Consider the following 576,716-nt stretch of genomic DNA (forward strand, 5'->3'; position numbering starts at 1 on the left):
TGTCAGACCAATTTAATTGCTTTTTATGATGAGGTAAGTAAGAAGCTGGACAGTGGGGATACAGTAGATATAATCAATTTGGATTTTGCCAAAGCATTTGATACCGTTCCCCACAAACGACTGCTTTCTAAACTAAGGTCTATTGGTCTTAGTGAAGTCGTTTGCACATGGATAGAAAACTGGCTACAGGATTGGGTACAGAGGGTGGTTGTTAATGGTACATTCTCTACTTGGAGTAAGGTTCTCAGTGGGAAACCTCAGGGTTCTGCACTGGGTCCACTTTTGTTTAATTTTTTCATAAATTACTTAGGGGAGGGTATTATAAGTAATGTATCAGTGTTTGCAGATGACACAAAACTCTGCAGACCAGTCAATTCTATCCAGGATGTGGCATCCTTGCAGCAGGATCTTGACCAACTGGCAATCTGGGCGGCTAAGTGGCAGATGAGATTTAATGTGGATAAATGTAAGGTCATGCACCTGGGATGTAAAAATATGCAAGCCACTTATACCCTTAATGGGACTGCACTAGGCAAATCCATAATGGAGAAGGTAAATAAATAATAAATAATAAACTTGGCTGTAGCAAGCAATGCCAGGCAGCAGCTGCAAGGGCAAACAAGGTTTTGATCTGTATTAAAAGGGGTATAGATTCACGGGAGGAGGGGGTTATTCTTCCCCTTTACAGAGCACTGGTAAGGCCCCTTCTAGAATATGCTGTTCAGTTCTGGTCTCCAGGGCTCAAACAGGACATGATTGAGTTAGAGAGGGTCCAGAGAAGGGCAACTAAGTTGGTAAAGGGTATGGAAAGTCTGTTATGAAGAAAGACTGGCCAAGTTGGGTCTGTTTACACTGGAGAAGAGGCGCTTAAGAGGTGACATGATAACTATGTATAAATATATAAGGGGATCATATAATAACCTCTCTAATGTTTTATTTACCAGTAGGTCCTTCCAACGAACACGAGGGCACCCACTCCGTTTAGAAGAAGGGAGGTTCCATTTAAATATTCGGAAAGGATTTTTTACAGTGAGAGCTGTGAAGTTGTGGAATTCCCTCCCCGAATCAGTTGTACTGGCTGATACATTATATAGCTTTAAGAAGGGGCTGGATGGATTCTTAGCAAGTGAGGGAATACAGGGTTATGGGAGATAGCTCTCAGTACAAGAGAGGAAATACAGGGGTATGGGGGATAGCTCTTAGTACAAGTTGATCCAGGGACTGGTCCGATTGCCATCTTGGAGTCAGGAAGGAATTTTTTCCCCTCTGCGGCAAATTAGAGGCTTCAGATGGGGTTTGGTGGAGGATTAAACTTCCCTATGTGTTATGGGATGCATTCTTAATTACTAGCACTTTCAGCGATATTTTGTTAATGCATTAAACTATACACTTCATAACAGCTGTTATATATTTGTGTTGAGCCCAATTAGAGAAGAGGAAGAAAAGCGACTTAGGCAATCTTTCTCACCTGCAAGAAGACCACACACAGCGCTGGTCAAACTTTTTTTTACACTTGGCGAATGGTATATTTAGAATAGTCTGCATTTATTTATTTTCCTGATATTTATTTAGCACGAACATTTCTGCAGGGGTTTACAGAAGTTTTCCATCATTCAAACCAGCCCCTGCTACAGTGAAGCATACTATTTAGGGTCCTTACATGTACGTATGTTTTTGGTGTGTGGGAGGAAACTGGAATACCAGAGAAAACCCAAGCTGACACAGGCAGAACATACAAACTTCTTGCATAGCCAAAAGTCATCAGAAGTCCAACGCGTCAATGAAATGTCCAAATATAAAACTTGTAGTGTCAAGCTACATGCTGTAAAACATGGCCAGATGAAAACACTCATTCAGTTTTATGACAATGGAATGGTAATGAACACATTTATTACACTTGCCATTGCATCTATATACATTATATGGCACATAACTTAGTATCCATGTAAGAAGTGTGTTGCAATGATTTCTGGACCAAACAAAATACAGTTATTCCAACACAGTGACATTGCACTTGAAATAAAAAGATATATAAAAAAAAAAGACTGGATTATCACTCTAATCACCTGAGGTTAATAAACATCTCTGAACCAGGTTTGTCATAAAAGATGAAAAATGTTAGTGCTACTGTTTACTATTCCATGGAACATGGCAATTCTGTAATGAAACGCTTATACCAAATGTTAAAGTTCAAATTATAGATGGACCCATTCCAAGCAACTTTTCATTTAATCTTCAGTATTTCATTTGTTTTTTAACCTCTGGCTCTTACAAGCCTAGAGCTGAAAAATCTGTATGGTAGTTGCGGGTCACTGACCCTGGCAACCAAAAAGCATATTTCAATTTTAGATAGCAGTTTACATTCCAGGCCTTCATAAATCACATAAAATAGCAAATAAAGACCAACTGCAGTTTGTCTTTGAACTTTGTAGTTGGCTGTTGGTCCCTGCCCAAGTTTCAAAGGAGATGTGGGTGTGGTCTAAAGTCCTTGCCAAAAGCAGAGTAGGAGGGGGATAGCCAATCACAGCCCTGCAGTCACAAAAGCAAAACAAAGGCTTCAGTTTTGAATCAAGTCAGTGTGCTGAGTGCTGCTGGCATCCCTGCACAGCCTGGGAAAAAAGCAGCTGAAAGTGATACAGATGTGCAGGACTAGTAGGGTTTTTCCAAAAATTTCCAATAAATGAGCATGAAACATGAATCGCTAAATACATTTTTATATATTTAAACAGTGAATAAAATACTCCTTTCTGTAAAACATAAGGATATTATAAGTCACCAAGGAGTTGCATGACCATATTTATACAGGTGAAGGAACTCTGAAGTGATTTATAATATTCTCATTTTTCAACAGGGGGTACATTATAATAACATAAAACGGTCATCTGACAGAAATGACATCACTAAACACAGATTATAACTGATGACATCACTAAGCATGGTTTTTACAGGATATTCATAGCTCTTGTGTATTATAAAAGTATAATGTGTTGACCCATTCATATATTACACAGTTTCCTTTTGGTACATTTTACAGAATTTATAACATGTAGTGGGTCGATTGTTTCTCAATACATCTTGTTCAAAGGCCAGATTAGTGCTGGGCGGTATGACCAAAAATTTATATCACGGTATTTTTTTTATTATATCGGTATCACGGTATTTGACGGTATTTTTTTTTCCCCATGCATGATTAGGTGACCACCCCAAACACCCCCCCATCCAACCCCAAACACCCCCCCATCCCCTTCACATAAATAAACCTTACGGGCCAGGCAGCCGCAGGCACCCCCGACAGCTCACAGAGCCTCCTGGCAATTTTTCTTACTATTTCCGGGTTGCGCGCGTGACGTCAGCGCGCACGTAACGTCAGCGTGCACAACCCGGAAATAGTAAGAAAAATTGCCAGGAGGCGCCCACACCGGTATGCCGGTAAGTTAAAAATTTTTATCATTTTTTTTTAAAAAAACGGTGTTCGGTATATACCGGTATACCGCCCAGCACTAGGCCAGATTATATTAAAACGATGATGTCATACAATAAAGTCTATTGAGCCCTTGAGCAGACTGAGGGCCCATAAAAACCCTTGAGGGTCAAGGTCCTTTTAAAGGTAGTTTAAATTTTAACCATATGTAGTTATTACATTTTATTAAAAATGTAAAGCCTTTCCCCCACTCCCTCAGATGATACATTTTAGGATCTGTCAGTTGCAGCTTTGGGAGTGGAAAAGGGCCTTCTTTTGCTCCAACATATTTTGAGGTGTTCAGAAATTGTACAAATGCTACTACATTTAACAAGGCTTTTCAGTTTGGAGAAAATAGACATATTTACCCATTTTGTAATGAGCCAGAATGTTTACTTTGCATAACTATACCGTTTTCTAGGGTAAACATACTTTTTATAGCTTTTACTCTCAATTCACGGAAAAGATAAAGAGCTTTAAGAAAAGGTTGGGATTGTTTTTAAGAAAGTCAAAAATACAAGGTTACAGAAACTAGCTTGGTACAAAGTTGATGCAGCAATCGTCTGATTGTCATCATGAAGATTCCCCCTCCCCCCACTGAAGCAAATTACAGTGGTTCCGTGTGGGTTTCATTACTACATTAAACACACAAAATACAGGCATGGTGTTGGTTTTGCAGTGACTGAAATGACAGCCATGACATTTTGTATGATTTGCTTTCATTTCTGGGGGTCTGAACATGCCACATTATTCGGTATTCCTATGCATATTGGGCATCAAACAGTTCAGAATACTCCTAGCTTTAATATTAAAGAGAATATGAGAATATAAAATAAACTTTCTAGGCGATTTTTAGAAATCTCATAAAAACCATTAATTTAGCCAGACATTGCAGTTATGGTCACACTGACATGTTCACTCATTACTAAATTATCACAATATAAATTATGTGCACTTTCCAAAAATATATTGTTTCTTTGGGTATAGTTATAATAATTGGCATTTTCAGTCTTCTAAAGTAGGTTGATTTCTAGAGGTTAGTGCTTTTTTTTTTATAATATTTGTGTTTCTGATTTATGCAAACCATAAATTAAAAAAAAAAAATATATATATATATATATATATATACATATTTTGTATTGGTGCACATGGGAGACATGATGACGCTTTGCAAATCAACTAGATTTTATTTTATGTCTAAAAATACAAGTCTGCTTAAAAAAAAAAAAAGATTGCCTGTTTATTATTGTTATTAATGTTTATTATTTCTATCATGGTTTCCTCTCAATCTGAGGAATCATGTAATCTGTAAAAGAGAAAAAAACATTTAGAAATTTAGGTTTAATATTTTTTTTCTTTTTTTTGTACTTATAGTCTTAATTGAATGCTTTAATTTAAAAAACATTCTGAAAGCCTTATTAGAAATTCATTTAGAGGGAATAAATAGGAACCTGAGCATTCTGCAGCATGGCTTAATCTGAATTAACTGCAAACTTTCCATGCAGGTGTATTCAAGAGACAACCATAGTTTTAACACAAATACACTTGCAGATAGGCAATGATTTTGGATCAATAACAGCAATCCTAAGCTTGCCACAGCATGAGTGTGGCGATCTAATTCACAGAATTTAACAAAAGTAACCAAAAAACCTCACTCTAACCAACGTATCTCTCCATCATATAGCAACATTCATTCACCATTATAGCCATTGTCTGTGCTGAAATGCACTGCAATTCAAGGCAAAACACCAATGCATATTCGTTTAAACACAAGGTTTGCTAATCAGGTGATATAGAAAACAAATATATAGATAAATATATATACATACATATACACACATACCGCCCAACAGTCCCAATTTTATTAACACAGCCCGCAGTCCCTGACCGCTCCTTAAACCTCCTACAACGCCGTTAAGGTCCGGCTCCTTCGTTCATTACGGGCAGAACGCCTCATCTCGCGAGATCGTGGCGTCATAACTGTTTGTCGGGATCGAGCACGAAGCCGCGGGTTGGTGAGCGTAATGAGCGAGGTTGAAGTCAGAAATTAAGTGCTGAACAATTGTAAATTCAGTTGTATCTTGTAGGAACAGCAGGTTGCGAGCTCTCAATCATAATTTTTTTTGTGATGGGTGCGAGCCGTACTCACTGCCAGCTCCTAACTCATTGACTAGGTTCCTAATATTTGGGCATAATTAAGTAAGTAGTCGTCGTACTTGAGCCAGGGAGCAAAGAGAACCGTTTTGTTTTTTCTTCCTTGGTGCCAGCAAAAGTTCTATGGATACCAATGGAATCTTTTCTTCAAATCGTTAATTTTTTATTGCATACAGTTTCAACTTTTACCAAGGAAGAAAGATTAAAAATGTTGTATTGTCATTGTAATTAGGGGCACTACTTCCACCTCCAGAGCCTCTGCACTCAATGTTCAAGCAAACTTTGTTTCTGTAGGTTTGGGTTCCTTCATAGCAACAACTAGGGTCAATTCTTCCCCTCATGAGAATTGACAGGTTTAACAAGTGACTAATTAATGAAGACTTATATGTATATATTATTATTTATTTATATAGCACCACAATTGTACACAGTGCTTTAAAAGGCACATAGTTATTAAAAGTTATACATTAAAAATAGATACATCCCTGGCCCAAAGAGCTTACAATTAGTTAAAGCAAACAGAATTAAAAAGGGGTGTGATAAAAATTATTTTTTAGGCACTTTTTAAGTGTTATTGTAGGAGCTTTCCTGGTGCAAGACAGTAGAGCATTTTAGGAGGTGGATGCAATCAGTGAAAAAGGTATCTGGGACAGTTTAGGTGAACTGTATGGTTAGTAGATTGTCCAGGAGGGAGTGTATGGGAGGATGAGAGCTGATATATAAAGAGAAGCAACAGAACGCAGAGCAAAGATAGAATAAGAATTCTATATTTCATGTGCGAGATGTGTGAGATCAATGCAGGCAGCAGCAGTGAAGTGGAAATGTGATTCCGGGAGACCATCTAGTATTATGTTACAGTAGTCTATCCTGGAGGTACTAGGGCCTTGACCAGTGTTTTAGTAGTAAAGCGGCAGAAGATGGGATGTAGTTTTGTAATGTTTTTTGAAAGAAACAGCATGATCTGGTATGGTATGCAGTGTGGGCTGAGAAAACGAGGGGTGGTACTAAGGTGACACCCAGACACTTGCCTTGGGGGACTAGATGTACAGTGTCATTGTCAACTGTTATGTTAAATAGAGGGAGGGGGGTTAGTATAAACCTGAAAATACCTTTGCCAAAAATGAGCACTATAAATAGAACTTGTGTTGAATTTACATTTTGCCTACAGGCCTACAGTCTTTAAAAAAAAAAAATCCTATTATTTTGCCATTACAGGTGTTACATACAGGTGCTGAAAGTTTTTGTATTAAATTAGCCTGTTTTTTACCATAATAAGGAAATTGTAGATGTTCTCAGTCGCCCCTTACCAATAATCAGAGGTAAGTTCAGGGATATAAGAGGACCACCAAACCCCCACTGACCTAAATGGTTTTGAACCTGTCAGCATCAGGTTTTGATAGATAGTAGATGTTATTGTAACAGAGCTAGGGGAGTGGAGGATATCCTCTAGAGTGAGGGAGGTTAGCTTAGGGAAAAAGAGTGGTAAATTGGGGCTGGAATGCTTGTCTCAGCTGTTAGTACTTATAGAATCCCCTTCTATAAGGTGTCAGACTCATTGAATCAGACGGCTTGATAGAAGTCCTTGCTGAGAAATAGCTTCCCCTACGCCTCTCACTGGAACTCAAACCTGGCAATGGAAACAGGAGGAGCCCAGATGCAAAGTGGCAGATGTGGCAGCTGGAAATGGTATTTGGCACTTGAAGTCACCGGTAGCGTCAAAGCTGTAAATTGTAGGGGCGTGGCCAGGAAATGAAACTGAGCACACGCACTTACTGAGAGCTCCGTTCTCCCGTGCTTAAAAAGCCTGATAATAAGCCTTATCACTAGCGGTCCTCGGACCACATAAGCTCAGGCATACAGCTGGAAAAGAGAGGAGCACGAAATGGGCCGGAAAAAACGCCAAGAGCAGCACGTAACAATATCCCCCTACCTCCAGAGAACCGCACCGCAAGAATCACAGGCCACATCACAAGATGGCGCCGGATGCGAACATGACACGCAGGTTCCTCCAACGCTGGACTTCTCTCCCTCCTCATCCGCTGGCAGCAGCCCCCCAGGGACACAGATACAATCAGGTCAGTCGACCATGTATACAGATATGGGAAACGCAGAGACCCAACCAGTCACAGCACAAATATTACGCGGACAGCTACAGCAACTCCGCACAGACCTCACCACTACCATCACACAGACGGTCTCCGCAGCAGTCTCACACGCTATGAGAGAGATACAAAGAGACCTAACTGACCTTGGGGAACGTACTGATAAACTAGAGACCTATACAGATGACATAGCACAACGCATAGCAAACCTAGAGGAGGAAAACACCATCCTCAGGGATGAACTGATACAAGTTAAAGACTCCTGTGAGGATCTAGAAAATAGATCCAGGAGACAAAACCTACACATACGGGGAGTACCAGAGGAAATTGGGGCAACTGAACTAAGAGAATATATACAAGCACTATGCTCCACACTCTGCCCCGGCATGGCGGCCGAGCTCTGGAGACTAGACAGAGCACACAGGTCACTAGGCCCAAGGCCTCCAATCTCAAAACCCCCACGAGACATAGGGGTCAGATTCCACTACTATGAAAGTAAAGAAGCGGTACTAACTGCCACACGGGCAGCCAAGCTAATTGAATTCCAAGGTCATAAAGTACAAATCTACAGTGACATTTCACCAGTCACACTGGCAAAACGCAGGGAACTGCGGCCGGTCACACGACTATTACAGGAACGCAAAATCCCATACAGATGGGGTTACCCATTTAAATTGATTGTGGCTAGACAAGGCCAAACATACATTCTGCAAAATCCCAACAACTCCCGCAAATTCTTAGCGGCACTGGGCATCCAAATGAAAAATAATTCCACACCAGAACGAAACGCACCAACTAAACCTCAACTACAGCCCATATGGAATAAAGTACCTACCACAAACCGGGGACCCAACCTCACACTAAGCCCTTCCCCACCTAGGGCTAGCTGAACTTTAGAACGATCGGTTCACATACTGCCTCACCACAGGCTACATACCGCAACCAAAATTGGAAGCCCTAATGTGGAAACGCATCCAGAATCTTCCAAAAATTCTCTCCTCCAACCTCCCATAAAAACGGGAGAATCCGGAACAGACTCACATCGTGTCCCATACGGCAACCCGACACTCATTGCTTTTCCACTAACCCCCAACAAAAATTTGGGAGCTTATTTTGCCCCACACCAAACCCAAAACTACACCCCAACTAACTGGGTGTAGACGATTTGGTTCTTCTCTCCAATCACTCACTAAATGGACCATCATATTTGCCACAGGCAATTACTTAAAGAGTGTATACTTTTATTTCTCTTATATATATTAATGTTCTTGAAGTTACATGTTCAATTGTTTTTTACAATTATGCTTATGCAAAACAGTTATGATTACATGGCAAAAATATTGAGCTACTTATATAACTTACTTCTGCTTTACTCAACCCAGGAGATGGCATTAACTAATTACAATGACCAAATAGAGGTGACATACTTTAAAGGCCATAAACATAGAAAATGGCCATGCCTGTACGTTGGCAACCCTTTAGCACAACATCTGGTCGGGATACTTGGTTCTGCCAGGACAGGGCTAGTAGTAGGCAACTCAAAGCAAGCCACAATAAGCTTCTTTTTTAAGAGAGATCATGGCTAAGTTCGTATCTATCAATGTCAAAGGCCTGAACAGCATCCATAAACGATATTTAGCACTCAGAGAAATCAAATCCCTCAAAGCCGACATAGCTTTCCTCCAAGAAACCCATTTTAATGCAAACAAACCCCAAAAACTCGGCTCAAGGGACTACCCCACTGGATATTACGCCTCAGCCCAACAAAAAAAAGCAGGGGTAGCAATATTAATACATAAGAACTGTCCCTTGACAGTAGACCAAGTATCCCGAGACCAGAATGGTCATTATATATTGATACATGGCAAATATGCAGATGTGCCTGTTGTCTTGCTTAATGTGTATGCACCTAACAAAAGACAAATCAGATTCCTTAGGAAAGTTTTAGATCACTCATTAACCAACAACAGAGTATACACAATAATAGGAGGTGACTTTAACATGGTATACTCACAACTTAACGACAGATCTCAACCCTCACGAGATCAGGTAATTCACAACCAATCAAAAGAATTTAGGAAAATCACACGCCAGACAAACATATTCGACTCCTGGCGCCTCACCCACCCTAAAGAACAACAATTCACATTCTACTCTGCAGTACATAAAATACATACTAGACTTGATTATTTTTTTATCTCATACTCATGTCTCAGATTGACACATCCGGCCACAATACACCCAATTACGTGGTCAGACCACGCCCCAATATCATTACAACTTGACATTACCCCCCCCACACTGAGAGAACCTCACTGGAGACTTAATGAAACTATACTCCACAACCAAGACTACCTGTTATCTACAGAAACAGCACTCAAAGAATACTTTCAGCTCAATAAAGGAACGGTTCAATCGCCAACGACTCTATGGGAAGCCCATAAGGCTACCATTAGGGGCCACTTAATATCCCTCACCTCCAAAAAGAAAAAAGAATACATCCGATCACAACTCTCCATACAAAAACAACTACAAATCCTAGAATCTAAATACTTCTCCCATAAATCCGATCAGGTTCTGACCCAGATACTGAAACTTAGATCAGACCTAAATTCCCTTAAGCAAAAAGACGCAGAAAAAGCTATACTATGGACGAGACAGAACTATTACGAAAAAGGGGACAAACAACACACACTTCTAGCCAGAAAGCTAAGACACCAACAAAACCAAACCAGAATCACATCCATTAGAACACATACAGGCGAACTCACTTATAATCCCGATCAAATAGGGGAACAGTTTCATGCATATTATACTAAACTCTACAACTTAGAACACAACCCCAACAACACAGACCGAGCTTTAACAGATTTCCTAGCTAAAGCCACTCTACCTAAACTGTCAGAAGACGACATAGAAAAGCTGAACACAAAGATTACACCCGAAGAAATAGCAGACGCACTAAAAAATATGCCAGGGGGGAAAGCCCCGGGCCCTGATGGGCTACCATATAAATACTATAAAACTTTCCTACATGTCCTATCCCCCCATCTAACTGAACTTTTCAATGCCTACCTTCAAGGAACCCCAATCCCCAACTCAAATTTAACTTCTTATCTTACGTTATTACATAAAGAAGGGAAAGATCCCACATTATGCACCAACTATAGACCCATAGCACTACTGAACTCAGATTTGAAGCTTTTCACAAAAATCTTAGCAAACTCACACCAATCCTCCCCAATTTAATCCACAAAGACCAAGTCGGCTTCATTCAGGGTAGACAAGCAGGCGACAATACACGAAGAGTGATAGATCTCATAGAAATTGCCAATAGAGCAAATACACCAGCAGTAATTCTAAGCTTAGATGCCGAAAAGGCATTTGATCGCCTCAGCTGGCCATTCATGTTTAAACTTCTGCAACACCTCAACTTCACAGGACCATATCTAAAGGCCCTTCAAAACTTATATAGCACCCCCTCGACATACTTGAAACTACCAGGCCAATCCCATAGACCCATATCAATTCATAATGGCACGAGACAAGGATGCCCCATGTCCCCACTCCTTTACGCCTTAAGCATTGAGCCAATGGCAGCATTAATCCGAAACAGTCAAGACATAACAGGAATAGACATAAAATCCACACAATACAAAGTCTCCCTATATGCAGATGATATCATGCTTACCCTAACAAATCCACAAATTTCTCTGCCCAACCTGCATAAAATCCTTAAGGAATATAGCCTTCTATCCAACTACAAAATCAATCTGACTAAAACAGAAGCACTACCCCTTGTAAGGGAAAGTGCCTTACCGGCACGGCGGGGACGCCTGCCGTGCTGCCATCGGCGGGGGCGCCCGCCGCGCCGTCTGCTCCCTGTGCCGGCTCTCTCCTAGGTGCGCGCGCGCGCGCACTTCCGCGTTTTAAAGGCGCGAAATTCAACATATTTAAAGGGCCATTTGCAGTGGATTCTTTGCCCGTGATAGGATTTGATCCTGGTGCTTTTCTGAGCCTTGTGTATTTCGTTTCTGTATCCTGCTTGTTGCCTTCCTGTGTTTTGACCCGGCTTGCTCCTGACTATTCTGATTATCCATATCTGACCCCGGCTTGTACTTTGACTACGATTTCGTCTCATCCTGCTGTATTGATTACCCGGTTTGACCCTTGCCTGTCTGACTATCCTTGATTGCTGCCCGCCCCGACCTAGCCTGCCTGACGACGACCTTGTTTAACCCTATTCGTACCGTGATCTTTGGCCTAACTGACTTTCTACAGTCGTGCCCCATTGCTAGCCAGAACTCCTGCTTTGCACCTCTCGTATAAGTCCAGGTGGCATCCGAGTAGCTGAGGGCTCCTCCCGAAGCCAAAGGCGGTCACGCTACTGGTGAAGCACGAGCTGAGACCAGGGTGCTTGGCACTAGCTCTGGTATTGGGTGCCGACCGTGACATTATCACGGGCCATGGAGGACCAAGATCACAGTGAGTCCGCTGCTGCTCCTCCCACTCCATCTGCTACTACTGAAGCGCTTCTTACTGCCCTGCTACAGCGCTTGGAGGATCAGGAGCAAAAGCAGAATTATCTCCTGCAGGGTTTTCACAACCTAACCCGCCAGCTGGAGACTACGCAATCTCCGCAGCAGCAGCCTGTTCCTAGTTTTTCCCCTTCTGTGGGGGCATCTGCTATGGGAGGTAACACCTATAGGCCCCAGGAGCCCAAAATTGCATTTCCTGAGAAATTCTCTGGGGACAGGTCCAAATTTTTCGTCTTCAAAGAGGCATGTAAACTATATCTTAGCTTTTTCCCTCATTCTTTCCCTTCTGGTGTGGAAAAAGTAAAATTTGTTATGACCCTTCTAGTGGGGGATCCCCAAGTTTGGGCCCTTAGACTGCCTCCTTCTGATCCTGCTCGTTCTTCCCTTGAGGTATTCTTTGATACTATGGCACTTCTTTACGATGACCCGGATCGTGCATCATCAGCCGATTCGGCGATTCGTAAACTGCGCCAAGGGAGACGGGATGCAGAGGTGTATTGCACAGAATTCCGCCGGTGGGCAGCAGAGACCGAGTGGAACGATGCGGCCCTGCGCAGTCAGTTCCGTATCGGGCTATCCGACTCTATTAAAGATAGCCTGGTTAATTACCCCTTGTCGTCCAGTCTGGATGATCTCATGTCCCTAGCCATCCAGATCGATAGGAGACAAAGGGAGAGAAGGAGTGAAAGGGGTCATTCTGCTTTCTCTGGGGTTACTTATGGGAAACCTGACTTAGTGACCAATGTCAAGTCTTCTTGACCGGCTTCCCCGGTGTCTCCACCTCAGGAGGAGCCTATGCAACTAGGCCTATTCCATCTCTCTCCTGAGGAAAAGACACGCAGGCGGACCCTTGGGTTATGTATATATTGTGGGGACAAGGGTCATTTTCTCAAACAATGCACCAATTTGCCTCCAAGGTCCAGCTACCGGTCAAACTGTCCTGGCCTACGGGCTCCGTTCACTTGTCTGCTTTCGTGGACTCTGGGGCAGAGGGTAACTTTATTGAGGCCACGTTTGCTGCTAAACATGGCATTCCTGTGGTTCCTCTAAGTGTTCCCATGAGATTATTTACGGTGGACAAAAGACCTTTAGGGTCTGGTGTAGTAAATAAGAGAACTGTATCTTTATCCTTATGTGTGAACAATTTCCATGTTGAAGAGATAGTCCTTTTTCTTATTGAAGGTGCCTCCTCTCCACTCATTTTGGGTTTACCCTGGCTCCAGGTTCATAACCCCCAGATTAATTGGGTTACTGGGGAGGTGTCTCAATGGGGTTCTTGTTGTAGGGGTATCTGTATTCCCTCAACTATAGCAGCCACCTCACTTGAAGGGTTACCTGCAGCCTATTCGGCTTATGCCGATGTCTTTTCCAAAAAAGTGGCCGAGACCTTACCCCCTCACAGACAGTATGACTGTCCCATTGATCTGGTTCCAGGTTCCTCTCCCCCTCGTGGTCGTACATACCCTCTTTCCCTTCCTGAGTCCCAGTCCATGAAGGAATATATCCAGGAAAACCTTGAAAGAGGTTTTATCCGGCCTTCTAATTCTCCTGCAGGTGCTGGGTTTTTCTTTGTGGGTAAGAAGGATGGGGGTCTCCGTCCTTGTATAGATTACAGGGGTTTAAACAAAGTCACTATTAAAAACCGCTACCCTCTTCCTCTAATTTCTGAGTTATTTGACCAGGTTAAAGCCGCCAAGATCTATACCAAGCTTGATCTTAGAGGTGCATACAATCTCATCCGTATTAGAGAGGGGGATGAGTGGAAGACTGCTTTTAACACCAGGGACGGCCACTACGAGTATTTAGTAATGCCCTTTGGGCTCTGTAACGCCCCCGCAGTTTTTCAAGAATTTGTCAACGACATCTTTCGTGACCTGCTGGGGGTATTCGTAGTGGTCTACCTTGACGATATTCTTATTTTCTCTTCTAATCTAAACGAACATCGTAAACATGTGTGTGAGGTCTTAAAAAGGCTAAGGGAGAACAACCTGTATGCAAAACTAGAGAAATGTACCTTTGAAGTCTCTACTGTTCAGTTTTTGGGTTGTATTATTTCCTGCAAAGGTCTAGAGATGGATCCAGGCAAAGTGAGAGCTGTCCTAGATTGGGCCCAACCCTTTTCGTTACGCGCAATACAAAGGTTTCTTGGTTTTGCCAATTATTATCGTCAATTTATTAAGAATTTTTCTCTAATTGTAGCTCCCATCACGAATCTAACTAAGAAGGGCGCTGATCCCAGTATGTGGCCTCCTGAGGCTGTACAAGCGTTTGAAACCCTCAAAAAAGAGTTTAGCTCTGCCCCTATCCTTAGACCTCCCAATTCCGCTCTCCCTTTCATTGTAGAGGTAGATGCCTCTGAGGTAGGAGCTGGGGCAGTCCTTTCCCAAAGACACCCGATAACCAATAAGATGCATCCCTGTGCCTTTTTCTCTAGAAAGTTTTCACCTACAGAGGTCAATTACGACATAGGGAACAGGGAATTGTTGGCCGTGAAATTGGCCTTCGAGGAATGGCGCCATCTCCTAGAGGGGGCTAAACATCTAGTTACGGTCTATACCGACCATAAAAATTTACTTTATATTGAATCCGCTAAGCGCCTGAACCCAAGGCAAGCCAGGTGGGCTTTATTCTTTTCAAGGTTCAATTTTTCTTTAACTTTTAAGCCCGGGTCAAAGAATACCAAGGCAGATGCACTCTCTAGGAGTTTCAATTCTGTTTCCTCCGACTCTAGTGAGTGTACTCCCATCATTCCCAGGGAGTTAATTGTTGCAACTTTGGAATCTGACCTCTCTTCCTTATTGTTCCCGTTACAATCTTCTGCTCCTATTGAAACCCCATCTGGTAAATGGTTTGTTCCTGAGGAGCTTAGGGAACAAGTATTAAGAGAGGTTCATGATTCTAAAATGGCAGGTCATCCAGGTGTTGCAAAAACCATTTCTTTGTTGTCCCGCCATATTTGGTGGCCATCCTTCAAGCAGGATGCCAAAACTTTTGTCGATTCCTGTCCAATTTGTCAAAGGTCTAAATCATCTCATCAGCAGCCTCAGGGTCTGTTAAATCCCTTACCCATTCCAATGAAGCCTTGGTCCCACATCTCTATGGATTTTATTGTGGAGTTACCCCCTTCTCAGGGTAAAACAGTGATTTGGGTGGTGGTCGATAGATTTAGTAAAATGGCTCATTTTATTCCTCTCCCACACCTCCCTTCTGCTAAAACCCTGGCTGATTTATTCATTACTCATATTTTTAAGTTTCATGGGTTTCCTGTGAATATCGTTTCTGACAGGGGGGTTCAGTTTGTGTCAAGATTTTGGCGTGCTTTCTGTTCTTTGGTTGGGACAGAATTATCCTTTTCTTCTGCCTACCACCCCCAAACTAACGGTCAAACCGAAAGGGTGAACCAGTCCCTTGAGCAGTATCTCAGGTGCTATGTGTCCGATAACCAGTCCACATGGTCTGAACTGCTCCCCTGGGCAGAATTTGCATACAATAATGCTACCCATTCCTCCTCAGGGAGGTCTCCTTTCTTTGTCGTTTATGGGTTACACCCCAAAGCATTTTCTTTTTCTGGCTCTAATTCCCCTGTACCTTCTGCCAATTCCTCTGTCTTAAGCTTTTCTGAAATCTGGTCGCTAGTTCATGATTCACTATCTGCAGCTTCCCTAGCCCAGAAAAAAGCTGCTGACAAATCCCGTAGGGAGGCTCCCCAGTACAAGGTGGGGGATTTAGTGTGGTTATCAACCAAGAATATTAAGTTAAAGGTTCCCTCTCCCAAACTGGGGCCCAGGTTTATTGGTCCATATCCCATCATTGCAATAGTTAACCCATCTTCTGTCCGTCTGCAGTTACCTCCCAATTTCAGAATTGCTAATACTTTTCATGTTTCTCTCCTTAAACCTGCTGCTAACACTCGTCATTTGTCCGTTCCTCCCCCGGTGCTGATTGAAGGTCAGCCTGAATATGAGATCCAGGAGTTCCTTGACTCCCGCCTGGTGAGAGGTAAGTTACAATATCTTACCAGGTGGAAAGGCTTCGGCCCTGAGGAGAACTCTTGGGTCTCAGTTGATGACATCAAGGCTGACCGCCTTAGGAAGCAATTCCATTTAAGGTTTCCGGAGAAGCCTGGGGGTCCAGTGGCCCCCCCTAGAGAGGGGGGTAATGTAAGGGAAAGTGCCTTACCGGCACGGCGGGGACACCCGCCGCGCTGCCATCGGCGGGGACGCCCGCCGCGCCGTCTGCTCCCTGTGCCGGCTCTCTCCTAGGTGCGCGCGCGCGCGCACTTCCGCGTTTTAAAGGCGCATGCGCGCTGACGTCATGACGTCAGCGCGCAAAGGCGCGAAATTCAAAATATTTAAAGGGCCATTTGCAGTGGATTCTTTGCCCGTGATAGGATTTGATCCTGGTGCTTTTCTGAGCCTTGTGTATTTTGTTTCTGTATCCTGCTTGTTGCCTTCCTGTGTTTTGACCCGGCTTGCTCCTGACTATTCTGATTATCCATATCTGACCCCGGCTTGTACTTTGACTACGATTTCGTCTCATCCTGCTGTATTGATTACCTGGTTTGACCCTTGCCTGTCTGACTATCCTTGATTGCTGCCCGCCCCGACCTAGCCTGCCTGACGACGACCTTGTTTAACCCTATTTGTACCGTGATCTTTGGCCTAACTGACTTTCTACAGTCGTGCCCCATTGCTAGCCAGAACTCCTGCTTTGCACCTCTCGTATAAGTCCAGGTGGCATCCGAGTAGCTGAGGGCTCCTCCCGAAGCCAAAGGCGGTCACGCTACTGGTGAAGCACGAGCTGAGACCAGGGTGCTTGGCACTAGCTCTGGTATTGGGTGCCGACCGTGACACCCATAAATCTCACACCAAACACGACAGAAGCACTTAGGGCAAGCTTCCCATACAATTGGAAAACAGATTCCATCTCATACCTAGGCATACAAATCACTACTAAATACAACTCCCTGTACTCCCACAACTATCCACCATTGATCCGACAAATTGAACAGTTACTGAAAAAATGGTCTGACTACCCCATATCATGGTTTGGGAAAATAGCATCCATTAAGATGTGTATATTACCCAAGCTTCTTTATTTATTTGAAACGCTACCAGTGGCAGTCCCAACCAAAACCTTAAAAACAATTTAATCTCTAACACATGCATACATTTGGGGAAACCGCAGACATAGAATACCAAGATCTGTATTACTGACCCCAACCCAAAGAGGAGGATTGGGAGTCCCATCTTTCTTGAAATATTATGAAGCTGCACACCTTAGACAACTACTGGCTTGGTCTCATTGGAACTCACCCACGACATGGGGCATCATAGAAAATATGGTCATAGAAAAATACCATCTAAATTCATTTATATGGTCCAACAACCCACAAACCCGACTTCCAACGACTATGCTAAGCTCTAACCGTCTCACCCTGACCATCTGGAATCAAGCTAAGCGAAAAAACACCTTGACATCCAAACACCCATTAACTACAATATACCTTAAAAACCCAACCTTCATACCAGGAACCTCCCCTCACTTCTATCACCGATGGTCACAAACAAAAGCCTATGGAGTAAAAGACCTGACAGATCCGATCACAGGGACAATCTTACCGTTTCCCAAAATACAAGACAAAGCACCTCAAGCTAATCTCAAATTTTTTGAATACCTCCAACTGAGAAACTTTCTACAACCATTTATCTCGCACCAAAGAAACAAAGCAAACACAAGATTTGAGCTTATAGCCAAACAAGGACTACCCCAAAAAGGACTGATCTCCAGGATATACCAGCTCTTACTCACACCAACCCCGGAGCAAACACCTCAACACAAATATATGCTCCGATGGAATGAAAACAGGACATCACCCATCGCGGAAGAAAATTGGACCGACATCTGGAAAAACGCCAAAAAAATGGTAACCTGCACCAGACAAAAAGAAAACATATACAAACTAATGATGCACTGGTATAATACCCCAGAAAGACTCAACACCTTCTTTCCTAATCATTCCCCGCTCTGCTGGAGGGGCTGCCAAAACATAGGATCACTGGAACATATCATTTGGTCATGCCCCATAATACAGCCATACTGGGACAACATCAGAGACCTACTGTCCCAACTAACTTGCCGTACTATACAGAAAGACTCTCTCACATTCATTTTGGGCAAACCATTCCCGGGCCTACACAAAACCTCTCAAGCCTTGATGAACCAAGTCTTAACAGCTGCTAAGCTAACCCTCACGAGCAAATGGAAATCGGCAACCCCACCTTCTTTAGCAGAAGTAATAAAGAGAGTAAACAGCAACAAAGACTTTGAATCTAGAATTGCATACATACAGAATAAAAATGCTCAATTTCTGGAGACATGGGCTATGTGGGAATTAATAAAACCAAAATGATACATTCTACCACAAACCAACTCGAAGACACATTCAACCCAACGAAACATCAATTAGTGCAGCCCAATTTATACAGTCAAAACCTCACTACGACAAACATCAACAATGACCACACAGAAAGCCTCCAGGACAAAGGACCCCAAAACATTCTACCTTCCACCCCTAGGCCTGGGGAGATTCCAATGAGACCAGCCTACCTATGGATGCCATCCTCTTCTATTGTAATCATTAATATGCCATGTTTATGTATACAACATTTCTTTTTATTTTTGTATTTCTTTAATAAAAATTTAAGTTACAAAAAAAAAAAAAAAAGCTGTAAATTGTAGGCAAAAATTGGAATCGAGGAATAGGCAGAGGTCATGACGGGCAGCAACCTGGAAAATCAGGAAACCGTCCAAGGTCACAACAGGAATCAGATCAACAACAACACTTAGTGTCTAACCAGAAAGGATGATCACTTTGCAGTGAGTTAAGGCCTCTGCGTCTATTTACGGGCTGTGTGTATGCATTAGAATGCGTGTGGATCTGTGTGGAAGTGCACGCATCAGAACATGCACGTGTTAAATTGCGCAAGCTGCCGCACATGCGCAGAGATTGCCGCAAACGCAGAGAGGGCAGGTAAGTTAGGCGGCAAGCTACCCTGGGAGGTAAATTATTCCATATAAAGGGGATTACAATTTGGTTAAGCTGTTTAAAAAAAGAGTTAGGAATAATGCAAGGAGCATTATATATGTAGTACATATATAAATTTGAGGAGCCCCAAAGTGAAAGTAGCAGTTTTGCCAATTTTTTTTAGAGTTAATGATCGGGTCTAGGTTTAGGTTGATGAATTTATCAGGGGTTATTGTGTACAATTATCTTTAAGTAATGGAACTGTTGGGTCCATTGTAACAGAAGTCCAGGTGGTACAGTCTGCGGTTGGTCAGAGTCAATAGGAAATAACACAGATTTATCTCAATTAACCCTATGGCCAGAGAAGTTGGCAAATTTGTTTACCAATTGGACGAGGGCAAGGAATGAGTCCTTTGGGTCTGCAAGGTAGATCAATAGGTCGTCGGCATAGAGAGCTTCTTGTGTATGGTACTGTGAGGCCTCTGATCTGGGGGGAATGTCTGATGCATATTGCAAGTGACTCAATGGCTAGAGCAAACAGAATAGGGGGCAACTATGTCTCGTACCTCTTGTGAGGGGAAACAGGGAAGACATTAATCAGTTACTTCTAACTGGGGCTGTGGGATGTTTATAAAGTAGTTGGAACCAAGTCAGTATTGTTGGGCTAAAGATGAATCGGGGAAGGACACAGGTAGCCCCATTTTGGGTCAACGCCTCCAGTGAAACTACAACGCGATTACCAGCTTCAGTGTGATATAGTTGGATGTTGGTAAACGTCAGCTTGAACGCAGACAATCATATGTGCTGTTAAACAATAAACATAACATACCAACCTAAACCCACAGCCCTCCTACCAATCCCCCAAACATGGATCCTGGAACATATCTCGCTTATAAAAGCTCTTAGGGAGTGTGTCTATAATATGTGAACAAACAGTAAATGCAGATGAAGAAATAAGTAGTAGAACAGTAATAGCGGGATCAGACTGTGGGCATCAACAGTCAGGTTGCGGTTCTGTAGCAGACCCACTTGAGAGTGTATCCTCTTAAGCCCACAGCTGCTCTTCTAATATGGGACCATAGTTAACTCCCTGTAGCAGCTGAAATTATAGCATGTGAATTTGCAGAGCTCTGCAGTAAAAATTTGAGAGTCCTTTCAAATAGGACTGCAGTTGCTGGGTACACCGCCGGGGTGGCCAGAGTAATTACGAGTCCTGGGTGCGTAAGTCTAGTCTAGGACCATGGTTCTGAAGTAGTTATGGTCTGGGTGCATGACTATGCCCAGCTTCCCTCACGGCACTAGGAACTAGACCCAGATCCATGAATCCGATTGTGTGGTTTTGGTTGGCTGGTTTTGGCCGGGTCTGCAGCAGATGGTCTCCTAGACTGCCAAAGAGGAGCGGAGTAGCTGGGTACTATTCATGGGGTCGATGATGTGGGGAGATTTTTAAGAAACCCTGGGAGAGCCTTAAAAATGTCCTTGCTGTTGTCCGGATGACCACACTCCCTGCCTGCTGCCATCTTAAACAAACAGAGGTGCGCTTCTAGGGCTGTTTACTTAGGCATGGTGAAGCATTTTGCAGGAGAAATATAGCGTTCTAGCTTGCACTATTGTGACTAATATATTGCCAAAAAAATGCTTTCATTTTCTTTTCAAACAAGGGCCTGATTTTCACAATTTTAGGGACAAGACTGTATAATTTAGGATAAAACAATAGGTAAAATTGACCAAAAGTAATTATGTGCAAGCAAGGAGCACATTTTTCACAATTTGTGGACAAAACAAGGGCTAATTTAGAAGAACTTGGCCCACAGTAATCCTTTACTTTTTATTTACTCAAGTCTTAGCTCCAGTTTGCATATTCCCTGTCAGTCCCACAGCATAAGGTTCCAGAGGTATTTGGAAATTGTTCCTAATCACATTAAATTGTTTACAGTCACCTTCAGTGGTAATATCTGCTAGAGTTTTAACCCCTGCTGCTACCCAGAGACCTATGTCCAGTACTTTTTGTAGGTGGGTCATGAATTTATTTCCCCATAGGGGGGTCCATTTTGACCATACTTATTTGTTCCTCTGAGCTATTTTTAGGATTTACAAAAGGAGTTAACTACTGTCCTCATGGGGTTGTGGTCCTGTAATGATTGGATATATCTCTATATGGGAGGCTTGCCAAGAGATTCAATTACAGTAGCCTCCAATACCAACACTTAATTGTCTAATTTAGGTGACATTCACCAATGGGCATAAACTAATTGACTAGCAAGGTATTACAGGAAAAAAATTTGGTTGAACTAGTCTTGGTCATCAAGAAGTCCACGTATTGCTCTGTTTAAGGTTTTAAAGAGAGCTGCTGGAGTGATCACCGGTGTATTGTGAAAAACGTAAAATTTTTGGCTGAGACACTGTCTTGAGAATATTTATTCTACCGGAGAGGGACAGGGGAAGACCCTGCCACACCAAGATCCTCTCCTTCAGACAGGCTGAAACTGGAGATATGTTTAGTGGCACATATAGCTTAAGGCTTTATGGATTACAATAGCCAAGTACTTAAAAGAGAAGTAAAGGTAAAAGTAAGCTTTATCAGAAAGTCTATGTAAATACAGCCATAAGCACTTTCAGAAATGCAGCACTAAGTCCTCTATCAAAAGAAACATAGGATTTTTTGTCTTTTATGTAAACATATTCTTCGATATCACACTTAATCCCCTTTCGGACTCCTTCAGGTTTGGGGCCTTCTCCTACAATTATATCTGCAACTATGTGCTGTGTGCTATCTACAGCAATTTGCCATTTTTGTTTCTCTTTTCAAGGGCTACCCTGTAAAGCTCCTGCTGCATGATTTTATACATATATATATATATATATATATATATATATATATATATATATATATATATATATATAGTCTTGCAAAGAATCGGCACTCACCAGTATCGGGCACAGGCTGGGTGCTGACAAAAATAATACATCAAACTCAACAGTAGAAAGCACTCACAGCTACAGCATCAATCAGGTCAGTGATTTATTTCAGCATACCATCTACGCGTTTCGATCACCACAGGATCGTCATCAGGATGATAGACAGGAAGTGAAGTGTCAGGTTAAAAACCCGCAGTATCCAATCAGTGTTTATACAACATTAACCCATTCAATAACATGTGCAAAGTGTAATCAAATACCAGGCACTTAAAAAATCCCCATATGATCAAAAATAAAATTATCATCAAACATCTAGACATATTAATACATAAACTAGGACATATCCCATATATATCAATGTGGTAAGCCACATGGCAAAGCTCATAGTGAAATATAATTTTAAAACACACATAAGTCAATCTATCAAGACACATGACAAAGTCACATGTCATGACTAAAAATTGAATTTATAAATATCACCATTAACTTCAATACTCATCTAAACTCATAATAGTGCATAAAATAGGACATATCCCATATATATCAATGCGATAAGCCACATGGCACAACTCATAGTGAAATATAATTTTAAAACACATATGAGTCAATCTATCAAGACACATGACAAAGTCACATGTCATGTCTAGAAATTAAGATGATAAATACCACCATTAACTTTAATGCTCATACACATTAGCTGTTACATATTAATAGGGAAAAATAAGTTACCCACCCAAAGTTATAACGTGATAAAAACTAGCGTGTTGTAAAAAGTTATTTCATATTCATAGTGAAATTTAGGAAATGTGAACAGATAAACGGACAAAAATTGTCCAATACTAATAAAAAGCATTTCTTACAATCTTTATAAAGTTAAAAGCAGTCACACTTAAAAACATTTAAGGAAGTCACTACATAAAGACAGTGGATGATCAAAATAGCATCAAATATCTTAAATTAGGATCACGTTAATTAACTGACTTCAAATTACATAAACCAATGCTATCTAAAAAATTGGTCATAAGGCCATCATATAGGAAATACCCAGGGACACAACAGTCAGTTTATATAAAACAAGATAGTGATAACATCTCATTTAATCCCCTAGGGGCAATTGTGTCAAGGTATTTATCATCTTAATTTCTAGACATGACATGTGACTTTGTCATGTGTCTTGATAGATTGACTCATATGTGTTTTAAAATTATATTTCACTATGAGTTGTGCCATGTGGCTTATCGCAATGATATATATGGGATATGTCCTATTTTATGCACTATTATGAGTTTAGATGAGTATTGAAGTTAATGGTGATATTTATAAATTCAATTTTTAGTCATGACATGTGACTTTGTCATGTGTCTAGATAGATTGACTTATGTGTGTTTTAAAATTATATTTCACTATGAGCTTTGCCATGTGGCTTACCACATTGATATATATGGGATATGTCCTAGTTTATGTATTAATATGTCTAGATGTTTGATGATAATTTTATTTTTGATCATATGGGGATTTTTTAAGTGCCTGGTATTTGATTACACTTTGCACATGTTATTGAATGGGTTAATGTTGTATAAACACTGATTGGATACTGCGGGTTTTTAACCTGACACTTCACTTCCTGTCTATCATCCTGATGACGATCCTGTGGTGATCGAAACGCGTAGATGGTATGCTGAAATAAATCACTGACCTGATTGATGCTGTAGCTGTGAGTGCTTTCTACTGTTGAGTTTGATATATATATATATATATATATATATATATATATATATATATATATATATATATATATGAGATCAACATTTCTCTCCACTTCTGTTACCCTGGCTTGCCTCCCCACTGTGGGGTTATCAGCAAGCTCTTGTTCTGCTTTTACCCTGTCGAGCTCTTCATCTTGCTTTTTTCTAGACTCCTTTATGAAAGCAATGTACAGTATATCCCTCTCAAGTGAGCTTTGTCTACCAATAGTAAGCCAGTTGGGAGGGGGGCTTCAGTAATATGATTATTATGCAACCATTTAGGCAATAAGCACCACTGACTATGTTGGGGCTTATCAAACCAGGCAAACTCAGTTGGGGGGCATGGCCAAACATACATGGGGGAGGAATTTGGTGTCTTATAAACCCTGAAGCAGCCCTGGGTTCAATAATATGAAACCTATAGGGGAGAGTGCTGCAGAAGCTGCAGTATAGTAGGAATATTGCTTGGCATGGGTGTTTAAACATCTCCAAGAGTCATGTTAAGGTCCCCATACACGGGCCGATTAAAGCTGCTGATATCGGTCCCTTGGACCGATTCGGCAGCTAATCGGCCCGTGTATGGGCAGAACCGAGCAGCCTGGCCGACCGATATCTGGCCTGAAATTGGCCAGATCTCGATCGGCCAGGTTAGAAAATCCAGTCAGATCGGGGACCGCATCGGCTCGTTGATGCGGTCCCCGAACCGACTGCCCCATGGCCGCAAATGTAATTCAATTGTTTGGCCCCAGGGCCAAACGATCGGATTATTTTTTTTTAAAGCAACTTCCTACCCGATATCGCCCACCCGTAGGTGGGGATATCGGGTGAAGATCCACTCGCTTGGCGACATTGCCAAGCGAGCGGATCTGCCCGTGTATGGCCAGCTTTAGGCTAGCTTGATTTTCCTGTCAGATCAGGTGGGTGATAGGCTAATACAAACCTTTGGCCCTAGGGCCAAACAATCGAATTACAATGACAGGAATAGGAGCCATGAAGTGAGTACTGCATCAATAAGCGAATGCAGTCCTTGCTCCAACGGCTCTTATTCCTGTCATTGCAATTTGATTGTTTGGCCCTAGGGCCAAATGATCGTATTAGCCTGAAATCACACATCTTAGGTGGGCATATTGGGAGAAAGATCTGCTCAAATCTTTTGGTGTATGGCCAGCTTTACTTGCCCAAAGCTGCTGGCAAAGTATTTTGAGAATGCTGTCACTCCTTGAATGCCAGTTCAGGCAGTAGTGATGACAGCATTAGTACATGAATAGCTTGAAACATTTTAGAAGAAGCAATTGCTGTGGAAATCAAGGGTGATGGTAAATCCAGGGTTCCTAGTCCCAATAGGCATAGTTGTGCACTATTCCTCAAAGTAGGCTGAGCAAGATTTGCCTGGTGGAGGAGAAAATGCTAATAAAGACTTAATCTCAAGCTGCAGGCATACCTTCAGTATACCTTCTCAATAGTGACCTTAAGTCTCCCCAAATTTCTTCTGTTCAGATGATCAGAAGCCTCATAGGAAAAAAAAACAAAACACTGAGCTCTGTAAACAAAATTTGCATAATGCCACGCTCCTGCACCAAGTCATGATGTCAAGGGGGAGGGCTTGGGCCATCAATCACTGAATCAGGATTTGGTGAGTGAGTGTACTAAGAAGGGGTGGATTGAAGGCAGGCCAGGGAAGATTAAATAGTTACAAATTTACTGGCAATACACTGCAACTATGTTACAATGTTATGAGAATGAAACCTTATATTTAAAGCATTGATTGCCATGAGCCCCTGTCCTAAAACACCGGATCAAAAAAATTATTTAGCATAATAGTTTACCAGCTGTAATCTTTTGATCTTCTACAGTATATACAGCCAGAACTTGTGGCCGCCATATTTCCCCTGTCACGCCAATTACCCTCTCTTTATCATGATTCCTCAGCACTGCAAGAAAAACTCAAATGGAGAAATGGGACTGTGCAATCACTATGGTAACAAAATGCAATCTTTACTATAAGTGGTGCAGATAAAGGAAGACCGGTAAGAGCCAGCGCATTGTTATTGTTACTTTTTATTACTTATCTTTCTATTCAGACCCACTCCTATTCATATTGTAGTTTTCATTTAAGCTTGGTTGTTGGTAATTTAGACCCTAGCAACCATATAACTGCTAAAATTCCAAAGTGTAGAGGTGCTGAATAAAATGCTAAATAATTAAAAAAACACAAATAATAAAAAAAGACCCTTTGCAAGTTGTTGCAGAACAGCACTCTCTACAACATGCTAAAAGTTAATTTAACAGTGAACAAACCCTTTCAGGATATTGCAAATTTACTGGTAACTACATTGCTGCTAAACTTGCAATATCAGTCCTGGCTTTGGCAGGTGTTATACTCACTTGTCTGGTAAAATACCAGTTGTGTGGCAGCACTGAGCAAGGGCCACTGATGGGGAGGTAGGAGTCTGCTATTTGTATCAGTGCATACAGCCAGAGTGGGATTATGACTTCGGGCTCACTTTGATCTGCTGCGCATAGCATGGTGAATATTTTGGCCACGTTGCTTAATACCATGCCCATTTTACAAAACATGCTATTTTCCATGTTGGAATGGTAGCATCAGAAGCACAAAGTACACCAGTAGACATATACAGTGTCCACCACAAATTCATGACATATTCTGGCCCAAAATATTCCACAACACATTTTGGCACTTGAATTTCATGCCAGTAAGATCACTGCAGAAATGACCAATGAGCACTCCATTAACCCCATACCTGCGAGTAAGATCACTTCAGAAATTGCTAATGGGCACCCCAATAATCCCACACTTGCCAGTTAGATCTCTGCAGAAATGGCCATAACCCTCATTAACCCCAGACTTGCTAGTAAGATTACTGCAGAAATGGTCATTAAGCACTCCATAAACCCCAGACTTGCCAGTAAGATCATTGCAGATGGATAGATTGAGACATTTCCTTGCCTAAGCAGAATACTACAAACATTTTTCCCCCAACGGTACCACAAATGTAGTTTGTCCATGTGGCTCTTTTAGGTAGCTATAGCATGACTAAAAAAGTATCATAGGTGGCTGTGCATTCCACCGTGGAACACATGGCCATCTTTGATTTATTCTAGCTGAATGGGAGAGCTGTGAGCACTGTTGGCTTGCTGGTGGGGCAGCCAATTCAGACCCTAGCAGCAGTGGGGGCCCTCCAGGACAGCCATCCTTCTCTGTGGTTTATGCCCCTGTAACAAGGTCCCAAACACTAGGCGGTCCTACACTAGTGCCTATGTTGCCTATTGGGTTTTCTGGCCAGGCCAAAGGTCTGGTCTCTGTAACTCATGTCCAAATGCACATGATGGGGGGCCACTGATCCTTGGTCTGGTCACTTTGCATTGCACACAGAATTGGTTTGGGATTTTTTTGTCAAATGCCCTTGTCGAAAGCAGGGGCCACAAGTCTGGGTCTGCTACTTATATCCAAATGCAAATGGCAAACAGTAAGCACCACTGCTCTGGGTTTTATTGTTTTTTTTTTTTTCAAATGCCCTTGCACATAGCAGGGGCCACTGGTCTGGGTTTTTGGTCAAATGTCCTTGTAAATAGTAAGGGTCACGGATCTGGGTTTATTTGGTCAAATGCCCTTGTACGTAGCTGGAGCCACAGGTCTGGGATCTGCATCTAATAAAGGTGTGTTGTATGTTATTGTTAACTGGGCATGGTAATTTTAGGGTGTAGCTACAAAGCAGGTGTGGCTACAATTTTTACTGCAACACTACACACAACAGTTAATTATGTCCCCTTTTCCATTTTTTAAATGTTGGGATTTATACATGTATACATACACACATATATACATACATAGCACTCTCCCCTGTTTTGTCAACTGCAAAAGACAATGTATTTTCTGCCTTACATTTTAGGATTGGTATAATTAAAAAACTGTTACCATGGCTTATTTTAAAAAAATGCAATCTTATGAAAGAGACTGCCTTAACGCTCGAATAGCAGTGAAGAAAAAAAATCAGATTTTGTGACCATCCATTTTGCAATCCATCTATTCTTTTATATACACACAAACAAAGGAGGGGGAGGGGAAGATAACAGTGACTACACATCTAGCTCTATAGTAACACACATCAGCAAGAACATTAAGGTGCCAAGCATCAATCATATTCTAGAAAATACATTTCTTCCCTTCCTGCTATATAAAACCCCATTAATAATTATCACAATTTACACTTTTATTTTTGCAAAACAAAATTGTATAGCTTAAGACAAATTACCTTTTCAGTCTGTTTTCCCAAATGGCTCGCTTTGCATCTTAGCAACCAGCGACAGTATACTGTGTGAGCTTTGTCATAGAAATTCAGGGCGGGTACAAAAATTGAGGGAGCCAAATCACAAATATAAATATTTAGATAATGTGATTTATCCTTCTTTTGTTACTAGAAAACTGTTTACTGTTTGTGGTTCCCGAATTGTTTCCAAAATCAAATGATCCCAGCATAAATCCCGAAATCAAATGATCCCAGCATAAATCCCAGTTAGGAAGATTCCCTTCTGCATTTTTTGCTTCATTGGCAGCTAATCCTTTGGCAGAACACATATGGCCTATACATGCTCATATTTTTGTTTCCGTTTACATCTTCTCTAAAAAAAATATTATGATTAAAGCATTATGCATTTAGATTCCTGAAAGTTATCATCCAGTCTGATCAAGGCTCTGACGATATAAATTCCAAAGGTATTGCTGGCTTTGATATGTCCCTGCTTCTGTTCTCTTTTTCCAAGGAGTGTTCAATAATGATGAACCTTAGAAGCCTTGTTACAGGAATAGACAGTTGATCATGAATGAATTACAAATCCAGTTTTCAAACGACACAGAGATCCTGAGAAAATATAAACAGCCAGACTCTGGAAACGGTTATTAAACAAAATAGATTTTAAAGCTCAATGCTTTCCATGATAATGACTCAAAAATATTCACAGCCGATCCAGTTACTACCTGCAGCTCAGCTGACACTGCCTGGGAAACCGATGAGAACAAAAGGCTTTTTTACATAAATCTGCTGTCATAAGCTCTACAGCTCCACCTAGCACTCTGTAATGTGCAGTGCAGTCTCAGCAACTGAAATTTGTTGATTGAAGATGGCTACCTACTAAATATTTTATCCAAGTTTACAAGAATAGGATATACAAAATCCAGCTTTATCTTACTAGGGCTAGAAAGTACCACTTTTTTAACTATGTATAACCTTTTAGAATATAAACTTTTTAGAAATGGCTATTAAGTTAACATGATAAATTATCTAGGATTTTTGGGTTTGATATTTGTTGTAGAGATGTAAGGAAAAGTGCCTTACCGGCACGGCGGGGACGCCCGCCGAGCTGCAATCGGCGGGGACGCCCGCCGCGCCGTCTGCTCCCTGTGCCGGCTCTCTCCTAGGTGCGCGCGCGCGCGCACTTCCGCATCTTAAAGGCGCATGCGCGCTGACGTCATGACGTCAGCGCGCAAAGGCGCGAAATTCAAAATATTTAAAGGGCCATTTGTATTAGATTCATTGCCCGTGATAGGATTTGATCCTGGTGCTTTTCTGAGCCTTGTGTATTTCGTTTCTGTATCCTGCTTGTTGCCTTCCTGTGTTTTGACCCGGCTTGCTCCTGACTATTCTGATTATCCATATCTGACCCCGGCTTGTACTTTGACTACGATTTTGTCTCATCCTGCTGTATTGATTATCCGGTTTGACCCTTGCCTGTCTGACTATCCTTGATTGCTGCCCGCCCCGACCTAGCCTGCCTGACAACGACCTTGTTTAACCCTATTTGTACCGTGATCTTTGGCCTAACTGACTTTCTACAGTCGTGCCCCATTGCTAGCCAGAACTCCTGCCTTGCACCTCTCGTATAAGTCCAGGTGGCATCCGAGTAGCTGAGGGCTCCTCCCGAAGCCAAAGGCGGTCACGCTACTGGTGAAGCACGAGCTGAGACCAGGGTGCTTGGCACTAGCTCTGGTATTGGGTGCCGACCGTGACATTATCACGGGCCATGGAGGACCAAGATCACGTTGAGTCCGCTGCTGCTCCCCCCACTCCATCTGCTACTACTGAAGCGCTTCTTACTGCCCTGCTACAGCGTTTGGAGGATCAGGAGCAAAAGCAGAATTATCTCCTGCAGGGTTTTCACAACCTAACCCGCCAGCTGGAGACTACGCAATCTCCGCAGCAGCAGCCTGTTCCTAGTTTTTCCCCTTCTGTGGGGGCATCTGCTATGGGAGGTAACACCTATAGGCCCCAGGAGCCTAAAATTGCATTTCCTGAGAAATTCTCTGGGGACAGGTCCAAATTTTTCGTCTTCAAAGAGGCATGTAAACTATATCTTAGCTTTTTCCCTCATTCTTTCCCTTCTGGTGTGGAAAAAGTAAAATTTGTTATGACCCTTCTAGTGGGGGATCCCCAGGTTTGGGCTCTTAGACTGCCTCCTTCCGATCCTGCTCGTTCTTCCCTTGAGGTATTCTTTGATACTATGGCACTTCTTTACGATGACCCGGATCGTGCATCATCAGCCGATTCGGCGATTCGTAAACTGCGCCAAGGGAGACGGGATGCAGAGGTGTATTGCACAGAGTTCCGCCGGTGGGCAGGAGAGACCGAGTGGAACGATGCGGCCCTGCGCAGTCAGTTCCATATCGGGCTATCCGACTCTATTAAAGATAGCCTGGTTAATTACCCCTTGTCGTCCAGTCTGGATGATCTCATGTCCCTAGCCATCAAGATCGATAGTGTCAGGCCGAGCTGGTCAGACGAGAATGTCACCCGCAAGCACCTCGCACTAGGCTGGAGGCTTAACCTGGAGATGAGACAGGAAGCACAGCAGTGGAGAGAGGCTGGAAGGCCGAAAGACGAAGTACCGTGGAGTAGGCAAAAGAGTAGTCAGACGGGTCCGGGTCGAGGCAGGCAGCAAGGTTCACAGGTCGAAGAAACAGGCAAGGGTCAATAAACAGGTTTCCAAATGGTACTAACACTAGGTAGCTGGTAAAGATAACCGAGCACTGATGGTTAGCTATTTTGGCCTTTTAAAGGCCTTCTGTGTAAGGACGCCGGCGCAGCGTGCGTCAATACGCATGCGCCAATACACATACGGCAATACACACGTCAATACGCATGCACCAATACACATATGGCAAGGCGCGCGCCCGCGTCAGTTGCGGCGCCGATGCGCACTGGAACGCACGCGGCGCGTGTGTTCCCCCGGAGATCGCCGGAGACCCCGTGGACGGTGAGTGGCCTTACATTGCCCCCCCCTTAGGAGCGGCCTCTGGACGCGAACCTTAACTTTAGAGCCGTGCCTCCGGTGGAAATCTCATAATAGCTGAGGTGCATGAACATTAGAAGCAGGTTCCCAGGAATTTTCCTCTGGACCGTAGCCTTTCCATTTAACCAAATATTGGTGTTGTCTACCTCTTAGTCTATAGTCAAGGATATCCTCCACTTCAAACTCCTCTTGACCATTGACTTGGACAGGTGGGAGTGGAGGAGGAATTCGCCCAGCAAAAGTGTTAATGACCACAGGTTTTAAAGGAACAGTAACACCAAAAAATGAAAGTGTTTTAAAGTAATTGAAATATAATGTACTGTGGCCCTGCACTGGTAAAACTGGGGTGTTTGCTTCAGGAACACTACTATAATTTATATAAATAAGCTGCTGTGTAGCCATGGGGGCAGCCATTCAAGCTGGAAAAAGGAGAAAAGGCACAGGTTACATAGCAGATAACAGATAAGACAATATTGTATTCTACGGGGTTTATCTGTTAGCTGCTATATAACTTGTGCCTTTTCTTCTTTTGAATGGCTGCCCCCATGGCTACACACCAGAGTTTATATAAATTCTAGTAATGTTTCTGAAGCAAACACAAAACTTTTACCAGTGCAGGGCAGCAGTACATTATAGTTTAATTTCTTTGAAATGTATACATTTTTTTGTGTTACTGTTCCTTTAATAAGGCAGAATGAAAAACTGGATGAATACGCCAAGAGTTGGGAAGGTCTAACTGGAAGGCAACAGGGTTAATTTGCTTGATAACCCTGAAAGGACCAAGGAAGCGATGACCCAACTTCCGTGTAGGACAAGATAATTTTAGGTTCGTGGAAGAAAGCCATACCTTGTCGCCGACTTTGAATTCGGGATCCCCACGCCTCTTCTTATCTGCAAATGTCTTAAAGATTTGCTGGGCTTTCTTGACGGACTCTTGAAGAATCTTGAAGTTCTCCTTCAAAAACAGTAATCGGTCTTTCACAGCAGGAACCGAAATCTCATTGAAGGAGGAAGGAAAGATGGCAGGATGTATTCCATAATTAGCAAAAAAAGGAGATTGCTGAATCGAATAATGAAAATTGTTATTATAAGCAAATTCCGCAAGGGGTAACAAGGAAGCCCAATCATCTTGGCGATAGGTAGAAAAACATCTCAAATACTGTTCTAGGGTTTGGTTGGTCCTCTCTGTCTGCCCATTGGATTGAGGATGAAAAGCAGAGGAAAGAGACACCCTAATTTGTAATGAGCGGCATAAAGATCTCCAGAATTGAGATGTAAATTGAGTACCTCTATCTGAAACAATTTCATCGGGTACTCCATGTAGCCTGACGATTTCTTTTATAAAATGTTCAGACGTACAGGCGGCAGAAGGAAGTTTGGGTAGGGATATGAAATGGGCCATCTTGGTTAAACGATCCACAATAACAAAAATAACAGTTTGTCCCGAAGATAGAGGTAGGTCTGTAATAAAATCCATGGAGATGGAGCCCCATGGTCTAGAAGGAACTGGAAGGGGAAGGAGCGAGCCTAAAGGCTTGGTACGGGAATCCTTGGACCTGGCATAGACATCACAGGACCTGGTGTAGTTAACACAGTCAGTCGTTAATTTTGGCCACCAAAAAAGTCTTTTGGCCAAAATGATAGTCTTTTTAATACCAGGGTGACCCGCCAACTTAGAGTCATGGATGGTCCAAAGGACCTCTAGGCGCAAGCTTTCAGGCACAAAAATTTTATCTTTGAAAAGGAATAGTCCATCTCTAGGTGATAGGTTCAAACCGGGAGGAGGGGAAACAGAAGCTTGTTTTATCCGGTCAATCAAGGAGCACTGGATAGACAAAAAATTTTGTGGCAAAAGAACAGTCTTGGGTAAGGTTGGAGCGGTTTCTTGGGAAGAATGAATTCTAGACAGAGCGTCAGCCTTAAAGTTCTTAGAGCCCGGGCGATATGTTAAGTGAAAATTGAAACGCATAAAAAAGAGCGCCCAACGAGCCTGTCGTGGCCTAAGTCTTTTAGCGATGCGAAGGTACTCCAAATTTTTATGGTCGGTATAAACCAAGATAGGATGGAGACTTCCTTCCAAAAGGTACCACCACTCCTCCAAGGCAAGTTTGATAGCCAAGAGTTCTCTGTCAGCCACATCATAATTCTGTTCAGATTTGTTCATTTTCCGGGAAAAATAGGCAACTGGATGGAGGGTTCCAGACGGAGACATCCTCTGAGACAAAACGGCCCCTACTGCAGATTCTGAGGCGTCAACTTCCAGGATAAAAGGTTTTACGGGGTCGGGATGTTGAAGAATGGGTGCAGAAGTAAAGAGGGTTTTCAACGTCTCAAAGGCTGCTTGGGCTTGATGGGTCCAAAGGAATTTGGTATTAGCCCCGGTCAGTCGAGTAATGGGAAGAATGATTTGTGAGAATGCTTTAATAAACTTCCTGTAGAAGTTGGAAAAACCAATAAAACGTTGGACATCCTTTCTAGAGGCAGGGACTGGCCAGTCTAGGATGGCTGAGACCTAACTTTGGTCCATCTGGATTCCATCAGCGGAAATAATAAATCCGAGAAATTCAACAGAGGTTTTATGAAACTCACATTTTTCAAGTTTAACAAATAGTCCGTGTGAGCGAAGTCGAGAGAATAACTTTTTCATATGGATCCGGTGATCAACTAAGGATTTAGAAAAAATAAGGATGTCATCTAGGTAAATAATAACAAAAATGTCCAAGTAATCTCTGAAGACGTCATTGACGAAGTGTTGGAACGTTGCAGGCGCGTTACAGAGCCCGAAGGGCATGACGAGATATTCAAAATGCCCATATCTAGTACGGAACGCGGTTTTCCACTCATCTCCCTCTCTTATTCTGACCAGATTGTAGGCACCCCTAAGGTCAAGCTTGGAAAAAACCTTTGGAAGAGCTCTGGGATTAAAGGCAAAGGATACCGATTTTTGATGGTTATAGTGTTGAGATTCCGATAATCAATGCAGGGTCTTAAGGTATGATCTTTCTTTTCCACGAAGAAGATCCCTGCCCCAGCTGGAGAGGTAGAGGGACGAATGAAGCCCTTGGCTAGGTTCTCGTCCAAATAATTGCGTAACACCTTTAACTCAGGCTCTGCCAATGGATAAATACGCCCGAAGGGTATTTGGGACCCTGGAAGGAGATCAATAGGACAGTCATATTTCCGATGAGGGGGTAAAGAATCGGCCCCCTTCTTGTCAAAGACGTCCAAAAAGTCACAATATTCAGAGGGTAAGTTAGGAGGTCTCCCGGAAGGACTCTTTGAGGAAACACAGCACCACTTCTGGCAATCCACAAAGGAGACATGAAAGCAATTAGCGCTGCAGAAAGGGGAAGAAAATGTAATTTTGCCTTTATCCCAATCTACTATAGGGTTGTGTTTACGTAACCACGGTAAGCCAATAATAATAGGCGAGAGAGGAGAAGTCACCACATCGAAACTTAACACTTCAAAGTGGATTTTATTCACACAAACACGTAGGGGAATTGATTCCTTTATACTAGGCCCGGAACTGATTGGGGAACCGTCGGCCACTCTGATGAGGAGAGGGGATTGCTTGGCCAATAAGGGAATCTTGTGAAGATCTGCAACTTTAGAGTCCAAAAAACAGCCACTAGCCCTGGAGTCCAGGATGGCCGGAAGCACCAGGACCTTGTCTTCCCACTGTAGAGAGAGAGAAAACGTGAGCAGTGGAGAGAAATGCAACCGGGGTACAAAGGTACTTAGGGAAGGATCCTTACGAGGAGGAGACGGACGGGTTGGGCAGCTGTTGAGTACATGACCAGACAGTCCGCAATAAAGACAAAGGTTCAGTCTTCTACGCCGAATACGCTCTTCCGGGGATAAGGATGGTCGAAGAGCCCCAATTTGCATAGGTTCGGGTTCTGGAGGAGTTGGAACCCCGGAGTCTACCCGAATCGGGGGTGACGCTTTAGGTAGCACCCAGGAAGACTGAAACTGAGTAGTCTTTTCCAACCTTCTTTCTCTCAGACGTTGATCAATCTGGATAGATAGCTGGATAAGAGCCTCCAATGAGTCTGGCACTCCAACCCTAGCCAGCTCATCTTTTAGGGAAGAGGAAAGACCAAGGCGGAATTGATGTTTAAGGGCCGCTTGGTTCCAATCAGTGTCAGCGGAAAGTTTACGAAAGTCCATAGTAAAGTCTTCCACAGGACGGGTTCCCTGTCGGAGGTTCCTTAGGGCAGCTTCAGCTGTAGTTTTACGATGGGGGTTGTCGTACAGCACGGCCATAGCCTGGAAGAAGGCGTCCACTGTTAGGAGGTATGGACTATGTTCCTCCATCAACCGAAAAGCCCATGATTGAGGTTGTCCCCATAGAAGAGACATGACCACTCCCACTTTAACTTGTTCTGTAGAGTAGGTATGTGGTTGGAGCACAAATAAGAGTTTGCAGGCGTTCACAAAAGTCCTGAAAGCGCTGCGATCCCCAGAAAATTTATCTGGGAGCGGTATCTTGGGCTCAGGGGCTGGTGGACTGGCAGCAGCACCTACAGGAGGTGGTGGAGACGAAACCACAGGAGGCGGGACAGGATACTGTATAGTCTGTAGCTGTTCTTGCACTTCGTTGTAGTCTGCTCGAAGTTCTCTAACAGCGTGAGCGAGGGCCGCGATTTGTTGCGTCAGAGCAGTAAGAGGAGATGCATCTTCCTCTTGTTCCATGGCTCAGTTATACTGTCAGGCCGAGCTGGTCAGACGAGAATGTCACCCGCAAGCACCTCGCACTAGGCTGGAGGCTTAACCTGGAGATGAGACAGGAAGCACAGCAGTGGAGAGAGGCTGGAAGGCCGAGAGACGAAGTACCGTGGAGTAGGCAAAAGAGTAGTCAGACGGGTCCGGGTCGAGGCAGGCAGCAAGGTTCACAGGTCGAAGAAACAGGCAAGGGTCAATAAACAGGTTTCCAAATGGTACTAACACTAGGTAGCTGGTAAAGATAACCGAGCACTGATGGTTAGCTATTTTGGCCTTTTAAAGGCCTTCCGTGTAAGGACGCCGGCGCAGCGTGCGTCAATACGCATGCGTCAATACACATACGGCAATACACATACGGCAATACGCATGTGCCAATACACATACGGCAAGGCGCGCGCCCGCGTCAGTTGCAGCGCCGATGCGCACTGGAACGCACGCGGCGGAGATCGCCGGAGACCCCGTGGACGGTGAGTGGCCTTACAGATAGGAGACAAAGGGAGAGAAGGAGTGAAAGGGGTCATACTGCTTTCTCTGGGGCTACTTATGGGAGACCTGACTTAGTGACCAATGTTAAGTCTTCGGCTTCCCCGGTGTCTCCACCTCAGGAGGAGCCTATGCAACTAGGCCTATTCCATCTCTCTCCTGAGGAAAAGACACGCAGGCGGACCCTTGGGTTATGTATATATTGTGGGGACAAGGGTCATTTTCTCAAACAATGCCCCAAGAGGCCGGGAAACGCCCAAGCCTAAATAAAGAAGGGGAGCTTCATTTGGGTGCAGGCGTTTCCTCTCCCCAATTTGCCTCTAAGGTGCAGCTACCGGTCAAACTGTCCTGGCCTACGGACTCTGTTAACTTGTCTGCTTTCGTGGACTCTGGGGCAGAGGGTAACTTTATTGAGGCCACATTTGCTGCTAAACATGGCATTCCTGTGGTCCCTCTAAGTGTTCCCATGAGGTTATTTACGGTGGACAAAAGACCTTTAGGGTCTGGTGTAGTAGATAAGAAAACTGTATCTTTATCCTTATGTGTGAACAATTTCCATGTTGAAGAGATAGTCCTTTTTCTTATTGAAGGTGCCTCTTCCCCACTCATTGTGGGTTTACCCTGGCTCCAGGTTCATAACCCCCAGATTAATTGGGTTACTGGGGAGGTGTCTCAACGGGGTTCTTGTTGTAGGGGTATTTGTATTCCCTCAACTATAGCAGCCACCTCACTCGAGGGGTTACCTACAGCCTATTCGGCTTATGCCGATGTCTTTTCCAAAAAGGCGGCCGAAACCTTACCCCCACACAGACAGTATGACTGTCCCATTGATCTGGTTCCAGGTTCCTCTCCCCCTCGTGGTCGTACATACCCTCTTTCCCTACCTGAGTCCCAGTCCATGAAGGAATATATCCAGGAAAACCTCGAAAGAGGTTTTATCCGGCCTTCTAATTCTCCTGCAGGGGCTGGGTTTTTCTTTGTGGGTAAGAAGGATGGAGGTCTCCGTCCTTGTATAGATTACAGGGGTTTAAACAAAGTCACTACTGTCCAGTTTTTGGGTTTTATTATTTCCGGCAAGGGTCTAGAGATGGATCCAGGCAAAGTGAGAGCTGTCCTAGATTGGGCCCAACCCTTTTCGTTACGCGCAATACAAAGGTTTCTTGGTTTTGCCAATTATTATCGTCAATTCATTAAGAATTTTTCTCTAATTGTAGCTCCCATCACGAATCTAACCAAGAAGGGCGCTGATCCCAGTATATGGCCTCCTGAGGCTGTACAAGCATTTGAAACCCTCAAAAAAGAGTTTAGTTCTGCCCCTATCCTTAGATCTCCCGATTCCGCTCTCCCTTTCTTTGTAGAGGTAGATGCCTCTGAGGTAGGAGCTGGGGCAGTCCTTTCCCAAAGACACCCGATAACAAATAAGATGCATCCCTGTGCCTTTTTCTCTAGAAAGTTTTCACCTGCAGAGGTCAATTACGACATAGGGAACAGGGAACTGTTGGCTGTGAAATTGGCCTTCGAGGAATGGCGTCATCTCCTAGAGGGGGCTAAACATCTAGTTACGGTCTATACCGACCATAAAAATTTACTTTAAATTGAATCCGCTAAGCGCCTGAACCCAAGGCAAGCCAGGTGGGCTTTATTCTTTTCAAGGTTCAATTTTTCTTTAACTTTTAAGCCCGGGTCAAAGAATACTAAGGCAGATGCACTCTCTAGGAGTTTCAATTCTGTTTCCTCCGACTCTAGTGAGTGTACTCCCATCATTCCCAGGGAGCTAATTATTGCAACTTTGGAATCTGACCTCTCTTTCTTATTGTCCCCGTTACAATCTTCTGCTCCTATTGAAACCCCATCTGGTAAATGGTTTGTCCCTGAGGAGTTTAGGGAACAAGTATTAAGAGAGGTTCATGATTCTAAAATGGCAGGCCATCCAGGAGTTGCAAAAACCATTTCTTTATTGTCCCGCCATATTTGGTGGCCATCCTTCAAGCAGGATGCTAAAACTTTCGTCAATTCCTGTCCAATTTGTCAGAGGTCTAAATCATCTCATCAGCAGCCCCAGGGTCTGTTAAATCCCTTACCCATTCCAATGAAGCCTTGGTCCCACATCTCTATGGATTTTATTGTGGAGTTACCCCCTTCTCAGTGTAAAACAGTAATTTGGGTGGTGGTCGATAGATTTAGTAAAATGGCTCATTTTATTCCTCTCCCACACCTCCCTTCTGCTAAAACCCTGGCTGATTTATTCATTACTCATATTTTTAAGTTTCATGGGTTTCCAGTGAATATTGTTTCTGACAGGGGAGTTCAGTTTGTGTCAAGATTTTGGCGTGCTTTCTGTTCTTTAGTTGGGACGGAATTATCCTTTTCCTCTGCCTACCACCCCCAAACTAACGGTCAAACCGAAAGGGTGAACCAGTCCCTTGAGCAGTATCTCAGGTGCTATGTGTCCGATAACCAGTCCACATGGTCTGAACTACTTCCCTGGGCAGAATTTGCATACAATAATGCTACCCATTCCTCCTCAGGGAGGTCTCCTTTCTTTGTCGTTTATGGGTTACACCCCAAAGCATTTTCTTTTTCTGGCTCTAATTCCCCCGTACCTTCTGCCAATTCCTCTGTCTTAAGGTTTTCCGAAATCTGGTCGCTAGTTCATGAGTCACTATCTGCAGCTTCCCTAGCCCAGAAAAAAGCTGCTGACAAATCCCGTAGGGATGCTCCCCAGTACAAGGTGGGGGATTTAGTGTGGTTATCAACCAAGAATATTAAGTTAAAGGTTCCCTCTCCCAAACTGGGGCCCAGGTTTATTGGTCCATATCCCATCATTGCAATAGTTAACCCATCTTCTGTCCGTCTGCAGTTACCTCCTAATTTCAAGATTGCTAATACTTTTCATGTTTCTCTCCTTAAACCTGCTGCTAACACTCGTCATTTGTCCGTTCCTCCCCCGGTGCTGATTGAAGGTCAGCCTGAATATGAGATCCAGGAGTTCCTTGACTCCCGCCTGGTGAGAGGTAAGTTACAATATCTTACCAGGTGGAAAGGCTTCGGCCCTGAGGAGAACTCCTGGGTCTCAGTTGATGACATCAAGGCTGACCGCTTTAGGAAGCAATTCCATTTTAGGTTTCCTGAGAAGCCTGGGGGTCCAGTGGCCCCCCCTAGAGAGGGGGGTAATGTAAGGAAAAGTGCCTTACCGGCACGGCGGGGACACCCGCCGCGCTGCCATCGGCGGGGACGCCCGCTGCGCCGTCTGCTCCCTGTGCCGGCTCTCTCCTAGGTGCGCGCGCGCACTTCCGCATCTTAAAGGCGCATGCGCGCTGACGTCATGACGTCAGCGCGCAAAGGCGCGAAATTCAAAATATTTAAAGGGCCATTTGTATTAGATTCATTGCCCGTGATAGGATTTGATCCTGGTGCTTTTCTGAGCCTTGTGTATTTCGTTTCTGTATCCTGCTTGTTGCCTTCCTGTGTTTTGACCCGGCTTGCTCCTGACTATTCTGATTATCCATATCTGACCCCGGCTTGTACTTTGACTACGATTTCGTCTCATCCTGCTGTATTGATTACCCGGTTTGACCCTTGCCTGTCTGACTATCCTTGATTGCTGCCCGCCTCGACCTAGCCTGCCTGACGACGACCTTGTTTAACCCTATTTGTACCGTGATCTTTGGCCTAACTGACTTTCTACAGTCGTGCCCCATTGCTAGCCAGAACTCCTGCCTTGCACCTCTCGTATAAGTCCAGGTGGCATCCGAGTAGCTGAGGGCTCCTCCCGAAGCCAAAGGCGGTCACGCTACTGGTGAAGCACGAGCTGAGACCAGGGTGCTTGGCACTAGCTCTGGTATTGGGTGCCGACCGTGACAAGGCCGTGACAAGAGATATGTAAGCTAACTATTTCATTATTTTTTTTATATGTTCAGTAAATGTATTTAAAATAGTTTTTTTTTTTTGCAGGACATATCTAACATTTACTATCTGGTACATGTTGTGATTTCCAGTGTCAAGTCTGGTTTCCAGTGCTTCCATTGCTTTCCATTGTAAAGTCTACGACCCAGTTTGGACAATTTTGGTAGGGCTCCTTTGCTGGGTGTTGCTGCCTCGTACACCACCTGTTCCAAATTCCAAATTAATAGGAGTTTCTGCTGAGTGTCAATTATAATACTGGTCATTTTCTCCTAAGTTATATTCCAATTTATTCTATTTTGACTGGGTCTAGCAGGATCTGCTTCAATTTATGTACCCTGACTAAGTAGCTGTCATACTAGCTGTAAACAATAGAAACAGAGTATAGTTTACCTTTATAGGTTTTTGCCATTATAAGTTCCAATTTCCTCTACAACCTAGGAAACCCTTAGAGTCTGAAGAGCTAGAACTATGTACTATCTAAAGTGATAATGACAAGCACTTAAAAAAAATTTTTTACACCTGCTGTTGTGTTTTAATTTGTATCAGCTTTAAATTCCTTATAAACTAAATCTGCAAAGTTTTTTCACTTCTTAATTATGGTAGCACAAATTACAGACCCACAGAGCAGCCATGTTTGTTCCCCTCTTCTGGGTTTTAATTAAAATGCCTCCCACATGAATAAATATGCCCAATCACAAACCTGCAATGCCCCTTCTGCTTTCAGCCGGTGTGTGATATAAGCTCACCTCCATTGTCTATGTGTAATGGGGAGGGGGGACGGAGAGCCCATAGAAGCAAGCAGGCAGGCACAGGATAGCTTAATCTGGCCTGCTATTTAAATTCTTCGTGGGAAGAGCAGAGGGGGGGCACAGCCCTTTGAAGCAAACAGGCAACGGAAAGATCAAGCCTGCCTGCTATCTAGTTCACATGCGATGCGAGGAGCGAGGGAGGGGGAGCTCTTTGAAGCAAGCGGCAAGCTGAATCCTCCCAGTTTATAATGTTGGGTTGCCAGACAGGTTTAGGATCTTCAGCAGGATTTATGTAGAGAAACAGGAGGTAGGTTTGGAAGTAGGTTCATATATTTATAAGAAATTTTTTGATGTCAGTATCACTTAAGTACTTTCTTTTTAGTTTCTAACAGTGAGGATCTCTTACTCTGCTTGGTACAGGATAGGACTTCTATGTTTTTCCCTTTTATTTTACTAAACTGTTTGTACTCATTTTACTGTTTGTACCTGTAACATCTTGTTTTATATATGCACTGTTATACCTTTTATAATATTAAATATAAAATTTAATAAGTTTGTCCTTGATGCTCTAAAACGTACCTACCCTCCGAGTGTGTAACTGTGTTGTATGTATGTATGTATGTATATCTTTATTTATAAAGCGCTACTTATGTACGCAGCGCTGTACAGTAGAATTCATTAATACAGACAGGGGGGTTAAAGATAATGGATAAATACAAAGTACAACAATAAATACAAATAAATACAAGGTACAGTTGCAATAAGAGTCAGAAACACAAGATGAAGGAGGTCCCTGCCCCGTAGAGCTTACAATCTATATGGGAGGGTAACTAACAGACACAAATAGGCAAATATAAGTGCTATAGGTCACAGTGGGTGACATTACAGTATAAGTGCCAGTTTCCAGATCAGGTGCTGGGCGAGTGCTCCATAAGGTAGTCTGCCTTAGCCTTAGCCCTCTGCATGCTGTATGCTGATTAAGGTGCTGGTAAGGAGAGTGTGTGTGTCAGTTCCTTACATTAACCCTTTCTCTACCAGTGAGCTTGGCATCTCTCATCGCCAGTGTAAGAAGTATGAGAGTGGTGGCAGCAAGTTGTGTATGAGTTTGTGAGTGTTGGTTGGTCTTTGGGGTGCTGTGACACTAGTCTGACCTGTGTGCCAGGTGTGTGAGACTGAGCAGGGGACCCTCTAGACAGCCACGCCTACAGTCACGTGCATCTGAAGTGGCGTAATCGTGACAATGGCATAATTACAGGAAGATATTTGAAGGACAATATAATATAAAATAAATAAAGGAAGAAAAAAGAGGTGAGGAGATGGTTACTAGATAGAATTTTTTGCACTTACACACTTACAAACATTTATTCACACTTACATACATTTACACACACAGCAGACAATTTAGAAGTTTTTTTGTTTTTTTTTTCAATTTGCACACTTATATACACTTATATACACACTTACAAACTGTCACACAACTTGTACACATGTACACACATGTATACACAAACACTTTTTTTTTTTTTCATTTTACCACTTTGTTTTTAGTTTCTTTTCCCTAAAAACTGTATATTTTGATAGGGTGACTATTGGATCAGATATTCTGACCACTAATTACACTGTCGTGTGACTTATTTTGTTGTTTCACTGATTTGCACAATTTTTGTGGTTTTACTGCAGTTTTATCCCTGTATAAGTGTTCCTAATCTGTTTTTAGCTTTGCTGTGCCATGTGTAACTTTGGTGTACAAAAATAACTTTACCTATTTTGAATTCATCAGAATGTGTATTTTCCAAAAATATATGGTTTTCTGGGGGTCTCTGTATAGTTATAGGGGGTGTTACGACACATAATACACTGTCAGGGGGCTCTGTGTGCAAAGCTGAGCTCGCAGGTGAGAAATCCATATCCGCTATTTTCATTTTGGGGTCAGTACATACCGCAGACTTTGGTATATCTATGCATATTGGGAATCAAACTGCTCCGTAGCCCTTAGGTGTTCCTATTTGGGGCTATTTGCCTTTGTGCGCAAGAAATTGTGTGAGATAAATGCGGCAAATTGAAACATTTTTAGGCTATTTTCTGAAATGTCATAAAAACCAATTACTTTAGGAAAGCTTTGCAGATTGGTACTTTGGTGCAGAAAGGACTCCTTACCCATGTTGGATTTGTCAGAATGTGTACTTTCCAAAACAATATGGTTTTCTGGGTTTTTCTGTATAGTTAGGGGGTGTTACGGCACGTAATACCCTGACAGGGGGCTCTGTATGCAAAAGATGAGTTGGCAGGCGATAAATCCATATCCACTATTTTCATTTTGGGGTCAGTACATACCACAGACTTTGGTATATCTATGCATATTGGGCATAAAACTGTTCAGTAGATCTTAGGTGTTCCTATTTGGGGTGATTTGCCTTTATCTGATCTTTATCAAGAAATTGTGAGAGATAAATGCGGCAAATTGCAACATTTTTATGTGATTTTATGAAATGTCATACAAATCTGCAAACTTAGGAAAGCTTTACGACTTGGTACTTTGGAGTAAAAAGAAATGTGTACCCATTATAGTTTTGGGGGTTCAAGGGTTCAGTGGACCCCTGGCATTCAAATTTAGGGTGTTTTCTCTTGGTACCTAACGCTATATGGGAGATAAGATGCTGCAAAGTGGAAGCTTTGAGGGGATTTTTGGAAATGTCATCAAAATTGCTAAATTTAGAAAAGCTCTGAGGCTTGGTACTTTGGAGTAGAAAGACACGGGTACTCATTTTAGATTTGGGGGAATGTGTACTTTCCAAAAATATATGACTTTCTGGGGTGAGCATTCTTTTTACTAGCTTTATCCCACATATAATGATGTAAATGTGTTGATTTTGCAGAAGCTGAAATGACAGAAATGATAGATCATATGGGGGTATGTTCACATTGGGGCCCCTACACGCCACATACTTAGGTAAGCCTATACATATTGGGCATCAAACTTGTTGGTAATTTTAACAGACCAGAACCTTACTATACAACAAGACCCTGAGACAAGGTTCTCGGTTATGAAATTATTTCTTTATTAATCAAACAAACACAGAGGGGCTGATTTACTAATCCACAAATCCGAATCACGAATGGGAAAAATTCGGATTGGAAACGAAAATTTCTGAAGATCGCAAATATCACGAAAATGCTTACAAAAAAATCGTATTGGTCACGATAATATCGTATAGACGAACCGAAAATCACGAAATATTCAGATGATCGTACACGGTGGAAACAGCCTCCGAAAGTCACGCTAATTTCGTATTGATGGTCCGAAAGTCACGAAATATTCGTATCGGACGATCGTACACGGCGGAAACAGCCTTCCGAAAGTCACGCTAATTTCGTATTGACGGTCCGAAAGTCACTAAATATTCGTATCGGACGATCGTACACGGCGGAAGCAGCCTTCCAAAAGTCACACTAATTTCGTTTTGGCGGACCGAAAGTCACAATATTTTACTAATTGCTGCATGTACTGCTGCACGAAAAATTCACGTTCTGGCAAATTTAAATGGCTAGCCATTTCTATGAATGGCGGTTTTGTTTAAAATGAAACAGGAAATTCTCCAGCTACTGGGCATGCTGGGTAATGTAGTTTTGTATCTTTCAGCCTGAACTTGTCTGTTCTACACCCTGCTCTATAGGGTATGTAATTGTACTGTTACTTTCTACTGGGATGTGGGGGTAGTTCTTTAGTTGATCTTTAGGCTATAACTCAGGATATCTTGGGGCTGCTGAGAGTTGTAGTTCAACGTACCCATATGTTACATAGTTACATAGTTACATAGGGTTGAAAAAAGACCAGTGTCCATCAAGTTCAACCCATCCAAGTAAACCCAGCACACCCAACCCACACCTACCAATCTATACACTCACATACATAAACTATAAATACAACCACTAGTACTAACTGTAGATATTAGTATCACAATAGCCTTGGATATTCTGATTGATCAAGAACTCATCCAGGCCCCTCTTAAAGGCATTAACAGACTCTGCCATTACCACATCACTAGGAAGGGCATTCCACAACCTCACTGCCCTCACCGTGAAAAACCACCTACGCTGCTTCAAATGGAAGCTCCTTTCCTCTAATCTAAAGGGGTGACCTCTGGTGCGTTGATATGTATATCATGTCTGGGGTTAATGCAACATTGTGAATCTATTTGTGTAGTGACTTCCTAGCTGGAATGGGCACAGAGGGCAGGGAATTATCAGCCATCCCAGTTACTTGGAGAGGGGCGGCGCAGGACATTGCTACTGATTATACGCTTTAAAAAGACATGCTTTCCCATATATCGATAGATCTATCTATAGATAGATCTATCCATAGATCTATCTATAGATATATATAGATATCTATCTATAGATCTATCTATATATATATATATATATTGTGAGAGATGCAATGGGAAAGAGCGTTATTTGGTGTATTTCCACCAGTATTTAAGGTGGGATACAAATGGCCCAAGGTAAAATACCTGGTTTTACAGCAGGTAATGCTGTTTTGGAGTAAATCTCCTTTAAGGTTTGATTTGGCCAGCTGTAGGGAGCTGCCTGATTAGGTGCCTGATTAGGCTGCAGGTGAAGTAGCCAATAAAAGGGGTTGTGTGATTTACAGGGTTGGAGTTGGAATTAAACTTAGACTGACTGAGACAGTCACTCTCAGAGCAGGGCACAGAGCAGGAGGGCTGCCTGTGTTAGGAACTCCCAGAGGAGCTGGGGGTGCCACCTGCCACTGCCAGGAAGCAGAGGGAGTGCTGACCAAACGGGTGAGTGCTGGGAGGGCTCGGCAAGGCTTAGTGTGAAGCCTGAGTGTTCCAGAGCGTGGAAATAACCCTGGAAGGTGAGAACCCTGAAGAAGAGACATCTCAAAACCCTGAACTGTTTACTGAACTGTCTTTATGTTTCTGTTGGGAAGAATTGGCCCTAAATAAACCCGAGTTTTGCCTGAAGACTTGGTGTCCCTGTCTCTATGCTCCAGATCCTCTGCATGCCTGCCTGCCTACCATTGCTAATTCCCCCAAAATTGCGTGTACAGGCATTCAGCATGTCACAAAATATATATATATATATATACAATAGTGTATATATATATACGATACGTAGATTCAGCACTCCTAAGCGTAGTCCATAGACCCAGGTGCTACCAATTAAGCATTAAAAATAGAAATCTAGTGATATTGGTGCACACCGGGAATCATTTAAAACATAACTTTTATTATAATAAATACATTACGCGACAGGCCAACGTTTCGGTCTGTATCTGAGACCTTTATCAAGACCATAGTCACCTTAAAACCAATTGAAATAAAAAATAGTAAAAACAAGACAGACACCCCCCCCAGAGACAGGGTTCCACCCAATCCTGTGACTGAAACAGGCACCAAAGAGACAGAAACCCTGTACCGAGGAGAAACCATATTAAAACACATAAGGAGGAAAATTAGGAGAGTTAACCCTCAGGTGTGGAGTGCAAGTTAAAGTGAACTGACAATATAGCATAGAACATTACGAAGAAATACAATGTAGATTTGCCACAACATGCAAACAAACTTGCATATGTATTGCTAAACACTGTAAAATAACATTATCAGAAACACATTAAACAAAAAATGTATACCACAAGCCACTTGGAGCATACTTTAACGTTGCTTCAAAAAACACGTGTAGGAACAATACTCGTTCAGTCCACAGGGGGATAAAGTATTGAGCGTTTTGATCCAAAAAACTTCCCTCTGCATAAGCAATTGAGACCTATCGCCCCCCCTCCTAATGGGGGGAACATGGTCTATCGCAATAAACCTGAACGTGGGTAACCTGTGCCCTCTCTCAAGAAAGTGCTTGGCAACTGGTTTATTTGTAGTGCCATCCCTGAATGCTGTACTGATGGCTGAACGATGGCCATCCATCCGTAACCTAAGGGTCTGATTGGTTTTGCCAACATATGACAGACCACAAGGACAAGTTATAAGATAAATAACGTGCGTAGTAGTGCAGGTGATGTGATGTCTAATAAGCAGGCGTTTGCCAGTCTGTGGGTGTAGAAAGGATTCACCCGGAGTCATATATCTGCAAGATGTACAACTAGGGCACTTGAAACATCCCTTTTTGTCTCCCCGTAACCAGGACCCCGTTTTTTTCTGATAGCATGCAATAGGATTACTGTGTACCAGCAAGTTACGCAAATTCGTGCCTCTCCTGTAGCTCACCAAGGGGGACCGGGGCAATACTCACTTAAATTCATCATCAGCCTGGAGAATATTCCAATTCTTATTTATGACTTTCCTAACATGGTCTAATCTGTCATTGAAAGCTGTACTAAACACAATACTGGGATGGGGCTTAGAAGCCCTATCAGTTACAATACTCCGGGTACGAGCACTAGAAAAAGCAGCCGACAATACTGCGGCCGGGTAACCCCTAGCCTCAAAGCGCGCCCACATCTCCCTAATTTGTAGTTCAGCAATCTGTTCATCAGAATTATTCCGCAATACCCTACAGAACTGAGAAATAGGTAAAGATCTCTTTAAAGATGGAGGGTGCCCACTACTGAAGTGGAGGAGCACATTTTTATCTGTAGGCTTGCGGAACAGAGAATAGCCAATCCGATTATCAGACACCCACAATTCGATATCTAAAAAATGTAAACGCTCCCTATGTATTTCGGCCGTGAATTTAACAGGAGTATCTAATTCGTTTAAATCCTGAATCATACTGTGAAACTCTATTTCCGTACCACACCACAACATTATCATGTCGTTAATGTAGCGACGAAAAAATATACAGTTGGAACCATATTTGGGAACAATATGTTCTTGCTCAAAACAATGCATGTACAAATTTGCGTAAGATGGTGCCATCGCAGCACCCATCGCCGTGCCGGACACCTGCAAAAAGAAATCATACTCAAAACGGAAATAATTCATAGTTAATGCCAACTCCAACAGTTCAATCACAAATGGAACTGGGGGCCCATCATAACTCTCCAGTGCTTCAAGTGTGCGACGTGTTGCATCCAAACCTCCTCCGTGGGGGATGCAAGTATATAAGCTAACTACATCCAGGCTAGCCAAAAAACAAGGTTTCCCAATGGGCAAAGTTAAATCCTTGAGACAAATTGAATTTTTAAAACTTGAGCACCCTGTATGCCCTGTACTCTATACGCTGCCAAAAATACATAAAAATTTGACACATCCACCTGGGCGGCCTATTTTTTCAGGACGCAACTCTCTATTACATCCTATTTGTGTGTACCTTGACACTATTTTACAGCCGGCTGTACAAAAGATTCCCACATATTTGAGGGACACCCCACACCTTTTGGATTGTCTCAAGGATTTAACTTTGCCCATTGGGAAACCTTGTTTTTTGGCTAGCCTGGATGTAGTTAGCTTATATACTTGCATCCCCCACGGAGGAGGTTTGGATGCAACACGTCGCACACTTGAAGCACTGGAGAGTTATGATGGGCCCCCAGTTCCATTTGTGATTGAACTGTTGGAGTTGGCATTAACTATGAATTATTTCCGTTTTGAGTATGATTTCTTTTTGCAGGTGTCCGGCACGGCGATGGGTGCTGCGATGGCACCATCTTACGCAAATTTGTACATGCATTGTTTTGAGCAAGAACATATTGTTCCCAAATATGGTTCCAACTGTATATTTTTTCGTCGCTACATTAACGACATGATAATGTTGTGGTGTGGTACGGAAATAGAGTTTCACAGTATGATTCAGGATTTAAACGAATTAGATACTCCTGTTAAATTCACGGCCGAAATACATAGGGAGCGTTTACATTTTTTAGATATCGAATTGTGGGTGTCCGATAATCGGATTGGCTATTCTCTGTTCCGCAAGCCTACAGATAAAAATGTGCTCCTCCACTTCAGTAGTGGTCACCCTCCATCTTTAAAGAGATCTTTACCTATTTCTCAGTTCTGTAGGGTATTGCGGAATAATTCTGATGAACAGATTGCTGAACTACAAATTAGGGAGATGTGGGCGCGCTTTGAGGCTAGGGGTTACCCGGCCGCAGTATTGTCGGCTGCGTTATCTAGTGCTCGTACCCTGAGTATTGTAACTGATAGGGCTTCTAAGCCCCATCCCAGTATTGTGTTTAGTACAGCTTTCAATGACAGATCAGACCATGTTAGGAAAGTCATAAATAAGAATTGGAATATTCACCAGGCTGATGATGAATTTAAGCGAGTATTGCCCCGGTCCCCCTTGGTGAGCTACAGGAGAGGCACGAGTTTGCGTAACTTGCTGGTACACAGTGATCCTATTGCATGCTATCAGAAAAAAACGGGGTCCTGGTTACGGGGAGACAAAAAGGGATGTTTCAAGTGCCCTAGTTGTACATCTTGCAGATATATGACTCCGGGTGAATCCTTTCTACACCCACAGACTGGCAAACGCCTGCTTATTAGACATCACATCACCTGCACTACTACGCACGTTATTTATCTTATAACTTGTCCTTGTGGTCTGTCATATGTTGGCAAAACCGATCAGACCCTTAGGTTACGGATGGATGGCCATCGTTCAGCCATCAGTACAGCATTCAGGGATGGCACTACAAATAAACCAGTTGCCAAGCACTTTCTTGAGAGAGGGCACAGGTTACCCACGTTCAGGTTTATTGCGATAGACCATGTTCCCCCCATTAGGAGGGGGGGCGATAGGTCTCAATTGCTTATGCAGAGGGAAGTTTTTTGGATCAAAACGCTCAATACTTTATCCCCCTGTGGACTGAACGAGTATTGTTCCTACACGTGTTTTTTGAAGCAACGTTAAAGTATGCTCCAAGTGGCTTGTGGTATACATTTTTTGTTTAATGTGTTTCTGATAATGTTATTTTACAGTGTTTAGCAATACATATGCAAGTTTGTTTGCATGTTGTGGCAAATCTACATTGTATTTCTTCGTAATGTTCTATGCTATATTGTCAGTTCACTTTAACTTGCACTCCACACCTGAGGGTTAACTCTCCTAATTTTCCTCCTTATGTGTTTTAATATGGTTTCTCCTCGGTACAGGGTTTCTGTCTCTTTGGTGCCTGTTTCAGTCACAGGATTGGGTGGAACCCTGTCTCTGGGGGGTGTGTCTGTCTTGTTTTTACTATTTATATTTCAATTGGTTTTAAGGTGACTATGGTCTTGATAAAGGTCTCAGATACAGACCGAAACGTTGGCCTGTCGCGTAATGTATTTATTATAATAAAAGTTATGTTTTAAATGATTCTGGTGTGCACCAATATCACTAGATTTATATATATATATATAATGTGTGTGTTTTTTTTTTTTTTCGTTTTTTCATTGTGCATATTGGGCTATTTTTGTGCTACTTTCAAAGTGGCTTTAGCCTAGTTTTTGGCTGGTTTTAGAACTGACTGGTTTTGGCAAAAAAAAACTGCCAAACCGGACCCCAGTATACCTGAGTGAGGATTTTTTTCAAGAAACCCTTTATTTCATGTTTACCAAATATTTGTTCATTTGCAGCTTGGGTTCCACATGAAAGTCTTAATAGTACCCCAGTTCCTCCACATGCCCCTCAAATAGATTCCATGAACTGCAGCTGTTAGGCCTCATTTTAATGATGACAAGTGATTTATCTGTAGTTTTTGAATGGTTTTTGTCTTGTTTTTGAATCTCTGCTAAATCCAGAATGTTTGTGTGGCTTTGTAGTTTGGGTTCAAAACTTGTTGAGCATTTTTTTTTTTTTGCTTTCTGTGAACTTGTAGGTCAAGCGCAGCGCCAAAGGCCCACAGGGCAGGAGAGGCAAGAGACCCGGCAGCAGAGGCAGAGGAGCAGCCCCAGGATGTCAGTGGAGCAGATGAACGGGACCCTGGGATGCCGGGTAAATATTATTTGCCTAGTTGTTTTACAAAACTGGCAATTTAGCATTTTCTGCAATGTATTCTTATGTCTATGCACTTCTTATATTTTTCAGAACACCAAGCTGGACCTTCCCGCCAGTCCTTGTCCCCGCCACCTTTGTCACCCCCCAGGCGAAAGTAACCTCTCTTGCACTTGCACCCTCTGGTGTTGGCAAAATATTACAAAAAGCTTAGTGCCAGGGCTAGCAGTGGCAGCTGTGAGGGCTTCATAGACATAGCTGATTAAGTGAAGAGTTGCATTAGCAGAGGTGGTAATGGGGTGTTATGGTTCTGACAAGGCCAGGGCCTTGGCTTGTGTTGCCCCCAGTTTGTGATTCTTCTATATTAAAGGCGTTTATCACCCCTATATTGTTTCCCCCACTGAAGGTGTGGGTCAATAGTGCTAATAGAGCCCACACTGTGGTTGTGTCCCCAAAAAAATTTGAACCCAAAAATCCTGGTGCGGGTGGCCTTGCTGCTGGCCGCACATGTGCATAGTAAGCTAACTCCTCACTCACTTACTATGCAGCTGACGTAAGTGCGGTGAATGTAAATCAGCCTCCAAAATCACGCACACATGTTCATAATGAGCAGGCAATTGTGGCACACATACACTCGCATAATGAGCAGCCAGTTGTGACGCAAAACTCACTCATTACACATGCTTGTGATGGCAGATTGTGCAGCTGGCCTAGTGCTTTCTTTTCCTCTACCTGGAGTGTGGCTCTATTAACCTGCACCGGGGGGGGGGGTTCCAGGTGCCAGGTGCCCTTTAAAAGGGAACTGTCATAAATAATAACTTCTTATGTTTCTGTTTATAGTATGCATAGAAAATCAGCACTGTGAAAATGATTACCTTTTAAATGTCATTATTAATAAAAGGTAATTTTTACTGGTGGGGTCAGTGACCCCCATTTAAAAACTGCAAAGAGTTTGTAAAAGCAGGAAAATAATTTAAAGTCTAACAAATAAATATGACCAATTGAAATATTGGTTATAATTGTCCATTCTGTAACATGCTAATATTTCACTTAAAGGTGAGCCACCCCTTTTACAGACATGCCAGTCTGACTTCTCTAACTCGGCATGGGGGGGGGCAGCTGTGGGTCTTCAGATGACATATTAGATAGTAAGGCATGCCCACTCTTCTCAATCTTGAATGCAGTTTGAAAAGAATATTTGATAACCATGCTTTTTTGCAGTACATGTAGGATAATGGTTTCTAATTATTGCGGTTATTGCAGTAGCCGTTGGTTTGGATCCACATAAATTTCACCAATAAAGGTGACTTTTTAATCAGAAATTGACATAATTGGACCCCTTTAAGGGGCAGATGTTTAAAGGAGACATATACAATCATTTTTAACTTTATCTTAAAATGCAGCTAACACTGTAAAATTGAATAAAACAAAGTTAATTTTCTACCTACTGTTCAAGAAGGCTGTTTAATCCCTGCAGAAACGCTGAAGCCCCTCCCATTCACAGGGCTTCCGGGCAGAAGAAAGTGCCTGTCTTTAGCTAGGGCCGCCGGCCCTAGCTTCTTTCCCATAGAGACGCTGCAGCCACTGAGAGAGGACTGGGCGTGAGACGTGGGCGGCGACTTTGGTGATATTACTAACAGGCTGGTGGCTGACTGAATCAACTGCTTTTTCAATTCAACAAAAAAAAGGGATAAGTATTTTTTATTAACTTTATTCAGAATCATTGTGTTTTCTAACTGTTGGGTTTAATTTTTTCAAAAGTATTTGCTCTTTTTGGTGCCAATTTACAAAGTTTGGTTAACTATAAGGCTTACAGCAGGTTTGCCAGAGTTACATTCCTTTGTAATTACCCTCAGTTTGAGGTGGGTGGGGTTTGATTAGTTCACCTTAACAGACTGTATAAATAGAACCACTGGCACTCCAGTGGAGCTTGCTCTGGTGTTAGGTGCTCTATAAGTGATTGCTCTTTAAGTGGGTGCTCTGAATGTGGAGTTATAATCACAGGAGTTAGTGGGTGCTCTGTAAGTGGAGTTATAATCACAGGAGTTAGTGGGTGCTCTGTAAGTGGAGTTATAATCACAGGAGTTACAAACTAAAGGAGTTAAAACAAGGTAAAAAAAAAAATTTTTGTATTTATTTTAAAGCCTTTTCACCAATTTTTGTTTAACTGTTTCTGTAACTGGGAGAATGAGTGGCAGCAACATTGAAGGTATGACACAGTGCACAGCCTGCCGCATGTATGCAGTTGTGGAACAACAGTTCCAAAGTGCATACCTCTGTTGTGGATGTGAGCGAGTTGCCACTTTAGAGGCTCGCGTTAGAGCTCTAGAGGAACAAGTTGCAACACTGCGTTCTATTGACAATCTTGAAAGAAGTCTCTTGCTAACTGAACAAGAACTAGCGGGGTCAGATAGTATGGGGGGAGGGGAGCAAGGAAAGGATGATAGGGCAGTAAGCTGGGTGACGGTTAGAAAATCGAGTGTGGGGAAAAGGAAAAGGGAGGCTGCTCCAGGGTTTGCGCATCCCAACAGATTTGCCAGATTGTGTGAAGAAGATGGGAGTGTGAACTCTGGACTGGCGGTTCTAGATGAGGCTGATCTCTCTAACAGCCGGGAGACCAGTTTCTCTAGTAGTGGTGGGGAGGAGAGCAGAGCTAGGCCTAAACAGATGGTGGTTATAGGGGATTCGATCATTAGGAAAGTGGACAGGGTAATCTGTCGAGCGGATCACTTCAACCGGACAGTTTGCTGTCTTCCTGGTGCCAGGGTTCGGCATGTGGTTGATCGGGTCGACACATTATTGGGAGGGGCTGGGCATGACCCGGCTGTCTTGGTACATATCGGTACTAACGACGAAATGAACAGTAGGTGGGGGACCTTAAAGAGTGAGTTCAGGGATGTCTATGAAGATTCTCATTCATCCAGGTCATGATATACAGTATCTAGTAGAATTAAGTCTAAAACAACTGGACTTTTCTGAGTTTTTCTTGAAAACGTTTCACCATTCATCCGAGTGGCTTCTTCAGTTCAAATGACTGGTAGGGAATTCCCCGGCATTTAAACTCTTGATGGTAGTAGAGTCACAGACATCCAATCACAATGGTTCCATTGAACTTGTTCAGTTAGGTGTTAGCTGAAACTGACAGGTGTAAGAAGGTATGATCCAATCACAATGGTACCAAGATTCTCATTGATGAAGGTGTTAATCCTTCAAAGTACATGACTGGAAGTGTGAACTGTTGTGAAACTGCCGGGGTAAGGATGTCAACGCGCCATTGTATGTTGGTGACAAGCGGTGTCTCAGGCCCCCTCCTCTGTTCAGGGATGGTTTTTCCAGGTTGGCATAAATGGCCTCTTTCACACCTCTTTCAAACCATCTGTCCTCTCGGTCCAAAATATGCACGTTACTGTCCTCAAAAGAGTGACCTTTTTCTTTGAGGTGTAGATAGACCGCTGAGTCTTGTCCTGAGGAGTTTGCCCGCCTATGTTGGGCCATTCTCTTACAGAAGTAACTAAACTGGTAAAAGGGATGGAAGATTTAAGCTATGAGGTTAGACTGTCGAGGTTGGGGATGTTTTCTCTGGAAAAGAGGCGCTTGCGAGGGGACATGATTACTCTGTACAAGTACATTAGAGGGGATTATAGGCAGTTGGGGGATGTTCTTTTTTCCCATAAAAACAATCAGCGCACCAGAGGTCACCCCTATAGATTAGAGGAACAGAGCTTCCATTTGAAGCAGCGTAGGTGGTTTTTCACGGTGAGGGCAGTGAGGCTGTGGAATGCCCTTCCTAGTGATGTGGTAATGGCAGACTCTGTTAATGCCTTTAAGAGGGGCCTGGATGAGTTTTTGAACAAGCAGAATAGAAGGCTATTGTGATACTAATATCTACAGTTAGTATTACTGGTTGTATATATAGTTTATGTATGTCAGTGTATAGATTGGTTAGTATAGGTTGTGTGCTGGGTTTACTCAGATGGGTTGAACTTGATGGACAATGGTCTTTTTTCAACCCTATGTAACTATGTAACTATGTCACCGCCCACGTCAGTCACGCTGGAGTCCTTCTCAGTTGTGCAGCTCCTGGCCCGCCCAGCCCTCCTCACTAGCAGCTCAGTTCACTGCGTCTGTGAAGCAGTTCAGTTCGCTGCGATCCTGCAAAGTAAGGTAGTCTTGTAATCTTTAATCTCTTTATTAAAAAAAACTTTATTTATATTAAAGGAGTCAAATCTGTTTATTCTATAAACTGTACCTAATGATAAAAAATGTTTTTTGCTTGCAACTTGTACTTTGACACCTAAACTGGGTTTTTTGGCATTTTCTACTGAAACAACTCCCTGCACCCAATCCTACAGTGTCCCTGCCCATCAATATTACGTTCTGCAATCGCTGAGTTTTTTAAATGCAACTCCCTGCAACTTGTACTTTGACACCTAAACTGGGTTTTTTGGCATTTTCTCCTGCAACAACTCCCTGCACCCAACCCTACGGTGTCCCTGCCCATCAGTGTTATGTTCTGCAATCGCTATGAGGGTTTTTTTACATGCAACTCCCTGCAACTTGTACTTTGACAGCTAAACTGGGTTTTTTGGGACACTGTAGGATTGGATGCAGGGAGTTGTTGCAGGAGAAAATACCAAAAAACCTCGATATGAGAGGTTTTTTACACGCAACTGCCTGTAACTTGTACTTTGACACCTAAACTGGGTTTTTTGGTATTTTCTCCTGCAACAACTCCAAAAGTAAAGCTCAGGCAGCAGCACAGGACAGCTATGTGCAGACTGGTAACAGATACAGGCAGGGAGGTGGGAGGGGTTTCCCTGCTACAGCAGAGTTCAGCCTGTCAGTCAGTGCTGTGACCATTTCCTGTGGGAGAATGAAGAGACACTCCCACCTCTCATTTCAGCTTAGCTTCAGAAGAGTGAAGATCTCTCTGCAGCTCTGATATAAAAACGATTTTAGGAGATAAAATGCATTCAAATCGTTTTTATTTCTGCAAGATTTCATTGATTGAAGACAGATGAATCATATAACTGAATATGAAGGTGATATGAAATGTCTCCTTTAAAAATGTGAGGCTACAACTTCATACATAAAAACTCAGTCATGTTCTATTCATTCCTATGGTCATTTTCTAAGCATAAGGGTGAGTTATTGCTAACTAAACTTTTTTTTAAAAATGTGTTTAGAATAAATAGAATGTGGGTGTTTTTTTCTGTATTAAGTTCTAAACTCACATTTTTATCAATCTGCACCATGTTATTGAAAATGCTCTTCTCTGAATAAACAGTTTTTTAAATTCAAATACATGATTTACTGATTTGTTTATACTCTCTTATCCTAGATGCTGCTGCGAGTGTTGCTGCTGCTGGGGGGAGTGGCCAGGAACGAGGACAAGGACTGCAACATCGATCTGTGGAAGGTTCAGTGAGGAATCGACAGTCGTCCTGGCTCGTGGTAGCCGCCCTCGGGCCTGCTCTTGGCAACCGACGCAGCCACTTTCTTTCCCAAAGGCGGCTGTTGGCTTGCATGCTCGGCGAGCATGCCGCCTTGAGGCGAGAAGTGGCTGTGGTGATGGTTGAGCTGCAGGCAGCTATAGCTAGAGACCGAACAGCTCTAGCTATACAACATCACGAGGAGCGGCTAAGAAGTGAAGAGCTGTCCCGGAATGCTCTGCTGGCAGTTCTGGGGCATGTACTGCATACGCCTGCCTCTGCCGGGTCTGCTGAAGGGTCGCTGCCTGGGCCCTCTTTTGCACCTCAACCACCACCTCCAAGTCCTGAGCCTAGGGCAAAGGGGCGTGGGAGAGGCCGCAGAAGAGGGTCTGACCCTGCCTGTGGGCCTAGCAAAAAGCGCAAGTAGGTCTCCGATCTGATTTCCTACTTTCGCCTAGCAGCCTTTTGGAGCCAGACCTCTACACCAAATTGCTCTCTGGCCATGAACTTTTTTATGCATCTCTTCAGGACTCACACTATCCGCTACATGAGCTGAAAGGACTAAGCACTAAACAAGTAGTCCCATTGTTCTCAATCTTCCTCAACCAAAGCTGAATTTTCCTCACTGATGGGCACCATATTAATATCTCGTGGTGCCCTCCCCAATACCATCTGGGAAGCACTTTCTCTAACATCTATATTGATAGAGATATAACATCTCTAGCATTTTCTCTAACATCTATATTGTGTGTTTGCCCATTGAGATTTTGTGCCACGATAACATCTTGTGGCACCCTCCTTAATACCATCTGGGAAGCACTTGGAACATCAAAGTGCATTTGCTCTAACATGAATATTGGCCATATCCCCAAATACAAATGTGGTCATGCCTGTGAATTGGGCTACTTAAACCCACATGATGCAATTCTAACATCCTTAAAAAAAAAAAACAAAGACATTTGTGTTGTACCGACATACCAAAGAAATGTGCCTCCTTCTCCCATGTTGTATGACTGACTAAAAAGGGGTATCTCTTTAAGCTCCTTATTCTCTGCTGTGCAGTCTAATGTGCAGTGGAAACAACTATATGGTTTTCAGGTTCTGTATGTCATTATTATGCAGTTTATTGAAAGTATGGTTTATATGCTGTCTCCTGCTGGTATAGTGTTCCCGGTGGCCAGCTTTACAAGTCCTCCTTTCCCTTTGCTTTCCAAAATGCAAGTCACTAATGCCTACAAGGGTAATTGAATGTAGTACTACTATGCACTAATGCTGCGTGGCTGTCAAAAGCCAAAGTTAAGAGACCAGCCCTAGGCATTCAGCCAGCTGGGTAAATTTTCTCCTCCTCCTTGTGATATATTGTTTATGGAGGGCAGCTTTACAAGTCCTCCTTTTCTTTTGCTTTCCAAAATGCAAGTCACTAATGCCTACAAGGGTAATTGAATGTTGTACTACTATGCAAGGGCCTAAGACAAGAGGCCAGCACTTACCTCATGTATCTGTGACTGCTTTTCCAAAGAAACAGATATGTTTACAAGTGATAAATGTTAAATATTGTTTATCATGTCTTGTATTTTTGTTAATGTTTCTATTGCCTGGCTGTAGGGGCGCAACAAGTGTAATGCAATAAGTGCTTTGCACTTTACCTTTTCTCTAACAGGTGTCTGTGGGACACAGGGACCATGGGGTATAGTAGGTACCAGCAGGAGGCAGGACACTAGAATAGGAAGAAGAGAACTAACCCCTCCTCCCTGCTGCTATACCCCCCAGTACTTCCTGTCTGCACCAGTTTTTTTCTAGTGTCCCACAAGGAGACAGGATCATCACCTTACTCTTCAACTTTTTCTTCGGCCAGATTCAATCTGGCAACAGGGGTTGTCCTAGAGGTCTCCAACAGGAGCCACTCTTTTCAGGCTTCCCCCTACGTGGGAAAAAAGTGAAGGACGCTGGGGCACGTAAGTTTTTAGAAAAAAACAAGCTCTGCAAATTCCCTGCCTCTGAACACAGAGCGCAGAAGCTGCCCAGCGCTCCCCAGTACCATGGCCCCCCCATACAGCTTAAAACTGCCTCTAACTCAGTAGCCCAGCTCCCTGCAGGCTACCCAGCCCTACCAATCCCCCCCTTTTTTCTCTTCTACTCTGCCTTCTCCATTTTAGTCTCCCAGCGCTGCCCCTTGCTTACCTCCGTTTTTCCCAGATCCCCCTTGCAAATGTATATGCTCTGCCTCCAACCCTGCCTATCTGCCTCTTACCTTCAGTGACATCCATGCGGCTCTCCTTTGCCTTCGATCCCCTTGCGTTCCGCCATATGTTCCACCATGCGTTCCACTTGCTGCTCGGTGCGTGACGTCAGAATCTTCGCGCCAATCTTCGCGCGCTTCTCCTTCACTGCGCTCTCTCTCTTCTCTTCCGGATCGCATGGCAATTCTCCGCTCTCCATCCTGAATAGAGCAAGAACAGTCAATCCTTCGGCAGAGGCTCTGGCAGAAGGGGATCACAGGGACCACGGTCTAGTTCCTTCCTTCCTCTATTTCACTGGGGTTAAGCGCTGGCTAGAGGGAGAACAGGCATAAAGGGGGTTGGGCAGACATTGGGGGCTGTGTGTGTGTGTGCATTTCTTATGCTTCTGTTTTGCTGGCTATGCATCTCTAAGCATCTGAGCACTCCTCTACCATAATACTTGTACCTGACTTTCACTATCAGGGGTATTACTCCAGCTGTACTGTCACTGTGTACTAGCTTGTTTTGGCACTGTGTACTAGCCCTCTGTACTAGCTCTCTGCATTTGCAATACTCAGACACGGGTGGTTATTACTGACTTGTACTGACACCGTTCTGGCACAGCATTCATTCTGCAATTGTACTAATTTCACCGCACAGTACCACGTTACTTGTACTGTTCTGCATTAACGTTTCCTTCCTGCACTAACTCCGGTTCTATGGCAGAGGGCAATTCAGGGGATCCCTTTTCCAGAGGGGCTTCCACCTCGTCCAAGGTAAAATTCCTTGCCTGAGCCAGGTGCTCTAAACGCCTACCCTCCGGCAGAAAGGAACCACTTTGCTCCTCCTGCACCAAAACCACAGCTGAAACTGCTTCCCAGGCCCAGGACCCTACTCCACCGGTCCAAGCTGCAGAACCCGGGGATGAGCCTATTCCCGCAGAGACACAAACAGTACAGCCTCCAACCATGGCTCCTAACCAGGATCCTCCGTCCTGGGCAGTCTCTCCACGGGCATCCCCAAACTTTCTGCATGTCTGGACAAGCTGGATCGGGAAGACTCAGACTCTCGTCCAAGGTCCCTTAAACGCCATGTTCCCATGCATGCATCCCATACAGTGACTCCGAATCACCTCAACCATCAGCCGACTAGGACGGACAATCTCTAAGTGAGGGCGAAATATCCGATGACGATGACCTTGCTGACGCAGAAGAACCCTCCAGATCTCCATCTGAAGCCGTAGACTCTCTCATTGCTGCAGTCATCTCCTGCCTAGATCTCAAGACTCCAGAGTCCAGGAGCTCAGCACAATCACTTTTCAAACGCCAGAAAAAGCTACTATCCATGTTTCCTACTCACGAACAGCTAGACAGCATCATTCAATTGGAGTAGGATCACCCAGAGAAGCGCTTTCAAGCCAATAGGAGGTTCCAGCACTCCTACCCATTCCCACAAGAATCCCTTCACAAGTGGTCTACGCCGCCTTCAGTCGATGCACCCGTCTCGCGCCTTTCCAAGAACACGGCCCTTCCGGTCCCTGGCGCTTCTTCTTTCAAGGACTCCATGGACAAAAAGACGGAAGCTTTCCTCAGAGCCGCGTTCACAGCGGCCAGAGAAAGTTTGAGACCGGTTCTGGCATCAGCATGGGTATCTCGGGCCATCCAAACCTGGTCCGACTCCCTTATTGAAGGAATCAATTCTGGCGCCCCCAGACAGGAGTTGGCGACCCTGGCATCCCAAATCAAGGACGCCAATGAATACCTCTGTGAAGCATCTCTTGACGCGCCTCAAGCCATTAGCCGTACCTCAGCTCTTTCGGTAGCGGCACGTCGTTCCCTATGGCTTAAACTGTGGTCAGCTGACCTCTCATCCAAAAAATCCCTAACATCCATACCCTTCAAGGGTAAGCTCCTGTTTGGTCCTGAACTGGACAAAATCATTAGCCAGGCTACCGGAGGATAGAGCACCCTACTCCTCCTTTCGTCGAGGATGCTTTTTTCGGGGAAGGCCATCCCGGCCATCATCATCATCATTCAGGGACTTCCATTCTCAGTCCTCCAACAAGCCTAGATTCCAAGGCCGTCCCAAGTTTTCCTGGCAAAACAAGAGGCCCCAAGGCAAGACTTCCGACAAGTCTGCCACAGCATGACTACCTTCCACAGGAAAACTCCACCCCGGTGGGAGGCAGACTTCGCCTATTCCAAGACGAATGGCTTTGCCTCACTACCGACCCATGGGTACACGACATAATCTCCTCAGGTTATCGGCTCGAGTTTGTGTCCAGACCACTAAACCGCTTCTTCATGTCAAGACTCCCTCCGGATTCAAGCAAACAAAACGCCTTCCTCTCCATCATCCAGGACTTGCTGGACGAAAGAGTGATTGTTCCCGTCCCTTCAGGAGAAAAATATAGAGGTTTCTAGACATCAAAGATGCCTATCTACACGTGCCGATTTTCCTTCCCCATTGGAAGTTTTTGCGGTTTGCTCTCAAAAACCAACACTTCCAGTTCACCGCACTCCCCTTCGGCCTCACCTCGGCCCCCCGGATATTCACCAAAATCATGTCGGCGGCTGCAGCCTCTCTGAGATCACGGGGGGTCTCCTTTACACCCTACTTCGACGACCTTCTCCTAAAAGCTCCCTCCCTACCAGCAGCCACATCTCAACTCTCTCTGGTCATGGAATCTCTGACCCTCCTGGGATGGAAGATCAATACGGCAAAGTCCAGATAACACCATCCCAACGCATGCCCTTCCTAGGCATGGTATTTGACACAGCGGAGCAGAGGGTTTTTCTCCCTCCGGAGAAGATTGCCAGAATCCAGAGCCTTGTCCGTCAACTTCTACATAACTCCATCCGCCAGGCCATGCAGGTACTGGGGTCACTGGTATCCTCCATAGAAGCAGTTCCCTTTGCCCAATTCCACCTAAGGGCACTGCAGTGGAACATTTTGGATCAATGGAACCGCAGCTCTCTCTCCCAGCCGATCAAACTCCTGCCCAAGACAAGAGTGGACGCTCCCTACAGGAACCCCAGTGGCTCATCCTAACCACCGATGCCAGCCTCCAGGGCTGGGGCGCAGTCATGGGTCTCCTTACAGCTCAGGGAACCTGGACGGCTGCAGAAACCTGCCTTCCGATCAATATTCTGGAAATCCAAGCGGTACGTCTAGCACTCTGGCAGAATTGACTCACAGGGCACGACATCAAGGTCCAATCGGACAATGCCACCACGGTCGCATACCTCAATCACCAAGGGGGCACAAGGAGTCGACAAGCCCTCAAAGAGGTCAGCCGCATCCTAACGTGGGCAGAAGCGAGGGGAGTCCGTCTCTCGGCCATCTACATTCCCGGCCTCGAAAACTGGCAGGCCGACTACCTCAGCCGACAACGGCTTGATCCTGGGGAATGGGCTCTGAACCCCAGAATCTTCCAGGACATCGTAGCCCGCTGGGGACTTCCAGAGGTGGACCTCATGGCCTCCCGCCAAAACCGCAAGGTGACTCAATTCATGTCCAGATGCAGAGACCCTCTAGCGTTGGCAGCGGACGCCCTAACGACCACATGGGACTTCGATCTCGCATATGCCTTCCCGCCTCTTCCTCTGCTACCAAGAGTCATCAGGAAGATCAGATCAGAAAGATGCACAGTCATTCTGATAGCTCCACATTACATAGTAGTTAGTTAGTTACATAGTTACATAGGGTTGAAAAAAGACCAGTGTCCATCAAGTTCAACCCATCCAAGTAAACCCAGCACACCTAACCCACACCTACCAATCTATACACTCACATACATAAACTATAAATACAACCACTAGTACTAACTGTAGATATTAGTATCACAATAGCCTTGGATATTCTGATTGATCAAGAACTCATCTAGGCCCCTCTTAAAGGCATTAACAGAATCTGCTATTACCACATCTCTAGGAAGGGCATTCCACAACCTCACTGCCCTCACCGTGAAAAACCACCTACGCTGCTTCAAATGGAAGCTCCGTTCCTCTAATCTAAAGGGGTGACCTCTGGTGCATTGATTGTTTTTATGGGGAAAAAGAACATCCCCCATCTGCCTATAATCCCCTCTAATGTACTTGTACAGAGTAATCATGTCCCCTCGCAAGTGCCTCTTTTCCAGAGAAAACAACCTCAACCTCGACAGTCTAACATTGGCCCAGAAGAGCATGGTTCACCGAACTGGTGGCTCTCAGCAGATCAGAACCGTGGCCCCTTCCTCAGATCCCCGATCTTCTCGCTCAGTGACCAATCCTTCATCCCAATCCAACCTTCCTGAATTTGACGGCGTGGAAATTGAGTCGATAGTCCTCAGACGAAAAGGATTCTCCCAGGAAGTCATACGTACCATGATGGCAGCCAGAAAACCCGTCTCCTCTAAGACCTACCACCGAGTATGGAAAACTTACAGAGACTGGTGCAATCAGGCGGGTCACCCCTTTCAGGACCTATCGGTCCCGCGCCTTCTGTCCTTCCTACAAGCAGGTCTGGACAAAGGCCTGTCGCTAAGCTCCCTCAAATCTCAGATCTCCGCATTGTCTGTACTCTTCCAGCAGCGGCTAGCCATTCTGCCCGACGTGACCACATTCGTTCAAGGAGTATCACACATTTGTCCCCCATTCCGGGAACTTCTGCCTCCGTGGGATCTGAACCTGGTCCTATCCACACTACAAACACCTCCATTTGAGCCACTAGCCACCATCACACTGGCCTGGCTAACCTGGAAGACAATATTCCTTCTGGCCATCGCCTCAGCCCGCAGGGTGTCAGAAATCAGCGCACTGTCCAGTCAACCTCCATACCTGATATTCCACGAGGACCGAGCAGTACTACGGACCCTACCATTCTTTGTTCCTAAGGTAGTCTCAGCCTTCCACATTAACCAAGACATCACCATTCCATCATTCTGTCCTAATCCGACATCCCCCAAAGAGGTGGCTCTACACTCCCTTGACCCAGTGAGGGCCCTCAAATTCTACCTACATCGCACCCGAGACATACGAGCCACAACCGCTCTATTCATCCTCCATTCCGGCCAATGGAAAGGACACCAGGCATCCAAGACCACCATATCTTGCTGGATCCGGGAGGCCATACGCAGAGCATACATCGCCCGTGGAAAATCTCCTCCCCTTCACATCCCAGCACATTCTACTCGGGGCATAGGATCCTCCTGGGCCTTCAGAAACAGAGCTTCAGCCGATCAGGTCTGCAGGGCAGCCACGTGGTCCTCTATTCACTCTTTCACCAAATTCTACCAATTCGAAGTCTTCGCAGCATCTGACGCGCACTTTGGTAGAAAAGTGCTACAGGCGGCAATTAATTAGTCCTCCTATTGACCTTCCAATCCGCTTCTCCCACCCTGACTTTGGTATGTCCCCATGGTCCCTGTGTCCCACAGACACCTGTTAGAGAAAAGGAGATTTTGTGATACTCACTGTTAAATCCTTTTCTCTCAGGGCGTCTGTGGGACACAGGGCTTCCCCCCCTGGAAGCGGATAAACCTTCTACACTTCTCTCTGCCTACATGTATATAGTTACTATGTTTATCGTTACCTTATGGTTCTTTGTGACAAAACTGGTGCAGACAGGAAGTACTGGGGGGTATAGCAGCAGGGAGGAGGGGTTAGTTCTCTTCTTCCTATTCTAGTGACCTGCCTCCTGCTGGTACCTACTATACCCCATGGTCCCTGTGTCCCACAGACGCCCTGAGAGAAAAGGATTTAACGGTGAGTATCACAATCTCCTTTTTCTTAGCCTTTGTCCTTTACGGGTCAAGCATTGCTGGGTTTCTAATGCCCCCTATGCCTACAGTAACTATTTATATTTCTTGTGGAAATGTTCACATGTTTTGTTTTGTTTAAAAAAAAACAAAAAAACACATCTATACACTTTGCTGGATGTTTAAAGTATTGATTTCATATTTATTATGACTTTGTCATTAAAAAGACATTCAAAATGGCTTTTCTTTACTTTATTTTGCATCATCATTTTCTAGATCAATTTAGTTGGAAAAGGCAGGAAGGTGTAAAGGTAAAGTTATTGCTCCAGTCAGTAAGGGGCCATTGATTGGAGGGAACACAGGCAATGGGATTTCACACAGCTAGCCAAGAGTTGCATCCTTCTGAGTCTCAGCAGCAAACAGCAGTCTCAGCAGCATGCAGTCTTCTCCCACTGTAAGCCAAGTGAGGTAAATTTCCTAAAATAACAATGATTCAATTAACCCCCAAAAAGTTGCTTTTTTTTTTACCTTGAACAGCATTTAATTTCTGTTTAAACAGTCCCTTACCCAGTATTTGTGGGTCCCTTTACAACAGCGCTTAGTCCAAGCATAAGAGGTGGTCAACTTGATAGGGATTAGGGCAGCATCTGGGGCGGTCCCATGGATCCTGGCAGGATGTCTAGTTGGTCTTATCATTCAGAATGCATTTTGGGTTTTTTTCACCTGAAAGTGAACATATTTTTCTGTAACAAGCAGTAATATTATTGTTTCTTAAAGCAGAGTAAGTGGTAGTGTTGAGACACTCACTTAGGACGGGTAAGTTCTGTATAAAGGGACACATAAAATCCCCCAGTGTCCCCTATAAAGACAACCCAAGGCAGGTGAGGTAGGAGATAAAGGTATATAAATATAATATATATGCAAGGTATAAAGTAGAATATAAAAAGTCAAATGTGCCATCTTATAAAATCACAAGGGCCTGACGTGATAATGCTGACTAGCTAAGACCCTACATGCACTTTGCTATTTGCACAGCTATGACCACAGAGCACACAGACAGTTGTAAAAGGGGCATCATATACTTTTAAGATAAGGTATGTCATCCTCTAATAAAGGCTAAGACTTTCAGGGTCTCATTGGAAGCTGTTAGTGACACATTTCAGTTGCTGTTCTGTGTTGCTGAAAGCTTCCCCAAGACTCTGTGTTTGATTAATGAATAAAGCATCAGTTATGCTAAGAACCTTGTCTCAGAGTCTTGTTGTATAATAAGGTTCTGGTTGGTTAAAATTACCAACATTATTTGGTGACTGTCCCGACGTGATGGTAAGCCGATTGCTGGTCAATCGAAGAAACGGAAGTAAGTGAACCTGCAGAAGACTCTTGGTGAGTATATATGTTATATGTTGTTTTTGTCAACTCTGTTAACTAACCCTAATATTCTGTTTTTCTGTGTCTGTCTGATTCTGATAGTAATATCCTTTAAATTTTGTATTGGTTAAATTTAAATACAATCCAATACTAAGACAAAGCTAGAATTTAACACAATGAATGTATGTTGAAAAGAGTCCCTGACTGTTTCTGTTGTGCATACAGTGTGACTGGTGCTGACCAAAGCTGGGATTTAAGCCAGGAGCCATAACCTGGTGGAACCTCGTGCTTCAGTACTGTGTGTGTAATCCCAGTATAAAAAAACCCTTGTATGAACTGTCCATAAGGGACTCGTAACTCCTTCACGGAGTGTTCAGGAGTACTCTGCGGTTTCTGTTTATCGGGCGACCGAGCAGGCCAGAGTTTGGAGGATCAGGTCCTCTGAAGGGAATCACTTTAGTGTGTGGTGTATGGCTGCTTTCCTATCCATGAGTCTGTTTAAATTCATAGATGTTCAATAAATATTATTAGTATTGACATCTGTGAATTTAACAGAACTTCCTTACAAAGTTTAGAAAGCCTAACACTGTACACTTCACATAGATAAAGGATATTATCATATGTCAGTCTCTATTTTTCTCATATCCAAACATACTCTTTTTGGCATTTATCTAACAGGACTAATTCTCATTTTTCTTGTGTATATTTGGGATTACTGTCTAAGTAGACAACATGTTCCATAGGTTTAGACCCAAACCTTTACCAGCTATGCTGGAAGAAATATGTAATCAAAAACCCTTTAAATGATAAAGGTCTCATTAAATATCATAAGAAATGGGTCAAATGGGTTAAAGAGAAAGATGCCACCTTTTCCTGGCCAGAAAATGGTAGCATGGACTCTAGAGACCTTAGTAGTTTATTAAAACAGATTAAAGATAAGTGTAAAGGGAAAGATCTTGACTTGAATGTTGTGTATTATGTTTGGCAAAATTATGCCAATTCTAAAGTGATTACTTTACGTCTTACTTATAGTCATGGTTTATCCCTATCAGCTGACTCAGATTCAGCTCCTGCTTTAAGTAAGCTATATTCTGTCCTTAATATGGATGCTCAAGGGAAATTAAATCAGGCCCTGAGCACCCCAGTACAAGACCACATGGAGTCTCCTGGTTCTAAAATTCCAGAACTTTTTGTTCCACAGGAGATACAAGGTTCCTCCACCCTATGGGGTGTAGAAGCACTGAGTCCCTCCACTTTACAGGGAGGGAAGATTTTTAAACTTAATTTCACACTCAGAAATCCCAATTCACATTGCCTTTCTAATGAAGGCTGTTGGGCAGATTTATCAGGCAGTTTAAGATTACCAAATCTGTTCCCAATTTCTTTGTTATAAATGCTCAGACCAGGTATAATAACCCTATTAGAAGGAACCCTGGTAATACTCAAAACAGTTACAGGAGAAATGGGGTTTGCTGGAATTACAATAAGCCTGATCACTTTCTGCGTGAGTGTCGCAAACCCAGATATTCACTATTCTGCTTCTATTTCAGTTTATCTACTCTCCACCCTGGGCTGTGTCTGCATGAACAGTCTATCTGCACTGTTGGTTTGTGGCTTTGATAGGGAAACCACAAACTACTTGCTGTATCTTTCTGCTAAAACTTCTGTCACTCTCTCTGACTCTAAAAACTGAAGTTTTACTCTCCTATATGTCTGACATATTGCACACCCCACATCTTTATCTCCCTAACAAATGTGAATCTATTGAATTATACAGTATGTCTTTTCCAATGAGTAGTGCTAGACTGCAGTTGCAACCCAACAAGAGGGGTGTATAGTGGGACATTTCTCTAGCACCTTTTTACCTATTGAACAAGCCTTCACTTCATGTGAACGCAACATAAATGCCTGTGCTACAGCAATAGAGAAATTGTATGCTCAAGTTACTGTCCCTAGTGTCATCATATACACCTCACATAACATGCCAGCATTATTGAACAGCAACACATTACATTTTGTGTCTGCATGTGTAGGGCAATGCACGGCTGTGCTAATATGAAGTCACATTTTTTCAAAGGTATGATACCTACTAATCCCTTTGACATTCTAAAAGATTTACTATTGTTCTTAACTGAGAACCATAGCTATTTACTAAATGAGCCGCTAGAAGAACAGCCCTCAAGGGAATAGTTCCTGTTACTGATTTACCATATATAATAATCTTTATGGTTCCTAAACAGAAATGCATTCTGGCTTTGCTGTTTGCCAAGTAAACACTAACAGCCCCACTAGTACATTGAAAAGATTTAGGTAGCCCACCAACTAATAAAGATTAATCTCTTTAGGGCACCTGTTGTTATCACTTCTTTCCTTTGTATTACAGGTTGATAGTCTGATACATAAATGAAACTTTACCCACAGTTGGAATCTTCCAATGAATGCTGGTCCTTTAAACACTAAACAAACTTTTGCCTGCTACTACTCTATTGAATGGACATTCACATAGATGCAATTGGAGGACTGTTTAAAATCTCTACACGTGGCTTCTTTTTGCCCAATCCCAACAACAGCATTGTGGGCTAACTACGAACTCTTACACCTACATAAACCCACAGCAATAGCTGAGAATCAAAGTGACTGTTGGGGATGTTTCTGTATCAAATTCATAGTCTTTGTACTCTGTATAATCTATTCAGATGGTTGGGAAATGTGGGAAGTGGGGAGTAATTTTCTTGGAAATCCAGACTATTGTTTGTTGCTTTTGTTATCGGCATATACCTACTCATAAGAATATTACTATGTACCATAAGATGCTGTACCTCCTATTTTCAGCAATAATTTGAGTTAGTATCGCATAGTTAAAGGAGGATTGTAGAACTGTCTAGCCTTACAATATTGATGAAACTATATCTGCATACATGTTAAATGTCTCTTTATCACTAATAGGTGCTAATGATAAATTGCTTCTATAATTCAGCCTGATAAGATGCAAGTTATGTAATAACTTCTGTGGGTCTCTGTGGATAAGCTGATAAAAAGGTATCGGGGCAGAACTAAAGACCCTAGTGTTGCTGCCCCTATCTTGATAAAGCTAGTTACCATTGTCAGAATGTCCTTACCCTAACATCTAACTTTGGATTGCTTATGTTTATTGCTAACCACAAATAATTTCTATATGCTCCTTTGTCTCCGGGGGTTCCCAATCCATATGATAATGTAAGCTGTTTCACAGCTTAAGAGGGGATGTTGAGACACTCACTTATGACGGGTAAGTTCTGTATAAAGGGACACATAAAATCCCCCAGTGTCCCCTATAAAGACAACCCAAGGCAGGTGAGGTAGGAGATAAAGGTATATAAATATAATATATATGCAAGGTATAAAGTAGAATATAAAAAGTCAAATGTGCCATCTTATAAAATCACAAGGGCCTGACGTGATAATGCTGACTAGCTAAGACCCTACATGCACTTTGCTATTTGCACAGCTATGACCACAGAGCACACAGACAGTTGTAAAAGGGGCATCATATACTTTTAAGATAAGGTATGTCATCCTCTATAAAAGGCTAAGACTTTCAGGGTCTCATTGGAAGCTGTTAGTGACACATTTCAGTTGCTGTTCTGTGTTGCTGAAAGCTTCCCCAAGACTCTGTGTTTGATTAATGAATAAAGCATCAGTTATGCTAAGAACCTTGTCTCAGAGTCTTGTTGTATAATAAGGTTCTGGTTGGTTAAAATTACCAACAGTAGTCACCTGAAAGTGGCACTTAGCAGCAAAGGGCAGAATGCCTGGCACTTCTCCATAGCAGATCTGTCTCCCAGAAGGTTGGTAACAGCAGTGACAGGTCCAAGCAACAGAAATGAGGTTTTAGCTTTTCACCAGCAACATTCAAAAGCACCAAAGGATTCCAGTGGGGGTAGCCACACATAACACAGTAGATCCCACAAACCTGAAAGTAGAATTACTTAGTAATGCTAATAATTTAAGGACAAGTGAACCCCAAACTTCATTTAGCCCTAATGGAAAACACACTTAAATTGACCGGGGTTGACTTGTCCTTTAAATGGTTGACTATTTTAACATAACAACCAAAGAAAAATTAACCCTGCACAATAGTCTCAGGGTGCACAGTGTGTAATAAGAAGTCCAAGCAAGTTCGTAGAGATAAAGACACACAAGGAAACCTTTTTGGCACACCTGTATCCTAAGAGTTAAAATACACTTTATTAAGTCATTTAAAATCCCTATTTACATTAAGAACGAAAGGAAGAAAAAGTAGGAAAAATTAAAAATTCACAAATCTCTTTTTTACTGGGCTAGTACTATAGATTATATCTGCTGTTGCAACTCTCTAACATTGTTGCAAAGATACGAACCACTACATTTACCCGTCCGTGAGGGGAACTTGAGGATCGCGTTACACTGTTGCTAAATTGTTTCGATACCTTTCTTGAGAGCTGTTCAGCTTAAGGGAACGGTGTCTATTTAGCTAAATCAACTAGCGTAGTTATCCAAGGTGAGTATATTACACTATTACTCGTTAATACGTATAGTGCTCCTCGCATGTGAAAGGGGAAATTGGGCTAAAATAGCTATTCGGAGAGTGTGCATGTGGCACAGCTAGATATGCTGTTGTAGTTTATGAGTTTATAATGTGCCTTGGGCTCGCTTGGTCCCTGTCCTTCCCCCCTTCTCTTAACCTTATTATGTAAGGGAGTTTATATATGGAATAGACCGTGAATTAAGATACTCAGCACTGCTTTTGTTGAACTAATCTGCTACTACTCAGGCAAAGGGGAGACACATAAGCAGACTAAAAATGAGCCTGAATTCCCCTTGGGCTAACTAATTTGAAATCTATAATGGTTATAACTAGTGATTGTACTAACAATCATAACAAGAAGGAAGGGGCTAGATTTATTGTACTAAATGAGTGATCGAAAGCAGTCACCTTAGAGGAATTTTATTCAATCATTAGTGTAATATACTCACCTTGGATAACTACGCTAGTTGATTTAGCTAAATAGACACCGTTCCCTTAAGCTGAACAGCTCTCAAGAAAGGTATCGAAACAATTTAGCAACAGTGTAACGCGATCCTCAAGTTCCCCTCACGGACGGGTAAATGTAGCGGTTCGTATCTTTGCAACAATGTTAAAGAGTTGCAACAGCAGATATAATCTATAGTACTAGCCCAGTAAAAAAGAGATTTGTGAATTTTTAATTTTTCCTACTTTTTCTTCCTTTCGTTCTTAATGTAAATAGGGATTTTAAATGACTTAATAAAGTGTATTTTAACTCTTAGGATACAGGTGTGCCAAAAAGGTTTTCTTGTGTGTCTTTATCTCTACGAACTTGCTTGGACTATTTTAACATGACTGATTTTTGTTTGTAAGCGTGTTTACTTACACCAGAAGGTGTCCCGGGAAGGCCTGTACTGCTAGGGGCACACCAGCACATCACAATCAGCAGGCTCTTTATAATTAAGAAAGGAAAAGATTGATTACATTTAAAAAGACATTGCACTGATAATGTGAACAAACTCATCATAAGCATGATAATGGCCATTCAGTTTGTGTGTGCCATAAACTTGTGCTCTACCCCAACACTGTAATGAGATCCCTCTATATCAGTGATCCCCAACCAGTGGTTTGTGAACAACATGTTGCTCCCCAACCCCTTGGATGTTGCTCCCAGGGGCCTCAACGTAGGTGCCCATTTTTGAATTTCTGCCTTGGAGGCAAGTTTTGGTTGAATAAAACCCACTGTAAAGCCAAACAGAGCCTTCTGTAGGCTGCCAGTCCACATAGAGGCTACCAAATAGCCAATTATAGCTCTTATTTGCACCCCAAGGAACTTTTTCCATGCTTGTGTTGCTCCCCAATACTTTTTCCATTTGAATGTGGCTCACAGGTATAAAAGGTTGGGGACCCCTGCTCTATATCAAGGCCTAACACCAATCAATCACAGTTGTTTCTGCACTGGCCAAAGTCACTTATGTTCATACAGTGCCAGCATTTACTACAAAAACAAACCAGTAACTAAACATACACATTTTTCTTGGCATCATTCATTTTCTTCTGGTTAACACAGTTGCAAGGGCAAGTTAAACACATTTAATGAGGTATATTATCAAGTGAATGATATGCTCAACTTACAACTAAAGTGTGAGGCAATCAGCTGATCACGCACTCTTCTCCCCTGTGGTTGGTTATCCATGCGCCGGCCAACATACCCCTCAATCTCAGGTTCCAGAGCATCATTGATGTCTGCACCTAGCCCATGATCCATGATCCATTGCAACATTGTACAACATGGCGCAGACAACAATGATCTCTGAAACCTTAATGGGGGAATAAAGAAGAGCTCCCCCAGTGACTGAGAGGCATCAGAAGCACGACTTGAGCACCCCAAACAGGCGCTCAATCACATTGCGCGTCTTCCGATGGGCACGGTTGTACCTACGTTGGGCAGGTGTGCGGGGAAAACGAACAGGGGTCATCAGCCAAGGCAGAACACCATATCCTGCGTCTCCTAGAACAAAGGAAAAAATATGAATGGAAGCACATCCACCCCTTGATTGAAAAGTTACATACACATGCATGTGACAGATTCCAAGGCTGCCTCCCATTCAGCAAATCCCACCTATTACACATGCTCAGGTGTGAGGAGTTAATTAGTCCATCAGAAACACACAAGTTCAAAGAAATGCTTTCTAAAACTACTATTCCCAAGATGCTTAGTAAAACAAGGGCAAGTAAAGTGGTGTTAATTTGGAGATACATTTTGGTACTATCAAGAACTGACATGATTAGATAGTGAAATTCTACTGCACATAATATTAGGCCAGTTGTATGCACAGAGGACTAATGGTTGTGTGTCGCCATGACCAATTAATTAATAAGAGTTGTGGAAGTTGAGGTAAAAAAAAATTGTTACAAAGTACTTACCCACCAGCCAGCCATGCGGCATTTCTCCTTGAGTGAAGCGCTCATAGAGGGCTAACTGACACAGGATATGGGCATCGTGGACACTTCCAGGAAAACCAGGTCTCACACTCATGATCCACAGGTGGGAATCACACACCACCTGGACATCGATGGAATGGGATCGCTTTCTGTTAAGGTAGCGCTCCTGGTGAGCCCGAGGTGGTGTGAGCGGAACATGAGTGCAATCAATGGCTCCCAGGCAATTTGGAAAATAGCCAATGAGGTAAAAGTCTTGCTTTACCCTTGTCCACTCTGCCTCAGTTGAGGGAAAGGAAATGAGCCTTTGCGAGTGCGGTACAAGTGCCCTCAGCACTTGCCTCAGTATCCTGCTGAAGGTGGGCTGGCTCATACCGACAAGGCGTGCGGAGACCTGCTGGAAACTGCCACTGCCCAGGAAATGCAAAACTGCAAGCAGTTTGCTTATCCCGGGGAGGGCCTGAGACCGTGCCGTCACAGGATCCAGGTCCTGCCTAACCAAATCAAATACCTGCAAAATGGCGGCACGGCTCAGGTGGACAATCTGCACCACCTCATGATCAGACAGCTCGTTAAGGGAAGGGACACCTCTCCAAAATCGACAAGGCTGTCTGATTCTAGCAAGCGGCAAACAAACAGGGGGCTCCTGCTGATCAGCCTCTGCCCCTCTAAAGCTGCCAGCAGTGCTGGCGCAATCACATCATGTTCCATGTTTAGGCAAACTGAAGTGAGTTATAGGGGTTTTATACCTTTGGCAGCCTTTAACGAGCAAGCTGTGCAGTCTTTAACTCTTTCCTGTTAGTTTATCTGAAAAGGTAAAGGCAGCCTGTAAATGACTATATTTTTCTCTAAACCCAAATCACACACAAACTACTCAACTTCCATTTGAAAGCCATGTATGATTGAAAATCCCTATTTGGTTTAATTTCCCCTTGAAAGCCATGTATGATTGAAAATCCCTATTTGGCTTAATTTCCCCTTGAAAGCCATGTATGATTGAAAATCCCTATTTGGTTTAATTTCCCCTTGAAAGCCATGTATGATTGAAAATCCCTATTTGGTTTAATTTCCCCTTGAAAGCCATGTATGATTGAAAATCCCTATTTGGTTTAATTTCCCCTTGAAAGTAAAAGGACAGGCTGACAATGATTATTCACTTTTTGGATTATTTTCGCCTTCAACACGAAAATTTTGGCTATTGAAGGCTTTAAATCCGACTGTAGCCCGAAAAAAATCGTAAACCAAAGCGTTTAGGAATTCCGTACTGTTCGCATGTTTTGCGAATTTATCGTGAAATGGTTCCGAAAAAGTCGTGGTAATTACGAAAAAGTCGTACAAAATACGAAAAAGTCGTGGTAATGACGAAAAAGTTGTACAAAATACGAAAAAGTCGTGGTAATGACGAAAAAGTCATAGAAAAACCGAAAAAGTCGTGAAAATTACGAAAAAGTCGCAAAATTAAGATAAAGTCGCAAAATTACCGATCATTACGAAAAATACGGATTCGGACGCGTTTGGTCCGTTCGTGGATTAGTAAATGTGCCCAAGAGACTTGTGGAAGCTTTCAGCAACACAGAATAGCAACTGAAATGTGTCACTAACAGCTTCAAGTGAGACCTTATCTAAAAAGTATATGATACCCCTTTTACAACTTTCTGTGCGCTCTGTGGTTCCAGCTGTGCAAATAGCAAAGTGCATGTAGGGTCTTAGCTAGTCAGCACTATCATGTCTGACCCTTGATTTTATAAGATGGTATACTAGGCTTTTATATTCTTTTTTATACCTTGCATACAGTGGCTTGCAAAAGTATTCGGCCCCCTTGAACTTTTCCACATTTTGTCACATTACAGCCACAAACATGAATCAATTTTATTGGAATTCCACGTGAAAGACCAATACAAAGTGGTGTACACGTGAGAAGTGGAACGAAAATCATACATGATTCCAAACATTTTTTACAAATAAATAACTGCAAAGTGGGGTGTGCATAATTATTCAGCCCCGTGAGTCAATACTTTGTAGAACCACCTTTTGCTGCAATTACAGCTGCCAGTCTTTTAGGGTATGTCTCTACCAGCTTTGCACATCTAGAGACTGAAATCCTTGCCCATTCTTCTTTGCAAAACAGCTCCAGCTCTGTCAGATTAGATGGACAGCATTTGTGAACAGCAGTTTTCAGATCTTGCCACAGATTCTCGATTGGATTTAGATTTGGACTTTGACTGGGCCATTCTAACACATGGATATGTTTTGTTTTAAACCATTCCATTGTTGCCCTGGCTTTATGTTTAGGGTCGTTGCCCTGCTGGAAGGTGAACCTCCGCCCCAGTCTCAAGTCTTTTGCAGACTCCAAGAGGTTTTCTTCCAAGATTGCCCTGTATTTGGCTCCATCCATCTTCCCATCAACTCTGACCAGCTTCCCTGTCCCTGCTGAAGAGAAGCACCCCCAGAGCATGATGCTGCCACCACCATATTTGACAGTGGGGATGATGTGTTCAGAGTGATGTGCAGTGTTAGTTTTCCGCCACACATAGCGTTTTGCATTTTGGCCAAAAAGTTCCATTTTGGTCTCATCTGACCAGAGCACCTTCTTCCACATGTTTGCTGTGTCCCCCACATGGCTTGTGGCAAACTGCAAACAGGACTTCTTATGGTTTTCTGTTAACAATGGCTTTCTTCTTGCCACTCTTCCATAAAGGCCAACTTTGTGCAGTGCACGACTAATAGTTGTCCTATGGACAGATTCCCCCACCTGAGCTGTAGATCTCTGCAGCTCGTCCAGAGTCACCATGGGCCTCTTGGCTGCATTTCTGATCAGCGCTCTCCTTGTTCGGCCTGTGAGTTTAGGTGGACGGCCTTGTCTTGGTAGGTTTACAGTTGTGCCATACTCCTTCCATTTCTGAATGATCGCTTGAACAGTGCTCCGTGGGATGTTCAAGGCTTTGGAAATCTTTTTGTAGCCTAAGCCTGCTTTAAATTTCTCAATAACTTTATCCCTGACCTGTGTGTTCTTTGGACTTCATGGTGTTGTTGCTCCCAATATTCTCTTAGACAACCTCTGAGGCCATCACAGAGCAGCTGTATTTGTACTGACATTAGATTACACACAGGTGCACTATATTTTAGACTGCACTCAGACCAAAAGGGGCTGAATAATTACGCACACCCCACTTTGCAGTTATTTATTTGTAAAAAAAGGTTTGGAATCATGTATGATTTTCATTCCACTTCTCACGTGTACACCACTTTGTATTGGTCTTTCACGTGGAATTCCAATAAAATTGATTCATGTTTGTGGCTGTAATGTGACAAAATGTGGAAAAGTTCAAGGGGGCCGAATACTTTTGCAAGCCACTGTATATAGTATTTTTATACCTTTATCTCCAACCTCACCTGCCTTGGGTTGTCTTTATAGGGGACACTTGGGGATTTTATGTGTCCCTTTATGCAGAACTTACCCCTCATAAGTGAGCATCTCAACATCCCCTCTTAAAGGACATGTCAACCCCACAGACAAAATTTTAATATAGTGCAAGGCAGCTTCCTACTTACCCATAGCTGTGGCTCTGGGCGCTGAATTATGGAGCATTCTCCTGCAGCATTGCCATAAATTGTCCATAACCGCTGCCCACAGACAGTCCCCTGACCCCCTCCCGTTGGAAAGTGCTTTGGCGTTTGGCGTATATGCATGCGCTTTTTAGCCTGGACATTTGGACGCATGTGCAATGAGCAGAAGCCGAACACGTCCTCTTCAATGATGCGCTTGACTACGTGATGTCAGCCACGTCATCAGTGACCCTTGCAGCCACGCCCGCTCCCCCTTGCAGCCAGTAACATTTGTGCGTTTCTGGTTGCCATACCGATGCGCAAATTTTAAACTAATCTCCCCGGCACAAGGCAGGGGTGCCCACTATCTCCCCTGCTCTTCACCATAGCCATAGAACCCTTTGCCCAGGCAGTGCGGGCACACCCCCAGAGAGTGGGATTTGAGTACCCTGGCTTCACTGAAGAAGTGCAGCTCTATGCTGACGACACTTTAGTGTACCTAGGGGACAGAGGCCCTTCCTTGTCTGCATTGATCAATCTCACGCAGGGATTTGGTAGAATTTCAGGGCTACAAACCAGTACTGCTAAATAGGTACTCTTTCTGGTGGACAAGCAACAACCCAATGAACCCCTGGATACATGTCCACTGCAGATCTCTAGCAAATTCACTTATCTGGGTATACAGATAGCCCTTCCAATATCACAATACTATAGTCTCAACATAGAAAGCCTCTTCCAGTGGGCACAAAATAAATTTAAAACCTGGGAAACCTTGCCAGTGGGACCAGCTGGGAGAATTGAACTGATCAAAATGTTTCTGTTACCAAAAGTCCTGTACGCGCTATGGCATTCCCCAATATACATCCCCAAAAAGGTATTCACCCAGCTGAACTCCTTACTCAGTAAATTCATCTGGGGCTCCTCTAGACCCCGACTACGCTTAACTACTCTCATGAGGCCCAGAGACGGGGGGGGACTGGCACTTCCTGATGTATATATTTACTATGTGGCAGCCCAACTAACACATGTTTCCCCGATGGTTCACCCGGACATCTCCCCCCCACTACACCAGCTGTGGGCTTTGGTATCTGGCAACCAGGGATCCCCCTGGCCCTCTCTGTTGTCTAAAAAACTACCAAGGAATGCCCTATCTATACTGGTACTCCAGAATAAAATGCTCCAGGCTGGGCATAAATTAATCAAACTAAAACAATACCCACCCCAGACTCCCCTCTGGCACAATTTAGACTTCCCACAGCTGGTATCGCACAACCCTCCTAGAATCTGGTACACGCTTAATATTACCACAATTGGATATGTCTGGGCTGACAACCAAGTCATACCCCTACAACAACTAAGGGACAGCAGGCAGCTCCCCTCCACGCAGTGGCTAACGCACTACAAATTGGCAAGGGCCCTTACCTCTCAATCTGCCCGCTCCAACAGCTCGGTAGCCAATTCTCCATTAATAGACTCTCTTTTAATACCAGCCCACAAGGGCAAGATCTCGAGCTTGTACAAGCAACTGTACAAACCACAGCATATAGACCCTGAACTGCGTGCGCGTGATGCCTGGGAGAGTGAACTGGGTACTCTCTTTGATGTTCAGTGGGAATGGATACTTACCACCCCAAAGCTGGTCTCATTCGCATATAGGCATAGCTTGTTACAATTGTATTTAATTCATAGAGCTTACTATTCCGTACAAAGATTGTATGCCATGAAAGTATTGACCTCACCTCTGTGCCGAAGATGTGGTTCAGAGACCGCTACATTAGTACATACCTTATGGAGCTGCCCGAGCCTAAAACAATATTGGGAGGAAATAACTGGGTGGCTTACCGTTGCAATCCCGTGTTGGCCTGCGGGTACAGCTAGAAACTGCCTATTAACTGTGGACTTAAACGACACTCTTGATAGCCATACAAAAATGTTTATTTTGAAAGCCATGTTCCATGCCAGGAGAATACTCACCTTGCATTTGAAAGACTATACTGGACAAAAGAGGGAAATTGCTTACCTACATGCAAATCTGGCGTCACTGGATGGACTGCCTCGGTACCCCAGTCCCCTTTCCCACAGGAGATCCCCCATAGATATCAATCCTCTCACCGCAAATTCTCCACTGCCCCCATTCTTCACAGGACTTGGATCCTTACTACTACCAATGCACAATGTATGGCAACGTTGTATCTGATTATCGTGCTGTTCAATAAAGATATTTGTTTAAAAAAAAAAAACTAATCTCCCCGCTCCTGTGTCCAGTGCTCTCCGTCAGTCCAGCAAGGGGAGCAAAAACATTTCAGGATAGGACTGCAGAGCGCATATGCTAAGACCTTACAAAACATGTAAGTATCAATTACTACTCTACTTTCTACTGGTCTACTATATTTTGTGTTATTTTTACTAGAGTCTTACTACCTTCTTCTACTCTGCTCTTTGTATATACTCAATTAAGACTTCATTAATCATTTTTCCTTGCCTGCCAAATATTTTTTTTCCCAATGCATGAATTATTCACTTTATAATAATTAACTGATTTGAACTGATTTGGTATTATATAGTAACATAGTAACATAGTAACATAGTAAGTTGGGTTGAAAAAAGACATACGTCCATCAAGTTCAACCATAATGCTTATATATAACCTGCCTAACTACTAGTTGATCCAGAGGAAGGCAAAAAACCCCATCTGAAGCCTCTCTAATTTGCCGCAGAGGGGAAAAAATTCCTTCCTGACTCCAAGATGGCAATCGGACCAGTCCCTGGATCAACTAGTACTAAGAGCTATCTCCCATAACCCTGTATTCCCTCACTTGCTAAGAATCCATCCAGCCCCTTCTTAAAGTTATATAATGTATCAGCCAGCACGACTGATTTGGGGAGGGAATTCCACAACTTCACAGCTCTCACTGTAAAAAATCCTTTCCGAATATTTAAATGGAACCTCCCTTCTTCTAAACGGAGTGGGTGCCCTCGTGTTCGTTGGAAGGACCTACTGGTAAATAAAACATTAGAGAGGTTATTATATGATCCCCTTATATATTTATACATAGTTATCATGTCACCTCTTAAGCGCCTCTTCTCCAGTGTAAACAGACCCAACTTGGCCAGTCTTTCTTCATAACTGAGACTTTCCAAACCCTTTACCAGCTTAGTTGCCCTTCTCTGGACCCTCTCTAACTCAATAATGTCCCGTTTGAGCACTGGAGACCAAAACTGAACAGCATATTCTAGATGGGGCCTTACCAGCGCTCTGTAAAGGGGAAGAATAACCCCCTCCTCCCGTGAATCTATACCCCTTTTAATACAGCTCAGAACCTTGTTTGCCATTGCAGCTGCTGCCTGGCATTGCTTGCTACAGCCAAGTTTATTATCTACAAGGACTCCAAGGTCCTTCTCCATTATGGATTTGCCTAGTGCAGTCCCATTAAGGGTATATGGGTTTGCATATTTTTACATCCCAGGTGCATGACCTTACATTTATCCACATTAAATCTCATCTGCCACTTAGCTGCCCAGATTGCCAGTTGGTCAAGATCCTGCTGCAGGGATGTCACATCCTGGATAGAATTGACTGGTCTGCAGAGTTTTGTGTCATCTGCAAACACATTACTCATAATACCCTCCCCTAAGTCATTTATGAACAAATTAAACAAAAGTGGACCCAGTACAGAACCCTGAGGGACCCCACTGAGAACCTTATTCCAAGTAGAGAATGTGCCATTAACAACCACCCTCTGTACCCGATCCTGTAGCCAGTTTTCTATCCATGTGCAAACGACTTCACTAAGACCAATAGACCTTAGCTTAGAAAGCAGTCGTTTGTGGGGAACGGTATCAAATGCTTTGGCAAAATCCAAATAGATTATATCTACTGCATCCCCACTGTCCAGCTTCTTACTTACCTCATCATAAAAAGCAATTAAATTGGTCTGACATGACCTGTCCTTCCTAAAGCCATGCTGATTACTGCTCATAATGCCATTCTCCACTACATAATTTTGTATGTGATCCCTTAACAAGCCTTCAAATAACTTGCCCACCACGGATGTCAAATTTACAGGCCTATAATTGCCAGGCTGAGATCTTACTTCCTTTTTAAATATGGGAATGACATTCGCCTTCTTCCAATGCCTAGGTACCATACCTGATGAAAGCGAGTCTGAGAATATCAGAAACAAGGGCCACTGCAATTCTGCCCCTAGCTCTCTCAGTACCCAAGGGTGTATTCCATCTGGCCCCGGTGCCTTGTTTACATTTATTGTGTGTAACCCTTTAAGCACCATATCCTGTGCCAACCACTGTGTAGTTGGAGCTGAGGCAACAGTGAAGCTATTGGGTGGGACTTGGCCCTCTGGCTCCTCTACTGTATACACAGAAGAAAAGAAAAGATATGTGTGACTGGTTGCATATGTGACTGGGATTATGTGTATGACTGGGTTTACATGTACTGTATGAGTGGGATTATGTGTGTGTGACTGGGTGCATATGTGACTGGGATTACATGTATGAGTGGGATTATATGCGTGACTGGGTGTGCATGTGACTGGGATTACATGTATGAGTGGGATTATATGCGTGACTAGATGTGCATGTGACTCGGGGTGTCCATTTGCTCGTTCAACGATGCCATTTGAAGTAGGGCAAAACATACCTCCTTTTTATATCAGTACAGTTGGCAAATGATTCACACAGTTGATTTTTAAAGTGACTTCCATTATCTGAAATATTGGAGTGGGGAATACCATGCCTAGGGAAGATTTCTTTATACAGGCTATCAAACACGACCTGTGCAGTTTCTCTTTTACAGGGAAACACTTCAATCCATTGAGAGTAAGGGTCAACCATCACAAGGAGATATCGATAGCCTTTACATGAGGTGACCATGTCAGTGAAATCAATGTGCCATTCCCGGAATGGATCAACTGGCCTGGGAATCGCACCAGGAGGTATTTTAGGTGTTTGGTGACTAGTATTGGTAAAGCATATATTGCAAGTATTAACAACAGCTCTACAAATATATTTTACATCAGGGCACCAGTAGGAACTCTTTATAATGCCAATCATGTCAGCAGCTGGCATGTGAGACCCATAATGGAACTGCTGAGCCATAAGATGACATTCACTAGCAGGTAGGGCAAGTACACCTGAGTGCATCCAAATGGATGGTGATTTATTGTTATGCCAGTACTGATAATAACAATTATTTAGAGTCCATCTGGTCAGCTCCGTACTAGTGGCCCTTTCTTGTAGCTGTTTGATAGGTTCAAATAAGCTTTTTGTGGAGTCGTAATTTCTGGCCTGTGTTTGAACATAGATGGTATTGGCGCTAGTGGTTTGTTTTGCTAGTTTATCAACAATATTATTGCCAAATGTGATTATATCATTGACTGTATGTTGATGAGCCTTTACCCATTCACAGGAAGTTTTTAACCCTCTGTCATGTCTCTCTTGGAGTATTTCCATGATTGCTAAAGTAGTATCATGGTGTTGTAGAGGAATACCTTTAGTGGTAATGAAACCCCTCTTGTGCCACTTTGCACAATTGGTGTGAATGGTTGAAGTGACTTAAGCAGAGTCTGTATATAGTACTCCATCATGATTACCCATAAGTCTAAAGCCTTCAAGGGCAGCAGCCATTTCAGCTAACTGAGCAGTAGAATTCAGGGGTAACACATATTGACTTTTCTGGACAATGTTTCTAGTGTTTGGGTTTATTTGGCAAACAGCAAAGCCAGAATGCGTATCTGTTTGGGAACCGTCAGAGAAAACTGTTATATGTGACGGTGGTAAATCAGTTACAGGAACGATACCGATAAAGGGTTGTTCTTCCAGACTGTCATTTAGTGAACAGTCATGGTTCTCAGCTGAGAACAATAGTAAATCTTTTATGTTGCTGAACGGATTAGTAGGTGGCATTCCTTTAAAGGAAATGTGACTGCGTAGTAGCACAGCCTACGCATGCAGGCACAAAATGTAATGTAGTACTTTTTAATAGTGCTGGCACTTCATGTGAAGTGTATATGACGACACTAGGGACAGTAACATGAGCATACAATTTTTCAATGGCTGTGGCACAGGCACAAATATTGCGTTCACATGAAGTGAAGGCTTGTTCAATAGGTGAAAAGGTTGCAGCCCAATAGTATTCATTTGAAAAGACATATAATGCATTAACTTTACAACTGTTAAGAAGATGAAGTTGTGGTGCATGCAAGATGTCAGACACAAGAGAGTGCAAAGCTTCAGTATCAGAGGTAGAAAGAGTGATAGCAGTGTAGCTGTAAGGATTACCTTTTAGGTACTTGCGGAAAGGAAGGGTGCGAGAACTGTAAGCAGGTATCCAAAGGCGACAGTAGTTAAAAAGACCCAAAATACTACGCAATTATTTAACAGTAGTAGGTACATGAAGGCGTTGAATATCCACAAGAACTTGGGGTTCTATAAGTTTAGCACCTTTACTGAGGGTCATGCTGAGGAAAGTGACAGTAGATTGACAAAATTGTAGTTTTGAACGGTTGACTTTGTAGCCACAAGTGCAGAAGGAGAGCACGAGTATAGAAGGTGCAAAGATCAACAGAGTCAGCAGAGAGCAAAAGATCATCCATATATTGGAGAAGAAAGACAGAAGAAGGAAGGGAGTCAATAAATGGCTGTAAATCATTGGCTAAATTTTTTGAGAAAATTGAAGGGCTCTCTGAAGCACCTTGTGGTAAATGAGTCCATTGATACCTGTTGTTGTTATAGGTAAAGGCAAAAAAGTGGACAAGACTTTGGGGAGAGAGGTACACGGAAAAATGCATGTAATAAATCTAAAACTGTATTGTATTCTTTTAAAGGATGATCTTGTAGGAGTGTGGTAGGGTTGGCTACAATTGGAAATTCTGCTTCAACAACTTCATTTAATTTACGTAAGTAATGAACAATGCTGTACGAACCATTAGGTTTCTGTACCAGGTATAATGGAGTGTTGTAAGGAGAGTCCCTAACAGGACAGTTGGGTGCATACACAAAAGAATGAGAAAAAGTGGAGTCTCCAATAGCTACTGAGGTTTCAGAGGTTAGTCTGGGGTTTGCCATCAAACCCTGTAGTGCTAACAGAATGGTTAGAAAGATGTAAACCAGAGGGAAGAGTTGAGAGGACAGAAATGGTAGCTCCAGAGTCAAGCAAAAAAGGTAAAGAAGTGTGTGCAACAGAGATATTTAACACTGGTTAAATATCACTACTAAGGAGTAGACATAGGGAGATGTAACAGCATGGCTAGTCACTGAGTTTGTTCTTGGAGGAGACCATTTAGGAAAAGAAACAGGAGACTGGGAATTAGTGTTGAATGACTGTTTGTTTGGGTTTGCGGCATTCATGGCGTACGTGACCAGGCTTATTGCAATTCCAGCAAACCACATTTCACCTGTAACTATCCTGGGAATTACCTGTATTCCCTCTATAAGGGTTATTAAACTTAGTCAGTGTATTAGTGAAGAAAGTGGGGAAATCCTTTATAAATCCTTTAAAGGTATAATCTTCACTCTCAGTCTCAGGTTTTTCTGTAGTGTGTTTCTTATCTGGCTCTTGGAGCTCTTTAATTTGAAGGGACATCACCTATTGCTGAGTATTTTTAAGCTCCTTGTCAGATTTCTTACATTCCTCCTCCTAAATTTTATAGTAGTGCAATATATGTGCATAGATTTCCTTCCATGGTTTAGCATCTAAGCCAACCACTGCGTCTAGTTTCTTTTGTAATACTGATGGAAAGCCCTTACATAATGCCTGATAAATAAGAGGGACAACAGAAATATAATATGGATCCATGCCTGTTTCTTGTTCCCATTGTACTGTGAAATCAGACATATATTTTGTGATTTCAGCTCCTTCAGGAAAAGTAGCATTCATTAATTTGCTAAAATCCTTTTGCGTGGGGTAGCAGACCCTTAGACGGGGTCTATAGGGATTGAATTCAACACCATCATGGGTATCAGAGGACAAAGTAACTTGGGGTAAACCTGCTTCATCCCATACTGATTGGGCAGCTCTACCAAGAATTTGTGCGAGTAAGGCTTTTAAATCACCTAGACAGAGGGAAATGCCTGCAGTAAGTACCTCTCTTTCTACAAATTCATCTTCCCCCTCATTGTTAATTTCAGCACCTTGGGAAATAAACCTGGGGGAAAGGTCATCAGCAGTCCATCTGCGTTCTAATTTTGGACATGCTTGACTGGGGGAGGCTTTAGGAGTTTTCAAATCAAATCCCTTACTTTTTTCAAGACTCCTTATTACAATTACCTCTCCCTCTTGTTGCAATTTCTCTTGAAGGTATTCAGGCAGATTTTCAGTTTTAGTAATTTTAAGACAACCTGACATATCAGGCCAGAAAGGTTCTTTGTTAGGGTCATCAGTAGGAAATTGGATCTTGGGCTTGAGTGACACTGCTTGTGGAACACAAGGCTCTGAACGGTATAACCAGGTGCCACTTTGGGGTTTGTGACAGGGGGTATTTAGAGCATAGGTTAACTGTTCCTGAGCATCCATATGAAGGACAGGATACAGATTAGTTGTTACTGGGACAGAGTCAGAAGTTAATGTCTCTGGGGAAGTATAAGCATGGGGTGAAACACACTTTTTACAGTTGACATGATTTTGCCAAATATCATGATAGGCTGTGTGTATCTTAAGCTCTTTACCTTTACAATTTTCTTTAATCTGTTCTAATAAATTACTAAGGTCTCTAGAGTCCATAGTACCATTTTCTGGCCAGGAAAAGGTGGCATTTTTCTCTTTACCCCATTTGACCCATTTCTTATGATATTTAATAAGACCTTTATCATTTAAGGGGTTTTGATTACATATTTCTTCCAGCATAGCTGGTAAAGGTTTGGGTCTAAACCTATGGAACATGTTGTCTACGTAGACAGTTAACCCAAATATACAGAAGAAAAATGAGAATTAGTCCTGTTAGACAAATAGAGAGACTGAATATGATAATATCCTTTATCTATGTGAAGTGTACAGTGTGGGGCAGTGTTTTTACTGGGGATAGGACTGGCAGTGTGAGGCTTTCTGTTCTGTTAAATTCACAGATGTCAATACTAATAATATTTATTGAACATATATGAATTTAAACAGACTCATGGATAGGAAAAGCAGTCATACACCACACACTAAAGTGATTCCCTTCAGAGGACCTGGTCCTCCAAACTCTGGCCTGCTCGGTCGCCCGATAAACAGAAACCGCAAAGGACTCCAGAACACATACAAACTCCATGAAGGAGTTACGAGTTCCCTTATGTACAGTTCATACAAGGGTTTTTTTTATACTGGGATTACATGCACAGTTCTGGAGCCCGAGGTTCCACCAGGTTATGGCTCCTGGCTTAAGTCCCAGCTTTGGTCAGCACCAGTCACACAGTATACACAACAGTCAGGGACTCTTTTCAACATACACTCTAGCTTTGTCTTAGTATTGGATTGTATTTAAATTTAACTAATACAAAATTTAAAGGATATTACTATCTGAATCAGACAGACACAGAAAGACAGAATGTTAGGGTTAGTTAACAGAGTTGACTAAACTAGATATAACATATATACTCACCAAGAGTCTGCAGGTTCACTTACTTCGGTTCCTTTGATTGTCCAGCAATCGGCTTACCATCACGTCGGGGTCACCAAATAAATGTTGGTAATTTTAACCAACCAGAACCTTACTATACAACAAGACCCTGAGACAAGGTTCTCCGTTATGAAATTATTTCTTTATTAATCAAATACAGAGTCTTGTGGAAGCCTTCAGAGACACAGAACAGCAACTGAAATGTGTCACTAACAGCTTCAAGTGAGACCCTGAAAGTCTTCGCCTTTTATAGAGGATGACATACCTTATCTAAAAAGTATATGATAGTATATGATGTGTTCTGTGGTTCCATCTGTGCAAATAGCAATGTGCATGTAGGGTCTTAGCTAGTCAGCACTATCATGTCTGACCCTTGTTATTTTATAAGATGGTATACTTGGCTTTTATATTCTTTTTTATACCTTGCATATATAGTATTTTTATACCTTCTCGTACCTCACCTGCCTTGGGTTGTCTTTATACGTGTCCCTTTATGCAGAACTTACCCGTCATAAGTGAGTGTCTCAACAAACTGTTCAGCGGGCCCCTGTCATTCATATTTAGGGTGTTTTATTTGGATACTTTATGACCTGTAGGAGATAAGATACTATAGACTGGAAGCTTTGAATCGTTTTTTAAAAAATTTCACAAATTTTGATAAAAACCAATAAGTTTAGGTTAGCATTGCGACTTGATAGTTTGGAGTAGACAGACAGTTGTGCCTATTCTGGATTCCCAAGAATCTGTTCTTTCCAAAAATGTACAATTTTCTGGGATTAAACTTCTGTTAGTGGAATTTTTGGCCTTGAAATCTAAAGTATGCAGCTTTCTGAAGCAGTGAGTAATCTCCATAAAACTATACATTTTTACAAATATATACAATTTGGTATTGGCATGTTCAGGAGACATGGGACTTTCCAAATCAGTTGTATTTTCGTGCATAAAATAATTTTTGTTTCTAGTATGTGTGTTTATTTATTGAATTTTTTTTTTCACTTTTAGACATTTAGAAGCCTTTATCTTGTTACAGAATTGGAATTACACAAAAATTCTACCATATTTTGAAAGCTTAGGTTGTTCTGAAAAAAACGATATATTGTTTTCCTGGGTAAACTAAAAGTCCCCCTTGAGGAAAGGCCCCTAAATTGAAATAGTGCAAAATGTTAAAAAACTGTCTGGCAATAAAAGTTCCGCTTTGACCAAAATGGCTGGCAGTAAAAGGGTTAAAGCTGACTTTATATAAAGACAAACCCCTCTGTCTTTAGACATTTAGAAGCCTATATCTTGTTACAGAATTGGAATTACACAAAAATTCCTGAAAAAAATGATATATTGTTTTCCTGGGTAAACTAAAAGTAGTTCAAAAACTGTTTGGCAATACAAATTCTGCTTTGACCAAAACAGCTGGCAGTGAAAGTGTTAAACTCATTAGGATTGTTTTGCATCCAATAAGGATTATTTAAATCTTTGCATCAATTACAAGGTACTGTTTTATTACTATAGAGAAAAAAGAAATCAGTTTTACATTTCTGAATTATTTGATTAAAATGGAGTCTATGGGAGATGGGCATTCCTTAATTCGGAGCTTTTCCAGATCAAGGATCCCATACCTGTATAAGGGTAAATAGGATTAACTCTTAGGGGCAGTTTCAGAGCTTAATACAGAAGAAATCACCCACGTTCTATTCATTCCTATGGGTTTTTAGAAGCGTATTTATCAAAAAGTGAGTTCTAACTTTCACCCATTGATAAATACACTTCTTGAAATTCCATAGGAAGTGGATGCAAATGATTATGTATCTGCCAAAAGTATTCATAATGCATTATGGTTGAAAAATATTCCAAATGGTCAGTTAAAGAGAATTAAGAAAGACTGTACATGTACAGAATCAAGTGATTTCAAAGAACAGGCTGGAATCCTTAAAGACAGATTTTCAAATATTGAAGAAATTGTAACACTATTTTGGCTATATTGGGACCAAAACCAGGCTAGTATTTAGGTCAGAGCATGGGTTACATTGCAACCACCTTTCCCTGGAGTGGGCCTTTGCTATATGGAAGGAATTCAGCTGGATGGTGTTGTTGGATTACAACTGCCACTGTGTAGTATAGTAGCTCAGATTAAAGTAAGATGATGGACGTCAGGAGCTCTTGCAAAACAAAGTAACTGTTTATTTGTCCAAGACAAAGCAACACAGGGCAAATCAATACTCACTCAGATGAGGTAAACAGGCATGCAGCAATACAATTGATGTTAAAGCAGATTAAGCAGTTGAAGTATGGTGCCTTCCAGTTTATCCCTTCTCATAAAGAGGTTGGGCAGGGTGCTATGATGTTATTTAACCTGTTCTTACTTTACCTCATTCACGGGGCCCTCTCCCTGACTTCACTAAGGGTACTTGTGTGGGCAGTGTGGATCCCACACTTCAAGGATCATCCACATAGATCAAATGCTGTAACCCAAGAAGGAAGATCCACCCCTTTCCTATCACTATATTAAAGTGTGGTATGCATTAATAACTAATGCATAATTTTGTGCATTAAAAAATTATGTTTAATTAAGTAACAATTGTAGTACTGCATTTTGGATATTCAGTAGTGAGCCCACATGTACACAAAGGGTCAACAGATATCTTTCCTTTCCATCACATGACATCTGCTGAGGTGTAATTCTGGACAATAGAGATCCTGCCATAAAACTACACAACAACCCTTACAGCTATAGTACAGTTCATATCAAAGAGATGCAAATGACTGTACACACTGGTATGGGTGCAGGGCCAGAGTTCCTAAGGAAAGGAGACCCTACTGAATCAACAGGAATGCCTTCAGCATTGGCCGCAATGGGATCTGCAGTGCAACCTTGATCTACCTCTCTTAACTGACTGAGATGAATCATCGTAAAAACAACTCACATCGACCTGAATGGCTGGGACTTTCATTTGGGTGTGTCTTGTGAAAAGGGTAGTATGGGTTATGCTTGGTTGAGTGGTCTTCATCATGTATATATAGCATATATATATATTTACAGCATTTGTAAATACTTTGTTAGTTAGGCACTTTCCTCTCCCCGCCATTGCACCTTTCCTCTCCCTTTCTTCCTCCCTCCATTTTAGTTATTTTCCCTCCTTATTTTATACCTTTTATTTCTTTTGTAAATAAATATATCACTTGTTTAATAAACCAGGCTTTCTCAGTTCAATAGCTAAATACCCCAGAGTAGAGCAGGTCCAACAACAATTCATCATTTCGCATGCGTTAATAGTCAAATCGCATATGCAAAAATCTCAATTATTGCAAAGCACTATGTCCATGGCATTGTGATGACTATCAAATAGAAATAGTCCTAACACATAATTCACAGACATATTTTAGGCGTTAAAAGCATGAAATATTGCGATACCTATTGTGAATTTTAACACCTCCTAGGAGTGGGTGTTACTAAACAACATTGCAGTTTGTGATCGTTTGTGGTGACAAGATGGAGTTTGCAGTCGGACTTTTTCTTGAATGTAAAGATAATCAAGTATGTGATGCATCCTTGAGTTTTCAGGGAAAGATCAACTCCAGATGGATTATTAGAGGAGCAAATAGTGAGGCGCTATAGATTAAGTAGAGCAGCAATCTATGGTCTGTATGAGGTACTGGAACCTTATCTGCAGCCACTAACACACAGAAGCCATGCTGTTCCTGGGATAGGCAGAGGGTCACTTTTTTTTTTGGGAGGCTAAAGATGGGCCATACATAGACTGACCTAAAGCTAATGTGAGAATTAGTGGATTTGCTGCTGGTGTAAAAAATGAACCTCCCAACTACCTCTTGTGGTTCCCAATGACTTCCAGGGATACTGTGCAAAAGTGCGGGTAGAAGGGCTTTTTTCCCTACCCTAAAATGCTTAGGATATAAAAGTATTCATACATGCACTTCTGTGAGGGGTTTTCCATCCATTTGTGTTTGAGACAATTTGCAATTGGTCCTCTTTTATTTTTAATGGTTTTTCAATTATTAACTTTTTGTTCAGCAGCTCTCCATTTGGGATTTCAGCAGCTATCTGGTTGCTGGGGTCTTATTTACCCTAGCAACCAGTTAGTGGTTTAAACATGAGATGGGAATATGAATAGTTACGGGGTCTGCGTGGAAAAATAAGAAATAAATATTACAATAATAATAAAATTGTAGCCTCACAGAGCAATACTTTTTTGCTGCTGAAAGCTGGAAAGAGGCAGAAGAGCATTTAAAAGCTGGAAAGAGGCAGAAGAGAAAGGCAAATTATTCAAGACCAATTGCAAAGTTGCTAGGAATAGGCCATTCTATAACATATTAAAAGTGAACCACCCCTTTAGATGTATTTAAGTTAGTTTTATAGAGCAAGAGAGGCAGTGGGTACTGACATCCCAGGCACATTATATACAGTGAGACGCAGTCTGTATTTACAAAACCAGCACATTACATACAGTGAGACGCAGTCTGTATTTACAAAACCAGCACATTATAGGCAGTGATACACAGTGGGTACTGATGGTAGATATTCAGGCCCTGGCACTATAACACTGGCACTGATACACAACATTGGCCCCACTGTAACTAACTAGAAATGAACAAAACAATGACAAAAGTAAAAAAAAATAGTAAGTGCAAAAAACAACAACAAATATATAAAAGTACAATGAGCTTTTTCAGGGGGAAAGTTAACTTACCATCCATCTGGTAGGATAAGGGATAGGGATATTATAAATGTTAGGTCAGGCAAAAAACTATTTAATTTCAGCTAGTGATTCAGCCTTTAGAACTTTACAGTACCTGCGTTTAGTACCTGTGGGAGTAGGATGAAATCTGCAGCAAAAGTTCAGAGTTGGCTCTTAGGTAAGGTTTACAGCCTGCAGATTCTTCTTTTCAGTCTTCATTTCTGCACTGCCTTCAGTTTGTAATATTTCCAAGCCCTGTCTGCATCTGTGCCTTGATTGGTCAATTTTACTGTTTGTCAAGAAAGCTGTGCTCTAATTGGAGAATCCACAAGATGAAAGATCCAATCAGAGCACAGCAGAACCAGCTTGCAGGAACAGGAAAAGATTTCTAGGACAGTGCAGAATGGAGTGAGTTTTTTTTGGTTAAGGTGCCAAGCAGGTAAGCCTCCCCTAGCCTTATTGAAAATCCGCCTATGGTACTTGGCATAATGAAACTTCTGTGCTCCCTTCATTCACATGATTCTTACATCTTGAAGCAGTCCAGATTATATGCTGATTTTGAAAGTGGAAAAATGCCTCATGGATGGCTTTTAGGGCTCTGGCACACGGGGAGATTAGTCGCCCGCGAACAGGCAGATTTGTCGCGGGCGACTAATCTCCCCGTGTGCCAGAGCCCTAAAAGCCATCCATGAGGCATTTTTCCACTTTCAAAATCAGCATATAATCTGGACTGCTTCAAGATGTAAGAATCACCTGCCATCCCACCGGCGAAAATGTAAGTCGCCGGTGGGATGGCACACGCGGCGGCGCGATTTCGGGAAATCGCAGAAAAAGCCTCGCGAGGCAACTTCGCCGATTTGCCAAAATCGCGCCGCCGTGTGTGCCATCCCACCGGCGACTTACATTTTCGCCGGTAGGATGGCAGGTGATGGCGACTCGGGGAGATTAGTCGCCCGCGAACAGGGAGTTTTGTCTCGGGCGACTAATCTCCCCGTGTGCCAGAGCCCTTATTATTTTTTTTATTAAGTATTTGCGTCATGTGTATCAGAAGTTTCCTAGATTTGCTTTCTGTCTCCCACTGTGAAACCAGAGCCTGCCATAAGCATGGTTTGCCATTGCAAGCAGGCCCTGTTTTCACAGTGGGAGACTGAAAGCAGCTACATGTAGTGTCAGCTATCAGTCTCACACTGTGATATCCATTGCAAGCAGGCTCTGTTTTTACAGTGGGAGATTGAAAGCAGCTTATTTTATTTCATGAGCTTATTTTATTTTATTTTATTTCAGGAGATGCTGGCTACCCACGTTATCAGTGGCTAATGACTCCAATAATCAGGCAGCATACAAGGGCTGAATCTGCTTTAAATGAAGCACATGTGAAAGCCCGGACTGTAATCGAGAGAACTTTTGGGGTTCTGAAAAGCCGCTTCAGATGTCTGAATAAGTCAGGAGGAAGCCAAATGTACAGCCCAAGTAAATTGGCCCAAATTGTTATAGCATGTGCTTACTGCATAAAATTGCCAACCATCATAGATTGCCTGGGTTTGTGGCCGATGACCTAGATCATTGGTGTCAAACTCATTAGGGGGTCGAAATCTAAAACACAGGCTCAACACAGGCACAAGTCGTGGGCCAAATTTTTTTATCAATATACTTAGTAAGATACTAAGGGGTATATTTATCACAACATGTAAAAAGTGGAGTAAGATGTTGCTCATAGCAGCCAATAGATGCTTTGCTACTGTTGAAATCTGATTACTGACACTTAGTCTTAGGGGTCAGTTACATTTTCAGGACATTGTCTTGCATTATCATCAACAATAAACCTTCTGTCTTCCGTTTCAGGAGATTGTTGGGGTTCTCTGAGGAGCTGTCTTGCTGACTCACCTCTTAGACCTCTTAATATAAAAAATGATATAATGTTTTCAAGACCATGTTCATCATGACATGAAACATACAAGTTGATGGAGAACTGAAGAAAGTGAACAGAAGAAGCTGCTCGGATGAGTAGTGAAACGTCTTCAATGATTACCAAACAAGTCCAGTTGCTTTAGATTTATTTATACTAGATAGATGGAGAATAATGTTATTCTGTTATTTTTTTAGATTAAAAATTCATGTTAAATTCATGTTAAAAACATTTTTGTGGACATTAATTAAAAATGACAACAAAAAGGTGCAATCTTTAGCCATAAACACTGCAAGGCAAAAAAAAAAAAAAAAGTTGAAGGATTGACTGCACATAACTACAAGATTATCTGACTGTACATAACCCAACAAGACACATGTACAATAACAAACCTATTTTATTACCAATACACTGCACTTCTCTCTTTTAAACACCTGCATTATACACGGACACAATTCACTCTCATGCCATTACAGAAGCTTCGTACAAACCACGTCTCCTCAAAAATTAGTAAACGATATTAACTGGAATGCTAGAAAGTGATGATTGTCTGCCTTTGTTTCGGATAGCTGTTAATGATGAATTTGTTTGAAAAAAAATGATTCCATTAATAATGAGCTTCTCTGCAAGTGAAAAGACACTTATATTATTGTAATTGGATCTACCTTTGGTTACATTTCTGTCAGTATCAAAACACCAGCAACACCAGTCACGCAGTCTCCATGAATAAGAGCCATCAGCATTTATTCATAAACAGTGGAAAAAACCTTTTTAGAAGGTCCACCTCCAGTTCCATCCCTAAACAAAATATATAAATGCTTTTATTGCATTTTTTTAATGACCCCCCTATTTACTTATTGATTTTTTGTTGTACTCAACAGCCTTGGGTACATAAGTAGCGCAGATAAAGATATGCGTACGTACGTACGTATGTACGTATGTACAGTGGCTTGCAAAAGTATTCGGCCCCCTTGAACTTTTCCACATTTTGTCACATTACAGCCACAAACATGAATCAATTTTATTGGAATTCCACGTGAAAGACCAATACAAAGTGGTGTACATGTGAGAAGAGGAATGAAAATCATACATGATTCCAAACATTTTTTACAAATAAATAACTGCAAAGTAGGGTGTGCGTAATTATTCAGCCCCCTGAGTCAATACTTTGTAGAACCACCTTTTGCTGCAATTACAGCTGCCAGTCTTTTAGGGTATGTCTCTACCAGCTTTGCACATCTAGAGACTGAAATCCTTGCCCATTCTTCTTTGCAAAACAGCTCCAGCTCAGTCAAATTAGATGGACAGCGTTTGTGAACAGCAGTTTTCAGATCTTGCCACAGATTCTCGATTGGATTTAGATCTGGACTTTGACTGGGCCATTCTAACACATGGATATGTTTTGTTTTAAACCATTCCACTGTTGCCCTGGCTTTATGTTTAGGGTCGTTGTCCTGCTGGAAGGTGAACCTCCGCCCCAGTCTCAAGTCTTTTGCAGACTCCAAGAGGTTTTCTTCCAAGATTGCCTTGTATTTGGCTCCATCCATCTTCCCATCAACTCTGACCAGCTTCCCTGTTCCTGCTGAAGAGAAGCACCCCCAGATTTGACAGTGGGGATGATGTGTTCAGAGTGATGTGCACTGTTAGTTTTCCGCCACACATAGCGTTTTGCATTTTGGTCAAAAAGTTCCATTTTGGTCTCATCTGACCAGAGCACCTTCTTCCACATGTTTGCTGTGTCCCCCACATGGCTTGTGGCAAACTGCAAACAGGACTTCTTATGGTTTTCTGTTAACAATGGCTTTCTTCTTGCCACTCTTCCATAAAGGCCAACTTTGTGCAGTGCACGACTAATTGTTGTCCTATGGACAGATTCCCCCACCTGAGCTGCAGATCTCTGCAGCTCGTCCAGAGTCACCATGGGCCTCTTGGCTGCATTTCTGATCAGCGCTCTTCTTGTTCGGCCTGTGAATTTAGGTGGACGGCCTTGTCTTGGTACTCCATCTGCCATACTCCTTCCATTTCTGAATGATCGCTTGAACAGTGCTCCATGGGATGTTCAAGGCTTTGGAAATCTTTTTGTAGCCTAAGCCGGCTTTAAATTTCTCAATAACTTTATCCCTGACCTGTCTGGTGTGTTCTTTGGACTTCATGGTGTTGTTGCTCCCAATATTCTCTTAGACAACCTCTGAGGCCATCACAGAGCAGCTGTATTTGTACTGACATTAGATTACACACAGGTGCACTCTATTTAGTCATTAGCACTCATCAGGCAATGTCTATGGGCAACTGACTGCACTCAGACCAAAGGGGGCTGAATAATTACGCACACCCCACTTTGCAGTTATTTATTTGTAAAAAATGTTTGGAATCATGTATGATTTTCGTTCCACTTCTCACGTGTACACCACTTTGTATTGGTCTTTCACGTGGAATTCCAATAAAATTGATTCATGTTTGTGGCTGTAATGTGACAAAATTTGGAAAAGTTCAAGGGGGCCGAATACTTTTGCAAGCCACTGTACATAGATACGTACGTACGCATATCTTTATCTGCGCTACTTATGTACCCAAGGCTGTTGAGTATAACAAAAAATCAAGGGGGCCGAATACTTTTGCAAGGCACTGTACGTACATACGTACGTACGTACGTACATAACAGTAAAGAAAGCAGTAAAGAAGAAAAAAATATGAAGGAAAGGCAGTAAGCAAAAAGTAAAAGCAGATTCATCAGAAAAGCAGATCAGCAAGTGTTAAATAGAAATATCTCTGTATGATGTGTACCTATATTTGGATTCATCATAAAGTTTTTTTCTTGAGGACACTTTTTATATCTTTATATCTTTTCTTGCAATGCTGCACAGTTCATGGACACACACCAATACTGTTCACATTGTCAGCTATGTCCTTCCGGTATTTAGTTTTCAGTGCAGTAGCAGTTTTAGCAAAATATTTGCCAATTATTATGTCAATGGGACTCATTTTCAATAAGAGCTTCATTTTCAAACTCTGTAAATTTGCGATTTCTCAGTCTGTTCTGATGATCTTTTTTTCTTTATTTGTTTGGGTGAGGAGGGTGTGTCAATTTCCTCACTATCTATTTCACTTTGTTCCTCAGGAAGACAATCTTTGTCTTTAAGTTCAATATCAGATACATTTTCTGGGCTGTTATAAGAAATGTAGTGAGGCCAATGTCAATGTTGACAAATCTGAATTTGCACAAGTTATAGTTTTTACACGTGATTCCTTTTTTTTCTGTTCCCTTGTATCTACTAACACCTGAGCTCTTACTGCTCTCATTAAGGTTAACAGGTTTTTCAATTTTTTTCACATTCAGTAATGCTTCCATATTTGATGGTTTGGGCCAAATCTCTCATATAAAAGTTTCCTTCGTCCCTTCTGCTTCCAATTCTGACTTTTTTGTATTCTGGCCTCTGCTCTTTTCTACTCTCTTCTTTCCTTTTTTGCATTGTGTTTGCTTTAGTGTTCAGAAAACACTCATGCCTCCATCAACTGTCACCTCTATCATGCCCAATCATGCCATGCCTACCTTGGTCTTATTTCATTTTTTAAAAATATTTTTATTAGCGCCACTGTGACCCAAATCACTGTTGCCTCTCCTCTCCGGTCTTTGGCTAGCAAAGGGGTTCCGTGTTAGCGCTTGAGGTGGTGATTGTGCACCTGGGTCATCTGCGTCCTCCATCTTATGAATCAGAGTGGAAATGGCGAAAATGGCAGAAGTTGTGATATGTGACGTGTAACAGTAATCTGGGTAATAGCGTGTAATAATATCGCGTGCTATAAAATAATGCATAAACATATTGCATGCTTTAAAATATCGATTAAAATATGGCATGTGAATAAATATTGCACATGGCTTACCAAAAAATAAATAATAAATAAAATAAACAATAAATAAATAAACAATAAAATCGCTTCTTAAGTCAGACAAGTGGGCTGTTGGTGAATTGATTGTTAATTCTAAAAATATAAGAAGTGATACCATTTTTAAAATGTTAAAAATAACACTCGCTATTTTGGCCTTTTGTGTAAGATTAGAGTTCAACACACCCACTTTATTCCTATGGGATTTTTTTAATGTATTTATCAATATGGGAAGGTTAGAGTTCACCTTTTGATAAATACTCTGAAGAATTCTATAGGAATAAATTGAAAGCGGGTGAGTTTTTATGTGGTGTGCTCTAATCTCTAAATTTAATCATTTTAATAAATCTGCCCCTAAAACTCCTTTTATACGATAATATAATACTTTGACTAAGGCTGATGCCACACGTGGCGTTTTTACGCTGCGTATTTTCTAATTCTCTCGGCGGCTGAAAAACGCACGATATCATCATCCATAGAAATAACTTGAAAAGACTCGAAGCAAACCACACAAAGCGTAAATACGCTAGAAAACGCCTTAGCACGGATTTTTCAAGCGTTTGCCAAAATACGCCAGTATTTGCACAGCAAGCTATTCCTATGTATACACAAAGGCAGCTGCCAGACCTAGCGGAAATACACGGCGTTTTTTACTATTTCGCACTATTAGCACCATGGAAACGGGATTTGCTACGTCACCAGTACTAGGCTGAAAAACGCCATATTCAGGGGCTGTGTGGCTTGTGCGGCGTTTTTAGGCTGAGAAAAAACGCAGCGTAAAAACGCCACGTGTGGCATCAGCCTAAAGAAATTAGTATGAAAACACACTGGGATATGGCAAAAGATGCAATGGCACTTAGGGGCTGCAAACGGGACAAGCCCTTTAAATTAAACTGTCGAAGAGGGAAGCCCATAGGATACTAGAACACAAAACAATAGATTTTTGTATCTAACTAATAATGTTTTAACGGTATCTTATTATGTAACTTTTTAATGTGACAAGTATTGTTTTGTGTTCTAGTATCCTATGGGCTTCCCTCTTCGACACATTATTACTTCATGGACTTTTTATATACCTTTTGTACTATATTGACAATATGCACTTGTTTTATGCTTATTTATATATTTATATCTATTTATTTATAGCACTCTTTGTGTATGATAAATTATGCACCATGTTTGCTGAAAATCCATTAGGTTCTATCACCTTTAGATAATGCACTTCTGTTGTATGAAGTATTTAATCAATTTACTAATTAATTATGGTGATTTTGCTAATGAGCTTGTATATAAATTCTTTGTCACTTTCACCGATCTGTATGCTTGATAAAGGGGTCACCTTGCCCCGAAACGTTGCACTACCGCAATAAAGTTTAATTTAAAGGGCTTGTCCCGTTTGCAGCCCCTGAGTGCCATTGCATCTTTTGCCAATTTGGACTTTGGGAGGGTGCCGATCCCTCTAGCAGTGTGCACTGGGCGTTCAACTTACTTTGGAGAGCCATGGGTGTGCGAGGAAGGTCTCTGGATCGCCCACCTAAAAACCCTAACATTATATGGAAGAGAACAGGTAATTTAAAGAATATATTAACAGAGAGTTACTTGAAAACTTCAGCAATTAAAAATAATAATATAAATAGACTGTTAGGCCCTGTATTAACCCTTTCACTGCCAGCCGTTTTGGTCAAAGCGGAACTTGTATTGCCAGACAGTTTTTGAACATTTTGCACTGTTTCACTTTAGGGGCCTTTCCTCTGGGGTACTTTTAGTTTACCCAGGAAAACAATATATTGTTTTTTTCAGGACAAACTAAGCTTTCAAAATATGGTAGAATTTTGGTGTAATTCCAATTCTGTAGCAAGATATAGGCTTCTAAATGTCTAAATTTAAAAAAAAAAATCATATTTTCCATAATATAAACACATATACCAGAAACAAAAATTATTTTATGCACAAAAATACAACTGATTTGGAATGTCCCATGTCTCCTGAACGTGCCAATACCAAATATATATAGTTTTATGGAGATTTCTCACTTGTATAGGTCAAAAACTCCCAGCAGTACACTACCAAATTTCCAAAGCACTGCTTCACATAGCTGCATACTTTAGATTTCAAGGCCAAAACTTCCACTCACAGAAGGTTTATCCCAGAAAATTACACATTTCTGGAAAGAACAGATTCTGGGGAATCCAGAATAGGCACAATTGTATGTCTACTCCAAACTATCAAGTCACAATGCTTTCCTAAAGTTATAGGTTTTTATCAAAATTTTTGAAGTTTTTAAAAAATCGCTTCAAAGCTTCGAGTCTATAGTATCTTATCTCTTACAGGTCATAAAGTAACCAAATAAAACACCCTAAATATGAACGCCAGGGGTCCACTGAACAGTTTGATGCCCAATATGTATAGGTTTACATAAGTATGTGGCATGTAGGGGCCCCAATGGGAACATACCCCCATATGATCTATCATTTCTGTCATTTCAGCTCCTGCAAAATCAACACATTTACATCATTATATGTGGGATAAAGCTAGTAAAAAGTATGCTCACCCCAGAAAGTCATATATTTTTGGAAAGTACACATTCCCCCGAATCTAAAATGGGTACCCGTGTCTTTCTACTCCAAAGTACCAAGCCGCACAGCTTTTCTAAAATTAGCAATTTTGATGACATTTCCAAAAATCCCTTCAAAGCTTCCAGTTTCCAGCACCTTATCGCCCACATAGCATTAGGTACCAAGATAAAACACCCTAAATTTGAATACCAGGGGTCCACTGAACAGTTTGATGCCAAATATGTATAGGTTTACCTAAGTATGTGGCATGTAGGGGCCCCAATGGGAACATACCCAGATATGATCTATCATTTCTGTCATTTCAGCTCCTGCAAAATCAACACATTTACATCATTATATGTGGGATGAAGCTAGTAAAAAGTACGCTCACCCCAGAAAGTCATATATTTTTGGAAAGTACACATTCCCCCAAATCTAAAATGAGTACCCGTGTCTTTCTACTCCAAAGTACCAAGCCGCACAGCTTTTCTAAAGTTAGCAATTTTGATGACATTTCCAAAAATCCCTTCAAAGCTTCCAGTTTCCAGCACCTTATCTCCCACATAGCATTAGGTACCAAGATAAAACACCCTAAATTTGAACTCCAGGGGTCCACTGAACAGTTTGATGCCCAATATGTATAGGTTTACCTAAGTATGTGGAATGTAGGGGCCCCAATGTGAACATACCCCATAATGATCTATCATTTCTGTCATTTCAGCTCCTGCAAAATCAACACATTTACATACTTTATGTGGGATAATGCTACAAAAAAGTATGCTCACCCCAGAAAGCCATATATTTTTGGAAAGTACACATTCCCCCGAATCTAAAATGGGTACCCATGTCTTTCTACTCCAAAGTACCAAGCCGCAAAGGTTTCCTAAGTTTGCTGATTTTTGTGATATTTCAGAAAATCGCCTAAAAATGTTGCAGTTTGCCGCATTTATCTCACACAATATCTTGCGTACAATGGCAAATCACCCCCAATAGGAACACCAGAGGTCTACTGAACAGTTTGATGCCCAATATGCATAGATATACCAAAGTCTGTGGTATGTACTGACCCCAAAATGAAAATAGAGTATATGGATTTCTCGCTTGCCAGCTCAGCTTTTGCACACAGAGCCCCCTGTCAGTGTATTATGTGCAGTAACACCCCCAAACTATACAGAAAAACCCAGAAAACCATATATTTTTGGAAATTACACATTCTGACAAATCCAACATGGGTAAAGAGTCCTTTCTACACCAAAGTACCAAGCCGCAAAGCTTTTCTAAAGTTAGTGGTTTTTATGATATTTCAGAAATCGCCTAAAAATGTTGCAGTTTGCCACATTTATCTCACACAATATTTTGAGTACAATGGCAAATCACCCCCAATAGGAACACCAGAGGTCTACTGAACAGTTTGATGCCCAATATGCATAGATATACCAAAGTCTGTGGTGTGTACTGACCCCAAAATGAAAATAGCACATATGGATTTCTTGCCTGCCAACTCAGCTTTTGCATAAGAGCCCCCTCTCAGCACATTATCTGCTGTAACACCCCCAAACTATACAGAGACCCCCAGGAAACCATATAGTTTTGGAAAGTACACATTCTGATATATCCAACAAGGGTAAAGAGTCCTTTCTACACCAAAGTACCAATCTGCAAAGCTTTCCTACAGTTATTGGTTTTTATGACATTTCAGAAAATCGCCTAAAAATGTTGCAGTTTGCCGCATTTATCTCACACAATTTTTTGCGTACAAAGGCAAGTCACCCCAAATAGGAACACCTATGGTCTACTGAACAGTTTGATGCCCAATATGCATAGATATACCAAAGTCTGTGGTATTCACTGACCCCAAAATGAAAATAGCGCACATGCATTTCTCGCCTGCCAACTCAGCTTTTGCATACAGAGCCCCCTGTCAACGCATTATGTGTCGTAAAACCCCCAAACTATACAGAGACCCCCAGAAAGCGATATATTTTTAGAACGTACACATTCTGAGGAATTCAAAATAGGTAAAGTTATTTTTCTACACCAAAGTTACACCTGGCAAAGCTACGCTAAAAACAGATCAGGAATACTAATACAGGGATAAAAATGCAATAAAACCACAAAAATTGTGCAAATTAGTGAAACAACAAAATAAGTCACACAACAGTGTAATTAGTGGTCAGAATATCTGATCCAATAGTCACGCTGTCATAATAAACAGTTTTTAAGAAAAAGAAACTAAAAACAAAGTGGTAAAAAAAAAATTAAAAAAATAAATAAAAAATATTTGTTTATACATGTGTGTACATGTGTAAAAGTTGTGTGACAGTGTGTAAGTGTGTATATTAGTGTGTATAGGTGTATAAAAGTCTATATAGGTGTATATGTGTGCAAAACAAAAATAAATAAATAAATAAATGCAAAATTGTGTGCTGTATGTGTGTGTAAATGTATGTAAGTGTGTATAAGTGTGTATAAATGTGTATAAATGCAAAGAAAAATCACCCTTACCTGTCCTGAAGCTTGCCTGGTCCTGGTGCTGCAGTCCTGTCCTCCATCTCGCGTGAACACGCGTGGGCGTGAGAGGAAGCAGGAAGCAGAAGGGAGCCGGCAGGTAAGAGCAGCAGACGTGATGCGTCTGCTGCTTGGGGGGGGGGCCCTGCGACGATCGCGTTGCAGGGCCGGCCTGACAGCCCCCCTGGCTCGTTGCCCAGGGGGCTGTCATGCTTAAAAGCTCTCTGCCGAAGCGGCACATGCCGCTTCTGCAGAGAGAATGCTTATCTGCCAAACAACGTACGGCGCACGTTGTTGGCAGATAAGCTCTTTCGCTTTACGCCGTACGTTGTTGGCAGGGAAAGGGTTAAAAAGTTTTCAGGTTTTTGTAGTTGTAAGGCATGTCAATTTGCCAGAAATGTCAAGCAGTTTAAATGTAATGTTAGCAGAGAAGTTTTCCCCATAAAAAGTTTTGTGACATGTACAACATTTATAATCTGAAATGCCCATGTGGCCTCCAGTATGTGGGGAATTTAGGGGATTAGGGAAATATATTTTAGTTAATTTAAATGAATTTATAGAAATAGGATTTAGAAATCTTTTCTCCGCCTTTTTCATCTAGGGAATCAAAAAGAACATTTTTCATACTTACCGTAATTTTCCTTTCCTGGTCATCCCCTAACAAATTCCCTCTTGTAACAAAGTCTCTCCATTTGCGTTCTCCCTTTGGCGTCTCTCTCCACCCCTGAAGCCAAAAGGGAGACACCAAAGGGAGAACACGAACGGAGAGACTTGCAAGCCGGGACCGAAGTGAACACTGCCGATCGCATAAGGAGACTGATAAGCAAGCAAGGATCCAACGCTGTTTATAAAAGGACTCCCGATGGGCGCAATTTTTATGGCGTTTGTGAGTTTAACTTTTAATATGTTTTAGAATAATGTTTTAGGATTTTACTCATGTCCGTTGTATATTTGTCCAGCAACAGGAGAAAGTGGAGAAAGAGAAGTGGGAGTTATAGTTCTACCAAGAGGGAATTTGTTACAAGCTCCAAGACCATATTGTTGGTCTGTAAGTATATGCACAATTGGTTAAGGATAAAAGGAAGTAATGGAAGAGTGTGAAATACGAAAATTCACTTATTTAAATAGGCACGAATTTTAAACACTTTGCAGTGGATTGTATTTATGTGTTTTCACGGAAAAGTGAAGTAAATTTGGTAGTGGTGTTCACAAGATTTGTTTCAGATACAAACACGTTTGGAGGGGTGATTATCAATATTATATTACTGTATTACGCTATATATATATTTTATCCCATCTGACCTCATCTTGACAGAGGAGGGCGCTCCAGAGTTAAGTATTGTTTAAACCGAAGCAGAAGGTATCTGGAGTTGGCTATACATTTTATTCACACTAAAAAATAATTTTGATCCTCAGGACAGTCTTACAGAATTGATCTATCAAAGGATCTTCGGCCCACTTCTTAACGAGAACTGCTGACAAAGCCGAGATTTGAACCTTCAGGGAGGTTAAACTTAACCATGATTTAAACCCGACTGTAACAATTCCAGAATCATAGGGGTCGATGGTTTTATCCCCTAGCCCAGGAGGAGAAATGAGCCCAAATTCTATGCAGTTTCTGCTTTTCTAGCCTTAACGAAAGTATCGATCACTTGATCGGAGCATCCCTGCATCCTCAATCTGACTTCTCAACCTCCAAGCTGCCAAATTGAGATTGCCTAGGTTTGGGTGAGGATACGGTCCCTGACTTATCTGATCTTCTTTCAGAGGTAACCTCAATGGTTGCAGGATTGACAGCCATCAGAGCAAGGGGTCAATTCGGGATTATGGCAATCACCTCCATGTGAGAGATTAGAATCTTATTCAATATTATAGGGAACGGAGGGAAAACATATGCCCAAAGGTTCTGCCAACTCTGAGAGAAGGCATCATGCTGTTCGAGCTGATGGGACTAGAGAAAAAGGACTTGATCTTGAAATTTGTCTCTGAGGCCATCAGATCTATGTTGGAAAGACCCCACAGAGAGCTTATCCAGTTGAAGACACTCCTCTTGAATTCCCTTTCTCCCCTGTCTATTACAGCCCTGCTCAGTGCATCTGCTTGATAGTTCTCCGTTCCCGCAATATGAACTACTGTCATATCTAGAAGATTGCTCTGGGCCCATTCCATAATCGGTTTGACTTCCTCCAACAGCCGGAAACTGTTCGTGCCCCTCTGCTTCCTCTCATACGAGACTGCAGACATGTTGTCTGACCTCATTTTCACTGCTGTGTCCAGAAGAATATGCAACCTTCAACACTTCCCGGATAGCTCTGAGCTCCAGAACATTGGACGAGACATGAGAAAGATCTGATTTCCAGAGACCCTGGACAACCTGGCTCTTCACATGAGCTCCCCAACCACGACCTGATCCGTGAATACTTCTACACATTCTGGCTCTAGTAAAGGATATCTTCTGCGAAAGTTGGTAGTTTTCTTCAACCAGAACAGATGTCTCTTTGTCAGTCCTGACAAAATCGGTTCCACCTCTGAATGGGTCTCATTCTCCATCACTTCACTCCACCACTTCAGTTGACCCATAGTCGATGTTAAAAGACCTAGAAACGCCATATAATCCCTGGCCGTAAAAGCTGGTATGGACATTAACCTTTCAGCTTTTGCGGTTATCAATAAAATCCTTTGCTGCGGTAGGGGTACAATTCTTATCTTGGTGTTGAATAAAGCACGTAGATGCCTAATAATTTGGGAGGGCTCTGGATGACTCTTGTTCTCATTTATCACCCAACCAAAATGAATCAGACTACTTCTGACCTGACATACATGTTGAAGCAGACCTTTCTCTTGGAACTATCAACAGGTCGTCTAGGTCAGGGCCGTAAATTCTCTAGCATACAAAGTGGAGTGCCGCAAATGGAAGCCCGTTTTGACCACTCCCCTTTTATTAAACCACACCCACTTCAAACCACACTCATGTTACCACAAGCACTTTTAAGCCCATGCCAACATTAATGGTGGTAGCGCAGCAAACACCCAAATGGTTGGTGCTCACTGCAGGGATATCAACTATCATTTATATGTGAAAGAATTATATTATGTCATATTAAGACAAACCCCTAAATCCATATGCCTCCTCCTGTGGATAGCACAGCAACCCCCAGCACATAATTAGGGACCAGTTAATAGCTATTTCGAACTGCTAACAAACTCCCAGAACAAACCTCTGCCAGGCTCACCTCCCACAGGCAGCATAGGCAGGCAGAGTATGGCACATACAGGCAGTACTCTGCCTGCCCTATGCTGCTTGTGTGTGCCATAATCTACCTGCCTACCCAGCCTGTGTGTGCAATACTCTGCCTGCCCTGTGCTGCTGTATGGGCCATACTATGCCTGCCCTATGCTGCCTGTGTGTGCCATACTCTACCTGCCCTATGCTGCTGTGTGTGCCATACTCTGCCTGCCCTATGCTGCCTGTGTGTGTCATACTCTGTTGCCTTATGCTGCCTCTGTGTGCCATACTCTGCCTGCCCTATGCTTCCTGTGTGTGCCGACTTTATCACACCCAAAAATTCCATCTTCAATTTCTGGGGTAGAATACATTTGTTCAGTCTTAGGTCCCCTGATGATTTTGTCACCAAAAAAAGCGGGGAATAAAAACCTTGCCCCCTTTGAGAGGGACTGGCTTGATGGCCCCCTTGGCAAGAAGTTGCGAGATATAATCTTGTAGAAAAATTTGTAGGATTTGACATTGTAGTTACAAAATGATTCCCTGTGGGTCTTTTTATAAATTCCAAACAGTACCCTTCTGAAACAACTGGGAGCACCCATTTGTCTTCTGTTTCTTTGGCCCACACCTGCTGAAATTCTCAAAGCCTCGACCCGACTCAAGCTGGTTGGGCCTACCTCATCTCATTGGGCCTTAGTCTGACCCTTAGGGGGTCTGGCACCCTTGGTCCTGGAGGCTCGAAAAAAATTGGTTTGGCCAGAATGCCAGGGTGCTCTGTATTCTCTACCAGGCCTATAATACCTGGACTCTTCTCTTTACAGAATACATCTCACTGCTTGCTTCTTCGGTTCAAAAAATGCTTGGTTTGCAGCAAAAAGGTACTTTTCCCACCTAAAGACTTGGAATTATTTCATCAAGCTCCTTCCCAAACAGATGTTTACCCTCATAGGGTAATTTACAGAGGGTATTCTTGGAAGCAGTATCCACGAACGTAGCCATAAAGCCCGATGGGCAGCAACAGTAAACATCATATTGTGAGCCAAAAGCTTGGACAAATCAATACAAGCTTTAAGACAGAACTCTGCAGCCTTCTTAAGATCCAATAGGGCCTTAGCAATCTCCCTTGGCAAATCTTCAAGAACTGCCTGTTCTATATTATCTGCTCAAACTGAAATAGCTTTAGCTACAGAAACAATAGAAACTGCTGGCTTACAAGCTTCTCCAGCTGTCAAAAATGCTTTCTTAAGCTCATTCTCCACCCTCCTAACCATAGGAAGTCTTAGGGCTTGAGATGTCATCAATGGTGAGCGCTGTCTTTTTTGACAAATGCGCTACTGGTGCATCCACAGTAGGAAGATTCACCCACATCTCAGAGTCTTCTGAAGAGAATGGATAAAGCTGGGCAACCTTTGCTTCCACCGGAGACTTTTTATGACCCTTAACCCATTCTAGTTTCATGATCTCTTTAATTTCTGGGTGGATAGGGAACACAGCCTTTTTCTTCTTAGAAAAAAAGAGAAGACACAGAAGACTCCGTCTGAGGGGTTTCTAGACTCAAGGTCTTCCTAACTGCTTTAATCAAATAACATAGGTCTGGTCTCAAAACATTGAGTATCATCTTTGTCATCATTCCTAGAAGTAGAACACTCCTCTTCATCCTCTAAGGACACAATAACTTGAGAGTGAGAAGAAGAAATGGGATCTTTTGGCATAGATGGAACTTTGAGACTCTCTGAAACTGTCTCTCTCACCCACATTCTAATGGTAGCCTGATCCATAGGCATAAAAGATGAAGGTCTATCCGAAAAACTTTAATGCAGAATAATAGGAGTTGCACAAAGATCTTTCCTTAAAGGAGAAAGAAAGGTAAAACTAAGTAAGCTTTATCAGAAAGGTCTATGTAAATACAGCCATAAGCACTCTAAGAAAACACTGCACTGACTTCTCTGTGAAAAGATTTCTTGTGTCTGTAATTCCTGTACCAGAGACACACAGCTCTCTGCTGTCTTCTCTCTCCTGCTCCCCCCTCCCTCAAGAATGCTAAGAACTCACTCCTCCCTCTAAGGAATGTGGATCTGAGCCAATCAGCAGGAAGCTGACTCATAGTCTAACTAACTGAGCATGTTCACATGGTCTGGGTGTCTGTGCAGGAGCGAGGCATTATGGGAACTTTCTTTATACAACTCAGCGTTTTTTCTTCCTGTTTGGCTTCTGATCATCTGAAGAGGTGAAATTTGGGGCGGTATGAATGCAGCTTGAGATTAACTCTTTATTAGCCTTTCCTTCTCCTTTAGATTACTCACCACATAATCTTTAAGACAAACTTTACATAAGCGCTAATTCTTAACAGCAGGATTATCACAGGCTTTACAGGATCTAAATTATTGATTCATCTCCTTCCTGTGGCGTTTATCCTTTTTAGAGGCAGGCTCATCTCTTGGGACATAGTAACTATGCAAAAGAAACATATAAAGTAGGCAGCTCTTTTTGTAGTTAAATGGGAGGTAATAGACTTCATCCAGCGAGTTGCACTTACCCTGAAGCTCTAGATGCAGCACGTTTAGGGACAGCCGGATCCATACCCATGTAGAGTAATTGCTACTAAGGGTAAGGGAACCGGCACAGCGCAAATTTTTAAACTTAAGTGACACGAGTGCCCTCATGACGTCCCTTCCGGTCCACACTTCCTGAGACAAACAAACCCCTGCTGCACAGGGTCCCTGCTCACACAGCCGCAGCTGATAACGGCCAGGGCTTTGGGTGGAGAGAGGCTGCCCAGAGAACTGCACCCAGTCATTGGATCCTCAGAGGGACCGGGGAATTGCAACTCACCTGTTCACTGCTACAGAAGAAAAAAAGACGAGGAGGTCGGCTGATGGAGAGGTATTTAAGCTAATCAGGTGATGTGGATGTTTGTCTTCTGTGTGCAGCTGACAGGGAGAGCGTACCCATTTGTTTTAAGGATGCTGCCTGGGGATGACCAGGAAAACTAGTTACCAGTCCACTGAAAACCCCCCCGATGATCTGGTCAAAGGCTGCTGCTTAGATGAGGGAGAGTTATTTGCATAAAGGTAGAAAGGGAGCTCTGAACAAATTGTCAAGTTTATAGAGGAAGGAGGGTACAGCCTCATAAAGTGAGCAAAAAAGCAGACCAAGAAAAGGATAATTATTGGAGAAAATAAAAAGAAAACTTTGAATGGTGATGTTAGCACCTTAGAAGAAACCAGAATTGGTAAAACACGTGTGGGCTGAGAGGAGTTAACACCGAACCGCAACTGATCACCACATGGTAAGCGTTTTGAATCCTGCTAGGGTTGTCCCCCATTGGGTTTTGACCCAGACAATTTGGTTTTCAGAAGGTATGTCCAGGTCAAAACTGCCTACCCGGCTTTCCTAATTTGAAAACCTGGCAGGACTTTCCTAGATTGATATGGTGGTTAGCCAATCACCGATCACCACATTATAGTCCAGCCCCATGGCATCACTGCCACGTACCAGTCCAGCTTTCGGCAGGGGGAATGGTGGCAACACGGAATCCACCGGGGATTGCTACATGGGATTTGGACAAGAGAATTTTGTGCTTGTCAACATAGACGCATAAGCAAGTCACCTGCCATGCCTGCAGGCACTGACACCCAAGCCAACTGCAGCACATGCATACCATTAGAGCAGAAGGCAGCACAGGATAGGTTTTCTCTTAGAGATGCCATTCCTACCTCACAGAGATGCATAACCGAAATAGGAAAACTGCTTTTTAAGTGCAGAGTCATCATAGGAAAGTAAGGGGTACAATATTGCTACAGCATTGCAAAACCCGAGCTAGTCCTGAAAACACCTGGTGTAAAAACAACAGGACATACTACTACATATTACAAATAGTGATGAGTGAATCTGTCCCGTTTCACTTTGCCATAAAATTTGTGAAACGCATTTGTCGCGCATTTTGCGCGGCAAAAAAAAAAAAAAGTCTGCGTGATGAATTTTTCCGCAGCAAATTCTCACGGAAGTTTCGCAAAACAATTCAACGATGGCAAAATGCGAAAATTCGCTGTGAATCCACGCCTGATGAAAACATTTGCTCATCACTGCTTACAAATATAAAACTTCAGATATCAAACAATAACTAAAAAAAATCAGGAGGAACACATGTACCTGATAACATGAATTCGTCAACATGTTGAAAACTCAGAAGGTTACTTTTTAGTTGCAGACATTGTGAGAAAGAAAGGATACAGCACTGCTTTAGCACTGGCAGTAGAATAAAGAGCACAAATACTCACTGGGGGTCATTTATCAACAGTGGGCAAATTTGCCCATGGGCAGTTACCCATGGCAACCAATGAAATTGTTACACTCATTGTTCTACCTGCAGCTGGCTGAAAAAAGGTAATCACTGATTGGTTGCTATGGGTTACTGCCCATGGGCAAATTTGCCCACTGTTGATAAATGAGCCCCACTGTGTCTGCACAGACGGCTCACAAATTAAAACTTAAAACAGCAAAAACAGCAGCATGTCTGCCTTACCAGGTAGCATTGCCTAGCCAGCAAGATGAAAACTCTAGCAAGAACCCTGACAACTGTCATCTGAGGGACATAATTTAAGGTGACCAGATTTTGAAAGTGAAATCCGGGGACACTATATATAGGCAAAAAAATGGCCACACCCCCACTCCCCATTTCCCTGTGCACACCCCTAAATTCTTACACGCTTCAACTTAAAAAATGCCATACCTGTCACCTGTGAATGTTCTGTAACTTAGTATGGTAAGAAAAGCACTGAATAATGAAAAAATAAAGTTAGGTAGCTGGGATACATCAATATATATGAAAGAGTCCATTCAATTCAAAAATGGAAATACAGGATCTCCGATACAATTTGACATTTTAAATGAACCTGAAGATACAGAATCAGAAATCGCATTTCAAATACTTAAGACTGAACTTGAAGATGCTTAGAATTAGAAAACAGTTTAAATACACAAGTTTGTTGCTTCCCGGCCCTGGAGCCTGGGTAAATATTGACATTTCAAATACTTAGGGGCAGATTTATCAAATCACGAGTTTGAATCCCGAATGGGATAAATTCGGATTGGATACGAAAATTTCTGAATATCGCAAATATCACAAAAATGCTTACAGAAAAATCGTATTAGTCACGATAATATTGTATTGGCGATCCAAAAGTCCAAATTTTCCCACCGAACGATTGGAAACAGTGGGGAAACCTTTCCGATATTTTCGCGCAAGCGTACGGAAAACTCGCACGGGCATACAAAAAATGAACACTCCGAGCGTTCGTGCATTTGTAAATGTGCCCCTTACACTGAACTTGAAGATGCTTAGAATTACACTAGTTTGCTGCTTCGCGCAGCTGGAGCCTGGGTAAATATTCACATTTTAAATATTTAGTCTGAACTTGAAGATCCTCTGAATCAGAAAACAGTTTAAATACACAAGTTTTGCAGCTACCTTAACACACAATTCTCAGAACAGTGTATGTTTTCAAGAATGTCTTTTCTACTTGCTAATTCAGCCGCAAATTCATGGCATATCATTGGAAAGTTAACGTGATCAATAAGAGGTCCACATCATATTCATAGCAGAAAAAACTCTCTCCACTGATGCATTACTTCCAGGCAAACAAAGTGTAATTTCCAGTAATTTTTTAAAGCTCGAGACAAGGAACCATTTTTTGTGTAAAATGAGAAAAAACCAGACTCCACATCTGACAAATTGACAGTTTATCCGAGTTCCATTCCTGCAATTTTGTATCTGTTGTAAAACATTTTAAACAGCTAATTTCATTAAACAAGTCATCCTCCTTTATATCTAATAGATCTGACTTACTCTTAAAGTGATACTGACACAAAAAAACAACTTTTTAAAATATGAATCTACATAAAAAGTTGCCTATAGGTCGTGTTGATAATTTTTTGCTTATATGACTGCTTTTGTAAGTAATTGTTACTTGAAATCCCAAAACCTGACTGTTTTGCCAACATGACTGTCCCTTCTCAGCCTGTCAGTTATAGCTTCTAATGCTAACGGCCTCCTGCTGGACAAATATGGCAGCCCCCTCATAGAGGAACATGGGGGATCAGATAGGGAATGTAAAAGCTTGGACAAATACTTTTATGGCAAAATTATAAATAGCATGCAAAGACAATGTTATGACAGATGTAAAAAAAGTTTCATTTCTGTTGTCAGTATCTCTTTAAGAAAGTGCAAAGCCTGCTCAAAGAATTGCCTATCAGGTACATTTTTTAGTAAAACACACTCAGTTTTATCAATGTGATCAAAATGACCACACCAAGCATATGCCAGTACTCTATGCCAGTATTGTAAAAGTCAGTAGAAATACTAAGGTAGTCAGCTATGGTGTACAACTTTGGAAGTAGTAGTCAGCACAACACCTTGTATTTAGTTTGTACCAGTGCAGGTTCCCCAACGGCCACTTTCCATCGGCATATCCAGATACAAACGATCCGGAACAGCACCTCTTATCTTTTAAATCAAAATGCCTTTATTGCAAATTTCAGGGGCGAACAACAGCAACATTTTAGGCCATGTGTGGCCTTTTATCAAGCCTTGTACCTAGCTATGGTATACAAGCCATCTTCTTCAAGACCAGTCAGTGTGGCTTTAACCACAGATGGTATGAAATTCTCATCCCTTCAAGCAGTCATCCTTTGAATTAATTCATTTACAATCAATGAAGACTCAACAGTAGTTCCTTCTTGTGTTTCAACCTGCAAGTCAAAATTTAAAAAGCATACTGCCCAATAGTCCTCCTACTGTTTAGTAAAAATGCCACACTTTCAGCTCACCTAATCAAATATTTACTCAGTCACACTTACTTCACATTTTCTAGAACAGGCAGCCATCTCTAAAAAGGTATTCTCCCTTCCTTTCACTCCTTGCTTCATACTGCACATGTGTTTCATTCCCTCCCCCCCTCCCCTCTGGCAGATCCACTTCTGATTGGTTGGTGGGCATGTGTAGCTCAGAACAGGAGACAGGATCAAGTTACACACATGCTCAGAGAATAGGAAGGGAAGAGAGATTTCAGTGATGTCACTGTAGTCTTCACACTGTTGTAGGTACTTAAAAAGAATGCCTTTAGACTTACATTTAATTTATATTAACCTTTCATTGTCCTTTAATAACATCATGGAAAATAGGAAGGGTTGCATTAGAAAACTGTAGCCAAAGCTGGGCGCAAAGATTAGAGAACCATCTCTTTAAGACCACTGGGCATTTGTCTTCAGATAAAAAAAAAAGATTTTAATGCTGGGTAAAGGTCAAGAATTCTTCCCAAGGCTGGCAACAAAGATAACCACCTGACATTGCTAGACCTAAGAACCTCCTTCCACTCTTTGCCAACAAAATCACAAAATTCTTTGAAGATATGAAAATAACCAAAAATCTTTGTAACTACACTATGAATATCTCGAGGGATCATACCAACACAGGCATGCGCAGAGTTATGCACAATGTGGGCCACACAGCCTAGTGCCACAACATTTCTTTTAAGAGCTTCTCTTAATTTAGAATACAGTCCATTGACCTAAAACTATGATGATGCTTTATTGTATGAAATGCATATGAAGTGCTACTCACTTTTATCAGGTAACAATTTTTTTAAAAAGGTGATTGTACTTTTGAAGTACCAGCTTGAGACAGCTGTGCTTTTTTATGCCTTTTACAAGCTATATGGTCTGTCACAGATGCTCACCCACCACTTGCAATAGTAAAAGATGTATTGCACATTGAACAGAAAGCAGAGGTTTCATTCACTCCTGGTCTGAGAAATGGAAATTCGTTTCAAATAGAATCAGTCAGTACAAGCTTGCGCTTCCTCAGTTGTTTCAGCATCCTGTTGGTTGTCAAGAACTTTGCTGTGAAAAATCCTACAAAAAAGTAAAAGCATGTTAGAATTAAACACATCGCAGCATTTGCAATCACTCTCCTATTGGTAACTTACCTCTTTCTAGGCTTTTTAAGCATTCAAGATGATACTTGTAAGAGTGCATGACTCGACTTGAGAAGAAATCCAACTTGATTTGAAGAAGAAATCCAACTGCAAAGAAATCCAGCAAAGTTATCCTGGAAAGTAAGACTGATGTCAGATGAGGCGTAGGGCGGATATTTTCAGCAAGCGGAAAAGCGCTTGCTGAAAATTCCGCCCTACGCCTCCTACATGTGCCTGCACCTGCACATGTAGCAGATATACGCATAAAAACACGAGCATTATCTATATACTCGAGTATAAGCCAATCCGAATATAAGCCGAGGTACCTAATTTTACCTAAGAAAACTGGAAAAACTTATTGACTCGAGTATAAGCCCACCGCTGGAGATCCCGGGGTAGAGCTTTTGGGGTTCGCCTGTCAAGTAAGGGGCTACCACCTCTGCCCATTCCTCTGGCGGTAACTTTTCCCGTGCTGCAACTCTCTCAAACACAGCCAGGTAGGCCTCCACATCATCTGCTGGTGTCATCTTTTGCAGAGACCTTTGCGGATATTTATTGGTGCTTGCACCAGGGCGGTACTACCCTGTAACCTCTCAGCCAGAGCTTGGATGCACTGCTGTAAATGCAAGTTCACTTGCTGCTGTTGTTCTAAAGTAACTTTACTGGCTTCCGCTTGTGCATTAATTTGTGCAATCAACAGCTGATTAGTTTGTTGCTGATTAGCATTACTCTGCTGCTGGATGGCATTGTTCTGCTGCTGGGTTTGCAGCATCACCTTTAATACCTCCTCCATTTTCGTTTTGGAGTTAGAAAAAAAAACTTCACCTTTAAGAGTGTCTGTCTCTTTAAATTTTTGCCGTCACTATTTTCAAGAAAAAATAGCCTTTGCCCGCATTCTCCACCATATGTAAGCGAGATCAGACATACAGACAGTCCTTTAGGTGAATACAGTCCATTTTATTATGTACAGTGACTGACTCTGGTATCCAGCAGAAACATAAGCAAAACAAAAGTAAACAAAACCCTTGCCACACTTGGGCTCTAACTAATACACAGGGTGCTTCCCTCTCTATTACCGGTCCCCTACTGGTATTGCCGGCTAAAACAAAACACAACTCCCCAGAGTCACAGTACCTTGAGAGTCCTTCTCTTTGGGAGACAATGCTCCAAGCTGCTTCAGGCAGGCACAGACCCTCACACAGCAAGTTCAGTTCACAGTCTCAGCTCCAGCCCCTCACTCTCTCTGACTGCAGGCATATCTAGCCTGCTAATTATTCCCCAGGTGTGACTCCCTTGGGGAATTAACCCACTCAGCACCGCTATACATGAGGGAGTAGGAGATGAACCTAGGGGAAATTTATCTCCCTTCCACCTGTTTACCTGTTACCGGTTCACAATATATATATATATATATATATATATATATATATATATATATATATATATATATCAGTAAAAAGTATGCCACACTCACAGGTCTTAAAGGTGCAAAAAAAGAAAGTTTTATTGAAAAATTGACTGACGTTTCGACTGTCTGGCTCTGGCACATGGGGAGATTAGTCGCCTGCGACAAAACTCCCGCTTCGCGGGCGACTAATCTCCCCGGATTGCCATCCCACTGGCGAAAATGTAAATCGCCGGTGAGATGGCATACGCGGCGGAGCGATTTCAGCTAAATCGCGCAAGTTGCCTCGAGAGGCAACTTAGAGCCCTAAGCAGCCTTTCTCAAAGTGCAAATGTGACAAACAAAACCCCCCTAATAAACCCAACAGTGGTGCCAAATACAGTGTGACATCATGCAGTGGGAGTGTGAATACAAATGAGAACTTAAAAAGTAATAAACACAAGATAAATAAGACAAAACAAAAGGAAATATAAAGAAAACGTGCTAAGTGACCAAAGAGAAACACCACGTGTGTGTAAAGTTAAGTGGAATAAAATAAAGACTGAAAAATAAAAAGGCGCAGATACCCTAGTAGAGCTGAACCGCAACACGCTTGGAGCACATATAAATCATTTAGTGAATGCAATGGCACCAACCAACACCATACACCACCCTTAAGGAGAGACACGCTCACACAAGTGGCTGATTGAACAGCCAGCGGGAGCTGTTATCAGTGTCCCAATACGAAATGACAGGCGCTATTACTTACATAGCGCCTTGCAGCACTGGCTCTGGCGGCCGGTCTCTTACAGCATTTGCTCTGGCAGCTAGTTACGTGGACGACTTTTGTCAGTACCACGTATCAGATAGTACCGCCAAGCTTGCAGACTTGCAGTAGTGAATCTGTAGCAAGGGTAACGGGTTATCATCATGATAAAAACTGCACAGAAAAGGCTTGTGATTATTGATTTACAGGTAAGAACCCGTGCGGTGCTGGTGTCTCACAAATGGACAGGACACAAGATATAATAAGCAGAAATTCAAGGCAATAGTACATCATCGTGCTTGTGCTGAGTGTATATGCTTACGAGTCTCATCTATAATTAATCTGGTAAACGCTTCAATAGATTTAGGGGTGTTCGGTGGTTCGAATTGGCTCGAGGCTTTAAAGCGAGGGGTGTGATCAGAGGGGGTGCGGAAATGATCTTTTAGTTTAATATTCCGCTGAAATCTATGGATGTCAATCATCATGTCAAGCGTATGTGTCCTGGATGTAGGGACAAAAGATAAACCCTTGGATAAGAGTGCCAATTCAGAATCAGTCAATATATGGCCTTAGGTTTTTTGCGGAACGGGTGTTGACGCCCCCATCGCCTCTTATGGGGGTTCCCACTGATGGGGGGCGGGTGCTTGATGGAAAATATATTTTTAAAATGTTCTGTTTCATAGATGACCTGTTACTATTGTGGATTGGGACACAGGAACAATTTATGTCTATGGTCCATGAACTGAATGACCTCCCCACCACAATACGCTTCACAGCACACATTGATCCTTTATATGTTGCATTTTTGGATTTGACACTGACAATTACAGATTCAACTTTGATCACTACCACCTACAGAAGAAATACCGATCGAAATACTTTGCTACACCACTCCTCTTGCCACCCACCACATCTACTCAAGAGTATTCCCTACTCCCAGATGGTGAGGATGGTACGTAACAACTCAGACCAACAACTCTTATACTCTCAGCTCGAGGACCTTGTACAGTGCTTTCTGAAGTGAGGATATAACCTCCAGAGCCTACTTCACTGTAAGGAAAGAGCACTTAAATTGACACGTGAACAGACCCTGTGGACCCACTCCGCATCAGAAAGACCAGGGTGAAAGACTTACATTTTTGACAATCTTTACTCCAGACAAGAAACTTTTAACAGATTTGATCCTGTACCATTGGTCTGTGTTAGAGAAAGATTGGACGCTCCCTCCCATTTTCAGGATTCCTCCACGCATAGCTTACAGAAGGGGCAGGAGCCTACGAGATTTGTTGGTCAAAACTGACCCAACCATTGCTACCAGTTTGAAACACCAAATACCTGGCTTCCCTCTGCTAGACCAGGCTGCTGCAGATGTCCCAACTGTTCACTCATTACTGGTGCTATGTTCAACCATCCACACACCGGCCGTAGAATACAGATCCAACATAGGCTCACCTGCACTTCAAAATATATTGTATATTTTATTAAGTGCCCATGTGGACTCATAGTTACATAGGGTTGAAAAAAGACCAGAGTCCATCAAGTTCAACCCATCAAGTAAACCCAGCACACACAACCCACACCTACCAATCTATACACTCACATACATAAACTATATATACAACCACTAATACTAACTGTAGATATTAGTATCACAATAGCCTTGGATATTCCGATTGTTAAAGAACTCATCCAGGCCCCTCTTATAGGCATTAACAGAATCTGCCATTACCATATCTCTAGGAAGGGTATTCCACAACCTCACTGCCCTCACCGTGAAAAACCACCTACGCTGCTTCAAATGGAAGCTCTGTTCCTCTAATCTAAAGGGGTGACCTCTGGTGCGTTGATTGTTTTTATGGGAAAAAAGAACATCCCCCATCTGCCTATAAGCGCCTCTTTTCCAGAGATAACAACCCCAACCTTGACAGTCTAACCTCATAGTTTAAATCTCCCATCCCCTTAACCAGTTTAGTTGCACGTCTCTGCACTCTCTCCAGCTCATTAATATCCTCCTTAAGGACTGGAGCCCAAAACTGCACTGCATACTCAAGGTGAGGCCTTACCAGGGACCTTTAAAGAGGCAAAATTATGTTTTCATCCCTTGAGTCAATGCCCTTTTTTATACAAGACAGCACTTTATTTGCTTTAGTAGCCACAGAATGACACTGCCTGGAATTAGACCATAGGCGGATTTTCAATAACCTCCTTGGCACATTAAAAAAAAACAAAACAAATCTCACTCCGTTTCTGCACTGTCCTTGAAATCTTCTGTTCCTGCAAGCCGATTCTGCTGTGCTCTGTTTGGATCTTTCGTCTTGTAGATTCTAAAATCAGAGCACACTTTTCTTGACAGACAGTAAAATTGACCAATCAAGGCACAGATGCAGACAGGTCTTGGGAGATATTACAAACTGAAGGCAGCGCAGAAATGAAGACTGAAAAGAAGAATCTGCAGACTGTAAACTTTACCTGAGAACCAAATCTCAACTTTTGCTGCAGATTTCATCCCACTCCAACAAGTACTATACACAGGTACAATACAAAGTTCTAAAGGCTGAATCACTAGCTAAAATTAAATAGTTTTTTGCCTGACCTGACATCTATAATATGCCTATCACCTATCCTAACATAGGTGGTGGGATGGTAACTGCCTTTTTTGCTATAAAACTAACGTAAACACATCTAAAGGGGCGTTTCACTTTTAAGTTAAATTTTACTTGAGTGCTTGAATAATTTGCCTTTCTCTTCAAATGGGGGCCAAAAATGATTGCTCTGCGAGGCTATAATTTTATTATTAGTGTCATTTTTTATTATTATTTTCCCATGTAGGCCCCTTAACTATTCATATTCCCATTTCCTGTTTAAACCACTAAGTGGTTGCTAGGGTAAATAAGACCCTAGCAACCAGATGGCTCGTAAAATACCAAATGGGGAGCTGCTGAACAAAAAGCTAAATAACTGAAAAACCATTAAAAATAAAATAGGACCAATTGCAAATTGTCTCAGACTAGCAATCTACATTATATTAAAAGTGAATTTAAAGGTGAACTACCCCTTTAAGCTAACTTATCACAAACACAAATGTGTGCAGATCCCCTCACAGAAGTGCACTTATGAATACTTTTACATCCGAAGCATTTAACTATAAAAAAAAGCACTCACACCCGCACTTTTGAACAGAATTTGTGGAAGTCAGTGGGAACCGCAAGTGGTAGTTGGGAGGTTCATTTTTTACACCAGCAGCGAATCTACTAAGTCTTACATTAGCTTTAGGTCATTCTATGTATGGCCCATCTTTAGCCTCCCCAAACAAAAAAGTCACCTTCCGCCTATGAATTAGACAACTTGTTATCTACAAAAACCCCTAGAGCCTTCTCCATTAAGGAAACCCCCAGCACACTACCATTCAGTAGATAGTTCGCGTTTATATTATTTCTACCAAAATGCATAACTTTGCACTTATCAACATTGAACCTCATATTCCAGTTAGCTGCCCAGTTTTCCAATTTTGTCAAATCGTTCTGCAAAGTGGCAGCATCCTGCATGGAACTTATAGTTTTGCACAATTTTGTGTCATCAGCAAAAATAGAAACAGTACTGTATAAGCCCACCTCCAGGTCATTAATAAACAAGTTAAAAAGCAAAGGACCAAGGACTGACCCCTGCGGTACTCCACTAACTACACTGGTCCAATTAGAAAATGTTCCATTTACCACCACTCTTTGTAATCTATCCTTCAGCCAGTTCTCTATCCAATTACAAATATTATGTTCTAGGCCAATATTCCTTAATTTGATTATTAACCTTCTGTGAGGTACTGTATCAAACGCTTTAGCAAAGTCCAAAAATTAAGTGAAGAGGTTTGGCAATCACAGCGCTCAGCTCAGTTAATACCCTGGGATGAATCCCATCCGGTCCTGGACCTTTGTTTACCTTTTCATGTTCAAGTCTCTTTTGAATTTCCTCCCGAGTGACCCATGTGTAGCTAAATTACTAGAACTGGGCATATTAAAAGGGAAGCCTTCATTAGCTGGCTCCTCAGATGTATAGACAGATAAAAAATAAGAGTTCAAAATTTCTGCTTTTTCCCAGTTCTCATCAACCAACTTTCCCCCCCCCCCCCCGTGATAATAAGGTTCCCACGCCTTCTTGCTTAATTTTTTTACTATTCACATAATTAAAAAATAATTTTAGATTCTTTTTACTCCTAGCTGCAATATCCCTTTCAATCTCTATTTTAGCTTGCCTGATAGCATGCTTTTTTGCATGCTTTATTTGCTTCCTTGTACCTGATGAAAGTTTCTGCTGTCCCAGCTAACTTGAATGCTTTAAAAGCACATTTTTTCTTACCAACCACGACACTAACACTTTTATTCAGCCATAAAGGTTTTGCTTTGCGATGCCTCTCCTTGCTTACAAGGGGAATATACTGTTGTGTATACCTGCAAAGCAATGTTTTAAAGATGTTCCATTTTCCTTCTGTGTCTAACCCCATGAAAAGCCTTTCCCAGTTGACACATTGCAGAGATGCCCTTATACTGGCAAAGTCTGCACATCTAAAATTGAGCGTTTTAGTTACTCCCTTATAGAGCAGTCTCTGCAGCATTATCTCAAAGGAGACCATGTTGTGATCACTGTTCCCCAAATGCTCACCCACACAAATGTTATGATGAGATGAGTTCATTATTATTAGATATCACCAGGTCCAAAATATAGTAATTCCTAGTAGGTTCTTGAACCGCCTGAAATAAAAAGTGGTCATTTAGCATATTTACAAACCTACTAGCTTTTTCTGACTTAGCCACCCCATTACTCCAGTCAATGTCCGGATAATTAAAGTCCCCCATAATAACAACTTGACCCAGTTTTGAAGCCTCCTCCATTTGCAACAATAGCTGGGTCTCATCCCCCTCATCTATACGGGGTGGTTTATAGCATACACCAATGAACATTTTCTTTGTGACCGTCAGCCCTACTGAAATTTCTACCCAAAGAGATTCAACGTTTTCATTGGTAATGTCTTTATTACATCGCTTTAAATCTGACTTTACATAAAGACAAACCCCTCCACCCTTTTTAATCTCTCTGTCCCTCCTAAAAAGTGTATAACCATTTAAATTCACAGCCCAGTCGCATTTATCATCCCACCAGGTCTCAGTGATACCAATTAAATCATAATTTTCAATACATGCAATAGTCTGCAGCTGCCCTAATTTACCCGACAAGCTTTGCGCATTAGCCAGCATGCAGCGGAGATTACTACTTTTCCCTCTGATGTTTACATTAGCTAACGGAGAGTTAGAGCTAAGGCAAATATTAGACTGTTTTCCTTGTAACGGAAGCTCCTTATCTGATGAACTATATGCCCCCCTCACTCCTCCCCCACAACCCTTTGCTAGTCCCCCTGCCCCGTCTACACTAACTTTCCTATAGAACTCTAGCTCACCCACCCCCCCCCTTGTCTAGTTTAGACACTCCTCCAACTTCGTAACCATTAGCACAGCAGACCCCCTTCCATTGAGGTGCAATTCGTCACGGCTGTATAGATTGTACCCCAAGGAAAAGTCAGCCCAGTGCTCTAGGAACCCAAACCCTTCCTTCCTACACCAAGACTTTAGCCACGCATTTAACTCCCTAAACTTCCGCTGTCTCCCTAAACTTGCACGCGGCACTGGCAACATTTCCGAAAAAATGACATTAGAGGACCTTTGCTTAATCTTAGAGCCTAGATCCCTGAACTCACTCTTTAAGGTCACCCACCTACCGTTCATTTTGTCGTTAGTACCGATATGTACCAAGACAGCCGGGTCATGCCCAGCCCCTCCCAATAATGTGTCAACCCGATCAACGAAATGGCAAACCCTGGCACCAGGAAGACAGCAAACTGTCCGGTTGAAGAGATCCGCTTGACAGATTACCCTGTCCACTTTCCTAATGATTGAATCCCCTATAACCACCATCTGTTTGGGCCTAGCTCTGCTCTCCTCCCCACCACTACTAGAGAAACTGGTCTCCCGGCTGTTAGAGAGATCAGCCTCATCTAGAACCGCCAGTCCAGAGTTCACACTCCCATCTTCTTCACACAATCTGGCAAATCTGTTGGGATGCACAAACCCTGGAGCAGCCTCCCTTTTCCTTTTCCCCACACTAGATTTTCTAACTATCACCCAGCTTACTGCCCTATCATCCTTTCGCTGCTCCCCTCCCCCCATACTATCTGACCCCGCTAGCTCTTGTTCAGTAAGCAAGAGACTTCTCTTAAGATTGTCGATTGAACGCAGTGTTGCAACTTGTTCCTCTAGTGCTCTAACGCGAGCCTCTAAAGTGGCAATTCGCTCACATCCACAACAGAGGTATGCACTTAGGAACTGATGTTCCACAACTGCATACATGTGGCAGGCTGTGCACTGTGTCAGACCTTCAATGTTGCTACCACTCATTCTCCCAGTTACAGGAACAGTTAAACAAAAATAGGTGAAAGTACTTGAAGTAAATACAAACTCAGTACCCTGTTTTAAACTCCCTTAGTTTGCAACTCCTGAGTTTATAACTCCACTTACAGAGCCCCCACTAACTCCTGAGTTTATAACTCCACTTACAGAGCCCCCACTAACTCCTGAGTTTATAACTCCACTTACAGAGCCCCCACTTAATGAGCAAGCACTTACAGAGCACCTACCACCAGAGCAAGCTCCACTGGAGTGCCAGTGGTTCTATTTATATAGTCTGTAAAGGTCAACTAATCAAACCCCACCCACCTCAAACTGAGGGTAATTACAAAGGAATGTAACTTCTGGCAAACCTGCTGTAAGCCTTATAGTTCACCCAAACTTTGTAAATTAGCACCAAAAACAACAATTACTTTTGAAAAAAATTAAACCCAACAGTTAAAAAACACAAGGATTTTGATAAAAGTTAATAAAGCATACTTATCCCTTTTTTGTTGAATTGAAAAGCAAGTTGATTCAACCAGCCACCAGCCTGATAGTAAGACTCTTATACATTGGCAAAACTATTACTTCATTCTGAGACTGGATGGCAAACCATAGGCCCGCAATACGGTCGGCTATTTATAGCGTGCGTTAAAAAATTTTATTGCGTCTTAATTTTCGCGACTTTTCGCACGATTCACTATTTAGCACGCTTGAGCTATTTTACGCACGATATTGCATGCAATATTTTTGTCGCGATAAATAACATGCGAAGTATTTTTCGCGTGCACGCTATTTATCACAAACGCTAATTGTCGCGACATTACGCAATCGGCAGCATAAAACTGGCAACATTTTGCCCTGGGAGAGCACAGAAGTGCTAAAGAGGTGCTGTATAAATGTTTATTTGCAAAAAAAAACCCCAAAAACAATAAAAATATAAGTAAGAAAAAAAAGGAGTGCTACAGATAATAAAATAGGGGGGGGGCATTTAAGAATATTTAGCCAAATACTTAGGGGTCCGTTTGCTAAAGTGGCTTAAATTAAGTGGGAGATTTTAGACACAGAATAAATGGCAAATATGTTATGGGCACTTTATTAAACGGCAACAAATATAATATAATATTCTAGCAACAAAACATTTGATTGGCAGTTATCACACTCGACAGAAAATACGCTATGTACTTATTAACGCAAGTTTTACTATTCAGCAAAATGGGCTAAAGACAAAATTGTTGGCAGAATATTTGCAAAAATTTAACCCATATAGCATATAGATGCTGTTACTGATAAATGTAAGAGTGTAGGAGAAACTACATGAAAGTATAGAATACCATATCAAGGAAGGAAAAATAATTAGACATTAACCAGTTCAAAAGTAGAAGTCCTACAGGCAGCACCAAATGAAGGGTTAATTGTCTGATCCACTCTGGTAGGACAGGAGAAATAGAATAACCAATTAAATACATTATAAATACCTCTTAACTCCCCCTTATTCCCCAGTGTTTTTTTGTCCTCTCAAGGTAGCCAGAGAATCTTTGGGGCCTTGATAGGCTGAAGATCCAGACTCTGAGGAGTTTGAGGGCCGTGGACTAACCGCTTGAGAGCGGGTTGGTCAGGGGGATGAATATACCCTAGGCTGGGAAAGGTACCTGACACTTCTGTGGGCGACGCTCTGCAGATAGTAGTGCATGGTGAATGGAGCCGCATATCCTGTACCTTCCCTTCAGACGCTTCCCCTGTGCCTGCACGGAGGGAGAGCGATGCGTTCCAGATGACATCATCAATCATGCGACAGTACACGCGCGTGTCAGGGAAGGAGCAACGCTGATCTTTATCTCCGGAGGAGTTAATCTATGGCGGCTAAAAGGTATTTAAATCCTTCTGAAGGGAAAATTTATTGCCTTTGTAGCTACATGCTGGTGCGCTGCTGGGCTGTATTCCAGGGACTTGGCTGCTAAGGTAATGTGCCTGTAGCTAGCCTCCTTCCCAGACAAAATTGTGTATGGGGGATTATTCTTATACTAGTTTTTTCTTTTGCAGATGGATAAGTCTGGCAAGAGAAAAAGGAAATCGAGGCATTTAAAGTGTTCTGGCTGTGAAGAGTTACTACCAGATAACTGGGATAGCAACAAATGTTCTGCATGTTCACAATCTGTTCCTGGGTCTCATGACAGTGATACAAGCCATTTTCTTAACTGGTTTAAATCATTTATGTTAAAAGCTGTGGATGAGTATAAAGGTTCTCCAGTTCCCACTTTACATCGTGCCTCCTTAAATAAAGATTCTGTCTCTGATGAGGAATCATCTGGAGAGATTGTCTCCAGTTCCGCTTCAACATCTGAACCCCATACATCTCAAAAAGAGAATTTTTTTCTCTTTCCTGTTGAAAAAATGCCCCGGCTGTTAAAAGAAGTTTGTAAAGTTATATCACCAAGGGATACTGTTCAGGCGGATCCCAACACTCAGGAGTTCCCCTTTTTTGTTCAAAAAAAGGCATTGATTTTTCCGGTACATCCTTCTGCCAAAAATCTTATTCAACAGGAATGGAAGGATCCGGGGAAGAAACCAGAAGCTTCAACAGTTTAAACTTATGTTTCCCTTTGAGACAAAAGATGTTGAAGAATGGGAAAATCCTCCCAAGGTGGATGTTCCCGTGGCAAGATTGTCTAAAAGAACAACAATTCCTGTAGAGGAAGCGGCAATAAAGGACCAGATGGATCGTAGGGCAGAGTGTGCCTTGCGCAGGTCTTATATTTCAGGGGCTTCAATCTGTAAACCCTCTTTAGCTGCTGTCTCAGTATCCAGATCTCTAAAACATTGGCTTAATGCGCTAGAAGAGGATATAGATTCTGGGACCTCAAGAGATGTCCTTCTGGATATGCTTTATCCAATAAAGCTGGCAACAGATTTCTTGTGTGATGTTGCAGTGGATACTTTAAAACTGGGGGCCAGGACTATAGCCTTGTCTATAGCAGGCAGGAGAGCCTTATGGCTTAAAGCTTGGGCAGCAGATTCAGCTAGTAAAAATACTCTGATTTCCATGCCTTTTGAACCTGGGAAACTTTTTGGCTCAGCTTTGGATAAACTAATAGAAAATCTGTCTACTGGAAAGGATAAAGTGTTGCCGCAAAATAAACAAAAGTCGCAGTATAGGTCGTCCTTTCGTCCATCCTTTAAAAGATCTTCGCCTAAGTCCAATGTTTCCAGAAGAAATAACTTCAGAGATGGAAACAGATACACTTACAGAAATTTCAGATCAAGACCCTTTAGATCTCAGACATCCAAAAATCCAACTCAAAGAAAGGATTCTTCCTCAAAGAAGTCAGAATTCTGACGCCAGAAGTCAGGGAGAAGTGGGAGCAAGGTTAACCCAATTTCTCCCAGTGTGGGAAAAAACAACTTCAGACTCTTGGGTTTTAAGCATCATAAGATCAGGCTACTTCATCAATTTTCAAAGGAAGCCAATTCCCAAATTTTGTGTGAACTTAGAAAAGGCAGACAATCTAAAGCAGCAGGCTTTAGAGAAAGCAGTCATGGATTTCCTAAAAATGGGAGTTCTGGAACCCGTTCCCCGGTTGGAAGAAGGGTTAGGTATTTATTCCCGAATATTTCTGGTTCCCAAACCAGACGGAAGGTTCAGGCTTATTATAGACCTAAAGTACCTAAACCAGTTCATTCTAAAGGAAAAGTTCAGAATGGAGACCATCAGGTCAGCACTGAGTATTCTTCAGAAGGGAGATCTGATGATTACCTTGGATTTGAAGGATGCTTATCTTCATGTTCCTATTCATCTGACCAGCAGGAAGTTTCTTCGCATAGCGATTTTTCTGAAGGGGAAAGTTCTTCATCTCCAATTCAGGGCTCTTCCATTTGGGATTACTTCCGCTCCAAGGGTTTTCACAAAACTAATTGTTGTGCTAGCAGCTCATTTGAGAAAGCAGGGAGTTTTTGTGATTCCTTATCTGGACGACTGGCTGATCAAAGCTTCATCAGTAGCTCAGTTGATCAATCATATGAATCTGACCATGGAAGTATTGACAAATCACGGCTGGATAATAAACAAAGAAAAGTCAAATCTTCGTCCGTCAACTTCAACCATTTTTTCTAGGTCTCCAGCTAGACACATGCCAAATGAAAGTTTTTCTTCCAGGCGAGAAAGTTCTATCTCTCAGAACGGCAATAAAATCATTAATTCAATCACGATCTGTGACTATTCGTCAAGCCATGAGAGTGCTGGGGCTGATGACATCATCTCTGGAAGCTGTCCCCTGGGCCAGAGCTCATATGAGATCTCTTCAGGAAGTAATCCTAAAGAATTGGGACAAGAATATTCTATCACTAGACAGGTTCTTTCATGTGAATCTTCAGTTAAAGAAAGATCTGAGATGGTGGTTGAGCGGTCACAATCTAACTCAAGGGAAATCTTTTCAGACTCCAGAGTTTCTTCGGTTGACGACAGATGCATCCGCATCAGGTTGGGGTGCTCACCTTGGAGGTCAGGTGGTCCAAGGAAAGTGGTCATATTGGGAAAAAAGTCAATCTTCCAATTTCAGAGAATTGAGGACAGTCCGTCTAACTCTTCAGAAATTCAGAGACAAGATCAAGGGTTGTCATTCAGTCGGACAATTCTACAACAGTATCCTACATAAACCGTCAAGGAGGAACAAGAGCCCCTCTGTTGATGAAGGAATGCAGGAAACTGATGTTTTGGGCCGAAAACCATCTGAAGATGATCAGAGCTGTTCATATAAAAGGAGAAGAGAATGTGCTGGCAGACAGACTCAGCAGGAAAACTCTAAATCAGAGCGAGTGGGAACTCAATTCTCAGGTTTTTCTCAAGATAGCTCAGATGTGGGGCTATCCATCAATAGATCTGATGGCCTCCAGATCCAACAGGAAGGTTCCTCAGTTTTGCTCCTTGGTGAAATCAGACAATCCCAATTACCTGGATGCAATGAACATTCCTTGGAAATTCCATCTTTGTTACATTTTTCCTCCTCTTCCGATGATCCCAAGGGTGATTCAGAAAATCAGACAGGACAAAGCAGCAGCAATCCTAATTGCCCCATTCTGGCCGAGAAGAGCTTGGTTTACGGATCTAATTCGCCTGAGCAAGGGGTGTTTTTGGAAGTTACCAATGAGACCAGATCTTCTCCTTCAAGGTCAGATGTTCCACCCAAATCCAGACAGATTATGTCTGACAGCTTGGAGATTGATAGGGACATTCTAACTGTCCAAGGTCTTTCAGAGGAAGTAGTCGATACACTTCTGAACTCCAGAAAATCTTCAACTTCTAGAATTTATAGAAGAATTTGGAAAGTTTTTCAAAACTGGGCTCTGGAGAAGGAAATTGTTCCTAAAGAATGTTCAATTCCCAATGTTCTTCAGTTTCTACAGGATGGCTTTTCTAAAGGACTTAAGCCAAATACACTAAAGGTTCATGTGTCAGCCCTATCAGTTATGCTTTCAGTCAATCTTGCCAATAATCAGTTGGTTATCCTAAAAACCTTGCCCTTTTTCAGGCCAAAAATCACTTCATCTAACAACCTTAACTCACAGATTGTGCTACCTTCCTTTTCATTGGATTCTCAAAAAAAGTTGCAATCCTTAGATGTGCGCAGGTGTTTGTTGCTGTATATCGAGAGATCAAAAGAATTTAGAAAGTCAGAACATCTATTTGTCCTTTTTGCGGGAAAAAGAAAAGGTTGTAAAGCTTCTAAACCGACTATAGCATCCTGGGTAAGGAATGCTATTTCCTGCTGTTATGATTCTGTTGGGAAAGATCCTCCTTCTCAATTAAAGGCTCATTCAACAAGATCAATCTCTACTTCCTGGGCGGAAAGATCAGCCATGGATGTGCAAGAAATTTGTAAAGCAGCCACCTGGTCCAACGTCCACACGTTTGCCAGACACTACATACTTGACTTAGCAGCCAAGCAGGATGCAGCCTTTGGCAGTTCGGTGTTGGAGTCGGCTTCTATGAGGCAAAATTCCCCCCCCCCCCCATTGTTAGCTTGCTATATCCTTCATTTGGTGCTGCCTGTAGGACGTAAAGAAAAGAGAAAATTTGTTCCTACCTGAAATTTTCATTTTCTTGAGTCCGAAAGGCAGCACCAAATGAAGGGTTAATTGTCTGATCCACTCTGGTAGGACAGGAGAAATAGAATAACCAATTAAATACATTATAAATACCTCTTAACTCCCCCTTATTCCCCAGTGTTTTTAAAAAGCTCAAGAAAAGACCACGCCATCTCATGCAAATGAATTTATTAGGGTAGGGATTATGTGCTGCCTTTCGGACTCAAGAAAATGAAAATTTCAGGTAGGAACAAATTTTCTCTATTTTAACAATTAAAGGGAAAAAACTGGGAAAGATAAAACTTAGGGCTTGCTGCCCTTGAGTTCTCGTATGTCCCTCCTCATCTCGTCCATTTCCCCCCGGAGCTGGGCCAACTGGGCCTTGATGTTATCCAGGTCCTCCTGCATTGACCAGCGTGATGGTCCCTCATCTGCAGGAGAACCTGGTGCCCAGTGCTTGGCCTGGGGGGAGTCCGGGGCCTGGGGGGAAACTGGGGGAGGAAAGAAGGGGGGGAGTGTCCGGGGCCTCGGGGCACCCTGGGGCCTCTGGTGCTTGGGCCTCGGGGGCCGCTGGAGCCTGGTGGGCCTCGGGGGCCACAGGAGCCTGGTGTGCCTGGGGATGAGGCGCCAGCTGAAGTTCTGTGAGATAGAATTGCAAGATGTTATTTTGTGTAATATATTATATATATATATATATATACATTCATACACCATCATAAATAACGGGGCCCCTCACAACAACATTTTTTGGGGCCCCCTCCTCCCACGCCCCCAATGACCCCTCACATCAATACAAAGGACACACAGACATTGTTAGCCAGGGCCCCCTAAAACATTCGTGGCCCTTCCCCAAATGACTCATACTATGGGCGGCTCCCTGCTGCTTCCCCCCTGCTTTAAACTTATTTATGCATATGCATTTGAAAATAGATGTGTATATATATATATATATATATACAATACGAAGTGCTGGGAATCTGCACACCATAAGGAACAATAATACCTGGGTGCCTGTGGCAAAACAAAATCTAGACAGGCATGGGGTGACGGCACACACAGGATTTTCACAAGGAGTCACAAAGATGTGAAATAATATTCAGAGGTTTATTGTGACCAACGTTTCAGTTCCTCATTGGCATTATGGTTGAACGTGATGGACGTAGGTCTTTTTTCAACCCAACTTACTATGTTACTATGTTACTTTCGTCATCCCTGACATTTCTTACATTTGTACTTTTAGTTCAAATTACTTGCTAAATCTTTTACTGAACATTTTCTGTAAAAGTATAATAAAGTACAATAATTACCTTCCGCAATTTCAGCCACCAGATCTGAATTCCTACGCTTCAGGTCAGACCATATGCGCTGGAGCAGGCGGAGGTCCACACCAAAGCCCCTGCGCAACCTGGCTTGGAGGTCGCGCAGAATAGCTCTCTTCCTCCTGTGGACCCCTAAGGGCCCCAGCGGCAGGTTGTCATATCCTGAGCATAGGAAACAGGTGACAATATAGCGCCTCTCCCCTGGTAGCAGATCAGAAACCCCAGGCATGATGCTCCTCTCAGTGTGACTGCAGGCTCAATGACACAAAATGGCCCCAAGTCACGAGATTACAAAGTCGCGGCAAAGAAATCGCCAAAATATACCTAGTAATGTATTTTGTGCAACTAAATATTTACCGCTACAGTACTGTACATTATGGCGACTAAATATTTACCGCTATAGTACTGTATATTATGGCGACTAAATATTTACCGCTATAGTACTGTATATTATGGCGACTAAATATTTACCGCTATAAAAGCGAAATTCCATACATGCCAAGACTTTAGTAAAATTTGGTAAAAAGACACATACTTGAATAAATAACACTACTAAATCAATATTTTATTGGCAAAAACTCATTTACTGTACTTTTCTACAATTTATCGCCTGCCTGTAGTAGGTGTTAATTTTCACATAGACCAATGCGATATTTAGCGCGCCTAAGTGTTTGTGAATCATGCGATCGTATTCTTTTCAGCGCAAAAATGAACGCATGCGATATGGTGACTTAACGCACGCGATAATACTATGGTGAATCGCGCGCTAATTATCGCATCTATTTTAACGCAAAAAAGCGTGCAATAAATTTTATCGCATTTTAGTGAATCAGGCCCCCTGTATCTGAAGGCATACACTCCCTTGCTTGGTTTGCTTTAATTTTCTAGTATTCACTATGGGCACACCCTTAAACGTATTTGATTATGTACTATTGCCTTGAATTTCTGCTTATTATTTCTAGTGTCCTGGCCATTTGTGAGACACCAGCACCGTACCGGTTCTTACCCATAAATCAATAATCACAAGCCTTTTCTGTGCAGTTTTTATCATGATGATAACCCATTACCCTTGCTACAGATTCACTACTGCAAGTCTGCGAGCTTGGCGGTACTATCTGATACGTGGTACTGACATTTGGGTCTCCCCGCCGCGGATCTAGACTCCTTAGTCGTACACGTAACTAGCCACCCGAGGAAACACTGTAGGAGACCGGCCGCCAGAGCCAGTGCTGCAAGGCACGCTGTAAGTACTAGGGCCTGTCATTCCGTATTGGGACACTGATAACGGGTCCCGCTGGCTGTTCAATCAGCCGCTCGTGTGAGCGTGTCTCTCCTTAAGGGTGACTCATTCATTAAAATTATTTATATGAGCTCCAAGCGTGTTGCAGTTTCTGTGAGTTGCAGTTCAGTTCTACTAGGGTATCTGCGCCTTTCTATTTTTCAGTCTTTATTTTATTCCACGTAACTTTACACAAACATGGGGGCACATTTACTATGGGTCGAATCCGAGTCCGAATGGAAAAAATTCGGATTGGAAACTAACGTTTTGCGACTTTTTCGTAATGATCGGTAATTTTGCGTAATTATCGTATTGACGTTCTGAAAGTCACTAAATATTCGGACGATCGTACACGGCGGAAACAGCCTTCCGAAAGTCACGATAATTTCGTATTGACGTTCCGAAAGTCACGAAATATTCGTATCGGACGATCGTACACGGCGGAAACAGCCTTCCGAATGTCACGCTAATTTCATATTGTATGTTGTTTAAAATGAAACAGGAAGTTCTCCAGCGACCATTTTATAAGCATTTGGCGCCAATTTCTCTTGTGGGTTAACAGGAAGTGCTCCAGTGGCCATTTTAGAGGCATTGGCGCCCTTTTCTTTCTTCACTGCATTATTGGAAAGCAAAGGGAGAGGAGGCACACTGCAGAGCTGCTGAACAAAAATTTTTTTTTTACTGACATGGCCCACAGCAGGGGTAGGGAGGAGGAGGAGGCGTGGGGGGAAGTGTTTGGGCTGAGTGAGGAGATAGTTGGGGAGGTAGGTGAGGGGGAGAGTTGGGAGGAGGAGGAGGGTTTGGGTGGGGGGGCCCAGGACTTGCCTGAGTCAGGCCAAGAGGAGGTGGCTGAAACTCAGGCAAGTCCTGAGCCCCATGGGGAGGGAAGTAGATGGGGGGTAAGGGTAAGGGCACAAGACCCTTGGGTGGGGGAGGGAGAGGAGGCCCAAGAGGCCTGGGCTAGTGCAGGGGGGCAGTCAGAGGAAGGGGGGGTGCAGGGGGGGGCAGGTAGAGGGGTGCAGGGGGGGCAGGTAGAGGGGTGGGGGGCAGGTAGAGAGAGGGGGGGGCAGGTCGAGGGAGGGGGGGCAGGTAGTGTGGGGGGGGCAGGTAGAGGGAGAGGGGGGGCAGTTAGTGTGGGGGGGGGCAGGTAGAGGGAGGGGGGGGCAGGTAGTGTGGGGGGGGCAGGTAGAGGGAGAGGGGGGGCAGTTAGTGTGGGGGGGGCAGGTAGAGGGAGGTAGGTAGGGAGGGGGGGCAGGTAGAGGGAGAGGGGGGGCAGTTAGAGGGAGGGGGGAGGTAGGGAGGGGGGGCAGCTAGAGGGCAGGGGGGGAGTTAAGTTAGGGCTGGCCAGGGCAGGGGGGTGGGTATGGAGGAGGGCCAGCAACCCCCTGTGGGAAGGAGGATCCGGCAGCCGGTCGTGGTGGTGGAGGAGGAGGAAGAGGAGGAGGAGGAGGAAGAGGAGGAGGCAGGGCCCAGCTCCAAAGGCCCCCGTTTTTCCAGTGAGGAAAATTCGGTCATGGTGGAGGAAGTCGTGAGACAATGGGACTATATTTTTGGTGCGCAATCCTGTCAGCTCACTGCTGCCAAAAGAAGGGACCTGTGGCAGCAGGTAGCGGATCGCGTGAGCGCTGTAAGCAGAGTGCACCGTGACCACAACACGGTGTACAAACGCTTCAGACCTGAAGAGATGCATAAAGAAGAGGTTCGTGGCCCAGAGAGCACGGGCCCAGAAGGCGGGTGTAGGGCCTGTTCTTTCCAGCCAATTCAAGCCCTACGAACGCCGCCTTCTGGATCGAGCTGGTGTAGAGGTCTTCGGAGGGCTGCCTGGCGAATACGTGGACACATATAGGAGACGTAAGTGTTTTTTTTTTAATTTTAAAGCACTTATTTCACGCTGAAGGCACCTATTTAAAGGGGTGGTTCACCTTGAAGCTAACTTTTATTATGTTATAGAATGGCTAATTCTAAGCAACTTTTCAATTGGTCGTCATTATTTTTTTTTTTTTTAATTATTTGCAGTATTCTTCTAACTCCTTGTAGCTTTCAGGGGGGTCACTGAACCCAGCAAGCAGAAAACTATTGCTTTGTGAAGCTACAAGTCCTCTCCTGTTCATATTGCTGTCTCTCATTCAAACCACTCCCTGGTTGCTAAGGTAATTTGAACCCTAGCAACCATTTGGCTGCTGAAACTCCAAACTGGAGGAGCTGTAGAGCAAAAACTGACATTATGTTATACAATGGCTAATTCTAAGCAACTTTGCAATTGGTCGTCATTATTCAAAAACTACATTAAATAAATAATGAAGACCAATTGAAAAGTTGCTTAGAATTAGCCATTGTATAACATAAAAAAAATTAACTTCAAGGTAAACCACAGCTGCACAGTTAGAAGAAACCAAATAATTCACAAACTACAAAATATAATTTGCTGCCCTCTAACTATGCAGCTTTTAAATGGGGGTCACTGACCCTTTAACATTGCTAGAGTCTGAGCGCAACAGTAATACAGAGCTGTAATATAATTATGTTCAGGGTTGGCAGTTTGTCCTCCAAACTGGGCTACTAATTTAAAGCTCTTGGGGTTTTCCAAAGTACAAAGCCGCTAAGGTACAGTTTTGGTGTATTTTTTGGAGCTTTGCCGGGTTTGTAGTTTGGAAAATAGTCACATTTTTTTCCCCTAGTGTGCCTGGCACGCTGCATGCTGGGTAATGTAGTTTGTAGCTTTCAGCCTGAACCTGTCTGTTCTACCCCCTGCTCTATAGGGTATGTGATTGTACTGTTACTTTCTACTGGGATGTGGGGGCAGTTCTGCAGTTGATCCTTAGGCTATAACTCTGGATATATTGGGGCTGCTGAGAGTTGTAGTTCAACACACCCATATGTATATCATGTCTGGGGTTAATGCAACATTGTGAATCTATTTCTGTAGTGAGTTCCCAGCTGGACTGGGCACAGAGGGCAGGGAATTATCAGCCTTCCCAGTAACTGGAAAAGGGGGGGGGGGCGCAGGACATTGCTAGTGATTGTACGCTTTAAAAAGACATGTTTCCCGTATATCGACAGATATCTCTATAGATCTATAGATAGATATATATATGTGTGTGTATATAATGTTTTTTTTTTGTTTTTTCATTGTTTATATTGGCCTATTTTTGTGCTACTTTCAAAGTGGCTTTAGCCTAGTCTTTGGATGGTTTTAGAACTGACTGGTTTTGCCAAAAAAAAAACTGCCAAACCGGACCCCAGTATAACCTGAGTGAGGCTTTTTTTCAAGAAACCCTTTATTTCATGTTTACCAAATATTTGTTTTTGAATGGTTTTTGTCTTGTTTTTGAATCTCTGCTAAATCCAGAATGTTTGTGTGGCTTTGTAGTTTGGGTTCAAAACTTGTTGAGCATTTTTTTTTTGGCTTTCTGTGAACTTGTAGGTCAAGCGCAGCGCCAAAGGCCCACAGTCCAGGAGAGGCAGCAGACGCCGCCAGAGGCAGAGGACCAGCCCCAGGATATCAGTGGAGCAGATGAACGGGACTCTGGGACGCCAGGTAAATATTATTTGGCTAGTTGTTTTACCAAACTGGCAATTTAGCATTTTCTGCAATGTATTCTTATGTCTATGCACTATTTATATTTTTCAGAACACCAAGCTGGACCTTCCCGCCAGTCCTTGTCCCCGCCACCTGTGTCACCCCCCAGGCGTAAGTAACCTCTCTTGCACTTGCACCCTCTGGTGTTGGCAAAATATTACAAAAAGCTGAGTGCTTAGTGCCAGGGCTAGCAGTGGCAGCTTTGAGGGCTTCATAGACATAGCTGATTAAGTGAAGAGTTGCATTAGCAGAGGTGGTAATGGGGTGTTATGGTTCTGACAAGGCCAGGGCCTTGGCTTGTGTTGCCCCCAGTTTGTGATTCTTAAAGGCGTCTATAACCCCTATATTGTTTCCCCCACTGAAGGTGTGGGTCAATAGAGCTAACAGAGCCCACACTGTGGTTGTGTCCCAAAAAAAATTTAAACCCAAAAATCCCCACGCCAACACTGGCCTACCCTCCTGGTGCGGGTGGCCTTGCAGCTGGAGAAATAACTTCTTATGTTTCTGTTTATAGTATGTCTAGAAAATCAGCACTGTTTAAATGATTCCCTTTTAAATGTAATTATTAATAAAAGGTAATCATTTCATTATTAATAAAAGGTAATTTTTACTGGTGGGGTCAGTGACCCCCATTTAAAAACTGCAAAAGTATGTTAAAGGTGAGTCGCCCCTTTTACAGACATGCCAGTCTGACTTCTCTAACTCAGCATGGGGGGGCAGCTTTGGGTATTCACATGACATAGTAGATAGTAAGGCACGCCCACTCTTCTCAATCCTGAATGCAGTTTGAAAAGAATATTTGATAACCATGCTTTTTTGGAGTACATGTAGGATAATGCTTTCTAATTATTGCGGCTATTGCAGTAGCCGTTGGTTTGGATTCACATATATTTCAACAATATAGGTGACTTTTTAATCATGAATTGACATAATTGGACCCCTTTAAGGGGCAGATGTTTAAAAATGTGAGGCTACAACTTCATACATAAAAACTCAGTGATGTTCTATTCATTCCTATGGTCATTTTCTAAGCATAAGGGTGAGTTATTGCTAACTAAACTTTTTTTTTTTTTTTTTTTAAATCTGTTTAGAATGAACAGAATGTGGGTGTTTTTTTCTGTAAAAAAAAGTCACATTTTTATCAATCTGCACCATGTTATTGAAAATGCTCTTCTCTGAATAAACCGTTTTTTAAATTCAAATACATGATTTACTTATTTGTTTATACTCTTATCCTAGATGCTGCTGCGAATGTTGCTGCTGCCGGGGGGAGTGGCCAGGACCGAGGACAAGGACTGGAACATCCATCTGCGGAAGGTTCAGTGAGGAATCCACGGGCGTCCCAGGTCGTGGTAGCCGCTCTCAGGCCTGCACTTGGCAACCAACGCAGCCACTTTCTCCCTCAAAGGCGGCTGTTGGCTCGCATGCTTGGCTCGCAGGCCGCCTTGAGGGTAGAAGTGGCTGGGGTGAGGGCCGAGCTACAGGCCCTCCGCCAAGAGCAGGCAGCTCAGCGCCAAGAGCTGGCAGCTCAGCACCGGGAGCGGCTATCCAGCGAAGAACGGTTCCGGAATGCTCTGCTGGCAGTTCTGGGGCAGGTACTGCATGCGCCTGCCTCTGCCTCTGCCGGGTCTGCTGAAGGGTCACTGCCTGGGCCCTCTTTTGCACCTCAACCACCGCCTCCAAGTCCTCAGCCTAGGGCAAGGGGGCGTGGGAGAGGCCGCAGAAGAGGGTCTGACCCTGACTGTGGGCCTAGCAAAAGGCGCAAGTAGGTCTCCTATCTGAGTCCCTACTTTCGCCTTGCAGCCTTTTTGAGCCAGACCTCTACACCAACTTGCTCTCTGGCCATGAACTTTTTTATGCATCTCTTCAGGACTCACACGATCCGCTACATGAGCTGACAGGATTAAGCACCAAACAAGTAGTCCCATTGTTCTCAGTCTTCCTCAACCAAAGCCGAATTTTCCTCACTGAGGGGCACCATAAAAATATCTTGTGGTGCCCTCCCCAATACCATCTGGGAAGCACTTGGAACATCAAAGTGCATTTGCTCTAACATGAATATTGGGCATTTCCCCAAATACAATGTGGCCATGCCTGTGAATTGGCCTACTTAAACACACACTAATGCAATTCTAACATCCTTAAAAAAAAAAAAAGGACATTTGTGTTGTACCGACATACTAAATAAACGTGCCTCCTTCTCCTATGTTGTATGACTGACTAAAAAGGGGTCTCTTTAAGCTCTTCATTCTCTGCTGTGCAGTCTAATGTGCAAAAGAAACAACTATATGCTTTTCAGGTTGTGTATGTCGTTACTATGCAGTTTATTGAAAGTATGGTTTATATGCGGTCTCCTGCCGGTATATTGTTTACGGAAGGCAGCTTTACAAGTCCTCCTTTCCCTTTGCTTTCCAAAATGCAAGTCACTAATGCCTACAAGGGTAATTGAATGTTGTACTACTATGCACTAATGCTGCGTGGCTGTCAAAAGCCAAAGTCAAGAGACCAGCCTGGTAAATTTTCTCCTCCTCCTCCTCCTCCTTTTTTGTAATATATTGTTTATAGGGGGCAGCTTTACAAGTCCTCCTTTCCCTTTGCTTTCCAAAATGCAAGTCACTAATGCCTACAAGGGTAATTGAATGTTGTACTACTATGCACTAATGCTGCGTGGCTGTCAAAAGCCAAAGTCAAGAGACCAGCCTGGTAAATTTTCTCCTCCTCCTCCTCCTTTTTTGTAATATATTGTTTATAGAGGGCAGCTTTACAAGTCCTCCTTTCCCTTTGCTTTCCAAAATGCAAGTCACTAATGCCTACAAGGGTAATTGAATGTTGTACTACTATGCACTAATGCTGCGTGTCTGTCAAAAGCCTAAGTCAAGAGACCAGCCTGGTAAATTTTCTCCTCCTCCTCCTTTTTTGTAATATATTGTTTATAGAGGGCAGCTTTACAAGTCCTCCTCTCCCTTTGCTTTCCAAAATGCAAGTCACTAATGCCTACAAGGGTAATTGAATGTTGTACTACTATGCAAGGGCCTAAGACAAGAGGCCAGCACTTACCTCATGTATCTGACTGCTTTTCCAAAGAAACAGATATGTTTACAAGTGATAAATGTTAAGTATTGTTTATCATGTCTTGTATTTTTGTTAATGTTTCTTATTGCCTGGCTGTAGGGGCGCAACAAGTGTAATGCAATAAGTGCTTTGCACTTTTTCTTAGCCTTTGTCCTTTACGGGTCAAGCATTGCTGGGTTTCTAATGCCCCCTAGGCCTACAGTAACTATTTATATTTCTTGTGGAAATGTTCACATGTTTTGTTTTTTTTAAACAAAAAAAAACCATCTATACACTTTGTTGGATGTTTAAAGTATTGATTTCATATTTATTATGACTGTCATTAAAGAGACATTCAAAATGGCTTTTGTTTACTTTATTTTGCATCATCATTTTCTAGATCAATTTAGTTGTAAAAGGCAGGAAGGTGTAAAGGTGAAGTTATTGCTCCAGTCAGTAAGGGGTCATTGATTGGAGGGAACACAGGCAATGGGATTTCACACAGCTAGCCAAGAGTCGCATCCTTCTGAGTCTAAGCAGCAAACAGCAGTCTCAGCAGCGTGCAGTCTTCTCCCACTGTGAGCAAGTGAGGGAAATTTCCTAAAATAACAATGATTCAATTAAGCCAAAAAAAATTGCTTTTTTTAACCTTGAACAGCATTTAATTTCTGTTTAAACAGTCCCTTACTCAGTATTTGTGGGTCCCTTTACAACAGCGCTTAGTCCAAGCATAAGAGGTGGTCAACTTGATAGGGATTAGGGCAGCATCTGGGGTGGTCCCATGGATCCTGGCAGGATGTCTAGTTGGTCTTATCATTCAGAATGCATTTTGTGTTTTGTTTTTTTTGCCTGAAAGTGAACATATTATTCTGTAACAACCAGTAATATTATTGTTCCTTAAAGCAGAGTAAGTGGTAGTCACCTGAAAGTGGCACTTAGCAGCAAAGGGCACAATGCCTGGCACTTCTCCATAGCAGGTCCGTCTCCCAGATGGTTGGTAACAGCAGTGACAGGTCCAAGCAACAGAAATGAGGTTTTAGCATTTCACCAGCAACATTCAAAAGCACCAAAGGATTCCAGTGGGGGTAGCTACACAACACAGTAGATCCCACAAACCTGAAAGTAGAATTACTTAGTAATGCTAATAATTTAAGGACAAGTGAACCCCAAACTTCATTTAGCCCTAATGGAAAACACACTTAAATTGACTGGGGTTGACTTGTCCTTTAAATGGTTGACTATTTTAACATGACTGATTTTTGTTTGTAAGCGTGTTTACTTACACCAGAAGGTGTCCCGGGAAGGCCTGTACTGCTAGGGGCACACCAGCACATCACAATCAGCGGGCTCTTTATAATTAAGAAAGGAAAAGATTTGATTACATTTAAAGAGACATTGCACTGATAATGTGAACAAACTCATCATAAGCATGATAATGGCCATTCAGTTTGTGTGCTCTACCTCAACACTGTAATCACTGTAATCCCTCTATATCAGTGATCCCCAACCAGTGGTTCGTGAACAACATGTTGCTCCCCAACCCCTTGAATGTTGCTCCCAGGGGCCTCAAAGTAGGTGCCCATTTTTGAATTTCTGGCTTGGAGGCAAGTTTTGGTTGAATAAAACCCAGTGTAAAGCCAAACAGAGCCTTCTGTAGGCTGCCAGTCCACATAGAGGCTACCAAATAGCCAATTATAGCTCTTATTTGCACCCCAAGGAACTTTTTCCATGCTTGTGTTGCTCCCCAATACTTTTTCCATTTGAATGTGGCTCACAGGTATAAAAGGTTGGGGACCCCTGCTCTATATCAAGGCCTAACACCAATCAATCACAGTTGTTTCTGCACTGGCCAAAGTCACTTATGTTCATACAGTGCCAGCATTTACTACAAAAACAAACCAGTAACTAAACATACACATTTTTGTTGTCATCATTCATTTTCTTCTGGTTAACACAGTTGCAAGGGCAAGTTAAACACATTTAATGAGGTATATTATCAAGTGAATGATATGCTCAGCTTACAACTAAAGTGTGAGGCAATCATCTGATCACACACTCTTCTCCCCTGTGGTTGGTTATCCATGCGCCTGCCAACATACCCCTCAATCTCAGGTTCCAGAGCATAATTGATGTGTACGCGTAGGCCATGATACATTGCAACATGGCGCAGACAACAATGATCCCTGAGACCTTAATGGGGGAATAAAGAGCTCCACCAGTGACTGAGAGGCATCGGAAGCGCGACATGAGCACCACAAACAGGCGCTCAATCACATTGCGCGTCTTCCGATGGGCACAGTTGTACCTACGTTGGGCAGGTGTGCGGGGAAAACGAACAGGGGTCATCATCCAAGGCAGAACACCATATCGTGCGTCTCCTAGAACAAAGGAAAAAATATGAGTTGAAGCACATCCACCCCTTGATTGAAAAGTTACATACACATGCATGTGACAGATTCCAAAGCTGCCTCCCATTTAGCAAATCCCAGCTATTACACATGCTCAGGTGTGAGGAGTTAATTAGTCCATCAGAAACACACAAGTTCAAAGAAATGCTTTCTAAAACTACCATTCCCAAGATGCTTAGTAAAACAAGGGCAAGTAAAGTGGTGTTAATTTGGAGATACATTTTTGGTACTATCAAGAACTGACATGATTACATAGTGAAATTCTACTGCACATTATATTAGGCGAATTGTATGCACAGAGGACTAATGGTTGTGTGTCGCCATGACCAATTAATTAATAGTTGTGAAAGTTGAGGTAAAAAAATGGTAAAAAAGTACTTACCCACCAGCCAGCCATGCGGCATTTCTCCTTGAGTGAAGCGCTCATAGAGGGCTGACTGACGCAGGATATGGGCATCGTGGACACTTCCAGGAAAACCAGATCTCATACTCATGATCCGCAGGTGGGAATCACACACCACCTGGACATTGATGGAATGGGAGCGCTTTCTGTTAAGGTAGTGCTCCTGGTGAGCCCGAGGTGGTGTGAGCGGAACATGGGTGCAATCAATGGCTCCCAGGCAATTTGGAAAATGGCCAATGAGGTAAAAGTCTTGCTTTACCCATGTCCACTCTGCCTCAGTTGAGGGAAAGGAAATGAGCCTTTGCGAGTGCGGTAGAAGTGCCCTCAGCACTTTCCTCAGTATCCTGCTGAAGGTGGGCTGGCTCATACCGACAAGGCGTGCGGAGACCTGCTGGAAACTGCCACTGCCCAGGAAATGCAAAACTGCAAGCAGTTTGCTTATCCCAGGCAGGGCCTGAGACCGTGCCGTCACAGGATCCAGGTCCTGCCTAACCAAATGAAATACCTGCAAAATGGCGGCACGTCTCAGGCAGTACATCCGCCTGAAGGGAAGGGACACCTCTCCAAAATCGACGAGGCTGTCTGATCCTAGCAAGTGGCAAATGAACTGGGGGCTCCTGCTGATCAGCCTCTGCCCCCTCTAAAACCTCTAAAGCTGCCAGCAGTGCTGGCGCAATAACATCATGTTCCATGTTTAGGCAAACTGAAGTGAGTTATAGGGGTTTTATACCTTTGGCAGCCTTTAACGAGCAAGCTGTGCAGTCTTTAACTCTTTCCGGTTTGTTTATCTGAAAAGGTTAGGGCAGCCTGTAAATGACTATATTTTTCTCTAAACACAAATCACACACAAACTACTCAACTTCCATTTGAAAGCCATGTATGATTGAAAATCCCTATTTGGTTTAATTTCCCCTTGAAAGTAGTAGAAGGACAGGCTGACAATGGTTATTCACTTTTTGGATTATTTTCGCCTTCAACACGAAAATTTCGGCTATAAGAAGGCTTTGGTTACGTTTTTTTCGGGCTACAGTCGGATGTAAAATCTGACTGGAGGCCGAAAAAATCGTAACCCAAAAGCGTTTATGAATTCGGTATTTTCACATGTTTGCGAATTTATCGTTAAATTTTTCCGAAAAAGTCGTGATAAATACGAAAAAATCGTAAAAAATACGATAAAGTCGCAAAATACGATAAAGTCGTAACGGCTCCGCAAGACAATACGAAAGGGCCGAAAAAGTCGCAAAATTAACGATGATTACGAAAAAAACGGATTCGGACGCAATCCGACCATTCGAGCCATAGTAAATGTGCCCCATGGTGTTTCTCTTTGCTCACTTTACATTTCCTTTTGTTTTGTCTTATTTATCTTGTGTTTATTACATTTTACGTTCTCATTTGTATTCACAGTCCCACTACATGACGTCACACTGTATTTGGCGCCACTGTTGGGTTTATTAGAGGGGTTTTGTTTGTCAAATTTGCACTTTGAGAAAGGCTGCTTAGACAGCCGAAACATCAGTCATTAGTTATTTTCAATAAAACTTTATTTTTTTGCACCTTAAGACCTGTGAGTGCAACATACTTTTTACTGATATGCATGTTCTTTATACTACACCCAGGCTTGCTCCTTTAGATTCCTTATATATATATATATATATAGAATAACAGAAAAATAGATGCCGCACTCACAGGTCTTAGTGAAAATAAAGGGTATTTATTGTGTCAGACTAACGTTTCGGCTGTGTCCACAGCCTTTCTCAAAGTGCACAAACATTACAACAAACCCACTCATAAACCTAAAATGGCGCCAAAATCTTGTAATGACGTCATGTGTTAGTGTAATTAGTGATTCCCCACCCACTTTGTGAAAATTCAATCAAAAAGCATCTAGAATAATACAAAAAATACAAAAATATTTACAGCACAGAAGTAATATAGTTTAAGTGCAAAGAATAAGAACAAGAGCAGAAAGAACGGAAATAACCACCTGTCAATGCTGAACTGCAACTCCCACTCGCACATCCTACAGGAGCGATGTTAGTTCATTTAGCTGGTCTCAATCAATGTCACCGTAGAGACTTCATAGTAGCTTCACGAGGGGCCAACATATGTTTATGCCTTAAAGTTATTCGTCACTACCGAACGCACAGTATGTGGTCGCGTTTGTTAGGACGTCAGAGGCTCCCGGGGATTACTGTAAACGAGTAACCATGGTAACCGCAGCGCTGTAGCGCTCAGTGCAAACACGGATAGTTGGTAAGGGTAGAAGGGGGGAACAATAAGTGTCCTGCTCTGGGGAGAAAATTGTGGCAGGAATTGGTCCCTGGTCAACTCCGAAAGTATAGGCGGGTTACCATGGTAACCAGTACGTTACCGACGCTGATCGTAATGGGACGGGGAACTACTCCCTGCTCAGGGGTTAGTGTGACGGGTGCTAGTCACAGCTGGGGCTCCGTGTTTCACGATCTTACCACCCTAAGGTGGCTTGGCTTGGAAGTGATCGTAGAACCCTATGCAGGGTATTTTTAGTGCCAGGATGATCGAAGTGAACCCGCATATTGCATAAACTGCCATTACTCGTAGCAGCATACACAGTGCAGGACATGCCTCCCAGTCTTGCGTGTAGCCTGCCATTTATCATAGCAGCATACACGGAGCTGGCAGTCACCTCAGTCAATCCAAGAGATTAACAAGCACGGCCCCTCTGATTAATTGCACCCCTGATTGTCACCATATATATATATATAAATAAAATTTTATATATATATAAAATTTGAAAGGAAGAAAGTCCGCACTCACGATAAGTTGGTAGACGTGCCTGGGTGCAGTCCTTGAATATCCATCAGATAGCAACCATCATGAAGAGGAATCCGCACTCACAGGTCTTATGTGTAATCAAAGAAACTTTATTTTGGAACAAACACTGACGTTTCGGCCGTTGCTACGGCATTTCTCAAAGTGAGTAATGCCACATCAAATGAACCCAATAAATATAGTGTATGGCGGGAAAATCAAATACAAGTGAACATAACATCCCCCCACCATATATATATACCCCACCCCGATTGTGGCGGTGTCTGTTAGGAACGAGTAAGGGCACATAGGCGCCAGCCGTCTGCAGTACCGGTATGTGAGAAAGTGTCTTTGGCTAAGCACCTGCTCGCACAATCGGCCCATATGAGTAGTGGCAGGGTATCGACTTTGTGCCGTTCCGGGCACAGTTGGCAACCCCGCTGTCTCTTAAGGATGCCTAAGTATGCCTAAGGGAAGTCCCCACAAGAAAGCCGTCTGCTTGCCTTGACACACGGGCGCAAGCGCCCGCTCACCACTGCCGGTTGCCTAGCAATGGCGAGAAGGTCGCGCTGCTCACTGACACTAGCCGGAGGGTGCCCCTATACATGGCAACGCTACTACTCACTACAGGTATGATTTTACAAGTACAGCACAGCTGCCTCCACCACCCGGGGCGCCTTCGGTCGGGATGCCTGGTATGGCACTCCAGGGGTCCGTGCACAAATATGCCCATTTTTAAGCACATCTATTTAGTGTTATAAGGTATACACTATTAGTCACATTTTTGTTCTGGGTGATCTATGACCTTGGTTTACCTTATTTTTCTTGATTTTGGTGAATTTTCGTGTTAGTGTTTGGGTTGCCTAGCAACAACATTGGCGCTCTTTTGGCCTATAATTGTTTGTTCCTCACATGGTGTTGTATCCCTGACGAAAGCTCCTGTGTGGAGCTGAAACGTTGGAATCAATAAACCTCTGGTGCAAATACTTTTTGTTTGATCCAGTGACTTCTTTTTGCAAATCCTGTGTGTGCCGTCATTCGAGCCTATATATATATATATATATATATATATATATATATTATATATATATATATATATATATATATCTATCTATATATCTATACCAGTGCCTACAACTCCAGTTCAGCAGCTATATATACAAACAGGTTAATAGATTCTAAAAAAGACTACAGTTCCCAGAGTACCTCTTCTCCTGCAGTAATTATAAAAGAAGTGATGCTGGATTCTGGAATGATCTGGGGCTGGGCAGGTTCAGCCAGACAACTGGATATACCATATAATCAGGAGTCACCTCCAGGATGTAGATTCAACCGGTGCTTATAATAGGAAGGATGTCTTCCACTGCCCCTAGTAAGCATACTGTTGGAGTGCAGACCCCCAGGACGCCAGGTGTTCTCTCATCTGTCCAGTATTTGGAGATTAGTGGACATTCCCACACCATGTGGTAAAATGTGGCTTCTGGATAATAATATTTAGGGTAGTTGGCATCCGTAGATCTGCCAAATTTCCACAGTTTGATTGGTGTGAGATATTGTAAATAGATAAATTTAAACCGGCCGAATAAGGAGATCTCTAAGAGAGATGAGAAATGCATGAAGACCCTCTGTGGCCTCCTCCCAGTCTTAAAATTCTAACGTGGGAATAGCATCTTGCCACATTAGCTGGAATTTATTAAAAGAGGCAGGGAGACATGCAATTAAGAATTTATATAGCCTAGAGATTAGCTTGTCATTTTTGGGTTTCCTCAGGCATAGCGTTTGTAAATTCTAGGGAAGAGAACTGTATTCGAAACACATCCCTCAGCTGGAAGTATTGGAACCACTGAACAGAGTGTTGGGTTGTCAGCTGCTTGAGACCATCTATCCTTGGGAATTTGAAGTCAACTAGAAGATTGTTAGTCTAATCTAATTTCCATGAGGCCCAATAAGGAAAGTTTTGGAAATCTCCAAAATGGGATAGGTTGGAGATTCTTCAGAGAAGCAGATGTGGGGACCTAAGAGGGGGGCTCTTATGTGAAATTCTGCAGGCTGATTACCATGCAAAGTAGGGTGTGGCGATAGTACATGGCACTACCTCATAATCTCTTAGTTTCCTATATGGAACATTTCTAACTGCCTTAAGAAAGTTCAATAGAGAAAAACCATGTGGAAGACCTAGTCCTCTTCTGTGAGTGGTGGCTATTAATGCAGTTCAAACTATTCTAGGAGCATTATTCCCCACAAGAAGGAGAGGAGAAGTTTGGTGACTTTCTTAAATAAGTAGAAAGGAATCCTGGGCGGTAAGTTCAATAAAACATACAAAATTATACCATTTTAGTTTAAAAGAATATGGTCATGGGAAAACATGTTTTTTACAAAATCAGTTAGTAGCACTTCTCCAACAGAATCCTGCATTGAAATCCATTTTGCAAAAGAGCAGATTTGTTTATATTTAATTTTGAAATCTGACTTGGGGTTAGCCATTCTTAGTTTCCCAGGTGCTCTCAGTCATGTGATGGTGTAGGAGAAACAATAGGTTATCTGTGTAGTGCTGGCTCCTTTTAAAAGCTTAGAATCAGGCACTAAGAAGTACCACTTCCAGAACGTTTTGTTAGAGATTGGCGTAAATTCAGTTCTAAGCTTGTCTTCCTTGTCTTTAAATCCATGTACTTAAGCAAAGTTGGGATTTGCCATTTCTATCCTGTAGGGGGAGCCACAGACTTTCTTCTTAATGACTTTCAAGCTTTTCAGACTGGCAAGGCCACCATGTATGATAACCCAAAGAGTACTGAGACTTCTAAATCAGCCCTCAGAAACCTACAGCAATGAAAATAATCTGACTTCAGGAGATTGGTTTCTGATATGGAGTGGAATTAGACTGCTTTCAAACATTGGTTTTGCAGTGGGCTCTCCAGACCCCTCAAAGATGAGGCTGATACGCTGGATGCCCTTGTGATCCAGATTGACAAACATAAGAGAGAGAGGTGCCAGGAGAAGAAGATGCCCTTGTGATCAAGATTGACAAACATAAGAGAGAGAGATGCCTGAAGAAGGAGACGCGTGTTGCGCGAGCCTGCAGCACCCCATAGCGCTACTTTGGGGCCTGGCGGCCGACCTTGGAGAGAAGCCCCAGGTACCCTACACCTATAGGCTGAATGATAATAAGGCTGCACAAACTCTTCTTGCATTTAAGACTCTTGAAAGCATAGCATAACTAAATGGCTACAAGTTGTGCAAACATACCATGGAAACTTAGTTACTCAGGCTTACCAAACACAGGTGAATCCAATAAGTTTTCAAAGCCTGGAAGGTAATTAGGCTGCATAACATGCATTCAGGGCTACCCCTAACCAGATAACCCCAGTTTGTGCATACATAATGCAGGAATTTTGGTAACACAGGCCCTGCAAGCCGCAGCTGAATCCAATAAGCTGTCACAGCTTGGAAGGTAATTAGCCTCTCTTTGTAGCTGGGATAGTGTCATGCCAGCAGTATTGCCCTGGCATTGTAAAGGGTTAAACACTACCAACATCTGGTCGCAGGCTCACATAGATAGCCTTAATTAAATATGCAAAAAGGGACTGTGGAAGGCGAAAAACTTATCTGGGTTAAGCAGACAATTCAAAGCAAGACCATTTGGGGCAGGAAAGCTGAAACCATTGGTTTCTTTGATCTGTTGATCAAAGAAAGGCAGTTGTGGACATAAGAACAGCAGGAGGGAACAGCTATGAGAAAATATTGATTATAAAAAGGGATCCGTATCTTGGTTGCTTTAGGGTTCACATCCTCATAAATCACATATTGCTTATGAGGAGGTCACACGCTTCCCAATTATACCAATAGGGACTGCCTATACCCACCAGTTTGGAGGGATAGTTCTGGGGGACTGAAACGAGACACCCCTCATGTTTGGTATCATTCTCATCACCTACATGTGGGTTAAAGCAAGCCCATATTTTCATAATAATATTGGGTACTGGCAAGTGCCAATATTATATGACAGCAACTGGGTTTGAGAATTGCAAGCTCTCTACAGGGGGTCCCAAGGGACAAGTTCCTGGGCACTCCCCCCTCATGCATGCAGTAATGAGGAAGGGTCCCAGCAGGGGATAAAAAGGGCAACAGACCCAGGTACTGACAGCTGATACGTGAGGTTCCAATTCTGTTGGGGTGTGTGCTCAGGTTTTCAAACTCTTTGCCTCTGGAGGACACAGGAAATTCCTAACTTGGTAACGTACATAGGGTTTCTCTGTGTTTTATTTCCTTTTATTTTATTTACTGTTTGTATGTGTATGTCTCTTTTTGTTATATATTTTTAAATGCACTGTTTACTCTTGTAATATCATATATAAAATTTAATACGTTATGTCCTTTGGCCCTATAAAGATCCCCACGTACCTTGTATAAATGCTTGGGCTTAAAATATATTAACTGCTTGGCTGTGTGTGTATTGAGCAGGGGGGAAGTGGTCTCTGTAAATGCTAATCAACTAGTTGACTGCTAGGAGGAGAGTGTGTTTGACTGTAATTTAACCCTTTGGTTGCTAGAGGGCTTGTTGAATTAGTGGAAACTAACCCCAACTACAGTGAGCGAGATTGTGTGATACATTTGTGTTTCTATTGCCTGTTAAAGGAGAAGGAAAGGCAAAGTCACTTGGGGGTGCCAAAATGTTAGGCACCCCCAAGTGACTTTAATTGCCTACCTTGTACCCGGGCTGGTGCCCCTGTTAGGAGAAAACAGCACCAGCCCGGGGTACCTGTAGCAAGTGCTTCCTGCTTCATTTTCCAGCAAATGCCAGTGGTCGGCACATGCGCAGTAGAGTGAGAAGCCGACTTTTCTGTTAAAGTTTGTCTTTTCACTCTACTGTGCATGTGCGTGCGTGCGGACGAGCGAATCAGGAAGGAGGAACTGCTGCCGCTACCCGGGCTGGTGCTGTTCTCTGCAAACAGGGGCACCAGCCCAGGGTACAAGGTATGCGATTTAAGTCACTTGAGGGTGCCTAACATCTTGACACCCCCAAGTGACTTTGCCTTTCCTTCTCCTTTAATGATAGATGGTGGCAGGGAATAGTTATTTGGGGCAGTGGTGTGTTACGGGGTGTCTGATGTTAGTCTAACCTGTGTGATTGGTGGCTGAGTGTAACCCCTTGTTTCCCCGTCCCTGTTTCACGTGCGTCTGAGAGTGGAGTGATCCTGACAGATAGCAAATCCAAATAGCTTCTCAGCTACATTAAGTACAAGGTCCCAATGAAGCCACAACAGATTGGAAAGTGAATACCCACACAGGCTTCTCCATTCTCCACTTGAATGGTTGGGGAAAACTTACCTGATTTCTTTGAAGACTTGTGCTTTATAACCACATCCCTTTATTGCATGGCTAAAGCACAAACAGGCACTCTGAAAACCCCTGTCACTCACCCACTTCGCCTCCCATTTACAATCAGGGGAAACAAATAAGCACTCTGGGCATTAAAGAAAAATTGCCAACAGGAATCTGATGGCTGCCGCCATTACCAGTAACATGTTCCCAAATCTTAACCAGGTGCTATCAAGTAGAGTAGGCAGTGAGGAGCGCTCCATGCTCCATGCATTTACAGGCATTCCATGGATGTAACACCAACTTACTGCGCATGTGCCCAAAAGCTTAACAACTTACCACGATGTGAGGCAATGGAAGGCCATGGTCCCAATTGTTTCCCCGTCCCCGTTTCACGTGCGTCTGAGAGTGGAGTGATCCTGACAGATAGCAAATCCAAATAGCTTCTCAGCTACATTAAGTACAAGGTCCCAATGAAGCCTCGACAGATTGGAAAGTGAATACCCACACAGGCTTCTCCATTCTCCACTTGAATGGTTGGGGAAAACTTACCTGATTTCTTTGAAGACTTGTGCTTTATAACCACATCCCTTTATTGCATGGCTAAAGCACAAACAGGCACTCTGAAAACCCCTGTCACTCACCCACTTCGCCTCCCATTTACAATCAGGGGAAACAAATAAGCACTCTGGGCATTAAAGAAAAATTGCCAACAGGAATCTGATGGCTGCCGCCATTACCAGTAACATGTTCCCAAATCTTCTTAACCAGGTGCTATCAAGTAGAGTAGGCAGTGAGGAGCGCTCCATGCTCCATGCATTTACAGGCATTCCATGGATGTAACACCAACTTACTGCGCATGTGCCCAAAAGCTTAACAACTTACCACTATGTGAGGCAATGGAAGGCCATGGTCCCAATTGGACCCTCACAAGGACACACATAGGTAATAAAAAAAAACCTGCTCCTGGAGGTTCAGCAGGTAGAGGCCAGAGATCCCGCTGGATGGTGAGCTCACACGACAGGAAAAATGATGATGCAGTAGTGGGGCAGGGAGCCGAATTCATTAAATGCTTTGTAATTACCTATCAAGTCACGTGACTGGGATTAACCCATTGGTGCCCACTGCCATGCGAAGGAACAGGAAAATGAGGTTCCATGTATAATTAGGGATGCCACCTTTCATTAGTGTTCTTATCGGCTAGAGGAGGGGGGGGGGGGTCTGTGATATCATGGCAGTGTTGTGACATGAGGGGGTGGGGACATTGACATTAGCGGCCTGCATTCAAGAAGAAATAGCGAGCCAAGGAGGGGAGAGACTCGTTATTACAAACTTACCAACAACTACAGTGCTGGCAAATTTGGAATTCCAACCCAAGCCTTGAATGTATTTTTATTGGCTAGGGCGCTGAAATACTGGTCGGATAGCAACCCTTATAATATGCTATTAGCTTTTTTAAAACCGTACTAATTGAAAACATACTAATTTAATGTCGACAATGTTTATTGTAGTGTGGATGGTCATACAAAACGATTTAACAACCACGATATTAATTAGACCTGCTAAAATATTGTTTTAATATAAAAATAAAAACGCTAAAAAATGCTGCAGACACGATATTCGTCAAAGTAAAGACTTTTGTGGCTATTAATCATTTCATTCCCATACAATTATTTTACAGATATGCAGTCTAAGAAAGATAATGAAAGTTTGCTTCACCCTACGTGGTTGTTTGGCATGCACTATATTCTGTTACAATAATTCCTTCTCTTCCTCTTTGGCCGCGCCTATTTTAACTCCACGCCACGCACGTAAAGACCAAGCAGCGTCGCAGTCTTATCTGCTCGCCTCTGCTGCGACTGTCGTCCTGATGCTCCTCCTTGATTCGTCGTCTGCGTAGCTGCGGGCGTCTGACGAAGTTGAAGCATTTCGTCGACGCACGCAGCTACGCAGATTGTTCTGGTGGAGAGGACGCTGCAGACATCAGGACTCCTAGTAACGCAATTACATGGCAAGTCATATAGGCAGTGCAATTTACTTATTAGGTGCTTGAGCCCGAATGCTGCGGGCTCTTAAAGAGTGGATTGATCTGAATGGATTGATCTGCTGGGTTGGGGCCCTAACTGTAGGCAGGTCGTGGGCTAGTGCTTGGGTCATTTACCGGGTAATCCGACCCTGCCGGCAAGAGCAGAGATTAAAATCAATGTCAGATTATGTTGGATTGGGATATGTTATTATGTAAATTTGATAATGTCGTACCTGTCACTTTAGTTATCCATGTTTAACAAGAATAGACTCTAAAACCTTTTTATATCTGTGTGGTATTGCTATGGAGTCTGCATCTGAATCCTTCCACACTGGATTGCAATTTAACAAATAATTCTGTGCCATGGGAGGTACTGTTGCCAGTACTTGTTCAATAATACTTGAAGGGTATCTGTGTGCATTGAGACAAACAACTCTCTTACTTGGGTAAATAGGCTGTATGAAATGTTATCACAATCCAGAAATGTAATATAAAAGGCTGGATGTCAAATGTAATTGCCCTCAGGTAAGATTGAAAACAATTTTTATTTTGCGCTGCATTTCACCCAGTTTTATTTTTACTCTGAACTCTTCCTTTAAATAAGTTACTCACCTTTAAATTAACTTTTAGTGTCATGTAGACAATTTACAATTGATTTTCATTTAGCATTTTTTTTATGGTTTTTCAATTATTTAGCTTTTTGTTCTGCAGCTCACCTTTTTAGTATTTAGCAGCTATCTTGTTGCGATAGTCTTACTTACTCAAGCAACCTGGCAGTGGTTTGAACCAGAGACAGGAATATGAATTGGAGAGGGCCTGAATAGAAAGATAAGAAAAAAAATCAAAAACAATATAATTGTGCCATTTTTATCTTGTTTTCTGTTTTTGTCTGGTGGGTTTAGTGACCCCCATCTGTAGGGGTTGTAAGCCCTCTTCACCAACCAGTTATTGGTTGCTTTATATGTTACTCTGTATGTCCAGTGTAGGAAACCCACTTATTGTACAGCCCTGTGGAATATGTTGGTGCTTTAAAAATAAATAATAATAAACATAATGTCTGTTACTACATTTTGCATAGTACAGGGAAATAGCAATGCTGACAAAACATTTTCTCTTTTTATAGACTTCATCTACTGCTACTTTGTGCTTTGTACATGGGGAATATCAGGGCCACAAGGATCTCTGAAGCAGAAAGTGAGGACTGAGGCGGAAGCAGGTACTGGGGGATTCGCAGTACAAATCCTAATTCTAATAAAATTGTATGATGGTTCTTTGAATGGCCTTTAATTTACTTACATACATCAGACAAACGGTAGGTAGACAATAAACTCTTATTAGGAAAGCAAATGAAAGGAGGTTTGGGCATTACAACTGACATATCCGTGCATCCTGTGTTTGTAGCCTACTGTGACCTGTGGCAATTAATGTTATTAAATCTTGGTCGAATAAAGATATTAAGACTATCAACTGACATTTTTTTTTTCGTTTTCTGAAAGGCTGCACTATATCTAAGCTCTATATCTATGCTCTTCATGCATTAGAAATGTGAATGTGTGCTTTATATCGAGCTGAATTATGGTACATTTAACTGCTACAGGCTGTTGGTGCACATCTTTGTGGTCATTTGTTAGGTAACCTGCCAAGAACAATGATTTGTACAGTAAGTGCGATTTACAGATTTCTCATGTTACTGATTTTATCGAGATTAAATTATTTTAATATGGGACAATTCTTGTTTTCTTATTTTAAATAACGCCTTTAGCAGTTTGAGTGGTACGATTAATACTGCCTTAAAGGTGATGTTCACTTTCAGAAACATTCTGAACATGAACAGCCTTTAACATTTACAGCCTCTATTAATTTTACATGTTGTATTCTATTTTGAATTCCATAAGTCACCCATGCATCAGTAGTTTTATTAGCATTGGGTCTATTACAAGAAAAACGTCATCAGGTTGTTCCTCAGTTGTATAGGCAGACATAATATAGTTTAGAATCACTGCTTTTTTTTCCTGCTCTCATCAACCAATTGACCTTCCGCTGATAAGGGTCCCAGCCCATATTGCTTAATTTTTTGTTTTTTTGTTTTTACCCTTTACATATTTAAGGGAGACATTTTATATAACATTTATCTTCAGTTATATTGTTCATCCTCCCTCAAAATGTGTAATGATGCAGAAAAAAGACATTTGGAAAGCATTTTACCTCCTAAAACTATCATATCAGAGCTGCAGAGACAACCTTCCAGTTAAGTGTCTAAGCTGAAATGAGAGGTGGGAGTGTCTCTTCATTCTCCCACAGGAAGTGGTCACAACACTGACAGGCTGAACTCTGCTGCTGCTGCCAGATCAGTAAGCTATAACAATATACATTAAATGCTGTACCCCCCCCCCCCCCCAATCTGTAAAAATAAGAGTGCCTTGTACTGTTTACACAATTCACTCTTAAGATTTAAAATTTTATTCTTGATCCAACAAAAGTAATTTTATTTAGTAATATTGGTGTGTAGGAAACCATCTCAGTGGAAGGAGGCCAGTGCTACACATTAGAACTACTTTCAGGTAACCTATTGTTTCTCCTACTCCCATGTAACTGGAGAAGTCCTAAACCAGGGCTGTGGAGTCAGTAGATAAATACTCCGACTCCTCAGTTTCTAAAACTTCCGACTCCACGACTCCGACTCCTCTGTTTTTAATATGCTAATGTATTTTATACATCCAGGAAGGGGAAGGGGCACTTAAAACACAACTGAACTGATAATAAACTGATAGACAATTTTATCTATACTCCTAATGATTTCCCTAGAAACCCATAGTCATGTTTAAAGTTTAAGCTAACATTACAGCAGTTTTTCAAATGTTTTAAAGCTTCAGTCTTAAAGGAACAGTAACACCAAAAAATAAAAGAGCTTTAAAGTAATAAAAATATAATGCACTGTTGCCCTGCACTGGTAAAACTGGTGTGTTTGCTACAGTAAAACTACTATATATATATATAATTTATATAATAAGCTGCTGTGTAGCCACGGGGGCAGCCATTCAAGCTGGAAAAAAGGAGAAAAGGCACAGGTTACATAGCAGATAACAGACAAGTTCTGTAGAATACAATAGTGTTTTATCTGTTATCTGCTATGTAACCTGTGCCTTTTCTCCTTTGAATGGCTGCCCCCATGGCTACACAGCAGCTTATTTATATAAATTATAGTAGGGTTTCTGTAGCAAACACCCCAGCTGTACCAGTGCAGGAACAGCTGCCCCCGGGGCTACACAGCGGGGTATTTATATAAACTATAGTAGGGTTTCTGTAGCAAACACCCCAATTGTACCAGTGCAGGAATGGCTGCCCCCATACTACACAGCAGCTTATTTATATAAATTATAGCAGATTTTGTGAAGTAAACACACAGTGCAGGGCAGCAGCACATTATATTTAGTTATAGTTTAGTTATATATAGTTACTTTTATACACTTTCATTTTTTGGTGTTACTGTTCCTTTAAACTATTGACTATCCATTCCCTTCACGTATACAAGTATTTCTAGTCCTGCAAATTTTTTTTACTTAATTAGTTATCAGTGAGAGTTAGGCTGGGTTCCCAGTGGGCATTGGGTTCCATGTAACAGAGGAACACGACGCAGTGGAGCTGCCGCACCGTAACTGTGCGTTACATCCCATTTAGTGAAGCATACAGTCAATGAAAAGCATGCTTCATGGTCGCTCAACGTGTTCGTTTATGCACTGCGTGCATTGGGCTTTATTTTTATAGCAGAGAAGTAATTATGACTGTTTGTGAATTGGGACATTTAAACTTGCTTTATTTTTTTTTTTTTTATTCCCATTTAAATTTAGTAGGAGTCGGTTCATTTTTTGCCGACTCCGACTCCAGGTACCCAAAATTGCCTCCGACTCCACAGCCCTGTCCTAAACTGGACTTGGATTCATTACTATTGCGTGCTATTCTGATATCTACTGGAAGCTGCTATCTTGCTACCTTCCTATTGTTCTGCAGATCAGCTGCTGGGAGGGGGGTGATATCACTCCAGCTTGCAGCTCAGCGGTAAAGTGTGACTGAAGTTAATCAGAGCAACAGGTCACATGGCTGCGGCACCCTGGGAATGGCTAGCTCCATGTGAAATATCAAAATTATATATAAATCTGTCTGTTTTTAGAAAAATGTATTTCAATCAGGATTCTACTGGAGAAGCTCTATTAACTGATGTGTTTTGAAAAAAAAAATGTTTTCCCCTGACAGTATTTCTTTTAATGTTAAAATGCTTTTAATGGTATTGGGAAAACGTCAGGTCCCAAGCATTTTGAATAATTCATACAGTACCTGTATAATTATTGAGCAGCATTGTAAATAAATTCAATTTTCCTTCTGTGTTTTATCCTGTGAAAAGCCTTTCCCAGTTAATATATTGCAAAGATGCCCTTACACTGCCAAAGTCTGCATGCCTAAAATGTAATGCTTGGGTTGAGCAATATAATGGTTAAGCTGAGCTCAAGAGAGCAGGTTGGCAGAAAAAAAAACTTGTTTTTACAGCAGAGTGCACAGCTAAAGCAGAGTTTTTATGGAAATCAGCATTGCTACCTCTTCATTGGCGGCAAGACTGGAGGTGAGAAGAGCGAAGAGTAAAGTGAATCATTGAGGGAGGTAGGAGAAGGATTCCTAAGTGATTAAGGGAATGCTGCAGCCTTACCAATAACTTTATAATGAATGGATGAGAGTATTTTTTTTTTTATTATTATTTTAACTGAGAGTATTTTACTATATCACATAATGCATGGTAAGGTGTGCATTATTTTAATCTCTTCAAAATTTGAATTCAATTCATTTTGGCTGTTTAGCTAACATTTCCAAGCATGTTAATTGATGTGGTAGTAGATGTAGATGTCCTTGTTAAGGAGCATCACATTGCAGTAAGAGAAAAAGAGTACTTTAGGTGTTGGTACCCAAAAACATTTGTGCACTTTATTGCTTGAACAGAATCAAGGAGGAACTCAAAGGAAAGAAAGCGGAATCCACGCCCATTCTGCTGTGGGGAGAGATAAACAAGGGAGGAGTGTGTGGCTGGGACATAAGCAGTTCTCTGCGGAGTGGAGTATGTTGAGTTGATAGGCTCTTGTTTTTGTGGGGGTTATCACAGTGGGAGCGGGCTGGCACAAAAGTCAGTGGCTCTGATATAGCCTATGCTAGCAGTGTGTGTAGACTTGTTTAACTATAAGTCTATTGGCTGCTATCCCCTAATAATACACACTGCCATCCCCTGAGGGGTTATATGAAATATGCAATAGATTTTACAATTACTGCCACTGTCTGCATATTACACTGTACTATTACTTTATAGTCTGAAAATTGTCATTTTAATGCTGTTTAAGAAGACCTGGCACTGTTTTTCAACTTTACTTTTGCTTGTTTTATTGAGTTAGCCAGTCAGTAGAGTCTGCGTATGAATATGGAGTTCTTCTGTTGAAAGCTTTTTCTGTTAAAACAGTGCCTATGATTTTTTTTAAAGCAGTGCCGTCTGACTGGCGGGCCGCATCTGCCCCGTGCCCCCCACCTGTCAGTCTGCTCTGACTGGTTCTCTTTGCGTAACCGTTAAATGGTATCATTTATGTGATTAACTGGGTCCCTGCATTGTTCACACATAAGATTCAGGCTTAAAACCCCTGTATTGTTTATTTTCACACCTTTTAGTCACACCTTGCATTGTTCACAGCTGAGACTCTGACTAAAAGCGCCCACATTGTTCACCTGTTCACACCTCTGATTGTAGGAGCAGTGCCAGCATTGTGTTAATAAGAAATAGCAAAACGGGGGAGCACTCACCAGATGGGTTGAACTGCAACTAGGTACTCCGTGCTGCAACGTCTCAAACGCCCCCGATCCAGACAAAACTCAGTGAAATATAAATAAATTGTGGACAGAGCACAGGAACACCCTTCCATAAAATATCACTTTTATTCAAACGATTAAAACCATCACAGAGTTAGGCACCCACAGCTTTACGCGTTTCATGGCTTCTCGCCACTTAATCAGAAGCTATGTTCCTGTGCTCTGTCCACAATTTATCTATATTTCCCAGCATTGTGTCAATGTTGTGTCTATGCTGCCTGTGAGTGCCATGCTCTGCCTGCCTTATGCTGCCTGTGGAGGAGAAGCTGGCAGGGGGTTTGTTCTGGTCCTTGGGGTGTTTTATTATGTGTTGGGGGTTGCTGTGCTATCCACAGGGTAGGAATATGGATTTAAGGGTATGACTTAATATGAACTTTTTTCACATATGAATGAAGAATGAGCACCGACCATTTGGGTTTTTGCTGCGCTACCACCATTAAAGTGGTCTTTAAAGCTCTTGTCATAATATGGGTATGGTTTGAAGTGGGTGCAGTTTAAAAAGCGGGGGTCAAAACTGGCTTCCTTTATCAGCCTTCCACCATGTAGGCCAGAAAAATTCCGGCCCTCGGTACCACAGAATTTGGATAACGCCATTTTAGAGTGTATGAATTGTTATTTATATTTTTAACCTCTGAGTTTGTAATGAATTGTGTATAGTTGTCTAGCCAGCTACAATATTGCTTTTCAAGATTGTGTTTTATAATAAGGGTACTGTCTATATAGTGCTTATCTCCTGTGGCACTCAAAGAGCTTTACCGCAAGCAAGGCAGCTATTATAGGCACACTAAGTATGCTGGGGAATGTTGTCATGCATCAGTTAATTGAACTTTTCTAGCAGAATCCTGAATTGAAATTCATTTTTTTTTTTAAAGAAACCCGAGATTTTTTAATATTTCATTTTGAAATTTCACATGGTGTTCTTCATTTCCCAGGGTGCCACAGCCATGTGACTTGTGCTCTGTTAAACTCCTGTCACACTTTACTGCTGCGCTGCAGGTTGAAGTGATATCACCCCCCCCTCCCTTCGCCCCAGCTGCCTTATCAGAAGAACGATGGAAAGGTAGCAACAAAGTAGCTACCTGATAGCTGCATTGCTAAAAGTGGTAGATATCAGAATAGCACTCAATAGAATAAAATCCAAGTTAGGCTCATGACTCCTTTTACATGTAGTAGGACAGTGCTGTCCAACTGGCAACCACATGCGGCCGCGACCCCCCTCTGTGTGGCCCCCCCCCCTCTGTGTGGCTTTGATGGCTTACCTTTGTGTAAGCTTTAAATGGTATCAGTACTGAGATTAACTGGCCCCCTGCATGGTTCACACCTCAGGTTCAAGCTGTAATACCCCTTTTTGTTTAAAGGAGAAGGAAAGGCTAATAAAGAGTTAATCTCAAGATGCAGGCATACCTTCATTTCTCTCAATAGTGCCCTTAAGTGTCCCCATATTTCTCCCGTTCAGATGATCAGAAGCCAAACAGGAAGAAAAAATGCTGAGCTGTGTAAAGAAAGTTCCCATAATGCCTCACTCCTGCACAGACACCCAGACCAAGTGAACATGCTCAGTTAGTAAGACTGAGTCAGCTTCCTGCTGATTGGCTCAGATCCACATTCCTAAGGGGGGGAGTGAGTTCTTAGCAGGGGATACAGCAGAAAGCTGTGTGTCTCTGGCACATGAATTACAGACACATAAATCTTTTCACAGAGAAGTCAGTGCAGAATTTCTGTGAGTGCTTCAGGCTGTATTTACATAGACCTTTCTGATAAAGCTTACTTAATATTTACTTTTCTTTCAACTTTAAACGTGTAATCCCCTGTACTGTTCACACCTTTTTAATCTCTGCATTGTTCACACCTCAGGCTCAGACTGTAATCACCCACATTGTTCACCTTTCCACACCTCAGACTGTAGGAACTTTGCCAGCATTGTGTCAACATAGGGCAGGCAGAATATGGCACATACAGGCAGCTAAGGGCAGGCAGAGTATGGAACACACAGGCAGCTAAGGGCAGGCGGAGTATGGCACACACAGGCAGCATAGGACAGGCAGAGTACTGCTTGTGTGTGCCATACTTTTCTTGCCCTATGCTGCCTGTGTGTGCCAGGGTGAACCTGGCAGGGGTTTGTTCTGGGAGTTTGTTGGCAGTTGGAAATAGCCAGTGGTCCCTAAGATGTGTAATTATGTGCTGGGGTTTTCTGTGCTATACACATGGGAGGAGGGGACATATGGATTTAAGGGTGAGTCTTAATATGACATAATATAATTCTTTAACATATGAATGATGGTTGATATCCTCGCAGTGAGCCCCAAGCATTTGGGTTTTTGCTGCGCTACCACCATTAATGTGGGCACGGTCTTAAAAGCTCTTGTGATAACATGGGTGTGGTTTGAAAAAGAGGAGTGGTCAAAATGGCTTCCATTAGCGGCCCTCCACTATGTATGCTAGAGAGATTCCGGCCCTCGGCACCTCAGAAGTTGGACATCACTGTAGTAGGAGATTCAATAGGTTATCTGAAAGCAGTTTTTTTGTGCAGCACTGGTTTCTACTGAAAACTCAGAATCAAGCACAATGCACCGATATGGCTATCTACATACCAATTTTAGCAAGAGGTCATTGGGAAGGAGTGAGAGGGGCAAACAGTTTACCAGCTAAGTAGATTCCTACATTACACAGGAAACAGCCTAATAGTAACTTAAGATCTAACTCTCCTTTACTACTTTTCCCTCTGTTATTTACATTAATTAATATCCACTGCATGCTGGCTAATGCATGGAGCTTGTTGGGCAAATAAGGGTTGCTGGAAAATATTGCATGTACTGAAAACGATTATATAATTGCTATCACTGAGACCTGATGGGATGAAACATGCGAGTGGGCTGTAAATGTAAATTGTTGCAAGGTTTTTAAGAGGGGCAGAGGGTGGATGGGCTTGTCTTTATGTAAAGCCAGAGTTAGGGCCATGTACTAAAGAAATGACCAAAAACTGCAATAGGGAGGGTGTGGAGAGATTTCAGCAGGGCTAAAAGTTAAAAAGAAAATGATTATTGGTGTATGCTATAAACCACCCGATATAAGTGAGGATGATGAGGCCCAGCTACTATTAGAAATAGAGGAGGCTTCACGACTATGTCAAGTTATTATAATGGGGGACTTTAATTATCCAGACATTGACTCAAGTAATGGGGTGGCCAAGTCAGAAAAAGCTAGTAGGTTAGTAAATATGCTAAATGACAACTTTTTATTTCAGGCAGTTCAAGAACCTACTAGGCATGATTCTCTTTTGGACCTTATGATAACTAATAATACTGAACTCATCTCTAACATTTGTGTTGGAATAGTGATCATAACATGGTCTCCTTTGATTTAATGTTGCAGAGACAGCTTTATAAGGGAGTAACTAACATACTAAATTTTAGACATGCAGACTTTGCCAGTATAAGGGCATATCTGCAATGTATCAATAGGGAAAGGCTTTTCACAGGGTTTAAAACAGAAGGAAAATAACATATCTTTAAAATGTTGCTTAATAAGTATACATGTCAGTACATTCCCCTTGTAAGCAAGGAAAGACATTGCAAGGCAAAAACTTTATGGTTTGGTAAAAGTGTTAGTGTTGAGGTTGGTAAGAAAAAACAAGCTTTACATGTTTACTAGGAAGCACGTATGTGATACCTGCTTGCAGAAAAAGGCTTTAACTGGCAAGCACATCACATCACATCACATATGGGCTTCACAGTTAAGCCTTCTGTCTGCACTGGCGATGCACCAAACCCCCTAGGCAACAAGGAAAGGGGGGTGCTAGGTCGGACCTGTGACGCAATTGCCGCATGACCCGATTTGTGTGAATTTATTGTAGTTTTATGTTTGTGCTGTTGTTCGCTTCACTTTTTTTTTAGTGTAGCTTTGGGAGTTTGGAGTAAAAATAAATCTTTACCTGTTTTAGATTTGTCAGAATTTGGGGGATTGTTTGCAGATGAGAATATTCATATTCACTATTTTTATTTGGAGTTTGTACACAACCATGTACTTTGGTATATCTATGCATATTGGGAATCAAACTGTTCAGTAGATATCTGGCTTTCATATTCAGGGTGATTTAAATTTGTATGTAAGAAATTGTGCAAGATAAATATGGCATATTGCATATTTCTGAGAAATTTAATAAAAATTTCTAACTTTAGAAAAGCTTTGCAGATTGGTATTTTGGTGTAGAGATTCGTCAGAATGTGTACTTTCTGTATATATATGGTTTTTAGGGGCCACTCTACTTTTTTTTGCAGCTTTTGCCACACATAAAACTGGTTGTGTGTTTATGATTTTGGTAAATGTAAGCCATGAAATTTTTATGCACATGATGTTTTTTTGGGTCTCTATGAACATTGGCTATCAAACTGTTCAGTGGACCCCTGGGGTACATATTTAGGATGTTTTATCTTGATAACTAATGGTATGTGGGAGATGCTGCAAAGTGAAAGCTTTGAGGTGATTTTTGGAAATTTAAAAATTGCCAATTTTAGAAAAGCTTTGCAACTTGGTGCTTTAGAGTAGAAGACGTGTACCCATTTTAGATTAGGGAGAATTTGTATTTTCCAAAAAGATATGGCTTTCTAGGGTGGGGATATTTTTTTGTAGCTTTGCTCCACATAAAATGATGTAAATGTGTTGATTTTGCAGGAGCTGAAATGACAGAAATAATTGTGGCAATTGGGCATTAGGCATAAAACTGTTCATAGGACCCCTGGCACTCATATTTAGCGTAGTTTATTTTGTTACCTAATGATACGTGGGAGATAAAATGCAGCAAAGTGGAAATTTTGAATTGATTTTTGGAAATGTCATAAATCGCCAACTTTAGGTAAGCTTTGCAGCTTGATAGTTTGGAGTACATGTGTACCCATTTTGAATTCAGAGGAATGTATACTTTCCAAAAAATATATGGCTTTCTGGGGTGAGCATACTTTTTTTTGTAGGTTTATCCCGCATAAAATTATGTAAATGTATTGATTTTGCAGGAGCTGAAATGCCAGAAATGATAGATCATATGGGTGTATTTTCATTTTAGGACCCCTATGCATATTGGACATCAAACTGTTCAGTGGATCACTGGCATTCATATTTAGGATGTTTTATCTGCTTTCCTGACCTGTAGGAGATATGGTGCTATAGACTGGAAGCTTTGAAGCGATTTTTCCAAAATTTCACATATTTGAATAAATAACGATAGGTTTGATAGTTTCGAGTAGATAACAGATTCCTCAGAATCCTTTTTTTCCTGAAAATGTATATTTTTCTGGGATAAACCTTCTGTTAGCGGAATTTTTGGCCTTGAAATCTAAAGTATGCAGCTTTCTGGAGCAGTGCTTTGGAAATTTGGTAGCGTGCTGCTGGGAGTTTTTGACCTATACAAGTGAGAAATCTCCATAACACTATATATATTTGGTATTGGTGCATTCAGGAGACATGGGACTTTCCAAATCAGTTGTATTTTTGTGCATACAAAATTTTTTATTTCTGGTATATGTGTTTTAGATTATGGAAACTTTTTCTTCATTTAGAAGCCTATATCTTGTTACAGAAGGGGAATTACACAAAATTCCAGCACATTTTGAAAGCTTAGGTTGTTTAAAAATGTTCTGCCGTTTCCAAATTGGCTGACTGTGAAAGGTTTAAAGCATTCAAGTTAGCTGGGACAGCTGAAACTTTCATCAGGTGCAAGGAAGCCAATAAAGTATGTAAAAAAGTGATCAGGCAAACTTAAATAGAGATGAAAGGGGTATTGCAGCAAGGAGTAAAATGAATCCAAAATTACTTTTTTTTTTTTTCAAAGGTGTATTTTATTGAGTTTATATATGTATCAAACAAAAATAAAAGACCAAAATAATGCTATACAATTGGTTACAGTGAACAGGGCCGGAACTAGGGGTAGGCAGAAGAGGCAGCTGCCTAGGGCGCAACGATTGAGGGGTGCCAGGCATGAGCCTCTCCTGCCTACCCCTAGTGCTACTTTGTCATTGCCTCCGCCGCTTGTCATTAGCGGCGGAGGCAATGACCGATCTAATCGAACCCCCCCCCCCCCCGCGCTTTGCATGCGCCGTTCGGGGAGGTGGGCGGAGTTGGCCGACCGGGTTGCCTAGGGCGCCCGGTCGGCTTGGCCCGCCCCTGGCAGTGAATCAATAACAATGTTGCAATATGGTGACATTACCGGTACAATATGTACTTGGGTGATCTATTATTGGTGGCAGGTACGTATGTCGAAGAGGAACGGTAGTGTAGCTAGTATTAGCCTGCATTGGAGGTTACAAGCCCGAGAGTCAGGGTTACACCAGTCTCCCCATACTCTCTCAAATTTTTCTACAGCTCCACATGTTTCATATGTAAGTTTGATGAGCGGGAGGGCACTATCTACTAACTGTCTCAAGAAATTCAAAGAGGGCAGGTTGTTCCCCATCCAGTGCATAATCACTGTCAGTTTGCATAAAACATAAGTGTGCAGAGTGTAATTCTGGCCGCATTAGTAGATATTACATCATCAATGACCCCTAGTAGGCAGACCACCGGGTCTGCTATTTGGGGGGTGCCCAGTTGCTGGGCCAGGGTACCCATTATATCCTTGCAGAATCTCTTTATAGGGGAACATGACCAGATCATATGTATAAAGTTAGCACTTGGGGTATTGCATCGGGGGCAGAGATCATCTTGCCTTTTACCGATTCTTAACAGCTTTAGGGGGGTAATGTACACTTAGTGGAGCAGTGTCTACAGCTTCCTCCCATTGGGATGACTTGCATCCAGAGATGATTTACACCGATAAAAGGTGCTGGGAGGGTCTCCATTATGTCCTTAGGGTAAATAGGAGTTTGGGGAGTGAGAGTAGAGAGTATCCTAGAGAGCGAGACAGTAACCTTTGTAAGAGAGAGTTAGACTGGGCCTGGAAGGCATGGTGCAACTGGAGGTACCTGTACAGTTGGACCTGATGATCTGGTGATGTCTCTCTTGTAGGGTTTGAAATGTTGGGAATTGATCCTCTGGGAGGAGGTCAGCCAGTCTTTTGAGGCCTAAGTGTGACCAGTATATGATATCAGTTAGATCGTAAAGATGTGGAAGGAGTGAGTTTCTTCACAGTGGGAGATGAGGTGAAGGGAATGGCAGGGGGTGACCCAGCAGCTTTAGGCAGTTACCCATGCTCAATATGGAGTTTTAAGGGTGTCTTGGAGAGTGGCCATATCAGCGGAGTGCCTATAGTGGTAGGTTCCCAGACCCGAGTGGAGGATAGAAGCTTGGAAGGGCATATTAGGATTGTAGGGATTAAGTGAGTGACACCAGTCTAGATAGTACAGTGAGGAACATAAGTATTTGAACACCCTGCGATTTTGCAAGTTCTCCCACTTAGAAATCATGGAGGGGTCTGAAATTCACATTGTAGGTGCATTTCCACTGTGAGAGACAGCATTTAAAAAAAAAAAAAAATTCAGGAAATCACATTGGATGATTTTTAAAGAATGTTTTTGTATTGCATTGCTGCACATAAGTATTTGAACCTGAGAAAATCAGTGTTAATATTTGGTACAGAAGTCAAACGTTTCCTGTAGTTCTTGACCAGGTTTGCACACACTGCAACAGGGATTTTGGCCCACTCCTCCAAACAGATCTCCTCTAGATCTGTCAGGTTTTGGGGCTGATGCTGAGCAATGTGGAGTTGCAGCTCCCTCCAAAGATTTTCTATTGGATTTAGGTCTGGAGACTGGCTAGGCCACTCCAGAACCTTGATATGCCTCTTACTGAGCCACTCCTTGGTTATACTGGCTGTGTGCTTCGGGTCATTATCATGTTGGAAGACCCAGCCACGACCCATCTTCAATGCTCTGACTGAGGGAAGGAGGTTGTTGCTCAAAATCTCACAATACATGGCCCCATTCATCTTCTCCTTAAAGGACAATGAAAGCTTAATATAAATTAAAAGTAAGTCTAAAGGCATTCTTTTTAAGTACTTACTGCATATCTAAATTCCCAGATCCCTGCTTGCTTCTCTGAGATATGGTGCTGGCAGCCTACAGCAGTGTGAAGACTACAGTGACATCACTGAAATCTCTCTGTCCTTCCTGTAGGCTGCCAGCGGCAGCCTTCCTATTCTCTGAGCATGTGTGTAACTTGATCCTGTCTGCTGTTCGGAGCTACACATGCCCACCAGCCAATCAGAAGCTGATCTGGGAGGGGGGGAGGGAATGAAACACGTGCAGTATGATGCAAGGAGGGAAAGGAAGGGAGAATACCTTTTTAGAGATGACTGCCTGTTCTAGAAAATGTGAAGTAAGTGTGACTGAGTAAATATTTTATTAGGTGAGCCAAAAGTGTGGCGTTTTTACTAAACAATAGGAGGACTATTGGGCAGTATGCTTTTTAAATTTTGACTTGCATTCTCCTTTAATACAGTGCAGTCATCCTGTCCCCTTTGCAGAAAAGTACTCCCAAAGCATGATGTTACCACCCCCATGCTTCACAGTAGGGATGGTGTTCTGCAACTCATCCTTATTTTGCCTCCAAACACGGCGAAGTTTAGACCAAAAAGTTCTACTTTGGCCTCGTCTGACCACATGACTTTCTCCTATGCCTCCTCTGGACCATCCAGATGGTCATTGGCAAACTTCAGACGGGCCTGGACATGTGATGACTTGAGCAGGGGAACTTTCTGTGCAACGCATGATTTGAAACCATGACTGCGTAGTGTTCTACCGACAGTGACCTTTGAAACTGTGGTCCCAGCTCTCTTCATGGCATTGACCAGCTCCTCCCTTGTAGTTCTGGGCTGATTCCTCACCTTTCTTATTATCAGTGATACCCCATGAGGTGAGATCTTGCATGGAGCCCCAGTCCTAGGGAGACTGACCGTAGTCTTTAGCCTCTTCCATTTTCTAACAATTGCTCCAACAGTTGATCTATTTTCACCAAGCTGCTTGGCAATTGCCCCGTAGCCCTTTCCAGCCTTGTGGAGGTCCACAATTTTGTCTCTGGTGTCTTTTGACAGCTCTTTGGTCTTGCTCATGGTAGTAGTTGGAGTCTGACTGACTGTGGGGTGGACAGGTGTCTTTAAAGAGCTCGAATAGGTGCTACTAATTTAGATTGAGTGGAGAAGAGGTGGACTTTTTAAAGGCAGAGTAACAGGTCTTTCAGAGCCAGAATCCTTGCTGATTGCCAGGTGTTGAAATACTTATGTGCAGAAGTGCAATACAAATACATTCTTTAAAAATCATACAATGTGATTCCTGAATTTTTGTTTTAAATGCTTTCTCTCACAGTGGGAATGCGCCTACAATGTGAATTGACCCCTAGATGATTTCTAAGCGGGAGAACTTGCATGAAAATTGCAGGGTGTTCAAATACTTATGTTCCTCACTGTATATCTGAGAGGCCAAATAATAAAAATAGAAATGAGGAAGCCCTAGCTCCCCTTTGGCTATGGGGGAGGTCAGTCTCACCCAGGAGATGCAATGTGTCTTGTTTGCTCATATAAATGGGTTGATCAGTTTAAAGAGAGAGAGGGTGATGATAAACAGGGTGTTGTGAAATATGTAGAGAAATTTTGGTAGATATATCATTTTGATGATGTTCACTTGCCCCCACAGAGAAAGTGGTAGCTTTACCCAGTTCTTGAGTGTTAAAGAAAGAGTGTTCATTAAAGGGTTCATATTTAGCTGTATGAATAGGTGAGGCTCTGTGTGTATCTGCACCCACAATTATTTAAACATTGTGACCTTCATTAGAGGTGTATTTTGTAGGGCCTGTATCTCTGGGTTGGGAAAAATATGGTGGAGTTGGAACTCGTCCCCAGTTAATTTTCAGTCCAGAGAACTTGCCAAAATTCTGCATAACCTCTAGGAGAGTAGACGGAGAGTAGATTGTGAGTTTGCTGGGTCTGCTAAGTATATCAGTATGTCATCTTCAAAGAGTTACATCCTCTCCATAATAATGGTGTATTGAAGTCCTTTTATATCTGTGTTGTTTCGTAATCTGATGGCCAGGGGCTGAATTGCTAATGCAAAGAGGACTGGGGAGAGGGGACACACCTGCCTAGTTCCTCTGTATAAGCGGAACGGTGGCGAGATGATATTTACCCTGACCTTGGCTACTGGGGATTTCTTAATCGGCTACAAGCTCTTTGCCAGGGATGGGCTGCACCTCAATGATGATGGGGCAGCTGCTTTGGGGGAAAAGATGGCTAGCGGGTTGGAGGAGTTTTAAACTAGGAGTGGGGAGGGAGGGTGCAGCGGGAAATTCTGTGGTAGACAGGATAGATGAGGTAGGAAGCATAGAAAGGGAAAATTGGGGAGGAGACTTGCTTCGGGATACTGATAATGGCAGGGAGGCCCATAAGTTGTTTACACGTCATTCTCACGCCGGAACCAGTATTAAATGTATGTTTACCAATGCAAGGAGTCTGACTGGTAAAATGGGAGAGCTGGAGGTACTGGCGTTGGAGCGGAAATATGATGTGATTGGAGTTGCTGAAACTTGGTTGAATGAGTCTCATGACTGGGCAGTTAATATTGGGGGGTATACATGGTTTCGGAGGGACAGGGGCAATAGAAAAGGAGGAGGAGTGTGTCTGTTCATTAAGCAGGAATTAAAAGCAAATATTAAGGAGGAAGTGATGGGGGTAACAGAGGGAACTGAATCCTTATGGGTTGAGCTTCTCACAGATAGTAAAGAATCTACCAAACTAATTGTAGGGGTATGCTATAGACCCCCTAATGTAAGCGAAGAAGAGGAGGCCCAGCTCCTGTTGCAAATAGAAAAGGCTGCTAGTTTGGAGCAAGTGATAATAATGGGGGATTTTAATTACCCTGATATTGACTGGGGCAATAGTACTGCCAGGACAGTAAATGGGAACAAGTTTATGAACTTGCTGCATGACAACTTTATGGCACAGGTTGTTGAGGAGCCAACCAGGAACCATGCTATACTAGATCTAGTGATCTCTAATGACCCAGAACGTATAGCAAATATGCAAGTGGTTGAACCCCTGTGTAATAGTGACCATAATTTTATTTCATTTGATGTTTGGTGCAGGAAACAAATTTACACGGGGGCAACAAAGACACTGAATTTTAGGAAGGCAAATTTTAGCTCCTTAAGGGCAGTGCTTCAGGGCATAGATTGGGGCATTATGTTTTCTGATAAAAACACAGAGCAGAAATGGTTGTCATTTAAAATGATATTAAATCATTACTGTTCTCAATTCATTCCATTAATAAGAAAAAGTAGAAGTGTTAAGAATCACCCTATGTGGCTTAATAGGGAAAAAAAGGAAAGCTTTTAAGAAATATAAGTCAGAGGGGACAGTAGATGCGTTTAATGATTATAAACACTATAACAAGTGTTGTAAAACAGCAATCCGGAAGGCAAAGATAGAAAATGAGGAGCGCATCGCGGCCGAGACCAAGACTAACCCCAAAAAGCTTTTTAAGTATATTAATAGTAAAAAGATGCAGGTTGAGGGTGTGGCCCCATTGAGTTATAGTAACAATATGGTTACAGCTGATACAGAAAAGGCAGATGTGCTTAACCAGTTATTTTCTTCTGTGTATACAGTAGAGGAGCCAGTGGGCCAAGTCCCACCCAATAGCTTCACTGTTGCCTCAGCTCCAACTACACAGTGGTTGGCACAGGATATGGTGCTTAAAGGGTTACACACGATAACTGTAAACAAGGCACCTGGGCCAGATGGAATACACCCTCGGGTACTGAGAGAGCTAGGGGCAGAATTGCAGTGGCCCTTGTTTCTGATATTCTCAGACTCTCTTTCATCAGGTATGGTACCTAGGGATTGGAAGAAGGCGAATGTCATTCCCATATTTAAAAAGGGAGTAAGATCTCAGCCTGGCAATTATAGGCCTGTAAGTTTGACATCCGTGGTGGGCAAGTTATTTGAAGGCTTGTTAAGGGATCACATTCAAAAATATGTACTGGAGAATGGCATTATGAGCAGTAATCAGCATGGCTTTATGAAGGACAGGTCATGCCAGACCAATTTAATTGCTTTTTATGATGAGGTAAGTAAGAAGCTGGACAGTGGGGATGCAGTAGATATAATCTATTTGGATTTTGCCAAAGCATTTGATACCGTTCCCCACAAACGACTGCTTTCTAAGCTAAGGCATATTGGTCTTAGTGAAGTCGTTTGCACATGGATAGAAAACTGGCTACAGGATCGGGTACAGAGGGTGGTTGTTAATGGTACATTCTCTACTTGGAATAAGGTCCTCAGTGGGGTCCCTCAGGGTTCTGTACTGGGTCCACTTTTGTTTAATTTGTTCATAAATGACTTAGGGGAGGGTATTATGAGTAATGTATCAGTGTTTGCAGATGACACAAAACTCTGCAGACCAGTCAATTCTATCCAGGATGTGACATCCTTGCAGCAGGATCTTGACCAACTGGCAATCTGGGCAGCTAAGTGGCAGATGAGATTTAATGTGGATAAATGTAAGGTCATGCACCTGGGATGTAAAAATATGCAAGCCCCGTATACCCTTAATGGGACTGCACTAGGCAAATCCATAATGGAGAAGGACCTTGGAGTCCTTGTAGATAATAAACTTGGCTGTAGCAAGCAATGCCAGGCAGCAGCTGCAAGGGCAAACAAGGTTTTGAGCTGTATTAAAAGGGGTATAGATTCACGGGAGGAGGGGGTTATTCTTCCCCTTTACAGAGCGCTGGTAAGGCCCCATCTAGAATATGCTGTTCAGTTCTGGTCTCCAGTGCTCAAACGGGACATTATTGAGTCAGAGAGGGTCCAGAAAAGGGCAACTAAGCTGGTAAAGGGTATGGAAAGTCTCAGTTATGAAGAAAGACTGGCCAAGTTGGGTCTGTTTACACTGGAGAAGAGGCGCTTAAGAGGTGACATGATAACTATGTATAAATATATAAAGGGATCATATAATAACCTTTCTAATGTTTTATTTACCAGTAGGTCCTTCCAACGGACACGAGGGCACCCACTTCGTTTAGAAGAAGGGAGGTTCCATTTAAACATTCGGAAAGGATTTTTTACAGTGAGAGCTGTGAAGTTCTGGAATTCCCTCCCCGAATCAGTCGTGCTGGCTGATACATTATATAACTTTAAGAAGGGGCTGGATGGATTCTTAGCAAGTGAGGGAATACAGGGTTATGGGAGATAGCTCTTAGTACTAGTTGATCCAGGGACTGGTCCGATTGCCATCTTGGAGTCAGGAAGGAATTTTTTCCCCTTGATGGACATATGTCTTTTTTCAACCCAACTTACTATGTTACTATGTTACATAGTAGCATAGTAAGTTGGGTTGAAAAAAGACATGCGTCCATCACGTTCAACCATAATGCCTATATATAACCTGTCTAACTACTAGTTGATCCAGAGGAAGGCAAAAAACCCCATCTGAAGCCTCTCTAATTTGCCGGAGATGCCTCTTCTCCAGTGTAAACAGACCCAACTTGGCCAGTCTTTCTTCATAACTGAGACTTTCCATACCCTTTACCAACTTAGTTGCCCTTCTCTGGACCCTCTCTAACTCAATAATGTCCCGTTTGAGCACTGGAGACCAGAACTGAACAGCATATTCTAGATGGGGCCTTACCAGCGCTCTGTAAAGGGGAAGAATAACTCCCTCCTCCCGTGAATCTATACCCCTTTTAATACAGCTCAAAACCTTGTTTGCCTTTGCAGCTGCCATTGCTTGCTACAGCAAAGTTTATTATCTACAAGGACTCCAAGGTCCTTCTCCATTATGGATTTGCCTAGTGCAGTCTCATTAAGGGTATACGGGGCTTGCATATTTTTTACATCCCAGATGCATGACCTTACATTTATCCACATTAAATCTCAGCTGCCCAGATTGCCAGTTGGTTAAGATCCTTCTGCAAGGATGTCACATCCTGGATAGAATTGACTGGTCTGCAGAGTTTTGTGTCATCTGCAAACGCTGATACATTACTCATAATACCCTCCCCTAGGTCATTTTTGAACAAATTAAACAAAAGTGGACCCAGTACAGAACCCTGAGGGACCCCACTGAGAACCTTACTCCAAGTAGAGAATGTGCCATTAACAACCACCCTCTGTACCCGATCCTGTAGCCAGTTTTCTATACATGTGCAAATGACTTCACTAAGACCAATAGACCTTAGCTTAGAAAGCAGTCGTTTGTGGGGAACGGTATCAAATGCTTTGGCAAAATCCAAATAGATTATATCTCAACTGCATCCCCACTGTCCAACTTCTTACTTACACATCATAAAAAGCAATTAGATTGGTCTGACATGACCTGTCCTTCATAAAGCCATGCTGATTACTGCTCATAATGGCATTCTCCAGTACATAATTTTGTATGTGATCCCTTAACAAGCTTTCAAATAACTTGCCCACCACGGATGTCAAACTTACAGGCCTATAATTGCCAGGCTGAGATCTTACTCCCTTTTTAAATATAGGAATGACATTCGCCTTCTTCCAATCCCTAGGTACCATACCTGATGAAAGCGAGTCTGAGAATATCAGAAACAGAGGCCACTGTAATTCTGCCCCTAGCTCTCTCAGTACCCGAGGGTGTATTCCATCTGGCCCCGGTGCCTTGTTTACATTTATCGTGTGTAACCTGTGTCAACCACTGTGTAGTTGGAGCTGAGGCAACAGTGCAGCTATTGGGTGGGACTTGGCACTCTGGCTCCTCTACTGTATACACAGAAGAAAATAACTGGTTAAGCACATCTGCCTTTTCTGTATCCGCTGTAACCATATTGTTACTATAACTCAATGGGGCCACACCCTCAACCTGCATCTTTTTACTATTAATATACTTAAAAAACTTTTTGGGGTTAGTCTTGGCCTCGGCCGCGAAGCGCTCCTCATTTTCTATCTTTGCCTTTCAGATTGCTGCTTTACAACACTTGTTATAGTTTTTATATCCATTAAACGCAGCTACTGTCCCCTCTGACTTATATTTCTTAAAAGCTTTCCTTTTTTTCCCTATTAACTTCTTTACCTCAGAGTTAAGCCACATAGGGTGATTCTTAACACTTCTACTTTTTCTTATTAATGGAATAAATTGAGAACAGTAATGATTTAATATCATTTTAAATGACAACCATTTCTGCTCTGTGTTTTTATCAGAAAACATAATGCCCCAATCTATGCCCTGAAGCGCTGCCCTTAAGGAGCTAAAATTTGCCTTCCTAAAATTCAGTGTCTTTGTTGCACCAGTGTAAATTTGTTTCCTGCACCAAACATCAAATGAAATAACATTATGATCACTATTACTCAGGGGTTCAACCACTTGCACATTTGCTATACGTTCTGGGTCATTAGAGAACACTAGATCCAGTATAGCATGGTTCCTGGTTGGCTCCTCAACAACCTGTGCCATAAAGTTGTCATGCAGCAAGTTTATAAACTTGTTCCCATTTACTGTCCTGGCAGTACTATGGCTCCAGTCAATATCAGGGTAATTAAAATCCCCCATTATTATCACCTGCCCCAAACTAGCAGCCTTTTCTATTTGCAACAGGAGCTGGGCCTCCTCCTCTTCGCTTACATTAGGGGGTCTATAGCATACCCCTACAATTAGTTTGGTAGATTCTTTACTATCTGTGAGAAGCTCAACCCATAAGGATTCAGCTCCCTCTGTTACCCCCATCACTTCCATATTTGCTTTTAATTCCTGCTTAATAAACAGACACACTCCTCCTCCTTTTCTATTGCCCCTCTCCCTCCGAAACAATGTATAACCCCCAATATTAACTGCCCAGTCATGCAACTCGTTCAACCAAGTTTCAGCAACTCCAATCACGTCATATTTCCGCTCCAACGCCAGTACCTCCAGCTCTCCCATTTTACCAATCAGACTCCTTGCATTGGTAAACATACATTTAATACTGGTACCAGCATGAGAATGACGTGTAAACAACTTTTGTAGAGTAATTTTACCCACTGGAGGAACCGGCGCCCTAGGCCAATTATCCACAAGACCTACCACAAGTAGTCCCAGTCGAGAGAGGCCACTACTCTGGTACCCCTGTTGGCGTGGGGGATTTAGAGGTTAGGGAACAGGCGATAGAGGTTTAAATCCGTGGCCCTGCCAGACATGAAGCCCGCTTGGTCTGGTGCATTAACCCTTTAAAGGAGACATTTTAGTTCATATTCAGTTATAATATTCATCTTCCCTCAAAATGTGAAATGATGCAGAAAGAAAGCTGTTTTGAAAGCATTTTACCTCCTAAAACTGCCATTATATGAGAGCTGCAGAGACAACCACTCAAGTCTGAAGCCAGAGCAAAATGAGACATCGGAGTGTCCTTCAGTCTCCCACAGGAACTGGTCACAGCACTGACTGACAGGCTTTACTCAGCAGCAGCAGGGAAAGCCCCTCCCTCCTTCTGTGTCTCTGTGCTTGTGCTGCTGCCAGGGGTGGGTGGGGGGGGGAGAAAGGAATGGACTGTCTGTGACATCGCTAAGTCCCACCCACTCTAGAATATTCACTTCACTTTAAGTAGGTGAGGTGGTGTCATTGAAGTCTATCTGGGCCAGCGGCTCTGAGCCATATACTGAAGAGTCTAAACCGGAAGCTGGCATAAGATCTGGGTAGAGCACAGTTTTCAAGCTGTTTTGGACATATTTGAACCCAAAATAAAAGCACTTCTATTTTACAGTTTTTTACATGGTTTAGTGCATTTTAAAAATGTATGCTATATATCCCCTTTAAGTGCCAGCAGAATTTCACATTTCGCTTCCCCTCTGTGCTAGACGTTTTGTTAACATTCTGTGCTCTCTCATTTTAGGGGCATTTACTGGGGGGGTTAAGTTTAGGTAGGCAAACTATATATTGGTTTTTTGTTTTTTTTTGTATATTTTTCATGATATAGGGATTTATTCCAGAAACATATTTTATTTTATTTTATGGACAAAAATTCAACTGACTTGGAAAGCTTCATGTCTCCCGAATGTGCCAATACCTGATATGTATAGTTTTATGGAGATTTCTGACTTCTATAGATCAAAATCTCCAGCAGTAAATTACCAAATTTTCAAAGCATTACAGCAAAATACGGCTTGCTTTAGATTCCAAAGCCAAAAATCCCGGAACATTTGGTTTACCTCAGGAAACCATATATTTTTGAAAATTACACATTCTGCCGAATCTGAAATGCGTAACCATGTCTTCCAACTCCTAAGTACCAAACAGCAATGGTTTCTTAAATTTAGCAGTTTCTATAAAAAAATTATGAAAATTCAAAAAAAATCACCTCCAAGCTTCCACTTTCAAGCATCATATCTCCCACATAGCGTTAGGTACCAAGAAAACACATCCTAAATATGAAAGCCAAGGGTCCACCGAACAGTTTGATGCCCATTGTGCATAGGATTACTAAAGTATCTGGAATTTAGAGACCCCAAAAGGAAGTTAGTGCATACAAATTGCCCCAGAGATCTCTTTAGCTACTGAAAATTCAACACATTTACTGCATTTTTGTGGGGTAAAAACACCAAAAAAATACATTGACCCCCCCAAAACCATATATTTTTGGAAAGTACACTTTCGGGCGAATTCAAAATGAGTACCCATGGTTTTCTACTTCAAATTACAGAATCGCAATGCTTGCCCAAAAATGGCGGTTGTGATGAAATACCTGAAAATGGTAACAAACCTTCCACTCTCTAGCACCTTATCTCTCATGTAACATTAAGTACCAAGAAAACACATCCTAAGTATGAAAGCCAAGGGTCCACTGAACAGTTTGATGCCCACTGTGCATAGAATCAACGATGTATCTGGCATTTAGAGACCCCAAAAGTAAGTTAGTGCATACAAAGTGAATACGCTGCAATATAACCTATTGGCATGTGTATTATGTGCCATAAGACCCCCTAACAGTACGAAGACCCTAGAAAACCATATATTTTCCGAAAATACACATTCTGACAAAAATGGGGAAATACTTCTTTCTACCGCAAACTACTGAACAGTTTTATGCCCAATATACATAGATTTACCAAACTGTGGTGTGTACAGAGGAAGCAAAATTGAAATACAGCAGAAAAATGTCCATGTGCAAAGACAAGTAACAAAGAACAATGTGAAATGCAATAAAATAGCTAAAATCCCCCCCAAAAAATCACTAAAATCAATGTTTTTTTTTTCTTAGTGATTTCTGCAGTCAGAATCACAGTGTGAGTATTTTGGCTTGGGCAAATTAGCTTTACAGACAAAGTCAAGCAAACAACTATGCATAACTGTAAATGCAATAAAATGACTAAAAATGCACCAATATCACACAAAAAACACCAAAATAATACACAAAACGTATTGTGCAGTGCAGTTAGCGAATACGCTATCTGCAATGGCAATAAAACATTTTTTTCAGGCAAGAAAAAAAATGATGTGAATAAGTGTACGTGTACACTTGGCAAAATGCATGTCTGCTGTAATTGCTGTGAATATGTGAAACCCCCACCCCCCCCCCGAAAATGTATGTGTGTGTGTAAGTTATAAGTGTGTATTAGTGTAATTTGTGTGTGTTTGTGTGATTTTTAACACTTACCTGGGACAAGCAGTCACACAGATCTTTCTGGAGGAGGGTCACAGGAACCAGAGCTGCAGTTTCTTTCTGTGATCGATGAGTGTGCTGAGGGAGGGGAGGAAGGGGGGGAGCAGGAAATGTCAGACACGTAGAAACAACGTGCCTGGCTTTTCCTATGGGGCCCCTGGGTGATATCACCCCAGGGGCCACTTGTTCCCCGCCTCTGCTTGTTGTCTAGGGCAGGGAGCGACCCGGAAGTGCAGCAGGACGTAGATTCTACGTCCTGTGACTCTTAAAGGGTTAAGTCTTCCACTGCCATTGTAAGTCTGGCCAATACTTAAGCATCTGTGTTGATAAGTGATATCGGGCGGTATGAGCGGCCTAGCCTCCTACCTTCTGATCTCGACCAGCTATAGGGATAACTATAAGCGCTTCAGCAAAGGAGGGGCCAAAATTACAGTTGGTTGATTAGAACAATGTAAAAGCAGCCATTCGGAACTGTAATTGCTGATAAACCGGCTAAGGAAGGCTTCCCTTTAAAGGAGACATTTTATATAAAGTTCATATTCAGTTATAATATTCATCCTCCCTCAAAATGTGAAATGATGCAGAAAAAAGATGTTTTGAGAGCATTTTACCTCCTAAAACTGTCATCATATGAGAGCTGCATAGACAACCTCTCAAGTCTGAAGCCAGAGAGAAATGAAAGGTGGGAGTGTCGCTTCAGTCTCCCACAGGAAGTGGTCACAGCACTGACTGACAGGCCTAACTCAACAGTAGCAGGGAAAACCCCTTCCAGTTTCCTCCTTCTGTGTCTCTCTGCTCCCTGGCTGCATAGTTTTGCTTGTGCTCCTGCCAGATCAATAAGCTAGTTATTGATCAATAAGCTTAGTTGTAAAATAATATAATAGTAACATTTTCCTTTGTTTATAATGCAATGGTATTTTTTAATGCAAATGTGCATGATTCACAAATGAACGTGCCCAAGTGGACATAACAATCTATAGTCTATAAAACATTGTTACACACTATGCAACTCCCTGCATCTATTATTAAAATTTAAAAGATATGCAAACAGTTCACATTAGTATGTACTGTTGATTTTTAGTAGTTGTTTGTTTTACCTTATAAAGTTAATAGCAGGGCACAGAGCTAGAGGAACAATCGGAGCAGATGGGAGGAGGGGAAGAACGATCTGAGAGACTATCAGGTAGGTGGGACCGATCTGAGCACAGAGGGAGACAGAGGGAACCACTCAGTTGGAGGGGGGTGAACAAACAGCACAGAGAGGAACGATCATAGCAATCGGGAAGGGAGGGGCATGAGCAGAGCAGACTGCCGGTGACATCACACACAGCACTGCCCACCCTGTGCATATTCACTGCACTTTAAGTAGATGCTGCTCTGTTAGTAAAGTAGATCAGGGCAGGCTGCTCTCAAGCACATACTGAAGAGTCTAAACCGGAAGCTTGCAAAAGGGGTGGGTAGAGCACAGTTTCAAGCAGTTATACACATATTTGAACCCAAATTTATTAAAATAAAAGCACTTCTATTTTACATTATTTGACATGGTTTAGTGCATTGTAAAAATTTGTGGTATATTTCCCCTTTACATACAATTAAAGGAGAAGGAAAGGTAAACACTAAGCTTTATCACAAAAGTCTATGTAAATACAGCCAAAAGCACTCACAGAAACGCTGCACTGAGTCTTCTATCAAAAGAAACACAGGATTTCTTGTCTCATTTTTTGTAAACATGTTGTTTGTGTATCTGACTTCCTCTCAGAAAAATCCTTAATTCTCATGGCCAGAGTCTGTGCAGTTCTCACCTCTCTCCCCTCTCCTGCTCCCCCCTCCCACAAAAATGCTAATAACTCCCTTCCCCCTCCCTTAGGAATGTGTGATCTGAGCTATAATGTTTAGACTGCAAACATGAAGCTATTTAAAATGGCAGCTGCTGTCTTAAGCAAACCGAGAAAGCTTCTAGGGCTCTTTACTCAGGTATGTTAATGCTTTCTGCAGAATAAATATGTATTGTTCTAGGTGGCATTAATGTGGCGAATCTATTGGCAGTAATATGCCAAAGTGACTTTCCTTCTCCTTTAATTCTAGTAATATAACTACTCATACATGGACATCTAATGGTATTCATCCCAGGGTATTAAATGACTTTAGCTCTGTGACTATGCGACATCTTCACTTCATTTTTCAAGATTCATTGAGGTCTGGCATGGTATCGAGAGACTGGCAAATTTTTTAATGTGGTGTCATTATTTAAAACGCGATCCATTCTCAGCCTAAAAACTATAGGCTCGTTAGGCTGACATCAGTGGTAGGAAACAGGAAATCTATTGGAAGGGGTACTAAGGGATAGGATAATTGAATACATTGAAAGTCAGAGCCAGCATGGTTGCCAGCATGGTTTTATGCGTAACAGATCGTGGCAGACTAATTTCATGTCCTTTTATGAGAAGGTGAGCTGGAACCTCAATGCTGGGATGGAAGTGGATGTCATTTATTTGGACTTTACTAAAGCATTTGATACAGTACTGCACAGAAAGTTATAGGAAATGTAACACTAAATTTTTTCAAGTAAAAAAGCTATTCTACCCTGCACCAATAACTGCCCTATCCTGAAAACCACTTTGTATTTTAAATGCTTTAATAGAAAATACCTGCTAAAACTTGGCTTCCTGTCAATTGAACTACGGCGATAAGGCGAAAGAAGGAGCTGCATCCACTGTGACGATCGATTGATCCAGCCTAGCCTGACTCCTTTCTATATAGAAAGAAGGCTAGGCTCGATCAATCAATCGTCGTATAGTGGATGCAGCTCCTTCCTTTGCCTTATCGCCGTAGTTCAATTGACAGGAAGCCAAGTTTTAGCAGGTATTTTCTATTAAAGCATTTTAAAATACTAAGTGGTTTGCAGGATAGAGCAGTTATGGTGCAGGGTAGAATAGCTTTTTTACTTAAAAAATGTTAGTCTTATTTTTCCTTTAATGATAAAATCGAGGAATATTGGCCTGCAACATATTTGTAATTGGATAGAGAACTGACTGAAGGATAGATTACAAAGAATGGTGGTAAATGGAACATTTTCTAATTGGGTCATTGTTGCTAGTGAAGTACCGCAGGGGTCAGTCCTTGGTCCTTAGCTCTTTAACTTGTTTTATTAATGGCCTGGAGGTGGGCATAAAAAGTACTGTTTCTAATTTTGCTGACGATAAAGGTATTGGTCCTATTATCCAGAATGCTCAGGACCTGGGGATGTTCGGATAAGATATTTTCCATGATTTAAATATCGATACCTTAAGGCTACTAAAAAATTGTTTAAACATTAAATATGCCCAATAGGATTGTTTTGCCTCCAGTAAGGATTAAATATATAGTTAGGATCAACACAAGCTACTGGGTTTTGTTTTGTTTTTTTATTAAAGACAAAAAGGAAATTCATTTTAAAAATTAGAATTTTTTGCTTATAATGGATTCTATGGGAGATGGATTTTCTGTAATTCGGAACTTTCTGGATAATAGGTTTCCGGATAATGGATCCCATACTTTTACTAAATATTGAAAAACTATAAGTTAAATGCAGGATGCTGCCACTTTGCACAAAATTGGAAAACTGGTCACAAAATGGAAAATGAGGTTCAATGTTAAAATTTGCTAAGTTATGCACTTTGGTAGAAATAATATAAACCCGAGTTATACACTAAATGGTAGTGTTTTGAGGTATCCTTAACTGAGAAGGATTTGGGGATTTTTGTAGATAACAAGTTGTCTAATTCCAGGGCAGTGTCATTCACTACTACTGGCTGCTAAACTTGATGGACTCTGGACTTTTTTTGCAACCCTATGTAACTATGTAATTATGTTTTTAAAATTATTCTTGCCAGATAGTTTCTTTTGATCTTTCTATTGTGTGTTTCTGCCACATATACGCAAAAAACAGAGATGCACACAATGTAAGAAACAGCTGCAAGAAAATAAAATGTAAGCAAGAAAAGAGTTTGGCAAATAAAGATATTTATGTAATCCTATGCAAAGTCTAATGTTTTGGTCACTACCGTGTGACCTCTCTCAAGAACATATGTACCCACAAATAAACAGTGAGAAAACCACCTCTCCCATTCTAAAAAAATGTGCAATTATCAAGGGTGAGACATACTAAACCAGGGGTCCCCAACCTTTTTAGCACCAAGGTAAAATAATTTTTCCACGGAACGGGGGGAAAGGCGCGAACTTCAGGCGCATTATACATGCGAAGCGCTGGGGTGGGGGGGTGTTGTGCGGTATGATTGCTCCTTTATGAGCGCGTTCATTAGCTCATTTAGGTGTGCGTCGCATGGTTTTTGTGTGCTGCGGGAACTGATGCGGCCCACTTTCATGCCGTCCACGGCCCAGAACTGGTCCCTGGCCCGGCGCTTGGGGACCCCTGTACTAAAAAACAAAAGCAGCAAGAAAATTAACAAATAGACAATTCTTCTTTAGTAGCACACTGTTGCCATGGCAACTTATATGTGCAAAGTCAGTAACATATTTCTTAGAAGTCTCCATAAGCCTAAATTTGTCCCCATGTTTGCATTTACTGTATGTGCTGCCCAAAACTTTGCTAGAAACATATATGTGCATAGAGACAAATGATTATGGCATACAGTGGATATAAAAAGTCTACACACCCCTGGTAAAATTTCAGGTTCCTGTGCTATACAAAAATGAGACAAAAAATAATTTCAGAACTTTTTCCACTTTTAATGGGACCTATAAACTGTACCACTCAATTGACAAACTGAACTCTTTTAGGTGGAGGGAAGAAAACCAAAAAAACTAAAATAATGTGGTTGCACACCCTCTTCTAACTGGGGATGTAGCTGTGTTCAGAATTAAGCAATCACATTCAAAATAATGTTAAATAGGAGTCAGCATACACCTGCCATCATTTAAAGTGCCTCTGATTAACCTCAAATAAAGTTCAGCTGCTTTAGTTGGTCTTTCCTGACATTTTTTTAGTCGCATCCCACAGCAAAAGCCATGGTCCACAGAGCGCTTCCAACGCATCAGAGGGATCTCATTGTTAAAAGATATCAGTCAGGAGAAGGGTACAAAAGAATTTTCAAGGCATTAGATATACCATGGAACACAGTGAAGACAATCATCATCAAGTGAAGAAAATATGGCACAACAGTGACATTACCAAGAACTAGACGTCCCTCCAAAATTGATGAAAAGACGAAAAGAAAACTGGTCAGGGAGGCTACTAAGAGGCCTACAGCAACATTAAAGGAGCTGCAGGAATATCTGGCAAGTACTGGCTGTGTGGTATATGTGACAACAATCTCCCGTATTCTTCATATGTCTTGGGCTAGGGGTAGAGTGGCAAGACGAAAGCCCTTTCTTACGAAGAAAAACATCCAAGCCAGGCTACATTTTGCAAAAACACATCTGAAGTCTCCCAAAAGCATGTGGGAAAAGGTGTTATGGTCTGATGAAACCAAGGCTGAACTTTCTGGCCATAATTCCAAAAAATACTGCACATCACCAAAAGAACACCATACCTACAGTGAAGCATGGTGGTGGCAGCATCTTTGTTTTGGGCTGTTTTTCTTCAGCTGGAACTGGGGCCTTAGTTAAGATAGAGGGAATTATGAACAGTTCCAAATACCAGTCAATATTGGCACAAAACCTTCAGGCTTCTGCTAGAAAGCTGAACATGAGGAGGAACGTCATCTTTCAGCGTGACGACCCAAAGCATACATTCAAATCAACAAAGGAATGGCTTAGCTGGAAGAAGATTAAAGTTTTGGAATGACCCAACCAGAGCCCAGACCTGAATCCGATTGAAAATCTGTGGGGTGATCTGAAGAGGGCTTTGCACAGGAGATGCCCTCACAATCTGACAGATTTGGAGTGTTTCTGCAAAGAAGAGTGGGAAAATCTTGCAAAGTCAAAATGTGCCATGCTGATAGACTCATACCCAAAAAGACTGAGTGCTGTAATAAAATCAAAAGGTGCTTCAACAAAGTATTAGTGTAAGGGTGTGCACACTTATGCAACCTCATTATTTTAGTTTTTCTGGTTTTCTTCCCTCCACCTAAAAGATTTCAGTTTGTTTTTCAATTGAGTGGTACAGTTTATAGGTCACATTAAAGGTAGAAAAAGTTCTAAAATTATTTATCTTATTTATCTCATTTTTGTTCAGCAAAGGAACCTGACATTTTATCAGGGGTGTGTAGACATTTTATATCCACTGTGTGTGTATATATAATATGATTTTTTTTTGTAGTTGTATGGAGATTTTCATCTTTATATATGATGTAGAAAATGGTATTCTGAGACAATTTGAATTTAATCTGGTTTGTTTTTTTTAGTTTTTTTGTCTGCAGCTCCTTAACCTTGGAATTTTTAAGCTATACTGACACATTCCTATGAAAATGAATTATTAGAGTGGCTGGGGTGCAAACATATTTAAAAGGCCCCCAGACCCCAACCAATTACAGTTTTAGTTGCCTTAGCTGACACCCCAACATGACTTTAGCATCCTGGTAGCATTATGGGGGCTATTTTGGGAAGTGATACTGATCTTTCTGTGGATTATGTCATCATCACTATAAACTGTTTTCTGATTGCTATTGTCTAATTAGCTTACCAATCAAGCAGCATTTGAACAAAAAGATATGCAGTAATATATAAGCACTGCTGTTGTTGTGGGAGTCACTCCCTGACAATTTTACCCTTACTTAGATGCAGGCTGAATGAAGTATTTTATATCTAAGAATAAGACCAATTAAGAACTTTCTTAGAATAAGTCAATCTTAAACATTCAAAAATGTAGTTTAAAGGTGTAGTGCACCTTTTAACTTGTAGTACCGCATGTTGTTTTCATGTACTTTTCTTTTTAGTAGTATTCTAAATCACTAAAGTGGTTTTTTTTTTTTCTGCTCCAGACCCTCATTATTTTCTACCATGGCATCAGAGGGCACACAACAAAATCCCAGCTGTAAGATCATGACTTTTAGACCTACCTTAGAGGAGTTCCAAGACTTTGGAAAGTATATGGCCTACATTGAATCTCAGGGTGCACACCGAGCTGGTTTAGCTAAGGTAAGTGTCAGTTTATTTTTTTTAACAGAAAATAAAATTCACCTGAAAAATAGCAACTTGAATAACTTGTCAACATTTATTGGATTCACTCGGATAAATTCTATGCATCCTATCCGGGGACAAATACCACCAAATACCAAATTTTTCTAGCTGTCTCAACATGATTTAAACATCTGGTATATTTTTGTGGGGCTTGGTTAGTTTCCAACTATCAAGTGTATATATTTGCTGTAAAACACTCTTCCATTTTCTCATTCATATTTAGGATCTTGATCCTTCCCATGTATATATCATACCAATGTGTGTGTGTGTATATATGTATGTATATATATATATATATATATATATCAGTCCTGATGGTGTCTGCACTCCAAGGCTTTTAGTATTCTGTGGGGTGCACAGCCAAAATCTGAGTATTTAGCATGAAATAATCCATGGCCGGCACACCCTTAAAATTCAAAAAAATTTTTTATTGAAAACTCATTGTTTAAAAACCAACGTTTCGGTCCTCATTAGGACCTTTATCAAGGATAAAACAACGGTGTATCATCTCACATATAAATACCCTTGCAATCTAAACAGAGTGAAAAAGGTGCCCAATCCCCATTTCCAAACCATTATGTAATTAGCCAATGCTGTTACGTGTGCAGAAATTCAAACGGGCCAATGCTTGGCCTATATCAGTGCATATAGAATATGACAAACTCATTAAATAAACATAAACAAAGTGATCATGTCATAAAACAACCTTATATCACATAAAACCTAATATATAGCGTAATAACCATATGACATAAATAATTAAAAGTGTTTTGCCATAAAATACAATGTTAAAGTGCAATAATCATAAAACACACTTATAAAGGTGCAATATATATTCTCACCATACGGTGTCACCAGTGCATCAAGTGAGCTCATTTAGTGTCCATAAAAAACTTTTTTTCTTTTCAAAAAATGTCCTGTGGGAAAAAAATAAATACTATATTGTAATTCTATCCCAATAGTAAGTGTCCATTAAAAAAATTATTATCTGACACCTTTTGGAAATACTACAATGGTATATACAGAGAGTCTCCTGAAAATATCTATCTAAGTCAAAAAACAGCTCAAATTTAAACATCCATTTAAACCTTGAGGGTGCACACAATTTAACTCACTAATCCAAAAGGCTTCTCTCCTGAGCAGTCTATTGCCGCTATCTCCACCCCTAGGGTGTATTTCAATCTGCTCTATGGGCATACACCGGAATGAAGAAGCATCATGCTTTGCCTCGGCCCAGTGCTTAGCAACCGGTTGTTGTGCAATATCTTGCTTGTGCTCCTCCATTTTCTTAATCTTGGTCGTCCGTTCTGGATCTAGGGCTGCTCTAATGCTCGCTCGGTGCATGCCTATCCTCTCTTTGAGCTGTCTCACAGTCTTACCACAATACAGCAACCCGCATGGACATTTGATGATGTATACTACATTAGTTGACTCACATGTCATGCGCTGCCTGATCCTGTATTTCTTTCCTGTATGTGGGTGAGTAAAATGAGCCCCCAATATTAGACAATTGCACATCACACATCCTGTGCATTTGTATACACCAGGGCGCGGGCTCAGGAAATGTGCGCAGCTTTGTGTAACATATTTGTCCCTCGGGTCTGTGGGGCTTAATATTTCTTTCAAATTTCTACCCCTACTATAACTAAACTTTGGCCTTCTACCTATTTTGGACTTCAGTTGTTCATCAGTATATATGATGTCCCAATATTTCATAATAGTATTCTTGACCTCTTTACTGTTGGGACTGAACTGACATACATAATACACTTCATTGTTGTCCACTTTCGGACCTAGGGGACATTTTTTGAAAAGAAAAAAAGTTTTTTATGGACACTAAATGAGCTCACTTAATGCACTGGTGACACCGTATGGTGAGAATATATATTGCACCTTTATAAGTGTGTTTTATGATTATTGCACTTTAACATTGTATTTTATGGCAAAACACTTTTAATTATTTATGTCATATGGTTATTACGCTATATATTAGGTTTTATGTGATATAAGGTTGTTTTATGACATGATCACTTTGTTTATGTTTATTTAATGAGTTTGTCATATTCTATATGCACTGATATAGGCCAAGCATTGGCCCGTTTGAATTTCTGCACACGTAACAGCATTGGCTAATTACATAATGGTTTGGAAATGGGGATTGGGCACCTTTTTCACTCTGTTTAGATTGCAAGGGTATTTATATGTGAGATGATACACCGTTGTTTTATCCTTGATAAAGGTCCTAATGAGGACCGAAACGTTGGTTTTTAAACAATGAGTTTTCAATAAAACATTTTTTTGAATTTTAAGGGTGTGCCGGCCATGGATTATTTCATGCTATATATATATATATATATATATATTTATATCATATATATAAAAAAAGACCAGCAACACCGAGTTATATTCCAAAAACAATCAATTGTGTATTAAAAACGCATGAACAGCTAACTTTACGTTATGTATATATCTATATATCTATCATATATATATATATATATATATATATATCTGTCACGATTACGCCACTTCAGACGCACGTGACTTTAGGCATGGCTGTCTAGAGGGTCCCCTGCTCAATCTCACACACCTGACATACAGGTCAGACTAGCATCACAGCACCCCAAAGACCAACCAACGCTCACAAACTCATACACAACTTGCTGCCACCACTCTCATACTTCTTACACTGGCGATGAGAGATGCCAAGCACACTGGTAGAGAAAGGGTTAATGTAAAGAGCCGACACACACACACTCCTTACCAGCAGTCAAAGGGTTAATCAGCACACAGCATACAGAGGGCTAAGGCACACAACACAGTTACACACTCGGAGGTTAGGTACGTTTTAGAGCATCAAGGACAAACTTATTAAATTTTATATTTAATATTATAAAAGGTATAACAGTGCAAGTTTAAAACAAGATGTTACAAAAAAGGACATACGGTAAAACAAGTACAAACAGTTTTAAAATAAAAGGGAAAAATATAGAAGTCCTATACTATACCAAGCAAAGTCCTTCTAGTCCTGGAGGCAAGGGGAAACCACAGGATAAACTTCCAATAGAAATTGGTCCTCCACAGAATATCAGAGTATAGGCAGAAGAGCTGACTATTTATCCCAGTTTGCAGGGGATCAGGTAACTGGACACTCCCCCCTCCCTCAGGAATGCAAGGGGTGTCACCATTATCAGGTGTGAGTTTTATGGCCTCCTGTGTATGGACTGAGTGTATGGACTGGTTCAATGATACCAATGTCCATAACTCCTTGTGGGAACATAATAAAAAAGGTGAAATTAGATTCATCAATTCTAAATGATCCCACCGGTCCCATACAGACTAAACATCACTACTGTGTGACCTGCCCCTGCCCAGATACTCCTATCTGACAAACCGAGAACCCAAATCCAGCCATGTTTGGACCCGTATGAAAGGCCATCTTAAATGAAACATATACTCAGGTTTTGGTACCTCTAGTATAAATAGTATGGGTTATGGGACAAGAAATGTTTGTGAGTTTGGGTTATGGTGTGACCTCCACATCACCTATGATGGGTCCCAAGGTGAACTCTAATTCACCCCCATGTGGGCTTTCACTCCCCCACATGGCATGGCTCTTATCAGCCAGGGATTAGAGTTGGGCATTCCAGGATGTGAGGCCTTTACACTTGGCTGGTTCCAGACCCTAGTGACCAGAGGCCTGTTATACATCTGTTTCTGTCATATGGGGGAAGATTTTTGTGATACCTTGGCCTGCTTGATTAACCCTTACAGGCCTATATCATGACAATATCTATCATATATCTATATAGATATCTATATATATATCATATCTATATATCATATATATATATATATATATATATCTATCATATATATATATATCATATATATATATATATATATATATATATATATATATATATATATATATCATATATATATATAGCAATCTTTGAAAAAGGCTGAGGTGTTTAGCCGAAACTCTGTGACTGAGTAAATATTTGATTAGGTGAGCCAAAAGTGTGGCGTTTTTACTAAACAATAGGAGGACTATTGGGCAGTGTGCTTTTTAAATTTTGACTTGCATTCTCCTTTAGTATTAGAACCCTGCAATAGCTGAATAAAGAACGTTTCTTCAGCCTGTTGCCAATCCTTTAAAGGAGAATGCAAGTCAAAATTTAAAAAGCATACTGCCCAATAGTCCTCCTATTGTTTAGTAAAATCGCCACACTTTTGGCTCACCTAATCAAATATTTACTCAGTCACACTTACTTCACATTTTCTAGAACACGCAGCCATCTCTAATAAGGTATTCTCCCTTCCTTTCCCTCCTTGCTTCATGCTGCACATGTGTTTCATTCCCTCCCCCCCTCCTCTCTGCCAGATCCGCTTCTGATTGGCTGGTGGGCATGAGTAGCTCAGAACAGGAGACAGGATCAAGTTACACACATGCTCAGAGAATAGGAAGGCTGCCGCTGGCAGCCTAAAGGAAGGGAAGAAAGATTTCAGTGATGTCACTGTAGTCTTCACACTGCTGTAGGCTGCCAGCACCATATCTCAGAGAAGCAAGCAGGGATCTGGGAATTTAGATATGCAGTAAGTACTTAAAAAGAATGCCTTTAGACTTACTTTTAATGTATATTAACCTTTCATTGTTAAGTAGGGGATGGCTGCTATAATAGAAACTATTGGTGCTGCAAACGATGGAAAAGGTGCCATTTTATCTTGCTTTCTACATTTAACCCTTTTACTGCCAGCTGTTTTGGTCAAAGCGGAACTTGTATTGCCAGACAGTTTTTGAACATTTTGCACTGTTTCACTTTAGGGGCCTTTCCTCAGGGGGACTTTTAGTTTACCCAGGAAAACAATATATCGTTTTTTTCAGAACAACCTAAGCTTTCAAAATATGGTAGAATTTTTGTGTAATTCCAATTCTGTAACTAGATATAGGCTTCTAAATGTCTAAAAATGCAAAAAAAAATCTAATTTTCCATAATATAAACACACATACAAGAAACAAAAATTATTTTATGCACGAATATAAAACTGATTTGGAAAGTCCCATGTCTGAACGTGCCAATACCAAATATATATAGTTTTATGGAGATTTGTCACTTGTATAGGTCAAAAACTCCCAGCAGTACACTACCAAATTTCCAAAGCACTGCTCCAGAAAGCTGCATACTTTAGATTTCAAGGACAAAATTTCCACTAACAGAAGGTTTATCCCAGAAAATTGTACATTTTTGGAAAGAATAGATTCTGGGGAATACAGAATAGGCACAACTGTCTGTCTATTTCAAACTATCAAGTCGCAATGCTTTCCTAAAGTTATTGGTTTTTATCAAAATTTGTGATTTTTTTTAAAAATTGCTTCAAAGCTTCCAGTCTATAGTATCTTATCTCCTACAGGTCATAAAGTAACCAAATAAAACACCCTAAATATGAACGCCAGGGGTCCACTGAGCAGTTTGATGCCCAATATGTATAGGTTTACCTAAGTATGTGGCATGTAGGGGCCCCAATGTGAACATACCCCCATATGATCAATCATTTCTGTTATTTCAGCTCCAGCAAAATCAACACATTTACATCATTATATGTGGGATAAAATTAGTAAAAAGTACACTCACCCCAGAAAGTCATATATTTTTGGAAAGTACACATTCCCCCGAATCTAAAATGGGTACCCATGTCTTTCTACTCCAAAGTACCAAGGCACACAGCTTTTCTAAAGTTAGCAATTTTGATGACATTTCCAAAAATCCCCTCAAAGCTTCCACTTGGCAGCATCTTATCTCCCACATAGTGTCAGGTACCAAGATAAAACATCCTAAATTTGAACGCCAGGGGTCCACTGAACAGTTTGATGCCCAATATGTATAGGTTTACCTAAGTATGTGGCATGTAGCGGCCCCAATGTGAACATACCACTTTATTCCACATATACTTGTTTTTATTTCTTTGTATGTGTGGATTACTTGGGTTGTTACTGACATCTGGTGTAAATTTCATGTCAATAGTTACATACAAAGTACGTACATAGTAAGTTAGGTTGAAAAAAGGCATACGTCGATCAAGTTCAACCATAATGCCTATATATAATCTGCCTATAAACTCCTAGATGATCCAGAGGAAGGCAAAAAGCAAAAACCCCACCTGAAGCCTAGATAGCAATCGGACCAATCCCTGGATCAACTTGTACTAAGAGCTATCTCCCATAACCCTGTATTCCCTCGCTTGTATTCTCTCACTAGCCTCATTAGAAACATATTTACTGAGAAAAACGTTGACATGTTCAATTCTTATTTTTCCTCCTGTATTTTTATTATAAACTTTAAAATTACTAAATTGGTGTAAATTCCTATACTGGGACAGAGATTTATATAGGCATTATGGTTGAACGTGATGGACGTATGTCTTTTTTCAACCCAACTTACTATGTTACTAGATGTTAGTGTTACTTCTTCGTATGTCGGTGCGCATCCAGACACGTGCCTACGCAATAGGAGTTTGACGCCACATGTCTCCATGTCGTGATATTCAAAGTTAAAAAGTGGAACTTTGTTTGTTTTTAACCAGCCCAAGCTGGTTTTAAGTATTTAGATTGTAGCTAAAGCCTTGTTCCCTTTGTCTATCTGAAAATGAGAGATCCCTAAATAAAACTTTAATATGCTTTTCTGTTAATACATGCTCAGAGACCTAAATCACCTTTAATGTTTGCTCCTTTTCTTGTAAGTTCTGGTCAGGGCATAATTGGTTTTGGTTTTGTCTTTCAATCTTGTTTCTTAGTCTCCCTGGGTGCTATCACTGAACTGTCCTGATCTATCCTCTAGCCTTCCTCATTTTGAATATTTTGTGTGTCCTCTGAGGCAGCTGCTATCCTGGGGCTGCTGCCACCCCCTCTCTCCCGCTCTGCACTTAAAATTTTAGTGGCTGAGTGTGTCCAGAGGGGGCCAATTCACTACCAGCAGAGCCAAATTTTCGTTTTTTAAAAAAAGGCTCTCAAGGTTCTCACCTTGCCTCATGACTGGAGCGGCCCTGCTTTGAAGGGTTTATATTAAACCTCACTCGATAATTTCTCTCTTATCTGGATTAGTGGTATCATGCCCTCAACTCCCCCTGAATCTGATTTTTTTTTCAACTATGTGACCAACTATAGACTTGATCCATATAGTACTCCTTATAATCCCTAGATATTGGGCAGATCTCGATCGGGAAGGTTTGATTTTTCCTTTCCCCAAACTGATGTCACCTATACGTGTTTTTTTAAATCCCCCCAGGGCCAAATGACAGAATTAGCCCGATATTGCTCACTCATAGGTGGGGATATCAGTAGAAGATCCAAGCCAACAAGCCCCATTATCCAAGCCAGGCGAGCTGATCTTACCGTGTATGGCCACCTTAACATAATAGCCATAACACTACTTCATGCTTCACAGCTCTCTAAGCTATTAGCAGTCAGCAACCAATCAATGACGTAAGAGGAGGTGTAACTGTTCAGTTAGTTTCTGACCTGCATGCTCACAAACTAACTGAACAGTTTTGTCCCATGCCCCCCCCTTAAGTCACTGACTAACCAAGAGATTTGAAAGCAGGAAATAATGTTTTGGTTTTATGTTAGTAAGCTGCTCACTTCAGCCATCATAGATAACATTTTTGCCTAATTATATTATGAATATTTTTTATTTTGCACAGTCTATCTATTTTACCCAGTTTCATTTTTACACTGTTACTTTAATTAAAAGGAACATTAATTTACCACTTATTCATATTTCTGCTTAAATCTTTCATTAGAGGTGGGAAAGATCGAAATATTTAATCCCCTTGGAATGAAATTTGTGGTTCCACCAAGACCTGCATTGCTTAGTTAATAAATATTATGTCTTATCATCTTTACAATTTGGGTTGTTAAAACCTTCACTAGATGTTTGTAATTCAAAGATGGTGTCCAAATCCTTTCTTGGTTCCTGCTGTTCTACCTTTCTGTGGTTGAAGTTATATTTTCATTTTCAACCCTGTTGTCTAATCAAGATGTGTTTTAGAAGAGGCAATTCCCAGCATTGTATTAGGCAGGGCACTTTCTGGAGTTTAGTAGCCATGACTAAGTAGCTACTAGCAGCTCAGTGTGTCTTCACCCTTAAAGGAGACATATTGCTTCATTCATTTTTGGTAATATATTCCTCTTTCTCTAAAATATATAATGCTTCTATAAAAGTGAAAAGTGAAAACATTTTACTGTTAAAAATGTAATTATACTAAAGCTGCAGAGAAATCCTTTCTCCTCTGCGTCTGAGCTGAAATGAGGACTGGGCGTGTCCTCTCATTCTGCCTCAGGAAGTGATCATAACTCTGAGTGACAGTCAGAACTCAGCAGAAGCAATATCCTTCCCCTGCATTAGTTTTGCGTCACTGACAATTAGGACAGGCCTATTTTCAATGAGAATAACACAAAAGCATGTAAGTTGGATGGCACTCCAGCTGGAAAATAATAACTTTCTTTAGAGAAAAGAGGTTTATTCATGGGGGCCTGCTGGAAGGCCCTTTATATCACAGCTGATGGCACTAATTTGTACAGTTGTGATAAAACTCCCTGCAAACTATAATCCTTTTTTTATTTTTTACATAAATAAAAGAAGTTTGTCCCCCTGCCTGCACCCCCCTTAGCTAATTGTGTCCTCCTTCCCCTGAGAGCTGTTTTGTCCTTCTCCCCTCCCAGAGTCTTTCTGTTCTGCTTCCCCTGAGAGCCGTTCGTAACTTCTGACAGCTGCCCATGCGCTGCTTACAAGGAATGTTCTTCTTTATCCGATAGGAGCACAGAGCCGAATGTTTCTTATAAGCAGCAAATGTTTCTTATAAGCAGCGCAGGGGCAGCTGTCAGAAGTTACGAAGGGCTCTCAGGGGAAGCAGGACAGAGCGGCTCTCAAGGGGGAGAAGGAGACTTTCAGGGTGGGGGGGGGGAGGATGGAATGTCTCTCAGGGCGGAGCAGTGTACAGCACAGCGGTGGGCAGGTAGCTGGCAGGTGGCTGATTGACGGTGCGGATCTATGTGCAAGTACATGCTGATTGCACACAGCCAAACTGACGTCACTAGAAGCACCTCCCTCCCCAAGCCCTCAGTAACTGGACGCGCTGTAGCTAATGAATGTGTGAGAGCCGGCGGCTCTTTAGCAAACAGTACAGAGTCTTTAACTGGAACTCCAGGAAAGGAGCGTAACAAGAGCAGTTTTTGGCCAGTTTCATGAGAGTTTGACTCAAAATGTACCAAAAAGAGCCAATTACTGCCAGGGGCATCAGGTAAGCGATTACAATCACTGGAGGGTGTCTAATTTAGCCCTTTCTCCTCCATTAAATAGTGATTTGAATAAGTACCTACCTGTGATTTCAATAATAGGAATGGAGAACATCTTATTGAATTATTCCCTTTTTACCAAGCTATATTGTAAAGGGGAATTATAACCATTGAAGACGGGCAATTGTGTTATAGGGAAACCGCCTTATAACATTTGGGTTTTAGTAGTCCGTGTTGAGTGTGGGATCTTAAATTAATAGTAGTACAAGTGTTAATTTAGGAATATAACTACAAGAAAATGGTTATTCTGTTCTACTAATTTTTTGATAGTCTGTGTAGTCCATCAGATGTCCATCAGATATCACCAGACTGGAAATAATGGCAGGTTCTAACTGAAACAGGAAGGGACGTGTGGGAGTAAAAGACACATTTCTTTCCACTGATTGACTGATTTAATCTAGTATGAATATGTGTAAGCTCAGTGCCTCATGTGAGCTAGGTGAACCTAAAATGTCCCTTTTTCTCTTTGGGATTGTCTAGTGGCCCATAATAATAAAAATGTATGTTTTCCATATGGGCTGTTTTTGTGATATATTTTTATAGAGATCTGCAATGTGCAGGAATATAGTTTTCTTTTAACACAGGCAATGTATTGTTACATGATAAAAGTGAAGTAAAAAATTTGAGTATCTTTAGCATATGTGTATATAAATTTTGGGACTCAACTGTACATGTTACAGGCACAGAAAGCAAGTAAGGGTAGTAAATATGTGACAGCATTTACTGGTTGGGAAACAGGAGAGTAAAATGAAATAATGGGTTGAGAGGGACATAAAAAAAAGTTCTTTCAATATTAAAGGGGACCTTTTATGTCTGTCACCCAGACATAAAAAGCTGTATAATTAAAGTCGTTTTCAAATTACGCCTGCCTTTAATAACAGTGTCCACAAAATGGCACCTGCCTGCTTTCTGCAACTCAAGGCTCAAGGAAACAAAATTAAAATACTTTATATAAGTGAAGTCTATTTAGTTAAGAAACACAATGGAAAACAATTTGGAATTATTTCTAAGGGTGACAGGGCCCCATTAAACGTAACAAATCCCAGCAGTGGGAGTTGAGTGAAAAGAAAAGAGGAAGAATAAAAGAAAATATTAACATAAATTGAGAATAGTTTTCTTTATGTATGTAGCAGTGCTTAGTTTTATTTTGCAGGTGATACCACCAAAAGAGTGGCGTCCTCGACGTACATACGATGATTTGGATGAGATGGTAATACCAGCCCCCATTCAGCAAGTAGTAACTGGCCAGTCTGGCCTTTTCACTCAGTACAACATCCAGAAGAAACCTATGACGGTGGGAGAGTACCGGAGACTAGCTAACAGCAACAAGTAAGGCCTGTAGAAAACAAATTTATTTTTACATTCTAAAGGGATAAAACCTGAAAAATGTCTTTAACATGAAAAAATAGAACGTTAGCTGCAAATGTTTGTTATATTTGATGTGCTTTAACAACTGGTACATAATCTAGTACATATATGTCAAACACAAGGCCGGGGGCCAAATCCGGCCCAGCTGGCTGTTTTATGTGGCCCTTGGTGAGTGTGTCTGACCATCCAGCCTGATCAATTTCCATTTTCCTCACATAGTAACTAAGACCAAGGGGTATATTTATCATGCTGTGTAAATAGTGGAGTGAAGCATTACCAGTAATGTTGCCCAAGGCATCCAATCAGTAATCAGATTTCAACAGTAGCAAAGCATCTATTGGCTGCTATGAGCAACATCTTACTCCACTTTTTACACATTGTGATAAATATACCCCTTAGCCTGTGTTTTAGATTTCGGCCCCCTTATGTGATTGAGTTTGACACCCCTGATCTAGTAAATAGTACTCTAAATAAAAAAAAAAAAAAAAAAAAAAGAAAAATTTATATTTTTCATGATATAGGAATCTATACCAGAAACATATTTTATTTTATGGACACAAATTCAACGGGAAGCCTCATGTCTCCTGAACATGCCAATACCTGATATGTATAGTTTTATGGAGATTTCTAAGGTTCAAAAGCTCCCAACCATATATTTTTTAAAAACTACACATTCTGCCGAAATAGGTAACCTTGCCTTTCAACTCCTAGGTTCCAAGCAGCAATTCTTTTCTGAATATAGCAGTTTCTATAAAAAAAAGATGAAAAATCGAAAAAATGTCCTTAAGGTTCCACATTCAAGCATCATATCTCCCACATAATATTAAGTACCAAGAAAAAATATCCTTAATATGAAAGCCAAGGGTCCAGAAAATACATATTCTGCCGAATGTAAAAACCACACCCACTTGATTTCATTTTCATAAACCAAGAATGGCTTTATTTGATCAACAAAGCAAAGATAGGAGTATCTCTCCTCTCAGACCACGCACCAGTGATCACAGAATTTACTATACCAAACTCAACAAAAGCTGAATACAACTGGAAATGAAAGAACTTCCCAATCCACACTAAGGAAAACAGATCTTTTGTAGAATCACTACTCCAACAAATAATAACAGAAAACAACACACCAGGAAAGAAACTCTAGCTACCTTAACCCTGACTGAACTGAACAAAAAAAAAAAAAAAAAAGCAAGTACAACTGAAAACACTACTAGGCTGTAAGACACATAAAGCCTATCTTATATGCAAACAACAGGCATACGAATTAGGGGACAAATGCAACAGGTTCTTTGCAAGACAACTCAAAAAAACACAAAGCAACACTCATATTGATGCAATAAAAGACAACCTGCAAAAAATAAACCCACTCATCTCTCAACATAGCCAAATGTTTCCAGGAGTTTTACCAGGAATTATATCATCTGCAACCACAGGCAAGCTCCCAAACAATGCTGGCTAAAATTAAAGACTTCATCACTAAAGCCAACCTTACAAAAATAACAACTGAGGAAGCAGAATGGTTAGAAATCCCCTTTTATCAAACAGGAACTATTGACCACAATGAACTCATTTTCAAACAACAAAAGCCCAGGCCCAGACAGATATGGAGCATGCTTTTATAAGACTTTCAAAAACGTATTACTCTGCTACTAGAATACCTCAACTCAGTAGGGCAAACTTGCAAAATACCACACCAGGCACAAGAAGCCCATATAACCATCATCCCTAAACCTAACAAAGATCCACAACATTGCAGCAGCTACAGGCCTGTTTCGCTGATAAATGTCGATCTCAAGATATATGCCAAACTAATAGCCAACAAAATGAGAAGACTGATACCCAAACTAATGCATCTAGAACAATGCAGTTTTGTACCCAATAGAGAAGGAAAAGATAACACGACAAGAGTAATAGCCCTAATACACCATGCTAAATCTAGAGCAATACTATTGCTTATCCTAACCACCAATGCAGAAAAAGCCTTCAACCAGGTCTCATGGGACTACCTTAAATCGGCCTTAAGAGGATTTGAATTCCAAGAGACATTCATTGGTCAAATAATGGCGCTGTATGACAGACCAACAGCTAGAGTAAGAACAAATGGAATTCTATCCCCACCAAGAAAAATCCACAGTGGCACCAGACACGGCTCTCTAGAATACCATAAAACTGAACCAAACGTCTCTGGCCTAATAATAGGGAAAACAGAAAACAAAGTAGCTGTCTAAGCTATACAAAGACAATATAGAACCTCTACTAACTAGCATCCCGGCCATACTTAACAAGTGGAAGAAACTTTGCTTGTCCTGGCTAGGAAGAATCCAAGCAATCAAGATGACCGCAATCCCAAAAATACTATATGTCCTCCAAACCCTCCCAATTAACATACCAATAACCTTCTTTAAAGAACTGAAAACCATTCTCTCAAACTTTATTTGGTCAAATAAAAACCCAAGAATAACGTACTCACATCTTACCTTACCCAAACTCAAAGGGTGCTTCTCTACCAGATACCCACCTTTACTACAAAGCGATACATCTCTCACATATCCTGCAATGGAATCTGAAAGAAGACACAAAATTATGGTTGAAGCAGAACAAGCAGAAACTAAAATCCCACTAACAAACTTACTCTGGACATGAACATCAAAGTTACCAAAAGAAATCATGACCCACCCAAACATCGCAGCAACTCTAAGGGGCTGATTTACTAATCCACGAACGGTCCGAAGGCGTCCGAATGTGTTTTTTTTTTCGTAATAATCGGTATTTTTTCGTAAATTGTCGCAACTTTTTCGTAGCCTTTACGACTGTTTTGCAAATTGTCGCGACTTTTTCGTAGCGTTACGACTTGCACGATTTGTCGCGACTTTTTCGTAGCCTTTGTGCCGAGTACGAAAGTTTCGCATTCAAGCTTCAGTATCGTGACTTTTCTTCCTAGCTGACCCCTTACTATTAATAAGTGTAAGTTTTACTTTCACTTACATAGTATCATAGTAAGTTGGGTTGAAAAAAGACAAACGTCCATCACGTTCAACCATAATGCCTATATATAACCTGCCTAACTACTAGTTAGGATGATCCAATCCTTGACCATCCTTCCACCACTCAAGGCCTTTAATGGGTTACCAAATTTCTGAACATTCAGATTTTGCCCTACCACCAAATATTGAAGAGAACATTGAGTGATTATTGGCCAGTTTAAAGTGGTAACAGCCTTTAGGGTCAAACTTTTCCTCACAATGTGAAATCAGATTATATTTTTACCTAAGTTATTGTACACTGCTTCCCAGTCTGGGTCCCCAAGAAGTTTTTCCAGAGATTAAACTTTATGTATTAATTACTTTCCTGAGGGCCAGCAAAACCCCAGGAATGGCCTGGCAGGTACACAGTTAACCCCTTTTCTGACGTAAAGGAAAACGATACCCCCATAATGAATACTTAACCAGCAGATAGTTTATATTATGTTAAATGACCTATTAAAGAATCTTGCCAAACTGAAATATATATATCAGTATATAATTCCATTTTACATCCTTTCCCTTGATCCACCATTTAGTTATGGGCTGTGTGCTCGCTTAGATACCAGAAAATGACCAGAAATAATGCAACTCTAATTACAGGAAGTAGTGTGGAAACAAAAGGCAGAGCTCTGTCCATTAATTGGCTGATGTGGCATAGCATGTGTGTGTACCTTGGCTTGTTTGTGTGCACTGTTAATCATATGATCCTAGGAGTTGGCCCTTAATTCTTAAAATGGCAATTTTCTATTTAGGAGTACCCAATAGCACATACTAGTAAAAAATATATTTTTATGAAAATAGTTTATTTAGATATAGCAGGGTTTTACATATGAGCCTGTTTATGCAATATATTTTTTATAGAGACCTACATTGTTTGGGGGTATAGTTTTCCTTTATCTCACACCAACTGCTGCCCTGAAATGTTGTTTATAAATGTGTAGCACCAAAATCAACTAATAAAAACACTTTGTGAAGAAGTGGTTGAAGTTGCTATTACCTTTTATAAAAGTCTTCTCAGCAAAAGGTCCGGACAGTCTTCCATGCATATTTTATATATATTTTGTAAATCATTAGCACCCTGTCTTCTTGGTATTTGCAATCAGGTTGCATCCTGCCTTTCTTCTTACCTTTCTAAATGATCCTTCACTGTCTCTTATGTAAATGTAGGGGTCCCGCAAGGCTCTATACTCCATTGTTGTTTTACCTCTACACTTTGTTGCTACACTCATGCATGATCTCGTCCTATCCCCACTAGACTATTGTAACCTGCTACTAACTGGCCTCCCCAACTCCTATCTCTCCCTCCTACAGTCTGTATTGAACACTGCTGCCAGAATTCTCCTCAGAATTCTACAGGCCCTGCTGAAGTCTTTATCATGGCTTTCTATTAAACAAAGAATAACTTAAACTCCTTCTCACAGTTTAAAATAATTCACTTTATATTAATCCATATTACTATTGTATTACAGCATGTATTTTTTACTTCCAGGTACTGCACACCACGGCATCAAGATTTTGATGATTTGGAGCGCAAATATTGGAAGAATTTGACTTTTGTTTCCCCCATATATGGAGCAGATATAAGTGGCTCTCTCTATGACAGTGTAAGTCTTTCTTTGCCCCTCCCCCTTTCAATTTTAAAATTTTGATGAGGTTAACATAATGTATTTAGCAGCAGTTCTAAGTTCCAGCTTTAAAAGCTACATTAAAACTCAGAACAAAAGTGGGGGGATGTTATCACTGACCTCAGATGTAGGGTTCAAATTTGCAAATTACAAGTGCTTGTTGCATGTTAGTTTAAATCAACAGTTACATTTACTAATAGGACCAAGTTGTCCATGAGACCAGACCATGTACAGGTGCTCGACCCATTATTCATAATGCTCGGGACCAAGGCTATTCCGGATAAGGGGTCTTTCCGTAATTTGGATCTCTATACCTTAAGTCTGCTAAAAAATCAATTAAACATTAATTAAACTTAATAGGATGGCTTTGCTTTCAAAAAGGATTAATTATATCTTAGTTGGGGTCAATTACAAGGTCTTGTTTTATTACTACAGAGAAAAAGCAAATCAGTTTTATAATTCTGAGCCATTTGATTAAATTGGAGTCTATGGAAGAGAGGCTTTTTACATAATTCGGCGCTTTCTGAATAATTGGTTTCCGGATAACGGATCCCATACCTGTATTTTGTTATACAAGCCCGTTTAAAAAAAAAAAAAAAAAAAGTTGGGAAACTGTAACCCATAAATAAAAATAGAATACAGTGGTTTGCACATCATTTAAACCCTATATTTCCTATCAAATAGTACAGACAACATGTCAACTGAGAAATTTTATTTTTCCTGAAAAATATATTATCAGTTTGAATTTGATGCCAGAAACATATTTTAAATAAGTTGGAAAGTTCAACAAAAGACCGGAAAATTTATGTCATAATGTATGTAAAAAAAATAAAATAAAAAAAGTTTGTAGTTTTATTGGGTCTGGTCTCACTTTGCATGGGTAAATATGCCCATAAGCAGCACAGCATTAAAACAGACACAATTACATAGTTGAAATCACTGGACTATTCCGAAAACCATTTTATGTGAACACAGTTTGTCATTCCAGCCACAAATACAAATTCAAACTGTACCATGCAAATGTAAACCATATATAAACATGATCCAGAAACACAGCCGCCTTCTCTGGGCCCAAGCTCATTTAAAGAGAAACTGGCTTATTATCATTTTACAGTTCAAATGCCAGCATCCGTGATGGTATGAGGTGGATTAGAGCACATGGCATGAGTACATTGCACATCTGTGAAGGGATCATTAATGCTGGACAATACATATAGGGTTTTGCAGCAACATAAGCTGCCATCCAGACAACTTAAGGGATGGCCTTGCATAAATTGGCAAAACAATGCCAAACCACATTCTGCGCATATTACAACAGCATGACTCTGCAATAAGAGTGTTCAGGTGCTAAACTTGCCTGCCTGCAGTCCAGACCTGTCACCCCTTGAAAACATTTGGTGCATTATGAAATGAAAAAATATTACAAAGATGCCCTGAACTGTTGATCAAGTAAAATACAATATTAGGCAAGAATGGGACAGCCGTTCACTTTCAGAATTTCCGAAACTGGTCTCCTCACTTCCCAAATATTTACAACATTTACAGAGTGTTAGTTAAAGAAAAGGGAATGCAATGTAGTGGGAAATATGCCACTGCCCAAACTTTTTGAAAGTTGTTGCTGGCATCAAATTCAAAACAAGAAGCATTTATTTTTCAGTAAACTATAACTTTTCTTAGTTTTAGCATTTGATGTTCTCATTGTACAGGTATGGGACTCATTATCCAGAATGCTCCGGGACCTTGGGTTTTCCAGATAAGGGGTCTTCCTGTAATTCAGATCTTCTACCTAAAGTCTGCTAAAAACATTTTTTAAACAGTAATTAAACCCAATAGGATTGTTTTGCCTCCAATAAGGATTTAATATATATTTAGTACAAGGTACTGTTTTATTATTACAGAGAAAATAATTTTTAAAAATGTGAAGTATTTGATTAAAATGTCTATGGGTGATTGCCTTTCTGTAATTCGGAACTTTCTGGATAATGGATTTCTGGATAAGGGGTCCGATACCTGTACTGTAAAATAAAGGGGACATCTCTCCTTAAAAAATAATTTATAATATATAACTAATTTTTCCTTTAGTCTTGGAATTCACAATCACATCAAGCACACAGATGCCATTGTATGAACATTTTTGAAAAAAAAAAAAAAATTTAGGTTTTGTGTTTAATTTGCAAATCACTTTTATTATACAGCTTTTTATGTCTGGGTGGCATTTCTCCTTTAAATAGTTTGCAAATCATGCAATTTTTTTGGAAATAGGCTATATAGTACTCTCTAGTTTATAAAAGAGAAGGCAGCCATACAGATGTGTTTCTTTAACACAACACTCAAGTGTGAGAAAGGACACACGAGGCCTCGAAACATGTCATGTAAAGTAGTCTACAATAAAGCTTAATCGTGGCATACATTCTGTTAAATAAGTGCTCTTCTTAATTCTAAGTCTTATAGTAAATGCTGGCAATGTTTGTTTTTGTACTATGAAGGTAATATATATATATATATATATATATATATATATATATATATACATATATGTATTCTTGAAAAAATAAACACATTTTGCTTTCAACAATATGCTAGTGCCTTGAATAGGCTGAATTGCTATGTTCTTTGTGCAAGCTGCAAGTAATTTCAATTTAGCTTTGGCTTTTTTCCAATTTTAATTAGATTTTATGGACTGTTCAAATGGGCTTGCCAGCAACTAAATGGACTGTTATATAACCATCCACAGTGCACCAAGATGAACTTCTTACACTATACAGGTATCGGACCCCTTATCCGGAAACCCGTTATCCAGAAAGCTCCGAATTACGGAAAGCCCGTCTCCCATAGACTCCATTATAAGCAAATAATTCAGAATTTTAAAACTGATTTCCTTTTTTTATGTAGAAATAAAACAGAACCTTGTAATTGGTCCCAACTAAGATATAATTACCCCTTATTGGATGCAAAACAATTCTATTGGGTTTAATTAATGTTTTATTAATTTTTTAGTAGACTTAAGGTATGGAGATCCAAATTACGGAAAGACCCCTTATCCGGAATACCCTTGGTCCCGAGCATTCTGGATAATGGGTCCTATACCTGTATTAGTAAAAATGACTTCTTTATTATACTGATAACATCTCATAAATTGGTTGAGCCTGTTAACTATTATTGTTACTCAGATTTTATGTTACTGTCACCTCTGTTACCTATAATGCACAGTGTTGCAGTTTAGAGGTCATTTGTGGACTTAAATGTTTATCCACTATGGTGGATAAAGGTCCACCATCTATAAAATAAAGATTCTACTTTTTTTTTTTTTTTTTACTCAGGTGTGTTTATTGAAGATTGGAAATGGAAAAACATATATTTGGCTTAAAATTAATACATGACAGAGATGATACAGAGCTTAATAAATGAGGTTAAATTGCACATTAGAAGCAAATAACACATTAGAAGCAGATATTGTATGGTATTTACAGTAGCTTATTTTACAGTACATTATTGTGGTGGACTCTCGCTTACAGTTTTATTCCATTTACTCCATATTCCTACGTATTTTTTGTAATTTTCTTTTTTTTTTTTTTTTATGTATGCAGCTTTTTCTATTTTACACAAATCCCCAACTGACTTGTACCACTGGTCATACGTTGGAGGATCAGGGCATTTCCAGAACCTGGTGATCCATTTCCTGGCTAGGAATAGCACCTTTTGTAGGAACTTTATGTCTGGTAGTTTTAGTGATGCGGTAATGCCCACCAGACAGAGTTTAGGTTCTCTAGGGACTGGGATATTTAGCTCGGAAAGCGTATCCAGGATTTCTGCCTAGTACTGGTTTAGCCTTGTACAGGCCCACAGTGTATGTAAGAGTGTACCTTGTTCTTGCCCACATCTATTACATAGAGGTGATATGTTAGAGTCGATTCTGTGCAGCCTTACAGTAGTTAGGTAGGCCATGTGGATTATTTACAGCTGTATCAGTCCGTATGTATAGCTCATGGAGACCTGGGAGGGGGCCTTGAGTACTTGTTCCCAATGGGTATCAGTAAGGGTTGGCAAGTCCTTTTCCTAGTTGACTTGTGGTTTAGACACATTTTTGTGTTCTTTATGTTGTAGGAAGACCTTATACAGCCATGATATTAGCCCCTCATTCTTTCCCCCCGTAAGGAATTTGGATATATCGGGACTGCATCGTTTCTCCCCCACAACCTTCCTAGGGTAAACAGGTCATGCTGAATCTACACTGGGTGTAATTGATTAAACTTTAGGGTTGGGAACTCAGCATTGTTTACCACTGGGGTTTGGGGGTGAAGGTCACTAGAGTTAATTGATAGGTAAGCTACACGCCATATTTTCTGTTGCAGGGCTAGATGGACTTATTTTTGGTACACCTCGCCACTGGGCGTTTGGCTAATAGACCCCTGAATGGGATGGGATTGTGTTACAGCTTCCCATAGGTGGTATATACATATTTCTGCTTTCTCTTACACCATTTGCCTGTAGTGCGCAAGTTGTGCCGATAGGAAATATAGGAACGTGTCAGGAAAGGCTAAGCCCCCTCTCCCTTTAGGTAGTTAAAGGGTATCTAGTGCTAGCCTACTAAGGTTCTTTCCCCATATCCCATGATTTCAAGGTTTTTTATGTTTTTAGAAACCTTTTTGTTAAGCTCTTAAACATCATTTCAAATGATCCATTTTTATTAACTTCCTTAATGTTGGGAAGATATTGTTGTTTCCAATATCTTAGCAATAATATTTTACTTGCTAGTATAAGTATTTTGAGTATCAGACATTTTAAGATATCTTCAATTAATTTGAATATTTTTGACCAATAAGTTTTAGCAGTTTGGCATTTCCACCATATATGAAGTAAGGATCCAGTTTCTCCACAAAGTCTCCAGCAAGAGTCCGAAATGTTCTGATATTGTGGAGTCGAGATGGTGTCCAACACCATCTGAATTTTAGTTTTATTATAAGTTCTTTATGATTTAGACACTGAGTATTTTAGCCCATTTTGAATTGTTTTCATCAGATGAAACTGATGTCTTTTGTGGCACTTGGAGAATTTGCACAATTTAGTTCGAACTTAGTTGGCTTTTTGAGATAATTTTTTTGCTTGAAGGAAGTAACTTATTTTTAGATATTTATAAAATTGATTTTGTATTGATTTGATTAGTTTAAGTCCGTGTTTATCAAACAGTTGCCATAAATTGGTAAAACCATTATTAACCCACTTACCAAGTTGCAATTCTGGGATTAATTAGTCGAGTTGAAAGATGTAGTAGCAGTGGGAATATAGTTATATCAGGCCTATTGTTAGCTGTTGATCAGGTCTTTAGGGTTGCTTTAAATGTTTAAACATCTTTGACTGAAATTTTAGGTCTTATAAAGTATAAAGGTCTTTAAAGTTATATTACATGCGTCTGAGTAAAGTATGAATTGTTGATTACAATAGGAATGGTTCTAAGAAGACATAGAATTTTTGGTAAAATCAACATTGGGTAAAATCAACATGCATTTAGCCTTCCTAACAATGAAATATACAGGAGGTTTCCACTTTGAGAACTCTGTTTTAATGTCATTCCATAACGGGCTATAGTTTTCTTTATGAAGTTGACTGACTTTTGAAGTCAGATTGATTCCTAGATATTTAATGCTCTGCATTTATCAATCCTAATTGAATTTGCTTTTGACTTTTTTAATAGTTGACGTGTTTAAAGCAATTTAAAAAGGAAGTGCCTGTGTTTTAGAATGGTTTGGTTTAAAAATATGAAATTTTGCTAAATTTTCTAGAGCATCAAATAGATGAACTGTAGCCTTTATAGGGTTAGTGATTATTAAATCCACATCATTTGCAAATAGGGTAATTTTATGTTCTTTATTCTCTACTTGGAGACCTTTAATGTGTTTATGTTGTCTTATTAGTTGAGCTACTGGTTCAATAGTTACAACATAAATTAATGGAGACAGGGGACAACCTTGTCTTGGGCCAAAAATCCATTGATAGAGACTTAGGTACTGTGTATAGGGTCATTATTGCCTTGATAAAGACAAATGGTAGTTTGCATTTATGAAGTGTATATTCTATATATTGCAAATTTACTCTATCAAAAGCTTTTTTCGCATCTAGTGCAAGGACTAGAGCGGTCTGGGGATTCCAGAATAGGCAGAACTATCTGTCTACCCCAACCTACCAAGTTGCAATGCGTTCCTAGAGTTAATGGTTTTTATCAAAATTTGTGAAATTTTTTAAAAAATTGCTTCAAAGCTTCCAGTCTATTGTATCTTACAGGTCATAAAGTAACCAACCAAAACACCCTAAATATGAAAACCAGGGGTCCATTGAACAGTTTGATAAGCAAAATGTATAGGTTTACCTAAGTATGTAGCATGTAGGGGCCCCAATGTGAACATACCCCCATATGAGCTATCATTTCTGTCATTTCAGCTTCTGCAAAATCAACACATTTACATCCCTCATGTGGGATAACGTACAAAAAAGTACGCTCACCACAGAAAGCCATACATGTTTGGAAAGTACACATTCCCCCCAATTTAAAATGGGTACCCATGCCTTTCTACTTCAAAGTACCAAGCCACAAAACTTTCTTAAGTTTACAGATTTTCATTACATTTCCAAAAATCACCTCAAAACTTCCACTATGCAGCATATTATTTTTTACAGGTCATTAGGTAGCTATATAAAACACCATAAATATGAACTCTAGAGGTCTACTGAACAGTTTGATGCCCACTGCACATAGGTTTATCAAAGCACATGGCACTTAGAGACCCCAAAATATACCTTCTGCACACTAATTTTCATGGCTTACGTTTACCTAATTCATAATCCCATGGATGTTTTATGAGGTGTAGAAGCTGCAGAAATGTAGGGTGACCCCTGAAAACCATATATTTTTGGAAAGTACACATTCTGACAAATTCAACATGGATAAAGAAGAAATTTTTACACCAAAGTGCCAATCTAGAAAGCTTTCCTAAAGTTAGTGGTTTTTATGACATTTCAGAAAATCGCCTAAAAATGTTTGCCACATTTATCTCACACAATTTCTTGCATACAAAGGCAAATGACCAAAAATAGGAACTCCTGGGGTCTACTGAACAGTTTTATGCCCAATATGTATAGATACTCCAAAGTCTGTGGTGTGTACTGACCCCAAAATAAAAATAGCGCATATGGATTTCTCGCCTGCCAACTCAGCTTTTGCATACAAAGCACCTTGACAGCGTATTATGTCCGGTAACACTCCCTAACTATATAGAAAAACCCAGAAGACCATATCATTCTGATGAATTCAAAAATAGGTAAAGTTATTTTTCTGCACCAAAGTACCACATGGCAAAGCTATGCTAAAAACTGATCAGGAATACTTATACAGGGATAAAAAATGCAATAAAACCACAAACATTGTTTTTATCAGCGAAACAACAAAATAAGTCACATGACAGCGTAATTAGTGGTCAGAATATCTGATCCAATAGTCACACTGTCAACATAAAGTTTTTAGGGAAAAGAAACTAAAGACAAAGTGGTAAAATGAATGTTAAAAAAAAAAAAACTTTGTGAGTCTGTGTATACATGTGTGTACACATGTAAAAGTTGAGTGACAGTGTGTGTATATGAGTATAAGTAAGTGTGCTAAATTGTGCAAAATGAAGAAAAAACTGCTAAGTTGTGTGCTGTATTTGTATGTAAATGTGTGTGTTTAGTAGGGTGTGTAAATGCAAATAATTCACACTTACCTGTTCTGAAGCAGGGATCGCTTGCCTGATCCTCCAGAAAGTGAGTGGGCGGTGGCGCTGGTGGGGAAGGAGGAAGCAGGACAAGCAGCAGATGCAATGCGATCGTGTCTGCTGCTTGGAGGTCAGTCCTGTGATGATCGTATTGCAGGACTGTCGCTCCAATGCTTTATCTGCCAAATAACGTACGGCGCATGTGCTTGGCAGATAAACCCTTTTTATGCAAACACGTACGCCTTTGGTAGCTAAAGAGTTAATAGTACAGACAATTAACAACATCGCTCTTTGGGGTCTGCCAAATGTTTATCATATTTTATGTTTAATTTTTTGTAGGCAAGGATCACTACACCTCGTTTATTGTTTTGGGCGATGCAGTAGCTAAGGTTGTATATAGTTTATTTGATCTTTTTGTGTAAACAATAAAGTAATACAAATAAACTTTGTATTTTCCCACTCACCCATGTAAAGAAAATTCCAATAAGGTATAGAGTCGATGTCTCTAGGAATGCAAATGGGTAAAGTCTGGGGAGCGAGCTGCAGGTCACACACTCAAATATATGAATATTTAAAAGGAAACGTTTATTGTATAGAGTGATTTATAACTCAACAAATATAGCAACTTACTCACTGCAGAGAACCCGTTGAAATATTAAGCATTAATATGCCTGGGGAAAGACGTGTAAAAAAACAAACAAAAAAATGAAAAATAGGAGAAAGCAAAGAAATCATTCTGGGTTCACTTTTAAGAGATTTTGACCATTTTGGTACAGCTGTTATTATTAGTCTTGTAGGGAATCCCTAATTGTATGTTGTTTTCCTGAAGGATGGTTGTTATTGGATGTCAATGCTTTCTTTGGGCTAGTGTGGCTGCAGATATGTCATTAAAGATTTGTAAACTTTCAGAAGGTCCTGAAAGCACTTCTTCCCCTTAGTGTTAAAAGCAGATCTTCTTTGATGTGGTAGAAATTTAGTTGGGGCAATTTTGGGGGCACTTTTGCCATTGTCTGAATCTGATCAATGATTAAAGGAGAAGGAAAGTCATTATGGCATTTTACCGCAAATAGATTTGCCACATTAGTGCCACCTAGAATACTATATTTATTCTGCAGAAAGCATTCCCATACCTGAGTTAAACAGAGAAAGCTTCTAGGGCTCTTAAGATAGCAGCTGCCATTTTAAGTAGCTTCCTGCTTGCAGTTCTAGCTTTGGTAGCTCAGATTACACATCCCTAAGGGTGGGCAGAGTGAGTTTTATGAATTTTTATGGGAGGGGGGGAGCAGGAGATGGGAGAAAGGAGAAAGCTGAACAGACCCCAGGAATGAAGGATCTTTCTGAAAGTAAGAGTCAGTTCATGTTTAGAAAAAAGGAGTCAAGAAATCTTGTGTTTCATAGAGGACTCTGTGCAGCTCCCTTAAGTAGTCAGAAGGTGTTTCTGGGAGGATTTCTAGAATAAAGTAATGCATAAAACTTCTTATTTGGTTAGACTGAAAATTCTCTGATATGCCTCTAACTTCAATGTTATTGCATCTTCTTAATCCTTCTTAGTTCCTCCTGTAGTGCTTTTATTTGTTTAGTGTGTTTATGTATTCATAAACACACTCAGCTATATATACTCGAGTATAAGCCGAGTTTTTCAGCACCCAAAATGTGCTGAAAAATCAACCCTCAGCTTATACTCGAGTCCCTCCAACTAGCACCCTATGCTGCTGATTCCCTGTGTGCTCTTCTGTGCTCCACTCCTTCTTGGTTCCTTGCCCCGCCCCCTGGCGTGATATCACACGCTCCCTGTTTTCAGCTCCGGTGTCTGCGTCTAATGGTGAGGGGGAGCCTTTACAAGCAGGCAGGAATGGAACTGTTTGAAGCAGGCAGGCAACGGAACATCAAGCCTGCATTCTATTGAGGTGAGGAGGGAGGGAGCTCCTTGAAGTAAACCTCAAGCTGAATCCTCTCAGTTTATGATGTTCTCCTTTTAATGATTCCCTGCATGTATTTGTTCAGTAAGATTGATAGATCCTAATTTTTTTGGAATTTATTTTGATTATTGAAACTTAGAAGCTGCTGCATTTCCCATCATAGGCTTATACTCAAGTCAATAGTTTTTTTCCAGTTTTCTTAGGTAAAATTAGGTACCTCGGCTTATATTCGGATCGGCTTATACTCGCGTATTTACGGTAAGTGATTTTTAAATAGTTCTGACATTTCAATATTCTGGGAATAAGTAATGAAAGATTTCTGAATGCTACCAGAGTGCCTAAAATGTAAGCTATGATGAGATAGTCATCTGATAATTTAGCCATCTGAAAAGGGTGTCAATGTGATTCTGTGGCACAACATAATGTACATGTGTGTAGAGGTATGGGATTCGTTATCCAGAAACCCATTATTCAGAAAGCTCCGAATTATGGAAGCCCATCTCCCACAGACTCCATTTAAATAAAATAATTAAGAGGAATCAATTAAGTTGATTTTTCTTTTCTCAGTAATAATAAAACAGTACCTTGTAATTGATCTCAACTACGATATTATTAATCTTTATTGGAGGCAAAACAATCCTGTTGGGTTTAATTAATGTTTTATTGATTTTATGTAGACTTAAGGTATAGAGAACCCAAATTACGGTAAGACCCCTTATTCGGAATACCCTTAGTCCCGAGCATGTCCCATACCTGTATATCTTTATTTATAAAGCGCTACTTTTGTACACAGTGCTGTACAGTAGAATAGATAAATACGGGGTTATTAAAATAATAATAAATACAATTGATGATAATAAATACAAATAAATACAAGGTACAGTTGCAATAAGTTAAGGAATCAGAAAGACAAGAGAATAGAGGTCCCTGCCCCATAGATCTTACAATCTAATCTTACATCACTGAGGCACTTAATAATTTAGCAGATATCAACATTACATTATCAAGATTACAACATAATCCCAATTTCTCAGTCAGCCCTACCTGTCAGTGCAGGACGACTGGGATAAGCTAATCCTCTCTGGAGGCAGGACAAACTGAAAAAAACTTTCTCCCATCTCTTTCTCCGTTGTAGCTCCACCTCTTCCTCCAGTTTTGGTACCAGAGCCTGCCGGTGGAGACAGAATACCTAACTACCTATTCTACTGCCCTAATGTGACGAGCAGCAAAAAAACGGCACCCCAGGGAGGGATGCTGCACTGACAGTACGGGCCTATGAGAAAAAGATTTTTCGGGTAAGAAAATCTCCTTTTCTCAGTCGGCCCTACCTGTCAGTGCAGGACGACTGGGGATGTCCCAAAGCTGTCCATAAAAAAACAAGGGGGGGTCATAACTGTTAACTCGATTGAGAAAAAACTGAACTGAACTAGGAAGCAGGAGCTAGCTATGTGCTACTGCTGCTTGTAGCACCTTCCTGCCAAAGGTCGCCTCAGATGAGGCCCTGACGTCTAGTCTATAGAATTTTGAGAATGTGTGCAAGGAGTTCCATGTAGCTGCCTTGCATATCGCGTCTATGGATGCTGAGTTTTGAAAGGCCCATGAGGTACTAATCTTCCTAGTGGAGTGTGCTTTAACTGATAATGGAGTTTCTTTACCCATGGAGCTATAGGCTTCCTGTATGGTTGCCACTATCCATCTGGCTAAGGATCTTTTTGAGGCCTGTAGACCTCGTTTATTGTTTCCGAACAATACAAAGAGAGCATCAGATAGTTTGAAGTCCGCTCTTCTATGTAGATAGAATTGTAATGCCCTAACCGCATCCAGAGTATGTAACTGTTGTTCTTTAGTATTGCTTGGTTTAGGACAGAATGATGGGAGTACTATCTCTTGGTTGATGTGGAAGTGTGATGTGACTTTTGGAAGGTGTGATGGGATTGTGCGGAGAACAACCTTATCCTGATGGAATATTGTCCAAGGTTGTAGGTGTGACAATGCTGCCATGTCTGAAACTCGTCTAGCTGAGCATATAGCGAGAAGGAAAGCTAATTTGAAGGATAGAAACTTGATATCCACCGATGCCATAGGTTCGAAGGGGGGGCCTTTGTAGGGCCCTTAGGACTAAATTCAGGTCCCATGGTGGTACGGGGTCTCTTAGTGGGGGGCGAATTTTGAGAAGAGCCTGAAAGAATAATTTAACTTCTGGTAGGTTGGCCCATTGTTTATGGAAGAGAGCCGAAAGGGCTGAGGTCTGAACCTTCAATGCTGATGTACTTAGTCGTTTGTCTACTCCATCCTGGAGAAATTCTAGAATGTGAGTAGAAACACAGGATTGCCACTGTATATTGTGTTTTTGGCTCCAAGATAGGAAACTTCGCCATACTCTGTGATAAGTTGTAGATGTGGATTGTTTTCTTGCCGCTATTAAGGTACGAATTACTCGTTCCGAGAACCCTTCTCTTTCCCATAATCTGGTCTCAACGTCCAAGCCGTTAAATTCAATTTGTGCACATTTAGTGCTTGTGCTGGACCTTGTGAAAGTCGATATGGGAAGAGTCCATGGTTGTTCTGCTGACATCTGTATCAATTCTGCAAACCACGCTCTGCGTGGCCACCATGGGGCAATGAGTATCGTAGGAATCCTTTCTCTCCTGATTTTGAGTAGTAGTCGTGGAATGAGTGGTATGGGAGGAAATGCATATGCTAGTTGGCAGTGCCATGGGCTGGTTAGTGCGTCCACTCCCTCTGCCCTGGGGTCCTGAACCTTTGATAGGAATCTTGGGAGTTGTGTGTTGAATCGAGATGCCATGACGTCGAGGCACGGTAGTCCCCATTTTTTTACAATCTTTTGGAATATTTCTGGCTTGAGTCTCCATTCCCCTGGGTCCAGTGTGGTGCGACTCAGATAGTCCGCCTCCCAGTTCTGAATGCCCAGAATGAACACTGCTGATAGGAGGACCTGATGCTTTTCTGCCCAAGTCATGATACGGGATACTTCTTGGAGTGCCGCCGCGCTCCTTGTTCCCCCTTGACGAATCCAGTAGGCCACGGTGGTGCTGTTGTCGGATTGAATTCTTACGTGCTTTCCCTTCATGGGGTTTTGCCAATGAAGGAGTGCATAGTAGACTGCCCTCAGTTCTAGTACATTGATGTGGAGTTTGAGCTCATGGTGTCACCACTTTCCTTGGCAAACCTGAGGTGGCCAGGTTGCTCCCCATCCCACTAGACTGGCATCCGTTGTGACGATTTTCTGAACCGGACGATCCCAACTGTTGCCTTTCGTGAGATTGGGTAGGTGTATCCACCAAGAGAGGCTGTTCTTTACCTTGTTGGGTAAGTTGATGTTTTGTGAGAGATCTTGATGGTTTTTGTCCCATGGCCCTAAAAATTGCCATTTCGCGAATGGTATTGCCTCAGTTCTGGCTGCCATTAGACCCAGTAGTCTGAGGATTTCATGGGCTGAAGCTCTGGCAGACAGTTTAGCTGTCTCCGTGGCTGCTTCACCTAGGAATGCTAGTGCGGACTTAATTTTCTCTAATTCAGCTGAGAACTGTGTTGGGTTGGTAGGGGGGTGTTTTTGTAGTTCTTGACACCAGTATTTGGCTGTTCTGGCGACCGTGGCAGATGCGGCTGCTGGTCTTAAGATGGCCGTAGTATTTTGAAACTCTCTTTTTAGAGCGGAGTCTATTTTTTTATCCATGGGATCTTTTAGATAACCTGCGTCTTCGGCAGGTAGGATAGTGTTTCGTGCCAACCTAACAATGGGTGGGTCTACTTTAGGGATTTTGTCCCAATGTTTGTATTCATCTGGTATAGGGTACATATTGCAAAATTTGTGCGTAATGTTGGATTTTTTTATCTGGTTGTTGCCATTCTGACTCAACGTGTCTAGCAATTGATTTGCAAACCAGGAATGTTCTTGCTTTTTTGGAAGTATTACCCAGAACTTTATCTGCCTTGGATATGGCTATTATTTGTTCTTTAATTTCTAAGGTAGAGAAGAGAAGGATGTTCTTTACCTCTTCAGGTTGTTTAGAAGGGTCATCTGATTCGCTAGACTGACTGTCAGAAGAGAACTCTTCATCTGAATCTATGATACTCAATTCCTCAGAAGAATGGTAAGAGTGAGAGTCAGAATCTTGTTGATGTGTAGGTGAGGGTGAACGTTTACGTTTTGTTACAGGAGAAGGTGAGCGTTTACGCTTCCTCTTACTGCTATGTGGTAGTGATGGGGCTGCTAAGGCCTGTTGGACAGATGACTGAACTGTGGATTGAATCCATGACATGAGCTGAGAAAGGTCTGATGTTGCTAAAGGGTTTTGTATTGTAGATGGTATTGCTTCATTTATGTCTGTAGATGAATTCTGAGTTGTCCTGAGTGGCATGAACCAGTGCTGTAGTAGTCATTTGCATAGGTTCAGATAAACCTTCCCTATGTGGTGAGGGAGAATGGTCCCTGGGTTTAGAAGTATTTAACATGCTTTTTTACTTTAGCTTTAACTTTACGTGGTCTGTCCGGGAGATCTATTTCCTCAATTAAAGACAGTAACTCATCATCTGGTGCTGACATTTTAGGAAAGAGTACCTGTAATCCAGGATAGCGTCTATGGAGGGTGTTAAGTTGTTCTCCTAGTAACTGCAGTATAGTAGTTGGCTGTGTACTATGTTGCCCTTTGTGGCTGCGTTGTACAGTGCAGTATATAACAGGCACGCTGCTCTGATGCGCTCTAAGGCGCGTGGAGATCGTGCACGAATGTGAGAGCACGCTTATCCGAAGTGTCTGCGCTGCTGTATGCGCCTGTTAGAAGCGCGCTAGCCGGGCGCACAATGATTATGTAGGCGCGTGGAGCCGTTAGAAAGCCCTGGAACTTGTAAGAAAGGGAGGGCGCGCCATAGCGAAGCGTCTATGGTGACGTCACCTGCGCTCGCTATCTTTCTGTTAGGCGCTACGCGGGCTCAACCTGAGTAATTACAGGGAGCGCACACATTTCTGGCAGAACGTCAGGAGCACACGCATATATGGGGCTCTACTAATGTTTGCCTTCACAGATCGTTGAGATCATGGCAAGCAGGGAACACCTCAGGGGTTCTGTCACATAATGAACAGTGGGAGCACACACCAGGAGCTCTACCTACTGTAATGGATCCAAATCCATTGAGGTTGTGATCTGCGTGGCAATCAGCAATAAGATTAAACAAAAATAACAATTAACTCTGAAAAATCAAAGAATAAAAATAAAATGTATAGAGAGAGAGAAAATGCTGCCTCCAAGGTAGGACAAACTGAAAAAAACTGGAGGAAGGAACTACAACGGAGAAAGATATGGGAGAAAGTTTTTTTCAGTTTGTCCTGCCTCCAGAGAGGATTAGCTTATCCCAGTCGTCCTGCACTGACAGTACGGGCCTATGAGAAAAAGATTTTTCGGGTAAGAAAATCTCCTTTTAGGGTGCAAACAAACAAACTCCCAGAACAAACCCCTGCCAGGTTCACCTGCCACAGGCAGCATAGGGCAGGCAGAGTATGGCACACAGGCAGGATAAATCAGGGCAGGCAGATTATAGCACACAAGGGGCGCATAGGGCATACAGACAGCATAGGGCAGACAGAACATGGCACACAGGTAGCATGGGGCTGGCAGAGTATGGTACACACAGGTAGCATAGGGCAGGCAGGGTATGGCACATACAGGGAACCTAGGTCAAGCAAAATATGACACATGGGGCATAGGAAAGACAGTACGGCAAATAGCCGGAATATGGTAGGCAGAGTATGGTGCACACACAGGCGGCATAGGGCAAGCAGAATATGACAGACACAAACAGCATAGATCTGAGGTATGAACAATGGAGAGTTTTACAGGTGTACATTTCTCATTTCTTCTTACTTTTCTTTTCTCTGTTCTTTCTTTACTGTTTGTGCTATTGTCTCAAGCTTTATTTGTTAAAATAAAAAAATATATAAATAGCATCTTGTGGGTAGGACAAAGGAGATCCTGATCATCCCTCTCGGGAATAACAAAGATAACACAGAGGATTCACTTAGACATACATTTTTGGTCCTGTTTACTCTAGTAAAGGTAGCCATGCTGTCTCTATCTCCTTCCCTCATCGTGTGTGATATGATTTTTAGTAACTAACCTGGATTATAGTAATCTAAACTATCTACATGTCTACATGCCAAAGTATTCAATGTTATTACCCAAGTTCAAATTTGCCAATGTACATTGTAGAAGTTTTCAACATTCATATATTTTTTTGTTTTAAATGCCTTGCATTTGCTGTTATATTGATGTTGAGCTGCCACAAAACACCAAGGCATATTTTTTGGGTGAGTGGGGCTTTGTGTGTGTGTGTGCCCATGCATAGGAGAGTTTGTGTGTGCTCTTGGGGGGGGGCTTTATGTGTATGCATTTTTTCTTGTACACAGTAATATAGTAATGTAAATTGTACTTATTATTTTCAGAGCATACCAAGATACCTTAATGCATAGTCAGAGGATGCTTAAACAGAACTAAGAAAAATAGAAGTTACAAAATATAATTCTGCATGTGTCCCCAAAAACTCTAAACTGAATAACATGTGGTTATCATTGATTGGGCAATTTCCTGAAGAACAAATAGATTCCTTAGCAGCACGTGTTATTGAAAAAAAAAAAACAAAAAAAAAAAAGACAACTTTCACATTTGCTCACAACATTTCACTTCTGAATGCTATTGTGTTCAAAGAGACTGAAAATTGTTAAAGGAGCATGCAGTTCCTACTGTCTTTACAGAATTTCAAAAAGTAATTATGGGGAATCTTTAGAAACTGCTTATAAAGAGCACACACATTCCATGGAAAAAGAGTCACTGCCTTTAACAAGCAGGCCACAGAAACGTAAAAGAAAAAAAAGCTTCAGTGAAGTAATAAAAAAGCTTCACTGCTCTAGGCTCTAACATTAAGTTCCTTCAAAGAAATTTTTTCTGATGTTTTGCCTGTGCCACTTGCAATTTTAGGGAGACAGAGGGAGCTAAATGCATGGCTAAAGTCTTGGTGTAGGAAGGAAGGGTTTGGGCTACTAGAGCACTGGGCTGACTTTTCTTTTGGGTACAATCTATGTAGCTGTTGCAGATTGCACCTCAATGGAAGGGTATCCACTGTGCTAGGGGAGAGAGGCTGGAGGAATGTTTAAACTAGATGGGGTGTGGAGTTAGTTAGAGTTTTATGGGAAAGCTAGTGTAGACATGGCATTTGGATTAGCAAGGGGTCATGGGGAGGAGTGAGGGGGGCATACAGTTTACCAGCTAAAGAGCATCCACTGTTATAAAGGAAACATCCTAATACTAACCTTAGATCTAACTCTCCCTTACCTAATGTAAACATTAGAGGGAAAATTCGGATTTAATTGGTATCACTGAGACCTGATGGAAAGAAACATGCGACTGGGCTGTGAATTTTAGGAGGGACAGAGGGATTAAAAACAGCAGAGGGGTTTGTCTTTATATAAAGTCAGATTTAAAGCCATATGCTAAAGAAATTACCATGGACAATGTGGTATCCGTTTGGGTAGAGATTTCAGCAGGGCTAAAGGTTACAAAGAAAATTATCATTGGTGTATGCTATAAACCACCTTGTACAAGTGAAGAGGATGAGGCCTAGCTACTATTGCAAATGGAGGAGGCTTCACAACTAGGTCAAGTTGTTATTATGGGGAACTTTTATTTATCCCAACATTGACTGGAGTAATGGTGTGGCCAAGTCAGAAGAAACTAGTAGGTTAGTAAATATGCTAAATGACAACTTTTTATTTCAGGCTGTTCAAGAACCTACTAGGAATGATTCTCCTTTGGACCTGGTGATATCTAATAATTCTGACCTCATCTCTAACATTTGTGTGGGTGAGCATTTAGGGAAAAGTGATCATAACATGGACTCCTTTGAGATAATGATGCTGAGACAGCTCTAACTAAAACACTTAATTTTAGACAGACAGAATTTGCCAGTATATGGGCATCTTTGCAATGTATTGACTGGGAAAGGCTTTTCACAGGGGTAAACACAGAAGGAAAATTAAATAACTTTAAAACGTTGCTTAGGAAGTATACAGATCAGTATAGTATTCGTAGGGGAAAGACCCCTCCTACACCTCCCACTAAGGAGAGCAATCGTTGGAAGTGGAACAGAACTGGCCCGAGTGGATGAGCGGCAGGAGTGCCAAACCAGGCGTCAATAGCAAAATCGTAAGGCGAAAGGATGGTCAGACTGGCAGATGGTCGGTTTAGAGTCAAGGGTCAGAAGATCGAGATATTGAGTAGTTTATTATGCTTAGTGTCTTCACAAGAGAAACAATCACTTCACAGTGATTCTAGGCCCGTGGCGTAATGGGGATGCGTTGGTGGGAACTCGCGCGTGCATGCGTCGGCCACACGTAATGGTGTCAGTTTGCGTGCGCATGCTGCACGCTTACGCACTTGCCTGAGACTGCGGATGCGCCATGTTGGACTAGGGCAGGAGCACCACGAGGCGTGCGCCCAGGTACCTTACAATAGGAAAGCAAAATCTTTTTGGTTGAATAAAAGTGTTATTGTCGAGGTTGGTAAGAAAACACATGTTTTTAAAGCATTCAAGTTAGAAGGGACAGCAGAAACTTTCATCAGGTACAAGGAAGCAAATAAAGCATGCAAATAAGCAATCAAGCAAGCTTAAATAGACATGGAAAAGGGGTATTGCAGTTAGTAGTAAACGGTCCACAACCGGATGCTACTCATTCCATCGTATTAAACGAGTTTAGCACTGTGATTGCTAAACTCCAATACTATAATTTTGTGCCAGCACGGTTTTATGCGTAACGGATCTTGCCAGACTAATTTAGTTACTATTTATGAGGAGGTGAGCAGGAACCTCAATGCTTGAATGGCAGTTGATGTCATCTACTTAGACTTGGTTTGATACAGTACCGCACAGAAAGTTAATGATAAAATTAAGGAATATTGGCCTAGAACATATTTGTAATTGGATAGAAAACTGGCTGAAGGATAATAGTTACAAACATAGAGAGAACTGGCTGAAGGATAGATTACAAAGTGTGTTGGTAAATGGAACATTTTCTTATTGGGCCAGTGTTGTTAGTGGAGTACCGCAGGGGTCAGTCCTTGGCTTTTTAACTTGTTTATTAAAGGATAGAGAAAGAGTAAGCTTTATCAAAAAGGTCAATGTAAATACAGCTATAAGCACTGCACTGAGTTCTCTGTCAAAAGATTTGTTGTGTCTATTTTCCTGTGCCAGAGACACGCAGCTCTCTCCCCTCTCCTGCTCCCCCCCCCCGTCAAGAATGCTAAGAACTCACCCCCCCCTTAGGAATGTGGATCTTAGCCAATCAGCAGAAACCTTCCTCATAGTCTAACTAACTGAGCATGTACACTGTTCTGGGTCTCGTTGCAGGAGCGAGGCGTTACGGGAACTTTCTTTACACAGCTCAACGTTTTTTCTTCCTGTTTGGCTTCTGATCATCTGAACGGGAAATATAGGGAGACTTAAGGGCACTATTGAGAGAACTAAAGGTATGCCTGCAGCTTGAGATTAACTCTTTATTAGCCTTTCCTTCTCCTTTAATGACCTGGAGGTGGGCATATAAAGTACTAGTTCTATTTTTGCTGATGATTCTTAATTATGCAAAACTATTTACTATCTAAGTTCAGTGCGGGATGCTGCCACTTAGCAGAGCGATTTGACAAAATTGGAAAACTTAGACAAAATGGAAAATGAGGTTCAATGTTAAAAAGTGCAAAGTTATGCACTTTGGTAGAAATAATATAAACATGAGTTATACACTAAATGGTAGTGTGTTGGGGGTATCCTTACTTGAAAAGGATCTGAGGATTTTTTGTAGATAACAATATGTCTACTTCAAGGCAGTGTCATGCTGTGGCTACCAAAGCAAATAAAGTGCTGCTTTGTATAAAAAAAGGCATTAACTCAAGGAAAGAAAAAATAATTTTGCCTCTTTATAGGTCTCTGGTAAGGCCTCACCCTGAGTATGCAGTGCAGTTTTGGGCCCCAGTCCAAGAAGGATATTAATGAACTGGAGAGAGTGCAGGAACTTGCAACTACACTGGTAAAGGGGATGGAAGTTTTAAGCTTTTCCTATAAAAATGATCAGCGCACCAGAGGCCACCCCTTTACATTAGAGGAACAGAATTTTTATTTGAAGTAGTGTCACGTTCAGCCATTCAAAATGATGACCTATTAAATATCAGTGGAATTTATAATGATGAAGGAAATTCAGGCACACTAAAAAATGCAGGTAACCTTTAGTCCACTACTTCTCCATCACATTGTTGCATTTCTTGTATCCCAACCATCATCTAGCCTGATTTTTGAATCTTGTTTAGATTCTTTATTTTACAAAGTTTAATGCCAGGCGTATTCTCATTCTAATTGCATGGTTGTAAGCTTTAGAAAGAGAATGGTAAAGATGGTAAAGTATCTTTACTGTCAGTTATGGGTTAGAGTTAGGTCATACATAGTTACAGTTAAGAACATGTATTATTGTTGCCTTTGATTTATAGAATGTTTGCTGAGAAGAGGGTATAGGAGTAGGTTAGAGATTCAGGTTTATTGATAGGTAGGTTTTGGTTAGAGAAGAAAAGAAAGGAGGAAAGGAAATAGTAAAATAAGAAATTATTTCCTCTTTTTGATAGTCAACCTAAGGTAAAAAAAAAAAATATGGTGCAGGTAACATTCTAATATCAGCTGCAACTTTTAGTGGTTCCAACATTCAGAAGGTGCATTAATTTTTTTTTTATATCATTCCCATGGAACAAATTTTTGCTACCAGAATATTTTTTTGTTTCCTGCTATCTGTAATATGTGGACTAAAGAGAATAATGAGGTATGCAAATTAATAGGGTGTAATAAAGGGTGGTGAACCTTAATTTATTAATTAATATTAATTAATATCAATAATTTGTATTAATTGACATTAATAACAAATATTAATACATATGCAGGATCAATGATTAAACCTTCTGATAGACTGTTAGTGAGCAATAACTTACACGCACACAAGTAATAACAGAATCAAATAGATTTACTTATCTTTGTATGATATACATATAGTTACAAACATAGAGAGAACTGGCTGAAGGATAGATTACAAAGAGTGGTGGTAAATGGAACATTTTCTAATTGGACCAGTGTGGTTAGTGGAGTACCGCAGGGGTCAGTCTTTGGTCCTTTGCTTTTTAACTTGTTTATTAATGACCTGGAGGTGGGCATAGAGAGTACTGTTTCTATTTTTGCTGATGACACTAAATTGTGCAAAAAGTTCCATGCAAGATGCTGAAAAAATTGGAAAACTGGGCAGCAAACTGGAAAATGAGGTTCAGTGTTGATAAGTGCAAAGTTATGCATTTTGGTAGAAATAATTTAAACGCGAACTATCTACTAAATGGTAGTTTGTTGGGAGTATCCTTAATGGAGAAGGATCTAGGGGTTTTTGTAGATAAGAAGTTGTCTAATTCCAGGCAGTTTCATTCTGTGGCTACTAAAGCAAATAAAGTACTGTCTTGTATAAAAAAGGGCATTGACTCAAGGGATGAAAACATAATTTTGCCCCTTTATAGGTCCCTGGTAAGGCCTCACCTTGAGTATGCAGTGCAGTTTTGGGCTCCAGTCCTTAAGAAGGATATTAATGAGCTGGAGAGAGTGCAGAGACGTTGCAACTAAACTGGTTAAGGGGATGGAAGATTTAAGCTATGAGGTTAGACTGTCGAGGTTGGGCTTGTTTTCTTTGGAAAAGAGGCGCTTGCAAGGACACATGATTACTCTGTACAAGTACATTAGGGGATTATAGGCAGATGGGAGATGTACTTTTTTTTCCATAAAAACAATCAACGCACCAGAGGTCACCCCTTTAGATTAGAGAAACGGAGCTTCCATTTGAAGCAGCGTAGGTAATTGTTCACTGTGAGGGCAGTGAGGTTGTGGAATGCCCTTCCTAGAGATGTGGTAATGGCAGATTCTGTTAATGCCTTTTAAGAGGGGCATGGATGAGTTCTTGAACAATCAGAATATCCAAGGCTATTGTGATACTAATATCTACAGTTAGTATTAGTGGTTGTATATATAGTTTATGTATGTGAGTATATAGATTGGTAGGTGTGGGTTGTGTGTTCTGGGTTTACTTGGATGGGTTGAACTTGATGGACTCTGGTCTTTTTTCAACCCTATGTAACTATAGCCAGTTCTGCATCAATTCGGCACAATCGGGAAGCCCCACAACCTTTGGTGCAAGACCTTCAGGTTCCCGATAACCAAGCGATGATCAAAATGTCCCGGCGAAGCTACTGACACATGGTGAAGGCTCCCTTTTATACCAGAGTTCTTAGCAAACCCCCCAACACCAAGTGCTGACTTAATATTGCAATATTGTGTACAAACTTTTGTCATGAAGAAAAGATTTAACTATACAATTTAATAGCTTTGTAGCAGGCCTTATTTGTTTCTCAAATAAGTTGTACATAGAGTATTTGGTCAGCTGTCTGTTTGTTTATACCATGGATATTTTACTGGGTAACAATTCCTGTGTTTACTGTTTACTCAGCAATATACATAGAACAAAGACATTGTACCTTGAACACTGTACAATAGCTGTCCCAAAATCAAATCTGCTTCTTTTACTTGACTCAAACCTAAGATTTGATTCATCAAAGCAGATGTATATATTGTAAATCATTATAAAATCAATAGAAAATCCACCATGCTTCATAGGGCAACAACCAGTTTGTTTAATTGGGAGATGGACAATGTGACGGCCACAGATTTCCAGCAGATGTCTTCCAAAAATTGGTAGATTTTCAAATAATTTTAAAAAGCAAGGCAAAAACAATTCTGGTGCAAACTAAAAGTTGGGATTTGAAACGAATTATTGAAGGTGGGATGGATATTCGTTTAATAGCTACGGATGAATATCCCAGCATAGCAAATGTAATGAAAGAGAAGTATCGTAATCATGAGTTCGACATCTGGCAATTATGCCAAGAATATTTAAAAAAAAAAAAAATATTGTTGATAGCAACGACAAAAACTGTAAAAATGTTAGCATCATGGTCTGAGCCTATAGTAAGACATTTGGTGGTGAGCTATAAACTGTGAGGAAGATCCTTAAATATTTAGAGAAATGTAGTAGTCTGTTTTCCACCATTTAATTAACTGTCATACCTGGAGGGGGGCTATTAAATACAAAAAGTGCTCGTATGCAGTGTTTACTCTTAAACAGATTAAGAGCACTGATTGGCTGAAGAAGGATTCACCATCTCACGAAGAATTACATGAAATATTAAATAATCCACAGCTGTTGAAGAAACTTAACTTACACATTATTGCCATATGGGGGCGTTGTAATCCTACCATAGCGTCATGCTAAAATACTGAACCAAAAGGATGCAAGCATGGACAGTTCTTGCCATTTTTTCTCATTTTATCCCACAGTACAATGCAGACAGGTAGCCACAGTGACATACCCAAGAAAGGGAACAGATTCAAATGGCGAAGTAAGGACCAACCTTTCCATGTTCACGAAAGAATTGTGTTGTAAGCATTTCTTTTGAAAAAAGATCAAATGCCCATCTTATTGAACTGCTTGAGGAAGTTCTGCTACTATTATTAGCAATTAGGGATGCACCAAATCCAGGATTCCATTGGGGGTTTGGTCGAATCCCAAAATAGCTAATTTGGTTCATCCCTAGTAGCAACTGGCAATCACAATCTTTTAGTCTGCCAAAACATCTTAGTGAGGAGTCAAAGCCAGACAAAAAGGTAGCTGTTGCTGCACATTTTTCAAGATTTCATTAAAATTTAATGTTAACTGGGATAAAATCAAAATAAATTTTTCAGTAAATACACTATGCACTTTATTTTGTTATATATGGTATAAGATTGTTCTATATTGTTTATTGCATGTTGAATCTTATACCTCAGAAACCAATTTTTGGTTTCAGGAAATAAAAGGACAAAAGAATGTTCAAAAAAAGTTTATTTAACAAATGTAAAATTCTCACGTAACATTACAAGTGATTTTTATATGATAGACTACTTGGTACTAATGCAAATGCAATTTTCTTCTATATGGCTTCTATTTGTTTGTTTGTGATACTTATGGCCATAAAAGAACTGTTTGTTGCCTGAGTTGTGCAACATTATTTTAATTCAGTGCTTTTTCGTACAAAGATAAGAGATGTAACCCTACAGTGTGTGTTTGAATTAATTTTTAATATTAAAATAAGGACTGGCTCGGCAGCTTTTACCCATTTGTTAAACACAAACTATAGACTGAGAGACTGAGAGATTTTCTTTCAGTATGCGGAATTTTACATATATGATTTCTGATACTACTTTATGCTGAGAGAGTGGTAATGCTGTTTTTTTTTTTTCCAAACTTGAAAGAATTAGCTCATATTCATAACATATAACTAACATGTACATAACATAACAGATAGAGAACAAACATGGGCGTCCACAGAAGGGGGCAAGAGGGGGCACTTGCCCCCCCCTGGAAAAGTAGCAAAAAAACCAAAAACCTTACTCCGTTTCTGCACTTTCCCCTCAAGCCCGTTTTTGCTGTGCTCCGATTGGATCTTTCTTCTTGTGGATTCACCAATCAGAGCACAGCTTCCTTGACAGACAGTAAAATTGACCAATCAGAGCACAGATGCACACAGGGATCGGGAGATTTTGCAAACTGGAAACAGAATTAAAGACTGAAAAGATGAATCTGCAGCTGTAACTTTACCTGAGAACCAACTCTCAACTTTTGCTGCAGTTTTCATCCCACAGGTACTATACAGTTCTAAAGAATCACTAGCTGACATTAAATTGTTTAATTTATAATCTATCCCCTACTCTAACACATGGAGGGTAAGTTAACTCTTTCCCTCTGAAAAAGCTCATTGTGTGTTTATATATGTGTTGTTGTTTTTTGCACTTACTATTTTTTTTTTTTTTTTTTGTCATTGTTTTGTTCATTTATAGTTAGTTACAGTGGGGCCAATGCTGTGTATCAGTGCCAGTGTTATAGTGCCAGGGCCTGAATATCTGCCATCAGTACCCACTGCTCCTCATGGCATATAATGTGCTGGGTTTGTAAATACGGACTGCATCTCACTGTATATAATGGGGAGTCAGTACCCACTGCCTTTCTTGCTATAAAACTAACATAAACACATCTAAAGGGGTGGTTCACTTTTAAGTTAACCTTTAGTATGTTATAAAATGGCCTATTCCTAGCAACTTTGCAATTGGTCTTCCTAATTAATTTTTTTGAATAATTTGCCTTTCTCTTCTGCCTCTATACAGATTTCAAATGGGGGCCAAAAAATATTGCTCTGCGAGGCTACAATTTTATTATTATTATAATTTTGTATTACTTATTTTTCCAAGTAGGCCCCTTAACTATTCATATTCCCATCTCTTGTTTAAATCACTACCTGGTTGCTAGGGTAAATAAGACCCTAGCAACCAGATAGCTGCTGAAATACCAAATGGAGAGCTGCTGAACAAAAAGCTAAATAACTGAAAAACCATTAAAAATAAAAGTGAATTCGAATGCGAACTACCCCTTTAAGCTAACTGATCCCAAACACAAATGTTTGCAGATCCCCTAACAGAAGTGCGCGTATGAATACTTTTACTACTAATACTAAACATTTTAGGGTAAAAAAAAAAAGCACCCCCACCCGCACTTTTGTACAGTATCCCTGGGAGTCAGTGGGAACGGCAAGAGGTAGTTGGGAGGTTAACTTTTTACGTCAGCAGTGAATCCACTAAGTGTCACATTAGCTGTAGGTCAGTCTGTGTATGGGCCATATTTAGCCTCCCCTAGTATCATCCTGCAAAAAAAAAAATATATATATATATTTATCTGTTGCAGGATGATGCTAGCTTACTTGCCCCCCCTTGGAAAATTTTCTGCGGACGCCCATGAGAACAAACTTCATGTTGGTGACGTGAAGTCACTGAATGAAATCTGATCTGTTGTTGGCTCCGCCCACTTTTTCTAACCTTGGGCCACAGTTATATAGTAAAAACCACTGTGCAAAGTTTGGGGACCCTGGTTTTAATAGTGTCTGAATGGCAGCAGTTTAAATTTCACCACTGAATGTCACTAAGTGACATCTGATTGGCAGTTGGTGGCTCCGTTCCCTTTTTCTAACCTGGAACTGCAGTTACCCAGTGACTAACTCTGCAAAGTTTAGGGACCCTAGGATTAATAGTTAAATAACGGAAGCAGTTTAAATTTAAACCAATAAAAGTCAATAGGTAGATTGTGATTGGGGGTTGGTGGGTGTGCCCATTTTTTCCAACCTTGAGTCGGTCACCCAGTGACAAACAGTGGGCACCCTGGCATAAATAGTGTGAGAATTACAGCATTTTAAAATTAAACCAATAAAATTCAATGGATGAAATCTGATTAGGGCTGTTAGTGGCCCAACCCACTTTTCCTATTTTTGAACTTCAGTCCCCAAGTGACCAACTTTGCAAAGTTTGGGGACTCAGGTATAAAAATTGTAAGACTGACACCATTTTATACTTCACCATTGAAAGTAAATAGGTGAAATGTGATTGGCTGTTGGTGGCTCCGCCCACTTTTTTTCTAACTTTGAACTGCAAATACCCAGTGACTAACTCTGGAAAGTTTAACAACTCTGGAATTAAGACTTAAATAATGGCATCAGTTTAAATATAAACCAATGAAATTTAATGGGTGGAAATGGATTGGCTGTTGGTGGCTCCACCCACTTTTAAAAAACCAAAAATGCAGTCCCCTAGTGAACCTGGTGTTAATACCGTGAGAATGGCAGCAGGTTAAAAATCAATAGTTAAAATCTGATTGGCTGTTTTTGGCTCCACCCACTTTTTCTAACACTGAATCGCAGTTACCTGGTGACTAGCTCTGCAAAGTTCGGGGACCTTAGTATTAATATTTAAAGTATGGCAGCAGTTTAAATGTAAACATATGAAGTCTATAGGTGAAATCTGATTGGCTGTTGTTGGGCCCGCCCACTTTTCTAAACTTGGAACATAGTTACCCAGTGACAAACTGTGCAAAGTTTGGGGACCCTGACATTAAACATGTAAGAATGGCAGCAGTTAAAATTTCCCCACTGAAAACAATGAAAGAAATGTGATTGGCTTTTGGCAGCCCTGCCCACTTTTTCTAACCTTGAGTACGAAGTTACCCAGTGACTGACCGTGCAAAGTTTGGGAACCCTGGCATCAAACCATTAAAATTAATAGGTGAAATTTTCATTCAGGCTGACCCCATCAGTATGTGATTTAAGTTTGGGTAGTATAGCCTCAAAGCTGTAAGATTGGCAGCAGTTTAAATTTCCCCATAAAAGTCAATGGGTAAAATTTGATTGGCTGTTGTTGGCCCCTCCCACTTTGGGGTCATCCAACAAATGTCGCTGTTTCATTCGGGTTGACCCCATGATTATGTTATTCAAGTTTGGGGGGGCAGTGTAGCTTCAAAGCTGTAAGTGTGGCAGCAGTTTAAAAATCTTCCCTGTCAGAGTCAATTGGAAAATTGGGATGTTTGGAGCGGCGCCACAAAAAGATGGTGGGCGGAAGAATAAACTTAAGTCAAAGAACAGTATGTTGGGTTTTTCAACTCAACATAATCATAAAATGTATATTATACAGTTTCATTTTTTTTTTTATAAATGTAATTGTATTGTATCATATAGAGCTTATGACCTTATCTGTTTCGTAACCCGTCTTTCTACTTGAATAGCCGGCCCTGTGGCTACACACCAGCTTTACATATATATGAACCATTGTAGTATGTTAGAATGAATCATTACAATTTTATTATTGATGATGAATATTTGGAGATTATTTTTAAATACAAGTGTAGAACAGGAAAAGTACAAACAATTTAAACAACATGTATTATATGTACAAGCATGTAAAGGATTACACTACTCCTACTCAGTCAAAAGCCATGTCAACAGCAGAGTAGTCCTCTAAAGCAGTGCTGTCCATCTTCTATGGTACTGAGGGCTGGAATTTTTATGGCCTACGTGGTGGAGGGCCGATAAAAGCCAGTTTTGACGACTCCCCTTTTTTTAAAATGCACCCACTTCAAACGACATCCATGTTATCACAAGAGCTTTTAAGAAAATATCCACATTAATGGTGGAAATCGCAGCAAAAACCCATATAGTTGGTGCTCACTGTAGGGATATTAATCCTTAAGCTTACACAAAGGTTACATTAAGCTTACACAAAGGTTAGCAGTCACAGCAGCCAGACAGGTGGGGGGCGACACAGTGGGGGGCGACACAGTGGGGGGCTGCGGGCCACCAATTGGACAGCACTGTTCTACTTGGTAGTTAAAGTGGTGCTGTATCGAGGGGTATTATTAATACTGGGGGGGGGGGCATTCACATAAGTGGTGATATTGAGACAAAATAAAAGTGGAGATAGATTTGTTGGATTTTCCACCTAATTCATAAATCCACTTTTTTGGATTTGTCTTTTAAACAGACAGTTTTCAGATTTTGTCATTTTGCCTACATTTTTTATGAATTTGCTTTTAACTCTTAGTAAATCTGTCTGTGCCATTAAACCCAATCCCACAGCTACATGAGTCTTGGAATATAGGTTTTACCAGCAGGATTTTGCATTTCATATGCCATTTGTCATTTCATTTTGGGGTTATTTCCTGAAGGGTAATTTTATTTTGCCCAGGAAAACTATACATAATTTTTCATTGTTCATTTTCATAATTATATAAATTATTTTTTCAATATTTTTTTCATCATAATATAAATAATACATTTATTATCTCACTAAATAATGAATTCTTACATGAGATGGAATAAACATTGTATATAATATGGATTATGCATATGAAGTTTTAGTGATGCATTGTATATACTGAGGATGAATTTATGTCAGCTTATTTTTTTCTTTAAGTATAATATTTATTTTTTGTATACACATGCACTTCTATCACTTTATGCACTTACAATGATGCTATGCCTCTCATTGAGTAAATGATGTACCTTTATAGTGTTACTGCTTTCTTAAATTGTATATTGATCATGCAGATAATGTGTTTATTTGTGTGAACAACCCCCTTTTAAGTGTACTGTGAGAATTATGGTGTTTCCCGTAAGCACAGCAGTGTTAGAGCAGCGTGCTGGTTGCTGTGATACAGGATTTGGTTGTGTGTCTATAGTACTTGCAGAGTTTTGTGCAGCGTGCCGGTTGCTGGGCAACAGGGTTCCGGGAGTGTATCCATGTGCGCGCACGAATTGCGCTTTGTATAGACTAGGAGGCTGTGTCACTCTGCGGGGAACATACCTGCGGAAGTGACGTCTGCAGACACGATGTCGAGTACCGGAAAGCAAGCCAGGTGCACGTAGTGAGGAAAAATTTACATTCTAATTGAAGAGGGTGTTTATATCTTCCACATTGTTTTATGCATCAGGATTTCCCTTGAGAAAGGCTTTCTGTGCCGAAACGCTGGGGTAATTATAATCATTGGCAAGTGAATTCCCTTACTCATGTGTCCTTTTTCTTAACCCGTGCACATTTTTTATGTATGTATTATTTTATTTAATGACGTGAAGTTGACTCTATTTTTTTTATTAAAATTGATAAGTGTAATTTTTTTGTTAATCTTCTTGCATGCCTTATATAAAAGACAATTACTTTTTAATACTACCACTATGCCTGTGATAAGTCCTTAACTAAGTTAAATTTATTGATATTGGTATCCTATATGGGGGTACAATTTTTGGGTTGTTTTTGCACCAAATTCCTATACTTAAATTTGTGCTAGTGATGTTTTGCCCTCCATTCATCTATATTTCTTAAAGGACCAGTAACAATTTTTTTACATTAAACCTATGCCTTCTACACACTTTTATTAGCATATTTGAAATACAGAAATGTTAATAGCATAAGTAGATTTTAAATAAGTAGCATTGCCATGTATTCTCAGGGCTCAGGCTGCAGCACTTCGTTTGACAAACTTCCGGTCACTTCCCCCTCCCTCTCCCCGTACAATGTCAGCAGTGCACTCCGCTCACACAGAAATACAAACAGAGCAGGAGATAAGAGGGCCTCCGTCTCCCAACCCTCTCCCTAACCAGTACAAAAAAAAAAACCTATAAATAACTTTTAAAGCAGTCTCCTCACGCTCGGAAATGCAGGAAACTAACTTCCGGTTTTAACAGGAAGTCGCCACATCACCTTTTTTAGCTGTGCCCTATACAGCCAAGGTAATGACTTTTATTCAATAACCACTTACCATATTTAAATTTAGGTCTGTTATACAGTTAGCTAAAGTGTTTAAAATGTATATTTGCAATGTAAAAAAATTGTGTTACTTCTCTTTTAAACCTCTGGATTACAGGACACAGCCAGACAAGGCTAATGCAATCTGTGGGGGAATGAATGCATATTGGGCATGTGTCTGGGAAGTTCGGGTTTTTCAATGTAGCCTGGGGTGGGAGACAGGACCTGTGAAGGTATCATCTTATCTTTTAAGTGGTAAGAAAAAAAACTGAGAAATTTGTTATATGTTGACCAGCTACAAGAAAGCGCAAAAAAACAATAATGGTGTGGTATAAATATAAGCCTAGCCTATTTCTAATATGATCGGGTTGGAAAAATTCCACAATCAATGTGGCGGTAAATGGGACATTTTCTAACTGTGGTGGTAAATGGAACATTTTCTAATTTGAACACTGTTGTTAGTGGAGTACCACAGGGGTGTCCTTTGTTTTGTATCTTGTTTATTGTGTTGGAGGTGGGCATTGAAAGTACACTTACTATTTTTGCTGCCGATACTAAATTGTGCAAAACTATGTTCAATGCAGGATCCTTCCATTTTCAAGAGCGATTTGATAAAATTGAAAAAGTGGGCAGCAAAATGGAAAATAATCATCAATGTTGAAATGTGCAAAGTTATGCACTTTGGTAGAAAAAATTTAAAACAGAAGGAAAGTCATTTTGGCATTTTACTGCCAATAGATTTGCCACATTAGTGCCACCTAGAATGTTATATTTATTTTGCAGAAAGCTTTATCATATCGGAGTAAAGAGCCCTAGAAGCTTTCTTAGTTTAAGATAACAGCTGCTATTTTAGCTTGGTCTTCATAGCTTCCTGCTTGCAGCTCTAGCCGTTATAGTTCAGATTACACATTTCTAAGGGTGGGTGAATTCTTAAGGCAGGTGGGAGCAGGAGAGAGGAGAAAACTGCCAGACTCTGGCCCCGGGAATGAAGGATTTTTCTGATAGAGTAGGAGTACCCTAAGAACATGCTTACAAAAAAGGAGACAATAAATCCTGTTTTTTTAGATAGGTGACTTAGTGCAGCTTCTCTTGTGAGTGCTTATGGCTGTGTTAACATAGCCCTTTCTGATAAAGCTTACTTTTTTCCCCCTTTTTTTAGTTACACACTAAATGGTAGTGTGTTGGGGATATCCTTAATTGAGAAGGATCTGTGGATTCCAGGCAATGTACATTCTGTGGGTACTAAATCAAAGTACTGCCTTGCATAAAAAAGGGCATTGGCTCAAGGTTGTGGTCTGGTGAGGGAACATGATTACTCTGTACAAGTACATTAGAAGGAATTATAGCCAGGAAGGGGTGTTTTGTTTTTTTTTTTTACCATAAAAAGAATCAGCACACCAGAGGCCACCCCTTTAGATTAGAGAAACAAAACTTTCATTTGAAGCAGTGTAGGTGGTTTTTCACATTGAGGGCAGTGAGGCTTTGGAATGCCTTCCGAGTGATGGCAGATTCTGATAATGCTCTTAATCATGGTTAGTGGATAAACACTATTTGCTTTCTTTCTTTATATGAGGAGTTTGGTACTCCATTCTGAAGGGAAATCGCTATCAACATATCTGGAACAACAGAGGTTCCTGAAGTTTTAATATGGTCTGGTGAGTAGGGTGGCTCACCTGTGTGGGTGGTGGAGGAACACGGTCACAGTCATACTTACATGATCACTTTGGCTGTGAAAATTTTCCAGCCCAATAATATTTGATATAGGCTGGGCTTATATTGATATTGCACCATTATTGCTTTTTTGTGCATATTTATACAGTGAGGAACATAAGAATATGAACACCCTGCGATTTTGCAAGTTCTCCCACTTAGAAATCATGGAGGGGTGTGAAATTCACATTGTAGGTGCATTCCCACTGTGAGAGACGGCATTTAAAAAAAAAAAAAAAAACAGGAAATCACCTTGTATGATTTTTAAAGAATGTATTTGTATTGTACTGCTGCACATAAGTATTTGAACACCTGGCAATCAGCAAGAATTCTGTCTCTCAACGACCGGTTACTCTGCCTTTAAATAGTCCACCGCTACTCCACTCATTAATCTAAATTAGTAGCACCTGTCTGAGCTCTTTAAAGACACCTTTCCACCCCACAGTCAGTCAGACTCCAACTACTAGCATGGGCAAGACCAAAGAGCTGTCAAAAGACACCAGAGACAAAATTGTGGACCTCCACAAGGCTGGAAAGGGCTACGGGGCAATAGCCAAGCAGCTTGGTGAAATAGATCAACTGTTGGAACAATTCTTAGAAAATGGAAGAGGCTAAAGGCAACTGTCAGTCTCCCTAGGACTGGGGCTCCATGCAAGATCTCACCTCGTGGGGTATCACTGATAATAAGAAAGGTGAGGAATCAGCCCAGAACTACAAGGGAGGAGCTGGTCAATGACATGAAGAGAGCTGGGACCACAGTTTCAAAGGTCGGTAGAACACTACGCCGTCATGTTTTCAAATCATGCATTGCACGGAAGGTTCCCCTGCTCAAGTCATCACATGTCCAGGCCCGTCTGAAGTTTGCCAATGACCATCTGGATGATCCAAAGGAGGCATGGGAGAAAGTCATGTGGTCAGATGAGACCAAAGTAGAACTTTTTGGTCTAAACTTCCCTCACCGTGTTTGGAGGAAAAATAAGGATGAGTTGCATCCCAAGAACACCATCCCTACTGTGAAGCATGGGGGTGGTAACATCATGCTTTGGGGGTGCTTTTTTGCGAAGGGGACAGGACGACTGCACTGTATTAAGGAGAGGATGAATGGGGCCATGTATTGTGAGATTTTGATCAAAAACCTCCTTCCCTCAGTCAGAGCATTGAAGATGGGTCGTGGCTGGGTCTTCCAACATGACAATGACCCGAAGCACACAGCCAGGATAACCAAGGAGTGGCTCCGTAAGAGGCATATCAAGGTTCTGGAGTGGCCTAGCCAGTCTCCAGACCTAAATCCAATAGAAAATGTTTGAAGAGAGCTAAAGCTCCGTGTTGCTCAGCATCAGCCCCGAAACCTGACAGATCTAGAGGAGATCTGTGTGGAGGAGTGGGACAAAAACCCTATTTCAGTGTGTGCAAACCTGGTCAACAACTACAGGAAACGTTTGACCTCTGTAATGTAATCTGTACCAAATATTAACACTGATTTTCTCAGGTGTTGAAATACTTATGTGCAGCAGTGCAATACAAATACTTTCTTTAAAAATCATACAATGTGATTTCCTGAATTTTTTTTTTACCTGAATGAGAATTTCAGACCCCTCCAGTGGGAGAACTTGCAAAATCACAGGGTGTTCCTCATTGTACATATTTATATTTCTATTTTGGAGCCCAGGGAGAGAGAAGAATAGGCTGCAGTTAATTATTGTGTGATTGATTCATGTTAAAGGACCACGATTTAGTGCTATTGCGATATTACATTTATAAACTGGTTTGCTTAATTCATGGTTGAATGCCATGTCCTCTAGCCTACAGCGCATGGTATCTAGTTAAATTTGACCTAATTGGGCTTTCAGGGCGTGTCTAAGCTTGATATGCCAAAAAAACATTACATAGTTACATAGGGTTGAAAAAAGCCCAGAGTCCATCAAGTTCAACCCATCCAAGTAAACCCAGCACACACAACCCACACTTACAAATCTATACACTCACATACATAAACTATATATACAACCACTAATACTAACTGTAGATATTAGTATCACAATAGCCTTGGATATTCTGATTGTATTTTATTGTATTACTCTTCTTGGTGTTAAAGGGAAGTATTTATTCATGGTTCGTCACTTGGCACATGTATTTAATATTATATTTAGCCCATAGATGTTGGTCAGGTATTGTTAATAGGTGGGGGAAGTTGGGGGTTATACCAAAGATGGCTGTTTCCATGTTTGTATTGTTGCCTTTATGAAAGGGGATGTCCCTTTGTTTCCCAAAACAGGAGATTGAGGGCCTTGTAAGAGCCAACAGCATGGACCTCTACAGTGGCAGCTGCATTGTTTGTAGCAGGGGAAGCCCACCACCAAACATTTACCAATTTTGTGGCTAGATCTTAAATCTAATCTTAAGTGTGTTGTAAAGTTCTGAGCGCCACCTGGGGAGTTGAGGAGGCCCAGTAGAATATCGTCATTAAGGATTTCATTTTACGAAAGTAGCTACTGGGTATATAAGTACATTTAGGGAGCAGAATCATTTTATATAAATGAGTCTATCCCAGTTTGCTCCATGCCTTAATTTTAGATTCGAAAAGAGAAAGCACATGTAAAAGTTTACATGTTATTTGTCTAAGTCTCTATGTATATAAATTCCCAAGTTTTTGAAGGAGAAGGACCATTGCAAGAAGGCTTTGTATAATTTTGTCTGTCTGAAAATGATCAATTGGGAAAATTAGAGATTTGGTCCAACGCATCATAAGGTTTTTTTTCAGAAATAAGATCGTATTATCTGCATACATTGCCACTGTCAGTAATGGGGCCCAGTCGTAGACCCTTGACAGAAGTGTTTTTTTTTTTTAGAGGAGAGGAAAGGGGTTCCATGGCCAGTGCAAATTGCAAGAGGGAGAGGGTGCATCCCTGCCTGGTGCCTTTACTGAGCAAGAAGGGGAATGAAATTTGTTTGTTGGTAAGAAATAAGAATAAGAATTCAAGCTAGCAGGTTGTGATAAAGTGCTGAGACCCACTTTCTAAAGTTAGGTCCAATGCCAGGGGTCTCCATGGTGGGCCAAAGGTAGCACAATTTTATGGAATCAAATGCTTTCTCATTGTCTAGTGCTGCTATGACCCAGAGGCCTGAGTTATTGTGGGATACTAATATATTAGTGTACAGTCTACAAATTTTAATATTTGTGGTGCGCCTGGTATGAAGCCTGTTTGGTTGGCAGAAACCAATTTTATAATAACTTGGTTTAACTGCCAGGCCAGCACTTTATGTAAAATTTTGGCATCTACTTTTATAAGGGAAATAGGTCTCTAAGAGGAGCAGTTGAGGGGGTCCTTTCAAGGTTTTATTATGAGGGTGATTAAAGCTTCGCTCATTGACACCGATGGGTCAGCTTTTAAATGAGAAGGAAAGGTTAAAACCAAGTAAGCTATATCAGAAAGGTCTGTGTAAATACAGCCATAAATCCAGGCAACAGGTTACAATGTATCCTTTTGTAATAATTAATTTCCTATTACCACAATCATTGAAGGTCTGTCTTCTTTCATCCAATACTAGAGAGCCTGGTCTTTCGCTATTATCACTGCTTTTCCCAGCTAACAGTTTGCAGTGAGCAAACTGCTCCTCTAAAGCTTGTTAATAAATCTCAGTGCTGCACCTTGCTGGTTTAATTCTCCTGTTTGATGTTATAGAATAGCAGTTTTGTCATATCCACTACAGATGTTAGGACCTTCGTAATCCTTCCATTATGCATACATGTTGTAAATTGTGCATCAGACCAGCAAACTTGTTCACGGTTTATCCCACTTATAGTGCTTAAAACACAAACAAATAAGACTCCATTAAAACAAACCTCAGAATTTGTTTACTTTTTTGTTTTTAACTCTGGTGTTCTCAACACCAATTACAGAGCTCCACTTAAAGAGCACAAGTTGAAGAAAAGAATGAAAAAATAAAAATACAACCACCCTGTAATATGTTTTGAATGAAAACAAAATCTCTCTTTTTTTTTTTTTTTTTTTTTTTGTAATGATTTTTATAACTTTTTTTTACTCCTATCAGGACATCAACCTTTGGAACATAGCAGGATTAAATACTTTACTGGATATGGTGGAGCATGAGTGTGGAATAATAATTGAAGGAGTCAACACTCCATACCTGTATTTTGGCATGTGGAAAACTACGTTTGCCTGGCATACTGAGGACATGGATCTGTACAGTATTAACTACCTGCACTTTGGAGAGCCCAAATCCTGGTAAGCTTTACAACAATGCTTTATGAGAAAGGGCCAATATGGGCTTGTACACTTGGGCACAATAACAAGTAAAGGTGTTGTAATTACTTAGCATCTGTGAATAAGGAGTGAAACTGGAAGTGAGCTTTCTGTCTAGGAAGTTAAAAAAGGGAAGTAATGAGAAGAACACCAAAAAGGAGTGAAATTTATAATTTATTGGTTTTTGTTAGTGGCTGTAGCACAGCTACAACAACAGATTTCCTAAATATTTGACCTGTCAATAGACAAATCTTTTGTGATTTAAGAAGAATGAGCTTTGTTTGTATGCTGTATGGAATTATAAAAAGTGCCCTGTTTTGTTGAAAACCTGCTGTGAATAAAACAGTTACATGTCTGCCTGAATTTTGAAAAATATATTGCCATCTGCCATTTGAGTGAATCTCTACATATGCAATTTTGGATGTTATTGCTAGTATTCTTTATTAACATATATATTTATAACGTGCCAGTATATTCTGCAAGCAGCCAATAACTGATACAAGAGGTGTAGAGGACCCTTCCTAAAAGGGATTACAATCAAAGCGCTTGAGTCATAAGGTGTGGGAATTTGCAAAATTAAAATAAAGCAAGGTGAGAGATGTAGCACAGGAGGTAAATTTCTCTAAATAAATGTGTTTTTAGAGATCTTTCAAAGGAAGAAAGATTGGAAGACTGTGGGAGAGAATTCCAGAGGAAGGTGCAAAATCTTGAATGTGAGTGTATAAGGTGATAAGGAGAGCAGCTGAGGAGCAGATCACTAGGAGGGCGTAACAAGCAGTTTAGTGACAGTAGTCCAGGCCTGATATGATATGAGAGTGAATAAGAATTTTAGCAGCATCTTGGGTGATATTTCTTAGGTGAAAGTGACATGATTTAATAAGTGAATGGATATGAGTAGTGAATCACAGGGCAGAATCGAAGAATAACCCCAAGGCACCGGGCCTGGGGAGATGGGGTAATTGTGGAATTAATAACTGTGATAGATATCTCTGGGAGGTTAAGGGTGTTGGGTGGAGGAAAGAGAACCAGTTCTGTCCAGGACAAGGCAGTGTCATGAAAGCCAAGAGAATAGGAGGACTGGAGAAAGAAAGGGTAATGAACATTGTCAAAAGCAGCTGAGAGATATAAAAGTATTAGTAGTGAAAAGTAGTTTTTGGCTTTAGCCGATAAGTCATTAGTAAGCCAGGTTAGATCAGTTTTTGTACAGTTTTGTGGTCTAAAGCCAGAAGACGAGGCAGAGTGATGTGGAGGAAAGGAGGTGTATGGCTCGTTGTGATTTAGTTGTGTGATATCACTTCCGATGGTATCAATTTTGTTTTTAAATTAAGTGTAAATAACCAACAATTTTACCAATGAAAACAACCATTTATTAGCTCAAATTGATTATTGTCTTCTGATGAAGCACCCAATTGTGCTAAACACATAAGGAAGGGGGGAGTATGGGGTCCATGAGGCACTGGGAAGCACCTGTTTGGTATAGTATGATTTGTTTTTTGAATTTTTGTTAACAATTTGAGCCAATAAATGGTTGTTTGTTTCACTGGTAAATTTGTTGGTTATTTATATTGATATTCAGGATGCTGTATGATATTCTCTTTCTCTGTCTGTAATTTGTTGTGTAGTTCAAGTGTAACACACATTTTTTACATTCAAAATATCCTCTCTAAATACTTTTATTAGCCAGTACATTATAGCAAAATTTCAATAGTATAAGTACTAGTAATGATTAATATCTTAATAAAAGTATTTAGAAGGAATATATTTAAAATTCAATTTTCGTGTTTCAATTTTTGTCTTACTTTGCTCAGCAGAAAAGTTGTGCAGATTATTTATAGAGTGAGTTGAGTAGAGTGAAGTAAAGTAGGTTTGTTTAAATTGGCACTGGCTGGTATTATTGTAGCTGCAGAAGTGTGTTTTTGAGTGGGATTGTGCCAGCTACACTTAAGTATACGTGAAGTACACATCTTTGGAGAGCTTTGGTATGAGGTGTGTGCCAAGGTTGGAGCTGTTTTGGGTTCTAATACATTTTTGGGAGAATTAAGCTCATTAAGGGTAATGGTGAGCGTGTTATAATAGACAGAGAGAGCATAATTATGACAGAGTAGAGTTAAAGATAGAATAAAGATGATATGTCTAGTGTTTGAAGATCTTGGTATGTGCATGTTTGGGGAACTGCAGAGGGTGTGGAGGTGAGCAGATTGTCAGAGAGGAGGAAAAGAGAGTTAGTAAGGTTGGAAGTTGAGCAGGATTTAATAAAAATAAAAGTTCCAGAGAGTTCCCATTGAAGTGAGAATGGGAGTTAGAGCACCAAAGGAGGATGTTAGTGATAGGATTTTAATGAAGGTGGGGTCATTAGTTGTATTAACAGTTATGTAAAAGAACTATAAATATAGAGCGGGAAGAGAGAAGGAATCCTACCCAACCCTCTGCTCTGTTTCGAGGTTTGGGAGTGCGAGTTAGGTGTAGAACCCCATAGGACAGAGCAGCAGGTGATGCAATGACTGAAACCTGGCTTGCTTCTACAGACAATGCAAGTTAAAGGAGTTAGTCATTAAAAGGTTGTGAAAAGAGGTAAGTTTGTTGCAGTCTGAGCAGCATAGTACACAAGATAGATTTTGCCTGAAAGAGGATCCTTAGTGCTCTGAAAGCTTGCAATGCATTTTTATTGTTAGCCAATATAGTTATCACCTTTGCAATAAATTTGTATTTGTTTGTTTATTTGTTATTTTCTAAGTAGTTAAAAAAAAATGTTCTGTGCAGGAGGGCATCGGGGTAGGGGAAGACAACTGTGATGTGAGAAAAAGAGGCACAAGCACATTCCTTCGGCAGCTCCGAAATAGGCCCGATCCCCAGCACTCGGGGACGGATGGTAATCTTAGTGTGAACTATTTCAGTGATTGAAGGAATATTGTGTGAAATAAAAATAGTTGGATGCAGTATTAGGCTTACACTATATTCAGCCTAATTCATACCAACCATGTAAACAACTGTAAGTTAAAAAGACACTGCATAGAGGTAATGTGTATGCATGGGGATGTTTAAGGCTATCCCACTGCTGTGGTTACAATTGAAACACCCTACGGGGCTATCTATCATGAGGTTAGCATGTTAAATTTCCCTCCCTATTTTGGAAATTAGAAAAAAAATAACAGTATTAAAGGAAAACTGTAATTTAATGTTGGTCATGCTTATAAAGCCCTTAGTCTAGTGAGACAAGTTTTATGGTAGATTAAGTTGGGGTGGCCACTGGCAGGGCCATATTTATATATAGGCACCCATACCATACCACAAAAAGAGATGCTGAGCTTAGTGCAGCAGAAATTTTTGACCACACCCCCTAAATACCACGATCATTTAACAACATTTGGCAGGTTTTGTAAAGTGTGAACACATTTCATTAGCTTTTTACGATTCCATCTATGAACAGAAGTGAAGTATTCTGGGCTCTCTGCCAAAAACCTCCTTATTTTATTAAGTTTGAGAAACTTTGCTGACCACTGGTGAAATGAAGATTTTTTTTCCCTAGCTGTATTAGTTGGGGATATTTTTGTCTAATTCTGTTTTAAATATGTCTAAATCTCTGATTGCTTTGGGACTGCTCAATTAACCCTTTCCCTGCCAAGCATGAAGGTACTATGTTCTTGCAGGAAAAAGGCTATACCCACAAAGCACATAGCACCTATGTTTTTTGCAGTAAAGGCTTTGTCAGGTGTGCCCCCAACCCCCTGAACAACAAGCCAAGGCTACTGCCAACAGCAGACACGATTGCCCACGTATCTGCTGTTAGTGCTTCATCCTTCAGCCCCCCCAGTGCCCGCCCATGCACTTCCTGCTGCACCTTTTACTAACTGTAGCTTTTTTTTCTGCTTTTCACACTTTTTTGTACATATTTTCACACATGCATTCACACACATACTTTTTTTCTGTTTTTTTATTTTTAAGCGATTTTCAAAAATGGCATAAAAACCACTATTTTTAGGAAACTGCAGCCTGGTACTTGTAGAATGGTGTCTTTACACATGGATTTGTAAGAATGTGTACTTTCCAAAAATATATGATTTTCTGGGGTCAGCAAGGAGTCTTGTTTGCAGAAGCTGAGTTGGCCCCTGAGAAAATTCCTATGCACTATTTTTCATTTGAAGGTCTCTTCTTACGACACAATACACAATCATGGGGCTCTTTTTGCAGAAACTGATTTTGCAGGCGAGAAAAATCCTTGTGCACTATTTTTATTTGGGTTCTGTACATATCTCATATTTGGAATAACTATGCAAACTGTTGATAGACCTCTGGCATTCATGTTTAGGGTGACATAAAAAACTGCAAGACACATGAGGCAAATTACAACATTTTAGCCAATTTTCAGAAATGCAATTAAAACTGATAAATTTAGGAAAGCTTTGTTGTTTGTTAGTCTGGAATAGGAAGAAATATTTACCCATTTTGGATCTGTCCGAATGTGTATTTTCAAAAAATATATGGTTTTCAGGGGTCAAATTTCTTTCAGCTTGTACCACACATGAAACTAGCAGTGTGTCTATAAAAAAGGTAAATATAAGTTATGAAATATACAAGGTATATTTTTGGAGTCTCTGAGTGCCATGTACTTTGATAGACCTATGTACAGTGGGCATCAAACTATTTACTGCTAGTGGCGTTCATAGTTAAGATCTTTTATCTTGGTACCTAGTGATATGTGGGACATATGCTGCAAAGTGGAAGTTTGAGGTGATTTTCGGAAATGTCATCAAAATTGCCAATTTTCGAAAAGCTTTGCGGCTTGGTACATTAGAGTAGAAAGACGTGTACTCATTTGGACATGGGGGAATGTGTATGTTCCGAAAATATATGGCTTTCTGGGGTGAGCTTACTTTTTTTGTAGCTTTATCCCACGTAAAATAATGTAAATGTGTTGATTTTGCAGGAGCTGAAGGGATAGATCATATGGGGTATATTCACCTTGGGGGCCCCTTAGGTAAACCTATGCACATTGGTCATCGAACTGTTCAGTGGACTCATGGGGTTTATATTTAGGCTGTTTTATCTTGGTACCTAATAGTAAGCGGGAGATAAGATGCTGCAAATTTGCAGCTTTGAGGTCATTTTCGGAAATGTCATCAATATTGCCAATTTTAGGAAAGCTTTGCGGCTTGGTACATTAGAGTAGACTGGGGGGATCGAATGTGTACTTTCTAAAAATATATGGCTTTCTGGGGTGAGCATACTTTTTTCCAGCTTTATCTCTCCTAAAATGATGTAAATGTGTTGATTTTGCTGAAATTTGGAGCTGAAATGATAGAAATTATGGATCATATGGGGCCTCTAAATGCTTTATACCAGTGATCCCCAGAAGTTGCTTATCTTTGAATTCTGACCTTGGAGGCAAGTTTTGGCTGTATAAAAACCAGGTATACTGACAAACAGAGCATCGTATAGGCTGCAAGTCAACATAAGCGCTACCAAATAGCCAATCACAGCCCTTATTTGTTATCCCCAGGCTCTCTTTTCATGCTTGTGTTGCTCCCTAACTCTTTTTACATTTTAATGTGGCTCACGGGTCAAAAAGGTTGGGGATCCCTCCTACATACTTAAAGGACATGTAAAGCCTACATTTGCCTACAATGTATATCAGTTGGGCACATCTCCTCCACCCAAATGGCATCACTTGTACTGCATATATCCCCTCTGCTTGCCAGCACCATCACATTTTCCTAAAGCAAATAGCAGCTTTCACCCGGTGGCCATTTTTCCTCTGATACATAATCAGTTACATTTAAATGTAACTTAAAAGCAGCATACACAGGCACTTATTCAGCATACATTTCATCAAAAATACAGGCTCACACAGGCAGAACTGTCTCTGATAAAAGTTCTGCTTTGTTTGAGCACTGTAATGGTAAAGCTGAGCTCAAGAGTAAAAAACTGAAGAAGACAGCTAAGAGCTGAGGGGCGTGTTTTGTAATCAGAGCTGAAAACAACTGAACATGCCCGAAAGCCAACAGCCAAAGCAAATACCTGAGGGAGGGGCCGAGTGGGTTAAAGGAGGAGAAGCAAATCTAAGTGATTAAGGGGATGTTACAGCCTAACTATTAACCTCTGGACAACCAGTGTGGCAGGTATTAAAAGATTTAAAAGAGGCTGTTCACTGATTTCATTTTTGTGTATGGGGTTTACATGTCCTTTAACCCTTTAAGTGGCAGCAGAATTTGACATTTCGGTTCCCCTCAGTGCCAGACGTTTTGTAAACATTCTGTGCTCTCTCAATTTAGGGGCTTTTACTGGGGGCAGGGTTAAGTTTAGGTAGGCAAACTATATATTGTTTTTTTCGGGAGAACCTGAGCTTTCCAAAAGTTTCCAAAAGTTTTTGTGTATTTCCACTTCTGGAACAAGATTTAGAGCTTGAAATACAAAACAAAAAAGAATTTATACCAGAAACATATTTTATTTTATGGACAAAAATTCAACTGATTTGGAAAGCCTCATGTCTCCGGAACCTGCCAATACCTGATATGTATAGTTTTATTGAGATTTCTGACTTCTATAGATCAAAAACTCCCAGCAGTAAATTACTAAATTTTCAAAGCATTATAGCAGAATACGGCATACTTTAGATTCCAAAGCCAAAAATCCTGAAACATTAGGTTTACCCTAGGAAACCATACATTTTTGAAAAGTACACATTCTGACGAATCCGAAATGGGTAACTATGTCTTCCAACTCCTAAGTACCAGACAGCAATGCTTTACTGAATTTAGCATTTTCTATAAAAAAAAATTCTAAAAATTCTAAAAAATTGCCTCAAATCTTCCACTTTCAAGCATCATATCTCCCACATAATATTAGGTACCAAGAAAACACATCCTAAATATGAAAGCTAAGGGTCCACTGAACGGTTTGATGCCCATTGTGCATAAGATCACTGATGTATCTGGAATTAAGAAACCCCAAAAGGAAGTTAGTACATATATATTTTTGGAAAGTACACATTCGGGTGAATTCAAAATTGGTACCCATGTCTTTCTACTCCAAACTGCAGAGTCGCAACGCTTTCCCAAAATTGCCAGTTTTGATGAAATACCTGAAAATCACATCAAATCTTCCACTTTCAAGCACCTTATATCCCACATAACATTAGGTACCAAGAAAACACACCCTAAATATGAAAGCCAAGGGTCCGCTGAACAGTTTGATGCCCATTGTGCATAGGATCACCGATGTATCTGGCATTTAGAGACCCCAAAAGGAAGTTAGTGCATACAAAGTGTATACACTGCAATATAAGCTACCGGCATGTGCATTATGTGCCATAAGACCCCTAACAGTAAGACCCTAGAAAACTATACATTTTCCGAAAGTACACATTGTGACAAAACAAAAATGGGTAAATACATCTTTCTACAGCAAACTACCAAACTACAAAGCTATGCTAAACAGAACGTTTTTTTTTTACATTTCTGAAAATCGTCACAAAGCTTGCATTTTACCACATTATGTACCCCCACATTTTGTAACGTATTAACATAAAACTTTCTAAATATGAACGCCAGGGGCCTACTGAACAGTTTGATGCCCTATATACATATATTGGCCCAACTGCGTGCCGTACAGGGGCACCCAAATAAAAATAGTGCATATGAATTTTCACATAAGACACTCTGGCTCATGCAATTTTTGCACCCGGTATGTGTATTATGTGGCATAAGACCCCCTAACAGTACAGAGACCCTAGAAAACCATACATTTTCCGAAAGTACACATTCTGACAAAAACAAAAATGGGTAAATACAACTTTCTACTGCAAACGACCAAACTACAAAGCTATGCTAAACAGAACGATTTTTATGACATTTCTGAAAATTGTCACAAAGCTTGCATTTTACCCCATCATGTACCCCACATTTTGTACCGTATCAACATAAAACATTCTAAATATGAATGCCAGGGGTCTACTGAACAGTTTGATGCCCTATATGCATAGATTTACCAAACTATGTGGGTACAGGGGCACCCAAGTAAAAATAGTGCATATGAATTTTCACATAAGATGCTTCGGCTCATGCAGTTTTTTCACCCGGTATGTGTATTATGTGCCATTAGACCCCCTAACAGGAAGAAGACCATAGAAAACCATATATTTTCCGAAAGTACACATTCTGACAAAACAAAAATGGGTAAATAAAACTTTCTACTGCAAACTACCAAATTACAAAGCTATACTAAACAGAACGGTTTTTGTGACATTTCTTAAAATCGTCACAAAGCTTGCATGTTGCCCCATTATGTACCCCACATTTAGTAACGTACCAACATAAAACACTCTAAATATGAACGCCAAGGGTCTACTGAACAGTTTGATGCCCGATATGAATAGAATTACCAAATTATGTGGGGTACAGAGGATGCCAAATTGAAATGCAGCAGACAAAATGTCCATGTCCAAAGACAAGTAACAAAGAACAATGTAAAAAGCAATAAAATTGATAAAAAAAAAAAAAATCACTAAAATCATTTTTTTTTTTTGCCTAATATCTGCGGTCAGAATAACAGTTTGAGTATTTTGGCTTAGGCAAATAAGTTTTACAGACAAAGTCAAGCGAACAACAACTATGCATAACTTAAAATGCAATAAAATGGCTAAAAATGCAATAAAATACCCAAAAATGCACCAAAATCACAGAAAATGTAGTAGAAACACCAAAATAATACACAAAAGGTATTGCGCAGCGAATTAGCGGTTAGCGAATACACTATCCGCAATGGCAATAAAACATTTTTTTCAGGCAAGAATAAAAACGATGCGATAAAAAAAAAAAATTACATAAGTGTGTGTGTAGATTAGGTAAAATGTGTTTTGTGTGTGTGTGTGCAAGTAAGTGTGAGTGCTGAAATGGCTGTGAATGTGTGAAAACCCCCAAAAACACACCCCAAAATGCATTTGTGTGCACTTAAGGGCAGCGCTTCAGGGCATAGGCATAGGCATTATGTTTTCTGATAAAAACACAGAGCAGAAATGGTTGTCATTTAAAATGATATTAAATCATTACTGTTCTCAATTTATTCCATTATTAAGAAAAAGTAGAAGTGTTAGGGTGATTCTTATGTGGCTTAACTCTGAGGTAAAGAAGTTAATAGGGGAAAAAAAGGAAAGCTTTTAAGAAATATAAGTCAGAGAGGACAGTAGCTGCATTTAATGAATATAAACACTATAACAAGTGTTGTAAAACAGCAATCCGGAAGGCAAAGATAGAAAATGAGGAGCGCATCGCGGCCGAGGCCAAAACTAACCCCAACAAGTTTTTTAAGTATATTAATAGTAAAAAGATGCAGGTTGAGGGTGTGGCCCCATTGAGTTATAGTAACAATATGGTTACAGCGGATACAGAAAAGGCAGATGTGCTTAACCAGTTCTTTTCTTCTGTGTATACAGTAAAAGGGGGCCAGAGTGCCAAGTCCCACCCAATAGCTGCACAGTTGCCTCAGCTCCAACTACACAGTGGTTGACACAGGATATGGTGCTTAAAGGGTTACGCAAGATAAATGTAAACAAGGCACCTGGGCCAGATGGAATACACCCTCGGGTACTGAGAGAGCTAGGGTCAGAATTACAGTGGCCCTTGTTTCTGATATTTTCAGACTCGCTTTCATCAGGTATGGTACCTACGGATTGGAAGAAGGCGAATGTCATTCCTATATTTAAAAAGGGAGTAAGATCTCAGCCTGGCAATTATAGGCCTGTAAGTTTGACATCCGTGGTGGGCAAGTTATTTGAAAGCTTGGTAAGGGATCACACACAAAATTATGTAGTGGAGAATGCCATTATGAGCAGTAATCAGCATGGCTTTATGAAGGACAGGTCATGTCAGACCAATTTAATTGCTTTTTATGATGAGGTAAGTAAGAAGCTGGACAGTGGGGATGCAGTAGATATAATATATTTGGATTTTGCCAAAGCATTTGATACCGTTCCCCACAAAAAAATGCTTTCTAAACTAAGGTATTTTGGTCTTAGTGAAGTCGTTTGCACATGGATAGAAAACTGGCTACAGGATCGGGTACAGAGGGTGGTTGTTAATGGTACATTCTCTACTTGGAATAAGGTTCTCAGTGGGGTCCCTCAGGGTTCTGTACTGGGTCCACTTTTGTTTAACTTGTTCATAAATGACTTAGGGGAGGGTATAATAAGTAATGTATCAGTGTTTGCAGATGACACAAAACTCTGCAGACCAGTCAATTCTATCCAGGATGTGGCATCCTTGCAGCAGGATCTTGACCAACTGGCAATCTGGGCAGCTAAGTGGCAGATGAGATTTAATGTGGATAAATGTAAGGTCATGCACCTGGGATGTAAAAATATGCAAGCCACTTATACCCTTAATGGGACTGCACTAGGCAAATCCATAATGGAGAAGGACCTTGGAGTCCTTGTAGATAATAAACTTGGCTGTAGCAAGCAATGCCAGGCAGCAGCTGCAGGGGCAAACAAGGTTTTGAGCTGTATTAAAAGGGGTATAGATTCACGGGAGGAGGGGGTTATTCTTCCCCTTTACAGAGCACTGGTAAGGCCCCATCTAGAATATGCTGTTCAGTTCTGGTCTCCAGTGCTCAAACGGGACATGATTGAGTTAGAGAGGGTCCAGAGAAGGGCAACTAAGCTGGTTATGGGTATGGAAAGTCTCAGTTATGAAGAAAAACTGGCCAAGTTGGGTCTGTTTACGCTGGAGAAGAGGCGCTTAAGGGGTGACATGATAACTATTGTAAGGCAACTCGTCCAAACAGTGCAGTTTCTGGGGGTTTAGGTAGATTGCAGGGATCAGATTGGTCTCAGAAAACAACAGTTCACACCCAGCACATAGGTTTAAGCTGACCGCAATCAGCTTTATTCACATATAACCGGCACACAGGAGTATATCAGAAAACAAAACTTAAAAGTAAATCCTAGCCTGTCTGGCTCTAACTAAACATACAGCAGCTCCCTCTCTATGCAATAGAGAGGATCTAGCATCCAACTCTACAAAAACAAAAATAGTTGGGTTACTCACTGTGTCCGGCTCTCTCCATACTGCATGCAGGCAGTTCCCCAGGAAAGGAGAGAGTGAGTCACTCTGCAGACACCATGTTTAAAGGGGTTTCCCCTGAAGCCTAACGAGGCCACTAATTAGCCAGGCTTCACCAAAACCTGGATAGCCTGTTGAATGGAAGTCCCACCCGCTCACTTCCATTCACTCCAGGGCCCTTTTTACCGGCTTTTCCAAAAGCCAAATGCAGTGAAAGAACACTCTTTCACTGCTGACATACTTTCCCTGGAGCTTAGTATATATAAGAGAGAAATCTGGGAGAAATATATACACCTTCCACCTCTAATCCAGCATTTCTCTCACACACCCTCCCCCTCTGTTTCGACGTAGGGGTCGGAACACAACTAGCCTCAAGACAGTGTACCCGGGATAAGGCATCTGCATTTCCCAGCTGGGACCCCGGTCTATGCTCCACTGTGAACTTGTAGTTCTGAAGGGCCAGGAACCATCTTGTCACCCTTCTATTCTTTTCACGATTTTCACACATCCGTTTAAGGGGGGCGTGGTCAGTAACTAATGTAAACTGGCGGCCTAACAGATAGTATCTAAGCTCCTCCAGCGCCCATTTCACTGCTAAGCATTCCTTCTCTACTGTAGCATAGTTTCTCTCATGGATGTTCAGCTTTTTACTCAGGAAAACTATAGGATGCTCTGCACCCTCTCTGATTTGGGACAGTACTGCTCCGACTCCCACATCGGATGCGTCAGTCTGCACAATAAATTTCTTTGTGAAGTCTGGGGTTATCAGTACTGGTTGGCTGCATAAGGTTTTTTTAGGGTCTGAAAGGCCTGTTCTGCCTCAGAGTTCCACTTGATCACTATGGACTTGGTCCTTTTTGTAAGGTCAGTCAGAGGGACAGCTATAGTGGCAAAGTTAGCAATGAACCTTCTGTAGTAACCAGTGATCCCCAAAAAAGCTCTAACCTGTTTTTTTGTGACTGGTCTAGGCCAGTCTTGAATTGCCTGCACCTTGTTAAGCTGAGGCTTAACTAGCCCTCTACCAATGTTGTACCCCAAATACTTGGCTTCTTCCAGGCCTATGCTACATTTTTTTGGGTTAGCTGTCAGACCGGCCATTCGTATGTAATCAAGCACGGCCTGTACCCAAGGTAGATGGGATTGCCAATCCGAGCTATGGATAACCACGTCATCAAGGTACGCTGCTGCGTACTGCCTATGGGGCCTTAAGATTTGGTCCATGGTACGTTGGAAGGTCGCCGGGGCTCCATGTAAGCCAAACGGTAACACTACATACTGGAACAGACCTTCGGGAGTACTAAAAGCAGTTTTCTCTTTGGCTTGGTTCGTCAGGGGAATCTGCCAATAGCCCTTGGTCAAATCTAAGGTTGTCAGGTATCTAGCCGTCCCTAATCTCTCAATTAACTCGTCCACACGAGGCATAGGGTAGGCATCAAATTTGGAGACAGTATTTAATTTTCTAAAGTCATTGCAGAAGCGCCAGCTCCCATCCGGTTTTGGTATTAAGACAATGGGACTGGACCAATCGCTATGTGACTCCTCAATGACTCCCAACTCCAACATCTTTTTAACTTCCTGAGATATGGCTTCTCGTCTAGCTTCAGGCACCCTATAAGGTTTTACGTTAACCCTTACCCCAGGTTCAGTTATGATGTCATGCTTCACCAAAGAGGTTCGTCCAGGTGTCTCAGAAAAAACATCCCTATTCTTGATTACAAAGGTCTGTACTTCTTTCCTCTTAGTGTCTGACAAGGAGTCTGCCACCTTAACCTCTGGCACTAGGGGTTCTGCCCTTAGAGATAAAGTAGGCTTGGTGAACAATGACATCCTTTCTTTCCAGGGTTTTATAAGATTGATGTGGTAAACCTGCTCAGGTTTCCTTTTACCTGGTTGGCGAACCTTATAATTTACTTCACCAACCTTTTCAAGAATCTCAAAGGGTCCTTGCCACTTTGCCAAAAATTTGCTTTCTACGGTGGGTATTAGCACTAGTACACGATCCCCAGGGGAAAAATTGTGTACTCTGGCACCCCTATTATACACCCTCTGTTGGGCTTCTTGTGCCTGCTCCATGTGCTCTCTTACTATGGGCATCACCGCGGTTATTCTGTCCTGCATTTGGTCTATATGCTCAATGACACTTTTAAAGGGGGTGGGTTGTCCCTCCCAAGTCTCCTTTGCTATGTCCAACAAGCCCCTTGGGTGCCTACCATATAGCAACTCAAACGGTGAGTACCCCGTAGATGATTGAGGGACCTCCCTTATGGCAAACATTTAAAAGGGTAACAAGTAATCCCAATTTTTCCCATCCTTGTCTACCACCTTCTTAAGCATACTTTTGAGCGTTTTATTAAACCTTTCCACTAACCCATCAGTCTGGGGGTGGTATACAGAAGTGCGAAGTTGGACCACTTTAAACAACCTGCACAGCTCCTTCATGACCCGGGACATAAACGGGGTCCCTTGGTCAGTGAGTATCTCCTTTGGGATTCCTACCCTGCTAAAGACATGTACCAATTCTCTAGCAATGGATTTAGAGGAGGTATTACGTAGAGGAATGGCCTCGGGGGAATCGGGTAGCATAATCCATGATTACCAATATATGTTGGTGTCCCCGTGCAGATTTTACTATTGGGCCCACCAAATCCATGGCTATCCTCTCAAATGGTGTCTCTATCACAGGGAGAGGGACCAAAGGGCTACGAAAATGTGGCCTAGGAGCCGAATACTGGCAGTCTGGACAGGAACTACAGTATTGCTCAACTTCACCATGTAGCCCTGGCCAGAAAAACCGTTGCAAAATTCGCTCCTTTGTCTTCTCTACCCCTAAATGTCCGCCCATCACATGTTTATGTGCGAGGTCAAGTACCATACGCCGGTATGATTTTGGGACAACCAGCTGCTCCACCCGGTCATTTCCCTTTTCTACTACCTGATATAGCAGGTCATTTTGGAGGGCTAAGTAGGGACAAGAGGGTCTAGAGTCAGAGTCTACAGGTTTCCCATCTATCATTTTTACATTGGCCCTTGCTCTAGACAGTGTGGGATCCTTTAAATGCTCTGAAGCAAAATTATCCATCCTAATCTCCAAGTCAGGCATGTCATTGTCTTCCTCAACTGGGTCTACATGGACTTCCCCACCTGGTATAGTCTGGTCAACCTGGGGTTCCACGCCTACCTCATCAGATTCCCCTGCTAATACAGAAAAGGGAAAATCTATAGTAGCCCCACCCTCCGGTACAACCTCAGACACTTTACTACCAGAATCAGGGCGGCTTCCCTTTAAGTAGGACTGGTCCATAACCTTGTCAGTTTCCCACAATTTCCAGAAATGTGGGAAGTTTCTCCCCAAAATTACATCATGTGGTAAAGTGGGAACCAACCCTACAGGGTACCTTAATGTCCCGTAGGCAGTTTTGATTTCCACTTCAGCCATAGAATACTCGCGAGTATCCCCATGTATACATGTAACCCCTACAGTATCAGGCCCATATTGAGGGGTTTCAACCAACACAGATTTCATCAGGGTAACCTGGCTACCAGAATCTAATAATGCATTCACTGCCTTTCCTTCCACAATAACATCACAAAGGTATTTATCTTTCCCTGTCTTTGGAAGGGCAGTACACACAATCTGAGCATACATCGATGTACGTCTCTTTGCTAAGGCAGTATCACACTGCATAGGTTCATCAGTTAGGCTGCAGTCTGCAGCAAAGTGTCCCAGCATATGGCACCGGAAACACTGCACCAATTCTTTATTAGGTCCTCTGCGAGGAGGGGTCCCTCCTGACACATTTTGGTAGTCTCTGGGTCTAGCGCCTGTAGATTGTCCACGTTGGAGCATGCTCTTATCAGTCGCAGGTCCCTTTTTCCATGCAGGAAACTTCCCCTTGGGAGCCAAGGTGCGCTCCACTTGTTGAAAACTGAGGAGCTCCTCAGCAGAAATGTACCTCTCTACCATTTCCACAAGCTGGTCTGCAGTTGTTGGGTCTGCATGGCTTACCCATTTGCGCAAAGGTGAAGGCAGAGAGCTAAGGTATCGGTCCATCACTATCCGCTCCACGATCTATGGCCCTGTTAGGGTCTCCGGCTGCAGCCACTTTTTAGTTAGATGAATTAGGTCATGCATTTGGGAGCGTGGAGGCTTTTCTGCCATAAACATCCACTGATGAACACGCTGGGCACGGACCGAGAGGGTGACCCCCAGTCGGGCCAAAATCTCAGCTTTTAGTTTGTCATAATCTTTAGCGGCTACAGGATCCAGATCAAAATAGGCTTTTTGTGGTTCCCCAGAAAGAAAAGGCGCCACCAGGCCTGCCCATTGCTCTTTAGGCCAGTCCTCTCGCTCTGCTATCCTCTCAAAAGTGGAAAGGTACGCTTCAACATCATCACTTGTTGTTAGCTTTTGAAGATAGTAGCTGGCTCGTATAGCAGTTGGTTTAGCAGTTTCTGTAGGAGGTGCTGCAACACTCCTTGCAGCTAGCTCCCGGTCTTGTCGCTGTTCCTCTCGGGTTGCGATCAGCTGTTGCTGCTGGACTCTGGTGGCCTCTTGCTGAGCAGCCGTAGCCTGTATCAGGGCCTTGATAACGTCGTCCATCATGCCCTGCAGCAAAACACTTTATAATGCAAAGCTGAAATTGGGTTTCTGGCCCTTTAAATCTCCAAAAAAAAAACACCAATCCGAAAAAAAAAAAAAAAAAAATTTTTTTTTATTGCCAAAGCAACCTCCACCATATGTAAGGCAACTCGTCCAAACAGTGCAGTTTCTGGGGGTTTAGGTAGATTGCAGGGATCAGATTGGTCTCAGAAAACAACAGTTCACACCCAGCACATAGGTTTAAGCTGACCGCAATCAGCTTTATTCACATATAACCGGCACAGGTATATCAGAAAACAAAACATAAAAGTAAATCCTAGCCTGTCCGGCTCTAACTAAACATACAGCAGCTCCCTCTCTATGCAATAGAGAGGATCTAGCATCCAACTCTACAAAAACAAAAGTAGTTGTGTTACTCACTGTGTCCGGCTCTCTCCATACTGCATGCAGGCAGTTCCCCAGGAAAGGAGAGAGTGAGTCACTCTGCAGACACCATGTTTAAAGGGGTTTCCCCTGAAGCCTAACGAGGCCACTAATTAGCCAGGCTTCACCAAAACCTGGATAGCCTGTTGAATGGAAGTCCCACCCGCTCACTTCCATTCACTCCAGGGCCCTTTTTACCGGCTTTTCCAAAAGCCAAATGCAGTGAAAGAACACTCTTTCACTGCTGACATACTTTCCCTGGAGCTTAGTATATATAAGAGAGAAATCTTGGGAGAAATATATACACCTTCCACCTCTAATCCAGCATTTCTCTCACACTATGTATAAATATATAAGGGGATCACATAATAACCTTTCTAATGTTTTATTTACCAGTAGGTCCTTCCAACGGACACGAGGGCCCCCACTCCGTTTAGAAGAAGGGAGGTTCCGTTTAAATATTCGGAATGATTCTTCACTGTGAGAGCTGTGAAGTTGTGGAATTCCCTCCCTAAATCAGTTGTACTGGCTGATACATTATATAGCTTTAAGAAGGGGCTGGATGGATTCTTAGCAAGTGAGGGAATACAGGGTTATGGGAGATAGCTCTCAGTACAAGTGAGGGAATACAGGGGTATGGGGGATAGCTCTTAGTACAAGTTGATTCAGGGACTGGTCCGATTGCCATCTTGGAGTCAGGAAGGAATTTTTTCCCCTCTGCGGCAAATTAGAGAGGCTTCAGATGTGGTTTTTGCCTTCCTCTGGATCAACTAGTAGTTAGGCAGGTTATATATAGGCATTATGGTTGAACGTGATGGACGTATGTCTTTTTTCAACCCAACTTACTATGTTACTACGTATGTATGTGTGTGTAAGTGGGAGTATATGTGTGTATTAGTGTAATACGTGTGTGATTGTGTGTTTGTGTGTGTGTATTTGCCACTTACTTGAGGTCTAGAAGGTGAGGATCTGCAGGAGAAACACGATCTGGCGCAGCAGCTCATGTGAGGGGGCAGTGCAAAGAAGGGAGGGCCAGAGGGGGAAGCTGCAGAAGGGAGAGCACTGCCAGGGAAAGCCACAAGGATTGCAGGTATTTCCTATGGGGCCCCTGGGCGATCGCGACCCAGGGGCCACTCGTTCCCCCCCCCCCCCCGACTGTCTTCTAGAGGCTGGGGAGCAAAGGAGCGGCTTGAAAAGCCGCTTCTCTGCTCCCAAATCCGGAAGTGCAGCAGGACGTAGAATCTACGTCCCGTGGCACTTAGGTACTTTGATACACTGGACGTAGATTCTACGTCCTGTGGCACTTAAAGGGTTAAGTAAACCTATGGACATTTAGCATCAAACTGTTCAGTGTACCTTTGGCATTCATACTGCGGATGTTTTATCTAGTACCTATGACTATGACTAGTGATGAGCGAAATTATGAGCAAAATTTTTGAAACGGCACGGATTTGCAGGGAATTTCCACGGTTCAGCATTGGTGCATATTTTTGCAAACTGGGAGCAAAAAATTTGTGCTGGAAAAAAAAGTCATGGGCAGCCAAAAAAAAGTCGCTCGCGTAAAAAAAAAGTCACGTGTATGACCTGTTGGAAATAAGATTTTGTAGACTGGAAGCTTTGAAGCAATTTTTCAAAATTTTACAAATTTTTATTAAAAATGAGAAATTTTAACAAAGTATTGCAATTTGGTAGTTTGGAACAGACCTATTCTGGATTTGTCAGAATCTTGTATGTATATCTTTATTTATAAAGCGCTACTTATGTACGCAGCGCTGTACAGTAGAGTACATTAATACAAACGGGGTTATTAAGATAATAGATAAATACAAAGTATTACAATAAACACAAATAAATAAAAATATAGTTGCAATAAGATAAAACACAAGAGGATGGAGGTCCCTGCCCTGTTGTAAGGCGTCCTGCCTATGGGCTGTTCAGTGCATGCGCCAGGTACGCGGGTGTATTCGCACGCCTACGTCTGTTCGCGCGTGGGCACGTACAACTGCGCGTGAATCCACACACACGTCTGCACATACGTCCGCACGTACGGCGTTGCGTGCGCCAGTGCGCACACGTCACAGCGCACAAATTGGCGCCAAAAGTTCAGTTTAAAAGGACGCTGAAGGTTTTCAATCATTACTTGGTTATTGGCCTAGCTCCTGGTTTCCTGTTTTCGTGTTGACTTCTGCTGTATTTTGACTTCTGCCTGAGTCTGAACTCTGCCTGGACTGACCTCTGCCTGTGTAACAGACTTTGCCTGAACTCTATTGCCTTGTCCTCAACCTACTTGAGACTGTGAGTAACCTATTTTGCATTCATTTAGTGGGTTGTTATTGGTATAATAGACTTCCCTCATATTTGAGCTCCGCAACCCCTGAGAGTACCTGTCACCTGTAGAGCTTACAATCTATATGAGAGGGTAACTTACCGATACAAGTAGGCGAATATAAGTGCTGTAGGTCCCAGTGGCCGACACTACAATATAAGTGCTAGTTTCCATATCAGGTGCAGTGTGAGTTCTCCAAAAGGTAGACTTTAAGTTTAGTTTTAAAAAGACTGAGGGAGGGTTCTCTCCGGAGGAGATCAGGGAGGACATTCCAAATGTAAAGGGCAGCAAGGCAGAAAGGTTTAAGGCGGTAAACAGCAGTAGTAGTGGGGGGCGCAACCAAGCAGTTGCTCTGCGAGGAACAAAGGAGTTGGCCAGGAATGTACGAAGACACAAGGGAAGAGATGTAGTGAGGAGCAGAGGAATTGAGGGCTTTGAAGGTGAAGAGAAGGAGTTTGTAAGATATTCTTTGTTTAATAGGATGCCACAATAAGGACTTTAGTAGTGGAAGGGCCTGAACTCTCCTAGATGAGAGGAGGAGAATTTTGGCAGCAGTATTTAATATAGACTGTAGGGGGGAAAGATGGCAGTTAGGGAGGCCAGTTAGTAGCAGGTTACAGTAGTCAAGTCGGGATAGGATGAGAGCGTGCATGAGCAACCTAGCTGTTGCAGTAGAAAGAAAGGGACAGATTTTGGCAATATTGCACAAGAAAAAGTGACAGGTTTTGACAGTGGTGGTAGTATGGTCAGAGAAGGAGAGACAGGAGTCAAGGATCGCCCCCAAACAACTCGCCGAATCGACCGGGTTGATGAGGGTGCCTTCAATAGAGATAGAAAAGGGGGGGGGGGGGGTAGTGCCAGGCTTAGGCGGAAAGATCATTAGTTCAGTTTTTGTTAGGTTCAGTGTTAGGTGGCGTTGGTTCATCCAATTGGAGATAGCTAGGAGGCAGTTAAAGATTTGAGTCTCAGTTTCAACTGTTAATGAAGGGGTCGAAAAGTAAATTTGGATATCATCAGCATAGAGATGATATTTTAAGCCAAATGAACAGATAAGATCTCCCAAAGACAGTGTGTAAAGGGAGAACAACTACGGCCCAGGTACAAAGCCTTCACATTAAGAGGAACTGGAGATGAGGTTTTGTTAGCATAGGAGACAGTGTATGAGGTAAGAAGAGATCCAGGATGCAGCCTGACTACGGATACCAATCGAATACAGAATTTGCATCAGGAGGGAGTGGTCAACCGTATCAAACGCAGCCGATAGATCTAGGAGCATTAGTATAGAAAAGTGTATAGTATAGAATCTTTCCATTAATTTATAGTTTTGGGTTTTGGTTAGGGTAAATTTACTGTTGGTGGAGTTTTTGGCCTTAAAATCTGTATGCAGCTTTTTGGAGCAGTGCTTTGTAAATTTGGTAGTGTACTGCTGTACTGCTTCTATACAAGTGAGAAATCTCTATAAAACTTTACATATTTGTTATTGGTGCATTCAGGAGACCTGGGACTTTCCAAATCAGTTGTATTTTTGTGCATAAAATAATAATTTAAATAATTTATGTTTCTGATATATGTTGATATTATGGATTTTTTTTTTTGATATTTAGAAGCCTTTATCTTGTTACAGAAATGGAGTTACGCAATTAAAAGATGGCTAAGCTTTTCCTTGGGCCAGCGCTTCTGTTAAGATGAGTGCTGTTGCGTCATCTACAGTGGTGTGAAAAACTAATTGCCCCCTTCCTGATTTCTTATTCTTTTGCATGTTTGTCACACAAAATGTTTCTGATCATCAAACACATTTAACTATTAGTCAAAGATAACACAAGTAAACACAAAATGCAGTTTTTAAATGAGGTTTTTATTATTTAGGGAGAAAAAAAATCCAAACCTACATGGCCCTGTGTGAAAAAGTAATTGCCCCCTGAACCTAATAACTGGTTGGGCCACCCTTAGCAGCAATAACTGCAATCAAGCGTTTGCGATAACTTGCAACGAGTCTTTTACAGCGCTCTGGAGGAATTTTGGCCCACTCATCTTTGCAGAATTGTTGTAATTCAGCTTTATTTGAGGGTTTTCTAGCATGAACCGACTTTTTAAGGTCATGCCACAACATCTCAATAGGATTCAGGTCAGGACTTTGACTAGGCCACTCCAAAGTCTTCATTTTGTTTTTCTTCAGCCATTCAGAGGTGGATTTGCTGGTGTGTTTTGGGTCATTGTCCTGCTGCAGCACCCAAGATCGCTTCAGCTTGAGTTGACGAACAGATGGCCGGACATTCTCCTTCAGGATTTTTTGGTAGACAGTAGAATTCATGGTTCCATCTATCACAGCAAGCCTTCCAGGTCCTGAAGCAGCAAAACAACCCCAGACCATCACACTACCACCACCATATTTTACTGTTGGTATGATGTTCTTTTTCTGAAATGCTGTGTTACTTTTACGCCAGATGTAACGGGACACGCACCTTCCAAAAAGTTCAACTTTTGTCTTGTCGGTCCAAAAGGTATTTTCCCAAAAGTCTTGGCAATCATTGAGATGTTTTTTAGCAAAATTGAGATGAGCCTTAATGTTCTTTTTGCTTAAAAGTAGTTTGCGCCTTGGAAATCTGCCATGCAGGCCATTTTTGCCCAGTCTCTATCTTATGGTGGAGTCGTGAACACTGACCTTAATTGAGGCAAGTGAGGCCTGCAGTTCTTTAGATGTTGTCCTGGGGTCTTTTTTGGCCTCTCGGATGAGTTGTCTCTGCGCTCTTGGGGTAATTTTGGTCGGCCAGCCACTCCTGGGAAGGTTCACCACTGTTCCATGTTTTTGCCATTTGTGGATAATGGCTCTCACTGTGGTTCGCTGGAGTCCCAAAGCTTTAGAAATGGCTTTATAACCTTTACCAGACTGATAGATCTCAATTACTTTTGTTCTCATTTGTTCCTGAATTTCTTTGGATCTTGGCATGATGTCTAGCTTTTGAGGTGCTTTTGGTCTACTTCTCTGTGTCAGGTAGCTCCTATTTAAGTGATTTCTTGATTGAAACAGGTGTGGCAGTAATCAGGCCTGGGGGTGACTACAGAAATTGAACTCAGGTGTGATAAACCACAGTTAAGTTATTTTTTAATAAGGGGGGCAATCACTTTTTCACACAGGGCCATGTAGATTTGGAGTTTTTTTTCTCCCTTAATAACGTAAACCTTCATTTAAAAACTGCATTTTGTGTTCAATTATGTTATCTTTGACTAATAGTTAACGGTTTTTGATGAGCAGAAACATTTAAGTGTGACAAACATGCAAAAGAATAAGAAATCGGGAAGGGGGCAAATAGTTTTTCACACCACTGTAAGTTTCTTCATTTTTCTATCCTTTGGCGATTATTGATTTACGCATTCACAGTAGAGTAGACTTGCCAGGTTTACACTTCTCTCTCAGCTGCACAATTCCAAAACAAAAAAAGGTATGCTGTGGTGGACAGAGTGTCTTGCTATAAAACAGACAGTTGTGGAACTAACATATACTTGGGAGAAAATCTGAGTAGAGAGCAGATCATAGATGTACCAAAAGAAAGAAACAAACAGAATGCTTACCAGCTGGTTCCTGCTTTACAGACTCCAGACTGCCAAGGCCAACGGACGCTACTCAGTTCTCATTCTCCTAGACCTTTCCTCTGCTTTTGATACTGTCGACCATTCTGTCCTTATGCAAATTCTCTATTCTCTGGGATATCCGGGATAAAGCTGCATCCTGGTTCTCTTCCTATCTCTCTAACCGCTCCTTCTCTGTCGCTCTTGCTAACAATTCCTCTACCCCGGTTCCGCTTAGTGTGGGGGTGCCTCAGGGCTCTGTGCTTGGTCCTTTGCTGTTCTCCCTGTACTCTCTCTTTAAGAGACCTTATTTCTTCTTTTGGTCTTAAATATCACTTATATGCAGATGACATCCAGATATATTTAGACACCCCTGCACTAACTGCTGATGTTCAAACCCAGATTGGTAACTGCCTCCTGGCTATCTCCTCCTGGAGGAACCGACGCCAGCTCAAACTTAACCTGGCTAAAACAGAGTTCATGGTCTTCCCACCAAAACCTGGCCCTCCTCCTCCTTTCACCGTTACTATTGATGGCATGACCATCAACCCTGTAAATTCTGCACGCTGCCTTGGGGTTATCTTTGACCAGTCACTCTCCTTCTCTAACCATATTAATAACACTGCCAAAACCTGCCGTTTTTTCTTCCGCAATATTGCCAAGATACGCCCCTTTCTTTCACAAGTAACAGCTAAAACACTAATCCATGCCCTTATCCTTTCCCGCTTAGATTACTGCAATCTCCTACTAACCGGCCTCCCAGACTACCACCTCTCTTCCCTGCAATCAATTTTAAACTCTGCTGCCAGGATCCTCCTGCTCTCTCCGAAGAGGGAACCTGTTCAGCCTCACTTAAGCTCTCTTGCATGGTTACCTGTAAAGAAAAGGATAGCTTACAAAATCCTTCTGCTAACATTCAAAGCCCTTCACTCCTCTGCTCCTCACTACATTTCTTCACTGGTCTCCCTGCATGTTCCTGGTCGTCTCCTCCGCTCCTCCCAGAGCCTCCGTCTGTTTACACCATCCACACCCACTGCGATCTCTCGTCTTAAACCTTTCTATCTCGCTGCTCCTTACCTCTGGAACTCTATCCCTGAATCCCTCCGTAGGGAACACCCACCCACTCTCTTTAAGAAAAAGCTCAGCTTTTACCTTCTGGAGCACTAAAACATTATTTTGCCCAGTCCTGCGCTTAAGGGCAAATGCCCATACCTGGTGCACTGTTACCTTCCAATTTGTGCCTGTATGTTACCCAACCACTTAGATTGTAAGCTCTATGGGGCAGGGACCTCCTTCCTACTGTGTCTCATACCACATGGCACTTACTGTATATAGATATATATTTATTGTATTTATTTATTATATCACCTGCCTGTGTGTAATTTTGTATTCTGTAAGATTGTACAGCACTGTGTGCCCTTGTGGCGCTTTATAAATAAAGTTATACATACAGGAATGTTATTGTGTTGGGTTAAAAAACCCCACATACTGTTCTTCGACTTCAGCTTATTCTTCCGCTTTTTCTTATTATTATTCTTAGCGCCCCCCATTTTCTAAATGCTACTCCTCCTACAGTTTTAGGGGTACAACACCCAAACTCTCCACACTTCTTTGGCCTATAGCGGAGCAGGTTGCTTGTGCTTTTCTAAGCCCCCCGTCTTTTTGTGGGCTGCGCTGAACACCCCAATTTTCCTATTGATTTTGACAGGGAAGATTTTCAAACTGCTGCCACACTTACAGCTTTGAAGCTACACCCCCCAAACTTAAATAACATAATAATGGAGTCAACCCAAATAAAACAGCGACATTTGTTGGATGACCCCCCCAGTGGGAGGGGCCAACAACAGCCAATCAAATTTCACTTATTGACTTTTATGGGGAAATTAAAACTGCTGCCACACTTACAGCTTTGAGGCTACACTCTCCAAACTTGAATTACATAGTCATGGGGTCAGCCTGAATGAAAATATGATGATTGTTGGATACCCAAAAGTGGGCGGAGCTATGAACAGCTAATCAGATTTTACCTATTGACTTGGCGGAAATTCAACCTGCTGCCTTCTCACAGTAATAATAACAGGGTCCCCAAACTTTGCAGAGTTAGACACCAGGTAACTGCGGTTCAAGGTTAGAAAAAGTTGGAGGAACCACCAACAGCCAATCAGATTTACCTATTGACTTTCAATGAGGGAATTCAACCTTCTGCTATTCTCACAGCATTAACACCAGGGTCCCCAAACTTTGCAGTCAGTCACTGGGTGACTTCATACTCAAGGTTAGAAAAAGTGGGCGGGGCCGCAAAAAGCCAATCACATTTCTTTCATTGTTATAAGTGGGGAAATTTTACCTACTGCCATTCTCACATGTGTAATATCAGGGTCCCCAAACTTTGCACAGTTTGTTTCAAGTTTAGTTGGTGGGGCCAACAACAGCCAATCAGATTTCACCTATAGACTTCATATGTTTAAATTTAAACTGCTGCCATTCTTTAAATATTAATACTAAGGTCCCCAAACTTTGCAGAGCTAGTCACCAGGTAACTGCGGTTCAGAGTTAGAAAAAGTGGGCGAAGCCACCAACAGCCAATCAAATTTTAACTATTGATTTTCAATGGGAAAATTCAACCTGCTGCCATTCTCACAGTATTAACACCAGGGTCACAAGGGGACTGCATTTTTAGGTTTTAAAAAGTGGGTGGAGCCACAAACAGCCAATCAGACTTCAGCAATAGAATTTTTTTTTGTTTAAATTTAAAATGCTGCCTTTCTCACACTATTTATGTCAGAGTTCTCGAACTTTGCAATATTATTGGGTCCCTAAACTTTGCAGAGTTAGTCACTGGGTAACTGCAGTGGGGAAATTTAAGTTGCTGCCATTCAGACACTGTTAAAACCAGGGTCCCCAAACTTTGCACAGTGGTTTTTACTATATAACTGTGGGTCCAAGTTTAGAAAAAGTGGGTGTAGCCAACAACAGATCAGATTGCATTTTGTGACTTCACGTTTTTCAACCCAACATGAAGTTTGTTCTCAAACTTCCCTTTCTACTTATACTGTGAAACACAGGGCACACACTCGTGCAGATAATGCAGAAGCTGTCTCTTGGGTCTACTCCCTCTTCAGTGCATGTTTTTCAACTACGGGGTTGAAACAAGGGGGTTTCTGTAACAGTGGTTATGGGATCCAGTGTGCTAATTAAACAGCCTTTGTGTTTGTGCGTGTGTATAAATAATGATGTATCCTTATATACTACTAATTTATAAAATATTTGTCATACAGGTATGCTGTCCCTCCTGAACATGGCAAGAGACTTGAACGTCTGGCAAAAGGTATAATTTACAGATATTTATGTAGTGGCATATATATGCAGTGGTTCTCAAAAGTTTGTGAACCTTTACATTTTTCACAGCATAATCTTATTTTCAAAGAAGTCCTAAAAGTAGAAGAAAACCTAGTTAAACAAATGAAACAAAAATTATTATATGTGGTCATGTATTTATTGACTAAAAAATAAAATAACATCTACGTATGGCAAAATTAAGTGAATCCTATGGATTATCACATAACTTAAACGTGAAATCAGAGTCTGGTATCTTCAGTCAATGGGATGACAATCAGGTGTGAGTGAGAGACCCTTTTTTATTTAAAGAACCGGGGATCCAGCAAAGCCTGATTGCACATAGAACACATTTGTGTATGTGTATCATGGCTCGAACAAAGGAAGTGTCTGAGGACCTCAGAAAAAGAATTGTTGATGCCCATAAAGCTGGAAAAGGTTACAAGTCTCTCTCTAAAGAGTTTGAGCTTCACCGATCAACCGACAGACTGTGGGATCATGACAAGCTTCAAACCAATGCTTGGCCATCTGCTGTTGCACAATGTGCTATCTAGGGCAGCCCTAATACTAGTCCTATGCATGGCTACTCTGTCCTTGAGTGGACGCACAGTTTTACCACAATACATCAAACCACATGGGAATTTGATTATGTACACAACCATAGGTGTTGTGCAAGTCATCCTATGTCTTATAGCATACCTTTTACCTGTTCTAAGATGTCTGAACTCTGCACCAAGAATCAGTGTATTACACATGACACCCCCTGGGCATTTATATACTCCCGGGTGCTGGGAGAGAAAATGCTGTGCTGGACTTTAAGCATATTTATGGAGCGGGTCAGAAGGGCTTAGAAGCTCCTTCAAACTGGTGCCCCTGGAATAGCTAAATCTCTGTTTCCAGGGTACTTTGTCCACAAGTGTCTCATCATTGGCAATCACTTCCCAATAGTTTAATACTGCATCTTTTATGTTCTTACTATGTGAACTATATCTGCTAACAGTACATACTATTCACATCATTTTCCCTATACGCAGCTTTCTTCTCTTATCGAAATTTTTTGTGATTCACTGACTGCCCACTCAATACTATCCTCTACTAAATGTGCAGGGTACCCTCTATCTAAGAATGTTTTACCCATGCTTTTGTATATCCTCACTTCTATGCACTAGATCACTGTCTATATGGACTACTCTGATCATCTGTGATTTGGGGAGTGAGCAGGTGCTTAGAGTGGTGACTGGTGTAATGTTCAAGTGTGTTTCTATCCATAGCTGTGGTATAAATATCTGACCTTTCCTTATAATCCAAAACATGCAAAATAAATTCACGGCATTCATGTCTTGAACAAATGCTTCTAGATCTTGTGATGATCCTGTTCATATAAAAAAAACAGTCTATGTAACATCTGTTAAAGGCCCCATGTCTCCTAAATATATAAATGCATTTGCATAGGCAGGTGATACACGAGAACTCAAGGCTGTACCAGTTTGTTGTAAGTAAAAAGTAATTTTTACGTAACATGAAATTCAGCAACAATAATACATATTCAACAGGAGGACCTTCATATCTGGAGTTATCTACAATAGAACTTTTATAACTTCCGCTCTTGTATCATGTGGTATGGATTTATATAGTCTCTGTACATCCATGAGCGCTGTGATTGCCAAACCTCTTCACTTAATTTTTCAGGATTCATTGAGGTCTGGCATGGTGCCAAGAGACTGGCGGATTGCTAATGTGGTGCCGTTATTTAAAAAGGGATCCCGTTCTCAGCCTGAAAACTATAGGCCTGTTAGTCTGACATCAGTAGTAGGAAAACTTTTGGAAGGGGTAATAAGGGATAGGGTACTTGAATACATTGCAGTTCACAATACTATTAGTTTGTGCCAGCATGGTTTTATGCGTAACAGATCTTGCCAGACTAATTTAGTTGCCTTTTATGAGGAGGTGAGTAGGAACCTTGATGCTGGAATGGCAGTTGATGTCATCTACTTGGACTTTGCTAAAGCGTTTGATACAGTACCTCACAGAAGGTTAATGATCAAATTAAGGAATATTGGCCTAGAACATAATATTTGTAATTGGATAGAGAACTGGCTGAAGGATAGAGTACAAAGAGTGGTTGTAAATGGAACATTTTCTAATTGGACCAGTGTGGTTAGTGGAGTACCGCAGGGATCAGTCCTTGGGCCTTTGCTGTTTAACTTGTTTATTAATGACCTGGAGGTGGGCATAGACAGTATTGTTTCTATTTTTGCTGATGACACTAAATTGTGCAAAACTATAAGTTCCATGCAGGATGCTGCCGCTTTGCAGAGCGATTTGACAAAATTAGATAACTGGGCAGCAAACTGGAAAATGAGGTTCAATGTTGATAAGTGCAAAGTTATGCACTTTGGTAGAAATAATATAAACGCAAACTATCTACTGAATGGTAGTGTGTTGGGGGTATCCTTAATGGAGAAGGATCTAGGGGTTTTTGTTGATAACAAGTTGTCTAATTCCAGGCAGTGTCATTCTGTGGCTACTAAAGCAAATAAAGTGCTGTCTTGTATAAAAAAGGGCATTGACTCAAGGGATGAGAACATAATTTTGCCCCTTTATAGGTCCCTGGTAAGGCCTCACCTTGAGTATGCAGTGCAGTTTTGGGCTCCAGTCCTTAAGAAGGATATTAATGAGCTGGAGAGAGTGCAGAGACGTGCAACTAAACTGGTTAAGGGGATGGAAGATTTAAACTATGAGGTGAGACTGTCGAGGTTGGGGTTGTTTTCTCTGGAAAAGAGGCGCTTGCGAGGGGACATGATTACTCTGTACAAGTACATTAGAGGGGATTATAGGCAGTTGGGGGATGTTCTTTTTTCCCATAAAAACAATCAACGCACCAGAGGTCACCCCTTTAGATTAGAGGAACGGAGCTTCCATTTGAAGCAGCGTAGGTGGTTTTTCACGGTGAGGGCAGTGAGGTTATGGAATGCCCTTCCTAGTGATGTGGTAATGGCAGATTCTGTTAATGCCTTTAAGAGGGGCCTGGATGAGTTCTTGATCAATCAGAATATCCAAGGCTATTGTGATACTAATATCTACAGTTAGTACTAGTGGTTGTATTTATAGTTTATGTATGTGAGTATATATTGGTAGGTGTGGGTTAGGTGTGCTGGGTTTACTTGGATGGGTTGAACTTGATGGACACAGGTCTTTTTTCAACCCTATGTAACTATGTAACTATGTAACTATGGTTACTTGCCAACGCTTTGGATCATATTCAAGAAGTCAGTTGTCAAGTCAAGTAGGTTTTATTGTCATTTCAACCATATACAGTACAGTACATAGTGAGACGAAACAGCGTTCCTCCAGGCCCAAGATGCTACATACATGCAACCCATGAAAAAAATTTACAACACAAGTTTAACAGCATAAATTAAAAATTAAAAAATTAAAAATATAGTGCAAATAATTGCAGATTGCTAAGAGCAGTTCAGATAGATCAGGTGATTTACCATAAGTGATTGTGAATTGTCAGTTCAGACTTGATGTTGTTTAGATCGTCTGAATGATTTTAGTGTGTGACCAGTCCATTGAGTTGAGAAGGCGGATGGCTTGTGGGTAAAAACTGTTACATAGTCTGGATGTGAGTGCCCGAATGCTACGGTATCTTTTTCCAGATGGTAGGAGGGTGAAGAGTGAGTGTGAGGGGTGTGACCGGTCAGCCACAATGCTGGTGGCTTTTCAGATGCAGTGTATGTTGTATATGTCATCGATAGAGGGGAGAGAGACACCAATGATCCTCTCAGCTGTCCTCTCTATCTGCTGTAGAGACTTCCGGTCTGATATGGCACAATTCCCAAACCAGACAGTGATGCAGCTGCACAGAATGCTCTCTATAGTTCCTCTGTAGAAGGTGGTGAGGATTGTTCGTGGAAGCTGGGCCTTCCTCAACCTTCTCAGGAAGAAAAGGCATTGTTGAGCTTTCTTTTGTAGAGAGCTGGAGTTGAGGGACCAGGTGAGGTTCTCTTCCAGATGGACACCCAGAAATTTTATGCTTTTGACCATTTCCACAGAAGATCCATCGATACTGAGCAGAGAGTGGACACACCGTGTCCTTCTGAAGTCAACAATCATCTCTTGTATCTTTGAGATAGCTACTTTTAGAGGTAACACACGGTTGCAACAAAAAATCAAGATAAGCAGCAACATTTTCATATAGTGATCCATTAGATGAAATGATTGGGTGCCCTGGCTGTCTTTTAAGTTTCTTGTGTTAGGCACAAATTGCTCCTGTACCCCCATAGGTAACCAACCATGTGTTGTACCCATATCAATTCTTGCAATTCTCTTTTGAATCTATCAGTGGGGTCACATACCAGTTTGCCATAATTTTTTATATCTGTATAGTTGAGATAGCAACTCTGTTCTATAATAAATATAGTCCATGACCACCACCACTGCCCCTCCCTTGTCAGCATTGTTACATAGGGACTTAATAGCCTCTTTCTCAACTGGGATGACATTACCCCCCCACTTCTTGTTTGGCACATGATATTGCATGATATGAGGACCAGCACTCTCAGATATTAAAACAATAAAATGTCTTTATTTCATATACTACTTGTGTCCAACATTTCAAGGTCCTAATGTGGACCAAAACATTGGGTACAAGTGGTATGTGAAAGACATTTTGGGTATGGTGGAGTATCATTGGCAGATGTGTAACTTGGGGGTAAGTAGATGGCAGGTTGAAGGTCAGAACCCTTGAAAAATTTTAGATACCTACTTTAAGTAGTTCTTAAAAATTATCAAGTGATGCAAACTGATTGCTAAAATAGCATATGTGTAATTTGTGGGTAAGCAGATGGCAGATTGAATTTCAGCCGATTTTAAAACAAACCATGTGCCTATGTTTTAAAACAGGGCTGTCGGCCCGCGACCCCCCTCTGTGTGGCCCCCCACCTGTCTGGCTGCTTTAATGTCTTACCTTTAGATTTAAATGGTATGTGTACTGAGATTAAATGGCCCCCTGCATGGTTCACACCTCATATTCAGCCTGTAATCCCTCTGTATTGTAAATATGTAATCTCCTGTATTGTTCACACTTTTTAATCCCTGCATTGTTCACCCCCTGCAGTGTTCACACCTCAGGATCAGGCTCTAATCACCCACATTGTTCCCCTGTTCACACCTCAGACAGACTGTAGGAGCAGTGCCAGCATTGTGTCACTGTATGTTGTCTGTGTGCCATACACACAGGCTGCATAGGGCAGAGTGAGTATGGCATACATAGGCAGGGTAGGGCAGAGAGAGTATGGCACACACAGGCAGGGTAGGGCAGGCAGAGTATGGCACAAGCAGGCAACACAGGGCAGGCAGAGTATGGGACACACAGGCAGGGTATGGCACATACTCTGCCTGCCCTACCCTGCCGGTGTGTGCTATACTCTACCTGTCCTATGCTGCCTGTGTGTGCCATGCTCTGCCTGCCCTATGCTGCCTGTGTGTGCTATATTCTGCCTGCCCTATGCTGCCTGTGGGAGGTGAACCTGGCAGGGGTTTGTTCTGGGAGTTTGTTAGCATTTGAAAATAGTCATTATATGGTCCCTAAGGTGTGTAATTATATTCTGGGGGTTGCTGTGCTATCCACAGGGGAAGAGGAGGCATAGGGATTTGAGGTTGTGTCTTAATATGTCATATTATAATTCTTTCACATATGAATGAAGGGTGATACCCCTACAGTGAGCACCAACCATTTGGGGTTTTGCTGCGCTACCACCATTAATGGGGGTATAGTCTTAAAAGCTCTTGTGATAACATGGGTGTGGTTTTAAGTGGGTGTGGTTTAAACAGGGGGAGTGGTCAAATTGGCTTCCATTATCGGCCCTCTACGGCATTGGGCAGAAAAATTCTGGCCCTCGGTACCGCAGAAGTTGGACAGCGCTGTTTTAAAAGATGCTGAGATGTTCGTAGTTTTGCTATACTATGAAAAAATTAAATTATTAAATTATACCTACCATGTAAAGTGAATCAGAATAATTTACTAATATGTTATGTATTGTGACATTTATACCACTTATACTTTATATACAGTATTGTATTTTATATGCAGTATTGTTTGTTAGTGCAGTGAATGAGCAGAAACGATGTGGAGCTACTGAGGGCATCTGTTATGGCACACATCTTCCCTGCTTAAGGGTTATGGTTGCCTTGAACTAGTACAGAAGCCAAACATATAGGGGCACATTTATCAAAGTACGATTGGGTCTGAATGGGAAAAATTTGTATTTTTTCTAATTTATAGAACTTTTGATATTTTCCAGGATACTTTTGTTAATTTCCACTACTTTTTCGTAAGTATAATAGTTTGTTTATCAAAAAACACTTTATATACTGTTCATTTAATGGATTTATTGGGAGAAATCCACCTAATGGCGGTCCAGATCAACCGTACATAGAGCATGATACGACTTCTCCTACAAACACCACAACCCTCCATCCGCTTCACCATGCAGGTTAATGGTGTCGACCATAGAGACTGTGCCCTTCGCTCAGTTCTATTTCCGAGCACTACAATGGAATATCCTGGATCAATTCAAAAGACCCATCTCCTACCCGGGACAAGACTTGCTCTGGCATGTTGACTAGACCCAGTTCCTCTCCTGGAACCTCAGTCGCTACTTTTCACCACGGACGCCAGCCTACAGAGCTGAGGTGCAATCTTAAACCAACACACAGCACAGGGAACATGGTCCCCCTCATAAGCTCAACTCCCAATCAACATACTGGTGATCAGAGCAGTTCGACTGGCCCTCTTGCACTGGCAGACGCAACTCAGTGGACGAGCCATCAAGATACAGTCAGACAACACCACCACCATGGCCTACCTTAACCACCAGGTTAACACCAGAAGCTGACAAGCACTAAAGGAGTTCAGTCTAATTCTGTCCTGGGCAGAATCAAGGGAAGTACAAATCTCAGCAGTTTACATTCTCGGTCTCAAATTGGCAGGCCGATTATCTCAGCAGAAAACAGCTCAACCCAGGCTAATGGGCCCTAGACCACAAGGTCTTCCAGGCTATCGTGAACAGATGGGGGTGTCCGGAACTGGACCTCATGGCTTCACGGACCTAACCCAGGCTTCCTGAATTTGACGGCCTGGCTTTTGAGTCGTTAGTCCTCAGCTGTAAGGGATTCTCCCACAACGTAATTCAGACCATGTTGGCGGTAAGGAAACCAGTCTTGTCCAAAACCTACCACCGGGTTTGGAGAACCTACCAGGAATGGTGTTCCAGCCTTGGGTACTCCTTCCAGGAACTCTCGGTTCTCAGGCTACTCTCCTTCCTGCAATCCGGTCTCAAAAAAGGCCTCTCCTTGAGCTCCCTCAAGTCACAGATATTGGCCCTCTCCGTCCTCTTCCAACTATCCCACCTACACCCCCCCCTTCCACGATCCCATTCCTCAGTGAGACCTCAATCTGGTATTAACCGCCCTCTATGTTCCGCCCTTTGAGCCCATGGCTTACATTCCTATGGCATGGCTAACCTGGAAAACCGTCTTCCTACTGGAGTATTGGAGATCAATGCTCTCTCTTGACGGCAACCTTACCTGATATTCCACAAAGACCATGGGTGTTGAGGACTCTTCCCTTCTTTGTTCCTGAGGTGGTATCCTTCTTCCACATCACCCAAGACATCACCATCCCTTCCTTCTGTCCTCGCCCTACATCCCCTAAAGGAATTGGGCCTACACACTCTGGGCCCAGTCAGAGCCCTCAAGTTTTACCTGCACCGTACCAGGGATATCCGAAACACTAACTCCCTATTCGTCCTGCATTCAGGCACACACAAGCCTCCAAGTCCAGAAAAGGAAATTTTGTCATAGTCACCGTTAAATCCTTTTCTATCAGGATGTTTGTGGGACACAGGGCTTCCCCCCCTGGAAGCGGCTATCCTGGATTACCTGCCTAACTGCACATAGTTCTGTTCTTAGTTATGTTATTGACAGAACTGAGTATGGCAGGGAGAAGGGGCTTCCTCTTCTTTCTCTTTTAGTGTCCTGCCTCCTGCTGATAGACACTATACCCCAAGGTCCCTGTGTCCCACAGACATCCTGAGCGAAAAGGATTTAACGGTAAGTATCACAAAATTTCCTTTCCTCCATTGAAAGTCAATAGGTAAAATTTGATTGTCTGTTGGTGGCTCCGCACACTTTCCCCTAAAAAAATTGAATACGTAGTCACCAAGTGACTGACTGAGCATAGTTTGGGAACCTGGCATCAAACCAATAAAACTTAATAGGTGAAATCTGATTGGCTGTTGGTGGCAGCGCCCACTTTTCAAAAAGACGAGGGTCAGGATCGCTTAAAAAAGCACAAGCAACCAGCTCCGCTATAGGGCGAAGAAGTGTGGAGAGTTTGGTTGTTGTACCCCTAAAACTGTAGGAGGAGTAGCGTTTAGAAAATGGGGGGCGCTGAGAAGAAGAAAGAGCAGAAGAATATGCTGAAGTTGAAGAACAGTATGTTGATTTTTATAGTAATTATGTTAGGTTAAAAAACCCTATACAGGACTACAGTTACCTGCTATAAGGAACAACTAACACTATTTATATCAAATATTATCCCCAAGCTAACACCAGACGATAAGGCCTACCTAGATGTTCCATCACAAAACAGGAAATTGCCTCTGTAAACTGCTAGAAACGGTTCAGTATGCCTATGATAATCGTGCACTACCCACCTCATTTGCAGAAGCACTGATTGTGGTCATTCCAAATCCAAGTCTGACTCCAGAGTTGTCATTCCGCTAAAGCATTTGACTTTGATTGAGTAGGGATACCTGTGGCAGGTCCTGTCATTTCTAAATTGGATTATGCTCCTGTATCAGCATCCCACAGCCTGTATCTGAGTATATTAGATCACCTCCCTTCCTTTCTCAATGGAAAGAAGGACACAATAGGGTTGCCTCTAGGTTGCTTCTAGCCATATTGATTAAGAATTGGCTACCTCTCTGGGGTAACACATACTTACAGCAATTTAGGTCACTTCAAGGTTTTACTTTCTGGCCCCATCACAATATTAAATACTTGGGAGACCTTATCTAACACTCCTTCTCCACATACCCACAGATTCATGAGAAAATCCAACAACCTACCGTACCCTTCTTCAAATACTTGCAGCTACAATCAGCGTTCAGGGGCCAATTTTACTACTTTTGTCCCCCAACTTACCTTTCTTATAATGGAGGAAAAGCTTCACTCCCATAATCCAACTAAGTCACTTCAAGTTTATATCAAAACCTGGAAAATCAAAATAGAAACAGGCAGGCACTCCGGATTTTTTCAAAACGTGGAAACAAGCAGCCAAAAAAGAATTTTTACATTAAAAAAGTATAACTTTTATTTGATCCATATGTTAAAGCAAATAGCCTTACGCGTTTCGTACCATGAGGTACTTAATCATAGGCCTATGATTAAGCCTATGATTAAGTACCTCATGGTACGAAACGCAGTAAACCATGCAGTTCAAGTTAAGTTACTCAATTACATTTTATTGGCCTACAGCAGTGCTGTCCAACTGGCGGCCCGCGGGCCACAACCCCCCTCTGTGTGGCCCCCCACCTGTCTGGCTGCTTTGATGGCTTACCTTTATGTAAGCTTTAAATGGTATCAGTACTAAAATTAACTGGCCCCCTGCATGGTTCTCACCTCAGATTCAGGCTGTAATCCCCCTGTATTGTTTAAAAATGTAATCCCTTGTGTTGTTCACACCTTTTAATCGCTACATTGTTCAACCCCTGCAGTGTTCACACCTCAGACTCGGGCTGTAATCACCCCCATTGTTCACCTGTTCACACCTCATTGTAGGTACTGCCTGGACTATGCAGCCTGTGTGTATGGCACACACAGAGAGCATAGGGTAGGGCAGATTATGGCACATAGGCAGCATAGGGCAGGGAGGGTATGGCACAAACAGGTAGGGTAGGGCAGGCAGAGTATGGCACACATAGGCAGCATAGGGCAGGCAGAGTATGGCACACACAGGCAGCATAGGACAGGCAGAGTGCTGTCTGTGTGTGCCATACTCTGCCTGCCCTAAGCTGCCTGTGGGAGGTGAACCTGGCAGGGGTTTGTTCTGGGAGTTTGTTAGCAGTTGGAAATAGCCATTAAATGGTCCCTAAGGTGTGTAATTATGTGCTGGGGGTTGCTGTTCTATCCACAGGGGAGGAGGAGGCATATGGATTTAAGGGTATATCTTAATATGACATGATATAATTCTTTCACATATGAATGACTGTTGATATCCCTGCAGTAAGGCCCAAGCATTTGGGTTTTTGCTACACTACCACCACTTTGATAAAATAGGTGTGGTTTGAAGTGGGTGTGGTTTTAAAAAGGGGAATGGCCAAAACTGGCTTCCATTAGCGGCCCTCCACCATGTATGCTAGAGAAATTCTGGCCCTCGGCACAGCAGAAGTTGGACAGCACTGGCATCTACAGCATCGCTTTTTCAGAAGTCACACACATTTTCTCTTCTGTGCTTTTTGCAGTATGCAGGTTGTATGTGCTTTGCTAAGCGATCCCACCAACTAACCCCCCCCTTCCCTTCCCACCGGTCTTTTTGTGGCGGCTCTCCAAACGCCCCAATATTTCCATAGACTGGGAAGATTTTCAAGCTGTTGCCACTCTTACAGCTTTGAAGCTACACTCACCAAACTCGAATAGTCATGGAGTCACTCCGAATGAAACACTGACATCTGTTGGACAACCCAAAGTGGAAAGAGCCAACAGCAGCCAATGAAATTTCACAGTTGACCATAATGACAAAATTTAAACTGCTGCCAATCTTAGAGCTTTGAAACCACACTCACTAAACTTGAATCACAGTCATGGGGTCAACCTTAATAAAAAAGATGATACTTGTTGGATGTCCAAAAGTGGGCAGAACTACAAACAGCAAATCAGATTTCACCCATTAACTTTCAATTGGGGAATTTAACCTGCTCCATTCTTGCAATATTAATGCCAGGGTCCCCAAACTCTTTATGGTTGGACACTGGTGGATGTCAAGGTCAGTAAAAGTGGATATAGCCACCAACAGCCAATCAGATTTCATCAATTGAATTTCATTGTTTTATATTTTAAACACTCACATTCTCACACTGTTTATGCCAGGTTCCCAAACTTTGCACAGTGAGTCACTACAAATTCAAGGTGAGAAAAAGTTGGCAGAGCCACCAACACCAACATTTCTTTCGTTGGGCCACCAACAGCCAAATTTAAATTTAAAATGCTGTCATTCTCACACTATTTATGCCAGGATGCCCAAACTTTGCACAGTTTGTCACTGTGTGACTTTGACTCAAGGTTAGAATATATGTGCCACACCCACCAACCACCAATCACCAATCTCAATTCACCTATTGACTTCTATTGGTTTGAATTTAAACTGCTGCCATTCTTTAAATTTCACTGGGTAGTTGCCAATCAGATTTACTCAGTTACTCATTGACTTTCATTGGGGAAATTTAAATTGCTGTGATTCTGACAATATTCAAACCACTATGGCTACAAAACAACTTATTTATAGCCATATAGCCTGAGTGTACTAGTGTTTCTGTAGCAAGCCCACAGTTTTTACCTGTACAGAGTAATGATATATTATACTTAAAGGGACAGTATACACTCCAAAACACCTTTGCTAAAAATGCAATAAATAGGATTTATATTACAATCCATTCCACCTTCTGTTTTAATTTAGAAAAAGCCATATTTTCCCCTATGTTACGGGTATGGGATCCGTTCTCTGGATAACTGTTATAACTGTATCACACACTTCCTCTCACTGTAAGTTGGGTTAGCTTTCACTAATTCAACCAGTACTCTAGCAGCCAAAGGGTTAAATTACAGTCAAACACACTCTCCTGCTAGCAGTCAACTAGTTAATTAGCATTTACTCAGAAAACTTGCTACTCATACAGCCAAGCAGTTAATATATTCGCATGTATACAAGGTACGTGAGTCTTAGAGCCAAAGGACATAACTTATTAAATTTTATATCTAATATTACAAGGGTAAACTGTGCATTTAGAAAGATTTTACAAAAAGAGACATACACATACAGTAAATAAAATAAAAGGAAATAAAACACAGAGAAACCCTATGTACGTTACTGAGTTATCTTTTGTGTCCTCCTGAGGCAAGTGTTTGGAAATTCTGAGTGCACCCCCAACAGATTTGGGACTCAAGAATGAGCTAATGAGTACCTGTTGCTCTTTTATCCCCTGCTGGGACCCATCCTCATTACCGTTTGCATGAGGGGGGAGTGCCCAGGAATTTGTCCCTTGGGAGCCCCTATAGAGAGCTTGCAATTCTCAGGCCAGTTGCTGTCATATAATATTGGCACTTGCCAGTACCCAATATTATTATGAAAATATGGGCTTGCTTTAACCCATATGTGGGCGATCAGAATGATACCAAACATGGGTGTCTCGTGTTCCAGCCCCCCAGAAACTATCCCTCCTAACTGGTGGTATAGGCAGTCCCTGTTTGGTATCATGGGACCTCCTCATAACCAATATATCATTAATAAGGAAGTGAACCTTAAAGCAAAGGAGATATGGATCCCTTTCTATAATCCATATTTTCCGTATAGCTGTTCCCTCCTGCTGTTCTTAGCTCCACAATTGCCTTTCTTTGATCAACAGATCAAAGAAACCAATGGACTCAGCTTCCTGGCCAAAATGGCCTGGCTCCGCATTGTCTGACCCCGATGAATTTGTCACCTTCCACAGTCCCTTGTTTTGTATTTAATTAATTGTCTCTTGTGGACAAAAAGCAAAATGTTGCCAGGTTTAACCCTTCACAATGCCAGGGCAATAATGCTGGCATGACATACACAAAATACACAATCACACACTTGACACTAATACACACTTACATTTACACTTACACACACACACACACATATACAGTTTTGGAGGGGTTGGGTGGTTTGCAGGGTTGGGGGGGTTTTCACTCATTCAAAGCACTCACAGCAATTTGCGCACACACATTTTGCCAAGTGTACACACACTTTTACACAATTTAGAGCCTTTTTTTTTTTTTTAAATCACAATTTTTTTTGCCTTAAAAAATGTTTTAATGCCATTGCGAATAGCATATTGATTGGTGATGATTTTATTGAATTCCGCATTGTTCTGTGTTTGTACTTGTTTTTGCCCATGGGAATTTTGTCTGCTATATAACCATTTGGGTGCCTCTGTAGACCACATAGTTTGGTAAATCTATGCATATTGTGCATCAAGCTGGTCAGTAGACCATTGGTCTTCATATTTTGGTTGTTTTATGTTGGAACATTCTAAAATATGGGACATATAATGTGGTAAACTGCAAGCTTTACGATGATCTTCAGAATTGAAGAAAAAATGCTTAGTATAGCTTTGTAGTTTGCAGTAGAAAGATGCATTTATTCATTTTTGTTTTGTCGGAATGTGTAGTTCTGGAAAATTTGAGTTTAAGGATCTACATACTGTTTGAGGGTCTCATGGCACATATGGGTGCTTATGTCGCAGCAGCCAGAGTGTCAGACGAGATCATTCATATGCACTATTTTTGATTGGGTTTCTCTGTACACCACATAATTTGGTAAATCTATGCATATTGGGCATCAAACTGTTTAGTAGACTCCTGGAGTTCTAATTTAGGTTGTTTTATGCTGGTACAGGTATAGGATCCATTATCCGGAAACCTGTTATCCAGAAAGTTCCGAATTACAGAAAGGCCATCTCCCATAGACTCCATTATAAGAAAATAATTCTTATTTTTAAAACGATTTCCTTTTTCTATGTGATAATAAAATAGTAACTTGTATTTGGTCCCAACTACGATATAATTAATCCTTATTTAGAGGCAACACAATCCTATTGGATTTATTCAATATTTAAATGATTTTTAGCAGACTTAAGTTATGGTGATCCAAATTACGGAAAAACTTCCGTAAACTCCGGAAAACCCCAGGTCCGAATGTGTACTTTGCAAAAATTTATGGTTTGGTGATCAACATATTTTTATGTGTTTTTACCCCACAGTGCAATAAATGTGTTGACGTTTTAGTAGTTGAAGTGATCTCTGGGACAGATAAGGTTTAAGATTTTACAGAATGTGTACTTTTCAAAAAATATATGGTTTCCTGTGGTAAACCTAATATTCCTTGTTTTTTTGGTTTGGAATAGAAAGTATGTGGTATTCTGCTGTAGTGCTTTAAAAATTCAGTAATTTACTGCTGGGAGTTTTTGAGTTTTAGAAGTCAAAAATCTCTATAAAACTTTACATATCTGCTATTGTCACATTTGAAAGACGTGAGGTTTCGGAGTTAGTTAAATTTTTGTCGATAAAACAAAATAGTTTTCTGGTACAAATCCCTATATCTTTAAAAATAGCATCTTTTTTTCTACCTAAACTACCCCCCGAAAAATAGAGAGCACAAAATGTTCAAAAATACTTTGTAATTTCAGGTAACTGAAATGTGAAAATCTGCTGGCACTTAAAGGGTTAACTTATCTGTCCAGCTCCCTTTATAAACAGATTAATGTGTTCAGAGTTCCCTATCTACTTACATATAAATGAACATCTCCCAAAATAGTTTTTTGGCTGGGGGGTGGTTATTGACCCCCATTTGAAAGCTGCAAAGAGTTAGAAGAAGAAGGCAGATCGTTCAAGAACTATAAATAATAAAGACCAATTGAAAAGTTGATTAGAATTGGTCTTTCTATAACATACTTAAAGGTAAACCACCCCTTTAATGCCCATGCGTTCCTGGTCTGCGGATTGTGGGTTACGTTTTTTATATACTAAGTGCATTTGTGAAAACACTGGCTTTAGATCTTCTAAACTGCTGCAAACTTGAACAAAATTACTGCACTAATAGTCTGTATAGAACAGTGATCCCCAACCAGTGGCTCATGAGCAACATGTTGCTCTCGTTCCCCCAAACCAGGTAGATATTTTTTAATTCCTGACTTGGTGGCAAGTTTGGTTGAATAAAAACCAAGATTTGCTACCAAATAAAGCCTCCTGTAAGCTGATAGTGTGCATAGAGGCTACCTAATAGCTAATCTTAGCCCTTATTTGGCACCTCCATTAACCTTTATGATGCTTGTGTTGCTTTCCAAGTCTTTTTACATTTGACTGTGGCTCATGAGTAAGAAAGGTTGGGGGACCCTTGGTATAGAGTACACCTTTCCTTGGACACCATGTTGTATGCAGGCTTACCTTTTCCTTTAAACGTAAAAAATACTTATTTCTTTGTATACCTGCAGGCTTCTTTCCTGGCAGTTCTCAAGGATGTGATGCATTTCTTAGGCATAAAATGACTTTGATTTCTCCATCTATCTTGAAGAAATATGGTATTCCATTTGACCGGGTAAGTTTTAACTCATTGGGCTAGAATTAATTCATACAAATATTTATATTATTCTTCACTACAATTTTTTTTTAAAGAGCCTTTGGTTTATCATTATTTTGTGTTCAACTTTGTGTGGAAATAAGTCTTTTTTTGTTGCTTTAAGATTACGCAGGAGGCTGGTGAGTTCATGATCACATTTCCTTATGGATACCATGCAGGATTCAACCATGGATTCAATTGTGCTGAGTCCACAAATTTTGCCACTTTGCGCTGGATTAATTATGGGAAAATGGCTACCCAGGTATAGTAAAATGTCATAGCATTTTTAACAAATATAACATATATGACAGATAATCAAGATCACTCAAATTAATTTAGCAAAGCAGAAAAAAAGTTATGAGAAGTCTTAGATGAAGCTGAAGAGCAATTCAGTAAAAAACTGAAGTTAAAAAGCTTCTAACAGGCATTTCAAATGACCTAAGTGCCATGGCACATATAGCCATTTGTCACCAGCAGAAAATCATTGTTCCTATGGGAGATAAATTGATGGTAAATACTACACTTTACATGTAGTAATCCTGGCAAACTTTGCATTTAGTGATTCTGGCTAACCATAGAAAAATATGTAAGAGTGCCATATTCTTGCATTTACCAAGGATCCCACATGTATGTATGCATATCTTTTTATTTATAAAGCACTACTTATGTACGCAGCACTGTGCAATAGAATAGATTAATACAACAGGGGGTTATTAAAATTATAGATAAATACGAAGTACAGCAATAAATACAAGGTACAGTTGCAATAAGTTAAGATTTAAAGAGAGAAGAGGATAGAGGTCCCTGTCCCATAGAGCTTACAATCTAAATCGGAGGGTAAATTATAGACACAGATAGGAAAGTGCTGTAGGTTACAGTGGTTGATATGCAATATAAGTGCTTGTATATCCATGTAAAGTGTTTAACACGCTACAGTTCTAATGGATCCAGATGACAAAGTTTCTTCTGAAGATTTGTCATTTTCAGGTAGTGCAGATTTCCTGTGGATAACAAATCTCCTTGTGTCATTGTATCTCCATTGTGCCTTGTATCTCATTGTATTTTGTAGGCTTCCTTTATCATTCTTCCTTTTGATCACTATAGGTGATAACACTTTATAAAAGAAGCACATTTTGTTTTCAAACACCTCACTGGATAAGGCAGATGGTACACGGGGAGATTAGATCTCCCCACTGGCAGTTTACCTCCCTGAAATGCTTATCCACCGTTGATCACTGGTAGCAAAACATGTGCTGCTGTTCGGCTCAGACTTGAAAATGAAGTGCCACGTATGTTTTCGCACCAGCAATTTAGGTGGGTAAGAAAAGCATTCGGGGGAAATTTGTCGCCAGTGGTAGCCCAGATTTATCCACGGGCAACAAATATTCCCATGTGCCATCACTGTACTGGCCTAACTGAATGTCCTATTCAATTATCCAGCAAGCTAAACACCCTTGTATAATAACTTCCGCACCACAAGGTGATGAAGAAAGTGTTTACTTATACAAGTGGTGTGAAAACTGTAAATACAAATACGTACAGAAAATACTAATCAGCATTTAAAGAAATGACAGCAGTATTATGAACATGGCTAGCTACTATAAGAAACATCTAACTAGCTTTTTACCAGGATCGGTTAGAAAGTTCTGGATCTTCCTCATAATTCTTATGACTGCCAACCGCAACTCAAACCCCTTTCTGATCAATTACTGATCTGTGTTGTAACACAACTTTGCAAACTTGGGATATTTCATTAATGGCATAATTAAAAGCTGCATTGTGGTGTTCTGTAACTTGTTCCAACAATGTGGCTAAAGCTTATAATTTATGGAAATGTTTACTGTTCCTCCAAATATACATAATATTTTATCTTTATAGAACATGACTAAATTTGGGTTTTTCATTTAATACAGTGAAATTAGCCTTAATCTAACATTAGCAGATTAATATTTGTGCTGGGGACTTTACTTTGTAATAAGTTACAGCAGGGATCCCCAACCAGTGGTTCATGAGCAACATGTTGCTCCCCAACCCCACGGATGTTGCTCCCCAAGGCCTCAAAGTAGGTGCTCATTTTTAAAATTCTGGCTTGAAGGCAAGTTTTGGTTGCATAAAACCCAGTGTAAAGCCAAACAGTGCCTCCTGTAGGCTGTCAGTCCACATATGGGCTACCAGATAGCCAATATTAGCTCTTATTTGCACCCCCAGGACATATTTGCATGCTTGTGTTGCTCTCCAACACTTTTTGCATTTGAATGTGGCTCACAGTTAAAAAAGGTTGGGGATCCCTGGACTTACAGTCAAAAGAAATATTATCACCTTCAGTGAAAGAGACAGTTTTCCCAGACAGATTTCCCTAAACAAAATTCTAAAGGGAGGTGATCACTGCCCACATGGATTGGTGCTAAGGTTCTGACATTTTCTTTAGTAATAGTGAAAGGGGACCTGTCACCCAGACATAAAAAGCTGTATAATAAAAGTTCTTTTCACATGAAACCCAAATTTGTTTCTTTAATAAATGTCTATGCCTGAGGCACAGCAATAACTTTTATTTCTGCCCTGCCTTCATGTCGCTGCACTCCTCACATGACCTCTGACTCCTCACTGTCTATAATTTTGTGCATGGGTATCCCCTTTCTGACATATACAGTACAATAGATTTTGTGATGATGCAAAGCTTGCCCTAATAACAGTTCCCACAAAATGGCGTATGCCTGTAGCTCTAATTGTGGCTTTCAAAAAAATAAAGGAAACAAGATTTTAAAAATGTGTGTAGTGTAAGTAAAGTATATTTTGTTTGATTAACATGATATGATGGCACAGAATTTGCACTTATTTCTTAGGGTGACAGCTTCCCTTTAAGGTTCTAACATTTTTTTCTCTAAAGTCATATTAAACATTTCATGTGTTAAAGTAGCAAGAAAAGGTATAGTACTGGTATGGGATCCATTATCCAGAAACTGATTATCCAGATTTTTTTTTTTTTTTAATGATTTTCTTTTTTTCTGTCATAATAAAACTGTAAAAACACCTTTTGATCCCAACTAAGATATAATTAATCCTTATTGGAGGTTAACCAATCCTATCGGGTTTAAATTATGTTTAAATTATTTTTTAGAATACTTAAGGTATGGAGATCCAAATTACAGAAAGATCCCTTATCTAGAAGCCCTTGGTCCCGAGCATTCTGGATGACAGGTCCCATATCTGTAGTTGATGCATAGGAGAACAGGTCCAGCAATCATAACTATTTATACAAATCTTTCTAAAGGCTATTCGTAAGAATCTATCAAATAGCTTGTCAAGCATTTTAGAATTTTCATGTTCTCTAAACAGGATCATAGGCATTTAGTTTATACAAGCTTCCCAATAGCAAAAATCAGAGGTGGTGGAAAAGCCAGAGTGGTTTTAGATTTTCCAGGGACTTATCTATGCCTATATAGATGTGTGGATGGGGAAGAGGTTTGACATACTCAGGGTTAATAATATAGAATAAAAATGCTCTTATTGGTTGTAAACAGCTCAGTCATATTTTGACTGAATATCTGCAATGCTAGCCTTTCTCTGATTGGTTGGCATGGAAGGAAGTGTAGCTCTAGGCAATTGATGTTATATTGGTGGATGGACCTGTATATTTATGGCACTGGGCCTTGCATGTTTATAGAATGCTATTGCTTTCTTACAGATACATTCAGTCTCCATCTTCCTCTGCATTGTCAGTTATTTCTGGGCACAGAGTGATGACTGGGGGCTGGATTCTAAGCAGAAGCTATGAGAACAGAAAGACTTGGCTACTGGTAGGGTTGCTATCTTTTAAAATATATAATACCGACCTAGACATTGTGGTGGGTCTGTCGGGGATATGAAGGACAGGGCAAAGATTCAAGGGGGTGCAGTAGTTATTCAAGGTAACAGGGCTATAATTAAGGCAGATGAGTCTAGGGGTGCATTGATCCAGAGAAGAGTGGGAATCCCTTCAATGGGAGCAGAATTAGGGTTCCTTTGGGCCTAATTGGTGGACCATGAGTGGAGCAAACGGGAAAGCTGTAACAGAAATGATTTGTTAATGAGAGTCAGGCACCTGCAAATATACCCCATCTGGGGGTAAAAAAAGCTGTATAATAAAAGTTCTTTTCACATGAAATTTACAAATAATGTCCCTACCAGATTGGAAGGTATATCTGCAGGAAATTGGGAGAGAGTGAATTTTCAGTTCAATACGTGGTTTGATAATAGATTGAGTAGCTCTTGTATCCACAATATGAAAAACTTATTTTCTATTTATTTTCAAATTAATTTTTTGCTACAATTCACATAGTTGCACTAAAGCTACTTTCTTGCAGAGCTAGTGTTCAAGAGGTTTGTGATCAGTACCACATTGATCTGTAGGTTCACACAGTTCCTTCATGGGGGCTACCCTGAGCTCAGTTGGTTCTAGCTCTTTCACTGTCTGGTATTCAGTTGCTACACACAATCACTATTCACAATATCAAAAGATATTGTGAACAAAACATTTAAAACAAATACCTATATTATTTGGAAACAGTTTATTCTACTAATGATAAGTTGCCTGCCTGATATCCTACAAATTATGGCAAGGAAATGTCTTATGTTTCAGCTGCTCAAAAGGAACCAATGATAAAGTTCTGTAGAACCTTTTAAATACAGGTGATCCATGTGTCAATCACATGTATTAGCAATGGCTATATTTTCTCTCAGTAAATGGACATTTAGCTATTATGGCATTTTTGGTATACGTGGTATATGTTAAATAAATTGTTATGGAAAGTTAGTATAATAAGTATAATTTCAAAACAGACATTTTTTTCTTTACATGTTGTTGCTCTAATGCATTAAAGGTTAGTGAAATTACGGTCCTGACATTATAACAAAAATATTATATCCTAGGCAAGATCACTATAACAAAAAATATTTTTAGAAATGTAATAGTGTTTGCACTCCTGAAATTTTTTCAGTGGCCAAAGCAACAAACTCCTTAAATGAGTATGATGGTGCAACTAATTATTGTGACCCAATTGCACAAAACAAAGTTCAGTCTTTGCATGAACTTGCCAGTACAGTCACTGCAGTGCTGTAACCCACACCAAAGGTCACAATTTCTGAATAATGGGAAGTGTCAATCAGCCAAGTGTGAGAACTGTGTTTAAAGCATGCACTTTACATAATTCAGCATGTAAAAACATAGATGCAGTCGCCCCTCCATAGCCTTAAATGCTTGGTATGGTAGATCTTGACCACAATAAAAATTTAGGTCTCACCAAGCTTGTGGCCATGTAGCACCAATTTTATTGTCACACACAGCTGCCGTGCTATCCAGTTCAATCTAGGCTTAGACAGCTTTATTGATCTGCACAATGTATTGTTCCTCCACTTTCTGTGTGTCTCTCTGTTCCTTCTGCATTGCCTTCTTCATCCTCTTAAATTGTGGCATGCATAAATGCTTCATTGCTTCTACTCCCATCTCTACAATTTTGTAATGGTTTCATCTCCTTTAAGACACAATAATATTTTTTTTTCTTTGTGCTACAGTGCACATGCCGAAAGGACATGGTGAAGATTTCTATGGATGTATTTGTAAAGTTTCTACAGCCAGATCGCTATGAAGTGTGGAAGCAGGGAAAAGATATTACCATTCTGGACCACTTAAAACCTACTGAGCTCAGTAGTCCAGAACTAGAAGCATGGAGGGAAAGAAGGAACCAGTTAAAGGGCAAAACAGACCACAGGTACTAAACAGAAAAATGAAAAGAGCAATAAGTTCACTTTTAAAGAGATCCTGTTCATAATCCTCATATCACTGCAACATATCAACAACTCTGGACAAGCATAGAACATTATAGAAACACACTGATGATGCTGTTATGTTGGTGGGTCATTTACTAACATGAAAGGTAATTTTCTGGAACCATCCCCCCTACAAAAGGCTGTATGTGTCTCTTCATTTTGATTATGACAAGTGGCAGCATTTAGTAAAAGGTGTTTTGACACCCAAAAATAAAATACCGTATATACTCGAGTATAAGCCGAGGTACCTAATTTTACCTAAGAAAACTGGAACAACTTATTGACTCGAGTATAAGCCTAGGTTGGGAAATGCAACCGCTACTGCCAAGTTTCAATAATCAAATAAATAACATAAATAAATAATAAATAATTTTAGGGAAAGAAAAATGCTACAGCAGCAGACAAAATCAAGTTTGGGAAGGCTAAGGAAGCTGCCATACTAATTATCAAGTACTTGGACCCCAGTGTACAAGTCCCACCACAGTACTACAATAGTAGTTACAAAATAATTCTTGATGCTGGACTTAGTACAAGTTTAATTTTTGTAAATAACAAGTTATTGTACCACTTACTTACTCTGGCTCGTTGTGCAGATAGATGTGCAGATGTAATGCGCTCGTTGCGCGCACCCTGCCTCCCTCCCGTGTGTCCGTGCGTCCGTGCATACCTGGCGACTCTGGCTCATTGTGCAGATCGATCTTCTACATTTGCTATCATAATCACAACATACAGTTTGCTTCTCAGCGTAACCAACTTGCTTTGTGTAATGTTAGTGCTCTGAGCACGCTCGTTTCACGCATCCCCCCTTCCCCTGTGGACGGACGTGTGTCCGTGCGTACCCGCGCACGAGTGCACACACACTCATGTCCGTCCATGGGGGGGGGTTGCGCGCAACGAGGGCGCTCAAAGCGCTAACATTACACAAAGCAAGTTGGTTACGCTGAGATGCAAACTGTATGTTGTGATTATGATAGCGGGCGCGTTACATCTGCAGATCGATCTGCACAATGAGCCAGAGTCACCAGGTATGCACAGACGCACATACACACGGGAGGGAGTCAGGGAGAGTCAGCAAATCCATATACTCGAGTATAAGACGAGGGTTACTTTTTCAGCACATTTTTAGTGCTGAAAAACTCTGCTTGTACTAGATTATATACGGTAGGTTATGTGCTGTAATGGAAGGCATTTTATGTTTAGACTGAGTGTTTAATTGTGGCAGTAAGATATTAACAATGCTAGCAGAAATTCTTTGAGTACCCTTATTCTTGGATGTTGGATTACAATATAGTATTTTGGTATTTGAGCAAGTGTCTGGTTGGAGATTTAGGGTTACGGATGAAGCACTTAGTTGACCTCTTCTTATATACTGTATATACTCGAGTATAAGCAGAGTTTTTCAGCACCAAAAATGTGCTGAAAAAGTGGCCCTCGGCTTATACTCGCGTATATACGGTAGTTGAAATAGTCAGAGAATTCTATGCACCTATCTGATGTTCCCGTGCTCGCTCACCCCCCCCCCCCCATGGGCGTACGCTCCTGCACGCTCGCTCGCACCCCGCCCCCAAGTGGTCGTACGCTCCTGCGCGCTAACTCGCACCCCGACGCCCCCCCCCCGACGTACGTTCCGGCGTGAGCACTCGCTCGCACCCCCCCCCCTGTGTACATTTCGGCGAGAGCACTCGCAGCCACCTCCCCCCCGTTGCCATGCGCTAATGCACGCTAGCTCGCATCCCCCCCCCCACCGCCGTACGTTCCGGCGAGACCACTTGCTCGCACACAACCCCCAATGCCCCCCGTGGCCGTACGTTACAGCGCGAGCACTCGCCCACACATCTTGGACACTTGTGTGCTTGCGTGCCCGACGCCCCTCCGCCCTCACCATTCGCTCCGATACCGACTAAGGTAATGTTTCGTTAATAAATCTGTACAGGGTGTGATCGTGGTATGCTGTAACTCTCACCAAACTCTCAATCAAAATCATGAATGCTGTTGTCTCTTTAGCTACAGTAAAACCTTGACTTAACATTTTCCAGGGAACTGCATCAAAATGGCAAAAACACATACAACACAGAAAAACATAATCTGATTGGTTGGTACTAGAACCCAGAACCCGCCTCCTTACTTTTACCATTTGGTGACTTCCCAGCTGTTATGATGTTCTGCACTGTTCCAAGGGTGCTGCAATGGGGTGTATTATGGTCACTAGAAAATAAGGCAGTCTGACGAAGGAAAATTATGTCTGAATGAATCAGTCAGCATGTGTGTATGTTATTTAGGGCGTATTTGGCCAGTGACGTATGTTCTTTGGCCACAGTGCGAAAAATCGAGTCTTTTAACGTTATCTCAGCAACGTGTCCCTTGTAATAGTGCAAATATCAGGCCAGACTTTTACACTGTATTATATTAAGGCTTGCGAGGTTCCTGTCTGACCTTTAGTGCCTGTGCCAAGTAGGCAAAACCACAACAATACTGTTATTTGTGATTGGAGCGTGCAGCAGTGTTAACCATTTCCTTTAGTGCCGAAATGATAAAAATAGGAAAAACAGAACAAAAATCCTTATGGCGGATGCCGGAGCGTGGTGGGGGGAGGGGGCAGGGTCGAGGTGGTCGACCAGTCTGCTTGGCCCTGTCCCTGGGTGGATGTGTGTGATTCACAAGCAGAACACAGCTGCGTTGTGTATTGAGCTTATCCAATGTAAAATTTGATTATTTAAACTTAGCAGTAGGGGCTGCATCTCCCACCGTAGGCCATTACTCGAGTCAATAAGTTTTTCCAGTTTTCCTTGGCAAAATTAGGTACCTCGGCTTATATTCGGATCGGCTTATACTCGAGTATATACGGTAATTGCCAGTTACTGTATGTAGACATTTTTCTATAGATTTGAAGTTACATTGTACTATCTTATGTATATAAAATACTGTCCAACTATTTTTGAACCCTCAGGAAGTTCTAAACCAGTGCTGTCCAACTTCTGTGGTGCTGAGGGCTGGAATTTCTCTAGCATACATAGTGGAGGGCTGCTAATGGAAGCCAGTTTTGGCCACTCCCACTTTTTAAACCACACCCATGTTATCACAAGGCCATACCCACAATAATGGTGGTAGTGCAGGAAAAAAACAAGTTTGCCATATTAAGACACACCCTTCAATCTATATGCTTCCTCCTCCCCTGTGGATAACACAGCAACCCCCAGCACATAATTACACACCTAAGGGACCATATAATGGCTATTTCCAACTGCTAACAAATTCCCAGAACAAACCCCTGCCAGGTTCACCTCCAACAGGCCACATAGGCAGGCAGAGTATGGCACACACAGACAGCATAGGGCAGGCAGAGTATGGCACACGCAGGCAGCATATGGCAGGCAGATACTGGCACACACAGGCAGCATAGGGCAGGCAGAGTATGGCACACACAGGCAGCATAGGGCAGGCAGAGTATGGCACACACAGGCAGCATAGGGCAGGCAGAGTATGGCACACACAGGCAATACTCTGCCTGCACTATGGTGCCTGTGTGTGCCATAATCTAGTGAGATTATGGCACACACAGGCACCATTGCCTACCCTACCCTGCCTGTGTGTGCCATACTCTGCCTGCCCTTTTGTGAACAGGACAACAATGTGGGTGATTACAGTCTGAGCCTGAGGTATGAACACTGCAGGGGGTGAACAATGCAGAAACTAAAAGATGTGGACAGTACAGGGGATTACATGTTTAAACAATGCAGGGGGATTACATCTTGAATCTGAGGTGTGAACAATGCAGGGGGGCATTTAATCTCAGTACTGATACAATTTAAAATTTACACAAAGTTAAGCCATCAAAGCAGCCAGACAGGGGGGGACCACACAGAGGGGGGTTGCGGGCCGCCAGTTTGACAGCACTGTTCTAAACCAATAGTTGGGGGTGCAGTAAAGCTGTGACCAAAAAATGTATATACACATTACGGCATTGTATTGCAATATATTGAAGTTGGCCAACTACCTAAAAGTCATCCCTGGTGTGGCCAGTCATACATTCTTATCTGATTCATTAAAGGAGAACTTAACCCCCCTGGGTACAAAAGCCCCACTTAACTGCCCTCCATTGCCCCCCTTCCCTCTCCCTCCCTGCACAGTCTATTTCATTAAAAAGTGTATTTGAACAATTGAAATAAAAATGCAGTGCAGCATGGTGGAGATTGCAAGAGCCATCTTTATTTCCTTCAGATCCTCTGTGTCTCTTCGCTGACATAGAGCCTGCATGAGTATGCACAGTTAAAGCTGATTCCGCACCAGCTCCAATTGTGCATGCCACTGCAGGCTCTGTGTTGACAAAGAGACACAAAGGGGTTTGGAAGGAGTAGAGATGGTGAAATAGACTGGGATGGGAGGGGGTGGGGCGATAAAGGGCAGTTAATTGGGGCTTTTGTACCCAGTGGGGGTTAGTTTTCTTTTAAGAATGCGTCTGCTTCATTTTACATTTTTTCACAGGGACTATGTTTTACAACTTACTTTCCATTGTCACAGCTTTTTTTTTTGGCCCACAATGAGTGCCCACAACCTGACTGTAGCTGTAAATGATGGGAGCTACAGCATAAAGGCGGCCATTGCTCCTGTATAAACAGTAGCAAAAAAGGGAAAAGTTGTGCTTACATCAATTATAAGTGCCAACATGTTTAGCAACACTGTATAGAAACTACATTGTTAAGAACCTCATATAGCAAGTATCCTACAATCAGCACTTGTAAACTACCAGTTTTTGGAAAGCATTGCGACTCCATAGTTTGGAGTAGAAAGACATGGGTGCCCGTATTAAATTTACCTGAATGCGTACTTTCCAAGAGTAAATGGTGTTGGGGGGGTCAACATATTTTTTTATGGTTTTACCCCACAAAAAATGAAGTAAAAGTATTGAATTTTCAGTAGCTGAAGTGATCTTCAGGGAAATTTGTATGCACTAACTTCATTTTGGGGTCTCTAAATGCCAGATACTTTGATGCCCATTGTGCATAGGTTTACCAAACTGTTCAGTGGACCCTTGGCTTTCATATTTAGGATAATATTTCTTGGTACCTAATGTTTTGTGGGAGATATGGTGCTTGAAAGTGGAAGAATGTATACCTTTCAAAAATATATGGATTCCTGTGGTAAACCTAATGTTCCAGGATTTTTGGCTTTGAAATCTAAAGTATGCTGTATTCTGCTGTAATGCTTTTAAAATTTGGTAATTAACTGCTGGGAGTTTTTGATTTAAAAAAGTCAGAAATCTCCATAGCACTATACATATAGACACGAGGCTTTCCAAATCAGTTGAATTTGTGTACAGAAAATAAAATATGTTTCTGGTATAAATCCATATATCATGAAAAATATAAATTTTTATTTATTGTTTTTGTATTTAGAATTTTGTTCCAGAAGTGGAAATACACAAAACCCAGTCAGATTTGGAAAGCTCAGGTTCTCCTGAAAAAAATAATATATAGTTTTCCTACCCCTACGGTTTCCTACTGTTGCATAGTATTGCATTGTCAAATGGCAAAACATGTACCCAAAAATTTTCAAAGGGTGACCCTCAATTTACCATCCATTTATCCCAAAATCACATGCCTCCAATCTGAACAATCAGATCTCACTATTTAATATATCATACTTCATTTGTTCTATCTGCCAGCCCCTTCCACATCCCCCCTATTTGTATCAGTCCTGCTCAAGATTTTGGCAAACACTTTAAAAGCAAAATTGGTTCAATATGTCATCTATGCTGACGATATTCAGATCTGTCTCTTCTTTCCTAATCCCCATCCAGAGCTCTTAAAGGAGGAGGAAAGGCAAAGTCACTTGGGGGTGCCAAAATGTTAGGCACCCCCAAGTGACTTTAATCGCTTACCTTGTACCCCGGGCTGGTGCCCCTGTTAGGAAAAAACAGCACCAGCCTGGGGTACCTGTAGCTAGCACTTCCTCCTTCCTATTCGCGCTGCTGTTGATTGTCTGGGACAGGCGCATGCGCAGTAGAGTGAAAAGCCGTCTTCTCTGTTAAAGTTCCACTATTCACTCTACTGCGCATGCGCAAGCAGCGACCCAGGAAGAAGGAAGTGGTCGCTGCTACCCCGGGCTTGTGCTGTTCTCTCTGAACAGGGGCACCAGCCCGGGGTAAAAGGTAGGCTTATTGAAGTCATTTGGGGGTGCCTAACATTTTGGCACCCCCAAGTGACTTTGACTTTCCTTCTCCTTTAACTCTCCTGCCGGTCTGCTTGCTCTATTTGGATGTTTAATTTAAACCTCTCTAAGACAGAATAGGTACTCACCCACCACCAATTTCACTTTCACCCCATCTGTACTAGGCCGCTGGGATACTGGGAAAAAACCTGGTGGGACCCGATCCCTTTTACCGCTCCTCCGGCCGCCGGTTTCCTCCCCTGACACCTTTCACTTAAGCGCATTCATGAGAGGATGTTGGGCAGGTGGGGGGGGGGGGGCACCAGTGGGGGTTTAGGGGGCGTGACGGGGGGCCCCTGGGGAGGAGGAGGTCCTTAAGAAAGATTTTAAAAAACTAGGTGAAAAGTTTAAAGCAGGGGCTTCAAGGTAATTTTCTCAGAGATAGTACCTGTGCCACGGACAACATAAATAAGGCAGCGGGAGCTCATGAAGATTAATGTAAGAGATTGGTATACGGAGCAGGGCTATGGGTTTCTGGAGAACTAGGCTGATTTTTCAATTGTCTACAGGCTCTTTGCCAGGGATGGACTGCTGCACCTCCTTGACGATGGTGCAGCTGCTTTGGGGGAGAAGATGGCTAGAGGGATAGAGGAGATTTAAAACTAGGCATGGGGGGAGGGTGCAATGACTGGGCGCTGGAGAGGAAATTTGATGTGATTGGTGTTGCTGAAACATGGTTTCCAAAAATCGATTTTGAACAGCACCACACTTATGTATTTAAAATTCCTTTATTGCACACTTTAGGGCATTACTGCAACATTTCGGACCCTATTAGGCCCTTTATCAAGCTCAACTGACACACAAAGCACAAGAATATAAATCCTCATACAGTACCGAGTGGTAGCAAGGGAGAAAACAAAAAAACAACAGTGTATTAACAATTTATCAACAGTGTATCCACCAACATAGTATTAAAATTTTTTCAACAATATTACCAAAAGGTTGTAACATTCAAATATTCAAACAGTGTAACAAAACGTCAGTATTTCCAGTAAAGAGGCCATGGTACCCAGGATGAAAAATCTGTAAAAGTTAAAAACATAAATACCATATAATAGGTAAAAAAACCAAGAGAGAAAACATTTATCTAAAAATCGGAGAGAGTTCATATTTAGTGATGAGCGAATCTGTCCTGTTTCGCTTCGCCATAAAATTTGCAAAACGGCGAAAAATTTGCAAAATGCATTTGTTACACAATTCTTTTTGTCACCCGTGTCTTTTGCCATGACCACGCGTGATTTGTTTCTATTATCTGAAATTTCAGCTGATTTACCCTATGGCCGTATTCAATGAAATGATCTGCGACTGCTTGTTCTTTCTTACCTGTGTTTATTGCAGATTTATGTTCCCTAATGCGTCCAAGGAAGTCTGCATATGCAAACATTGCGTCCAAGGAACCTTTTTTTACTTGTGGTGGGTGGAATGACCTATAACGAAGTAGCAGATTTCGATCAGTAGGCTTCACATAAGGATCTATTAGCAATTATTCCCCCCCTTTTTGTATACTTTTTTATCTAGAATAGGTATTTCTAGACTTGCATTTAGAGAAAATTTGATGAAAGCTAACACATTATTTTTTTGGACAAACCTATTCAGGGTCCAATGTGGCCCCACCGATAATGCAAACAGATTGTCCATGTAACGTAACCATTTTTTACAGTAAATCTTAAATAATTCATTGGTGTATATGTATCTTAACTCAAACTGATTCATAAAAATGTTTGCATATGCAGGAGCCACATTAGAACCTATTGCCTAATAAACTTCTTTTTAGCTACACCTATGGACTGATCTTGGAACAACTCCACAGAGACCACCACCACACCCCCATAATGCTCCATGGAGGTGTAGAACATCTGAACATCTAGAGTTACCAAGGTCAATCCCTCAACATTTCCGGAAAGATGTAAATTTTAGCAAAAAAGATCACATATATGATGTAATTCCACATATGGTTTAATATATAAGTACAGAATCCATGCAAGATAGAATCGGCCTTCCAGGGGGGTGCACTAGATTTTTATGAATATTAGGGAGGATATAAAAAATCGGGGTAAAACTGTGTTCCGTTGCCCATGTGTACACCATGCCATTGGCATAGTCTGCAGAGTCGCGCTGAAACTCTGCAGGTGGTTCGTTAATCTTTTCCTTCCCTCCGCAAACACATTCGCATTCACAGGTTCTGCAACTTCATTTCTAATTGTACACCACTTTCCACCAAACCAGGTAACTTTTTCAGTACTTCCTCGATGATTGCGACAATCAGATCCAGGGAGCATTTGTTTAAAATTGCTTCCCATTTTTTGCAGAAAGCCTCATTCTTTGTGAACATAGTTGGTCTCAAATACGAGCAGAGTCCCCGCAGAAGGCGTTTGCATTTTACATACTCCGACAGTGTTTTGTCCCTTCTCTTTGCAGGCGCGTTACCCTAATACCAGTTAGCCCGCCCACCAGGCATTAGGAATCAAAGCTGCTTGTTGCTGTGACAGCGCTCAATTCCTTTACATTTACACAGAGCTGCGGGCAGAATTGGTGCATGCGTACCAGCGAGCAGTCAGAGAACAGGAGAAGTAATACCTCATTCAACATGGTGTTGCCGATGGGGTAAACAAGCTGAAACTTTGAAATTTGAACAACTACTGTATATACTCGAGTATAAGCCTAGTTTTTCAGCACCCAAAATGTGCTGAAAAAGTCACCCTCGGCTTATACTCGAGTCGGGTGCCATGGGTCCCTCCAGACTAGCACCCTCTGTCCTTTGTGTGCAAATTAGGCCACCCTCAACCAGACCCTCCAGTGCCCTGTCCTGCTCCCAAATTCTTCTTCATCTACCATCCTCACCTGTCCCATTCTGCAATAGATATTGCACTTTCTATTCTTTATAAACTATATATAGTTTTGAAGGATTTTAACTCTTTGTATTTTAGCTTGGTTGCTGATTGAGCTAAGGGGGTAGTACTCTTAAGGTTTCATTGTTGAGACTATATTGTTTTTGTTGACCCTCTTCTCCACTTTCAGGACTAGTTTACTGTTTTTCTTTTAAATAAATATTTAAAAACACACACACACACACACACACACACACACACACACACACACACACACACACACACACACACACACATATATATATATATATACTTGAGTCATTAAGTTTTTCCAGTTTACTTAGGTAAAATTAGGTACCTCGGCTTATATTCGGATCGGCTTATACTCGAGTATATACAGTACTTAGATCTTCTCTTTGGTGAGCCCTAACTATAGCGATCTACCTCTACCCCTGCTCAAAGAGAACTAATAAGGGGAATAGCGTGTTAATTTCGACTTTCATTCATTTTCCTTTAAGGACCCAACCAGAAACCATTATATACTAGATCTAGTGATCTCTAACCCAGAACCTATAGCAAATGTGCAAGTGGTTGAACCCCTGGGAAATAGTTACCATAATGTTATTTCATTTGATGTTTGGTGCGAAAAACAAATATTTAATTTTACAAAAATCTAATTTTAGCTCCTTAAGGGCAGTGCTTTAGAGCATAAATTTGGGGCATCATGTTTTCTGCTAATAACACATAACACAAATGGTTGGTTGTGATTTAAGGTATTAAATTATTACTGTTATCAATTTATTCCCTTAAGAAGTAAATGTAGAAGCATTGGGGGGGCGTGGCCAACTGCTCAACGGAATGGGCGCATAACTTTGCAGCTCCGCTGTGAACTTGTGGGATAAGAGACAGAGATTGCATTTAAAATGGGAAAACATGGAAAAACCAAAGATACATCGAAAGAGGATCATAAAACACTTTTGAAAAAGTTTTTGATACCATCCAATGGTGAGGAGGACAGGTGCGCGTCGGGCCTACCGCGGCTGCGGCCGGCAGGAACGATCCGAAATCTGATGACGACTCCTCATTATCTGAAAAAAACACAATGGCAAATCTGGCACAACAAATCATGGTGACACTCAAAGAAGAAGTCGCGGACCTGAAAGCTAAGATTGCGTCGCTATATATAAAAGCTGCAGAAAATGAGACGAAGGTAGACTCCATAGAGACCTCCATAGACTCACTACTGGCAGTGACAGGGACACAAGGTAAAGCAATCCATTCACTTACTAGACGCTTAGAGGACCTAGATAATAGAGGCAGGAGATGCAATCTAAGAATAAGGGGTCTCCCTGAAACGGTGGACCCCGCAATACTAAAACAAAAAGTACAATCATTGTTTAACTTTATATTGAACAGGCCTGATGCCAACGAGATTCATATTGAACGCTCTCATCGAGCTCTACGGCCTAAGGGGCTGGCATCAGAAAAACCGAGAGATGTAATCTGCTGCCTTTTGCATTATACAACTAAAGACGAAATACTTACTAAAGCCAAATGAAAAACATAAAATTTGAAAATACGGAGATCACTATATTACAGGATCTTTTCCGCTGGGGCTACCCTTTCAGCATACAAGCTACAATTGCATGAAAACTGTACACTATTGCGGAGCCAGAGAGCATACAGCCTTTCCTCCAAGCCTGTGACGCACTAGAAATTTGTAGAATGGATAAAATTTGTACAACTACCGGAACCAGTACCGCTCCCTGCGAGAGAGGCCTGGACCGAAGTCTCCACTCCCAAAGCCAAGAGGAAAAAAGACCCCGACAGACCCCACTAACGCTGCCGCCACATCCCCCCCCTCACAACAAGCACCTGCGGCCAGACAAACCCCCCGCCCGCCCGCTCATTCATTAGTGCATATTACAAAAACAGACTGACACAGAACACATAAAACACAGCGTACTTGTGTGATGGAAATGTTTAATAATGGCAACGATAGGGCTCCCCGCACTGGCAGCCTCGCTTCTTGCTTCTCCTCCTGCCGGCTGTCCTGGTCTGTGTCGCCATAGCAACCAGACGCTCCAGATGTGTGCGCATGTGCAAGCTATGGATCTGGTCCTATTGTCAGTGCAGGAGCGTTGCATTATGGGAATCTTCTCTACCCTGCTCAGCGTTTTTTTTTCCTGTTTGGCTTCTGATCTTCTGAACAGGTGAAATATGGGGAGACTTAAGGGCACTATTGAGACAACTGAAGGTATACCTGCAGCTTGAGATTAACTCTTTATTAGCCTTTCCTTCTCCTTTAAACACCCCTGAAAAAAGAAAACAATTAGTTAATATTATGCGGAAACAAAAAGGTGACATTGTTATTTTACAGGAAACCCACTTTAGGTAAGATGCCCCCCCGATGCATAAGTTAGGCACATACTCCCAATGGTTTTTCAGTAATAACCCCCTACAAAAAACAAGAGGAGTAGCCATAGCCATAAAAAACACTGTGGATTTTAAAGTTCAGGCAACCTTGTCAGACCAGAATGGGAGATATTTAATAATCAAAGGATTATTATTCCACATGGTATGCACACTGGGAAGCATTTATCTACCTAACACGAAACAAGTAACTTTTATGTCGCACTTGACCCCTAAACTAGTAGAGTTTGCAGAAGGGCTTACTGTAATAGGGGGAGACTTAAATCTAGCACTAAATCCTACCCTGGATACCTCCAAAGGGGTTTCAAGCCTGTCCACAAAATTGTTAAAAGAGATCCACAAAGATTTGCAATCACTCAGACTCATAGACTCCTGGAGATTTCTGAACCCCTCTACTAAACAATATACATTCTACTCCTATGCCCAAAACAGTTACTCCCGAATTGACCACATACTCATTTTCCATCATCCTCTCCATTGGCTAAAACATACCACTATTGACAATATAACATGGTCAGTCCACGCAGCAATAACGGCTTCTATCACGATCCCAAATAGACCCAACAATATCTGGAGTTGGAAACTAAATGACAACTTACTGAAAGACCCTGATTGTTCAAGTGAAGACTTGAACATTGAGGAACACGAAAAAGACATAGTTAATGATTCCGTATCCCACCAGTCCAAATGGCAAGAGTTAAAATGCCTACTTAGGGGAATCCTAATCAAGCATGGATCCAGGTTAAAGAAACAAAAACAAGCTACCTTAGATAGACTATACGCTGAAATTCAGCAACTAGAGCTACATCATCAAACTAAACTGGACACTGATAGCCTAAAAGCATTGACCAGCAAAAGACTAGAATTAAAACAACACCTCAATCTCCAAACTAAATTTGCAATGATTAGATTAAAGCAAAAGTATTGCGAATTTGTTAATAAATCTGGGAAGCTCTTGTCCAAAGCATTGAAAAATAGACAAGCAAATCAATATATCTGTAAAATTAAAGATCCTAAAGGACAAATACAAGTCCTTCCCGAAAAAATAGCTTCCATTTTTAAAAATTACTATGAAAGCCTATATAACATACCCCAAACATATCAACAGGATTTGCTATGCTCTAAAATTAAGGCATATATAGCTACACACCCCCTACCAAAACTGAACTCCTCAGTCTTTAAAAATATGTGTGCACCCTTCCAAACACATGAGATAACAGAAGCTATCAAGCAAATACACCCACACAAAGCCCCCGGACCAGACGGTTTTACAGGTCAATTCTACAAACAATTTGCCCCCTTCCTTACCGAACTATTTTTAAATTTCATTAATGAAATAGGTCCTTCCCGGCCACTAGATAAGGAATTTCTTTAAGCCCACATATCAGTCATACACAAACAAGGTAAAGACCCAACTGCCTGCAGTAGCTACAGACCTATTTTCCTTCTAAATATTGACTTGAAAATTTGTACAAAAATCATAGCCTTGAGACTAAATCCTCTCATACCCCAACTAATTCATAGAGACCAGGTGGGATTTGTAAAGGGAAGAGAGGGCAAAAAAAACACGATGAAAATTCTACACCTAATAGCCCTAGCTCAAAAACAACATACACCGTCACTGTTATTATCAACGGATGCAAAAAAAGCATTCGATAGGGTAAGCTGGGAATTCCTAAAACAAATGTTAGACTGTTATAGGACTCTCCAGTGCTTTTAGAGACAAAATCATGGCCCTCTATACAGACCCTACCGCCCAAATAAAAATAAATGGCATCAGATCAGATACCTTCCATATGCGAAATGGGACCAGACAAGGCTGCCCATTATCACCTCTACTTATATTTCCTCTGAATGGAACACCTTTTAATAGCACTTAGGGCAAATTATGATATCAAAGGTTTAACGGTGGGAAAGAACGAATACAAGATAGCCGCCTTTGCTGATGATTTATTTTTATTTGTAACGAAACCACATATCTCTATGCCTAACATAATGAAAGAATTGCATATATATGGGAAAATCTCCAATTATAAAATTAACATGACTAAGTCTGAGGCATTACCTATCTCTTTACCTAAACACCTGGAAACCCAGTTAAGACTTAACTTTTCATTCAAATGGCAAAGAGACAGTATATGCTCCTTGGGAATATCTGTCCCCCAAAACTTAAACAATATCTTTCAACTCAACTATAAACCCTTACTTTCCATAATTGAAAAATTACTTAATGACTGGGACTTAACACTTCACCTGGACTGGTCGGATCAACATAATTAAAATGTCAATTCTACCAAAAATGTTATACTTATTTTAGACACTTCCCATATGCATACCAACATGTTTTTTCATATCTCTGGATGCTATTGTCAGCAGATTTATATGGAATAAGAAACGCCCTAGACTACGGAAATCCATTCTTTATATCCCCCAAAACTCAGGGGGTTTAAGCCTACCAGACTTTGCATCATATAACCAAGCGAGCTTATTGACCAAATTAACTGAGCATGCCCAAACCACCACAAACAAACAATGGAAAACACTAGAAGACCACTGGGTAAAACAACCACTACAAAATGTCCTTTGGAATAAAGAAGCTATCCCACATATGAGCATGGGCCATAACCCTCAAATACAAGCCCTAACTATCTTTTGGAGATCCTTCAACACAAAATACCAACTCATCCCGTATCCTTCCCCGCTGACACCACTGAGCTCTAATCCCGAATACCCACCCGGTATGACACCACAATTCAACATATGCCTTTGGATTACAAAACCTCCAACTACGTCACATTTTAGCTTCAACTGACAAACCTTCTACGATTAACACAAACTTCCTGCAATGGACCAAAAGAGACTATTGGAGAATATATAAGTCAAACATTACCTACAAAAAAACCCTATGCTACAACAAGCCAAAAGGTCTCTTACTGATCTTGAAAAAATATGTGACTCCAAAACACTGGTCAACCACCTGATCTCTGTACTTTACAAACTGATTGTTCTGAAAAAATACCCATACTTGCCTTATTTTACACATGCCTGGAAAGAAGAACTCCAATTGGAATGAATGGGGGGAAATTTTCAGACTTAAAGCAAAATGCTCTATTAGCAACAGATATCAGGAAAATTCTTACAAAATTCTTTCAAAATGGTACAGAACTCCTTCCTAACTTTATCAAATGCGCCTACTACCCAATGACTTATGTTGGAGATGTAACTCTGCCCAGGGGTCTATATCACATATTTGGTTTTCCTGTCCAATCTTATTTCATTTTTGGAATACTGTACAAAATACTTGCCTGGAGATCCTGGGTTGCCAGATAACGCTCACTTCTCAATTAATATTATTACACCATACAAATTTGCCTGAACATACCTTCAAACATAGCCTCCTATTACAAATGCTACTTGCAGCAAAGATCCTATTTCCCAGGCATTGGAGGGATAACAAACCCCCCACTATTGAAGAATGGATCTCAAATATGAATGATATCTATATTATGGAAGAAATTATTTTTCCTTACATGAGAAACAGCAGGAGTTTGTTTTAAACTGGCAACCTTGGGTATTCTACCTAAACTCTCATAATAGACTTTAATCTGAAACAGTAAACTTTGAAATGTCATGCCGAGACACCAAAAAGTCACCAAAGAGTTACCACACTTACCTTAATAGTGCCATCCAGTTTGCTGTTCTGTCCTCCTCTTCTTTTCCTCATTCTCCCCTTCTCCGATTTTCCTATAAGAAATATCTACGACTAGCTTCTCCTCTGGCTCTCTGTTCCTTTCCTCCCCCTTCTATTACCCCCCCCCCCTCTGGTTGAGACAACTTATGCTACAAAATCATTAAAAAGTAGAAGCGTTAGGGCAGTGACAGTTAGGGCCACTGGGATGGCATACGGGGTGCCGCAGTTTGCCGATGTCGCCCAAAGTTTCCTCTCAAGGCAACTTCACTGACTTCGGCTTATCACTGCGCCACATATGCCTTCCCACCAGCGATTTACATTCTAGCCGGCGGGATTGCATCGCGGGGAGATTAGTCGCCCGCGACAACGGAGATTTTGTTGCGCGTGACTAATCTCCCCATGTACCCCTGCCCTTAAGAGTCACCCTATGTAGCTTAACAGTTAATAGGGAAAAAAAGGAAGGCATTTAAGAAATACAAGTCAGAGGGGACAAAAGCGGGATTTAATGAATATAAACACTCTAACAAAAGGCAAAGATAGAAAATGAGGAGTGCATTGTGGCAGAGGCTAGAACTAACCCCAAAAAGTTTTCTTAAGTATATTAATATTAAAAACATGCAGGTTGAGAGTGTGCCCCATTGAATTATGGTTACAACAGATACAGAAAAGGTAAATGTGCTAAACCAGTTCTTTTTTCAACTTTATACAGTAGAGGAGCCAGAGTGCCAAGACCACCCAATAGCTGCAATGTTGGTTCAGCTCATTCTAATCAGTGGTTGATGCAGGATATGGTGCCTTGTTCACATTAATTAATTATGGTGTCTTGTTCACATTAATCTTTTACTCAAGATTAATATGAACAAGGCACCAGGGCAAGATGGAATACACCCTCGGGTACTGAGAGAGCTAGGATCAGTTTTACAATGCCCTCTGTTTCTGATATTCTCAGACTCGCTTTCATCTGGTAAAGTACCTATGGATTGGAGGAAAGCTGATGTCATTCCTCAGCCTGGCCATTATAGGCCAGTAGGTTGAAATCCATGGTGGGCAAGTTATTTGAAGGCTTGTTAAGGCATAACATTCAAAATAATGTTCTGGAGAATGGCATTATGAGCATGGCTTTATGAAGGACAGGTCAAGTCCAATTTGATTGCTTTCTATGATGAGGTTAGTAAGAAGCTGAACAGTGGGGGTGCATTAGCTGTGATCTATTTGAATTGGGAGAGAGTTTCTATGGATGACAGCCCCCTGGGCAACGAGCCAGGGGGGCTGTCATATTGGTCCTGCGACACGATCGTCGCAGGCGCGGTCACATCGCGTCTACTGCTTTGCCCAACTTCCTGCTTCCTGCTCCCCCCCCCAAGCGCCAGCCCGATGCAGGATGCAGCAAGAGGACCAGGACTGCGATCGGTGCTTCAGGACAGGTAAGGGTGTTTTTATTTGCACTTACACACACACACACACATATTTACACATACTTACATACATTTACACACACAGCCCACAATTTAGCAAATTTTTTTTTTTCGTTTTACCACTTTGTTTTTAGTTTCTTTTCCCTAAAAACTGTTTATTTTGACAGCGTGACTATTGGATCAGATATTCTGACCGCTAATTACACTGTCATGTGACTTATTTTGTTGTTTCGCTGATTTGCACAATTTTTGTGGTTTTATTGCAGGTTTTGTTCCTTGTATAAGTGTTCCTGATCTGTTTTTAGCATAGCTTTGCCATGTGTAACTTTGGTGTACAAAAATAACTTTACCTATTTTGAATTCACCAGAATGTGTACTTTACAAAAATATATGGTTTTCTGGGGGTCTCTGTATAGTTTGGGGGTGTTACGGCACATATTACGCTGACAGGGGGCTGTGTAAGCAAAGGCTGAGTTGGCAGGCGAGGGTGAGCGCTTCCGCTCACCCTTGCCGCCCACAACCTAACACTGCCGGCTTCCTCTTCTGGCTCTTGAATTTATAAGTGTGCCCCCCCCCCTTTTTGAGGTCATTGCAGGGCAGGAGTGGGTCTATAAATAGACGGAGGAAAGCCGGGTTGGGTAGGGTTCGGGTTGGGAGAAGGCGGGTTGGGGTTAGGTACCACGGTTAGTGGTTATCTACACATTATCTACTGTGTTTGTACTGTCATCTTGTAAAATAGACAAAATGTTACATTTTTTTTATTATACTTTGCACAACTCAAGTATTGAGTGAATGTTTTTTTCTACAATGTTGCACACACATTTGTACATTGGTCCTTAGTTGGTTAAAAGAAATTATAGCTCAGCCCGTAGTCCCGAATTCTTACCGAAAAGTCCCTCATTTCCCTTTGATCTCCTGATCTGAATGCCAAAAATGTACAACGTTTATCAAAGTTACTTAGATAAGTGGGCTTTCGAGTGTGGGGTATGCCATCCCACTGGCGATTTACGTTCTCGCCGGTGGGATGTCATATCAGGGAGATTAGTCGCCCGCGACAAGGGAGATTTGCCCTGAAGGGCAATTTCACCTTCATTAGCAAAACTGTTATAACACATAAAACAAGACCCCCCAGAAATGTGTTTAAACTTTACAAAACCTGTCAAGTTTTGTAAAATGGGAGTGACATTTAGGGGGGTGTCGCAAATGTGGGCGTGGCTAAAATAATTTTGCCACTGCGTTTCTTTTTGTTCCTATGCTATAAACCACCCCATATAGATTAGGGGGATGAGACCCAGCTACTGTTGCAAATGGAGGAGGCTTCAAAACTGGGTCAAGTTGTTATTATAGGGGACTTTAATTTTCCGGACATTGACTGGAGTAATGGGGTGGCTAAGTCAGAAAAAGCTAGTAGGTTTGTAAATATGCTAAATGACAACTTTTTATTTCAGGTGGTTCAAGAACCTACTAGGAATGACTCTATTTTGGACCTGGTAATATCTAATAATACTGAACTCATCTCTAACATTTGTGTGGGTGAACAGTGATCACAACATGGTCTCCTTTGAGATAATGCTGCAGAGACAGCTCTATAAGGGAGTAACTAAAACGCTCGATTTTAGACGTGCAGACTTTGCCAGTATAAGGGCATCTCTGCAATGTGTCAACTGGGAAAGGCTTTTCACAGGGTTAGACACAGAAGGAAAATGGAACGTCTTTAAAACATTGCTTTGCAGGTATACACAACAGTATATTCCCCTTGTCAGCAAGGAGAGGCATCGCAAAGCAAAACCTTTATGGCTGAATAAAAGTGTTAGGGTTGAGGTTGGTAAGAAAAAATGTGCTTTTAAAGCATTCAAGTTAGCTGGGACAGCGGAAACTTTCATCAGGTACAAAGAAGCAAATAAAGCATGCAAAAAAGCTATCAGGCAAGCTAAAATAGAGATGGAAAGGGATATTGCAGCTAGGAGTAAAAAGAATTTCTAATTGGACCAGTGTGGTTAGTGGAGTACCGCAGGGGTCAATCCTTGGTCCTTTGCTTTTTAACTTGTTTATTAATGACCTGGAGGTGGGCATAGAGAGTACTGTTTCTATTTTTGCTGATGACACAAAATTGTGCAAAACTATAAGTTCCATGCAGTATGCTGCCACTTTGCGATTTGACAAAATTGGAAAACTGGGCAGCAAACTGGAAAATGAGGTTCAATGTTGATAAGTGCAAAGTTATGCATTTTGGTAGAATAATATAAACGCGAACTATCCACTGAATGGTAGTGTGTTGGGGGTATCCTTAATGGAGAAGGATCTAGGGGTTTTTGTAGATAACAAGTTGTCTAATTCCAGGCAGTGTCATTCTGTGGCTACTAAAGCAAATAAAGTGCTGTCTTGTATAAAAAAGGGCATTGACTCAAGGGATAAGAACATAATTTTGCCCCTTTAAAGGTCCCTGGTAAGGCCTCACCTTGAGTATGCAGTGCAGTTTTGGGCTCCAGTCCTTAAGAAGGATATTAATGAGCTGGAGAGAGTGCAGAGACGGGGTTGTTTTCTTTGGAAAAGAGGCGGATGGGGGATGTTCTTTTTTCCCATAAAAACAATCAACGCACCAGAGGTCACGATGAGGGCAGTGAGGTTGTGGAATGCCCTTCCTAGAGATGTGGTAATGGCAGATTCTGTTAATGCCTTTAAGAGGGGCCTGGATGAGTTCTTGAACAATCAGAATATCCAAGGCTATGGATGGGTTGAACATGATGGGTCTTTTTTTAACCCTATGTAACATTTTTCAAATGTTGGAAGGTATGGTAATGCAGGGACTTGGAGGGGAATTATGGAGAGAGCCTATTTAAATAGGATCTTTGTTGCACCATCCCACCAGTTTAACCCTTTCACTGTCAGCTGATTTTGTTACTTGTGGGACTTTTATTGACAATCCGTTTTTGAACATGTGGCATTCTTTCACTTTAGGGGCTTTTCCTTAAAGGAGAATGCAAGTCAAAATTTAAAAAGCATACTGCCCAATAGTCGTCCTATTGTTTAGTAAAAACGCCACACTTTTGGCTCACCTAATCAAATATTTACTCACACTTACTTCACATTTTCTAGAGCAGGCAGTCATCTCTAAAAAGGTATTCTCCCTTCCTTTCCCTCCTTGCTTCATGCTGCACATGTGTTTCATTCCCTCCCCCCCTCCTCTCTGCCAGATCCGCTTCTGATTGGCTGGTGGGCATGTGTAGCTCAGAACAGCAGACAGGATCAAGTTACACACATGCTCAGAGAATAGGAAGGCTGCCGCTGGCAGCCTACAGGAAGGACAGAGAGATTTCAAGGATGTCACTTTAGTCTTCACACTGCTGTAGGCTGCCAGCACCATATCTCAGATAAGCAAGCAGGGATCTGGGAATTTAGACATGCAGTAAGTACTTAAAAAGAATGCCTTTAGACTTACTTTTAATTTATATTAACCTTTCATTGTCCTTTAAAGGGTCTTTTAGTTTACCCAGAAAACGATGCATTGCTTTCTTCAGGACAACTTAAGCTTTCAAAATATGCAACAACTTTTGTGTATTTCCACTTCTGTAACAAGATATAGGCTTCTAAATATCTAAAAATTAAAAAATGTTTTTCTTAATATAAACATAAATTATTTTATTCACAAAAAATTTAGAATTTTATGGAGATTTCTCAACTGTATAGGTCAAAAACTCCCAGCAGTACACTACTAAATTTCCAAAGCACTGCTCTAGAAGCTTCATACTTTAGATTTTCGAAAAGACATATTGGATAAATGATGGATAAATAGTTGCCAAAATCTTGTAGGCAACTATGAATAATAAATGGTACTGGTTTCACTTTGGTCTAAAAATGAATACTATCTGTATTGCAGATATTGCAGCTCCCTATAGATCCACTCAGGTCTTTGTCCAAGTTTCAAATGAGGAGTGTGTGTTTCCTACGGTCCCTGCCAGAAGCACAGTAGGAGGGGGACAGCCAATCCCAGACCTGCAGTCACACAAGCAAAGATATTCTTCAGTTCCCTATCCGGTCAGCCTAGCTCCTGATTGGGTCCTGCCCTACAATGCAGTAAGCTGAGTGCCGCCAGGCCCCCCTGCACAGCTTGGGAAAGGAGGCAGCAGAAATTAGAACAGATGGATGGGACTGATGGGGTTTTGGGGAAATTTCAGAGCTTCCAGTCTGTAGCATCTTATCTTCTACAGATCATAAGGTAACCAGATAAAACACCCTAAATATGAATTCCAGGGGTCCACTGAACAGTTTGAGGCCCAATGTGCATAGGTTTACCAAAGTATATGGAAAGTAGGGACCCAAAATAAACATACCCCCATATGATGTATCATTTCTGTCATTTCAGCTCCTGTAAAATCAACACATTTACATCATTTTATGTTTGGTAAAGCTACAAAAAAAGTAAGTTCACCACAGCAAACCACATTTTTTGTAAAGTACACATTCCCCAGAATGCAATATGGGTACACATGTCTTTCTAACAAGCCGCAATGCTTTCCTAAAATTGGTGATTTTGATGACATTTTCAAAAATCATCTAAAAACTTCCACTTTGCAGCATCTTATCTCCCACATACCATTAGGTACCATGATTAAACATGGCAAATATTAATGCCAGGGAGCCACTGAACAATTTGTTGCCCAATGTGCGTAGGTTTACCTAAGTATGTGACATGTAGGGGCCCCAAGGTGAAGATACCCCATATGATCTATCATTTCTCTAATTTTAACTATTGCAAAATCAACACATTGATGGCATTTTATGTGGGGTAAACCTACAAAAAAGTATATTCACTCTAAAAAGCCATATATTTTTTGAAAGTACACATTTCCCCAAATTCAAAATGAGTAAATGTGTATTTCTACTCCAAGCTGCAAAGCTTTCCTAAAGTTGCCATTTTTTATGCATTTTGCAGGTCATTAGGTAACAATATAAAACACCCTAAATGTGAACCCCAGAGGTCTGCTGTACAGTTTGATGCCCACTGTACATAGGTTTATCAAAGCACACGGCACCCCAGAATATACCTTGTGCATACTAATTTTATGGCTTACATTTACCTAATTCATAAACTCACAGGCAATTTTATGTGCTACAAAAAAAGTAGGGTGACCCCTAAAAAAACATATTTTTGGAAAGTACACATTCAGACAAATCCAAAATGGCTAAATGTTTCTTTGTACCCCAAACTACCAAATGGCAAAGCTTTCCTAAATTTAGTGGTTTTGTTGGCATTTCTGAAAATCACCTAAAAATGTTGCAGATCATCTCATTTATCTTGCACAGTTTCTTACATACAAAGAGGCATCACTCATCAACACAAATATGAATTCCAGAAGTGACAACCATTTAAATTTTTTTTTTACACCTGCTGTTGTGTTTTAATTTGAATCAGCTTTAAATTCCTTATTAACTAAATCTGCAAAGTTTTTTCGCTTCATAATTATGGTAGCACGAATAGACCCATGGAGCAGCCATGTTTGTTCCCCTCTTCCGGGTTTTACTTGTAATGCCTCCCAAGTGAATAAATATGCCCAATCACAAACCTGCAACCTCCCTTCTGCTTTCAGCCGGTGTGTGACAAGCTCAGCTCCGTTGTCTATGTGTAATGGGGGGGGAGGGGGAGAGGTTCATATTTTTATAAGAAATTTTTTTGTGTCAGTATCACTTTAAACAGTCTGCAAAGCTTTCCTAAACTTAGCGGTTTTATGACTTTTCTTGAAATCGACTAAAAATTTTACAATTAGCCACATTTATCTTGTGTAATTTCTTATAAACAAAGGCTCATCACCCCAAATATAAATGCTAGAAATCTGCTGAACAGTTTGGTGCACAATATGCTTAGACATACCAAAGTATGTGATTTGTATGGTCCCCAAATGGAAAATCTTCTTGCCTGACAACTCAAGAGCCCCATGACTGCTTACAATTGGTCCCCTTGAAAATCATATATTTTTTTGGAAAGTACACATTATGGTGAATCCATGTAAAGACTTATTTCTAAACCAAAGTACCAATCTGCAAAGCTTTCCTAAAGTTAGCGGTTTTTGTAACATTTCTGAAAATGGCCTAAAAATGTTGCATTTCGCCACATTTATTTTGCATGATTTCTTACATGCAAAGATATCTCAGTCAAATATGAGTGGCAGAGGTCTAGTGAACAGTTTAATGCCCAATTTGAATATGTATAAGTATGTGGTATGTACGGACCCCAAATAAGAATAGTGTATTTTAATTTTCTTGCATACCAACTCAGTTTCTGCAAACAGAGCCCCCAGGCTGTGTGTTATGTGTCATTAGACCCCCCCCCCCCCCCCTAACTGTACAGGGACCTATAAAAGAAACATTTTGGTAAGGTACGCATTCTGACACCTGAACACGGGTAAAAATATCTTTCTGCACCAAACAATAAACCTTTTCTAAACTTAGGGGCTTAACCCTTTCACTGCCAGCCGTTTTGGACAAAGCAGAACTTCTACTGCCAGATAGTTTTTGAACATTTTGCACTGTTTCACTTTAGGGGGCTTTCCTAGGGGGGACTTTTAGTTTAAAGGACAATGAAAGGTTAAAATAAATTAAAAGTAAGTCTAAAGGCATTCTTTTTAAGTACTTACTGCATATCTAAATTCCCAGATCCCTGCTTGCTTATCTGAGATATGGTGCTGGCAGCCTACAGCAGTGTGAAAACTACAGTGACATCACTGAAATCCCACTGTCCTTCCTGTAGGCTGCCAGCGGCAGCCTTCCTATTCTCTGAGCATGTGTGTAACTTGATCCTGTCTGCTGTTCTGAGCTACACCTGCCCACCAGCCAATCAGAAGTGGATCTGGCAGAGGGGAGGGGGGGAGGGAATGAAACTCATGTACAGTATGAAGCAAGGAGGGAAAGGAAGGGAGAATACCTTTTTAAAGATGGCTGCCTGTTCTAGAAAATGTGAAGTAAGTGTGACTGAGTAAATATTTGATTAGGTGAGCCAAAAGTGTGCAGTTTTTACTAAACAATAGGAGCACTATTGGGCAGTATGCTTTTTAAATTTTGACTTGCATTCTCCTTTAACCAGGAAAACAATATATCGTTTTTTCAGGTGTGGTAGAATGGCCCAACAAATGAGGGAAAAGGTGAGTTTTCCCTTCAAGTTCTCCATAGTGGGAGATGTAATCTCTAAGGAAGAGGATGATAAGGAGGAAGAGAAGGTTTGCTCTGTTTAAAAGGTTGTGCTGTCTGGCCTTGAAAGCTATAGGGTTCTGGAAGGAACAAACGGATCAGGCAATCCATTCCAGTAGTCCAGCTCACCTATTGGAGCTTACTTTCCATAGGAAGGCTGTCCTGTGGAAAAGGTATTTAATGGTATAGAAAGGTGTGAGACAGGCTCTCAGAGCAGGGCACAGAGCAGGAAGGACACCTCTCTGTGTTAGGACTCCCAGAGGGGCTGGGGGGCTGCCTGCCACTGCCAGAAGCAGAGGGAGCCCAGACTTGAGAAAGCTGCCAAGAGATTAACGATCTAAGGAGCTTAAAGGAAAGCCAGGAGGCTGAGCTAATCCCCCAGAAGGTTTGTGAGTACAGGGGTGACCCCAACATTTATGTTTTCCCACTGGTAGTCCACAAGGGACCCAGTTTAGTGAGGGAACTAATTTAATGTATGAAGGTAGCGCCCAGAGGGCAGGATTTGCTTTTATGATTTGTTTTGTATGCTGACATGGGCACCCCTGCATAAATAAACTGCCTTAAAGCCAAGAAAGTGTCTGTCCTGGATCCCGCTAGTTTACATAGGACAACCTAAACTTTTAAAATATGGTAGAATTTGTGTGCAATTCCAATTCTGTATCAAGATATAGGCTTCTAAATGTCTAAAAAATGAAAAAAAATATATATATTTTCCATAATATAAACACATTGAAAACTCCCAGCAGTACACTACCAAATTTCCAAAGCACTGCTCCAGAAAGCTGAACACTTTAGATTTTAAGACCAAAAATTCCACTAACAGAAGGTTTATCCCAGAACATTATACATTTTTAAAAAAAGAACAGATTCTGGGGAATCCAAAATAGGCACAACTATCTGTCTACTCCAAACTACCAAGTTGCAATGCTTTCCTAAAGTTATTGGTTTTTATCAAAATTTGTGAAATTTTTTAAAAATTGCTTCAAAGCTTCCAGTCTATAGTATCTTATCTCCTAAAGGTCATAAAATAACCAAATAAAACACCCTAAATTTGAACGCCAGGGGTCCATTGAACAGTTTGATGCCCAATATGTATAGGTTTACCTAAGTATGTGGCATGTAGGGGCCCTAATGTGAGGATACCCTCATATGATCTATCATTTCTGTAATTTCAGCTTCTGCAAAATCAACACATTTACATCATCATATCTGGGATAACGCTACTTAAAAGTACATTCACCCCAGAATGTCATATAATTTTGGAAAGTACACATTCCCCCGAATCTAAAATGGGTACCCATGTCTTTCTACTCCAAAGTACCAAGCTGCAAAGCTTTCCTAAGTTTGACGATTTTATGGCATTTCCAAAAATCACCTCAAAACTTCCACTATGCAGCATCTTATTTTTTACAGGTCATTAGGTACCAAGATAAAACACCCTAAATATGAACCCCAGAGGTCTACTGAACAGTTTTATGCCCACTGTACATAGGTTTATCAAAGCACATGGCACTTAGAGACCCCCCAAATATACCTTGTGCACACTAATTTCATGGCTTATCTTTACCTAATTCATAAACACACAGCAGTTTTATGAGGGGTAGAAGCTGCAGAAATGTAGGGTGACCCGTAAAAACCCTATATTAGGTTACACATGCCAAAGCTATGCTAAAATCAGATCAGGAAACACTAATATAGGGATAAAAATGCAATAAAACCACAAAAATTTTTTAAATCAATGAAACAACAAAATAACACATGACAGCACAATTAGTGGTCACAATATCTGATCCAATAGTCACGCTGTCAATATAAACAGTTTTTAGGGAAAAAAAATAAAATAAAAAAAAAAGTAAAATGAAAAAAATAAATAAAATAAAAAAAGTTTTTGTGAGCTTGTGTATACATGTGCACATGTAAAAGTTGTGTGACAGTGTGTATATAAGTGTGCAAAGTGGAAAAAAAAAAACCTATGCTAAATTGTGTGTTGTATGTGTGTGTAAATATATGTAGTGTGTATAAATAAAAATAAAATCGCACTTACCTGTCCTGAAGATCAGATGGCTTGCCTGCTCCTCCATGCTGTAGTCCTTGGGAGGAAGTAGGTGGGAGGCGGCGCTGGGGGGGAAGGAGGAAGCAGTACAAACAGCAGACGAGATGCGATCGCGTCTGCTTCTTGTAGGACGGTCCTGTGACAATTGCATCGCAGGACCGACCCCCCAACCCCCTTGGCTCATTGCCGAAGGGGTTGGGGACACATCTGTCTCTATGCACCGGCAGCTTTTGCCGCTGGTGCAGAGAGAATCGCTTAGGTACCAATAACATAGGTACAATGTTGTCGGCACTTAACTGCTTTTTTTAAAACAATGTAGTACCTACATTGTTGGCTGGGAAAGGGTTAAAGGAATTTCTTAAAATCACCTAAAAAGATGCAATTTGCCACATTTAGCTCTCACTAGTTTTTACATACAATGGCAAATTGCGCTAAATATTAACACCAGAGGTCTATTAAACAGTTTGAAATAACAAAATAAATTATTTGAAATTGTGGTTAGTGGTCAGAAAACCTGATCCAAGAGTCATACTGTGAAATAGTTTTTAGGGGAAAAACAAAAGACAAAATGATAAAATGAAAAACTAAAAAAAAACAACCCAAAAATTATATGTATGCTTGTGTGTAAATCTCTAAAAAGTGTGTGTATATGTGTATGCGTTAGTTTTAACCTAAATGGTACATAAATAAAATTGACATAAATATATTATTATAATATTTTATGTTTTTGTTGCACATAGTTAATTACTATTATGAGATGATTGGGACCTGCGGGATTATTGTCTTTATTGATGTGGTTGGTAATGTCTCATGTATTTAGACACAGAGCAGGCCCCCAGGTCTCTAAAATGAGAATTGTAGTTTATCTTTAGTGTTGATACTATGTTACCCATTTACTCTAACTGGTTTATGATACTTAATCACTTTTGTACTAAAAGTTAGTTTTTTTTATTATAACCGTAGACCTTATAGGAAACGCACCCAGCCACGCAGACACAAAACCCAAGACCAAAAATTTCTTCAGGAAGTACTAGATTCTAACTTGATGCTAGGCAGTCAAGATGTCGATGTCAAGAAATGTGAGGAAGATGAAGACATCAGCAAAAAATATGAAGGTATGTAAGATAATTTGTTTTTATTATGCCAGGTATTATAAGTAAACTTTAAAAATTGCAGCAGTTAGGAAATTGGGCGTATGCATTGGCCCCATGCTGTTAAAATTTGTGTGTTTGCTACAAAAACCCTACTATAGTTTATATAAATAAGCTGTTGTGTAACCATGGGGGCAGCCATTGAAAGGAGAAAGGCACACTTTACATAGCAGGTAACAGATAAGTTCTGTAGAATATAATGGTGTTTTATCTGTTACCTGCTATGTAATCTGTGCCTTTTTCCTTAGAATGGCTGTACCCATGGCTTCACAGCAGCTTTGTTTACTAAATTATAGTAGTGTTTCTAAAGCAAATACACCAGTTGTACCATTGCATGGAAACAGTACGTTATACTGTAATTACTTTATACACTTTCATATTTTGGTGTTACTGTGTGAACCTTGAGCCTCGTGCTGTTTTCAGCTTGGACCCACAAACTACCAACATCCTACACCCCAGTGTACAGTTTGATCATTGTACTGTCAAGAGCGGTATTGTAATATGCATGTTATAGGAGAAGAAAAGCTACTAAGGCAGTTAATTGCCAATAGTTAACAGCCCTAGAAGCTCTCTCTGTTTAAGATAGCAGTTGTCATTTTAGCATGGTTTGTAATTTCCCTGCTTGCATCGCCCTTGCTGCCTGTATCCCTGCTGCTGTAGGCTAGAGATACATGCAGCAAGGGAGATAATATAATATAATAGCAAATATATACTACAAAGTGTGCAGATATACTTCACTACAAAGTGTGCAGCACTATCTTATGTTTGTCATCTTTGTCTCAGTATTTCCACCTCAGTTTCGAGCCTGATCATGTTAATTAGAGCAAGAAGATGTTAAGTGCATCATTGTAAGGCCTAGCAGCTGGTTTGTTTTGGACTGCATGCAGTTTATGTAAAAATTTCACATACATGTTGCTGCTAATGCATAGAACAAAAGAAATAAAATGTGACAAAATGTGATAAAATGTGGCAAAACATATAAAAAAATTCAAATTGTGTCTCAGTGCTTTTTAGTCTTCTATTAAACTAAAACAGCAGCCGTTTTACTCCACAGTACCGGTGATTCTAACTGCAAAAAACAAAAGTACTTTGGAATCTGTTTAACCTGACTGTATTTTATCAATTTAGAGGCAATTACATTACAAAAAAAAAAAAAGAAATATGTATGTTTCTCTATAACATTTTCAGTGGATAAAACGCTGGGAGTTATCTCCTCCCATTAAATCTCTATTTTCATATGTTTTGGTTCTTTTCATTTGAGAAAGCTCTAATTTGAGGCTTTCCAACTCATCTTTAAAATTACTATCCCTATAATATTAATAATAATAATAATAATATTATTCACCCCTCCCCCGAATCTAAAATGGCTACCCATGTCTTTCTACTCCAAAGTACCAAGCCGCAAAGCTTTCCTAAGTTTGATGATTTTTATGGCATTTCCAAAAATTACCTCAAAACTTCCACTATGCAGCATCTTATTTTCTACAAGTCATTAGATAAAACACCCTAAATATGAACCCCAGAGGTCTACTGAACAGTTTTATGCCCACTGTACATAGGTTTATCAAAGCACATGGCACTTAGAGACCCCCCAAATATACCTTGTGCACACTAATTTCATGGCTTATCTTTACCTAATTCATAAACACACAGCAGTTTTAGAAGCTGCAGAAATGTAGGGTGACCCGTAAAAACCCCATGCATTTTTAGACTGACATTCTCTTCGCTCTTACTTTCATTTTGAGTTTTATGCACATGGTGTTGGATCCATGTATTCCAACTTTTATTTTGCTTTTGGAATCCCCACCTAGAGGAATTCCAATTTTCTCTTTTTTTGTACCAAATATTACTATCCCTATAATATTATTCACCCCTCTTAATATGGTCACAGTTCTTTTGAGAAGCAGACAAATAATCTGCACCAATAAGTGTATATAAAATGGAAAATATTGAATAATAAGTCAATTGATTGTTACAAGTGATTAAACTAAATATTTACACTATTTACAGTTACAAATTAATAATACAGTCTACATTATTGTTACCACCAGTGTAAAAGAATAAATGTCAGCCTGTCTTCCCATCATGGCTGTCCTCTCTCCTCCAGCACTGGTCTCTGGTCTGCATTCCTCACATGTTGCCCCCTAGTCACTGGTCCCCCATCTCTCCAGATCCTGTTCTCACTTCACAACTGTCCAGTCCACATTTATGCACACCTTTTCAGCCACTGCCCCCACATACCAACTGATCTGGTGGGGTTGATAAAAACCACAGCTTGCCTTTGTTCAGGAACTGTTGAGAAAAAAATTAATGGCACCCAAGATGAGCAATTTCTTACACCTGTGACCCCCCAGAGGACCTTAACCGAAGGAACCGACCAAGCAAAGAGCTCTCCACCGTTGCAGCTGATGCTCACAAAAAAAAATTTTAGAGGACACCTTTTAGTTATAATTATCCAAATATGGCAGTATAATCACTTAACCGTAGACATTCCCGTTTTATCAGAAATGGTTTTGATCACATTTGACCTCAACAAGGGTCCACCAAGTTTGAACTTAGGGACCCTAACTAAATACAAAAGAGCACAGACCACACACACCAAAAATGTCCAGCCGCTCATCATTTTTGGCAGAATATCAAAGATATATTTATTGGTGATGAGATTAGCTCAGGCAGCTTCCACAACAACACCAGCCTGAAACTTGAGCATAAATATATACATTTTATAAAGAGAGTGAGAGGACTTTGGAACTAACCGGTCAAGAAAGTTGCTCCAACCAGACTTCCTTTATAACTTAATCTGTTGGCTCATACAATTTTTTGGTAGATAACAAATGATACCTCCCAACTGTCCTGCTTTACGCGGGATAGTCCCGATTTCTCCACCCTGTCCCGTTGTCCCGGATAGACGCTGATTTGTCCCGCTTTCTAAATTTCCCCTCTCTCTGCTCTTCTCCCTGTGATGTCACACTCACGTCACGCGGTAGCACCGCTGCTAAGTTCCATTCTAACAGTTAGGTGAATGAGGTGCAGAAGCTGTGGTGCTCCCGAGAGACGTGAGTGTGACATCATGGGGAGAAGAAGAGCCAGGGGACTCAGTCGGACGCAGCAGGTGAGTGGTGGGGGGAGCCACAGGAAGCAAGGGGCCACTGGGGAGGACATTGCGGGCGAGCTGAAGGATGTTGCGGAGGACGCAGGGGGGAGCTGGAGGATACAAGGGGGGATCTGGAGAATGCTGGGGAGGATGCTGGGAGGGAGCTGGAGGATGCAAGTGGGGAGCTGGAAGAAGTTAAGGGGAATGCTGGGAGGGAGCTGGAGGATGTTGGGGAGGATACAAGGGGGGAACTGGAGGATGCTGGGGAGGACGCTAGAGGATGCTAAGGGGGAGCTGCAGGACGCTGGGAGGGAGCTGGAGGATGCTGGGGAGCACTCTGGGATGGAGCTGGAGGATGCTAAGGGGGAACTGGGGGATGCTGGGGAGCACGCTGGGGGGAGCTGGAGGATGTTGCAGTGGGGAGCGGCCCATAGTATGGGGACACTGGGGGATGACCAGCAATGTTTTAAGGGGTCCCTGCCCTGGCACCAATGCAAAACATAACAACTGGCTGCCAGTGTTTTAGAGGGGCCCTGGCTACCAATGTCTGTGTGTCCTTTGTACTGATGGGACTTCAGCTCTGGTGATTTTATGAGTTTTGTATTGTTTAGAAATAGGTATAAGAAATACTGAGGGTTTAATATGTAGCATGGTATGCTTGTGCTACACTGTCATGATATACAGGTGCCACAGTGCATAATGAAATCCTTAGGGCCACAATATGTCATAAAATGATTGGGGCCACTATGTCTGTCTTCTGGTGTATTTTGTGCGTGTTCTGGTGTATTTTAGTGCTCAGTTCTAAACATGTTCCACATTTAATGCTGTGGAATGATGAGTTCAGGGCCTGGCAGGACTGGGGCCCACCAGGATTTTACCCGGTATCCTGGTGGGCCAGTCTGACTCTGCACGTGCCACAGAACGAAGAAACTGAAACAAACAGGCTTTAAGGTATGTTGGTAATATGTTTACTGTGCAGTTAATGACCAGTCAGAAAATACATGATTATGTAGGATCTTTAGAAACCTATCAATCTTAATAATGTTGATTTTTATGTTGATGAATGTATTAAGAACCAATATTTAACCCAATATTAACCCTCATCTTACCTGTATCTTTTACTTAGCTGTACACTCACTTATTCCCTTTTAGAATCAACTTATTTTTACAGCCATAACATAACATCATTAGCATCATTATTCAGTCTACAACTTGCGTTGATCTCATTCTTAGGCCAAAGTCAATTTAAGTGTTGGTTCCACTTTTTCCTGCATTCTTTTGGGCAAAAGAATGCGGTAATTGAAGGTAATGACATAGCCTTTAGTAGCATAATATAATTCCCTCCATTTCACATCAGCAGCCTATCAATAAAATATTGGGCAGGTAACAAGATAACTAACTTCTGCTGCTTTTTATTGTGGTATTTTCAGGAGATTCATGGCCAGTGGGTAACACAGATTTCCCATGTACGACAAATCTCCTGGTGTGCCATAACCCTTCTACTATCCTTGACTAATATGTTCAGATTGCCGCTAGTAAGACGTGCTTTTTTTTCCATCCATGCTGAGATTTAGTGTGAATATGCCTTCTTTGCCACAAGTAATGGGTTTCATCTCAAATACATTAAATAAAGGGAGAGGCATTTGAAACTCCACCCATGTTAAATGCAGTGGGAGACAAGAAGAAGTTGAGCCCCAAATAAGTTACTTACAGTAAGGGGCAGTGGTACCTGCCACCATACTATTCCCATACTATTCTAAAAAGCAGTATACTTGAAGGCTGAAGATAGTTTCTGCACTGTATAGGTCTGAATGAACTAAGAAATCATTTGCTTTGCTAAAAATACCCCACCTAGTTATATATATATAAGGAGAAATAGAAGAAAAATCCAAGTCCTGAGAGTTCTCCAGACTGAGGAGAAGAAAAAAAATCTAAAACAGTTTGATTATGCAGTGCTGGCTCTTTTTGAAAGCACAGGGTGAACATGAACAATGACCTGATATGGCTGCCTACACACCAATAATTTGGTTTAAAAAAAAAAAACTGAAATGTTAGAACGTAAATACAATTTAGTGAGATAAACTACATCATAAAAACATATGATAGCATTAGATTAGATTCAACTTTGTCATTACACAGGTATAAATACGAGTGTCATGTTGGAGCAGTAAGGCTCCACATAGATTTTAAATTTTCAACTTAGAAAAGTCTGGTTGGAATCCACGTTTGAGGGAAACCCTTCCCAGTAGGGGGTAATTCACAAATACCCCCTAAAGACACACCCAGGGACTGTGGAAGTTGACAACATAAACAACTTCATCAGACAATGCGGGGCCAGCCCGTGGAAGCGGGAAGCTGGTTTCTTTGATCTGTGATCAAAGAAGTCAGTTGTGGGCCTAGAACAGCAGGGGGGGTGCAGCTATCAGAAAATATGGATTATAGAAATGGATCCATATCTCCGCTGCTTTAAGGTCCACATCCTCATAAATCACGTATGATTTATGAGGAGGCCCCAGGCTTCCCAATGATACCAAACAGGGACTGCCTAATACCCATCAGTGAGCAGGGATGGGTTCTGGGGGACTGGGACATGAGACACCCCCCATGTTTGGTATTATTTTGATCGCCCACATATAGGTTAAAACAATCCCATACTTTCATATTAATATTTGGTACTGGCAAGTACCAATATCATATGAAAAGAAACTGGCATGAAACGTGCAGCTCTCTACAGGGGGAGGTCATTTGACAAGCCCCTGGGCACTCCCTCCTCAAGGAATAAGGCTCATTCTGGAGGCTGCAACTTATGTTGGGGGATGGGCTCAGGACTTCAAACTCTTGCCTCAGAGGACACAACAGATCACTCGGTAATGTACTTAGGGTTTTCTCTGTGTTTTTATTCCCTTTTATTTTATTTACTGTTTGTATATGTCTCTTTTGTAACATCTGTTTAATGCACTGTTTACCCTTGTAATATTAAATATAAAATGTAATACCTTCTGTCCTTTGGCTCTATATCGATTCCCACATACCTTGTATGACTGCTCAGGCCTAGGTGTATTAACGGTTTGGTTGTGTGTATGTGTATTGGGTAGAGGGCAGATTCTGTGTAGATGCTAATTAACTAGTGGGCTGCTATTAGGGGGGTAGGTTTGACTGTAATTTTAACCCTGTGGCTGCTAGTGTGCTGTTAAATTAGTGAGAACTAACCCTAACTGCAGTAAGAAAGTTTGTGTGTGATACATTTGTATAATTAGGTTTCTATCGCCTGTTAATGATAGATGGTGGCAGCGAATAGTGTATTTGGGGCGGTGGTTTGTTTGGGGGTGCTTGATGTTAGTCTAACCTGTGTGAAAGGTGACTGAATGTAACCCCCTTGTACCCCGTCCCGGTGTCAGGCGCGTCTGTGAGTGGCGTTTTCCTGACAACGAGGTAACGAAATGAAATTTAGCATCTAATAAGAAATGCAAGGGACAGCAGTCCAATATATACAATATACAATATAGCACAATGTTCAGTGATGTTAAAATAAGTAGAGTGAAGTTGAAGTAAATAGTGAAATTGAGTACTTGTGCAGTATAGTACAGTGAAATTAAAATAAATACAGTGATGTTAAAAAACCTTGTTTGCCCTAGCAGCTGCTGCCTGACATTGCTTGCTACAGCCAAGTTTATTCTCTACAAGAATTGCTTTGTTCCCTTTTAGATAAAATCTATATTTTGCCCAGCATATTGCCTTGTCCACTTACTGTGTCATTAATAGGTTAAAGTCGGTTTTAATTTTATTGATTTGTTCCAGTATGTTTTTCTTTGATCTGTAGCCAATTTATATAAAGACCCCTCTAAATTAGGTTTTGTGGCTCTCCTGGATAGTTCCGAGTTGTGTCTGAATTTGCATTATTGAGTAAATTGTCAGAAAGCTTGTTTTCAATTTGTGTGGAAATGTCTTTGTTGCTCAAAAAGGTGTCATTGATTCTCCATATAAATTTACCATGCCTAGCTAATAGGTCCTTGAAAAAGGTCATCACCAGAGAATAGTCTGAGGAGCAGGTTAATACACTGCTCAAAAAAATAAAGGGAACACTTAAACAACACAATGTAACTCCAAGTTAATCACACTTCTGTGATATCAAACTGTTCACTTAGGTAGCAACACTGATTGTCAATCAATTTCACATGCTGTTGTGCAAATGGAATAGACAACAGGTTGAAATTATAGGCAATTAGCAAGACATCCCCAATAAAGGAGTGGTTCTGCAGACCACTTCTTAGTTCCTATGCTTTCTGGCTGATGTTTTGGTGACTTTTGAATGCTGGCGGTGCTTTCACTCTACAACCCACACAAATGGCTCAGGTAGTGCAGCTCATCCAGGATGGCACATCAATGCGAGCTGTGGAAAGAAGGTTTGCTGTGTCTGTCAGCATAGTGTCCAGAGCATGGAGGTGCTACCAGGAGATGTGGATGAGGTGGTAGGAGGGCAACAACCCAGCAGCAGGGCCCGCTACCTCCGCTTTTGTGCAAGGAGGAACAGGAGGAGCACTGCCAGAGCCCTGCATGTGTGCAGGGCTCTGTGCATGTGTCTGCTCAAACGGTCAGAAGCAGAGTCCATGAGGGTGGTATGAGGGCCCAACGTCCACAGGTAGGGGTTGTGGTTACAGCCCAACACAGTGCAGGACGTTTGGCATTTGCCAGAGAACACCAAGATTGGCAAATTTGCCACTGGCGCCCTGTGCTCTTCACAGATAAAAGCAGGTTCACACTGAGCACATGTAACAGACATGACAGAGTCTGGAGATGCCATGAAGAACGTTCTGCTGCCTGCAACATCCTCCAGCATAACCGGTTTGGTAGTGGTCAGTAATGGTGTGGGGTAGCATTTCTTTGGGGGGCTGCACAGCCCTGCATGTGCTTGCCAGAGGTAGCCTGACTGCCATTAGGTACCGAGATGAGATCCTCAGACCCCCTGTGAGACCATATGCTGGTGCGGTTGGCCCTGGGTTCCTCCTAATGCAAGACAATGCCAGACCTCATGAGGCGGGGGTGTGTCAGCAGTTCCTGCAAGACAAAGGCATTGATGCTATGGACTGACTCGCATGTTCCCCAGACCTGAATCCAATTGAGCACATCTGGGACATCATGTCTCGCTCCATCCACCAACGCCACCTTGTGCCAAAGACTGTCCAGGAGTTGGTGGATGCTTTAGTCCAGGTCTGGGAGGAGATCCCTCAGGAGACCATCCGCCACCTCATCAGGAGCATGCCCAGGCGTTGTAGGGAGGTCATACAGGCACGTGGAGGCCACACACGCTACTGAGACTCATTTTTACTTGTTTTAAAGGGGAAGGAAAGGCTAAGTCACTTGGGGGTGCTAAAATGTTAAGCACCCCCCAAGTGACTTGAACCGCTTACCTCGTGCCCCGGGCTGGTGCCCCTGTTAGGAGAAAACAGCACCAGCCCGGGGCACCTGGGGCGATGCGCTTCCTCCTTCTGGCTTCGTTTCCCTGAGACTTCAAGTCCGGCGCATGCGCAGTAGAGTGAAAAAGCCGACTTCTCTTTTAAAGTTCGGCTTTTCACTCTACTGCGCATGCGCGCGCAGCGAAGCAGGAAGCAATTGCTGCTACCCCGGGCTGGTGCTGTTCTCTCTGTACAGGGGCACCAGCCCAGGGTAGAAGGTAAGCGATTCAAGTCACTTGGGGGTGCCTAACATTTTGGCACCCCCAAGTGACTTAGCTTTTCCTTTCCCTTTAAGGACATTACATCAAAGTTGGATCAGCCTGTAGTGTTTTTTCCACTTTAATTTTGAGTGTGACTCCTAATCCAGACCTCCATGGGTTGATAAATTTGATTTCCATTGATAATTTTTGTGTGATTTTGTTGTCAGCACATTCAACTATGTAAAGAACGAAGTATTTAATAAGGAATATTTCATTCATTCAGATCTAGGATGTCTTATTTTTGTGTTCCCTTTATTTTTTTTAGCAGTGTATTTTGTATTTAACTATATATCACGTCTAATCTGGAGGAGGACTGGAAGGTATTGGAATAAAATGTTTACTCTTTGAATAGAAGGTATAGCTCCTTCCACGTATCAAGTAGTTATAACACCTCAAAGGTTTTCAATTGCTTATAAGTCTTTAGGTAACTTTTAGATGGCATTAAAGGAACAGTAACACCAAAAATTGAAAGAGCTTTAAAGTAATTAAAATATAACATACTGTTGCCCTGCACTGGTAAAACCCGTGTGTTTTCTACAGTAACACTACTATAGTTTATATAATAAGCTGCTGTGTAGCCATGGGGGCAGCCATTCAAGCTTGAAAAAAGGAAAAAAGGCACAGGTTACAAAGCAGATAACAGATAAGCTCTGTAGAATATAATAGTGTTCTATCTGTTATCTGCTATGTGCCTGTGCCTTTTTTGCATTGAATGGCTGCCCCCATGGCTACACAGCAGAGTATTTATATAAACTCTAGTAGCCTTCTGAAGCAAATACACAACTTTTAACAGTGCAGAGCAACAGTACATGATATTTTAATTACTTTTATACACTTTCATTTTATGGTGTTACTGTTCCTTTAAGCTTTCTCAACCTTATCTATCTTGTTATCCAACTCCTAATATTATTTTGCCTATGGGTGAAAGCACTATAAAATGTTTATAGACACAAGAGTTACCTCTGTGTCCTCCAGACCCATTGACCATAATATATCTGCGATTTTGATCTCAAAGAATTTGTGTAACTAAGAACAATATACAGTATATACTAGGAAACATATTGGATAAATAGAAAAAAACCCTAATTTTGTAGGAAGTTAATAATATATGGTGCTGGTTTCACATTGGTCTAATTGAATTCATTCTGTAAAAATGGCCACTTTATTGGACCTCACTATAGATCCTATCAAGTCTCCGTCCGTGTTTCAAATAAAGGACGCTGCTAGAAGCACAGCAGGAGGGGGATAGCCAATCACAGCCTTGCACTCACACAAGCAAAGACAGGCTTCAGTTCCCTATCAACCCATAAGCCCAGTAAAAATACTATAGACGAGTTCTTAGCACAATACCCCATTTCAACACTTTAAAAATCAGAACTAGACAGATTGAATGAGGACATTACAATGGAAATTATTGGGGATGCTATTAAAAACCTTAAAAAAGGAAAGGCCCCAGGACCAGACAGTCTATCAACCTATTATTACAAAAAAATTTCTGAAATTTTGATACCACAGCTAAAATCCTTATATGATTATATTGCCCAAGGCAAAAATATTATTCCGGAATTATTAGCAGCACACATCACATTTATACTAAAACCAAATAAGTTACCTCTACACCCTAAACACTACCGCCCTATCTCCCTTCTAAATTTAGACCATAAGATATTAACCTTTGCTCCAACAGACACTCAGCACTACTCCCCAAATAAATACACAAAGTCCAGGTAGGATTTGTGCCCTTTAGACAAGCAGGAGATAATATTACCCATCAAGCTATTTGGCAAAACTAACATACAGATGACACCTATGGAGGCAGCAAAACGCTAACTATGCTATACTATCATCTAAACCAGTGCTGTCCAACTTCTGTGGTACCGAGGGCTGGAATTTTTCCGACCTACGTGGTGGAGGGCCAATAATGGAAGCCAGTTTTGACCACTCCCCTTTTTGAAACCGCACCCACTTGAAACCACAGCCGTGTTATCACATGACTATACCCATATTAATGGTTGTAGTACAACAAAAACCTGCCATACTCTGCCTTCCCTACCCTGCCTGCGTGTGCCATACTCTGCCTGCCCTATGCTGCCTGTGTGTGCCACACTCTGCCTGCCCTACCCTGCCTGTGTGTGCCATACTCTGCCTGCCCTACCCTGCCTGTGTGTGCCATACTCTGCCTGCCCCACCCTGCCTGTGTGTGCCATACTCTGCCTGCCCTCCCCTGCCTATGTGTGCCATACTCTGCCTTCCCTACCCTGCCTGTGTGTGCCATACTCTGCCTGCCCTACCCTGCCTGTGTGTGCCATACTCTGCCTTCCCTACTCTGCCTGTGTGTACCATACTCTGCCTTCCCTACTCTGCCTGTGTGTGCCATACTCTGCCTGCCCTACCCTGCCTGTGTGTGCACCATACTTTGACTGTGTGTGCCATTCTTGACTGGTTTGTGCCATACTTGGCCTGTGTGTGCCATACTCTGCCTGCCCTACCCTGCCTGTATGTACCATACTCTGCCTGCCCTACCCTGCTTGTGTGTTCCATACTCTGCCTGCCCTACCCTGCCTGTGTGTGCCATACTCTGCCTGCCCTATGCTGCCTGTGTGTGCCATACTCTGCTTGCCCTATGCTGCCTGTGTGTATGGCACATACAGGCAGCATAGGGCAGGCAGAGTATGGCACACACAGACAGCATACAGTGACACAATGCTGGCACTGCTCCTACAGTCTGCACAATAACTATATATTAAAAAAACCTTTTAACTGCAGTACCACCTCAGTTTATGTTTTTTTATGGTAAACAGGGTTTATTTGTGGGTTTCTACTGCTCCTACAGTCTGTCTGAGGTGTGAACAGGGGAATAATGTGGGTGATTACAGCCTGAGCCTAAGGTGTGAACACTACAGGGGGTGAACAATGCAGAGATTAAAAGGTGTGAACAACACAGGGGATTACATTTTTAAACAATACAGGGAGTTTACAGCCTGAATCGTAGGTGTGAACCATGCAGGGAGTTAATCTCAGTACTGATACCATTTAAAGCTTACACAAGAGTAAGCCATCAAAGCAGCCAGACAGGTGGGGGGCCACACAGAGGGGGGTCGCGGGCCGCCAGTTGGACAGCACTGATCTAAACCATATACACAACATAAATTACAACATATGCTGGACTAGGAAAAAGACCTAGGAGTAGATCTCTCCCTGGAGACATGGCTTAAAAACTACCAAAACATTTATAAAGAAGCTATAATGTAACTATAATGGAAACATCACTTAAATGATTGCATAGGTCATACTATGTACTTGAACGACTTTTTCAAATTTATCCAACAACCTCACCTCTCTGGTTCAGAAACTGCACTGCACGAGGCACCATGTGGCATATATGGTGGACTTGCCCAACAGAACAAGAACTTTGGACAAAAGTAGCTGCCATCCTTACCAAATTATTTTATACAAATGTCTCTCAATGCCCTAAGATAATGCTCCTAGGCCTCAATAATTCAGCACAACGCTTCATACAACATATATGTATGGCAACCAGGATTCATATTGCAGCCCGATGGAAATCAAATTTACTGTCTATAGTGAAAGTCCTGCACAAAATTGAATATATACACACCAATGAGGTCCTCAAATACCAACTGGAAATCGAGACAGAATTATATCTTAAGATATGTGGCACCTGGATACTAAATAAAGACAATCTCAACTATAAGTCCATGGGTAGGACCCTGCCTACTTAGGCTATTAGAAATTAATGTATAAGAGAATGTGAAGCTTAAAATTCAAGCACTAAATTTACCCTATCTTCTATTGATTGCCTTATATGTTACTCTGTATGTCCAATATATGAAACCCACTTATTGTACAGCGCTGCGGAAAATGTTGGCGCTTTATAAATAAATGTTAATAATAATAATGATGAGCAAACATAAGGAAGACATATATAGAGACCTAGAGCACAAATTATTGGTTTTTCTTTATTGTTTTTCTTTTACTTTTATTTTCAATTGTTATAAGAACATTAAGCTTGCCAAAGTTTCAAACATATAATGTGGTAAACATGTAAAAAATGAAGACAAATGTATCAATAAAACATGTAAACAACTAATAAAAAACAAGGTTTACAGAAAAAAAATGTCAATGCCAACTTGACATTGGTCTTTTTTGAACCTTAATAAGTTGCAGACTGCACACACTGCAAACTGCGAGTGTGTGAATTAAGTGTTTCACAGGCATTAAAAACAAAAAGTTGTGGGTGAAACGAGGAAGTAAGTGCAATTAACTGAATGCTGTGTGATTTCTAAGTGCTACCTGGCTCACTGAGCCTACTAATTAAGGAGGAGGAGTAAATCTGGTAAATTCTCACCAGGCCCTTTGTAGTTTGGTTTGAACAATAAGTTACAGACTGCACAGTGAATGTGGGTGCTGCTAAGTGAGTGTTGCATGTGATCCAAGTGTTGCATCTAAATTAAGTGTTTGACAGGCGTTACAGACAAAAGGCATTTAAATCTAAAAAGGCACTGTACGAGGTATTGCACTTGGGAGATTGTAAATACCCAGTGGCATTATGAGTTCCAGTGTGATTGCTGGTGTTACTCAGTGTGGATCTTGTCACATGTATGTGATCCTGGAGCAGCAGTTCCATGCAGCATTTACTTGTTAGAGATGCAGGTGGGTTTTCCTCTTGGAACCTGAAGTGCAGAATCTAAGGGGGGGAACTGGCAGCACTGAGGGCAGCTGCAAACATGGGGGAGAACAGGAGACCCACTGAACAACCACCGACAGGGGCCAATGTAGTGGGAGGTTGAGAAGGGACAGTGGAGGTTAATGAGGGAGACAAGTTTGTGACAGTCAAGAGGGGAAGTAGGGAATGGAAGGGTAGAAGGCCTGGTCCATAGCTAATACAAACCAACAGATTTGCCATTTCAGGTGAAGATGCTTGGGAAGACAGACCTGAGCTGGCATGTATGGAGCGAGGGCTTCCAAGGTAATTTTCTCAGAGATATTACCTTTGCCACGAGCAACGTTAATAAGGCAGCAGGAGCTTAGGGAGATTAATGTGAGGCTGAGAGATTGGTTCAAGGAGGAGGGCTTTGGGTTTCTGGAGAACTTGGTTTATTTTTCAGGTGGCTACAGGCTCTTTGCCAGGGATGGGCTGCACCTTAATGATGATGGTGCAGCTGTTTTGGGGGTGAAGACAGCTAGAGGGTTGGAGGAGATTTTAAACTAAAAAAGGGGGGAGGGTGCAGCGAGTAATTCTGTGGTGGACAGGATAGATGAGGTAGTGGGCATAGTAAGGGAAAATGGGGGGAGGAGACTTGCTTTGGGATACTGATAATGGCAGGGAGTACCAGCTGGTACTAGTATTAAATGTATGTTTACTTATGCAAGGAATCTGACTGGTAAAATGGGAGAGCTTGAGGTACTAGTGTTGAAGCAGAAATATGATGTTATTGACATTGCTGAAACTTGGTTGAATGAGTTGCATGACTGGGCAGTTAATATTGGAGGTTATACATTGTTTCGAAGGGACAGCGGCAATAGAATAGGAGGAGCGGTGTGTCTGTTCATTAAGCAGGAATTAAAAGCAAATATTAAGGAGAAAGCGATGGTGGTAACAGAGGGAGCTGAAGCCTTATGGGTTAAGCTTCTCACAGATAGTAAAGAATCCGACCAATTAATGGTAGGGGGTATGCTGTAGACCCCCTAATGTAAGCGAAGAGGCTCAACTCCTGTTGCAAATAGAAATAGATGCTAGATGCTAGTTTGGGGCAAATTATAATAATGGGGTATTTTAATTAACCTGATATTGACTGGAGCCATAGTACTACCAGGACAGTAAATGGGAACAAGTTTATAAACTTGTTGCATGACAACTTTATGTCATGCATGAGGAGCCAACCAGAAACCATGCTATATTGGATCTAGAGATCTCTAATGACCCGGACGTATAGCAAATGTGCAAGTGGTTGAACCCCTGGGTAATAGTGACCATAATGTTATTTCATTTGATGTTTGGTGCAGGAAACAAATATATGCTGGGGCAGGCAGTGCTTCAGAGCATAGATTGGGGCATTTATGTTTTTTGCTAAAAAAACAGAGAGCAGAAATGGTTGTCATTTAAAATGATATTAAATTGTTACTGTTCTCAATTTTATTCCATTAATAAGAAAACATAGAAGTGTTAAGAATCACCCTGTGTGGCTTTATTCTGAGGTAAATAAGTTAATAGAGGTTAAAGGAAAGCTTTTAAGTAATATAAGTCAGAGGCAACAGAAGCTGCGTTTAATAAATTTAAGCACTATGACAAGTGTTGCAATCCGGAAGGCAAACATAGAAAATGAGGAGCGCATTGCGGCAGATTCCAAAACTAACCCCAAAAAGTTTTTTAAGTATATTAATAGTAAAAAGATGCAGGCTGAGGGTGTGGCCCCATTGATTTATAGTAACAATATGGTTACACTGGATAGAGAAAAGGCAGATGTGCTAAACCAGTTCTTTTCTCCTGTGTATATAGTAGAGGAGCCAGAGTGCCAAGTCCCACCCAGAAGCTGCACTGTTGCCTCAGCTCCAACTAGTCAGTGGTTGACACAGGATATTGTGCTTAAAGGTTTACACAAGATAAATGTGAACAAGGCATCTGGGCCAGATGGAATGCACCCTCAGGTACTGAGAGAGCTAGGGTCAATTTTACCGTGGCCTCTGTTTCTGTTATTTTCAGACTCGCTTTCATCTGGTATGGTACCTAGGGATTGGAAGAAGGCTAATGTTATTCTTATATTTAAAAAGGGAGTAAGACTTCGGCCTGGCAATTAAATGCCAGTAATGCCAGATTTGATCTGTGGTGGCAAGTTATTTGAAGGCTTGTTAAGGGATCACATACAAATGTATGTACTGGAGAATGGCATTATGAGCAGTAATCAGCATGGCTTTATGAAGGACAGGTCATGTCAGACCAATTTAATTGCTTTTTATGATGATGATGTTAGTTAGAAGCTGGACGGTGGGGATGCAGTAGATGTAATCTATTTGGATTTTGCCAAAGCATTTGATACTGTTCCCCCACAAACGACTGCTTTCTAAATAAGGTCTATTGGTCTTAGTGAAGTCCTTTGCACATGGATAGAAAACTGGCTACAGGATCGCTACAGAGGGTGGTTGTTAATGGTACATTCTCTACTTGGAGTTAGGTTCTCAGTGGGTTCCCTCAGGGTTCTATACTGGGTCCATTTTGTTTAACTTGGTCATAAATGACTTAGGGGAGTGTATTATAAGTAATGTACTTTGCACTAGGCAAATCCATAATGGAGAAGGACCTTGGAGTCCTTGTAGATAATAAACTTGGCTGTAGAAAGCAATGCCAGACAGCTGCTGTAAGGGCAAACAAGGTTTTGAGCTGAATTAAAAGGGGCATAGATTCTCGGGAGGAGGGTGTTATTCTTCCCCTTTACAGAGCGCTGGTAAGGCCCCATCTAGCATATGCTGTTCAGTTTTGGTCTCCAGTGCTCAAATGGGGGAAGAGGCACTTAAGAGGTGACATGATAACTATGTATAAATATATAAGGGGATTATATAATAAACGTTACTAGAGAGAACAGAGAGTACACGTATTGTGTTCAATGTCAGGTTAACACAAGGTGTCTACCACCCAAATCAAATATGAATACAACAAAAGAGATTTTGTGCTATGCCTTAAAACTTAACATTTATTGGTATCTTTCATAAGTCTAAAATCCAAAATTCATTACATAAAAATTACATTCATTACATGAATTCATTACATAAAATCAAACTAATATCAATGAATTAATTCCGGTTATCTCTTTTACATAATTCATCTCTTTCATAATGATGAAATACAATGATTTATTCTTGCAAGTCAAGCCAGGACCGCAATATTAGGGGTAAAAATAGGGGGAGACCCAATTCATTCATATTTACACTATATACAGTATACACAGCAAGGTAAAGTCCCACAAGTTGATCCAGGGACTGATACGACTGCCATCTTGGAGTCAGGAAGGATTTTTTTTCTCCTCTGCTGCAAATTAGAGAGGCTTCAGATGGGGTTTTTTGCCTTCCTCTGGATCAACTAGCAGCTAGGCAGGTTATGTATAGGTATTGTGCTTGAACGTGATGGACGTACATCTTTTTTCAACCTAACTTACTATGTTACTTATAGTATTTGAAGGCTTCTGGTATGGTTTACCGAGGAGTTAAACCCTTTACATTATGAGATAAGCATCTCAATGCCATTTTTAGATCTCTGTCAAAGATTTCCTCTATTTAGGGTTATGTACCATTGATCAATATAGTTTTGCGTGTACCATGCTATAAACTAAATTGTGAAAACTTGAAATCTAGTAGAATTAAACCTACATAGTTACATTGGGTTTCAAAAAGACCATGAAGTTTAACCCTTCCAGCACACACAAACCTATACTGACCTATCTATGCACTCACATACATAAACCATATATACCAATATCAGTACTAACTGTTGATTTTAGTGTCACAGTGGACTTGTATAGCATGCTTGTTTACAAAATCATCCAAGCCCCAAGATTAACAGAATCTGCCATCACAACATCACTAGGAAGGGCATTGTACAACCTCATTGCCCTCACCGTGAAATAACACCTTTGCTGCTTCAAATTAAAGTTCTGTTCCTCTAATCATGTCTTTTTTTCCAGAGAAAACAACCCCAACCTTGACAGTTTAATGTCATAGTTTAAATCTTCCATCCTCTTTCCAGCTTAGTTGCACATCTCTGCACTCTCTCTAGCTCATTAATATCCTTCTTAAGGACTGGATCCGAAAACTGCACTACATACTCAAGGTGAGGTCTTACCAGAGACCTATAAAAAATATGTTTTTGTCCCTTGAGTGCCCTTTTTTATGCAAGACAGCACTTAATTTGCTTTAGTAGCCTCTGAATGACACATTGCCTGGAATAAGACAACTTGTTATCTACAAAAATTTAGTGTGTAACTCATGTTTTTATTATTTCTGCCAAAGTGCATAACTTTGCACTATTTAACATCTTTTTCCATTTTGCTGCCCAGTTTTCCAATTTTGTCAAATCGCTCTGCAAAGTTGAAGCACCCTGCATCAAACTTGTAGTTTTGCACAATTTAGTATTCGCCAGCAAAAATAGAAACAGTACTTTGTATGTCACCTTCAGCTCATTGATAAACAAGTTAAAAAGTGAAGTACCAAGGACTGACTCGTGCAGTACTCCACTAACAACACTGGCCCAATTAGAAAATGTTGCATGTAGCACCACTTTTTGTAATCTATCCTTCAGCAGTTTTATATATAATTACAAATATTATGTTCTAGGCCAATATTCCTCAATTTTATCATTAACTTTTTGTGCGGTACGGTATCAAATGCTTTAGTAAAGTCCAAGTAGATGACATCCACTGCCATTGCATCAATAGGTATAATACTAGATTTGGATCTATTAAAAGGGAAGCCTTGATTTTCTGGCTCCTCAGTTGTGTAGATAGGTGAAAAATACGAGTTCAAAATTTCTGCTTTTTTCCCCATCAACCAAGTGACTTCCCCTGTGATGATAAGGGTCCCACCACATCTTGGATATTTAAAAAATAATTTTGGATTTCTTTTACTCCTAGCTGCAGTACCCTTTCCTTCTCTATTTTAGCTTGTCTGATAGCTTTTTTGCATTCTTTATTGGCATCCTTGTACCTGATGAAAGTTTTTGCTGTCCCATCTAACTTGAATGCTTTACCAACCTCGACACGAACACTTTTATTCAACCATAAAGGTTTTGCTTTGCGACGTCTTTCCTTGCTTACAAGGGGAATATACTGACCTGTATATTTGCTACACAATATTTTAAAGATATTCCATTTTCCTTCTGTGTTTAACCCTGTAAAAAGCTTTTCTCTACTGAAACATTGCAGCGATGCCCTTATATATATATATATATATATATATATATATATATATATATATATATGTGTGTGTGTGGTTCTAAATAACCATGTGTTCTGCTAAAAACAGGCTCTAGTAGTCTGCCAGTCCACATTGGGATACTAATTAACCAATCTGAGCCCATATTGGTCACCTACTAGGAAAGTTTTGTTGTTTGTGTTGCACCCCAGCTTTTTTTCACTGAAATTTTTGGTAAAATAAGGTAAAAAAAAAAAAAAAGGTTGGGGATCCCTGCCCTAAATGCTCACCCACACAAATGTTAAAGATGAGTTCAGTATTAGATATCACCAGGTCCAAAAGTGAATCATTAGAGCTTCTGGACTTGCTGAATAATCATTAAAGGAATACTGTCATGGGAAAACATGTTTTTATTCAAAAGGCTTCAGTTAATAGAGCTTCTTCAATCAAATCATGCTTTGAAATCCATTTTTCATAAAGGCAAATAGATTTTTTATATTTAATTTTGAAATTTCCCTTGGGGCTAGCCATATTCTTCATTTCCCAGGGTGCCACGGCTATGTGACCTATGCTCTGATAAACTTCAGTCACACTGCTGCGCTGCAATTTGGAGAGATAACCCCTACGTTTCCCACCAAGGCAGCAGATAGACATTGGGAAGGTAACAAGATAGCAGCTCCGAGTAGATATCAGAACAGCACTCAATAGTTACATGGGAGAAGGAGAATCTGAAAGCAGTTCTAATGTGTAGCGCTGGCTCCTTCTGAAAGCTCAGAATCAGGCACAGTGCACTGAGATGGCTGCCTACACACCAATATTACAACTAAAAGAAATATTTTTGTTGGTTCAAGAATAAAATTTTAAATGGTTGAGTGAATTATTTGCTATGTAAACAGTGTCATTTAGAAATTAGACATACACCAAAAAATCATGACAGAAACCGACTAAAGAGAAGCTTCTTCACATTCAACTGTCTGGTATATTAGCTTCAAGAAGGGGTTAGATGGCTTTTTAGCAAGCGAGGGAATACAGGGGTATAAGAGAAAGCTCTTGGTACAAGTTGATCGAGGGACTGGTCCGATTGCCATCTTGGAGTCAGGAGGGAATTTTTCCCCCCTCTGTGGCAGTTTAGAGAGGCTTCAGATGGAGTTTTTGCTTTCCTCTGGATCAGCTAGCAGTTAGGTTATATATAGGCATTAAGGTTGAACTTGATGGACGTATGTCTTTTTTCAACCTAACTTACTATGTTGGTACAGGAAGTCCTCGTTATATAAAGTCAGTATTAGATATCACCAGGTCCAATCACAATGGTGCATTGTATCAGAGAGGTGACATCTAAAACTCTGTTTGTGAAAAGGTGTCATGCAGCTCAGAGACAGATGTTATTTGTAAGAGTTTCTTGAATGGATGTGTGAAATAATTTTCACATCATGGACAGAGAAAACCACAAGTTTGGACAAGCCATAAAGAATTATGTTAAGGTAGAGAAACCATCCCTAAAGAAAGGGGGGGAGAGGAGGGGGGGCTCAACACCACCTATCTGCTATATACAATATTGTTCTAACTTCTGTTCCCTGGCGGTTTTAGAACACTTCACACATCTATTCATGCAACTTTCAAGTAACACCTGTCTCTATTACTAGCAATAGTAATCATGGCCAGGTTTGCAAATATTTGGTAGCTGTGGCCATTATAGCTCAGTTTGGAGTTGTTAGGCGCACAATGATTGTTCCATTTTCTCCAAGGAATCCTGTAGCTCACTAAGTTGTTGACACAATTCCATAATTTTTTTGTCCTGAAGATTTATGCGAGTGACCCCTTCATACAGCTTTGTTTCGATGATGTCAGTCTTTTGGCTGGAACCTGTGAAGTAATGGTTTTGGCTGTGTCCACAAGCTTCAATTGTAGTAGTAATTTAAACTTTCCCAACTCTATTGCGTCAGGAGAGTAGGTAAGTGTTTGTGAACCTTGTAAAGCTTGAGTTGAGTAGGGGGAACTTTGCGTGTTTCATGTAGGCCCTTTTACTCTGCCATATTGGGACTTAGAGATAGCATGCTCAGTTTAGAAGAGTATGTCAGGAGCAAATTATGGCTCAATTTTTTTTGCTGTTTTGTGGACTTGGTCATTGTTGTTGCTTTTAGACCTGACATAGAAAGTTTCATATTTACAGCAGCTTATATGCTTACGTAAATTTGCAGTTTACCCCGTTATATACCCAACATATCATAACATACCAATATAAAACTTTGTAGATATGAACACCAGGGGTCTACTAAACTCTTTCATGCCCAATATGCATAGATTTACCAAATATTTTATTTAGTTGAGCATTACAGTTGCAATAATTTCTCCAGGACAGTGATATTTTATGGGCACAAGCAATCTATCAATAGCAGTGCAGAAATGAAAATACAATAAAATGACTGTTGCCAAAAATGTAACATTATCGCCAAATAACAGACGAGTGCATAGTGCGATTTGCAAATATACTATCGATATAAAACATTTTGGCACAAACAAAACCCTCACAGTACAGGTATGGGACCCATTATCCAAATTGCTCGGGACCTGGGGTTTTCCGGATAAGGGATCTTTCTATAATTTGTATCTCCATACCTTAAGTCTATTTAAAGATTATTTAAACATTAAATAAACCCAATAGGCTTGTTTTGCTTCCAATAGGGATTCATTTCATCTTAGTTGGGATCAAGTACAAGTAACTGTTTTATTAATACAGGAAAAAGGAAATCATTTTTAAAATTAGAATTATTTGTTTATAATGGAGTCTATAGGAGGCGGCCTTCCTGTTAATCAGAACTTTCTGGATTACGGGTTTCCAGGTAATGGATCCCATACCTGTTCCATAAAAAAGCTACAAGATTATGTAAGTGTGTGTAAATATTTGGTAAATTGTGTTGCTTGTGTGCATGTGCAAGTATTTATAAGCATAGTGTGGAAACCCTGCTAGATTGCCTAAAAGTATGTATTTTCTTTTGTGCCACACCAATAAAAAATACTAAAGGTGGGCAGGATTTTATATTTTAAGCCTGTGACCTAGGAAATTTACAGTATGTTAGAATAACTAAACAGAGCACACAGTTCATCCAGAATATGTACTGTTACATTAAAAGATAATATAGTCAAATGAAAAGTAGGGTGCCACCTTTGGTCAGTGCTCCTCTGCACTAGGATACACTGAATGAATTTTGTATGTCTGGAAAACTCAGCAGGCAGTTTTTTGCTCACGGATTATATTTTTTTTATTTATAACAAATTTTAATATCAAGTTATAATTCAGATTGGGTTTGTGGAAAATTAGTATTTCATGAAATCCAAAAATTAGGGATTTTATTGAACCCTGTTTAAAAATACTTATTTCCGTGGAGAGTGGTGACACAAACTATCCTTTGTTACTAGGCATCCCTTGCAGTGGCTTATGCTTTGACACATGTGCGTTGCACTACAGCTTCCAAGCAGTACTATAATATGCATTTGCTCCAAGCCCAAGGAGTAGACCTGTAGTAAACAAATACTAAATAGATTTGCATGATATTAGTATTAATGATTGCTATTAAAGTCCATGGACATTTCTCAAAATGGATTCTGCCATGGGTTTTTAGTGTTCACCTGTGCTCAAGACAAATCTCCCCAGGTCCCGAGCATTCTGGATAACAGGTCCTATACCTGTAAAACAGTTTCAATCTACTCCATCCATCACCTATTCCATAAAAGGAAGCTTTGTGGTAGGAGACCCCAGCAGACTGGGAGGACAAGTGTTATAATAAATACAATAAATATGTATAAATACACAGGTAGTAAGTGCCATGTTGTATGCGACACAGTAGGAAAGGGGTCCCTGCCTCGTACAGCTTACAGTCTAAGTCAAGGGTCCCCAACCAGCAGTCCATGGGCTGTGCTGAACCGGGCCAACTCTGCTCCCAATTACTTGTGATCCCAACTCCCTGATGCATTACAAAGCCATGACAAAAGCTACGCGAAGCCCAGGGAGATTTCTACTGATTACGACAAGGACCAAAGTATTTTATTAAGCTGTATGTAATAATAATATTAATAGTAAAGTGCATAATATAAAATTTAACTAGCACTAGTTGCGCCGCACCCCCCATCCCCAGTCCTTGGAAAAATTGTCTTGCTTGAAACCGGTCCGTGGTGCAAAAAAGGTTGGGAACCATTGGTCTAAGTGGATGGGTAACATACAGGCAGAAATTGGAGGGTAAGAGTGCACCAGGTATGGGCATTTGCCCTTAAGTGCAGGGGCAAGGCAAAATAGTGTTTTAGTGCTCCAGAAGGTAGCATCTGAGTTTTTTCTTAAAGAGAGTGAGTCTTCCCTACGGAGGGATTCAGGGATAGAGTTCCAGAGGTAAGGAGCAGCAAGATAGAGAGAGGTTTAAGACCAGAGAGAGCAGTGGGTGTGGATGGTGTAAAAAGACGGAGGCTCTGAGAGAAGCGGAGGAGACAACCAGGAAGAAAGACCAGTGAAGAAATGTAGTGAGGATTGAAGGGCTTTGAACGTTAGCAAAAGGATTTTGTATGCTATCCTTTGCTTAACAGGCAGCCATGCTAGAAAGCTTAAAGGGGAACTATAGGGAAAATTTATTTTTTCAGATGGACAGATATAATGAAAATAATATTCTCAAATATATTTGTTCACCAAAAATGCTTACTTTATTAAATAAAGGAAATAAGTTTACATACTATTAGAAGCCTTTCTCAGAGAGTCAGTTCAAGTGGTTGATGAATGGGAGTGGCAACACCTTGCTGTGATGTCACAAAACCAGTGGCAATGTCTCACCCTCCCCTATGCTGAAGGAAAAGCATTCTTCCAACAGCTGCAGTCACTGGAACCTACTTCTAACTAAGGTTGCTCTTGTATGCCCACACCTGCTGATCTTATTGCAATCAGGTCTGTGCACTTTTCAGGATAAAATACAGACAAAGGGAACCTGGTACATACTGAAGTATTTATCTGTAAAAAGCAAAGTGCATGCCTTCAGCACTATGGTTTGTATTGTAATATGTAATGTTTGGTGCTGTTTGTCATCTTTAAAGGAGAAGGAAAGGTTAAATCACTGGTGGTGCCAATTGTTAGGCACCCCCCCCCCCTTCCCCACAGTGATTGTAATCGGTTAAATGATCGAGTTAATTCTTCTGTTAGGAGACAACTGCACCAGGCCGGCGTAGCTTCAAACAAGCGATCCTCTTGTCTTTTTTCTTTGAAATCCCAGGGCTGGCGCATACGCAGTAGAGTGAAAAAGCAGCTTTTTTTTCAGCTTTTCCACACTGCGCTTGCCCGCATACACTCAGGCCGGTGGTTTGGTTTTCTCCTAACAAGAGCACCAGCCCAGGGTTAAAGGTAAGTGGTTAAAGACACTGGGGGGGTCCTAACATTTTGGCACCCCCCAGTGAGAAAGCCTTTTCTTCTCCTTTAAGGGGTATCTAAAAAATAAGTGGATGTACATTTACAAGTACTTTTCTGAGCACATTTGCAATTTATATAGATTTTCTATATCTAGTCATTTCTGAGATATTAGCAGTTTTACACAGCTAGGCAGGCATTAGTTCAACATTATAAGATATGTCCAACAAGTCACCACAGAGGCAAAGAAGCTGAAGTGCACTGCCTGAGCCTTTAGCTAGGGAAGCGGATATCACTTTTTTTGAAGACCACATTTTTTGAATGAGAAAATCTTCTGGCAGAATTCTTAATTAATAATATCTTTATTGGAGTGCCGCCTTCCACATTTCATGTTCACAGACATTTGATCATAGGAAAAAGGCTTTAGATCAACCAAAAATGTTTACTTTTCCTGTTTTTGGTCCCCTATCTCTGGTGTCCCACCATCATATACTGCATTCAGTAAGTATTCTGTGATTTCAGAAGGAGCATATGTGCATGCGTGGGTAGTATTCATAGGCTTTAGGTGAGCATTTGCGCATATCCCATGATAATACATCTGGCAATTCAGGCGTACCCTGACACCACTTTGGTTAGCTATGAAAAAAATGACCTGCTGTCCTAATTCCCCAGGTTGAGGTCTCTGTTCCCAACCAACAGCTTTTGTTGAAGGCCCAGAACGTTTTTAAACATTTTGCACTGTTTCACTTTAGGGGCCTTTCCTCAGGGGTACTTTTAGTTTACCCAGGAAAACAAAGTAACCAAATAAAACACCCTAAATTTGAACCTCAGGGGTCCTCTTAACAGTTTGATGCCCAATATGTATAGGTTTACCTAAGTATGTGGCATGTAGGGGCCCCAATGTGAACATACCCCCATATGAGCTATCATTTCTGTCATTTTCAGCTCCTGCAAAATCAACACACTTCCATCATTTTATGTGGGATAAAGCTAGTAAAAATTATGCTCACCCCAGAAAGTTATATTTTTTTAGAAAGTACACATTCCCCCAAATATAAAATGGGCACCCGTGTCTCTCTACTCCAAAGTACAAAGCCGCAAAGCTTTCCTAAGTTTACCAATTTTTATGACATTTCCAAAAATCACCTCATAACTTCCAATATAAAGCATCTTATTTTCTATAGGTTATTAGGTAGGTATATAAAACACCCTAAATATGAACCCCAGAGTTTAATGCCCACTATACATAGGTTTATCAAAGCACATGGCACTTAGAGACCCCCAAATATACCATGTGCACACTAATTTCATGGCTTAGCTTTACCTCATTCATAAACACACAGCAGTTTTATGAGGGGTAGAAACTGCAGAAATGTAGGGTGACCCTGAAAACCATATATTTGTGGAAAGTACACATTCTGACAAATACAACATGGGTAAAGAAAGCCTTTCTACACCAAAGTACCAATCTGCAAAGCTTTCCTAAAGTTAGTGGTTTTTATAACTTTTCTGAAAATTTGCCACATCTCACACAATTTCTTGCATACAAAGGCAAATCCCCTCAAATAGAAACACCTACGGTCTACTGAACAGTTTTATGCCCAAAATGCATAGATACTCCAAAGTATGTGGTGTACAGAGGCACCATGAAAATAGTGCATATGAATTTTTCTTGAATGTGCATTATTTGTTCAAAAATAATTGCAATAACAAAAATGCCCTAGAGAACATTCTCATGTAAGGCTAATGCCACACATATGAAAAAACACAGAGAATCAGCCCCTTCACTGGCATCAGCCGCCTTCCTTGCCTGTGCTAGGAACCAATGCTTTGTACAGGGTGCATACACACGGGGCAGCTCCTAAATGCATACTCACACATTTCAGAGCTGAAATCCGCTGCGTGTGCACACCCTGTACAAAGCAGTGGTTTCATGGCACAGGCAAGGAAGAAGGCTGATGCCATTGGAAGGGCTGATTCTTGGTCTTAGTTCAGACGATACAGCCCTGCGTGGCACTAGCCTTAGGGGCACATTTACTAATCCACGAACGTCCGAAAAGCGCCCGAATGCGTTTTTTTCGTAATGATCAGTATTTTGCGACTTTTTCGTGAATTGTCGCAAATTTTTCAAGCTCAATACGAAAAAGTCGTAATGGCTATGAAAAAGTCGCGACAATTCACGAAAGTCATAATGGCTATGAAAACGTTGCGACAATTCACCAAAGTCATAATGGCTATGAAAAAGTCGCAACAATTAACGAAATTTGTAATGGCTATGAAAAAGTCGCGACAATTCGCACAAGTCGGGAAAAAATACGAAAAAGTCACAAAATGTTCGTTTCCAATACGATTTTTTCCAATTCGGATTCGTGGATTAGTAAATCAGCCCCTTAGTGTACCACTTGGCCAACCCAGTACCATACCAAAAAGTAATTAATATGGTTAATGAGCCCTATCAATTACTTGACCTTATTTAATTCTGCCTTGTAGCTCCCCTCAGGGTTCAGAGTAGGAATTACAATCAGAAACACAGTCTTGGGAAAAACATTTATTATTATTATTTTTTTCAGCAAATCTTACACAATATAGGTTATTTTTCCCACGTGAGGTTGCATACACAGTTTGCCTATTGTGAGGGTTTCTTTGCACACACACAGATATACCCACACACGCACATATACACAGACACAAACACAGATATAATCACACAAATATATACCCATACACGCATATATACACAGACACACGCAGATATACCCACACACACTCATATACACAGACACACACAGCTATACTCACACATGCATATAAACATGGATACACACAGATATACCCACACACGCACATATACACAGACCCACACAAAGATATAATCGCACACAGATATACCCACACATGCACATATACACAACACAGACACACAGATATAATCACACACAGATCTACCCACACACACACATATACACAGACACACACAGAGATATAATCACGCACATATACAGAGACACACAGATTTACCCACACACATATACACAGACACACACAAATTTACCCACACACAGATATACACACACATATATACAAACACACACAGATATACCCACACAGATATACACAGATACACTCACACACGTACATATACACAGACACACACACACAGATATACCCACACACAGATTCACAGAAGACACACACAGATCCACAGACAGACACACACACACGCACATATAGACAGACACACACACAAATATACCCACACACGAACATATACACAGGCACACACATACACAGATATAATCACACACAGAAATACCCACACGCACGTCTACACAGACACACACAGGTATACCCACACACGCCCAGATATATGCACACACATCTATACCTACATGCGCACAGATCTATACCCACATGCGCACATATATACAGATACATACAAGCATACCTCCCAACTGTCCTGATTTTCGGGGGACAGTCCCTCTTTTGACCGCTCAGCCCCACAGTCCCGGATTCTTACTGAAAAGTCCCTCATTTGCCTTTGATCTCCTGCACTGAAGCTAAAAAAGATACAAATTTAATTAAAAGTAACTTTTGGAAGAGCGCCCAGAAATCTTAACGAGCATCACCTGCACTTAGAAACATAGTTTCTCACTGTTAATTAAATAAGTGAGCTTTTGGCAGGGAGCCCAAGAAGGTAAAAATCACCCCCTGCACTTAGATACAATTGTAACTAATAAGCTAAACAGGTCTCTTAGGGGAACTGAGACTTGCAGATTAAAGGGCAATTTAACCTTTTTCAGCAAAACTGTAATAACACATAAAACAGGACCCCAAAACCCCCAGAAATGTGTTCAAACTTTTAATAACCTGCCAAATTTAGTCAAATAGGAGTGGTTGCAAATATGGGCGTGGTCACAAAATTTGCTGCGATATGCGCGGCATTTGTTTTTTTCCCTCTTTCCATTTTCACATTGTCAGGAGGTATGCACAAGTATACCAACGCACAGATACAACCAGTTTAGTTGCACAACAATAAAATTACCTGATAACGTCCTGAACTTATGTGATGCCATTTTAAAGGACATACGTTTCTGACTGCACAGCGAGTGTGGGAGCTGCTAAGCGAGTGTTGCATGTAATCTAAGTGTTGCATGTGAATTAAGTGTTTAGCAAGCGTTAAAAACAAAAAGGCGTTTGGGGTTTGCTGTGCATGCTGGGAATGCTGGGTGAAAGGAGAAAGAAAGTGCAATTAACTAACTGCTGTGTGATTTGTAAGTGCTACCTGGCTGATTGAGCCTATTATTTAAGGGGGTGGCGTAAATCTGGTAACTTCTCACCAGGCGCTTTGCTGTTTGGTTTGAACCTCTATAAGTTTCTGACTGCACAGCGAGTGTTGCATGTAATCTAAGTGTTGCATGTGAATTAAGTGTTTAGCAAGCGTTAAAAACAAAAAGGCGTTTGAAACTAAAAAGGCGCTATACAAGGGATTGCACTCGGGAGACTGTAAGTACCCAGTGGCAATATGAGTTGCAGTATGATTGCTGGTGTTACTCAGTGTGCATCTTGTCGCATGTATGTGGTCCTAGAGCAGCAGTTCCATGCGGCATTTACTTGTGAGAGATGCAGGTGGATTTTCCTCTTGGAATCTGAGGTGCAGAATCTAAGGGGGGAACTGGCAGCACTGAGGGCAGCTGCAAACATGGGCGAGAACAGGAGGCTCACTGAGCAACCACTGGCAGGGGCCGGGGTAGTAGGGGGTGGAGAAGGGACAGTAGAGGTTAATGAGGGAGACAGGTTTGTAACAGTTTAGAGGGGCAGTAGGGGACACAAGGGTAGGGGGGCTGGTTCACAGCTTGTACAAACCAACAGATTTGCCGCTTTAGATGAAGATGCTGGGGAAGGCAGCTCTGAGCTGGCATGTATGGAGCAGGCTGACTCTCAGAGCACCTTGGGAGCCAGCACCTCTAATACAGGTGGGGGGAGTAGAGCTAGGAAGGGAAGGCAGGCTATAGTTGTAGGGGATTCAATTATTAGAAAAGTGGATAGGGTAATTTGTCGCAAAGACCCTACATGCCGATCTGTGTGTTGCTTACCTGGTGCTAGGGTTCGGCATGTGGTGGAACGAGTGGACAAATTGTTGGGAGGGGCTGGGGAAGACCCGGCGGTCTTGGTACACATAGGTACCAATGACAAAGTTAGAGGAGGGGAGGAAGTTCTCAAGAACGATTTTAAAAAGCTAGGCGAGAAGTTGAGGGCGAGGACTTCCAAGGTAATTTTCTCAGAGATATTACTTGTGCCACGAGCAACGTTAAGAAGGCAGCAGGAGCTTAGGGAGATTAATGCGTGGCTGAGAGATTGGTGCAGGGAGGAGGGCTTTGGGTTTCTCGAGAACTGGGCTGATTTTTCAATCGGCTACAGGCTCTTTGCCAGGGATGGGCTGCACCTCAATGATGATGGGGCAGCTGCTTTGGTGGAGAAGATGGCTAGAGGGATAGAGGAGATTTTAAACTAGGAGTGGGGGGGAGGGTGCAGCGGAAATTCTGTGGTAGACAGGATAGATGAGGTAGTGGGCATAGTAAGGGAAAATGGGGGAGGAGACTTGCCCATAAGTTGTTTACACGTCATTCTCATGCCGGTACCAGTATTAAATGTATGTTTACCAATGCAAGGGATCTGACTGGTAAAATGGGAGAGCTGGAGGTACTGGCGTTGGAGCAGAAATATGATGTGATTGGCGGTGCTGAAACTTGGTTGAATGAGTCTCATGACTGGGCAGTTAATATTGGGGGTTATACATTGTTTCGGAGGGACAGGGGCAATAGAAAAGGAGGAGGAGTGTGTCTGTTCGTTAAGCAAGAATTAAAAGCAAATATTAAAGAGGTGATGGGGGTAACAGAGGGAGGTGAAGCCTTATGGGTTGAGCTTCTCACAGATAGTAAAGAATCTACCAAACTAATGGTAGGGGTATGCTATAGACCCCCTAATGTAAGTGAGGAGGAGGAGGCTCAGCTCCTGTTGCAAATAGAAAAGGCTGCTAGTTTGGGGCAAGTGATAATAATGGGGAATTAATTACTTGATATTGACTGGAGCCATAGTACTGCCAGGACAGTAAATGGGAACAAGTTTATAAACTTGCTGCATGACAACTTTATGTCACAGGTTATTGAGGAGCCATCCAGGAACCATGCTATATTGGATCTAGTGTTCTTTAATGACCCAGAACATATAGCAAATGTGCAAGTGGTTGAACCCCTGGGTAATAGTGACCATAATGTTATTTCATTTGATGTTTGGTGCGGGAAACAAATTTACACGGGGGCAACAAAGACAATGAATTTTAGGAAGGCAAATTTTAGCTCCTTAAGGGCAGCGCTTCAGGGCATAGATTGGGGCTTTATGTTTTCTGATAAAAACACAGAGCAGAAATGGTTTTCATTTAAAATGATATTAAATCATTACTGTTCTCAATTTATTCCATTAATAAGAAAAAGTAGAAGTGTTAAGAATCACCCTATGTGGCTTAACACTGAGGGAAAGAAGTTAATAGGGAAAAAAAGGAAAGCTTTTAAGAAATATAAGTCAAAGGGGACAGTAGCTGCGTTTAATGAATATAAACACTATAACAAGTGTTGTAAAACAGCAATCCGGAAGGCAAAGATAGAAAATGAGGAGCGCATCGCGGCAGAGGCCAAGACTAACCCCAAAAAGTTTTTTAAGTATATTAATAGTAAAAAGATGCAGGTTGAGGGTGTGGCCCCATTGAGTTATAGTAACAATATGGTTACAGCGGATACAGAAAAGGCAGATGTGCTTAACCAGTTCTTTTCTTCTATGTATACAGTAGAGGAGCCAGAGTGCCAAGTCCCACCCAATAGCTGCACTGTTGCCTCAGCTCCAACTACACAGTGGTTGACACAGGAGATATGGTGCTTAAAGGGTTACACAAGATAAATGTAAACAAGGCACCGGAGCCAGATGGAATACACCCTCGGGTACTGAGAGAGCTACGGTCAGAATTACAGTGGCCCTTGTTTCTGATATTCTCAGACTCTCTTTCATCAGGTATGGTACCTAGGGATTGGAAGAAGGCAAATGTCATTCCTATATTTAAAAAGGGAGTACGATCTCAGCCTGGCAATTATAGGCCTGTAAGTTTGACATCCGTGGTGGGCAAGTTATTTGAAAGCTTGTTAAGGGATCACATACAAAATTATGTACTGGAGAATGCCATTATGAGCAGTAATCAGCATGGCTTTATGAAGGACAGGTCATGTCAGACCAATTTAATTGCTTTTTATGATGAGGTAAGTAAGAAGCTGGACAGTGGGGATGCAGTAGATATAATCTATTTGGATTTTGCCAAAGCATTTGATACCGTTCCCCACAAACGACTGCTTTCTAAACTAAGGTCTATTGGTCTTAGTGAAGTCATTTGCACATGGATAGAAAACTGGCTACAGGATCGGGTACAGAGGGTGGTTGTTAATGGTACATTCTCTACTTGGAATAAGGTTCTCAGTGGGGTCCCTCAGGGTTCTGTACTGGGTCCACTTTTGTTTAATTTGTACATAAATGACTTAGGGGAGGGTATTATAAGTAATGTATCAGTGTTTGCAGATGACACAAAACTCTGCAGACCAGTCAATTCTATCCAGGATGTGGCATCCTTGCAGAAGGATCTTGGCCAACTGGCAATCTGGGCGGCTAAGTGGCAGATGAGTTTTAATGTGGATAAATGTAAGGTCATGCACCTGGGATGTGAAAATATGCAAGCCACTTATACCCTTAATGGGACTGCACTAGGCAAATCCATAATGGAGAAGGACCTTGGAGTCCTTGTAGATAATAAACTTGGCTGTAGCAAGCAATGCCAGGCAGCAGCTGCAAGGGCAAACAAGGTTTTGAGCTGTATTAAAAGGGGTATAGATTCACGGGAGGAGGGGGCTATTCTTCCCCTTTACAGAGTACTGGTAAGGCCCCATCTAGAATATGCTGTTCAGTTCTGGTCTCCAGGGCTCAAACGGGACATGATTGAGTTAGAGAGGGTCCAGAGAAGGGCAACTAAGTTGGTAAAGGGTATGGAAAGTCTCAGTTATGAAGAAAGACTGGCCAAGTTGGGTTTGTTTACACTGGAGAAGAGGCGCTTAAGAGGTGACATGATAACTATGTATAAATATATAAGGGGATCATATAATAACCTTTCTAATGTTTTATTTACCAGTAGGTCCTTCCAACGGAAACAAGGGCACCCCTTTAGAAGAAGGGAGGTTCCGTTTTAAATATTTGGAAAATATTTTTTACTATGAGAGCTGTGAGGTTGTGGAATTCCCTCCCCGAATCAGTTGTACTGGCTGATACATTATATAGCTTTAAGAGGGGGCTGGATGGATTCTTAGCAAGTGAGGGAATACAGGGTTTTGGGAGATAGCTCTTAGTACAAGTTGATCCAGGGACTGGTCCGATTGCCATCTTGGAGTCAGGAAGGAATTTTTTCCCCTCTGCGGCAAATTTAAGAGGCTTCGGATGGGGTTTTTTTACCTTCCTCTGGATCAACTAGTTAGTTGGCTAGGTTATATATAGGCATTATGGTTGAACGTGATGGACGTATGTCTTTTTTTAACCCAACTTACTATGCTACTACTATGTCAACCCCTCAGATGAAAATTTAATATAGTAAAGGGCAGAACAGTACCTTCATATAGCTGTATCCCTAAGTGCTGAATTATTAAGCAGTCTTCTGTTTCATCGCTCTCACTCCTGGGATTCTTGCTGCCTACAGACAGTCCCCCAGTCCCCCTCCCCTTGGAAAGCTCTGGCGTTCTGGCGTATGCGCAAGCGCTGTATAATTTTTCGTTATTACACACATGCGCAGTGAGTACTGACCCTTCCATGACGCACTTGACCACATGATGTCGGGTGCGTAATCCCTGACCCTGGAAGCCGCGCCCACTCCCCCCTTGCAGCCAATCCGAATTGGCTATAGCAACGTGCAAAATTTGAAATGAATGTCTCTGCTCCTGTGACAGTGCCCGCACAGTTCAATGGATGGGAGCATTTGAACAACCAGCATTTGAACCAGCGCATATTGTACTTTGAAAAAGCACATGTAAGTAGTATTGTTATAGGATGCTTGTGATTTGATAAACTGTGTCTGATTTTTTTCCTTATTATTGATTTATTTCCTTATTATTTCCTTATTATTATTACCACAATTCTTACAAATCTAGGATGTTTTAGGGGGAATCATTTTGTCTTAAAATGTGAATGCAATGAGAGTCAAATCAGAGCCATTTATTTTTTGTTTGTTTGTTTTTGTTTACTTTACTAAAAAAAACTTGTGGGATTATATGCGTGACTGGGTGTGCATGTGAGTGGGATTACATGTATGAGTGGGATTATATGCGTGACTGGGTGTGCAAACGAGTGGGATTACATGTATGAGTGGGATTATATGCGTGACTGGGTGTGCATGTGAGTGGGATTACATGTATGAGTGGGATTATATGTGTGACTAGGTGTGCATGTGAGTGGGATTACATGTATGAGTGGGATTATATGTTTATAATTATATATGTATATAATTGATTAATTATATTTAATTAATTTTATACATCCAGATATAGCAAGATAAGAGTAAAATAGATTACAAACAGACGTAAGATTTAATGCAGTTTACAAGGTCAGAGAATGTACATCAATGATAAGGTTTGCTAATAAAGTTACACTAGAAACTTGCATATCCAGACACATCAGGCGTGTCTGGATATGCAAATGTCAGTGATGATGTAGCAGATAGAAAATGGCCACCTGGTTAAAGCAGATCTTTGAATCTGGAAAATGGGACAGTTCAGGCTAACGGAGGGAGATCAGACAGATACAGTTTAGAGGGGGAATATGTGCCCAACCTAAAGACATGGTAAACATTTATAGGGTTTACATGTCCTTTAAAAGCATTTTTTTAGGTGCAAAGGCAAAAGAAAACAGTAAAAGGGTCTCTTGAATTAGTCTGGAGATCTATTAGAATTCGATACGTCAGATTCTGCATAGATTATGTGGACAAAACTAAGGATAACGGCCACAAAACTCCAACAAATACAAACAGTATCTAGCAGACTTGCATTTAGACACAGCAGGAAAATGACAGAGAAAGCAGTTTCCAGTTTCAACTCTTTATTAATGTTTTTGACACAATTAAGGGCATTGATAAGCGTTAAATGCACCTTATTGTGGAACTTTCATTGCTCCATAATTCTATGTGGCTTTCCTTTCCATTCACTATTAGTAAAAAGCTTTTATTAAACAAGAAGATTGGATTGTATACAATATTCCTCAATATAATAGCTATACTCATACTACAGTAGTACTGTATTGTGAAACTGCCTACTACATAAAAATGGACCTTTTGCCGTGGCATGGTGGTCAGTGGTTGGTACATACAATATTTATATTCAAAGAGAGAGGAATGTTGCCAAGGATTTTGTAGAAGGAGGTCTATAAACAACTGCCACCCGCACAGAAAGACTGTGGAAAATGCATGCACCTTAAAAGAAGGAAACCTGAACGAACGAGGTATAGGGATTAGCTTTAAACAGCAATGAGGGAAGAGCAGAATGCCTACGCTTTCTCCACGGCCAGTAATTTGGCGAGTATGAGAGAAGGAAAGACCAAAATAAGAGAGAGCTGCCTCAATAGCATTATCATTCTGAGAAAGCCAGGTCTGTGTTAGGTCAAACCAGTGAAAAGACTTGGAGCAGAACAGATCATGAATTAAAGTGGCTTTCTTAGTGACAGAGTCGGTATTAAGAAGAGCACAAGAGAATGGGAATTTTAATAAGGTTAGACGGGTTAGTAGTTAGTGAGGGTTTTACCAGAACAGAAGCATTGCGTGGGCAATTGGAGATATACGGCAGGGACCAGGATTTGGAGAGATATCACCTGCAGCAAGGAGAGGGATGCATTTGAGAGGTATTAGTTGGAGGTGCTAGATTTTTCAAAAAGTTATAAAGATTTTAAGAGTAGCAGTGTGTTGAATGGAGCACAGAGGAAGATATTATTATGGAGTAGGGAGAGTCAGCTGTAGGGCTAAAGGAAGAACCTACCTTTGGAAGCACAAACATGAAAGATTACACTAACAGGAGCAATGACATTCCAGTATATACAGGAAATTGGGTCCCGATTCACATGGACAGAGGCTGCCGAGTCTTCTGCCGTTGCTCCCTAGTTGCTCCTCTTGTTGAACACCTTTTTAAACTCTGTTTCAGTTCACTTGTGAATGATTCACTTTGGAATTATTCACTCTTGCGCTGCTATCCCTTGCGCTGCTTTCCCAAATGATGTTCTTAAGATATAGGGAGAGCAAGCTGTGCCACTCCTGTACACTGGACTGGGGAATCAGAGCTGATTGCAGCCAGTTAACTAACAAATTAAATAAGGGGCATGCAATATTGGGAATTGAGAATGGAAATTATTGAAATAGTGCAGCAATTACCAATAAACTAGCAAAAAATGCAGTATTCAGGGCGGAGATTGAAATAGAATAGTGCAGCAATTACCTGTAGAATAAGCAGAAGAGAGAAGGTGTAAATTCCTAACTTCTTGTTAAACTCTGTTTCACTTTGGAAGGATTCACTCTTGCACTGCTATGCCTTGCGCTGCTTTCCCAGTCCCAATATTTCCGCTTGATGCCGCTGCCCTTTGTCCTGCCTCTTGTTTTGAATTTTGTGCAAGCATACCTGTTGACACAGGGAAACCCTAGAAATGTCAGTAGCTTTTGTCACATAAAGAATCATGCATAGATGCCATTTTGATGATATCCCAACAATGAAGATTTTCTGAACATCTGCAACCAATTTGCATTGAAGTGCAATTTTTTTCTTGTTTTAATATGAGAATCAGCCATAATTGAATTAGTTGCACTCTTTTTCTTTTTCGCAATTAAGCTGGAATTATGAGAAAAACTGCTGCATTGGTGGTAAAAAACAAAACATATATGACTATATGTGCTCAATATTGCATTTTGCACACTGCACTTCTGGCCATAAATGAGCCAGTAGAAAGCTTATTCATTGCTATAGGAAGCCTTAAGCTGGCCACACACGTGGTTATTTTCGATCTTTCGTGCGACCATCGGTCAGAAACTCCCAGAAGTAAATTACTATATTTTCCTTACAGCAGAATATGGCATACTTTCCAAAGCCAAAACTCCTGGAACATTAGGTTTACCCCAGAAAACCATATATTTTTGAAAAGTACACAATCTGCCGAATCTGAAATGGGTAGCCTTGTCTTTCAATCACTTAGTATCAAACAGCAATGCTTTTCTGAATTTAGCAGTTTCTATAAATAATCATGAAAATTTTTAAAAATTGCCTCAGCTCTTTCACTTTCAGCTATCATATCTCCCACATAACATTAGGTACCAAGAAAAAAAGTATCCTAAATATGAAAGCCAAGGGTCCATTGAACAGTTTGATGCCCATGGCCCTTTTGGTGCATAGGATCACCATAGTATCTGGCATTTAGAGACCCCAAAGGGAAGTTAGAGCATAGGGCACCCATGTCGCAATGCTTTCCCAAAATTGGTAGTTTTGATGAAATACCTAAAAATCTCATCAAACCTTCCACTTTCAAGCACATTATCTCCCACATAACATTAGATACCAAGAAAGGGTTTAATGCTCATTATGCATAGAATCACCAAAGTATCTGGCATTTAGAGACACCAAAAAGAAGTTAGTGCATACATACCGTATTTAATGCCATATAAATCAGGCGGTATATTTTTTGGTAGTAGAAATAAATGTGGGAAAAGTGGGAAATAAGTAAGTTGACCCTACAAGACCTCATATTTTCAGAAAAAAACATATTCTGCCGAATTTAAAATGAGTAGATATGTCTTTGTATGGAAACAGCAAAGCTAAGCTAAATATAGCAATTTTTATGTAATTTCTGAAAATTGTCTCAAAGCTTACATCATTACCAACATAATACATTTCATAATATGAACGCCACTTGTCTACTGCAGCGTTTTTCAACCACTGTTCCGCGGCACACTAGTGTGCCGCGAGATGTTGCCTGGTGTGCCGTAGGCAGGGCACCAATGTACTAGGGGGGCACTGCTCTTGGCACCAATGTACTAGGGGGGCACTGCTGCTGGGCACCAATGTACTAGGGGGGCACTGCTGCTGGGCACCAGTGTACTAGGGGGGCACTGCTCTTGGCACCAATGTACTAGGGGGGCACTGCTGCTGGGCACAGAGTTAAATTTTTTAACATTTTCTAATGGTGGTGTGCCTCGTGATTTTTTTCATGAAACAAGTGTGCCTTTGCCCAAAAAAGGTTGAAAAACACTGGTCTACTGAACAGTTTGATGCCCAATATGCATAGATTTTCCAAATTGTGGCATATAAAGACACCAAAATGAACCAGAATGAGTTTTTACCTGTGACACTCTGAGCGCAACAATATAAGCTCTCCCGGTTTGTATATTATGTGATTTAAGACCCAGACCCTCAAATAGTATGGAAACAATTCGGAATATTTTCATATTCACATTCAACTTAACGTTTTTTTATAAAATTTCTGAAAATCATAACAAAGCCTACATTTCACCCCACTATGAACTCCCACATTTTGTAACGTATCAACATAAAACATTCTAAATGCCACGGGCCTACTGGAACATTGTGATGCCCAAAATGCATAGATTTACCAAACTATGTGGTGTACAGAGGTACCCAAATGAAAAAAAGTGCATTTGAATTTGCAGGTCTGATGTTCTGGGTAGTGCCTGGTATGAGTATTATGCCATAAGACCCCCTAAAAGTACAGAGACCCTAGAAAACCATATATTTTACATAAGTACAGTCATATGAAAAAGTTTGGGAACCTCTCTCAGCCTGCATAGTAATTAACTCAATTTTCAACAAAAAAAGATAACAGCAGTATGTCTTTCATTTCCCAGGAACATCTTGAGTACTGGGTTTTTTTCGGAACAAAGATTTTAAGTGAAGCAGTATTTAGTTGTATGAATTTAAAAACTGGTTGTGCAAAAATCTGGGTACCCTTGGGATTTGGCTCATTTGAATGCATGTAACTGCTCAATACTGATTACTGAATACTGGCAACACCAGATTGATTAGATTAGCTTGTTAAAGGAAAAGTAACACTAAATCTAAAATTAATCTAAATCTAAAATCTATTCTACCCTCCCCCAATAATTGCCCTATCCTGAAAACTATTTGTTATTTATAATGCTTTGGAAGAAAATACCTGTTAAACTTGGCTTCCGGTCATTTGAACAAAGCCGATATGGCCATGCAGGAGAAAGTATCGGTTGAAGTTTAACTATGCGGTGATCGATTGATCGAGTCTAGCCTGACTCCTTCCTATACAGAAGGAAGGCTAGATTCGATCAGTCGATCGCCGCATAGTGAACGCTTCTCCTGAAACTTTCCCTGCTTCGGCATATCGCCTTTGTTGAAATGACCGGAAGCCAAGTTTTTTACAGGTATTTTCTTCTAAAGCATTATAAATAACAAATAGTTTTCAGGATAGGGCAATTATTGGGGGAGGGTAGAATAGATTTTTTAGTTAAAAAATGTTAGCGTTACTTTTCCTTTAAGCCTTGAGCTTCATAGGCAGGTTTTTCCAATTATGAGAAAAGGTATTTAAGGTGGCCAGTTGCAAGTTGTGCTTCTGTTTGACTCTCAAAAGATCTGAAAACAAAGATTGTTCAGTGTCGTTGTTTAGGGGAAAGCTACAAAATAGCTTTCTCAGAGGTTTAAACTGTTAAACACGTATATACTGGATACATTTTTTTGGGTTAGCACCCAGCCGTTGCTCTTTGAACTGGTGAGTGCCGATTTCTTAGACACTCATGGCATAGGTGTCCAAACAGAGTCAGTCATTTATTTAAACATGCTATCTATGCGTTTCAATCCACATGGGATCGTCATCAGGATAGTGAACAGGAAGTGAGGTGCAGAGTTAAATACAAAAAACATCCAATCAGTGCATTTCATACATTAACATATTCTATGACATGTGTAATGTGCAATCACAAGCCTATATCACTCAAATCACAGTAGGCACTTAATTGTCCCAAACAAAAAAATAATAAACTCAGGCTTAAAAAGCTCAATTGTTTGGCCATATATATATATATATATATATATATATACTGTACATAAACCAAGTTACCAGTACGTATTATACTGACAGGTCCCATGGTAAAAGCCATGGACACTGTCATAAAATTGATAAAACAGCATAATATTGCTGTATCACCAAAAAGTGATCACATGCTCAAAAGTTGTAAATATAGCCTAACATTTTATGCCTATAGGGATCATAAGATATACCCACCATATATATCAATATTCTAAATATCCATAGTGTTTTAAAAACACAAATACATCAAAAACAGTGAATACAAAAGTGAATAAAATTAGTGATACTCTGCTAAAAAGTGAAAAATACATGTCTCAAATGTTAAAAACATCAGATTGATGTTGATATGTCAATAAAAAAGACAAAGATTTTTTTTAATCTTGGTCATGGTATATCTAGTATAAATAAATCTAAAGCAACTGGACTTGTTAATATATATATATATATATATATATATATATATATATATATATATACAGTATATATATATATATATATATATATATATATATATATTATTTATTTTTTATTTATTTTTAATAGGTCACTTAATTGATATGAAGCATAATCCTTGTGGTGCAAAACTAAAGAACGTGAGGCGAAGAAAAGCTGGAAAGAACTCTGGAATCCTGCCGTTAACAGCGGGTCTTCTTCTAAATCCCCCAGAACTTGACAGTATTGTTTCGTTTATCAGAGGGCCACAGGACCTTTCTGATGAGAGTGATTTTAAACCTCGTCCCATCATTCCAACCCTTTATGTTGTGCCTCAAGACAATAAGGTTGTGTTTGACAAGGCACAAATGTCATGCCAGGAAGCTTTTGAGCAGTTTGCCAGACAGGGCACCCATTCAGGGAAAGCAGAAGAATCCATTGACAGACCAAAGGAGGCTCAAGTGAGTATGATAAAATGATTTGTTGTTTTTGCTTGTTTACCCTTTAATGAATAGCTACACGCTTTGGTCATAGGGCCAAAGCATCTATGTGTCTCAATTAACTTACCTTGCCAACATTTAGTAAACACTCAGTTTTTATAATTAAATAAAACAAGCTAATTGTATAAACTAGGTTCATGCTTTTTGAAGTGGCAAAACTATACCTTCACAATGAAAACTTAACCAGCAGATAATTTATACCATAAGATTTAATCTAATATATAGCATAATGTGGAGGGCATGCTCCAAACAAAATGACAACATAACCAAATAGAAGGGACACAGCCCTTGCAGGACTTGTATAGAAAAGCAATTATCAATTTATTTCAAAGTTTCCATCAATGCAAAGACCTTTGTCAAAATTCCTCTCAGTGTCAGAATTAAATACCAAACTTTAAAAACTATTTTGGCACCGAAATTGGCAGATGTTCATAGAACAAACCCCAGTTCACAAGATAAATAGTAAAATGTGTAATATTAATGGTACCAACCTAGATAGAAACAAAAAAAGTGACTTATGAAGATAAAGGAAACATAAACAAAAACTAGGTACACCATTTTTTTTTTTTACTTAAAGTACAGGGCAGAATAGAGAAAAGTGTTCCAAACCAGGAGAGAATTCTTACTTTTTTGGGGTTTTTTTTTTTAGTGTGGCTACGCTGGAACTCTCTCACTCCCAATTCATAACACTTTTCTCCATTCTTTTTTGCCATGCACTGTTAGTACAGAAAATATTCATACCTAGTTTTTATGTTGATCCTTGATCTTTGAGGAGAAAATGTGCTCAAAATCAATAGTTGTATTACTCGGGGGAACTAGTAGATCAAAGAGCACAGGCTTTACTGTTATCCTAGTGAGAGTTATTTCTTCATACCTGAGTGCTAAGTGTTGCTCTGTTTTGGATTAAGAGACTAGTCGCCAACTGTGCACCATTCCATTTTTTTAGAATGCGATTAATGTGACAATGGTCACTAATGATTAGAGGTGCGGGCACTTTTTCTAGTTCCTAATTCACTAGTATATAATTACCAGACACACCCACATTTACAGTCTGGTACCCTATGCAAGGGTATAATAAGAAATCACTGCCCATAAATTGAGATAGACGAAAGCATTCAAATATAACTCTTAATGCTATCGCTGGAGGCTGAGTTAAATCTGGTCACCCTGTAGCAGCGGTGCTATTAACCTGTCTTTTAATTAACACAGAATTAATAGTTTAGGCTTGGAGCAAACCAAATGGCTATCATATATCTGTTATTAAAGTAGCAATACTATTATTACTGATTAGCATATCTTATAGGATCTTATAGCATAATAATAGGATTGCTACTTAAAGGAATACTGTCATGGGAAAACATATTTTTTTCTTTAAGTGTAGTTGTGCTGGAGTCCATAAGCTGGACAATTGCAGTAAATAGGACCATAAGCAGTTTGTTTAATTTAAAAGGAATAGGAGCCACTCTGGGTAATAAATGTTAATAAAAGAAAATTCCAACAGAGAGGCCAAAAGTTAGGGCAGGCAGCAGGCTGAGTCAGTATACAGGCCAGACAAAAAAACAGTAAAATCCACAGGAATCAGGCAAGAAACAGGGACTGGAACACAGGAACCGAACAGGTACTCTTAGAAGCTTTAAGCAGTAACAACAGGTTTGAACAAGCTGTATTGAAACCAAATTTATTGTAAAAACATGTCAAGTATTGATTTAAACATTCTTTAAAATTTTTAGGCTCCTGTCCTTTTTCCGAAGATGGAGATTAAGAAGAGCCGACGTCATCCCCTGGGCATACCGCCTGCTCGGTTACCCATGTCTGTAGTAAAGCAGGATATGTCAAGTGATGATGGTAAATTCACATTTTTATATAATGTTCCTAGTCCATTTCCCTGATTCTCATTATTACATTTTTATTTGGCATTTTGATTTTGGCCTTCTTTAAATAGATTCAACTCCATTTTCTGGTGAGGAAGATGTTAGTGATCCAGAAGCTCTTCGTACTTTGCTTTCACACTTGTGGAAAAACAAGCCTCACAATTTTTTGGCAGAAAGAAAATTCAATGCTGCAGCTGCTCTGATTGAGCCATATTGTGCTGTGTGCTCCATTTTCTTCCCATATCAAAAGGTATGCTAATCTGCTTGTTATCTGTTAATAAATCCATACTTCTCATAGTCTATTCTTATCTCCATTTTATTCCCTTTTTTCAACACCCTGATTTTCATAACCTGTGTGATACCTAGTCTAGTCTTATGATATTTTCTGTTCAACAACAGGAGTCTGCATGTTTGTCTGAATATATGATCCCATCCTCAAAAAAAGGACAGAAAACAAAGGCACTTATTCCTGAAATGTGCTTTGCTGCCAGTGGTGGCAACACCGACCCTTTGCCAGTTAGCACATACACTTTAGAAGATGGAACAAGCATTCTGCTCTCCTGTGCAAAGTGCTGCCTGCAAGTTCATGCCAGTAAGTTTTATTACTGTTAAACACTGTTGTGATTAAGCTGTTCTGAAGCCAATAGGCTAATCCATCTGGGGGACACATCTACCTTTCCTTTAAGTATAAATACCATTTCTTCTGATTTTTTTTGAGGGCAATGATTCCCAACCAGTTGCTTGTGAGCAACATGTGGCTCATCACACCCTTTGATGATGCTTATAGTGGCCTCAAAGTAGGTGCCCATATTAAAGGGGTAGTTCACATTTAAGTTAACTTTTAGTATGTTATAGAATGGCCAATTCTAAGTAATTTTCCAATTGTTCTTCATTATTTATTTTAGTTTTTGAATTAATTGCCTTCTTTCAACTCTTTGCAGTTTTTAAATGGGAGTCACTGACCCCAGCTGCATAAAAAACTATTGCCCTTTGAGGCTGCAATTTTTTTATGAGTGTTACTTTTTGTAGCTTTCTTTTCTATTCAGGCCCTCTACTATTCATAGATCAGTCTCTCATCCAAACCACTCCCTGGTTACTAAGATAACTTGGATCCTAGCAACCAAATAGCTGCTGAAACTCCAAACTGGAGAGCTGCTGAACTGAAAATGAAATAATTAAAAAAATTAAAAATTATAAAAGATGAAGACCAATTGCAAATTGTCTCAGAATATCACTCTCTACATCATACTAAAAGTTAACTCAAAGGTGAACAGCCCCTTTAAGTTTCTGGCTTGGAGGCTAATTTTCCTGCAGGATAGCAGTCTTCATGGTGCTACCAAATAAGTCAATCACAGTCCTTATTTGGCATCCCCAAAGAACTTTTTTCCTGCTTGTGCGGCTTACCAACACTTGTTACATCCGAATGTGGCCCATGGGTAGCAAAGGTTAGGGTTCCCTGCATTAGGGAAACAGCATGCAGTATAATTTGTTGCCCAAGCTTAATCTCCTTCAGCATGGACTGGAGCTGCAAAATGTAGGAGATATGTAATTACCAGAGTTTATGCTATTAAAATATTTTACCACTGGCGAGTGCAAAGGTACTTTGTAACATTTAGTTGTCTTGGCTGTGCATTGGACATACATATTACATATATGTCCATATAAAACTATTAATACAAGTATTAACCAGTACAAGAGGTAAAGAGGCCCCTGCTTCAAAAGAGAATACAAAATGCACGAAACCCTCTTTCTTGATTTAGTAGTGTTGGGCTTTCATTAGACACTAAACAGATCGAATTTGTCTATTTGCATTCTCCTAGCATATACTGCTTATGCCACATATTTTAGGGCATTGCAATGTCATACTATTTCTGTACAGTAAACATGGTTTATAAAATAATAGCAAGGTGTTTCTCAGGAAGTGCTGCATTCCCCAGATAGTCCCAGAAAACTGCTGGATGATTCAAGAATCTATATTTTGGTCCTGGCTCAAGAACTACTATGTAGCCAGTTTATCCCAAGTTATTATAGTTTATTTAACAGGGAGTGATAAGAATGGTAAGTGGCTAACTTAAATTGATGTGTGAACTCTGGAGTGGAGTCTGAACTGACGTCTGGTAATCTCTACAGGTTGTTATGGAGTCAACCCAGATCTAGTTGAAGACAACTGGACTTGTTCACGATGTACAGCCTGTGCCTGGAATGCAGTAAGTATCTTAGTAGCAAATATTGTTATACATATAAATATCCTTAAGCTAATGACAGGAGTGGACTGGAATCACTCTGTTAAAGTACACATAGAGAAGTTTTCAGCCTTAAAAGAGAATTAACGCTTAACTAAAAAAGTAGGCTAGAATTATTGTACAGGTATAGGACCCGTTATCCAGAATGCTCAGGACCAAGGGTATGTCGGATAAGGGGTCTTTCCGTAATTTGCATCTCCATACCTTAAGTTTTGCATCCAATTAGGATTATTTATATCTTAGTTGGGATCAAGTACAAGGTACTGTTTTATTATTACAGAGAAAAAGGAAATCGGTTTTAAAATTCTGAATTACTTGATTAAAATGGAGTCTATGGGAGAAAGGCTTTCGTAATTCAGAGCTTTCTGGATAATGGGTTTCCGGATAAGGGGTGCCATACCTATACAATTATAGTTTGGGAATTTGTACCAGCCCAAGGCAACCACAGCTCTAGCAGGGAAGATCTGTGCCTCCAAAGGTGCCCCCAGTAGCTCCCCATGTTCTTTTCTGCTGATTCATTGAACATGCTTTGCTGTTGTGAGTTACTAAAGCTTAGAGACCAACACAGTTTATATAACTTTCTGATTGATAATTTGAAATGACCCCTAAGCTTAGCTTCTCAACAGCTGCTCAGAACTCACAGAGCATGTAAGTGTTGCAGACGCTTCTAACAAAATCCAAGATGTAAACACTCCTGTGACTACTATAGATATGCTGAAACTTTAGGCTGGTGCAGTAAATTCAGTATATACGATTACATTTTCAGCCATATTCAATTCTGAAGTTTAGTTGTTCTAATTTATTTTAATGTCTCTCCTTTTTTGTGCATAGTTTTCTACATTGTAAATTGCTCAGTGCTGCTTGACATAGTAGCGCTGTATAAATAATTTATACAGACATTTTATGGACATAATCTGCTCAGTGTGTTCAGTAATAGGGATTTTCCAGTCTTGTCGATGTGGACACATGGGCAGAAAAAGGAAGAATCTGCCTTTTCTTTACTGATGGCACAATTTGCCATGAGCCCGTTAATTCTAAATTTAAAAATTATTTGAAAAAGATATTTAAAACTTATGATTGTCTCTGTTTGTCCTCTTTAGGATTGCTGTCTGTGTAACTTACGGGGAGGAGCTCTTCATATCACTACTGATAAAAGGTATTATTATTATTAACATTTATTTATAAAGCGCCAACATATTCCGCTGCGCTGTACAATAAGTGGGTTTCATATACTTGGACATACAGGGTAACATATAAAGCAATCAATAACCCATACAAGAGGTAAGAAGGCCCCTGCCCAAAGGAGCTTGCAATCTACAAGGAGAAAGGGTTGAAACACAGGGTGTGGGAACAGGCAAGATCAGAATTAAGCAATGTGAGATGTGTGGCACAGGTTATTGCTTTTAGCAGCACACTGAGGTTATGATAAACTAAATGAATAAATGCATTTTTAGAGATCTTTTGAAGGCAGAGAGATAGGGAGGAGGTAATGAGAGCGGGGTTGAGAAGTAGGTCAGTAGAGGAGCGTAACAAGCGGGTTGATTGGTATCTAGACATAAGTTCAGAGATGTAGAGTGGGGCAGGGTTACAGACTTCTTTGAATGTGAGAGTCATTCATTTGAATGTTATCCTGGATGGTAATGGATAGTGATGAGCTAATTTTTTTGCCAGGCATGGATTCGCAGCGAATTTCCGCATTTCGCCATTGGCGCCCATCAAAATGGGCGCGGTCACATCGGAAAGTGCGCGGGCACGTTAAAAAAAAATAGACACGGACGACAAAAAAAAAATCGCGTGACATGTGTTTTGCAAATTTTTCACCGTTTTGCGAATTTTATGGCAAACCGAAATGGGACAGATTCGCTTATCGCTGGTAGTGGAAACTAGTGCAAGGATTAATAAAGTCCCATGGCAGAGGAGAAGTGGTTGGAGAGGTGTATGAGCTTGGCAGCAGTATTCATTATGTACTAGCGAGAGGACAGTCTCTGAAGGGGAAGGACAATTAGCAGAGAGTGAATAAGAATTTGGCAGCATCTTGGGTGATAATTTATCATATTTTGGAAATATGACATGATTAAATAAGCGACTGGATATGAGAAGTGAAGCACAGGGCAGAATCAAGGATAGCCCCAAGGTGACTGGCCTGGGAAGATGGGTGATAGTAGAATTGTTAACTGCAATAGATACCTCTGGTACAATGTGGGTGTTGGATGGGGGAAAGAGAACCAATTCTGTCTTAGAGAGGTTTAATTTATGGTAACTTTGGGGCCAAGTAGAGATAGCGGACAGGCAGAAAGAGACATAAATTAGGAGAGGAAAATATAATTAGCATAGAGGTGGTACTGAAAGCCAAAAGAATTGATTTGTTTGCCAAGTGAGGAAATATAGAGAGAAAATAGTAAGGGTCCCAGGACAGAGCCTTGAGGAACCCTGACAGAAAGGGAGAAAATGATACTCCATTGTTAGAGACACTGAAATATCAGTCTGAGAGGTAAGATGAAAGCCAGGACAAGTCAGTGTCACGAAGGCCAAGAGAGTGGATAGACTGGAGGTAAAGAGGGTGATTCACAGTGTCAAAAGCAGCAGAGAGATCAAGAAGTATTAGTAGCTAGTAGTGGTTTTTGGCTTTAGCCGATAAGAGGTCATTAGTTAGTCGGGTTAGAGCAGTTTCTGTGGAGTGTTGTTGTCTAAAACCAGATTATAGGAGATCCAGCAGGTTATTGTCAAAGAGGAATAGCATCAGTCAGTTGTAAACTAGGTGCTCGAGTAGTTTAGAGATGAAGGGGAGCAGAGAGATAGGTCGGAGGTTACTAAGATTGGAGAGATCGAGAGGGTTTTTTCAGAATAGGGGTCAAGGGGGACAAGTGCATGTTTCAGTTGGGAGGAAAAGATTCCACTTAGGGCAGTGATCCCTGGGGAAGGGGACACCAGAGAGTTAAAGGTAGGGAAAAGTTGTGCAGGTTTTTTAGAGAGGGAGTTAATGAGTGCAGTAAAGTAGGTTTGTTTAGCTTGGTGGAAGGTGGTATTATAGGAGAGCAGAGCAGATTTCTAGCAAAGTCTTGAATGTGAGTTTGTGAGGAGGTAATGAGAGAGGGGTTGAGAAGTAGGTCAGTAGAGGAGCGTAACAAGTGGGTTGGTTGGTATCTAGAGATAAGTTCAGAGATGTAGAGTGGGGCAGATTTACAGAGTTCTTTGAATGTGAGAAGAGTCGTCAAAGAATTGTGAGGTTGGTCCAGGAGGTCATATATGATAGCAATGTAAAGTGAACTAGGGGAGAAGAGCCTAATAGAGTGAACCTCAAATGAGGAAAATGAAAGAGAAGGAGGAGGTGGAAGAAGGTAAATGTTTTACCCAACCCCGTTTTCTAAGTTAATGCATCATACCACAGATGACATGCTTGCATTACTCTTCTAATTTTTCTTTTTGCCCATTTACAGATCTCTTCTTTTTTTTTTTTTTTTTTTTTTTTTATAATCTTTTTTAACTCTTTGTATGATGGGCACTGATGGGGGTGTACAGGTACTGATATGGGGATGTGGAGTGAAATAATGGGGGGGAGGGGAAGATATAACAATCTAAGCAGGAGAATTTGCGTGTCTGCGTGTAGTGTTTAAAAGTAGGATTTATATCTTTTGGTTTCTTTGAGTTGCAACCATTTCCACCAGATGGCAGTAACATTGGGGAGATAAAACAAACTCTCTGTAAGAGAAATTGCCCAACATAGGAGGGCTGAAGCCTCAGGACAAGACTCAGCAGTCCTGGGGGCACTCCAGGGTAAGGATGTCAAAGTGGTATAGACCTCAAGGAAAAGAGACACTCTTCTGAAGACAGTAACATGCTCATTTTGGACCAAGAAGACAGATCCCTGAACCATCCCTGAACAGAGGAGGGAACCTGCCACACCGCTTGTCAACAACTTACAAGGCAGCTTTGACATCCTTACCCCGGAGACTTCACAATAGCTTCCAGTCATGTACTTTGAAAGATTAACACCTGCATCAATGAGAATCATGGTACCATTGAGACTGGATCATACTTTCTTACACCTGTCAGTTTCAGCCAATACCTTACTGAATAAGTTTGATGGAACCATTGTGATTGAATGTCTGTAACTGTACTACCCTCAAGGGTTTAAATGCCGGGGAATTCCCTACAAGTCATTTGAACTGAAGAAGCTACTTGTTTTTTTCAAGAAAAACTCAGAAAAGTCCAGTTGTTTTATACTCAATTCTACTAGATACTGTATAGCAGTAAAAGTACTACAGGTCGTTCTCAAAAAATTAGCATATTGTGTTAAAGTTCATTATTTTCTGTAATGTACTGATAAACATTAGACCTTCATATATTTTAGATTCATCACACACAACTGAAGTAGTTCAAGCCTTTTAGTGTTTTAATATTGATGATTGTGGCATACAGCTCATGAAAACCCAAAACTCCTATCTCAAAAAATTAGCATATTTCATCCGACCAATAAAAGAAAAGTGTTTTTAAAAAAAAAAAAAAAAAAGTCAACCTTCAAATAATTATGTTCAGTTATGCACTCAATACTTGGTTGGGAATCCTTTTGCAGAAATGACTGCTTCAATGCGGCGTGGCATGGAGGCAATCAGCCTGTGGCACTGCTCAGGTGTTATGGAGGCCCAGGATGCTTCGATAGCGGCCTTAAGCTCATCCAGAGTATTGGGTCTTGTGTCTCTCAACTTTCTCTTCACAATATCCCACAGATTCTCTATGGGGTTCAGGTCAGGAGAGTTGGCAGGCCAATTGAGCACAGTAATACCATGGTCAGTAAACCATTTACCAGTGGTTTTGGTACTGTGAGCAGGTGCCAGGTCGCTGCATTGACCCTGCCCTTGATAAAACACAGTGGACCAACACCAGCAGCTGACATGGCACCCCAGACCATCACTGACTGTGGGTACTTGACACTGGACTTCAGGCATTTTGGCATTTCCCTCTCCCCAGTCTTCCTCCAGACTCTGGCACCTTGATTTCCGAATGACATGCAAAAGTTGCTTTCATCCGAAAAAAGTACTTTGGACCACTGAGCAACAGTCCAGTGCTGCTTCTCTGTAGCCCAGGTCAGGCGCTTCTGCCGCTGTTTCTGGTTCAAAAGTTGCTTGACCTGGGGAATGCGGCACCTGTAGCCCATTTCCTGCACACGCCTGTACACGAGGCTCTGGATGTTTCTACTCCAGACTCAGTCCACTGCTTCCGCAGGTCCCCCAAGGTCTGGAATCGGTCCTTCTCCACAATCTTCCTCAGGCTCCGGTCACCTCTTCTCGTTGTGCAGCGTTTTCTGCAACACTTTTTCCTTCCCACAGACTTCCCACTGAGGTGCCTTGATATATGCTAATTTTTTGAGATAGGAGTTTTGGGTTTTCATGAGCTGTATGCCAAAATCATCAATATTAAAACACTAAAAGGCTTGAACTACTTCAGTTGTGTGTGATGAATCTAAAATATATGAAGGTCTAATGTTTATCAGTACATTACAGAAAATAATGAACTTTAACACAATATGCTAATTTTTTAAGAAGGACCTGTATTTTGTTCATCTATTGTGGCAAATAATGGTATATAGCTCCTCTGTTTTAAGGAGCCAATTTTAAATATTTTACTGCTTTTAATAAGTATGGTTCCAGTGACTTTTTGAAGGAGGATGTTGAATGTGCCATATGGAACAATGGGTAGTATGCCGGTTGTCGGTCTAGGGTCCAGTTTAGAATTTCTTCACACAAGGGGATAATCTGGTTCTAATAGTGTTTTATAAGTGGACAGTCCCAAAAAATACGTACATGGTTTCCTTTGACTCTGTACATCTCCAACATATAACACTTGGGGAAACAGGTGTTTGACCTCTGTACCATTTAGAAAAAAATTTACATTTTAGTTGTATACAACTGCACCTGGAATTACTAAGGAGTTTTGATACAAAATCACCAACCTGTTCCTTTGTGAATTTAGTTTTTAAGTCTGTTCTACATGAATGGATAAAATTTAAACTTGATAGATCTGTTTTTTCTAGACACATATATCGTAGTGATTTTATGTCTAGGGAGTCAGTAAGCTTGCTTATTTTTCATAGGTCATTAACAGTTGAGGTAGGGTCGTTTGGTTCTCTTAATTATGTTGGTTTTAAAAAAACCAACACACTGTTCTTCGACTTATTCTTCCACTTCTTTATCTTCTTTTTTTTATGTTGGGTTGAAAAACCCAACATACCGTTCTTTGACTTATTCTTTTGATTCTTTTTTTTCTTCTTCTTCTTGTTAGCACCCCCCATTTTCAAAACACTACTCCTCCTACAGCTTTTAGGGGTACAATGGGCAAAATCTCCATACTTCTTTGTCCTACAGGAGCAAGTTGCTTGTGCTTTTCTAAGCGATCCCGCCCACCGTCTTTTTGAGGTGCTGCTCCGAACACCCCAATTTTTCTATTGACTTTGACAGGGAAGATTGTCAAACTGCTGCCACTCTTACTAATTAACTTTGAAGCTACACTCCCCAAACTGGGAGGAACCAACAACAGCAAACAAATATCACCGACAAATTACATCAATTTTTATGGGGAAATTTAAAGTGCTTGCTACTCTTACAGCATTGAGGCTACACTCACCAAAAATGAATTACGTAGCCATGAGGTCAACCTGAATGAAAATATGATATTTGTTGGATGCCCAAAAGTGGGTGGAGCGGGCGAACAGCCATTCAGATTTTTGACCTATTTGAGGAAATTCAACGAGCTGGAGAGAGTGCAAAGACTTGCAACAAAACTGGTTAAGGGGATGGAAGCTTTAAACTATGATGTTAGACTGTCGAGGTTGGGGTTGTTTTCTCTGGAAAAAAGGCACTTGTGGGGGGACATGATTATTCTGTACAAGTACATTAGAGGGGATTATAGGCAGATAGGGGATGCTCTTTTTTCCCATAAAAACGATCAACGCACCAGAGGCCACCCCTTTAGATTGGAGGAACGGAGCTTCCATTTGAAGCAGCGTAGGTGGTTTTTCACAGTGAGGGCAGTGAGGTTGTGGAATGCTCTTCCTAGTGATGTTGTAATGGCAGATTCTGTTAATGCATTTAAGAGGGGCCTGGATGAGTTCTCGAACAAGCATAATATCCAAGGCTATTGTGATACTAATATCTACAGTTAGTACCGTATATACTCGAGTATAAGCCGAGTTTTTCAGCACAAAAAATGTGCTGAAGCAGTCCTGTGGGGAGGGAGGCAGGGGGGCCCAGCGGTCCTGTGGGGAGGGAGGCGGGGGGGCCCAGCGGTCCTGTGGGGAGGGAGGCGGGGGGGCCCAGCGGTCCTGTGGGGAGGGAGGCGGGGGGCCCAGCGGTCCTGTGGGGAGGGAGGCGGGGGGCCCAGCGGCTCGGTGGGGAGGGAGGCGGGGGGGCCCAGCGGCCCGGTGGGGAGGGAGGCGGGGGGGCCCAGCGGCCCGGTGGGGAGGGAGGCGGGGGGCCCAGCGGCCCGGTGGGGAGGGAGGCGGGGGGCCCAGCGGCCCGGTGGGGAGGGAGGCGGGGGGCCCAGCGGCCCTGTGGGGAGGGAGGCGGGGGGCCCAGCGGCCCGGTGGGGAGGGAGGCGGGGGGAGAGAGTGCAAAGACTTGCAACAAAACTGGTTAAGGGGATGGAAGCTTTAAACTATGATGTTAGACTGTCGAGGTTGGGGTTGTTTTCTCTGGAAAAAAGGCACTTGTGGGGGGACATGATTATTCTGTACAAGTACATTAGAGGGGATTATAGGCAGATAGGGGATGCTCTTTTTTCCCATAAAAACGATCAACGCACCAGAGGCCACCCCTTTAGATTGGAGGAACGGAGCTTCCATTTGAAGCAGCGTAGGTGGTTTTTCACAGTGAGGGCAGTGAGGTTGTGGAATGCTCTTCCTAGTGATGTTGTAATGGCAGATTCTGTTAATGCATTTAAGAGGGGCCTGGATGAGTTCTCGAACAAGCATAATATCCAAGGCTATTGTGATACTAATATCTACAGTTAGTACCGTATATACTCGAGTATAAGCCGAGTTTTTCAGCACAAAAAATGTGCTGAAGCAGTCCTGTGGGGAGGGAGGCAGGGGGGCCCAGCGGTCCTGTGGGGAGGGAGGCGGGGGGGCCCAGCGGTCCTGTGGGGAGGGAGGCGGGGGGGCCCAGCGGTCCTGTGGGGAGGGAGGCGGGGGGCCCAGCGGTCCTGTGGGGAGGGAGGCGGGGGGCCCAGCGGCTCGGTGGGGAGGGAGGCGGGGGGGCCCAGCGGCCCGGTGGGGAGGGAGGCGGGGGGGCCCAGCGGCCCGGTGGGGAGGGAGGCGGGGGGCCCAGCGGCCCGGTGGGGAGGGAGGCGGGGGGCCCAGCGGCCCGGTGGGGAGGGAGGCGGGGGGCCCAGCGGCCCGGTGGGGAGGGAGGCGGGGGGCCCAGCGGCCCGGTGGGGAGGGAGGCGGGGGGCCCAGCGGCCCGGTGGGGAGGGAGGCGGGGGGCCCAGCGGCCCGGTGGGGAGGGAGGCGGGGGGCCCAGCGGTCCTGTGGGGAGGGAGGCGGGGGGCCCAGCGGTCCTGTGGGGAGGGAGGCGGGGGATCCAGCGGTCCTGTGGGGAGGGCGGCGGGGGATCCAGCGGTCCTGTGGGGAGGGCGGCGGGGGATCCAGCGGTCCTGTGGGGAGGGCGGCGGGGGGATCCAGCAGCCCGATGGGGGGGGGAGGCGGGGGGGCCCAGCAGTCCGATGGGGGGGGGAGGCGGGGGGGCCCAGCAGTCCTGTGGGGAGGGAGGCGGGGGGGCCCAGCAGTCCCTAGGCTTATACTCGAGTCAATAAGTTTATCCGGTTTTCTTAGGTAAAATTAGGTACCTCGGCTTATATTCGGATCGGTTTATACTCGAGTATATATGGTATTAATGTTTGTGTATATAGTTTATGAATGTGAGTGTATAGATAGGTAAGTATAGGTTTGTGTGTGCTGGGTTTAGTTGGAAGGGTTGAACTTGATGGACTCTGGTCTTTTTTCAACCCTATGTAACTATGTATGTAACCTGCTACATTGGTTTAAATTTAAACTGCTGCCATTCTTTAAATATTAATACTAACGTCCCCAAACTTTGTAGAATTAATCACCAGGTACCTGCTGACCCAGACTCATTAGACTTCTTTGTCCTACAGCAGAGCAGGTTGCTTGTGCTTTTGGGACGACCCAATGTGGGAGGAGCCGACTACAGCCAATCAAATTTCACCCATTAACTTTAATTGGAAATTTAAACTGCTGCCATTCTTACAGCTTTGAGGCTTAACTCTCCAAACTTGAATCACATAGTCATGGGTAACTTGAATGAAAATATATTTGATGGACGGCCAAAAGTGGGGTGGAACTATGAACAGCCAATCAGATATTACCTTTTGAACCCATGAACTCGGGTAACTGTGGTTCAAGGTTAGAGCCACCAACAGCCAATCAGATTTCATCTCTTTAATTTTATTAGTTTCATGCCAGGGTTCTTCAGCAAGAAAAGTATACACAGCACTCACCAGCACTCACCAGTAGACTCGCTGGCATGCTACACATGCACCACCCCCAGATGGGCATCACCTCTCACAATACTAGTCCCAAGCATGAAGCAACAGCGGTGCGGGGCCACAAAAGCTTTCAGTGGGAAAATTTTAACTGCTGCCATTCTCATATGTTTAATGTCAAGGTCCCCAAACTTTGCAGAGTTTGTCACTAGGTGACTACGTTCCAAGTTTAGAAAAGTGGGAGGAACCAACCACAGCCAATCAGATTTCATCTATAGACTTTCATTGGTTTAAATTTAAACTGCTTCCATTCTTTAAATAATACTTTATACTAAGATCACCCAAACTTTGCAGAATTAGTTACCAGGTAACTGCTGTTCAAGGTTAGAAAATGAACAGCCTATTCATATTTTGTCTATTGACTTTCAATGGGGAAATTCAATCTGCTGCCATTCTCACAGTATTAACACAAGAGTCCCCAAGCTATTCACAGTTGGTCACTAGGGGACTGCATTTTTAGGTTTGAAAAAAGTGGGTGGAGCCTAATGATTTTTTTAGGGTTAAATTTAAAATGCTGCCATTCTTATACTATTTATGCCAGGGTCCCCAAACTTTGGAGAGTTAGTCACTGGGTGACAATAGTTCAAGGTTTGAAACAAGTGGGTGGAGCCACGGACAGCCAATCAGATTTATTTCATTGATTTTAATAGGGAAATTTAAAGTGCTGCCATTCTCACACGTTTAATGCCAGTGCCCCTAAACTTTTTACAGTTGGCAACTAGGGGACTAATGTTAAAGGTTAGAAAAAATAGGCAGTCTCATCAACAGCCAATCAGATTTCACCAAGTGAATTTCATTGGTTTATATTTAAACTGCTGCCTTTCTCACAATATTTATGCCAAGGTTACTAAACTTTTAGTCAGTCACTATTGGCACAGTCGGGAAATTTCAATTGCGACCATTTTCACACATTTAATGCCAGTGTCCCCAAACTTTTTACAGTTGGTCACTGGGGAACTAAGGTTAAAACTTAGGAAAAGTGGGTGGAGCCACCAACATCCAATCTGTTTCCACCCATTACATATCATTGGTTTATATTTAAACTAATGCCATTATTTAAGTATTCTAGTGTTAAACTTTGCAAAGTTAGTCACTGTTTTTTTGCAGTTCAAAGTTAGCACATCCACCAATCACAATTCACCTATAGACTTTTATTTGTTTAAATTTAAACTGCTGCCATTCTTTAACTATTAATCCTTGGATCCCTAAACTTTGCAGTTAGTCACTGGGTAACTGCAGTTCCAGGTTAGAAAAAGTGAGTGGAGCCACCAACTGCCAACCAGATGTCACTCTGGTTGGCAGTTAAATTGCTGCTATTCAGACACTATTAAAACCAGGGTCCCAAACTTTCCACAGTGGTTTTTACTATATGACTGTGGTCCAAGGTTAGAAAAACTGGGTGGAGCCAACAACAGATCTCATTCAGTGACTTCGCATTTTTCAATTCAAAATGAAGTTTGTTCTCAAACTTCCCTTTCTTGTTTGCTTTGTTAATAATGGGTTGTTCACCTTAAAGTTCACATCTAGTATGTTATACAATGGTCAACTAAAAAGCTGTTTAGAATTAGTCTTCATTTTTTCTTAAAAAAAAAAATGTTTTTAATTATTTGCCTTCTTCCTTTTCCTAGCTTTCAGTTGGGGGTCACGGACCCCAGCAGCTACAAAATGATTGCTTTTATAAGCTACAGTTTTATTTATTGCTTACCCTTCTATTCAGCCCCTCTCCTATTCATATTCCATCTTTCATTCAAATCAGTGCCTGGTTGCTAGGGTAATTTGAACCCTACAACGAGATCACTTCTTTACTTTCAAACTGCTGGAGAGCTGCTATATAAAGAACTAATTAATTAAAAATCCACAAATTAAAAAATAATGACCAGTTGCAGATTGTCTCAGAATATCACTCTCTACATCATACTAGATGTTAATTTAAAGGTGACTTTAATGACTTGAGGAAAGGTGTTGTAAGCAATATAAACAAACAAGAAAAACTTCAGCGCTGTTGGCTAAGGGATAGATTGCCAATTTGTCCAAATACACCTTTTAGATTAAATTGTCCTGCATAGTTTTGTGTAATTTGAAAACACTGACATATTGCTTACAACAAAGTAAGAAAATTAGAAGTCTGTGTGAAAAGTTCAAAGCCGATCCCTGCTGAAATTGATAGACTTCCCACAAATCCTTTTAGTTAAAAAAAAAAAAAATCTCAGAGTCGTTGGCTAAGGGATAGAAACAGCAAAAAAAAAATAAAAAAATAAAAAAAAAAAAAAAAAAAAAAATATATATATATATATATATATATATATATATATATATATATTGTGACATGCTGACTGCCTGTACACGCAATTTTGGGGGAATTAGCAATGGTAGGCAGGCATGCAGAGGATCTGGAGCATAGAGACAGGGACACCGCGTCTTCAGGCAAAACTCAGGTTTATTTAGGGCCAATTCTTCCCAACAGAAACATAAGACATAAGTTCATAAACAGTTCAGGGTTGTTATATGTCCCTCCTTCAGGGCTCTCACCTTCCAGGGTTAGTTCCACACTCTGGAACACTCAGGCGTCACATTAAGCCTTGCTGACTCCTCTCAGCACTCATCCGTCTGGTTATAACTCCCTCTGCTCCCTGCAGTGGCAGGTGGCACCCCCCAGCTCCTCTGGGAGTTCCTAACACAGGCAGGCCTCCTGCCCTGTGCCCTGCTCTGAGAAAGACCTTCACTCAGTCAAGGATCAACCTCCAACTCTCTCTGTAAATCATACAGCCCTTTTATTGGCTGTTCACCTGCAGCCTAATCAGGCAGCTCCCTACAGCTGGCCAAATCAAAACCTTAAAGGGAGTTTGGAATGGAGGACCTAACCAATTAACCCTCCATTTACTCCAGGGACCTATTCATTTGGCTTTTCCTAAGCCATTAACATAAACCCAGCATCACCTGCTGCAAAACCAGGCATTTTACCTGGTGCCATTTGTATCCCACCTTAAACACTGGTGGAAATATACCAAATAATGATCTTTTCCATTGCATCTCTCACAATATATATATGTCATGTTAGAGCAGTAAAGGGTTAAGTTTTCAATTTAGAAAGTCTATTTGGAATCCACAGTTGAGGGAAACCTTTAACATTATGGGGTAATTCACAAATACCCCCTAAATGACGCTGAAGATGGACTGTCTGGCTAGGGGACTGTGAGGTGTGAAGAGCCAGACAGGGCCAAATGAATCAACAAGCTAACTAAATTATCATACCTGTGCTACAGTGGACTGGTCTATCTCACGGCAGATTCTTAGCTAATATTTCTTTAGGCCCATAAAATAAATATCTTTCACACAAGAGAAAAATCATGGTGCCCAGCAATTAGCTTGTAGCTAGGGCTCCCCACAGACTCCAAACACTCCCATGTTATGATGATCCATCTCGGATTATCCAATATTCAGATAAAACCAGAAAAATATGTGTTAGGCCTGGTGTGTTTGGTGTCTATGAAAAAAGAATTCAGTTTCCCACATAATGCTCATGGTTCCATAATTCTGGTGAAAACCCATAAGTATTTAAGGCTAGCTCAAAAATAAAAATGTAACCAGAACAGGTTACAGACACGTGTTTGGTTTTTGGTAGTAAATACAATTATTGTACTAATTCTTTGGGCAAATTCTTTAAGGAACAGTGGAACATAATAGGTGCTGATAACGAATTGAGTAAAATTGTCCCTGAACCGCCAATGATTTGTTACAAGAGAGGTACCAATCTTCGAGACCTCTTGGTTAAAAGTGACCCAGTGAGATGCTGTTCATGGGAAATTGATACATGGCTACCGGGGGTAAACGGGTGTTTCCGCTGTCCCAACTGTATTTCTTGCCGGTACATGACACCAGGCGATTCATTTCTACACTGTTTACGGAAACAAGGAAATTATATAAAATCAGACACCATATTGCATGCACAACCACACATGTTATCTATTTAATTACGTGCCCGTGTGGTTTTTCCTATGAGGTAAGACAGACCAAACTTTGCGGCTGCAAATGTACGGGCATCGGTCTGCAATAAGTACGGCTTTTAGGGATGGCACAACCAATAAGCCTGTGGCCAAATATTTTCTGGAAAAATTCCATAGGTTACCCACTTTCCACTATATTGCCATCGATCATGTTCCACCCTTGAGACTGGGCGGGGACAGGGCTAAGGTTTTACTTCAGAGAGAGGTGTTCTGGATAGAGATGTTGAACACTCTAGTACCTGCAGGGTTAAATGAGTATTGCTCTTTCTTATGCTTTTTAGAACAAAAGTGATACTATGTATTGGTTAGGTTGATACATTGTGGGTAACTGTACTGCTGTGGCTTATTGTGTAACTTTTTCTGTAGCATGCTGTTTTTTGGTCAGTAGGACTATGCACTTGTTTTTAACCACTGTATTTTAAATTGCACGGATCCTTGTGTATATAGTTACTCTGGTTATTTTGTATCCTGAGTACAGGGCTTCTCCTCCAGTCCAGACTGGTGGGAGAGTGTGGGATTGGGTGAGTGCTACAGGTTTTACCTATTTATATGTTGATGTTAAGTATACCATGACAATGGTCAAGGATCCGAAATTTTCGTATTGAAACGATCGTTTGCGATAGTCACACAATTTTCATATCCAAACTATCGTAAACGGCGCAAAAACCTTTTTGACTTTGAACCTTCAGTGCATCATTTTGGAAGCCTCCTATAATACTCAATGGCACTCTGCAGCTCCAACCTGGCCCAAGGAAAGTCACGATACCAAAGCTTGAATGAATCCGAAACTTTCATACTTGTTGCAACAACTACGATATTGTCGCACAAATTGTTGCAAAGTACGAAAAAGTTGTGGAAATTAACGAAAATATCGCAAAAATACGCACAGTTCTAAAACTTAAAAAAAATACAAATTTTTTGTAATCAGACTCAATCGTACTTTGATGAATGTGCCCCCTTAGTGTAAAAGAAAACTATTACTTAAATGAGGAGAAGGATTCTTGTTGAACTATACCTTTTCCACTAGTTATAATGCACAGATGTAGGTGGGTACTCACAAACCCCTAATTGGTGTAGGCTCATCACATTAGAATCACAGTTGATAATCTTCCTTGATATTCTGAATTAGCATAATAATTCTCATGGATTAAAAGCAATCTCTGGCACTCAAAAGATTTGAAAACTGCAGCATCCTAGGTTAAAAAAAAAAAAAAAAAAAGGATATAACCAACGCCTCTGAGGAAGCACTCCAGGTGAAATGCGTTAGGCGGAGGCACTTTGTAGCAGCGTGAGGACTGGTAGGAGACGGGGATCAGTATGCTGGTATATACCCTTTTTTTCTTTATACCCAGATAAGGAGAAGCTCTAGTAACTGATGCATTTAAAAAAAAAAAAAAAAAAAAAAAAACGTTTTTCCCATGACAGTATAACTTTAAAGGACATGTAAAGCCTACATTTGCCTACAATGTATTTCAGTTGGGCACATCTCCCCCACCCAAATGGCATCATTTGTACTGTATATATCCCCTCCGCTTGCCAGCACCATCACATTTTCCTAAAGCAATAGCAGCTTTCATCTGGTGGCCATTTTTCCTCTGATACACAATCAGTTACATTTAAATCTGCAAGCAGCATACACACACACAGACCCGTATTCAGCGTACATTTCATCAAGAATACAGGCTCACACAGGCAGAACTGTCTCTAATTTGTTTGAGTGAGCTTAGGGGGTTAGGAGAAAAAAATATTGTAGCCTTACTATTAACCTCTGGACATCCAGAGTGGCAGGTATTGAAAGATTTCAAAGAGGCTGTTCACTGATTACATTTTTGTGTGGGGTTTACATGTCCTTTAAGGGTATAAGTGACTTGCATATATTTAAACCCCAGATGCATAACCTTACATTTATAGACATTTAATTTCATATTACACTTTGCTACCCAGATTGCCAATTTGTCCAAATACACTTTACAGATAAAAATTGTCCTGCATAGTTTTGTGTAATTTGAAAATACTGACATATTGCTTACAACAAAGAAAATTAGAAAAGTCTGTGTGAAAAGTTCAAAGCCAATCCCTGCTAAAGTTGATAGACTTCCCACAAATCCTTTTAGTTCAAAACAAACAAGAAAAACTTCAGTGCCATTGGCTAAGGGATAGAAACATCAAAAATAAAATATAGTGTAGTATTTTTTCTCAAAAATACGCCCTATATGTATATAGTTTTTGGAGGTTTTTTTGGTTTAAAGATTTTCTCTTTCTACTGATCACTTGTATAATTATATATTGGATCACAAAGGGTGTATTTTTAAGAGAAAATACAGTCATGGGATAACATGTTTTTTCAAAATGCATCAGTTATTAGAGGTTATTCAGCAGAATCCCACATTAAAATCCTTTTTTCAAAACCATAAACAGATTTTTTCTATTTCATTCTAAAATTTAAATGGGGCTAGCCATATTCTTCATTTCCTGTGACCTGTGCTCTGATAAACTTAGGTCACACTTCATGGGGGGATATTAACAACCCAATACTTGCTCATTTACTATGGTAAAGATCTTAACACTGAATGTCAACGGTTTAAATGAGAAGGTATATGACAGGGAAATACATAGGTTCAAACCTGACATAGCCTTTTTGTCCTATAGCTCATTTCAAGGCCTCAAAAACCAGAAGCTCAAATCCAATCTTTATGCTAAAAAATATTAAACATGTAAATTCACCAAAAATGCTGGCCTCTTCACAATTATATATAATAATCCAATTTCTCATTCGGCCCTACCTGTCAGTGCAGGACGACTGGGGATAAGCTGATCCTCTCTGGAGGCAGGACAAACTGAATAAACTTTCTCCAATCTCTTTATCCGTTGTGGCTCCACCTCTTCCTCCAGTTTTTTCAGTTTGTCCTACCTTGGAGGCAGCTTTTCTCCTCTCTCTAAACATTTTTTTTTTTTCAACTTGCTTTATTATTTTATTATTTTTCCTTTTGCTTAGGACTCGCAATATTTCAGCAGCTACTATTTTATTATTCTCCCTTGTAAAAACTCACAGTACCTAACAGGGTAAGTCAAGAACCTCAATCGGTAGAGCCCTCCCTCCCGAGTGTGCTCCCACAGGTAAACCTATTCTAGCGGTTGGAGCCCCTGGTTAGTGCTCCCTATGTGCTACGATTGCTTGGATCTAAAAGCACAGCCAAGTAGAGCCCCTAGTGAGCGCTCCTTCCGAATGGCTAAACGGACCCTGTGCGCTCCCGGACATTACCGGTTGAGACCAGGCTCCCCAGAAATAAATGGCTCACTAGTGCGCTCCCAGGCATGCCATGGTTGAGCCCAGACAGCCTGCAAAAGAATTGGCGATACCGCTACTACTAGCGCTCTGCCGACTTCCGTGTCAGTCTAGCTAGACACGCCTACATATGCCACCAATTCTCGTGCTCCATTAGGGCGCGTACTACAAGTGCCCGACATCGCGCCAATGACGTCATTCATGCGCCGTCATTACTGAGCGCCTCTACATTCCCGGGCACCCGACGGCGCAACGCTAGACGCCTACACGCGTGTTCTAGGAGCATTAGCAAACGGAGCAGCAACAGTTCTCTGCTGAGTGACTCCTATTACTGCGCGCACAGAGCACAACGCACTAGAATTAAAGAGCACAGTAGACCACAACTACCTGAGACTAAGGTTAGTCTACTGCTACTTATACACGGCACACAATAAATCAATAGATCAAAATAAAGAAACAGACCTATGATGTCTGCACCTGATGATGATTTACTGTCCCTGATTGAGGACAGTCAGTCCCATTCACTAGGCCCATCCACAGTTAATATTGCAGCAACACCTTTACCAACATCTGACCTCTCACAGCTCATGTCATGGATCCAATCCACAGTCCAGACATCTGTCCAGCAGGCACTATCTGCCCCATCACTACCGCAACATGGTAAGAGGAAGCGTAAACGCTCCCCTTCTCCTAAAACAAGACGTAAGTGATCACCTTCGCCTACACCTCAGCAAGATTCTGACTCCCAATCTTACCTTTCGTCTGAGGAGTAAAGTATCATAGATTCAGACAAAGAATTCTCGTCCGAAGGGCAGTATAGTGACTCAGATGACACATCTAAGCAACCGGAAGAGGTTAAAAATATACTGAGAGACATCTTCTCCACTTTAGAGATTAAAGAAGAGCAGATAGCCATATCAAAAGCAGATAAGGTTCTAGGTAATACTTCCAAGAAAGCAAGAACCTTCCCAGTTTGCAAATCTATTGCCAGTTATGTCGAATCAGAATGGCACCAACCAGATAGGAAGTCTAATCTCACACACAAATTTTTTTCTACATACCCTATTCCAGATGAATACAAACATTGGGAAAAAGTCCCAAAGGTTGATCCACCCATCGTCAGATTAGCACGTAATACCACCCTGCCCGCTGAGGACGCAGGCTACCTTAAAGACCCAATGGACAAAAAAATAGACGCCGCTCTAAAGAGGGACTTTCAGAATACCACAGCCATATTACGGCCAGCAGCGGCTTCCACTACGGTAGCCAGAACAGCCAAATACTGGTGTCAAGAATTGCAAAGACACCCCCCTACCGACCCAGACCAATTCGCAACAGAATTAGAAAAAATCAAGTCTGCCCTAGCCTTCCTAGGCGAAGCAGCCATGGAGACAGCAAAACTGTCTGCCAGGGCCTCAGCGGCATCCATCACCGCTCGCAGAGCCCTTTGGCTATGCCAATGGTCTGGCGACACAGCCTCCAAACACAGGCTTACATCGCTTAAATTCAGTGGTTCACAGCTCTTTGGCCCTGAGCTTAAGCAAATAATATCGAAGGTCACGGGTGGCAAGGGTGCCTTTTTACCACACGGTAAACGACCCAGAAAAGAATTTCACAGACGCAATTACCACCACCGTTCGTGGCCCTCAGACAACAGAGAAACTCTAGGTCTCAGCCACAACCTCAGTCCAATAGGAGATTCAAACCCGCCTGGCAAAACCAATCCAAAATGCCCCGCAAAAACATAACAACAAAAGGACAGGACTCCTGACCTTCACGACCACAATCCCTCCCAGCCACCAGTAGGAGGAAGATTATGCAACTTTGCGCTAACCTGGCAAAACTCAATTTGAGATACCTGGGTACTAAACATTTTAAATCACGGTTACAGCATTCCCTTCACCAAAAAACCTCCAGAACACAGATTTGTCGTATCCACTGTACCATCCGACCAAACCAAACGACAAGCTCTATACCGCATCATTCAGGACATGTTGGACAACGAAGTCATAACATCAGTACCCCAGGAATTCAGGTTCCACGGATTTTACTCGAATCTCTTCCTAGTCACAAAAAAAGACAGAAGTTTTCGACCAGTTCTCAATTTACATCCACTAAACAAATTTGTGCGAAAGGAGCGTTTCAAGATGGAATCCCTCTAATCAATCATAAAGAGTCTAAAGCCAAACGTATTCATGACCAAGATCGACATCAAAGACGCTTACCTTCACATTCCAATCAATTACTTTCACCAGAGATTCCTCCGGTTTGCTCTGGGCCAATCACATTTTCAATTCCAGGCACTTCCATTCGGGCTGACGTCAGCCCCAAGGCTATTTACCAAGGTCCTAGGAGCCTTATTAGCAGTTCTACGACTTCAAGGCATCCACGTTACAGCCTATCTAGACGACCTCCTAGTCACAGCAGAATCAATAAAAGAAGCCGAACTCCACACCCAAAAGTTTCTACGAGCCTTACAACAGCACGGCTGGCAGATCAACCACAAAAAAAGCCTTCTCAACCCAACACAATCATTAGAGTTCCTGGGCATGCAAATCGACACAGTGGACAGGAAAGTGTTCCTTCCACTAACCAAAGCCTCGACACAGCACACAGCCTACTATCACAATCCCAGACTTCAGCCCACGACATCCTCCGTCTACTGGGCCTAATGGCAGCCAGCATAGAAGCGGTACCATTCGCAAAGTTTCACCTTCGACCGCTCCAATGGGAATTCCTAAAATTATGGGACAAAAACCATCAAAATCTGTCACAGATCATCGACCTCTCCAACAAGGTGAAGCAGAGTCTATCCTGGTGGACACACCTTCCCAACCTCACAAGAGGCAACAGCTGGGACCATCCGGTCCAGGAGATAGTCACAACAGACGCCAGTCGAGTGGGATGGGGAGCAACTTGGCCACCTCAGGTATGCCAAGGCACATGGTCAACTCGCGAACTGAGACTTCACATCAACGCACTAGAAATAAGAGCAGTCTACTACGCTCTACTCCATTGGCAGACCTCCATGACAAGGAAACACGTGAGAATTCAATCCGACAACAGCACCACAGTAGCCTACTTGAACCGTCAAGGAGGAACCAGAAGCGCATCTGCACTCCTCAAAGTATCCCGGATCATGACCTGGGCGGAGAAACATCAGGTTCTCTTAACAGCAGTATTCATCCCAGGCATTCACAACTGGGAGGCGGACTATCTGAGTCGCACCACACTAGACCCGGGAGAATGGAGACTCAATCCACAAGTCTTCCAACAGATCGTAAACAAATGGGGTCTCCCGTGTCTCGACGTCATGGCATCTCGTTTCAACACCCAACTGCCCAGATTTCTCTCGAAGGCTCACGACCCCAGAGCAGAGGGAGTGGACGCACTCACCAGTCCCTGGCGGTGTCAACTAGCTTATGCGTTCCCCCCCATACCACTCATCCCTCGACTACTACACAAGATCAGGAGGGAAAATGTACCTACCATACTCGTCACCCCATGGTGGCCACGCAGAGCGTGGTTCGCGGAACTAATTCAACTGTCAGCGGAACCACCATGGACACTTCCATTATTGACCGATCTCCTTTCACAGGGTCCAGCACAGTCACAAAATGTGCACAGACTAAATTTAACGGCTTGGATGTTGAGACCAAATTATGGAAACAAGAAGGATTCTCTGACCATGTAATCCAGACCCTAATCTCAGCAAAAAAACAGTCCACTTCTAAGGTGTATCACAGAATATGGAACCTGTTTATCACTTGGAGTCAAATGCACGATATACCTTGGCAGTCCTGTGTATCCACCCATGTCCTAGAATTCCTACAAGATGGAGTAGACAAAGGGCTGAGTATATCAGCACTAAAGGTCCAGACGTCAGCTCTTGCATCTCTATTCCATAAGCAATGGGCCACACTACCCGAGGTAAAAACGTTCTTCCAGGCTCTTCTCAAATTACACCCTCCCCTGAGAGATCCTATTCCACCATGGGACCTTAATTTGGTCCTCAGGGCCTTCCAGAGGCCCCTCTTTGAACCTATGGCTACAGTAGACATAAAATTTATTTCATGGAAGGTAGCCTTCCTCCTAGCAATATGCTAGGCTAGGCGAGTATCGGATATGGCAGCGTTATCTTACCTGCAACCTTGGACAATTTTCCATCAAGATAAAGCGGTACTCCGCACTATCCCATCTCACCTTCCAAAAGTCACATCGAGTTTCCATCTCAACCAAGAGATAGTACTCCCTTCATTCTGCCCTAAACCGAAGAATGACCAAGAAAAGCAGCTACATTCTCTAGACCCTGTTAGGGCGCTAAAATTTTACATTCACAGAACAGCAGATTTTAGACGCTCTGATGCCCTATTCGTATTATTTGGAAACAATAAGAAAGGGTTACAGGCATCCAAGCGCTCCCTAGCCAGATGGATAGTAACAGCCATACTAGAAGCCTATAAATCTATGGGACAGAAAGCTCCCATTGCAGTAAAAGCTCACTCCACCAGAAAGATTAGCGCCTCATGGGCTCTTCACAATTCCGCATCGATAGAAGCTATACGCAAAGCGGCTACGTGGAGTTCATTGCATACATTCGCAAAATTCTATAGGCTAGATGTAATGGCCTCAGCGGAGGCAACCTTTGGCAGGAAGGTGCTACAAGCAGCAGTAGCACATAGATAGCTCCTGCTTATAGTTCAGTTCAGATATATCAGTTAACAGTTTTCCTAGTTCATACCCCCCCTACATTTTTGGACGGCTTTGGGACATCCCCAGTCGTCCTGCACTGACAGGTAGGGCCGAATGAGAAAGGGAGATTTTCTTACCTGAAAAATCCTTTTCTCATAGGCCCGTACTGTCAGTGCAGCATCCCTCCCTGGGTGCCGTTTTTTTGCTGCTCGTCACTTAAGCAGTAGAATAGGTAGTGAGGGTTCTGTCTCCACCGGCAGGCTCTGGTACAAAAACTGGAGGAAGAGGTGGAGCCACAACGGATAAAGAGATTGGAGAAAGTTTATTCAGTTTGTCCTGCCTCCAGAGAGGATCAGCTTATCCCCAGTCGTCCTGCACTGACAGTACGGGCCTATGAGAAAAGGATTTTTCAGGTAAGAAAATCTCCCTATCCTCCCTTACCCCAAAGGCTGCTGCTTGATTATAGAGGGGACTTTAGCTGGCAATCCGATTAAAATTGTAAACATCTACTCAACAAGTAAAAATCAATTATGTTTCCTTAAAACTACAGTTACCAAAGCACAAGGTGACCATGAAACCCCTGCAATTATAGGTGGGGATTATACCTTTGTAGTTTCTGAGGTCAGAGACCACTCAAACCTCTACCACACTCAGAATGTGAACTGGAATGTAGAAAGTACCGCCAGCTAATATGTAAACTAGTTCAACCAAACTGCAGCTTCAATAGCACACCGAACAGCCATAGGATAACATAAAACTCCAACCTTTATTCATATCCTTAAAACCATCATGCCTGACTCGTTTCATGCACAAGCGCACTTAGTCATAGGCGTACAATGAAGAGAAAATACATAGTTTAAATAGTCCATTAGTTAATGACATCGCACGTTTAAAACCAAAACGAAAGGAAAAAAAGAAAGGGCAAATTATACTGATATCCTGGCAAACTCATTTGGAGGGAACATAACAATTGATAGAATAAATATAGAATTTAAACCATTTGGATGGTGTGTGCCTAATATAAAAATCCATTTCACTTCCATTTGACAAAGTTGGGTAGCTGTTGGAAAGATCTGGAGAGATCTGTCTCCAACTTTATTTAAGTCTGAACCAGCTAAGCCCACTTGGCTTACAACCAAGGGAACTTACCCTTGTGGTGTGCAGAGATGCGTCACCTGTACTCACATAAAACGTTCTACTACATTTAAGTACCATTACTAATAGGTCATTTGAGATGCGTTTTTACGCAAATTGTAACACTCGTTATGTATATATAGGTATATTTGCTGACTTGTGCTCGCTGTTCCATCCAGTATGTAGGCTGCATGATTCGTTCCCTTAAGTTTAGAATGCGGGAACACATTGCATACATTGTTGCATAAAATGGAAACAGACTGGTTTCAAGGCATTTTATTAACTGTTGTAATGGAGATTAAACTTTGTTGCAAATTCAGGTGATTGACAGAGTACTCCCTGATCAAAGAGGTAGTAATATGTGGGCAACACTTTTACGAATGGAGGTGAAATGGATTTTTATATTAGGCACACGCCATCCAAAGGGTTTAAATTCTATATTTGATATCAATTGTAATGTTCCCTCCAAATGAGTTTGCCAGGATATCAGTATAATTTGCCTTTTCTTTGTTTTCCTTTTTTCCTTTCGTTTTGGTTTTAAAAGTGTGATTTCATTAATTAATGGACTATTAACTGTGTATTTTCTCTTCATTGTATACCTATGACTAAGTGCGCTTGCGCACAAAACATGTCAGACGTGATGGTTTTAAAGATATGAATAAAGGTTGAAGTTTTATGGTATTCAATGGCTGTTCGGTGTGCTATTGAAACTGCAGTTTGGTTAAATTGATTTCGCTCCCTTGTGCTATGGGTTCAGGGCTTTGGGCACCCGAACCATTCATCAGCTTTGGTAAGTCTTCACTGCGTTTTATTAGTGTGAACTTGTTGTGAGCGCTCAGGTGGAGGGCCTAGGGTGTACACACCTGGGCCAACGCATATTTTAGGTACTATCACAGTGGGATATTATTCCTTGATTTACCGTATATACTCGTGTATAAGCCGAGTTTTTCATCACACAAAATGTGCTGAAAAACCCTCGGCTTATACTCAAATCACAGACCCTCCAGACCCCCTGCTAGTGATTCCCGCTGCCCCCGCCAACAGACAGGTTACCCTCAACCTTCTGTAAAGCCCCACATGCACACGCGCTGCATGGACAGTCAAAATCTCCTGCAAAACTAAGTTGCAGTCTTACATACTGGCACTCGCCTACTTAAAGTTCCCTCAGTCCCACTCTCTTCCTATACCAGCTTCCCAGAATCGCTGAGCATTATCCTGCTGACTGTGCACTATTCTGCTGTGCGCTCTTCTGCGCGCCGCAGTGGCGCCGGGGCGGAAGTGACGTCACGCGCCCCCTTCAGTTACTCATGGCCTCATCTTGCTAGGTAAGGATATATATCTATATACAGTATATTTAATATAACAGTTCCCATTATATTAGATGCCTATATATCCTAATTATAGTTAATCATAATTGACTGAAGTTAAACACATATCATGTGTGTATAACTTCAATCAATCAATAATTACCTATAATTCGTACCTAATTACAGTATTTCCCATTATTAGCAATGCTGATCAGGTATACCCATATCATGTAATCAGCGTTGCTAATACAGGTGAATACTGTTAATTATTATTAATTACCATAATTTAAAGTTACACACATACAGTACAAAACGGTATAGAAGAAAAAAAAACTACCACCCTAGGCTTATACAGGTAAAGGATCCCTTATCCGGAAACCCATTATCCAGAAAGTTCCGAATTATGGAAAGGCCATCTCCCATAGACTCCATTATAAGCAAATAATTCTAATTTTTATCTTAGTTGATCCCAACTAAGATATAATTAATCCTTATTGAAGGCAAAACAATCCTATTGGGTTTAAATTATGTTTAAATTATTTTTTAGTAGACTTAAGGTATAGAGATCCAAATTATGGAAAGATCCCTTATCCGGAAAACCCCAGGTCCCGAGCATTCTGGATAACAGGTCCTATACCTGTACTCGAGTCAATAATTTTTCCAGTTTTCTTAGGTAAAATTAGGTACCTTGGCTTATATTCGGATTGGCTTATACTCAAGTATATACGGTTGTATTAGCCTCATGATTTCTATGCCAATTATCAATTTGATTATCTAAAATTGAATTACTCAGTTTGAATTTTTTGTTTTGATTGGATTAGAATATGTAAATTAGACCTTAGAGGTGCGTGGAGAATATATCATAGTTACATAGAGATGAAGCGCTCGCCATCCCAAAACTAAACCAGTTACAAATCCTATAGTGTGTGTTATCTCGCGTTATCTCTACAATCACCAGAAAAAAAAATCCTCCTTTGCTTGCAATATTGCTTGGAGAAATGTGAACTTGCATTGCTGGGGATTCTGCTATTCTTTGATGGCTCCTCCTGCCTTATCTTTGGAATGTAGAAAGTGCTAAATTTTGTTAGAGTCTAATAATAACAGGAAATAAATTACTGGTGCTTGCATACTCTGTAGATCAGGTGTGAAATTTGAGAGAGGAGAGAGGGAAGGCTTGGGTGGTTGTGGGTTAGTACACAAAAGAGTTTGTGCCACACGTGTGCTGTAATTCATCCACAACATCAAAGAATGTGCGCACACCAATATCATTTCATTATTTATTGTAAAGCCATCAATGTTTTAGTTCTGGTCTCGAATCTATGTGAAGATGCTTAACACAAAAAAAAATATTTCATAAAGTTACAAACTTTAAAAAAAGGATGTCACATTCCCAGCCAGTCACACGATCCAATTTACTACCTTCCTGTCCCTGTTCCCCAAGCTACACTTGCCTAGGCAACCACTATGCCCAGGTGACATAAAGTGACAATAAAACTCCCAATACTGATGTTTTTTCTATTACACCTGAATAAAAATCAAACCCTTACCTAAGTCTCACTTACGAGGATCAATGATTATTAATGAATCTTAATGATGCTTTTTTTCATAATTTTTTGTTTTGAGAAACTAAATGTGGCTTTACTTGGAATCAAACTCTAAACCCCTAGTATGGTAATTTACTTACTCTACTGGTTGAGCTATAGCTCCAACTTCTGCAAAATCTTATCAATCCAGACCATGACCATATCAGCATGGTACAAAATGTGTAAAAAAAAAAAAACCAGAGCAAACTAGTCATATGCACAATATGAAGGGAACCCCAGCAAGGCAGATGGCTATATCTATAACTGGTAATTGCTTGATTGTCTATTCTCCAGTCAAATGGCACATGCAAATTGTAGATACACATGAAAAGGCATGGTACCAATAGGCATCTGACTGTAAATCATTGTTGTGCCAAGTGTTATTCATTGTAAACTGACAGGCCAGGGCTCAAACTGTGGGAGATCAAAGGAGCAGCCCAGCAGGAGTACTCCTTCTATTTTCCCTCATGAGATTAACATCAGGTACAGAGGAACTAGACTCACTGGGAACATCTAGTGGCCACTCTAATTATAGCTGTATATGTAAAACAAAAGGAGTTCAATGTGATATTGAAGCTCGTAACTAGACACATTATGAGAAGGGGTCCGTTTCATCTGTAAGTAAGTTGGGTTCAAGAGAGAGAGACCAAAGTCAATTAAGTTCAACTCTTCCAAGTAAGCCCCAGCACACACACAAACCTATGCTGACCTGTCTATACACTCACATACTGTACATAAACAAATATTCCAACATTAATACTAATTGTAGATTTTAGTTTCAATAGCCTTGAATATTATGCTTGTTCAAGAAATCATCCAAACCACTCTTAAAGGCATTAACAAAATCTGCCATCACAACATCACTTGAAAGGGCATTCCACAACCTCACTGCACTCACCATGAAAAACCACCTACACTGCTTCAAATGAAAATTCCGTTCCTCTGATCTAAAGGGGTGGCCTCTGGTGCGCTGATTTAGTATATCACTCATATTTATACCAAAGTGCATAACTTTGCACTTTTCAGCATTGAACCTCATTTTTCAATTTTCTGCCCAGTTTTCCACTTTTGTCAAATTGCACTGCAAAGTGGCAGCATCCAGCATGGAACTTATGGTTTTGCACAATTTTGTATTGTCAGCAAAAATAGTACAGCTATGGGACCTGTTATCCAGAATGCTCGTGACCTGGGGTTTTCTGGAGAAGCAATCTTTCCATAATCTCCATACCTTAAGTCTACAAAAAAAATCATGTAAACATTAAATAAACCCAATAGGATTGTTTTTCCTCTAATAAGGATTAATTACATCTTAGTTGGGATCAAGTGCAAGGTCCTGTTTTATTATTACAGAGAAAAAGGAAATCATTTTAAAAAATGTGAATTATTTGTTTATAATGGAGTTTATAGAAAATGGGCTTTCCGTATTTCAGAACTTTCTGAATTACGGATTTCCGGATAATGGATCCCATACCAGTGCTTTCAATTCCCACCTCCAGGTTATTAATTAACAAGTTAAAAAGTATGGGATCATGACAGACCTCTGCTGTACTCCACTATCAACACTGGTTAAGTTAGAAAATGTTCCATTTACCCCCTCTTTGTAATCTATCCTTCAGCCAGTTCTCTGTTCAATTACAAATATTATATTCCAGGCCAATATCCCTCAATTTTAACATTAACTTTCAAATTCTTTAGCAAGTAGCAAGTCCAAGTAGATGACATCCACTGCCATTCCAGCATCAAGGTTCCTGCTCACCTCTTCACAAAAGGCAATGAAATTAGTCTGGCAAGATATGTTAAACATAAAACCATGCTGTCATACACTTTAATTCAAGCATCCTCTCCCTTATTACCCCATCCAAAAAATTTGCTACCATTGACCAACAGGCCTATAGATTTCAGGCTGAGAATGGGATCCAATGTAACCACATAAGCAAGTCACCAGTCTCTTTGCACCATGACAGTACTCCTTAAAGAAGTGAATCCTTAAAAAAAAAAAAAAAAAAAAACGTTTGACAATCACTGAGGTAAGCTCTTTTAATACTCTGGGATGAATACCATGTGGTCCTGGACCTTTGTTTACCATTACATGTTCAAGATTCTCTTCAGTGACCCATGCGTCAGCAGTTATATTTCTACAATTGGGTCTATTAAAAAGGAAGCCTTCATTAGCTGGTTCCTCAGTTGTGTAGACAGACCAGGTTGGGTTCATCCAGAGCAGACAGGCTAGGGATAACACCCGACAGGCTGTTAACCTCATAGAGGCCATAAACAAGACACGAACACCAGCACTTCTTAGTTTGGATGCTGAAAAGGCACTTGATCGCCTCAATTGGGATTTAATGCTAGACCTGCTCCAACAAGATAGTCATGAAAGGAACCTTTCTCACAGCAATTCAGATACTTTATTCCATTTCCACAGCAACACTGAAACTTCCAGGAGCCTTAACTCTTTAACTATCAGCTGATTTGGTCAAAGCAAAACTTTTATTGCCAGACCATTTTTGAACATTTTGCGCTTTTTCACTCTAGGGGCTTTCCTAGGGGCTACTTTCATTTCACCTGGGAAAACTATATATTGTTTTTTTCAGGACAACCTAAATTTTTGAAATATGCTAGATTTTTTTTTTTGTGTAGTTCCACTTCTGTAACAAGACGTAGGCTTCTACATGTCTAAAAAATGAAGAAAAATATTTTCCGTAATATAAACACATATATTAGAAACTTGAATTATTTTATGCACGAAAATACAACTGATTTGGAAGTTTCAATGTCTCTTGAACACACCAATACCAAATATGTATAGTTTTATGGAGATTTCTCACTTGTAATACATCATAAACTCCCAGCAGTACACTGCTAACTTTACAAAGCACTGCTCCTGAAATCTGCTTAGTTTTAGATTTCAAGGCCAAATATTCTTTTGGAAAGAACAGATTCTAATGAATCCAGAATAGGCACAACTGTCTTTCTACTCCAAATTGCCAAGTTGTAATGCTTTCCTAAATTTATCCACTGCCAGATGTCCACTAAACAGTTTGATGCACAATGTGCATAGGTTTACCAAAGTATGTGGCATGTAGGCAACTAATTATTGGAGGAGGTAAGGGTGTGCTGGTGGAAAATCATCATTGTATAATTTCTGTCATTTTAGTTACTGCAAAATCAACACATTTACTGCATTTTATGTGGAATAAAGCTACAAAAAACTACGTTTTCCCCAGAAAGTCATATTGTTTTGGAAAGTACACATTCCCCCACCTAAGGTCATTAGGTAACCATATGAACACCAGAGGTCTACTGAATAGTTTGATGTCCAATATACATAGGTTTATCAAAGTACATGGTATTTGCAGACCCCAAAATATACCTTGTGCACTCTCATTTTATGGCTTACATTTACCTAATTCATAAACACATGGTTTTGTGTGGTAAAAGAGGCATAAATGTAGGCTTACTGTAGCCTTAAGAAGTTATGTAATGTTATATACTATCCCATTTTCTCTCTCCTTTTTCTTAGATCTCCTGGGTCTCCTAACTCCCCATTTTTCTCTTTGGTACACTATAAGTTCTCAGCCACAGCCCCATAAATATAAACAGATTCTCTCAACCATACTAACAACCTTGTAAATGTAATAAAGTCACTGTTGAACTATAGGTATATTAATGCTACATATGCACTATACTTACTGTATGCTATGTACCTTATACTGCTGCCTTTTGTACAAATTCTCTTTATTTTTTTTATAAAATTTAAGTTGGAGGAAAAAAGTGCTTGATTTTTAGATGGAGAAGAGTTTTCCCATTTACAAAGCACTGGCAGTGGGACAAAGCCGATAAAGCGTTTGACAAATCTCAGTTTTAAGACTGGCCAAACTGGGCGTTATTTACACCATTCTAGAGATGCTTGGAGGGATTTTGTCATATTTTGTGGTGTTGTTTTTGTTAATAAATTACGCTGTGTGCTTGCAAATAATTTATTCTACCATTTAAATATTATTCTTTTTATTTTTATGTTGCTCATTGTGTCTGCCTAAGGAGTTTTTGCAGTGTTTCATAAACATTTATCTGAATTAAAAGGTATTTTGTGGACATTTTGTTGCCCACTAAAGGGGCAGTATCCTGTGGTAGAGAAAGCGTTATGTTTGGAATTGCCCTTAAAGGGTATAATTAAAGGAGTTTTTCACCTTTGAGTTAACTTTTAGTATGATGTAGAGCAGGGGTGGGCAAACTTTTTGGCTCAGGGGCCACATTGACTTACAGGCGGGCCGGGCCAGCGTTACGCCGTTTCCGCTCCCCAGACGCTAAGCCTCTTGTGATAAGTCGGCGGGCCGGATTAAAAAGACCAAGGGGTCTGACGTTGCCGCTGGCCGTAGTTTGCCCACCCCTGATGTAGAGAGTAATTATTTCAGTTTTTGTTCAGCAGCTCTTTGGTTGCTAGGATCCAAATTACCTTAGCAACCAGCGTGTAGTTAGAATGAACGACTGATATATGAATAGGAGAGGACTTGAATAGAAAAATAAGTACTAAAAAGTAACAATAACAATTAAACAATAGTTTCACAAAGAAATTGTTTTTTGGCTGCAGGAAAACAAATAATCCAAAAACTAGATTAAAAAAAAATCTTAATGAAGACCAATTGAAAAGTTAGAATTGGCCATTCAGTAATAACTAAATGTTAACTTAAAGATGAACAACATCTCTAACCTTTTCATTTCTATTAACCTTTTTTACTGCCAGCCTTTTGGTCAAAGCGGAACTTATATTGCCAGACAGTTTTTGAACATTCTGCATTGTTTCACTTTAGGGGCGTTTCCTCGGGGGGGCTTTTATTTTACCCAGGAAAACAATATATATTGTTTTTTCAGGACAACCTAAGCTTTCAAAATATGGTAGATTTCTGTGTAATTCCAGTTCTGTGACAAGATATAGGCTTCTAAATGTCTAAAAAAAATCTAATTTATAAATAATAATAAACACACATACTAGATGCAAAAATTATTTCATGGATGAAAATACAACTGATTTGGAAAGTCCCATGTCTCCTGGACATGCTAATACCAAATATATATAGTTTTATGGAGATTTTTCACTTGTATAGGTCAAAAACTCCCAGCAGTACCCTACCAAATTTCCTGCTTTCAAGGCCAAAAATTCCACTAACAGAATGTTAAACTGTTTAAAGAACAGATTCTGGGGAATCCAGAATAGGCACATCTGTCTGTCTACTCCAAACTATCAAGTCGCAATGCTTTCCTAAAATTATTAAAAAATCGCTTCAAAGCTTCCAGTCTATAGTATCTTATCTCCTTCAGGTCATAAAGTAACCAAATAAAACACCCTAAACATGAATGCCAGGGGTCCACTGAACAGTTTGATGCCCGATGTATATAGGTTTACCTAAGTATGTGGCATGTATCATTTCTATCATTTCTGTCATTTCAGCTCCTGCAAAATCAACACATTTACATCATTATATGTGGGATAAAGCTAGTAAAAAGTATGCTCACCCCAGAAAGTCATATATTTTTGGAAAGTACACATTCCCCCAAATCTAAAATGGGTATCTGTGTCTTTCTACTCCAAAGTTAGCAATTTTGATGACATTTCCAAAAATCCCCTCAAAGCTTTCCACTTTGTAGTATCATATCTCACAAATAGCATTAGGTACCAAGATAAAATATCCTGAATTTGAATGCCATAGGTTTACCTAAATATTTGGCATGTAGGGGGGGAACATACCCCCATATGATCTGTCATTTCAGCTCCTGCAAAATCAACACATTTACATCTTTTATGTGGAATAATGCTACAAAAAAAGTACTCACCCCAGAAAGACATATTTTTTTGAAAAGTACACGTTCCCCCGAATCTATAATGGGTACATTTTTTTTTTACTTCAAGTACCAAGCCGTAAAGCTTTCCTAAGTTTGTAGATTTCTTTGACATTTCAGAAAATCGCATAAAAATGTTGCAATTTGCCGCATTTATCTCTCACAATTTCTTGATAAAGATCAGATAAAGGAAAATCACCCCAAATAGGAACACCTAAGGTCTACTGAACAGTTTGATGCCCAATATGCATAGATATACCAAAGTCTGTGGTATATACTGACCCCAAAATGAAAATAGCGCATATGGATTTCTCGCCTGCCAACTCAGCTTTTGCATACAGAGCCCCCTGTCAGCGTATTATGTTCCGTAAGACCCCCTAACTATACAGAGACCCCCAGAAAACCATATATTTTTGGAAAGTACACATTCTGAAAAATCCATCATGGGTAAAGAGTCATTTCTACAACAAAGTACACATCTGCAAAGCTTTCCTAAAGTTAGTGGTTTTTATGACATTTCAGAAAATCGCCTAAAAATGTTGCAATTTGCCACTTTTATCTCGCACAATTTCTTGCGTACAAAGGCAAATCACCCCAAAAAGGAACACCCAAGGTCTACTGAACAGTTTGATGCCGAATATGCATAGATATACCAAAGTCTGTGGTATGTACTGACCCCAAAATGAAAATAGCACATGTGGATTTCTCGTCTGCTAGCTCACCTTTTGCACTCCCCCTGTCAGCGTGTTATGTGCTGTAACACCCCCAAACTATACAGAGACCCCCAGAAAACCAAATATTTTTGCAAAGTACACATTCTGATGAATTTAAAATAGGTAAAGTTATTTTTGTACACCAAAGTTACACATGGCAAAGCTATGCTACAAACAGATCAGGAACACTTATACGGGGATAAAAATGTTATAAAACCACAAAATTTAGCAAATCAGTGAAACAACAAAATAAGTCACACAACAGTGTAATTAATCCTCAGAATATCTGATCCAATAGTCACGCTGTCTAAATAAACAGTTTTTAGGGAAAAGAAACTAAAAACAAAGTGTTTGTGAATACGTGTGTGTACTTATTTAAAACTTGTGTGACAGTGTGTATATAAGTGTATATAAGTGTATATAAGTGTGCAAAATGAAAAAAAATAAAAACTGCTAAATTGTCTGCTGTAAGTGTGTAAATTCAAAAAACCAGCCTTACCTGTCTAGAAGCATATGCTGCTTCTGCAGAGAGAATCTTTAACTGTGAGGCACGTCGTTGGCAGTTAAAGCCTTTTTATGCAACAACGTTCTGAATCATATGCAGAATTTTGACATAATTGTGTAGTGGCCAGGTATATGAATTAGCATCCAAAAGGCTTTTATTTTATTCAGTGGGACCCCATTTTAGTTGGCAGGGCACACCACCTAGGGGGACCAGTGGGGGGCCCCATGTTTACTGATAATAGCCCTGCTCTCCAATAAAACAGATACCAACATCCACATTTCACCATTTCAAATACTTACTCTTCATTTTATATATTTATAAGGCCTCCTCCTGGGAGATCATTTGTACAGTATCTCCTCCTCAGAATTATGTTTAGGGTGGTATTTGGTATGGTTTGCCACTGCTTCTGGGTCTATGATCAGATGCTAACTTGACCTTTGCCGATTTGTTGGAGAGGGTCCCACTAGAAGTCCAAATCTTTACTCAATTGATAGGATTTTTAAACTTGACAGATAGGTATTTGGCAGTTTGTCAGACAAACTGCTGGTTTTAGCTGCCTAGGTATGGGCCTGCTTTAGACCAGTCCTGAAATCTCATGCAAGTTGCCTGCCCGTTCAGTACTCTAGTAAATCTGTCTATTCTGCCATACTGATACTTGACCTGGTACAGATTTTAGTGCTCTCTCTGTTGTACTCTTGCTAATGGTCTTATAATTCACTCAATGTTATGTTGCTCTCTCATATTCTTCCACATGCCATCTGGTTTTATGTCTGCTTCTGTCTTGTGCTATCTGCTTGCCTAATTTATGTTTTTCATTGATTTGTTTTTATTAAGCGTTATATTCTGCCTGCATCTGCACTCATATGCTCTCTGACGCTTGAAAGTCTTAAAATATGAATATGTGCACTTGTGTAATGTCTGCCTTTGGCAGGTTCAAGTTATAAGTTTGCAGTCCTGAGTGATTTGGTACTCCTCTATTTTTAACTTACTTATTTTTGCTGTAATGTAATAGCTTAGGAAAATATAATAAAAGCTACTAAGCTTGCTAATGATCTAGTAACCCATAGCAATCGGCTGATAGCTTTCACAAGTAAGCAGTCTGAAAACAATTGACTGGCTGGTATAGGTCTGGGCAAATTTTGCATCTTTGTTATATTACTTTATATCTGTTTTTAACTACCTCTGGTATGTTACTATTTGATTAATTTTTTCTTAAACATTTCTGTATTGTTCTTAATGACTTATAGATGGGTTCACATTGTATGTGCTGTTGTGGTCCCTGAGGCTCGCTTCATAAATCCAGTTGAACGCCACCCTGTTGATGTCCGTACCATTCCTGAACAAAGGTGCAAACTGGTAAGAACCAGGGGAAAAACAGAGACACGATCATAGATTGAGAAAGGTAGTGACAGACTATGGTTAGTTAGAGTTTACCTCTGGGACTGAGAGTCATTTGTTTTTAATGCTGTATCCTACATATTTCAGAAGTGTGTATACTGTCGGCGGAAAATCCGGAAGGAGGTAGGAGCCTGTGTTCAGTGCTCGGTTGATCGATGTTCCACTTCCTTCCACGTCACCTGTGCATACACAGCTGGTATCACCATGGAACCTGATGACTGGCCATACGTTGTGTCAATCACTTGCTTCAAGCACGGGGCAAGCAATCAGAGTGTGAGTCCCGAAACAATCCTGTCTAATATTCTTTGTATTTTACTGCTTTTTTCTGCTTGGCTTGTTTGAGTTCTATTTATTTTCATGTAGTAAGTCTATCTCCATTGCACTAATGGCTATGGACAGGTCAGCTTCTCTTCCAGAACTTGTCCCACTGATTTTTACTGGGTTACACCAGGCCTGAGGTTGTGTAAAAAAAAAACAGCCATGGCCATCATTAGTGGATTACAAGCCTACTGCCCACTCAAGCCCACAGGGGTGGTGCGTAGAATAGTAATTAAAATAGGACCCCATTTAATAAAAAAAAAAAAAAAAAAGTCACCCAAATAGTTCATATCATATTCTGACACAAACACTATCCAATTTGCATAAGACCCCTCAGGATTTCTCCCTTTCTTCTTACTAATGGTTGCCCTGATGATAGTGATACTGGCTTTATTATGAAATGTAATAACTAGGTCCCAGGGTCACACTTTTGTAATGGCTTGTCTTTTATAAGTGTGTAGTTTTTCTTCTGTGTAATTGTTAATTTTCTAAACTATACATTACCAATACTAAAGTTTGGCTATGTCGTTATAGAGTTCTTTCTCTCGGGAAGTGAGTATTGGCCAGACTGTTATTAGTCGAAATCGAAATGGCTTGTACTACCGATGTCAAGTGATTGGATCAGCCACTCAAGTATTCTATGAGATCAACTTTGATGATGGCTCATACAGTGATAACGTGTATCCTGAAAGCATTACAGTGAGTAAAACACTACAAGATGGATGAAATTTTGGGGAGGTGTTCATGATATACTTGACTCTTTTTCAGAGCTATCTCAGGAAACGTGTAACATGCAAAGTGGCAAGTAAGGCTAAGTATACTGTAGCTACCTTTTTATTGCTTTTTGGAGCTGGTGTAGCACAGGTTTCTGACCTGCAGTGGTGAACCAAACTATTCACAGTTTTAAGGAAATTATATCTGGTAATCCTTCTCTGTTTTTTCCACTTCTCTTTTTTTATATATCAAACTGCAGATTTCCTAGTTTTTCAGTTAGATTTATATTGATTCAGAATGATTTGTTCTGTTTCAGTCAAATTATTTCCTTTGAAATGTCCTAGTTCAGATGGATCCATAACAATCTATGATAAATGTCAAAGTTCACAGCATTTACCCGCCATAGACACTAGGCAGATAGCATTCTCTCTATCATGTATACAAACAGTTTTCTTACTCATCTGTAATCTTAACCCTATACCAAGTTGAGATCAGACATAAGTAGAGACATAACTAGATGGGTGAAAACAAATTATACAAATAATAGGATATAATAAAAAGCTACAAGACTTTTGAAACAGATAGGGCTCCCTGTGATACATTAAGCTATTGAAGGGTCAAACTTGAAGAAATGTGTTAATTATAACCACTGATACGAAACCCTGTACATTTATATTAAAAATTAGATTGATCTAGCCAGATTACATAGTTTTCTGCTAGGGATGCACTGAGTCCACTGGTTTGGGATTTGGTGAAACTCCGAATCCTTCATAAAAGATTCTGGGCAATACCAAACCATATCCTAATTTGCATATGCAAATCAAGCTACCGAACGGTCAAAAAGACTTCTGTGTTTATGTGACACGTTTCATCGGAAGTCACATGATTTTAAGGATTAATATTCGGTTAAGGACCGCGGATCCAAATCCTGCTAAAAAAACGCAGAATCTTGGCCAAATCCTGAACTGAATCCTGGATTCGGTGCATCCATAATTTTTACTACTATGAGCAACTGTTCACCTTAGCCACTATTTGTACTCTAGCATTGATCATACAAGATTTTACATAATCTGGGAATGTATATAATCCTAGCACTTTATAAAAGCATCCCAGAAAGTCCCTTCTGATATTTTATCTACTACAATATCCACACAACCGCTCCAGCTGCACTGCCACACATTCACTTCTGGCAATTACACTGGGTTTTTATGCAATCTAAGATGTAAATCATTAGTGATTTATGGGATGCATTATAAGTGATGTTATCAGTGTTCACAGATGATCCAAAACTATGTAGCCCAATAAATTCTATCCATGCTGCAGGCTGATGAAAAACTGGCCAAATTGGGACCCTTTATTCTGGAGTAGAGTTTCTTAAGGGGGATATAATAACTATGTATAAATATATACATTGTAAATAAAAAGACTACACACCCCTGCAAAATGGCAGGTTTTTGTTTAATAAAAAAAAACAGAGATAGATCCTGTCAGAACTTATTAAACCTTTATTGCAAAATTGCCATCTATAAAAGAAGTTGAAAACTGTGATACTAAAACCTTAATTGCAGCCATAAAATTGAGCAATACAGGTATCGGACCCCTTATCCGGAAACCCGTTATCCAGAAAGCTCCGAATTACGGAATGCCCGTCTCCCATAGACTCCATTTTAATCAAATAATTCAGAATTTTGAAATTGATTTCCTTTTTCTATGTAGAAATAAAACAGAACCATGTAATTGATTCCAACTAAGATTAATTAATCCTTATTGGATACAAAACAATCCTATTGGGGTTAATTAATGTTTTATTGATTTTTTAGTAGACTTAAGGTATAGAGATCCAAATTACGGAAAGACCCCTTATCCGGAATACCCTTGGTCCCAAGCATTCTGGATAATGGGTCCTATACCTGTACAACCTTTGAGGACCCGAACTGGACCTTCGACACACTTGCACTACACCTCTGTAATAGTGGCGCTCAAATTTCTTTTATGCTATATACAACAATGTGAAATCACAATACAAGCAGTAAAGTTTGACGACCTAGAAAACAGAAGTAAGAGAAAAGAATCTAAGGCTTGTGGGAGTCCCAGAATGGGGGGAAAAAAGGTGATGAACTAGAATCATTATAATAGACTAAACTACCAGACTCGAAATGGATTCCTTGGCTTTTCTTAACAAACCAAATGTTTCCACTGTATAGGACCTCCTCCTGCTAAAGAATCTAGCAGACCTAGAGAATTGGTATTCAAGCTTCTAAATTATGCAATGAACATCCTAACTGTTTATAGAAAAGTAAAATACCTACACTATGAAAACCACTAATCCTGTTGTTCCAGGATTTTTTAGCTTCTGTAGCGGCAAATTGCAAAGAATTTGCCTCCAATTGCAAGCCATGTTTTTCTTAGGGATTTAAATCGCACTTGTTGCTCACTGCTAAACTCAAAATAATAGACAAAGACAAAGGCAAACCCATACTTTTTGAAGACACAAAACCGCTATGACTTATTACACAGAACAACAGCTGGGACAAACATACATGATACCTGAGCCAAAACCCTAACTTCTGATTGAAACTATGATATCACTGAGGTGAACTTCTTCTTTCAGTCTAACAGTATTTGGTTGCTTATTGACTAATGTTACATGACTACCTGTCATGCCAGGCCATATTGCCCGGGCATTGTAACAAGGTAAAATGGCAGCATTTGCGCTGTGTCCACCAGACACCCCTAATTAACCCAATACACACTATCAACATCTGGTTTCGGGCTCCCGCAGAGACCCTTAATTAAATATGCAACCCAGGACTGCAGGAAGGTGTCAACTTCATCAGACAATGCGGGATCAGCCCGTTGGGGCAGGAAGCTGGGGAGAGGCAAAGTGTGGGCCTAGGAACAGCAGGGGAGGACAGCATACAGAAAATATGGATTATAGAAATGGATCCATATCTCCGCTGCTTTAAGGTCCACATCCTCATAAATCACATAGGATTTATGAGGAGGCCCCAGGCTTCCCAATGATACCAAACAGGGGCGGCCTATACCCGCCAGTTAGGAGAAATGGGTTCTGGGGGACTGGGACATGAGACACCCCCCATGTTTGGTATCATTTTGATCGCCCACATATAGGTTAAAACAATTCCCTACTTTTATAATAATATTGAGAACTGGCAAGTACCAATATTATATGAAAAGAAACTGGCTCTATAAGTATAGCTCTCTACAGGGGAGGGGTCATGTGACCAGTTCCTGGGCACTCCCTCCTCATGCATACGGTAATGAGGGAGGGGCCCAGCGGGGAATAAAAGCACGCATGCCCAGGTATTCTTTAGTTCATTCTGGAGGCCTCAACTTATGCAACTTATGTTGGGGGATGGGCTCAGGATTTTCAACCTCTTGCCTCAGAGGGCACAACAGATCACTCGGTAATGTACTAGGGTTTTCTCTGTGTTTTTATCCCCGTTTATTTTATTGACTGTTTTGCATGTATGTTTCTCTTTTGTAACATCTTTTTAAAACTGCAATGTTTACCCTGGTAATATTAAATATAAAATTTAATAAGTTTAGTCCTTTGGCTCTATATCAATTCCCCCGTACCTCGTATGACTGCTCAGGCCTAGGTGTATTAACTGTTTGGTGTGTGTATTGGGTAGAGGGCAGATTCTGTGTAGATGCTAATTAACTAGTGGGCTGCTAGCAGGGGGGTGAGTTTGACTGTAATTTTAACCCTGTGGCTGCTAGTGTGCTGTTAAATTAGTGAGAACTAACCCTAACTGCGGTAAGAAAGTTTGTATGAAATATCTGAGTAATTAGGTTTCTATCGCCTGTTAATGATAGATGGTGGCAGCGAATAGTTGTATTTGGGGCGGTGGTGTGTTTGGGGGTGCTTGATGTTAGTTTAACCTGTGTGAAAGGTGACTGAACGTAACCCCCTTGTTCCCCGTCCCGGTGTCAGGCGCGTCTGTGAGTGGCGTTTCCCTGACACTACCCCTTTCTGACTTTCTCCCTATTTGCCTCTTTAATCTACCACTATTCTCTATTACTTTTGCTAACTGGATGTAGGTTGTTATATATAATGTTACAGTTAATTGCTGTTCTTTTTTATATACAGTGTGGTTACTGTTAAGTTCATACTCTGAGACTTACCTTATATACCCAGATATACCTCTGGGACCATATGCCCCATAGGTTAAAACATCAAAGTTAAAGGACTGCTCACTGGGACAGTCCCACCCTTGAATATATCCACCAGAAAAATGTAATGTATCCCAAAACAGGTATAAGGATAATCTTAGATGGCGGATATTGCAAAACCAGTCTACAACCCATTTTAAGGTACTGTCCTGGAATGTTGGTGGGATTAATATTCCAATAAAAAGAAGTAAAGTATTAGACTGTTTGTATAGAGAAAATGCCTATATTATCCTCTTACAAGTAACCCACCGGCACTGTAAGGACAGCCAAACGCTTTGTGCTAACTGGATTTAAACAGTCCTAGAAGCGTCTTATAAGCCATACGGATGTTGATTAAAAAAATAAATTCTAGGGGGCGCATGCGCATCATGGAGCAGTGAAGACATCTCTGATGTGAGCTCCGCATGAAAGAGACAAAAGCAACCCCTATTTAAGCCTCTAATCCGCTTGCAGCTCCACAGGGGATTGCCTAAGTAAGAGGTGACAACTGAAGCCATGGGGAAAAAAAAGAATTAGAGACACTACCTCCCCGTTTTTACAAAAACCTGCAGCGTCAGACTAACTGAGACGGATCCAAGATGGCGGTGGTGACCAGGATCCGGACTTCAGCTCAGCGGCCAGTTCACCATCGCAGCCTCAGAGGGACATGCTGAATCTTCCCCCCACCGCTCGGAAGGTACAGACTCTACCACTTCACAAACAGTGACTACAGATATACTTATAAAACAGCTCGCCGACTTGCGAGACTTTCTCTCTCAGTAGCGATAACTGACTCAGTTAAGTCAGCAGTACAAGAGATCAGGGCGGACATCTTCTCATTAGGCCAACGAGTCGACCACCTGGAGACCGTCTCAGATAACATAATTGTGCGCAACAATACACTGGAAGATGAACTACTGACTCTGAGAGAGGAAATGATCTCCCTAAAAGCACACTGCGAGGACCTGGAGAACAGAAACCGCAGACAAAATCTGAGGATAAGAGGTATCCCTGAAAATATACAACCTAAAGACCTCAGGCAATACCTCAGAACATTATTTTCAACATTATGTCCTGATTTACCAGCCGAAGTGTGGCGGTTCGACAGGGCACACAGAGCACTAGGCCCTAAAAGGCCCAACCAGCAAACTCCCAGAGACGTTATAATCTGCTGCCATTACTTTGAAAGCAAGGAACAAGTACTGGCCCACACTAGAATGCTCCCACACGTGGACTTTCAAGGAACCAAGCTACAGATATGCAATGATATTTCTCCAATCACTCTAGCCAAGAGAAGAGAGCTGAAACAAGTGACGCAGCACCTAAGGGCCCATAACATCAACTATAGATGGGGGTACCCATTCAAGTTAATCTCCACTAACAATGGGCAACAATATACGCTTATGGACCCCCAACAAGCCAAGAAATTCTTGCTCTCTATGGGCCTCCCGCTGATACCACAGATGGGGCCTGAACCGCAGAAATCTCCAAGCAAAATGACCACTGAATGGGAAAGAGTCGGTTCCAGCCAATCAAGATCCCCACGGCGGCCATCTCTGACACCCGGACCATCAACTTGATCACACTGAAGGACCGTTCTCACCTGAGCAACCACTGCAGGTATACTACTTCCACCATAAGGACAACGACTAAACCCTGCCGACGCAGTTCCACAGATTCGGATACTCCATTCCGTGAGGCCTGGACATTCCAACTGGTGCAACAACCTTAGTACCCCACTTAAAGTGCCTGCGGTTACCAAATCAAGGGTAACACCCCAATAACTGACTTCTTACACCAGTTTAACTTTCCCTTTATTTTTTTCTTTGTTGTTTTCACTGAATTACCTGCCTATGAACCCTCACTCTACAGCCCTCCTCCCTCTTTCTTTTCTTTTCCTCAATACTTCCTCTCCCCTCTCTCACTCCCACTCCATTCCTCCCTCCATTTCCCTTCCTTCCTTCTCTCCTACCTTATCTCCTCTATCTGCCCTTCTCTCGGTTACTCATAAATTGGTTTATTACACCTAAACAAAAGCTCCATAAGATGGGCAATAAGTCCTGCAATATACCCCAAGCACCATTAGCCATGAATCAATCTCTGAAAGCTACAATTTCTGACAACGCTACAGTTGTAAAATACTTGATCCAGGTGCTAACACGAGCTCCTACAACAAAAACCGAGAAATCTTTCTCTATTTTTTTCCTAAATGTGTGGTACTACAAACACCAGAGTATAGTTTTCAATGTTATTGTTAATATGTTTTTGATACAAATATACGCAAACATGATACCAGACTTTTATGCAAAACTATCTCAACCTCTATGGTGTGAAAGAAATATACTACTATTACTATTACTTTTTAGTAAGATTTCTAATCAAGTTAAAAATATATGGTTTTATCATTTTACATTTGATTTTAATACGATCATAATGTATCTAAACTAGTAGAAACAACGGCCCCCATAACCATCATAAGAGGTGACTTTAACATGGTACACTCAGATATATTGGACAGGGACACTCCCCCCAACTCCACAGCTCGACTCACACACCAAGCAAAACAGTTAAGATCAATATTAAGAGCACACTCCCTACTAGATATCTGGCATATCAATCATCCTAAGGAAAAGAGGTTCACATTTTATTCTTCACCCCACAAAATCTCCACCAGATTAGACTACTTCTTTGTCTCTCCCCAATGTCTGAGATATCCCATAGATTCTTCTATACAAGCCATATCCTGGTCTGATCATGCCCTCATTACAATATCCATCTCACTACCACCTTATATTCCAAAGCAATTACACTGGCATCTTATTGAGACCATACTACACAATATAGAAACAAAGGACAAGATCCTTGAATCTATAAAAGAATACTTTGCTCTTAGCAAAGACTCTGTAATATCAAGAGCAATGATTTGGGAAGCACACAAGGCCACCATCATGGGTCAGCTTATTGCCCTTACAACAGCTAAACAGTCTGCTAAACGCATGGAAATCCACAACTTAGAAACCAAACTCGGATACCTACATAGTAACATAGTAAGTTGGGTTGAAAAAAGACATACGTCCATCAAGTTCAACCATAATGCCTATATATAACCTGCCTAACTACTAGTTGATCCAGAGGAAGGCAAAAAACCCCATCTGAAGCCTCTCTAATTTGCCGCAGAGGGGAAAAAATTCCTTCCTGACTCCAAGATGGCAATCGGACCAGTCCCTGGATCAACTAGTACTAAGAGCTATCTCCCATAACCCTGTATTCCCTCACTTGCTAAGAATCCATCCAGCCCCTTCTTAAAGTTATATAATGTATCAGCCAGTACGACTGGGGAGGGAATTCCACAACTTCACAGCTCTCATAGTAAAAAATCCTTTCCGAATGTTTAAATGGAACCTCCCTTCTTCTAAACGAAGTGGGTGCCCTTGTGTCCGTTGGAAGGACCTACTGGTAAATAAAACATTAGAAAGGTTATTATATGATCCCTTTATATATTTATACATAGTTATCATGTCACCTCTTAAGCGCCTCTTCTCCAGTGTAAACAGACCCAACTTGGCCAGTCTTTCTTCATAACTGAGACTTTCCATACCCTTTACCAGCTTAGTTGCCCTTCTCTGGACCCTCTCTAACTCAATAATGTCCCGTTTGAGCACTGGAGACCAAAACTGAACAGCATATTCTAGATGGGGCCTTACCAGCGCTCTGTAAAGGGGAAGAATAACCCCCTCCTCCCGTGAATCTATACCCCTTTTAATACAGCTCAAAACCTTGTTTGCCCTTGCAGCTGCTGCCTGGCATTGCTTGCTACAGCCAAGTTTATTATCTACAAGGACTCCAAGGTCCTTCTCCATTATGGATTTGCCTAGTGCAGTCCCATTAAGGGTATACGGGGCTTGCATATTTTTACATCCCAGGTGCATGACCTTACATTTATCCACATTAAATCTCATCTGCCACTTAGCTGCCCAGATTGCCAGTTGGTCAAGATCCTGCTGCAGGGATGTCACATCCTGGATAGAATTGACTGGTCTGCAGAGTTTTGTGTCATCTGCAAACACTGATACATTATTCATAATACCCTCCCCTAAGTCATTTATGAACAAATTAAACAAAAGTGGACCCAGTACAGAACCCTGAGGGACCCCACTGAGAACCTTACTCCAAGTAGAGAATGTACCATTAACAACCACCCTCTGTACCCGATCCTGTAGCCAGTTTTCTATCCATGTGCAAACGACTTCACTAAGACCAATAGACCTTAGCTTAGAAAGCAGTCGTTTGTGGGGAACGGTATCAAATGCTTTGGCAAAATCCAAATAGATTATATCTACTGCATCCCCACTGTCCAGCTTCTTACTTACCACATCATAAAAAGCAATTAAATTGGTCTGACATGACCTGTCCTTCATAAAGCCATGCTGATTACTGCTCATAATGGCATTCTCCACTACATAATTTTGAATGTGATCCCTTAACAAGCCTTCAAATAACTAGAGACCTCTTATAACGCCTCCGCCACCCCATTTCTATCACATGAAATCCAGACCATCAGTAATTGATTAATACAATGTGCCCTTAAAAATGCAGAAAAAACAATTATTTGGACTAAAAGAAGGTACTATCAATCTGGAAACAAGCCCACACCATTTTAGCCCAACAATTGAAAAAAAGCCATAACCAGTCTCAACGCATGATCCTAAACAGATTGCACAGGCATTTCATAAATATTGCTCAAATTTATATAACCTATCAGACACCCCTTCCCGCTGTGAAACCAACCTGTCCAACACCTTAACCCCCTTCCTCCAAGATTGTAAACTACCCAAACTCACAACAAAAGAAGCGGATGAACTTAACAGAGACATAACAACTGAAGAACTCCTGAAGGTGATAAAGTTGCTCCCCTGGCTTCCCTAACTCTTATTATAAAACCTTTAAAGATTATCTTAGCCCCATACTAGTTGATTTATTTAATGACTTTTTAAGAGGCAAGGAAGCCATGCCAGATACAAGGTTATCCTCATATATAACACTAATACCAAGGGAAAGACCTGACCATATGCGCTAACTACCGACCTATAGCACTATTGAACTGTGACTTAAAAATCTTCACAAAGATATTAGCTAACAGACTAGCTAGAATATTACCACGATTAATTCACTTGGACCAGGTTGGTTTCATAATGGGAAGGCAGGCAGGAGATAATACCAGAAGAACTATAGACAATTTTGAAACCATACAGAAATCACAACTCCCAACCATAACTCTCAGCCTAGATGCTGAAAAAAAGCGTTTGATCGTTTAGACTGGAGCTATATGGTCAACCTCCTACAACACATGGGATTTAGAGGCCCATTCCTACAAGCAGTAAAGCTCCTAAATTCCAACCCTAAAGCATATTTAAAATTAAATGGAGATAGGGGATCCCCGATCTCAATTAACAATGGAACCCGCCAGGGATGCCCATTATCTCCACTACTATACGCAATTATCATTGAACCCCTTGCTGCTAAAATAAGAAACCACCCAAATAGCAGGGATAACCATTAATAATGAGACATACAAAATCTCATTATTCGCGGACGATGTCCTTTTAACTATTGGTAATCCTATCATTTACCTGCCCAATCTACACAAAACCCTACAATTATATAGCTCCATCTCTGGATATAAAATAAATTGGTCCAAAATGGAGGCACTCTCCCCAAACATAGATAGCCACACAAAAAAGACACTGATGCAAGACTTTAAATACAAATGGCAAACATCCCATTTGAAATACTAAGGAATCTGCATAACTCCCAAATATGAAGAACTTTTTAAGGCAAATTATATACCACTAATTAAACGAATTACACAAGACCTCAGGGAATGGAATAAACATCCCCTCTCTTGGTTCAGTCGTATAGCCTCTATAAAAATGACCATTTTACCTAAACTATTATATCTCTTTGAAACTCTACCTGTTACAATCCCCAGAAGTAGCTTAGAAAATATCCAAAGGGAAATATTGAGATTTATCTGGAAAACCACAAAAGGCAAAATCCCAAGGTCAGTCCTACTTTCAAGCAGACACGAAGGAGGGCTGGTTGTGCCTGACATCTTTAAATATTACGATGCAGCCCAACTGAGACAAACCCTACCATGGATCCAACCAACACCCCCCACAAGATGGGTACAAATAGAAGCCTCTTATACCTACCCTTACCATATCAGCTGTCTTTTATTCACTGAAAGAGGTAAAATTTTACTACCCGACACTACACCTGCTCCAATAAAATTCACTGCTACAACTTGGAACAGATGCAAAAAGAAATATAAAATATGTGGGCCATCCTCCCCCCTCACTCCTATACTGGGGAACCCTGAGTTCTCACCGGGGCTACTTTGGAACCACAAAACGACCTGGGCACCGATTAACATGACTAAGATATACAACTTCATAGACCCAAGGAATCACAAACCCTACCCCTATGTAAAACTTAAGGAGAAACATAAATGGGCTAAAGATAAGTCTCTGGAATACTTGCAAGTCCAACATTTTATAATCTCCAAACTGGGCACAACTACAACCAACCTTCTAACTCCATATGAAAAAGTCCTGAGCTCCCTATTCCCCTATAGAGGTCTAATCTCTCATCTTTATAAACTAATGGTAACCCTACCTGAAGACCCCTTCCCCAAACATAGCTACATGCGATACTGGGAGGAGGTTCTCGGGGAAGAACTTACCGACTCAACCTGGTCAAAAATCTGGGACAATGCCAACCGCATAGTTACCTGTACGCAACATAAAGAAAGTGTTTTCAAGGTAATAATGAGATGGTACATGACACCAGATAGGCTATCAAAAATATATCCAAATAGCTCCTCATATTGCTGGAGTGGATGTACAACCAAAGGTACCCTAAGCCACATTTTATGGTATTGTCCCCAGGTAACAAACTACTGGAAAGAGGTGAGCAATCTTATTTGCACGGTACTTGCAATACCACTCAATATCAAATTACCACACCTCCTACTGGGACAACCTATAGCTAGACTTAAACGTCCAGTCCAAAAATTAATAAACCATATCACAATAGCAGCATGACTAGCACTCACTTCCAAATGGAAGTCACAGACAATCCCCAGCATATCTGAGGTTATAACAAGAGTGGAAAACAATAAACGATTTGAAACTATGACAGCTTCTATTACAAACAATGTACAATCAAACGTCAATGTATGGTCATCATGGGAAGCCTATTTTGCATTGAATCCCCAGGAGAGCCCAGAAAACCCCACAAATACTATAAATGATGGAAGTTATAAACCATATCTTAGAAACAAACCACCCAGAGGTTGTAGAACAACGAAATATATAATAATGCTGTAACAATGCCTGGATTATAACACTCACTGTTCTACTAGTTCCATATTTGTTTATACTATGTCTCTCTCATTTATATGCTAATGAAAAATGCCATCCAACCAACTGTCAAGACATTTTGATACGTAATGGTTTATATGTATTGCACGATAACCTTTTAAATAAAAAATTTGAGTTACAAAAAAAATTTAAGTTCACTTCTGAAAACATACAAGGATGTTACTTAATAGTAGTCATAGAAATTCTGCATATTAAATACACAGTGGCCAATATGTATGCCTCCAGTACTGATAACAGTACAGATATCCTACAGTGAACGGCTTGACTCTTCGGGGGGCGACGAACATCATATTAGGCAGAGATACTAATTCATTCTGGGATGACTATGGTTAAAGCAGGTAAATCGATATCATACTCAGGCACTAGAGCTAAATTATGTGAACTGTTACCGATACACACAACTAACCACTAAACGCTATACCTTTTACTTCAGGGTTCATGGGACACACTCCAGATTTTAGCAAACGCTGTTGCCTAACCTAACCACAACCAAAATATGCCCCCCTTAAATCAGGTGTCCTCAACCTTTCTTACTCTTGAGCCACAGTCAAATGTAAAAAGACCTGGAGTGCAACAATAGCATCATAAAACTTCATGGAGGTGCCAAGTAAGGGCTAAAATTGACTATTAGGAAGCCTTTATGCACACTATCAGCTTACAGGAGGCTTTATTTGGTAATATATCTTGTTTTTATTCAACCAAAACTTGCCACCAAGTCAGGAATTTAAAAATAACTACCTACTTTGGGGACACTGAGAGCAATATCCAAGAGGTTGGTGAGCAACATGTTGCTTACAAGCAACTGATTGGGGATCACTGTCTTAGATCATGCTATAAAATCGATTCACTTAAATTATCAAAGCCCCAACCATGCTCACACAATTGGAGATTCCCAGCATACTTAACCTCCAGCAATGACTTCCAAACATTTCTGAAATCTTGCTGGGCTAACTACTGGACTCTACCTGCTCAGGGCTGCAACAAGACCTGTTCTGAGGGGACACATTTTTAATCTGGAAGAGAAAAGGATTTTAGGAAAAATACACTCTTTTACAGTAATAATTAACTAGACACTACACAGTATTTAGAAATACCAACACACTGAAATTTAAAAATAAATTCACCAAAATTAAAGCACTGTAAGATACTTTAACAAGTAAAGCATACTTTACAAGTAAAGTCACACAGCAAATAGGTTTTACAGATGAGGAAATAAATCAGAAAAAAAATTTGTCTTGGATGGCAAAGATTCATACATCTACCTCTTTTATACAAAAATTAAAAACAAAAATTCTTAATTCTGAACTAGGAGGCACCAATCTGCCAAATATCAAAGAGTACATTGAGGCAGCATTTTTGAGATATTCAAGAGATTGGCTAGTAAACCAAAACATATATACAACAATAAATCTAGACCAATAACATTTAGAAGGCCTTAAATTTCCTACTTCACTCCCCACTTTCAGATGCCTTTTGGCAATGAAAGAAAACCCACTGTTCTTGGACACATAACACTTACTACATATTCCACATGGACTGGTTGGAAACCATGACCAACAAATAAAAACAGGTTATTTTATTTTTCTATTTGGCCTACATGCGTCAACATCTACTTAACAGATACTTAACAATGTATACTTTTCAAACCGCAACATGGTACGACATGGAAATTCTAGACCCCTATTCTGTTTTCCCCTGTTAATCTGCTGTTTTTCCCTCTTGCTCACTAATGTGTTTCTATTCTGCCTCTACTGCTCTTATCTACTCTTATTCTGCTTTTCTTCATTACTTATGCATTCCAGTGTTTTCAACTGCTTTCTTTTGTGTTTCTTCTCATTTAACCAACAAATCTTCCCTTCTATCACTCTCTAGGTCCCCTTGTAGTTGCCCATGACCTAGAATTAAAGTACATGACTAGAAAAATAATTTCCTGTACCCATAAACAAAAGACCCTCGAGTGTGGTGAGGTTGATAAAATTGGCAAAAAAGCTCTGACTCTGACAGCTGTATACACAATTAAAGATAAGGTTGGGAACCTTCTTTTTTATCATCCGCAATAAACACCCATGTCCCCCCCCCCCCTGCAGCCGCAACGCAGTCATGCCCACAAGCCCTGTCCTTGGCTCAACTCTCAGACACAATTTCTGCATTTCTGTGCACGATCTGCTGAGTGCATTTGGAAGAAAACTCGTGCAAAAGCAGATTTCTTATGTTGTGTCTCAATACTGCCCTATCCCAGGCCAAGCAAGTATACTATAACACACTTGTAAATAATAATAAACCAAAACGCTTATTTTCCATATGTAGAGTACTACTTCATCCTTCACCTAAAGAACTAATTGTATCTGAACATACAGCCCAGGACTTTGCTGACTTTTTTAAAGGATATGTAAAGCCTACAATGTATATCAGTTGGGCATGTCTCCCCCACCCAAAGGGCATCATTTGTACTGTATATATCCCCTCCGCTTTCCAGCACCATCACATTTTCTTAAAGCAATAGCAACTTTCACCCGGTGGCCATTTTTCCTCTGATACACAATCAGTTACATTTAAATCTGCAAGCAGCATACACACACTTACAGACCCTTATTCAGCGTACATTTCATCAAGAATACAGGCTCACACAGGCAGAACTGTCTCTGATTTGTTTGATATATAGATAAATTGTGGACAGAGCACAGGAACACCCTTCCATAAAATATCACTTTTATTCAACTATTAAAACCATCACGGAGTTAGGCACCCACAGCTTTGCACCTTTCATGGCTTCTCGCCACTTCATAGTTACATAGTTACATAGGGTTGAAAAAAGACCAGTGTCCATCAAGTTCAACCCATCCAAGTAAACCCAGCACACCTAACCCACACCTACCAATCTATACACTCGCATACATAAACTATAAATACAACCACTAGTACTAACTGTAGATATTAGTATCACAATAGCCTTGGATATTCTGATTGATCAAGAACTCCCCTCTTAAAGGCATTAACAGAATCTGCCATTACCACATCACTAGGAAGGGCATTCCACAACCTCACTGCCCTCACCGTGAAAAACCACGTACGCTGCTTCAAATGGAAGCTCCGTTCCTCTAATCTAAAGGGGTGACCTCTGGTGCGTTGATTGTTTTTATGGGAAAAAAGAACATCCCCCATTTGCCTATAATCCCCTCTAATGTACTTGTACAGAGTAATCATGTCCCCTCGCAAGCGCCTCTTTTCCAGAGAAAACAACCTCAACCTCGACAGTCTCACCTCATAGTTTAAATCTTCCATCCCCTTAACCAGTTTAGTTGCACGTCTCTGCATTCTCTCCAGCTCATTAATATCCCTCTTAAGGACTGGAGCCCAAAACGGCACTGCATACTCAAGGTGAGGCCTTACCAGGGACCTATAAAGGGGCAAAATTATGTTTTCATCCCTTGAGTCAATGCCCTTTTTTATACAAGCCAGCACTTTATTTGCTTTAGTAGCCACAGAATGACACTGCCTGGAATTAGACAACTTGTTATCAACAAAAACCCCTAGATCCTTCTCCATTAAGCATACCCCCAACACACTACCATTCAGTAGATAGTTCGCGTTTATATTATTTATACCAAAATGCATAACTTTGCACTTATCAACATTGAACCTCATTTTCCAGTCTGCTGCCCAGTTTTCTAATTTTGTCAAATCGCTCTGCAAAGCGGCAGCATCCTGCATGGAACTTATAGTTTTGCACAATTTAGTGTCATCAGCAAACAGTACTCTCTATGCCCTCCTCCAGGTCATTAATAAACAAGTTAAAAAGCAAAGGACCAAGGACTGACCCCTGCGGTACTCCACTAACCACACTGGTCCAATTAGAGAATGTTCCATTTACCACCACTCTTTGTACTCTATCCTTCAGCCAGTTCTCTATCCAATTACAAATATTATGTTCTAGGCCAATACTCCTTAATTTGATCATTAACCTTCTGTGAGGTACTGTATCAAACACTTTAGCAAAGTCCAAGTAGATGACATAAACTGCCATTCCAGCATCGAGGTTCCTACTCACCTCCTCATAAAAGGCGACTAAATTAGTCTGTCAAGATCTGTTACGCATAAAACCATGCTGGCACAAACTAATAGTATTGTGAACTGCAATGTATTCAAGTACCCTATCCCTTATTACCCCTTCCAAAAGTTTTCCTACTACTGATGTCAGACTAACAGGCCTATAGTTTTCAGGCTGAGAGAACTGGATCCCTTTTTAAATAACGGCACCACATTAGCAATCCGCCAGTCTCTCTGCACCATGCCAGACCTCAATGAATCCTGAAAAATTAAGTGAAGAGGTTTGGCAATCACAGCACTCAGCTCATTTAATACCCTGGGATGAATCCCATCCGGCCCTGGACCTTTGTTTACCTTTACATGTTCAAGTCTCCTTTGAATTTCCTCCCGAGTGACCCATGCGTCAGTAGTTAAATTACTAGAACTGGGCATATTAAAAGGGAAGCCTTCATTATCTGGCTCCTCAGATGTATAGACAGATGAAAAATAAGAGTTCAAAATTTCAGCTTTTTCCCCGTTCTCATCACCAACTTACCCCCCCGTGATAATAAGTTTCCCACCCCTTCTTGCTTCATTTTTTTACTATTCACATAATTAAAAAATAATTTTGGATTCTTTTTACTCTGCAATATCCCTTTCCATTTCTATTTTAGCTTGCTTGATAGCTTTTTTGCATGCTTTATTTGCTTCCTTGTACCTGATGAAAGTTTCCGCTGTCCCAGCTAACTTGAATGCCCTAAAAGCACGTCTTTTCTTACCAACCTCGACACTAACACCTTTATTCAGCCATAAAGGTTTTGCTTTGCGATGCCTCTCCTTGCTTACAAGGGGGATATACTGTTGTGTATACCTGCAAAGCAATGTTTTAAAGATGTTCATCAGAAGCTACACAGGTGCCATGACACAATTGCATTTAAATACACACCCCCAGCCCAAACCCTCTACATAAGTTAAAGGAACAGTAACACCAAAAAATGAATGTGTATAAAAGTAACTAAAATATAATGTGCTGCTGCCCTGCACTGGTAAAAGTTGTGTGTTTACTTCAGAAAGTCTACTATAATGTATATAAATAAGCTGCTATGTAGCCATGGAGGCAGCCATTCAAAGGAGAAAAGGCACAGGCACATAGCAGATAACAGATAAAACACTATTGTATTTTACAGAACTTACCTGTTATCTGCTATGTAACCTGTGCCTTTTCTCCTTTTTTCCAGCTTGAATGGCTGCCCCCGTGGCTACACAACAGCTTATTATATAAATTATAGTAGTGTTACTGTAGCAAACACACCAGTTTTACCAGTGCAGGGCAACAGTGCATTATATTTTTATTACTTTAAAGCTCTTTCATATTTTGGTGTTACTGTTCCTTTAACCCTATATAAACCCCAACCGATCCCTTTAAGAACAGAAGTTAGAAAACATCGAAAAATACATATTATTCAATGTACATCCATTATCTCAAGTAACTCAGTAATAATACCCCATATAATACGATTTATACATTAGACTTCATTTATACATTGCACATATGTCCATATATTATACCATCTAAATAATTGCAAAACAATCTCAAACATGAAGCTAAACCGGTGGTACCTGTCACAATAAACCATACAGAACAATGTCTATCCCCATTATATCTTTTTGGTCGGAAATATTTTGTTGAGGTACACTATCAGTTGCATAAATTGAATGTATTTATTACAGGCCATTAGCTCTCTTATGATGTTGTCATAGTATATTTTATGTTAGTATATTCCAATATATTTTTTCAATTATGTTTTATCATGGCCCACACTGCAAATGTAATTAATCTCAGTCATTACACGTCCTGATCCCTTTAACAAAAGCATGAAATCTCCCATTCCCTATTTAAACCACCATACTGTTCTACAGACTTCAAATGATATATCCAATATACCTCTCTCTGTAACAATTTAGTGTCCAGATCACCCCTCCTTACATTCCACTTTGGTTTATCAATGACCTGAAACATCACCGTCCCTCTTCCAGCATGCTTTTCAACGACATGTTTGGCAACAGCAGATTTCAAATCCTTCCTATCTATTGCTGCCAAGTGTTCAAGGAACTTAGTCCCTGCTCTCCTAATGGTCTTACCCACATACTGGGCTCCGCATTCACAAGTCGCCAGGTAAACTATACCCTTAGATTGGCAATTAAAATATTGAGGAATGGTAAAACTGTGACCTGTGTAAATACAGGTAAGAGTATCTGAAACCTTAATCACATTACAGGCCTTACACCTGTTTTTACCACATCTGAAAGTGCCCTTATATCGCAGCCACGTCGCTCCTTGTTCATTAGTACCAGAGGAATACAGACTCCTGGAAACCCAGGAGGCTATTTTACTTCCTCTCCTGAAAACAAATTGGGGATTTTTATCAAGGGTACTACCCAAAACAGGATCTTGTAATAGCACTCCCCAATGCTTCCGAATACTCCTCTGTATATCGAACATTCCTCTCCGGTATGTTGTGCAGAACCTGGGTCTAGATTTTATTCCCTGATCGCCCCCTGAATCCTTAGGTAGTGCCTGTCCCTTTAACAGATGATCAAGATTTGAATGGATTCTATCAAGCTAAAGTAAATGTTATTAATTTATCATCGCATACCTTGACTCCGGATGAATTGAGCTTGCTGACTCGGGGGCTAAATTACATACAGTAGAACCCCGAATTTATGTCCCCAGATTTTACGTTTTCCTGCCATTTTATTGTGGTCCCACCAATTTGTATGCAGCCCTATGGGCTCTCTTCCCGGGATTTACATTTGTATTTCCCGCATTTTGCACTGTTTTTAACATTCCTCTCAGTAGCAAATCGCTTCTTTTTCAGCTAAAAAGGGCACTTACTTTAGGAAGAACAGTTTCCCCATTGCTTGCAATCGTGGGCGCCATCTTGGGAAGGTCAGCGTCACCACTTTCGGCTGGTAATACACAGTGCACATGCGCACCTATCCGGGAGCTCGCGAAATCTCGCGAGAGTTGTACAAGCACGGGGGATTTTATGACTGCGCTACAGAAATACCGGTCCTTCATTAGAGGTTACAAGTTATGGATTTACGGATTCTCTTTAAAATGATACAGATTTTTGTTTTAAAAGTACAGGTACATGGATGTACATTTTGAAGTCAAAGCCAAAGCCTATGGGGTGTCAGTGGTGGGGTGCCTCTGTGTCAGTGTCCTGTGGCAATGGGGTGTCAGTGGTGGGGTGCCTCTGTGTCAGTGTCCTGTGGCAATGGGGTGTCAGTGGTGGGGTGCCTCTGTGTCAGTGTCCTGTGGCAATGGGGTGTCAGTGGTGAACTCTCTTGGGGTGGAGGGGGGAGAAGGCGTGCCTCTGTGTCAATGTCCTGTGGCAATGGGGTGTTGGTGGTAAATGCTCTTGGGGTGGAGAGGGGAAGGGGTTCCTCTGTATCAGTGCCAATCAGCATGTGGCATCAGTGCTGAACAGTATGTCTAATGTATGCTCTAGGGGTGGAGGTCTTTATAGGGTGTCTTTGTGTCAGCATCATACATCATTTGTGGTGTCAGTACTGTACTACTGTATGTTATGTATTCTCTCAAGGAATTGGTGCTAGGCCACATAGGGCAGTGATCCCCAACCAGCGGCTCGGGAGGAATATGTTGCTCACCAACCCTTTGGATGTTGTTCCCAGTGGCCTCAAAGCAGGTGCTTACAGTATTTTTGATTTCCTGGCTTGGGGGCAAGTTTTGGTTGCATAGAAACCTGGCATAATGCCAAACAGAGCCTTCTATAGCTCTATATAGCCTTCTATAACTATATTGCAAATAAAAAATGGTTCCTGTACTTATTTCCTTTAAATAGCTTACATTTATGTTTCTTTAACACATTTCCCTGATTTTACATCTTTTTTCCATGGTCCCTTGAAAAACGTAAAATGGGGGTTCTACTGTACCTGATGCACATTGTGATCCTTTTACGGCCATTCTGGACCTTAATAGGTTTCTCCGTCTGATAACTTTACATAGACATTACTCAGAGAGACACATAGAAGGTACGTGGTTTAACGATGATTTGGACAATATTAATCTTTTGGACAGTAGTCCTGATATTCATATTCATGAGAGCCACAGTATTGGGTCACATGTGTTTGATTTTCGTGATGAATGTACATTACAGGTTTTACAGGATCTACAAGAAGAGGGTTTGAATGTTGACCCAGGTAATATTTCGGTAGTCCATTCTGGTCTTAAGAAAAAAATCTGATTATTATGCTGTGCAATCTAGAAGTCATTATATTAATATGTTCCAAAAATTGGTCCAACGGGATATTGATACTTTAGCCAATAGGTGGAGCTGAGAATCAAGGAAATTTGCATATAAAAATTTGACGGTTGGGGAATGTCATGCCCTTAAGTCCCTGAGTAAAAATAAGGATGTGGTTATTAAGGCTGCGAATAAGGGGGGGCTCAGTGGTAGTGTTAGATGCGAGTACATATGAGAAGGAGATAATGCGACAATTGCTAGATACAGACACTTATACTCCCCTATCAGAAGACCCCACAAAAGTTTTTCAGAAACAATTGGGTGATCTCCTGTTTTAGGGCTATGGAATGGGTATTTTAAATAAAAAGGGATATGAATATCTGTATTGTACTCATCCGATTATTCCCATTTTCCATATCCTTCCAAAAGTCCACAAGTCATTGGATGATGTTAAAGGCCGCCCGATAGTAGCTGGAATTGGGGGCTTGAATGAGGGCCTTTCACGTTATGTGGATAGACTATTAATACCTTTAGTTCTGCAACTACCAACTTATTTGCGGGACACAACGATGTGCATTAATAAGTTAGCAGACTTGGAATGGAAGCCCACATATAGGTGGTTTACAATGAATGTTACTGCTTTATACTCATCAATAGACCATGGGGTGGGTTTACAGTCCATATAGTATTGGTTGGATCGAGGTGACCATTTTTCTATTAGTCAGATTGAATTCATTATGCAGTCTATTAAGTTTCTGTTGTATACAAATTATTTTCTTTTTGATGGTCACTTCTATCTCCAAAGGCGTGGAGCCGCGATGGGTGGCTTCCTTCGCTCCCACCTACGCCAACCTTTTTATGGGTTGGTGGGAGAGGCTCCAAGTCTTTAGAGAGATGAATCAGTTCCAAAGTCAGATTGTCCGCTTTTATCGCTATATTGACGATTGCATAGGAGTTTGGGATGGTGATGAACCGTCTTTACAGTCTTTTGTAAATTATTACAATGAAGCGGTGGAGGGTATTAAATTTACCTATGAGACAGATAAGGTGAGGATCCCATTCCTGGATGTAGTTTTTAGTGTAAATAACAATATGATACAGACGGATCTTTTTCGTAAGCCGATCACACGTAACACTCTTCTACATGCTGATAGTGGGCATCCTGTTACGTGTTTGAGGGGTATACCAGTGAGACAATTTTTGCGTCTTAGACAAATATGCTCATCCTGGGATGCATTTCAAAATCAAGCAATGCAATTGTGGGACAGATTTACCCAATGAGGGAATGATACTCAAACTATTAAAAGGGCATATGATAGAGCCGTGGCTACTAGTAGATCTTATTTATTGAATCAGAAACCTAAGGATTCAGGGGGCAATCGGGGGATAAAATCTAGACCCAGGTTCTGCACAACATACGGGAGAGGAGTCTTCGATATACAGAGGAGTATTCGGAAGCATTGGGGAGTGCTATTACAAGATCCTGTTTTGGGTAGTACCCTTGATAAAAATCTCCAATTTGTTTTTAGGAGAGGAAGGAACATAGCCTCCTGGGTTTCCTGGAGCCTGTATTCCTCTGGTACTAATGAACAAGGAACGATGTGGCTGCGATATAAGGGCACTTTCAGATGTGGTAAAAACAGGTGTAAGGCCTGTAATGTGATTAAGGTTTCAGATGCTTTTACCTGTACTTACACAGGTCACAGTTTTACCATTCCTCAATATTTTAATTGCCAATCTAAGGGTATAGTTTACCTGGCGACTTGTGAATGCGGAGCCCAGTATGTGGGTAAGACCATTAGGAGAGCAGGAACCAGGTTCCTTGAACACTTGGCAGCAATAGATAGGAAGGATTTGAAATCTGCTGTTGAAAAGCATGCTGGAAGAGGGACGGTGATGTTTCAGGTCATTGATAAACCAAAGTGGAATGTAAGGAGGTGTGATCTGGACACTAAATTGTTACAGAGAGAGGTATATTGGATATATCATTTGAAGTCTGTAGAACAGTATGGTGGTTTTAATAGGGAATGGGAGATTTCATGCTTTTGTTAAAGGGATCAGGACGTGTAATGACTGAGATTAATTACATTTGCAGTGTGGGCCATGATAAAACATAATTGAAAAAATATATTGGAATATACTAACATAAAATATACTATGACAACATCTTAAGAGAGCTAATGGCCTGTAATAAATACATTCAATTTATGCAACTGATAGTGTACCTCAACAAAATATTTCCGACCAAAAAGATATAATGGGGATAGACATTGTTCTGTATGGTTTATTGTGACAGGTACCACCGGTTTAGCTTCATGTTTGAGATTGTTTTGCAATTATTTAGATGGTATAATATATGGACATATGTGCAATGTATAAATGAAGTTTAATGTATAAATCGTATTATATGACATATTATTACTGAGTTTGGGCTTCTTGAGATAATGGATGTACATTGAATAATATGTATTTTTCGATGTTTTCTAACTTCTGTTCTTAAAGGGATCGGTTGGGGTTTATATAGGGTTAACTTATGTAGAGGGTTTGGGCTGGGGGTGTGTATTTAAATGCAATTGTGTCATGGCACCTGTGTAGCTTCTGATGAAGTGGCGAGAAGCCATGAAAGGCATAAAGCTGTGGGTGCCTAACTCCGTGATGGTTTTAATCGTTTGAATAAAAGTGATATTTTATGGAAGGATGTTCCTGTGCTCCATCCACAATTTATCTATATTTCACTGAGTTTTGCCTGGATCGGGGGCGTGTTTGAGACGTTGCAGCACAGAGTACCTAGTTGCAGTTCAACCCATCTGGTGAGCGCTCCCCTGTTTTGCTATTTCTGATTTGTTTGAGCTGAGTTTAGGAGGTTAGGAGAAAATAACTGAAGCAGACAGCTAGAGCTGAGTTTCTATGGGAAACTGCAATGCCATCTCTTCACTGGCTGCTAGACTGGAGGGCGTCTCTGAGCTGAGAACAACTGAGCATGTCTGGCAAGCCAGGAATCAAAGCAAATTCCTGAGGGGGGGTAGAGTGGGTTACAAGAGGAGAAGGAAATCTAAGTGATTAAGGAGATATTGTAGCCTTACTATTAACCTCTGGACAACCAGAGTGGCAGGTATTGAAAGATTTCAAAGAGTCTGTTCACTGATTAAATTTTTGTGTGTGGGGTTTACATGTCCTTAGAATCAACTTTTCTTTTAATCTACAAACAATTTTCCCAACCTTCAGATACCACTAATCTCAACCTTCCAATATCTCCTCTTTCCGTATTCAGCTCCTTTGATCTCGTAACAGAGTCGGAAGTTTCTTAGCTTCTCCGTTCCTCTTTGCCTACTACATGTTGGCTGGATCCTATGCCTTCACCTCTCCTAAAACTATGTGTCCCCGCCCTTAATCCAGCTCTAACTCATATATTCAATTCCTCTCTGGCTTCTGGTACTTTTCCCTCTCTATTCAAACAAGCATGTGTAAAACCCATTCTTAAAAAGGCTACACTGGACCTGTTCTGCCTATCTAACTATCTTCCAGTCTCTCTCCTACTCCTGGAACGTCTTGTCTTTTCTCGTGTCACTAACTTCCTTTGCACCTATAATCTGCTGGACCCTATGCAGTCTGGTATTCAGCCTGCACACTCCACTGAGACAGCCTTATGTAGAGTGGCAAATGATCTCCAGACTGCCAAGGCCAAAAGACACTACTCAGTTCTCATTCTCCTGGACCTATCCTCTGGTTTTGATACTGCCGACCATTCAGTTCTTATGCAAATGCTCTATTCTCTGGGTATCTGGGATCAAGCTGCATCCTGGTTCTCTTCCTATCTTTCTAACCGCTCCTTCTCTGTTGCTCTTGCTAACAAATCCTCTACCCCGGTTCAGCTTAGTGTGGGGGTGCCTTTACATAGTTACATACGTAGGGTTGAAAAAAGACCAGAGTCCATCAAGTTTAACCCATCCAAGTAAACCCAGCACACAACCCACACCTACCAATCTATACACTCACATACATAAACTATATATACAACCACTAATACTAACTGTAGATATTAGTATCACAATAGCCTTGGATATTCTGATTGTTCAAGAACTCATCCAGGCCCCTCTTAAAGGCATTAACAGAATCTGCCATTACCACATCTCTAGGAAGGGCATTCCACAACCTCACTGCCCTCACCGTGAAAAACCACGTACGCTGCTTCAAATGGAAGCTCCGTTCCTCTAATCTAAAGGGGTGACCTCTGGTGCGTTGATTGTTTTTATGGGAAAAAAGAACATCCCCCATCTGCCTATAATCCCCTCTAATGTACTTGTACTTTATTTGCTTTAGTAGCCACAGAATGACACTGCCTGGAATTAGACAACTTGTTATCAACAAAAACCCCTAGATCCTTCTCCATTAAGGATACCCTTATATAGTAGATAGTTTGCATTTATATTTTTATTTCTACCAAAGTGCATAACTTTGCACTTATCAACATTGAACCTCATTTTCCAGTTTGCTGCCCAGTTTTCCAATTTTTTCAAATCGCTCTGTAAAGCGGCAGCATCCTGCATGGAACTTATAGTTTTGCACAATTTAGTGTCATCAGCAAAAATAGAAACAGTACTGTCTCTGCCCACCTCCAGGTCATTAATAAACAAGTTAAAAAGCAAAGGACCAAGGACTGACCCCTGCGGTACTCCACTAACCACACTGGTCCAATTAGAAAATGTTCCATTTACCACCACTCTTTGTAATCTATCCTTCAGCCAGTTCTCTATCCAATTACAAATATTATGTTCTTGGCCAATATTCCTCAATTTGATCATTAACCTTCTGTGAGGTACTGTATCAAACGCTTTAGCAAAGTCCAAGTAGATGACATCAACTGCCATTCCAGCATCGAGGTTCCTTCTCACCTTCTCATAAAAAGCGACTAAATTAGTCTGGCAAGATCTGTTACACATAAAACCATGCTGGCACAAACTAATAGTATTGTGAACTGCAATGTATTCAAGTACCCTATCCCTTATTACCCCTTATTACCCCTTCCTTGGGGCTCTGTACTTGGTCTCTTTGCTGTTCTCCCTGTACACTCTCTGTTTAGGAGACCTTATTTCTTCTTTTACTCTTAAATATGTCTATATTTAGACACCCCTGCACTAACTGATGTTCAAACCCAGATTGCTAACTGCCTCCTGGCTATCTCCTTCTGGATGAATCAACACCACCTCAAACTTAACCTAGCTAAAACAGACTCCATGGTCTTCCCGCCCAAACCTAGACCTTCTCCTCCTTTCACCCTTACTATTGACGGCATGACCATTAACACTGTTAATTCAGCACGCTGCCTTGGGGTCATCTTTGACCAGCCCCTCTCTTCTAACCATATTAATAACAAGATCCTACATCAAACATATCTCACATCAATAAAACTGCATCGTATGGCAAACTTTTTATTTATTTGATCTGGAAATGTGCCCATATTTAGACATTTTGGTCACAAATCACAAAATTTCTGGCAGAAAAACTAAACCACCCATCTGTTGGGATATTTTACGGACATTCTATGGCACCTCTCAGTAGTAACAGAGAACTTATGTGGCTCCTTTTGTTCTATGGAAAAAAGACTATAGCAATGCAGTGTACAGTGGCTTGCAAAAGTATTCGACCCCCTTGAACTTTTCCACATTTTGTCACATTACAGCCACAAACATGAATCAATTTTATTGGAATTCCACGTGAAAGACCTATACAAAGTGGTGTACACGTGAGAAGTGGAACGAAAATCATACATGATTCCAAACATTTTTTACAAATAAATAACTGAAAAGTGGGGTGTGCGTAATTATTCAGCCCCCTGAGTCAATACTTTGTAGAACCACCTTTTGCTGCAATTACAGCTGCCAGTCTTTTAGGGTATGTCTCTACCAGCTTTGCACATCTAGAGACTGAAATCCTTGCCCATTCTTCTTTGCAAAACAGCTCCAGCTCAGTCAGATTAGATGGACAGCGTTTGTGAACAGCAGTTTTCAGATCTTGCCACAGATTCTCGATTGGATTTAGATCTGGACTTTGACTGGGCCATTCTAACACATGGATAAGTTTTGTTTTAAACCATTCCATTGTTGCCCTGGCTTTATGTTTAGGGTCGTTGTCCTGCTGGAAGTTGAACCTCCGCCCCAGTCTCAAGTCTTTTGCAGACTCCAAGAGGTTTTCTTCCAAGATTGCCCTGTATTTGGCTCCATCCATCTTCCCATCAACTCTGACCAGCTTCCCTGTCCCTGCTGAAGAGAAGCACCCCCAGAGCATGATGCTGCCACCACCATATTTGACAGTGGGGATGGTGTGTTCAGAGTGATGTGCAGTGTTAGTTTTGCATTTTGGCCAAAAAGTTCCATTTTGGTCTCATCTGACCAGAGCACCTTCTTCCACATGTTTGCTGTGTCCCCCACATGGCTTGTGGCAAACTGCAAACGGGACTTCTTATGGTTTTCTGTTAACAATGGCTTTCTTCTTGCCACTCTTCCATAAAGGCCAACTTTGTGCAGTGCACGACTAATAGTTGTCCTATGGACAGATTCCCCCACCTGAGCTGTAGATCTCTGCAGCTCGTCCAGAGTCTCCATGGGCCTCTTGGCTGCATTTCTGATCAGCGCTCTCCTTGTTCGGCCTGTGAGTTTAGGTGGACGGCCTTGTCTTGGTAGGTTTACAGTTGTGCCATACTCCTTCCATTTCTGAATGATCACTTGAACAATGCTCCGTGGGATGTTCAAGGCTTTGGAAATCTTTTTGTAGCCTAAGCCTGCTTTAAAGTTCTCAATAACTTTATCCCTGACCTGTCTGGTGTGTTCTTTGGACTTCATGGTGTTGTTGCTCCCAATATTCTCTTAGACAACCTCTGAGGCCGTCACAGAGCAGCTGTATTTGTACTGACATTAGATTACACACAGGTGCACTCTATTAAATCATTAGCACTCATCAGGCAATTTCTATGGGCAACTGACTGCACTCAGACCAAAGGGGGCTGAATAATTATGCACACCCCACTCTGCAGTTATTTATTTGTAAAAAATGTTTGGAATCATGTATGATTTTCGTTCCACTTCTCACGTGTACACCACTTTGTATTGGTCTTTCACGTGGAATTCCAATAAAATTGATTCATGTTTGTGGCTGTAATGTGACAAAATGTGGAAAAGTTCAAGGGGGCCGAATACTTTTGCAAGCCACTGTATGAACTCACCACCGCCTACTATTAATCACTGGGAAATACTAGTTAATGCACACCTTGAACTCTCAAGTACCGGATACGTTTGACAAAATATGGAAACCCTGGACTTCATCTTCTGCAACAGTACTGACCCTCTGATATTCTGAATTGTACAGCAATTGTACAAGCTGGTCTGCCATACTATTATTTGATTGTCTTTCTGTTTAAACAGTTAAGCCTAATAAAAACTTTAACTTTAAAAAAAAAAAAAAAAAAAAAAAAAAAAGGCAAATGGCCAATTGCCATATCAATCAGGGAGAGTCCAGTTCAGATTTTCTTATTTGGAAAACCAGGCAGGCAGTTTTGACCTGGACAGGAAAAAATAGCTTGTTATTCACAAAATAACTTATTCTTCCTAACTGATCCTGATATTAAAGGGTCTCTCTAAGGGCTTAAATGGGTTAACCAATTGAAATATTTGCTGATTATAATCACCAGGTATACAGCCCAATACTATAGAGAGAGATTTGCAGCCCACTTGGTAAACTGCCCCTAATGGTGTAAGGTAGAATTAACCTTTTCAAAATGTTATTTCCTCCAGAATTCCTTTATTCGTTACTACAACACGAAACCCTATGATGTGTACTTTCAGAATGAATGGCATTGCTTCAGACTTCTGGCCAGTAACTTGGGACACTCCCAATCTAGACCTAGATTTAGCAGTTTGGTGTGGAAATACATGTTTATCCATTTTGGATTGATCATAATATGTAATTTTCAAAAAAATATATATTTCTCTGGGGTCAGTTCACTTTTATTATTGCAGTTACAACACAGAATATGTTGATTTTGCAGTAGCATGACAGTTTGTGCAGTATTTTCAATATTGTTTATATGCCATATACTTTATTAATCTTATGTTTTCTTGGCCTCTGCACCACTGTGCCTTCAGTAAAACTTCAGACCTCTGCTACTACATTTTTGTCTCTTCAAATCTCCTCAACACTTTTTATTATCTTTCATAAGCCATACAATTTATATAAACAATCTTGTACACAGGAGCACAGGCTTCTAGAGGTTGTAGTGAGAATTGATGCCTATATATGCAATTACACTTTTATCATCTTTTCAAGATTTAGTCGGTTATGGAGAACGTAATACCAAGGCTGTCATAAAGACATAGATGGTACTGGTTGGTACCATCATTTCTTCAAATGTACTTTAGACCCCAGTCACATGGAGTGGATCTGCTCTAATACGCATTGCACGGTAGCTGCGTTGACCATCACAGCTTCCACCTGCATGCAGCCACATGGAGTAGATCCATTTTTCTCTGCCTGACTGAAAACTGCTGGGAGAGAAGTGGCGTAAATAGTCCATGTAACCGGTGCCTTATGGTCAACACCTTTTATTACGATGCAAAGCATTAGAATGGTACATCATTCTGACATGTTTTTTTGTACACAATCAAAAACGCAGAAAATTAGCTTTAAAACCGCCATATAGCCATGGTGCTCACGTGTTGACACACTTTAAGGAAGTTCTGTATGTAACGATGATCCTCCCTTGAACTGATCTTTAATTCAATGTAAATGTCCAGAATGAATTTCATTGTTTATTTCTTATGTCATAGAGCATGGATTGCCTTCAGGATGGCCCTCCAGCAGAGGGACAGATGGTGGAGCTGAGATGGACGGATGGAAATACATACAAAGCAAGGTTCATTTCTGCTAATGTCAACCATGTTTATCAGGTGAGAATTATTCAAGCTATGTATTCTAGGTATGGAAATTATTTCAAAGACCAGCATTTTCAGACCATAATAATAACAATTATAATAATAATAATTAACATTATTTAAGGCCTTGAAGTATAAAATATTGTGTAATGAAAACAATGCAAGCCTTTTCTATGCACATAACAGATTTCAATTATTTTGTAGTTATTTGTATATGAAATTACTATTGAAACGCATCTGCAATTAAAGGGGACCTGTCACCCCAAGAAATAATTCCAAATTGTTTTCTATCGTGTTTGTCAAGGCATAGAGGCGGGGCCGGCAATATATGATTGACAGTAGGGTTTTTAAACGCTTTTATAATGGGTATGGATGTATTAATAAAATGTGGGTTTCACATTTCATTTGAAAAGGGCTTTTATTATACTGTTTTTATGCCTAGGTGACAGACCCACTTCAAATAAACTGCCAGTTCTGACTGTATGTAGTGTTGAAACAATGTGGCGTTAGTCAGCTTTGTTCCAGTTAGGATCTTTAATTTGATGGCTGCATATACATTATTTTATTCTGCTTGCAAGTACATAACATGGAGTAAGTTTGAGATTTTGGAAACTGTGGTTTTGGATAAGAGATTGTGTAACTGCATCTGTTTTCCAGGCCTCTTCCCAAATCCCCTTTTAAGAAATCAAAACCTTGAATGTTATAGATATATGGAAAAAATGAATATTAAACTGTGAATAATGGACACACTTAGGAATCAGATGCTTTATCCCACATATGAAGAGCGGTGTTCTAGATAATCCCAGTATACCGTATATACTCGAGTATAAGCCGAGTTTTTGAGCTCCAAAAATGGGCTTCAAAAGACCCCCTCAGCTTATACTCGAGTATATACGGCAGCACGCATCGGCTCACACGCGCGGTTTGGGGCTAGGGTGCGGGCGTCTCACGCCATGTAAATGCGGCGGCAGCACACCAACCACCTCTCCACCCCCCGTGGACGGACGGGTGCCACCGCCGGCACGCATCTTTTCACTCGCACGCACGCGGCTGGGGGCTAGGGAGCGGGTGGCTCGCGTCATCCTGCAGCACCCCCAAGCCCCGTCTGTGGTCTGCCAAGTCCCACCGGCGGCTCGCAGCAGCTGACTCTCACATGCATGGCTTGGGGCAAGGGAGCGGGCGGCTGGCGTTGTGTCTATACGGTGGCAGCAGCACCCCCCCCCCCCCTCTTTAACTAAGGGCCCTAGCAGCAGAAAATATCCAAGTCCACTGCACCATATGTAGAGGAGACTGCAGTTCCAAACATTCCCTGTGTGACTCTTGAGCTGAAGTTCAGGGGTTAGTGGTATAGGAAGTTGCTAGAGGAGGTATGCATATATATGATTTGCACCAAGATAAGGACTAGTATGGTATGCTAGAACTACATATTGAGTGGTAAGGTGCAGGTTGCTATGGCAATGCCAACCATCTTCCAGGACCCTGGGCTTAGCAACATAAATTAGAGTGCCAGGATTTCTGATGTAATAGGATGCATTTAAACAGTTATAAAGTTATTAATAGTCACTTGTACAAAGTTATTAAGAGGGATCGCGCCAGCGGCTCGCGTCGGCGTGCATATACAAGCGCGCGCACACTCTTAGGTGCGTGGCTTCGGGCTAGCGAGCGGGTAAATGAAGAGCACAGGGAACTTGTGCATGCTTGTGTAGATATATGAGAGTATATACAGCAGCACTCCCAGCCCCATCCTGTGGACGGACGGGTCCCGCTGCAGCAGCTTATACAAAAGGTATGGCAAGGCATTTCTCTTGCGTACACCACCTTCCCATACATACGTACTATACATGGGCATAGGAGAGGCACATACCTGCATATAGGTTTTTAGCAGTCACACTCCTCCATTGAATTACAGGGAAAATGCCTGAGCACAATCATTAGCACACACAGGCATACATATACACACAAATATAAGCAAACACATAAAGTTACACACAGACATGCATATGTACATATGTATCTATCTATAAGTACACAGATACATACACACATAAGGAGACATACATATACACACTTAGAATTGCAGAAACACATATCCACACCCACATGTATATTGTATAAAAGTATAACTTATGATATGTGACTAATGTCCATATCATTTATGTTGCTATACCCATGCATTTAAGTAGAAGTATAGCAGATTTAGATGTTGCTATGCATTTTTGCGTTTGCAGGATAGATAGATAGATAGATAGATAGAAGCTTTGCTGTCAGTTGTGCTGGGAGACATGCCGCATTGTGATGGGAGCGCACACAGCAGGATGGCAAGTACTTGATACTTAGTATGGCATCTTCCTTAGCCTTCCCAAACTTGCCTGACAGTTTAAAAAAAAACACCCTAGGCTTATACTCGAGTCAATAAGTTTTTCCAGTTTTCTTAGGTAAAATTAGGTACCTCGGCTTATATTCGGATCGGCTTATACTCGAGTATATACGGTAAATCAAAACTAGGAAAACTCCCAACCCTTTTTTTCTACCTTTTAAGAGTGATGAGAAGAGTGATGAGAAATTACACTTTTTGTTGGAATAAAGCAGCAGAAAATACCTTTTTGTTGGGGTGAATGAAAATTGCTACTGGTTAAACATTTGAGCAAACTAAAAATGCTAATACATTCACTTCAACTAAGTGATTCCCCAGTAATTCCCCAGCATTTTAAACCCTGGTAGAGTAATACAGTCACCAACATCAATCACAATGGTTCCATTATAATAGGGTTTTCCTGGAATACAGAGGTGTGAAAGGGTGATCCACTTTCAATGGTTAATTCTTGCAGAAATAGGCCAACACAAACTGGACCACAGTCAGTAACTGATGCTTAACATTTTAATATATTAAGCAGTAGTTACTGACTATGGTCCAGTTTGTGCTGGCCTATTTCCGCAAGAAATGAACAGTGATTTCCCTCAAGCTGAAAGTCTACTTTTTTTTTTTTTCCGATATTCCAGCCACATGTGGGATGAATGTTATTTTTCCTCTATGTGTCTCCCCTCTATGTTGGTCTGATAGTTGTGCTTACCCATGATGCTCTTGATGTCATTTGTTGGACAAACTAAAGTGGGAGGGGCTAACAGCAGCCAATCAAATTTCACCTGTTGACTTTAATGTGGACATCTGAACTGCTGCCTGTCTAAGAACTTTGAAGCCACACTCTCCAAACATAAATCACATAGTCATGGGGTCAGCCCAAAAGAAAAGGCAATAGTTGTTGGATGCCCAAAAGTGGGATGAGCCAACAACAGCCAATTAAATTTAACCAATTAACTTGTAATGGAGGAATTTAAATTGCTGCCTTTTTGAGGCTACAATCACCAAACTTGAGTCACATTGTCATAGGTTCAATCTGAATGAAAAGATGACATTTGTTGGGTGCCCGAAAGGAGCCGGAGCTACAAACTGCCAATCAGATTTCACCAATTAACTTTCAGTAGATGGGTAGATTCAGATTTCATCCATTGAATTTCATTATTTTATATTTCAAACACTGCCATTCTCACACAATTTATGCTAAAGTTCTCAAACTTTGCACTAGCCATCACTGGGTGACTATGCATTCAAGGGTAGCTAAAGTTGGTGGTGCCACCAACAGCCAATCAAATTTCTTTTATTGATTTCAGTGGGGAAATTTTGACTGCTGCCATTCTTACACATTTATCGCCAGGGTCTCCAAACTTTGCACAGTTTTTCACTGGTTGACAATGTCTCAAGTTTAAAAAACTGTGCAGAACCAATAACAGCCAATCACATTTTACCTATAGACTTTCATTGGTTTAAATGTAAACTGCTGCCATTCTTTAAATATTAATACCAGGGTTCCTAATCTTTGCAGAGTTAGTAAATGCCGGTACAAGGCTACAAAAAGTAGGCAGAGCTACCAACAGCCAATCAGATTTTTACCTATTGACTTTCAATTGGGAAATTAAACCTGCTGCCATTTTCACAGTTTGTGAAGATTCTTATTTATCCAGGTCATGGTATATCTTCAGTAATAAGTCGTCTTAAAGACGTTTCTGAATTCAGAATGACCTGTACAAAGGTCTTTCTGGAATTAATACCCTGGAATGTTGATCCAGTCATCTGTTTATCATAACCAGCATGGGATCAGGTATCTTATGAGGTTACATAGTTATAGTTACATAGTTACATAGGGTTGAAAAAAGACCAGTGTCCATCAAGTTCAACCCATCCAAGTAAACCCAGCACACCTAACCCACACCTACCAATCTATACACTCACATACATAAACTATAAATACAACCACTAGTACTAACTGTAGATATTAGTATCACAATAGCCTTTGATATTCTGATTGATCAAGAACTCATCCAGGCCCCTCTTAAAGGCATTAACAGAATCTGCCATTACCACATCACTAGGAAGGGCATTCCACAACCTCACTGCCCTCACCGTGAAAAACCACCTACGCTGCTTCAAATGGAAGCTCCTTTCCTCTAATCTAAAGGGGTGACCTCTGGTGCGTTGATTGTTTTTATGGGAAAAAAGAACATCCCCCAACTGCCTATAATCCCCTCTAATGTACTTGTACAGAGTAATCATGTCCCCTCGCAAGCGCCTCTTTTCCAGAGAAAACAACCCCAACCTCGACAGTCTCACCTCATAGTTTAAATCTTCCATCCCCTTTACCAGTTTAGTTGCACGTCTCTGCACTTTCTCCAGCTCATTAATATCCTTCTTAAGGACTGGAGCCCAAAACTGCACTGCATACTCAAGGTGAGGCCTTACCAGGGACCTATAAAGGGGCAAAATTATGTTCTCATCCCTTGAGTCAATGCCCTTTTTTATACAAGACAGCACTTTATTTGCTTTAGTAGCCACAGAATGACACTGCCTGGAATTAGACAACTTGTGATCTACAAAAACCCCCAGATCCTTCTCCATTAAGGAAACCCCCAACACACTACCATTCAGTAGATAGTTTGCGTTTATATTATTTCTACCAAAGTGCATAACTTTGCACTTATCAACATTGAACCTCATTTTCCAGTTTGCTGCCCAGTTATCTAATTTTGTCAAATTGCTCTGCAAAGCGGCAGCATCCTGCATGGAACTTATAGTTTTGCACAATTTAGTGTCATCAGCAAAAATAGACACAGTACTGTCTATGCCCACCTCCAGGTCATTAATAAACAAGTTAAACAGCAAAGGCCCAAGGACTGACCCCTGCGGTACTCCACTAACCACACTAGTCCAATTAGAAAATGTTCCATTTACAACCACTCTTTGTACTCTATCCTTCAGCCAGTTCTCTATCCAATTACAAATATTATGTTCTAGGCCAATATTCCTTAATTTGATCATTAACCTTCTGTGAGGTACTGTATCAAACGCTTTAGCAAAGTCCAAGTAGATGACATCAACTGCCATTCCAGCATCAAGGTTCCTGCTCACCTCCTCATAAAAGGCGACTAAATTAGTCTGGCAAGATCTGTTACGCATAAAACCATGCTGGCACAAACTAATAGTATTGTGAACTGCAATGTATTCAAGTACCCTATCCCTTATTTCCTACTACTGATGTCAGACTAACAGGCCTATAGTTTTCAGGCTGAGAACGGGATCCCTTTTTAAATAACGGCACCACATTAGCAATCCGCCAGTCTCTTGGCACCATGCCAGACCTCAATGAATCCTGAAAAATTAAGTGAAGAGGTTTGGCAATCACAGCGCTCAGCTCATTTAATACCCTGGGATGAATCCCATCCGGCCCTGGACCTTTGTTTACCTTTACATGTTCAAGTCTCTTTTGAATTTCCTCCTGGGTGACCCACGCGTCCGTAGCTAAATTACTAGAACTGGGCATATTACAAGGGAAGCCTTCATTATCTGGCTCCTCAGATGTATAGACAGATGAAAAATAAGAGTTCAAAATTTCAGCTTTTTCCCCGTTTTCATCAACCAACGTACCCCCCGTGATAATAAAGTTCCCACCCCTTCTTGCTTCATTTTTTTACTATTCACATAATTAAAAAATAATTTTGGATTCTTTTTACTCCTAGCTGCAATATCCCTTTCCATCTCTATTTTAGCTTGCCTGATAGCTTTTTTGCATGCTTTATTTGCTTCCTTGTACCTGATGAAAGTTTCCGCTGTCCCAGCTACCTTGAGTACCCTAAAAGCACGTTTTTTCTTACCAACCTCGACAATAACACTTTTATTCAGCCATAAAGGTTTTGCTTTGCGATGCCTCTCCTTGCTTACAAGGGGGATATACTGTTGTGTATACCTACAAAGCAATGTTTTAAAGATGTTCCATTTTCCTTCTGTGTCTAACCCCATGAAAAGCCTTTCCCAGTTGACACATTGCAGAGATGCCCTTATACTGGCAAAGTCTGCACGTCTAAAATTGAGCGTTTTAGTTACTCCCTTATAGCGCTGTCTCTGCAGCATTATCTCAAAGGAGACCATGTTGTGATCACTGTTCCCCAAATGCTCACCCACACAAATGTTAGAGATAAGTTCAGCATTATTAGAAATCACCAGGTCCAAAATAGTCATTCCTAGTGGGTTCTTGAACCGCCTGAAATAAAAAGTTGTCATTTAGCATATTTACAAACCTACTAGCTCTTTCTGACTTAACCACCCCATTACTCCAGTCAATGTCCGGATAATTAAAGTCCCCCATAACAACAACTTGACCCAGTTTTGAAGCCTCCTCCATTTGCAACAATAGCTGGGCCTCATCCCCCTCATCTATACGGGGTGGTTTATAGCATACACCAATGATCATTTTCTTTGTGACCTTCAGCCCTACTGAAGTTTTCATTGGTAATGTCTTTATTACATGGCTTTAAGTCTGACTTTACGTAAAGACAAACCCCTCCACCCTTTTTAATCTCTCTGTCCCTCCTAAAAAGCGTATACCCATTTAAATTCGCAGCCCAGTCGCATTTATCATCCCACCAGGTCTCAGTGATACCTATTAAATCATAATTTTCAATACATGCAATAGCTTGCAGCTCCCCTAATTTACCCGACAAGCTACGCGCATTAGCCAGCATGCAGCGGAGATTATTACTTCTCCCTCTGATGTTTACATTAGCTAAGGGAGAATTACAGCTAAGGCAATTATGAGACTGCTTTCCTTGTAACGGAAGCTCCTTATCTGATAAACTATATGCCCCCCTCACTCCTCCCCCACAACCCTTTGCTAGTCCCCCTACCCCGTCTACACTAATTTTCCCATGGAATTCTAGCTCACCCACCCCCACCCCCCCCTTGTCTAGTTTAAACACTCCTCCAACCTCTTAACCATTCTCTCCCCTAGCACAGCAGACCCCCTTCCATTGAGGTGCAATCCGTCAGGGCTGTATAGATTGTACCCCAAGGAAAAGTCAGCCCAGTGCTCTAGGAACCCAAACCCTTCCTTCCTACACCAAGACTTTAGCCACGCATTTAGCTCCCTAAGCTCCCGCTGTCTCCCTAAACTTGCACGTGGCACCGGCAAAATTTCCGAAAAAATGACATTGGAGGACCTTTGCCTAATCTTAGAGCCTAGATCCCTGAACTCACTCTTTAAAGTCCCCCACCTACCGTTCATTTTGTCGTTAGTACCGATATGTACCAAGACAGCCGGTGACAATTGTATTAGCACTACTGGAGCTTTGAGGTGTTATTAAACCATCCAGGGAGAGGTGACAAAACAGTATTGTATGTGGCAGATAATAGCTGTCATATCCCTCACATCTATTCAACTTGGGTTTTCTGTTTTCACATATATGGCTTTTTTAACACCTCTTTTGAACCAGTCGTTCTCCTGGTCTAAAATCTGGGCTTAGTAGACTTCAAATGTGTGTGTACTTTTTCCTTTAGATGTAGGTACATGGCTGAATTCTGACCAGAGGAGCTGGCTCTTCTGTGTTGTGCCATATGCTGGTGTAACTGTTTGGTTTCTCCCACATTCAGAGCACTCCTAAACTGCATAGACAGTGTTACTCTTCCCCTTTTGCTGGGTTTAAAGCAGACAGCGATGCAGAGTTGATTAAAAATCAGACACCACAGCTACATATAAGAAGACCAAGTTCTTTCGCCTGTCATGCCTTCCCCCTTCACCAGTAGTTTTGGTGTTATTTTTTCTGTTTCTACCAGTTTTAACAAAGGCCCAATCTGGATACCCACATGTCTTAAATGAGTTGCAGTATGTTTGTGATGATTCTCTTTCATCCAGGTCATGGTATATCTGTAGTAATAATACCTCAAAGCTTCGATCATGCCAATACAATTCATGAGATCCCTGTCCCCATGCTGGTTATGATGAACAGATTATTTTGATTGGAGCAACATTTCGATGTATTTATTCCAGGAAGATCTTTGTACAAGTCATTCTGAATTGAGAAAGCCAGTCGGATGACTGGCAAATGTCTTCAAGAAAAACAGCAAGTCCAGTTAATTTGACTTATTACTACAGATAAATTCTTAATGTATTAACACCAGGGTCTCCAAATTCAGGGGACTGCAAATTTAGGTTTGGAAAAGTGGCTGGAGGCACCAACAGCCAATCTGATTTCACCTATTGAATTTTATTGGTTTAAATTTAAAATGCCACCATTCTCATACTATTTACACCAGGGTTCCTTAACATTTCCCAGTTGGTCACTGGGGGACTAAGGTTAAAAGTGGGCAGAGCCACCAACTGGTGCAGTCAGATTTCCCCCATTAAATTTATTTGGTTAAAATTTAAAATGCTGCCATCCTCATACTATTTATGCCAAGGTCCTCAAGCTTTTCAGTTTGTCACTGGGGGACTGCAGTTCAAAAATAGGAAAAAAAGTGGGCAGGGCCACCAACAGCCAATTAGATTTTACCCATTGAATTTCAATGATTTATATTTAATCTTCTGCCATTCTCTAAATATTAATTCCAGTATTCCAAAACTTTGCACAGTTTATCCGTGGGTGACTACAATCCAGGGTTAGAAAATGTGGGTGGAGCCACCAGTACCCCTTGACTTTTCACAGGGAAATTTAACCTGCTGCAGATTTCACAGTACTAAGCCAGGGTCAGCAAACTTTTCACACTTGTACACTGCAGAACTGCAATTAACGGTTTTTAAAAAGTTGACAAACACACCAGTAGCCAATTTGATTTCACATATAGACTCACTGGTTTAAACTGCTGATGTTCTTTAAATATTAACACCAGGGTCCCCAAACTATACAGAGATAGTCACCAGGTAACAGCAGATCAAGGTACTAACCTTGAAAAGTGGGCAGAGCCACCAACAGCCAATAATATTTTACCAATTGACTTTCAGTGGGGACATTCAACCACCTGCCATTCTCACAGTATTAATGCCAGGGTCACAAACTCTTCACTGTAGGTCACAAGGGCAAAGTGGGCAAAGCCAGCAACAGCCAGTCAGATTTCACCTATTCAATTTTTTTAGTTTAAATTTAAAATGCTACTATTCTCTATTTAAGTCAGGGTCTCCAAACTTTGATGAGTTAGTCACTGGGTGACGATTCAAGTTTTGAAAACATTGGGTGATGCCACCAACAACCAATTTCAGTGGAAGAATTAGTAACTGCTGCCATTCTAACAGGTTTAACATCAGGGTCTCTGGTTGACAACCAATCCGATTTCACCTATAGACTTTCATTGATTTCAATTTAAACTGCTGCCATTCTTTAAATATTAATACCAGGGTCCCCAAACGTTGCAGTGTTAGTCACCAGGTAACTGTGGTCCAAGGTTGGAAAAAGTGGGTGGAGCCACCAACAGCCAATTAGATTTTACCTCTTACATAGTAACATAGTAACATAGTAAGTTGGGTTGAAAAAAGACATACGTCCATCAAGTTCAACCATAATGCCTATATATAACCTGCCTAACTACTAGTTGATCCAGAGGAAGGCAAAAAACCCCATCTGAAGCCTCTCTAGTTTGCCGCAGAGGGGAAAAAAATCGGACCAGTCCCTGGATCAACTAGTACTAAGAGCTATCTCCCATAACCCTGTATTCCCTCACTTGCTAAGAATCCATCCAGCCCCTTCTTAAAGTTATATAATGTATCAGCCAGCACGACTGATTCGGGGAGAGAATTCCAGAACTTCACAGCTCTCACTGTAAAAAATCCTTTCCGAATGTTTAAATGGAACCTCCCTTCTTCTAAACGAAGTGGGTGCCCTCGTGTCCGTTGGAAGGACCTACTGGTAAATAAAACTTTAGAAAGGTTATTATATGATCCCTTTATATATTTATACATAGTTATCATGTCACGTGTCCCGTTTGAGCCCTGGAGACCAGAACTGAACAGCATATTCTAGATGGGGCCTTACCAGTACTCTGTAAAGGGGAAGAATAACCCCCTCCTCCCGTGAATCTATACCCCTTTTAATACAGCTCAAAACCTTGTTTGCCCTTGCAGCTGCTGCCTGGCATTGCTTGCTACAGCCAAGTTTATTATCTACAAGGACTCCAAGGTCCTTCTCCATTAGGGATTTGCCTAGTGCAGTCCCATTAAGGGTATACGGGGCTTGCATATTTTTACATCCCAGGTGCATGACCTTACATTTATCCACATTAAATCTCATCTGCCACTTAGCTGCCCAGATTGCCAGTTGGTCAAGATCCTGCTGCAGGGATGTCACATCCTGGATAGAATTGACTGGTCTGCAGAGTTTTGTGTCATCTGCAAACACTGATACATTACTCATAATACCCTCCCCTAAGTCATTTATGAACAAATTAAACAAAAGTGGACCCAGTACAGAACCCTGAGGGACCCCACTGAGAACCTTACTCCAAGTAGAGAATGTACCATTAACAACCACCCTCTGTACCCGATCCTGTAGCCAGTTTTCTATCCATGTGCAAACGACTTCACTAAGACCAATAGACCTTAGCTTAGAAAGCAGTCTTGACTTTCAGTGGGGAAATTCAACCTGCTGCCAGGGCCGGAACTAGGGGTAGGCAGAAGAGGCACCTGCCTCTAGGGCACAACAGTTGGGGGGGGGTGCCAAGCAGGTACTTCCACCAGGTTGCCTAGGGCGCCAGTTGGCTTGGCACGGTACTGCCTGCTGCTGCTATCTCTGAGTATTAATGCCAGGGTCCCCAAACTCTTTAAAGTTGTTCACTTGGAGACTGCAGTTTTAGGTACCACCAACAGGCAATTTAACCCATTTTATTGGTTTAAATTTAAAATGCTGCCATTCCTATACTATTTACATCAGAGTCCCCAAACTTTGCAGAGTTAATCACTGGGTGTCTATGGAAAATGGTCTTCCCATAATTCAAACTTTCAGAAAAATGGGTTTCTAGAGAACGGCTTCTATACCTGTACTACCCTGCTTAGATACTACTACTACTTGTGAGCCACATTCAGATGTAAAAAACATAAAAAATCATTTGGGTATGCCAAGTAAAGATTGTAATTTGGTACTTGTTAGCCCCATGTGGACTGGTAGCCTGCAGGAGGCTCTTCTTGGAGTAAAAATGTGCCCTGTGTTTTCAAAACTTGCCTCCAAGCCAGAAATGTAAAAATGGGCACCTACATTAAGGCCACTGGGAGCAACATCATAGGGGGTGGTGAAAAACATGTCACACATAAGACACTGGTTGGGGTTCACTGCTCTATGCTGTGGTCTCCTTCTCTCAGGCACTTGTTTATTCTACTTGTGCCTAATCAGATAAAACAGTAGGCCAGAGTCCCACTGTATAAATGTGCAAAGGTTTTAAACTGGTTTAACAGGGCAATGAGATTTAACTAAATGGAACCCAAAGTGTGATCAGTATTTATTTAAGAAAATGCAATAAAATATAAACATGTTTTTTTATTTTCTTAAATAAGCTATTGTGCTCTCATTTTTGATTAAACAGAACTGTGCACTACTAGAAAGTTTGATCTAAATAATTATGGCTAACAAATACAAAAAAGTTTTAGATTTTTTTTTATATAAAACATTTTAACAACCCAGCAGTTTTATGCCAGTTGCCTGGAGTCCCATAACTGTCCTTTTCAGCTTAAAACAATTTTGTTTCACACAACTGCTGGAACTGGGGAGGGATTCTGTCTCCCACTTTTTTTCCACCAAATAGCATCCCATCTGCAGAGCTGTCAATTGCCCTGATCAGTGCATCTCCTCGATTGACAGCTTTATCCTCAACAATGAGAATTCTTCTTTTTAAGCACACTGTGCAGTGGGGAACATATCCAGGAGAAAGGAGGTCTGCATTGTGAAAAGTGTCTTCAAAGGGAGAATTCACATCTTTGAAGCTGGAGGGAGGAGGCGTAAACACTAAAAGATTGCCAGTCCAGGCCTGACTGAAAGTCATAAAAATGCTGAGTGATGCTAAACATTTGTAACACAGTAGGATAAAGGGATATTTTTAAAATATAAAATCATGACTCCCCATGGTGCTGAATATATGCTCTAAAAGATTTAAAAAACAACCACCCTTCTCCACTCAGGGTCATAGCTTGTGCAATACTGAAATGCTGGGGGACCCTCACTTTGTCATGAAATGCTGGGGGACCCTCACTTCTCTTATTTTCAATCAAATTCAAGAACTGCTTGTTATATTGTTATTTTTGTGAACTCTGATCAAAATTTGGCTTTTAAATTGCAGTTATATTTAGCCAAATGGTTAATAACAATGATTACGCCATCCCACTTACCTCTGGGTATTGATTCCAGAAAGCCTTACTTTATCGTACCTCCCAGCTGTCCCTATTTTCACGAGACAAACCCAATTTCAACAGCTCAGCCCGCAGTCCCGAATCCTTATTGAAAAATCCCTCATTTCTTTTTGATCTCATGCACTGCGCGCAAAAAAAGATACAACTTAATTAAATAAGTAGGCTTTTGGCAGAGCCCAGAAAACTTAACAAGCAACACCTGCACTTAGATACAATTGTAACTAATAAGCTAAAAAGGTTTCTTGGGGGAACTGAGACTTGCAACTTAAAGGGCAACTTTACCTTTTTTAGCAAAACTGTAATAACACATAAAACAAGACCCCAAAATCCCCAGAAATGTGTTCAAGCTTTAAATAACCTACCAAATTTTGTAAAAATGGGAGTGGTATTTAGGGAGTGTGGCCTCAAAAGTGGGCATGGTCAAAAAAAAATTGCCACGCTACATGCACCATTTATTTTTGTCACGCTTTACATTTTTTAAATATTGGGAGGTATGAATTATATACATTTTTTTAGGAACAATCATGGCTCCATAAAAGTTCAGTCACCCACTTTTATCAAAAGTAACAGAATCAACCCACTACATTTGCCTAGTGTGCCTGGGCATTTTCTTCGCTTTCTTACAGTCTTTTTTTCTGCATTGTAGGTAGAATTTGAAGATAATTCTCAGTTAATGGTGAAACGCAGTGAGATCTTCACTTTGAATGAGACTCTTCCTAAACGGGTCCGATGCCGTTTGGTAAGTGATAAAATATGTTTCCTGATATTTCTGGTATTAAAATCACTTTTGTAAGCAAAAGATAAATAGGCAACCTACCATCTTTTAACCCTTTAAGTGCCAGCAGACATTTCGGTTCCCCTCAGTGCCAGACGTTTTGTAAACATTCTGTGCTCTCTCAATTTAGGGGCTTTTACTGGGGGCAGGGTTAAGTTTAGGTAGGCAAACTATATATTGTTTTTTTCAGGAGAACCTGAGCTTTCCAAATATGCCTGAGTTTTTGTGTATTCCACTTCTGGAACAAGATTTAGAGCTTGAAATACAAAAAAAAAAAAAGAAAAAATGCTATTTTTCATGATATAGGGATTTATACCAGAAACATATTTTATTTTATGGACACAAATTCAACTGATTTGGAAAGCCTCATGTCTCCCGAACGTGCCAATACCTGATATGTATAGTTTTATTGAGATTTCTGACTTCTATAGATCAAAAACTCCCAGCAGTAAATTACTAAATTTTCAAAGCATTACAGCAGAATACAGCATACTTTACATTCCAAAGCCAAAAATGCTGGAACATTAGGTTTACCCCAGGAAACCATACATTTTTGAAAAGTACACATTCTGATGAATCCGAAAAGGGTAACTATGTCTTCCAACTCCTAAGTACCAAACGGCAATGCTTTACTGAATTTAGCATTTTCTATAAAAAAAATTATGAAAATTCTAAAAAATCGCCTCAAATCTTCCACTTTCAAGCATCATATCTCCCACATAATATTAGGTACCAAGAAAATACATCCTAAATATGAAAGCCAAGGGTCCACTGAACGGTTTGATGCCCATTGTGCATAGGATCACTGATGTATCTGGAATTTAGAAACCCCAAAATTAAGTTAGTACATACAAATTGCCCCGGAGATATCTTTAGCTACTGAAAATTCAACACATTACTGCATTTTCTGTGGGGTAAAAACACAAAAAAATACATTGACCCCCCAAAACCATATATTTTTGGAAAGTACACATTCGGACGAATTTAAAATTGGTACCCATGTCTTTCTACTCCAAACTACAGAGTCGCAATGCTTTCCCAAATTTGTTGGTTTTGTTGAAATACCTGAAAATCACATCAAATCTTCCACTTTCAAGCACCTTATCTCCCACATAACATTAGGTACCAAGAAAACACACCCTAAATATGAAAGCCAAGGGTCCACTGAACAGTTTGATGCCCATTGTGTATAGGATCACCAATGTATCTGGCATTTAGAGACCCTAAAAGGAAGTTAGTGCATACAAAGTGTATACGCTGCAATATAAGCTACCGGCATGTGCATTATGTGCCATAAGACCCCCTAACAGTAAGGAGACCCTAGAAAACTATACATTTTCCGAAAGTACACATTCTGACAAAAAAAATGGGTAAATACATCTTTCTACAGCAAACTACCAAACTACAAAGCTATGCTAAGCAGAACATTTTTTTTTACATTTCTGAAAAACGTCACAAAGCTTGCATTTTACCACATTATGTACCCCCACATTTTGTAACGTATCAACATAAAACATTCTAAATGTGAACACCAGGGGTTTACTGAACAGTTTGATGCCCTATATGCATAGATTTACCAAACTAGAGGGGCACCCAAATAAAAATAGTGCATATGAATTTTCACATAAGACGCTCCGGCTCGTGCAAATTTTGCACCCGGTATGTGTATTATGTGGCATAAGAACCCCTAACAGTACGAAGACCCTAGAAAACCATATATTTTCCGAAAGTACACATTCTGACAAAACAAAAATGGGCAAATAAAACTTTCTACTGCAAACTAACAAACTACAAAGCTATGCTAAACAGAACGGTTTTTATGGCATTTCTGAAAATTGTCACAAAGCTTGCATTTTACCTCATTATGTACCCCCACATTTTGTAACATATCAACATGAAACGTACTAAATATGAACGCCAGGGGTCTACTGAACAGTTTGATGCCCTATATGCATATATTGGACAAACTACATGCCGTACAGGGGCACCCAAATAGTGCATATGAATTTTCACATAAGACACTCCGGCTCATGCAATTTTTGCACCCAGTATGTGCATTATGTGGCATAATAACCCCTATCAGTACAAAGACCCTAGAAAACCATATATTTGTACACATTCTGAAAAAACAAAAATGGGTAAATACAACTTTCTACTGCAAACTACCAAACTACAAAGCTATGCTAAACAGAACGGTTTTTATGACATTTCTGAAAATCGTTACAAAGCTTGCATTTTACCTCATTATGTACCCCCACATTTTGTACTGTATCAACATAATACTTTCTAAATATGAACGCCAGGGGTCTACTGAACAGTTTGATGCCCTATATGCATATATTGGCCAAGCTATGTGCCGTATAGGGGCACCCAAATAAAAATAGTGCATATGAATTTTCACATAAGACACTCCGGCTCGTGACATGTTTGCACGCCGTATGTGTGTTATATTGCATAAGACCCCCTAACAGTACCGAGACCCTAGAAAACCATACATTTTCCGAAAGTACACATTCTGACAAAACAAAAATGGGCAAATAAAACTTTCTACTGCAAACTACCAAACTACAAAGCTATGCTAAACAGAACGGTTTATGTTTCTGAAAATCGTGACAAAGCTTGCATGTTGCCCCATTATGTACCCCACATTTAGTAACGTACCAACATAAAACACTCTAAGTATGAACGCCAGGGGTCTACTGAACAGTTGGATGCCCAATATGCATAGATTTACCAAACTATGTGGGGTACAGAGGATGCCAAATTAAAATACAGTAGGCAAAATATCCATGTGCAAAGACAAGTAATAAAGAACAATGTGAAATGCAATAAAATTGATAAAAATTAAAAAAAAAATCACTAAAATCATTTTTTTTTTGCCTAATAATATCTGCGGTCAAAATAACAGTTTGAGTATTTTTGGCTTGGGCAAATAAGTTTTACACACAAAGTCAAGCGAACAACAACTATGTATAACTGAAAATGCAATAAAATGGCTGAAAATGCACCAAAATCACAGAAAATATAGTAGAAACACCAAAATAATACACAAAAGGTATTGCGCAGTGTGGTTAGCGAATACGCTATCCGCAATGGCAATAAAACAATTTTTTCAGGCAAGAATAAAAACGATGCAATAAAAAAAAAAATTACATAAGTGTGTGTACACATGGCAAAATGTGTTTTGTGTGTGTGCAAGTAAGTGTGAGTGCTGTATATATATATATATATATATATATATATATATATATATATATATATATATATATATATATATATATATATATATATATATACACAGTGGCTTGCAAAAGTATTCGGCCCCCTTGAACTTTTCCACATTTTGTCACATTACAGCCACAAACATGAATCACGTGAAAGACCAATACAAAGTGGTGTACACGTGAGAAGTGGAACGAAAATCATACATGATTCCAAACATTTTTTACAAATAAATAACTGCAAAGTGGGATGTGCGTAATTATTCAGCCCCCTTTGGTCTGAGTGCAGTCAGTTGCCCATAGACATTGCCTGATGAGTGCTAATGACGTGTGTAATGTGTGTAATCTAATGTCAGTACAAATACAGCTGCTCTGTGACGGCCTCAGAGGTTGTCTAAGAGAATATTGGGAGCAACAACACCATGAAGTCCAAAGAACACACCAGACAGGTTAGGGATAAAGTTATTGAGAAATTTAAAGCAGACTTAGGCTGCAAAAAGATTTCCAAAGCCTTGAACATCCCACTGAGCACTGTTCAAGCGATCATTCAGAAATGGAAGGAGTATGGCACAACTGTAAACCTACCAAGACAAGGCCATCCGCCGAACAAGGAGAGCGCTGATCAGAAATGCAGCCAAGAGGCCCATGGAGACTCTGGACGAGCTGCAGAGATCTACAGCTCAGGTGAGGGAATCTGTCCATAGGACAACTATTAGTCGTGCACTGCACAAAGTTGGCCTTTATGGAAGAGTGGCAAGAAGAAAGCCATTGTTAACAGAAAACCATAAGAAGTCCCGTTTGCAGTTTGCCACAAGCCATGTGGGGGACACAGCAACCATGTGGAAGAAGGTGCTCTGGTCAGATGAGACCAAAATGGAACTTTTTGGCCAAAATGCAAAATGCTATGTGTGGTGGAAAACTAACACTGCACATCACTCTGAACGCACCATCCCCACTGTCAAATATGGTGGTGGCAGCCTCATGCTCTGGGGGTGCTTCTCTTCAGCAGGGACAGGGAAGCTGCTCAGAGTTGATGGGAAGATGGATGGAGCCAAATACAGGGCAATCTAGGAAGAAAACCTCTTGGAGTCTGCAAGAGACTGGGGCGGAGGTTCAACTTCCAGCAGGACAACGACCCTAAACATAAAGCCAGGGCAACAATTGAATGGTTTAAAACAAAACATATCCATGTGTTAGAATGGCCCAGTCAAAGTCCAGATCTAAATCCAATCAAGAATCTGTGGCAAGATCTGAAAACTGCTGTTCACAAACGCTGTCCATCTAATCTGACTGAGCTGGAGCTGTTTTGCAAAGAAGAATGGGCAAGGATTTCAGTCTCTAGATGTGCAAAGCTGGTAGAGACATATCCTAAAAGACTGGCAGCTGTAATTGCAGCAAAAGGTGGTTCTACAAAGTATTGACTCAGGGGGCTGAATAATTACGCACACCCCACTTTGCAGTTATTTATTTGTAAAAAATGTTTGGAATCATGTATGATTTTCGTTCCACTTCTCACGTGTACACCACTTTGTACTGGTCTTTCACGTGGAATTCCAATAAAATTGATTCATGTTTGTGGCTGTAATGTGACAAAATGTGGAAAAGTTCAAGGGGGCCGAATACTTTTGCAAGCCACTGTATAAGTGCTGTGAATGTGTTGAACCCCTCAACCCCCCAAAAATGCATGTGTGTGTGTGTAAGTATAAGTGTGTATTAGTGTAATGTAATGTAATAAAAGTGTGTGATTGTGTGTTTTTGTGTGTATTTGTCACTTACCTGGCAGAAGAATCTGGGTAGACACAGCAGAGGCAGCTGCACACAACGATCTGTGTGTAGGCGTGTCAGGAAGCAGGGGATGCAGAGGGGGAAGCTGCAGAAGGCAGAGGCACTGCAAGGGAAAGCCTCATGGACTCCAGGTATTTCCCATGGGGCCCCCGGGCGATCGCGCCCCAGGGGCCACTCGTTCCCCCCTTGTGCTCATTGCCTAGGGGCTGGGGAACGAGTGGGGAGTGAAGGAGCGGCTTAAAAAGCCGCTTCTCCACTCCCAAATCCGGAAGTGCAGCAGGACGTAGAATCTACGTCCTGTGGCAATTAGGTACTTTGGTACCCAGGACGTAGATTCAACGTCCTGTGGCACTAAAAAGGTTAAACATTAGTTCAATTACTGGGACTTGTGCTGATTAATTGTTAAATATTTATGGGTTTTCTTGCACAAAACTAGCTAAAATCTGAAATTGAAACTAATGTCTCAGTCTACTTTGCTTAGTTCAGAAAAGCTTTGATTTTTGGTAATTAAGAGTAGAAAGACATGGTTACCCATTTTGATTTGGCAGAATATATACATTTCAAAAATATCTGATTTTCTAGGGCACACCTACTGTTCCAGGATTTTATTTTGCTCTTAAAATCATATATCTAAAAAACCATTTTGGATGCTTCAATTTCCACGTAAAAAATAAATTTGGATATTTGTTCATTTTTAAAAGGCAGCCAATTCTAATGCTTAATGAAACCCTTGGGGATTTCTACCGGAACCTAGTAATTCAAAATTCTTCTATTTTGAAAACCCTTTTGCACCATCCGTCTTTAATATTGAATTCCCAACTGTTTCCAACCCTTGAAACTGCAAACATTTTAAATTGCATGCATGATGAAAGAAGTGGAATTGTAGATGGGTGACTGTTTTTTTCTCTTTTTATTAATACCAGAATATTACTAATACCATAAACATACTCTATAGTTCTATCTATAAGTGATCTATTCATCTTCGCCACATACTGATAACCACAACTACAACTGGCTACGTAAATTAATTTTTTTTGTGTTAACGGTTATCACATTTGCGCAGTCACCGCCACCTTTTGGGTGCATACTTTTTGTTACATATTACATTAACAGGACTACTCATTAAACATTCCTCTTCCAAATACATTTCTAAATCTAAAACCACTCTAGAAGATGGAGGAAGTGAATTTTAAATTAAATTCTGAGGGAAATTACCTAATTCTACATCACATTCCCACCAAATCATTAAAATATTGTTGATATGTCAACACCAAAAAAATGCCTGTGTACAATGATTATGTATAGATACATTTTCCCAATGGTCCATATACAAATAAGAAAAACTTGGGACAAATTAACTATCCATTGCTGTCCGCACTTCCAGATTATAATAGGTGCCTTCAATTACAAAGTAGGTATGGGACAAAATGAATCTAATCACTTCCAACAGAAACCACTTTAAATCTGAGGAATATCCTTGCATCTAAAAATAACTAAACTGCTTTTACCCCCTTACTGTGTGGATCACAGTGTACAGAGATTGAATATCTAAACAAACCAGAATCATTTCTGGTTCCCAGACTATTCTTTTTAACACATTTATCACTGCAGTACTATCTAAAATATTATAGATATGATGACTAAAACAAAGGATGAATGATGATTGTCTTAAAAAGAGAGGGGTGATGTCAGTGATTTGATATCAGTAATGATTTGTCTCTGAGGTGTAGCTAGGAATGAGCTATCCTCTTCCTCTTGTCTTCTTTCTTTGCGATCCTGGGGCCAATGCATGCGCAGTAGAGTGAAAAAGACGGCTTTTTTCTTTTAAAAAACAGTTCTGCCTTTCACTCTACTGCACATGTGCAAGCAGCGAAGACAGAAGAAGGAAGAGGATTGCTCATTCTCAGCTACCCCAAGCTAGTGCAGTTTTCTCCTAACGGGAGCACCAGCCCAGGGTATAAGGTAGACAACAACACAAGATCCTCTGCACTCACCCATTTTCAATATATATTAAGACATTCTGTGCATTAAGCTACCAAGAAATGCCTCATCATGAAAAGCAATTAAATTGGTCTGACATGACCTGTCCTTCATAAAGCCATGCTGATTACTGCTCATTATGCCATTCTCCAGTACATAATTTTGTATGTGATCCCTTAACAAGCCTTCAAATAACTTGCCCACCACGGATGTCAAACTTACAGGCCTATAATTGCCAGGCTGAGATCTTACTCCCTTTTTAAAAACAGGAATGACATTAGCCTTCTTCCAATCCCTAGGTACCATACCTGATGAAAGTGAGTCTCAGAATATCAGAAACAAGGGCCACTGTAAATCTGCCCCTATCTCTCTTAGTACCCGAAGGTGTATTTCATCTGGCCCAGGTGCCTTGTCTACATTTATCTTACACTGACTTATGTGATTCATTAAGAATTCTACTGCTTCAATATACATTTAGTAAAGTTTTACCTGCAATTTCTTGCTTTCAAGGTTAAAACCCCCATATGGTTGCCCTTTTTTTCACCTGACTGTAGCTGGGAAGGGTGGGAGCTACAACATGGTGCTGGCCACTGCTCAGAATGTCTGAGCCTAATGGTTTAAAATTTAGTGGTTGAGGACAACTTTCCCCTTTTTTGCTATAAACACATATAATATATGAATTTAATAATGAATTTAATTTAACATATAAAATATTAATCCATAAATATATAAACATGGATGGTAAGTTAACTCTTTCCCCCTGAAAATTTTGCTCGAATATACTTGTTTTTTTTTTGCACTATTTTTTTTTTTTACTTTTGTCATTGTTTTGTTCATTTCTAGTTAGTTACAGTGGAGCCAATATTGTGTATCAGTGCTAGTGTTATAGTGCCTGGGCCTGAATATCTGCCGTCTGTACCCACTGCATACAGTATAATGTGCTGGTTTTGTAAATACAGACTGCATCTCGCTGTATATAATGTTCCTGGGGTGTCAGTACTCACTGCCTCTCTCTATTAAACTAACTTATACACATCTATAGGGGTGGGTCACATTTAAGTTAACTTTTAGTATGTTATAGAATTGCATATTCCTAGCAACATTGCAATTGGTCTTCCTAATTAATTTTTCCTATTTAATTTTATGGTTCTTGAATAATTTGCCTTTCTCTTCTGCCTCTTTCCAGTTTTCAAATGGGGGTCACTGACCCCGGCAGCCAAAAAGTATTGCTCTGCGAGGCTACAGTTTTATTATTGTCATTTTTTTATTCCTTATTTTTCCATGCAGGCCCCTTAACTATTTATATTCCCATCTCTTGTTTAAACCACTACCTGGTTGCTAGGGTAAATAAGACTGGGCTTCGCTGCCCAGATTGCCAGTTTGTCAAGATCCTGCTGCAAGGATGCCACATCCTGGATAGAATTGACTGGTCTGCAGAGGTTTGTGTCATCTGCAAACACTGATACATTGCTTATAATACCCTCCCCTAAGTCATTTATGAACAAGTTAAACAAAAGTGGGCCCAATACATAACCCTGAGGGAACCTTACTCCAAGCAGAGAATGTACCATTAACAACCACCCTCTGTACCCGATCCTGTAGCCAGTTCTCTATCCATGTGCAAACGACTTCACTAAGACCAATAGACCTTAGTTTAGAAAGCAGTCGTTTGTGGGGAACAGTATCAAATGCTTTGGCAAAATCCAAATAGATTATATCTACTGCATCCCCACCGTCCAGCTTCTTACTTACCTCATCATAAAAAGCAATTAAATTGGTCTGACATGACCTGTCCTTCATAAAGCCATGCTGATTACTGCTCATTATGCCATTCTCCAGTACATAATTTTGTATGTGATCCCTTAACAAGCCTTCAAATAACTTGCCCACCACGGATGTCAAACTTACAGGCCTATAATGCCAGGCTGAGATCTTACTCCCTTTTTAAAAACAGGAATGACATTAGCCTTCTTCCAATCCCTAGGTACCATACCTGATGAAAGTGAGTCTCAGAATATCAGAAACAAGGGCCACTGTAAATCTGCCCCTATCTCTCTTAGTACCCGAGGGTGTATTTCATCTGGCCCAGGTGCCTTGTCTACATTTATCTTGTGTAACCCTTTAAGCACCATATCCTGTGTCAACCACTGCGTAGTTGGAGCTGAGGCAACAGTGCAGCTACTGGGTGGGACTTGGCACTCTGGCTCCTCTACTGTATACACAGAAGAAAAGAACTGGTTTAGCACATCTGCCTTTTCTGTATCCGCTGTATCCATATTGTTACTATAACTATTGAGGGGCCACACCCTCAACCTGTATCTTTTTACTATTAATATACTTAAAAACTTTTTGGGGTTAGTTTTGGCCTCTGCCGCAATGCGCTCCTCATTTTCTATCTTAGCCTTCCGGAGTGCTGTTTTACAACACTTGTTATAGTGTTTATATTCATTAAACGCAGCTACTGTCCCCTCTGACTTATATTTCTTAAAAGCTTTCCTTTTTTTCCCTATTAACTTCTTTTCAGAGTTAAGCCACATAGGGTGATTCTTAACACTTCTACCTTTTCTTATTAATGGAGTAAATTGAGAACAATGTCTACATCATATTAAAAGTTAATTTAAAGGTGAACTACCCCTTTAATCTAACTGATCACAAACACAAATGGATGAAGAACCCCTCACAGAAGTGCATGTATGGATACTTTTTCATCCTAAGCATTTTAGGGTAAAAAAAGCTTTCCCACCCGCACTTTTGCGCAGTATCCCTGGAAGTCAGTGGGAACTGCAAGAGGAAGTTTGGAGGTTAATTTTTTACACCAGCAGCGAATCCACATTAACTTTAGATCAGTCTATGTATGGCCCATCTTTAGCCTCCCCAAACAAAACATTCACCCTCCGCCTATGATCGTAGTTTGCCTTTGCAGTGTGTCTCATAGGCATAAGCACTAGGCCAAGAACATCAGGCCAAACAAGCATTGTCTATGCACTCGTATCTTTAATGGCACCAATTAACCCTTAGAGGAGACCATACGTGGATTTTCAATATTGCTAGGAGACCTGCTTGGCACTTAAAAAAACAAAAACTCACTCTGTTTCTGCAGTTCTGTTGCAATCAGCTGTGCTCTGATTGGATCTTCTTGTAGCTTCTCCAGTCAGAACACAGCTCTCTTGACAGACAGTAGAATCGACCAACAAGGCACGGCTGTGGCCAGGGCTCGGGAGACATATAGAAAAAAAAACACTGATTTTGTAGGCAATTATAAATACTGTATATACTCGAGTATAAGCCGATCCGAATATAAGCCGAGGTACCTAATTTTATCTAAGAAAACTGGATAAACTTATTGACTCGAGTATAAGCCTAGGGTGGGAAATGCAGCCGCTACCGCTAAGTTTTAATAATCAAAATAAATACCAATAAAATTACATTAATTGAGGCATCAGTGGGGTATATGTTTTTCAATATTTATTTCAAAGAAAAACAGTAAACTTGCTCTGTAAGCGGAGAAGAGGGTCAACAAAAACAATATGAGTACTACCCCACGCTCATTGCACATTGGCAAACTGGTAGCAGACCCGGTCCCAGAGGGGAAATAAGTATTGCTAGTGGGAGCCTAGGCCAGGGCACTGGAGGGTCTGGTTGCAGGTGGCCTAATTTACACTCAAAGGAGAGAGGGTGCAAGTCTAGAGGGACCCATGGCACCTGACTTGAGTATAAGCCGAGGGTGACTTTTTCAGCACATTTTGGGTTCTGAAAAACTAGGCTTATACTCGAGTATATACAGTAATAAATGATGCCGGTTTCACTTTAGTCTAAAAATGTATACTCTTTGGAAAAATGGCCCCTATATTGGAGCTCCCTATAGATCCTCTCAGGTCCTTGTTCATGTTTCAAATGAGGGGTGGGCGTGTCCTAACGGTCCCTGCCAGAAGAGTAGGAGGGAAATAGGGTCAAAGCCCTGCAGTCACACAAGCAAAGACAGGCATCAGTTTCCTATCAGGTTAGCCTAGCGTCTAATTGGTTTCTTTTCTACAGTGCAGTGTGCTGAGTGCCACTGGGTCCCCCACAGCATGGAAAAAAGGCAGCTTAAAGTGGAACAGTTGTGGGGGGACTAGTTGTATTTATGGAGAAATTTTTAATAAATCATCCCAAAACATTACTTTTAGAGCACTTTCCTTCTATTTTTAGATGAATAAAATTCATTGGCTCACTATTATTTTTACAATATGTCCCCTTTAGAAACAAGAAATCCTGTGTTTCTTTTGATAGAGGAATCAGTGCAGCATTACTGTAAGTGCTTATGGCTGTATGTACATAGACCTTTCTGATAAAGCTTACTTAGTTTTTAACTTTCTTTCTCCCTTAATGGTGAGAAACTTACCCCTGTGAATGAGGAATGACAGAAAGATATTTAAGCTACTAGTCATCACGCAGCTCCTGTGTTATAACATTAGAGACTTAAGTGGCATAGATTGGCAAAACAATACATACACATCAATCTATTTATATTAAACAACATTAGACTTTAGAATTACAAAATGTAAAAAGCATTGTATATCAAAGCAATCACTGTATCACAACTCTAGATACAGATGGAGCGCTGAGTTTCCCAAAACTTAACTAGTTACAAACAGGATAGCCTGTGTTATCTTGTGTTATCTCGTGCCATCTCCCTGCTGTGTCAGGGGAAAAAAAGCCTTCTTAGGCTGTTATTCTGTTTTCAGACAGCAGGTGGTGCCTGGAAAGTAACGTGAATGTGCACAGTAGGGGGTGCTAAGAGTGATTAAGATGACCCCCTGGTAAAAGCAAATAGAACACTAGTCTCTGCTGTGGGTAATTATACACTGGGCTGTTTCTGGGCAAATCCAGTTGGTACAACATATATCAGGCGTGTAATCATATATTTTTAATACTATAGTTCGGCATTTTTCCCTCCTCTCTTCGCACATTATGCAATTTTGTTTTCCTCAATAGTTTAACTATTAGAGCTCCTAGATCCCTGCAAAAAATGGGCCCAGACAATAAAAAAGTTCAAGTAAATATTAGGACAGTCAGCTCTCAGGAGGGACTGAAATTGGTCAGATATCAGTGCTGCACATGGCAACAAACCAGCCTAACCCATACCTCCCAACATTTGAAAAGCAGAAGGAGGGACAAAAATATCTTTTTAGACCACGCCCACTTTATGGCCATGCCCATATTGTGGCCCTAAGGATTTCATTATGCACTGCGGCACCTGTATATTATGACAGACTCATGACAGACATTGGTAGCGAGGGCCCCCTAAAACATTGGCAGCCAGGTGTTATGTTTTGCATTCGTGCCAGAGCAGGGACCCCCTAAAACATTGCTGGTCCTCCCCCAGTGTCCCCATACTATGGGCCGCTCCCCACTGTAGCATCCTCCCCAACATCCTTCAGCTCCACCCAACATCCTCCAGCTCCCCCCAGCGTCCTCCCAACATAGTAACATAGTAAGTTGGGTTGAAAAAAGACATACGTCCATCAAGTTCAACCATAATGCCTATATATAACCTGCCTAACTACTAGTTGATCCAGAGGAAGGCAAAAAATCCCATCTGAAGCCTCTCTAATTTGCCGCAGAGGGGAAAAAATTCCTTCCTGACTCCAAGATGGCAATCGGACCAGTCCCTGGATCAACTAGTACTAAGAGCTATCTCCCATAACCCTGTATTCCCTCACTTGCTAAGAATCCATCCAGCCCCTTCTTAAAGTTATATAATGTATCAGCCAGCACGACTGATTCGGGGAGGGAATTCCAGAACTTCACAGCTCCAACATCCTCCAGCATCCACCCAACATCCTCCAGCTCCCCTCAGCATCCACCCAACATCCTCCAGCTCCCCCCCGCATCCACCCAACATCCTCCAGCTCCACCGAGCATCCTCCCAACATCCTCCAGCTCCACCCAGCATCCTCCCAACATCCTCCAGCTCCCCCCAGCATCCACCCAACATCCTCCAGCTCCACCCAGCGTCCTCCCCAACATCCTCCAGCTCCCCCAGCATATCCACCCAACATCCTCCAGCTTCCCCCCAGCATCCTCCCAACATCCTCCAGCTCCCCCCAGCATCCTCCCAACATCCTCCAGCCCCCCCAGCATCCACCCAACATCCTCCAGCTCCCCCCAGTGTCCTCCCCAACATCCTTCAGCTGCCCCATACCTTCCTCCAGCTCCTCCCAGCGTCCTCCCCAACATCCTTTAGCTCCCCCAGCATCCTCCCAACATCCTCCAGCTCCCCCCAGTGTCCTCCCCAACATCCTTCAGCTGCCCCTTACATTCCTCCAGCTCCTCCCAGCGTCCTCCCCAACACCCTTCAGCGCCCCCCAGCATCCTCCCAACATCCTCCAGCTCCCCCAGCGCTTCCCCAACATCCTCCAGCTGCCCTTACCTTCCTCCAGCTTCCTCCCAGCGTCCTCCAGCTGCCCCTTACCTTCCTCCAGTGTCCTCCCCAGTATCCCCCTGCTTTCTGCGGCTCCCCCTGCTCCTACCACCAGCAGCCTGCTTCCTCCGGCTGTGCCCCCCGGCTCTTCTTCTCCTCCTCGTGACGTCACACGCACGTCTCTCGGGAGCACCGCAGCTTCTGCACTGTGAATGCATAAATGTTAGAACTGAACTGAGAGGCGCAGAAGCTGTGGTGCTAACAAGAGACATGAGTATGACATCACGGTAGCAGAGAACTTTAGAAAGCAGGACAGATCCGCGGCTATCCGGGACTGCGGGCAGGGTGGCAAAATCGTTACATAAAACAGTGTAAAGTACACGTACTGTTTTATTATTACCCCCAATAAGGGGGAATTATATCTTAGTTGGGATCAAGTACAGGTACTGTTTTATTATTACAGAGAAAATGGAATCATTTAAACATTAAATAAACCCAATAAACAATAAAACCCCCAATAAGGGGTAATTATATCTCAGTTGGGATCAAGTACAGGTACTGTTTTATTATTACAGAGAAAAGGGAACTGTTTAACTATTAAATAAACCCAGTAGGACTGTTCTGCCCCCAATAAGGGGTAATTATATCTTAGTTGGGATCAAGTACAGGTAATGTTTTATTATTACTAAGAAAAGGGTAATTATTTTGACAAATTTAAATTATCTGATTAAAATAGAGTCTATGGGAGATGGTCTCTGGATAACTGAAATAGTCCCATGGGTCTGACATGGAGTCAAATTACAGTGCGGGTGTTGGGAAGGAGTTTTCTGGTCATTTTGTTTCACCATTCAATTGTAAATTTGCTTATCACTCCTGATTCAGCTGGGACTGCACCTTAAATCCCAGCATTCTCAGTGGTCCCTTTGTCATTTGCCAGAATCCACAGATTGCCAGTCTGGGCCTTCTAAGGGTTATAACACACATACTGAATACACAAAGAAAGTGAAATGAGACATAATTTTCAGAAATCCTCACTGGCCATTACTGATTATCAAGAACATTTTCTAATTGAGCCAGTATTGTTAGTGAAGCACCACAGGGGGTCTGTCCTTGGTACTTTGATTTTTAACCTGTTTATTATTGACCTGGAGGTAGATATACAAAGAACTGTTTCTGCTGATAATACTAAATTGTGCAAAACTATAAGTTTGATGCAGGATGCTGCCACTTTGCAGAGCTTTTCAGCAAATATGGGAAACTGGGCCGCGAAAAGGAAAATGAGGTTCAATGTTGAAAAGTGCAAAATTATGCTCTTTGGTAGAAATAATAAATGCAATAAAGTGCTGTCTTGCATATGAAAAGGGCACTTATATAATGAAAACATAATTTTGCCTCTTTATAGGTCTCTTTTAATGCGTCACCTTGAGTATGCAGTGCACTTTTGGGCTCCAGTCCTTTAGAAGGATATTAATGAGCTGGAGACAGTGCAGAGGTGTGCAACTAAACTGGTAAAGGGGATGGAAGACTTAACTCCAACCGTGACAGTTTAACCTCATAGTTTATTTTCACTGGAAAAACGGCATTTGCGAGGGGACATGACAAGTACATTAGAGGGGATTATAGGCAGATAGGGGATCAGCGCACCAGAGGACACCCCTTTAGATTAGAGGAATAGAGCTTTCATTTAAAGCAGCGTAGAAGGTTTTTCACGGTGAGGGCAGTGAGGTTGTGGATGTTGTTAATGCCTTTAAGAGGGGCTTGGATGATTTCTTGAACAAGCATAATATCCAAGGCTATTGTGATGCTTAAATCTACACTTCGTATTGATGATGGTTGATATGCTCTTCTCATACACCCCTTTAATCTGCAGGTAAGTAAATTGGTGGGTCTTGTAGCACCATTCTTCCTCCATACCACATAGTGGTGTAGAAGCAGTTAGTGTGTATCCACTATTGTAGTACAGGTATGGGATCCCTTATCCGGAAACCCGTTATCCAGAAAGTTACGGAAAGACCATCTCCCATAGATTCCATTGTAAGAGAATAATTCTTATTTTAAAAAATTATTTCCTCTTTTTCTGTAATAATAAAACCGTAACTACTCAAAAAAATAAAGGGAACACTTAAACAACACAATGTAACTCCAAGTCAATCACACTTCTGTGAAATCAAACTGTCCACTTAGGTAGCAACACTGATTGACAATCAATTTCACATGCTGTTGTGCAAATGGAATAGATAACAGGTAGAAATTATAGGCAATTAGCAAGACATCCACAACAAAGGATTGGTTCTGCAGGTGGTGACCACAGACCACTTCTCAGTTGCTATGCTTTCTGGCTGATGTTTTGGTCACTTTTGAATGCTGAGGGTGCTTTCACTCTAATGGTAACATAAGACGGAGTCTACAACCCACACAAATGGCTCAGGTAGTGCAGCTCATCCAGGATGGCACATCAATGCAAGCTGTGGCAAGAAGGTTTGCTTTGTCTGTCAGCGTAGTGTCCAGATCATGGAGGCACTACCAGTAGACAGGCCAGTACATCAGTAGATGTGGAGGAGGCTGTAGGAGGGCAACAACCCAGCAGCAGGACCGCTACCTCCGCCTTTGTGCAAGGAGGAACAGGAGGAGCACTGCCAGAGCCCTGCAAAATGACCTTGGGCTTACAGCCCAACACCGTGCAGGACGTTTGGCATTTGCCAGAGAACACCAAGATTGGCAAATTTGCCACTGGAGCCCTGTGCTCTTCACAGATGAAAGCAGGTTCACACTGAGCACATGTGACTGACGTGACAGAGTCTGGAGACGCCGTGGAGAACATTCTGCTGCCTGCAACATCCTCCAGCATGACCGGTTTGGCAGTGGGTCAGTAATGGTGTGGGGTGGCATTTCTTTCGGGAGCCGCACAGCCCTCCAGAGGTAGCCTGACTGCCATTAGGTACCAAGATGAGATCCTCAGACCCCTTGTGAGACCATATACTGGTGCAGTTGGCCCTGGGTTCCTCCTAATGCAAGACAATGCTAGACCTCATGTGGCTGCAGTGTGTCAGCAGTTCCTGCAAGACAAAGGCATTGATGCTATGGACTGGCCCACCTGTTCCCCAGACCTGAATCCAATTGAGCACATCTGGGACATCATGTCTCGCTCCATCCACAGACTGTCCAGGAGTTGGTGGATGCTTTAGTCCAGGTCTGGGAGGAGATCCCTCAGGAGACCATCTGCCACATCAGGAGCATGCCCAGGCATTGTAGGGAGGTCATACAGGCACGTGGAGGTCACAAACACTACTGAGCCTCATTTTGACTTGTTTTAAGGGCATTACATCAAAGTTGGATCAACCTGTAGTGTTTTTTTCCACTTTAATTTTGAGTGCGACACCAAATCCAGACCTTCATGGGTAGATAAATTTAATTTCCATTGATAATTTTGTGTGATTATGTTGTCAGCACATTCAACTATGTGAAGAGCAAAGTATTTAATAAGAATATTTCATTCATTCAGACCTAGGATGTCTTATTTTTGTGTTCCCTTTATTTTTTTGAGCAGTGTAGTTAATCTTTATTGGAGGCAAAACAAGCCTATTGGGTTTATTCAATATATAAATGATTTTTGGCAGACTTAAATTGTGGAGATCCAAATTACGGAAAGATCCCTTATCCAGAAAATCCCAGGTCCCGAGCATTCTAGATAACAGGTCCCATACCTGTATTGTTTTCTCAGCAGCTACTAATATAATTGTGAGTTTTTTTATACTTTCTTATGCAAATATGGATTGGCAGTGGGCATAAGAGGTAAATATTGCCGATTCAGGAGACAGCGAGACATAGCTTATTAAAGTTTTTGTGGCCCAATCCCTGATCTTTATTCAGAAAGTTTTTCTGTATGGACAATCCCACAAACATTGAAACAGAAATAAAGACAAAAAGGAACACCAAGAGCCCCAATAGTGTAATATGTTTTTACAAGGAGTAATGGTAGAGTAAACAAATTAATACTCACAAGCCAGGGTTACCAATAGGCAACCACTGTATAGGCAGGTGGGGAGATTATCCTGACCCCACTCAGGAATAAGAAGTCGCTCTCTGTAGAAGGAAGAAAAATGGGGATGACACCCCTCCACTCGGGGTGGACTCGATATAATGATAAGACAAAACAGAGGCGCCAAAAGGATAAAATTAGCTAAAAACACTTAAAAACCCAATGGGTAATTCAGAGGAGGTAGTAGTGAACTTACCTCCTCCAGGCAGATACCAACAAAAGTGGTAATTTTCAATAATAGTTTATTCACAACAAATATTGCAACGCGTTTCGCAGGCTTTTCCTGCTTCATCAGGCAATGTAGAATAGGAGCAAAAAAACAACTAAAAACACAGAGACAAGCAAATTATTATAAAACAATGTTGTATACAGCTATTCGAATTATGGGAAAGTGAAGATACTGATGTGAGTGATGTATGGAGGAGTGCGGATATACGGTGAATAATAGCAGTTGGGGGGGGGGGGGGAAGGAAAAAAGAAAGTAGGGAAGGGAAGACTAACTTCCTTCCCTTCCTTTCCCCCCCCCAACTGCTATTATTCACCGTATATCCGCACTCCTAGCAACCAGATAGCTGCTGAAATACCAAATGGAGAGCTGCTAAACAAAAAAGCTAAATAACTGGAAAACCATTAAAAATAAAAGAGGACCAATTGCAAATTGTCTCAGAATATTAATGTATACATCATATTAAAAGTTCATTTAAAAGTGAACTACCCCTTTAAGCTAACGAATCACAAACACAATGGATGGAGAACCCCTCACAGAAGTGCTTATATGCATACTTTTAAAATCCTAAGCATTTTAGGTTAAGAAAAAAAGCACTCCCATCCCTGGAAGTCAGTGGGAACCACAAGAGGTAGTTGGGACGTTAAATATTTACACCAGAAGCAAGTTCACTAAGTCTCATTAGCTTAGGTCAGTCTATGTATGGCCCATATTTAGCCTCCCCAAACAAAAAAGTCCCCCTTCGCCTATGTATTCTTTTTTTCTTAACTGTTTAAGATTGTATATAGCCCCTCATCACTGCTTTTAAAGGAGAATGCAAGTCAAAATTTAAAAAGCATACCGCCCAATAGTCCTCCTATTGTTTAGTAAAAACGCCACACTTTTGGCTCACCTAATCAAATATTTACACTTCACATTTTCTATCTGTTTTCTTAATCAAGCAGCCATTTTTAAAAAAGTGATTCTCCCTTCCTTTCCCTCCTTGCTTCATACTGCACATGTGTTTCATTCCCTCCCCCCCACCCTGCTTCTGATTGGCTGGTGGGCATGTGTAGCTAAGTACAGGAGACAGGATCAAGTTACACACAGGAAGGGGAGAGAGATTTCAGTGATGTCACTGTAGTTTTCACACTGCTGTAGGCTGCCAGCACCATATCTCAGAGAAGCAAGCAGGGATCTGGGAATTTAGATCTGCAGTAAGTACTTAAAAATAATGCCTTTAGACTTACTTTTAATTTATATTAACCTTTCCTTGTCCTTTAAGGTTTGCTAAAAGAATGGTTCATCATCTTAGTGGGATTGATTATCATCCATAAAGTTCATCCAGGTAAAACGTTTTAAAGTCCCCTGAGTCTTTTCAGTTGTCATGGAGGTGCCAGTGGTAGAAGGTTTATGTAGTATATTCATGGGAATAAGTGCTCTTGAAGTAAGAAGTCTTTTCTGGAGTTGTGAACTTTGGAGTGAAAGCTAAAGTCTGGTTATTTTGGGTTTTGGGTTCTCCATGGGTCTATCAGCTCTAGGGTTTCTTTGAGTCACTTAATGCAACTCACCCCTTGTGGGCCTATGAGTGGAAGTGGGAGCCTGTCTAGTTGAGGTTGTTCTACCGCGTTGAAGTCACCTCCCAATATTAGTGAATCATTTTGTCTTTGTGAGAGCATTTCTATTAGGGAGTGAAAGAAGCATTAATTAGAAGTGTTAGAGGTACAGAGATTAACAAGTTTATTTTTCATTTGATATTATTAAATCTAGTATAATAAATCTGCCGCCTGGGTCAAGGTAAGTATTGAGAATCGTATATTGCAGGCATTTATTTCATAAAATTGGAACTCTTCGTTTACTTGTTTAGTAAGGTGGTAATATGCAAGTGTCTCCCGCTCTCCTGATAGGTTTCTGGTATAAGTCCTATATCTAATAGCGTTGTAAGTGTAGCAATACTTTTCTCCTCTTTATGGGCGTGTTGAGGCCTGCCACACTCCATGAGCAGAGTTTCAATGAGTGGGTAGATTGTGAATTGGTTTGTGTTGTGTTTTGATCAGGTGTTTAAGTAGTCATCTTATACCTGTTGGGAAGGTGGTGAGGGGACTATGGATGAGCCCTATATCCTTGAGTATGTTAGAAAATGTTAGGGGTAAGAGGGTGGGGAAAGGTAGGGTCAAGGTGATGAGGGGAGGTGTAGGGTGGCGTGGTTTTGGGTGGTTAGGAGGGTGAGATGGGGGCGGGGAATGAAAATAAGCAGTTATAGCTTGTCACTAAATTTCATCTTGTCACTGAAGTGACAAACACTTCAGGATGGTCAAAGATCAGTGATTTGGCCAGTCTTCGTAACACATAAACGAGCTGAGTAGAGAAGGGCAAATCTCAGGTCTTCCTCTGAGTTTTTTTACATATAGGTGCAAAGTCTCTTCTTTTTTGGGCCAGCGAAGGAGAAAAGTCCATGATGATTAATATGTCATAGCCATTCACTGTCAATTTCTGGTTTTTCTGTAAGATGAAAGTATAGTATAGTCTTTGTCTTGGAAGTTAGGGAACGTAGTTGGAGTAGTCCTTTTACAGATTTGTTGAGGTTGCTGCAGCATCCCCTGTTTTCTAGTCATTGATTTTGCCTAGTTAAGACTGACCTGTCTTGTTGCTGTACTGTGTTTTGAAATTGGATTACTCTATCCTCTGATAATATTGAGTTGATTTGTTATTGGAAGAGGATGAAGCAGGTCTGTCATTTGGTTGAGGCCTTTTCACTCCCGATTTGTGTCTGCCCTTTTTTGGATGTGTGGTTGTTCTAGGAATTTATCCATAGGGCATAGGGAGGATATTTCTTCCTTCGGTTACTTCTTTTGTGGTTTAGTGTAAGAGGGCTGATGTTCTAGAGAGAGTCCAGTGACAAAGATTAGGCCCACTAATCTCTGATTAGTTGGCTTAAAGTACAGCCTCACAGAAAGGAAATAAAAAGGGTGAAGGGTTGGGAGTCAGTGGGAGGTCTCCATTTACAGAAGCTGTGGCAGCTATTTTTAATTTGGTTTGCTCTGTTTTGGTGCTGTGTGGGAAGCAGCATATAGTTCTGAGAACTGTCTCAGCTGTTATTTGTCGCTGATGGTCAATAGCACCTTGTGGCCTGTTGTTATTAAATTTATAGGATGCAAGGTGTGGAGCTCAAGTTGTCCTTCTGCTGGACCATTATGATGCATGCTGTAGTGTCAAGATTACCATAGGAGGGTTTTGCTGTTAGCCTTATATAGAATGGGATAACACACACGGTTTCCCAGTATAGCACGGTCTCTTATTTGCTGGTTGGGTAGTAAGTCACTGACCACAAGTTCTGTTATAGTGGTTATAGGTGTGCCAAACTTTTTTCCTGATGTTGTGAAACACCACCTGTAGTTTTACCGCATTGCCTAGTATGGCTATATAGAGAGCAGTGTCGTTGATATGTGGTAGCTGACCTGACCTTTAGATTGTGATAGTTAAGGTTGTACACCAGACTATCCTTTACTGTGTGGTCATTCACTACCAATCATTCAGAGAACAGTTCTCTGAGCTCCTCTTAGTGAAAACATTAGCTGAAAATGTAAAGCTCTGGGTATTGCTTAATTTATGTATTACTATTTGTGTTCTTGTGCGGGGTGCTTAGTACTCAGTGCGGCTTATTATGAGCGATGACGCTGTGATGTTGTGGTACTTTTGCATTCGTAAGTGTAGTAGCACAGTTAAACTGGATTGGGTTGTATGAGCTCCCTTTTTTGTGCAGACAAGCTGACCCACATGGCATGGTGGCTCATTCTATTTAGGGTTTTGCTGGTACTCTGTATTAATATAGGCCCTGGTCGATGGTTATGGCTGCATCATTAACTTCCCTAGCAGGGAGTTCCCAGTGGCTAGTTCCCTCTACAGTGTGCTTGGTGTCTCTGGTGTTCCTGGTCGCAGTGTAGGGTGGAGGAATATGTCCGTGTGGCCAGAGTGTGGTTGGGTGCGTGGGTGTTGTAGCTCATTGACTAGCTTGGGGTATTTGGTACTCACTGTGGCTTTTCTTTGCCTTAAGTCTATTAAATACTGGAAACAGTTTAGTTTTAAAGATACAGAAGAGGTAAATGTATTTTATCAGGTCTTTTCTTCAGTGTATAGCATAGAGCAGTGCTGTCCAACTGGTGGCCCGCAACCCCCCTCTGTGTGGCTCCCCACCTGTCTGACTGCTATGATGGTTTACCTTTGTTTAAGATTTAAATGGTATCAGTACTGCGATTAATTGGCCCCCTGTATGGTTCTCACCTCAGATTCAGGCTGTAATTCAACCGTATTGTTGAAAAATGTAACCCCCTGTGTTGTTCACACCTTTTAATTTCTGCATTGTTCACCCCCTGCATTGTTCACACCTCAGGCTCAGACTGTAATCACTTTGCACCCTCTTATGCCAACCTCTTCATGGGCTGGTTTGAGTGGCTCTACATCTTTGGAGATTATAATCCTTTTCGTTCACATCTTTTTTCATTTTTTCGCTATATTGACGACTGTATTGGAATTTGGGATGGGGATGAGGCTACTTTGTCACAATTCGTTAGTTACTGTAATGCTCAAGTAAGGGGTTTTTCCTTCACCCATGAGACAAATATTTCTACTATTTCTTTTTTAGATAAAGTAAAGGTATATTTTTCTGTTCACAAAGGGGAGATACAGTGTGATCTATTTAGGAAGTCTATTACTCGTAACACATTATTGCATGCAGATAGTGTCCACCCAGCCAGCTGTTTGCGGAGTATCCCGGTTGGGCAGTTCCTCCGCTTGCGTAGCATCTGCACCACCTGGGATGCCTTCCAACAGCAGGCTATGGCTTTATGGGATCGTTTCCTGGAGAGAGGGTACACTTTGGGCGTAATTAGGACAGCATATGAGAGGGCTGTGACCAGTGATAGAAATGCTCTTCTAAGACCTAAAAGGAAAGCCACACTGAATGTGTGTAATAAAGATAGTTTCAAAACTAGATTTTCTATGGTTTACAATAAAGACTCACGCTTGATTCGTAAAAGTATATCCAAATATTGGGATCTTTTTTTACAAGACCCGGTTTGTATATAGAAAAGGAAGAGATGTTGCTTCTTGGCTCTCCCCGAGTCTGTATACTTCTAAAAAGAAGACTACACCGTGGCTAAAATAAGTTGGTAATTACCGTTGTGGAAGAAAGAGATGTAAGGCATGTCAGCATCTTAAAATTTCAAAATATTTTACGAGTACTAATTCGGATAGAGAGTTTAAAATTAAACAATACTTCAATTGTTTGTCTAAGGAGGTGATATACTTAATAACATGTTCATGTGGTTCCCAAGTAGGGAAAACCAGTAGGGAAAACCATATGTAACGTCTCCACTAGAATTTTAGAACATGCTTCTGCTGTAGAGAGAGGTGAGTTAAGATCTGCATTGTCAAAACACATGATAGAGAAGCATGGCAAGAAAATACATTTCACTTTTCAGATAATGGATAAGCCAACTTATCAGGTTAGGAAGGGAGATTTAGAGAGGAGGTTGTTAAAAAGAGAGGCGTTTTGGATATATAAACTTAACTCCCTGGAATCACAAGGGGGGGGTATGAATAGGGAATGGGAATTGTCCTGTTTTTACTGATACAATATATTCAGACTGCCTATCTCCCCTCCCCTATTCTCCCTTCACTATGTACATTTTGGTGGTTCCCTTACTTATTTGTATATATTATCGTGCATGATTTTGTTTTTGTTTTGATTGTATTTATTTTGTGTTATTTTTCTTATTTTATATATGTGGGAGGTAAGGGTTAATTTAGCAGCCATTAATTATGGTGGTTGGTGAGGTATTTATAACCCCTCCTCTTTAAGGACTGTTACTGCTTCTGAGGAAGTGGCGGGATGCCACAAAACGCGTAAAGCGTAGGTCCTTGTTGTATATGTGCCTTTTTAGATGACTTAATAAAGACGTTTTTTTTTACTTTTATCCCGTGGTGCTCCGCTACATATATTTTTTTCTATCAGACTGTAATCACTCACATTGTTTACCTGTTCACGCCTCAGACTGTAGGAGCAGTGCCAGGATTGTGTCACTGTGTGCACTTATATAATTCCGGCCCTCGACACCAAAGAAGTTGGACATCAATGGCATAGAGGAATCAATAAGCTTTCCAGAAGCTTAGTGTACTGAACCAGTTTTCAAGAGTTCTAACTCTGATGCAGCTGAGATTTATTTATGTGCTGGATCGAGCAAGCAATTGTGGGGGGTAGCACCCTGTGCCTTACAGAAGCTCTAAACTATTCCCTAGAGAAAGCATGTATAGTGTAATTGAAAAGGATTGTTTAGCAATTAAGTGGGCACCGGAGTCATAAAGATGTTACCAACTAGACCAAGATTAGTGACTGATCACCACCCACTTATAGCAGTAATGCAGGATAAAAACAGTAACGCAACCCTGCTATGCAACCATTTAGGTGTACTGTTTACCATGGGTAGTAAAGTCAGCATCACAATGCTGATCATTTATCTGGATTTGATCTTTGATGAAACTTATGTTTATATTAGTACTAAGTTTCTTTGTTTAGAAGAACGTACCCTTCTTCTTGGGGCTCTGGCACACGGGGAGATTAGTTGGCTGCAATAAATCTTTACTACCGTAAGTGACTAGTTTCTCCGAAATGTTTTTTTTTCTTAACACATATACAGTGGTGTGAAAAACTATTTGCCCCCTTCCTGATTTCTTATTCTTTTGCATGTTTGTCACACATGTTTCTGCTCATCAAAAACCATTAACTATTAGTCAAAGATAACATAATTGAACACAAAATGCAGTTTTTAAATGAAGGTTTACGTTATTAAGGGAGAAAAAAAACTCCAAATCTACATGGCCCTGTGTGAAAAAGTGATTGCCCCCCTTGTTAAAAAATAACTTAACTGTGGTTTATCACACCTGAGTTCAATTTCTGTAGTCACCCCCAGGCCTGATTACTGCCACACAACATTTCAATCAAGAAATCACTTAAATAGGAGCTACCTGACACAGAGAAGTAGACCAAAAGCACCTCAAAAGCTAGACATCATGCCAAGATCCAAAGAAATTCAGGAACAAATGAGAACAAAAGTAATTGAGATCTATCAGTCTGGTAAAGGTTATAAAGCCATTTCTAAAGCTTTGGGACTCCAGCGAACCACAGTGAGAGCCATTATCCACAAATGGCAAAAACATGGAACAGTGGTGAACCTTCCCAGGAGTGGCCGGCCGACCAAAATTACCCCAAGAGCGCAGAGACAACTCATCCGAAAGGCCACAAAAGACCCCAGGACAACATCTAAAGAACCAGTTATTAGGTTCAGGGGGCAATTAAGCCACTATTAAGCCACTACTGGTAACTTTAAGATCTGAAATTATGATTTTTAAATCAAATTTTTTAGTGCAGAGAGTACAATTGCAGTGGCATCCAAAAGACTGTTTAAGTGCCACCAGGGGCCCAACAATACCCCTGCATGTAAGAAAACGAAAAATGGGCGGAATACTTTTTTAATGATATCAAGAATATTGATAGTGTGTTTATGGAAGATGCTCTTAATGATACTACTCTTGTTTTAAATCACAACTGTGCCTGTTACAGAGAAAGAGCTCTTTTATACTATCCACAGTTTAAAAGGTCTTGGACTGACCTGAATGTTCCATGCATTTGTTTTATTTCCACCAGTTTTTTTTCTCAATATGAAAGAATGTGTGAAAAGTGTTTCTTTGAAAATAAATGTTTGATAAAAGGTGTGGGAAATCCATATTGTAAAACAAAATCATCTTTGAAAGATAGGAAAGAGTTTATTTAGGACTGGGGTGATGTGAACAGGAAAAAGAAAGAGGCCAAATGTATTACCCCAGACAAGTAAGAGAATTCAGAGAGGCAGTTAATTAAAAAGATTTTGCAGGGTTAAGGCTGATGTCAGACAAGGCGTAGGGCGGATATTTTCGGCAAGCGGAAAAACCCTTGCTGAAAATTCCGCCCTACGCCTCCTAGATGTGCCTGCACCCGAATGAATGGAATACGCTTGGGTGCAGGCACATGTAGCGGAAATACGCATAAAAACACGAGAGTTTGAAAGTCTCGCGTTTTTATGTGTATTTTGGCTACATGTGCCTGCACCCGAGCATATTCCATTCATTCGGGTGTAGGCACATGTAGGAGGCGTAGGGTGGTATTTTCGGCATGCGTTTTTCCGCTTGCCGAAAATATCCGCCCTACACCTTGTGTGGCATTAGCCTAATGTCTCAGAAAGAATTAGCTCATGTAAAAACAAAAGGGAAAGTAAAAGTTAATTGATTCATCAAAACAACCATATAGTATAAGCTCTAAAAAATGTGAGAGTTGCAGCCTCTTTTGTGTACACTGTCCGTCTGTTTATGTTACACTCTGCAGTCTGTGTCAGGAGCTGTGGTGTATTGAACTCAGAATTGTACACTGAACAGTTCCTGCATTTGCTTTCTGAGCCACTGGGGACTTTTAGAGTTAGTACTGGTCATTTTTTCTAATATGCATTTGATATCTCTTACTGCTGATAATTTACCTCCACCTTCATTTATTAACCGCATGTGCTTGTGATCAAGCAATTAAGGACTTTTATAAGCCTGCTCCTTGCAGCTCATAGTTGCTTGATCATCAAAGCTCCCAAGCCTGCAATTTGTTATTCTTGGTTCCACCTTATTTCCGTATTCCCTGAGTGGTTTCTTGCTTCCAGGGTCGGACTGGGCCGCCAGGACACCAGGAAAAATCCCAGTGGGCCCCGGCGGCCCAGACCCGACCCTTTCCCGCGCCCCACCTGCCCGACAGCTCCAGCCCAGACGCGTTAAATTTACGTGCTCGGGGAGGACGTGGGGGGGACCACGGGGGTGGGGACACGGGCACCTTCAGGGCCCCTGGGGCGGGAGCCCCGGTTGGCCCTTCACCCCCCAGTCCGACCCTGCTTGCTCCTATTCCCACCCAGTACCAGTGCCCAGTCCTGCCCCCCGTCTTTTGTGGCGCCGCTCCGAACACCCCAATTTTTCCATTGACTTTGACAGGGAAGATATTCAAACTGCTGCCACTCTTACAGCTTTAAAGCCACTCCCCCCAAACTTGAATAGCATAATAATGGGGTCACCCCGAATGAAACAGCAACATTTGTTGGATGACCCCAAAATGGGAAGGCCAACAACTGCCAATCAAATTTCACACATTGACTTTTATGGGGAAATTGAAACTTCTGCCAATCTTACAGCTTTGAGGCCACAGTCCCCAAACTTGAATGACATACTCATGGGGTCAGCCTGAATGAAAATATGATGATTGTTGGATGCCCCAAAGTGGGCGGAGCTGTGAATAGCCAATCAGATTTTACCTATTGACTTGGCAGAAATCCAACCTACTGCCATTCTCATAGTAATAACACCAGGGTCCCCAAACTTTGCAAAGTTAGGCACCAGGTAACTGTGGTTCAAGGTTAGAAAAAGTGGGCAGAGCCACCAACAGCCATCAGATTTTAACTATTTACTTTCAATGGGGAAATTAAACCTCCATTCTCACGGAATTAACACCAGGGTTCCCAAACTTTTCACAGTTGGTCACTAGGGGACTGCAGTTTTAGTTTTGAAAAGTGGGTGGAGCCACCAACAGCCAATCTGATTTCACCTATTGAATTTTATTGGCTTGATGTTAGGGTTCCCAAACTATGCACAGTCAGTCACTGGGTGATTAGGTATTCAAGTTTTTTCTTTTTGTTTTTTTTAGTGGGCATAGCCACCAACAGCCAATCAGATTTTACCTGTTGACTTTTAAAGGGGAAATTCAAACTGCTGCCATTATCACAGTATTGACCCCAGGGTCCCCAAACTTTTCACAGTTGGTCACTAGGGGACTGCAGTTTTAGTTTTTTTAAAATGGGCATGGCCACCAACAGCCAATCAGATTTCACCTATTGAATTTCATTGGTTTGATGCCAGGGTTCCTAACCTTTGCACAGTCAGTCACTGAGTGACTTCGTACTCAAGGTTAGAAAAAGTAGGCGGTTCGCCAAAAGCCAATCAAATTTTTTTCATTGTTTTCAGTGGGGACATTTTAACTGCTGCCATTCTTTAAATATTAATACTAAGGTCCCCAAACTTTGCAGGTCAAAAATAGGAAAAGTGGGTTGGGCCACTAACAGCCAATCAGATTCTATCCATTGAATTTTATTGGTTTACATTTAAAATGCTGTCATTCTCACCCGATTTATGCCAGGGTACCCACTGTTTGTCACTGGGTGACTCAAGGTTGGAAAAAGTGGGCACAACCACCAATCACAATTTACCTGTTGACTTTTATTGAATTAAAGGGGACATATACCATCATTTTTCAGAGTGCATTAATGGATGTTTTTTAATGTAAAATAGAAGGAATTGGCTTTTTTTGGGTACATTTCAAGTGAAACTTTCATGAAACTGGCCAAAAACTGCTCTTGTTATGCTCCTATCCTGGACTTCCGGTTTAAGACTCTGTACAGTTTGCTAAAGAGCCGCCAGCTCTCACAGCTTCATTACTGAGGGCTTGGGCTGTGAGGGGAGGTGCTTCTAGTGACATCAGTTTGGCCGTGTGCAATCAGCATGTAATTGCACATAGATCCGCGCCGTCAATCAGCCACCTGCCAGCTACCTGCCCACCGCTGTGCTGTACCCTGCTCTCCCCTGAGAGACTTTCCATCCTTCCCCTCCCTCCACCCTGAAAGCCGTTCCACCTTCTCCCCTGTGAGAGCCGCTCTGTCCTGCTTCCCCTGAGAGCCATTCATAACTTCTGACAGCTGCCCCTGCGCTTCTTATAAGGAACGTTCGGCTCTGTGCTCCTTTCAGATAAAGAAGCACAGAGCCGAACGTTCCTTGTAAGAAGCGCAGGGGCAGCTGTCAGAAGTTACAAACGGCTCTCAGGGAAAGCAGGACAGAGCGGCTCTCACGGGGGAGAAGGGGGCTCTCGGGGGAAGCAAAACAGAAAGACTCCGGGGGGGGGGGGAGATGGACAACATGGCTGTCAGGGGAAGGAGGACACAATCAGCTGAGGGGGATGCAGGCAGGGGGACAAACTTCTTTTATTTATGTAAAAAAAAGGTTAATAGTTTGCAGGGAGTTTTATGCACAATTTATTGCCATCAGCTGTGATATAAAGGGCCCTCCAGCAGGCCCCCATGAATAAACCTCTTTCCTATAAAGAACGTTATTATTTACCAGCTGGAGTGCCATCCAACTTTCATGCTTTTGTGTTATTCTCATTGAAAAAAGGCCTGTCCTAACTGTCAGTGAAGCAAAACTAATACAGGGGTGGGACCTTCTGACTGTCACTCAAAAGTATGATCACTTCCTGAGGCAGCATGAGAGGACACGCCCAGTCCTCATTTCAGCTTAGACGCAGAGGAGAAAGAATCTCTCTGCAGCTTTAGTATAATTACATTTTTAACAGGTAAAATGTTTTTAAAACCTTCTTTTATAGAAGCACTATACATTTTAGAGAAAGGGGAATATATTACCAAAAAATGAGTATGATGCAATATGTCTCCTTTAAATTGAATTAAACTGCTGCCGTTCTTTAACTATTAATCCTAGGGTCCCTAAACTTTGCAGACTTAGTCACTGGGGTAACTGCAGTCCCAGGTTAGAAAAAGGGCCATGGTGCCACCAACCGTCAATCAGATGTCACTCGTTGACTTTCAGTGGGAAAATTTAAATTGCTGCCATTCAGACACTATTAAAACCAGGGTCCCCAAACTTTGCACAGTGCTTTTTACTATATAAATGTGGTCCAAGGTTAGAAAAAGTGGGCGGAGACAACAACAGATCAGATTTCATTCAGTGACTTCACCTTTTTCAACCCAACATGAAGTTTGTTCTCAAACTTCCCTTTCTAGTTCATTTTGCCTTCTTATTCATTAAATATATTTTCACCATATAATGGCTTCTGCTCCAGTGGCCAGACCTGGCGGTGTGTTTCTACTGCATTGCCCTGTGCTATCACACAGCAGATGGAGCACTATGCAAAAAACAATACATGCTTTCTATGTAGCATAAGTCCTGAATCTGTTGTTGTGGAAGCTGTCACACTGTGATACCTCTGTATAAATTAATCATGGACCTTAATTAGGCAGTAAAGGAAACAAACCTCTTAATTATAGGTACACTCATCAAAAAGAAAATGTTTCAAAGGCACGTTTATGACTATTGGGCCCTTCTTTGGTGGGCCCATGGTATCCCAGTCTCACAATGGATTAAACCCCCCCGAGGTGGTAAAGAGATAGTGATTATAATTTTTGTTAGTTTTATGTGTTAAAAACTGTTATTCTGAGAACTATTAATCAAATAGTCTGCAGGTTTTGTTTTCAGGAAAAGTAGGTGGAGTTTTATATCCAGTCTGTTTTAGCCCCGTTCTAGTTTGGGAGACTGTTCCTTTAAGAGGAATTCAGGGATGGAACTCCAAAGAAGGTAGAAGATATGGCAGTGGGTGTGGATGAAAGAAGGTGGCCCTGAGAGAAGCGGAGGGGACAACAATATGGATCAATGGAAGGCATACTTGTTATGTTACACATGCATTGTTGTTTCATGCTTTGCCTTTCATTTATGGGATGACTATATTGCGCCTACTCTGTGTTTTAGGGCGGTTGTTTCTTTTGGTGTGTTGTTGTTTTGTCAAAGGCCCAGTCTGGGTAGATCACAAGCTTTTAGAGGCCTGAGCCTTCGATACCACCTGTCTGCTACATACAATGCTGTTCTGACATCTGCTAAAACACACGTAGAATTAGTTAGCAGTAAGTGTTCAGTATTGTCTATTTTTGTAGTTGCTACTAGTTGCTCCATGTGTCCTACCCTTACAGATACAATACAAAATAAAATACATACCAACAAGTTATGCGCAAAAATATAAATATTCATGTAGTGAATTCCAGTTGAAAAAGGCTTCTTGTTGAAGCCTTCTACTGTTTCACCAGGGTATGTGCTACCTTACATTTTTGCTTATTTTGCGCTTAATTTGTTGGTATGTATTTATTTATGTAAATATTTTGTATTGTATCTGTAATATTGTGCTGCACTGTGATACTTTCAAAATCTTCTATAAAGAGATTTTCTTTTGTATTGATTTTCTTTGGAGTGCAAGACCATTTTTTCATATGAGTATATTCTGATTTACCTTGCATGGGAATATTTTGGGGCTCATATCTTTTATATTCTTTTTGTTGCTTAATTGTGTTGTTCTGCCTCTCCATTCTAAGAATTGAAAGTGTGACCTCTCATCTTATCTTATGATATCTTATCAAGTTGTCTTGAGATAGCAATAACTTACAATCTCAGTAGTGTTGGCAGACAGTTGACTCAATCAGAATGGCACCTTGGAGATCATTGAGAAGTTTATTTCAAACTGTAAAGATCTTGTCAACAGTGAACATCCGGATAGGTCAAAAGATCATAATATGATCCACTCTAGCAAATATATGTGTGTACTAAAATGGAGTCTAGAAGATACTGGTGGGGGTGGAGTTAACAACAAAGACGGAAAACTACGGGGGGGAGAGATGGGAATAAATGAAATGAAATGAAAGGCAAAGCATGAAACAACAATGCATGTGTAACATTTAATTATCTTGTCTAGTCCTGCACTAAAGGACCAACCCCCCCCCCCAAGCCTTGTGCACTTTTACCCTCCAATTTGTGCCTGTATGTTACCCATCTACTTAGATTGTAACCTTTATGTAGCATGGACCTCCTTTCTCTCAGACCACATGGCACTTAATCTCTGTGTGTTTTTACATATTTATACTCCTTCATTGTTTTTATTGTAATGTCTTCCCTGTGTGTAATTTTGTACATTGTAAGATTCTACATTGTGTCTATAAATGACCATTTGTTTCCCCTGGGTTGTATTATGTATTAATACCTCTAATTTTTAATAAAATGCATATTTTTATCAAAAATTTAATTTTGTTTTGTGAAAGTAAATGTTATTTTGAGCATTTTTCCAATATACAGTACATTCAGTAAAAAAAAAGTACATGGACTTGAAATTGAAAGCACTATTTTGGTACCTTTCTGCACTAGGAACTACTAGAGCAGATAACACAAATTTAACATTTGTAACTCATGTTTAGTTTATTGGAAAGCTGTTTACAATTGCAATTTCTTTTGTTGGGCAAAATACAATTTTGGGTGTAATTTTATTGTAGGATTGTTATTAAGTAAAATAACAGAATTGATCTGAAGTCTTAATACTTTGTTTAAATACAGTTCCTTGCAGAAACACACATTTATAATGGACATGTTTGTGTAATATGGATGTTTGTACTTGTTATGTATTTCACATAAACATTACTGATATTTTTGTTGGAACTTCTTTTAGTCTCTCAGCACTGGTGCTTCCTTGGAAGATATATCAGAGGACCAAAAGTCATTTAAACGTCCACGCGTCACAAGTCCCAGCAACACAGAGCAAGAGTCAAGGAGCCATGAGACTGTTGGTCCAAATGATCCACTCACTCAATGCCAGCACCCCAGTGATGGTTTATACTGACTTTTCAAGCTAACTGCTCTACACTAGCATACATACAGCATACCACTGCAACAAGATTTTGGAAACACTGCATAATCTACAGATATCCGACTTCTGCACAGCAGACAAGAGTATCTAAGCAACAGGGATGTGAAGGAAATAATGTTGAGTGCTACCCTGTCAATGCGTATACAATCCTCCTTACTATAATAGCCTTTTAATAAACATTTATAAAAAAAAATATCTTGAGAAAAAAAAGAATCAGATCAGGTTTTATAATTTTTTGGCTTTAAATAAAACTCAAGCCATTTTGTAAACTTCCACACCAGGAGGAGATGGAGCAGCCAGCATTTTATTTATTATTTTTTTATAAAAAATATATTTTTATTTGTAAATGACAAAAAAATGTTTCTTGTGCTGATGGGAAAGAAAAACTTATATACCTGGAGAACAGTCTGTTTATTTAACTTTAATTTGTTTGTACACTCTATTACACCACACCCCAACTTCTCCTTCAACATTTTTCTTCTTTCGACACTTCTTGCTCTCCCCTTTCTTTCTCAGTATGGTTTATGATTTTGTATGTAACACACAAACACATATGGTATAGACCAGTATGCTGAAGCAGAAAAAAGTCTTTATCATCAACCCTCCTACATTGTGATTCACTGCATTGTGTCTACACTGTGCGTAAAAAAATCAATTGACAAAGTCACCAAATTTCAATTACCCTATGCTGCTCCTATGTTTATTTTTGTTAATACTGGTGATTGTTTGGATGAAATATTTTGGATTTTAAGAATTGGGGCTTGGGGGTAAGATAAGTTATAGGTGCCGGTCTGTCTCTGCATGTGTGCGGACTATGGTTTACCTGTTGTGGAGTTGACAGACTTGTGTTTACTAGTATTATATCGTGAATTGTAAGGAATTGCCTTCTGGAGCTTTAAAGGATATAGCATGTTTTGTATTTCCATGCAGTAAAGAGGAAAAAAATTATGAAAATGATTTTTCCTTAAATCTGTCGCTCTGTCTCATTTCATGCACTGTTATGATTTGTTTCTAATAGTAAAAACTGGTGATGTATTTTTCTGCCCTTACAAAATAAAGCTAATATTAGAGCCCCTTTGACCCCTCCTTTTTGCCTTTTAATTCAGTTATTTTTTAATTTTATTTATGGTACAGATATGTTTTGTAAATGAATTGTTACACCACAAAAACAAAGTACAAACACACACACATTGCAATGCTACTGTTCTGTAGAATACAATAAGTTTTTTTATATACAGTAAACTGTGTTTCTAGTCGTGTTTTTACAAACAAATAAATAAGGTTGAGGAGACTGCCTCATACAGTCTCCTCAACCTTATTTATTTGCTTGTAGAACCACATGGTGACTCTACCTAAGCTGATCAGAAAACCCTGCACTACACTGATGAGCCTCAAGAAAGGTAAAACCGGTCTATAGTTGGGAATCTGATCAGCTATTATCCTGGCTTCAGCTTCAAACCCAGTGGTAGAGCTGTAGCCTGTAGGATAAACCCATGTAAATGGGATCATTTTAAGAGTTTGGAATTAATTCCGTTAGTCGTGTTTTTAAAATAAACACACCAGTTTTACCAGTGCTAGGCAGCATTACATTATATTTTAAGGTATACATAAAGTTTTATCTAAAGAAACTAGCAGTTAAAATTAAGTTTCTACTGTTAATGTGTATATTCCAAAAAGGCATATCCTTGGGCTTATGACAGATAACTATGGTATAAATGTATAAAAAGTTGACTGAAGCATAAAGGGAACAGCAGTTCATGCTTAGTATGGGGGTGTTTTCTCAGAGTGGCTAGCATTAAACAGCAATTAGTAGCAGAGTTGAAACCAAGATAATACTTTTTCCCCATAGTTTCATACCAAACATCATCACAATGTAATAAAGTTCCAGGAAACAGAACAGGGGTGTGGAAACAGAACAAGAAACAACAATACTTCAGTCTATAAATCACCCTTTATTGGTTCTCATCATGACGTTTCAGGACCTAGTCCCTGTTTCAAGTGAGAGCATAAATCATTAGAAACAATTTACAATCATGTGAAAAAAATTAGGACACCCTATGAAAGCCAGTGTGTTTATGTAACATTCTTGGACATATGGATGTTTAATTTCAATTTTAACTAGAAAGGGAAGTTTGAGAACAAACTTAATGTTGGTTTGAAAAACGTGAAGTTACTGAATGAAATCTGGCTGTTGTTGGCTCCACCCAGTTTTTCTAACCTTGGATTACAATTATATAGTAAAAAAAATACTGTGCAAAGTCGGTCACTCAGTGACAAACTGCAAAGTTTGGGCACCCTGGCATAAATAGAGTTAAAATGACTTTTATATAAATGAAGCATTTTATATTAAAGCCAATGAAATAGATCAAATCTGATTGGCTGTTAGTGGCCCAATCTACTTTTCCTATTTTTGAACTGCAGTCCCGTGGTGACCAACTCTGTGAAGTTTGGGAACTCGGGCATAAAAATTGTTGGACTGACAACAATTTACATTTGCAAAATGTCAGAGCTCACACCTTGTAATAAATAATAGAGGTGCAAAGACACTGGAGAAAACCCATTCAGTAACTCCAAAAATAATCAAAAAGAGCAAAAAGTATCTGCACACTCAGAAAAAGTAAATGCTTAAAAGATAAATGTATTATTTACAAAATCGCATCATAAGAATGTGCCCAACGTGTTTTGTTTTAAACATTTTATTGAAGTTTTGCAGTAAACATGTAGGATAAATAATGACAAATAATTTTAATATAGGTTGTACAACAATAGTCACATTCGACCGTTTGTCCTTCAAAAAGATAAGAAATGAAGAAAATAGAATGCTTACAGAGAAACAAAATAAGTAATTTAAATAGAGAAAAACAAAAAAAAATTAACAAACTATGCCCTGTGGATAAACTATAAAAAGAAAAGTTACCTAGAGAGCAAAATCAAGGATAATTTTGCTTATATGTTCGTGAATTACATAGTTACATAGGGTTGAAAAAAGACCAGTGTCCATCAAGTTCAACCCATCCAAGTAAACCCAGCACACCTAACCCACACCTACCAACCTATACACTCACATACATAAACTATAAATACAACCATTAGTACTAACTGTAGATATTAGTATCACAATAGCCTTGGATATTCTGATTGATCAAGAACTCATCCAGGCCCCTCTTAAAGGCATTAACAGAGTCTGCCATTACCACATCACTAGGAAGGGCATTCCACAACCTCACTGCCCTCACCGTGAAAAACCACCTACGCTGCTTCAAATGGAAGCTCCGTTCCTCTAATCTAAAGGGGTGACCTCTGGTGCGTTGATTGTTTTTATGGGAAAAAAGAACATCCCCCAACTGCCTATAATCCCCTCTAATGTACTTGTATATATATATATGCAGCATTTTATAAATCTGATCCTTATTACTTATATCTATAGCATTAAAGAAAAATGACCATGTATTTTTAAAAGGGATCCTGGATTTAGGTTCACTTGTTTTTGCTTTGATGGCCTCTTGCCAGCTAAGCAGATTAAGATAAGAAATAATTTCTGTCATAGGAGGGGTTTCCTCTTTTACCCAATAATAAAATAATGCTTTTTTAGAGGCAGCCATAAACAAAAATAATAATTTATCAATTTTTTGTGCTAAGGAGACTGGTAAAATGCTTGATAACACCTCCTCTTTTTTAATGTGTAAAAGGGCGAAACTAGGAGATAACTTTATATTTAAATTAAACCTATGGTTCAAGAATCTTTCCACCATGTTCCAGAAGTTACCAATCTTTGGACAAGACCGTAGGTAGTGGAATAAATTAACACCAGTTTTGTTACATTTGGGGCAAAAAGAGTTTGTTTTAAAGCTCTTAAGAACAAAAAGTTTTCCATATCCTAGATGGACAAGTTTGAATTGCTGAATCCTCCAGCTTTCACAAAAATCAGATTGTTGAATTCATGCATAGACTTAACCAATTGCGAAGGGGATATAAAGTGTTGTAGATAAACAGACTACTTAGCAGACACATTCTCTAAGAGATGATTATCTTGGGTAATAACATCCCAGAATGTACCAGAAAGAATGTTGATTTTTATATTATGTTTGTCTTTAAATTCTAATATTGCCTCTGCCAGTCTATGTTTAGCGACAACCAAATTGCCTTTATTGTCAGTCACTGATAAACCACATTGGTAGGCTAAGTAAAAGTTTATCAATTTCAAGTAACTTGAATTTTTCTTTAAACAATGGCCAGGGAATTAAAGAATAATTGTTTGGATCTAGTAGGTCTTTCATCAATATGTTGTTTTTTTTCTCAGATGTTAGTAAAAAGGAAGAAGCCCTTAAAGGAACAGTAACATCAAAATATGAAAGCGTATTAAAGTAATTACAATATAATGCACTGTTACCCTGCACTGGTATAACTGGTGTGTTTGTCTCAGAAAGACTATTATAGTTTATATAAGCAAAGCTGCTGTGTAGCCATGGGGGCAGCCATTCGAATGAGAAAAGGCACAGGTTACTTAGCAGATAACAGATAAAATGCCATTGTATTCTGCAGAGTTTATTTGTTATCTGCTATGTAACCTGTGCCTTTTCTCCTTTTTTCCAGCTTGAATGGCTGCCCCCATGGCTACACAGTAGCTTATTTATATAAACTAAAGGAGCATTCTGTAGCAAATACACCAGTTTTACCAGTGCATGGCAACAGTACATTACATTTTAATTACTTTAAAACACTTTCATATTTTGGTGTTACTGTTCCTTTAATGGGTCAGAGGTTTTCAATAGAAGTTTAACTGGCATGAAGGGAGTTTGAGAGTAACTGAAGCCATGGCTGGAGAATAGATATTTCCATACAAAAATAGTGGCTCGATATAGAGGATTCCTTTTAATATCTCTTGGTAAATGACTCCATTTACTATGTAATGCAGAAAATATATCAGAATAAGATCCATTCAATAAAGTATCTTGTTATATCTTGTTATAACTATCCTTTCTCTAATGTATTTGTGTAGGTACTATGGTCAACAAACACCACTCACCAAGGTGATATTTATAGTATATTTAATGTGTGGAAAAGAGTCACAGAAGTTACATACAAATTACCAATGATTAAGCCAGTCAAAAACAATATTGACAACTTCCCAATACAATACAAAGTATGTATGTATTCATATAAAGTAATAAAAATGTATGCATGTGTGTTAGAGTAAATGTGTGTAAATGAGAGCATGTGAGTGTGTGTGTGTCTGTATATATATGAGACCAGCCTTTTGTTGCCGATATATATCCCTGTTGGAAAATTCCCCCACTGTATTACCCCTAAGACCATATGTTTCCAATCAATCACATTCCAGACTTAGGGAACAATGGGGTATGTGAGGTATAGTGTATGTATAGAGGTATAGAGTGGCAAGTCAGTTTGCACATTTGAAACATGTTAACCCATTCAGGCCTGGATACAACTTATTTTCCAATACCCAATATTTAACAAGCACACAGGTTAAAAGATCTAAAATTCGGTATTTTTAGACCACCAAGTTTAGCAGGTCCCCTTAATTTAGACAAAGCTATTTTCGATTTTTTTTCATTCCAAATAAATTTCACAAGTGCAGAATCTAACTTTCTAATATCTGAGTGTCTAATAAGTAAAGGTAAGTTGATTAAAGAATAAATCAGTTTACAAAAATTTATTGAAAAAGATCACCCTGCCTTTTAAATTTAATGGGGAATGCATCCATTTTTTACACATTGAGATGATATTATTAATGGCAGGAGTGATGTTCAAGGAATACAAATTATTTAAATCTATGGGAATAGTTAAGCCCAAATATTTGAGTTGTGTTTTTGGGTGTCTTAATTGCAGCTTTTTTAAAAGAGAGTTAGATATAGAGCCAAATGGATTCATTATCAGTTTTGTCAACATTTACTTTATATCCTGAAAAGGACTGAAAATTCACAAGCATATCAAAAACAGCTTTAAAGGACAATGAAAGGTTAATATAAATTAAAAGTAAGTCTAAAGGCATTCTTACTAGATCCATGCTTCTAAATTCCCAGATCCATGCTTGCTTCTCTAAGATATGGTGCTGGCAGCCTACAGCAGTGTGAAGACAACAGTGACATCACTGAAATCTCTCTGTCCTTCCTGTAGGCTGCCAGCGGCAGCCTTCCTATTCTCTGAGCATGTGTGTAACTTGATCCTTTCTCCTGTTCTGAGCTACACATGCCCACCAGCCAATCAGAAGCGGATCTGGCAGAGGGGAGGGGGGGAGGGAATAAAACACATGTGCATTATGAAGCAAGGAGGAAAAGGAATGGAGAATACCTTTTTAGAGATGGCTGCCTGTTCTAGAAAATGTGAAGTAAGTGTGACTGAGTAAATATTTGATTAGGTGAGCCAAAAGTGTGACATTTTTACTAAAAAATAGGAGGACTATTGGGCAGTATGCTTTTTAAATTTTGACTTGCATTCTCTTTTAAGAGAGTTATTGGGATTTTTTTTATGATAAGCAGCAAGTCATCTGCAAATGCTAGTACCTTAAGTTGCTACTTGTTTCTTTCTAACTGCAAGATCCCCCAAATTTCTTTGGAACAATTACAAGATCTTAATGGACCAATTTTAATTGAAGAAGTTATTTATGCCATTGATAATTTAAAATCTAGAAAAGGGGGTGATCCTGATGGCCTCCCCCCTACTTTTAACCTTGGAAAGCCTTATAAGAATTGAAAGCTCTAATCAATGGTTCTAAAGCTATATTAAATAACAAGGGAGATAAGGGGCAGACTTGTCTAGTCCCCTTAAAAACTTTTAAAGGTTTGGATTGGGCACCTCCTAAAATGACTTGAGTTTTGGGATTAAAGTTAAGATATTGAATGTAATGATAAAATGGGCCATTAATACCAAATAAATCCAAACAACTGAAAAGATGGTCCCAAATCAAATTATCAAAAGCTTTCTCAGCATCAATATTAATTATGGAGCAAGGAATCTTATGTTTCGTGGTAAGAATTATTATATTGAGTAAAGCTCTTATGTTCTTAACCCCTGATCTATTTTTAATAAAACCGTTTTGAGCTTTGGAGATAACAGAAGGAAGGATCAGGGACAATTTATCAGCCAAAATTTTTGATAATAACTTAATATCTGATTTATAACTTAATATCTGATTTAATAGAGATATTGGCCTATAAGATGAGGGGAGAGAAAGATCTTTATCTTTTTTCGGTATAACTTTAAGGCTAGAAAGTTCACTAGAGGGAAGTTTTTTACCGGATAGTAGAATGTCATTAAAAAGATTAGTTAGGAAAGGAGACATTTTGTCATTCAGAAGTTTATAAAAAGTAGGGGGGAGGCCATCAGGACCACCCCCCTTTTCTAGATTTTAAATTATCAATGGCATAAGTAACTTCTTCAATTAAAATTGGTCCATTAAGATCTTGTAGTTGTTCCAAAGAAATTTGGGGGATCTTGCAGTTAGAAAGAAACAATGTCTTTGTCTCAGAGTTGTTATGAGTGTTATGTGAGTATAGCTTTTTATAGTAATTTTTGAATATATCAACTATTTTATTTGGATCATTAGTTAATACATTGTTTTTATCTTTAATTCTAATTAGTTTAGTATGTCTATTATGTAATTTTGTTAGATTGAAAAGCATATAATTAGCTTTGTTATTTAAATTACTATATTTAGCATGTAAATATGAAGCAAAAAAGGTGTTTCTAAAGTCAATCCTGGCCTTGAGGTCTTCAGTAACTTTTTTGTATTTTAACATAGTAACATAGTAAGTTGGGTTGAAAAAAGACATACGTCCATCAAGTTCAACCATAATGCCTATACCTAACCTGCCTAACTACAAGTTGATCCAGAGGAAGGCAAAAAACCCCATCTGAAACCTCTCTAATTTGCCTCAGAGGGGAAAAAATTCCTTCCTGACTCCAAGATGGCAATCGGACCAGTCCCTGGATCAACTTGTACTAAGAGCTATCTCCCATAACCGTGTATTCCCTCACTTGCTAAGAATCCATCCAGCCCCTTCTTAAAGCTATATAATGTATCAGCCAGTACGACTGATTCGGGGAGGGAATTCCACAACTTCACAGCTCTCATAGTAAAAAATCCTTTCCGAATATTTAAATGGAACCTCCCTTCTTCTAAACTGAGTGGGTGCCCTCGTGTCCGTTGGAAGGACCTACTGGTAAATAAAACATTAGAGAGGTTATTATATGATCCCCTTATATATTTATACATAGTTATCATGTCACCTCTTAAGCGCCTCTTCTCCAGTGTAAACAGACCCAACTTGGCCAGTCTTTCTTCATAACTGAGACTTTCCATACCCTATACCAGCTTAGTTGCCCTTCTCTGGACCCTCTCTAACTCAATCATGTCCCGTTTGAGCACTGGAGACCAAAACTGAACAGCATATTCTAGATGGGGCCTTACCAGTGCTCTGTAAAGGGGAAGAATAACCCCCTCCTCCCGTGAATCTATACCCCTTTTAATACAGCTCAAAACCTTGTTTGCCCTTGCAGCTGCTGCCTGGCATTGCTTGCTACAGCCAAGTTTATTATCTACAAGGACTCCAAGATCCTTCTCCATTATGGATTTGCCTAGTGCAGTCCCATTAAGGTTATATGGGGCTTGCATATTTTTACATCCCAGGTGCATGACCTTACATTTATCCACATTAAATCTCATCTGCCACTTAGCTGCCCAGATTGCCAGTTGGTCAAGATCCTGCTGCAGGGATGTCACATCCTGGATAGAATTGACTGGTCTGCAGAGTTTTGTGTCATCTGAAAACACTGATACATTACTCATAATACCCTCCCCTAAGTCATTTATGAACAAATTAAACAAAAGTGGACCCAGTACAGAACCCTGAGGGACCCCACTGAGAACCTTACTCCAAGTAGAGAATGTGCCATTAACAACCACCCTCTGTACCCGATCCTGTAGCCAGTTTTCTATCCATGTGCAAACGACTTCACTAAGACCAATAGACCTTAGCTTAGAAAGCAGTCGTTTGTGGGGAACGGTATCAAATGCTTTGGCAAAATCCAAATAGATTATATCTACTGCATCCCCACTGTCCAGCTTCTTACTTACCTCATCATAAAAAGCAATTAAATTGGTCTGACATGACCTGTCCTTCATAAAGCCATGCTGATTACTGCTCATAATGCCATTCTCCACTACATAATTTTGAATGTGATCCCTTAACAAGCCTTCAAATAACTTGCCCACCACGGATGTCAAACTTACAGGCCTATAATTGCCAGGCTGAGATCTTACTCCCTTTTTAAATATGGGAGTGACATTCGCCTTCTTCCAATCCCTAGGTACCATACCTGATGAGAGCGAGTCTGAGAATATCAGAAACAAGGGCCACTGCAATTCTGCCCCTAGCTCTCTCAGTACCGAGGGTGTATTCCATCTGGCCCAGGTGCCTTGTTTACATTTATCGTGTGTAACCCTTTAAGCACCATATCCTGTGCCAACCACTGTGTAGTTGGAGCTGAGGCAACAGTGAAGCTATTGGGTGAGACTTGGCCCACTGGCTCCTCTACTGTATACACAGAAGAAAAGAACTGGTTAAGCACATATGCCTTTTCTGTATCCGCTGTAACCATATTGTTATTATAACTCAATGGGGCCACACCCTCAACCTGCATCTTTTTACTATTAATATACTTAAAAAACTTTTTGGGGTTAGTCTTGGCCTCGGCCGCGATGCGCTCCTCATTTTCTATCTTTGCCTTCCGGATTGCTGTTTTACAACACTTGTTATAGTGTTTATATTCATTAAACGCAGCTACTGTCCCCTCTGACTTATATTTCTTAAAAGCTTTCCTTTTTTTCCCTATTAACTTCTTTACCTCAGAGTTAAGCCACATGGGGTGATTCTTAACACTTCTACTTTTTCTTATTAATGGAATGAATTGAGAACAGTAATGATTTAATATCATTTTAAATGACAACCATTTCTGCTCTGTGTTTTTATCAGAAAACATAATGCCCCAATCTATGCCCTGAAGCGCTGCCCTTAAGGAGCTAAAATTTGCCTTCCTAAAATTCAGTGTCTTTGTTGCCCCCGTGTAAATTTGTTTCCTGCACCAAACATCAAATGAAATAACATTATGGTCACTATTACCCAGGGGTTCAACCACTTGCACATTTGCTATACGTTCTGGGTCATTAGAGATCACTAGATCTAGTATAGCATTGTTCCTGGTTGGCTCCTCAACAACCTGTGACATAAAGTGGTCGTGCAGCAAGTTTATAAACTTGTTCCCATTTACTGTCCTGGCAGTTCTATTGCCCCAGTCAATATCAGGGTAATTAAAATCCCCCATTATTATCACTTGCCCCAAACTAGCAGCCTTTTCTATTTGCAACAGGAGCTGGGCCTCCCCCTTTTCGCTTACATTAGGGGGGTCTATAGCATACCCCTACAATTAGCTTTACTATCTGTGAGAAGCTCAACCCATAAGGATTCAGCTCCCTCTGTTACCCCCATAACTTCCTCCTTAATATTTGCTTTTAAGTCGTGCTTAATGAACAGACACACTCCTCCTCCTTTCCTATTGCCCCTGTCCCTCCGAAACAATGTATACCCCCCAATATTAACAGCCTAGTCATGAGACTCATTCAACCAAGTTTCAGCAACACCAATCACATCATATTTCCGCTCCAACGCCAGTACCTCCAGCTCTCCCATTTTACCAGTCAGACTCCTTGCATTGGTAAACATACATTTAATACTGGTTCCGGCGTGAGAATGATGTGTAAACAACTTATGGGCCTCCCTGCCATTATCAGTATCCCGAAGCAAGTCTCCTCCCCCAATTTTCCTTACTATGCCCACTACCTCATCTATCCTGTCTACCACAGAATTTCCCGCTGCACCCTCCCCCCCCACTCCTAGTTTAAAATCTCCTCCAACCCTCTAGCCATCTTTTCCCCCAAAGCAGCTGCCCCATCATCATTGAGGTGCAGCCCATCCCTGGCAAAGAGCCTGTAGCCGATTGAGAAATCAGCCCAGTTCTGGAGAAACCCAAAGCCCTCCTCCCTGCACCAATCTCTCAGCCACGCATTAATCTCCCTGAGCTCCCGCTGCCTTCTTAATGTTGCTCGTGGCACAGGTAATATCTGAGAAAATTACCTTGGAAGTCCTCGCCCTCAACTTTGCACCTAGCTTTTTAAAATTGTTCTTGAGGACTTCCTCCCCTCCTCTAACTTTGTCATTGGTACCTATGTGTACCAAGACCGCCGGGTCTTCCCCAGCCCCTCCCAACAATCTGTCCACTCGTTCCACCACATGCCGAACCCTAGCACCAGGCAAGCAACACACAGTTCGGCATGTAGGGTCTTTGCGACAAATTACCCTATCCACCTTTCTAATAATTGAATCCCCTACAACTATAACCTGCCTTCCCTTCCTAGCACTACTCCCCCCACCTGTATTAGAGGTGCCGGCTCCCAGGGTGCTCTGAGAGTCAGCCTGCTCCATACACGCCAGCTCAGAGCTGCCTTCCCCAGCATCTTCACCTAACGCGGCAAATCTGTTGGTTTGTACAAGCTTTGAACCAGCCCCCCTACCCTTGTGTCCCCTACTGCCCCTCTTAACTGTTACAAATTTGTCTCCCTCATTAACCTCCACTGTCCCTTCTCCCCCCCCCACTACACCGGCCCCTGCCAGTGGTTGCTCAGTGAGCCTCCTGTTCTCCCCTATGTTTGCAGCTGCCCTCAGTGCTGCCAGTTCCCCCCTTAGATTCTGCACCTCAGATTCCAAGAGGAAAACCCACCTGCATCTCTCACAAGTAAATGCTGCATGGAACTGCTGCTCCAGGACCACATACATGCGACAAGATGCACACTGAGTAACACCAGCAATCATACTGCAACTCATATTGCAACTGGGTACTTACAGTCTCCCGAGTGCAATCCCTTGTATAGTGCCTTTTAAGTTTCAAACGCCTGCTATACACTTAAATTTACATGCAACACTTTAGATTACATGCAACACTCGCTAGCAGCTCCCAAACTCGCTGTGCAGTCAGAAACTTATTGAGGTTCAAACCAAACAGCCAAATGTCTGTTGAGAATTTACCAGATTTACTCCACCCCCTTAATTAGTATGCTCAATCAGCCAGGTAGCACTTACAAGTCACACAGCAGTTAGTTAATTGCACTTACTTTCTCCTTTCAACCAGCACTCCCAGCATGCACAGTAAACCCCAAACGCCTTTTTTGTTTTAAACGCCTGCTATACACTTAAATTTACATGCAACACTTTAGATTACATGCAACACTCGCTAGCAGCTCCCAAACTCGCTGTGCAGTCAGAAACTTATTGAGGTTCAAACCAAACAGCCAAATGTCTGTTGAGAATTTACCAGATTTACTCCACCCCCTTAATTAGTATGCTCAATCAGCCAGGTAGCACTTACAAGTCACACAGCAGTTAGTTAATTGCACTTACTTTCTCCTTTCAACCAGCACTCCCAGCATGCACAGTAAACCCCAAACGCCTTTTTTGTTTTAAACGCCTGCTATACACTTAAATTTACATGCAACACTTTAGATTACATGCAACACTCGCTAGCAGCTCCCAAACTCGCTGTGCAGTCAGAAACTTATTGAGGTTCAAACCAAACAGCCAAATGTCTGTTGAGAATTTACCAGATTTACTCCACCCCCTTAATTAGTATGCTCAATCAGCCAGGTAGCACTTACAAGTCACACAGCAGTTAGTTAATTGCACTTACTTTCTCCTTTCAACCAGCACTCCCAGCATGCACAGTAAACCCCAAACGCCTTTTTTGTTTTAAACGCCTGCTATACACTTAAATTTACATGCAACACTTTAGATTACATGCAACACTCGCTAGCAGCTCCCAAACTCGCTGTGCAGTCAGAAACTTATTGAGGTTCAAACCAAACAGCCAAATGTCTGTTGACCAAACAGCCAAATGTCTGTTAAAGCATTCTTCAAAGAGGGAAATTGATTAAGGCGAAGATATAAATCTTTTTGTCTTTTACTTAAGTTTAGAAAGTTTTTTTGTACCTTACGATAATAATGAGACCTAAAAGATAAAATCTGTCCCCTAATCACAGCTTTCCAAGTTTCCCAAAATAATGGGAGATTATCTAAATGGTCTTTATTATCAATTAAAAACATATCCCATCTACCTTGAAGCATTTTGATGAAGTCAGGGTTGTCTTTCAAAGGACTAGGGAAGGACCAAGAAACAAAACTTTTAGATGTTGTTGAATTGGAGAACTGGATAGAAACTGGCGCATGGTCAGATATATCAATGTTACCTATATCAGCTCTTATAATTTTACTTAGTAAATTATTTGACATCAAAATATAATCTATTCTAGTTCCTATATTGTGGGAGAGGAGAAAAAGGTAAAGTCTTTCTCTGTTGGATGGAAAAGACTTTAAAGAATTCATGTAAAAGTTTAGATATTTTGAAATGATCTTTAAATTTCCAGTCAGTTCTGTCAAGGGACCATAAATAAGATTAATTTAAGTCACCTGCTAAAATTAGATTAGTATGGGGAAGTGAAGACATTTGTTGTTTAAGCCAGGGAGAAGTATTCATTTTTGGCATTATTTGGCCAACGTGTTTCAATGCCCCTCCTTCATCAGGGCAAGGGCAGCATTTTACATTTCACCATTGAAAGTAAATAGGTGAAAAGTGATTGGCTGTTGGTGTCTCCACCCACTATTTGTAACTTTGAACAGCAAATACCCAGTGACTAACTTTGCAAAGTTTAATAACACTAGAATTGATACTTAAATAATGGCATCAGTTTAACCCTTTTAATGCCAGCCATTTATGTCACAAGTGGAACTTGTATTACCGGACAGTTTTAGGACATTTTGCACTGTTTCGCTTTAGGGGCCTTTCCTCTGGGGGACTTTTAGTTTACCCAGGAAAACAATATATTGTTTTTTTTTCAGGACAACCTAAGCTTTCAAAATATGGAAGAATTTTTATATAATTCTTATTCTATAACAAGATATAGGGTTCTAAATCTCTAAAAAATGGAAAAAAAATATTTTCCATAATATAAATACATACCAGAAACAAAAAATATTTTATGCATGACAATACAACTTATTTGGAAAGTCCAAAGTCTTCTGAAAGTGCTAATACCAAATATGTGTAGTTTTATGAAGATTTCTCACTTGTACAGGTCAAAAACTCCCAGCAGTACACTATCAAATTTCCAAAGCACTGTTCCAAAAAGCTGCATACTTTATTTCAAGGCCAAAAATTCCACTAACAGAAGGTTTATCCCAGAAAATTACACATTTATAGGTAGAACTGTCTGTCTACTCCAAACTAACAAGTTGCAATGCTTTCCTAAAGTTATTGGTTTTTATCAAAATTTGTGAACTTTTAGAAAAATCACTTCAAACCTTCATCTATAGTATCTTATCTCCTACAGTAACCAAATAAAACACCCTAAATTTGAACACCAGGGGTCCACTGAACAGTTTGATACCCGATATGTATAGGTTTACCTAAGTATGTGGCATGTAGGGGGCCCAGTGTGAACATACACCATGCAATCTATCATTACTGTCATTTCAGCTCCTGCAAAATCAACATATTAACATCATTTTATGTGGGATAAAGCTACGAAAAAGTAAGCTTACCCCAGAAAGCCATATATTTTTGTAAAGTACACATTACCCTGAATCTAATATGAGTACCCATGTCTCTCTACTCCAAAGTACCAAGCCACAAAGCTTTTTTAAATGTAGCAATTTTGATGAGATTTCCAAAAATCCCCTCAAAGCTTCCACTTTGCAGCATCTTATCTCCCACATAGCATTAAGCACCAAGATAAAACACCCTGAATTTGAATGCCAGGGGTCCACTAGACATTTTGATGCCCAATATGTATAGGTTTACCTAAGTATGTGGCATGTAGGGGCCCCAGTGTGAACATACACCATGCAATCTATCATTTCTGTCATTTCAGCTCCTGCCAAATTAACACATTTACATTATTTTATGTGGGATAAAGCTACAAAAAAGTACGCTCACACCAGAAAGTCATATATTTTTACAAAGTACACATTCCCCCGAATCTAAAATGGATACTGTAATATTCAATATCAGAGTTGCTCCTGGGCTTATGAGGCAAACAGTGATTCTGGGCTCAGGAATGAGTATAACATCCACAGAAGATTGCTATCCTGTCATAAAATGCGGTTTCTTTCAAGTCTATCTCCTAAATGTGTTATGTAAATCAGAAACACCTGTGATGGACAAAAGAGGATACCCACAGGCCGGCACCGAATAACGGCCATAATTGTAAAACAAAGGTGGTGTCCAGGAAGGAATGGCATGGGAGAGAACAACAACAAAGGGATGCCCAGCAGGAACAAAAGGCAATAAATAACCCTTTGCTTATACCCTTAAGGTGGTAGAACAGGTTTCAGACCCTGGGAATAAGGGTCAGGCATGGAAATCACTACCTATAAAACACTGCCACATACAGGACATTTCTACTACCATTATTTGGTCAACACTGACTTCTACAGGGCACAACTAACTTGGAGGTTACTATGGATCATCATATGACATCAACTTGATTGGCTGGGACTTCTCTAGGGTGTGACTACTTTTTGACACGGGTGGAGTTTTGGATGTGAATAAGTTTGAATTCATCTGATTTTGTATATAAGATAGCTCAAAGAGAGGCCATAATAGACTTAGATATACTTAGGTAGACTTAGGTACAGGTATATACTTTACACATTGCATCTATACTTGAAACTCTGTTATTTTGTTATTATTTTGTTTTATTTTACTTTACTTAAATAGTCAATTGACTTCTGGCTTAAAGCTGGAGTACCCTTAGATCTATAAGGTAAAACCAGACACCTCCAAGAAGATAGTGAGCGAGGGAAACAGTTTCTTATGTCTCATGTGAAGAGGAAGTAGCCTTGGCCTGGATCTAGGATCCATATTAGATTGGTTTATTTAGGAGTATGGTCAGTCATATTTAAAGAATAGTCACAACTGTGTTGTATTTTCTGAATGTTGTATGTTTGTTGTAGTAACCCAATTAATGAGGTATAAGTATGCTTTTTAGATTAAAGAATTTGCAGAACAGAAGGAACTCATTTGGTATACAAAACAGGTGCAGCTTAGAGAAGAGTTAGATAAATTTGGTCAGTCTCTTGCTGTTGCTGTTACTTGTTCTGGTAAATGTGACTGTGAGGACCTAAGAGATGAGGTGGATAGGTTAACAGTAAAAAACAGTAAAATGGAAGAAAAGTTAGAAGAATGTGAAGAAATGTATAGGTTAACAGAATAACAGGTTTCCTCATTAGAAAATAATGAAGAACATAATGAGGTGGTAATTTTGTCACTGAAAATTGCAAAAGCTCAGTTGGTGGAGAAAGAAAAATGTATTAAGTTTCTTAAAGGAGAATGCAAGTCAAAATTTAAAAAGCATACTGTCCAATAGTCCTCCTATTGGTTAGTAAAAACACCACACTTTTGGCTCACCTAATCAAATATTTACTCAGTCATACTTACTTCACATTTTCTAGAACAGGCAGCCATCTCTAAAAAGGTATGTGTTTCATTCCCTCCCCCCTCCCCTCTGCCAGATCAGCTTCTGATTGGCTGGTGGGCATGTGTAGCTCAGAATAGCAGACAGGATCAAGTTACACACATGCTCAGAGAATAGGAAGGCTGCCGCTGGCAGCCTACAGGAAGGGAAGAGAGATTTCAGTGATGTCACTGTAGACACTGCTGTAGGCTGCCAGCAGCATATCTCAGAGAAGCAAGCAGGGATCTGGGAATTTAGATATGCAGTAAGTATTTAAACAGAATGCTTTTAGACTTACTTTTAATTTATATTAAGCTTTCATTGTCCTTTAAATCACATCTCCTGCTTTTCTGTACTTTATGGCAAACAAGTGTACGTTTATAGACTATGCCACCAGAATTGCCTTTAAAAATGCTAATTCCTACCATACATTTTTAAATATTTTTAAAGACTGAATTCAGGAAAAAAGTCAGGATGTTAAGATCCAAAAGAGAGTCTTTGCATTTATCAGAAATGAGGGAAAACGCAGATTTGGTAGGTGTCATGCACGGTATTCCCGCCGCCCCACTAGACCACCAGGTACTCCAAGTACATAGTAAGTTGGGTTGAAAAAAGACATACGTCCATCATGTTCAACCATAATGCCTATATATAACCTGCCTAACTACTAGTTGATCCAGAGGAAGGCAAAAAACCCCATCTGAAGCCTCTCTAATTGGCGCAAAGGGGAAAAAATTCCTTCCTGACTCCAAGATGGCAATCGGACCAGTCCCTGGATCAACTTGTACTAAGAGCTATCTCCCATAACCCTGTATTGCACTTGCTAAGAATCCATCCAGCCCATTCTTAAAGTTATATAATGTATCAGCCAGCACGACTGATTCGGGGAGGGAATTCCACAACTTCACAGCTCTCACAGTAAAAAATCCTTTCCGAATATTTAAACGGAACCTCCCTTCTTCTAAACAGAGTGGGTGCCCTCGTGTCTGTTGGAAGGACCTACTGGTAAATAAAACATTAGAAAGGTTATTATATGATCCCCTTATATATTTATACATAGTTATCATGTCACCTCTTAAGCGCCTCAATAATGTCTCGTTTGAGCACTGGAGACCAGAACTGGACAGCATATTCTAGATGGGTCCTTACCAGTGCTCTGTAAAGGGGAAGAATAACCCCCTCCTCCTGTGAATCTATACCCCTTTTAATACAGCTCAAAACCCTGTTTGCCCTTGCAGCTGCTGCCTGGCATTGCTTGCTACAGCCAAGTTTATTATCTACAAGGACTCCAAGGTCCTTCTTCATTATGGATTTGCCTAGTGCAGTCCCATTAAAGGAACAGTAACACCAAAAAATGAAAGTGTATAAAAGTAATTACAATATAATGTACTGTTGCCCTGCATTGCTACAACTGGTGTGTTTGCCTCAGAAAGACTACTATAGTTTATATAAGTTAAGCTGCTGTGTAGCCATGGGGGCAGCCATTCAAAGGAGAAAAGGCACAGGTTACTTAGCAGATAACAGATAAATCCCCATTATAAGGGGCTTATCTACTAGTTATCTGCTATGTAACCTGTGCCTTTTCTCCTTTTTTCCAGCTTAAATGGCTGCCCCCATGGCTACACAGCAGCTTATTTATATAGTAGCTTTTCTGTAGCAAAAACACCAGATTTTTGCAGAGCAACAGCACATTATATTTTAATTACTTTAAAACACTTTTTGATGTTACTGTTCCTTTAAGGGTATAAGTGGCTTGCATACTGTTACAGTGGGAAATGCTATAGGTGTGGCAACACAGGACATGTTATAAAGGATCGCAGAGTTTTTAAAGAATGATTCTATAGAACAGACAACAAAAGGCCCAATTTAATGCAGCATCAGGAGAAAATAAACGGACTGGTGCTACAGTATATGGTCCACTCCTAAAAGAACTTCAGAAAATGAATATCAAAATAGCTGAGAACCCAGAGGAATACAGCAATCCTGTTCCTAGCAACCCATATTTAAAATAATGGGGATGTCAGGCCCCTGCAATGTCCCTAGTATGCCACCTCAATAGGGACACGGAAGGTAGACCCAGTATTCAAGGTGCGTTAGGTGACCATTGTACAAAAATGATTTTGGATACTGGTGCAGCTATCTCCCTTACAGATTTAAATAACAAAGAATATCCCAACAGCATACAAATTAATCTCAGAGGTTTTGATGGTCATTTAGTCCCTTCAAAACAATCCTTGACAATTAACATCACAATGGGGGAGCTGAGATTGAGCATAGTCTATGGCTGTCCCCCACACATAAGGGTACAATTGTAGGCTCTGACATAATGAAAGCACATGGTCTGATCATTGTTTTGGTGAACTGGATACTTTGGAAAGGATCCCACTACAAGGGTACAGTGCACATAATCACAGATAACTATGGTATATCATCCTTTAATAATGATGACTGTTTGGTCCCTCCCTCCCTTTTACAGACAGAGGACAGAGTGTTGGCTAACATTTTGTGGCAGTATAGGGAAGTGTGGGCAACATCAAAGAATCAATGTGGCAGAGTTTCAAATATGGTTGTCAAGGTGGAGGGACCAGACCCACCACACCAAAAACAATATAAGATACCACCAGAAGGCTTGCCATATATACAAAAAACTGTTGAAAATTAGTTGTCACAGGGAGTCATTAGGGAGTCATTACAGGCCACAATCATCATTGTGGCCTGTAAAGAAGCCAAATGGTACCTGGCGTCTCCCAATTGATTATAGCGCACTAAACAAATACACTCCACCTGTCACAAATGTAGTGGCAAAAATGCTAGATCTGATGACAGCTCTTAAACCAACGTCAACTGTGTACAGTTCAGTTGATGTTTCACATGGATTTTTTTCCACTCCCGTACATGCTGACAGCCAATATAAGTTTGATTTTACCTTAATCAAAATATCTAAAATATCACAGTCTGAGCTGGTAGTATGAGAGTCTTACCCGTGATAGAGGTGGGTTCGGGTGCTCATGCTCCAGACCTTCAGCTTAGGGAGCCATAAATCACACATAGAGAAAATTATGGACAGGCACTCCGATTCCCAGAAAGTAGTATATCAACAGCAGCAGTCAAATTAAATGTAAAAAAAAGTATATAAATTTATTTAATCCATATATAAAAGAAAAACACAAAGCCTTACGCATTTCCTACCAGTAGGGTACTTAATCATAGGCTGACAGACAGTTACAACATTCACAGTATTTAAAGTCAAAGTGGCCAATGGAAAAGCTCTAAAATTGGCCAGTCACAGACATCATGTAATTATACAATTAAATGTCAAGTTGTGAGGAGTTAAAAGGTTTTATATAAGGATTTGAAGTAAATGACAATTGAGAGAGTGTAAATCCAATTTTTTAGGCAAATTATACATAACAAGTTACATCATAATCAAAGTTGAGACCATTCAGTTGTCTAGTATTGAGAAAAAATATCCAGGGTTAGCCTCTCTCTGTAATTGTTCTAAATGTAAGAGCATTTTCCTTTCACAGAAGTTGGACACACTAGATTGTAGAAAGTTGGGAGCAATCAAGTTGCTCCCAACTTTCACGTCATCAGGTGGGTCAGGATTATTTTCAAAAAAGTGTTTACGTAATAAGAGTTTTCTCACAAATCTATTGACATCAGTTAAAGTCAAAGTTTTTGACAGGACAGAAATTTAAACCTTTTTCTAGGATGCTGATTTCATCGACATTGAGAGTTCTTGTTGAGAGATTCAATATCTTTTCCTCTTTCTTTCTCGTAGGGGGTATTTCGATCATCTGGTGGGCTCCTCTTCCTCTCCTGACTCGCTTGAATGATGATTTTTTTTCTTTTTCCATTTCGACCAAGGGCCTTGTCTGTTTTTTTGCGTGATGAGTGGATTTTGATCTGGTATCTTCCACAGAGAAGGTATCTTTCATACGTATGTCTCAAATTGTTTGTGAAGAAAGAGGAGAGGAGGGGCAGCCACCAGAATCTGATTCATAATTGCTTTCATAGCTATATAGGTCTGTGCCTGAAAAACTCTTTTATCTTTGGGAGATTTAAGAATAGATTTATGTGCAGAGCTTCTATTTTTAAACATATTATGTCTCTTTTGGTTACCAATGGATTGAGTCCAATTATAGATGGAGTTTGTATCGTAATCTTTTTTTATCCCTATTAAATTTATTTCTTTTATTTTCCATTATGGCGTTTATCCAATTTTGTTAGTTAAATTTTCTGAAAGTTTTAATTAGTCCGAGTGCTCAATAAGGTCTGTGTGGCCAGTGTCGGACTGGCCCACCAGGATACCAGGAAAACTCCCGGTGGGCCCAGGGGTCAGTGGGCTCTCCTGCTCCTAACCATTTGGCCTACTTCATGATCATTTCCTATTTCTGAATGGGAACAAAGAGGATAAATGTGGATAGATGCTAGCATGTAAATAAAAGAGACTTGGAGAATAAAGTGGTTGAGTAAGGAAAGGATTAAAAATGGTTGGAGAGTGGGCCCATGGTCTAAGGTTTTCTGGTGGGCCCCTGGGGTCCCAGTCCGACACTGTGTGTGGTTATCTTTTAGTTGTGAAATATCAACTTTTAACTTTTCGTATGTGTAACGTTCTTTATCAACTAAAAGGTTCATTAGCCTTAGAGAGCATTCGGAAAGTATTTTATTCCATTGATCCATGAATTCTGGATCAGAGGAAAGTGAAGTAGGATACTTTTTGATTCTAAGACCTCTAGGGATCATATTAAGAGATATGTATTTTTCAAAAGTAGCTATTTCCCACCAAGAGTGTAATTCTTTCATGGAGAGTAAATGTGTTAAAGTATTCACGTAATGTAGGGACCGGTTGATAAGGTTCCTGTGAAAAGATCCTATCAAATTTTTGTTTCTGAGTAGAACTACTACTAGTGGGATCAATTAATAAAAAAGGAGACAAATAAGAAATGTATATGGAAGCAATATGTTGAAAAGAGACTGTTTTAGAAAAAAAGTCTATATGAAAAAAATTGAGCAAATTTTTGAAAGAACACACAAATAGTTTGCCTAATAATAAGAATAACACTTGAAGTATAGACATGTATATATATTACAGACTGTCTGCTAGATTAGTGTAAAAGATTTAAAAATTATAGGTGGAAGCGCTTATTTAAAGGAGAAGGAAAGGCAAAGTCACTTGGGGGTGCCAAAATGTTAGGTGCCCCCAAGTGACTTCAATCGCCTACCATTTACCCCGGGCTGGTGCCCCTGTTCGGAGAGGACAGCACCAGCCTGGGGTAGCTGCCAGTGCTTCCTCGTTCCTGTCTTGCCGTGCGCGCATGCACAGTAGAGTGAAAAGCTGAACTTTAACAGAGAAGTCGGAAAAATATCATAGTCTGAGCTGGTAGTATAAGAGTCTTACCAGTGATAGACAGGGCCGCCATCAGGGGGGCACAGGGGGGACAATCGTCCCGGGCCCGGGCGTTTTTAGCTTTAAAGGGGGCCCGGCTCGGGCCCCCTTTAATCAAGTCCAGGCCCTGTCTTTCGTTGCGTCCTTCCCTATGTGCCGCGGCTCCCTTCTACTTCTGCGCTTTTATAAGGTTGCGCCCCGTGCGTGCTGACGTCACACGCACGGGGCGCAACCTTATAAAAGCGCAGAAGTAGAAGGGAGCCACGGCACATAGCGAAGGATGCAACGAAAGACGGGGCCCGGACTTGATTAAAGGGGGCCCGATCGAGGCCCCCCCTTTAAAGCTAAACATGCCCGGGTCTCTTCAAGTATCCTTTCTATTTTGATTTACCCCTGTAATATGGCAAATAAAAAACAAAAAACAAACTAAAATGCAGTGAAATATTTTTTTTTTTACCCGTTAACACTTATTTTAGTTAATTGTGTGTGTTATGTGATTTTTTTTTTTTTTTAACATTGGTTTGCAATTACAAAGCATGAGTAATTCAAGAAAGATGAAAAGCAGGTCATGTAGCACTTTGTATGGTATTGCATGAATGCTATGCAGACTGGAATAATTTTTTTTTTTGGACAGCTTCCTGGGGGGGGGGGGGGGGCTGGGGGGAGCCAGAGGATGCTGGGGGTGCCCTTGGGGAAGCAGGAGGATGCTGGGGGGGGGAGCTGGAGGATGCTTGGGGGGGCCTGGGAGGAAGCAAAAGGATGCTGGGGGGTTGGAGCAGGAGGATGATTGGGTGGCCTGGGAAGAAACAGGAGGATGCGTTTGAAACTAAAAAGGCACTATACAAGGGATTGCACTCGGGACACTGTAAGTACCCAGTGGCAATACGAGTTCCAGTATGATTGCTGGTGTTACTCAGTGTGCATCTTGTCGCATGTATGTGGTCCTGGAGCAGCAGTTCCATGCAGCATTTACTTGTGAGAGATGCAGGTGGGTTTTCCTCTTGGAATCTGAGGTGCAGAATCTAAGGGGGGAACTGGCAGCACTGAGGGCAGCTGCAAACATGGGGGAGAACAGGAGGCTCACTGAGCAACCACTGGCAGGGGCCGGTGTAGTGGGGGGTGGAGAAGGGACAGTGGAGGTTAATGAGGGAGACAAATTTGTAACAGTTAAGAGGGGCAGTAGGGGACACAAGGGTAGGGGGGCTGGTTCACAGCTTGTACAAACCAGCAGATTTGCCGCTTTAGGTGAAGATGCTGGGGAAGGCAGCTCTGAGCTGGCATGTATGGAGCAGGCTGACTCTCAGAGCACCCTGGGAGCTGGCACCTCTAATACAGGTGGGGGGAATAGTGCTAGGAAGGGAAAGCAGGATATAGTTGTAGGGGATTCAATTATTAGAAAGGTGGATAGGGTAATTTGTCGCAAAGACCCTACATGCCGAACTGTGTGTTGCTTGCCTGGTGCTAGGGTTCGGCATGTGGTGGAACGAGTGGACAGATTGTTGGGAGGGGCTGGGGAAAGACCTGGCGGTCTTGGTACACATAGGTACCAATGACAAAGTTAGAGGAGGGGGGGAAGTCCTCAAGAATGATTTTAAAAAGCTAGGTGCGAAGTTGAGGGCGAGGACTTCCAAGGTAATTTTCTCAGAGATATTACCTGTGCCACGAGCAACATTAAGAAGGCAGCAGGAGCTTAGGGAGATTAATGCGTGGCTGAGAGATTGGTGCAGGGAGGAGGGCTTTGGGTTTCTCCAGAACTGGGCTGATTTCTCAATCGGCTACAAGCTCTTTGCCAGGGATGGGCTGCACCTCAATGATGATGGGGCAGCTGCTTTGGGGGAAAAGATGGTTAGCGGGTTGGAGGAGATTTTAAACTAGGAGTGGGGGGGGAGGGTGCGGCGGGAAATTCTGTGGTAGACAGGATAGATGAGGTAGTGGGCATAGTAAGGGAAAATGGGGGAGGAGACTTGCTTCGGGATACTGATAATGGCAGGGAGGCCCATAAGTTGTTTACACGTCATTCTCACGCCGGAACCAGTATTAAATGTATGTTTACCAATGCAAGGAGTCTGACTGGTAAAATGGGAGAGCTGGAGGTACTGGCGTTGGAGCGGAAATATGATGTGATTGGTGTTGCTGAAACTTGGTTGAATGAGTCTCATGACTGGGCTGTTAATATTGGGGGGTATACATTGTTTCAGAGGGACAGGGGCAATAGAAAAGGAGGAGGAGTGTGTCTGTTCGTTAAGCAGGAATTAAAAGAAAATATTAAGGAGGAAGTGATTGGGGTAACAGAGGGAGCTGAATCCTTATGGGTTGAGCTTCTCACAGATAGTAAAGAATCCACCAAACTAATTGTAGGGGTATGCTATAGACCCCCTAATGTAAGTGAGGAGGAGGAGGCTCAGCTCCTGTTGCAAATAGAAAAGGCTGCTAGTTTGGAGCAAGTGATAATAATGGGGGATTTTAATTATCCTGATATTGACTGGAGCCATAGTACTGCCAGGACAGTAAATGGGAACAAGTTTATAAACTTGCTGCATGACACTTTATGTCACAGGTTGTTGAGGAGCCAACCAGGAACCATGCTATAACCATTACCCAGTGGTTGAACCCCTGGGTAATAGTGACCATAATGTTATTTCATTTGATGTTTGGTGCAGGAAACAAATTTACACGGGGGCAACAAAGACACTAAATTTTAGGAAGGCAAATTTTAGCTCCTCAAGGGCAGCGCTTCAGGGCATAGATTGGGGCATTATGTTTTCTGATAAAAACACAGAGCAGAAATGGTTGTCATTTAAAATGATATTAAATCATTACTGTTCTCAATTCATTCCATTAATAAGAAAAAGTAGAAGTGTTAAGAATCACCCTATGTGGCTTAACTCTGAGGTAAAGAAGTTAATAGGGAGAAAAAGGAAAGCTTTTAAGAAATATAAGTCAGAGGGGACAGTAGATGCGTTTAAAGATTATAAACACTATAACAATTGTTGTAAAACAGCAATCCGGAAAGGCAAAGATAGAAAATGAGGAGCGCATCGCGGCCGAGGCCAAGACTAACCCCAAAAAGTTTTTTAAGTATATTAATAGTAAAAAGATGCAGGTTGAGGGTGTGGCCCCATTGAGTTATAGTAACAATATGGTTACAGCGGATACAGAAAAGGCAGATGTGCTTAACCAGTTCTTTCCTTCTGTGTATACAGTAGAGGAGCCAGAGGGCCAAGTCCCACCTAAGAGCTGCACTGTTGCCTCAGCTCCAACTACACAGTGGTTGGCACAGGATATGGTGCTTAAAGGGTTACACACGATAAATGTAAACAAGGCACCTGGGCCAGATGGAATACACCCTCGGGTACTGAGAGAGCTAGGGGCAGAATTGCAGTGGCCCTTGTTTCTGATATTCTCAGACTCGCTTTCATCAGGTATGATACCTAGGGATTGGAAGAAGGTGAATGTCATTCCCATATTTAAAAAGGGAGTAAGATCTCAGCCTGGCAATTGTAGGCCTGTAAGTTTGACATCCGTGGTGGGCAAGTTATTTGAAGGCTTGTTAAGGGATCACATACAAAATTATGTAGTGGAGAATGCCATTATGAGCAGTAATCAGCATGGCTTTATGAAGGACAGGTCATGCCAGACCAATTTAATTGCTTTTTATGATGAGGTAAGTAAGAAGCTGGACAGTGGGGATGCAGTAGATATAATATATTTGGATTTTGCCAAAGCATTTGATACCGTTCCCCACAAACGACTGCTTTCTAAGCTAAGGTCTATTGGTCTTAGTGAAGTCGTTTGCACATGGATAGAAAACTGGCTACAGGATCGGGTACAGAGGGTGGTTGTTAATGGCACATTCTCTACTTGGAATAAGGTTCTCAGTGGGGTCCCTCAGGGTTCTGTACTGGGTCCACTTTTGTTTAATTTGTTCATAAATGACTTAGGGGAGGGTATTATGAGTAATGTATCAGTGTTTTCAGATGTTACAAAACTCTGCAGACCAGTCAATTCTATCCAGGATGTGACATCCCTGCAGCAGGATCTTGACCAACTGGCAATCTGGGCAGCTAAGTGGCAGATGAGATTTAATGTGGATAAATGTAAGGTCATGCACCTGGGATGTAAAAATATGCAAGCCCCGTATACCCTTAATGGGACTGCACTAGGCAAATCCATAATGGAGAAGGACCTTGGAGTCCTTGTAGATTATAAACTTGGCTGTAGCAAGCAATGCCAGGCAGCAGCTGCAAGGGCAAACAAGGTTTTGAGCTGTATTAAAAGGGGTATAGATTCACGGGAGGAGGGGGTTATTCTTCCCCTTTACAGAGCGCTGGTAAGGCCCCATCTAGAATATGCTGTTCAGTTTTGGTCTCCAGTGCTCAAACGGGACATTATTGAGTTAGAGAGGGTCCAGAGAAGGGCAACTAAGCTGGTAAAGGGTATGGAAAGTCTCAGTTATGAAGAAAGACTGGCCAAGTTGGGTCTGTTTACACTGGAGAAGAGGCGCTTAAGAGGTGACGTGATAACTATGTATAAATATATAAGGGGATCATAGAAAATTTTGTTGTGAGGGGCCCCGTGATTTCTGATGTGATAGAGGTGGGTCCGGGTGCTCATGCCCCAGACCTTCAGCTTAGGGAGCCATAAATCGCACATAGCGAAAATTATGGACAGGCATCCGTTTCCCAGAAAGTAGTATATCAACAGCAGCAGTCAAATTACCGTATATACTCGAGTATAAGCCGAGATTTTCAGTACCAATAATGTGCTGAAAAAGGCACCCTCGACTTATACTCGGGTATATACGGTAGTTTACGTTCTGCGCTCCTTGACGTGCGCTCGCTCGTCGTTTGCCGCTGTGGAGGACGCGCGCCTGCTTTCAGCAGTGTAACACTGATTGCATAGACCATATGCATAGAATGTACGGTTTCCATGGTTACGCGCCGCTCAAACTTTCGGCGCACATGGAGTCCAGCGTGTTAGGGAGATGGAAGTGGAAGAGCTCTAGTAATAAGGATGATGTGACAGAAAGACCTTTGCCTCCTTTTGCCTGCCTATAGAAATAAAAGGTAATTTAAAACGTCATTTACAAATGCAGTTCAGTGTGAAAAGCACAATTTTAAGGAGTGACACAGTTTGTGCTCACAAATTGGGTGCCAAGTTATGGCTAACATACTTACAGTTGGGCTTCCATTACTTCCAATGCACATCTCTAAAAGGGAGTTAATTCTATTGGTGCAAGACTGCTTTTTGACACAACTTGCAGTGGCAGCCCTAGAGTTACCATTTAGGGTGATGGTAACTTGGGGGTTCACCGGTGTAAATAGACATGCTTGGGCACAACTCATCAGAAGAGGCAGGATGGATGCAATGGTACTTAAGAGAAGTGCAAGGAGTATATATTCAAGTAACTTTAATATACACCCAATATTTGTGTCCATTTTAGTGTGACTGCACATGCGACTGCATTTGTAAATAACCCCTTATGGTCTCCATAGAATCAGTTGTTCTTGTGCCTCCTACTCCCCAGATGGAAAATCTCTTGTGTTATTACATTTGTCTAATCTAAAGCGCCTCATTTTCCAGCCCATACCTTGTGTTTATTAATATGGTAGTCATGTAAGCACTTATGAGTATCCTTTTATTAAATAATTTGATTATTGAAACTTAGCAGTAGCGGCTGCATTTCCCCTAGGCTTATACTCGAGTCAATAAGTTTTTCCAGTTTTCTTAGGCAAAATTAGGTACCTCGGCTTATACTCGGATCGGCTTATACTCGAGTATATACAGTAAATGAAAAAAATGTATATGAATGTGTATGAAATGTATATGAAAATGTATATAAATTTATTTAATCCATATATATAAAGAAAAACACAAAGCAAACACAACCTTCCAAGGAAAGCAATACACATTGTGCTCTTAAGTACAGGGATTCCATTCAGGCATCACTTATTTTCATAAGTGCATGTCACATATATTAAAATCATTTTCGGAACCAAAATGGATCATTCAATATGTTGATGTCCTACTGCACACTGACACACGAGAACAGCATTACACTCTACTGACAGAACTGCTTACATTGCTAGGACAGTCAGGCCTTAAACTAAACCCTGCCAAAGCACAGCTCATGAAAGATTCAGTGTCATTTCTTGGTGTAATAGTTTCACAAGGGGGCAGAACACCAGACCCAAACAAATGTGAAACTAAACCCAAACTCTAGTTTATCTTTTGCCCTCCAAGTACATGCTTCCAGTGTAGCAATTACAGCTTTATTGTTACAGGAGAGACAAAGGAAATGGGTACCAGTGGGCTATTTCTAAAGAGCACTTAATCCAGTAGGGATGGGTTTTGATGACTGAGTTAAGAATTTGCTAGCAGGTCGTTGGGTGATCCTAGATACAGAAAACATTGTGGGGTTTTCAAGAATCATTCTGCAGACATACTTCCCATACTCCCATTAAAACGCTCCTTGAGCAAACCCTTAGTGGAGTCTCATCCCAAAGGGTTGCAAGGTGGCTTGTTGTTTTAACACCCAGAAACATTACTGTTTTACATAATGCCACCTACCGCTTACCCCAGTTATTACAGTATAAAGGTGACCAACATGACTGTGGCGAGACCCATAGAGCTAAATCACTGGAGATTTTCAGACTAAATGTTAAACAGGATGATTTAAAAATATGGGCAGATTGCTCAAGGTACTGGGAAAATGGACCAGGTCCCTGACAGAATAGATGCCATTGTGGCACACAAGGGGATTTATTGATGCATTAGGGAAAACCTTGTACAAAGTGCTGTCTTAAAGACATATGGGACAGAGCAGACACAGATCCCCACAGAATTGCAATATTGAAAGAAAAAGCACATCAAAAAGGCGATGACGAAACCACAATTGGAAATTGATTTGTTGGCCAAAGAAGCAGCTGTCATAGGTGTCAAGTGGATGCTGAAGGGGAGCAGGTATGGGAAGAACATAGTTATGATGAGGAACAAGACCGTGAGGATAGAAATTCTACAAAGGCCTTCCAGTAATTACAACAGCTGAACCTTGTTTAGCAGATGAGCAAGCTAAGGATAATGCTTTGCGTGAAATAAAAGATGAAATAGAAAAGGACAACAAACAGAAGGCAAATAACTATGTGTTACAAGATAACATTTTATTAACAAATACATCAGAAGGTCTTAGATTTGTTGTACCCAATCAACATCAAAAAAGATGTAACAAAGGAGAACCACAGTCTGACAGGACATTTTGGGTATAGAGGGTACTCTAAAATATATTCAATCCAAATACTGATGGGAAAAGATGAAAGACACTGTTATCCAGACAGTACAGTGCCTTATATGTGTTCAAATTAACCCTAGGCCAAAAGGTCAAGACCTGATCTGTCCAGCGTGTCTGTGGCTGATGGACCATGGAAAAATCTACAAATTGATTTTGTAGGACCTCTACCTAGTACCCCAGAGGGTTATAGATACATTTTCAAAATGGCTAGAAGCTTTGAGGAATGATTCCGCTTCCGCAAGAGCCAAAACTTTGTGGAAGGAAGTTTTCTCAAGTTGGGGTTTCCCAAAAATTGACACAGGGAAGACAGGGGGACACATTTCACAGGGAAAATCATGACTACTGTTTGTGACATGCTAGGTGTACAACATAGGTTCCATGTCCTCTATCATCCTCAGTCATCAGGTTTGGTTGAAAGAAAGAACAGAACCATCAAAGAAAGACTTAAAAAGATAGTGTTACAGCCAGGACAAAATTAGCTAACTCATTTACCTGCGATATTAATGGGCAAAAGGGAATCACCAGCAAAAGGGACTTTACTCACTTCATATCAGCTAATGACTGGCAGAGAAATTAATCTTAGGTATCCATCTGATCCCAAAATTAGCACCCCTGTTAGAGAAGCTGCAGAGAGGGATAATTTCCTCAAACAACTATTAGAACAGGTACAGCAATATTTACATTTTGCAGCCTGTAATATGCTACCGAAAGAAAAACAACAGGTAGGTAAACCGCTAATATCTCTAAGAGTTGGTGATAAAGTCATGGTTAAGAACTTTGTTCCAAAATCTACATGGGATGCAAATTTGCAAGGTGCCTTTGTTGCGACAATTGTCTTAAGTGACCAAATAGTAAAAGTGAAGCGTATAAACCATCCAAACCGCAAGTGCTTGAAAAAGAGGGGGATGGAGAAATGGATTCGTGCAGATCAGTGTAAAACAGTGCTGTCCAACTGGCCCCCTCTGTGTGGCCCCCCAGCTGTCTGGCTGCTTTGATGGCTTACCTTTGTGTAAGCTTTAAATGGTATCAGTACTGTGATTACCTGTCCCCCTATATGGTTCTCACCTCAGATTCAGGCTGTAATCCCCCTGTATTTTGTAAAATGTATGGCACACACAGGCAGGGTAGGGCAGGCAGAGTATGGCGCACACAGGCAGCATAGGGAAGGCAGAATATGGCACACACAGGCAGCATAGGGCAGGTAGAGTATGGCACACACAGGCAGGGTAGGGCAGGCAGAGTATGGCACACACAGGAAGGGTAGGGCAGGCAGAGTAGGGCACACACAGGCAGCATAGGGCAGGCAGAATATGGCACACACAGGCAGCATAGGGCAAGCTGAATATGGCACACACAGGCAGCATAGGGCAGGTAGAGTATGGCACACACAGGCAGGGTAGGGCAGGCAGAGTATGGCACACACACGAAAGGTAGGGTAGGCAGAGTATGGCACACAAAGGCAGCATAGGGCAGGTAGAGTATGGCACACACAGGCAGGGTAGGACAAGCAGAGTATGGCACACACAGGCAGCATAGGGCAGGCAGAATATGGCACACACAGGCAGGGTAGGGCAGGCAGAGTATGGCACACACAGGCAGGATAGGGAAGGCAGAGTATGGCAGGTTTTTTCTGTACTACCACCATTAATAACGGTATTGTCATGTGATAACACAGGTGTGGTTTCAAGTGGTTGTGGTTTAAAAAAGGGGAGTGGTCAAAACTGGCTTCTCTACCACATAGGATGGAAATATTCCGGCCCTCGGCACCACAGAAGTTGGACAGCACTGGTGTAAAATATATAACTGATAAGAGCATGATACTGTTTTTGTTCTTTATTTACAGGATCCATGGAGCGAGAACCAGCAGAACCAACCTTCGATCCTGCATAAGACAATACTTGCTACACTGATAAGTAGGTCTCCAACCTACAGTTATCAATACTCAAACAATACCACATATGAGGATTCCAACAAAGATTGTAATAATAACACCAGACCAGCAATAACTTCACAAGAGGGAATCATGATATCCCAAAAAGCCCAATGCCAGCTGAAAGTTTAAACCCGGAAGGTCAGACTGGCAAATGGAATACATGTACAAACAGAAGGGTATAATTCAGAATACCAATTTAGGAATTATGAGTATAATGTATCGTTTTCATTTGGGAGATTCCAGCCAAATTTGGAGGATGGTCACTTAACGCTCAGTCATGGGACACAAAACTTTATCAAGCGGAGTGATTACCAACCATATATCCTAGCAACTATAGTGGTAAGTGGTAAGTCAACCCCAGAAAACCTCATATTTTCAGAAAATTCATATTCTGACAAAATTAAAAAGGGTAAATATGTCTTTGTATGGCAAAGCACCAAGCAGCAAAGCTAAACTAAATTTAGCAGGTTTTACGAAATTTCTGTCAATTGTCACAAAGCTATTTTACTCCATTATATACCCCACATTTTGTAATGTATCAACATAAAACATTCTAAATATAAACGCCACAGGCCCACTGAACAGTTTGGTAAATCTATGCATATTGGGCATCAAACTGTGCAAGGTATAGACAGGCCCGGATTTGTGGAGAGGCCACAAAGGCCCAGGTCTAGGGCAGCAGAAGTTTAGGGGTGGCATGCCGCCCCGCCGCAACAAAATTTTTAAATTTTGCTCTCATACAGAGCAATGAGGATCTCTCCCCACTGCTCTGCATGGGAGATTAAATGTATGCGCATGTGCACTTGCGTTTGCTGCCACACGCAGGGGGGGGGGTTCACGGATGCGCGCAAGGGGAGGGGGGGCGACCAACGGGGGCGGCCTCGGGGTGCCCGGATCACAAATCCGGCGCTGGGTATAGAGGCACCAAAATGAAAATTGTGCATATGAATTTTCATGTCTGACACTCTGAATGCTGCAATATAAGTTCCTGGTATATGTATTATGTGCCATAAGCCCCTTAACAGTATGGAGACCCTATAAAGCCATATTTTCCAAATGTACACATTCTGACGAAACAAAAATGGATAAATCTTTCTACTACCAAAACCTACTAGGGAAAAAATACATCTCTCTTATCACTCATATCTTGCTAGAAACATTTTATGTCAGTAGAAATACAACTCTATATTTCAATTTTCTATTTCTGTGACGTTCATTCTGATCTTATCCAGGCTTTCTCTGGCTAGTTGGTGTATAGTGGAATTACTAGGTAAGTATTCTGTTTCTATATGCAAATTGTTAATATAATAAAAATTAATACCAAACTTTGTGTCGCTTGGTTATTACTATATTTTAAACCATGATAATTCTTAAAATGAATTTGTGCCTATATAATTTACTATTCGGGTTTTCTGGATGTGCAGGTCTAATTCCCTCCCCGCGTGTCAGTCATCCCGGGGCGGGGTTACAGGTAAGTTAACCCTTAAGTTGGAAGACCAAAATACATCCACCCATGGGAATCTGTCCTAGTTGTGACTCATTCCCAAATTATCGTAAGAAACAGGACATCGTATATATCTCCAAGAATTCCTAAATATACCAATAATATTGTTAAGCACCAGTATTCATTCCTTAAGGGCCCACAGTTCGCATCTGGGTCACCCCTCCCGAGGTGGCTGTTCACGTCAAGCAATCTCTTTCACACGCGCTAAGGTATATATCGCTCGTTCAACTGTCCCAGTCTCCGAGCGGTTATCTCATAGAAGCTAAGATAAATACGGGGGGGGATTTGCAGGGAGAGCTAACCATGCTTAATTGGACTGTTATAAAAGCGAACCACAGCGCCATTCAACCTGTGCATGCATAATTTTCACAGCATATACCCGGATGTGAGGAAAGGTATTATTCTTCGTTCCTCAATTTGCACAGTTAGCAGCTGCAAGATTGCACCTCGACCCGCTATACCTCACCGAGGAGACCCGTATTATCTCACCCTGAGAAGCAACAGAAATCCGATATTATTAGTTTAATCACACAGCCGATTCCCTCATAAACGGTCACTGACTTTCAAGCTAGCTGTGCCAGCTGCACAGTCTGAATTGGTTGGCTGTTCTCTCTGAACTTTGCGTTTTCCTCTTATCCACTCCCCATATCAAGCAAAACAGTATAGCACCCTCGAAGGCTAATTGTAGAAGTTGTTACTACTGTGACAACTTGAAACTTAGCAGGACATACAGCGTTACAGTTGCAGTTCCTCAAGGAGGCATGAAACATCCATTACATTGTTGCTAAAAAAGGTTTCATTATGGTATTACCCAAGCCTCAGGCTGATTCGTGTATAATGGATTTCCTAGATCAATATTCTGTCTCTATATACGAATAACTGATATAATAAAAGCTAATACCAAACTTTGTGTCGTTAGGTTATTAGTCTACTCTAAACCAAAATGGTTCTTACAATAGATTTCTACATATATGGTTTATATATAAGTTTTATGGTTTGCTGTTAGAGTTTCTGAATATACAAATCTGCTTACCTCCCTGATTATCAGTTTTCCTGGAGCGGAATTGCAGGTAAGTTAACCCTTAATTTGGAGGGCCACAGACATCTGCACGTAGGTATTAGTTACAATTGTATCTCATTCCCAAATTATCATAAAGACCAGAGCGTCGTATATACCCTCAGAGATTCCTGAGCATACCGATAGGGTTAACAAGCAGCGGTTCTTGTTCCTTAGGGGCTCGCAAATCACATCTAAGCCACCCTTCCCGAGACGGCTGTTCACCGCAACCAGTCTCTTTCACACACACTAAATTATCTGCCGCTCGTTCGGCAGCTGCAGGCTCTGAGTGGTTGCCTGGTAAGTGATAAGATAGATACGGGGGAGGTTACAAGGAAATAGATAGAAAATGAGGAGCGCATCGCGGCCGAGGCCAAGACTAACCCCAAAAAGTTTTTTAAGTATATTAATAGTAAAAAGATGCATTGAGTTATAATAACAATATGGTTACAGCGGATACAGAAAAGGCAGATGTGCTTAACCAGTTCTTTTCTTCTGTGTATACAGTAGAGGAGCCAGTGGGCCAAGTCCCACCCAATAGCTGCACTGTTGCCTCAGCTCCAACTACACAGTGGTTGGCACAGGATATGGTGCTTAAAGGGTTACACACGATAAATGTAAACAAGGCACCTGGGCCAGATGGAATACACCCTCGGGTACTGAGAGAGCTAGGGGCAGAATTGCAGTGGCCCTTGTTTCTGATATTCTCAGACTCTCTTTCATCAGGTATGGTACCTAGGGATTGGAAGAAGGCGAATGTCATTCCCATATTTAAAAAGGGAGTAAGATCTCAGCCTGGCAATTATAGGCCTGTAAGTTTGACATCCGTGGTGGGCAAGTTATTTGAAGGCTTGTTAAGGGATCACATTCAAAATTATGTAGTGGAGAATGCCATTATGAGCAGTAATCAGCATGGCTTTATGAAGGACAGGTCATGTCAGACCAATTTAATTGCTTTTTATGATGAGGTAAGTAAGAAGCTGGACAGTGGGGATGCAGTAGATATAATCTATTTGGATTTTGCCAAAGCATTTGATACCGTTCCCCACAAACGACTGCTTTCTAAGCTAAGGTCTATTGGTCTTAGTGAAGTCGTTTGCACATGGATAGAAAACTGGCTACAGGATCGGGTACAGAGGGTGGTTGTTAATGGCACATTCTCTACTTGGAATAAGGTTCTCAGTGGGGTCCCTCAGGGTTCTGTACTGGGTCCACTTTTGTTTAATTTGTTCATAAATGACTTAGGGGAGGGTATTATGAGTAATGTATCAGTGTTTGCAGATGACACAAAACTCTGCAGACCAGTCAATTCTATCCAGGATGTGACATCCCTGCAGCAGGATCTTGACCAACTGGCAATCTGGGCAGCTAAGTGGCAGATGAGATTTAATGTGGATAAAGTCATGCACCTGGGATGTAAAAATATGCAAGCCCCGTATACCCTTAATGGGACTGCACTAGGCAAATCCCTAATGGAGAAGGACCTTGGAGTCCTTGTAGATAATAAACTTGGCTGTAGCAAGCAATGCCAGGCAGCAGCTGCAAGGGCAAACAAGGTTTTGAGCTGTATTAAAAGGGGTATAGATTCACGGGAGGAGGGGGTTATTCTTCCCCTTTACAGAGCGCTGGTAAGGCCCCATCTAGAATATGCTGTTCAGTTTTGGTCTCCAGTGCTCAAACGGGACATTATTGAGTTAGAGAGGGTCCAGAGAAGGGCAACTAAGCTGGTAAAGGGTATGGAAAGTCTCAGTTATGAAGAAAGACTGGCCAAGTTGGGTCTGTTTACACTGGAGAAGAGGCGCTTAAGAGGTGACATGATAACTATGTATAAATATATAAAGGGATCATATAATAACCTTTCTAATGTTTTATTTACCAGTAGGTCCTTCCAATGGACACGAGGGCACCCACTTCGTTTAGAAGAAGGGAGGTTCCATTTAAACATTCGGAAAGGATTTTTTACAGTGAGAGCTGTGAATTTCTGGAATTCCCTCCCCGAATCAGTCGTGCTGGCTGATACATTATATAACTTTAAGAAGGGGCTGGATGGATTCTTAGCAAGTGAGGGAATACAGGGTTATGGGAGATAGCTGTTAGTACTAGTTGATCCAGGGACTGGTCCGATTGCCATCTTGGAGTCAGGAAGGAATTTTTTCCCCTCTGCGGCAAATTAGAGAGGCTTCAGATGGGGTTTTTTGCCTTCCTCTGGATCAACTAGTAGTTAGGCAGGTTATATATAGGCATTATGGTTGAACTTGATGGACGTATGTCTTTTTTCAACCCAACTTACTATGTTACTATGTATGTTACTATGTTACTATGAAAGCCAGCCACGTTTCACTCCACTATTGTAAAAGCTAATTACAGTGCCATTCAACATGTGCACGCATACCTTTTGCAGCATATACCCGGGTGTGGAAAAAGAAAGAGAAATTATTGTTCGTTCCTCAATTTACATATACAGCAGCTGCAGAATTACACTTATATAGGCTATGCTTCACAGAGAGGACCCGTATTACCTCACCCTGGGGAGCCACAGAGATCCCGTATCATTAATTCAAGGTCAATTCCCTCATAGGTAGTCGCTGACTTTCTAGCTAGCTGTGCCAGCTGCACAGTCTGAATTGGTTAGCTATTCTCTCTGAGCTTTCCTTCTACCCACTCCCCGTGTCGAGCAGGTCAGTGTAGTATTCGATTAGTAACGTATATGTATAGTATTAGAATGATCATCAATTGCCCTATCCTCAGTGCCTACCAACCAGTATTCTACCTCGGCACTGAGGTCTGCTCATGGAGATGATAAGCCGACGCGCGTTTCGCTAAAAATGCTTTTTCAAGGCGATATTCCCGTTCTGGTGGGAGTTGCTTTTAAATTCTCTCCAACCAATCATAGAGGGCTTGCCGGTTTGTACTCAATTTAACCATAGAATTGCCGATTGTCTCAGCCTTAATGCAGTGTTCACATATCCATTAGGTATCAACTTTACCAGATATGTGATTGAACCAATTATAATACAATATCTTTCATTGTACATCTTTGTTTTACCGAGCTGAATTCCTATCAATTAAGGATGTTAAAAAGATATAGTTTGGGGGTATAGTTTATTAATCTAAAATAAGACAATGAGTTGCCTTAAAGGAACAGTAACACCAAAAAATGAAACTGTACAAAAGTAACCAAAATATAATGTACTGCTGCCCTGCACTGGCAAAGGCCGTGTGTTCACCTCAGAAAGTCCACTATAATTTATATAAATAAGCTGCTATGTAGCCATAGAGGCAGCCATTCAATAACGCGACCTGTCATGTTTCTACTGCATTCTAGGTTTATAGAATATACATAAGTTTCCAGTACCAAAAATCAGTAAATAATTATACCTGTGTGACAAGGAGTGTGACACTATCTCTCTTGTCTCAAAATGAAGTGACTTGTATGTGTTAGAAAATTGGTGGTGAGTGAAAGATATGTGATAAGCTGATAATAAACCAATGTCTGAAAAGTGAATATAAATTATTGATCATTAATCATCATACATTACGGTGAATAACAAATACACTGATAGTGTCGAAAAATTAACCCCTAAGGGTGTGAATGAAAAAAGTTAGAATAGCCTAAATGACCATACTCAAACTAACAGAAATAGTGCTCCAATTTTTGTTTACTGATATTAAATACCGTGATCGGGTGATTATAAGTTGATACTGGTTTCTTTTGCGATCCTCCTATGTGCAGTCATTTGCCATGTTTAGATTATGGGGTGTTCTTGCGAGATTAAAACCTGGATTAATCCAGGTTTTAATCTCGCAAGAACACCCCATAATCTATTTTCTCATTTATTCCATTGGGGGATAGTGTGTTTAATAGGAAAGTCCATCGACTCTCTCTTTTCAAAAGATATTCGGTGACATTTCCTCCCCTTATGCCTAAATTCACATGTTCTACGCCCCAAAATCTCAGGCCAGCAGCATTGGCCTTGTGTAAACTAAGAAAGTGATTCGCCACAGAACTGATTGTTTTGTTTGATTTTAGATCCTCCTTGGCGTTGTTGATTGTACTTATATGTTTTTGTATCCTCTTATTAAGAGACTGGGTTGTCATGCAAATGTATTTTTTACCACAAGGGCATTCAATGAAATATATCACATTCGTAGATTTACAATTGACATAATCATTCACCTTGTGTTTTGTGCCAAATCTGTCCCTAAATTCTGTCTGAATTTTCATACTTTTACATGAGATACAATTTCCGCATTTGAAGGATCCATTAACCAGAGGTTGTCTTTTCTTTCTCACAAAGTGACTTTTCGTTAGTTTATCTCGAAGATTTGGGCATCTTCTGTAGCAAAATTGGACTTTATCCGGAATTAGTGTTTTTAGTTCTTGGTCTTGTTGGACTATGGGCCATAATTTTTGGATGATATCCTGAACCTGAAAAGTGTGTGGGCCAAAGGTGGTTACAAATCTAATTTGTTGATCTTGTGAGTTTCTCTCTTTAGTGTTGACCCTCAATAATTTTTGCCGATCTGTTTTAAGTGCTCTATAATAGGCTTGCTTTAACACCTTATTTGGGTACCCCCTAGATTTTAATCTTTCTGTTAATTGTTGGGATCTCATTCTGAAGGTTTCATAAGATGTACAGTTTCGTCTAATTCTCCGAAATTCTCCTATGGGTAATGATCTTTTTACGGTATTTCTATGGAAGCTATCGTAATGTAACACTGTATTGGTGGCTGTCTCCTTACTGTAGAGATCTGTTGTTATATTTCCATCTCCATCAATACCAATTGTCAGATCAAGAAAAGAGATCGATTCTTGGGATACAGTCTTAGTTAATTTGATATTTAAATTATTGGTGTTCAAGATGTCACAAAAGTCATCTAGTAGATCTTTGGGACCTTCCCAGAGGAAGAAAATATCATCTATGTAGCGAATCCACATTGGGATTAGTGTATATACTTAGATCATCGCAAAAGACTCTATCTTGCTCCCATTTACCCAAAAACAGGTTGGCATAGGTTGGTGCGCAGGCCATACCCATGGCCGTTCCTTGTGTTTGTAGAAAAAAGTATCGGCAAATACAAAATAATTGTGTTGTAGTACAAAGCCCAAAAGTCGTACCAGAAAATGTCCAAAGTCTTGACTTACTGTGTGATCATGTGTTAGAAAGAACTGAGTTGCCTCTATCCCATCCAGATGTTTAATTGAGGTATACAGGGCTTCGACATCCAGGGTTACTAACCATGTGTTTTTCAACACGTGTGTTCCCTCTAAACGTGCTAAGACCTCCATTGTATCTTTTACGTATGAGGGCAGTGTCAAAACATACTTTCGTAAATGGTGGTCTAGGAATTGGCTGGCCTTTTCGGTTAGGTTGCCGTACCCAGAGACTATTGGGCGGCCTGGAGGTTTATGTTCATTTTTATGGATTTTTGGTAATAAATAGAAAGTGGCAACTCTGGGGAAGTCTGCTATTAGAAAAGTCTTTTCAGACTCAGAGATTAATAGATCTTTATAGGCGTCATTAATCAGCCGGTTATATTGGTTCATATATGTCTCTGTTGGATTGCAAAATAGTTTTTTATATGCATCAGTGCTTAGTTGTCTTTTTGCTTCTGATACATATAGATCATTGGGCCATATATTTCCCCCTTTGTCTGATGGCTTAATCTGCACATCCTCCCAGGATTGTAGTTCCCTCAGGGCTAATCGCTCTGATTTGGTCAAATTGTCAACTTGGGTTTTACATTTTATGTTTGTAAATTCCCTGGAGGCCATTTCTTTAAATACCTGTACAAAATTACTCAGCGTGTAAGATGGAGAGAAATCTGACTTTTTCTTAAATTTCTGTGTGATAAAATCATTACCCTGACTTTCATTTTCTTGTGCCAGGTCTCTCAGAATAGTCCATGTCTGTCTTTCCTTGTGGTAAAAAATACATTGGCATGACAACCCAGTCTCTTAATAAGAGGATACAAAAACATATAAGTACAATCAACAACGCCAAGGAGGATCTAAAATCAAACAAAACAATCAGTTCTGTGGCGAATCACTTTCTTAGTTTACACAAGGCCAATCCTGCTGGCCTGAGATTTTGGGGCGTAGAACATGTGAATTTAGGCATAAGGGGAGGAAATGTCACCAAATATCTTTTGAAAAGAGAGAGTCGATGGACTTTCCTATTAAACACACTATCCCCCAATGGAATAAATGAGAAAATAGATTATGGGGTGTTCTTGCGAGATTAATGTCTTAATTTATTAAACATGGCAAATGACTGCACATAGGAGGATCACAAAAGAAACCAGTATCAACTTATAATCACCCGATCACGGTATTTAATATCAGTAAACAAAAATTGGAGCACTATTTCTGTTAGTTTGAGTATGGTCATTTAGGCTATTCTAACTTTTTTCATTCACACCCTTAGGGGTTAATTTTTCGACACTATCAGTGTATTTGTTATTCACCGTAATGTATGATGATTAATGATCAATAATTTATATTCACTTTTCAGACATTGGTTTATTATCAGCTTATCACATATCTTTCACTCACCACCAATTTTCTAACACATACAAGTCACTTCATTTTGAGACAAGAGAGATAGTGTCACACTCCTTGTCACACAGGTATAATTATTTACTGATTTTTGGTACTGGAAACTTATGTATATTCTATAAACCTAGAATGCAGTAGAAACATGACAGGTCGCGTTATTGAATGGCTGCCTCTATGGCTACATAGCAGCTTATTTATATAAATTATAGTGGACTTTCTGAGGTGAACACACGGCCTTTGCCAGTGCAGGGCAGCAGTACATTATATTTTGGTTACTTTTGTACACTTTCATTTTTTGGTGTTACTGTTCCTTTAAGGCTACTCATTGTCTTATTTTAGATTAATAAACTATACCCCCAAACTATATCTTTTTAACATCCTTAATTGATAGAAATTCAGCTCGGTAAAACAAAGATGTACAATGAAAGATATTGTATTATAATTGGTTCAATCACATATCTGGTAAAGTTGATACCTAATGGATATGTGAACACTGAGACAATCGGCAATTCTATGGTTAAATTGAGTACAAACCGGCAAGCCCTCTATGATTGGTTGGAGAGAATTTAAAAGCAACTCCCACCAGAACGGGAATATCGCCTTGAAAAAGCATTTTTAGAGAAACGCGCGTCGGCGTATCATCTCCATGAGCAGACCTCAGTGCCGAGGTAGAATACTGGTTGGTAGGCACTGAGGATAGGGCAATTGATGATCATTCTAATACTATACATATACGTTACTAATCGAATACTACACTGACCTGCTCGACACGGGGAGTGGGTAGAAGGAAAGCTCAGAGAGAATAGCTAACCAATTCAGACTGTGCAGCTGGCACAGCTAGCTAGAAAGTCAGCGACTACCTATGAGGGAATTGACCTTGAATTAATGATACGGGATCTCTGTGGCTCCCCAGGGTGAGGTAATACGGGTCCTCTCTGTGAAGCATAGCCTATATAAGTGTAATTCTGCAGCTGCTGTATATGTAAATTGAAGAACGAACAATAATTTCTCTTTCTTTTTCCACACCCGGGTATATGCTGCAAAAGGTATGCGTGCACATGTTGAATGGCACTGTAATTAGCTTTTACAATAGTGGAGTGAAACGTGGCTGGCTTTCCTTGTAACCTCCCCCGTATCTATCTTATCACTTACCAGGCAACCGCTCAGAGCCTGCAGCTGCCGAACGAGCTGCAGATAATTTAGTGTGTGTGAAAGAGACTGGTTGCGGTGAACAGCCGTCTCGGGAAGGGTGGCTTAGATGTGATTTGCGAACCGCTGCTTGTTAACACTATCGGTATGCTCAGGAATCTCTGAGGGTATATACGACGCTCTGGTCTTTATGATAATTTGGGAATGAGATACAATTGTAACTAATTCCTACGTGCAGATGTCTGTGGCCCTCCAAATTAAGGGTTAACTTACCTGCAATTCCGCTCCGGGAAAACTGATAATCAGGGAGGTAAGCAGATTTGTATATTCAGAAACTCTAACAGCAAACCATAAAACTTATATATAAACCATATATGTAGAAATCTATTGTAAGAACCATTTTGGTTTAGAGTAGACTAATAACCTAACGACACAAAGTTTGGTATTAATTTTTATTATATTAACAATTTGCATATAGAAACAGAATACTTACCTAGTAATTCCACTATACACCAACTAGCCAGAGAAAGCCTGGATAAGATCAGAACGAACGTGTAACGGACACTTCCTATCTCCCGGAGGAACTATAATTGTAACGTTAATGCACGTTGTTAAGTCGAAAGCTATTACAATAGCAACCACTCTCACGAACAGCCCTCCAAGCGCCTGTAAGTGTAGCGGCAGTGCACTGTGTAAATTTAAGTTGTTCTAGGAGTAACAACTTACATGATCAGCCCATGCAAGTGAGATGTAATTTTAATTTTCCTTCTTTCTTTTGTTCTATGGGGTTTTAACACAGGAATTTTTTAAATGGTTAAAATAAAGGTCAAGTTTTATTTTGAATCACAGGTGTGCCAGTAGAATGGTGTGTGTCTTGTCCACTTAGGATCTCTCTCTTTGAACTATGTTTAATACACACATACTGTGCACCCTGAAGCTGTAGTGCAGGGTTTTCTCTTCTTTTTTGCACAAATTGTTAAACCTGGCAACATTTTGCTTTGTGTCCACAGACACCCTTAATTAATTCAATACACAACCAGGGACTGTGGAAGGTGACACATTCATTAAACTCATAAGACAATGCGGAACCAGCCAGTTGGGACAGGATCCATATCACCTTTGCTTTAGGGTTCACATCCTCATAAATCATATATGGTTTATGAGGAAGACCCATGCTTCCCAATGATACCAAACAGGGACTGCCTATACCCACCAGTTAGGAGGGATAGTTTCTGGGGGACTGGGACATAAGACACCCCTCATGTTTGGTATCATTTTGATCACCCACATATAGGTTAAAACAATCCCCTACTTTCATAATAATATTGGGTACTGGCAAGTACCAATGATAATAAACTGGCATAAGAAGTGCAGCTCTGTGACCAGTGACCAGTATTGTGACCAGTTTCTGGACACTCCCCCCTCATGCATACTGTAATAAGGGAGGGGCCCAGGGGGGGATAAAAGCACGCATTCCCAGGTATTCTTTAGCTCATTCTGGAGTTCTCAACTTATGTTACTTACTCTTGCCTCAGGAGGACACAAGATAACTCAGTAACGTACATAGGGTTTTCTCTGTATTTATTCCCTTTTATTTTATTTACTGTTTTGTATGTATATGTCTCTTTTTGTAACACCTTTTTAAAATGCACTGTTTATCTTTGTAATATTAAATATAAAATTTAACAAGTTCTGTCCTTTGGCTCTATAACAAGCTCCACATACCTTGTATGACTGCTCAGGCCTAAATGTGTTAACTGCTTGGCTGTATGTTTTGTGTAAATACTAATTCACTAGTGAGCTGCTAGCAGGGGGGGTGTGTTTGACTGTATTTTTAACCCTGTGGCTGCTAGTGTGCTTGTGGAATTAGTTTAAAGTTAACCCTAACTGCAGTAAGATTTGTGTGATATATTTGTGTATTAGGTTTCTATCGCCTGTTAATGATAGATGGTGGCAGCAAATAGTTATTTAGGGCGGTGGTGTGTTGAGGGTGCTGGATGTTAGTCTAACCTGTGTGAAAGGTCACCGTCCCGGTGTCATACACATCTGAGAGTGGCGTGTTCATGATACTATATATACAGCAAACCCCAGGGGGCCTGGGCAGCTGGGGGCCCCAGACTGCGGGGTTGCTGTACCTTAGTACCCCCTTCACAGCCCCTGTCCTACCTTATGATGCCGGCACAGTCGGGAGAGGAGGGTTATGCTGCTGTTTATCCTCTCTTGTTGTGGTATAGAAGTGCACAGACTTTGTATATCAGCTGATTCAAGAACAACAAATCTAGAGGTTTTTTTCTAGGAAAAAAAAACAGGAAAACCCCCAGTGGCTGGAAATGTTCTACATGGTGGAGGGCTGATAATGGAAGCCAGTTTTGACCACTCCACTTTTTTAAACCGCACCCACTTCAAACCACACCCATGTTATCACAAGAGATTTTAAGACCATCCCAACATGGAATGGTGGTAATACAACAAAAACCCAAATAGTTGGTTCATTCATATTTGAAAGAATTACTGTATATTAAGACACACCTGTAACTCCATATGCCTCCTCCTCTCCTGTGGATGGCACAGCAATCCCCAGGATATAATTACACACCTTAGGGACCATATAATGACTATTTCCAAATGCTAACAAACTTTCAGAACAAACCCTTACCAGGTTCACTTACCACAGGCTGCATAGGGCAGGCAGAGTATGGCACACAGAGGCAGCATAGGGCAGGCAGAGTATGGCACACAGAGGCAGCATAGGGCAGGCAGAGTATGGCACACAGAGGCAGCATAGGGCAGGCAGAGTATGGCTGGGTAGGGCAGGAAGAGTATGGCACACAGAGGCAGCATATAGTGACACAATAGTGGCACTGCTCCTACAGTCTAAGGTGTGAACAATGTGGGTGCTTACAATCTGAGACTGAGGTGTGAACAATGCAGGGATTAAAAGGTGTGAACAGTACAGGAGGTTACATGTTTAAATAATGCAGGGGTTTACAGCCTGAACCTAAGGTGTGAACCATGCAGGGAACCAGTTAATACGATACCATTTAAAGCTTATACAAAGGTAAGAAGTCACAGCAGCCAGGCAGGTGGGGAGCCACACAGAGGGGGCTGCGGGCCGCCAGCTGGACAGCCCTGTTGTATATAATGTGCCTATTGTCTCTTATTTTATATAATGTACTAACCAAGCAACACACTTGTGACAGTAATGCTTGCCCTCTGCTGATGGGTTTGTGCTCCTGTTTATACTATGGACCCCTGTCATCCACCCACTATTGCTGTTTGGTCAAAGATAGACACAAATAAGCAGTATAAAACACAGCATTTCATAGCACTGCAGTGCTATGTGACAACATAGTTAATTAAATAATTGTACCCTGGCATTGCAAGTGCAGCAACCAAACCAGACAATCATAGGTGTCCTGTAGCCAGATGAACAGTGGCAAACACAGCATAAATGCAGTTAACTAAAAGATCTGTTGCACGGCTGGAGGTGCCCCAAAGAGAAAAGAAAATATTAGTTAATATAGTAGAAAACTGAGAGGTATATGTAAGGGGAATAAAAAAATGGATATTCAAAGCAAGATAAAAGATTGTTCATTCCCTCCATTGACGTTCAGGGCTGAATCATCAGATATGGAGGTAGAAACAATAGGCATTCTACCTCCACCTGATGATGCAGCCCTAAATGCAGATTTTGCCTGGGGACCGTTCTGATCGTCGAGACAACCAATATCCGAAACTTTTGCAATATCTGTTCTCTCTTCGATCCGAAATGAGGTTTCGTATGATATCGGTGCGTGTATGGCCAGCCAGTCCTGTTGGGTTGTAGTGGGAGGCTCTGTCCATCTGACATGAAATCTTGCTGCGGTGAAAGGCTCTTTATTAAAACTGCTTGGCCGTCTCCAATAGCTGCTTTTGGGCCCTGGATCGATCCAAATTATTTATTATAATATAAATAAAAGTGTGAAAACAAGGCCCCCGGGGGTTGTATTTAAGATGGTGGGTTTGGGCATAGAGAATGGTGTTATGGTGTATTGTTGTATGGTGTATGTGTTATGGTGTATGGTGTTATGGTGTGTGGCCTTGAGGAAAATAGTGGTACCTAACCAATTACAGATCTTGTAAATCTCCAGGTGTAAAAAATGTAGCGAGGTGTCATTAGATTCCATAGTAGATTCTATTTAACTGGTGTAGGAAGGTCATTGAGTGATTACTAAGTCACTAAATTCATCAGCTGAACCATAAAAAGCAATTTTTGATATAGCATTTGTAAAATTTGACCAATCAGTGTTGTTCATAGTGCCATATGTAGAGCTTGGTAAATGAGGGTGCCTTTGCCCAAAATCTGTATGTAAAACCTGTGCTCAAACAAACACTACAGGAGGGTGTTGGTGTTTGGCATTGATCAATACCTTTTTCAAAATGTCAATGCCAATGTTGTGTGCGATGATTATGTATAAACTACCTACATCCATAGACACCAGAAGTATATTTGGGGTAACAGTGAGCTTGTAAGAAGAAGTCCATTGTTTGTAACTGGTTAGAGAAAATGATCCAGAAAAAATAGCATTAGGTTGAAGCAGTGTCTACAGCAAAAACTGATTTGTCGATTTTGGTAAAAGAGAGTTTTGGAAAAAAATCAGTGTATAAAAAGTGGAAGTGTCTATTTAACCTGACTGGGGGCCCATAGTGAGGCGAAAATCAAGTTCAGCTTTAAAGGAGAATGAAAGTCAAAATCTACAAACCACACTCTTCAATAGTTCTACTATTGTTAAGTAAAAACGCTATATTTTTGGCTCGCCTAATGAAAGATTTACAGAGTTACACTTAGAACATACTTTCTATTCATTTTAGTGAATGGCGCCGCCATCTTGGAAAAGGGATTCTCACTTCCTTTTCCTCACTGCTCTGTACTGCACATGCGCTTCATTCCCTCCCCTCGAGCGGTGCTATGGCAATGGCAGTTCCGCTTCTCATTGGCTGGGTGGTGTGTAGAGGGAGTTTACTATGACACGCATGTTAATAGTGCAGGGAGCGTGCTTAGCCACAACAGGGAAGAGGATTGCATTACACACATGCACAGAAGAAGAGAATAGAAGGCATTGCGATTTAAAGATTAAGTAAACCTTTTTTTTTTTCTATTAATAAAATTACTACCTGTAGTCGAATTGGAGAGCCTTCTGTGCATGCCTGGAGGCAGCAGGACCCAGTCTGTGCATTAGCAGGGGTTTTTTTCTTGATGAGAGACCTGAACAGGAAGTGGGGGCGGAGGTTCACTCTGAACAAGGAAGGAGAGGAATCGATCATCTTGTAACTGAGGAACCAGGTCAGAAAGAATAGAGTGACAAAGGTAGGCAATTCTGGGAAGCTGTTTAGAGTAATTTTAATAATAGAAAAAAAAAGTTTTACTTATTCTTTAAGGCTGTTGCTGGTAGCCCACAGGAGCAGGGGAGAGATTTCAGTGACGTCATAGGAGTCTTCAGGCTGCTGTAGGCTTTTGGTATTAATATCCAAGATTATATTAAATGGTGGACCATTTAAGATTACAATTTTTTTGCATTTTTAATGATAACTAAAGCTCAACAAATATTTAGGGTAAATATGCTACACCTTATATTTTGAGCTTTTTACCAGCCCAAGGCCTCCATAATTTCTATGCTGTCATCTAATGTGAATATGAAATAATTATTAATTAGGCTTGTTTTATAGTTATACATTTTGTATATACACCCAGAGTCGTTCTCTCTGCTAAAGGTAGCAGAGCAGATCTTTTAAAATGTCCCAATAGCTCTCCATCTGTATTTTTTTGCTGATTCACAGCACATGCTCTGGGCAGTCAAAATGTGTAACTATGAAACAAACCTACTTATTCATATTCACATTAGATGGCAGCATAGAAATTGTTTATCTGTTACAGCAGCTACTTTAACAGAAGGCTGCAGCATGTGCATGTGCATGTGCACTGTTGAGTATCAAAATGACAAATTTGAAGGTATGGATAGAGTATTGCATTTCTTTTTAGGCATTTATTTCCTTTTAAGGAACACACATTTATTAAATACTGAATGGATACCATTTGACTGGCCATATGTATGTATGTATTTGACAGCTCTGCAGGGTTGTTTCTCGGTTTTTGGTTAATTTTTTAGGGGATACCTACTCAACTAAAATGTTTAAATCTGTCTCTTAAAAAAGTATCAGACGCACCACAGTTTTGTAAAACTTTTATTTTATCATACAACACGGTTACAAATCAATAATAAGTGTGCCAGACGTGCAAAAAAAAAAAAAAAAAAAAGTATATGGTAAACAAAACACAAAGTAACATTACCTATACGTAATATACGTCATATTTAGTAATCAGAAATCCAGATATCCCAGATAAGGAAAAATAATTTTAGAGCCCCTTTCGAATGTTATACAATTGGCAGTGAATACTGCCTCATTCAAGCGGGAGAATAAAAATGTTCATGTTTTCAAGCAAGATAATTGCTTGAATATGTTATAACTAAGCTTGTTGTGAGTACAGCCCCAAATGTAGCTACAGTTGAATGCCCAAATTGACAGTTTGTTCCTATCTCTCTAAAAGAATGATACAATCCTTTAATGATTCTGTTATTCACTGTGATTACTGAGAATTAACTAAACTGTCCACTCTCCTTTACCATCCTTAAAGGCTTAGAAATATTTAATGTAGGCATTTAAACATCTCTACAGTGAAAAAAAATAATCTTTGCACAGAATATAAACAGTATCACATTTCACTGATAATTAAAAAAAGATGGTTAAAGTAATCCAGTATTATAGCTGGGACTAGGATTTATTTCACTTGGATACAAATTCATACTATCAAAGTACTTTTCCTGTACTATTTAAAACCAGTTCTTGCATTTCCCTGACAACTGCCCCACCACCAGTAGATCACTCTTTGCACAGAATATAAACAGTATTAAATTTCACTGTTAATTAAAAAAGATGGTTTAGGTAATCCAGTATTATAACTAGGGTTTCTATTTATTTCTGAGCTCAACTTTAAAGGGACAGTATTATTACAAAATCTACTTCTAAACTGCTTTAATACATCCTCCTTAAAATTTGTAATTGCACACAGAAATACCTAGCTCTGCTGCAATTTCTAAAAAGGCCTTCAGCAAATATAAACTTTCACTGCAGACGCTCCTTTGAAATCTAAACAGCCCAGATGACCTCTGGTTTCAAGCAGGAGCCAGAAGGGTGAGAAGAATTTAGACAGTCCATCCCTGATGTGGCAACTGCAGCAGAACTGGAAAATACATTTTATTTTTCAGGATAAAGTATTTAAAAAAGGTTAAGGGAACTCTTTTGTACCTAGTATAATAAAGTTTTTGAGGTAAAGAAATCTGGTGTTACTGGCCCTTTAAGCAACCCAAGTTAAAAAAAAAAAAAGTTTATCCGATGTCCTGATTTTACCTTTGCCGTCAACATATGCAACAATTATTTGAGGCACTATGGCAGCCCTAGTACTTATCCCCGCCATTCAAAAGACAGTTACCAAACATTTATCATAAAAGATGAATTTCTAAACACAAAATCATAAAAGTCACATTTAAAAGTTGTACAGCACAAAACACTGCTTTCACTTGGTTTCTCATAACATCCCACTACTTTATATTGTTCTCCAAAATGCAGAACCCTATAAAGTCCCCAAAACATATGATGTATGACCAAAGGAAATGTTTTATCATGCACTTTTGGAGACCCTGTCACAGTGCTAAGGTTTGTATTTGTAATCCACACAGTCTTTCCAGAAACAGCATCTTCTATAATCAGATACTTGGACAGGTGGCAACTTCAGTACCACTGGCAGGATCTTCCCACACTCTCCTTTGTCAATGCCTGCAACCAAGATTCTCTCCACTAGTACATCACTTCCAGACCTCATGATACTTCATTCATATTCTGCCCTCTGACACTCGGTGGGAACCTTTCAAAATAGGTCATAGTGACAGTTGTTTAAACAGAATTACATTGCAGAAAGTATGACAATTGAAGCACAGGTATAGGATGTATTATCCAGAAAGTGCCAAACTACATCTCCCAAAGACTCAGTTTAAAAATTATTTCCTTTTTCTCTGTAATAAACAATTCTTTGTATTTGATCACAACGAAGATTCAATTGATCCTTATTGGAGGTAAACCAGATTAATGGATTTATTAAATGTTTAAATCAGGGCTGTTCAAGTGGCAGCCATGCGGCCCTCAGCTGTTGGGCTGCTGTGACTGCTTACCTTTGTGTAAGATTTAAATGGTATCAGTACTGAGATTAACTGGCCCCCTGCATAGTCACACCTCAAAATTAAGCTGTAAACCCCTGTATTGTTTAAATATGTAATCCCCTGTACTGTTCACACCTTTTAATCCCTGCATTGTTCACACCTCAGGCTCAGACTGTAAGCACCCACATTGTTCACCTGTTCACACCTCAGACAGCATGAAGGAACAATGCCAGCACTGTGTCACTGTATGTACTGCCTGCCCTATGCTGCCTGTGTATTGCATACTCTGCCTGCCCTATGCTGCTAAATTATTATTTAGATAATTACAGTAATTATGATACTCTGCCTGCCCTATGCTGCCTGTGTGTGCCATACTCTGGCTGCCCTATGCTGCCTGTGTATGCCATACTATGCCTGTCCTATGCTGCCTGCGTGTGCCATACTCTGGCTGCCCTATGCTGCCTGTGTGTGCCATACTCTGCCTGCCCTATGCTGCCTGTGTGTGCCATACTCTGCCTGCCCTATGCTGCCTGCGTGTGCCATACTCTGGCTGCCCTATGCTGCCTGTGTGTGCCATACTCTGCCTGCCCTATGCTGCCTGTGTGTGCCATACTCTGCCTGCCCTATGCTGCCTGTGTGTGCCATACTCTGCCTGCCCTATGCTGTCCGTGGGAGGTGAACCTGGCAGGGGTTTGTTCTGGAAGTTTGTTAACATTTGAAAATACCCATTATATGGTCCCTAATGTGTGTAATTATATGCTGGGGGTTGCCGTGCTAACAATAGGCGAGGAGGAGGAATATGGATTTAAAGGGTGTGTCTTTTTTTTGCTGTGCTACCACCATTAGCTTTCTAGTAATGCATCCCAAATACTGAATGTTGCATTTCTTACATATAAGGAGATATACCACAGACGCTATTACAGATGGGCATGAATATATGTGATAAGCTTGTATTCCAGCATACTTCATAATATAGTAATATTTGCCAAAGAATATCATTTAGATAATTACAGTAATTATGATAATCTAAAAATTGGAAGCCTTGATTTATCTTTTCACCCATAATTTTTTTATGTTTGACTCCATTGCTTCTACCTCCAAAGGTGTGGGTGCTTAAGTTGCGCCCATATATGCCAACCTTGTCATGGGTTGGAGGGAGGAAACCCACATCCATGAAGGTGAAATAGATGAAATCAGATGCATACAATTATATAAACAATATGTGGATGATCTGATATTAATTTGGCAGGGGGATACACAATTGTTTACAGAATTTGCAAAGGTTTTGAATAAAAATTAATTTAATTTACAGTTTATTAGTGAGTTTGGCAGAAATAAAATTACATTTTTAGATTTGAAATTGAAGGGAGAAGAAAGACAATTATTTACTACAGCATGTAAAAAAAAGATTGCGCAGGCAATTCTTTGCTGAGAGCAGATTCTTGCCTTCTGTTGCATTTGTTTAAAAGAGGGCAATTCTGCCGATTACAGAAAAACTGTGAAACGGATGGGGAATATATAAAACAAGCCTGTATGATATGGGATAATTTCTTAAATAGGGGCTATAATTTTAAAACTCTAGAACATGCTTTCTTAATAGCTTTCAGGAAATGGAGAAGTGCATCTAAGAAGTTTATTAGCACAATGACTGGTAGAGTATATAAGATACTAAAGTATACCACAAAACTGGTATGTAACATGTAAGAAATGCAACATTTACCGTGGCACAAGAGTTCAATAATGGATGTTACATGCTTTACATAGATAATTTTTTTTTTGTCTCTTAATATGCTATTTTTATCCTTATATGTTGTATCTATAATTATGTGAGAAATTTCTTGCCTCTAACATTGCTAAATGAATAAAAAAAATGTGTTGATCTTTTTTTCCCTTCAGAAGCATTAGTAGTTTGTCAGGATGCTGACAAAGCATGATGTAATTTCCTGCGAATGTGTTTTAAAATGAGAGAATCTCCCCTTAAATAGCCTATGACAAAGTCCATTGTGGACAAAATGTGTCAGGCGGTTTTAATGCTTTGATAGAGAATACTTTGAATAATAATCTGGTGTGCAAGCCTTCTAAAAGAAAAAAGTATGGATTTCTCCCCTGGCTACGGGTTCAGGTCCTCTGCACCCGGACCATTATAAACATTGGGTGAGTTACTGCCTTTGTTACGCTGCTATTGCTGATTGTGAAACGCGGGACTAAATGTGCACTGGGACATGTTATTTACGAGGCGAGTTTCACTAAAGTCTAACATATTGCCTGGGCTACGTAACCTTTGGAGAATATATTTTCTAGCCGAGCTGTGCATTTCTTAAAAGGGATTGTACCCTGTACCTACCCCCTGCCATCTAAATGGTGCACAAATTAGGGGGTTGGAAGGGAACACCTACATGCCTTGCCAACTTACCCTTAATGAATACAGCCCTGCTTAATGCAGCAGCCATTATGAAGCCCAAGGACCTGTTCAGGTGCGAAAATGCAAAAAACTGTAGGTTTTCTTTTCTCAACCACTATATCAGTTATAACGCATAATTCTATTAGTGTGCATGCTTTTAGGAAGGGCACATTTTGTTAACGTAATTTTTTATGTACCACGTGTACAGATTAGTGATGAGCGAATCTAACCCGTTTTGCAAAACAGTGGAAAATTTGCGAAATTCGAAAATTGTTGCATGTCTCAAAACAATTGATGTGCACAGCAAATTTTTGGGTTTGATTCACGAAACAATCCACCAATTAAGAAACCCGGAAATTCACTGCAAATCCATGCTTGCCGAAAAATTTTGCTGATCACTAGCAGATTTGAGGACTGCTAGATTTGAATATAAACTTTACATTTTTTCTTAAATTCCTTTTTTATAAAGGATAATTTTCTCACTCTGAGAATAAAACTACAGAAAAATTATAAGGCATTATATGATATTACATTTCAGGTTCACCCTTGATTGTGGGAGTCTTTATTTGTATAAGCACCCATGATTACTTTTTTTATTGGGTGTGTGACCTACTTTAATGCTGGCTGGAGCACAATCATTTAGAATTATAACTCACAATGTTGTCAGTTACCAGATATCTTTAATGGAACAACAGCAAAATATGTAAATGGATATATATGGATCTGTTTCTAAATCTCTTGTTTGAACTGAAATGCCAGAAAACTGAAGCTACTTCACAATCTGCCCATGTTCCAGTGTTTATTTAGGCCAAATAGGAATGTCAACCTCTGAATGCTGCAATATAAAATATTGAAAAGAAAAAAGTCTTGTTTGTCTTTCAGTCTTCCTTTAATAAAAATGTCATATATCTACATACATTGTGGTTTAGAAACCACATTTGAGTTCTCTTCCAAATACAGCTGGAAAGCGGCAACAGTTGCATTTTGCTCTTTACAATGAAAATGTACAGCTTCTAGAAGAGGGGTCCCCAACCTTTCTTACTCGTGAGCCACAGTCAAATGTAAAAAGACTTGGAGAGCAACACAGGCATCATAAAAGTTCATGGAGGAGCCAAATAAGGGCTAAGATTGGCTATTAGGTAGCCTCTATGCACACTATCAGCTTACAAGGGGCTTTATTTGGTAGTAAATCTTGTTTTTGTTCAACCAAAACTTGCCACCAAGTCAGGAATTTAAAATTAACTACCTAGTTTGGGGGCACCGAGAGCAACATCCAAGAGGTTGGTGAGCAACATGTTGCTCACAAGCCACTGGTTGGGGATCACTGAATTTCATACTTTAAACTTTATGTTTTAGACATAGCCATGTAATTATAATTTACTGGTAAGGAATCCAACAAGTTGGCACAATTCTATCTTTGAAAGTGGCAATTATAATGTGTGCTGATTGCAGGTAAAACACCCCCAAATATTTCACCTCTATTATCTCAGCATTATACAGGTAAAGGATTTATTACCACCATACCATTTCCATTATACAAATTTCCATTTAAACACACTATCAATTCCAACAGACTTGCTTTTTAGTAATAGCCATAAGGTATGGCGCTCCAAATTACAGAAAAATCCATTATCTGGAATACCCCAAGTTCCAAGCATTCTAAATAACACATCCACTACACTATATATGTTCTTCATTGTAGCTTTTATTTGCCCTTTGACCTGTAGCAGTGTTAGATAAGGTTAAAAAAATGCTGCTAAGAACAACTATAGTACAGAAGTAGATCCCTGTAGAGCAAGATGTAAATGACTTTTTCTCTGTTTTGTCCCCAGAATATTTCTAAATGACCCTCCCTAAGGCATAATGAAAATAGTCATCTGTTCTGTTTAGATATTTTATTTCTGTAGTAAAATAGCATGTTGCCCCCCCAACCTGGCTATTTGCTCCCTGTATATTGCCACTACGTGAAGATCACTGAAAAAAAGCTGAAAACTTATGACAGGTTCAACTCTTTCTAGCAGAACAAAACCATTATGATGAGGAGCAGCTAAAACTGTATACATTGTAGGCATCACATAAACATCTCTACAGTGAAAAAATAGACTGTCTTTGAACAGAAAATGAGCAGTACCACATTTCTCTTAATTTCATTGACAATTTGTTAAAAAAGAGGGATTTGGGTAATACAGTATAAAAACCTGGACTAGTGTTAATTTCACTTGGATACAGATACAACAATACTACAAATCAAGCTACTGGCATACAGTCAAAACATCTTTCTGTATTATTATTTTACAAGCGGCACTTGAATTCTGGAGTCCATCCAAGGGTAGAGAAATGCAGAAAGTGAGACATTGTGAGAGAATATGTGGAAGCTTGTTCCACAAGGTAGAAGTAGATTCCTGTTCTATCCTGTTGTATGTCACCTAGGATACAGTACGTATGTATATTACATATTGAAGGATTCTGAAAGGTAATGGGCATTAACTTTTGGCAACCAATTATTGGGAAAAAAGCAGAATTAAAATGTAAGGAATGATGCAAGTCAAGGACAAGTATTCTGAGCTCAGATGATCAGTGTTAGTTAATATGTACCCTAGTTTGCACTAGTGGCCTGTTTTGATGTATTCTTGTAAGATTAAGACACTATTATAGAAAGTCTGGAGCTCTTTATTTATAGAACTCTTTTTAAACTTCAAACTTTAAAGGTATAAAATTAAATGAACTTCTAGAACACAACAAAATGTCTCCGCTCCCCTTGTTTCAAACTACATAAGATATTGGGATCAACTTCACCAAGTCCAAGGTAAGAACACTGCTTAAGATATCAGTCCACAAGCAGCTTGAAACAGATTTGAACTTGTATATCCTGAAAACTCTCTTAACGCCGAGGCATTCCAAAGTTGAGTCTCTAGAATTTTTTTTTCACCCTCACCATCCCCTGGTGCAGAAGTCCTTTTGTTTTTGGATTTATCTTCAGGCTCTTTTAAAGGGTCAGCAGAGGCTGCACTGGACATTAGTGGCTGGCAGAATCCGCCGATCAATGGCTTCTTATGTTGCATAGTGATCAAAGCTGCCCAAATACTCCAGAGCAGCTTGATAGCAAAACTGGTATTCGTCCTTTAAAAACAGAAACATATATTACATGTATTTCATATACTTAAGAGACTTTAGACTATTTTTTATAGTACATTTATTACATAAATTATTTGAAAGGAAAGTTTATTAACAACTTTAAAGGACCACTAACAATTTTTTTTACATTAAACATATACCTTCTAAACACTTTCATTAGTATATTTAACATACAGAAATGTTAATATCATAAGTAGATTTTAAATAAGTAACATTACCATGTATTTATAGGGCTCAGACTGCAGTTCCTCTAACGACATACTTCTGGTCAGCATCCCCCTCCTCCCCCTTCCTGTACAATATTAGCTGCGCACTCCACTCACACAGAAATCCAAAAAAGAGAAGGACATAAGAAAGCCTCTCTTGCCCATCCCTCTCCCTGAACCAGTAGCGATTCTGAGGCTGCTGCCACCTGAGGCAGAAGCCACAATGCCCCTCCCTCTCGCCTACTTCGCGCTTACAACTTTAGCGTAAGAGTGGTTTCAGAGGGGACTGCATCACTAGTGCAGAGAACCCTGCAAAATGAAAACTGTGCTCTAAAATCTGCCTCTGCTAACTTTAAGAGCAGAATGAAAATCAGCATTCATAAAGAGTCAGGGCTACACATTAGAACTGCTTTCAGGTAACCTATCGTTTCTTCTACTCCCCCATGTAACTGGAGGAGACGTTTTTGAAAAATGGATTTCAATCCACGATTCTGATGGAGAAGCAGTATTCCTTTAAGTAAATAAATAAAAAAGAATGGTTATGTTTCAGTTGATTAAAATGTGCCTGCCATTGCTGCAATTCAATCACAAACTTTAGCAGATAAAAGTTCTAATAGTGGTGCTTGGGTAATTGTTGTACTTTGAAACTGAGATTCTAAACTGGCAAGTTTAAATCTGTTGTATTGTATTGTTCCAGATCTCACCTCTGTCTGCACCATAGCTGGTCTTTGTGTTCTCAGCATCTTTACTGTCTGGAAAATATCTACAACACCTTCATAACGCATCCTTTCCAGTACTATACTTAGAGTAATGAATACCCCAGTCCTTCCAACGCCAGCACTACAGAATAGAGAAAAAATGTTTTTTGTAAGTTAAAATTGATGACAAATCATTTATAATGATCAGTAATTACTTTGTATGTTAAATATTAATGGCACAAAATTAAACCATTTTAACTTTCAAACCTTGCTGGTGACTATAGTTTAAGACAGTATAGGGAGGCTATGAGTCCTAGAGAGATTTATGTTAGGAATCATATACAGTCAGTAAAACATAGTAACATAGAAACTTAGGTTGAAAAAAAAAAAAAACCCATCAAGTTCAACCTTTATGTCTATATAAAAACCTAAATGCTTGTAGATCTAGAAGAAGTCAGAAAAAACACTTGTAGCCTCTCCAATTGCTTCAGATGGGGAAAAAATTCCTTCCTGACTCCCACCAGTCCCTGGATCTGCTTGGTACTGAGGGCTATTTTCAATCATTTTCAAGAGTCTGAATCCACGGTGACCTTTTAATGGTCACTTAATGGAGCTGAAACGGTTAGTACCCATGCTATAACCTTTAAACGATTAAAAATTGTACTGACTTTGTGTTTCAAGTACATAATGTCAATTTCTCTGTGCCCCTAAGCAAAACCAGTACAGGTTTGTGAGAACCTGACTGGTTTTGCTTAGGGGCACAGAGAAATTGTTCCTTTGAAACAGTAAAACCCTTGTTTAAAAGAGAAGAAGAGGTAAAAATCACTGGGGGGGGGCTAACCATTTACCCCTGTCTGGGGCTCCTGTTAGTAGAAAGCTGACCAAGGTTGCTGCAAGGGTATGATCCTCTTCCTTCTTCTGTCTAAGTTTCGCTTGCACAGTAGAGTGAAAATCCTAAATTTAACAAGAAAGTTGGCATTTTCACCCTATTGTGCAAGCAAACCAGTCCTGAGATTCAGAAGAATGAAGAGAGACAGAAGTGCATCACATCCTTGCAGCTTCCCCGGGCAGGTGCGGTTTTCTCCTAACAGGAGCAACAGCCCAGAGTAAAAGGTAAGCGATTACAATCAATGAGGGAATGCCTAACATTTGGCACCCCATCCCCCAGGGATTTTTACCTTTTCTTCTCCTTTAACATCAGTTAATGAATTGGACCTTGTGCTAAACATACTTTTAGCCTAGTTGCCAAAACCATAGATTTTGTTGTTATTAAACATATTAAAATCATATTCTTTGAACTCATGTTAAACTAGTGAGTATAGTGTGTTTTCAATTAAAGAATGGACAATAGTGCACCTACCCATGGACTGAAGAATGCAAGTTGCACACAAAAGCCATGAAAATCCTGTAAATTAAAATCTTTAAAAATTATGTTTAGTAATGTCATCAGTTATAACCAGTGTTTAGTGATATAATTTGCCATGACTCTCAAATTTGTATTAAAAAAATTATTGTAAAATAAAAGATTATTAAAAGTCAACTTGGAAATCCATCACCTGCAAAAAAGCATGCAGTGAGAACCTTTTTAAAACTGAAGGTAGTTACGTCTCATGCACACAAACGGCATTGAGGGGTTTAGCCTTCAATTAAGGGAACAGAGGTAGAAACATGAAAATGACTCCTTAATGTCCCTTTGTCCAAGAGAGAGATATATATGTTGTTGTATTTCAACAGTGATACCCAACCAGTGGCTCGTGACCAACATATGTTGCTCACCATAATTTTTTATGTTGCTCCCAGTGGCCAAAAAGACTCATGAGTGTGGCTCACTAGTGAAAAAGATTGGGGATCCCTGCATTACAATTTGAAACCAGTCTCCACAAAGTGCTAAACACTAGTTAGGAATTGATTGGTAAGTACTGTATGTTTCAAAGATCCCCACTATGTTGGCCTGGGCTGTTTTAATTTTATTGAGGGACATATTTCAGGCTTACTCCTTATGCTTTGCAAACATTTTCGAGAAAGTGCTTCATAATTGTATGACTATATTTAATAAGTGGGTATTTTTAATATAATATTGCTGCTCCTGGATCAGTCTTCCAGACTGCACACTTTTGTTTTAAGTCTCAGTTGCAAGCAGGGAACTATGTGATGTCCAGTTCCTCCAGTTATTTTCTCCAAATGGTATTTTTGCATGCTGTAAAAGGCTTCTTTTTTACATTCTTTAATAAAGTCAGTAGTGGGAAAGAATGTATTTAAAAATATTCATACCTGCAATGTACAGATATAGGGCCATCCTGACCAAACTGCTCTTTTGTCTTGTGCACTTGCCCAATAAAGTCAATGAAGCCTTCTCCTGATTTTGGCACTCCTTGTTCAGGCCAATCCGTGAACTGAAACTGACGCACTGTGCGAGACTGACCATCCTATCAGAAAAATAGGAACAATATAGAATTAATTATTTAAAAATACATATTTGATACAGAACTATTCAAGGAAAGTGGTTAGCATTGCTGCCTTGCAGAATTAGGGTTCTAGGTTTAATTTCATCCTGGGCAAGTTTTGTACGTTCTCCCTGTATATGTTTTGGATTCCTCGGGTACTTAGGTTTCCTCTCACACTCAGAAAACACTCAGGCAGGTTACCTGACTTTTAATAAAACTGATCATAGCAAGTGTGCAAATATGGATAAAGTTCCAGATAGGGACCAATACAAATGATGTATTATTTCTGTAAAACACTGTGGAATATGTTGGTGCTATATAAATATGTAATTATATAAATATATTATATAATAAAATGAACATTTAGTAGTGCTACAAAGGACCCATGTAACTACACAAAATCACAATCCTTTGCAACCACAATGAAGTAAAAGTATTACCAAAAATTAATAATGCCAAAAACTATTTGAAATTTGTATTTCCTGAACTTACCCTGGCATCTGTGACCTTAAATTCCCTAAGGATATACTGGGGCATGTTGTATTCAGCCATTGGATCTACTACAAAGTACTGATATCGAGCCGAACGTTCTGCTGGCCAGTATTGGTGGCACTTTTCCTACAAGAAAAATGTGTTTGCCTTTAATGACACATTTAAGCTTATACACAGATTACATTATATTATATTATACCAAGTCATACAATAAATTGCCATCTTGTTTTCTTGCTTGTAAAAGTGGCAAAGTATTATGTACTTAAAGAATAAGTAAACCTTTTTTTTTCTATGAGTAAAATTAATCTAAACAGCCTCCAGAATTACCTACCTTTGTCCCAGCATTCTCTCTGACCTGGTTCCTCAGTCAGAAGGTGTTCTTTTTCTTTGCTTCCTTGTGCAGAGTGAAGCCACGCCCCCACTTCCTGTTCAGTTCTCTCTTCAATTTGACAAGGTTGTTGGAGTGGAGAGCCTTCTGTGCATGCCTGGAGGCAGCAGGAGCCAGTCTGTGCATTAGCAGGGCTTTTTTTTTTTTTTTTGATGAGAGACCTGAACAGGAAGTGGGGGCGGGGCTTCACTCTGCACAAGGAAGCAAAGAAAAAGAACACCTTCTGACTGAGGAACCAGGTCAGAGAGAATGCTGGGACAAAGGAAGGTAATTATGGAGGCTGTTTAGAGTAATTTTACTCATAGAAAAAAAAAAAAGGTTTACTTTTTCTTTAAATTAAATTCTCAGTTTACTGTTTTCATAATATACTTACTCGTCCCATTTCTCTAAGTTTTGTTAGCATCACAACAATGGTGGAATTATTTTCCCAAAGCATTCTCCAGAAATCTTCAGTGGTCTCAGCAAGTGGTCCTTGAGTTGCAATGTATGCTTTTTGTTGCCTAAATATACAAAATAATTACAGTTACGTGAAAGTACAAGCCCATTTAAATAATCATTTGTACATTTTGTACCTGTATCCATCAATGAAGCTTGCATTGATATAGTCTGATCCTTCCACACCTCTGATTGGCTGAAGGCAAACCCGCGTGGACTCATATGGCATGATATTAACAAGGCGATTTTTAAACTTGTTACATGGAAGGTTGGCACTGATGAATCTGGATGTGTGAGCCTTTGAATTGGCAAGTCGCTAAAACACAAAAAGAAAAAAGGATAAAACATACTTAAGCAACCCCTCATTAATATATTACATAAACAGGTCTAGGATAATTTACAAAAACCTTATAATCCTGTCCTGGAGTGTTGCATGAGGCATGCCCATGTTAATTAGTTCTGATTTAACATAGTAACATAGTAAGTTGGGTTGAAAAAAGACATACGTCCATCAAGTTCAACCATAATGCCTATATATAACCTGCCTAACTACTAGTTGATCCAGAGGAAGGCAAAAAACCCCATCTGAAGCCTCTCTAATTTGCCGCAGAGGGGAAAAAATTCCTTCCTGACTCCAAGATGGCAATCGGACCAGTCCCTGGATCAACTAGTACTAAGAGCTATCTCCCATAACCCTGTATTCCCTCACTTGCTAAGAATTCATCCAGCCCCTTCTTAAAGTTATATAATGTATCAGCCAACACGACTGATTCGGGGAGGGAATTCCAGAACCTCACAGCTCTCACTGTAAAAAATCCTTTCCGAATGTTTAAATGGAACCTCCCTTCTTCTAAACGGAGTGGGTGCCCTCGTGTCCGTTGGTCCCTTTATATATTTATACATAGTTATCATGTCACCTCTTAAGCGCCTCTTCTCCAGTGTAAACAGACCCAACTTGTCCAGTCTTTCTTCATAACTGAGACTTTCCATACCCTTTACCAGCTTAGTTGCCCTTCTCTGGACCCTCTCTAACTCAGTAATGTCCCGTTTGAGCACTGGAGACCAAAACTGAACAGCATATTCTAGATGGGGCCTTACCAGCGCTCTGTAAAGGGGAAGAATAACCCCCTCCTCCCGTGAATCTATACCCCTTTTAATACAGCTCAAAACCTTGTTTGCCCTTGCAGCTGCTGCCTGGCATTGCTTGCTACAGCCAAGTTTATTATCTACAAGGACTCCAAGGTCCTTCTCCATTATGGATTTGCCTAGTGCAGTCCCATTAAGGGTATACGGGGCTTGCATATTTTTACATCCCAGGTGCATGACCTTACATTTATCCACATTAAATCTCATCTGCCACTTAGCTGCCCAGATTGCCAGTTGGTCAAGATCCTGCTGCAGGGATGTCACATCCTGGATAGAATTGACTGGTCTGCAGAGTTTTGTGTCATCTGCAAACACTGATACATTACTCATAATACCCTCCCCTAAGTCATTTATGAACAAATTAAACAAAAGTGGACCCAGTACAGAACCCTGAGGGACCCCACTGAGGACCTTATTCCAAGTAGAGAATGTACCATTAACAACCACCCTCTGTACCCGATCCTGTAGCCAGTTTTCTATCCATGTGCAAACGGCTTCACTAAGACCAATAGACCTTAGCTTAGAAAGCAGTCGTTTGTGGGGAACGGTATCAAATGCTTTGGCAAAATCCAAATAGATGATATCTACTGCATCCCCACTGTCCAGCTTCTTACTTACCTCATCATAAAAAGCAATTAAATTGGTCTGACATGACCTGTCCTTCATAAAGCCATGCTGATTACTGCTCATAATGGCATTCTCCACTACATAATTTTGAATGTGATCCCTTAACAAGCCTTCAAATAACTTGCCCACCACGGATGTCAAACTTACAGGCCTATAATTGCCAGGCTGAGATCTTACTCCCTTTTTAAATATGGGAATGACATTCGCCTTCTTCCAATCCCTAGGTACCATACCCTATACCATATGAAAGAGAGTCTGAGAATATCAGAAACAAGGGCCACTGCAATTCTGCCCCTAGCTCTCTCAGTGCCCGAGGGTGTATTCCATCTGGCCCAGGTGCCTTATTTACATTTATCGTGTGTAACCCTTTAAGCACCATATCCTGTGCCAACCACTGTGTAGTTGGAGCTGAGGCAACAGTGCAGCTATTGGGTGGGACTTGGCCCACTGGCTCCTCTACTGTATACACAGAAGAAAAGAACTGGTTAAGCACATCTGCCTTTTCTGTATCCGCTGTAACCATATTGTTACTATAACTCAATGGGGCCACACCCTCAACCTGCATCTTTTTACTATTAATATACTTAAAAAACTTTTTGGGGTTAGTCTTGGCCTCGGCCGCAATGCGCTCCTCATTTTCTATCTTTGCCTTCCAGATTGCTGTTTTACAACACTTGTTATAGTGTTTATAATCATTAAACGCATCTACTGTCCCCTCTGACTTATATTTCTTAAAAGCTTTCCTTTTTTTTCCCTATTAACTTCTTTACCTCAGAGTTAAGCCACATAGGGTGATTCTTAACACTTCTACTTTTTCTTATTAATGGAATAAATTGATAACAGTAATGATTTAATATCATTTTAAATGACAACCATTTCTGCTCTGTGTTTTTATCAGAAAACATAATGCCCCAATCTATGCCCTGAAGCGCTGCCCTTAAGGAGCTAAAATTTGCCTTCCTAAAATTCATTGTCTTTGTTGCCCCCGTGTAAATTTGTTTCCTGCACCAAACATCAAATGAAATAACATTATGGTCACTATTACCCAGGGGTTCAACCACTTGCACATTTGCTATACGTTCTGGGTCATTAGAGATCACTAGATCTAGTATAGCATGGTTCCTGGTTGGCTCCTCAACAACTTGTGACATAAAGTTGTCATGCAGCATGTTTATAAACTTGTTCCCATTTACTGTCCTGGCAGTACTATTGCCCCAGTGAATATCAGGGTAATTAAATTAAGAAGGTACATTTAAGGTCTCCTATACACAATACAATTTACAAAGGTGTCTCCACCCTCAGAATACTTCACAGTGATCCTACAAGGTAATTCTCTGTACTCCTAAGCACGCTAGCCTTACTCCTAGTAAACTAATTCTTATTTATTTTAAAGGTGATATGAAAGTAGTTGTTCAGACTAGGGACCAGACACAGATGCTTTGAACAAGCACAGCATAAGTAGTGTATTTGATTATCATCAAAACAAAAAAATAGGAAGTTGTCCACCAAACAACTGTTTTCTTTTCATAATCAAACAATTTTCTTAAGCCACTTTCCAATATATGGTAAAATGCTGTTTAACAAAGCTTATAAGGGTAGATGAGGGTGAAAAAAAGATGTATGTCCACCACGTTCAACCTTTTGTTGGCAGTGAAACTTGCCTAACTGCTAGCTGATTTAGAAGAAAGCAAAAGACTCTCTAATTTGCCTCAGAGGGAAAAATCCCTTTCTGATTCCCAAGAGTGGACCAGTCCCGGGATCAACTTTGTAGTAACAGTTAATTTCAGAAACTTTGTCTTTTTATGCATGTATGAATATTTTTATATAGTGCTAGTTATGTATGCAGAACACTAAATTAATATATCAAACAGGGCTAATTACAATGATAAATACAAATAAATACAAATAAGGTTTTGGACCCCTTATGCGGAAACCCATTATCCAGTTCAAAATTACGGAAAGGCCATCTTCTATAGACTCAATTTTAATCAAATAATTCACATTTTTAAAAATGCTTTTCTTTTTCTCTGTAATAATAAAACAGAACCTTTTACTTGATCCCAACTAAGATATAATCAACCCTTACTGAAGCCAAAACAACCCTATTGGGTTTAATTACCGTTTAAATATTTTTTTGGCAGCCTTAAGTTAGGAGATCTGAATTACGTTAAGACTCCTAATCCAGAAATATCATATTAAGACTAAAAGCTAAGTATCCAAGGGACAAGAGAAAGGAGATCTGTAGTTTCTAACTTTTTAAAAAGGCATCCACAACCCTTTCTTGAAACTATCTAAAGTAAGTGCCTCTGCAACTTCACAGTCCTCACTTGTAAAACCCTTTCCACATCTTAAAATAATGTCTGTCTTTTGCTATTACCTTCTCAGATTGCCAGACTACAGATACAATGTATGTAAAATCGAATGGATTCCAGTCAAGGCTCCCGTTCCAACAATGCATACTTCTGTTGTTCTCCTTTGCAGGCAATCACATAACAGGAATTGCAAATATATTTATGTTTGGGGGGTTGGCAGGGTTTAGATCTATAAATTCATTCTTACCTTTACCCTGGCACAATTTCCTTTGTATTTTAAAGTGTTGGCAGAAGAAGCATTTCCTTTGTGGTAATTCTGTTTTGCTATTATGCAACTTAGGTTGTACTGAGTACACTGAGTAAGAGGGAACAATAGTTTATTGTTGTATTGTGTAGTGCTGGTTTCTTCTGAAAGCTCAGAATTAGGCACAATGAACCAGTGTCAGACTGGGACACCAAGGTTCCACCAGAGAATATGGTATCAAGGGCCCACAGCTGGAGCAGTAAGAGCATAGAGCAATACAGTGCATACAGGAAGACACTACTTAATTGACCCAGTACTGTGCTTAATCAATCCAGATGGGGGCCTCACCCAACTAAGTCACTTATGTAAGTGGCAATACAGAATGAATTAACAAAAAAAAAAATATACAGTGGCTTGCAAAAGTATTCGGCCCCCTTGAACTTTTCCACATTTTGTCACATTACAGCCACAAACATGAATCAATTTTATAGGAATTCCACGTGAAAGACCAATACAAAGTGGTGTACACGTGAGAAGTGGAACGAAAATCATACATGATTCCAAACATTTTTTACAAATAAATAACTGCAAAGTGGGGTGTGCGTAATTATTCAGCCCCCTGAGTCAATACTTTGTAGAACCACCTTTTGCTGCAATTACAGCTGCCAGTCTTTTAGGGTATGTCTCTACCAGCTTTGCACATCTAGAGACTGAAATCCTTGCCCATTCTTCTTTGCAAAACAGCTCCAGCTCAGTCAGATTAGATGGACAGCGTTTGTGAACAGCAGTTTTCAGATCTTGCCACAGATTCTTGATTGGATTTAGATCTGGACTTTGACTGGGCCATTCTAACACATGGATATGTTTTGTTTTAAACCATTCCATTGTTGCCCTGGCTTTATGTTTAGGGTCGTCCTGCTGGAAGGTGAACCTCCGCCCCAGTCTCAAGTCTTTTGCAGACTCCAAGAGGTTTTCTTCCAAGATTGTCCTGTATTTGGCTCCATCCATCTTCCCATCAACTCTGAGCAGCTTCCCTGTCCCTGCTGAAGAGAAGCACCCCCAGAGCATGATGCTGCCACCACCATATTTGACAGTGGGGATGGTGTGTTCAGAGTGATGTGCAGTGTTAGTTTTCCGCCACACATAGCGTTTTGCATTTTGGCCAAAAAGTTCCATTTTGGTCTCATCTGACCAGAGCACCTTCTTCCACATGTTTGCTGTGTCCCCCACATGGCTTGTGGCAAACTGCAAACGGGACTTCTTATGGTTTTCAGTTAACAATGGCTTTCTTCTTGCCACTCTTCCATAAGGGCCAACTTTGTGCAGTGCACGACTAATAGTTGTCCTATGGATAGATTCCCCCACCTGAGCTGTAGATCTCTGCAGCTCGTCCAGAGTCACCATGGGCCTCTTGGCTGCATTTCTGATCAGCGCTCTCCTTGTTCGTCCTGTGAGTTTAGGTGGACGGCCTTGTCTTGGTAGGTTTACAGTTGTGCCATACTCCTTCCATTTCTGAATGATCGGTGGAACAGTGCTCCGTGGGATGTTCAAGGCTTTGGAAATCTTTTTGTAGCCTAAGCCTGCTTTAAATTTCTCAATAACTTTATCCCTGACCTGTCTGGTGTGTTATTTGGACTTCATGGTGTTGTTGCTCCCAATATTCTCTTAGACAACCTCTGAGGCTGTCACAGAGCAGCTGTATTTGTACTGACATTAGATTACACACAGGGGCACTCTATTTAGTCATTAGCACTCATCAGGCAATGTCTATGGGCAACTGACTGCACTCAGACCAAAGGGGGCTGAATAATTACGCACACCCCACTTTGCAGTTATTTATTTGTAAAAAATGTTTGGAATCATGTATGATTTTTGTTCCACTTCTCACGTGTACACCACTTTGTATTGGTCTTTCACGTGGAATTGCAATAAAATTGATTCATGTTTGTGGCTGTAATGTGACAAAATGTGGAAATACTTTTGCAAGCCACTGTATATAGTGCTGCTGGATATAGTGCTGCACCAATATTATTTGCAACAAAAGTAAAAACAATTTAAAAGTGGCAGGTCTGCATGCTATTCATAATATATACAATCAGCAATCCTAAAATTCAATAAAAACAAAAAAAAAACCAAATCCAATTACCATAGAAATGCAACAGTTCATATGAGATCTTAGCTTAAAAAACAATATTATTGGAACAGTACCCATAAATCAAAGCCACAAGGAGGACCAAGGAGATCCCCAGCTGTAACAGAGTTGTCAGTGTAGTCTCCAAAAGCATAGTGCACCTTATAGGGGATATGCAGCGTCAACTTATAATCTTAAAAATGTTGCCAGGACATATTCATAAGCCAAACTGTGGCAATGCACATATTCCAGTTATATATGGAATAACAATTCAGGGCTACTGAGTTAGCAAGGCACAGTTCTATAGTTCCAGCACTGCAGCTTAGGCAGTCCAAGAGAGTCCAACTCTTTCCTAGCTTTCTCACTGCCAGGAATAAATTATACACAAGCAGAACCTGGAAAGGGTAAAAAAAGAGTTTTGGCCTCAGAAAGGACAAAGAGCCCAGTGGGAAAATCCCAGTACCCCATCAGGCCAGTCTGATACTGCAATACACTGAGATGGCAGCCTAAACACCATTTTTTCAGCTAAATAAAATACATTTATTGGTTCAAGAATACAATTTTAAATGGAAGAGTGATATATTTACAATGTATATAGTCCAATTTAGAAATAAAAAGTACACACAAAAAAACAATCATGGCAATTTCCCTTTAATGAGCATTGTAACTGGTTTCACACCTCTGTAAGTTTTAGCTATATTTACTGTGCCTGAATTTTGGTGACTGGATTGGATTACTGGGAAACATTTTCAAGAATATTCAGTTGCTTTAGATGGTTGTTTGAGGAATCTGTTAGCTCTTGCTCTCCTATTTACACTGTGCAAATTATTGCACAGTATAAACTCTCCCTGCTAGCTTTATGTAATTATGTCCTCATTTAAGACTTTTTTTACTGGATACTTATCTAGTATATCATGACCTGGATGAATGAAAACCTCTGGAGACACTGTGAAACACTTGCACTTACATGCAATGTAAACAAATCTCCAGAGAGTAATGATTATTGTTACACCACTAGGTTTTCCTTGTAAGTATTTTTTTATCACAAGCTTCTGCATATATCTCACCTTGAATTCCAGTTCCATGCCTGTAACATGTTCACCCAATTCAATCTGAGCTAGTTTTTGGATATATGTATATAGATTTCGTGCTGGCACTTCAGTATTTCCACAAGCCACAGCTTCTAGCAAGGCATCATGAATGAAGCTGTACTGATCCTCAGTTTGCACCATATAATTTCTCTGTGATCGCATTAGTGTCACATGCCCATAGATATCAACTGTCTTTTCATGTTTTATTCTCTCCAACATAGCATCAATAACAATAAAGCAACCAGTACGCCCCACTCCAGCACTACAAGAAAAAAGATCAGATAGTATTAGACGTTGCATACATGCATTGCTCTAATTATTATTTGGGGAAAACAAAACAGCATAAAGAATTAATAACAATTTAATAAAACAAACTGCAACTCATATGTACTAGAATGGCAACTTCTTCAGTATGTTTGGATTCCATTTTCAGGAAACTGGCCAATATGGACAAAAAATATTACTATTCAAACTTTGATCCTCTATACCAGTGCTGTCCAACTTCTGTGGTACCGAGGGCCGGAATTTTTCCGACCTATGTGGTAGAGGGCCGATAATGGAAGCCAGTTTTGACCACTCCCCTTTTTGAAACCGCACCCACTTGAAACCACACCCGTGTTATCACATGACCATACCCATATTAATGGTTGTAGTACAGCAAATACCTGCCATACTCTGCCTTCCCTACCCTGCCTCTGTGTGCCATACTCTGCCTTCCCTACCCTGCCTGTGTGTGTCATACTCTGCCTTCCATACCCTGCCTGTGTGTGCCATACTCTGCCTTCCCCACCCTGCTGGTGTGTGCCATACTCTGCCTTCCCTACCCTGCCTGTGTGTGCCATACTCTGCCTTCCCCACCCTGCCTGTGTGTGCCATACTATGCCTTCCCCACCCTGCCTGTGTGTGCCATACTATGCCTGCCCTACCCTGCCTGTGTGTGCCATACTCTGCCTTCCCCACTCTGCCTGTGTTTGCCATACTCTGCCTTCCCTACCCTGCCTGTGTGTGCCATACTCTGCCTTCCCTACCCTGCCTGTGTGTGCCATACTCTGCCTTCCCTACCCTGCCTGCGTGTGCCATACTTTGACTGTGTGTGTCATTCTTGGCTGGTTTGTGCTATACTTGGACTGTGTGTGCCATACTCTGCCTGCCCTACCCTGCCTGTGTGTGCCATACTCTGCCTGCCCTACCCTGCCTGTGTGTGCCATACTCTGTGCCTGCCCTACCCTGCCTGTGTGTGCCATACTCTGCTTGCCCTATGCTGCCTGTGTGTGCCATACTCTGCCTGTCCTACCCTGCTGTGTGTGTCATACTCTGCCTGCCCTACCCTGCCTGTGTGTGCCATACTCTGCTTGCCCTACTCTGCCTGTGTGTGCCATACTCTGCTTGCCCTATGCTGCCTGTGTGTATGGCACACACAGGCAGCATACAGTGACACAATGCTGGCACTGCTCCTACAGTCTGCACAATAACTATATATTAGCAGTACCACCTCAGTATATGTTCTTTTTGTAGTGTGCAAGGTTTATTTGTGGGTTTCTACTGCTGTCTGAGGTGTGAACAGGAGAATAATGTGGGTGATTACAGTCTGAGCCTGAGGTGTGAACAACACAGGGGATTACATTTTAAAACAATACAGGGGGGTTACAGCCTGAATCTGAGGTGAGAACCATGCAGGGGGGGGGCAGTTAATCACAGTACTGATACCATTTAAAGCTTACACAAGAGTAAGCCATCAAAGCAGCCAGACAGGTGGGGGGCCACCAGTTGGACAGCACTGCTCTATACTATGAGAGACTAGGAAAATAATACCCAAGATTAAAAAAAAAAACAAAATACAAATTTTCTATGGTATCCATTTCTGTTTATTCAAAGCAAAGCAGCATTTCCTAAGCAGTGCTTCTTAGGAAAGTCTATGGGAATCCAAGTGGCTGTGTAGATGCTGGTAATTTTTACCTAAAAATAATAATATTCGCATCTTGAGGCAATAACTGTCCATTTTTTCAAATGAAGAGGAAACATTGTTTCCTTTTCCACTGTAAAAAAGTTGTAAAGATAAAACAACAAAAATGCTTTGTTCTTATTTGAGTTTCTATACTGCAGTGCCTCAAGCAGAGATAAATGCAATAATAAGAAAAAAACACATACTATTATATCAAGGTAAATTCACTTCTAAATTAGAAACTCAGTCACTAAATTTTGTGTAGCAGTATCATGCATTTATGCCTAAAATATTTCATAATACATGGCATTGAACAAATCTTTCAGATCAAGAATGTAATAGTCATATTACTAGAGATAAACAACTTATTTCTTAACATGACAGTTTTCTTGTAATCCCAGAATACAAGGACTTCACAGAGAAAGACAACCAGTATTATTTTTTTGCATGGAATATCCTATAGGTTGAACCTGACATACCCGATCAGTTTCACCCTTAATGATGCTTAAAGGGGTAGTTCACCTTTAAGTTAACATTCATTATGTAACTGAATTAAGAATTCTCAGCAGGTTTTCAACTTTTTTTATTGTTTTTTTTTTTTTTTTTATAGTTGAATTATCTGCTTTTCTCTTCTGATGCATTCTAGCTTCTAAGTGGGTGGTGTCACTGACCCTGGCAGCCAAAAATACGACTATACTCTGTGAGTTGTCAAATTTATTACTTATCTGCTACCAGGCAGAGGAAAACTCAGCTTTTAATAGCAATGATACAGTATATACAAACAACCATTACAAATTTGGCAAAAAATCTGATCAAAACAGAAATGTTTCATGTCTGCATTTCCAACAAAAAAAGTAAATTTTAAGAAATATTTATTCTCCTTATAAGTATGCTAAATATCAATATTAAAACATAATGAAAGCAATAGCTCGTTATCTAATTGTTATGTATGTGAAAACAATGCCTCGGGAAAATAATACCAGAGATTTGAAAACACAAAATAAAGGATATTAAAACTGATAAATACTTTTAAAAAAGAAAAGAAATTAGAATGTCACAAAAGCAAAAATTATTGTATAGTTTGATTTAAAAAATATACTTAAGCTTGCAAAATTTTAACAGATACAGTTTTAGTGAAACCACTGGGTAATATATATTAGCAAACTATGTACTGAGACTATTTATGTACTGGTCCTTTACCTGCAATGCACAACAACTGGCCCAGCATCAGGGGGATTGCAGGTTTTTACTCTTCTCAGGAATGCAAGAAATGGTGTTGGATATTCTGGCACTCCGTGGTCAGGCCATGCAGTGAATTGAAACTGCCGTACCTCTCTTTTTTCACTTGAACCACTCTGTAAAGAACAAAAATGTGTTTCATATAGCTACAACAAGAAAAAAATATATAAAACCATGGTTTGATAAAACTAAGATTACCTTATGTAAAGAAAAGGTTCGAACACAGAATGTTGCTAGCTCAATAGTGTCCAGCAGGGTTACTTGAATCATTCCATATGTCTCTGTTCCTCGACTTGGCCAGTATTGGTCACATTTTATCTATGAAGTAAAAAAAAAAAGTACTTTTAAGATTAGATTAACTTTTACATTGCCGCAATTTTTAAGTAACAGTAGTTAAACCTGGATTAAAACTATTCATTTTCATATTTGGCTTCTAGATGATTTAATGAAATGCACAACCCACCTAAAGAATGTGAAACCCACCCCAGCATGTGAAAAATACCCCATGTCTTATACCTGTCAACTGTCAGTTCACAGGAACACTGTAGCTCATGAAATTAGTAAGACATTTTTTAACTTTCTAAGGATACATCTGGTTTGGTGACATCATCTGTGCGGCGGTGGGCATACGAAATTTGATGCAATGTGGGTGTCATGATGAGAATGTCATATTGCACCATTCGCATTTCCATGCGTACATTGCAGCGAATTGCAAATGTTGGCACACACGTGCGTGTTACAACGCATGATACTCGCTCGGCATGTGTCCTACGCCCTTCCTGGGCTATTGAAAGCTTATCCTAACTGCTATCAGTGCCTGGTTATCTCTGTCTCTCCTAGAAGCCTAGCCTATTTCTGATTTGCCTGCTTTTCCAGTTTTGACCTTTGCCCGATTGACATACTGTTCAACTGCACATCTTGCTTGCTGCTCTGCTCAAGAACCAATGCTGCCAGTCTCAATCCGGATCTGTCTGACCAAGCCTTTGTCTCATTCTTGTGTACTTTGTTATTTGGCCTCACTTGCTACTTTTCACTCTCTTGCTCCCTGTATCAAACCCAAGTGAGGGGCTTTTGGATCTCTCTGTCAATGACTTACTCACTCTTGGTAAATCTGACAAAATAACCAGGCCATTATGCATGGAGCGGAGGGATCCTCAGCCCTCTCCCACCTACTACTGTATAATCATTGATTCAGGAGCCAGTGGGTGCTTCATACTCAACCAACATATTCAAGTGGCTAAGACTCTTCTGATTCCCCTTCAGCCTACTAGAACTCCAATCTAAAAGTGGACCTGTCACCAAGACATGAAAAGCTGTATAATAAAAGTCCATTTCAAATTGAACATGAAACCAAAATTTATTTTTATATTAACACCATCAAACCCATTATAAATGCATTTAAAAATCCCAGCTGTCCTCAAGGATGAAACTAAACAGTCAAACCCCTCCCCAGATACCCCCCTCTTCCTCAGTTCCCACAAGCACCGCTTATGAGCAGCAAAAGAGGGAAATTTACTGTGCAGGACGTCAAGTAAAGGATTTATTGGTATGTAGGAAAACAAATACTCTTTTCTCAAATGTCCCTAGGCAGCACAGGATACCCATGCGTTAGTCCCAGAGCTATTGTAGAGGGTGGGATAAGAAGTTAGTGGTGACTTGGTAGAGAGGGATGGAGAAGTGGTGGTGACTTGGTAGAGAGGGATGGAGAAGATCTGGAAAGGTAGTGGCCACAGGCGAGCTATTGAGAGTTCCTGAAGAGTTCAGAAGAGTTGTCTTCAGCCCACTGTAGGATACGGCATGCCTCCCAGCATGCTACTTTGCTCCTTTGGTGCAAAACCTTCTCCATGGTATATGTACGCCACTGCAGTTGCATTTTCCAATTTGATCTTCATCACATGACATCTTAGGCCTTGTATTATTGAGGGAAAGAGTCTCCAGGACTAAGGTGAGAAAGGTGAGCATGCATATTGAATATGTTGTCTGTAGATGTGGCTATGGCTTCCTCCAGCCAGAGGAACATGGTATAGGATCGCATACAGCTGCAACTGAAGGTTTAAAAGCAGCTGTGGAAAAAGTCTTCTTTAGGAGGCCTTCAGCTTTCCAGTGCATAAGGTCTTTAAAGGTGGTTCCATCCTCCAGGGGTATTGTGGTATGCTTGGCCAGCCTGCCAATAGGTGTGTCCACCTTGGGGATAGTCTACCACTTGTCTCTCTAAGCTTGGTCAAAAGGATACAGTAGAACCATTTTCTTATCTTTGGTGGAGCTCACTCTGGAGTATTCCATTCTTAACTGATCACATCCTCTATGGAAATTTTTTTTTTCTTCTGGGTTCCCCTTGTATGCCAAGTGTGCAAAACATATCTGTGTGTGATTAGAATCCTCATGGTCACTATCCAACTAATGACCCATTCCTTCTCTGAGGAAGGAGGATCATCATCCACCAATGGGGGAATATGTGGGGGGATGGAGGAGCTGGATGATGGCGGTGGAAGTTATTGTGCAGACTAATCGGTTGCCAGTGTATCTATAATCGGTTGCCAGCGTATCTATAGCGGCAGACACAGTAAAAGATTCTCCTGTGTGCTCAGATTACGGTTTGTGTTTTTTATGGTCCTGTGGGACCTCTTTGCCAAAAAATCTAAAAAAAGGCCAAAAGACAGATACTGGGGCTGCTTTAGAGCTCGATTGTGGCTGTTTTTTCCTGCATGGTCGGTTGGGCTTTTTTTTGGGGTCTTTTTTCGGGCCATGTTATGCTCAGTTACTAGTTTAAGAAGCAAGTCCCTGAAACAGTGTTTGTGCAGTATAGAAACCCCTAAAATACTGCAAGACTGTGCAATGCAGCAAGTCCCCAGCACTGTGTGGAATAGGGTACATAGTAACATAGTAAGTTGGGTTGAAAAAAGACATACGTCCATCATGTTCAACCATAATGCCTATATATAACCTGCCTAACTTCTAGTTGATCCAGAGGAAGGCAAAAAACCCCATCTGAAGCCTCTCTAATTTGCCGCAGAGGGGAAAAAATTCCTTCAAGATGGCAATCGGACCAGGCCCTGGATCAACTTGTACTGAGAACTATCTCCCATAACCCTGTATTCCCTCACTTGCTAAGAATCCATCCAGCCCCTTCTTAAAGCTATATAATGTATCAGCCAGCACGACTGATTCGGGGAGGGGATTCCACAACTTCACAGCTCTCACAGTAAAAAATCCTTTCCGAATATTTAAACGGAACCTCCCTTCTTCTAAATGGAGTGCGTGCCCTCGTGTCCGTTGGAAGGACCTACTGGTAAATAAAACATTAGAAAGGTTATTATATGATCCCCTTATATATTTATACATAGTTATCATGTCACCTCTTAAGCGCCTCTTCTCCAGTGTAAACAAACCAAATTTGCCCAGTCTTTCTTCATAACTGAGACTTTCCATACCCTTTACCAACTTAGTTGCCCTTCTCTGGACCCTCTCTAACTCAATCATGTCCCGTTTGAGCACTGGAGACCAGGACTGAACAACATATTCTAGATGGGGCCTTACCAGTGCTCTGTAAAGGGGAAGAATAACCCCCTCCTCCCGTGAATCTATACCCCTTTTAATACAGCTCAAAACCTTGTTTGCTACAGCCAAGTTTATTATCTATAAGGACTCCAAGGTCCTTCTCCATTACGGATTTGCCTAGTGCAGTCCTATTAAGGGTATAATTGGCTTGCATATTTTTACATCCCAGGTGCATGACCTTACGTTTATCCACATTAAATCTCATCTGCCACTTAGCCGCCCAGATTGCCAGTTGGTCAAGATCCTGCTGCAAGGATGCCACATCCTGGATAGAATTGACTGGTCTGCAGAGTTTTGTGTCATCTGCAAACACTGATACATTACTTATAATACCCTCCCCTAAGTCATTTATAAACAAATTAAACAAAAGTGGACCCAGTACAGAACCCTGAGGCACCCCACTGAGAACCTTATTCCAAGTAGAGAATGTACCATTAACAACCACCCTCTGTACCCGATCCTGTAGCCAGTTTTCTATCCATGTGCAAATGACTTCACTAAGACCAATAGACCTTAGTTTAGAAAGAAGTTGTTTGTGGGGAACGGTATCAAATGCTTTGGCAAAATCCAAATAGATTATATCTACTGCATACCCACAGTCCAGCTTCTTACTTACCTCATCATAAAAAGCAATTAAATTGGTCTGACATGACCTGTCCTTCATAAAGCCATGCTGATTACATTCGCCTTCTTTCAATCCCTAGGTACCATACCTGATGAAAGCGAGTCTGAGAATATCAGAAACAAGGGCCACTGTAATTCTGACCCTAGCTCTCTCAGTACCCGAGGGTGTATTCCATCTGGCCCAGGTGCCTTGTTTACATTTATCTTGTGTAACCCTTTAAGCACCATATCCTGTGTCAACCACTGTGTAGTTGGAGCTGAGGCAACAGTGCAGCTATTGGGTGGGACTTGGCACTCTGGCTCCTCTACTGTATACACAGAAGAAAAGAACTGGTTAAGCACATCTGCCTTTTCTGTATCCGCTGTAACCATATTGTTACTATAACTCAATGGGGCCACACCCTCAACTTGCATCTTTGCCTTCTGGATAGAGCAGGGATCCCCAACGATTTTACATATAAGTGTGGTTCAAGAGTATAAAGTGTTGGTGAGCCACACAAGGCTTTTGGGATGCCAAATAATGGTTGTGATTGGCTATTTGAGCAACATCAAAGGATTCCACTGGTTTCCCCTGAAAGGAAAGCTGTACGAGTTCGCCCGTGGGTGGAAGGATCATGTCTGGACTGGTAAAATACCCTGGTAAAGTACGCAGCAGATCACCCTGCGCTAATCAGAGGGTAGCTAAAGGATGAAAACCACTTATAGCGCTCTGCTGGTATCACGGGAGGCAGTGGATGAAGAGCAAGACTGAGGACTGGTGAAGCAACCTTCCTGTGTTGCTATGTTCTTCCATGCAAGTAAGGAACATGACCAGAATTCCATGCTGTTGAGTGCAGAGTTTAAATCTGCAGTAACAATCCCATAGTTTGAGCGCTGGGGCATATCTTGAAAGGGCAGTGACTGCAGTTCTTTGACAATATAATAGCAGTGCTGATGCATATCGACACCGGTTCCTTAATTGACAGTTATGAAACATTAATTTTTAAGCTGGTCAGATGTAGCTATTATTAGAGAGAGGCAGCACTGCAGCATGTCTTGACTGAATAAAACAATGTTTAGGCTGCCAAACTAAAAAAAAATGAATTCTAAGAAAAGCAAAGAATTTAAAGTTGAAATGAAATAAAACATCTCTCTAATCTTGTGATCACCCTGTGACCTTTCAGGGGGTGATCAGTCATTGTAACAGTTGCTGTTGCTAGGATTGGGCAGCACCACTGGAGCTAGAGTAAGAGAAATAGATGGTACCAGGGGTGCAAAAGTGGGGTTTTTTTTTGGGGGGGGGGGGGGCAAACTGTGTAATGGGAGCATAAAGAAAGCACAAAAAGAGAGGTTAGAGAAGGGTTTGGTGCTGCTAGAGAAACATTTGGTGTAGAAGATGAGAGCTTCCCGGTCTCCCTCATGAGAGCAGCACTATATGGTTGGGAAAAAAAGATTGAAGGATGGTATGTGTAGCTCATTTAAAAATAAGCTCCATCCAACACCTGTGTGGCCCCAAAGCTTTTCCTGACTGAAAGCATGGGGGCCCAAAGCCTTTTATGACAGCTACTGAGTGTGTGTGACTGACACAGCATGTGGCCCCAATGCATTTCATAATGGCTACCGAGTTAAAACCCTCTAAATTACAGAAAACCCCAGGTCCTGAGCATTCTGATTTAGAGGTCCCATACCCAAATTGTAATATAGTTTAGATTTCTGTTTCATGATCTTCATATTTTCCTAAGTAGAGGGTTATATAAAAAAAGGTTTACTCACTTATACCAATCAATCATCATTTAATACTCAACTACTTAACCTGTTTGTTGCAATGGGATACTATACCTGAGCAAACTTTGTACCTTCTATTACATATGAGCAGATCCCTAAACTTGTATGGATCCAAACACTGAACCAACAGTTTTACAAACAAAGCAACCAATAACTAATACAAGAGGTAAAGATCCATTGCACTGTAAGCATCCATTGAAAATTGCACTGTTTTTTACATTATGAAGTGGGACAAAGTTCTCACCCTGCTTTACCTAATCAGAAAAGATTTTATACATAGTATATATATATATATATATATATATATATATATATATATATATATATAGCATAGAAAGGTGTCGGCACTCAAAGGGTTTCCACGATCATATTGAAGAGAATACTCATAGGTAAATGCAAACGGTGAGGTTTATTTAGTTCTACGTTTCGGTTCCCTACTGGAACCTTCCCTGACGAAGGTTCCAGTAGGGAACCGAAACGTAGGACTAAATAAACCTCACCGTTTGCATTTACCTATGAGTATTCTCTTCAATATGATCGTGGAAACCCTTTGAGTGCCGACACCTTTCTATGCTATTTACAAACGCCGCTCGGGCACCAAGGTATTGCAAAAAATCCTCTGGTGTGCTCTCCATTTGGCATTTTATATATATATATATATATATATATATATATATATACACACATACATACATACAAGTAATTTGAAGAATTCTGAAAAAGAAAAAAATTATAGTAAAGAAGAGAATCTTTTTTTTTTTTTTTAATGACCTTCTTACCCTGGACTTTTCCTCCAGTTTTGTCATCATGACGACTGTAGCAGAACGCTGCTCCCAAACCATGCGCCAGAAATCACCAAACGTCTCAGGAAGTGCTCCCTGCGTTGCTATATATGCATTCTGTTTTCGATAGCCATCGATATAATTGGCATTGATATAGTCACTGCCAATAATTCCTACAAAAAACAGGTAAGCATTTAATGACATCAGTGAGTTTATGCGCATTCAATACAAGCGATTAGCACTTTTAGAAAAGTGTGTGCATGTGCAGTGACATCATTTCTGGTCACGGCTATTCGCGGTGACAGCCCAAAAAAATTCTGGCGGTGTGCAACTCTGCAATGGCTCCACTATAAGGAACTTGGGTCCCATTAATGTCCCCATATAAATTTATACTATTCACAGTTGTTCTAGTTAGAACACTAGGACCGTCACTAATTTTTTCTTTTCAGTATGAATTTCCAGCAGTTAAGAAGCTCCAGAAGTTATGAATCAATAAAAAATGTAATGAGGCACAACCTGAGGAGGGTATAAAACAAACAGTTTGTACTTCTGAAATGCTATATTTGGGGGAAAAGGGGACACTCCTGAAAAGGTAATGCACTGATTGGGACAAAGTTACACTGCTGGAAGGTAAGGGGCACAGAGGATGACCTAGTTTAAAGTAGTTAATGTACAACTACACACAGTGCTGAGCATGCAATGACTGTCGAGGTAAAGTAAATACATTACTAGAGGGGCCATTAATACACTCCCTGGGGGTAAAAAGTAGGAAAGGTTGCACTGCCCAAAGAAGCTAGAAGGAGTTGTCACAATGCTCATGGAAAGTGTCAAGAGGAAAAGAGATATACAGTTGAGGTGAGTTGTAAAGGATGTACCACTTGGTGACAAGGGGAAAAAGCCACTGCACTACTGGCGACAGTTAGAAAATTCACTTATTAACTCAGTCCTCATATCTTTTGGTATTATAAAAACAGGCATGATTTAATATGCTGCATTTGGTTTACAGATTTTACAATTTACCTTCCACTGGAAGGAGGATAACTCGAGAGTGATCATAGGCAATAACGTTAGCATATCGATTTTTGGCCTTGTTTACTTCAAGATTTGAGTGCTCCCAGGTGAACTGCTGCCCAGGGTCAACAGACTGTAAAAAGAGGGAAAGAAATTGTAAAACTGAGAAGTTTTGTAGATTTAAGTTTGATTTTTTAATGTTAACTATGCATTCATACCAAAAACTAACTGTATATGCAATGTAATTTTACACCACCATTTACATTTTAAAATAAACATTTTATCTCACAAAGATAAGAATTGAGAAGAGATCCAATCTGTGACCAAAGTTACAACATGGCAAGTACCACAATGTGTTCCAAAAAGAAAAAAGGACACTACCCTGCGCTTAGAATTAGAGAGAAAAGACAAAACAATTTACTTACTGAGCTGCCAAATACCACAAAACAAGTTAATTTCAAACAAACATTAGGAAATTTAACAGTAACTCATAAATATAAATAATTTCCAAAAGGAATAAAAATCATACATATTTTATTGAATAGTTTCTCAGAATAATAACTGCACACCTTGATTATACATATAAATTCAGCAGTGTATATAAAACATTTTGTATACAAGATAGGAATAACATCTTCCAGGGTTTACACTCAATATTTCAAAACGTGCCAGTATATCCAATGGTTTAATAAATATCCCCATATACTAAAATTGAATCATGATATAAGCCTCAAACAGTTAAATAACATTTAAAAAGGTAAAATACCAAGAACCTGGCAAGGTATTCTCAGTGTTAGACCCCTCTAAAAATTGTATACTCACTAAAGAAGCATCTATGCAGTTTAAAATTGAGTCAGTATCATCAGTGTAACAAAAACCCTAGCATTTCACATGTGCATGCTTTCTCAAGGGATCAATGAAAGTAAGGCTTGGAGGGTATTATGTCTACAAATACTCACTCGTTCAATACCATTGCATAAAGCAGCTGCTCATCAGTTACATCATATAGAAACATCCCACCCCCAGGATACTGATTATATTCAACATCAAAGTTCAGGGGTAAAAAAGTTTAAATCCACACATAACACAAGATCCACAATAGCATACCTATTAAAAATTGTGTTACAGATACCTATTACAAGTTATATTACAGATACTAATTACTATAATATTCATTCAACCCAGCTGGAGAAATTGTATTCAGAGTATAACTAAAAAAAAAAGCTCACATTAATCTAAAAAAATCTCATGGTTACCACCCTTAGGTTTACCTCTACCTGTTCTAAGGCCCTTGCTGTCATATGTTTCAAGTCTGAATTATGGACTATATTATAATATATAAATATCGGGGCTCACTATCCTTGGCAGCAATACTGATCTCCTGTATACCGCTGTGCGCTTACGCTCTATTGGATACAGAGTAGATCGGGTGCAGAAGCCACGGACCCACACAACCCACATGGTAATAAAATTCTTCTTTTTATTTATGTATATTTTTTCTGTGTTAATACCCTGGTCATGTTGATATGCGCACTGTCCCTATCTCTGTCTCTTGTTATTGAATTATATTAATACAGAGCCTGTACCGCTAGGACATTCTGTTGCTACCATACTTTTCTAGGATACTAGGTGCTTTTGATATAATGTGTACGAATCTCCGAACCACACGACTTTTAAAAAAGTAGAAATGAAATAAGAACTCCAATAATAAAATAATCGGTGCACAGTGACTTTGATGGCTTGCACATGGTTAACCGACGCTGATACGGACATTTGAAAATTATCTTTAATTTATATTTGTTTATATTGACACAAAGAAGCGACAAGTATTGATATTTTGTACATTATTTCTTTTATTTATTCGTTTGTTGATTTTGCTTTTGGCTTAACACTTTATTGGTTTTTGTTTTTCACCTGTTACATGTGTAAATTTTGTATATGATTGAAAGTATGTCATGCTCACATCACAGTCTGTGTTTCCTGCCACACTGGGTATTTAACCCTTTAAGTGCCAGCCGAATTCGTCATTTCAGTTCCCCCCAGTGCCAGATGTTTTGTAAACATTCTGTGCTCTCTCAATATAGGGGCTTTTACTGGGGGCAGGGTTAAGTTTAGGTAGGCAAACTATATATTGTTTTTTTCAGGAGAATCTGAGCTTTCCAAATCTACCTGAGTTTTTGTGTATTTCCACTTCTGGAACAAGATTTAGAGCTTGAAATACAAAAAAAAAAAGAAAAAATGCTATTTTTCATGATATAAGGATTTCTACCAGAAACATATTTTATTTTATGGACAAAAATTCAACTGATTTGGAAAGCCTCATGTCTCCCGAATGTGCCAATACCTGATATGTATAGTTTTATTGAGATTTCTGACTTCTATAGATCAAAAACTCCCAGCAGTAAATTACTAAATTTTCAAAGCATTACAGCAGAATACGGCATACTTTACATTCCAAAGCCAAAAATCCTGGAACATTAGGTTTACCCCAGGAAACCATACATTTTTGAAAACTACACATTCTGACGAATCCGAAATGGGTAACTATGTCTTCCAACTCCTAAGTACCAAACGGCAATGCTTTACTGAATTTAGCATTTTCTATAAAAAATTATGAAAATTCTAAAAAATCACCTCAAATCTTCCACTTTCAAGCACCTTATCTCCCACATAACATTAGGTACCAAGAAAACACACCCTAAATATGAAAGCCAGGGGTCCACTGAACGGTTTGATGCCCATTGTGCATAGGATCACCGATGTATCTGGAATTTAGAAACCCCATAAGGAAGTTAGTGCATACAAATTGCCCAGGAGATCTCTTAAGCTACTGAAAATTCAACACATTTACTGCATTTTCTGTGGGGTAAAAACACAAAAAAATACATTGACCCCCCAAAACCATATATTTTTGGAAAGTACACATTCGGACGAATTCAAAATTGGTACCCATGTCTTTCTACTCCAAACTACAGAGTCGCAATGCTTTCCCAAAATTGCTAGTTTTGAAGAAATACCTAAAAATCACATCAAATCTTCCACTTTCAAGCACCTTATCTCCCAGATAACATTAGGTACCAAAAGAACACACCCTGAATATGAAAGCCAAGGGTCCGCTGAACAGTTTGATGCCCATTGTGCATAGGATCACCAATGTATCTGGCATTTAGAGACCCCATAAGGAAGTTAGTGCATACAAATTGCCCAGGAGATCTCTTTAGCTACTGAAAATTCAACACATTTACTGCATTTTCTGTGGGGTAAAAACACAAAAAAATACATTGACCCCCCAAAACCATATATTTTTGGAAAGTACACATTCGGGCAAATTCAAAATTGGTACCCATGTCTTTCTACTCCAAACTACTGAGTCGCAATGCTTTCCCAAAATTGCCAGTTTTGATGAAATACCTAAAAATCACATCAAATCTTCCACTTTCAAGCACCTTATCTCCCACATAACATTAGGTACCAAGAAAACACACCCTAAATATGAAAGCCAAGGGTCCGCTGAACAGTTTGATGCCCATTGTGCATAGGATCAGCACTGTATCTGGCATTTAGAGACCCCATAAGGACATTAGTGCATAGAGATTGCCCCAGAGGTCTCTTTAGCTACTGAAAATTCAACACGTTTACTGCATTTTCTGTGGGGTAAAAACACAAAAAAATACATTGATCCCCCAAAACCATATATTTTTGGAAAGTACACATTCGGGCGAATTCAAAATTGGTACCCATGTCTTTCTACTCCAAACTACAGAGTCGCAGTGCTTTCCCAAAAGGAAGTTAGTGCATACAAAGTGTATACACTGCAATATAAGCTACCGGCATGTGCATTATGAGGCATAAGACCCCCTAACAGTACAGAGACCCTAGAAAACTATACATTTTCCAAAAGTACACAATCTGACAAAACAAAAATGGGTAAATACATCTTTCTACTGCAAACTACTAAACTACAAAGCTATTCTAAACAGAACGTTTTTTTTGACATTTCTGAAAATCGTCACAAAGCTTGCATTTTACCCCATTATGTACCCCCACATTTTGTACTGTATCAACATAAAACATTCTAAATATGAACGCCAGGGGTCTACTGAACAGTTTGATGCCCTATATGCATAGATTTACCAAGTTATGTGGGGTACAGGGGCACCCAAGTAAAAATAGTGCATATGAATTTTCACATAAGACGCTCCGGCTCATGCAGTTCTTGCACCCGGTATGTGTATTTTGCAGCATAAGACCCCCAAACAGTACAGAGACCCTAAAAAACCATATATTTTCCGAAAGTACACATTCTGACAAAACAAAAATGGGTAAATACATCTTTCTACTGCAAACTACCAAACTACAAAGCTATGCTAAACAGAACGGTTTTTATGACATTTCTGAAAATCGTCAGAAAGCTTGCATTTTACCCCATTATGTATCCCCACATTTTGTACCGTATAAACATAAAACATTCTAAATATGAACGCCAGGGGTCTACTGAACAGTTTGATGCCCTATATGCATAGATTTACCAAACTATGTGGGGTACAGGGGCACCCAAGTAAAAATAGTGCATATGAATTTTCACATAAGACGCTCCGGCTCATGCAGTTTTTGCACCCGGTATGTGTATTATGCGGCATAAGATCCCCTAACAGTACAGAGACCGTAGAAAACCATATATTTTCTGAAAGTACACATTCTGACAAAAAAAAATGGGTAAATACATCTTTCTACTGCAAACTACCAAACTACAAAGCTATGCTAAACAGAACGGTTTTTATGACATTTCTGAAAATTGTCACAAAGCTTGCATTTTACCCCATTATGTGCCCCCACATTTTGTACCGTATCAACATAAAACATTCTAAATATGAACGCCAGGGGTCTACTGAACAGTTTGATGCCCTATATGCATAGATTTACCAAACTATGTGGGGTACAGGGGCACCCAAGTAAAAATAGTGCATATGAATTTTCACATAAGACGCTCCGGCTCATGCAGTTTTTGCACCCGGTATGTGTATTATGCGGCATAAGATCCCCTAACTGTACAGAGACCGTAGAAAACCATATATTTTCTGAAAGTACACATTCTGACAAAACAAAAATGGGTAAATACATCTTTCTACTGCAAACTACCAAACTACAAAGCTATGCTAAACAGAACGGTTTTTATGACATTTCTGAAAATTGTCACAAAGCTTGCATTTTACCCCATTATGTGCCCCCACATTTTGTACCGTATCAACATAAAACATTCTAAATATGAACGCCAGGGGTCTACTGAACAGTTTGATGCCCTATATGCATAGATTTACCAAACTATGTGGGGTACAGGGGCACCCAAGTAAAAATAGTGCATATGAATTTTCACATAAGACGCTCCGGCTCATGCAGTTTTTGCACCCGGTATGTGTATTATGCGGCATAAGATCCCCTAACAGTACAGAGACCATAGAAAACCATATATTTTCTGAAAGTACACATTCTGACAAAACAAAAATGGGTAAATACATCTTTCTACTGCAAACTACCAAACTACAAAGCTATTCTAAACAGAACGGTTTTTATGACATTTCTGAAAATTGTCACAAAGCTTGCATTTTACCCCATTATGTGCCCCCACATTTTGTACCGTATCAACATAAAACATTGTAAATATGAACGCCAGGGGTCTACTGAACAGTTTGATGCCCTATATGCATGGATTTACCAAACTATGTGGGGTACAGGGGCACCCAAGTAAAAATAGTGCATATGAATTTTCACGTAAGACGCTCCGGCTCATGCAGTTTTTTCACCCGGTATGTGTATTTTGCGGCATAAGACCCCCTAACAGTACAGAGATCCTAGAAAACCATATATTTTCCGAAAGTACACATTCTGACAAAACAAAAATGGGTAAATACATCTTTCTACTGCAAACTACCAAACTACAAAGCTATGCTAAACAGAAAGGTTTTTATGACATTTCTGAAAATTGTCACAAAGCTTGCATTTTACCCCATTATGTACCCCCACATTTTGTACCGTATCAACATAAAACATTCTAAATATGAACTCCAGGGGTCTACTGAACAGTTTGATGCCCTATATGCATAGATTTACCAAACTATGTGGGGTACAGGGGCACCCAAGTAAAAATAGTGCATATGAATTTTCACATAAGACGCTCCGGCTCATGCAGTTTTTGCACCCGGTATGTGTATTATGTGCCATACGACCCCCTAACAGTAAAGAGACCCTAGAAAACCATATATTTTCCGAAAGTACACATTCTGACAAAACAAAAATGGGTAAATAAAACTTTCTACTGCAAACTACCAAACTACAAAGCTATGCTAAACAGAACTGTTTTTGTGACATTTCTGAAAATCGTCACAAAGCTTGCATGTTGCCCCATTATGTACCCCACATTTAGTAACGTACCAACATAAAACACTCTAAGTATGAACGCCACTAGTCTACTGAACAGTTTGATGCCCAATATGAATAGATTTACCAAACTATGTGGGGTACAGAGGATGCCAAATTGAAATACAGCAGACAAAATGTCCATGTGCAAAGACAAGTAACAAAGAACAATGTAAAAAGCAATAAAATTGATAAAGATAAAAAAAAAAATCACTAAAATCATTTTTTTTTTTTGCCTAATAATATCTGCGGGCAGAATAACAGTTTGAGTATTTTGGCTAGGGCAAATAAGTTTTACAGACAAAGTCAAGCGAACAACAACTATGCATAACTGAAAATGCTATAAAATGGCTAAACATGCAGTAAAATACCCAAAAATCCACCAAAATCACAGAAAATGTAGTAGAAACACCAAAATAATACACAAAAGGTATTGCGCAGTGCGGTTAGCGAATACACTATCCGCAATGGCAATAAAACATTTTTTTCAGGCAAGAATAAAAACGATGCGATTAGAAAAAAAAAAAAAATACAAAATTACATAAGTGTGTAAGTGTGTGTGTACATGTGTGTAAAATGTGTTTTGTGTGCATGTGTGTGAGTGTGCAACCAAGTGTGAGTTTTCTCTAAGTGCTGTAAGTGATGAATGTGTGAAAACCTCCCAAAAATGCATGTGTGTGTGTGTAAGTGTGAATATAAGTGTGTATTAGTGTAATAAATGTGTGATTCTGTGTTTGTGTGTGTATTTGCCACTTACTTGGGTTCTAGGTGAGGATCTGCAGGAGAAACTCGATCTGGCACAGCAACAGCATCAGCTCATGTGAGGGGGCGTGTCAGGAAGCAGGGGGGCCAGAGGGGGAAGCTGCAAAAGGGAGAGGAGCTGCCGGCAAAGCCACGAGGATGGCAGGTGAGTTGTATGTGGCCCCTGGGCAATCGCTACCCAGGGGCCACTCGTTCCCCACCTCTGACTATTGTCTGGAGGCTGGGGAACGAGTGGGGAGCGAAGGAACGGCTTGAAAAGCCGTTCCTCCGCTCCCAAAACCGGAAGTGCTGCAGGACGTAGAATCTACGTTCTGTGGCACTTTGGTCCTTTGATACACAGGACGTAGATTCTACGTCCTGTGGCACTAAAAAGGTTAAGTTTGGTTGTTTGTTTGTTAACTTTGAGAAAGGCTGCAGGAGTAGCCGAAAAGTCAGTTCTTCGCTATGTACCTCATAAATTACCAAACTTTGTGATAAGACCTGTGTGAAGTGGCCAATTTTTTGATTGATTATCTACGTTCCTGAGGACTGCACCCAGGCTTCCATTGTTTATTTGTCATGAGTGCCGACCCGCTTGAACTTTTATAATATATAAATGTCTATATTAAAATAAGTTCATCTGATTTCCTTCTCATTTTATCTAAATTTTATATTCTAAGGGCTCTCCGTCCCCCCTCCTCATTACACATAGACAAGGAGCTGAGCTTGTCACCGGCACAAAGCAGAAGGGGCGTTGCAGGTTTGTGATTGGGCATACTTATTCACTTGGGAGGCATTTCAATTAAAACCCGGAAGAGGGGAACAAACATGGCTGCTCCGTGGGTCTGTAATTCGTGCTACCATAATTATGAAGCAAAAAAACTTTGCAGATTTAGTTTATAAGGAATTTAAAGCTGAAACAAATTAAAACACAACAGCAGGTGTAAAAAAAATTTTTTAATTGGCTGTCAGTATCACTTTAAGGCCAGAATGTATTTAAAATCTCCATAATTTTACCAAACTGTTAATGATATTTAGTCACAATCGTCAACTCACCAAAATATGATGGCACATTGGCTGAGATCCCTATTATTTCATGATCTTGACCATGCTCCATTAGCTGTGACCACTAATTAACTACAATCTGTTTTTTCTTCCTAAACCTGGCTTATGTGGATTTTTATTATTTTTCTTCCTCCCTTTATTTGTAGGTTTTACATTTTTAATTAATTTTTCCCTATTTATTCTTTTGGCCTTATTGGCAAACATCTCCTTTTTTCTATTGCACTTTTTGTCATTATCAACTTCATTGATACTATTATTAGTTTGCAAACCGGAACATGCGGACCAAGAGTTTGACACAAAAAACCGTGAAAGAGGGTTAGATTCTACATATACTGGATACAATTTCTGTGAAGCCCACTTTATGTCTTCGGCAAAAACAATTTGATTAAGTACACTTATATAGGTATAAAAACCATAACCCACTACTTCTACAAATTCTGTAATCATAAATTCGCTACTATATCCTTCGTAAAGAACCTCGTATATAGGAAACAACTAAAATCTTCATCCTTAGTTTTATTCCATTTAATCCTAATAAACTGACTTTTTGGTGTATTAAACAACCAGGTTTAGGATGGTTACTTGTCAAAATATAGGAATTTCTATCTACTTCCTTAAAGAATAAGTAAATCTTTTTTTTTTTTTTCTATCAATAAAATTACTCTAAACAGCTTTCCAGATTGCCTGCCTTTGTCCCTCTGTTCTTTCTTACCTGGTTGCTGAGTTACATTCTGCTCTATTCCACTCGTTCCTTGTTCAGAGTGAAGCTCCGCCCCCACTTCCTGTTCAGGTCTCTCACTACACAGACAACTTGTCGTGTGGAGAGCCCCTTCTGCGCATACGGTAGTCTTATTTTAAAAATTAAGGTAGTGTAACTAAATCTATTCTATATCTCTGATATAGTATCAGACCATGGGGACACGAGGGGGACCAGACATACTCTTCTTCCCAATCGCCCAGATATAGATTTGTGTTAAACAAAAAAATAATCATGTTGTAAAATAAACTTGATACTCTTCAATAGCAACTCCCATTGATCAGAACAAGGAAAATTAAAAAATTCCACAACAGACCATAGTCTTTCAAGGCCTTTATTATGTTTAATGGAGGTATATAAGGAGCCTATATCAGCTGTTACCAATACATACTCTTCTTTCCAATTCACAGATCGAACTAGATCTACCACAGACCCTGAATTTTTTAGATAAGAAGGTATTAGGGGTACCAGCAACAGTAGATACAAATCTATAAATAGCAAACAAATTAGCTGTCAATAAATCTACACCCATTATAATCGGTCCCCCTGGGGGAATTATCATGCTCATGTGGATTTTAGGCAGATGGTATAAAATTGCCATCTTTGGGAACTTAGTCTGTAAAAAATTATAATCTTGCTTTGTTATAATATTATGATAAAAAGCTTTACATTTCATATTGAAAATAGGGAGTAGGATTCATATCTAATAATCTATATCTACTAGTATCCTTTAGTATAGTCTCTGCTTCATGCATATAGTTTTCATAGGACTGGATTACAACTCCTCCTCCTTTATCTGCTGGTGTTACAACAATATCCAAATCCTTGGTTAATGTATGAAGAGCTGCCCTTTCCATTTTAGAGAGATTATCTTCCTTTTTACCTAATCTAATCCTATTAATCTCTTCTATCAGTAATTTTTTTTTTTTATAACTTCTTTATTGCGAGTTGACATAAAAGGTTACATACATGGTTAAAATCATTTCTAGTGCCTTCTGTGCCCTTCAATTCGGGAAAGAAGGTATACGTTGTTTTACCTTTATTTTGATCATGTATAGCAGTATGATATGTCTTATGTTAACTCAGATTTAAAGGTTTTAGACTTTATCATTTCTAACCTGTTAACTAATAACTGTTAACTGTTTCACCTTGTCTGTCCTTAAGCTAATAGATGATGGTTCCGAGACTGTATGCACCATGTTTACAGAGCTATAAGCAGTTTGCGTTCTTGTTTGTTGGTTTTTACTTTGGTATATGTTCCATGGGTCCCAAATCTTTTCATAGTTAATGAGTTTGTTGTCTTTTCTTGCTGACATTTTTTCCATTAATGCTCTTTTGTCGATGTTTAGTATGATTTGTTGCAGGTTGTTTTGTCCCCCTGTTTTCCAATTTCTTGATATTTCCGTGGTTGTAGCATTGAGTATGTGAAAGAGAAGTTTTCTGTTATGTCTCCATATTTGTTTTGGGAAATATTGTAGTAGTGCTGTTTCTGGGGTTGTAGGGATATTTATCTGGAGTTCTGTATTGATCCAGTGGAAGACTTGTGTCCATAATTCTTTTGTTTGTGGACATTCCCACCACATATGGAAGAAGGTACCTTTCTGGTTGCAATTTCTCCAACATTTGTCCGGGTAGGTGCTCGTTATTCGGTTTATTTTCTCTGGAGTCATGTGCCATCTTAATAGGACCTTTTTATGTGTTTCAATGTGATTGGTGCACCTCGTAGATCCCTTAGTTATGTTGTAAATGTCTTGCCATTGTTCCTGTGTGAAAGTCTTTTTTTAAGTCTTGTTCCCATTTAACCATGTAGGGATGTTTTGGATCTTGTGGGGTTTCTGTTAATAGTTGGTAGCACTCTGACAGAGATCCTTTTCTCTTTCCTTCTAGTGCACATAATCTTTCCATTGTGGTTTTGTGCCTTATTATTTTGTGTGAGGGTGTGTTCTTGCGTAAAAGATGCGTTATCCTTATATATGTATAGTATTCCTTGTTCGGAATTTGGAATTTTTCTTGAAGTTCTTTCTTTGAATGTTCTGTAAATGTTTATTAGGTATAAGTCTGATATTTTGTGAACACCTTTTTGCTTCCATGTGTGTAGCGAGAGATTGTTGGTCATGTGGGCTAGTGCTTCTATTGATGTTATAGGGGAGGGAAATTCTCCCAACTCTCCTTTTTTGTTGTGTTTGTCCCAGTTTAAAATTATTGTTCTGGTTATTGGTAGGATTTGAGGTGTTTCCGGTCTTTGTGTTTTTGGGATCCATAGTAGTTGGGGTATTGTTATGTTGTTCAAAATGCTGTTTTCAATGTCCAGCCAGCTTTTAGTATGTTGGGGACTGTGCATTTGGACTGCTGTATCTAGGAGTGTAGCTCTGTAATAGTGCACCAGACTCGGAACCCCTAAACCTCCTCTTGCTACCTATAGACCTCAGACCTATAGACTGAAAGCCCATCTGTGTTTGTATTCCTGTTATGTTGACGTTTGCTCTTATTTTGCACGCTATCGGTTCTACCATTAAGGCAAATATCAGAGGGGAAAGGGGGCAACCCTGACGCGTACCGTTTGTGATACCGAAAGTTTCGGACAGGATCCCCGCTGCATTCACTCTAGCTGATGGTGATGAGTATAGGGTCATTACTGCCTTTATAAAATTAGTTCCTAGGTTAAATTTTTTGAGAGTTTGTATCATATATCCCCAGTGGATCCTGTCAAATGCCTTTTCGGCATCTAATGATAGTAATAAAGCTGGTATTTTGTGTTGTTTTATTATTTGTAGCAGTGCATGAATTTTCCTGGTGTTGTCAGGGGCCTGTCGTCCTAACACAAATCCCACCTGGTCTGTGTGTATCAGCGTGGGGAGAATTCTGTTAAGCCTCTGTGCTTTAATGCTGCTATTGGCCTGAAGTTTTGGCATATATCTGCTGGTTTACCTGGTTTAGGTATGGTGGATATGTGTGCCTGTAGAAATTCAGGGGTAATTGTGCCTGTATCCATGATGTCTGTAAATAGTTGTAGTAGGTGAGGGGCTAGTTCATGAGCAAATATCTTATAATAGGTGTTTGTAAATCTGTCGTGCCCTGGTGCCAGTTTTAAGTTGTTTTATTACCTCTTCTATTGTGATTGGGGAGTTGAGGGACTCTTTTTGTTTTTGTGTTGGTTAAGTTGTTTTTCTAAGAGTTTTATCTTATATTCTAGGTTAGTTCGTTGCTTTTCAGTTTCTTTACGTTTCTTTTTAGCCATTGCTATGAATTCCCCTCTTAGTGTTGCCTTGTGTGCAAGCCATAGGCATTGTGGTCCTATTTCCTCTGTTTTATTATTTTTAAAATATTCTTTTATGTTTTGTTTTATTAAGTTTTGATCGTCCTGTCGTGATAAAAGGGTTTCATTCAGTCTCCAGGGAGCTATGTTACTTGTGGCTCTACTTCGTCCTATTTCTATCCCTGTTGGGGCATGGTCTGACCAGTTTTCGATCCCTATCGATGCTTTTGTTATTGATGTTGTGGTTTGGCGGTCTGTAAATATCATGTCTATTCTAGAATGCATGGAGTGTCTGGGGGAGTAGTAGGTAAATTCCTTATGTTCTGGATTTTTGGCTCTCCACGTATCGACTAATGCTAGTTTGTGAAAGAAGTCTCTGAACTTCTGTGCTGTTTTTGCCTGTTGTTTGGTTATTGATTTTTTTTACTGTTCTAGCTATATCTTGGGATGGGTTCATTATACTATTAAAATCTCCTGCTACTATGCATTTCCCTCTTTTATGTTCTAGTAGGTGTGTGAGTGTTTTGGTGAGGTATTGTAGCTGATTATCGTTGGGGGCATATATGTTGATCAACGTGTATTTTTGGTCACCTATTGTTACATATCAACCTTAAATACCTGCCCAGAGGGTCCGCATACTTCTGATGCAATTGGAATGATATCTTAGAGCTTAGTAAAATGGATACACCCTTTGATTTGGTTTTTGAGTAAGCGTGATAATTGTGAGGGTATTTCCTGTTGTAGAAATTAGGGTGATTGGACTTTTTGAAGTGGGTTTCCTGAAAAAATATCAGGTCCGCTTTAGCTCTATAGGCCTCATGCAAGGCAAGATTTCGCTTTTGAGGGGTATTAAGTCCCCTAGCGTTAATTGAGTAAACATTAACCATTGTTACATTTTGATGTATGCTTTGCCTCTGGGATTATATACATTTCAATCTCAGTTATTTTTCCCTTTTGGACTTTGACCCGGTGAATATAACAATAATAACTAACCAAAAACTGTAAAAAGTTAAAGTGTTCCAGCTTCTGTTGCTGGATTTCAGGTAGGTAATATTTTCCCTTTAGTCTGTAAAATAGTTACCTTCCTGTGGCACAGTGGGTGTTGTTCGATCTGTGCCGTTATAGTTTTCAAGGTTTGTACCATTGGAGTTTGGAGGAGGGAGTATGTGAAGAGTCTCAGTCTGTTCCTTGTTTTCTGAGCTGCTGTTATTTTCTTGTTTTTCCTTATGTTAGTTGCTTGAGAGGTCCAGTTTATGGGTCATGCCATTCCCTGGGAAGTTTGCAAGGCGATGATATGTGCGGTGAGGTGCGCTTGGATGGTTGGGGTCCGAGATTCCATCTTTGCACTGCTTTGGCCGCTTCTTCTGGTGAGTTGAATGTAGTTGGTACGCCGTTCTTCAGTACTATCAGCTTGACCGGGAATCCCCATTTGTATAGGATTTTGTTCTGCCGGAGCTGTGTAGTAACTTCAGCGTATGCTTTCCTTTTCATTAAGGTGGTTTGCGAAAGATCAATATATATTTGTAAGTTGGCATATTTGGCCGGCCAGTTCTCTCTTTTGCGTGCCGTTTGTAAAAGTTTTTCTTTTGTTTGGAAGAAGTGGATTTTAGTCAGCACATCTCTGGGGGCTGCTTCTGGAGCTGATCTTGGCTTAGGGACCCGATGGATTCTGTCTTTCGTTAGTTCCATTGGAGGAGCGTCGGGCATAACTGACTGTAGTAGTTCTGTTAGGTAGATCTCTAGTTCGCTCGGCGGAACTGATTCAGGGATGCCCCGCAGTTTCAAGATATTTCTGCGGGAGCGATCCTCTAGGTCTGCTACTTTATCTGTTAGTTGGTCTACCTCCTTTTCCAGTTTGTTCTGTTGGTCCGCCAGCTCGTTGTGGGCCTCCGCATATTCCCCCATTTTGTTTTCAATGTGCGCCGTGCGTTCCCCCAGCTCTTGGATTTCTTTACGTATTTCATTCGACATTTGCTTTAGATCCGCTTGTAGAGTCGTTTTTAAGTCTAGCAACATACGTTTTATGTCCTCTGCGGGTTCCGGGCCTATTACACCCTGGACTGTTTCTTGTTGCTGATCCAAGATGGCGTCTTGCGACGGGTGTGTAGAAGGCTGGGGCGCAAAGAATGCCGATACTTGCTGTGCTGCCTTTTTGTTGGGGTTTTTAGGACCCATATCCATTCAGGGATAGTTTCTTGTCCCAGGTATGTGCTTTAAATTAGTTTTGGATTGCTAATAATTGCTTTTGTCAGCTCAGAATGCTGGAGCTCACCGGAGTTACATCCGTCTGGTTTGCTGGGAAACTCCACCCCCCTTCTATCAGTAATTTTTGATATAATTGTACATTAGGCCCTTTTTCTTCATATGGATTATGGATGGATTTTTTTTTGTCCTTCTTTTACATGTCGTAATTTTTTTAGCGATCCATATAATTATTTTCCTTAAAAGTGTGGGTGAGCATTTAGGGACCAGTGATCACAACATGGCCTCCTTTGAGATAATGCTGCAAAAACAGCTCTATAAGGGATTAACTAAAATACTCAATTTTAGATTTTGCCAGTATAAGGGCATCTCTGCAATGTGTCAACTGGGAAAGGCTTTTCATAGGGTTAGACACAGAAGGAAACTAAAACATTGCTTTGCAAGTATACAGATCCGTATATTGCCCTTGTAAACAAGGAGAGGCATCAAAAAGCAAAACCTTTATGGCTGAATAAAAGTGTTAGTGTCGAGGTTGGCAAGAAAAAAAACGTGCTTTTAAAGCATTCAAGTTAGCTGGGACAACGGAAACTTTCATCAGGTACAAGGAAGCAAATAAAGCATGCAAAAAAGCTATCAGGCAAGCTAAAATGGAGATGGAAAGGAGTATTGCACATAGGAGTAAAAATAATCCCAAATTATTTTTTAATTATGTGAATAGTAAAAAAAATGAAGCAAGATGGGGTGGGAACCTTATAATCACAGGGGCTAAGTTGGTTGATGAGAACAGGGAAAAAGCAGAAATTTTGAACACTTATTTTTCATCTGTATATACATCTGAGGAGCCAGCTAATGAAGGCTTCCCTTTTAATATGCCCAGTTCTAGTAATATAACTACTAGCGATTTGACAACATTGGAATACTGGGCAGCAAACTGGAAAATAAGGGTCAATGTGGACAAGCGCAAACTTATGCACTTTGTTAGAAATAATATAAACGCAAGCAACTAAACTGGTAAATGGGATGGAAGATTTAAGCTATGAGGTGAGACTGTCGAGGTTGGGGCTGTTTTCTCTGGAAAAAGGCAATTGTGAGGAGACATGATTACTCTTTACAAGTACATTAGAGGGGATTATAGGCATATAGGGGATGTTCTTTTTTCCCATAAAAACGATCAGTGCACCAGAGGCCACTCCTTTAGATTAGAGGAATGGCGTTTCCATTTGAAGGGGTGTATGTGGTTTTTCACGGTGAGGGCAGTGAGGCTGTGGAATGCCCTTAGTGATGTTGCGATGGCGGATTCTGTTAATGCCTTTAAGAGGGGCCTGGATGAGTTCTTGAACAAGCATAGTATCCAAGGCTATTGTGATACTAATATCTACAGTTAGGATTAATGTTTGCATATATAAACTATATGTGAGTGTATAGATAGGTCGGTATAGGTTTTAGGTGTGCTGGGTTTACTTGGAAGGGTTGAACTTGATGGACTCTGGTTTTTTTTCAACCCTATGTAACTATATGTCTTGGCATCTAAGAGCGCCACCAAAGATCTCAGGCCGATCACAGGTGGACGGTGGAGTAGACGTGCTTTGCCATTTCTGGTGTACCTTAGGCGATGACCGCAGTGAGATAGATCGAGGTGTCCCTGGCTCCAACTCTCTAGCAGGGCCTAAGCTATAACCGGTATCTGCACAAAGTGAGCCTTATAGTACTTGCACAGAATAGGGGTAACAGGGTGGAATTCCTTCCCTCTCTGTATGGTAGTTGCAGATAGATCTGGAAGAACTTTCACTTTCATCAAGTAATGTAATGGCTGTTTTGAGCACTTTCATACATTTTTCCTTCATTTGGTAAAAGTGGATGCATGGAATAGCATCATGAGGAGCTGATTTGGGTGCTGTTTTGGGTGTTGGCCCGTACATCTGTGGGATCACTTGGGTGAAAAAATCTAGGAGGTATTCCTCTAGGCACTCCACGGTAACTTAAGTTGTTCCGACGGTTGCGATCCCCCAGGTCAGCTAGCTTCAGTTTCAGATCGGATACTTGGTCTTCCAGCAAGTTATCGAGATCCACCAGCTCATCATGGGCTTTTACCAGTTCAGCCATTTTTATCTCCATGTGGACAGTACGTTCGCCAATTGGATGGAGTTCTACCTTAAGATCTTTTATGGCCCCTGCCAGGTCAGATAGCAGTTCTGCGCGGAGTGTGGATTGGAGTCCTCTAAGCATGGTGGCTGTTAAAGGATCTTCAGGTCCTGCAACTCCTTCATTTGAAGTTAAGTCTCTCTCCCTGGGGGAGGAGGGTGCTGGCAGGGTTTCAATCATGCTGTGTTGCAAGGCGCCATCTTGGCTCTCCTTGGTGACTGGGATACGGTCTGCTGATCTTTTACCATCTGTTACAATACTGTTAGCGTCATAGATTGCTTTTTGCTTTTCTTCAACATGATCTATGGTATGGTAAGTATCTATGGTACCAGTAGAAGGCTTTGCAAAGGTAAAAATTGTATGTAAATCGCCCTGGTGCCTAAGCCACTCCCTCTGCCCCACAGGGAGATTTATAGCCTGCAATGAATCTTCACTACCACAGACACCTAATCTCCTGGAAATGACTTTCTATTGTCAATAATGTAAATCCCTGGTAGAAAGGCATATGCTTTGCTTTGTTTTTCCCACGAGGAAACTTCGGGACAAAGTAGCGTTGCGTATACCTTCCCACCAGCGATTTACATTATTGCCGGTGGAAAACTGCTGGAAATCACTCCTGGTAAGAACATGTAGAGACAATTGCCAATCATTTGAGCTCTTTTTATTTTGAACCTTTCATTATCCTATAAGCAAATATTTATGTACAACCGACATTCTGGTCTCTACTTGAGACCTTTCTCAAGGTAGTAATACACACAGGCAAGCAACTTATATTTAAAAAAGCGCATATGTGCTCAAAAAAAAAAAAATTAATACCATACATCATAAAAACTTATTCAATGTCTAAATGCATATACATGTTACAATAAGACAATAGTAAAAATATGTTCTACAAAAGATTTAAAACACATTAATATTCATACTGGCACTTCATGTAGCAATATACTGGACACCCTGGGGACAGGGAGAACCAAGTAATTAACACACAAGTCTTGGAATCAAAAAGTTAAATTACCTTTATTGACAATCCAACATCTCTGCTACACATTAAATATCGAATTTTCAATAAAAAAAATGCATGTTTTTAATTCTTAGACCTAAGAATGGGGTATATTTTGTGACCATTTAATTACAGTTAATATCCATCTATTGTGCTACTGGCAAAGTATTTACAGTCCAACAGAATCTATATGTAAGGAAATAAAGCAGAAAACACTCAGTGTACTAGGACTAATGTCTGGGTGCACATACAGAAAAGAGTTTGGCACAAAAAAAAAAAAAAGTTTATTTATAATTAGTGCATAAGAACTTTGGCTTTGTCAGGCTGACATAAACCCTGAGGAGGCTCACAAGTGGTGCCAAAACATTGGTTCTGTCTCGTGTTGTGCAAAATGCTTTTCTGTATACATGTTTATATATGTTTGTTTCCCTTGAAAAAGGTTACAGACAGTGACCAAAACGGTGGGCTCTAAATAAAAGTTTTTTCACTTTATTCAAGCCCTGCGGTGCTGTACTTTTAAATATTATATATATACACACACACACATATATATATACAGTGGATATAAAAAGTCTACACACCCCTGGTAAAATGTCAGGTTCCTGTACATTTGTACACTGTGCTGTACAAAAATGAGACAAAGATAAATAATTTCAGAACTTTTTCCACCTTTAATGTGACCTATAAACTGTACCACTCAATTGAAAAACAAACTAAAAACTAAAATAATGTGGTTGCATAAGTGTGCACACCCTTAAACTAATACTTTGTTGAAGCACCTTTTGATTTTATTACAGCACTCAGTCTTTTTGGGTATGAGCATGGCACATTTTGACTTTGCAAGATTGCCCACTCTTCTTTGCAGAAACACTCCAAATCTGTCATAATGCGAGGGCATCTCCTGTGCACAGCCCTCTTCAGATCAACCCACAGATTTTCAATCGGATTCAGGTCTGGGCTCTGGCTGGGCCATTCCAAAACTTCTTCCGGTGAAGCCATTCCTTTGTTGATTTGGATGTATTCTTTGGGCCGTTGTCATGCTGAAAGATGAAATTCCTCCTCATGTTCAGCTTTCTAGCAGAAGCCTGAAGGTTTTATGCCAATATTGACTGGGATTTGGAACTGTTCATAATTCCCTCTATCTTAACTAAGGCCCCAGTTCCAGCTGAAGAAAAACAGCCCCAAAGCAAGATGCTGCCACCACCATGCTTCACTGTGGGTATGGTGTTCTTTTGGTGATGTGCAGTATTGTTTTTGCACCAAACATATTTTTTGGAATTATGGCCAAAAAGTTCAACCTTGGTTTCATCAGACCAAGCCTGGCTTGGATGTTTTTATTCGTAAAAAAAGGCTTTCGTCTTGCCACTCTACCCCATAGCCCAGACATATGAAGAATACGGGAGATTGTTGTCACATGTACCACACAGCCAGTACTTGCCAGATATTCCTGCAGCTCCTTTAATGTTGATGTAGGCCTCTTGGTAGCCTCCCTGACCAGTTTTCTTCTCGTCTTTTCATCAATTTTGGAGGGACATCCAGTTCTTGGTAATGTCACTGTTGTGCCATATTTTCTCCACTTGATGATGACTGTCTTCACTGTGTTCCATGGTATATCTAATGCCTTGGAAATTCTTTTGTACCCTTCTCCTGACTGATATCTTTTAACAATGAGATCCCTCTGATGCTTTGGAAGCTCTCTGTGGACCATGGCTTTTGCTGTGGGATGCGACTAAAAAAATTTCAGGAAAGACCAACTAGAGCAGCTGAACTTTATTTGGGGTTAATCAGAGGCACTTTAAATGATGGAAGGTGTATGCGGACTCCTATTTAACATTATTTTGAATGTGATTGCTTAATTCTGAACACATCTACATCCCCAGTTAGAAGAGGGTGTGCACACTTATGCAACCACATTATTTTAGTTTTTTTGGTTTTCTTCCCTCCACCTAAAAGATTTCAGTTTTTTTTTCAATTGAGTGGTACAGTTTATAGGTCACACCTGATTTTATACAGCACAGGAACCTGACATTTTACCAGGGGTGTGTAGACTTTTTATATCCACTGTATATGTGTGTGTATATTTTATATAAATATACACACAAATAAAGGTCGTTACGTCGGCTGTTTATGCTACTTTGAATACATGTTTTGATTTTTCACAAGAAATCCCGGAGTTGCTGGTCTTTTTTATACTAAAATATATATATATATATATATATATATATATATATATATATATATATATATATATATATATAAGGGTGGGTCTTAATATGACATAATATAATTCTCACACATATGAATGATGGTTGATATCCCCGCAATGAGGACCAAGCATTGTGATAACATGGGTGTGGTTTGAAGTGGGTGCAGTTGAAAAAAGGGGAGTGGTCAAAACTAGATTCCATTAGCGTCCCGCCACTATGTATGCTAGAGAAATTCCCGCTGACCTATACAAATGGAGTGCACATTCTGGTACATAAAAGGTATATGATCTGTTATCTGGAAAGTTTCAAATTACGGCATGGCCATCTCCTATAGACTCAATTATGAGCAATTTATTCTAATTTTTAAAAATGTATTTCCTATTTCACTGTAATAATAAAACAGTAGCATGTACTTGATCCCAACTAAGATATATGTAATCCTTATTGGAGGCAAAACAATCCTATTGGGTTCATGTAACTTCTAAATGATTATTTTAGTAGACTCACTTCCATATGTTATATATACATCCAAAAACAAAGTGGAGCACCTCATAGACTTAGTCCTAATTCGCTGCCACAAACAAATTACATAGATATACATGACAACTTCTCACCTCATACTCCTGAGATAACTTGAGGTTATCATTTGCCTTCAGATGCTCTGTGTGTTCGGAAAGATCAGCAATTGGAATAGGTGGATGATTAAGCATACCTGTTTAAGTAAATACAATGAATGATTTGTGTAAAAATTAACATTACAAGGAACACAACCTAAAAATAAAAATTCTTATAAATAATAGAGTCTTTAAATGTGATATCTGCAATGAAAGGACGGAGGTTAGAATAAATCAGAAGTCAGGGCTCGAAATTATTTCCTGGAAGGTTAAGAGATAAATGAGAGCTACACTGCCCTAAAATGGGCCCCATATACACCAACTTCTAAGTGGCGTTGGGACCTCATGAAAAAGTAAAAAAAAAGGGGGGGGAGGTATCATAAAAAAACCAACACAAATATAAAATAAAAGAGCCAATAAACAAGGCATACCATGCTGACAAAATGACTTTATGTAGATGAGGCACACAATAAAAACAATGTAAGAAAATGATGTTTCCTTTAGGCAGCAGAAGATTTTAAGGACTGTAAGCAAAAGTAAAAAAAAAAAGTAAGAAAAACAAAAGTTGCATTACAGTGCTGACAAATCTTTTTTGAACTGTTTTTGAAAAGTCATTACAGTATAGAAGTAATATCATTGAAGTGAAAGCTATAGGAACAGCATTTTACTTACTTTGGTTTATCAGCTCATCAAATGAAGGGATACCATAACTATTTATAACACTTTTAAAGGGTACAGCTACCCATGTGAAAGATCTTGTTAAAAAACAGCTATTTGAATGACTTTCTATAATAATTTTTGCAGCCTTGTACATAGTACAGTGTCATTCAAAACAACGTTTTTAAGTTCAAATAAAATGAACAATAAAAAGAATTACATAATGAACATTTGCACTGGACTACTGTGATTTGTTGTTTGATTGATCTGCCAGGCTTGAACAAACGTAGTTCAGGGTAAAATTAACAACCAGTACATGCAAACAGCTCTGTTAGATTGAAGCACAAGGGAGGAATATGGAGTCGAAGTTTCCTAGTTTTCTAGGAGCAGTTTTAAAAGTTCAGAAATTCGTGTTGAGTTAGGTAGGGACATATATAGTTATAGCTATTTAATCATGACAAATACTGTTTAAAAAAAAAATTATGAAAATGTTTGAAGATGTTTGAGACAGTACAGTATATTGGCTGCCACAAAGGCAGAAACTTTCTGTGGGTCCCTTAGACAGGGACATGAAAAAAGATATCTTTCTGATTCAGGTTTACTAAATAGATCTTGGGTAGTATTGTTTATATTATGGAAGATAAATGCAACATCCTTAAAGGTTTCCTCCCTGTAAAATCTTTCAGTCTTTTTAAAAGTAACACTGGTTTCATTGCATCTGAACAAAGCAAAGGAAAAGGCTTAAATAGATTTTTGAGGCTTTCAATGCTCTTTTTTTTTTTTTTTTTTTTTAAAGGTTTTATTTTATTTTCATAACAACATAAACAACAATACAATAAAAAATACTGTGCTATGGCCATCAGTTTTTGCAGAGTTTGCAATACCTGCATCAATGCAACAAGTAGGTAAGCTCTAATCAAGCGTAATATACACAATCTAAGACAGGGTGATACAACAAATCAGCCCATGGGCATTGTAACTATACTGAAGAGCTTCTATTCAGGGTTCCCATACATTGTCAAATTTATTGGGGCAGCCCCTAGTGTGAGGTATGTTAGCTTAATAAGTGGGAGTCTGGTATTGACCAGTCGCACCCATTGTTGGGAAGTGGGTGGAAAGGGGCTCATCTATTTCATTGCCACCACCATTGTGGTGGCACCTCAAAAGGGTTCTAGTTATATTCATGGGCACCAAATCATCAACTAAGCCTAGTAAGCAAACCTCTGGGGAACGAATCCCTGGTAAGAGAATTTGGTCACTTAGATACTTAGTCATACTTGCCCAGAAACCATGTACTATAGGACAGGCCCATATTAAATGAAAGAATCCTGCATCCGATATTTGACATTTAGGGTAAGAGGCAGAATGGTTTCTCCCCTTGACCTTTAGCCGCAGAGGAGTGATGTATGTCCTATGAATTAATTTGAATTGTATCATCCTGTCTTTAGATCAGAAAACTTTACAACTTGTTTGTTATCACCATCTCATTTGCGTTTTGCTAATTCAAATGGGGTCCCCAGAGCTGTTTTAGGGCTTTAGGGCTGTGACAGACGGGGAGATTAGTCTCCAAATCTCCTTTGTCGCAGGTGACTAATCTCTCAAGGCAATTTCTGCGACTTTGGCAATTCGCGGCGCCGCGTATGCCATCCCACCGGTGATATACATTCTAGCCGGTAGGGTGGCATTTCGGGGAGATTAGTCGCCCGCTACAAGGGAGAATTGTTTCCGTGTGTCACAGCCCTTAGGTCCCATAACCTTTGTTCGTAGGCCAATATTGTAGTGGCAACATCTGAGTTCCAAATGGTGATATAACTACAGGGTGCAGTTTTGTTGCTCTATTTTAAAATAAAAAAATCATGTACTCATATATATTTTTCTCTTTCTTCCCTTCTTCGTGGATGACTTGAAGTAAAAATAATTATTTCTTTTTGGAACATAATCCACAGACGGGCCACCAAACTCTATATAGCAGTATCAATAAATTGGGATGGGAAGCCCTGTACTGACATGTAGGGACTTGAAGAAATAGATTTTACGTTAAGAAGATAAGTGAAATTCTCATTTTTGGCAGCCACCTGCGCAAAGGGCCACAGCAAAGGCTGGCAGCTACCTGCACCAAGGGCCACAACAAAGGCCAGCAGCCACCTGTGCCAAGGGCCACTGCAAAGGCCAGCAGCCATATGCGCCAAAGACCAGCAAACCCATGTGCCAAGCACAATGGAAAAGCCCAAAAAACACATTAAGAGTCATGGAAAAGACCAGTGAACACGTTCCAAGAACCATGGAAAAGACCAGTTGGCAGTAGCAAAGGTCCGCAGCCATATGAACCAAAGGCCATAACAAGGGCCAAAGCCCACATGAGCCAAAAAGCCATAACAAGGGTCAGCGGCCACAAAAACTGAGGGCCATAACAAGGAGCAGTGGACATGCAAGCCAAAAGCCATAACAAGGACCCGGACACAAGCAAGCCAAAGGCCATAATTAAGACCAGTGGACACACGCACCAGGGGCCATAGCAAGGGCCAGTAGACATGCGAGCCAAGGGCCATGGCAGCAACCAGCAGCCATGTGAGCCAAGGACCACAGCAAAGGCCTGCGGGCACATGGGCCAAGGGCCATAGCCAAAGGTGACACAAACCAAGGGACACAGCTAATGACAGCATCAAAGCATACCAAATATTAGCCAGAGAATGTTGGCTTCTAATGTGCTAGCAGTCAATCCATCAATTCGAGAGAATGGGGACCAAATAGCCAAGAAAACTCAGTAGTTGAAATACAACTGGGCTCACACCAAAGGCCACCAGATAGGAATGAATAGAAACATATATCCCAAGAGAAAAAGAAAAGCTGCATATTATATGCAGAAGGAGAAACCCTTCTGCTGTAGCAGTACAAATTCCCAGCCAGTCCTGTAGGCACCTCTTGTAATAATGAGCACACATACGAGCTATGTCTGCACATAGAACTCTTACAAATAAAAACTTTGCAATAGTAAAGTGCCCCAAAGGAACACATGCACCTTACTAGATAGCACTGGCTTGTCAGCAAAACGAAAACTCCAGTCAGAACCCTGGAGAAAGGCTGCTAATTAGGTGCAGAATCATTGCGAGAAAGGAAGGAGGTGCCATACTGCTACAGCAGGGAAAACCCCCAGCCAGTCCTGAAGCACCTTATCTGATAGCAGGGACTAGTCAGCAGGAGAAAACTTCAGCAAGAACCCTAAGGGCACATGTACCTTACTAGATAGCAATAGATAGCACATGGTGTGTATTGTCAGCCTGCGCATATATTCTTGTTGTCCCTGTACCCATAAGTACTAAATCTGCCCTGATGCAGGCACATGCAGTCAATATCCATCAACAAATGCAAGACTAGGCAGTGGGTGGGATTGTCAGCCTGCGCTTATGTACAGGCTGGCAATCAGCCCTGTGTGCCCTTGTCCTAAAAGCTTTTAGCTGAGGGACATAATTAGCATGCAGACTTTCCAATGCACTATGCATTTGAGACACAAAAGTGCATACTGAGGAATCACTGGATTCAGGCTTTGTTATCACTTTGGCTTTAAAAACTGATATTGGACAAAGGGGCCATGGGTAAGGACGCATGGCCGTTTTGTCCAATATCAGTTTATAAAGCCAAAGTCCCCTATAACCTTTACAGCACAAGCCACTTTTCTAAAGAACCATAGGAGAAATTAGCTCACAGGTATAAACATGGAAATACCCACACCTGTATTTCTTCCCAATAAGCACCAGTTGAATCCTGTGCATAGTCAGGCATAGAGGAAGGGGACTATTTTAGCACAGGGCTAAGGCAATGGGTATGACCACATCTGCATTTCTTTTCAATAGTCATTAATGTGAATAATGAGTATATTGGGGTATCAGGTAAATTCTTCTCCATTACCTGGGAATCATCACTCACACAGCAGTACAAAATAAATAAAAGACAATGTGAACCACTTCCATTAAAATTCACAAAATGGTGAGGAGAAAGAGCCTACTTCTCTGTCTAGTAGCACAAAAAACAACAGTGGTGAAGAGGGTACAGATGCGGCAGTATTGCCCCTCCCAGACTAGTAGGTAGAACCTGTTACATAGCCAATCAAAATAAATCCTGACCTATAAGACACCTGACTTCCTCATCACCACTGTTATTTTTTGTCCTACCAGACAAGAAGGTAAGGATCATTACATGAAAGGGAAAGAAATACATTTTTGTTTCAGTAGGTTCATAAAATACTGCAGCGTCATGAACTGGAACAGTAGTCTTACAACAATAGTTGTAACAATGGAGAAATATCCCTGTCCTGCATTGAAAAAACTGCAATTTTTTTTTTGCTTTTCTTTTAGTCTTCCATTTAAAAAATGATTTCCTTAAATGAACACTGAACTGGAAAATATGGTGACTTTTTTGTTTAACAGAGCTAAATAGCTTAAAGTATCTGCTATGAAAGATTTTGGTCCTACCACTAAGCAAGTAAACTGCTTTTACATAGACTAAGAAAAAGGCATCAAAACTGCTATCATTTTACATTCCGTTCCACCCCCAAGAAACTCTGACTTGGTAACAGTAATAATCATTTGAAATATATAAATATGTATCTTCATATATTTGATTAAACTTAGACCTCTTTTTAAACTGCTGCTTATTTAAATGAACCTGCATCATGTTGTTCTGGCTGTTTGTGCAAGGACAATGAGCTACAATGGTTGTTCACACATTATTACTGTTAAAATTATTTAAAAAACACAGTATCCCTTTAGAAGTAGTTTAATAAATTATGTTAGTATCCGTTTAACATGATAATTTATCAGTGGCATAAATAATTGAACTAGTTTTGAAGTAGAAAGGCTCTGGGGGAAATTATGGGGTTAAATCTAAAGTATTTTTTAAATTTGAATAAAGTGAATCTTTTGGCTCTCCTTCTAGCCTTCTAACTACAGATTTCTGCATTTATTGATGAAAATGCAACAGGACAAATTATTTGGTAATGGTAACCATCAGTTAAAATAGTTCCAGCACTACAGCAATTTCTGTATTATGCATTACACGTACAAAAAGCTGTTTAATTATATACATACCTCAGTAATAAGGATTTTAGTGATCCACAGGTTTAGCTCATTCACATGGAGAAGGGGCAAATAATGTTTAAATATGCTTTGATAACTAAGACTTTACTAGAAAATGTTTTCTTATATTTCCTTTGTCTTTGATCTTTTGTCTATCTTATATAACATTTAACTTTATAACATTAAATGTTATAAAACACATTTGCTTCTCAATTTACTCCAGTTCTACAAAGATCTGAAAGAAATCTTTGTCAAGTCTTTTTAGATAGAAGTCATCCCGTTTATAAATTATATTGCCCAATGTCCCCTTGGAATGGAGTATGTGCCATCAGCCTCAACAAATCTGTTGCACAGGAGCAGTTTATTTATCATGTTGTTTGCAATACAACATGCTGCAGCACTCCGAATAAAGTGAAAAAGGCGTTTATTGAAAGGCTTGAGAAAGGGCTGGAGCCTGAAACGTTGCCTGTTCTGTTGGCACAACACCTGTTTCACTGTATTCAGAGTGCTGCAGTGTGTTGTATTGCAAAGTTATAATTGGTCCTTGGCAATGGGCTCAGCAGTCAGCACCTGACACTACAACAAGCGGTCATTATGGGTGAGAATTACCAATTTGTATTTGTTTATTTATCATGTTTATTCCTTCTTTATTGTGGACCCAAACAGAGCCCCTCCATACTCAGTACTTCTATAGCAAATAAACAGTGATACATAGAGGGAAAAATCTTTGTCTACACTTATCTGCACCATTAAAGAGTGCCCTGAAATGTCAGGCATCAGGTAGTGTGAGGAACTACTTACACATGCTCATTTCACACTATAAAGAGGAGGTCATCCACTGAAAATCCAAAATGGCAGACAGAAAGAGGGAAACTTTTTGAGAGCAACATATATTTTTAACTTTCCTTGTCCTTGTTGGACCTAAATAAAAATTGCAAAAACTCTACATCCTTGTTTGAAAACGAATCTATCTTTTAAAAAACTCAGAAATAAGAGCGGAACATGTATAGGTAGACAGCACAAACATTGATATCTCATATTTTTGCAGTGGAGAAAAATCTCCCCCTGTTGCAGATCTGGGATTCTTGAAGTCAAATATAACAAAGCTAATACCTGAATAGAATGATTACTTTGGAGTGTTTATCAGTCTGGTACCACTTAAATGAGCAACCATAGCCTTCTGCTGGCCCTATTAATTAATGAATTCATAACTAGAGGTAATGAGATATATATATGCTACATGTCAGAAACAAGAAGAAATGGTTGCCATGGAGAATTTCGAGCCCTGATATGTTATGTGAAAAGCAGTGGTAATTTCAGTGAGCAATAGCTGAGTGACTGGTCACTAGTGTGTACTTGCACAAAGATGGCAAAGCAAGCATGGCATTCCCAGTTTTACAGCACCTTGCAGCCAGTGCCTAAGCATGTAAGCATGCCCAGACGCACCTTCTTAAACATTTTCTGTCATTTAAACCACCTGTGATTTTCTAAATTTTCTTTTTAACATTGTTTTTACTCATTACAGGAAAGAATACGTTTATAATTTGCATATTTATGTATAATATTAAGCAGGACTCAACTGTGGCCCTCTTAAAAAATAAATACAATAAAACTAAATAAAAGTTCTCATAGAACTGCAGATAATTCTAGAATGTTGTTTTGCAAAACATATTAAACCTTATTTTTAAAAATTAAGGATGAATCAAAATGCTTGCACAATTTTCTACCATCTCTATAGCGACCCTGATCCACTGCCAGCAGACATGCTAGCACGTTATCAGTATATGTAGTTAAAAAAAAAAATGAAATGCCTGGGGCAGTGTACACCCTTTCTTTAATCAGCAGCTTAATTGATGGGTTTTTGCATGTTTAAAGTAAGAACTTTGCATGGGTTTTTGTCTTTTCTTTTTTGATCAAAATTTGAAATTGAAAGTTACATTCTGCCTTTGCATCTTTGAAGCACAACAAATTACCAGTTCATTCAGAAGCCTCTGTATAAATAGACCCCCCCCAACCAGTTGAAGCCCTTATTAGGCTTTGAATTACTATAATATAATATTAAGATTTTATTGTACGATTTTCGGACCATGCGTGTGCTACATGATACAATGGAAGCCACTTTAGTACATTATTTGTCTGCCAACTATTTCTTGTTCAGAATATCCTCCAATTAGTATTGTAAGGGCTTTATATTACAATTACAGTCTGAATGTTAGTTTCAGATCGTGCATGTAAAAGTATGACCAATATCTGAACGTTCATTGGAAGAAGACTAAAATTTCAGGAAATCGCCGAAAAAGACGATTTCCTGAAATCGCCCGCCGCATCTGCCATCCCGCCGGCAACTTACATGTTCGCCGATGGGATGGCAGGGGTAGGCAACTCGGGGAGATTAGTCGCCCGGAACAGGGAGTTTTGCCGCGGGCGACTAATCTCCCCGTGTGCCAGAGCCCTAAGTCCCCTTTAAATAAACAAAAAACAAGAGTGTCTTTAAAAGAAAACATGCATAAGACTAAGTAGTCTTAAGTGTATCGCTACAATATAAAGTAGTTTTAAATTTTCATTTTTGGCACTAGCCAAAATATATAGATTATTAGCTCTTTCTGTAGTTTTGTACTTTTTATGACCCCCCATAAAACTCCTCTGTAAATAAACTCTGTCACTTTATCTCAGGGTTAATCTTCACTCTTGCTATACTCCCACCTCTGACACAGCTGGGTGATTAGCCTGTTGCTTGATTAATTACAATCAGTTGTGATTCCCCAGACCTGTGTGCAGTGCTGGCCAGCTTTTGTCTCTCCCTATTTATTAAGACTTTCTTAGGGGAGAGCATTTGATGGGGGGTGAGCATTTGCAAGGGTGATGCGTTCCAAAGTGATTCGTTTACAACTGATCTGAACGAGTTTAACAAGAAGTTCTACAAGGAGAGCCACTACAGACTGCTGCTTGAAATTAAAGAACTGTCTAAAATGCAGATCAATTCACTAATGCACTGAGGAACCATCTCTACTGCCATTCTCTGAAGTTACAAGACTACAACTCACCTGATAATGGCAAAATGCACTTCATTTCTACTAATTGTATGCATGATGCTCCCTAAGGTAGTCTCTTCCTTTAACCCCCCTGTTGTCTGTCCATATTCCATCCACATATCCTCCTCCCTGCTCCCATCTACATACTCCAGCTCCTTCACCCTTTATAACTACTTACAACACTTCTTGTCCCCCGGTCACTGTCCGTATGCAGAGGCGCACTCATTTTAAATCCTCTGCTCACATCTCTTCACTCTTTTTCCTACTATTGCTGGCTGCAGGGGATGTCTCTCAAAACCCGGGCCCTGCTCCATACCTACTTATATCCGTCCTCGTCCTTCTACCCCCGCTGCTTAAAGCCTTTCGTTCCTCTGCTGTTTCTAATCTTATTCAGGTTCCCACTCTTCCCTCCTCCTGCCTTCTGTTTTCTTGTGCCCTTCTTAATGTCCGAAACCTGGCTTTTGCAGAATGACACCGCCACTAAAGCAGCGCTCTCTCATGGCGGTCTGTCTTTCTCCCACACCCCCCGGGCCACTGGACGTGGTGGGGGAGTTGGAATTCTCCTCTCCTCCTGTTGTCGGTTTGCATCTATTCCTATTCCTCCAGCTTTTTCTTTTAACTCATTTGAGGTGCATGCCCTTCAAATCTTCCATCCTCTCTCTGTACGGGGTCGTTTACAGGCCCCCGTCAGCCTCTTCCCCTGCTACCTTCCTCTCTGATTTTGAAACCTGGCTCTCTTTTTTCCTCTGTACTGACGGCCCTGCAATCATCCTTGGGGATTTCAACTCCCACATTGATGATCCCTCGCAACCCTGGCCCTCACGTTTTCTCCGCCTAACCTCCTCCTTTGAACTCCAGCAGTGGACAAATGCTCCGACTCATAAGGATGGCCACTGGATTTAGTCTTTACTAAAAATCTGTCCCTTTCTGATTTTAACAGTGTCCCTTTCCCCTTCTCTGACCATCACATTTTCTGTCTCTCACTCTCCTTCCCAACCTGCTCCTTCCCCCGCTGTATTAATTAGAAATACACGTGACATAGATCTCCCGGCCTTAGCTCGCTCTTTCAGGTCCAGTCTCTCCTCCTTTAATGAGATGTCTGACCCTGATACCCTGGTTAGCGAGTACAACAGTACAACCCCTTCAGCCTAAGTGTACTTGGGTGCAAAACCTACCCCGTCTGAATGTGCAAACCAAATTCTTACGCTCCTGTGCAAGGTCTGCGGAACGTATGTGGAGGAAATCCCGTAAGCAAGCAGACTTTATCCATTATAAATTCCTATTGGCCTGCCTCAATTCTGCCCTTTCGAAGACTAAACAGGAATACTACAACACCCTTATAAACAACAATAAATCCAACCTGAAACGCCTGTTTTCTATATTCAATACCATTCTGCGTCCCTCACAGACTCCATTACCTCACTTTATGCACTCTTTGCTGATTTCTTCATGAACAAAGTGGAGTCCATCTGCAATCAGATTCCCCCCTCTACTAATACAAACCAGCTCCTCCTTCCTCAGCCCTCTTCTGCATGTCTTAATTCTTTTGGTCCCGTTACTGTCTCCCAAGGCTCCCGGCTACTTTTGTCGGCTCTGCTCACCACTTGCTCTCTTGACCCTATGCCTTCTTCTCTGCTCAAACACTGTGCTCCTGAACTTACTCCAGCTCTCACTCACATCTTCAACTCTTCTCTGACCTATGGAAGTTTCCCCTCTTCCTTCAAACAGGCCTGTGTCAAGCCTATCCTAAAAAAGGCCACACTGGACCCGTCCTGTCTCTCTAACTACCGTCCTGTCTTGCTTCTACCGCTTGCCTCCAAAATCTTAGAACATATTGTCTTCTCTCGTATTACTAACTTTCTTAACGCCTATAATTTATTAGACCCGCTGCAATCTGGTTTTCGGCCTGCGCACTCTACTGAGACGGCATTGTGCAGAGTTACAAACGATCTTCAGGCTGCCAAAGCCAAAGGTCACTTTTCTATACTAATCCTCCTAGATCTTTCGGCTGCATTTGATACGGTTGACCACTCCCTCCTGATGCAAATTCTGCATTCGATTGGTCTCCGTAGTCAGGCTGCATCCTGGATCTCTTCTTACCACTCTAACCGTTCATTCACTGTCTCCTATGCTAACAAAACCTCATCTCCAGTTCCTCTTAATGTGGGGGTACCCCAAGGCTCTGTACTTGGGCCATTGTTGTTCTCCCTCTACACGCTGTCTTTGGGAGATCTTATCCGTTCATTCGGCTTTAAATATCATCTGTATGCTGATGATATACAAATTTATTTGTCGACCCCTTCGTTAACAGTTGAAACTGAGAGTCAAATCTCTAACTGCCTCCTGGCTATCTCTAATTTTCTATCTCTATTGATGGCACCCTCATCAACCCTGTCGATTTGGCGCGTTGTTTGGGGGTGAGCTTTGACTCCAGTCTCTCCTTCTCTGACCACATTAACACCACTGTCAAAACCTGTCACTTTTTCTTACGCAATATTGCCAAAATCCGTCCCTTTCTTTCTACTGCAACAGCTAGGCGGCTCATGCATGCTCTCATCCTATCCCGACTTGACTACTGTAACCTGCTACTAACCGGCCTCCCTAACTCCAATCTCTCCCCCCTACAGTCTATATTAAATACTGCTGCCAGAATTCTCCTCCTCTCATCCAGGAGAGTTCAGGCCCTTCCCCTGCTAAAGTCCTTATCGTGGCTTCCTATTAAACAAAGAATATCTTACAAACTCCTTCTGTTAACCTTCAAAGCCCTCCATTCCTCTGCTCCTCACTACATTTCTTGTGTCTCCGTATGTTCAATGTCGACTCCTTCGTTCCTCGCAGAGCAATCGTTTGGTTGCGCCCCCCACTAATACTGCTGTTTCCCACTTTAAACCTTTCTGCCTTGCTGCCCCTTAAATTTGGAATGCCCACCCTGATTTCCTCCGAAGAGAATCCTCCCCCAGTCTTTTTAAAACTAAACTTAAAGGCTACCTTTTGGAGCACTCATCCAGAACCTGATCTGGGAATCAGCACTTATATTGTAGTGTCACCCAATGTGACCTACAGCACTTATACTGCATTTGCCTATCTGTGTCTGTAAGTTACCCTCCCATATAGATTGTAAGCTCTACAGGGCAGGGACCTCCATCCTCTTGCAACTGTATTTATCTTGTATCTATCTGTATTTATTGTTGTACTTTGTATTTATCTATTATTATCTTAATAATCCCGTTTGTATTAATGTATTCTACTGTACAGCGCTGCGTACATAAGTAGCGCTTTATAAATAAAGATATACATACATACATTGTGCTAAGTAAATAAAATATTCCCTTTATATATGCCTTTAGGGACAATTTTAGTGTTTGATAAGCAGTGTAGTTTTATGCACTCCACCTGCATTGTAGTGGACATCTACACTAATTACAGAAAAAAATTATAGTGTTCATTTTTTTTTTCGGGGTTTCTGGCAATGACACGGTATGCTGTGTGTGAGACATTACACTACCTATGGGCAAAAAAAAAAACATAACACTTAAACATACCTTCACTGCCGTGAACAGGAATCTCCATAGATAAAACACTTCAATTGTATTATCGTATGGAATTACATAAGATCCCCTTCTTATGTTTTACTCACTGCAATTCCAGTTCCCAGTAATAAAACCGGTTTCTTTAGGAACCTTATGTCCTTTAAAAAGTACCAGTTTGCGGTTGCCCTAAACGCTGCTTTCCAGTCCTGAGAGTACAGACTGAGATCAATTAATATTTTTTGCTGTAAAGTGGAAGGCATAACATTCTACAACATGGCAAATACAACTAAAAATTGTATTGGCTATGTACCCTTAGACATATGGTTGGAGTTGTCACATTTTATCTGTGTTTGCTGAAATAAATCCAAAACTTTGTCAAAGATAATGATGGTAACATCCATATTTACGCAAGACAAATATGGGTTTATAATTAAGGTCTAAAGCAATTTTCAGTCTTACTTTCAAGAATGTTATTAATACGGATGCCCTGTTTCATAGAGATACAAAAGCAATTATGCCATTGCATAGCATAAACCAGTGCTGTCCAACTTCTGCGGTGCTGAGGGCCGGAATTTCTCGTGCATACATGGTGGAGGGCCGCTAATGGAAGCCAGCTTTGACCACTCCCCCCTTTTAAACCACACCCACTTCAAACCACACCCATTTTATCACAATGGTGGTACTGCAGCAAAAACCCAAATGCTTGGTCCTCACTGCAGGGATATCAACCATCATTCATATGTGAAAGAATTATATTATGTCATATTAAGACACACCCTAAAATCAATATGACTCCTCCTCCCCTGTGGATAGCACAGCAACCCCCAACATATAATTACACACCTTAGGGACCATTTAATGGCTATTTCCAACTGCTAACAAACTCCCAGAACAAACCCCTGCCAGGTTCACCTCCCACAGGCAGCATAGGGTAGAAAGAGTATGGCATACACAGGCAGCACTCTACCTGCCCTACGCTACCTGTGTGTGCCATACTCTGCCTGCCCTATGCTACCTGTGTGTGTCATACTCTGCCTGCCCTATGCTACCTGTGTGTGCCATACTCTGCCTGCCCTATGATGCCTGTGTCTGCCATATGCTGCCTGTGTGTGCCATACTCTGCCTGCCCCATGATGCCTGTGTGTGCCATACTCTGCCTGCCCTATGATGCCTGTGTCTGCCATATGCTGCCTGTGTGTGCCATACTCTGCCCTACCCTGCCTGTGTGTGCCATACTCTGCCTGCCCTATGCTGCCTGTGTGTTCAATACCCTCCCTGTCCTATGCTGCCTGTTTGTGCCATACCCTCCCTGCCCTATGCTGCCTATGTGCCATACTCTGCCTACCCTATGCTGCCTACACACAGGCAGAATAGACCAGGCAGTACATACAATGTCTGAAGTGTGAACAGACGAACAACGCGGGTGATTACAACCCAGACCTGAGGTGTGAACCCTGCAGGGTGTGAACAATGCAGGGATTAAAGAGTGTGAACAGTACAGGGGATTACATGACTGAACAATACAGGGGAATTACAGCCTGAATCGGAAAACCATGCAGGTATCAGTACTGATACCATTTAAAGCTTACATAAAGGTAAGCCATCAAAGCAGCCAGACAGGTGGGGGGCCACACAGAGGGGGGTCGCGGGCCGCCAGTTGGACAGCACTGGCATAAAGGAAAGAAGCTTCTTAATGAACACTATTCACATTAATCTAAAGGAAAATGTGCTTTAACAGCAGTTGTCAATTATAGTGAAGTTAATTTATAGATAATATATAGGTATATTTTTATTTGTCCAGTATATAACTGGCATATTTAAGAGAAAACCTATTAAACATAACTCTGGGCATTAACACAGATTAGAAATTAATTTCCCTAAAGGTGGCCAAACACAGGCTGATAAAAGCTGCCAGTATGTATGCCGGTATGTATGCTCATGTATGGAACTCACTTAAATGATATCTGGTCTTAAATTGGATTTTCTCATCCAACAAGGACTGCATTGATATGTCAATCTGGTCCTTAGCTAACAGGCCTGTCCTTTTTGGTGCTTCTGTATGATCTGATTGGATAAGTCCGATTTGGCACCTCGTGTAGGTGGCCAAATTGATGCCAATGGCTTCCAGAACAAGCAGATCTGGCACTGTTTGACCAGCTTTATAGTAGCACACAACACAATAGAGAAGCTCTGATGTAGGGCATTAATTAAATCAAGTCAAAGCTAAGAAAAATCTATCAGAGATGAAAGAACTAATCCTACATAATGTTAAATCTTTGTGAATCATTGTAGTTTCAGAACAATTATACATTTGGCCCACAACCCTTATGATTTTAATCTGTAAAACTGCTGAGACAAGCAAAAGACATGGAGCATTAGAATGATGATTTATGAAAAGATCAAGAAACACAGATATAAAGGGTAAAGGACAGCCAAAAATATATTAAAATTAAAAGAAATAAATTTAAATGAAAAAATGAACCAACAGGAACATAACAGACAAGAACTAACTTTCAAAGTCAAACTCATGGTCACTGGGGGGACTGCTGAGACCAGAATCTGCAAGGAACAGTAAAATAAAGAAATAAAAATACATCTTGGCTTTCATATTGTCTATCACACATATATATACACAAAACTTCACTGATTTGCAAGGCAAATAAAAAAAAAAATTGGAAAAGGATAATTTTCCCCAAGCAGGATGTTAAACAAAATGGGCAATAAATATTTAGAAACATCCATTTAAGAAAATTAAAAAAACATCAGCATCAGCAGCATGTGATCTTAATAGCTATCATTGGTAAATTCTGCTTGTCAAATTGTTATGATGCAGGATGAGTGCTGTCTAAACTAGAGAGAGTGAGCTTAAGATATCACTGAAGTCATTTCACCTATCTTACCTGGAGTTTGGAAGTTAATACGTCTCATTTCCACTGGATCAGTTGGGTGGTGGGGTGCAATTTCTGCGTTATTCAGTAAACATTTTGTTCTGGGATCTGAATTCTTCCTTTTGCTTTAACATACAAAATGGCAAAAGTGTGTATACATATCTAAGTGACAAGTTAAGACAGTATGAAATATTTCCAACATAAATATACTCCTTACCTGTCTGGTTTGCTGTCATTGGACAAAGGGAGGGGGAGAGAGGTGGGGGGGGGAAGAAAAGAAAGATCATATTATTGAACAGTGCCAATAACATTAGCGACTGCTATACTGTATATTACTTGTGTTTGGAAACAGACAGATACAAATATTTTAGTTTTTTTGTTTAAGCAGTGTAGTCAAGACATTTTTAGGACAAAATTCGCAATAGACCAGAATTTTGTATAATTGTTGCATTATTAATTTTGATTCCCTCTATATTATGTTCCTACAGTCTACATTTTTGCATTTTTAGTGCAGTAATTGCTGCATCATTTATTTCCATTTTCCAATTTCTCAGCTTTGTCTTTCATGTGCTTTGACAAATTGTTGATTTTAATCCCCCTATAAATTATGTCTTTAATAAACTTTGTAATTCAGTGCCTGTATCTTTGTGACTATCTTCGCTTTAGCACTTGTCTCATCCTGTGACACAGCTAGGTGATTTACCGTGTTAAATAACTGGCTGCAATCAGCTCCAATCCACCAGTCTTGTACCATTAAGACTACGGTATTTGAGGAAACTGATGAAAGTCAAAGTCCATGTAAAAATACATAGTAGTGAGTGAGTCAAAGGGTCTGTGTGTCTGTATTTCTTTATATTTGGACATTTATAAAGTGATATTCACACCACACAATGGATTTTAAAATTGTCTAAATGCAGTCATATATAAGAATGACATTCAAACTCCAGGATGGTTGTATATTAATCTCACAGACTTTATAGCAAAGTTAGTCTTGGCTGTATAAAATTTAATGTTCAGATCCAACACAAGGGCCTTACTTTTTGTAGAGGAGAATTGCAATGACAATACAAATGATAAATACGACTGCAAGAACAGGTCCAATAACCCATATGAGACCTTCTTCTCCATCAATGATTGGCTGAGGGTCCTGATCATCTATCTGAATGGGATCAGAATATGGACTTGCAGCAAACATCTTCTGCATAGGAAAAAAGAAAATCTGAAATTAATTCTACACAATGAAATTATTTAAAGGACATGTTAACAAATCTATATACTCTGAAGAAAAGATTAACAGATTATTCACAAAGCACAATTACCTTTTGTGGATAATTTGGATGGATGTTTTTCATGTATTTAAAATTGATACTGATATAATATTGGGCCATGCTGGGCCTAAAAAAATTGCTGTGCAAACCTGCTAGTGCCTTATTAAAGGCCATTTTATCACAAGGGTATAAAATTGTGTATGCTACAGATTTTAAATGCTGTGGAAAGTGCTCTTGGTTGTTCTAACTAAAAGTTTGCCTCCAATAGTCACATTCTAATTAATCGGTTTTCAAGCCTAAGAGATGCAAAATTAGTCATGAGGCCTGATGTGTGCAAATGGATGCCACTGCTGTCACTGCTTAAAAAGATGCTGACACCAGAAATGAAGGCTATTTTACATGTCATAACAATGTCATATCACAGTGCCCCCATAGAAAGTACCCCCCATACACAATGCCACCATAGAAAGTGCCCCCATAGACCGTACCCCCCATACACAGTGCCCCCATAGTAAGTGCCCCCATACACAGTACCCCCCATAGGAGCTCTGGCTTCTTCTGCTGCTCTGCTCTTTATGCTGCTCCTTGCGGGCGGAGACAGGCCCTTTTATACGGTTGCGCCCTGTGTGTATTTACGTCACACGTACGCACGGGGCGCAACCTTATAAAAGGGTCTGTCACCGCCGCGCAAGGAGAGGCCTAAGAAGTAGAACAGCAGAAGAAGCCGGAGCGCCCGGCTGCAGCCAGAGCATTCCGCTGTGCTGGATAGTTCAATGAATGTCCCGCATTTCCATAATCTATTACTGAAATGCTGGACATTCAAGGAACTATCCGGGACAGCGAGTTTCGCTATAAAAACCGGGACTGTCCTGCAGAAAGCGGGACAGTTGGGGGGTATGCTTATAGATATGATGCACACTTGCAATTACACTGGTATAAATAAGTGGTATGTCACTCTACTGAATCCATATAGCAGGTCCAACAGAGCCGCACTCCAGTGCAAGACCCAAGTCACTCAGAGCATGTCCATAATTTGCTTTAATACTACGGTATATTCAACGTCAGTTACCATAGGAATGTGATATAATAAGCTTCACATCACTACAGAAGCAAAGACACCTGCAACTTTCATATATCTAAAGTTACCATAGCAACCCATTTGTACACAAAATCTGTGCAAAGAAAGAGTTTTCTCCATTGTCCACCAGTCAGTCACCACTAAAACATTATTTACATTAGCCAGCACTTAAAGGACATGTAAAACCTACATTTGCCTACAATGTATATCATTTGGGCATGCCTCCCCCACCCAAATGGCATCATTTTTACTGCATATATCCCCTTGCTTGCTAGCACCATCACATTTTCCTAAACCAAATAGCAGATTTCACCTGGTGGCCATTTTTCCTCTGATACATAATTGGATACATTTAAATCTGCAAACAGCCTACACACACAGACCCTAATTCAGCATATATTTCATCAAGAATACAGGCCCACACAGGCAGAACTGTCTCTGATAACAAAAAATTGAAGCAGACAGCTAGAGCTGAGTTTCTATGGGAACCAGCAATGCCATCTCTTCACTGGCTGCTAGACTGGGGGGCGTGTTTAGTAATCTGAGCTTAGAACAACTGAGCATGCCCACAAGCCAACAGCCAAAGCAAATTCCTCAGGGTGGGGGCTGAGTGGGTTACAGGAGGAGAAGCAAATCTAAGTAATTAAGGGGATGTTGCAGCCTTACTATTAA

General features: G+C 40.8%; 2 protein-coding genes and 1 long non-coding RNA gene across 18 annotated transcripts in view; 2 read left to right on the plus strand and 1 right to left on the minus strand.

Moving 5' to 3' along the window:
* The window catches only part of adgrl3 (adhesion G protein-coupled receptor L3), a 1,193,186-nt gene extending 1,164,227 nt beyond the window's left edge, over window positions 1–28,959 (minus strand). For all 6 annotated transcript variants that reach the window (XM_031903606.1, XM_031903589.1, XM_031903595.1 and 3 more), the window contains exon 1: window positions 28,220–28,959. The gene's annotated coding sequence lies outside the window, so the exon portion shown is untranslated. The remainder of the gene's footprint in view (window positions 1–28,219) is intronic.
* A 119,994-nt stretch (window positions 28,960–148,953) lies between these two features.
* kdm4b (lysine (K)-specific demethylase 4B) lies at window positions 148,954–460,821 on the plus strand. Of its 11 annotated transcripts, XR_004221360.1 has the most exons (24): window positions 149,503–149,990; window positions 150,589–150,681; window positions 180,851–181,007; window positions 191,558–191,733; window positions 196,291–196,405; window positions 232,134–232,327; window positions 257,594–257,643; window positions 272,954–273,057; window positions 273,203–273,340; window positions 278,629–278,825; window positions 305,656–305,807; window positions 345,663–346,012; window positions 347,782–347,896; window positions 347,994–348,172; window positions 348,322–348,514; window positions 350,053–350,129; window positions 351,266–351,321; window positions 384,027–384,135; window positions 384,265–384,450; window positions 385,030–385,194; window positions 413,944–414,063; window positions 427,402–427,494; window positions 446,449–446,511; window positions 459,544–460,821. XR_004221360.1 is itself a non-coding variant. In NM_203733.2 (23 exon segments), coding segments are annotated over 21 exon segments (3,078 nt in total). In that variant the 5' UTR covers window positions 149,380–149,450; window positions 150,589–150,681; window positions 180,851–180,869; the 3' UTR covers window positions 459,715–460,815.
* On the plus strand, window positions 388,595–391,876 carry LOC105946089. Its single transcript, XR_001169618.3, has 2 exons — window positions 388,595–388,637; window positions 389,759–391,876. It is a non-coding gene; the product is annotated as an uncharacterized LOC105946089 (long non-coding RNA).
* Window positions 460,822–576,716: the final 115,895 nt, after the last annotated feature.

The sequence above is a fragment of the Xenopus tropicalis genome, chromosome 1, assembly GCF_000004195.4.
Source record: "Xenopus tropicalis strain Nigerian chromosome 1, UCB_Xtro_10.0, whole genome shotgun sequence".
In the NCBI taxonomy this organism is placed as follows: Eukaryota; Metazoa; Chordata; class Amphibia; order Anura; family Pipidae; genus Xenopus; species Xenopus tropicalis.

Bases quoted from the DNA above. Each gene is read 5' to 3' on its own strand.
- kdm4b (XM_031897095.1), top strand. From the start codon at position 180,870: ATGGCATCAGAGGGCACACAACAAAATCCCAGCTGTAAGATCATGACT. The intron at 196,406-232,133 runs GTAAGTCTTTCT...TACTCCTATCAG, and splicing joins GTGGCTCTCTCTATGACAGT to GACATCAACCTTTGGAACAT. The intron at 347,897-347,993 runs GTAAATTCACAT...TTCTTTAAATAG, and splicing joins GGATATGTCAAGTGATGATG to ATTCAACTCCATTTTCTGGT.